The following is a 516,458-nucleotide window of genomic DNA, read 5'->3' as shown; positions in this document are numbered from 1 at the left end:
AACATCTACATATCTTGCAGGTCTACATTGTAACAAAGAACGGAGACATTTTCTGTTGGGGAGGGAAGGGAGGTCGGGGGTGAGTGCCGAGATAAATATCGAATTACTTCGCCTTGATTTTATTTTCTAACGTCCTTCTTTTGATATATGAATATGGACTTTTGAGTTCGCAACGAATACCTAAATGCTGTGTGTCTGTGTGTGTGTGTGGGGGGGGGGAGTTTAATTGATATATTGTGGATGGTATACAATGTATTTAACAGCCGGATAAGTCGATAATTGTTGTCGTAGCTAAGGGTGGAGAATTGTTGTACTGTTGTGTTTTACTAGAAAATGAACTATGCTTACTGTAAACACAATCTCTCTCTCTCTATCTCTCTATCTATCTCTCTCTCTCTCTCTCTCTCGCCCCCCCCCCCCATCTCGCCCCCTCTCTCTCATACAAGCGATGTATTAATTTCGCGCTATGCGTGTTTTTGTTTCCCCACTCTCTTATCCCGGCTGTTTGTGAAACACGTCAGATGTCTTAAATCTTCTTCGGGAAAATTCGGTAGATCAGTGGATACATCTATATAATTTTAAACAAAAAACATTCTGTTTATGAAGTTCAATGCAGGAAACGGAGATCTTGGGGTCGAGAGAGAAAACAGTAAGCTAAGAGTACCAGAAGTATGCAGAGAGAATCAGCGAGAAAAATGTCTTACGAGAGAGGAGGGGAGGGGGAAGAGAGTGGGGGAGATGATGTTTAATGAGTGACAACAGTCAGAGAGAACAAGACAAAGGGCGAGAGTCAGGGAAAGGGGCAAAGAACGGGGGCTGGGGTTTAGAAAGAGACAGAGGGAGAAAGAGCTGGACACAAATTGTTTATGACCAACAACACGGAGGTGACAGAATATACCTATATAACGAGTCTAAAGAGGCAGAGAAAGAAAAAGTTATCAGAGGAAGAGAGAGAGAGAGAGAGAGAGAGAGAGAGAGATGGACAGACGGATATCGTGTCTCTTTCTCAGCTGCTCATACACACACACACAACACACAAATAGGATAGAGAAGGGATGCCTTTTTGCAAAATCTAATAGTCTAATTTGAAAAAAATACGGTGGTTGGGATAGACAGGAGTACAACACCACTGGAGAAATGCAGTGAAACCTTGAGAAAGAGATACAGCGTGTGTGTGTGTGTGTGTGTGTGTGTGTGTGTGTGTGTGTGTGTGTGTGTGTGTGTGTGTGTGTGTGTGTGTGTGTGTGTGTGTGTGTGTGTGTGTGTGTGTGTGTTTGAGAAAGAAACAGAGAGAGAGAATATAACAACTGAGGGATAGAGGCAGAAAGGGGGGGGGGTAGAGATAAGAGGAATGGTGGAGAGAGGGGGAGCGGGGAAGAGGGGGAGAGTGTGCGAAGAGGGGGAGAGAAGGGAGAAAGTAGGAGAAAGGAGGAGAGGGGGTGAGGGAGGGAGAAGGGAGAGAGAGGACGGGTAGAGAGCGAGAGGAAGGTGAGAGATGAGAGAGGGAAGGGCGTAGACGGGTAGAGAAGGAAAAGAGGGAGACCGTGGAGGGAGGGAAGAGAGGGAAAAGAGACGAGGGGAGAAAGGGAGAAAGAGAGAAAAGAGACAGGAAAATGTTGTTTCTGAAGATCAAAACGGTTGTTACTGAAGATTAGAAGACAATTTTCAGAAAACTGCATTTTAGGTCCATAATTCAAAAACGGCTTGCCGAGGTTAATGGCCTGGGATGGTGGGAGGTTAAACTTTGGGGAGAGGCATGAATTGTTTGTAAAAATATATTTTTTCCTGACAATTCTTCGTCTGTAGTGAGTGCTTCCAGCCTCTGTATGTTCCTGTGTGGGTGTGCGTGTGTGTAACACACACACACACACATTCTCTTTATTCAGTTTCTACTGAACTCCTAGACACTCTCTGCCTCCCTAAAAACTGCTACGTCTGCTGAAATTTTCTTTACTCCTTAGAACACTCAAATGCTTTTTTTCATCATTTTTATTTACTCTCAATCACTCATTTTACACTGAGATTCTGAACTACTCACTCTCCCATCCCTCTCTCTAACCCCTCTTTGTCGGCCCTCTCAGTGTGTGCGTGTGTCTGTCTTTCCTTCACTCCCTTTCCCTTGCACCTGATCTGGGGGGGGGGGTCATTTGTGGCTGAGTGTGGGGGGATATTTATGCTGAAGTCCCTAATGAGAGCTACAACGGGGCACAACTGAGTTAACATACACCGTAGATGCTGGTTTTAGAGCTTTCGTTATGTTTGTGGGCTAAATGTCCATTAATCTACAGATTCGAGAATAAAAGCGGCTCTGCTCTTGATATTTTTAAAATAAAGCAATCCACAAATAATCGCAGGGATTAATTAATTTTGGTCAGAAGACAGGGTAATGTAAAGATTCCAGGATCAGTGTTAACAGAAGGAAAACACTTGCTATTGAAAACAGGGTTTGGAAGCTCTGCTTAATAATGCAACCCTGAAACAGATGTGTGGGACTTCATCCCAGCACCCCCACCCCCACTAGTTTAAAAGGGAATATGTATTTCGAAGCAAAATTAATTGAGACTTATTTTATCTTGCCCCTGGCTAAAGAATTTTTCTGCATGCTAGATCCTGAGATTATATTTTGCACTTGCATCAATCTCTCTCTGTATAACCTCCTTCCCCCCCCCCCGCTTCTTGCTTCACTAAACCTCCTTTCTGTCCCATAAGCCCGCACCCTCTCACAGCTCTTCTCCTTCACTCTCCTCCTTTACATTTTCACACCTTCTGAGTCCTCTCCCTCAGCCCTCCCTTCCCTCTCCCCCCTTCCATCTCATTTTTTTATTCTTCCTCCTAACCATCACCCTTCTCTCCTATATTCCTCCACCCGTCCTCCTCTCTTTTCCCTTCCCAAATCCCTCCACCACCCCTGTTTCAAACCTTCAATACTTCTCCACCCTTCCCTCTCCCGTATCCTTTCACACTCATACCTCCACCCCTTCACTTCTTCCACCCTCATCCCTTTATCTTCCTCTCTAATATCTCTCCACCCCTTTCTTCTCTCATTATCTCATACCCCACCTCTTTTCCCTCCTTCTCACATATCCTTGTACCTCATCCCGGCTCCCCATATCCCTCCAGCCCTTCATCCTCCTTCCCCTCCCATAATCTCACTCCCCCTACCCTCCCTTATTTCTCCAGCCATTCCTACTCCCTACCCCTCCCTAAATCCTTCCATCCCACCAAATCCCTCCAACCCTTTGTCCTCCCCAAATCTCTCTGTCCTCCTTCCTCCTCCCTTCTTCCCTCCCATATCCCTTTATCCTCGTTTACCCTGCAAATATTCTACGTTCATCAATATCCCTTTTATCCCCCTTCTCTTCTCTCACACTCCCCTCTTGTTAACCTCCTCAAGCAATATTGCCCCTCACCCTTTACACTTTCCCGTATCCACCGCACCCTTTTCCCTCTGATTTCCTTCCTATATCCATCCTCCTCTCCTCAAATCCTTCCTTTCCTTCCTAAATCTTCCCTACCCTATATCCCATCTCCTCTTAGATAAACCTCTCTTTCAACCTCCCCTTCCTTTCTTTCCCTTTCCAACATCCCCGTCACCTTCCCTCCGCCATATTCCCCACTATTTTCCTGTATTTTTTCTCAACTCTTCCTCTCTCCCTCTCATATCCCTATCTCCTTCCTTTCTGCCCAGAACTGAATCTGAGAGGATGAGAGGTGACCTGATAGAGGTGTACAAGATGATGAGAGGCATTAATCGTGTGGATAGACAGAGGCTTTTCCCCAGGGCCAAAATGGCTAACACAAGAGGACAGAGGTTTAAGGTGCTGGGGAGTAGGTACAGAGGAGATGTCAGGGGCAAGTTTTTTTATGCAGAGAGTGGTGAGTGCGTGGAATGGGCTCCCAGCAACAGTGGTGGAGGCGGATACGATAGGGTCTTTTAAGAGGCTTTTAGATAGGTACATGGAGCTTAGTAAAATAGAGGGCTATAGGTAAGCCTAGTAATTTCCACTAGGGACATGTTCAGCACAACTTTGTGGACCGAATAGCCTGTATTGTGCTGTAGATTTTCTATGAGTAAGATAGACAACAAAACCGAGGCCTTAATCAAACCTGGGCCATTAGATGTATGACTGTCTGTGACTGTGTGTGATTATGTGAGGATGAGCGTGTCTGTATGTATCTGTTATCTTTATTGTTGTATGCAATTACATTTTTGTTTGTGTGTTTGTGTATTTATGTGTGTCCATGCATGTGTTTATGTCCATGTGTGCATGTCTTTGTGTGTGATTGTATACGTCCATGTTTGCGTATATCCATATCTGCATGTGTTTCGTGTGTCCGTGTGTGCGCGTGTATCTCTGTCTCTGCCTGTGTTTATGTGCGACCATGTGCCTGTGTTTATGCATGTGCGTGTGTGTTTATGTGCTTTGGGAGTGGTTACTCAGTGGCTTCCGCAGGTTTAACAGTAAGCTTAACAGTAGGGGTCTTAGATTATACGACTGACTGCATTTGATACTTTACAAAGATTCCCGGAAGGGGAAAAGAAGCCAGCTTCGTGTTAGCTCAGCCTTAAGTAATATGTATTAGAATTTTTCCACGATTTTCTTTCTTCCTTCCCACCCCGGTTAGTTCGCCGCCATGCCACACACACACACACAACCACACACAACTCGGGACCGAAGCGAGTTCCCTTCCCCCAGCGCCGCTGAACGAACGTATGTGTCTCTCACTCTCTCACCCACAAAATTCCGCACAATGTTTCTCTCTCTTGCCCCATTTGTTTCTCCCTCAACCAGTTCCCAGCAACACCCCCACCAATCCACCCCACAACACACCCATTCCTCTTTCTCTCACTGCCGCTGCCATTGGACGGAATGAAGTCAGCTGACTTCCCATTTCACTCCACGAATTGGAAAGAATGCTGGCCTTACAACAATCTAGTTATTAGATTCAAAAGTCTGGCGCAGTTATATATATAGATACATAGATAGATAGGTATTGATATATGCATATATAAAAAAGAAATTATATGCACTTATCCGGTGCTGATAGCTCACGGTGTGCAGGACAGGGGTGCCGCGTGTGATCATGAATTCTCTCTATCATAACCCCTCGCTAGCTTGTCACATCCCGGGCAGTCAAGACCTCTTACCCAACTCTTTCGACCCAGTTCGGCACTTCAGCGCCTACGGAGCCACGGTGTCTCAGAACAGGATCTACCCGAATCCCTACTACCCGCCGGCGCAGGAGAGCCCGTGGCCGAGCCGACCGTCTTTCGATTATACTTTGTATCAAGAGAAAGATCTCTCCCAGCCTTCCTCCTCGTCCTCCTCCTCCTCCGCTGCCGCTTCTGCTGCCGGTGCATGTAGGCAAATTTCGGAAAACTCCCGGGCAGACGGTCCCAAGCAATGCTTTCGGATTTACCCATGGATGCAACGAGTCAACTCACACAGCGGTGAGTGCGCACGTTGAGAACAGACCCTCTGGGTTAGAAAACAAACCATGACCAGAGCAAGTGTCCACGCGCACCCGTGCATGTATATTTTATAATGTGGATATGATGGTCTCCCACGTAGCAAACTTGCAAAGTGGACAGGAAGGGAATATCTTATGTGGAATGTAGACATTTTTTAGAGAGATGTATTCCCAGAGAGTATACGCAAGATATCTTTAATATCTACATCATAAATGCGCGAGAGAAAATATAAGGCATGTGGATAAATAGGCAGTTTAACCTAAGGTCTTTTATGGGAAAGATCTATATTGAGAGCCAGTAATACATAAGGTATGTTATGCCTCAAATAAAAGCAACAATATATGATAGAAAATATGTGCAATGAAGATTTTTAAAAATTACTCATTATTACAGTGAATGAGACATGGATATATACTGCAGTGTGTGTCAATATTACAGGATATTTTAATATTAATAATTTTAATATCCAAAATAGCAGGACACACACAAAATATTGGAGGAACTCAGCAGGTTCCCCAGCATATTGTGTATGTTATTCTGGATTTCCAGCACCATCAGATTATCTTGTGTTTATTATTTTAATATGTGCATTGTATGTAAGCACAAACATTAGAGTGAGAGCTTATTTAGTGCAGAAGTAATGATCCACACATAAACACAAGATACTTTAAAATGTTCATTATATGAAAGCATCAGAGAAAAGTTGTGTAATGCAGGCAAACATGTGTGAGCCATTGTAAGAGGAAATACACAATATATTTCTACAATCTCTGTTCTCACACTGAATTATGCAGATAAAATGTGATCAGATATTAGAATGGTACACAATTTATTTTAATATCCGTGTTATATGAAATCATAAATATGTGAGAGAAAATATAAGTGATGGAGATCACCAGAGTGGGCAGGTAAGTGCAATTCTATTAATATCTGCATTATGTGGGCTGTGAGCCAAATTTAGAAAGAATGAAGCAAAAGATGTTTAAAAATCTGCATTGAATAAAAGTATCAGTATGTGGAATGTGAGCCAAATTAGAGAAAAATACACAGGTAAACACAGGATATTTAAAAATCTATATTGTATGAAAACATATAACACCTGAAAGATGTGTAATACAGATCAAAATGGAAGCTTTCATTAGAGGGTATCTTACACCAGATAAACACAAGATATCCTCATAGACTACATGATTTCACTATATTTCATGGGGAAAATGTAAGTATATCTAGACACCAATGTCTTTGTGACCTCCTGAGATTGCATAGAGAGGCAGGAAAAGGAATATAGTAACACTAACATCTACATGCAAAATGCTCACATATTCTACACAGAGCAAACATACTGTATAATAAAAGATGTTTTAATGCCCACATTCTATATAGAGTGCAGATGTTACATTGGGGATGATATCAATCACAGAGCAACACTGATATGTATGTTCTTTGAAAAGAATTTATAATACCTTGTATGTGTAGATTTCTTAGAAATGTGCCTAGATATGAGAGAGATTGGGGTTTATATCGTATGAAGAAGAGTATTACATTTTAGGAAAGTGTGATTAGTAAATACAGTGTTATATCTACATTGTATGAGAAAGAGTTGCATATAAAATGTATGCAGATAATAGATATAAATATTAAAATGCACACACTGCAAGAAGCATGCATATAAAAAACGAGGTAGATTGACAGTGTAATATCTGCATTATATGAAGTTAAATGTTTTATATATGAAATATATAAATGTGTATATGAGAGAGGTATACGGATATGAGAGATATTGGGAGGGTTTATATTGTATGGAAAAGAGTAAATATGTGCATATGGGGAAAATACATATGGTTGCAGGGAAAAGTGTCTATATTGTATAAATGGGGTTATATGATATATATATAAAATGCCTATATATTTAATATATAGAGAGGTACTTTACTCCATTAGAAGCACGAATATCATATGTAGAATAAATACTCATATAAATTACAATTTATATTTACATTTTTGAAAATGTGTTAAATGTTATTTTCATAAGTAACTAGATATGAGAGAAATTAGTATTTATTTTCTATAAAGAGTAAATGTTACATTTAAGAAAATTGGGAGAATTATTGTTATATGGTAAAGGCTTAATTGTTTTACGTAGTACAGTATACATTGTATATAGACTTGCAGAGAGTGACACATAATTTAGTACATTTGTTATATTAAATAATACAAATGTTAAATATGGAAAAGAAAGTAAAGAGGAATTAATAAGTACATAAGGGAAAATTTTCGTAAATATTATAGAAAGTACAATTTTATACGTGAGATTGCCAAAAATAAGCAGGGATATGTCTTTATTACATTAAGAGTATTATACAGATAGGCACATGCAAGGATATTGTATAATGAATTTAAAACGGTCAGACAGAGAGAGGGCAGGTGTGTGAAAAATACGAACTCCTTGTAACGTGAGGGAAATGGGGGTAATCATATATTTGGAGAAAAGCTATAAGTTAAGGCGGGAGAGACAAATGCTCTGAATAGAGTGGAAAAGAAATATTAATTTGCGTGGCTATAGTGTTGGTGTCCAATTGAAAGATCAAAATGTCTTCAAAAGCAAGTAGAAGATTAACAAATATATCATAAGGTTTTTTATATATGTATAAGTATCTGCAAAGTTTCATACAAACACATACAATCACAGTAATAGGTTTAACAAAGTCCACTGACATTATATAATGCTTCTAACTTTAATTTACATATATCATCAAATGTCTGCACGGGTTAGTCTGTAATATCTGAAGGAAATTCTTCCTAACTTTTGTAGACCTAGGACGTAGGGAATTTCTTTTAAATTAAAAAAAAAGAAAAACTTAATTTAAAGAATGTAGCACTGGGTTTGGGTAGACAATGGGGTTAAAATGCAATCGAGCCATTACATTCAGGGACGAGATCAAAAGCATCACAGCACCTTCAGAATATTTTGGTCAATAAATTGAAACATAATTTTGGAAGGGGAAAGTGATGATTTATATAAAAAAAATTAACAGTTCTCGTTTTCTTTCCCCTTTCCTCCCTCTGTCACTTTAATCACCCCTCCTCCATTCCCCTCCCATCTGTGTTCTTCCTCCCCACTCAACCCAACTATCTCCCCTCCCAAATCACCTCTGCCCTTCTCCAAACATCTCTCCCTCTCCCAATCTTACCTATCCACAACCATCTCCCTTCTCCGTTAACCACCCCTCTTCTCAACCAACCCTTCTCCCCAATCATTAACCCGCAATAATCTCTCCGGCTCCCCAACTATCTATCCCTCAACCACCTCCCCAATCATTCCTCTCTTCCTCAACTACCTCCCTCCCAACCATCTGCCCCGCCACTCAATATCTCTCTCATCATCCCAATCGTTGCCCCCTCAATAATATCTCTCTCCCCAACCATCTACCCCTCAAATACCTCCCTTATCCTCTACCGTCACCCCGCCCTCAACCCTCTACCCAACCAACTACACCCTCTCTCAACCCTCTCCCTCATTTTCCAACCATTTTACCCTAAATCATCTGTCTGTTTCTCTACCCTCTCTCTCCCTTCTCCCCCTCCCCACCCCACCACGGGGGCCGGGGAGGAGGTGTGTGTGTGTGTGTGTGTGTGTGTGTGTGTGTGTGTGTGTGTGTGTGTGTGTGTGTGTGTGTGTGTGTGTGTGTGTGCGCGCGCGCTCTGTGCCTTGTGCAGGTGTGGGCTACGGCTCGGAGCGCAGGAGAGGCCGCCAGATTTACTCGCGGTACCAGACCCTGGAACTGGAGAAGGAATTCCACTTCAGCCGTTACCTGACGCGCCGCAGGCGGATCGAGATCGCCGGCGCCCTGTGCCTGACTGAACGACAGATTAAAATCTGGTTCCAGAACAGGCGTATGAAGTGGAAGAAGGGGGGCAACAGCGAGCGGCCGGCGGCGACCGCCGAAGCACAGGAGCCGGCAGAGGAGAATGACCAGGACAAGGAGAAGCGGCCCGCCGGGCAGGAGGCGACTGATCCAGCCGCCAAACCTGGCAATCTTTCCCAGTGAAACCCCCGCCCCCCGCAGCAGTTTGTGGTATCCCGATCACACACATTCGTAGTTAACCAGAACGTCGGTGGCGTGAGAGAGAGAGAGAGAGAGAGAGAGAACAAGAAAGAAAGAGAGAGGGGGGAGAGTGAGAAAAGAGAAAAGAAGAGAGAGTAGATGGGGGAAGGGCGGAGGGAGAGAGAGAAACTGAGGCCGAAAGGAGAGGGGGCGAATGGGTGGTGGGGAGAGAGAACGAGAGAGAAGGCAGGAGAGTGAGAAAAGAGAGGAAGAAAAAAGAGCGGGGGAAAGAGTAGGACAGCGGGGATAGGGAGAAAGCAAAAGAGCGAACAGGGAGATAGAGAGAATGGAGAGAGAGAGAAAGAAAGGAGAGAGATAAAATAGGAAGAGTGAGTGGAGTTGGAGAAAGAGATCGAGACAGAAAGAGGGATAGAAAGAGAGAGAGAAATGCGTGATTGGGCTTGTAAAAACGTGTTGTGCAAAGTCATAAAGAGAAAAATGAACCCCTGTGTAGTGACAGGGGTTCCATTCCCACTGCCTTTGTGTGTGTGGGGGGGGGAGGGGGGGAGGTTGGTGGCGTATTCGTGGGACCGTGGGGAGAATGTGATGGAATCGGTCCAAATGTGTGGTTGGTGATTGGCACGGACTTGATGGACCGAAGGGCCTGTTTCTGTACTCTCTCTCTCTCTGTCTCTTCTCTTTATCTCTTGCTCACTCTGTTTCCCCGTCCCCCCTCTCTCTGTCTGTCCCGTCTGTCTGTTTCTCTCTTTCTCATTCCCTCCCCACTCTCTCTCTATCTATCTATCTATCTATCTATCTATCTATCTATCTATCTATCTATCTATCTATCTATCTATCTATCTATCTGTCTATCTATCTATCTATCTATCTATCTACCTATCTATCTGTATCTCTCTTTGTCTCTTGCTCTTTCTCTCTGACTCCAGATTTTGGCAAAGAGGATTTAACGTTGTTGGAGGCTTTTTAAAAAATTAAATATCGGATGAAACAACATCTCGCTAAATTTAAAACAAAATCTCCAAGAAAGAGAAGAAAGAAAGAGAGAGAGAGAGGGAGAGGGAGAGGGAGAGGGGAGAGAGAAATAGAGTGGAGAGCGAGGGTAGAGAGAGAGAAAGAGAGAGGAGATGGAGAGAGAAAGGGGAGGCCAGTCCCCACCCACACACATGCACCCATCTCCTCTCCCTCGCTTAAAAGCACACTCATAAATTTACAAAACCCAGTCTACGCGAATAGATTAATATGTAATGCAAAACTCCTAGGGAACAAGTTACACGGCAAACGCCATACTTCAAGGTTGGACCGTTTCCATGCGCCGGTTTTGCCTCGAGTTTACAATTCCGAATCCATCCCACACGCCCCGACCACCACCACCAACACCCTCCCCAAAGTAAACCCACAACAACCCGAAAGAGGGAAAAAAAATAAAATCCTACTGCAAATCAAGAATTAGAAATAACCCAACCGCTCAATCTCTCTCATTGTCTTTGCGGTAAGGGAAGTGTGTGAATTTAAACGTATCACCACCCCCTTCCGCTCCGCACACACCACCACCACCAAACACATTTCCCCGCAAACAACTAAACGGAACTGATCCCACGTTGCAGAACGGCGCGAGTTCACGGTTTTAAAAAAAGGTAAAAATGCTAATCGTTACTCTCAACAAACCCGTGAACAGTGAATATAAGGCTATTTCGGAACGTGTGTGAGTGCGCGAGTATTTGCAAAAAGGAAACGGCATCTCCCGCATTGTTTATGATCCAGATAAATGTTAAAACCAGTCTACAGCAAAATAAAATAGTTAAGCTGTTATTCTAAAATAAACTGAACTAATTATTGTCCAACAAAAAATCACAATGTTTAGTGTCCTGTAAAAGATTTCTTGAGGGGGAGGTTAGATATATGTTCTGCTTTGTCTTAACCAGCACTTCACAGAATGACTAACGTTTGGATAATCAGGGCCGCAGCACGAAGGGACATAAGTACTTAATCCCAGCAAAGGTATCGCACGCAGATATGTAGACTTTGCAAACACGCTAACCAAATAGAAATGCGTTACAGATACAGTTTCTCAAACAGGAAAATGTGTACAGATACACGCACAGTGAAATGAAACAAATCTTAAACAGAGGCCTACACAGAAACACACACACACACACACACACACACACACACACACACACACACACACACACACACTCACACACACACACACACACACACACACACACACAAAGCGGTACAAACTCTCAGTGGAAATGTAAACAAATATATGTACAACACAAAGATACAAAGTCTCAAACAGAAATGTATACAGATACACACACAACACAGATAATAATTCTCAGAACAGAAATGAATAGGGATACACATTAAATACAATGAGTACAAATGCACACACACACACACAAAGATACAAATTCTCAAAGCAGAAAAAATATATATACACAACATGGAGGTATATATTCGGAAAACACAAACAAAAACATATATATATATTTCCAATACAAGAAAAGTTACACGGAACACAGAAGCCATGTTTTTGCGTGGCGTGTTGCCGTATAGACATGTGTACCAAAAAGATATGTATACTCAGCAACACCATCTCAAATAAGTACGCAAAGTCAGAAACGCACAGATGCTACGCAGCGAAGTAGCACATGTGTAACACATGCATAATGATACACAAATAGCAAAACGGTACAAGTTCTCAAAGCACAAATACAGGTATGTAGACTCGCAGACAAAGTACAGATTTACAAATGCACATATGTATATGCACCGATCTATCCATAAGGAAATACACACGGAGAAACGAGCGCTGGTAAACACAACGTGAGGGAAACAGGGACACAGAGCAACAATCACAGAAACACAGAGAGCCATCAAAAGCGGACGGATACAAGCACCGCATCTACAGCCTCAGAAACAGATACAGTACATTGGCTCCCCGATGCACATGCGATAAAGTTAAAAAGTAGTTTTGTTACTATTCTGTTTTGTCGAGGCGCTGTAAATCTCAAACAGCAATAAGTAGAAGTAAATGTGGCAGAATCTGCCTGGGATTTACAAGGCCGGTGACTGTCCTCGAGATTATGTGGCACAGAATGCTTCCGCTTCCACTCGAGGCAAGATGTTCTTTTTTAATAAACGTTGAAATATTTCTTGAGGTGTGTCATTGGGTTAATCCTGCCTTTATCAGTATTTATAATACGGAGAGAGAGAGGAGAGAGAGAGAGAGAGAGAGAGAGAGAGAGAGAGAGAGAGAGAGAGAGAGAGAGAGGAGAGAGGAGAGAGAGAGAGGAGAGAGAGAGAGAGAGAGAGAGAGAGAGAGAGAGAGAGAGAGAGAGGGAGAGAGACGCTGAAACTTTATATTTGTGTGTGTTACAGAGAAAGAGATTTACAAGGATGTTGACGGAACTTGAGGGCCTGGGTGACAGGGAAAGGTTGAATAGGTTAGGACTTCATTCGGAGATTTGGAGGTGAATAAGGGAGATTTGATAGAGGTGTACAAATCATGAGGGTTATAGGGTAAACGCAAGCAGACTTTTTCCCCTCTGCGGTTGAGTGATACTAGAACTAGAGGTCCTGGGTTAAGGGTGAAAGGTGAAAAGTTTAAGGGAAATTTCTTCACTCGGATGGAACAAGCCGTCAGCGGAAGTGGTGGATGTGGGTTCGATTTCAACTTTTCAGAGCAATTTGTATAGATATATGGATGGGAGGGGTATGGAAGACTATGGTTCAGGTGCAGGTCGATAACACCAGGCAGAATAATAGTTCGGCGCGGACTAGGTGGGCTGAAGGGCCCGTTTCTGTGCTGTAGCACTCCATGACTCTAAATGTGTCATCGGCCCGAAACATCGACTGTTTATTCCTCTCCATAGATGCTGCCATAGTTCCTACAGCATTTTGTGTGTGTGTTGCATTCCAGCATCTGCAGAATCTCTTGCTTCTATATGTGTGTGTGTGTGTGTGTGTGTGCGTGTGTGTGTGTGTGTGTGTGTGTGTGTGTGTGTGTGTGTGTGTGTGTGTGTGTATGAAAAAGGAAATGTATCTATATCTGTATTTGGCTGTGTGCATTTGTGTTTGTGTGTTTGAGAGGGTGGGGAAGACGGAGATCATGTGTTGTATTAAGTGCGGGGAAGTGGGGGAAGAATGAGTAAGAAAGAAAGAGAGAGACGTGTAAAGAGAGAGAAAGGGGCGAGATAGAAACAGATATAGATATACCTGATATGCAAAGCATGAAGGAGAAACTTTATAGGAAGTTTGCAGGAAGTTCTATTCACTGACAGGTTAAAGAAATTTTACTGGGGTGTGAGGGGAAGAGTGAGTGAGAGAGAAAGGGAATGTGTGTGTGTGTGTGTGTGTGTGTGTGTGTGTGTGTGTGTGTGTGTGTGTGTGTGTGTGTGTGTGTGTGTGTGTGTGTGTGTGTGTGTGGTGCGTGCGTGTGTGTGTGTGTGTGTGAGAGAGAGAGAGAGAGAGAGAGAGAGAGAACACCGGGCGTCTGTATGCATGCATGCGCGAAAGAGAGAAACTGTCTATATCGCACTGCTTGCTTGTTTGTGTGTGAGAGTGTGTGTTTTTGAGGGGGGGAGAGGAAACAGATCGTGTGTGAATTTCTATAGCAGTATTATGTTCGTGGGGAGAGAGAGAGTAGAGAGATGAAGTGTACATTTTTCTAGCAAGGTAATAAGTGCGTGAGATTTTGTGTCAACATCTATATCTGTGTGTGTGTGTGTGTGAGAGAGAGAGAGAGAGAGAGATAGAGAGAGAGAGACGACGGAAATAATATGTGAATTCCTATATCAGAATTATGTGCGTGGAGAGAGAGAGAGAGAGAGAGAGAGAGAGAGAGAGAGAGAGAGAGAGAGAGAGAGAGAGGAGAGAGAGAGAGAGAGAGAGAGAGAGAGAGAGAGAGAAATTTCTCTAGTACGGTATTGCGTGCGTGAGAGTTTGTGTCAACATCTATATTTGAGTGTGTGTGCATTTGTGTGGGTGAGTGAGAGAGAGGGAAAGAGAGAGACACGACGGAGATAATATGTGAATTCCTATATCAGAATTACATGCGTGGAGAGAGAGAGAGAAAGAAGAGAGATGAAGTGTAAATTTCTCTAGCACGGTATTGCGTGCGTGAGAGTTTGTGTCAACATCTATATTTGTGTGTGCGCGCATTTGTGTGGGTGAGTGTGCATTGAATGATAGAGGGAACAAGACAGAAAGATGTGACAGAAAGATGCTTTTATCTGTGTTTGTGTGTGAGAGAAAGAAATAGAGGAAGGGGAGAGGGGGAAGAGAATGAGAGGGGGAGAGGGGGAAAGAGTGAAGGGGAGAGAGATTGAGAGAGAGAGTGAGAGTGAGAGAGAGAGTGAGAGAGTGTGTGTGTGTGTGTGAGAGAGAGAGAGAGAGAGAGAGAGAGAGGGGGAGGTCGCCGCTCTCTCCCTGTCCAACACCAGATGTCGCTACAAGTCCACCTCTGCAAGTTCAATAAAGTCGCTGTGTGGCCCAGTGACAGCGGCGCGGGCAGATCAATGATGCTGCAGGAGTGATTCTCCCTCGGTCTCATAAACTCCCTGTCCGGGGTAGGGGAATGGCAGAGGAGGGGTGAGACAGAGTGTGAGGCTGAATGGAGAGGGAAATAAAGAGAAGGGGACAGAAAGAGAAATTGGAACGAAAAGGAGATAGAGTAGGTGGATAGAGGAAGTTGGGGGGAGACAGAGAACTTGAAAGGAAGAGACAGATAGGAAAAGAGTTGTAGAGGAGAGTGGGAGGGAAGTGAGAGGGGCAGAAGAGGTGAGAGGAAGAATGGGGGATAAAGTGGAAGAAGATGAGAGAAAATGGGAGGAAAAGAGGAAGAGGAATGTACTGTACAAACACACACATGCACACTTTATAAGACATGCAAAATATCAAGTATTTCCTAAACTGTACAGCCCAAAAACATTCGACAGGGCTACTGTACCCTTTCCTCTGTTCATACACTTTACACTTTCTTTACCCTCCTTTCTCACTCCCCTCGCCCTCACACTGTCTCATCATGTCTCCCACCTGGGAGATGTATCAGCTGTAACTTATCCCTCAGTGAGTCTAAGTCCTGGTTCTGGACTTCCCTTCCTAAAAGCGCTGTGGGAACATCTTCCAATCCTCTCACAGACAGTGGCAGCTCTGACAGCTGGCCCCACCCCAGTACTGGGGTGTGTGGGGTCAATAAACATCAGTCACACCTGAACCCAAAGAGTGAATTGGAGTATCCCAGCACTGAAACCCGTGAACCCTGTATGATGTTGGGGTTGTTGAGACTGGAATTAAGATTCATATTCCTGACCTGTAGACGGTGGAGAGGTAATGTGGTGGATGTGGAGTGTATGGACTAACTCCATCTGGGCAGGTGGGGAGTGTTCCATCACACTCCTGACCTGTAGACGGTGGAGAGGTAATGTGGTGGATGTGGAGTACATGGACTAACTCCACTCGGGCTAGTGGGGAGTGTTCCATCACACTCCTGACCTGTAGACGGTGGAGAGGTAATGTGGTGGATGTGGAGTACATGGATTAACTCCACCCGGGCAAGTGGGGAGTGTCCCATCACAATCCTGACCTGTTGAACGGTGGAGAGGTAATGTGGTGGATGTGGAGTACATGGACTAACTCCACTCGGGCTAGTGGGGAGTGTTCCATCACACTCCTGACCTGTTGACAGTGGAGAGTTAATGTGGTGGATGTAGAGTGCATGGGCCAACTCCACCCCGGCAAGTGGGGAGTCTAGATGGTGGAGGGACCTTGATGTTGTTCAGTCGATTGGTTGTTATTATTAGTTTTCTAGTTGTTTAATATGATTTGTATATGGAATTTTATATAAAATAATAATAATTATTATTATTAGTTTAGTTGACAGCAAGTTGATTGGCATGGACATAGAGCTGAAGGGTTTGTTTCCACGTTCAGCTCTGTGACGTTATTGTGGATGGGTATGTGATTGTGTGTGGAGACTTATGTACTTTGCCAATAAACCCAATTCCGTAACATTATCCCCAGTACCTTGTAATTTAGCTTGACACATTAATTTTCATTCCCACTTCTCTCCTCATGTACCACCAAGATCAAGGGCATTTTCTATCCCACTGTTATCAGACTACTAATGATGAATGTTGACTTCTTGAGGCAGTGCCTCCTGTAGATACTACTGATGGTGGGGAGGGATGTATCACTGATGTATTGTGCCGAACCCATTATTCTGTGCAGCTTTTTATTGCTTGATATGGCAACTACTCTGCCCGAGACTGCCAGGAACTGCAGAGAGTTGTGCACACATCTCAGCCTCTTCTCCATGAACTGGGTCTACGTTTCTCACTATCTCAGTAAGGCAGCCTGCATAATCAAAGACCCCACCCACACTAGACATTCTCTCTTCTCTACCCCCTCCCATTGGGCAGAAGACACAAAATCCTGAAAGCACACACTACCAGACTCTATCCTACTGTTATAAGATTATTAAATGGTCCCCCAGTATGATAAGATGGACTCTTGACCTCACAATCTACTTCATTTTGGCCCTTTCTCCTTATTGGCCACCTGCACTGCACTTTCTCTGTAACTGTAGCATTTCATTCTGCTTTGTTTTTCCCAATTACTAAATTGATGCACTGATGTGATGAACTGATATGAATGGATGACATGCAAAACAACATTTTTCACTGTCCCTCAGTACACATGACAATAATCAAACAATTTGGGAGACACAAAAGAGACAGCAGATTCTAAAAATCTGCAGCAACACACATGAAATACTGGAGGAAGTCAGTATCTGTGACAGTCAATGCTTTGGGCTGAGACACATCATCAGGACTGGAAAGGAGTATAAAAGGAGTGGAACAAGTTCAATGTTCATAGTTCAAAGTAAATTTATTATCAAAGAATGTGTATACTACCATATACTACCTTGAGATTCATTTTCTGGTAGGTATGTACAGGAAAATGAAGAAATACAATAGAGTTTATGGAAAACTACACATAAACCAAGACTTACAGCAACCAATGTGCAAAAGGAGCCAAACTGTACAATGAAAATAAAAATACAAGAACATGAGTTGCATAAATACATAAATACCAGCATGTATTACAGTGTAAACAGCTTTATTAAGAGTGTTTTTAAGTGTTTACAGTGCAGTAGTGACTAAGGTAATAGAGGGGAGTGGAGAGGGGACAAAATAGATTGGCGATGACCAGTTTAACTACTTGGGGGAAAGGTATTTTTAAGATGGCATGAAGTTTTTGTTTTAAAAGCCCTATACCACTTTCCAGAAGGGTGCTTTAGGAAAATGAAGTTTGTCGGGTGGGTAGTATCTGCAATGACCTTTTTCCTGCCCACGTCTTTGTCCTGGACACATACAAGTCCTGCAGTGAGGGTAGACAGCAGCCCATGACCTTTTCTGCTGGACTGACAGTCCGCTGTAGTGTTTGCAGGTTGTGAGGGGATGCTGCATCAAACCAGACAGTAATGGCTCATGTGAGGATGCTCTCTATGATGACGGTGTAGAATTGCACCAGGATGTTCTGGGAAGATGGAATTTTACCAACTGTACAAGGTACATCTTCTGCCAAGCCTTTTTGTTAATGAAGGAGATACAGTTCTCCCACATGAGGTCCTGTGGAATAATGATTCCCAGCAACCTGAATGTTGAAACAGTGTGAACTATAGAGTTGTCGATGATGATTGGGTGGAGACTCATCCATTCCTTGCAGATTCATGTACCTGTTAAACACCTCTATCATTTTTGCCTCCCCTACCACCACTGGCAGCATATGCCGGGCACCCACCACTCGCTGTGTAAAAATCTTGCCCTGCATATCTCCTTTGAACTTACTCCCTCTCACCTAAAGTGAATTTTGCCCTCTGGCATTAGACAGTTCAACTCTGGAGAAAAAAGATACCAGCTGTTTATTTTATCTATACCTCTTATAAGCCTCTCAGGTCTCCCCCAGCCTCTGCCACTCCAGACGAAACAACCCAAGTTTGTCCAAACGCTCCTTGTAGCTCATGCCCTCTAATCCAGGCAGCATTTTGGTGAACCTCTTCTGCACCCTCTCCAAAGCCCCCACACCCTTCCTGTAATGGGTCGACTAGAAATGAATGTAATACTCCAGTTAGGGCTTAACCAGAGTTCTATAAAACTTCCTGACTCTTGAACTCTGTGCCTCAACTAATAAAGGCAAGCATGCTGTACACCTACTTTTACCAAACTGATTAACCTGTGCAACCACTTTCAAGGAGCTGTGGACTTGAACCCCAAGAACCCTCTGTTTATCTGTGACCCTTAACACTGCATTAACTGTAAAGATAACTCTGCAAATCTAGAGTAACACACACAAAATGCTGGAGTAACTCAGCAAGTCAGGCAGCATCTATGGAGTGGAATAAACAGTCAAAGTTTCAAGCTGAGATCCTTCATCAGAAATTTGTGGTGCCCACGCATTTCAATTCCACTCCCTATTCCCACTGACATATCAGTTCATGGCCTCCTCTACCGCCACAATGAGGCCTCTCTCAGGTTGGAGGAGCAACACCTTATATTCCATCTGGCTAGCCTCCAACCTGATGGATTGAACATTGATTTCTCTATCTTACGGTAATTTCTCCCCTCTCCCACGCTCTTTATCCATTGTCCATTGTGGCTCCTCTCTTACCCCTACTCTTCTCCTCAACTGCCCATCACCTCCCTCTGGTGCCCCTTTTCCTTCCCTTTCTCCCATGGTCCTCTGTCCTCTCCAATCAGATTTCTCCTTCTTCACCCCTCTACCTCTTTCACCTATCACCTCCCAGATTCTCACCCCATCCTCTCCTCATCACATCACCTGTCAGCTTGTACTTCCCCTTTTTATTCTGGTTTCTTCCCCCTTCCTTTCCAGTCCTGATGAAGAGTCTCAGCCCAACACGTCCACTGTTTATTCCTCTCCATAGATGCTGCCTGACCTGCCAAGTTCCTCCAGCATTTTGTGTGTGTTGCCATTAACAGTGTCTTGTCCCTTTACATTTGTGCAACACTTCACACTTGCCCAGATTGAACTCAATCTTGTCATTTCTCAGCCTAGATCTGCAACTGGTCAATATCCAGCTGCATCCTTTGGCAGTCTTTTACAACATCACCAATTCAATATGATTTATGATGGCCTCAACTCCTCCTTTGCTTCACTTCCCCACAGCCCTCAGTCTCTTGTCCTTCCCTGTATTTATGTACCTGCACCTTTAATACATCCAATGATCCATCCCCTACCACCCTTGAGAATTTCAGAGATTCCCTTTCCTCGGAAAGAAGAGGTCCCTAAAACCTCAGTGTTAACTGAAACTGTCCCCAAACTTGTAACTTCATGTGCCCTCACTCAAGCCCCTCCAACTGGTGGAAACATCTCCACATCTCTCCTCTCACCTCTCCTGAAGATTATAAAAAGGCATTCCTACTCTCCTAAACTCCACAAAATACAGACCCAAACCATCCAACCTCTCCTGATGGGACAAGCTGGCCATCCCAGGTATGATCCCATTGAATCTCCCGTGGACTGCCTCCAACACTTCTAAATCCCTTTTATTTGGGTATATTTAAAGCAGAGGTTGATGGTTCTTGATTAGTAAGAGCATCAAAGGCTACGGGGAGAAGGCAAGAGAATGGTGCTCAGTGGGATAATAAATCAGCCATGATGGAAGAGTGAAGCAGACTCGATGGACCAAATGGCCTAATTCTGCTCTTCTGTCATATGGTCTTAATTTAGATTCAGGGATCAGAAAGGTGTGCAGTATTCCAGGAGTGACTTCACTGACCCTCTGTACAACTGGAACACAGCCTCTCCCTTCTCAAACTCCACCCCTTCGGAATAAGGACTGACATGTTATTTGCCTCCTAACTCCTATCATATCTGCCTGCTGGCTTCTTGTGACCCATGCACAAGACTGTCTCAATCCCTTCGCTCACATTCAGTAAAGGCAATATGTTTACAGCGATTGTTGGATAGAGGAGCAGTGTGTTTGGAGAAGGGCTTTAGGCCAAAGGGTATTCACAACATTGCTAAGAACAGAGAGCTAAGGGAGATTTACTAGGATGCACCTGGATGAGAAAGCATGTCTTATGAGGATAAATTGAGCAAGCTAGGGCTTTCTCTTGGAGCTAAAGAGGATAAGAGGCAATTCAGTAGATTATGAGAGGCATGGACAGAGTGGACAGCCAGCACCTTTTTTTTCCAGGGTGGCAATAGCTAATACCAGAAGTCATCCTTTTAAGGTGAATGGAGGAAAGGTTAGGGAAGATGTCACGGGCAGGTTTTTTACACAGAGAGTGGTGAGAGATTGAAACATGCTGCCAGGGGTGGTGGTGAAATTAAAATCGTTTTAATTTCATCTCCCCACCACAACGCCGCGCACCCCCACCCCCTGGCTCATTCCTGACAGGACAGGATTTTCTTTAATTTTTGACACAGAGAGAGAGAGCGAGAGAGAAGCGGACAAGAGAGAGAGATGCAGAGAAATGCAGAAAGAGGGAATGATGGAGAGAAACATCATACATCATGGATGCAGGCCCTTCAGCCCAACTGCTCCATGCTAGCCAAAACCCCCATTCAAACCATTTCCTCATACCTGTGTTTGGCCCATATCCCTTTAAATTTTTTCTCTGGGTGAAAAAGTGGCCGCTCGGGTTCCTAGTATAGGTGTCTCCCCTTTCACCTTAAAACCATGCTATCTTGCTCTTGATTCCACAACCTTTGGGAAAAAGTCTGTGGGCACATTCACCCTATCTGTTGCCCTTGTGATACCTGAGGGACATCTAAGAGACTCTTAGATAGGCACATGGATGTAAGTAAAATGGTGGGCTATGGGCCGTGTAGGAAGGAAGGGTCAGATTGATGGTGGAGTAGGTTTATATAGATCAGCACAACACTGTGGGCCAAAGGGCCCCTACTGTGCTGTACCATTCTATAGTTCATGTTCTATTAGATTGTAAGCTGAGAGGGTATATTCTACAAAAATTTCCAGACTTAAAAGGAACTCCCCAGTCAGCAGCCCAAGAGAAGCCAGATCAGGTGGTGATTCCAATAAAAGCACTGAGAGCTTGAGGATCCGGGGTCAACTTCAAAGCCTGTCTGGAGAGGACAGCTGACTTTTATAGGGGAAACTGATATATAGTTATTGCCCTACTTGTAACCTGTCAGTGAATAGAACTCCTCTATAACTTCCTATAAAGCTTCTTTCTTTATTTGCTCTTCTTCATTGCTTCCTCTATCCAGATCTCTCTTTCATTTTGTCTCTGGTTTTAAATTAATCCCCTTTTACTCTACTGTCACTTCATGCCTGTGTTTCTGTGTCACTCTCAGTCTTGTATTCTGTTAGCTCTCTTCCACCTTCTGTGTGTGTGCATTAAAGAGAGAGAGTTTTTGAGTATGTCACTGAGAGAGTGCAACAGATATTTTGTATGTGAATGTGTGTGAGAGTGATACACAGGGCGTTTTCATGTGTGTCAGAGAGTATCAGGTACACACAGTGTGTGTGTGCGTGAAATGTCAGACACGTTGTGTTTCTGGGTGTCTCAAACAGCATCAGACACATTGCGTTTTCGTGTGTGGGTGTGTCAAGGTGTTTCTGTGCGAGAGAATGTTTCCGATTCACCATTGAATGTGTGTTTCTGGCAGTGGCAGTGTGTGTGTGTGTGTGTGTGTGTGTGTGTGTGTGTGTGTGTGTGTGTGTGTGTGTGTGTGTGTGTGTGTGTGTGTGTGTGTGTGTGTGTGTGTGTTCATCTCCCCCCTAAATCTACCTGTCCTACTCTTTCTCTACGCCTCACCCACCCACCCCTCCCTCTCTATCCCTTTACCACATATCTCTCAGGAAAATATAGCTGTGTAGTCGGATTTTTATTTTACCGACATCCTGCCCGCTCGAGCCTGGAATCATAGCCGGCGACAGACAAACAGACACACACACACACACACACACACACACACACACACACACACACACACACACACACACACACACACACACACACACACACACACACACACACACACACACACACACACACACACTTCACAGCGACCCAACTCCACGCACAGACAAGTTTAAGCCGATACTCAACTTCTGTCGTCAGTCGCGCCAGGGAGTGAGAAGTGTCGACCTGTCAGCTGAGCGGCGCCCAGCGCAGTCCCGGGACAGGGATCCCCACCTCTTCCGCTGCTCCACATACCAAGACCCGACCTTCCTCTACGGCGCAACTTCACTTCAAACAAAAGCCCATCAAATACGCCAAACAAATAAATATACACCCCGCCACCCAGGATCCTCAACTCAATTCAAAACGCTGGGATTTATTTGCGGGAAAAGATCTGAACCGGGTCTCCCCATTGGCTGAGTTCCGAGGCACGTGGGGGGTGGTGGTAATCCTAGTGGGGCATAAAGGCAAATTTCCTGGGGTCGCTGGACGACGGATGCGCAACTCCCCTGGGAGATTTGGAGAGAGAGGACTCGCGGGAACAGGCCGCTCAGCCCTCAAGTCAGCGTCAGACAAAAATGAACTGCCACCCAAGAGTGGTAATGCAACACATCGCATCAATTCTCGTATTTTTCACTTCCAATACGGGGGAGGAGGGGTGCGTGCAGTATAGGAAGAGTGTGGTGGCTTTGGAGAGGGTGCAGAAGAGGGTCCTTATAAGCAAAGAGCTACAAGGAGAGGTTGGACAAACCTGGGTTGTTTTCTCTGGAGCAGCAGAGAGTGAGGGGAGGTTTATGGGGTTATGAGAGCTGATAGAGTAGACAGCTGGTAGACTCCCCCAGGGTGGAAGTGTCTAATACCAGTGAATATACTTTAAAGGTAAAGGGGATTAGGCCAAAGGAGCTCTGCATGGCGTTTTTATTTACATGCAAGTGGTGGGTGCCAGGAATGTACTACCGGGGTGGTGGAGGCGTTTAAGAGGCTCTTGGATAGGGACATGGATGTACAGGGAATGGAGGCTTATAAACTCTGTGTTCAGGCAGAAGTGTTTTGTTTAATTAGGCGTCGTTAGCATTCAGTTCAGCATGATATTGTGGACCAATTCCTGCGCTGTTCCCATCAACTTCCCCCAGATTCCACAAACTTGAGGGTGGGAGTGCGGGCAAGTCAGATATTTGGGACGAGGGAGGAAACCAGAGTACCCACGACCACGGGGAGAACGTGCAAACTCTACACACACACAGAAACACATACACTCTGATAGTACCAGAGGTGGAGTTCGAGCCTGGGTCTCGCGTTGGAAAGCAGCGGTCTATCTGCTTAGCCAATGGGCCAACTAAGGGTTTGGAAAATGCCACTTAATCACCTCAACACCACCCGGGACGAGGCAGCCCACTTGATCAGCACCACTCGCCACTTCTGCCTTAAACACCCCACCCTCCACCACCGGCAGTGCAGTGTGCACCGTCTGCAAAACCCACTGCGGTCACTCGCTCAGGCTACTCCGACAGTCCCTCCATTAGAACTGGGAAGCTCCCTCACTCAACCACACAACAGCGGGCCAAGGTTTGTATACGTAGGACCCATGGTTGCTGGGATATTCCCTCCTCTTTCCTCACTGCCCTTTCAACAGTGCAGCGCTCCCTCCCTCATTGTTCCCTCCTCCTCATCCTCCCTCCTTAATGTCCCTCCCATTTTACTCCCTTCCCATGGGGATCCTTCCACAGCGCCCCTTCCTCCTCACCACCATTCCCTCGGCACTCCCCCCCCCCCCACTCGACGCCCCTCCCTCACTGCTTCTCCCAATGCATTCCCTCCTCACCACCCCTCCATGCGCAAACCATTCCCCGGTGCGTTGGACCCTCCTGCTCTGCTATGTCCTTAGGGATGTGTGTGTGTGGGGGGGGGGAGTTGATGTCTGCTGTTGAGGACGCTGATTTCCAGACGGCCTCGGCTGACGAACAGGTGCACGTCCTCTTTAATTAAATTCAGAGGAAACGGACGTTAATCCGACAGCAGAACCCCTCCCACTCCACCACCCCGGAGGCACTGACACACCGAGGGCGTGTTCCCACCTGCGATGAGCGAATGGCCTGTGGGCAGAGAGAGTGACACATGAGCCACCCACCCCCAAGGAAACAATGCAGGCGGGATTTGGGAATCTGGATAGTCTCCAAGAGCTCGCTTCCCCTTGAAGCTGCAACTCGCGCATTGATCTGAGTATGGAATGACAGAGGAATATGGAGGGGAGTTGGGCATTCGGCCCCTCCATTCTGCTTTACCACTCAATCCATCGTGGCTGATCCCTGCTGGCATCTACTCTGGGAAGTCCTATAGAACAGAGGGAGCTCGGGGTACAGGTACACAGGGAGACCGGTAAATGATGGGAGTGTTGTAGAACAGAGGGACCTTGGGTACAGTTACTCAGTTTTCTGAAAGTGGGATTGTAGGTAGACAGGTTGGTGATCAATGTGTTTGACACACTAGGCTTCATCAGTCAAGGCACCCAGTATGAGAATTCGGAGGTTATGTTGTAGTTGTATATGAAGTTGGTGAGGGCATCTTTAAAATAACACAAATAAATTGCTGAAGGAAATCAGTTCAGACAGCATTTATGGAGGGCAATAAACATTCGATGTTTTGGACCAAGACCCTTCATCGGGATTCCCTCCATATGTCTACACTAATCCTATTTGCCCGTATTTGGGCAAACTGGATTAAGATAGACATCTGTGGAGGATGGTATGGGCAAGATGGGCTGAAGGTCATGTGCCTGTAATGTAAGATTCCATTGTGCACTACACATGGATGACACTGGAAAAGCCTGGATTTAGTATACATCCCCAAGAGGTAGTGCTTCAAGAAGGTGGCATCTATCCATCACCAATCGAGACGTGCCTTCTTTTTAATACTAACATCAGGGAGCAGGTAAAGGAACTATAAGACCCACACTCAAATCTTCAGGAACAGTTTATTCCCCTCTGCCATCAGATTCATGAACAGTACCTGAACACTAACTCCATCACTATTCCTTTTTCTTGTAGTATTTATCTTTTGTAATTTCTAGTAAACTTATGTCTTTACACTGTACTGCTGCCTCAAAACAAAAAAAAAATCACGTAATTTATGTTAATGATAATAAACCTGATTCTGAACCTTTCCTATCAATATACCTTTCCAAATGTCTTGAGCATTGCAATTGTAACCCCCTCTACCACCCCCTCTGGCAGTTTGATCCACACCCACCACACTCTGTGTGAAGACATTGCCCCTCGGTTTCTCTTTAAGTCTCTCCTCTCTCACCTTAAACCTGTGTCTTCTGGTTTTAGAATCCCTTAACCTGGAGAAGAGACTATGACCATACACCTTCTCTATACTCCTCATGGTTTTATAAACCTCTGTCAGGTTGACCCCTTAGACTCCTTCAATCCAGGGATAACAATGCCAGCTTGTCCAGTCTCACCTTAAAAATGAAGCACTCCATCCCAGGCAATATTCTGGTGAGTCGCCTCTGCACCCTCAGAATCAGATCTATTATCACTGACATATGTTGTGAAACTTGTTGTTTTGTGGCAGCAGTACAGTGAAGTACATAAATATTACTGTAAGTTACAATAATTGAATAATAGTGCAAAAGAGAAATAGCGAGATATTTTTAATGGGTTCATGGACCATTCAGAAATCTGATGATGGAGGGCAGAAGCTGTTTCTGAATCATTGAGTGTGGGTCTTCAGGCTCCTGTACCTCCTCCCTGATGGTAGTAACAAGAAGAGGATATGTCCTGGATGGCGAGGGTCCCCTCTTCAAGATGTCCTCAGTTTGTGCCTGTGATGGACCTGGCTGAGTCTACAACCCTCTGCTGCCTTTTGCAATCCTGTGCATTGGAGCCTCCATACCAGACGGTCATGCAACCAGTCAGAAAGCTCGTCAGAAATCTATAGAAATTTTCAAGAGTCATTGTTGAAATACTAAATCTACTCAAACTGATGTGCCTTCTTCATGATTACATCGAATTGTTAAGCCCAGGATAGATTGTCTGATGAGATGTTGATACCCAGGAAAAATGGAAAAAAGGCACCAGAAGGTGGCAACTATTTATGTGTATCTCCCAAGGGAATATTCAAATACATATTTTTTTTTTAAACTTCTGCAACTGAAATCCACAACCACAGACCCTCTCCAGTGCAAGTACATTCCTCTGTAGGTATTTGACCTGTCCAGATGCTCCAGAGATGAGTGTAGAGCCAGGGAGATGGCATCTGCCATAGGCCTCTTTCAATGGTAGGTGAATCACAGTGGGTTGAAGTTGCCTAGGAGGGTGGAGTTAATATGAGCCATGACCAGCCTCTTGAAGTGCTTCATAATGGTGGATGTAAGACCCCCTGGGCAGTAATTGTTAAGGCACCTTACCTTATTTTTCTTAGGTACTGGGATTATAGTGGTCTTCACTTCAAAACCCCCACATCCTGCCTGTAATGTGGAAGCCAGAGGCGCACCCAAACAGGTGAACAAGTCTCTGAGTCTGTCATTTTAATTTTCAGCTGTGAAACTGGTCAATAATTCGGTTATTTATTTATTAGTAAAACTAGTCAGTAAAAATGATAAAACTACCGGATTGTTATAGACAAAGCTAGATCAGTCTGACAAGTGCAGAAAAGATTTATAAGACTCAAAGGACTGAGCTGTAGAGAGAGATTGTGCGGACTAGTTTATTACTTGGAGTGTAGAAGACTTAGTGGTGACCTTATAGTGGTGTATAAAATAATGAAGGGCATAGATAGTGTGAATGCACACAGTCTATTTCCCCTAGGATTAGGGAATCAAGAACTAGGGGGCATAGGCTTAAGGTGAGAAGAGAAAGATTTAATAGAACTTGAGGGTTCAACTTTTTCACCTAGACAGTGCTCAGTATATGGAATGAACTGCCAGAGGAAAGTGTAAGACTGTAAAATATAGGAGCAGAAGTAAGCCATTTGGCCCATTGATCCACCACCATTCTATCATAGTTGAGTTATTATCCTTCTCAACCCCATTCTCTTGCCTTCTCCTCATAACTTATCAACCTCCACTTCATATATACCCAGTGATCTGTTCTCCACAGTCATCTGTGGCAATGAATTCCACAGATTCACCATGGATAGGAAAGGTTTAGGGGGATATGGGTCAAATGAAAATAAATAGGATTAGCCTTATCAACCAATCTGCACAACCCTAATCACTACAGTATTGCAACTCTGACTATTTTGATCACTTTGCACTGAAATGGACTTATTTTTGTGTTCCAATTGTGTTCTTTCTTGTTAAAAATGTATTTAATTTGTGTTTCTCTTGTGAGTGTATAATTTATGCCACATCTCAGTTGCTCTATGCCTGTGATGCTGCTGCAAGTAAGTTTGTCATGTCACCTGTGCATACATGTACTTGTTCTCTAATCCAGACAGCATCCTGATAAATATACTTTGCATCCTTTCTAAATCTTCCTCATCCTTTCTATGATGAGGCAATCAGAACTGAACACAATATTCCAATTTTATAAACTTCTGAGGTCACCTTTCATTCTCCTATGTTCCAAAGAATAAAGACCTGGCATGGCCATCCTCTCCCTGTAACTCAGACCCTTTAGTCCAGGTAGCATCCTCATAATTCTCTTACTCCATCCTCTCCAGCTTGACAATGTCTTTCCTATAAAAGGGTGACCAAAATGGTACACACGACTCCAAGAACATCTTCACCAATGATTCATATAACTGTAATAAGTACAGTATATTGCAGATGACACAAAGGTTGAGGTATTGTGGATAGTGTACAAGGTTGTTGTTAGTTACAATAGGACATTGACAGGAAGCAGAGCTGGGCTAAGAAGTGGCAGATGCAGTTTAATTCAGAAAAGTGTGAATTAATATACTTTGCAAGGTCAAACTTGAAGGCAGAGTACAGGGTTAATGGCAGGATTCTTAGCAGTGTGGAGGAACAGAGGGATCTTGAGGTCCATGTCCATTGATCCCTCAAAGTTGTCACGTAAGTTGATAGGGTGATTAAGAAGATGTATTGTGTGTTGGTCTTCATTAGTCAAAGGATTGATTTCAAGACCCTTGAGGTGATGTTGCAGCTCTATAAAACTCTGGTTACACCACACTTGGAATATTGTGTTCAGTTCTGGTCTCTTCATTATAGGAAGAATGTTGAAGCTTTGGAGAGGCTGCAGAGATTTACCAAGATGCTGCCTGGATTAGAGAGCATGTCCTATGAGGAAAAGTTGAGTAAGCTAAGGCTTTTCTCCTTGGAATGAAGGAGGTTCAAGGGAGACTTGATAGAGGTATATAAGATGATAAGAGGCACAGATAGAGTGGACAGCCAGAGTCTTTCTCCCAGAGCAAAAATTGCTGATACGAATGGGGTATAATTTTAAAGTAATTGGAAGGAAGTATAAGGGGGTATCGAGGTAAGTTATTTGCACATAGAGTGATGGGTGCATGGAATGCTCTACCAGGATTAGTGGTAGAGGCAGATACATTTAGGACATTTAAGAAACTCTTAAATGGGCATATGGATGATAGAAAAATGGAGGGCTATGTGGAAGGAAAGGGTTAGACTTCTTTCTGCAAATGACATTTTTTCTGACTATAACTGCAGGAATTATACATTAATCTCTATAATTACAGAGAATCACATCTGTGTGAAGTTGAAGGAGCTTGTTGGTGTATATAACTTTATTACAACATTTGTTATCATCATGCTGTGAAATATCTGTACATAAAAACCGTGTCACAGGTAGTATTAGAGATTGATAGATGCATTTGCAATTACAAGCACAGGGTCAGTGTTAAAATGCGTTAAGTCTGTCACTGTGTTGCAGGGACACTGTGTGATATTTGGATGTGTTGTAACAATATATCACTGAATTAAAATGAGAACAATATTGTAATGAGTTATATCTGGACATAAATACAGGGGCATGAGACAATTTTGGACAGGATTGCAATGTGTTACTCTGATATCGCTGTTGGAACATGACAGAGTATTTATCCACGATTATTAGGCTGCTGCAGGTTAGCATTCAATTTGTTAGGTCTGACTGGGATTTCAAGAATAGTTGCCGTGATATATTATCAGGGCAGGAGCATTCGGGGATGATACCCAGAACCTCAGGTCCACGGAATGCCTGTGGATCAGAGGTTCCCAAGAGAGAAGACTGAGGGCTGAGTCTCTTCGGGTTGAGTTGGAGCGCATCACTGAAGCGTGTCCTCTGGTCCCGTGATGAAACTCTGAATGGAACGTCTGTTCTGGGATCCCGGCGAAACTGACGGACCATGGACCGGGGAGGGGGCAGTTGTTGATTTGGGAGAGGGCAAGTATCTCGATTTACCTACCCACTAAAGCCAATGTTGGCGGGGTCTGCGAAGTGCTGTGAGACACGAGCTGCGGGCAGTCCAGATTTGGGAGGTGTACCAGAGGGCAGGGATGACTGCTGTCCCGTAAATCACCGCGTTTTTCAAATGGATTCGATGTATGCGTCTTTCCGAAAGCTACGTGTGTAAGTTTCTCCATTTGTCTGTATATGGATTTATCTGTAAGGTGTGTCTTTGTGTATTTGGGGTGTATTTAACTGTTAGAAAAACTATTAAAATGTATTATTTCTACCACTAAAACCTTTTTTTTCCATTAAAACCTGTAAGCAGTTTTCTATAAGGGCTGTTCTTTCGTAACCAGTTTTGAGCCCGTCCCAAAGCCTGTCTGAGGGCGGATAACATCAGGCAGATCCTTTCATCAACTTTAAAGTCGAAACGGCTTCTGCTGAACAAACCACCTGGTTCGTTCGGGGGTATTACACCGGAGATGGGACATTTGGTAATGAGAACGCGCCATTGTTAAAGGGATTTTATTTTGCTTGTTACAGTCGAGTTGTTTTCGAGGGCCGGTTGTTTCCTGTTTGGTATTGCGGGGAGTTATAAAAGATTAAAGAGGTGAGCCCTTTGTAAATGAGGGAGCAGAGGAACTTTCTCAAGGTCGTAAATTTAAACAACTTTTGGAGGTCAGTACTGACGGCAGCCTCGGCTATAAACAGTGGGGAGATGTCAGGTGGGTGGGGAGAGCCGAGAGGGCACTGAGAACAGGTCAGGGCAGACGAGGGATGGGGGGAATAAGAAAGGTGGAGAGGAAATGGAAGAGACTAAAACAGCGAGAGGGAGAGAAAGAGAGAGGGGTGTACAACTGAGGGAGAACAGAGGTACAGAAAGATGAAGAAAGCGAGAAGGTGGTAGAGGGAGACGCAGTTAGAGGGGCAGAGAGAAACAGACAGTTAAAAGGATGAATTGGTAAATAGGTTTATTATTGTAACATGGACAGAGGCACAGTGAAAAACTGGTCTTGCATATTAGGCACACAGATCAATTCGTTCAACAATACATGAGGTGCTACAATAACAATAAATAATTTTTATTGCGAATAAAATTTATTTTGGATTTAAATAAATGTAATTTAACACTGTCTATAAACATAAGAACGAAGAGGCATTATAGGCTTTGTTCTTGTAAATATTTAATTTGAATAAAGTTTATTTTAGATATATAAAAAAGAACACCAGAGGGACAGATCCTTCTGCCCACAGTGTTATACTGGACTGATGAAACTAATAATCAAATACCTAACTAAACTAATCATTTCAGCCTACAGTATCCATCCATTCCCCGCACATGTGCCTGTCTAAGAGCCTCTTAAACATCCCTTTTGTATCTGTCTCCACCACCATCCCTGGCAACACATTCCAGGCACCCACCACTCTGTAAATTTAAATAAAACTTGCCCCGCACAACTGAATTTACCCCCTCTGACCTTAAATACATACCCTCTTGTATTAGACATTTCAACCCTGGGGAAAAGATACCAGCCGTCTACTCTATATATGCCTCTCATCATCTTATAAGATGATCTATCAGATCTCACCTCAACCTCCACAACTCAGAAGAAAATAGACCAAGTTTGTCCAACCTCTCCTTATTGCATAAGGCAGAATAAAGTGTTACAGTTACAGAGAAAGTGCGGGCAGATAATAAGGTGCAAGATCATAATGAGCAGGTAGATTGTGAGCTCAAAAGTCCATCTTATACTAAGGATCCATTCAAGAGTCTGATAACAGTGGGAGAGAATCTGTCCTTGAGCCTGGTGATACATGTTTTCAAGCTTTTGTGTCTTCTGCCTGATGGGAGAGGGAGAGGAGAGAATGTCCATGGAAGGGAGGTTGGTTTCTGAGATGTGCTGAACTGTATCCACAATTCTCTGCAGTTTCTTGCAGTCATGGGCAGAGCAGTTGACGTAGCAAGCCATGATGTATCTGGACAGGATGCTTTCTGTACTGAATCTGTAAAAAATTGGTAATAATCAATGGGGTCATGCCAAATTTCTTTTGCTTGAGGAAGTTGAGACATTGGTGAGGTTTCTTAGCCATGACATCAATGTGGTTGGACCAGGACAAGTTGGACTAGGTGATGTTCACCCCTAAGAACTTGAAACTCTCAACCCTCTCAAACTCAATATTGTTGTTGTAAATAGGAGCATATGCACTACTTGTCTGTCTGAGCTCAATGACCAGCTCTTTCGTTTTATTGACATTAAGGGAACGATTGTTGTCATAACACCATGTCACTAAGCTATCGACTTCCTGTACTCCGACTCATCAATATTGGAGATTTGCTTTTGTTGTTTTGGTGCTATTGTTCTGCTGAACATTGTGGGCACGCTACGGTGGAGCTGGAATGTGAGGTGACACTTTAGGTTGTATTGGTTGTTAACACAAATCACACATTCCGCTGTATGTTTTGATAAAGATGTGATAAATAAATGAATCTGAATCCAAGATATGGTGCACTACATTGGTGTTAGAGCAAAATCTAGTCACGCAGTCATGAGTATACAGGGTGTAGAGGAGGGGGCTGAAGATTTTGCTGCCTCTCCTTACTGATTGAGGGCTGTTCCTCAGGAAGTCAAGGATCTGGACGTTGAGCCTCAGGTCTTAGAAATGAGTTTACTTGGAATTATCATATTGAAGATGGGGCTGTAGTTAATAATTAATAAGCCTCAAGAAGGTGGCATCCATCTCTAAGTACCCTCACCATCCAGGACATGCCCTCTTCATGTTATTAACATCACGGAGGAGGTACAGGAGCCTGATGACCCACACTCAATACTTCAGGAACATATTCTTCCCCTCTGCCATCAGATCTCTGAATGATCCTGCTTTCGCACTATTTATTTATATTTTTTAACTTGTAGAAATTCTTTATGAACTGTACTGCTGCTGCAAGATGACAAATTTCATGACATTTGTCAGTGATAATAAACCGGATTCTGATTCTATCTAAAGTAGATGTCTTTACTGTCAAGATTCTCCAGAGAGGGTTTGATACTGTGTGTGTGTGGGGGGGGGGGCGGGAAAAGAGAGAGGGGGGCAGTGGGAAGGAGGGAACATCGGGGGAGACGGGGAGAGAGAATGCAAGAGGAAAAGAGAAAGGGGCAGGCAGACACATATAGGGAAGACACGACAGAGCACAGAACATGGAAGCACAGAGAGCAAAGAGAATATAAACAGGGATGGAGGCAGAGTGTGAGACAGAGAGAGGGAGAATGAAACAGAGCTAGGAAGAAATGTCAGAGCAGCCTTGATAAATCAGGTGCCTGAGGCTTGCAATTCAAGCCCAGATGTGTCGTCATTCCTGTGGTATCTGGTCCAAATCTCAAATCCAATATTGAATTTGTCATGGTTTGCCTTTTCTTATTTGTTGGAGAGGAACTGGCTCCCAGAGAGCACTTCTCCCATCCTACCCCCAACTAAGTCAGATGAGGGGTTGTTTGAAGTGAAGATATTTCTCTGTATAGGAGGATCCAAACAAACCCAGGACTCAGAGGGATATGGAAAACTGCAGGGAATTGGGACCAGCTGGACGGATACCCTGGTCAGCATGGACTTATTCAACCAAAGGGCCGGTACCTGTGTTGTATCACTCTGTGGCTCTAAGAACATATGGCCAAAGTTGTGAGCTTCACCACCAAACATCCACCCAATCACCTACAGTGGTACAGTGGGTAGAGTGCCTGCCTCACAGCCCCAAAAACCTGGGATCGGTCCTGATTGGTGCTGTGTGTGTGGAGTTTGCATGTTCTCCTTGTGACACCGGCTGCTTTGGTTTCCTCCCACCTCCCAACATTGTACAGGGCCGTTATCCTTGGTTATTATGAATTGCCTAAGAGTCGGGTGATGTAGAATCCTCGGAGTGGAGTGTTAACGGGCAAATGAGGGAGAATGGGTGGCAGGGACTGGGATAGTTGTAACAGATGGCAGAGACTTGCTGGGCCAAATAGTCTCCCTTTCTGTGAGAAATATTAAATAGAAATGTACCCACCAGCCTGTTTATCCTCTAAACTCACTAACTGGTGAACTGGTTTATTATTGTTACATCTACGATAACATTGTTAATAATATTGTTTCTCTACGAGGTACAGTGAAAAATTTGTCTTACACACTGTTCATACAGATCAGATCATCACACAGTGTATTGAGGTAGAACAAGGTAAAACAATAACAGAATGCAGAATAAAGTGTCACAGTTACAGAGAGAGTGAAGTACAGGCTGAAAGTAAGGTGCGAGGGCCATAACGAGGTAGCTTGTGAGATCAACAGTCTCATTACATCATACTAAGGGACCATTCAATGGTCTGATCACAGTGGGGTAGAATCTGTCCTTGAGCCCGGTGGAGTGTGCTTTCAGGCTTTTGTGTCTTCTGCCCGATGGGAGAGGGTGAGGGGAAGAGAGAACGTCTGGGGTGGGTGGTGGCTTTGATGATGTTGTCTGTTTTACTAAGGCAGTGAGAAGTGTAGACAGAGTCCATGGAGGGGAGGCTGGTTTTCATGATGTGCTGAGCTGTGCCCACAACTCTCAGCCGTTTCTTGTGGTCACAGGCAGAGCAGTTGCCGTACTAACCAACTGTGTATCCAGCCAGAATGGTTTCTATGGTGCACCAGTAAAAATTGGTGAGGGTCAAAGGGGACGTACAGAATTTCTTTAGCCTCCTGATAAAGTAGAGGCATTGGTCAGCTTTCTTGGCTGTGAATTCAATGTGGTTGGACCAGGACAGGCTTTTGGAGATAGAAACACAGAAAAACCTACAGCACAATACAGGCCCTTCGGCCCATAAAGTTGTGCCAAACATGTCCCTACCTTAGAAATTAATAGGCTTACCCATAGCCCTCTATTTTTCTAAGCTCCATGTACCTATCCAAAAGTCTCTTAAAAGACCCTATCGTATCCGCCTCCACCACCGTCACCGACAGCCCATTCCACACACTCACCACTCTCTGAGTAAAAAACTTACCCCTGACATCTCCTCTGTACCTACTCCCCAGCACCTTAAACCTCTGTCCTCTTGTGGCAACCATTTCAGCCCTGGGGAAAAGCCTCTGACTATCCACACGATCAATGCCTCTCATCATCTTATAGACCTCTATCAGGTCACCTCTCATCCTCCGTCGCTCCAAGGAGAAAAGGCCAGGTTCACTCAACCTATTCTCATAAGGCATGCTCCCCGATCCAGGCAACATCCTTGTAAATCTCCTCTGCACCCTTTCTATGGCTTCCACATCCTTCCTGTAGTGAGGCAACCAGAACTGAGCCCAGTACTTCAAGTGGGGTCTGACCAGGGTCCTAATATAGCAGCAACATTACCACTTGGCTCCTAAACTCAATCCCATGACTGAAGGCCAATACACCGTACGCCTTCTTAACCACAGAGTCAACCTGTGCAGCTGCTTTGAGTGTCCTATGGACTTGGACCCCAAGATCCCTCTGATCCTCCACTCTGCCAAGAGTCTTACCATTAATACTATATTCTGCCATCATATTTGACCTACCATATTTGACTACACTTTTGCGAGGTGGTTAAACTCCATCTGCTACTTCTCAGCCCAGTTTTGCATCCTATCAATGTCCCGTTGTAACCTTTGACAGCCCTCCACTCTATCCACAACACACCCAACCTTTGTGTAATTAGCACACTTGCTAACCCATTTCTCCACTTACTCATCCAGGTCATTTATAAAAATCATGAAGAGTAAGGGTCTCAGAACAGATCCCTGAGGCACTCCACTGGTGACCAACCTCCATGCAGAATATGACCCTTCTACAACCACTCTTTGCCTTCTGTGGGCAAGCCAGTTCTGGATCCACAAAGCAATGTCCCCTTGGATCCCATGCCTCCTCATTTCTCAATAAGCCTTGCATGGGGTACCTTATCAAATACACTACATCTACTGCTCTTCCTTCATCAATGTGTTTAGTCACATCCTCAGAAAATTCAATCAGGCTCGTAAGGCAGGATCTGCCCTTGACAAAGCCATGCTGACTATTCCTAATCATATTATGCCTCTCCAAATGTTCATAAATCCTGCCTCTCAGGATCTTCTCCATCAGCTTACCAACGACTGAAGTAAAACTCACTGGTCTATAACTTCCTGGACTATCTCCACTCCTTTTCTTGAATAAAGGAATAACATCCACAACCCTCCAATCCTCCAGAACCTCTCCTGTCCCCATTGATGATGCAAAGATCATCGCCAGAGGCTCAGCAATCTCCTCCCCCACCTCCCACAGTAGCCTGGGGTACATCTCGTCTGGTCCCGGCAACTTATCCAACTTGATGCTTTCCAAAAGCTCCAGCACATCCTCTTTCTTAATATCTACATGCTCAAGCTTTTCAGTCTGCTGCAAGTCATCACTACAATCACTAAGATCCTTTTCGATAGTGAATACTGAAGTAAAGTATTCATTAAGTACCTCTGCTATTTCCTCTGGTTCCATACACACTTTCCCACTGTTTCACTTGATGGGTCCTATTCTTTCACGTCTTATCCTCTTGCTCTTCACATACTTGTAGAATGCCTTGGGATTTTCCTTAATCCTGCTCATCAAGGTCTTCTCATGGCCCCTTCTGGCTCTCCTAATTTCCTTCTTAAGCTCCTTCCTAGATGTTCACACCTATAGGAACTTGAAGCTATCAACCTCAACACTGTTGGTGTAGACAGGAGCATGTACACAATTCCCCTTCCTGAAGTCAACAGCCAGCTCTTTTGTTTTGTTGATGTTGAGGACAAGGTTGTTGTCATGACACCATGTCACTAAGCTCTTAGTCCCCTTCCTGTAATTTGAATCATCGTTATTTAAGATACATTGTGAATTTGCAATTACCACCCTGCACACCTATCCCCACATCACATCCTTACCAATACAACTGCACATCCACCACCCTATTCCCATATCCACCCAGCCATCCAAGAATCCACCTGCACACCCACCAATTCTACCTCTTCCATTTCTCCCCTTTCTCTCTATCTTACTCCCATACTCTCTCTTCCTGTCCTCTCTTTCTATCTCACTCTTTCTCTCTTTCACTCTCTCTCCATCTCTCTCTCTGTCTTACTCCCCTTCTTTCTCTCTTTGCCTTCCACACTCTTCCACTTTCTTTCACATTCTCTCTTTCTTTGTCCCCTTTCCCTCCCTCTCTCCACTGCCAACACTGTGACTGGTTATCGAGTTGGAGTGGGTGATTGCAGAGAGGAGGCCAACTTCAATATGTTCTTGTCACCAATAACTCCTTAACAAAGGCTCTCAGTGTGAAGCTCTGCGCACTATCTCACTAATATTGAAATGGATTCCCATGTGTGTGTGGAGGGGTGGGCAGGGGAGAGGGAAGAGGAGAAATAAAGGGGAAAAGGGAGTGTGGAAGGGAGAGGGAGTTGGGGAAGGGAGCAGAGAAAGGGAGGAAGAGAGTAGAAGTAAGACGGGAGAGCACAACCCTAATCACTACCTCAGTTTAGCAACACTGTAACCACTTTGCAGTACAATGGACTTTGTTTTTGTTCTGATTGTGTTCTTGTAAAAAATTGTTTATAATTTATATTTACTTTGTTTTTCTTGTGAACGTTGTGTCTTGGGTGTTTTATGCCTGTGATGCTGCTGCAAGTTTTTCATTGCACCTGTGCACACATGGACGTGTATGTGACAATGACTTTGACATCCCTATCCACAAACCTGTCCAACTGTCTCTTAAACTTGTGACAAAGGACATCTGTAGATGTTGGGCCGGCAAGCACTGTGGACAAGGATCAGTAATATTCACTAATATTCCCACCTCTACCACTTCCTCTCCCAGCTTGTTCCACACACTCACCACCTCCTGTGTGAAGAAGTTGCCCCTTCAGTTCCTTTTAAATCTTTCCCCCCTCTCCTTAAACTTGTGCCCTCTAATTTTTGCTTCCTTTTCTCTAGGGATAGATAGAGAGAGAGAGAGAGAGCGACAACAATAGAGAAAGAAGCTGAGGAGGGAGACCAACATAGATAGATGGAGATGGATAAATAGATAGAGAGGCAAACAGATAGAAAAAGAATAATTTAGCCATGGTGTACGTACTTTTATGCATATATGTGCAACTGTGTATATGGGCATACCCACTTGTGCTTATGTAGAGCTATATGTGTGTCAGTGTTCATTTACCATACAGTATATGTGCATGTGTGTGTTTGTGTGCAACTGCGTTCCTCAGTACCCTGAACAGTGCTATGCTGTCATCTTATGAGCCTGTGGTGTGTTTCAGTCAGGTTAGGGTTCAGAGATCAGGCTAGAGTCTAGGTTTCTGCTCTGCACTTGAAGGCCAGCAGCATGGACTTGTGACAAAGGACATCTGTAGATGTTGGGCCAGCAAAGCACTGTGGACAAGGATCAGAAAGGACGAGGGCTGATGGGCCCCCGGGTCAGCAGGTCCCAGGATTGGATGTCCATATGGACAGAGCCACAAGGATTAATGACTTCCTAGATATGCAAGTGAGCAGGTCCTAAGTTCAAGGACTGGAGTTCAGGGTCCCATCATTGGCTAGTCCTGGAGTCGATACTGAAGATCGAAGCCTGAAGCTCAATCTGAACTCCAGAAGTGGAAGCCCGATGGCCAAAGCCCTGGGACAAGGAGTCTGAGATTCCTCTGTGGAAGTCTGAGTCCACGTCACTGAGACTGTCCTGAGGTTGGAGAACTATGTGTGTCAGGTAGGTGGGAGAGAGAAAAGAGGCTTGTTTTACTGCTATTTAGTTGCTCGTTGTGTTCTGTGTTGTTCTGCTGAGCATTGTGGGTATGCTATGTTGGCGCTGGAATGTGTGGTGACACTTGCGGGCTGCCCCCAGCACACCCCAGGGGTTGTTTAACATAAACAATGCACCTCACTGTGTGTTTCGATGTACCAGTGATTAAATAAAATTAATCTGAATCTGAATTGTGCAAAAGAATATTAGTGAGGTGGTGTTCATAGGTTCATGGACTGTTCAGAAATCTGATGGCAGAGTGCAAGAATTTGTTCCTAAATCATTGAGTATGGGTTTTCAGGCTCCATTACCTCCTCCCCAAAGGTAGTAATGAGAAGAAATCATGTCCTGGATGTCGAGGGTCCTCAATGATGAATGCTGCCTTCTTGAGGACTCTTGAAGATGTCCTCTGTGATGGGAACGGTTGTGGCCCTGATGGAGCTGGTGGAGTCTAGACCCTCTTGCAATCCTGTGCATTAGAGCCTTCACACCTGTCAGTGATGCAATTAGTCAGAATGGTCTCTACTGTGCATCTGTAGAAATTTGCTAGAATCTTTGGTGACGTACCAAATCTCCTCAAGCTCCTCATGAAGTAGAGCTGCTGGCATATCTTCTTCATGACTGCATCAATGTGTTGGGCCCAGGATAGATCTTCCAAGATGTTAACATCCAGGAACTTGAAGCTGCTCACCTTTTCCACCGCCGACGCCTCAGGTCATTGTATCATTGTACATATGTATTTGTAGCTGTATGTGCACTTACGTGTATGTGAGAGAGCGAGAGAGTGAAGAGAGGGACAGAGGATAGAGATAGCGAGTTCCAACATAGAATCTAAATCAGCTTTTTATATCACCAGCTTGTATTGTGAAATTTGTTAACTCCGCAGCAGTGGTACAATGCAATACATGATAATATAGAGAGAAAAAAATAGATAAGTAAATGAATTTCGTATATTAAATAGTAAGATTAAAAATAGTGCAAAACAGAAATAATAAAAGTGAGGTAGGGTTCATAGGTTCAATGTCCAATCAGGAATCAGATGGCAGAGGGGAAGAAGCTGTTCATGAATCACTGAGTGTGTGCCTTCAGGCATCTGTATCCTTCCTGATGGTAACAATGAGAAGAGGGCATGCCCTGGGTGATGGGGGTCTTTAATAATGGACATCGCCTTTCTGAGGCACCGCTCCCTGAAGATGTCCTGGGTACTGCTGAAGATGGAGCTGACTAACTTGACTACTTTCTGCAGCTTCTTTCAGTCCTGTGCAGTAGGCCCACCCCTAAAACCAGACAGTGACACAGTCTATCAGAATGCTCTCCGTTTTCAAGTATTTTAGGTGACAAACCTTCAAACTCCTAATGAAATATAGTCACTGTCTGTCTGTCTTATGACTACATCGATATGTTGGGACCAGATTAGATCCTCAGATCTTGACACCCAGGAATTTGAAACTGCTCACTCTCTCCACTTCTGATCCCTCGATGAGGATTGGTATGTGTTCCATCATCTTACTGTTCCTGAAGTCCACAATCAGCTCTTCCATCTTACTGACATTGAGAGACAGGTTGTTACTGCGGCACCACTCCACTAGTTGGCATATCTCACTCCTGTACGCCCTCTCATCTCCATTTGCGATTCTACCAACAATAATCGTATCATCAGCAAATTTATAGATGGTATCTGAGCTATGCCTAGCCACACAGTCATGGGTATAGAGAGAGTAGAGCAGTGGGCTAAGTACACACCCGAGGTGTGCCAGTGTTGATCATCAGCAAGGAGGATATGTTATCACCAATCCACATGGATTGTGGTCTTCCGGTTAGGAAGTCGAGGATCTAATTGCAGAGGGAGGTACAGAGGCCCAGGTTCTGTAGCTTATCAATCAGGACTGTGGGAATGATGGTGTTAAACGCTGAACTAGTCAATGATCAGCATCCTGACATAGGTATTGTATTGTCCAGGTGACCTAGGGCCGTGTGAAGAGCCATTGACATAGGACTGTATTCCACAGCATCAGGCCCTTCAGGCGACAATGTTGGTGCTGGCCATGATGCCAAATTAAACAGATAGATTGAGGCTGTCTGTGTGTGATTATGTGAGTGTGTGAAAAAGTGAGATATACAATAAACACACACACACACACACACGCCTGTTTGTGTGTGAGTGTGGGCGTGACTGTATCTGTGTATTGATGCAGAGAAGGAGTAAAACAGAAAGACAGAGAAAGGAATTTTTTGCAGAGACAGAGGAGAAAAGAAGAGGAAGGGCAGAGAGGGGTGTAAATTAGCTAACTTTTAAATAACAGGCTGCAAGTTTTAAAAACATGCCAGTTGCAGGATTTACAAGTCCGCTCTCGCTAGTCGATGAGGGAGCCACCGTTATACTCATCATTAATTTTTATCACAAGGGTCCAAAGGCGCAGAGCTCCAATTTTGTGTTTGTATATGTGCGTGAGAGAGAGACTGGCATCTCATGGGGGTATGAGTGTATGTAATTATACCTACTCTTCATGGATGAATCTCAGTGTTGTATACTGCATACATACTTTGATAATAAATGTATTTTAAATGAAAATGCTAAACGTTAAATGTTAGATTGAAGTGTTAGGATTTAATGAGCAATTAGTACATTCCATCTCTCCCTCTCTCTCTGTACATCTCTCTGTCTCTTCATCTGTTTGTGTCTGTCTATCTGTCCCTCTGTCTGTCTCTTTCTTTGTGTGTGTTTTTCAGTCTCTCTCCCTCCAACTCTCTCTTTATTTATGTGTGCATCTGTGTGTGTGTGTCTGTCTGTCTGTCTGTCTTTCTCTATATCTCTCCACCTCTCTGTTTGTGTGGACTCTTGACCTTGGAATCTAAACTGCTTATGATCTAGCTACCTTATTGTCCGCCTACACTGTACTTTCTCTGTGACTGTGACACTTTATTCTGCATTCTTTTATTGTTTTACCTTGTTCAACCTCAATGTACTGTGTAATGATCTGATCTGTGTGAACAGTGTGTAAGGCAAACTTCTCACTATACATGTGTCAATAATAAACCAACACCGATACCATTTGCCTGACATTTTAGAGCAACTATATCAGCAGTCCCCCAGTCACCTTGAGGCTGGACTCTGGACAGACACCAGATCATCTAGTTGGATTCCTGAAGGGCAGGTCCTTTTATCAGTCGTACTGGAATTCTTTGAAGATATAATGAGCACGGTGGATAGAGGATAGAGGATAAGGATGTATGGAGTTACAGATACTGTGCTAGCATGGATGGAGGATTGGTTAACCAACAGAAGGCAGAGAGTTGGGATTTCTGTGTGTTTCTCTGGTTGGCAATCAGCGATGAGCGGAGCGCCACAGTGATCGGTGCTGGACCTGCAGCTGTTCACAATACACATTAATGCCTTGGAAGATAGGACCAAATGTAGTGTATCTAAGTTTGCTGATGACACTACCAGCTCGCTATTATTTCAGCTCGGGGAGTCGGAGTTCAGAGTTCAATCCCGATATCATCTGTAAGCAGTTTGTATTTCCTCCCCGTGAACGCATGGGTTTCCTCCAGGTACTCTGGTTTATCCCACAGTTCAAAGACATACCTATCAGTAGGTTAATTGGACATTGTCAATTGTCCCGTGATTAGGCTAGGATTGCTGGCGGCGCAGCTCGAAGGGCTGGAAGGGCCTATTCCGCGCTGTATGTCCATAAATAAATAAATGAAACTCCCCCACCCCCGTTTCTGCTATACAATACAAAATGTATTGGACTATATGGAGAGGGTTACTGTTTGCGGCTATCTCCGCTGACTCTGCTCTCCTGGACAATGGAGCTGGAGGAGAATCCACCATAGCCAGTATCTCAGCCAGCGCCGCCGCATCCCGTTCGCCCGAAATGGCATCTGAAGATCCAGTTCCAGAACGGAGGATGAAAACGGAGGAGATCATGGTTTCTCTGACGAGTGTACCCCACCCTCGACGCCCCCTGACCCCACTAAAAGGCAACGAGATTACTTCAGTTCTGTGATACATGGGACCCCTGCGTGACACGGGGAGACATTTCGGCCCAGGGCCCAGGGCTGCTGCCTCACTGACACTGCCAGTGTGAGGGATTAGGCGGCGCCTCGGGAAAATGCAGTCTCGGTTCCTGTTTGCACGCTTGTTTCACGTGGTCCACTTGACGCCCTTCCGGATTCACACCTGCCGCACTGACAGTTTTAGTGGTGACGAACATGCACAATCCCACGCACAAACTCACATTCACGTGTGCACACACACACACGTAAGCGTATATTTACCGCACACAGTTATTCACACACATACAGATTAACATACATACGCACACACGCGAAGCTGCACTCTCTCACTCGCTCTCACACACACATTCAGCCACATTTAAACCACATGAATCACTTCATATACAGATGCACACAAGCTCTGTTCCTATCCCCCCCGCCCCAACACACACGAGCACGCACGCACACACCAATACTTACACACCTCATATTCATGTATGTTTATGACACACAACAGATGCACATTAACTCAGGCGCCCGCCCGCGCGCTAGTACCAGGAGCGAAATCCTTTTTTAACGATGTCGAGTGATACCATACTTTTAAGAGGACTTTTTGTATATCTGGATTTCAAAAGTAGTGCGGTACTCGGCAGAGTATTAAATTACAGCACAGAGACATTTTTAATGTCACGATGACAAGTCCTTAACAGGAACTTGTCGACAATTTGTGTGAACCACCCGCCTAAATCTCACCGATGTGACTGTGAGTTAAAAGCGACCAATTTCTCCCTCATTAACACCTAATCCGCAAAAAAAAACTTAGTGTTTCTAACACCGCAACGCAGGAATACGTGTGTTGTTTAGCGATAGAACAGAATAAATTAAAATTATTTATTATTTATTTATTGTTCAATTATTTATCGTTTATTTATTGTACATTAACATCGATAAGTATCACGTCGGATATTTGATTTACTCAGGTAATGAATTAGTATAGTATATGATGCATTTTTCTATGTAATATTTACAGGTATCATAAATATTTTGTCCGCATTATTACAGATAGCCATATATAAAGTATTTATATCCTACATATTCAAAAAATGTACACGTATGACCTATAAATATATTTTCGATAAATATATTTATGTAACCATATCAATCTTTCAGATGTTATGAATAAATGTTGGTAATCGGCTATGGTTAAATGTTTCATATAGAATTATGATACCTATACCTTATGTAATTGTGTTTGTTAATAGAAACATTTATCTATATCCCATATAGCTATATTTAAATTCAAATATCGATCCATTTTACATATTTAAACAAATATTTAGTTGATGCATTTTTGAATATGCAAATCAATATATTTATCTGAATTCACTATGTAATTATTTATAAAATAAATGTGTTTAGCTATATTTATTATTCATCAATATGAATAGGGTTATGTATATTTCCAAAATGTTAATTTGTCAAACAAATATTCAAATGTATTTATTGATTTAAATGAAATATAAATTACAATTTCGTTAAGATACAGTTACATTACAAAATAAATATATACAAATGTTTACCCACTACATTTATCAGAACGTTTTTAAATGATATCACTTTCATATAAACGTATCTTACAAATATCTATCTACATATTAATTAAACACGCTCGTTCCTGTAAATGTGCTGTATAATTCAAAATCAGCTTTATTATCAATGACATACGATATGTCATGAAATCTGTTATTTTGTAGCAGCGGTACAACGCAAATACATAGAAATCACAAAATAAATAAATAAATAAATGAAAGATGAGTAGGTAGGTAGTGTTCATGGACCATTCAGAAATCTGATGGCGGAATGTTTTATTATATTCATTTTGTATCAGATCAATATAAATGTGGTGTGCATTTGTTAATAATTATGTTATCATAAATAGTTGGTTAAATATATTTATATCTGTCTATATTTGCACTAAACATGTTGCCATTAAAAATTATGTGACACATTTATCTGCATCGAATATACGTGTTTCTTTATACAGTGTTTAAACGTTCAATTTAAACTAAATTGCAAGCGACTTTTAAAGTGTTTTTGACGCGCGGCAGGGCTGTAAGAAAATCAGAGACTCCGATCTGTCCTGGGGTCGACTAAAGAAACAATTAACTTGTCAGTAACGGGCTGTAGGACAGCCGCGCGGAGACCGCTTGATTATTGAAATTCCTATCAACACAATCATACTTATATGTGTGTTCTGATAGACACCGCGCTATCAATCTCATTCGGCCGGCCTCTCGCTTCCAGAGGCAAGAGAAGCACTGCTAGCGAGCAAGATCCTTTGTTAGTTCGCAAATTAAAAAGATGCCTTGTTTTTTTAAAAAAATAAAACGTACCCATTTGTTCTTTGACTTGGTTATGCTGGCATATTTGCCTGCGCTCCATTGTGTTGTGCGGGGAGAGAAAGGTTAGCTCCCACACCGCAAAGCTGATGCGGGTGTATACTGCCGCTGTCGTTTTTGTTCAATCCCCTTATCTCGCATTCACGTGTATCCCCACCCCACGTAAAACTCTGCAGATCCTACTGCCTGTAAACGTTCTCCGATTTATTCTCCTCCATAGATGCTGCCTGGCCTGCTGAGTTCTTCCAGCAGTTTGTGTGTGTTACTCGGGACTCCGATTTAATTCGCCAGCTAACCCTTTAGCCCACCACCCACCCCGCCTCCAGTCTGACAGACCGCTAGCCAATACCCCTCCCCCTGACAGAACTAATTGCCCCGGACGGAATTTTTAAAATCATTATCCAGAACTTATTCTCTCTCTTTTCTAACAACCATTCCCCCCTCCCCCGCCTTCGTTGGCGCCTTCTCTCGCCCCGGGTGAGAAGACGGGACGGAGAATTGGTGAAGGTTGGTGATTTAAAAAAATATGTATTCTGGGAGAAATCTATTTCGATCCCAGCACGTACGTAAGCCTCGGGAAAGTGCATGTAAAAGTGACTAGTGTCGTGATGCCGACAGAGCGAGGGATGAAGGTACACAGCGCGCGAAAACACACACACTTGCACATACTGACACAAACACACGCAGCGTAGACACACATACTGAGACCCATATACAGGCACTCTCGCACACACGTTTAAGCAACCTCAGAAACATACTCTAACATACACATTTTTCTCTCACGCCTAAACACGCACATTCAGATGCTCACAATTATGCAGGCCACTCACTCGCTCATTCTCTCTCACACACTCACAAACATACACACTCTCTCAAACACTCTCTCTCTCTCTCTCTCTCTCTCTCTCTCTCTCTATATATATATATATATATATATATATATATATATATATATAAACACACGCGCTCACACATACACACACACAAAGCAAAATCAACTTAGAGCTGCTGAACAAAAGCGAGTCACAAAACTTAAGTGCCGAACATTATTCAAGATTCATTATGACTGGGAGCAGAGATGCGGCGTTCCCGGAAGCAACGTTCTCTGTATATACTGCGATGGTTTATTTTAGTCGCTCCAAAATTAGCCGTAGCAATTCCGATGACAAGTTGTTCTTGTCCCAGGGCAAACTAGCCAATGCTGTTAAAAATAAGAATGTTCAAGCTTTGGTGACCAGCGGCAGTGTTCCGGTCACGGACGTGTCATTTTGTAAATGAATGCGAATGCTTTCTTTTTAGTTTCACGGAGCTACAGAACAGTACAGCACTTTTACATGCCCACTCAACCAGTCCCAATTTCCTGCATTCGACCCATTTCCCCCTAAGCCCTTCCATCCGTGTTCCTCTCCAAGTGCTTCTTAAGTGATTCAATTGTACCTGCCGGAACCACTTCCCCGGCAGTTGGTTCCATATACGGACCACCCTCTGGGTGAAAAATTTGCCCCTCGGGTCCTTTTTAAGTCTCATCTTGGGTCCTATCTCGCCTTAAACCTTTGACCCCAAAGTTCTGAGGAAAACACTGTTACCATACACCTTGTCTAAGTCTCAGATAATTTTTACCATTTCTGTAAGGTTGCCCCTCATTCTCCTACGTTCCAAGGAATAAAGGCCTAGCCTAGCCAAGCTCTCCCTACAGCATGTAACATCCTTGTAAATCTTCTCTGCACTCTTTCAATTTAACTGTGTTGACTCCTAGTACTATAAGATGGTCTCTTGGCCTCACAATCTACCTTATTATTACCCTGCACCTTATTGTTTACCTACACTGTACTTTCTCAGTAACTGTAACACTTTATTCTGCATTAGACTGATGAAAGGTCTCAGCCTGAAACATCAACTGTTCATTTCCCTCCATAGATGCTGTCTGGCCTACTGATTGAGTTATAGAATCATGGAGCACTACAGTGCAGAAAATATAAAAGCAATCCTATATAACACAATATACAAGTAACTCCCCGGAGTGCAGAGTGGGTAGAATGGTGCCAGTGATATGTGGGCAATTTAACTACTTTTAACAATTTTAACTACTTGTTGTAGAGCTGCAGAGAGTTGTGGAATCTGCCCCGTACATTATGGGTACCCCATCCCTCCCCACCATGAGTAGTATCTACAGGAGGTGCTGCCTCAGGAAGGGAACGTCCATCATCAGAGATCCCCACCATCCGGGCCATCCCATCTTCTCACAGCTCCCATCGGGCAGGAGGTACAGAAGCCTGAAGTCCCACATCACCAGGTTCAGGAACAGCTACTTCCCTTCAAACATTCGGTTCCTGAACCAACCGGCACAACCCTGATCACCACATCAGTACAGCAACACCGTGACCACTTTGTCACCACAATATTTTTCTTTGCTAATTGTATCATTTCTTGTGAAACTCGTATAATGTATGTTTAATTTGCGTTTCAAAGTCAAAAAGTGGAATTTATTGCCATCTGCACATGTCCATTTGTGCACAGATGCCATGGGAAACTTACTTGCAGCAGTATCACACGTAAGCAACATTCACAAGATATTACAAGAAAGAACACAATAAAAAACAAAAGTCCATTTTAGTGCAAAGTGATCACTGTGTTCCTATATTGTAGTGATCGTGTGTGGGTTGGTTCAGGAACCGAATGCTTGAAGGGAAGTAGCGGTTCCTGATCCTGATGGTGTGGGACTGATCTTCCTGTCTGTAATTCACTTCTCTGTTACAACGAGCCCCAATGCAAACTTGAGGAATAACATCTCATGGAAATAAGTTCTTTGGCCCAACTCATCCATACCGACTAAGTTGCCTACGTGCCTGCATTTGGCCCATATCACTCTAAACTTTTCCTATCTGTGTATTTTGTTCAGGTATCTTCCAAATGTTTTAAATGTACCTGCCTCAACTATTTTCTCTGGTAGCTTGATCCATACACTCACAACCTTCTAAGTAAAAAAAGTTCCCCCTCAGGTCTTCATTAAATAATAAATATTCTCCCTCTTCTCCTTAAACTTACACCCCAAGATGCCTGTGCTGAACAGGATGCTAAATTAAATCAATCCCATCTGCATGCACATGGCCCATGTTCCGATATTCCCCGCAGATTCACATGTCTTTCTAACAGCACCTTAAATACTCATATCTCACTCGACCACCACCCCCAGGCAGCAACTTCCAGGCACCAACTACTCTCTGTAAAAACCTTACCCTGCACATCTCCCTTGAACCTTCCACCTCTCGTCTTAAACGCACCCTCCCTGATATTAGACATTTCAATCATAGAGAGAAAGATACCAGCTGTGTACTCTATCTATGCCTCTCAATCTTATAAATCTTTATCATGTCTCCCCTCAGCCTCCACCATTCCCAGAGAAAGCAAACCAAGTTTGTCCAGCCTCTCCTTGTACCTCATGCCTCTAATCCAGGCAGCATCCTGGTGAACCTCTTCTGTACTCTCTCCAAAGCCCCCACACCCTTCCTGTAATGGAGTGACCAGAAATGAGTGCAATACTCTAGATGTGGCCTGACCAGAGATTTATAAAGCTGCAACATAACTTTCCGTCTCTTGAACTCAATTCCTCAACTAATAAAGGAAAACATACCATATGCCTTCTGGACCACACAATCGACCCGTGCAGCCACTTTCAGGGAGCTGTGGACTTGGACTCTAAGATCATCGTTGTTGAGCGTCTTGACCCTTTACATTGTCCTGTCCTTTTACATTTGACCTCCCAAAGTGCACTTGCCCAGATTAAATTGCATATGCCATTTCTTCGGCCCTCTCTATACCTGATCTACATTCTGCTCTGTCCTCTACTAGTCCACAACTCCACTAACCCTTGTGTCCTCTGCAAACTTACTCTCAGCTACCATTGGGGAACAGGTACAGGAGCCTGAAGACCCACACACAGCGATTTAGGAACAGGTACCTCCTTTCCACTATCCTATTTCTGAACAGTTGATGAATCTATAAACACTACCTCACTATGTTGCTTTTGCACTCTCTATCTATCTGTCCATCTATTTATCCACTATCTATCTATCCTCACTCCATCCATTTATTTATATATGTATAATTTTATATGTGCTCAGAACCTCACAGAAACCAGCCTCCCCTCCATGGACCCTGTCTACACTTCTCACTGCCTCAGTGAAACAGCCAACATCATCACCCCGGACATTCTTTCTTCTCCCCTCTCCCATCGGACAAAAGATACAAAAGCCTGAAAGCACATTTCATCAGGCTCAGGGACAGCTTCTACACCACTGTTACGATAAATTAGACTCTTGACTTCACAATCGTTATGGTCTTGCATCTTATTGTCTGTCTGCTCTGCACTTTCTCTGTAACTGTGACAGTTTATTCTGCATTCTGTTATTGCTTTACCTTGTTCTACCTCAATGCACTGTGTAATGATCTGATCTGTATGAACAGTATGCAGATATACAGAATTCAGCTTTTCACTGTATCGGGATGAATGTAAAACGGTAAAACAATACTAATACCAATATATAAAAATCATATATAATTTAACTTATAATAATGTTAACGGCTTACACTGTACTGTTGCCCAAAACAACAAGTTTCACGATATATCTCAGTGATAATAAACCTGATTCTGATACTGATAAACCTGGTTCTGATTATCTCCTTCCACCGACACAGCGTGACCTGCTGAGTGACGCGCGCGCGCGCATGTGTGTGTGTGTGTGTGTGTGTGTGTGTGTGTGTGTGTGTGTGTGTGTGTGTGAGTGTGTGTGTGTGTGTGTGTTTGTCTCTGTGTGTGTGTGTGTGAGTGTGTGTGAGTGTGTGTGTGTGTGTGAGAGAGAGAGAGTATGTGTGTGAGTGTGTGTGTGAGTGTGTGTGTGTGTGAGTGTGTGTGTGTGTGTGTGTGTGTGTGTGTGTGTGTGTGTGTGTGTGTGTGTGTGTGTGTGACCTTTCTCAGACCCTTTCTTTTCGTCCTCCGGAGACAATCTGCTCCAGCCGCAGTTCTTGCGGGGAGGGGGAAAAACCACAAACTAAATTGGTATCACTGGCGATTATTGTCATTTTGGAGAGACCTCCCATTTAACATATTTATAATGTATAAGTGTATATTCTAACATACACGTAGGTATATTGATATATTTACCCGTCTCTGCGGGCTTTCGTTTTGTTTGCTGATTTTTGTTTCTATGTGCTGCTGGGTGCGGGAAAATGTCAAATGGGCCGAACGTTCCCCCATCACCCCTCCCCTTCGCATGGTTGGACTGCTCTTGTCTCGCCCTCCAGCCTCCCTCCATTCCCGGCCTGACTCGCGGCGGCTGCGGGTTCACGAAAAGGACACGTCCCCAGGCTCCCATTCAGTTTAATTTAATCTGGGCGATCTCAACCTTTGAACCCTTGACCTCCGACCCCAAACCAACATTTCACCCCTTCCACTCCCCTCACCTTCACCACCACCTCCAACCCTCAAGGGGCACCTCTGGGCTGCATTTTCTTGTCTGCGCTCTCACGGCTATTGTTACCGCACGGGTCCGCAGAGTTTAAGAGTGGCGCACCTCCGATACACCTCCCCCTCCTCTGTCAATGTGCCTCTCGCCGACTTGCGCCCCTCCCCAGGAAAATAAATCTTGGCCCGGGGTGAAGCAGCAGTTAATTCATCCTTCCAAGTTTGGGATCATTGTGTGTGTGTGTGTGTGTGTGTGTGTGTGTGTGTGTGTGTGTGTGTGTGTGTGTGTGTGTGTGTGTGTGTGTGTGTGTGTGTGTGTGTGTGTGTGTGTGTGTGTGAGTGTGTGTGTGTGTGTGTGAAGAGAAAGTGAGAGAGAGAGAAAGGGAGAGAGAGCTTGTGCTGTCGATATGTGTGTGTAAGAGCGGGGACCTTGTTCTGTGGTGTGTTTGAGAAAGAGATAGAGAAATAGAGATCTTGTCTATGTGTGTGAGAGAGGGGATCTTGTGCTGTCTGAGCGAAAGAGAGATCTTGTTTATGTGTGACAGAAGGAAAGAGAGAGAGGGAGGGAGGGAGCGAGAAAGACAGAGAGAGGGAGAGGGAGAGAGAAAGAGAGAGAGCGCGAAGCCCGGCCAGCGTGAATACCGCACAGAGTAAGTTACCGCAAATGAAAACCCAGCAGACCTGGCGCACGTCAGCAATAACATATCGACACCGCGGTTACATTGCAAAGTCAGCGAATGGTATCTACCATAAAAAATATAATTAAACTATTCGGAAAGTGGTGGCGTATGTTGCTTGGATCGGGGTTAAAGGTTTGAATTCTCTGCTTAGTGCCAACAGCTTTGTAAATATATTCATTTGTGTAGACGGATTTTTTAATTACTTAGAGGTGAGCGTTTGGTTTTGTGTGTGCGCTCGCACAGATATATTTTTCTAAACACAAATGGAAAATATAAGTAAAGGTATATAGATGTAGGGATATATAGTTGTAAAGATATGTAACTGCTCTTGCTTGTATCTTTCCGTAGAACGTGAGTGAATACAGTATATCTTTACAGTACATAGGTGTTAAGATGTATACAACTCATAGAATGCTGAAACGTGCTGTACGTCTAATGAATGTGTGAATATTTTCCTATATAGATATTCAAATATGTCCAACTAAACAATAGATACTAAAATATATGTTTTAATTCTATGTATCTAACGTGTGTGTCAACATTTTCCTATACTAGTGTTCAGATATATACAACCAAACAATAGATTACTCAAGTATATGTGGTTTTATTTCTATATATTCAACCCATAAATATTTTTCATAGTTCTTAATTTATACAACTCTAATTATAAAATATATGTATTTGTTTCTACATTTCTAAATTGTATGTGAATATTTTTTCCAACGAGTGTTTCATACAACTAAATACTTTAAAACTGTGTTGCTTATATGTATCTGTGAATGCATGTATATATCTATCTAAACGATATATTTTATATGTATATACAGTTTGTATATGTGTGTGTGTTTAGATGTGTAACTATCCAGTTGGTGTATATATTATAGTTAAACCATGCATAGTTTTAAAGATTATAAAGTAAATACACTTATAAAGATATGGTCTTACATCCATAAAGGTGCACCTGTATATAAGTTTAGATTTATGATTAAGACTCTAATGTGCATGTGTATATATATCTATAGGTGGGTATATATTTAGATGTTCATGTACAAAACAGAAGATATGTATTCCTGTGTGTATATATTTAAATGGTGTGCATGGTGTAAATAGATACTTAGATAAATGCATGTGGGTGTCATTGTTTGTAGAGATTTCTATGTATGATTTATGTTTAAGTATATGATCATATTGATACAGTTTATGTATTCTAGAGTGTGTGTAGGAATATACATCTATGTCTCTGTACAGTTTTATATATAAAACTATACAGATATTTTTGTCCCAGTGTGAGAGGCCATGTTCTCTTCTCAGTACTACATTCGAGAAGGAGGTACAGGAGCCTTAGATCCCACACCACCTAATTCAGGAACAGTTATTACTCTTTATCCAATAGCCTCCTGAACTGGCATGGATAACTTCACTCATCTCAACACTGAACTGATTCCATAATCTATAGACTCACTTTCAAAGACTTTACAAACTCATGTTCTCAATATTATTTATTCATTATTTATATTCTTTGCACAGTTTGTCTCCTTTTGCACCTCGGATGTTTGTCGGTCTTGGGGTGTAGTTTTTCACTGACTCTATTGCATTTCTTTCTTCTACTGTGAATGCCTGCAAGAAAATTAATCTCGAAGTAGTATATGGTGACATATATGTACTTTGATAACAAATTTAATTTGAACTTTGAATGTATCATTATGCACAAATTAACAGGTCAGTGCTAAATAAGTGAACTGATACTGGGACCTCTGTTTGTGATTAAACATCAATAATAATAATTAGATTAGCAAGTTTGGCTCAAGCAGTGAGTAAGACAGAAGAAACCTTTGGTAGGTGCTGATTGTACACCCGTCAGGGAGCAGGTTTCAAATGGCATATATTTTTGTGTATACTTTTCACATTTTGATCTGTTGCCCTGGAATTGGTTTATTATCGTCACAGTGAAAAGCTTGCACTCAATACTCTTCATGGAGATCAAATCATTGAGGTAGAACAAGGTAATTGGAATTGGTTTAATATTGTCACTTGTACTGAGATTAAGTGAAAAGCTTACCTTGTAAACCGTTCATACAGATCACATCATTACACAGTGTACAGGCTTCAATGAGATATTGGTATTAGTACTTGCATACCAAGATACGACGAAAAGGTGTCATCTTTCTCACACAGTATTCAGACTACCTTTTACATGAGGTCCCTCTATCCCTCCAAACTCCACATCATTCACAGTGTCTATCCTATCTTGTGCACAGATGTCCCTCTACCCCTCGATAACCCACATCATACACGATCTGTCTTATCTTGAACACCAATGTTCCTCCACCCCTCAACACTCCCCACCATTCACATTGTGTGTTCTACCCTTCACCTCAAGGTCCCTCTGCCGCTCCACAGCCGCACCATTCACTGTATCTCCTAACTTGTACAATGATGTCCCTCCAACCCTCGACAATCCCAACTGTTCACAATTTGAGTCCGACACTTCCACACAGACATTGCCAAAGTACAGAAAGGTGCGAATTCACGTCATAGACCGGGATCCCTCGGTCGTTCGGAATTCACCAACATTCACAGTGTATGCCTACCCTACCCTTCATCTCAATGTCCCTCTGCCCTTTGAAGCTCCGCACCATTCACAGTGTGTGTCCTATTTTATACACTGATGTCCCTCTGCCCCTCAACACTCCACACCATTCACAGTGTGTGTCCTATTTTATACACTGATGTCCCTCTGCCCCTCGACTCTCCACACCATTCACAGTGTGTGTCCTATTTTATACACTGATGTCCCTCTGCCCCTCGACACTCACCGCCATTCACAGTGTCTGTCCAATTTTATACACTGATGTCCCTCTGCCCCTCGACACACCACACCATTCACTGTCTGTGTACTATGTTGTACACCAATCTCCTTCTGCCCCTCCACACTCCACACCATTCACAGTGAGTCCTATTTTATACTCTGATGTCCCTCTGCCCCTCGACACTCAGCACCATTCACTGTCTGTGTCCTATCTTCTACACCAATGTCCCTCTGCCCCTCCACACTCACCACTATTCACATTGTGTGTCCTATCTGGTACAGTGACGTCCCACTGCACCTCGACACTCCACACCATTAACCGTGTGTGTCCTATTTTATACACTGATGCCCCTGTGCCCCTCGACACTCACCACCATTCACCGTGTGTCCTATTTTATACACTGATATCCCTCTGCCCCTCGACACTCCACACGATTCACCGTGTGTTATTTTTTACACTGATGTCCCTCTGCCCCTCGACACTCCACACCATTCACCGTGTGTCCTATTTTATACACTGATATCCCTCTGCCCCTCGACACTCCACACGATTCACCGTGAGTGTGTTATTTTTTACACTGATGTCCCTCTGCCCCTCGACACTATACACCATTCACTGTGTGTGTCCTATTTTATACACTGATGTACCTCTGCCCCTTGACACTCCACACGATTCACTGTCTGTGTCATATCTTGTACACCAATCTCCCACTGCCCCTCGACACTCCCCACCATTCACAGTGAGTCCTATTTTATACACTGATGTCCCACTGCCCCTCGACACTCACCACCATTCACAGTATGTGTCCTATCTTCTAAACCGATATCCCTCTACCCCTCGACACTCCCCACCATTCACTGACTATGTCCTATCTTCTACACCAATGTCCCTCTGCCCCTCCACACTCACCACTATTCACATTGTGTGTCCTATCTGGTACAGTGACGTCCCACTCCCCCTCGACACTCCACACCATTAACCGTGTGTCCTATTTTATACACTGATATCCCTCTGCCCCTCGACACTCCCCACCATTCACACTGCGTGTCCTATTGTATACACCGATATCCCTCTGCCCCTCGACACTCCCCACCATTTACAGTGAGTCCTATTTTATACTCTGATGTCCCTCTGCCCCTTGACACTCCACACCATTCACTGTGTGTGTCCTATTTTATACACTGATGTCCCTCTGCCCCTCGACACTCACCACCATTCACAGTGTCTGTCCAATTTTATACACTGATATCCCTCTGCCCCTCGACACTCACCACTATTCACAGTGTGTGTCCAATTTTATACACTGATGTCCCTCTGCCCCTCAACACTCACCACCATTCACCGTGTGTCCTAATTTATACACTGATATCCCTCTGCCCCTCGACATTTCACACGATTCGCCGTGAGTATGTTATTTTTTACACTGATGTCCCTCTGCCCCTCGACACTCCACACGATTCACCGTGAGTGTTTTATTTTTTACACTGATGTCCCTCTGCCCCGCGACACTCCAGTCCATTCACCGTCTGTGTCCTATTTTATACACTGATGTCCCTCTGCCCCTCGACACTCCCCACCATTCACAGTGTCTGTCCAATTTTATACACTGATGTCCCTCTGCCCCTCGACACACCACACCATTCACTGTCTGTGTACTATCTTGTACACCAATCTCCTTCTGCCCCTCGACACTCACCACCATTCACAGTGTCTGTCCAATTTTATGCACTGATGTCCCTCTCCCCGTCGACACTCACCACTACTCACAGTGTGTATCCTACTTTATACACCGATATCCCTCTGCCCCTCGACACTCACCACCATTCACAGTGTGTGTCCAATTTTATACACTGATGTCCCTCTGCCCCTCGACACTCCACACCATTCACAGTGAGTCCTATTTTATACACTGATGTCCCACTGCCCCTCGACACTCACCACCATTCTCAGTATGTGTCCTATCTTCTAAACCGATATCCCTCTACCCCTCGACACTCCCCACCATTCACTGACTATGTCCTATCTTCTACACCAATGTCCCTCTGCCCCTCCACACTCACCACCATTCACATTGTGTGTCCTATCTGGTACAGTGACGTCCCTCTGCCCCTCGACACTCCACACCATTAACCGTGTGTGTCCAATTTTAAACACTGATGTCCCTCTGCCCCTCAACACTCACCACCATTCACCGTGTGTCCTATTTTATACACTGATATCCCTCTGCCCCTCGACACTCCACACGATTCACCGTGAGTATGTTATTTTTTACACTGATGTCCCTCTGCCCCGCGACACTCCAAACCATTCACCATCTGTATCCTATTTTATACACTGATGTCCCTCTGCCCCTCGACACTCACCACCATTCACCGTGTGTGTCCTATTTTATACACTAATGTCCCTCTGCCCCTCTACACTCACCACCATTCACCGTGCGTGTCCTATTTTATACACTGATGTCCAACTGCCCCTCGACACTCCACACCATTCACTGTGTGTGTCCTACTATATACACCGATGTCCCTCTGCTCCTCGAGACTCACCAACATTCAATGTCTGTGTCCTATCTTGTACCCCATGTCCCTCTGCCCCTCGACACTCCACACCATTCACAGTGTGTGTCCTATTTTATCCACTGATCTCCTTCTTCCCCTCGACTCTCACCACCATTTACCGTGTGTGTCCTATTTTATACACTGATGTCCAACTGCCCCTCGACACTCCACAGCATTCACTGTGTGTGTCCTATTATATACACCGATGTCACTCTGCCCCTCGACACTCCACATCATTCACAGTGTGTGTCCTATCTTGTACACCAATGTCCCTCTGCCCCTTGACTCTCCACACCATTCACAGTGTGTGTCCTATTTTATAAACTGATGTCCCTCTGCCCCTCGACTCTACCCACCATTCACAGTGAGTGTCCTATTTTATACACTGATGTCCCTCTGCCCCGCGACACTCCAAACCATTCACCATCTGTGTCCTATTTTATACACTGATGTCCCTCTGCCCCTCGACACTCACCACCATTCACCGTGTGTGTCCTATTTTATACACTAATGTCCCTCTGCCCCTCGACACTCAATACCATTCACAGTGTCTGTCCAATTTTATACACTAATGTCCCTCTGCCCCTCGACACTCACCACCATTCACAGTGTCTGTCCAATTTTATACACTGATGTCCCTCTGCCCCTCGACACACCACACCATTCACTGTCTGTGTACTATCTTGTACACCAATCTCCTTCTGCCCTTCGACACTCACCACCATTCACAGTGTGTATCCTATTTTATACACCGATATCCCTCTGCCCCTCGACACTCACCACCATTCACAGTGTGTGTCCAATTTTATACACTGATGTCCCTCTGCCCCTCAACACTCACCACCATTCAACGTGTGTCCTATTTTATACACTGATATCCCTCTGCCCCTCGACACTCCACACGATTCACCGTGAGTGTGTTATTTTTTACACTGATGTCCCTCTGCCCCTCGACACTACACACCATTCACTGTGTGTGTCCTATTTTATACACTGATGTCCCTCTGCCCCTCGACACTCCCCACCATTCACTGTGTGTGTCCTATCTTCTACACTGATATCCCTCTGCCCCTCGACACCCCACACCATTCACCGTCTGTATCCTATTTTATACACTGATGTCCCTCTGCCCCTCCACATTCACCACCATTCACAGTGTGTGTCCTATTTTATACACTGATGTCCCTCTGCCCCTCGACACTCCCCACCATTCACTGTGTGTGTCCTATCTTCTACACCGATATCCCTCTGCCCCTCGACACCCCACACCATTCACCGTCTGTATCCTATTTTAGACACTGATGTCCCTCTGCCCCTCGACACTCCACACTATTCACCATGAGTGTGTTATTTTTTACACTGATGTCCCTCTGCCCCTCGACACTCACCACCATTCACAGTGAGTCCTATTTTATACACTGATGTCCCACTGCCCCTCGACACTCACCACCATTCACAGTATGTGACCTATCTTCTAAACCGATATCCCTCTACCCCTCGACACTCCCCACCATTCACTGACTATGTCCTATCTTCTACACCAATGTCCCTCTGCCCCTCAACACTCACCACCATTCACCGTGTGTCCTATTTAATACACTGATGTCCCTCTGCCCCTCGACACTCCACTCCACTCAGTGTGTGTACTATTTTATACACTAATGTCCCTCTGCCCCTCGACACTCACCACCATTCACCGTGTGTCCTATTTTATACACTGATATCCCTCTGCCCCTCGACACTCCACACGATTCACCGTGAGTGTCTTATTTTTTACACTGATGTCCCTCCGACCCTCGACACTCCCCACCATTCACTGTGTGTCCTATTTTATACACTGATGTCCCTCTGCCCCTTGACACTCACCACTATTCACAGTGTGTGTCCTATTTTATACACCAATATCCCTCTGCCCCTCGACACTCACCATCATTCACAGTGTGTGTCCTATTTTAAACACTGATGTCCCTCTGCCCCTCGACACTCACCACCATTCACTGTCTGTGTCCTATCTTCTACACCGATATCCCTCTGCCCCTCGACACTCCCCACCATTCACTGTCTGTGTCCTATCTTCTACACCAATGTCCCTCTGCCCCTCCACATTCACCACCATTCACAGTGTGTGTCCTATTTTATACACTGATGTCCCTCTGCCCCTCGACACTCACCGCCATTCACTGTGTGTGTCCTATTTTATACACTGATGTCCCTCTGCTACTCGACACTCCACAGCATTCACTGTGTGTGTCCTATTATATACACCGATGTCACTCTGCCCCTCGACACTCCACATCATTCACAGTGTGTGTCCTATCTTGTACACCAATGTCCCTCTGCCCCTTGACTCTCCACACCATTCACAGTGTGTGTCCTATTTTATAAACTGATGTCCCTCTGCCCCTCGACTCTACCCACCATTCACAGTGAGTGTCCTATTTTATACACTGATGTCCCTCTGCCCCGCGACACTCCAAACCATTCACCATCTGTGTCCTATTTTATACACTGATGTCCCTCTGCCCCTCGACACTCACCACCATTCACCGTGTGTGTCCTATTTTATACACTAATGTCCCTCTGCCCCTCGACACTCAATACCATTCACAGTGTCTGTCCAATTTTATACACTAATGTCCCTCTGCCCCTCGACACTCACCACCATTCACAGTGTCTGTCCAATTTTATACACTGATGTCCCTCTGCCCCTCGACACACCACACCATTCACTGTCTGTGTACTATCTTGTACACCAATCTCCTTCTGCCCTTCGACACTCACCACCATTCACAGTGTGTATCCTATTTTATACACCGATATCCCTCTGCCCCTCGACACTCACCACCATTCACAGTGTGTGTCCAATTTTATACACTGATGTCCCTCTGCCCCTCAACACTCACCACCATTCAACGTGTGTCCTATTTTATACACTGATATCCCTCTGCCCCTCGACACTCCACACGATTCACCGTGAGTGTGTTATTTTTTACACTGATGTCCCTCTGCCCCTCGACACTACACACCATTCACTGTGTGTGTCCTATTTTATACACTGATGTCCCTCTGCCCCTCGACACTCCCCACCATTCACTGTGTGTGTCCTATCTTCTACACTGATATCCCTCTGCCCCTCGACACCCCACACCATTCACCGTCTGTATCCTATTTTATACACTGATGTCCCTCTGCCCCTCCACATTCACCACCATTCACAGTGTGTGTCCTATTTTATACACTGATGTCCCTCTGCCCCTCGACACTCCCCACCATTCACTGTGTGTGTCCTATCTTCTACACCGATATCCCTCTGCCCCTCGACACCCCACACCATTCACCGTCTGTATCCTATTTTAGACACTGATGTCCCTCTGCCCCTCGACACTCCACACTATTCACCATGAGTGTGTTATTTTTTACACTGATGTCCCTCTGCCCCTCGACACTCACCACCATTCACAGTGAGTCCTATTTTATACACTGATGTCCCACTGCCCCTCGACACTCACCACCATTCACAGTATGTGACCTATCTTCTAAACCGATATCCCTCTACCCCTCGACACTCCCCACCATTCACTGACTATGTCCTATCTTCTACACCAATGTCCCTCTGCCCCTCAACACTCACCACCATTCACCGTGTGTCCTATTTAATACACTGATGTCCCTCTGCCCCTCGACACTCCACTCCACTCAGTGTGTGTACTATTTTATACACTAATGTCCCTCTGCCCCTCGACACTCACCACCATTCACCGTGTGTCCTATTTTATACACTGATATCCCTCTGCCCCTCGACACTCCACACGATTCACCGTGAGTGTCTTATTTTTTACACTGATGTCCCTCCGACCCTCGACACTCCCCACCATTCACTGTGTGTCCTATTTTATACACTGATGTCCCTCTGCCCCTTGACACTCACCACTATTCACAGTGTGTGTCCTATTTTATACACCAATATCCCTCTGCCCCTCGACACTCACCATCATTCACAGTGTGTGTCCTATTTTAAACACTGATGTCCCTCTGCCCCTCGACACTCACCACCATTCACTGTCTGTGTCCTATCTTCTACACCGATATCCCTCTGCCCCTCGACACTCCCCACCATTCACTGTCTGTGTCCTATCTTCTACACCAATGTCCCTCTGCCCCTCCACATTCACCACCATTCACAGTGTGTGTCCTATTTTATACACTGATGTCCCTCTGCCCCTCGACACTCCACACCATTCACAGTGTGTCCTGTTTTATACAATGATGTCCCTCTGCCCCTCGACACTCACCACCATTCACAGAGTCTGTCCAATTTTATACACTGATGTCCCTCTGCCCCTCGACACTCCACTCCACTCAGTGTGTGTACTATTTTATACACTAATGTCCCTCCGACCCTCGACACTCCCCACCATTCACTGTGTGTCCTATTTTATACACAGATGTCCCTCTGCCCCTCGACACTCACCACCATTCACCGTGTGTCCTATTTTATACACTGATATCCCTCTGCCCCTCGACACTCCACACGATTCACCGTGAGTGTCTTATTTTTTACACTGATGTCCCTCCGACCCTCGACACTCCCCACCATTCACTGTGTGTCCTATTTTATACACTGATGTCCCTCTGCCCCTTGACACTCACCACTATTCACAGTGTGTGTCCTATTTTATACACCAATATCCCTCTGCCCCTCGACACTCACCATCATTCACAGTGTGTGTCCTATTTTAAACACTGATGTCCCTCTGCCCCTCGACACTCACCACCATTCACTGTCTGTGTCCTATCTTCTACACCGATATCCCTCTGCCCCTCGACACTCCCCACCATTCACTGTCTGTGTCCTATCTTCTACACCAATGTCCCTCTGCCCCTCCACATTCACCACCATTCACAGTGTGTGTCCTATTTTATACACTGATGTCCCTCTGCCCCTCGACACTCCCCACCATTCACTGTGTGTCCTATTTTATACACAGATGTCCCTCTGCCCCTCGACACTCACCACCATTCACCGTGTGTCCTATTTTATACACTGATATCCCTCTGCCCCTCGACACTCACCACCATTCACAGTCTGTGTCCTATCTTCTACACCGATATCCCTCTGCCCCTCGACACTCCCCACCATTCACTGTCTGTGTCCTATCTTCTACACCAATGTCCCTCTGCCCCTCCACATTCACCACCATTCACAGTGTGTGTCCTATTTTATACACTGATGTCCCTCTGCCCCTCGACACTCCCCACCATTCACTGTGTGTCCTATTTTATACACAGATGTCCCTCTGCCCCTCGACACTCACCACCATTCACCGTGTGTCCTATTTTATACACTGATATCCCTCTGCCCCTCGACACTCCACACGATTCACCGTGAGTGTCTTATTTTTTACACTGATGTCCCTCCGACCCTCGACACTCCCCACCATTCACCGTCTGTATCCTATTTTAGACACTGATGTCCCTCTGCCCCTCGACACTCCACACTATTCACCATGAGTGTGTTATTTTTTACACTGATGTCCCTCTGCCCCTCGACACTCACCACCATTCACAGTGAGTCCTATTTTATACACTGATGTCCCACTGCCCCTCGACACTCACCACCATTCACAGTATGTGACCTATCTTCTAAACCGATATCCCTCTACCCCTCGACACTCCCCACCATTCACTGACTATGTCCTATCTTCTACACCAATGTCCCTCTGCCCCTCAACACTCACCACCATTCACCGTGTGTCCTATTTAATACACTGATGTCCCTCTGCCCCTCGACACTCCACTCCACTCAGTGTGTGTACTATTTTATACACTAATGTCCCTCCGACCCTCGACACTCCCCACCATTCACTGTGTGTCCTATTTTATACACAGATGTCCCTCTGCCCCTCGACACTCACCACCATTCACCGTGTGTCCTATTTTATACACTGATATCCCTCTGCCCCTCGACACTCCACACGATTCACCGTGAGTGTCTTATTTTTTACACTGATGTCCCTCCGACCCTCGACACTCCCCACCATTCACTGTGTGTCCTATTTTATACACTGATGTCCCTCTGCCCCTTGACACTCACCACTATTCACAGTGTGTGTCCTATTTTATACACCAATATCCCTCTGCCCCTCGACACTCACCATCATTCACAGTGTGTGTCCTATTTTAAACACTGATGTCCCTCTGCCCCTCGACACTCACCACCATTCACTGTCTGTGTCCTATCTTCTACACCGATATCCCTCTGCCCCTCGACACTCCCCACCATTCACTGTCTGTGTCCTATCTTCTACACCAATGTCCCTCTGCCCCTCCACATTCACCACCATTCACAGTGTGTGTCCTATTTTATACACTGATGTCCCTCTGCCCCTCGACACTCACCGCCATTCACTGTGTGTGTCCTATTTTATACACTGATGTCCCTCTGCTACTCGACACTCCACACCATTCACAGTGTGTCCTGTTTTATACAATGATGTCCCTCTGCCCCTCGACACTCACCACCATTCACAGAGTCTGTCCAATTTTATACACTGATGTCCCTCTGCCCCTCGACACTCCACTCCACTCAGTGTGTGTACTATTTTATACACTAATGTCCCTCCGACCCTCGACACTCCCCACCATTCACTGTGTGTCCTATTTTATACACAGATGTCCCTCTGCCCCTCGACACTCACCACCATTCACCGTGTGTCCTATTTTATACACTGATATCCCTCTGCCCCTCGACACTCCACACGATTCACCGTGAGTGTCTTATTTTTTACACTGATGTCCCTCCGACCCTCGACACTCCCCACCATTCACTGTGTGTCCTATTTTATACACTGATGTCCCTCTGCCCCTTGACACTCACCACTATTCACAGTGTGTGTCCTATTTTATACACCAATATCCCTCTGCCCCTCGACACTCACCATCATTCACAGTGTGTGTCCTATTTTAAACACTGATGTCCCTCTGCCCCTCGACACTCACCACCATTCACTGTCTGTGTCCTATCTTCTACACCGATATCCCTCTGCCCCTCGACACTCCCCACCATTCACTGTCTGTGTCCTATCTTCTACACCAATGTCCCTCTGCCCCTCCACATTCACCACCATTCACAGTGTGTGTCCTATTTTATACACTGATGTCCCTCTGCCCCTCGACACTCCCCACCATTCACTGTGTGTCCTATTTTATACACAGATGTCCCTCTGCCCCTCGACACTCACCACCATTCACCGTGTGTCCTATTTTATACACTGATATCCCTCTGCCCCTCGACACTCACCACCATTCACAGTCTGTGTCCTATCTTCTACACCGATATCCCTCTGCCCCTCGACACTCCCCACCATTCACTGTCTGTGTCCTATCTTCTACACCAATGTCCCTCTGCCCCTCCACATTCACCACCATTCACAGTGTGTGTCCTATTTTATACACTGATGTCCCTCTGCCCCTCGACACTCCCCACCATTCACTGTGTGTCCTATTTTATACACAGATGTCCCTCTGCCCCTCGACACTCACCACCATTCACCGTGTGTCCTATTTTATACACTGATATCCCTCTGCCCCTCGACACTCCACACGATTCACCGTGAGTGTCTTATTTTTTACACTGATGTCCCTCCGACCCTCGACACTCCCCACCATTCACTGTGTGTCCTATTTTATACACTGATGTCCCTCTGCCCCTTGACACTCACCACTATTCACAGTGTGTGTCCTATTTTATACACCAATATCCCTCTGCCCCTCGACACTCACCATCATTCACAGTGTGTGTCCTATTTTATACAATGATGTCCCTCTGCCCCTCGACACTCCACACGATTCACCATGAGTGTCCTATTTTAAACACTGATGTCCCTCTGCCCCTCGACACTCACCACCATTCACTGTCTGTGTCCTATCTTCTACACCGATATCCCTCTGCCCCTCGACACTCCCCACCATTCACTGTCTGTGTCCTATCTTCTACACCAATGTCCCTCTGCCCCTCCACATTCACCACCATTCACAGTGTGTGTCCTATTTTATACACTGATGTCCCTCTGCCCCTCGACACTCACCGCCATTCACTGTGTGTGTCCTATTTTATACACTGATGTCCCTCTGCTACTCGACACTCCCCACCATTCACTGTGTGTCCTATTTTATACACAGATGTCCCTCTGCCCCTCGACACTCACCACCATTCACCGTGTGTCCTATTTTATACACTGATATCCCTCTGCCCCTCGACACTCCACACGATTCACCGTGAGTGTCTTATTTTTTACACTGATGTCCCTCCGACCCTCGACACTCCCCACCATTCACTGTGTGTCCTATTTTATACACTGATGTCCCTCTGCCCCTTGACACTCACCACTATTCACAGTGTGTGTCCTATTTTATACACCAATATCCCTCTGCCCCTCGACACTCACCATCATTCACAGTGTGTGTCCTATTTTAAACACTGATGTCCCTCTGCCCCTCGACACTCACCACCATTCACTGTCTGTGTCCTATCTTCTACACCGATATCCCTCTGCCCCTCGACACTCCCCACCATTCACTGTCTGTGTCCTATCTTCTACACCAATGTCCCTCTGCCCCTCCACATTCACCACCATTCACAGTGTGTGTCCTATTTTATACACTGATGTCCCTCTGCCCCTCGACACTCACCGCCATTCACTGTGTGTGTCCTATTTTATACACTGATGTCCCTCTGCTACTCGACACTCCACACCATTCACAGTGTGTCCTGTTTTATACAATGATGTCCCTCTGCCCCTCGACACTCACCACCATTCACAGAGTCTGTCCAATTTTATACACTGATGTCCCTCTGCCCCTCAACACTCACCACCATTCACAGTGAGTCCTATTTTAGACCCTGATGTCGCTCTGCCCCTCGACACTCCTCACCATTCAATGTCTGTGTCCTATCTTCTACACCAATGTCCCTCTGCCCCTCCACACTCACCACCATTCACATTGTGTGTCCTATCATGTACAGTGACGTCCCTCTGCCCCTCAACACTCCACACCATTCACCGTCTGTGTCCTATTTTATACACTGATGTCCCTCTGCCCCTCGACACTCCACACCATTCACTGTCTGTGTCCTATTTTATACACTGATGTCCCTCTGCCCCTCAACACTCCACACCATTCACCGTCTGTGTCCTATTTTATACACTGATGTCCCTCTGCCCCTCGACACTCCACACCATTCACTGTGTGCAACAGTGTGTTTTCGCTGTGTAGTAATTGTTGGAGAGAGAGAGAGAGAGATAGGAATAGAATGGGAACCGTTACCCTGCGGGTTTTCCAACCTTCCTTTATGGTTTCGATCCGTCGGTGTCTCGTTGTCGTGGCCGTTCAACTGTGACCTTTCCTTTAGCTAAACCGTTCTTCCGTGATGAGCCCGCCACCCAGGCAAGGGACGACGCACAAGAGCCCTCACCGGCTTTCGCTATTAAACGCAGTCACAGGATCTCTAGCGTGTCTTCTGGTGCGTCTAAAGGGGTTGTTCCCCAGACCCCTCTATTATCCTTACTCAAGGTGTCTCAGATGTCAATCAGGTTGGGATGATGCAATCCCCCAACCAGACCACTCTGGTTGTCCCCTGAGGGCTTCAATGAATAGTACAGTACTCAATACACAATTCCGTCTCCAAGAGACAATGGCCGTTATCAGTGGTTCCGTTTCGCTGAGGCCAGGACACATTCCAAACCTTGTGTATTCTGGGTGTCTCTCTCTCATTTCCTGGGTCTCAGACCCGAAATAATAGCGATCTTGCGATTCTCAAAAAGGAGGGGCGACTTGGTACCCTTCAGCCCCTCAGAGTTGCTTCACCTTCGTAACACCCCCTTCCTTCTAGGATTTTTGCCACAGGTAAAAATTAATTAATACAGAGTCTTACAGGATTTCAGAATCTAACACAATACCAAAGAGGTTTTTTTTTACTACAGAGTAATACAGTTATACATTCAATTCAGCATCTAGATAAACAGTCAGCAATTACATTGTCACTTCCTTTAATATCTTAATATCTTGTAGCATCAGACTCCAATTTAACAACCACCTTTTTTTTTCTTTTCTTCAGCAAAACAAAACTAAAGAGTTGCCATCTTAGCTTACGTGTATATTACAAAAGTTCATGCAAATACTAATCTTTATTTTACTTTCAAACTTAACAGTCAATCTTCTATGGGGTTGTCTTTATTAGTTACATGCTTTGTCGAAATCCCTTAAAACCGGATCCTGTTATTTAAAGTGGCATCCCGTCAACCCTCGCCCCTTTTCCAGTTAACTCCCACGTGGTTAGCTTGCGCACCAGTGTGGAATAGTCTTTTGCATCCTCCTTTCGTAGGGGTTATTTTATCAACAATGTTTTCCAAACTTGGCCCATTTGCTGAATTTCCACACAATTCTTTATTTTTAAGCAAGTCGTTAGTTTTATCTTCAGGACCCTTCATTCTATTAGTTGTCAGTTTAATATCTGCAAGCAATCCCTCTTTGTCCAAACAACATTTCAAATTCTGCCTCTTCACAGCACACCCTTGAATAACAATAGCGCGTGGGGCACCTTTACATTCCAAATCAAACTGTAATTGATTCGCAGGCACCGTGTTAACAAGCCATTGTCCCTTCAGCCTGGTTACTACTTCTGACACCAATCCAGACTTTAAATTTTCTTCATTCAATTTAGGAACTACACTTTTCCCTTCTCCTTCAATAATAAGATTCACATCACCACCTTTTATCTCCTCACTAACTTTTAACACACCTTCGAACACAAACAACTGGGAAATTCTCACTTCCCACTAGTACCAAGGTTAACCCTTTCTTCACTGAACCAAGTCCATCTGACCCACAAGGACTGTATTCCTTTTTAACTGAATCAAATACCTCAGACTTTCCCTGAGTTTCATTACTAGGTTCAGTACCACGTGCATCCACATCTTGAACACACTCAAACGGGACATCTGCCTCTTCCAGGCTTTCAATACCCGTCCCCTTTTCAAATTCTAAGTTCCCCTGATCCTCCCAGTTACTCTCTGGGCAACTCCCTTCCGGAGTAAACTCAACCCTGCGGGCTGAAACAACCTCATCTGCCAACCCAGCAGACTTCTTCAAGGTAATGGCATCCTTTTCATCTAGGACTGCCCTCATTTCATTATCGGGAACACCTTTAGAATTTTCAACTGCTTCAAACAGTTCTGCCAAACCAGACAGATCATCCATGTCCAACCCTGGACCTTCTAACAGCCTTATCTGTTTCTCATTTTTACTCCGTGCCTCTATAAATTTCCTCCTGGCTAAGGGCAGGTCTACCTCCTCTCCTTTACTCTCTTTCACCTCCCTATTCTCCGTTTTACCTCCCTCTAACCCCTCTTGGTACAGGGTCGGTAAAAACGTCTCGGCCAAATCCACACTGGACTGATTTAAACTGGTCTCGTTCTCAGCTGCCTTTCTCGACATGCTGCGAGTGATCGCGCAAACGGGATAGATCTTGGACTCTGGGGCGGGTCCTCAACACTTACAGGCTGGCTCGTCAGCTCCATGGCCGACCAAACGTCACCACCAGCTAAATCGTTACCCAGAAGGACGTCTACATCAGTTCTCGGGAATTCTGATCGCACCCCTATTTCAACTGGTCCAGATACCAGCTCACAATTCATAATGATCCTGTGCAAGGGCACCACTTCTGTCCCTTTTCCTATGCCTCTCAAAGCCACCTCTCCAGTCTCAGGACCAAAATCCAGTACCGTACTGCGAATCAATGACAGCTCAGCTCCCGTGTCTCTCCAGATCCGCACTGGAACTGGTGTGTCTCCCTCTTTCACAGACACAGTTCCTTCTGAAATAAATTTCTCAGGCCCCTCTCGTATTCTGTCTACCTGGGGCTTTCTCGTCGATTTACTGATCAACACAATACACCCTGTAGGGACTGCTGCTTTCCCTTTTCCTGTCTCCTTCCTCGGAGCAAAGCACTTAGATGCAATATGACCCACCTTTCCACAATTAAAATAGGTCAAGCCAGGACCTCTCCTGCCGTATTGCCTTTCCTCCTCCTTATTTTTACCACTAGCTCCCGGCTGGATCTCTGCCTCAGCCGGCGGGCTTTCTCTACCGTTCCTACGGTCTTTCTGGTAACTCTTATTCGAGGAAAACTTTGTCTTGTGGGTTAGGGCATATTCATCTGCGAACCTAGCAAATTCGGATATGGACTTATTCGGCTTCTCGTTCAAATACATCCCGATATCATCCGAAACACAACCTTTAAATTCCTCAATCAGAATTAACTCCCTGAGACGCCGAAAATCTTCTTCCACCATTTCTGCTGCACACCAGCGATCCAAGAGCACACCCTTCTCATAGGCAAACTCTGCATATGTCTGATTCCACCCTTTCTTTAAATTTCTGAACTTTTGTCTATACGCCTCAGGTACCAATTCGTAGGTCTGAAGAATGGCCTTCTTTACTTTCTCATAATTCTCAGACTCCTCCTCCTCCATGGACAACGCCGCATATGCCCATTGTGCCTTCCCTTTTAACACACTTTGTAACAACGCCACCCACTGATCTTTGGGCCACTTCTGACTCACTGCCACCTTTTCAAAATGCAAGAAATAACTATCAACATCCGTCTCCTCGAACAGAGGTACTAACCTAAACTCCCTACTAACATTAAATCTCTCCTCTCGGTCTGGCCCTTGAGCTCTTCGCTCTTGCCTGAACTTCTCCATGTCCAAGTCATGTTGCCTCTGTTTCTCCTTCTCCCTTTGGTTCTCAGCTCTTTCCCTCTCCTTTTCAGCTCTTTCCTTCTCCTTTTCAGCTGCTTCCAGCTGTTTTAAATTAATTTCATGTTCCAACCTTAATTTTTCAAACTCTAACTGAGCCGTCCCACTAGCTGGTACCTTTTCAGGGATATTTTCCAATACCTCAGACAAAAACACATTCTTCACAATATAATACTGAGTTATGGCCCTCCGCACCTCCCACTTTTTCATTGACAACCTCACCTCTGCGAGATTTAGTCCTTTCGCAATATTTATCAAGTCCAAATTTGTGGCAGCCTCTAGCGCCTCCGGAGTCGGGTTTTTTATAAATTCGTCTACATCCATCTTTGCTGGTTTCCCGTCTGGTTACCTGCGCAACCAGATCCAAGTTTGGACTTAAAAGCCCGATTTACTGGCCCTCCACTTTGGTATCAAATCTCGAGACGAGGCCCCACGTTCTTACCAACCCCATAACTCGGTAACTTACCAGCAAAGACAGACACATCCGTTGAAGTCTGATGATACTACTTTTAACAGTATTTATTAGTAAAAATACACAAAAATAATATCAATGCAAATATACAGATAATATACGTCGTAAATACTAAATCTAAAAGTGCGGGTATAATAATAATCAATAAGAAACAAGCTCTATCGTTGTCTAGGGGATAATGAATTGTCCAATGGAAATGTACAGTTCACTGCAGTTCCACAAGCTGCCGTCTTTTGGTTGTCGCTGTGTTGCACTTTGTTGGAGAGAGAGAGAGAGAAATAGGAATAGAATGGGAACAGTTACCCTGCGGGTTTTCCAACCTTCCTTTATGGTTTCGATCCGTCGGTGTCTCGTTGTCGTGGCCGTTCAACTGTGACTTTTCCTTTAGCTAAACCGTTCTTCCGTGATGAGCCCGCCACCCAGGAAAGGGAGGACGCACAAGAGCCCCCACCGGCTTTCGCTATTAAACGCAGTCACAGGATCTCTAGCGTGTCTTCTGGTGCGTCTAAAGGGGTTGTTCCCCAGACCCCTCTTTTATCCGTGCTCACGGGGTCTCAGATGTCAATCAGGTTGGGATGATGCAATCCCTCAACCAGACCACTCTGGTTGTCCCCTGAGGGTTTTCAATGAATAGTACAGTACTCAATACACAATTCCTTCTCCAAGAGACAATGGCCATTATCAGTGGTTCCGTTCCGCTGAGGTCAGGACACATTACAAACCTTGTGTATTCTGGACGTCTCTCTCTCATTTCCTGGGTCTCAGACCCGAAATAATAGTGATCTTGCGATTCTCAAAAAGGAGGGGGGCGACTTGATACCATTCGGCCCCTCAGAGTTGCTTCACCTTCGTAACACTACTATTTGATACACTGATGTCCCTCTGTCCCTCGACACTCCACACCATTCACAGTGTGTGTCCTATTTTATACACTAATGTCCATCTGCCCCACGACACTCCACACCATTCAACGTCTGTGTCCTATTTTATACACTGATGTCCCTCTGCCCCTCGACTCTCCACACCATTCACCGTGTGTGTCCAATTTTATACACTGATATCCTTCTGCCCCTCGACACTCACCACCATTCACTGTGTGTCCTATTTTATACACTGATGTCCGCCTGCCCCTCGACTCTCCACACCATTCACAGTGTGTGTCCGATTTTATACACTGATGTCCCTCTGCCCCTCGACACTCCCCACCATTCACAGTGCGTGTCCTATTTTATACACTGATGTCCTTCTGCCCCTCGACACACCCCACACCATTCACTGTCTGTGTCCAATTTTATACACTGATGTCCCTCTGCCCCTCGACACTCACCACCATTCACTGTGTGTGTCCTATTTTATACACTGATGTCCGCCTGCCCCTCGACTCTCCACACCATTCACAGTGTGTGTCCGATTTTATACACTGATGTCCCTCTGCCCCTCGACACTCCCCACCATTCACAGTGCGTGTCCTATTTTATACACTGATGTCCCTCTGCTACTCGACACTCCACACCATTCACTGTCTGTGTCCTATTTTATACACTGATGTCCGCCTGCCCCTCGACTCTCCACACCATTCACAGTGTGTGTCCGATTTTATACACTGATATCCCTCTGCCCCTCGACACTCCACACCATTCACAGTGTGTGTCCTATTTTATACACTGATGTCCCTCTGCCCCTCGACACTCCCCACCATTCACAGTGCGTGTCCTATTTTATACACTGATGTCCCTCTGCCCCTCGACAATCCGCACCATTCACAGTGTGTGTCCTATCTTGTACACCAAAGTCCCTCTGCCCCTCGACACTCCGCACCATTCACAGTGTGTGTCCTATCTTGTACACCAAAGTCCCTCTGCCCCTCGACACTCCGCATCATTCACAGTGTGTGTCCTATCTTGTACACCAATGTCCCCCTGCCCCTCGACTCTCCACACCATTCACAGTGAGTGCCCTATTTTATACAATGATGTCCCTCTGCCCCTCGACACTCACCACCATTCACAGTGTCTGTCCAATTTTATACACTGATGTCCATCTGCCCCTCGACACTCCCGAACATTCACAGCGTGTGTCCTATTTAATACACCGATTTCCCTCTGTCCCTCCACACTCCACACCATTCACTCTGTGTGTCCCATTTTATACACCGATGTCCCTCTGCCACTCGACTCTCCACACCATTCACAGTGTGTGTCCTAATTTATACACAGATGTCCCTCTGCCCCTCTACACTCACCACCATTCACCGTGCGTGTCCTATTTTATACACTGATGTCCAACTGCCCCTCGACACTCCACACCATTCACTGTGTGTGTCCTATTATATACACCGATGTCCCTCTGCTCCTCGAGACTCACCAACATTCAATGTCTGTGTCCTATCTTGTACCCCATGTCCCTCTGCCCCTCGACACTCCACACCATTCACAGTGTGTGTCCTATTTTATCCACTGATCTCCTTCTTCCCCTCGACTCTCACCACCATTTACCGTGTGTGTCCTATTTTATACACTGATGTCCAACTGCCCCTCGACACTCCACAGCATTCACTGTGTGTGTCCTATTATATACACCGATGTCACTCTGCCCCTCGACACTCCACATCATTCACAGTGTGTGTCCTATCTTATAAACTGATGTCCCTCTGCCCCTCGACTCTACCCACCATTCACAGTGAGTGTCCTATTTTATACACTGATGTCCTTCTGCCCCTCGACACTCCACACCATTCACAGTGTGTGTCCTATTTTATACACTGATGTCCCTCTGTCCCTCGACAGTCCACACCATTCACCGTGTGTGTCCTATTTTATACACTGATGTCCCACTGTCCCTCGACACTCCACACCATTCACAGTGTCTGTCCTATTTTATACAACGATGTCCCACTGCCCCTCGACACTCCCGAACATTCACAGCGTGTGTCCTATTTAATACACCGATTTCCCTCTGTCCCTCCACACTCCACACCATTCACTCTGTGTGTCCCATTTTATACACCGATGTCCCTCTGCCACTCGACTCTCCACACCATTCACAGTGTGTGTCCTAATTTATACACAGATGTCCCTCTGCCCCTCTACACTCACCACCATTCACCGTGCGTGTCCTATTTTATACACTGATGTCCAACTGCCCCTCGACACTCCACACCATTCACTGTGTGTGTCCTATTATATACACCGATGTCCCTCTGCTCCTCGAGACTCACCAACATTCAATGTCTGTGTCCTATCTTGTACCCCATGTCCCTCTGCCCCTCGACACTCCACACCATTCACAGTGTGTGTCCTATTTTATCCACTGATCTCCTTCTTCCCCTCGACTCTCACCACCATTTACCGTGTGTGTCCTATTTTATACACTGATGTCCAACTGCCCCTCGACACTCCACACCATTCACTGTGTGTGTCCTATTATATACACCGATGTCACTCTGCCCCTCGACACTCCACATCATTCACAGTGTGTGTCCTATCTTGTACACCAATGTCCCTCTGCCCCTCGACTCTCCACACCATTCACAGTGTGTGTCCTATTTTATACACTGATGTCCTTCTGCCCCTCGACACTCCACACCATTCACAGTGTGTGTCCTATTTTATACACTGATGTCCCTCTGTCCCTCGACAGTCCACACCATTCACCGTGTGTGTCCTATTTTATACACTGATGTCCCACTGTCCCTCGACACTCCACACCATTCACAGTGTGTGTCCTATTTTATCCACTGATCTCTTTCTTCCCCTCAACTCTCACCACCATTTACCGTGTGTGTACTATTTTATACACTGATGTCCAACTGCCCCTCGACACTCCACACCATTCACAGTGTGTGTCCAATTTAATACACTGATGTCCCACTGTCCCTCGACACTCCACACCATTCACAGTGTGTGTCCTATTTTATACACTGATGTCCCTCTGTCCCTCGACACTCCACACCATTCACAGTGTGCGTCCTATTTTATACACTGATGTCCCTCGGTCCCTCCACACTCCACACCATTCACAGTGTGTCCTATTTTATACACTGATGTCCCTCTGCCCCTCGACACTCACCACCATTCACAGTGTCTGTCCAATTTTATACACTGATGTCCATCTGCCCCTCGACACTCCCGAACATTCACAGCGTGTGTCCTATTTTATACACCGATTTCCCTCTGTCCCTCCACACTCCACACCATTCACTCTGTGTGTCCTATTTTATACACCGATGTCCCTCTGCCACTCGACTTTCCACACCATTCACAGTGCGTGTCCTATTTTATACACTGATGTCCCTCTGCTACTCGACACTCCACACCATTCACAGTGTGTGTCCTATTTTATACACTGATGTCCCTCTGCCCCTCGACACTCCCCACCATTCACAGTGCGTGTCCTATTTTATACACTGATGTCCAACTGCCCCTCGACACTCCACACCATTCACTGTGTGTGTCCTATTATATACACCGATGTCCCTCTGCTCCTCGAGACTCACCAACATTCAATGTCTGTGTCCTATCTTGTACCCCATGTCCCTCTGCCCCTCGACACTCCACACCATTCACAGTGTGTGTCCTATTTTAACCACTGATCTCCTTCTTCCCCTCGACTCTCAACACCATTTACCGTGTATGTCCTATTTTATACACTGATGTCCAACTGCCCCTCGACATTCACCACCATTCACTGTGTGTCCTATTTTATACACTGATGTCCGCCTGCCCCTCGACTCTCCACACCATTCACAGTGCGTGTCCTATTTTATACACCGATGTCACTCTGCTACTCGACACTCCACACCATTCACAGTGTGTGTCCTAATTTATACACAGATGTCCCTCTGCCCCTCTACACTCACCACCATTCACCGTGCGTGTCCTATTTTATACACTGATGTCCAACTGCCCCTCGACACTCCACACCATTCACCGTGTGTGTCCTATTATATACACCGATGTCCCTCTGCTCCTCGAGACTCACCAACATTCAATGTCTGTGTCCTATCTTGTACCCCATGTCCCTCTGCCCCTCGACACTCCACACCATTCACAGTGTGTGTCCTATTTTATCCACTGATCTCCTTCTTCCCCTCGACTCTCACCACCATTTACCGTGTGTGTCCTATTTTATACACTGATGTCCAACTGCCCCTCGACACTCCACAGCATTCACTGTGTGTGTCCTATTATATACACCGATGTCACTCTGCCCCTCGACACTCCACATCATTCACAGTGTGTGTCCTATCTTATAAACTGATGTCCCTCTGCCCCTCGACTCTACCCACCATTCACAGTGAGTGTCCTATTTTATACACTGATGTCCTTCTGCCCCTCGACACTCCACACCATTCACAGTGTGTGTCCTATTTTATACACTGATGTCCCTCTGTCCCTCGACAGTCCACACCATTCACCGTGTGTGTCCTATTTTATACACTGATGTCCCACTGTCCCTCGACACTCCACACCATTCACAGTGTCTGTCCTATTTTATACAACGATGTCCCACTGCCCCTCGACACTCCCGAACATTCACAGCGTGTGTCCTATTTAATACACCGATTTCCCTCTGTCCCTCCACACTCCACACCATTCACTCTGTGTGTCCCATTTTATACACCGATGTCCCTCTGCCACTCGACTCTCCACACCATTCACAGTGTGTGTCCTAATTTATACACAGATGTCCCTCTGCCCCTCTACACTCACCACCATTCACCGTGCGTGTCCTATTTCATACACTGATGTCCAACTGCCCCTCGACACTCCACACCATTCACAGCGTGTGTCCTATTATATACACCGATGTCCCTCTGCTCCTCGAGACTCACCAACATTCAATGTCTGTGTCCTATCTTGTACCCCATGTCCCTCTGCCCCTCGACACTCCACACCATTCACAGTGTGTCTCCTATTTTATCCACTGATCTCCTTCTTCCCCTCGACTCTCACCACCATTTACCGTGTGTGTCCTATTTTATACAGTGATGTCCAACTGCCCCTCGACACTCCACACCATTCACTGTGTGTGTCCTATTATATACACCGATGTCACTCTGCCCCTCGACACTCCACATCATTCACAGTGTGTGTCCTATCTTGTACACCAATGTCCCTCTGCCCCTCGACACTCCACACCATTCACAGTGTGTGTCCTATTTTATACACTGATGTCCCTCTGCCCCTCGACACTCCCCACCATTCACAGTGCGTGTCCTATTTTATACACTGATGTCCCTCTGCCCCTCGACACTCCGCACCATTCACAGTGTGTGTCCTATCTTGTACACCAATGTCCCCCTGCCCCTCGACACTCCACACCATTCACAGTGTGTGTCCTATTTTATACACTGATGTCCCTCTGCCCCTCGACACTCCCCACCATTCACAGTGCGTGTCCTATTTTATACACTGATGTCCCTCTGCCCCTCGACACTCCGCACCATTCACAGTGTGTGTCCTATCTTGTACACCAATGTCCCCCTGCCCCTCGACACTCCACACCATTCACAGTGTGTGTCCTATTTTATACACTGATGTCCCTCTGCCCCTCGACACTCCCCACCATTCACAGTGCGTGTCCTATTTTATACACTGATGTCCCTCTGCCCCTCGACACTCCGCACCATTCACAGTGTGTGTCCTATCTTGTACACCAATGTCCCCCTGCCCCTCGACTCTCCACACCATTCACAGTGAGTGCCCTATTTTATACAATGATGTCCCTCTGCCCCTCGACACTCACCACCATTCACAGTGTCTGTCCAATTTTATACACTGATGTCCATCTGCCCCTCGACACTCCCGAACATTCACAGTGTGTGTCCTATTTAATACACCGATTTCCCTCTGTCCCTCCACACTCCACACCATTCACTCTGTGTGTCCCATTTTATACACCGATGTCCCTCTGCCACTCGACTCTCCACACCATTCACAGTGTGTGTCCTAATTTATACACAGATGTCCCTCTGCCCCTCTACACTCACCACCATTCACCGTGCGTGTCCTATTTTATACACTGATGTCCAACTGCCCCTCGACACTCCACACCATTCACTGTGTGTGTCCTATTATATACACCGATGTCCCTCTGCTCCTCGAGACTCACCAACATTCAATGTCTGTGTCCTATCTTGTACCCCATGTCCCTCTGCCCCTCGACACTCCACACCATTCACAGTGTGTGTCCTATTTTATCCACTGATCTCCTTCTTCCCCTCGACTCTCACCACCATTTACCGTGTGTGTCCTATTTTATACACTGATGTCCAACTGCCCCTCGACACTCCACACCATTCACTGTGTGTGTCCTATTATATACACCGATGTCACTCTGCCCCTCGACACTCCACATCATTCACAGTGTGTGTCCTATCTTGTACACCAATGTCCCTCTGCCCCTCGACTCTCCACACCATTCACAGTGTGTGTCCTATTTTATACACTGATGTCCTTCTGCCCCTCGACACTCCACACCATTCACAGTGTGTGTCCTATTTTATACACTGATGTCCCTCTGTCCCTCGACAGTCCACACCATTCACCGTGTGTGTCCTATTTTATACACTGATGTCCCACTGTCCCTCGACACTCCACACCATTCACAGTGTGTGTCCTATTTTATCCACTGATCTCTTTCTTCCCCTCAACTCTCACCACCATTTACCGTGTGTGTACTATTTTATACACTGATGTCCAACTGCCCCTCGACACTCCACACCATTCACAGTGTGTGTCCAATTTAATACACTGATGTCCCACTGTCCCTCGACACTCCACACCATTCACAGTGTGTGTCCTATTTTATACACTGATGTCCCTCTGTCCCTCGACACTCCACACCATTCACAGTGTGCGTCCTATTTTATACACTGATGTCCCTCGGTCCCTCCACACTCCACACCATTCACAGTGTGTCCTATTTTATACACTGATGTCCCTCTGCCCCTCGACACTCACCACCATTCACAGTGTCTGTCCAATTTTATACACTGATGTCCATCTGCCCCTCGACACTCCCGAACATTCACAGCGTGTGTCCTATTTTATACACCGATTTCCCTCTGTCCCTCCACACTCCACACCATTCACTCTGTGTGTCCTATTTTATACACCGATGTCCCTCTGCCACTCGACTTTCCACACCATTCACAGTGTGTGTCCTATTTTATACCCTGATGTCCATCTGTCCCTCTACACTCACCACCATTCACCGTGTGTGTCCTATTTTATACACTGATGTCCAACTGCCCCTCGACACTCCACACCATTCACTGTGTGTGTCCTATTATATACACCGATGTCCCTCTGCTCCTCGAGACTCACCAACATTCAATGTCTGTGTCCTATCTTGTACCCCATGTCCCTCTGCCCCTCGACACTCCACACCATTCACAGTGTGTGTCCTATTTTAACCACTGATCTCCTTCTTCCCCTCGACTCTCAACACCATTTACCGTGTATGTCCTATTTTATACACTGATGTCCAACTGCCCCTCGACATTCACCACCATTCACTGTGTGTCCTATTTTATACACTGATGTCCGCCTGCCCCTCGACTCTCCACACCATTCACAGTGCGTGTCCTATTTTATACACTGATGTCCCTCTGCTACTCGACACTCCACACCATTCACAGTGTGTGTCCTAATTTATACACAGATGTCCCTCTGCCCCTCTACACTCACCACCATTCACCGTGCGTGTCCTATTTTATACACTGATGTCCAACTGCCCCTCGACACTCCACACCATTCATTGTGTGTGTCCTATTATATACACCGATGTCCCTCTGCTCCTCGAGACTCACCAACATTCAATGTCTGTGTCCTATCTTGTACCCCATGTCCCTCTGCCCCTCGACACTCCACACCATTCACAGTGTGTGTCCTATTTTATCCACTGATCTCCTTCTTCCCCTCGACTCTCACCACCATTTACCGTGTGTGTCCTATTTTATACACTGATGTCCAACTGCCCCTCGACACTCCACAGCATTCACTGTGTGTGTCCTATTATATACACCGATGTCACTCTGCCCCTCGACACTCCACATCATTCACAGTGTGTGTCCTATCTTATAAACTGATGTCCCTCTGCCCCTCGACTCTACCCACCATTCACAGTGAGTGTCCTATTTTATACACTGATGTCCTTCTGCCCCTCGACACTCCACACCATTCACAGTGTGTGTCCTATTTTATACACTGATGTCCCTCTGTCCCTCGACAGTCCACACCATTCACCGTGTGTGTCCTATTTTATACACTGATGTCCCACTGTCCCTCGACACTCCACACCATTCACAGTGTCTGTCCTATTTTATACAACGATGTCCCACTGCCCCTCGACACTCCCGAACATTCACAGCGTGTGTCCTATTTAATACACCGATTTCCCTCTGTCCCTCCACACTCCACACCATTCACTCTGTGTGTCCCATTTTATACACCGATGTCCCTCTGCCACTCGACTCTCCACACCATTCACAGTGTGTGTCCTAATTTATACACAGATGTCCCTCTGCCCCTCTACACTCACCACCATTCACCGTGCGTGTCCTATTTCATACACTGATGTCCAACTGCCCCTCGACACTCCACACCATTCACAGTGTGTGTCCTATTATATACACCGATGTCCCTCTGCTCCTCGAGACTCACCAACATTCAATGTCTGTGTCCTATCTTGTACCCCATGTCCCTCTGCCCCTCGACACTCCACACCATTCACAGTGTGTCTCCTATTTTATCCACTGATCTCCTTCTTCCCCTCGACTCTCACCACCATTTACCGTGTGTGTCCTATTTTATACAGTGATGTCCAACTGCCCCTCGACACTCCACACCATTCACTGTGTGTGTCCTATTATATACACCGATGTCACTCTGCCCCTCGACACTCCACATCATTCACAGTGTGTGTCCTATCTTGTACACCAATGTCCCTCTGCCCCTCGACACTCCACACCATTCACAGTGTGTGTCCTATTTTATACACTGATGTCCCTCTGCCCCTCGACACTCCCCACCATTCACAGTGCGTGTCCTATTTTATACACTGATGTCCCTCTGCCCCTCGACACTCCGCACCATTCACAGTGTGTGTCCTATCTTGTACACCAATGTCCCCCTGCCCCTCGACACTCCACACCATTCACAGTGTGTGTCCTATTTTATACACTGATGTCCCTCTGCCCCTCGACACTCCCCACCATTCACAGTGCGTGTCCTATTTTATACACTGATGTCCCTCTGCCCCTCGACACTCCGCACCATTCACAGTGTGTGTCCTATCTTGTACACCAATGTCCCCCTGCCCCTCGACACTCCACACCATTCACAGTGTGTGTCCTATTTTATACACTGATGTCCCTCTGCCCCTCGACACTCCCCACCATTCACAGTGCGTGTCCTATTTTATACACTGATGTCCCTCTGCCCCTCGACACTCCGCACCATTCACAGTGTGTGTCCTATCTTGTACACCAATGTCCCCCTGCCCCTCGACTCTCCACACCATTCACAGTGAGTGCCCTATTTTATACAATGATGTCCCTCTGCCCCTCGACACTCACCACCATTCACAGTGTCTGTCCAATTTTATACACTGATGTCCATCTGCCCCTCGACACTCCCGAACATTCACAGCGTGTGTCCTATTTAATACACCGATTTCCCTCTGTCCCTCCACACTCCACACCATTCACTCTGTGTGTCCCATTTTATACACCGATGTCCCTCTGCCACTCGACTCTCCACACCATTCACAGTGTGTGTCCTAATTTATACACAGATGTCCCTCTGCCCCTCTACACTCACCACCATTCACCGTGCGTGTCCTATTTTATACACTGATGTCCAACTGCCCCTCGACACTCCACACCATTCACTGTGTGTGTCCTATTATATACACCGATGTCCCTCTGCTCCTCGAGACTCACCAACATTCAATGTCTGTGTCCTATCTTGTACCCCATGTCCCTCTGCCCCTCGACACTCCACACCATTCACAGTGTGTGTCCTATTTTATCCACTGATCTCCTTCTTCCCCTCGACTCTCACCACCATTTACCGTGTGTGTCCTATTTTATACACTGATGTCCAACTGCCCCTCGACACTCCACAGCATTCACTGTGTGTGTCCTATTATATACACCGATGTCACTCTGCCCCTCGACACTCCACATCATTCACCGTGTGTGTCCTATCTTATAAACTGATGTCCCTCTGCCCCTCGACTCTACCCACCATTCACAGTGAGTGTCCTATTTTATACACTGATGTCCTTCTGCCCCTCGACACTCCACACCATTCACAGTGTGTGTCCTATTTTATACACTGATGTCCCTCTGTCCCTCGACAGTCCACACCATTCACCGTGTGTGTCCTATTTTATACACTGATGTCCCACTGTCCCTCGACACTCCACACCATTCACAGTGTCTGTCCTATTTTATACAACGATGTCCCACTGCCCCTCGACACTCCCGAACATTCACAGCGTGTGTCCTATTTAATACACCGATTTCCCTCTGTCCCTCCACACTCCACACCATTCACTCTGTGTGTCCCATTTTATACACCGATGTCCCTCTGCCACTCGACTCTCCACACCATTCACAGTGTGTGTCCTAATTTATACACAGATGTCCCTCTGCCCCTCTACACTCACCACCATTCACCGTGCGTGTCCTATTTCATACACTGATGTCCAACTGCCCCTCGACACTCCACACCATTCACTGTGTGTGTCCTATTATATACACCGATGTCCCTCTGCTCCTCGAGACTCACCAACATTCAATGTCTGTGTCCTATCTTGTACCCCATGTCCCTCTGCCCCTCGACACTCCACACCATTCACAGTGTGTCTCCTATTTTATCCACTGATCTCCTTCTTCCCCTCGACTCTCACCACCATTTACCGTGTGTGTCCTATTTTATACAGTGATGTCCAACTGCCCCTCGACACTCCACACCATTCACTGTGTGTGTCCTATTATATACACCGATGTCACTCTGCCCCTCGACACTCCACATCATTCACAGTGTGTGTCCTATCTTGTACACCAATGTCCCTCTGCCCCTCGACACTCCACACCATTCACAGTGTGTGTCCTATTTTATACACTGATGTCCCTCTGCCCCTCGACACTCCCCACCATTCACAGTGCGTGTCCTATTTTATACACTGATGTCCCTCTGCCCCTCGACACTCCGCACCATTCACAGTGTGTGTCCTATCTTGTACACCAATGTCCCCCTGCCCCTCGACACTCCACACCATTCACAGTGTGTGTCCTATTTTATACACTGATGTCCCTCTGCCCCTCGACACTCCCCACCATTCACAGTGCGTGTCCTATTTTATACACTGATGTCCCTCTGCCCCTCGACACTCCGCACCATTCACAGTGTGTGTCCTATCTTGTACACCAATGTCCCCCTGCCCCTCGACACTCCACACCATTCACAGTGTGTGTCCTATTTTATACACTGATGTCCCTCTGCCCCTCGACACTCCCCACCATTCACAGTGCGTGTCCTATTTTATACACTGATGTCCCTCTGCCCCTCGACACTCCGCACCATTCACAGTGTGTGTCCTATCTTGTACACCAATGTCCCCCTGCCCCTCGACTCTCCACACCATTCACAGTGAGTGCCCTATTTTATACAATGATGTCCCTCTGCCCCTCGACACTCACCACCATTCACAGTGTCTGTCCAATTTTATACACTGATGTCCATCTGCCCCTCGACACTCCCGAACATTCACAGCGTGTGTCCTATTTAATACACCGATTTCCCTCTGTCCCTCCACACTCCACACCATTCACTCTGTGTGTCCCATTTTATACACCGATGTCCCTCTGCCACTCGACTCTCCACACCATTCACAGTGTGTGTCCTAATTTATACACAGATGTCCCTCTGCCCCTCTACACTCACCACCATTCACCGTGCGTGTCCTATTTTATACACTGATGTCCAACTGCCCCTCGACACTCCACACCATTCACTGTGTGTGTCCTATTATATACACCGATGTCCCTCTGCTCCTCGAGACTCACCAACATTCAATGTCTGTGTCCTATCTTGTACCCCATGTCCCTCTGCCCCTCGACACTCCACACCATTCACAGTGTGTGTCCTATTTTATCCACTGATCTCCTTCTTCCCCTCGACTCTCACCACCATTTACCGTGTGTGTCCTATTTTATACACTGATGTCCAACTGCCCCTCGACACTCCACAGCATTCACTGTGTGTGTCCTATTATATACACCGATGTCACTCTGCCCCTCGACACTCCACATCATTCACCGTGTGTGTCCTATCTTATAAACTGATGTCCCTCTGCCCCTCGACTCTACCCACCATTCACAGTGAGTGTCCTATTTTATACACTGATGTCCTTCTGCCCCTCGACACTCCACACCATTCACAGTGTGTGTCCTATTTTATACACTGATGTCCCTCTGTCCCTCGACAGTCCACACCATTCACCGTGTGTGTCCTATTTTATACACTGATGTCCCACTGTCCCTCGACACTCCACACCATTCACAGTGTCTGTCCTATTTTATACAACGATGTCCCACTGCCCCTCGACACTCCCGAACATTCACAGCGTGTGTCCTATTTAATACACCGATTTCCCTCTGTCCCTCCACACTCCACACCATTCACTCTGTGTGTCCCATTTTATACACCGATGTCCCTCTGCCACTCGACTCTCCACACCATTCACAGTGTGTGTCCTAATTTATACACAGATGTCCCTCTGCCCCTCTACACTCACCACCATTCACCGTGCGTGTCCTATTTTATACACTGATGTCCAACTGCCCCTCGACACTCCACACCATTCACTGTGTGTGTCCTATTATATACACCGATGTCCCTCTGCTCCTCGAGACTCACCAACATTCAATGTCTGTGTCCTATCTTGTACCCCATGTCCCTCTGCCCCTCGACACTCCACACCATTCACAGTGTGTGTCCTATTTTATCCACTGATCTCCTTCTTCCCCTCGACTCTCACCACCATTTACCGTGTGTGTCCTATTTTATACACTGATGTCCAACTGCCCCTCGACACTCCACACCATTCACTGTGTGTGTCCTATTATATACACCGATGTCACTCTGCCCCTCGACACTCCACATCATTCACAGTGTGTGTCCTATCTTGTACACCAATGTCCCTCTGCCCCTCGACTCTCCACACCATTCACAGTGTGTGTCCTATTTTATAAACTGATGTCCCTCTGCCCCTCGACTCTACCCACCATTCACAGTGTGTGTCCTATTTTATACACTGATGTCCTTCTGCCCCTCGACACTCCACACCATTCACAGTGTGTGTCCTATTTTATACACTGATGTCCCTCTGTCCCTCGACAGTCCACACCATTCACCGTGTGTGTCCTATTTTATACACTGATGTCCCACTGTCCCTCGACACTCCACACCATTCACAGTGTGTGTCCTATTTTATCCACTGATCTCTTTCTTCCCCTCAACTCTCACCACCATTTACCGTGTGTGTACTATTTTATACACTGATGTCCAACTGCCCCTCGACACTCCACACCATTCACAGTGTGTGTCCAATTTAATACACTGATGTCCCACTGTCCCTCGACACTCCACACCATTCACAGTGTGTGTCCTATTTTATACACTGTTGTCCCTCTGTCCCTCGACACTCCACGCCATTCACAGTGTGCGTCCTATTTTATACACTGATGTCCCTCGGTCCCTCCACACTCAACACCATTCACAGTGTGTCCTATTTTATACACTGATGTCCATCTGCCCCTCGACACTCCCGAACATTCACAGCGTGTGTCCTATTTTATACACCGATTTCCCTCTGTCCCTCCACACTCCACACCATTCACTCTGTGTGTCCTATTTTATACACCGATGTCCCTCTGCCACTCGACTTTCCACACCATTCACCGTGTGTGTCCTATTTTATACACTGATGTCCAACTGCCCCTCGACACTCCACACCATTCACTGTGTGTGTCCTATTATATACACCGATGTCCCTCTGCTCCTCGAGACTCACCAACATTCAATGTCTGTGTCCTATCTTGTACCCCATGTCCCTCTGCCCCTCGACACTCCACACCATTCACAGTGTGTGTCCTATTTTATCCACTGATCTCCTTCTTCCCCTCGACTCTCACCACCATTTACCGTGTATGTCCTATTTTATACACTGATGTCCAACTGCCCCTCGACACTCCACAGCATTCACTGTGTGTGTCCTATTATATACACCGATGTCCCTCTGCCCCTCAACACTCCACATCATTCACAGTGTGTGTCCTATCTTGTACACCAATGTCCCTCTGCCCCTCGACTCTCCACACCATTCACAGTGTGTGTCCTATTTTATACACTGATGTCCTTCTGCCCCTCGACACTCCACACCATTCACAGTGTGTGTCCTATTTTATACACTGATGTCCCTCTGCCCCTCGACACTCACCACCATTCACAGTGTCTGTCCAATTTTATACACTGATGTCCATCTGCCCCTTGACACTCCTGAACATTCACAGCGTGTGTCCTATTTAATACACCGATTTCCCTCTGTCCCTCCACACTCCACACCATTCACTCTGTGTGTCCTATTTTATACACCGATGTCCCTCTGCCACTCGACTCTCCACACCATTCACAGTGTGTGTCCTAATTTATACACAGATGTCCCTCTGCCCCTCGACACTCACCACCATTCACAGAGTGTGTCCTATTTTATACCCTGATGTCCATCTGTCCCTCTACACTCACCACCATTCACCGTGCGTGTCCTATTTTATGCACTGATGTCCAACTGCCCCTCGACACTCCACACCATTCACTGTGTGTGTCCTATTATATACACCGATGTCCCTCTGCTCCTCGAGACTCACCAACATTCAATGTCTGTGTCCTATCTTGTACCCCATGTCCCTCTGCCCCTCGACACTCCACACCATTCACAGTGTGTGTCCTATTTTATACCCTGATGTCCATCTGTCCCTATACACTCACCACCATTCACCGTGCGTGTCCTATTTTATACAGTGATGTCCAACTGCCCCTCGACACTCCACACCATCACTGTGTGTGTCCTATTTTATCCACTGATCTCCTTCTTCCCCTCGACTCTCACCACCATTTACCGTGTGTGTCCTATTTTATACACTGATGTCCAACTGCCCCTCGACACTCCACACCATTCACTGTGTGTGTCCTATTTTATACACTGATGTCCCTCTGCCCCTCGACACTCCCCACCATTCACAGTGTCTGTCCTATTTTATACAACGATGTCCCACTGCCCCTCGACACTCCCCACCATTCACTGTGTGTGTCCTATTATATACACCGATGCCCCTCTGCCCCTCGACACTCCACATCATTCAATGTCTCTGTCCTATCTTCTACCCCATGTACCTCTGCCCCTCGACACTCCACACCATCACTCTGTGTGTCATATTTTATACACTGATGTCCCTCTGCCCCTCGACAATCACCACCATTCACAGTGTCTGTCCAATTTTATACACTGATGTCCATCTGCCCCTCGACACTCCCGAACATTCACAGCGTGTGTCCTATTTAATACACCGATTTCCCTCTGTCCCTCCACACTCCACACCATTCACTCTGTGTGTCCTATTTTATACACCGATGTCCCTCTGACACTCGACTCACCACACCATTCACAGTGTGTGTCCTATTTTATACCTTGATGTTCCTCTGCCCCTCGACACTCACCACCATTCACAGTGTGTGTCCTATTTTGTACACTGATGTCCCTCTGCCCCTCAACTCTCACCACCATTCACTGTGTGTGTCCTATTATATACGCCGATGTCCCTCTGCCCCTCGACACTCCCCACCATTCAATGTCTGTGTCCTATCTTCTACCCCATGTCCCTCTGCCCCTCGACATTCCACGCCATACACTGTCTGTGTCCTATTTTATACACTGATGTCCCTCTGCCCCTCGACACCCCCCACCATTCACAGTGCGTGTCCTATTTTATACACTGATGTCCCTCTGCCCCTCGACAATCCGCACCATTCACAGTGTGTGTCCTATCTTGTACACCAAAGTCCCTCTGCCCCTCGACACTCCGCACCATTCACAGTGTGTGTCCTATCTTGTACACCAATGTCCCCCTGCCCCTCGACTCTCCACACCATTCACAGTGAGTGCCCTATTTTATACAATGATGTCCCTCTGCCCCTCGACACTCACCACCATTCACAGTGTCTGTCCACTTTTATACACTGATGTCCATCTGCCCCTCGACACTCCCGAACATTCACAGCGTGTGTCCTATTTAATACACCGATTTCCCTCTGTCCCTCCACACTCCACACCATTCACTCTGTGTGTCCCATTTTATACACCGATGTCCCTCTGCCACTCGACTCTCCACACCATTCACAGTGTGTGTCCTAATTTATACACAGATGTCCCTCTGCCCCTCTACACTCACCACCATTCACCGTGCGTGTCCTATTTTATACACTGATGTCCAACTGCCCCTCGACACTCCACACCATTCACTGTGTGTGTCCTATTATATACACCGATGTCCCTCTGCTCCTCGAGACTCACCAACATTCAATGTCTGTGTCCTATCTTGTACCCCATGTCCCTCTGCCCCTCGACACTCCACACCATTCACAGTGTGTGTCCTATTTTATCCACTGATCTCCTTCTTCCCCTCGACTCTCACCACCATTTACCGTGTGTGTCCTATTTTATACACTGATGTCCAACTGCCCCTCGACACTCCACAGCATTCACCGTGTGTGTCCTATTTTATACACTGATGTCCCACTGTCCCTCGACACTCCACACCATTCACAGTGTCTGTCCTATTTTATACAACGATGTCCCACTGCCCCTCGACACTCCCGAACATTCACAGCGTGTGTCCTATTTAATACACCGATTTCCCTCTGTCCCTCCACACTCCACACCATTCACTCTGTGTGTCCCATTTTATACACCGATGTCCCTCTGCCACTCGACTCTCCACACCATTCACAGTGTGTGTCCTAATTTATACACAGATGTCCCTCTGCCCCTCTACACTCACCACCATTCACCGTGCGTGTCCTATTTTATACACTGATGTCCAACTGCCCCTCGACACTCCACACCATTCACTGTGTGTGTCCTATTATATACACCGATGTCCCTCTGCTCCTCGAGACTCACCAACATTCAATGTCTGTGTCCTATCTTGTACCCCATGTCCCTCTGCCCCTCGACACTCCACACCATTCACAGTGTGTGTCCTATTTTATCCACTGATCTCCTTCTTCCCCTCGACTCTCACCACCATTTACCGTGTGTGTCCTATTTTATACACTGATGTCCAACTGCCCCTCGACACTCCACACCATTCACTGTGTGTGTCCTATTATATACACCGATGTCACTCTGCCCCTCGACACTCCACATCATTCACAGTGTGTGTCCTATCTTGTACACCAATGTCCCTCTGCCCCTCGACTCTCCACACCATTCACAGTGTGTGTCCTATTTTATACACTGATGTCCTTCTGCCCCTCGACACTCCACACCATTCACAGTGTGTGTCCTATTTTATACACTGATGTCCAACTGCCCCTCGACACTCCACACCATTCACAGTGTGTGTCCAATTTAATACACTGATGTCCCACTGTCCCTCGACACTCCACACCATTCACAGTGTGTGTCCTATTTTATACACTGATGTCCCTCTGTCCCTCGACACTCCACACCATTCACAGTGTGCGTCCTATTTTATACACTGATGTCCCTCGGTCCCTCCACACTCCACACCATTCACAGTGTGTCCTATTTTATACACTGATGTCCATCTGCCCCTCGACACTCCCGAACATTCACAGCGTGTGTCCTATTTTATACACCGATTTCCCTCTGTCCCTCCACACTCCACACCATTCACTCTGTGTGTCCTATTTTATACACCGATGTCCCTCTGCCACTCGACTTTCCACACCATTCACAGTGTGTGTCCTATTTTATACCCTGATGTCCATCTGTCCCTCTACACTCCACACCATTCACCGTGTGTGTCCTATTTTATACACTGATGTCCAACTGCCCCTCGACACTCCACACCATTCACTGTGTGTGTCCTATTATATACACCGATGTCCCTCTGCTCCTCGAGACTCACCAACATTCAATGTCTGTGTCCTATCTTGTACCCCATGTCCCTCTGCCCCTCGACACTCCACACCATTCACAGTGTGTGTCCTATTTTATCCACTGATCTCCTTCTTCCCCTCGACTCTCACCACCATTTACCGTGTGTGTCCTATTTTATACACTGATGTCCAACTGCCCCTCGACACTCCACAGCATTCACTGTGTGTGTCCTATTATATACACCGATGTCACTCTGCCCCTCGACACTCCACATCATTCACAGTGTGTGTCCTATCTTATAAACTGATGTCCCTCTGCCCCTCGACTCTACCCACCATTCACAGTGAGTGTCCTATTTTATACACTGATGTCCTTCTGCCCCTCGACACTCCACACCATTCACAGTGTGTGTCCTATTTTATACACTGATGTCCCTCTGCCCCTCGACACTCCACACCATTCACAGTGTGTGTCCTATTTTATACACTGATGTCCAACTGCCCCTCGACACTACACAGCATTCACTGTGTGTGTCCTATTATATACACCGATGTCCCTCTGCCCCTCGACACTCCACATCATTCACAGTGTGTCCTATCTTGTACACCAATGTCCCTCTGCCCCTCGACTCTCCACACCATTCACAGTGTGTGTCCTATTTTATACACTGATGTCCCTCTGCCCCTCGACACTCACCACCATTCACAGTGTCTGTCCAATTTTATACACTGATGTCCATCTGCCCCTTGACACTCCTGAACATTCACAGCGTGTGTCCTATTTAATACACCGATTTCCCTCTGTCCCTCCACACTCCACACCATTCACTCTGTGTGTCCTATTTTATACACCGATGTCCCTCTGCCACTCGACTCTCCACACCATTCACAGTGTGTGTCCTAATTTATACACAGATGTCCCTCTGCCCCTCGACACTCACCACCATTCACAGAGTGTGTCCTATTTTATACCCTGATGTCCATCTGTCCCTCTACACTCACCACCATTCACCGTGCGTGTCCTATTTTATACACTGATGTCCAACTGCCCCTCGACACTCCACACCATTCACTGTGTGTGTCCTATTATATACACCGATGTCACTCTGCTCCTCGAGACTCACCAACATTCAATGTCTGTGTCCTATCTTGTACCCCATGTCCCTCTGCCCCTCGACACTCCACACCATTCACAGTGTGTGTCCTATTTTATCCACTGATCTCCTTCTTCCCCTCGACTCTCACCACCATTTACCGTGTATGTCCTATTTTATACACTGATGTCCAACTGCCCCTCGACATTCACCACCATTCACTGTGTGTCCTATTTTATACACTGATGTCCGCCTGCCCCTCGACTCTCCACACCATTCACAGTGTGTGTCCGATTTTATACACTGATGTCCCTCTGCCCCTCGACACTCCCCACCATTCACAGTGCGTGTCCTATTTTATACACTGATGTCCTTCTGCCCCTCGACACACACCACCATTCACTGTCTGTGTCCTATTTTATACACTGATGTCCCTCTGCCCCTCGACACTCCCCACCATTCACAGTGCGTGTCCTATTTTATACACTGATGTCCCTCTGCTACTCGACACTCCACACCATTCACTGTCTGTGTCCTATTTTATACACTGATATCCCTCTGCCCCTCGACACTCCACACCATTCACAGTGTGTGTCCTATTTTATACACTGATGTCCCTCTGCCCCTCGACACTCCCCGCCATTCACAGTGCGTGTCCTATTTTATACACTGATGTCCCTCTGCCCCTCGACAATCCGCACCATTCACAGTGTGTGTCCTATCTTGTACACCAAAGTCCCTCTGCCCCTCGACACTCCGCACCATTCACAGTGTGTGTCCTATCTTGTACACCAATGTCCCCCTGCCCCTCGACTCTCCACACCATTCACAGTGAGTGTCCTATTATATACACCGATGTCACTCTGCCCCTCGACACTCCACAACATTCACTGTGTGTGTCCTATTATATACACCGATGTCACTCTGCCCCTCGACACTCCACATCATTCACAGTATGTGTCCTATCTTATAAACTGATGTCCCTCTGCCCCTCGACTCTACCCACCATTCACAGTGAGTGTCCTATTTTATACACTGATGTCCTTCTGCCCCTCGACACTCCACACCATTCACAGTGTGTGTCCTATTTTATACACTGATGTCCCTCTGTCCCTCGACAGTCCACACCATTCACCGTGTGTGTCCTATTTTATACACTGATGTCCCACTGTCCCTCGACACTCCACACCATTCACAGTGTCTGTCCTATTTTATACAACGATGTCCCACTGCCCCTCGACACTCCCGAACATTCACAGCGTGTGTCCTATTTAATACACCGATTTCCCTCTGTCCCTCCACACTCCACACCATTCACTCTGTGTGTCCCATTTTATACACCGATGTCCCTCTGCCACTCGACTCTCCACACCATTCACAGTGTGTGTCCTAATTTATACACAGATGTCCCTCTGCCCCTCTACACTCACCACCATTCACCGTGCGTGTCCTATTTTATACACTGATGTCCAACTGCCCCTCGACACTCCACACCATTCACTGTGTGTGTCCTATTATATACACCGATGTCCCTCTGCTCCTCGAGACTCACCAACATTCAATGTCTGTGTCCTATCTTGTACCCCATGTCCCTCTGCCCCTCGACACTCCACACCATTCACAGTGAGTGTCCTATTTTATCCACTGATCTCCTTCTTCCCCTCGACTCTCACCACCATTTACCGTGTGTGTCCTATTTTATACACTGATGTCCAACTGCCCCTCGACACTCCACACCATTCACTGTGTGTGTCCTATTATATACACCGATGTCACTCTGCCCCTCGACACTCCACATCATTCACAGTGTGTGTCCTATCTTGTACACCAATGTCCCTCTGCCCCTCGACACTCCACACCATTCACAGTGTGTGTCCTATTTTATACACTGATGTCCCTCTGCCCCTCGACACTCCCCACCATTCACAGTGCGTGTCCTATTTTATACACTGATGTCCCTCTGCCCCTCGACAATCCGCACCATTCACAGTGTGTGTCCTATCTTGTACACCAAAGTCCCTCTGCCCCTCGACACTCCGCACCATTCACAGTGTGTGTCCTATCTTGTACACCAATGTCCCCCTGCCCCTCGACTCTCCACACCATTCACAGTGAGTGCCCTATTTTATACAATGATGTCCCTCTGCCCCTCGACACTCACCACCATTCACAGTGTCTGTCCAATTTTATACACTGATGTCCATCTGCCCCTCGACACTCCCGAACATTCACAGCGTGTGTCCTATTTAATACACCGATTTCCCTCTGTCCCTCCACACTCCACACCATTCACTCTGTGTGTCCCATTTTATACACCGATGTCCCTCTGCCACTCGACTCTCCACACCATTCACAGTGTGTGTCCTAATTTATACACAGATGTCCCTCTGCCCCTCTACACTCCCCACCATTCACCGTGCGTGTCCTATTTTATACACTGATGTCCAACTGCCCCTCGACACTCCACACCATTCACTGTGTGTGTCCTATTATATACACCGATGTCCCTCTGCTCCTCGAGACTCACCAACATTCAATGTCTGTGTCCTATCTTGTACCCCATGTCCCTCTGCCCCTCGACACTCCACACCATTCACAGTGTGTGTCCTATTTTATCCACTGATCTCCTTCTTCCCCTCGACTCTCACCACCATTTACCGTGTGTGTCCTATTTTATACACTGATGTCCAACTGCCCCTCGACACTCCACAGCATTCACTGTGTGTGTCCTATTATATACACCGATGTCACTCTGCCCCTCGACACTCCACATCATTCACAGTGTGTGTCCTATCTTATAAACTGATGTCCCTCTGCCCCTCGACTCTCCCCACCATTCACAGTGAGTGTCCTATTTTATACACTGATGTCCTTCTGCCCCTCGACACTCCACACCATTCACAGTGTGTGTCCTATTTTATACACTGATGTCCCTCTGTCCCTCGACAGTCCACACCATTCACCGTGTGTGTCCTATTTTATACACTGATGTCCCACTGTCCCTCGACACTCCACACCATTCACAGTGTCTGTCCTATTTTATACAACGATGTCCCACTGCCCCTCGACACTCCCGAACATTCACAGCGTGTGTCCTATTTAATACACCGATTTCCCTCTGTCCCTCCACACTCCACACCATTCACTCTGTGTGTCCCATTTTATACACCGATGTCCCTCTGCCACTCGACTCTCCACACCATTCACAGTGTGTGTCCTAATTTATACACAGATGTCCCTCTGCCCCTCTACACTCACCACCATTCACCGTGCGTGTCCTATTTTATACACTGATGTCCAACTGCCCCTCGACACTCCACACCATTCACTGTGTGTGTCCTATTATATACACCGATGTCACTCTGCCCCTCGACACTCCACATCATTCACAGTGTGTGTCCTATCTTGTACACCAATGTCCCTCTGCCCCTCGACTCTCCACACCATTCACAGTGTGTGTCCTATTTTATAAACTGATGTCCCTCTGCCCCTCGACTCTACCCACCATTCACAGTGTGTGTCCTATTTTATACACTGATGTCCTTCTGCCCCTCGACACTCCACACCATTCACAGTGTGTGTCCTATTTTATACACTGATGTCCCTCTGTCCCTCGACAGTCCACACCATTCACCGTGTGTGTCCTATTTTATACACTGATGTCCCACTGTCCCTCGACACTCCACACCATTCACAGTGTGTGTCCTATTTTATCCACTGATCTCTTTCTTCCCCTCAACTCTCACCACCATTTACCGTGTGTGTACTATTTTATACACTGATGTCCAACTGCCCCTCGACACTCCACACCATTCACAGTGTGTGTCCAATTTAATACACTGATGTCCCACTGTCCCTCGACACTCCACACCATTCACAGTGTGTGTCCTATTATATACACCGATGTCCCTCTGCTCCTCGAGACTCACCAACATTCAATGTCTGTGTCCTATCTTGTACCCCATGTCCCTCTGCCCCTCGACACTCCACACCATTCACAGTGTGTGTCCTATTTTATACCCTGATGTCCATCTGTCCCTATACACTCACCACCATTCACCGTGCGTGTCCTATTTTATACAGTGATGTCCAACTGCCCCTCGACACTCCACACCATTCACTGTGTGTGTCCTATTTTATCCACTGATCTCCTTCTTCCCCTCGACTCTCACCACCATTTACCGTGTGTGTCCTATTTTATACACTGATGTCCAACTGCCCCTCGACACTCCACAGCATTCACTGTGTGTGTCCTATTATATACACCGATGTCCCTCTGCCCCTCGACATTCCACATCATTCACAGTGTGTGTCCTATCTTGTACACCAATGTCCCTCTGCCCCTCGACTCTCCACAACATTCACAGTGTGTGTCCTATTTTATAGACTGATGTCCCTCTGCCCCTCGACTCTACCCACCATTCACAGTGTGTGTCCTATTTTATACACTGATGTCCCTCTGTCCCTCGACAGTCCACACCATTCACCGTGTGTGTCCTATTTTATACACTGATGTCCCACTGTCCCTCGACACTCCACACCATTCACAGTGTCTCTCCTATTTTATACACTGATGTCCCACTGCCCCTCGACACTCCCCACCATTCACAGTGTGAGTCCTATTTTATACACTGATGTCCCTCTGCCCCTCAACACTCCCCACCATTCACAGTGTGAGTCCTATTTTATACACCAATGCCCCTCTGTCCCTCGACACTCCACACCATTCACAGTGTGTGTCCTATTTTATACACTGATGTCCCTCTGTCCCTCGACACTCCACACCATTCACAGTGTGCGTCCTATTTTATACACTGATGTCCCTCGGTCCCTCCACACTCCACACCATTCACAGTGTGTCCTATTTTATACACTGATGTCCATCTGCCCCTCGACACTCCCGAACATTCACAGCGTGTGTCCTATTTTATACACCGATTTCCCTCTGTCCCTCCACACTCCACACCATTCACTCTGTGTGTCCTATTTTATACCCTGATGTCCATCTGTCCCTCTACACTCACCACCATTCACCGTGTGTGTCCTATTTTATACACTGATGTCCAACTGCCCCTCGACACTCCACACCATTCACTGTGTGTGTCCTATTATATACACTGATGTCCGCCTGCCCCTCGACTCTCCACACCATTCACAGTGAGTGTCCTATTTTATACACTGATGTCCAACTGCCCCTCGACATTCACCACCATTCACTGTGTGTCCTATTTTATACACTGATGTCCGCCTGCCCCTCGACTCTCCACACCATTCACAGTGTGTGTCCGATTTTATACACTGATGTCCCTCTGCCCCTCGACACTCCCCACCATTCACAGTGCGTGTCCTATTTTATACACTGATGTCCCTCTGCCCCTCGACACTCCCCACCATTCACAGTGCGTGTCCTATTTTATACACTGATGTCCCTCTGCTACTCGACACTCCACACCATTCACTGTCTGTGTCCTATTTTATACACTGATATCCCTCTGCCCCTCGACACTCCCCACCATTCACAGTGCGTGTCCTATTTTATACACTGATGTCCCTCTGCTACTCGACACTCCACACCATTCACAGTGTGTGTCCTATTTTATACACTGATGTCCCTCTGCCCCTCGACACTCCCCACCATTCACAGTGCGTGTCCTATTTTATACACTGATGTCCCTCTGCCCCTCGACAATCCGCACCATTCACAGTGTGTGTCCTATCTTGTACACCAAAGTCCCTCTGCCCCTCGACACTCCGCACCATTCACAGTGTGTGTCCTATCTTGTACACCAATGTCCCTCTGCCCCTCGACTCTCCACACCATTCACAGTGAGTGCCCTATTTTATACAATGATGTCCCTCTGCCCCTCGACACTCACCACCATTCACAGTGTCTGTCCAATTTTATACACTGATGTCCATCTGCCCCTCGACACTCCCGAACATTCACTGTCTGTGTCCTATTTAATACACCGATTTCCCTCTGTCCCTCCACACTCCACACCATTCACTCTGTGTGTCCTATTTTATACACCTATGTCCCTCTGCCACTCGACTCTCCACACCATTCACAGTGTGTGTCCTAATTTATACACAGATGTCCCTCTGCCCCTCTACACTCACCACCATTCACCGTGCGTGTCCTATTTTATACACTGATGTCCAACTGCCCCTCGACACTCCACACCATTCACTGTGTGTGTCCTATTATATACACCGATGTCCCTCTGCTCCTCGAGACTCACCAACATTCAATGTCTGTGTCCTATCTTGTACCCCATGTCCCTCTGCCCCTCGACACTCCACACCATTCACAGTGTGTGTCCTATTTTATCCACTGATCTCCTTCTTCCCCTCGACTCTCACCACCATTTACCGTGTGTGTCCTATTTTATACACTGATGTCCAACTGCCCCTCGACACTCCACAGCATTCACTGTGTGTGTCCTATTATATACACCGATGTCACTCTGCCCCTCGACACTCCACATCATTCACAGTGTGTGTCCTATCTTATAAACTGATGTCCCTCTGCCCCTTGACTCTACCCACCATTCACAGTGAGTGTCCTATTTTACACACTGATGTCCTTCTGCCCCTCGACACTCCACACCATTCACAGTGTGTGTCCTATTTTATACACTGATGTCCCTCTGTCCCTCGACAGTCCACACCATTCACCGTGTGTGTCCTATTTTATACACTGATGTCCCACTGTCCCTCGACACTCCACACCATTCACAGTGTCTGTCCTATTTTATACAACGATGTCCCACTGCCCCTCGACACTCCCGAACATTCACAGCGTGTGTCCTATTTAATACACCGATTTCCCTCTGTCCCTCCACACTCCACACCATTCACTCTGTGTGTCCCATTTTATACACCGATGTCCCTCTGCCACTCGACTCTCCACACCATTCACAGTGTGTGTCCTAATTTATACACAGATGTCCCTCTGCCCCTCTACACTCACCACCATTCACCGTGCGTGTCCTATTTTATACACTGATGTCCAACTGCCCCTCGACACTCCACACCATTCACTGTGTGTGTCCTATTATATACACCGATGTCCCTCTGCTCCTCGAGACTCACCAACATTCAATGTCTGTGTCCTATCTTGTACCCCATGTCCCTCTGCCCCTCGACACTCCACACCATTCACAGTGTGTCTCCTATTTTATCCACTGATCTCCTTCTTCCCCTCGACTCTCACCACCATTTACCGTGTGTGTCCTATTTTATACACTGATGTCCAACTGCCCCTCGACACTCCACACCATTCACTGTGTGTGTCCTATTATATACACCGATGTCACTCTGCCCCTCGACACTCCACATCATTCACAGTGTGTGTCCTATCTTGTACACCAATGTCCCTCTGCCCCTCGACTCTCCACACCATTCACAGTGTGTGTCCTATTTTATAAACTGATGTCCCTCTGCCCCTCGACTCTACCCACCATTCACAGTGTGTGTCCTATTTTATACACTGATGTCCTTCTGCCCCTCGACACTCCACACCATTCACAGTGTGTGTCCTATTTTATACACTGATGTCCCTCTGTCCCTCGACAGTCCACACCATTCACCGTGTGTGTCCTATTTTATACACTGATGTCCCACTGTCCCTCGACACTCCACACCATTCACAGTGTGTGTCCTATTTTATCCACTGATCTCTTTCTTCCCCTCAACTCTCACCACCATTTACCGTGTGTGTGCTATTTTATACACTGATGTCCAACTGCCCCTCGACACTCCACACCATTCACAGTGTGTGTCCAATTTAATACACTGATGTCCCACTGTCCCTCGACACTCCACACCATTCACAGTGTGTGTCCTATTTTATACACTGATGTCCCTCTGTCCCTCGACACTCCACACCATTCACAGTGTGCGTCCTATTTTATACACTGATGTCCCTCGGTCCCTCCACACTCCACACCATTCACAGTGTGTCCTATTTTATACACTGATGTCCATCTGCCCCTCGACACTCCCGAACATTCACAGCGTGTGTCCTATTTTATACACTGATGTCCCTCTGTCCCTCCACACTCCACACCATTCACAGTGTGTGTCCTATTTTATACCCTGATGTCCATCTGTCCCTCTACACTCACCACCATTCACAGTGTGTGTCCTATTTTATACACTGATGTCCAACTGCCCCTCGACACTCCACACCATTCACTGTGTGTGTCCTATTATATACACCGATGTCCCTCTGCCCCTCGACACTCCACATCATTCACAGTGTGTGTCCTATCTTGTACACCAATGTCCCTCTGCCCCTCGACTCTCCACACCATTCACAGTGTGTATCCTATTTTATATACTGATGTCCCTCTGCCCCTCGACTCAACCCACCATTCACAGTGTGTGTCCTATTTTATACACTGATGTCCTTCTGCCCCTCGACACTCCACACCATTCACAGTGTGTGTCCTATTTTATACACTGATGTCCCTCTGCCCCTCGACACTCACCACCATTCACAGTGTCTGTCCAATTTTATACACTGATGTCCATCTGCCCCTTGACACTCCTGAACATTCACAGCGTGTGTCCTATTTAATACACCGATTTCCCTCTGTCCCTCCACACTCCACACCATTCACTCTGTGTGTCCTATTTTATACACCGATGTCCCTCTGCCACTCGACTCTCCACACCATTCACAGTGTGTGTCCTAATTTATACACAGATGTCCCTCTGCCCCTCGACACTCACCACCATTCACAGAGTGTGTCCTATTTTATACCCTGATGTCCATCTGTCCCTCTACACTCACCACCATTCACCGTGCGTGTCCTATTTTATACACTGATGTCCAACTGCCCCTCGACACTCCACACCATTCACAGTGTGTGTCCTATTTTATACCCTGATGTCCATCTGTCCCTATACACTCACCACCATTCACCGTGCGTGTCCTATTTTATACAGTGATGTCCAACTGCCCCTCGACACTCCACACCATTCACTGTGTGTGTCCTATTTTATCCACTGATCTCCTTCTTCCCCTCGACTCTCACCACCATTTACCGTGTGTGTCCTATTTTATACACTGATGTCCAACTGCCCCTCGACACTCCACAGCATTCACTGTGTGTGTCCTATTTTATACACTGATGTCCCTCTGCCCCTCGACACTCCCCACCATTCACAGTGTCTGTCCTATTTTATACAACGATGTCCCACTGCCCCTCGACACTCCCCACCATTCACTGTGTGTGTCCTATTATATACACCGATGCCCCTCTGCCCCTCGACACTCCACATCATTCAATGTCTCTGTCCTATCTTCTACCCCATGTACCTCTGCCCCTCGACACTCCACACCATCACTCTGAGTGTCATATTTTATACACTTATGTCCCTCTGCCCCTCGACAATCACCACCATTCACAGTGTCTGTCCAATTTTATACACTGATGTCCATCTGCCCCTCGACACTCCCGAACATTCACAGCGTGTGTCCTATTTAATACACCGATTTCCCTCTGTCCCTCCACACTCCACACCATTCACTCTGTGTGTCCTATTTTATACACCGATGTCCCTCTGACACTCGACTCACCACACCATTCACAGTGTGTGTCCTATTTTATACCTTGATGTTCCTCTGCCCCTCGACACTCACCACCATTCACAGTGTGTGTCCTATTTTGTACACTGATGTCCCTCTGCCCCTCAACTCTCACCACCATTCACTGTGTGTGTCCTATTATATACGCCGATGTCCCTCTGCCCCTCGACACTCCCCACCATTCCATGTCTGTGTCCTATCTTCTACCCCATGTCCCTCTGCCCCTCGACATTCCACGCCATACACTGTCTGTGTCCTATTTTATACACTGATGTCCCTCTGCCCCTCGACACTCCACACCATTCACAGTGTGTATCCTATCTTGTACACGGATGTCCTCCTGCCCCTCAACACTCACCACCATTGTCCGTGTGTGTCCTATTTTATACACAGATGTCCCTCCGCCCCTCGACACTCCGTACCACTCACAGTGTGTGTCCTATCTTGTACACCAATGTCCCTCTGCACCGCGACACTCCACACCATTCACTGTGTGTGTCCTATTATATACACCGATGTCCCTCTGCCCCTCGACTCTCCACACCATTCACAGTGTGTGTCCTATTTTAAAAACTGATGTCCCTCTGCCCCTCGACAGTCCACACCATTCACAGTGTGTGTCCTAATTTATACACAGATGTCCCTCTGCCCCTCGACACTCACCACCATTCACAGAGTGTGTCCTATTTTATACCCTGATGTCCATCTGTCCCTCTACACTCACCACCATTCACCGTGCGTGTCCTATTTTATACACTGATGTCCAACTGCCCCTCGACACTCCACACCATTCACAGTGTGTGTCCTATTTTATACCCTGATGTCCATCTGTCCCTATACACTCACCACCATTCACCGTGCGTGTCCTATTTTATACAGTGATGTCCAACTGCCCCTCGACACTCCACACCATTCACTGTGTGTGTCCTATTTTATCCACTGATCTCCTTCTTCCCCTCGACTCTCACCACCATTTACCGTGTGTGTCCTATTTTATACACTGATGTCCAACTGCCCCTCGACACTCCACAGCATTCACTGTGTGTGTCCTATTTTATACACTGATGTCCCTCTGCCCCTCGACACTCCCCACCATTCACAGTGTCTGTCCTATTTTATACAACGATGTCCCACTGCCCCTCGACACTCCCCACCATTCACTGTGTGTGTCCTATTATATACACCGATGCCCCTCTGCCCCTCGACACTCCACATCATTCAATGTCTCTGTCCTATCTTCTACCCCATGTACCTCTGCCCCTCGACACTCCACACCATCACTCTGAGTGTCATATTTTATACACTTATGTCCCTCTGCCCCTCGACAATCACCACCATTCACAGTGTCTGTCCAATTTTATACACTGATGTCCATCTGCCCCTCGACACTCCCGAACATTCACAGCGTGTGTCCTATTTAATACACCGATTTCCCTCTGTCCCTCCACACTCCACACCATTCACTCTGTGTGTCCTATTTTATACACCGATGTCCCTCTGACACTCGACTCACCACACCATTCACAGTGTGTGTCCTATTTTATACCTTGATGTTCCTCTGCCCCTCGACACTCACCACCATTCACAGTGTGTGTCCTATTTTGTACACTGATGTCCCTCTGCCCCTCAACTCTCACCACCATTCACTGTGTGTGTCCTATTATATACGCCGATGTCCCTCTGCCCCTCGACACTCCCCACCATTCCATGTCTGTGTCCTATCTTCTACCCCATGTCCCTCTGCCCCTCGACATTCCACGCCATACACTGTCTGTGTCCTATTTTATACACTGATGTCCCTCTGCCCCTCGACACTCCACACCATTCACAGTGTGTATCCTATCTTGTACACGGATGTCCTCCTGCCCCTCAACACTCACCACCATTGTCCGTGTGTGTCCTATTTTATACACAGATGTCCCTCCGCCCCTCGACACTCCGTACCACTCACAGTGTGTGTCCTATCTTGTACACCAATGTCCCTCTGCACCGCGACACTCCACACCATTCACTGTGTGTGTCCTATTATATACACCGATGTCCCTCTGCCCCTCGACTCTCCACACCATTCACAGTGTGTGTCCTATTTTAAAAACTGATGTCCCTCTGCCCCTCGACAGTCCACACCATTCACAGTGTGTGTCCTAATTTATACACAGATGTCCCTCTGCCCCTCGACACTCACCACCATTCACAGAGTGTGTCCTATTTTATACCCTGATGTCCATCTGTCCCTCTACACTCACCACCATTCACCGTGCGTGTCCTATTTTATACACTGATGTCCAACTGCCCCTCGACACTCCACACCATTCACAGTGTGTGTCCTATTTTATACCCTGATGTCCATCTGTCCCTATACACTCACCACCATTCACCGTGCGTGTCCTATTTTATACAGTGATGTCCAACTGCCCCTCGACACTCCACACCATTCACTGTGTGTGTCCTATTTTATCCACTGATCTCCTTCTTCCCCTCGACTCTCACCACCATTTACCGTGTGTGTCCTATTTTATACACTGATGTCCAACTGCCCCTCGACACTCCACAGCATTCACTGTGTGTGTCCTATTTTATACACTGATGTCCCTCTGCCCCTCGACACTCCCCACCATTCACAGTGTCTGTCCTATTTTATACAACGATGTCCCACTGCCCCTCGACACTCCCCACCATTCACTGTGTGTGTCCTATTATATACACCGATGCCCCTCTGCCCCTCGACACTCCACATCATTCAATGTCTCTGTCCTATCTTCTACCCCATGTACCTCTGCCCCTCGACACTCCACACCATCACTCTGAGTGTCATATTTTATACACTTATGTCCCTCTGCCCCTCGACAATCACCACCATTCACAGTGTCTGTCCAATTTTATACACTGATGTCCATCTGCCCCTCGACACTCCCGAACATTCACAGCGTGTGTCCTATTTAATACACCGATTTCCCTCTGTCCCTCCACACTCCACACCATTCACTCTGTGTGTCCTATTTTATACACCGATGTCCCTCTGACACTCGACTCACCACACCATTCACAGTGTGTGTCCTATTTTATACCTTGATGTTCCTCTGCCCCTCGACACTCACCACCATTCACAGTGTGTGTCCTATTTTGTACACTGATGTCCCTCTGCCCCTCAACTCTCACCACCATTCACTGTGTGTGTCCTATTATATACGCCGATGTCCCTCTGCCCCTCGACACTCCCCACCATTCCATGTCTGTGTCCTATCTTCTACCCCATGTCCCTCTGCCCCTCGACATTCCACGCCATACACTGTCTGTGTCCTATTTTATACACTGATGTCCCTCTGCCCCTCGACACTCCACACCATTCACAGTGTGTATCCTATCTTGTACACGGATGTCCTCCTGCCCCTCAACACTCACCACCATTGTCCGTGTGTGTCCTATTTTATACACAGATGTCCCTCCGCCCCTCGACACTCCGTACCACTCACAGTGTGTGTCCTATCTTGTACACCAATGTCCCTCTGCACCGCGACACTCCACACCATTCACTGTGTGTGTCCTATTATATACACCGATGTCCCTCTGCCCCTCGACTCTCCACACCATTCACAGTGTGTGTCCTATTTTAAAAACTGATGTCCCTCTGCCCCTCGACAGTCCACACCATTCACAGTGTGTGTCCTAATTTATACACAGATGTCCCTCTGCCCCTCGACACTCACCACCATTCACAGAGTGTGTCCTATTTTATACCCTGATGTCCATCTGTCCCTCTACACTCACCACCATTCACCGTGCGTGTCCTATTTTATACACTGATGTCCAACTGCCCCTCGACACTCCACACCATTCACAGTGTGTGTCCTATTTTATACCCTGATGTCCATCTGTCCCTATACACTCACCACCATTCACCGTGCGTGTCCTATTTTATACAGTGATGTCCAACTGCCCCTCGACACTCCACACCATTCACTGTGTGTGTCCTATTTTATCCACTGATCTCCTTCTTCCCCTCGACTCTCACCACCATTTACCGTGTGTGTCCTATTTTATACACTGATGTCCAACTGCCCCTTGACACTCCACAGCATTCACTGTGTGTGTCCTATTTTATACACTGATGTCCCTCTGCCCCTCGACACTCCCCACCATTCACAGTGTCTGTCCTATTTTATACAACGATGTCCCACTGCCCCTCGACACTCCCCACCATTCACAGTGTCTGTCCTATTTTATACAACGATGTCCCTCTGCCCCTCGACACTCCCCACCATTCACAGTGTCTGTCCTATTTTATACAACGATGTCCCACTGCCCCTCGACACTCAACACCATTCACAGTGTGTGTGCTATTTTATCCACTGATCTCCTTCTTCCCCTCGACTCTCACCACCATTCACAGTGTGTGTCCTATTTTATACACTGATGTCCAACTGCCCCTCGACACTACACACCATTCACTGTGTGTGTCCTATTATATACACCGATGTCCCTCTGCTCCTCGAGACTCACCAACATTCAATGTCTGTGTCCTATCTTGTACCCCATGTCCCTCTGCCCCTCGACACTCCACACCATTCACAGTGTGTGTCCTATTTTATCCACTGATCTCCTTCTTCCCCTCAACTCTCTCCACCATTTACCGTGTGTGTCCTATTTTATACACTGATGTCCAACTGCCCCTCGACACTCCACACCATTCACAGTGTGTGTCCTATTTTATACACTGATGTCCCACTGTCCCTCGACACTCCACACCATTCACAGTGTGTGTCCTATTTTATACACTGATGTCCCTCTGTCCCTCGACACTCCACACCATTCACAGTGTGTGTCCTATTTTATACCCTGATGTCCATCTGTCCCTCTACACTCACCACCATTCACAGTGTGTGTCCTATTTTATACACTGATGTCCAACTGCCCCTCGACACTACACACCATTCACTGTGTGTGTCCTATTATATACACTGATGTCCCTCTGCTCCTCGAGACTCACCAACATTCAATGTCTGTGTCCTATTTTATACAACGATGTCCCACTGCCCCTCGACACTCCCCACCATTCACAGTGTGAGTCCTATTTTCTACACTGATGTCCCTCTGCCCCTCAACACTCACCACCATTCACTGTGTGTGTCCTATTATATACACCGAGGTCCCTCTGCCCCTCGACACTCAACATCATTCAATGACTCTGTCCTATCTTCTCCCCCATGTCCCTCTGCCCCTCGACACTCCCCACCATTCACAGTGTGAGTCCTATTTTCTACACTGATGTCCCTCTGCCCCTCAACACTCACCACCATTCACTGTGTGTGTCCTATTATATACACTGATGTCCAACTGCCCCTCGACACTACACACCATTCACTGTGTGTGTCCTATTATATACACTGATGTCCCTCTGCTCCTCGAGACTCACCAACATTCAATGTCTGTGTCCTATTTTATACAACGATGTCCCACTGCCCCTCGACACTCCCCACCATTCACAGTGTGAGTCCTATTTTCTACACTGATGTCCCTCTGCCCCTCAACACTCACCACCATTCACTGTGTGTGTCCTATTATATACACCGAGGTCCCTCTGCCCCTCGACACTCAACATCATTCAATGACTCTGTCCTATCTTCTCCCCCATGTACCTCTGCCCCTCGACACTCCACACCATTCACTCTGTGTGTCCTATTTTATACACTGAGGTCCCTCTGCCCCTTGACTCTCACCACCATTCACAGCGTGTCCTATTTTAAATACTGATGTCCATCTGTCCCCCGACACTCCCGAACATTCACAGCGTGTGTCCTATTTTATACACCGATTTCCCTCTGTCCCTCCACACTCCACACCATTCACTCTGTGTGTCCTATTTTATACACCGATGTCCCTCTTCCACTCGACTCTCCACACCATTCACAGTGTGTGTCCTATTTTATACACAGATGTCCCTCTGCCCCTCGACACTCCACACCATTCACTGTGTGTGTCCTATTTTATACCCTGATGTCCATCTGTCCCTCTACACTCACCACCATTCACTGTGTGTGTCCTATTTTATACACTGATGTCCAACTGCCCCTCGACACTCCACACCATTCACAGTGTGTGTCCTATTTTATCCACTGATCTCCTTCTTCCCCTCGACTCTCACCACCATTTACCGTGTGTGTCCTATTTTATACACTGATGTCCCTCTGCCCCTCGACACTCCACATCATTCACAGTGTGTGTCCTATTTTATACACCGATGTCCCTCTGTCCCTCGACACTCCACACCATTCACAGTGTGTGTCCTATTTTATACACTGATGTCCCTCTGTCCCTCGACACTCCACACCATTCACAGTGTGTGTCCTATTTTATACAACGATGTCCCTCTGCCCCTCGACTCTCCACACCATTCACAGTGTCTGTCCTATTTTATATACTGATGTCCCTCTGCCCCTCGACTCTACCCACCATTCACAGTGTGTGTCCTATTTTATACACTGATGTCCTTCTGCCCCTCGACACTCCACACCATTCACAGTGTGTGTCCTATTTTATACACTGATGTCCCTCTGTCCCTCGACACTCCACACCATTCACAGTGTGTGTCCTATTTTATACAACGATGTCCCTCTGCCACTCGACTCTCCACACCATTCACCTTGTGTGTCCTATTATATACACCGATGTCCCTCTGCCACTCGACTCTCCACACCATTCACAGTGTGTGTCCTATTTTATACACTGATGTCCCACTGTCCCTCGACACTCCACACCATTCACAGTGTGTGTCCTATTTTATACAACGATGTCCCACTGCCCCTCGACACTCCCCACCATTCACAGTGTGAGTCCTATTTTATACACTGATGTCCCTCTGCCCCTCAACACTCACCACCATTCACTGTGTGTGTCCTATTATATACACCGAGGTCCCTCTGCCCCTCGACACTCAACATCATTCAATGACTCTGTCCTATCTTCTACCCCATGTACCTCTGCCCCTCGACACTCCACACCATTCACTCTGTGTGTCCTATTTTATACACTGATGTCCCTCTGCCCCTTGACACTCACCACCATTCACAGCGTGTACTATTTTAAATACTGATGTCCATCTGTCCCCCGACACTCCCGAACATTCACAGCGTGTGTCCTATTTTATACACCGATTTCCCTCTGTCCCTCCACACTCCACACCATTCACTCTGTGTGTCCTATTTTATACACCGATGTCCCTCTTCCACTCGACTCTCCACACCATTCACAGTGTGTGTCCTATTTTATACACAGATGTCCCCCTGCCCCTCGACACTCACCACCATTCAGAGTGTGTGTCCTATTTTATACACTGATGTCCAACTGCCCCTCGACACTCCACACCATTCACAGTGTGTGTCCTATTTTATCCACTGATCTCCTTCTTCCCCTCGACTCTCACCACCATTTACCGTGTGTGTCCTATTTTATACACTGATGTCCATCTGCCCCTCGACACTCAACACCATTCACAGTGTGTGTCCTTTTTTATACACTGATGTCCCTCTGTCCCTCGACACTCCACACCATTCACAGTGTGTCCTATTTTATACAGTGATGTCCTTCTGCCCCTCGACACTCCACACCATTCACAGTGTGTGTCCTATTTTATACACTGATGTCCATCTGCCCCTCGACACTCAACACCATTCACAGTGTGTGTCCTTTTTTATACACTGATGTCCCTCTGTCCCTCGACACTCCACACCATTCACAGTGTGTGTCCTATTTTATACAACGATGTCCCTCTGCCACTCGACTCTCCACACCATTCACCTTGTGTGTCCTATTTTATACACCGATGTCCCTCTGCCACTCGACTCTCCACACCATTCACAGTGTGTGTCCTATTTTATACACAGATGTCCCTCTGCCCCTCGACACTCACCACCATTCACAGTGTGTGTCCTATTTTATACCCTGATGTCCATCTGTCCCTCTACGCTCACCACCATTCACCGTGTGTGTCCTATTTTATACACTGATGTCCCTCTGCCCCTCGAGACTCACCAACATTCAATGTCTGTGTCCTATCTTGTACCCCATGTCCCTCTGCCCCTCGACACTCCACACCATTCACAATGTGTGTCCTATTTTATCCACTGATCTCCTTCTTCCCCTCCACTCTCACCACCATTTACCGTGTGTGTCCTATTTTATACACTGATGTCCAACTGCCCCTCAACACTCCACACCATTCAGTGTGTGTGTCCTATTATATACACCGATGTCCCTCTGCCCCTCGACACTCCACACCATTCACTGTGAAGGTCCCATTTTATACACTGATCTCCCTCTGCCCCTCGACACTTCGCACCACTCACAGTGTGTGTCCTATTTTGTACACCAAGGTCCCTCTGCCCCTCGACTCTCCACACCATTCACAGTTTGTCCTATTTTATATACTGATGTCCCTCTGCCCCTCGACACTCCACATCATTCACAGTGTGTGTCTTATCTTTCACACCAAGGTCCCTCTGCCCCTCGAATTCCGCACCATTCAATGTGTCTGTCCTCTTTTATACACTGATCTCCCTCTGCCCCTCGACACTCCGCACCACTCACAGTGTGTGTCCTATCTTGTACACCAATGTCCCTCTGCCCCTCGACTCACCACACCATTCACAGTGTGTGTCCTATTTTATACCTTGATTTTTCTCTGCCCCTCGACACCCACCACCATTCACAGTGTGTGTCCTGTTTTGTACACTGATGTCCCTCTGCCCCTCGACACTCCACACCATTCACTGTGAAGGTCCCATTTTATACACTGATCTCCCTCTGCCCCTCGACACTTCGCACCACTCACAGTGTGTGTCCTATTTTGTACACCAAGGTCCCTCTGCCCCTCGACTCTCCACACCATTCACAGTTTGTCCTATTTTATATACTGATGTCCCTCTGCCCCTCGACACTCACCACCATTCACAGTGTGTGTCCTATTTTGTACACTGATGTCCCTCTGCCCCTCAACACTCACCACCATTCACTGTGTGTGTCCTATTATATACACCCATGTCCCTCTGCCCCTCGACACTCCCCACCATTCAATGTCTGTGTCCTATCTACTACCCCATGTCCCTCTGCCCCTCGACATTCCACGCCATACACTGTCTGTGTCCTATTTTATACACTGATGTCCCTCTGCCACTCGACACTCCACACCATTCACAGTGTGTATCCTATCTTGTACACGGATGTCCTCCTGCCCCTCAACACTCACCACCATTGACCGTGTGTGTCCTATTTTATACACAGATGTCCCTCCGCCCCTCGACACTCCGTACCACTCACAGTGTGTGTCCTATCTTGTACACCAATGTCCCTCTGCACCGCGACTCTCCACACCATTCACAGTGTGTGTCCTATTTTATACACAGATGTCCCTCTGCCCCTCAACATTCCACACCATTCACTGTGTGTGTCCTATTATATACGCCGATGTCCCTCTGCCCCTCGACTCTCACCAACATTTACCATGTTTGTCCTACTTTATACACCGATGTCCCTCTGCCCCTCGACACTCCTCACCATTCACTGTGTCTGTCCTATTTTATACAATGATCTCCCTCTGCCCCTCGACACTCTGCACCACTCACAGTGTGTCTCCTATCTTGTACACCAATGTCCCTCTGCCCCTCGACTCTCCACACCATTCACAGTGTGTGTCCTATTTTATATACTGATGTCCCTCTGCCCCTCGACACTCCACATCATTCACAGTGTGTGTCCTATCTTTCACACCATTGTCCCTCTGCCCCTCGAAATCCGCACCATTCACTGTGTCTGTCCTCTTTTATACACTGATCTCCCTCTGCCCCTCGACACTCCGCACAACTCACAGTGTGTGTCCTATCTTCTACACCAATGTCCCTCTGCCCCTCGACTCTCCACACCATTCACAGTGTGTGTCATATTTTATAAACTGATGTCCCTCTACCCCTCGACACTCCACACCATTCACAGTGTGTGTCCTATTTTATACACAGATGTCCCTCTGCCCCTCAACACTCACCACCATTCACTGTGTTTGTCCTATTTTATACACCAATGTCCCTCTGCCCCTCGACACTCCTCACCATTCACTGTGTGTGTCCTATTTTATACACTGATGTCCTCCTGCCCCTCGACACTCACCACCATTGACTGTGTGTGTCCTATTTTATACACTGATGTCCAACTGCCCCTCAATACACCACACCATTCACCGTGTGTGTCCTATTTTATACACTGATGTACCTCTGCCCCTCGACACTCACCAACATTCAATGTCTGTGTCCTATCTTGTACCCCATGTCCCTCTGCCCCTCGACCCTCCAAACCATTCACAGTGTGTCCTATTTTATGCACTGATCTCCTTCCCCTAGACTCTCACCACCATTTACCGTGTGTGTCCTATTTTATACACCGATGTCCCTCTGCCCCTCGACAATCCACACCATTCACTGTGTTTGTCCTATTTTATACACTGATGTCCCTCTGCCCCACGACACTCGAGACCACTCACAGTGTGTGTCCTATTTTATACACTGATGTCCCTCTGCCGCTCGACACTCACCACCATTTACAGTGTGTGTCCTATTATATACACCGATGTCCCTCTACCCCTCGACACTCCACACCATTCACAGTGTATGTCCTATTTTATACCGTGATGTCCCTTTGTCACTCGACACTCCACACCATTCACAGTGTGTATCGATTTTATACACTGATGTCCCTCTGCCCCTCCACACGAACCACCATTCACTGTGTGTGTCCTATTTTATACACTGATGTCCCTCTGCCCCTCGACACTCCACACCATTCACAGTGTGTTTCCTATTTTATACACTGATCTCCTCCTGCCCTCGACACTCACCACCATTGACAGTGTGTGTCCTGTTTTATACACTGATATCCCTCTGCCCCTCGACTCTCACCAACATTTACCATGTTTGTCCTATTTTATACACCGATGTCCTCTCTGCCCCTCTCCACTCCTCACCCTTCACTGTGTCTGTCCTATTTTATACGATGATCTCCCTCTGCCCCTCGACACTCTGCACCACTCACAGTGTGTCTCCTATCTTTCACACCATTGTCCCTCTGCCCCTCGACATCCGCACCATTCACTGTGTCTGTTCTCTTTTCTACACTGATCTCCCTCTGCCCCTCGACTCTCCACACCATTCACACTGTGTGTCCTAACTTGTACACTGATGTACTCCTGCCCCTCGACACTCAACACCAAATATTTTATACACTGATGTCCAACTGCACCTCGACACTCACCACCATTCACTGTCTCTGTCCTATTTTATACACCGATCTCCCTCTGCCCCTCGACACTCTGCAACTCTCACAGTGTGTGTCCTAATTTATACACAGATGTCCCTCTGCCCCTCGACACTCACCACCATTCACCGTGCCTGTCCTATTTTATACACTGATGTCCAACTGCCCCTCGACACTCCACACCATTCACAGTGTGAGTCCTATTATATACACCGATGTCCCTCTGCTCCTCGACACTCACCAACATTCAATGGCTGTGTCCTATCTTGTACCCCATGTCCCTCTGCCCCTCGACACTCCACACCATTGACCGTGTGTGTCCTGTTTTATACACTGATATCCCTCTGCCCCTCGACTCTCACCAACATTTACCATGTTTGTCCTATTTTATACACCGATGTCCCTCTGCCCCTCGACACTCCTCACCATTCACTGTCTGTCCTATTTTATACAATGATCTCCCTCTGCCCCTCGACACTCTGCACCACTCACAGTGTGTCTCCTATCTTGTACACCAATGTCCCTCTGCCCCTCGACTCTCCACACTATTCACAGTGTGTGTCCTATCTTTCACACCATTGTCCCTCTGCCCCTCGACATCCGCACCATTCACTGTGTCTGTTCTCTTTTATACACTGATCTCCCTCTGCCCCTCGACACTCCGCACCACTCAAAGAGTGTGTCCTATCTTGTACACCAATGTCCCTCTGCCCCTCGACTCTCCACACCATTCACAGTGTGTGTCCTAACTTGTACACTGATGTCCTCCTGCCCCTCGACACTCACCACCAAATATTTTATACACTGATGTCCAACTGCCCCTCGACACTCCACACCATTCACTGTGTGTGTCCTATTATATACACTGATCTCCCTCTGCCCCTCGACACTCCGCACCACTCACAGTATGTGTCCTAATTTATACACAGATGTCCCTCTGCCCCTCGACACTCACCACCATTCACAGTGTGTGTCCTATTTTATACCCTGATGTCCATCTGTCCCTCTACACTCACCACCATTCACCGTGCGTGTCCTATTTTATACACTGATGTCCAACTGCCCCTCGACACTCCACACCATTCACAGTGTGTGTCCTATTATATACACCGATGTCCCTCAGCTCCTCGAGACTCACCAACATTCAATGTCTGTGTCCTATCTTGTACCCCATGTCCCTCTGCCCCTCGACACTCCACACCATTCACAGTGTGTGTCCTATTTTATACCCTGATGTCCATCTGTCCCTATACACTCACCACCATTCACCGTGCGTGTACTATTTTATACAGTGATGTCCAACTGCCCCTCGACACTTCACACCATTCACTGTGTGTGTCCTATTTTATACACTGATGTCCCTCTGCCCCTCGACACTCCACACCATTCACTCTGTCTGTCCTATTTTATACACTGATCTCCCTCTGCCCCTCGACTCTCCCCACCATTCACAGTGCGTGTCCTATTTTATACACTGATGTCCCTCTGCCCCTCGACACTCCACACCATTCACTCTGTCTGTCCTATTTTATACACTGATCTCCCTCTGCCCCTCGACTCTCCCCACCATTCACAGTGCGTGTCCTATTTTATACACTGATGTCCCTCTGCCCCTCGACACTCCACACCATTCACAGTGTGTGTCCTATTTTATACAACGATGTCCCACTGCCCCTCGACACTCCCCACCATTCACAGTGTGAGTCCTATTTTATACACTGATGTCCCTCTGCCCCTCAACACTCACCACCATTCACTGTGTGTGTCCTATTATATACACCGAGGTCCCTCTGCCCCTCGACACTCAACATCATTCAATGACTCTGTCCTATCTTCTACCCCATGTACCTCTGCCCCTCGACACTCCACACCATTCACTCTGTGTGTCCTATTTTATACACTGATGTCCCTCTGCCCCTCGACACTCACCACCATTCACAGCGTGTCCTATTTTAAATACTGATGTCCATCTGTCCCTCGACACTCCCGAACATTCACAGCGTGTGTCCTATTTTATACACCGATTTCCCTCTGTCCCTCCACACTCCACACCATTCACTCTGTGTGTCCTATTTTATACACCGATGTCCCTCTTCCACTCGACTCTCCACACCATTCACAGTGTGTGTCCTATTTTATACACAGATGTCCCTCTGCCCCTCGACACTCACCACCATTCACAGTGTGTGTCCTATTTTATACCCTGATGTCCAACTGCCCCTCGACACTCCACACCATTCACATTGTGTGTCCTATTTTATCCACTGATCTCCTTCTTCCCCTCGACTCTCACCACCATTTACCGTGTGTGTCCTATTTTATACACTGATGTCCCTCTGCCCCTCGACACTCACCACCATTCACAGTGTCTGTCCAATTTTATACACTGATCTCCCTCTGCCCCTCGACACTCAACACCATTCACAGTGTGTGTCCTATCTTTCACACCATTGTCCCTCTGCCCCTCGACACTCCCCACCATTCACTGTGTGTGTCCTATTTTATACACCGATGTCCCTCTGCCCCTCGACACTCCTCACCATTCACTGTGTCTGTCCTATTTTATACAATGATCTCCCTCTGCCCCTCGACACTCTGCACCACTCACAGTGTGTCTCCTATCTTGTACACCAATGTCCCTCTGCCCCTCGACTCTCCACACCATTCACAGTGCGTGTCCTATTTTATATACTGATGTCCCTCTGCCCCTCGACACTCCCCACCATTCACAGTGTGTGTCCTATCTTTCACACCATTGTCCCTCTGCCCCTCGACATCCGCACCATTCACTGTGTCTGTTCTCTTTTATACACTGATCTCCCTCTGCCCCTCGACACTCACCACCATTCACTGTGTCTGTTCTCTTTTATACACTGATCTCCCTCTGCCCCTCGACACTCCGCACCACTCAGAGTGTGTCCTATCTTGTACACCAATGTCCCTCTGCCCCTCGACTCTCCACACCATTCACAGTGTGTGTCCTAACTTGTACACTGATGTACTCCTGCCCCTCGACACTCACCACCAAATATTTTATACACTGATGTCCAACTGCACCTCGACACTCCACACCATTCACTGTGTGTGTCCTATTATATACACCGATGTCACTCTGCCCCTCGACACTCCACACCATTCACTGTCTCTGTCCTATTTTATACACTGATCTCCCTCTGCCCCTCGACACTCTGCAACTCTCACAGTGTGTGTCCTAATTTATACACAGATGTCCCTCTGCCCCTCGACACTCACCACCATTCACAGTGTGTGTCCTATTTTATACCCTGATTTCCATCTGTCCCTCTACACTCACCACCATTCACAGTGTGTGTCCTATTTTATACACTGATGTCCAACTGCCCCTCTACACTCCACACCATTCACAGTGTGTGTCCTATTATATACACCGATGTCCCTCTGCTCCTCGACACTCACCAACATTCAATGTCTGTGTCCTATCTTGTACCCCATGTCCCTCTGCCCCTCGACACTCCGTACCACTCACAGTGTGTGTCCTATCTTGTACACCAATGTCCCTCTGCACCGCGACTCTCCACACCATTCACATTGTGTGTCCTATTTTATACACAGATGTCCCTCTGCCCCTCAACACTCCACACCATTCACTGTGTGTGTCCTATTTTATACACTGATATCCCTCTGCCCCTCGACTCTCACCAACATTTACCATGTTTGTCCTACTTTATACACAAATGTCCCTCTGCCCCTCGACACTCCTCACCATTCACTGTGTCTGTCCTATTTTATACAATGATCTCCCTCTGCCCCTCGACACTCTGCACCACTCACAGTGTGTCTCCTATCTTGTACACCAATGTCCCTCTGCCCCTCGACTCTCCACACCATTCACAGTGTGTGTCCTATTTTATATACTGATGTTCCTCTGCCCCTCTACACTCCACACCATTCACAGTGTGTGTCCTATTTTGTACACCAATGTCCCTCTGCCCCTCAACACTCACCACCATTCACTGTGTGTCCTATTATATACGCCGATGTCCCTCTGCCCCTCGACACTCCCCACCATTCAATGTCTGTGTCCTATCTTCTACCCCATGTCCCTCTGCCCCTCGACATTCCACGCCATACACTGTCTGTGTCCTATTTTATACACTGATGTCCCTCTGCCCCTCGACACTCCACACCATTCACAGTGTGTATCCTATCTTGTACACGGATGTCCTCCTGCCCCTCAACACTCACCACCATTGTCCGTGTGTGTCCTATTTTATACACAGATGTCCCTCCGCCCCTCGACACTCCGTACCACTCACAGTGTGTGTCCTATCTTGTACACCAATGTCCCTCTGCACCGCAACTCTCCACACCATTCACAGTGTGTGTCCTATTTTATACACAGATGTCCCTCTGCCCCTCAACACTCCACACCATTCACTGTATGTGTCCTATTTTATACACCGATGTCCCTCTGCCCCTCGACTCTCACCAACATTTACCATGTTTGTCCTACTTTATACAGCGATGTCCCTCTGCCCCTCGACACTCCTCACCATTCACTGTGTCTGTCCTATTTTATACAATGATCTCCCTCTGCCCCTCGACACTCTGCACCACTCACAGTGTGTCTCCTATCTTGTACACCAATGTCCCTCTGCCGCTCGACTCTCCACACCATTCACAGTGTGTGTCCTATTTTATAAACTGATGTCCCTCTGCCCCTCGACACTCCACATCATTCACAGTGTGTGTCCTATCTTTCACGCCATTGTCCCTCTGCCTCTCGAAATCTGCACCATTCACTGTGTCTGTCCTCTTTTATACACTGATCTCCCTCTGCCCCTCGACACTCCGCACCACTCACAGTGTGTGTCCTATCTTGTACACCAATGTCCCTCTGCCCCTCGACTCTCCACACCATTCACAGTGTGTGTCCTATTTTATAAACTGATGTCCCTCTGCCCCTCGACACTCACCACCATTCACAGTGTCTGTCCAATTTTATACACTGATGTCCCTCTGCCCCTCGACACTCAACACCATTCACAGTGTGTGTCCTATTTTATACACCGATGTCCCTCTGCCCCTCGACACTCCTCACCATTCACTGTGTCTGTCCTATTTTATACAATGATCTCCCTCTGCCCCTCGACACTCTGCACCACTCACAGTGTGTCTCCTATCTTGTACACCAATGTCCCTCTGCCCCTCGACTCTCCACACCATTCACAGTGCGTGTCCTATTTTATATACTGATGTCCCTCTGCCCCTCGACACTCCACATCATTCACAGTGTGTGTCCTATCTTTCACACCATTGTCCCTCTGCCTCTCGAAATCCGCACCATTCACTGTGTCTGTCCTCTTTTATACACTGATCTCCCTCTGCCCCTCGACACTCCGCACCACTCACAGTGTGTGTCCTATCTTGTACACCAATGTCCCTCTGCGCCTCAACTCTCCACACCATTCACAGTGTGTGTCCTATTTTATAAACTGATGTCCCTCTACCCCTCGACACTCCACACCATTCACAGTGTGTGTCCTATTTTGTACACCAATGTCCCTCTGCCCCTCGACTCTCCACACCATTCACAGTTTGTCCTATTTTATATACTGATGTCCCTCTGCCCCTCGACACTCCACATCATTTACAGTGTGTGTCTTATCTTTCACACCAAGGTCCCTCTGCCCCTCGAATTCCGCACCATTCAATGTGTCTGTCCTCTTTTATACACTGATCTCCCTCTGCCCCCGACACTCCGCACCACTCACAGTGTTTGTCCTATCTTGTACACCAATGTCCCTCTGCCCCTCGACTCACCACACCATTCACAGTGTGTGTCCTATTTTATACCTTGATGTTCCTCTGCCCCTCGACACTCACCACCATTCACAGTGTGTGTCCTATTTTGTACACTGATGTCCCTCTGCCCCTCGACACTCACCACCATTCACAGTGTGTGTCCTATTTTGTACACTGATGTCCCTCTGCCCCTCGACACTCCCCACCATTCAATGTCTGTGTCCTATTTTATACACTGATATCCCTCTGCCCCTCGACTCTCACCAACATTTACCATGTTTGTCCTACTTTATACAGCGATGTCCCTCTGCCCCTCGACACTCCTCACCATTCACTGTGTCTGTCCTATTTTATACAATGATCTCCCTCTGCCCCTCGACACTCTGCACCACTCACAGTGTGTGTCCTATTTTGTACACCAATGTCCCTCTACCCCGCGACTCTCCACACCATTCACAGTTTGTCCTATTTTATATACTGATCTCCCTCTGCCCCTCGACACTCCACATCATTCACAGTGTGTGTCTTATCTTTCACACCAAGGTCCCTCTGCACCTCGAATTCCGCACCATTCAATGTGTCTGTCCTCTTTTATACACTGATCTCCCTCTGCCCCTCGACACTCCGCACCACTCACAGTGTGTGTCCTATTTTATACCTTGATGTTCCTCTGCCCCTCGACACTCACCACCATTCACAGTGTGTGTCCTATTTTGTACACTGATGTCCCTCTGCCCCTCAACACTCACCACCATTCACTGTGTGTGTCCTATTATATACGCCGATGTCCCTCTGCCCCTCGACACTCCCCACCATTCAATGTCTGTGTCCTATCTTCTACCCCATGTCCTTCTGCCCCTCGACATTCCACGCCATACACTGTCTGTGTCCTATTTTATACACTGATGTCCCTCTGCCCCTCGACACTCCACACCATTCACAGTGTTTGTCCTATCTTGTACACCAATGTCCCTCTGCCCCTCGACTCACCACACCATTCACAGTGTGTGTCCTATTTTATACCTTGATGTTCCTCTGCCCCTCGACACTCACAACCATTCACAGTGTGTGTCCTATTTTATATACTGATGTCCCTCTGCCCCTCGACACTCCACATCATTCACAGTGTGTGTCCTATCTTTCACACCATTATCCCTCTGCCCCTCGAAATCCGCACCATTCACTGTGTCTGTCCTCTTTTATACACTGATCTCCCTCTGCCCCTCGACACTCCGCACCACTCACAGTGTGTGTCCTATCTTGTACACCAATGTCCCTCTGCCCCTCGACTCTCCACACCATTCACAGTGTGTGTCCTATTTTATAAACTGATGTCCCTCTACCCCTCGACACTCCACACCATTCACAGTGTGTGTCCTATTTTGTACACCAATGTCCCTCTGCCCCTCGACTCTCCACACCATTCACAGTTTGTCCTATTTTATATACTGATGTCCCTCTGCCCCTCGACACTCCACATCATTCACAGTGTGTGTCTTATCTTTCACACCAAGGTCCCTCTGCCCCTCGAATTCCGCACCATTCAATGTGTCTGTCCTCTTTTATACACTGATCTCCCTCTGCCCCTCGACACTCCGCACCACTCACAGTGTTTGTCCTATCTTGTACACCAATGTCCCTCTGCCCCTCGACTCACCACACCATTCACAGTGTGTGTCCTATTTTATACCTTGATGTTCCTCTGCCCCTCGACACTCACCACCATTCACAGTGTGTGTCCTATTTTGTACACTGATGTCCCTCTGCCCCTCAACACTCACCACCATTCACTGTGTGTGTCCTATTATATACGCCGATGTCCCTCTGCCCCTCGACACTCCCCACCATTCAATGTCTGTGTCCTATCTTCTACCCCATGTCCCTCTGCCCCTCGACATTCCACGCCATACACTGTCTGTGTCCTATTTTATACACTGATGTCCCTCTGCCCCTCGACACTCCACACCATTCACAGTGTGTATCCTATCTTGTACACGGATGTCCTCCTGCCCCTCAACACTCACCACCATTGACCGTGTGTGTCCTATTTTATACACAGATGTCCCTCCGCCCCTCGACACTCCGTATCACTCACAGTGTGTGTCCTATCTTGTACACCAATGTCCCTCTGCACCGCGACTCTCCACACCATTCACAGTGTGTGTCCTATTTTATACACAGATGTCCCTCTGCCCCTCAACACTCCACACCATTCACTGTGTGTGTCCTATTTTATACACTGATATCCCTCTGCCCCTCGACTCTCACCAACATTTACCATGTTTGTCCTACTTTATACAGCGATGTCCCTCTGCCCCTCGACACTCCTCACCATTCACTGTGTCTGTCCTATTTTATACAATGATCTCCCTCTGCCCCTCGACACTCTGCACCACTCACAGTGTGTCTCCTATCTTGTACACCAATGTCCCTCTGCCCCTCGACTCTCCACACCATTCACAGTGTGTGTCCTATTTTATAAACTGATGTCCCTCTACCCCTCGACACTCCACACCATTCACAGTGTGTGTCCTATTTTGTACACCAATGTCCCTCTGCCCTTCGACTCTCCACACCATTCACAGTTTGTCCTATTTTATATACTGATGTCCCTCTGCCCCTCGACACTCCACATCATTCACAGTGTGTGTCTTATCTTTCACACCAAGGTCCCTCTGCCCCTCGAATTCCGCACCATTCAATGTGTCTGTCCTCTTTTATACACTGATCTCCCTCTGCCCCTCGACACTCCGCACCACTCACAGTGTTTGTCCTATCTTGTACACCAATGTCCCTCTGCCCCTCGACTCACCACACCATTCACAGTGTGTGTCCTATTTTATACCTTGATGTTCCTCTGCCCCTCGACACTCACCACTATTCACAGTGTGTGTCCTATTTTGTACACTGATGTCCCTCTGCCCCTCAACACTCACCACCATTCACTGTGTGTGTCCTATTATATACGCCGATGTCCCTCTGCCCCTCGACACTCCCCACCATTCAATGTCTGTGTCCTATCTTCTACCCCATGTCCCTCTGCCCCTCGACATTCCACGCCATACACTGTCTGTGTCCTATTTTATACACTGATGTCCCTCTGCCCCTCGACACTCCACACCATTCACAGTGTTTGTCCTATCTTGTACACCAATGTCCCTCTGCCCCTCGACTCACCACACCATTCACAGTGTGTGTCCTATTTTATACCTTGATGTTCCTCTGCCCCTCGACACTCACCACCATTCACAGTGTGTGTCCTATTTTATATACTGATGTCCCTCTGCCCCTCGACACTCCACATCATTCACAGTGTGTGTCCTATCTTTCACACCATTGTCCCTCTGCCCCTCGAAATCCGCACCATTCACTGTGTCTGTCCTCTTTTATACACTGATCTCCCTCTGCCCCTCGACACTCCGCACCACTCACAGTGTGTGTCCTATCTTGTACACCAATGTCCCTCTGCCCCTCGACTCTCCACACCATTCACAGTGTGTGTCCTATTTTATACACAGATGTCCCTCTGCCCCTCAACACTCCACACCATTCACTGTGTGTGTCCTATTTTATACACTGATATCCCTCTGCCCCTCGACTCTCACCAACATTTACCATGTTTGTCCTACTTTATACACAAATGTCCCTCTGCCCCTCGACACTCCTCACCATTCACTGTGTCTGTCCTATTTTATACAATGATCTCCCTCTGCCCCTCGACACTCTGCACCACTCACAGTGTGTCTCCTATCTTGTACACCAATGTCCCTCTGCCCCTCGACTCTCCACACCATTCACAGTGTGTGTCCTATTTTATATACTGATGTTCCTCTGCCCCTCGACACTCCACACCATTCACAGTGTGTGTCCTATTTTGTACACCAATGTCCCTCTGCCCCTCGACTCTCCACACCATTCACAGTTTGTCCTATTTTATATACTGATGTCCCTCTGCCCCTCGACACTCCACATCATTCACAGTGTGTGTCTTATCTTTCACACCAAGGTCCCTCTGCCCCTCGAATTCCGCACCATTCAATGTGTCTGTCCTCTTTTATACACTGATCTCCCTCTGCCCCTCGACACTCCGCACCACTCACAGTGTTTGTCCTATCTTGTACACCAATGTCCCTCTGCCCCTCGACTCACCACACCATTCACAGTGTGTGTCCTATTTTGTACACTGATGTCCCTCTGCCCCTCAACACTCACCACCATTCACTGTGTGTGTCCTATTATATACGCCGATGTCCCTCTGCCCCTCGACACTCCCCACCATTCAATGTCTGTGTCCTATCTTCTACCCCATGTCCCTCTGCCCCTCGACATTCCACGCCATACACTGTCTGTGTCCTATTTTATACACTGATGTCCCTCTGCCCCTCGACACTCCACACCATTCACAGTGTTTATCCTATCTTGTACACCAATGTCCCTCTGCCCCTCGACTCACCACACCATTCACAGTGTGTGTCCTATTTTATACCTTGATGTTCCTCTGCCCCTCGACACTCACCACCATTCACAGTGTGTGTCCTATTTTATACACTGATGTCCCTCTGCCCCTCGACACTCCACATCATTCACATTGTGTGTCCTATCTTTCACGCCATTGTCCCTCTGCCCCTCGAAATCCGCACCATTCACTGTGTCTGTCCTCTTTTATACACTGATCTCCCTCTGCCCCTCGACACTCCGCACCACTCACAGTGTGTGTCCTATCTTGTACACCAATCTCCCTCTGCCCCTCGACTCTCCACACCATTCACAGTGTGTGTCCTATTTTATAAACTGATGTCCCTCTGCCCCTCGACTCTCCACACCATTCACAGTGCGTGTCCTATTTTATATACTGATGTCCCTCTACCCCTCGACACTCCACACCATTCACAGTGTGTGTCCTATTTTGTACACCAATGTCCCTCTGCCCCTCGACTCTCCACACCATTCACAGTTTGTCCTATTTTATATACTGATGTCCCTCTGCCCCTCGACACTCCACATCATTCACAGTGTGTGTCTTATCTTTCACACCAAGGTCCCTCTGCCCCTCGAATTCCGCACCATTCAATGTGTCTGTCCTCTTTTATACACTGATCTCCCTCTGCCCCTCGACACTCCGCACCACTCACAGTGTTTGTCCTATCTTGTACACCAATGTCCCTCTGCCCCTCGACTCACCACACCATTCACAGTGTGTGTCCTATTTTATACCTTGATGTTCCTAAGCCCCTCGACACTCACCACCATTCACAGTGTGTGTCCTATTTTGTACACTGATGTCCCTCTGCCCCTCAACACTCCCCACCATTCAATGTCTGTGTCCTATCTTCTACCCCATGTCCCTCTGCCCCTCGACTCTCCACACCATTCACAGTGTGTGTCCTATTTTATAAACTGATGTCCCTCTACCCCTCGACACTCCACACCATTCACAGTGTGTGTCCTATTTTGTACACCAATGTCCCTCTGCCCCTCGACACTCCACAACATTCACAGTGTGTGTCTTATCTTTCACACCAAGGTCCCTCTGCCCCTCGAATTCCGCACCATTCAATGTGTCTGTCCTCTTTTATACACTGATCTCCCTCTGCCCCTCGACACTCCGCACCACTCACAGTGTGTGTCCTATTTTATACCTTGATGTTCCTCTGCCCCTCGACACTCACCACCATTCAACGTGTGTGTCCTATTTTGTACACTGATGTCCCTCTGCCCCTCGACACTCACCACCATTCACTGTGTGTGTCCTATTATATACGCCGATGTCCCTCTGCTACTCGACACTCCACACCATTCACAGTGTGTCCTGTTTTATACACTGATGTCCCTCTGCCCCTCGACACTCACCACCATTCACTGTGTGTGTCCTATTATATACGCCGATGTCCCTCTGCCCCTCGACACTCCACATCATTCAATGTCTGTGTCCTATCTTCTACCCCATGTCCTTCTGCCCCTCAACATTCCACGCCATACACAGTGTTTGTCCTATCTTGTACACCAATGTCCCTCTGCCCCTCGACTCACCACACCATTCACAGTTTGTCCTATTTTATATACTGATGTCCCTCTGCCCCTCGACACTCCACATCATTCACAGTGTGTGTCCTATCTTTCACACCATTGTCCCTCTGCCCCTCGAAATCCGCACCATTCACTGTGTCTGTCCTCTTTTATACACTGATCTCCCTCTGCCCCTCGACACTCCACACCACTCACAGTGTTTGTCCTATCTTGTACACCAATGTCCCTCTGCCCCTCGACTCATCACACCATTCACAGTGTGTGTCCTATTTTATACCTTGATGTTCCTCTGCCCCTCGACACTCACCACCATTCACAGTGTGTGTCCTATTTTGTACACTGATGTCCCTCTGCCCCTCAACACTCACCACCATTCACTGTGTGTGTCCTATTATATACGCCGATGTCCCTCTGCCCCTCGACACTCCCCACCATTCAATGTCTGTGTCCTATCCTCTACCCCATGTCTCTCTGCCCCTTGACATTCCACGCCATTCACAGTGTGTATCCTATCTTGTACACGGATGTCCTCCTGCCCCTCAACACTCACCACCATTGACCGTGTGTGTCCTATTTTATACACAGATGTCCCTCCGCCCCTCGACACTCCGTACCACTCACAGTGTGTGTCCTATCTTGTACACCAATGTCCCTCTGCACCGCGACTCTCCACACCATTCACAGTGTGTGTCCTATTTTATACACAGATGTCCCTCTGCCCCTCAACACTCCACACCATTCACTGTGTGTGTCCTATTTTATACATTGATATCCCTCTGCCCCTCGACTCTCACCAACATTTACCATGTTTGTCCTACTTTATACAGCGATGTCCCTCTGCCCCTCGACACTCCTCACCATTCACTGTGTCTGTCCTATTTTATACAATGATCTCCCTCTGCCCCTCGACACTCTGCACCACTCACAGTGTGTCTCCTATCTTGTACACCAATGTCCCTCTGCCCCTCGACTCTCCACACCATTCACAGTGTGTGTCCTATTTTATAAACTGATGTCCCTCTACCCCTCGACACTCACCACCATTCACAGTGTGTGTCCTATTTTGTACACTGATGTCCCTCTGCCCCTCAACACTCACCACCATTCACTGTGTGTGTCCTATTATATACGCCGATGTCCCTCTGCCCCTCGACACTCCCCACCATTCAATGTCTGTGTCCTATCTTCTACCCCATGTCCCTCTGCCCCTCCTCATTCCACGCCATACACTGTCTGTGTCCTATTTTATACACTGATGTCCCTCTGCCCCTCGACACTCCACACCATTCACAGTGTGTATCCTATCTTGTACACGGATGTCCTCCTGCCCCTCAACACTCACCACCATTGACCGTGTGTGTCCTATTTTATACACAGATGTCCCTCCGCCCCTCGACACTCCGTACCACTCACAGTGTGTGTCCTATCTTGTACACCAATGTCCCTCTGCACCGCGACTCTCCACACCATTCACAGTGTGTGTCCTATTTTATACACAGATGTCCCTCTGCCCCTCAACACTCCACACCATTCACTGTGTGTGTCCTATTTTATACACTGATATCCCTCTGCCCCTCGACTCTCACCAACATTTACCATGTTTGTCCTACTTTATACAGCGATGTCCCTCTGCCCCTCGACACTCCTCACCATTCACTGTGTCTGTCCTATTTTATACAATGATCTCCCTCTGCCCCTCGACACTCTGCACCACTCACAGTGTGTCTCCTATCTTGTACACCAATGTCCCTCTGCCCCTCGACTCTCCACACCATTCACAGTGTGTGTCCTATTTTATAAACTGATGTCCCTCTACCCCTCGACACTCCACACCATTCACAGTGTGTGTCCTATTTTGTACACTGATGTCCCTCTGCCCCTCAACACTCACCAGCATTCACTGTGTGTGTCCTATTATATACGCCGATGTCCCTCTGCCCCTCGACACTCCCCACCATTCAATGTCTGTGTCCTATCTTCTACCCCATGTCCCTCTGCCCCTCCTCATTCCACGCCATACACTGTCTGTGTCCTATTTTATACACTGATGTCCCTCTGCCCCTCGACACTCCACACCATTCACAGTGTGTATCCTATCTTGTACACGGATGTCCTCCTGCCCCTCAACACTCACCACCATTGACCGTGTGTGTCCTATTTTATACACAGATGTCCCTCCGCCCCTCGACACTCCGTACCACTCACAGTGTGTGTCCTATCTTGTACACCAATGTCCCTCTGCACCGCGACTCTCCACACCATTCACAGTGTGTGTCCTATTTTATACACAGATGTCCCTCTGCCCCTCGACTCTCACCAACATTTACCATGTTTGTCCTACTTTATACAGCGATGTCCCTCTGCCCCTCGACTCTCACCAACATTTACCATGTTTGTCCTACTTTATACAGCGATGTCCCTCTGCCCCTCGACACTCCTCACCATTCACTGTGTCTGTCCTATTTTATACAATGATCTCCCTCTGCCCCTCGACACTCTGCACCACTCACAGTGTGTCTCCTATCTTGTACACCAATGTCCCTCTGCCCCTCGACTCTCCACACCATTCACAGTGTGTGTCCTATTTTATAAACTGATGTCCCTCTACCCCTCGACACTCCACACCATTCACAGTGTGTGTCCTATTTTGTACACCAATGTCCCTCTGCCCTTCGACTCTCCACACCATTCACAGTTTGTCCTATTTTATACACTGATGTCCCTCTGCCCCTCGACACTCCACATCATTCACAGTGTGTGTCTTATCTTTCACACCAAGGTCCTTCTGCCCCTCGAATTCCGCACCATTCAATGTGTCTGTCCTCTTTTATACACTGATCTCCCTCTGCCCCTCGACACTCCGCACCACTCACAGTGTTTGTCCTATCTTGTACACCAATGTCCCTCTGCCCCTCGACTCACCACACCATTCACAGTGTGTGTCCTATTTTATACCTTGATGTTCCTCTGCCCCTCGACACTCACCACCATTCACAGTGTGTGTCCTATTTTGTACACTGATGTCCCTCTGCCCCTCAACACTCACCACCATTCACTGTGTGTGTCCTATTATATACGCCGATGTCCCTCTGCCCCTCGACACTCCCCACCATTCAATGTCTGTGTCCTATCTTCTACCCCATGTCCCTCTGCCCCTCGACATTCCACGCCATACACTGTCTGTGTCCTATTTTATACACTGATGTCCCTCTGCCCCTCGACACTCCACACCATTCACAGTGTTTGTCCTATCTTGTACACCAATGTCCCTCTGCCCCTCGACTCACCACACCATTCACAGTGTGTGTCCTATTTTATACCTTGATGTTCCTCTGCCCCTCGACACTCACCACCATTCACAGTGTGTGTCCTATTTTATATACTGATGTCCCTCTGCCCCTCGACACTCCACATCATTCACAGTGTGTGTCCTATCTTTCACACCATTGTCCCTCTGCCCCTCGAAATCCGCACCATTCACTGTGTCTGTCCTCTTTTATACACTGATCTCCCTCTGCCCCTCGACACTCCGCACCACTCACAGTGTGTGTCCTATCTTGTACACCAATCTCCCTCTGCCCCTCGACTCTCCACACCATTCACAGTGTGTGTCCTATTTTATAAACTGATGTCCCTCTGCCCCTCGACTCTCCACACCATTCACAGTGCGTGTCCTATTTTATATACTGATGTCCCTCTACCCCTCGACACTCCACACCATTCACAGTGTGTGTCCTATTTTGTACACCAATGTCCCTCTGCCCCTCGACTCTCCACACCATTCACAGTTTGTCCTATTTTATATACTGATGTCCCTCTGCCCCTCGACACTCCACATCATTCACAGTGTGTGTCTTATCTTTCACACCAAGGTCCCTCTGCCCCTCGAATTCCGCACCATTCAATGTGTCTGTCCTCTTTTATACACTGATCTCCCTCTGCCCCTCGACACTCCGCACCACTCACAGTGTTTGTCCTATCTTGTACACCAATGTCCCTCTGCCCCTCGACTCACCACACCATTCACAGTGTGTGTCCTATTTTATACCTTGATGTTCCTAAGCCCCTCGACACTCACCACCATTCACAGTGTGTGTCCTATTTTGTACACTGATGTCCCTCTGCCCCTCAACACTCCCCACCATTCAATGTCTGTGTCCTATCTTCTACCCCATGTCCCTCTGCCCCTCGACTCTCCACACCATTCACAGTGTGTGTCCTATTTTATAAACTGATGTCCCTCTACCCCTCGACACTCCACACCATTCACAGTGTGTGTCCTATTTTGTACACCAATGTCCCTCTGCCCCTCGACACTCCACAACATTCACAGTGTGTGTCTTATCTTTCACACCAAGGTCCCTCTGCCCCTCGAATTCCGCACCATTCAATGTGTCTGTCCTCTTTTATACACTGATCTCCCTCTGCCCCTCGACACTCCGCACCACTCACAGTGTGTGTCCTATTTTATACCTTGATGTTCCTCTGCCCCTCGACACTCACCACCATTCAACGTGTGTGTCCTATTTTGTACACTGATGTCCCTCTGCCCCTCGACACTCACCACCATTCACTGTGTGTGTCCTATTATATACGCCGATGTCCCTCTGCTACTCGACACTCCACACCATTCACAGTGTGTCCTGTTTTATACACTGATGTCCCTCTGCCCCTCGACACTCACCACCATTCACTGTGTGTGTCCTATTATATACGCCGATGTCCCTCTGCCCCTCGACACTCCACATCATTCAATGTCTGTGTCCTATCTTCTACCCCATGTCCTTCTGCCCCTCAACATTCCACGCCATACACAGTGTTTGTCCTATCTTGTACACCAATGTCCCTCTGCCCCTCGACTCACCACACCATTCACAGTGTGTGTCCTATTTTATACACTGATGTCCCTCTGCCCCTCGACACTCCACACCATTCACAGTGTTTGTCCTATCTTGTACACCAATGTCCCTCTGCCCCTCGATTCACCACACCATTCACAGTGTGTGTCCTATTTTATACCTTGATGTTCCTCTGCCCCTCGACACTCACCACCATTCACAGTGTGTGTCCTATTTTATATACTGATGTCCCTCTGCCCCTCGACACTCCACATCATTCACAGTGTGTGTCCTATCTTTCACACCATTGTCCCTCTGCCCCTCGAAATCCGCACCATTCACTGTGTGTGTCCTATTTTATAAACTGATGTCCCTCTACCCCTCGACACTCCACACCATTCACAGTGTGTGTCCTATTTTGTACACCAATGTCCCTCTGCCCCTCGACTCTCCACACCATTCACAGTTTGTCCTATTTTATATACTGATGTCCCTCTGCCCCTCGACACTCCACATCATTCACAGTGTGTGTCCTATCTTTCACACCATTGTCCCTCTGCCCCTCGAAATCCGCACCATTCACTGTGTCTGTCCTCTTTTATACACTGATCTCCCTCTGCCCCTCGACACTCCACACCACTCACAGTGTTTGTCCTATCTTGTACACCAATGTCCCTCTGCCCCTCGACTCATCACACCATTCACAGTGTGTGTCCTATTTTATACCTTGATGTTCCTCTGCCCCTCGACACTCACCACCATTCACAGTGTGTGTCCTATTTTGTACACTGATGTCCCTCTGCCCCTCAACACTCACCACCATTCACTGTGTGTGTCCTATTATATACGCCGATGTCCCTCTGCCCCTCGACACTCCCCACCATTCAATGTCTGTGTCCTATCCTCTACCCCATGTCTCTCTGCCCCTTGACATTCCACGCCATTCACAGTGTGTATCCTATCTTGTACACGGATGTCCTCCTGCCCCTCAACACTCACCACCATTGACCGTGTGTGTCCTATTTTATACACAGATGTCCCTCCGCCCCTCGACACTCCGTACCACTCACAGTGTGTGTCCTATCTTGTACACCAATGTCCCTCTGCACCGCGACTCTCCACACCATTCACAGTGTGTGTCCTATTTTATACACAGATGTCCCTCTGCCCCTCAACACTCCACACCATTCACTGTGTGTGTCCTATTTTATACACTGATATCCCTCTGCCCCTCGACTCTCACCAACATTTACCATGTTTGTCCTACTTTATACAGCGATGTCCCTCTGCCCCTCGACACTCCTCACCATTCACTGTGTCTGTCCTATTTTATACAATGATCTCCCTCTGCCCCTCGACACTCTGCACCACTCACAGTGTGTCTCCTATCTTGTACACCAATGTCCCTCTGCCCCTCGACTCTCCACACCATTCACAGTGTGTGTCCTATTTTATAAACTGATGTCCCTCTACCCCTCGACACTCACCACCATTCACAGTGTGTGTCCTATTTTGTACACTGATGTCCCTCTGCCCCTCAACACTCACCACCATTCACTGTGTGTGTCCTATTATATACGCCGATGTCCCTCTGCCCCTCGACACTCCCCACCATTCAATGTCTGTGTCCTATCTTCTACCCCATGTCCCTCTGCCCCTCCTCATTCCACGCCATACACTGTCTGTGTCCTATTTTATACACTGATGTCCCTCTGCCCCTCGACACTCCACACCATTCACAGTGTGTATCCTATCTTGTACACGGATGTCCTCCTGCCCCTCAACACTCACCACCATTGACCGTGTGTGTCCTATTTTATACACAGATGTCCCTCCGCCCCTCGACACTCCGTACCACTCACAGTGTGTGTCCTATCTTGTACACCAATGTCCCTCTGCACCGCGACTCTCCACACCATTCACAGTGTGTGTCCTATTTTATACACAGATGTCCCTCTGCCCCTCAACACTCCACACCATTCACTGTGTGTGTCCTATTTTATACACTGATATCCCTCTGCCCCTCGACTCTCACCAACATTTACCATGTTTGTCCTACTTTATACAGCGATGTCCCTCTGCCCCTCGACACTCCTCACCATTCACTGTGTCTGTCCTATTTTATACAATGATCTCCCTCTGCCCCTCGACACTCTGCACCACTCACAGTGTGTCTCCTATCTTGTACACCAATGTCCCTCTGCCCCTCGACTCTCCACACCATTCACAGTGTGTGTCCTATTTTATAAACTGATGTCCCTCTACCCCTCGACACTCCACACCATTCACAGTGTGTGTCCTATTTTGTACACTGATGTCCCTCTGCCCCTCAACACTCACCAGCATTCACTGTGTGTGTCCTATTATATACGCCGATGTCCCTCTGCCCCTCGACACTCCCCACCATTCAATGTCTGTGTCCTATCTTCTACCCCATGTCCCTCTGCCCCTCCTCATTCCACGCCATACACTGTCTGTGTCCTATTTTATACACTGATGTCCCTCTGCCCCTCGACACTCCACACCATTCACAGTGTGTATCCTATCTTGTACACGGATGTCCTCCTGCCCCTCAACACTCACCACCATTGACCGTGTGTGTCCTATTTTATACACAGATGTCCCGCCGCCCCTCGACACTCCGTACCACTCACAGTGTGTGTCCTATCTTGTACACCAATGTCCCTCTGCACCGCGACTCTCCACACCATTCACAGTGTGTGTCCTATTTTATACACAGATGTCCCTCTGCCCCTCGACTCTCACCAACATTTACCATGTTTGTCCTACTTTATACAGCGATGTCCCTCTGCCCCTCGACTCTCACCAACATTTACCATGTTTGTCCTACTTTATACAGCGATGTCCCTCTGCCCCTCGACACTCCTCACCATTCACTGTGTCTGTCCTATTTTATACAATGATCTCCCTCTGCCCCTCGACACTCTGCACCACTCACAGTGTGTCTCCTATCTTGTACACCAATGTCCCTCTGCCCCTCGACTCTCCACACCATTCACAGTGTGTGTCCTATTTTATAAACTGATGTCCCTCTACCCCTCGACACTCCACACCATTCACAGTGTGTGTCCTATTTTGTACACCAATGTCCCTCTGCCCTTCGACTCTCCACACCATTCACAGTTTGTCCTATTTTATACACTGATGTCCCTCTGCCCCTCGACACTCCACATCATTCACAGTGTGTGTCTTATCTTTCACACCAAGGTCCCTCTGCCCCTCGAATTCCGCACCATTCAATGTGTCTGTCCTCTTTTATACACTGATCTCCCTCTGCCCCTCGACACTCCGCACCACTCACAGTGTTTGTCCTATCTTGTACACCAATGTCCCTCTGCCCCTCGACTCACCACACCATTCACAGTGTGTGTCCTATTTTATACCTTGATGTTCCTCTGCCCCTCGACACTCACCACCATTCACAGTGTGTGTCCTATTTTGTACACTGATGTCCCTCTGCCCCTCAACACTCACCACCATTCACTGTGTGTGTCCTATTATATACGCCGATGTCCCTCTGCCCCTCGACACTCCCCACCATTCAATGTCTGTGTCCTATCTTCTACCCCATGTCCCTCTGCCCCTCGACATTCCACGCCATACACTGTCTGTGTCCTATTTTATACACTGATGTCCCTCTGCCCCTCGACACTCCACACCATTCACAGTGTTTGTCCTATCTTGTACACCAATGTCCCTCTGCCCCTCGACTCACCACACCATTCACAGTGTGTGTCCTATTTTATACCTTGATGTTCCTCTGCCCCTCGACACTCACCACCATTCACAGTGTGTGTCCTATTTTATATACTGATGTCCCTCTGCCCCTCGACACTCCACATCATTCACAGTGTGTGTCCTATCTTTCACACCATTGTCCCTCTGCCCCTCGAAATCCGCACCATTCACTGTGTCTGTCCTCTTTTATACACTGATCTCCCTCTGCCCCTCGACACTCCGCACCACTCACAGTGTGTGTCCTATCTTGTACACCAATGTCCCTCTGCCCCTCGACTCTCCACACCATTCACAGTGTGTGTCCTATTTTATACACAGATGTCCCTCTGCCCCTCAACACTCCACACCATTCACTGTGTGTGTCCTATTTTATACACTGATATCCCTCTGCCCCTCGACTCTCACCAACATTTACCATGTTTGTCCTACTTTATACACAAATGTCCCTCTGCCCCTCGACACTCCTCACCATTCACTGTGTCTGTCCTATTTTATACAATGATCTCCCTCTGCCCCTCGACACTCTGCACCACTCACAGTGTGTCTCCTCTCTTGTACACCAATGTCCCTCTGCCCCTCGACTCTCCACACCATTCACAGTGTGTGTCCTATTTTATATACTGATGTCCCTCTACCCCTCGACACTCCACACCATTCACAGTGTGTGTCCTATTTTGTACACCAATGTCCCTCTGCCCCTCGACTCTCCACACCATTCACAGTTTGTCCTATTTTATATACTGATGTCCCTCTGCCCCTCGACACTCCACATCATTCACAGTGTGTGTCTTATCTTTCACACCAAGGTCCCTCTGCCCCTCGAATTCCGCACCATTCAATGTGTCTGTCCTCTTTTATACACTGATCTCCCTCTGCCCCTCGACACTCAGCACCACTCACAGTGTTTGTCCTATCTTGTACACCAATGTCCCTCTGCCCCTCGACTCACCACACCATTCACAGTGTGTGTCCTATTTTGTACACTGATGTCCCTCTGCCCCTCAACACTCACCACCATTCACTGTGTGTGTCCTATTATATACGCCGATGTCCCTCTACCCCTCGACACTCCCCACCATTCAATGTCTGTGTCCTATCTTCTACCCCATGTCCCTCTGCCCCTCGACATTCCACGCCATACACTGTCTGTGTCCTATTTTATACACTGATGTCCCTCTGCCCCTCGACACTCCACACCATTCACAGTGTTTATCCTATCTTGTACACCAATGTCCCTCTGCCCCTCGACTCACCACACCATTCACAGTGTGTGTCCTATTTTATACCTTGATGTTCCTCTGCCCCTCGACACTCACCACCATTCACAGTGTGTGTCCTATTTTATACACTGATGTCCCTCTGCCCCTCGACACTCCACATCATTCACATTGTGTGTCCTATCTTTCACGCCATTGTCCCTCTGCCCCTCGAAATCCGCACCATTCACTGTGTCTGTCCTCTTTTATACACTGATCTCCCTCTGCCCCTCGACACTCCGCACCACTCACAGTGTGTGTCCTATCTTGTACACCAATCTCCCTCTGCCCCTCGACTCTCCACACCATTCACAGTGTGTGTCCTATTTTATAAACTGATGTCCCTCTGCCCCTCGACTCTCCACACCATTCACAGTGCGTGTCCTATTTTATATACTGATGTCCCTCTACCCCTCGACACTCCACACCATTCACAGTGTGTGTCCTATTTTGTACACCAATGTCCCTCTGCCCCTCGACTCTCCACACCATTCACAGTTTGTCCTATTTTATATACTGATGTCCCTCTGCCCCTCGACACTCCACATCATTCACAGTGTGTGTCTTATCTTTCACACCAAGGTCCCTCTGCCCCTCGAATTCCGCACCATTCAATGTGTCTGTCCTCTTTTATACACTGATCTCCCTCTGCCCCTCGACACTCCGCACCACTCACAGTGTTTGTCCTATCTTGTACACCAATGTCCCTCTGCCCCTCGACTCACCACACCATTCACAGTGTGTGTCCTATTTTATACCTTGATGTTCCTAAGCCCCTCGACACTCACCACCATTCACAGTGTGTGTCCTATTTTGTACACTGATGTCCCTCTGCCCCTCAACACTCCCCACCATTCAATGTCTGTGTCCTATCTTCTACCCCATGTCCCTCTGCCCCTCGACTCTCCACACCATTCACAGTGTGTGTCCTATTTTATAAACTGATGTCCCTCTACCCCTCGACACTCCACACCATTCACAGTGTGTGTCCTATTTTGTACACCAATGTCCCTCTGCCCCTCGACACTCCACAACATTCACAGTGTGTGTCTTATCTTTCACACCAAGGTCCCTCTGCCCCTCGAATTCCGCACCATTCAATGTGTCTGTCCTCTTTTATACACTGATCTCCCTCTGCCCCTCGACACTCCGCACCACTCACAGTGTTTGTCCAATGAAAACCTTGATGTTCCTCTGCCCCTCGACACTCACCACCATTCAACGTGTGTGTCCTATTTTGTACACTGATGTCCCTCTGCCCCTCGACACTCACCACCATTCACTGTGTGTGTCCTATTATATACGCCGATGTCCCTCTGCTACTCGACACTCCACACCATTCACAGTGTGTCCTGTTTTATACACTGATGTCCCTCTGCCCCTCGACACTCACCACCATTCACTGTGTGTGTCCTATTATATACGCCGATGTCCCTCTGCCCCTCGACACTCCACATCATTCAATGTCTGTGTCCTATCTTCTACCCCATGTCCTTCTGCCCCTCAACATTCCACGCCATACACAGTGTTTGTCCTATCTTGTACACCAATGTCCCTCTGCCCCTCGACTCACCACACCATTCACAGTGTGTGTCCTATTTTATACACTGATGTCCCTCTGCCCCTCGACACTCCACACCATTCACAGTGTTTGTCCTATCTTGTACACCAATGTCCCTCTGCCCCTCGACTCACCACACCATTCACAGTGTGTGTCCTATTTTATACCTTGATGTTCCTCTGCCCCTCGACACTCACCACCATTCACAGTGTGTGTCCTATTTTATATACTGATGTCCCTCTGCCCCTCGACACTCCACATCATTCACAGTGTGTGTCCTATCTTTCACACCATTGTCCCTCTGCCCCTCGAAATCCGCACCATTCACTGTGTCTGTCCTCTTTTATACACTGATCTCCCTCTGCCCCTCGACACTCCACACCACTCACAGTGTGTGTCCTATCTTGTACACCAATGTCCCTCTGCCCCTCGACTCTCCACACCATTCACAGTGTTTGTCCTATCTTGTACACCAATGTCCCTCTGCCCCTCGACTCTCCACACCATTCACTGTGTGTGTCCTATTTTATAAACTGATGTCCCTCTACCCCTCGACACTCCACACCATTCACAGTGTGTGTCCTATTTTGTACACCAATGTCCCTCTGCCCCTCGACTCTCCACACCATTCACAGTTTGTCCTATTTTATATACTGATGTCCCTCTGCCCCTCGACACTCCACATCATTCACAGTGTGTGTCTTATCTTTCACACCAAGGTCCCTCTGCCCCTCGAATTCCGCACCATTCAATGTGTCTGTCCTCTTTTATACACTGATCTCCCTCTGCCCCTCGACACTCCACACCACTCACAGTGTTTGTCCTATCTTGTACACCAATGTCCCTCTGCCCCTCGACTCATCACACCATTCACAGTGTGTGTCCTATTTTATACCTTGATGTTCCTCTGCCCCTCGACACTCACCACCATTCACAGTGTGTGTCCTATTTTGTACACTGATGTCCCTCTGCCCCTCAACACTCACCACCATTCACTGTGTGTGTCCTATTATATACGCCGATGTCCCTCTACCCCTCGACACTCCCCACCATTCAATGTCTGTGTCCTATCCTCTACCCCATGTCTCTCTGCCCCTTGACATTCCACGCCATTCACAGTGTGTATCCTATCTTGTACACGGATGTCCTCCTGCCCCTCAACACTCACCACCATTGACCGTGTGTGTCCTATTTTATACACAGATGTCCCTCCGCCCCTCGACACTCCGTACCACTCACAGTGTGTGTCCTATCTTGTACACCAATGTCCCTCTGCACCGCGACTCTCCACACCATTCACAGTGTGTGTCCTATTTTATACACAGATGTCCCTCTGCCCCTCGACTCTCACCAACATTTACCATGTTTGTCCTACTTTATACAGCGATGTCCCTCTGCCCCTCGACACTCCTCACCATTCACTGTGTCTGTCCTATTTTATACAATGATCTCCCTCTGCCCCTCGACACTCTGCACCACTCACAGTGTGTCTCCTATCTTGTACACCAATGTCCCTCTGCCCCTCGACTCTCCACACCATTCACAGTGTGTGTCCTATTTTATAAACTGATGTCCCTCTACCCCTCGACACTCACCACCATTCACAGTGTGTGTCCTATTTTGTACACTGATGTCCCTCTGCCCCTCAACACTCACCACCATTCACTGTGTGTGTCCTATTATATACGCCGATGTCCCTCTGCCCCTCGACACTCCCCACCATTCAATGTCTGTGTCCTATCTTCTACCCCATGTCCCTCTGCCCCTCCTCATTCCACGCCATACACTGTCTGTGTCCTATTTTATACACTGATGTCCCTCTGCCCCTCGACACTCCACACCATTCACAGTGTGTATCCTATCTTGTACACGGATGTCCTCCTGCCCCTCAACACTCACCACCATTGACCGTGTGTGTCCTATTTTATACACAGATGTCCCTCCGCCCCTCGACACTCCGTACCACTCACAGTGTGTGTCCTATCTTGTACACCAATGTCCCTCTGCACCGCGACTCTCCACACCATTCACAGTGTGTGTCCTATTTTATACACAGATGTCCCTCTGCCCCTCAACACTCCACACCATTCACTGTGTGTGTCCTATTTTATACACTGATATCCCTCTGCCCCTCGACTCTCACCAACATTTACCATGTTTGTCCTACTTTATACAGCGATGTCCCTCTGCCCCTCGACACTCCTCACCATTCACTGTGTCTGTCCTATTTTATACAATGATCTCCCTCTGCCCCTCGACACTCTGCACCACTCACAGTGTGTCTCCTATCTTGTACACCAATGTCCCTCTGCCCCCCGACTCTCCACACCATTCACAGTGTGTGTCCTATTTTGTACACCAATGTCCCTCTGCCCCTCGACTCTCCACACCATTCACAGTTTGTCCTATTTTATATACTGATGTCCCTCTGCCCCTCGACACTCCACATCATTCACAGTGTGTGTCTTATCTTTCACACCAAGGTCCCTCTGCCCCTCGAATTCCGCACCATTCAATGTGTCTGTCCTCTTTTATACACTGATCTCCCTCTGCCCCTCGACACTCCACACCACTCACAGTGTTTGTCCTATCTTGTACACCAATGTCCCTCTGCCCCTCGACTCACCACACCATTCACAGTGTGTGTCCTATTTTATACCTTGATGTTCCTCTTCCCCTCGACACTCACCACCATTCACAGTGTGTGTCCTATTTTGTACACTGATGTCCCTCTGCCCCTCAACACTCACCACCATTCACTGTGTGTGTCCTATTATATACGCCGATGTCCCTCTGCCCCTCGACACTCCCCACCATTCAATGTCTGTGTCCTATCTTCTACCCCATGTCCCTCTGCCCCTCGACATTCCACGCCATACACTGTCTGTGTCCTATTTTATACACTGATGTCCCTCTGCCCCTCGACACTCCACACCATTCACAGTGTTTGTCCTATCTTGTACACCAATGTCCCTCTGCCCCTCGACTCACCACACCATTGACCGTGTGTGTCCTATTTTATACCTTGATGTTCCTCTGCCCCTCGACACTCACCACCATTCACAGTGTGTGTCCTATTTTATATACTGATGTCCCTCTGCCCCTCGACACTCCACATCATTCACAGTGTGTGTCCTATCTTTCACACCATTGTCCCTCTGCCTCTCGAAATCCGCACCATTCACTGTGTCTGTCCTCTTTTATACACTGATCTCCCTCTGCCCCTCGACACTCCGCACCACTCACAGTGTGTGTCCTATCTTGTACACCAATGTCCCTCTGCCCCTCGACTCTCCACACCATTCACAGTGTGTGTCCTATTTTATAAACTGATGTCCCTCTACCCCTCGACACTCCACACCATTCACAGTGTGTGTCCTATTTTGTACACCAATGTCCCTCTGCCCCTCGACTCTCCACACCATTCACAGTTTGTCCTATTTTATATACCGATGTCCCTCTGCCCCTCGACACTCCACATCATTCACAGTGTGTGTCTTATCTTTCACACCAAGGTCCCTCTGCCCCTCGAATTCCGCACCATTCAATGTGTCTGTCCTCTTTTATACACTGATCTCCCTCTGCCCCTCGACACTCCACACCACTCACAGTGTTTGTCCTATCTTGTACACCAATGTCCCTCTGCCCCTCGACTCTCCACACCATTCACAGTGTGTGTCCTATTTTATAAACTGATGTCCCTCTACCCCTCGACACTCACCACCATTCACAGTGTGTGTCCTATTTTGTACACTGATGTTCCTCTGCCCCTCAACACTCCACACCATTCACCGTGTGTGTCCTATTTTATACACTGTTGTCCCTCTGCTACTCGACACTTCACACCATTCACAGTGTGTGTCCTATTATATACGCCGATGTCCCTCTGCCCCTCGACACTCCCCACCATTCAATGTCTGTGTCCTATCCTCTACCCCATGTCCCTCTGCCCCTCGACATTCCACGCCATTCACAGTGTGTATCCTATCTTGTACACGGATGTCCTCCTGCCCCTCAACACTCACCACCATTGACCGTGTGTGTCCTATTTTATACAATGATCTCCCTCTGCCCCTCGACACTCTGCACCACTCACAGTGTGTCTCCTATCTTGTACACCAATGTCCCTCTGCCCCCCGACTCTCCACACCATTCACAGTGTGTGTCCTATTTTGTACACCAATGTCCCTCTGCCCCTCGACTCTCCACACCATTCACAGTTTGTCCTATTTTATATACTGATGTCCCTCTGCCCCTCGACACTCCACATCATTCACAGTGTGTGTCTTATCTTTCACACCAAGGTCCCTCTGCCCCTCGAATTCCGCACCATTCAATGTGTCTGTCCTCTTTTATACACTGATCTCCCTCTGCCCCTCGACACTCCACACCACTCACAGTGTTTGTCCTATCTTGTACACCAATGTCCCTCTGCCCCTCGACTCACCACACCATTCACAGTGTGTGTCCTATTTTATACCTTGATGTTCCTCTTCCCCTCGACACTCACCACCATTCACAGTGTGTGTCCTATTTTGTACACTGATGTCCCTCTGCCCCTCAACACTCACCACCATTCACTGTGTGTGTCCTATTATATACGCCGATGTCCCTCTGCCCCTCGACACTCCCCACCATTCAATGTCTGTGTCCTATCTTCTACCCCATGTCCCTCTGCCCCTCGACATTCCACGCCATACACTGTCTGTGTCCTATTTTATACACTGATGTCCCTCTGCCCCTCGACACTCCACACCATTCACAGTGTTTGTCCTATCTTGTACACCAATGTCCCTCTGCCCCTCGACTCACCACACCATTGACCGTGTGTGTCCTATTTTATACCTTGATGTTCCTCTGCCCCTCGACACTCACCACCATTCACAGTGTGTGTCCTATTTTATATACTGATGTCCCTCTGCCCCTCGACACTCCACATCATTCACAGTGTGTGTCCTATCTTTCACACCATTGTCCCTCTGCCTCTCGAAATCCGCACCATTCACTGTGTCTGTCCTCTTTTATACACTGATCTCCCTCTGCCCCTCGACACTCCGCACCACTCACAGTGTGTGTCCTATCTTGTACACCAATGTCCCTCTGCCCCTCGACTCTCCACACCATTCACAGTGTGTGTCCTATTTTATAAACTGATGTCCCTCTACCCCTCGACACTCCACACCATTCACAGTGTGTGTCCTATTTTGTACACCAATGTCCCTCTGCCCCTCGACTCTCCACACCATTCACAGTTTGTCCTATTTTATATACCGATGTCCCTCTGCCCCTCGACACTCCACATCATTCACAGTGTGTGTCTTATCTTTCACACCAAGGTCCCTCTGCCCCTCGAATTCCGCACCATTCAATGTGTCTGTCCTCTTTTATACACTGATCTCCCTCTGCCCCTCGACACTCCACACCACTCACAGTGTTTGTCCTATCTTGTACACCAATGTCCCTCTGCCCCTCGACTCTCCACACCATTCACAGTGTGTGTCCTATTTTATAAACTGATGTCCCTCTACCCCTCGACACTCACCACCATTCACAGTGTGTGTCCTATTTTGTACACTGATGTTCCTCTGCCCCTCAACACTCCACACCATTCACCGTGTGTGTCCTATTTTATACACTGTTGTCCCTCTGCTACTCGACACTTCACACCATTCACAGTGTGTGTCCTATTATATACGCCGATGTCCCTCTGCCCCTCGACACTCCCCACCATTCAATGTCTGTGTCCTATCCTCTACCCCATGTCCCTCTGCCCCTCGACATTCCACGCCATTCACAGTGTGTATCCTATCTTGTACACGGATGTCCTCCTGCCCCTCAACACTCACCACCATTGACCGTGTGTGTCCTATTTTATACACAGATGTCCCTCCGCCCCTCGACACTCCGTACCACTCACAGTGTGTGTCCTATCTTGTACACCAATGTCCCTCTGCACCGCGACTCTCCACACCATTCACAGTGTGTGTCCTATTTTATACACAGATGTCCCTCTGCCCCTCAACACTCCACACCATTCACTGTGTGTGTCCTATTTTATACACTGATATCCCTCTGCCCCTCGACTCTCACCAACATTTACCATGTTTGTCCTACTTTATACAGCGATGTCCCTCTGCCCCTCGACACTCCTCACCTTTCACTGTGTCTGTCCTATTTTATACAATGATCTCCCTCTGCCCCTCGACACTCTGCAACACTCACAGTGTGTCTCCTATCTTGTACACCAATGTCCCTCTGCCCCTCGACTCTCCACACCATTCACAGTGTGTGTCCTATTTTATAAACTGATGTCCCTCTACCCCTCGACACTCCACACCATTCACAGTGTGTGTCCTATTTTATAAACTGATGTCCCTCTACCCCTCGACACTCACCACCATTCACAGTGTGTGTCCTATTTTATACACTGATACCCCTCTGCCCCTCGACTCTCACCAACATTTACCATGTTTGTCCTACTTTATACAGCGATGTCCCTCTGCCCCTCGACACTCCTCACCATTCACTGTGTCTGTCCTATTTTATACAATGATCTCCCTCTGCCCCTCGACACTCTGCACCACTCACAGTGTGTCTCCTATCTTGTACACCAATGTCCCTCTGCCCCTCGACTCTCCACACCATTCACAGTGTGTGTCCTATTTTATATACTGATGTCCCTCTGCCCCTCGACACTCCACACCATTCACAGTTTGTCCTATTTTATATACTGATGTCCCTCTGCCCCTCGACACTCCACATCATTCACAGTGTGTGTCTTATCTTTCACACCAAGGTCCCTCTGCCCCTCGAATTCCGCACCATTCAATGTCTCTGTCCTCTTTTATACACTGATCTCCCTCTGCCCCTCGACACTCCGCACCACTCACAGTGTTTGTCCTATCTTGTACACCAATGTCCCTCTGCCCCTCGACTCACCACACCATTCACAGTGTGTGTCCTATTTTATACCTTGATGTTCCTAAGCCCCTCGACACTCACCACCATTCACAGTGTGTGTCCTATTTTGTACACTGATGTCCCTCTGCCCCTCAACACTCACCACCATTCACTGTGTGTGTCCTATTATATACGCCGATGTCCCTCTGCCCCTCGACACTCCCCACCATTCAATGTCTGTGTCCTATCTTCTACCCCATGTCCCTCTGCCCCTCGACATTCCACGCCATACACTGTCTGTGTCCTATTTTATACACTGATGTCCCTCTGCCCCTCGACACTCCACACCATTCACAGTGTTTGTCCTATCTTGTACACCAATGTCCCTCTGCCCCTCGACTCACCACACCATTCACAGTGTGTGTCCTATTTTATACCTTGATGTTCCTCTGCCCCTCGACACTCACCACCATTCACAGTGTGTGTCCTATTTTATATACTGATGTCCCTCTGCCCCTCGACACTCCGCATCATTCACAGTGTGTGTCTTATCTTTCACACCAAGGTCCCTCTGCCCCTCGAATTCCGCACCATTCAATGTGTCTGTCCTCTTTTATACACTGATCTCCCTCTGCCCCTCGACACTCCGCACCACTCACAGTGTTTGTCCTATCTTGTACACCAATGTCCCTCTGCCCCTCGACTCTCCACACCATTCACAGTTTGTCCTATTTTATATACTGATGTCCCTCTGCCCCTCGACACTCCACATCATTCACAGTGTGTGTCTTATCTTTCACACCAAGGTCCCTCTGCCCCTCGAATTCCGCACCATTCAATGTGTCTGTCCTATTTTATACACTGATGTCCCTCTGCCCCTCGACACTCCACACCATTCACAGTTTGTATCCTATCTTGTACACGGATGTCCTCCTACCCCTCAACACTCACCACCATTGACCGTGTGTGTCCTATTTTATACACAGATGTCCCTCCGCCCCTCGACACTCCGTACCACTCACAGTGTGTGTCCTATCTTGTACACCAATGTCCCTCTGCACCGCGACTCTCCACACCATTCACAGTGTGTGTCCTATTTTATACACAGATGTCCCTCTGCCCCTCAAAACTCCACACCATTCACTGTGTGTGTCCTATTTTAAACACTGATATCCCTCTGCCCCTCGACTCTCACCAACATTTACCATGTTTGTCCTACTTTATACAGCGATGTCCCTATGCCCCTCGACACTCCTCACCATTCACTGTGTCTGTCCTATTTTATACAATGATCTCCCTCTGCCCCTCGACACTCTGCACCACTCACAGTGTGTCTCCTATCTTGTACACCAATGTCCCTCTGCCCCTCGACTCTCCACACCATTCACAGTGTGTGTCCTATTTTATAAACTGATGTCCCTCTGCCCCTCGACACTCACCACCATTCACAGTGTCTGTCCAATTTTATACACTGATGTCCCTCTGCCCCTCGACACTCAACACCATTCACAGTGTGTGTCCTATTTTATACACCGATGTCCCTCTGCCCCTCGACACTCCTCACCATTCACTGTGTCTGTCCTATTTTATACAATGATCTCCCTCTGCCCCTCGACACTCTGCACCACTCACAGTGTGTCTCCTATTTTGTACACCAATGTCCCTCTGCCCCTCGACTCTCCACACCATTCACAGTGCGTGTCCTATTTTATATACTGATGTCCCTCTGCCCCTCGACACTCCACATCATTCACAGTGTGTGTCCTATCTTTCACACCATTGTCCCTCTGCCTCTCGAAATCCGCACCATTCACTGTGTCTGTCCTCTTTTATACACTGATCTCCCTCTGCCCCTCGACACTCCGCACCACTCACAGTGTGTGTCCTATCTTGTACACCAATGTCCCTCTGCGCCTCAACTCTCCGCACCAATCACAGTGTTTGTCCTATTTTATAAACTGATGTCCCTCTACCCCTCGACACTCCACACCATTCACAGTGTGTGTCCTATTTTGTACACCAATGTCCCTCTGCCCCTCGACTCTCCACACCATTCACAGTTTGTCCTATTTTATATACTGATGTCCCTCTGCCCCTCGACACTCCACATCATTTACAGTGTGTGTCTTATCTTTCACACCAAGGTCCCTCTGCCCCTCGAATTCCGCACCATTCAATGTGTCTGTCCTCTTTTATACACTGATCTCCCTCTGCCCCTCGACACTCCGCACCACTCACAGTGTTTGTCCTATCTTGTACACCAATGTCCCTCTGCCCCTCGACTCACCACACCATTCACAGTGTGTGTCCTATTTTATACCTTGATGTTCCTCTGCCCCTCGACACTCACCACCATTCACAGTGTGTGTCCTATTTTGTACACTGATGTCCCTCTGCCCCTCGACACTCACCACCATTCACAGTGTGTGTCCTATTTTGTACACTGATGTCCCTCTGCCCCTCGACACTCCCCACCATTCAATGTCTGTGTCCTATTTTATACACTGATATCCCTCTGCCCCTCGACTCTCACCAACATTTACCATGTTTGTCCTACTTTATACAGCGATGTCCCTCTGCCCCTCGACACTCCTCACCATTCACTGTGTCTGTCCTATTTTATACAATGATCTCCCTCTGCCCCTCGACACTCTGCACCATTCAATGTGTCTGTCCTCTTTTATACACTGATCTCCCTCTGCCCCTCGACACTCCGCACCACTCACAGTGTGTGTCCTATTTTGTACACCAATGTCCCTCTACCCCGCGACTCTCCACACCATTCACAGTTTGTCCTATTTTATATACTGATCTCCCTCTGCCCCTCGACACTCCACATCATTCACAGTGTGTGTCTTATCTTTCACACCAAGGTCCCTCTGCACCTCGAATTCCGCACCATTCAATGTGTCTGTCCTCTTTTATACACTGATCTCCCTCTGCCCCTCGACACTCCGCACCACTCACAGTGTGTGTCCTATTTTATACCTTGATGTTCCTCTGCCCCTCGACACTCACCACCATTCACAGTGTGTGTCCTATTTTGTACACTGATGTCCCTCTGCCCCTCAACACTCACCACCATTCACTGTGTGTGTCCTATTATATACGCCGATGTCCCTCTGCCCCTCGACACTCCCCACCATTCAATGTCTGTGTCCTATCTTCTACCCCATGTCCTTCTGCCCCTCGACATTCCACGCCATACACTGTCTGTGTCCTATTTTATACACTGATGTCCCTCTGCCCCTCGACACTCCACACCATTCACAGTGTTTGTCCTATCTTGTACACCAATGTCCCTCTGCCCCTCGACTCACCACACCATTCACAGTGTGTGTCCTATTTTATACCTTGATGTTCCTCTGCCCCTCGACACTCACCACCATTCACAGTGTGTGTCCTATTTTATATACTGATGTCCCTCTGCCCCTCGACACTCCACATCATTCACAGTGTGTGTCCTATCTTTCACACTATTATCCCTCTGCCCCTCGAAATCCGCACCATTCACTGTGTCTGTCCTCTTTTATACACTGATCTCCCTCTGCCCCTCGACACTCCGCACCACTCACAGTGTGTGTCCTATCTTGTACACCAATGTCCCTCTGCCCCTCGACTCTCCACACCATTCACAGTGTGTGTCCTATTTTATAAACTGATGTCCCTCTACCCCTCGACACTCCACACCATTCACAGTGTGTGTCCTATTTTGTACACCAATGTCCCTCTGCCCCTCGACTCTCCACACCATTCACAGTTTGTCCTATTTTATATACTGATGTCCCTCTGCCCCTCGACACTCCACATCATTCACAGTGTGTGTCTTATCTTTCACACCAAGGTCCCTCTGCCCCTCGAATTCCGCACCATTCAATGTGTCTGTCCTCTTTTATACACTGATCTCCCTCTGCCCCTCGACACTCCGCACCACTCACAGTGTTTGTCCTATCTTGTACACCAATGTCCCTCTGCCCCTCGACTCACCACACCATTCACAGTGTGTGTCCTATTTTATACCTTGATGTTCCTCTGCCCCTCGACACTCACCACCATTCACAGTGTGTGTCCTATTTTGTACACTGATGTCCCTCTGCCCCTCAACACTCACCACCATTCACTGTGTGTGTCCTATTATATACGCCGATGTCCCTCTGCCCCTCGACACTCCCCACCATTCAATGTCTGTGTCCTATCTTCTACCCCATGTCCCTCTGCCCCTCGACATTCCACGCCATACACTGTCTGTGTCCTATTTTATACACTGATGTCCCTCTGCCCCTCGACACTCCACACCATTCACAGTGTGTATCCTATCTTGTACACGGATGTCCTCCTGCCCCTCAACACTCACCACCATTGACCGTGTGTGTCCTATTTTATACACAGATGTCCCTCCGCCCCTCGACACTCCGTACCACTCACAGTGTGTGTCCTATCTTGTACACCAATGTCCCTCTGCACCGCGACTCTCCACACCATTCACAGTGTGTGTCCTATTTTATACACAGATGTCCCTCTGCCCCTCAACACTCCACACCATTCACTGTGTGTGTCCTATTTTATACACTGATATCCCTCTGCCCCTCGACTCTCACCAACATTTACCATGTTTGTCCTACTTTATACAGCGATGTCCCTCTGCCCCTCGACACTCCTCACCATTCACTGTGTCTGTCCTATTTTATACAATGATCTCCCTCTGCCCCTCGACACTCTGCACCACTCACAGTGTGTCTCCTATCTTGTACACCAATGTCCCTCTGCCCCTCGACTCTCCACACCATTCACAGTGTGTGTCCTATTTTATAAACTGATGTCCCTCTACCCCTCGACACTCCACACCATTCACAGTGTGTGTCCTATTTTGTACACCAATGTCCCTCTGCCCCTCGACTCTCCACACCATTCACAGTTTGTCCTATTTTATATACTGATGTCCCTCTGCCCCTCGACACTCCACATCATTCACAGTGTGTGTCTTATCTTTCACACCAAGGTCCCTCTGCCCCTCGAATTCCGCACCATTCAATGTGTCTGTCCTCTTTTATACACTGATCTCCCTCTGCCCCTCGACACTCCGCACCACTCACAGTGTTTGTCCTATCTTGTACACCAATGTCCCTCTGCCCCTCGACTCACCACACCATTCACAGTGTGTGTCCTATTTTATACCTTGATGTTCCTCTGCCCCTCGACACTCACCACCATTCACAGTGTGTGTCCTATTTTGTACACTGATGTCCCTCTGCCCCTCAACACTCACCACCATTCACTGTGTGTGTCCTATTATATACGCCGATGTCCCTCTGCCCCTCGACACTCCCCACCATTCAATGTCTGTGTCCTATCTTCTACCCCATGTCCCTCTGCCCCTCGACATTCCACGCCATACACTGTCTGTGTCCTATTTTATACACTGATGTCCCTCTGCCCCTCGACACTCCACACCATTCACAGTGTTTGTCCTATCTTGTACACCAATGTCCCTCTGCCCCTCGACTCACCACACCATTCACAGTGTGTGTCCTATTTTATACCTTGATGTTCCTCTGCCCCTCGACACTCACCACCATTCACAGTGTGTGTCCTATTTTATATACTGATGTCCCTCTGCCCCTCGACACTCCACATCATTCACAGTGTGTGTCCTATCTTTCACACCATTGTCCCTCTGCCCCTCGAAATCCGCACCATTCACTGTGTCTGTCCTCTTTTATACACTGATCTCCCCCTGCCCCTCGACACTCCGCACCACTCACAGTGTGTGTCCTATCTTGTACACCAATGTCCCTCTGCCCCTCGACTCTCCACACCATTCACAGTGTGTGTCCTATTTTATACACAGATGTCCCTCTGCCCCTCAACACTCCACACCATTCACTGTGTGTGTCCTATTTTATACACTGATATCCCTCTGCCCCTCGACTCTCACCAACATTTACCATGTTTGTCCTACTTTATACACAAATGTCCCTCTGCCCCTCGACACTCCTCACCATTCACTGTGTCTGTCCTATTTTATACAATGATCTCCCTCTGCCCCTCGACACTCTGCACCACTCACAGTGTGTCTCCTATCTTGTACACCAATGTCCCTCTGCCCCTCGACTCTCCACACCATTCACAGTGTGTGTCCTATTTTATACACTGATGTCCCTCTACCCCTCGACACTCCACACCATTCACAGTGTGTGTCCTATTTTGTACACCAATGTCCCTCTGCCCCTCGACTCTCCACACCATTCACAGTGCGTGTCCTATTTTATATACTGATGTCCCTCTGCCCCTCGACACTCCACATCATTCACAGTGTGTGTCCTATCTTTCACACCATTGTCCCTCTGCCTCTCGAAATCCGCACCATTCACTGTGTCTGTCCTCTTTTATACACTGATCTCCCTCTGCCCCTCGACACTCCGCACCACTCACAGTGTGTGTCCTATCTTGTACACCAATGTCCCTCTGCGCCTCAACTCTCCACACCATTCACAGTGTGTGTCCTATTTTATAAACTGATGTCCCTCTACCCCTCGACACTCCGCACCACTCACAGTGTTTGTCCTATCTTGTACACCAATGTCCCTCTGCCCCTCGACTCACCACACCATTCACAGTGTGTGTCCTATTTTATACCTTGATGTTCCTCTGCCCCTCGACACTCACCACCATTCACAGTGTGTGTCCTATTTTGTACACTGATGTCCCTCTGCCCCTCGACACTCACCACCATTCACAGTGTGTGTCCTATTTTGTACACTGATGTCCCTCTGCCCCTCGACACTCCCCACCATTCAATGTCTGTGTCCTATTTTATACACTGATATCCCTCTGCCCCTCGACTCTCACCAACATTTACCATGTTTGTCCTACTTTATACAGCGATGTCCCTCTGCCCCTCGACACTCCTCACCATTCACTGTGTCTGTCCTATTTTATACAATGATCTCCCTCTGCCCCTCGACACTCTGCACCACTCACAGTGTGTGTCCTATTTTGTACACCAATGTCCCTCTACCCCGCGACTCTCCACACCATTCACAGTTTGTCCTATTTTATATACTGATCTCCCTCTGCCCCTCGACACTCCACATCATTCACAGTGTGTGTCTTATCTTTCACACCAAGGTCCCTCTGCACCTCGAATTCCGCACCATTCAATGTGTCTGTCCTCTTTTATACACTGATCTCCCTCTGCCCCTCGACACTCCGCACCACTCACAGTGTGTGTCCTATTTTATACCTTGATGTTCCTCTGCCCCTCGACACTCACCACCATTCACAGTGTGTGTCCTATTTTGTACACTGATGTCCCTCTGCCCCTCAACACTCACCACCATTCACTGTGTGTGTCCTATTATATACGCCGATGTCCCTCTGCCCCTCGACACTCCCCACCATTCAATGTCTGTGTCCTATCTTCTACCCCATGTCCTTCTGCCCCTCGACATTCCACGCCATACACTGTCTGTGTCCTATTTTATACACTGATGTCCCTCTGCCCCTCGACACTCCACACCATTCACAGTGTTTGTCCTATCTTGTACACCAATGTCCCTCTGCCCCTCGACTCACCACACCATTCACAGTGTGTGTCCTATTTTATACCTTGATGTTCCTCTGCCCCTCGACACTCACCACCATTCACAGTGTGTGTCCTATTTTATATACTGATGTCCCTCTGCCCCTCGACACTCCACATCATTCACAGTGTGTGTCCTATCTTTCACACCATTATCCCTCTGCCCCTCGAAATCCGCACCATTCACTGTGTCTGTCCTCTTTTATACACTGATCTCCCTCTGCCCCTCGACACTCCGCACCACTCACAGTGTGTGTCCTATCTTGTACACCAATGTCCCTCTGCCCCTCGACTCTCCACACCATTCACAGTGTGTGTCCTATTTTATAAACTGATGTCCCTCTACCCCTCGACACTCCACACCATTCACAGTGTGTGTCCTATTTTGTACACCAATGTCCCTCTGCCCCTCGACTCTCCACACCATTCACAGTTTGTCCTATTTTATATACTGATGTCCCTCTGCCCCTCGACACTCCACATCATTCACAGTGTGTGTCTTATCTTTCACACCAAGGTCCCTCTGCCCCTCGAATTCCGCACCATTCAATGTGTCTGTCCTCTTTTATACACTGATCTCCCTCTGCCCCTCGACACTCCGCACCACTCACAGTGTTTGTCCTATCTTGTACACCAATGTCCCTCTGCCCCTCGACTCACCACACCATTCACAGTGTGTGTCCTATTTTATACCTTGATGTTCCTCTGCCCCTCGACACTCACCACCATTCACAGTGTGTGTCCTATTTTATACACTGATGTCCCTCTGCCCCTCAACACTCCACACCATTCACTGTGTGTGTCCTATTTTGTACACTGATGTCCCTCTGCCCCTCAACACTCACCACCATTCACTGTGTGTGTCCTATTATATACGCCGATGTCCCTCTGCCCCTCGACACTCCCCACCATTCAATGTCTGTGTCCTATCTTCTACCCCATGTCCCTCTGCCCCTCGACATTCCACGCCATACACTGTCTGTGTCCAATTTTATACACTGATGTCCCTCTGCCCCTCGACACTCCACACCATTCACAGTGTGTATCCTATCTTGTACACGGATGTCCTCCTGCCCCTCAACACTCACCACCATTGACCGTGTGTGTCCTATTTTATACACAGATGTCCCTCCGCCCCTCGACACTCCGTACCACTCACAGTGTGTGTCCTATCTTGTACACCAATGTCCCTCTGCACCGCGACTCTCCACACCATTCACAGTGTGTGTCCTATTTTATACACAGATGTCCCTCTGCCCCTCAACACTCCACACCATTCACTGTGTGTGTCCTATTTTATACACTGATATCCCTCTGCCCCTCGACTCTCACCAACATTTACCATGTTTGTCCTACTTTATACAGCGATGTCCCTCTGCCCCTCGACACTCCTCACCATTCACTGTGTCTGTCCTATTTTATACAATGATCTCCCTCTGCCCCTCGACACTCTGCACCACTCACAGTGTGTCTCCTATCTTGTACACCAATGTCCCTCTGCCCCTCGACTCTCCACACCATTCACACTGTGTGTCCTATTTTATAAACTGATGTCCCTCTACCCCTCGACACTCCACACCATTCACAGTGTGTGTCCTATTTTGTACACCAATGTCCCTCTGCCCCTCGACTCTCCACACCATTCACAGTTTGTCCTATTTTATATACTGATGTCCCTCTGCCCCTCGACACTCCACATCATTCACAGTGTGTGTCTTATCTTTCACACCAAGGTCCCTCTGCCCCTCGAATTCCGCACCATTCAATGTGTCTGTCCTCTTTTATACACTGATCTCCCTCTGCCCCTCGACACTCCGCACCACTCACAGTGTTTGTCCTATCTTGTACACCAATGTCCCTCTGCCCCTCGACTCACCACACCATTCACAGTGTGTGTCCTATTTTATACCTTGATGTTCCTCTGCCCCTCGACACTCACCACCATTCACAGTGTGTGTCCTATTTTGTACACTGATGTCCCTCTGCCCCTCAACACTCACCACCATTCACTGTGTGTGTCCTATTATATACGCCGATGTCCCTCTGCCCCTCGACACTCCCCACCATTCAATGTCTGTGTCCTATCTTCTACCCCATGTCCCTCTGCCCCTCGACATTCCACGCCATACACTGTCTGTGTCCTATTTTATACACTGATGTCCCTCTGCCCCTCGACACTCCAAACCATTCACAGTGTTTGTCCTATCTTGTACACCAATGTCCCTCTGCCCCTCGACTCACCACACCATTCACAGTGTGTGTCCTATTTTATACCTTGATGTTCCTCTGCCCCTCGACACTCACCACCATTCACAGTGTGTGTCCTATTTTATATACTGATGTCCCTCTGCCCCTCGACACTCCACATCATTCACAGTGTGTGTCCTATCTTTCACACCATTGTCCCTCTGCCCCTCGAAATCCGCACCATTCACTGTGTCTGTCCTCTTTTATACACTGATCTCCCTCTGCCCCTCGACACTCCGCACCACTCACAGTGTGTGTCCTATCTTGTACACCAATGTCCCTCTGCCCCTCGACTCTCCACACCATTCACAGTGTGTGTCCTATTTTATACACAGATGTCCCTCTGCCCCTCAACACTCCACACCATTCACTGTGTGTGTCCTATTTTATACACTGATATCCCTCTGCCCCTCGACTCTCACCAACATTTACCATGTTTGTCCTACTTTATACACAAATGTCCCTCTGCCCCTCGACACTCCTCACCATTCACTGTGTCTGTCCTATTTTATACAATGATCTCCCTCTGCCCCTCGACACTCTGCACCACTCACAGTGTGTCTCCTATCTTGTACACCAATGTCCCTCTGCCCCTCGACTCTCCACACCATTCACAGTGTGTGTCCTATTTTATATACTGATGTCCCTCTACCCCTCGACACTCCACACCATTCACAGTGTGTGTCCTATTTTGTACACCAATGTCCCTCTGCCCCTCGACTCTCCACACCATTCACAGTTTGTCCTATTTTATATACTGATGTCCCTCTGCCCCTCGACACTCCACATCATTCACAGTGTGTGTCTTATCTTTCACACCAAGGTCCCTCTGCCCCTCGAATTCCGCACCATTCAATGTGTCTGTCCTCTTTTATACACTGATCTCCCTCTGCCCCTCGACACTCCGCACCACTCACAGTGTTTGTCCTATCTTGTACACCAATGTCCCTCTGCCCCTCGACTCACCACACCATTCACAGTGTGTGTCCTATTTTGTACACTGATGTCCCTCTGCCCCTCAACACTCACCACCATTCACTGTGTGTGTCCTATTATATACGCCGATGTCCCTCTGCCCCTCGACACTCCCCACCATTCAATGTCTGTGTCCTATCTTCTACCCCATGTCCCTCTGCCCCTCGACATTCCACGCCATACACTGTCTGTGTCCTATTTTATACACTGATGTCCCTCTGCCCCTCGACACTCCACACCATTCACAGTGTTTATCCTATCTTGTACACCAATGTCCCTCTGCCCCTCGACTCACCACACCATTCACAGTGTGTGTCCTATTTTATACCTTGATGTTCCTCTGCCCCTCGACACTCCACATCATTCACATTGTGTGTCCTATCTTTCACGCCATTGTCCCTCTGCCCCTCGAAATCCGCACCATTCACTGTGTCTGTCCTCTTTTATACACTGATCTCCCTCTGCCCCTCGACACTCCGCACCACTCACAGTGTGTGTCCTATCTTGTACACCAATCTCCCTCTGCCCCTCGACTCTCCACACCATTCACAGTGTGTGTCCTATTTTATAAACTGATGTCCCTCTGCCCCTCGACTCTCCACACCATTCACAGTGCGTGTCCTATTTTATATACTGATGTCCCTCTACCCCTCGACACTCCACACCATTCACAGTGTGTGTCCTATTTTGTACACCAATGTCCCTCTGCCCCTCGACTCTCCACACCATTCACAGTTTGTCCTATTTTATATACTGATGTCCCTCTGCCCCTCGACACTCCACATCATTCACAGTGTGTGTCTTATCTTTCACACCAAGGTCCCTCTGCCCCTCGAATTCCGCACCATTCAATGTGTCTGTCCTCTTTTATACACTGATCTCCCTCTGCCCCTCGACACTCCGCACCACTCACAGTGTTTGTCCTATCTTGTACACCAATGTCCCTCTGCCCCTCGACTCACCACACCATTCACAGTGTGTGTCCTATTTTATACCTTGATGTTCCTAAGCCCCTCGACACTCACCACCATTCACAGTGTGTGTCCTATTTTGTACACTGATGTCCCTCTGCCCCTCAACACTCCCCACCATTCAATGTCTGTGTCCTATCTTCTACCCCATGTCCCTCTGCCCCTCGACTCTCCACACCATTCACAGTGTGTGTCCTATTTTATAAACTGATGTCCCTCTACCCCTCGACACTCCACACCATTCACAGTGTGTGTCCTATTTTGTACACCAATGTCCCTCTTCCCCTCGACACTCCACAACATTCACAGTGTGTGTCTTATCTTTCACATCAAGGTCCCTCTGCCCCTCGAATTCCGCACCATTCAATGTGTCTGTCCTCTTTTATACACTGATCTCCCTCTGCCCCTCGACACTCCGCACCACTCACAGTGTGTGTCCTATTTTATACCTTGATGTTCCTCTGCCCCTCGACACTCACCACCATTCAACGTGTGTGTCCTATTTTGTACACCAATGTCCCTCTGCCCCTCGACTCTCCACACCATTCACAGTTTGTCCTATTTTATATACTGATGTCCCTCTGCCCCTCGACACTCCACATCATTCACAGTGTGTGTCTTATCTTTCACACCAAGGTCCCTCTGCCCCTCGAATTCCGCACCATTCAATGTGTCTGTCCTCTTTTATACACTGATCTCCCTCTGCCCCTCGACACTCCGCACCACTCACAGTGTTTGTCCTATCTTGTACACCAATGTCCCTCTGCCCCTCGACTCACCACACCATTCACAGTTTGTCCTATTTTATACCTTGATGTTCCTCTGCCCCTCGACACTCACCACCATTCACAGTGTGTGTCCTATTTTGTACACTGATGTCCCTCTGCCCCTCGACACTCCACATCATTCACAGTGTGTGTCTTATCTTTCACACCAAGGTCCCTCTGCCCCTCGAATTCCGCACCATTCAATGTGTCTGTCCTCTTTTATACACTGATCTCCCTCTGCCCCTCGACACTCCGCACCACTCACAGTGTTTGTCCTATCTTGTACACCAATGTCCCTCTGCCCCTCGACTCACCACACCATTCACAGTGTGTGTCCTATTTTATACCTTGATGTTCCTCTGCCCCTCGACACTCACCACCATTCACAGTGTGTGTCCTATTTTATACACTGATGTCCCTCTGCCCCTCAACACTCCACACCATTCACTGTGTGTGTCCTATTTTGTACACTGATGTCCCTCTGCCCCTCAACACTCACCACCATTCACTGTGTGTGTCCTATTATATACGCCGATGTCCCTCTGCCCCTCGACACTCCCCACCATTCAATGTCTGTGTCCTATCTTCTACCCCATGTCCCTCTGCCCCTCGACATTCCACGCCATACACTGTCTGTGTCCTATTTTATACACTGATGTCCCTCTGCCCCTCGACACTCCACACCATTCACAGTGTGTATCCTATCTTGTACACGGATGTCCTCCTGCCCCTCAACACTCACCACCATTGACCGTGTGTGTCCTATTTTATACACAGATGTCCCTCCGCCCCTCGACACTCCGTACCACTCACAGTGTGTGTCCTATCTTGTACACCAATGTCCCTCTGCACCGCGACTCTCCACACCATTCACAGTGTGTGTCCTATTTTATACACAGATGTCCCTCTGCCCCTCAACACTCCACACCATTCACTGTGTGTGTCCTATTTTATACACTGATATCCCTCTGCCCCTCGACTCTCACCAACATTTACCATGTTTGTCCTACTTTATACACAAATGTCCCTCTGCCCCTCGACACTCCTCACCATTCACTGTGTCTGTCCTATTTTATACAATGATCTCCCTCTGCCCCTCGACACTCTGCACCACTCACAGTGTGTCTCCTATCTTGTACACCAATGTCCCTCTGCCCCTCGACTCTCCACACCATTCACAGTGTGTGTCCTATTTTATAAACTGATGTCCCTCTACCCCTCGACACTCCACACCATTCACAGTGTGTGTCCTATTTTGTACACCAATGTCCCTCTGCCCCTCGACTCTCCACACCATTCACAGTTTGTCCTATTTTATATACTGATGTCCCTCTGCCCCTCGACACTCCACATCATTCACAGTGTGTGTCTTATCTTTCACACCAAGGTCCCTCTGCCCCTCGAATTCCGCACCATTCAATGTGTCTGTCCTCTTTTATACACTGATCTCCCTCTGCCCCTCGACACTCCGCACCACTCACAGTGTTTGTCCTATCTTGTACACCAATGTCCCTCTGCCCCTCGACTCACCACACCATTCACAGTGTGTGTCCCATTTTATACCTTGATGTTCCTCTGCCCCTCGACACTCACCACCATTCACAGTGTGTGTCCTATTTTGTACACTGATGTCCCTCTGCCCCTCAACACTCACCACCATTCACTGTGTGTGTCCTATTATATACGCCGATGTCCCTCTGCCCCTCGACACTCCCCACCATTCAATGTCTGTGTCCTATCTTCTACCCCATGTCCCTCTGCCCCTCGACATTCCACGCCATACACTGTCTGTGTCCTATTTTATACACTGATGTCCCTCTGCCCCTCGACACTCCACACCATTCACAGTGTTTGTCCTATCTTGTACACCAATGTCCCTCTGCCCCTCGACTCACCACACCATTCACAGTGTGTGTCCTATTTTATACCTTGATGTTCCTCTGCCCCTCGACACTCACCACCATTCACAGTGTGTGTCCTATTTTATATACTGATGTCCCTCTGCCCCTCGACACTCCACATCATTCACAGTGTGTGTCCTATCTTTCACACCATTGTCCCTCTGCCCCTCGAAATCCGCACCATTCACTGTGTCTGTCCTCTTTTATACACTGATCTCCCTCTGCCCCTCGACACTCCGCACCACTCACAGTGTGTGTCCTATCTTGTACACCAATGTCCCTCTGCCCCTCGACTCTCCACGCCATTCACAGTGTGTGTCCTATTTTATACACAGATGTCCCTCTGCCCCTCAACACTCCACACCATTCACTGTGTGTGTCCTATTTTATACACTGATATCCCTCTGCCCCTCGACTCTCACCAACATTTACCATGTTTGTCCTACTTTATACACAAATGTCCCTCTGCCCCTCGACACTCCTCACCATTCACTGTGTCTGTCCTATTTTATACAATGATCTCCCTCTGCCCCTCGACACTCTGCACCACTCACAGTGTGTCTCCTATCTTGTACACCAATGTCCCTCTGCCCCTCGACTCTCCACACCATTCACAGTGTGTGTCCTATTTTATATACTGATGTCCCTCTACCCCTCGACACTCCACACCATTCACAGTGTGTGTCCTATTTTGTACACCAATGTCCCTCTGCCCCTCGACTCTCCACACCATTCACAGTTTGTCCTATTTTATATACTGATGTCCCTCTGCCCCTCGACACTCCACATCATTCACAGTGTGTGTCTTATCTTTCACACCAAGGTCCCTCTGCCCCTCGAATTCCGCACCATTCAATGTGTCTGTCCTCTTTTATACACTGATCTCCCTCTGCCCCTCGACACTCCGCACCACTCACAGTGTTTGTCCTATCTTGTACACCAATGTCCCTCTGCCCCTCGACTCACCACACCATTCACAGTGTGTGTCCTATTTTGTACACTGATGTCCCTCTGCCCCTCAACACTCACCACCATTCACTGTGTGTGTCCTATTATATACGCCGATGTCCCTCTGCCCCTCGACACTCCCCACCATTCAATGTCTGTGTCCTATCTTCTACCCCATGTCCCTCTGCCCCTCGACATTCCACGCCATACACTGTCTGTGTCCTATTTTATACACTGATGTCCCTCTGCCCCTCGACACTCCACACCATTCACAGTGTTTATCCTATCTTGTACACCAATGTCCCTCTGCCCCTCGACTCACCACACCATTCACAGTGTGTGTCCTATTTTATACCTTGATGTTCCTCTGCCCCTCGACACTCACCACCATTCACAGTGTGTGTCCTATTTTATACACTGATGTCCCTCTGCCCCTCGACACTCCACATCATTCACATTGTGTGTCCTATCTTTCACGCCATTGTCCCTCTGCCCCTCGAAATCCGCACCATTCACTGTGTCTGTCCTCTTTTATACACTGATCTCCCTCTGCCCCTCGACACTCCGCACCACTCACAGTGTGTGTCCTATCTTGTACACCAATCTCCCTCTGCCCCTCGACTCTCCACACCATTCACAGTGTGTGTCCTATTTTATAAACTGATGTCCCTCTGCCCCTCGACTCTCCACACCATTCACAGTGCGTGTCCTATTTTATATACTGATGTCCCTCTACCCCTCGACACTCCACACCATTCACAGTGTGTGTCCTATTTTGTACACCAATGTCCCTCTGCCCCTCGACTCTCCACACCATTCACAGTTTGTCCTATTTTATATACTGATGTCCCTCTGCCCCTCGACACTCCACATCATTCACAGTGTGTGTCTTATCTTTCACACCAAGGTCCCTCTCCCCCTCGAATTCCGCACCATTCAATGTGTCTGTCCTCTTTTATACACTGATCTCCCTCTGCCCCTCGACACTCCGCACCACTCACAGTGTTTGTCCTATCTTGTACACCAATGTCCCTCTGCCCCTCGACTCACCACACCATTCACAGTGTGTGTCCTATTTTATACCTTGATGTTCCTAAGCCCCTCGACACTCACCACCATTCACAGTGTGTGTCCTATTTTGTACACTGATGTCCCTCTGCCCCTCAACACTCCCCACCATTCAATGTCTGTGTCCTATCTTCTACCCCATGTCCCTCTGCCCCTCGACTCTCCACACCATTCACAGTGTGTGTCCTATTTTATACCTTGATGTTCCTCTGCCCCTCGACACTCACCACCATTCAACGTGTGTGTCCTATTTTGTACACTGATGTCCCTCTGCCCCTCGACACTCACCACCATTCACTGTGTGTGTCCTATTATATACGCCGATGTCCCTCTGCTACTCGACACTCCACACCATTCACAGTGTGTCCTGTTTTATACACTGATGTCCCTCTGCCCCTCGACACTCACCACCATTCACTGTGTGTGTCCTATTATATACGCCGATGTCCCTCTGCCCCTCGACACTCCACATCATTCAATGTCTGTGTCCTATCTTCTACCCCATGTCCTTCTGCCCCTCAACATTCCACGCCATACACAGTGTTTGTCCTATCTTGTACACCAATGTCCCTCTGCCCCTCGACTCACCACACCATTCACAGTGTGTGTCCTATTTTATACACTGATGTCCCTCTGCCCCTCGACACTCCACACCATTCACAGTGTTTCTCCTACCTTGTACACCAATGTCCCTCTGCCCCTCGACTCACCACACCATTCACAGTGTGTGTCCTATTTTATACCTTGATGTTCCTCTGCCCCTCGACACTCACCACCATTCACAGTGTGTGTCCTATTTTATATACTGATGTCCCTCTGCCCCTCGACACTCCACATCATTCACAGTGTGTGTCCTATCTTTCACACCATTGTCCCTCTGCCCCTCGAAATCCGCACCATTCACTGTGTCTGTCCTCTTTTATACACTGATCTCCCTCTGCCCCTCGACACTCCGCACCACTCACAGTGTGTGTCCTATCTTGTACACCAATGTCCCTCTGCCCCTCGACTCTCCACACCATTCACTGTGTGTGTCCTATTTTATAAACTGATGTCCCTCTACCCCTCGACACTCCACACCATTCACAGTGTGTGTCCTATTTTGTACACCAATGTCCCTCTGCCCCTCGACTCTCCACACCATTCACAGTTTGTCCTATTTTATATACTGATGTCCCTCTGCCCCTCGACACTCCACATCATTCACAGTGTGTGTCTTATCTTTCACACCAAGGTCCCTCTGCCCCTCGAATTCCGCACCATTCAATGTGTCTGTCCTCTTTTATACACTGATCTCCCTCTGCCCCTCGACACTCCACACCACTCACAGTGTTTGTCCTATCTTGTACACCAATGTCCCTCTGCCCCTCGACTCATCACACCATTCACAGTGTGTGTCCTATTTTATACCTTGATGTTCCTCTGCCCCTCGACACTCACCACCATTCACAGTGTGTGTCCTATTTTGTACACTGATGTCCCTCTGCCCCTCAACACTCACCACCATTCACTGTGTGTGTCCTATTATATACGCCGATGTCCCTCTGCCCCTCGACACTCCCCACCATTCAATGTCTGTGTCCTATCCTCTACCCCATGTCTCTCAGCCCCTTGACATTCCACGCCATTCACAGTGTGTATCCTATCTTGTACACGGATGTCCTCCTGCCCCTCAACACTCACCACCATTGACCGTGTGTGTCCTATTTTATACACAGATGTCCCTCCGCCCCTCGACACTCCGTACCACTCACAGTGTGTGTCCTATCTTCTACACCAATGTCCCTCTGCACCGCGACTCTCCACACCATTCACAGTGTGTGTCCTATTTTATACACAGATGTCCCTCTGCCCCTCAACACTCCACACCATTCACTGTGTGTGTCCTATTTTATACATTGATATCCCTCTGCCCCTCGACTCTCACCAACATTTACCATGTTTGTCCTACTTTATACAGCGATGTCCCTCTGCCCCTCGACACTCCTCACCATTCACTGTGTCTGTCCTATTTTATACAATGATCTCCCTCTGCCCCTCGACACTCTGCACCACTCACAGTGTGTCTCCTATCTTGTACACCAATGTCCCTCTGCCCCTCGACTCTCCACACCATTCACAGTGTGTGTCCTATTTTATAAACTGATGTCCCTCTACCCCTCGACACTCACCACCATTCACTGTGTGTGTCCTATTATATACGCCGATGTCCCTCTGCCCCTCGACACTCCCCACCATTCAATGTCTGTGTCCTATCTTCTACCCCATGTCCCTCTGCCCCTCGACATTCCACGCCATACACTGTCTGTGTCCTATTTTATACACTGATGTCCCTCTGCCCCTCGACACTCCACACCATTCACAGTGTGTATCCTATCTTGTACACGGATGTCCTCCTGCCCCTCAACACTCACCACCATTGACCGTGTGTGTCCTATTTTATACACAGATGTCCCTCCGCCCCTCGACACTCCGTACCACTCACAGTGTGTGTCCTATCTTGTACACCAATGTCCCTCTGCACCGCGACTCTCCACACCATTCACAGTGTGTGTCCTATTTTATACACAGATGTCCCTCTGCCCCTCAACACTCCACACCATTCACTGTGTGTGTCCTATTTTATACACTGATATCCCTCTGCCCCTCGACTCTCACCAACATTTACCATGTTTGTCCTACTTTATACAGCGATGTCCCTCTGCCCCTCGACACTCCTCACCATTCACTGTGTCTGTCCTATTTTATACAATGATCTCCCTCTGCCCCTCGACACTCTGCACCACTCACAGTGTGCCTCCTATCTTGTACACCAATGTCCCTCTGCCCCTCGACTCTCCACACCATTCACAGTGTGTGTCCTATTTTGTACACCAATGTCCCTCTGCCCCTCGACTCTCCACACCATTCACAGTTTGTCCTATTTTATATACTGATGTCCCTCTGCCCCTCGACACTCCACATCATTCACAGTGTGTGTCTTATCTTTCACACCAAGGTCCCTCTGCCCCTCGAATTCCGCACCATTCAATGTGTCTGTCCTCTTTTATACACTGATCTCCCTCTGCCCCTCGACACTCCGCACCACTCACAGTGTTTGTCCTATCTTGTACACCAATGTCCCTCTGCCCCTCGACTCACCACACCATTCACAGTGTGTGTCCTATTTTATACCTTGATGTTCCTCTTCCCCTCGACACTCACCACCATTCACAGTGTGTGTCCTATTTTGTACACTGATGTCCCTCTGCCCCTCAACACTCACCACCATTCACTGTGTGTGTCCTATTATATACGCCGATGTCCCTCTGCCCCTCGACACTCCCCACCATTCAATGTCTGTGTCCTATCTTCTACCCCATGTCCCTCTGCCCCTCGACATTCCACGCCATACACTGTCTGTGTCCTATTTTATACACTGATGTCCCTCTGCCCCTCGACACTCCACACCATTCACAGTGTTTGTCCTATCTTGTACACCAATGTCCCTCTGCCCCTCGACTCACCACACCATTGACCGTGTGTGTCCTATTTTATACCTTGATGTTCCTCTGCCCCTCGACACTCACCACCATTCACAGTGTGTGTCCTATTTTATATACTGATGTCCCTCTGCCCCTCGACACTCCACATCATTCACAGTGTGTGTCCTATCTTTCACACCATTGTCCCTCTGCCCCTCGAAATCCGCACCATTCACTGTGTCTGTCCTCTTTTATACACTGATCTCCCTCTGCCCCTCGACACTCCGCACCACTCACAGTGTGTGTCCTATCTTGTACACCAATGTCCCTCTGCCCCTCGACTCTCCACACCATTCACAGTGTGTGTCCTATTTTATAAACTGATGTCCCTCTACCCCTCGACACTCCACACCATTCACAGTGTGTGTCCTATTTTGTACACCAATGTCCCTCTGCCCCTCGACTCTCCACACCATTCACAGTTTGTCCTATTTTATATACTGATGTCCCTCTGCCCCTCGACACTCCACATCATTCACAGTGTGTGTCTTATCTTTCACACCAAGGTCCCTCTGCCCCTCGAATTCCGCACCATTCAATGTGTCTGTCCTCTTTTATACACTGATCTCCCTCTGCCCCTCGACACTCCGCACCACTCACAGTGTTTGTCCTATCTTGTACACCAATGTCCCTCTGCCCCTCGACTCACCACACCATTCACAGTGTGTGTCCTATTTTATACCTTGATGTTCCTCTGCCCCTCGACACTCACCACCATTCACAGTGTGTGTGTTATTTTGTACACTGATGTCCCTCTGCCCCTCAACACTCACCACCATTCACTGTGTGTGTCCTATTATATACGCCGATGTCCCTCTGCCCCTCGACACTCCCCACCATTCAATGTCTGTGTCCTATCCTCTACCCCATGTCTCTCTGCCCCTTGACATTCCACGCCATTCACAGTGTGTATCCTATCTTGTACACGGATGTCCTCCTGCCCCTCAACACTCACCACCATTGACCGTGTGTGTCCTATTTTATACACAGATGTCCCTCCGCCCCTCGACACTCCGTACCACTCACAGTGTGTGTCCTATCTTGTACACCAATGTCCCTCTGCACCGCGACTCTCCACACCATTCACAGTGTGTGTCCTATTTTATACACAGATGTCCCTCTGCCCCTCAACACTCCACACCATTCACTGTGTGTGTCCTATTTTATACATTGATATCCCTCTGCCCCTCGACTCTCACCAACATTTACCATGTTTGTCCTACTTTATACAGCGATGTCCCTCTGCCCCTCGACACTCCTCACCATTCACTGTGTCTGTCCTATTTTATACAATGATCTCCCTCTGCCCCTCGACACTCTGCACCACTCACAGTGTGTCTCCTATCTTGTACACCAATGTCCCTCTGCCCCTCGACTCTCCACACCATTCACAGTGTGTGTCCTATTTTATAAACTGATGTCCCTCTACCCCTCGACACTCACCACCATTCACAGTGTGTGTCCTATTTTGTACACTGATGTCCCTCTGCCCCTCAACACTCACCACCATTCACTGTGTGTGTCCTATTATATACGCCGATGTCCCTCTGCCCCTCGACACTCCCCACCATTCAATGTCTGTGTCCTATCTTCTACCCCATGTCCCTCTGCCCCTCGACATTCCACGCCATACACTGTCTGTGTCCTATTTTATACACTGATGTCCCTCTGCCCCTCGACACTCCACACCATTCACAGTGTGTATCCTATCTTGTACACCGATGTCCTCCTGCCCCTCAACACTCACCACCATTGACCGTGTGTGTCCTATTTTATACACAGATGTCCCTCCGCCCCTCGACACTCCGTACCACTCACAGTGTGTGTCCTATCTTGTACACCAATGTCCCTCTGCACCGCGACTCTCCACACCATTCACAGTGTGTGTCCTATTTTATACACAGATGTCCCTCTGCCCCTCAACACTCCACACCATTCACTGTGTGTGTCCTATTTTATACACTGATATCCCTCTGCCCCTCGACTCTCACCAACATTTACCATGTTTGTCCTACTTTATACAGCGATGTCCCTCTGCCCCTCGACACTCCTCACCATTCACTGTGTCTGTCCTATTTTATACAATGATCTCCCTCTGCCCCTCGACACTCTGCACCACTCACAGTGTGTCTCCTATCTTGTACACCAATGTCCCTCTGCCCCTCGACTCTCCACACCATTCACAGTGTGTGTCCTATTTTATAAACTGATGTCCCTCTACCCCTCGACACTCCACATCATTCACAGTGTGTGTCTTATCTTTCACACCAAGGTCCCTCTGCCCCTCGAATTCCGCACCATTCAATGTGTCTGTCCTCTTTTATACACTGATCTCCCTCTGCCCCTCGACACTCCGCACCACTCACAGTGTTTGTCCTATCTTGTACACCAATGTCCCTCTGCCCCTCGACTCACCACACCATTCACAGTGTGTGTCCTATTTTATACCTTGATGTTCCTCTTCCCCTCGACACTCACCACCATTCACAGTGTGTGTCCTATTTTGTACACTGATGTCCCTCTGCCCCTCAACACTCACCACCATTCACTGTGTGTGTCCTATTATATACGCCGATGTCCCTCTGCCCCTCGACACTCCCCACCATTCAATGTCTGTGTCCTATCTTCTACCCCATGTCCCTCTGCCCCTCGACATTCCACGCCATACACTGTCTGTGTCCTATTTTATACACTGATGTCCCTCTGCCCCTCGACACTCCACACCATTCACAGTGTTTGTCCTATCTTGTACACCAATGTCCCTCTGCCCCTCGACTCACCACACCATTGACCGTGTGTGTCCTATTTTATACCTTGATGTTCCTCTGCCCCTCGACACTCACCACCATTCACAGTGTGTGTCCTATTTTATATACTGATGTCCCTCTGCCCCTCGACACTCCACATCATTCACAGTGTGTGTCCTATCTTTCACACCATTGTCCCTCTGCCTCTCGAAATCCGCACCATTCACTGTGTCTGTCCTCTTTTATACACTGATCTCCCTCTGCCCCTCGACACTCCGCACCACTCACAGTGTGTGTCCTATCTTGTACACCAATGTCCCTCTGCCCCTCGACTCTCCACACCATTCACAGTGTGTGTCCTATTTTATAAACTGATGTCCCTCTACCCCTCGACACTCCACACCATTCACAGTGTGTGTCCTATTTTGTACACCAATGTCCCTCTGCCCCTCGACTCTCCACACCATTCACAGTTTGTCCTATTTTATATACTGATGTCCCTCTGCCCCTCGACACTCCACATCATTCACAGTGTGTGTCTTATCTTTCACACCAAGGTCCCTCTGCCCCTCGAATTCCGCACCATTCAATGTGTCTGTCCTCTTTTATACACTGATCTCCCTCTGCCCCTCGACACTCCACACCACTCACAGTGTTTGTCCTATCTTGTACACCAATGTCCCTCTGCCCCTCGACTCACCACACCATTCACAGTGTGTCCTATTTTATACCTTGATGTTCTTCTGCCCCTCGACACTCACCACCATTCACAGTGTGTGTCCTATTTTGTACACTGATGTCCCTCTGCCCCTCAACACTCCACACCATTCACCGTGTGTGTCCTATTTTATACACTGTTGTCCCTCTGCTACTCGACACTTCACACCATTCACAGTGTGTGTCCTATTATATACGCCGATGTCCCTCTGCCCCTCGACACTCCCCACCATTCAATGTCTGTGTCCTATCCTCTACCCCATGTCCCTCTGCCCCTCGACATTCCACGCCATTCACAGTGTGTATCCTATCTTGTACACGGATGTCCTCCTGCCCCTCAACACTCACCACCATTGACCGTGTGTGTCCTATTTTATACACAGATGTCCCTCCGCCCCTCGACACTCCGTACCACTCACAGTTTGTGTCCTATCTTGTACACCAATGTCCCTCTGCACCGCGACTCTCCACACCATTCACAGTGTGTGTCCTATTTTATACACAGATGTCCCTCTGCCCCTCAACACTCCACACCATTCACTGTGTGTGTCCTATTTTATACACTGATATCCCTCTGCCCCTCGACTCTCACCAACATTTACCATGTTTGTCCTACTTTATACAGCGATGTCCCTCTGCCCCTCGACACTCCTCACCATTCACTGTGTCTGTCCTATTTTATACAATGATCTCCCTCTGCCCCTCGACACTCTGCACCACTCACAGTGTGTCTCCTATCTTGTACACCAATGTCCCTCTGCCCCTCGACTCTCCACACCATTCACAGTGTGTGTCCTATTTTATAAACTGATGTCCCTCTACCCCTCGACACTCACCACCATTCACCGTGTATGTCCCATTTTATACACCGATGTCCATCTGCCCCTCAACACTCCACACCATTCACAGTGTGTGTCCTATTTTATACACCGATGTCCATCTGCCCCTCAAAACTCCGCAACATTCACTGTTTGTCTCCTATTTTTTACACCGAAGTCCATCTACCCCTCGACACTCCACACCATTCACTGTGTGTGTCCTGTCTTGTACACCGATGTCCCTGTGTCACTCAACACTCCACACCATTCACAGTGTGTGTAGATTTTATACACTGATGTTACGCTGCCCCTCGACACTCCACACCATTCACAGTGTTTGTCCTATTTTATACACTGATGTCCGTCTGCCCCTTGACAGTCAACACCATTCACCGTGTATCCTATTTTATACACTGATGTCCCTCTGCCCCTCGACACTCCACATCATTCAATGTGTGTGTCCTATCTTGTACACCAATGTCCCTCTGCCCCTCGACACTCCACACCATTCACCGTGTGTGTCCTATTTTATACACTGATCTCCTTCTTCCCCTCGACTCTCACCACCATTCAACATGTGTGTCCTATTTTATACACCGATGTCCCTCTGCCCCTCGACACTCACCAGCATTCACTGTCTGTGTCCTATTTTATACACTGATGTCCATCTGCCCCTCGACACTCCACACCATTCAGTGTGTGTGTCATATCTTGTACACCAATGTCCCTCTGCCCCTCGACACTCCACACCATTCACTCTCTGTGTCCTATTTTATACACTGATGTACATCTGCCCCTCGACACTTACCACCACTACCTGTCTGTGTCCTATTTTATACACCGATGTCCATCTGCCCCTCGACACTCCGCACCATTCAATGTGAGTGCACTATTTTATACACTGATGTCCCTCTGCCCCTCGACACTCACCACCATTCACCGTGTGTGTCCCATTTTATACACCGATGTCCCTCTGCCCCTCGACACTCCACACCATTCACAGTGTGTGTCCTATTTTATGCACCGATGTCCCTCTGCCCCTCGACACTCACCACCATTCACCGTGTGTGTCCCATTTTATACACCGATGTCCCTGTGTCACTCAACACTCCACACCATTCACAGTGCGTGTCGATTTTATACACTGATGTTCCTCTGCCCCTCAACACTCCACACCATTCACTGTGTATCCTATTTTATACACTGATGTCCCTCTGCCCCTCGACACTCCACACCATTCAATGTGTGTGTCCTATCTTGTACACCAATGACCCTCTGCCCCTCGACACTCACCAGCATTCACTGTCTGTGTCCTATTTTATACACTGATGTCCCTTGGTCCCTCCACACTCCACACCACTCACTGTGTGTGTCCTATTTTATATACCGATGTCCATCTGCCCCTCGACACTCACCGCCATTCAGTGTATCCTATTTTATACACTGATGTCACTCTGCCCCTCGACACTCCACACAATGCAATGTGTGTGTCCTATCTTGTACACCAATGTCCCTCTGCCCCTCGACACTCCACACCATTCACCGTGTGTGTCCTATTTTATACACCGATGTCACTCTGCCCCTCGACACTCACCAGCATTCACTGTCTGTGCCCTATTTTATACACTGATGTCCCTCGGTCCCTACATACTCCACACAACTGACTGTGTGTGTCCTATTTTATACACCGATGTCCATCTGCCCCTCGACACTCCACACCATTCAGTGTGTGTGTCATGTCTTGTACACCAATGTCCCTCTGCCCCTCGACACTCCACACCATTCACTCTCTGTGTCCTATTTTATACACTGATGTCCATCTGCCCCTCGACACTTACCACCACTACCTGTCTGTGTCCTATATTATACACCGATGTCCATCTGCCCCTCGACACTCCGCACCATTCAACGTGAGTGCACTATTTTATACACTGATGTCCCTCTGCCCCTCGACACTCACCACCATTCACAGTGTGTGTCCTATTTTATACACTGATGTCCATCTGCCCCTCGACACTCACCACCATTCAGTGTGTCCTATTTTATACACTGATGTCCCTCTGCCCCTCGAGACTCCACACCATTCACAGTGTGTGTCCTATTTTATACACCGATGTCCCTCTGCCCCTCGAAACTCCGCAACATTCACTGTGTGTCTCCTATCTTGTACACCGATGTCCCTGTGTCACTCGACACTCCACACCATTCACCGTGTATCCTATTTTATACACTGATGTCCCTCTGCCCCTCGACACTCCACACCATTCACCGTGTGTGTCCTATTTTATACACTGATGTCCCTCGGTCCCTCCAGACTCACCAGCATTCACTGTCTGTGTCCTATTTTATACACTGATGTCCCTCGGTCCCTACATACTCCACACCACACACTGTGTGTGTCCTATTTTATACACCGATGTCCATCTGCCCCTCGACACTCCACACCATTCACTGTGTGTGTCCTATTTTATACACTGATGTCCTTCTTCCCCTCGACACTCACAACCATTTACCGTCCGTGTCCTATTTTATACACTGATGTCCATCTGCCCCTCGACACTCACCACCATTCACAGCCTGTGTCCTATTTTATACACTGATGTCCATCTGCCCCTCGACACTTACCACCACTACCTGTCTGTCCTATTTTATACACTGATGTCCCTCTGTCTCTCGACACTCCACACCATTCACTGTGTGTGTCCTATTTTATGCACCGATGTCCATCTACCCCTCGACACTCCACACCATTCACTGTGTGTGTCCTATCTTGTACACCAATGTCCCTCTGCCCCTCGACACTCCACACCATTCACTGTGTGTGTCCTATCTTGTACACCGATGTCCCTGTGTCACTCAACCCTCCACACCATTCACAGTGTGTTTCCTATTTTATACACCGATGTCCCTCTGCTCCTCGAAACTCCGCAACATTCACTGTGTGTCTCCTATCTTGTACACCGATGTCCCTGTGTCACTCGACACTCCACACCATTCACAGTGTGTGTCGTATTTTATACACTAATGTCCCTCTGCCCCTCGACACTCCACACCATTCACTGTGTGTGTCCTATTTTATACACTGATGTCCCTCTCACCCTCGACACTCCACACCATTCACCGTGTGTGTCCTATTTTATACACCGATGTCCCTCTGCCCCTCGACACTCCACACCATTCAGTGTGTGTGTCATATTTTGTACACCAATGTCCCTCTGCCCCTCGACACTCCCCAACATTCACTGTGTGTGTCCTATCTTGTACACCAATGTCCCTCTGCCCCACGACACTCCACACCATTCACCGTGTGTGTCCTATTTTATACACTGATGTCCCTCTGCCCCTCGACACTCCACACCATTCACTGTGTGTGTCCTATTTTATACACCGATGTCCCTCTGCTACTCGACACTTCACACCATTCACAGTGTGTGTCCTATTATATACACCGATGTCCCTCTGCCGCTCGACACTCCCCACCATCCAATGTCTGTGTCCTATCTTCTACCCCATGTCCCTCTGCCCCTCGACACTCCACACCATACACTGTCTGTGTCCTATTATATACACCGATGTCCCTCTGCCACTCGACACTCCCCACCATCCAATGTCTGTGTCCTATCTTCTACCCCATGTCCCTCTGCCCCTCGACACTCCACACCATACACTGTCTGTGTCCTATTATATACACCGATGTCCCTCTGCCCCTCGACACTCCACACCATTCACCGTGTGTGTCCTATTTTATACACTGATGTCCCTCTGCCCCTCGACACTCCACACCATTCACTGTGTGTGTCCTATCTTATACACCGATGTCCCTCTGCCCCTCGACACTCCACACCATTCACCGTGTGTGTCCTATTTTATACACCGATGTCCCTCTGCTCCTCAAAACTCCGCAACATTCACTGTGTGACTCCTATCTTGTACACCGATGTCCCTGTGTCACTCGACACTCCACACCATTCACAGTGTGTGTCGTATTTTATACACTAATGTCCCTCTGCCCCTCGACACTCCACACCATTCACTGTGTGTGTCCTATTTTATACACTGATGTCCCTCTCACCCTCGACACTCCACACCATTCACCGTGTGTGTCCTATTTTATACACCGATGTCCCTCTGCCCCTCGACACTCCACACCATTCAGTGTGTGTGTCATATTTTGTACACCAATGTCCCTCTGCCCCTCGACACTCCCCACCATTCACTGTGTGTGTCCTATCTTGTACACCAATGTCCCTCTGCCCCTCGACACTCCACACCATTCACCGTGTGTGTCCTATTTTATACACTGATGTCCCTCTGCCCCTCGACACTCCACACCATTCACTGTGTGTGTCCTATTTTATACACCGATGTCCCTCTGCCCCTCGACACTCCACACCATTCACCGTGTGTGTCCTATTTTATACACTGTTGTCCCTCTGCTACTCGACACTTCACACCATTCACAGTGTGTGTCCTATTATATACACCGATGTCCCTCTGCCGCTCGACACTCCCCATCATCCAATGTCTGTGTCCTATCTTCTACCCCATGTCCCTCTGCCCCTCGACACTCCACACCATACACTGTCTGTGTCCTATTATATACACCGATGTCCCTCTGCCGCTCGACACTCCCCAACATCCAATGTCTGTGTCCTATCTTCTACCCCATGTCCCTCTGCCCCTCGACACTCCACACCATACACGGTCTGTGTCCTATTTTATGCACTGATGTCCTTCTTCCCATCGACACTCACCACCATTCACAGCGTGTGTCCTATTTAATACACTAATGTCCCTTTGCCCCTCGACGCTCACCACCATTCACTGTCTGTGTCCTATTTTATACACTGATGTCCATCTGCCCCTCGACACTCACCACCATTCACAGCGTGTGTCCTATTTAATACACTAATGTCCCTCTGCCCCTCGACGCTCACCACCATTCACTGTCTGTGTCCTATTTTATACACCGATGTCCATCTGCCCCTCGAAACTCCGCACCATTCAATGTGAGTGCACTATTTTATACACTGAAGTCCCTCTGCCCCTCGACACTCACCACCATTCACAGTGTGTGTCCTATTTTATACACTGATGTCCATCTGCCCCACGACACTCACCACCATTCACCGTGTGTGTCCCATTTTATACACCGATGTCCCTCTGCCCCTCGACACTCCACACCATTCACAGTGTGTGTCCTATTTTATACACTGATCTCCTTCTTCCCCTCGACTCTCACCACCATTCAGTGTGTCCTATTTTATACACTGATGTCCCTCGGTCCCTCCACACTCCACACCACTCACTGTGTGTGTCCTATTTAATACACCAATGTCCCTCTGCCCCTCGACACTCCACACCATTCACCGTGTGTGTCCTATTTTATACACTGATGTCCCTCTTCCCCTCAACACTCCACACCATACACGGTCTGTGTCCTATTTTATGCACTGATGTCCTTCTTCCCCTCAACACTCACCACCATTTACCGTGCGTGTCCTATTTTATACACTGATGTCCATCTGCCCCTCGACACTCACCACCATTCAACGTGTGTGTCCTATTTTATACACTGATGTCCATCTGCCCCTCGACACTCACCACCATTCACAGCGTGTGTCCTATTTAATACACTAATGTCCCTCTGCCCCTCGACACTCACCACCATTCACTGTCTGTGTCCTATTTTATACACTGATGTCCATCTGCCCCTCGACACTTACCACCACTACCTGTCTGTGTCCTATTTTATACACCGATGTCCATCTGCCCCTCGACACTCCGCACCATTCACAGTGTGTGTCCTATTTTATACACTGAAGTCCCTCTGCCCCTCGACACTCACCACCATTCACAGTGTGTGTCCTATTTTATACACTGATGTCCATCTGCCCCTCGACACTCACCACCATTCACCGTGTATGTCCCATTTTATACACCGATGTCCCTCTGCCCCTCGACACTCCACACCATTCACAGTGTGTGTCCTATTTTATACACCGATGTCCCTCTGCCCCTCGAAACTCCGCAACATTCACTGTTTGTCTCCTATTTTATACACCGATGTCCATCTACCCCTCGACACTCCACACTATTCACTGTGTGTGTCCTATCTTGTACACCAATGTCCCTCTGCCCCTCGACACTCCACACCATTCACTGTGTGTGTCCTATCTTGTACACCGATGTCCCTGTGTCACTCGACACTCCACACCATTCACAGTGTGTGTCGATTTTATACACTGATGTTCCTCTGCCGCTCGACACTCCACACCATACACTGTGTCCTATTTTATACACTTATGTCCCTCTGCCCCTTGACACTCCACACCATTCACTGTGTATCCTATTTTATACACTGATGTCCCTCTGCCCCTCGACACTCCACACCATTCAATGTGTGTGTCCTATCTTGTACACCAATGACCCTCTGCCCCTCGACACTCCACACCATTCACCGTGTGTGTCCTATTTTATACACTGATGTCCCTCGGTCCCTCCACACTCCACACCATTCACAGTGTTTTTCCTATTTTATACACTGATGTCCCTCAGCCCCTCGACACTCACCAGCATTCACTGTCTGTGTCCTATTTTATACACTGATGTCCCTCGGTCCCTCCACACTCCACACCATTCACTGTGTGTGTCCTATTTTATACACTGATGTCCCTCTGCCCCTCAACACTCCACACCATTCACTGTGTGTGTCCTATTTTATACACCGATGTCCCTCTGCCCCTCGACACTCCACACCATTCACCGTGTGTGTCCTATTTTATACACTGTTGTCCCTCTGCTACTCGACACTTCACACCATTCACAGTGTGTGTCCTATTATATACACCGATGTCCCTCTGCCGCTCGACACTCCCCACCATTCAATGTCTGTGTCCTATCTTCTAACCCATGTCCCTCTGCCCCTTGACACTCCACACCATATACTGTCTGTGTCCTATTTTATACACTGATGTCGCTCTGCCCCTCAACACTCCACACCATACACGGTCTGTGTCCTATTTTATACACTGATGTCCCTCGGTCCCTCCACACTCCACACCATTCACTGTGTGTGTCCTATTTTATACACTGATGTCCTTCTTCCCCTCGACACTCACCACCATTTACCGTGTGTGTCCTATTTTATACACTGATGTCCATCTGTCCCTCTACACTCACCACCATTCACTGTGTGTGTCCTATTTTATCCACTGATCTCCTTCTTCCCCTCGACACTCACCACCATTTACCGTGTGTGTCCTATTTTATACACTGATGTCCATCTGCCCCTCGACACTCACCACCATTCACAGCCTGTGTCCTATTTAATACACTGATGTCCATCTGCCCCTCGACACTTACCACCTCTACCTGTCTGTGTCCTATTATATACACCGATGTCCCTCTGCCCCTCGACACTCCACACCATTCACTGTGTGTGTCCTATCTTGTACACCGATGTCCCTGTGTCACTCGACACTTCACACCATTCACAGTGTGTGTCGATTTTATACACTGATGTTCCTCTGCCCCTCGACACTCCACACCATTCACAGTGTTTGTCCTATTTTATACACTGATGTCCCTCTGCCACTTGACACTCCACACCATTCACTGTGTATCCTATTTTATACACTGATGTCCCTCTGCCCCTCGACACTCCACACCATTCAATGTGTGTGTCCTATCTTGTACACCAATGACCCTCTGCCCCTCGACACTCCACACCATTCACCGTGTGTGTCCTATTTTATACACTGATGTCCCTCGGTCCCTCCACACTCCACACCATTCACAGTGTTTTTCCTATTTTATACACTGATGTCCCTCTGCCCCTCGACACTCACCAGCATTCACTGTCTGTGTCCTATTTTATACACTGATGTCCCTCGGTCCCTCCACACTCCACACCACTCGCTGTGTGGCCTATTTTATACACTGATGTCCATCTGCCCCTCGACACTCACCACCATTCAGTGTGTCCTATTTTATACACTGATGTCCCTCTGCCCCTCAACACTCCACACCATTCACTGTGTGTGGCCTATTTTATACACCGATGTCCCTCTGCCCCTCGAAACTCCGCAACATTCACTGTTTGTCTCCTATTTTATACACCGATGTCCATCTACCCCTCGACACTCCACACCATTCACTGTGTGTGTCCTATCTTGTACACCAATGTCCCTCTGCCCCTCGACACTGCACACCATTCACTGTGTGTGTCCTATCTTGTACACCGATGTCCCTGTGTCACTCGACACTCCACACCATTCACAGTGTGTGTCGATTTTATACACTGATGTTCCTCTGCCCCTCGACACTCCACACCATACACTGTGTCCTATTTTATACACTGATGTCCCTCTGCCCCTTGACACTCCACACCATTCACTGTGTATCCTATTTTATACACTGATGTCCCTCTGCCCCTCGACACTCCACACCATTCAATGTGTGTGTCCTATCTTGTACACCAATGACCCTCTGCCCCTCGACACTCCACACCATTCACCGTGTGTGTCCTATTTTATACACTGATGTCCCTCGGTCCCTCCACACTCCACACCATTCACAGTGTTTTTCCTATTTTATACACTGATGTCCCTCAGCCCCTCGACACTCACCAGCATTCACTGTCTGTGTCCTATTTTATACACTGATGTCCCTCGGTCCCTCCACACTCCACACCATTCACTGTGTGTGTCCTATTTTATACACTGATGTCCCTCTGCCCCTCAACACTCCACACCATTCACTGTGTGTGTCCTATTTTATACACCGATGTCCCTCTGCCCCTCGACACTCCACACCATTCACCGTGTGTGTCCTATTTTATACACTGTTGTCCCTCTGCTACTCGACACTTCACACCATTCACAGTGTGTGTCCTATTATATACACCGATGTCCCTCTGCCGCTCGACACTCCCCACCATTCAATGTCTGTGTCCTATCTTCTAACCCATGTCCCTCTGCCCCTTGACACTCCACACCATATACTGTCTGTGTCCTATTTTATACACTGATGTCGCTCTGCCCCTCAACACTCCACACCATACACGGTCTGTGTCCTATTTTATACACTGATGTCCCTCGGTCCCTCCACACTCCACACCATTCACTGTGTGTGTCCTATTTTATACACTGATGTCCTTCTTCCCCTTGACACTCACCACCATTTACCGTGTGTGTCCTATTTTATACACTGATGTCCATCTGTCCCTCTACACTCACCACCATTCACTGTGTGTGTCCTATTTTATCCACTGATCTCCTTCTTCCCCTCGACACTCACCACCATTTACCGTGTGTGTCCTATTTTATACACTGATGTCCATCTGCCCCTCGACACTCACCACCATTCACAGCCTGTGTCCTATTTAATACACTGATGTCCATCTGCCCCTCGACACTTACCACCTCTACCTGTCTGTGTCCTATTATATACACCGATGTCCCTCTGCCCCTCGACACTCCACACCATTCACTGTGTGTGTCCTATCTTGTACACCGATGTCCCTGTGTCACTCGACACTTCACACCATTCACAGTGTGTGTCGATTTTATACACTGATGTTCCTCTGCCCCTCGACACTCCACACCATTCACAGTGTTTGTCCTATTTTATACACTGATGTCCCTCTGCCACTTGACACTCCACACCATTCACTGTGTATCCTATTTTATACACTGATGTCCCTCTGCCCCTCGACACTCCACACCATTCAATGTGTGTGTCCTATCTTGTACACCAATGACCCTCTGCCCCTCGACACTCCACACCATTCACCGTGTGTGTCCTATTTTATACACTGATGTCCCTCGGTCCCTCCACACTCCACACCATTCACAGTGTTTTTCCTATTTTATACACTGATGTCCCTCTGCCCCTCGACACTCACCAGCATTCACTGTCTGTGTCCTATTTTATACACTGATGTCCCTCGGTCCCTCCACACTCCACACCACTCGCTGTGTGGCCTATTTTATACACTGATGTCCATCTGCCCCTCGACACTCACCACCATTCAGTGTGTCCTATTTTATACACTGATGTCCCTCTGCCCCTCAACACTCCACACCATTCACTGTGTGTGGCCTATTTTATACACCGATGTCCCTCTGCCCCTCGAAACTCCGCAACATTCACTGTTTGTCTCCTATTTTATACACCGATGTCCATCTACCCCTCGACACTCCACACCATTCACTGTGTGTGTCCTATCTTGTACACCAATGTCCCTCTGCCCCTCGACACTCCACACCATTCACTGTGTGTGTCCTATCTTGTACACCGATGTCCCTGTGTCACTCGACACTCCACACCATTCACAGTGTGTGTCGATTTTATACACTGATGTTCCTCTGCCCCTCGACACTCCACACCATACACTGTGTCCTATTTTATACACTGATGTCCCTCTGCCCCTTGACACTCCACACCATTCACTGTGTATCCTATTTTATACACTGATGTCCCTCTGCCCCTCGACACTCCACACCATTCAATGTGTGTGTCCTATCTTGTACACCAATGACCCTCTGCCCCTCGACACTCCACACCATTCACCGTGTGTGTCCTATTTTATACACTGATGTCCCTCGGTCCCTCCACACTCCACACCATTCACAGTGTTTTTCCTATTTTATACACTGATGTCCCTCTGCCCCTCGACACTCACCAGCATTCACTGTCTGTGTCCTATTTTATACACTGATGTCCCTCGGTCCCTCCACACTCCACACCACTCGCTGTGTGTGTCCTATTTTATATACCGATGTCCATCTGCCCCTCGACACTCACCACCATTCAGTGTGTCCTATTTTATACACTGATGTCCCTCTGCCCCTCAACACACCACACCATTCACTGTGTGTGTCCTATTTTATACACCGATGTCCCTCTGCCCCTCGACACTCCACACCATTCACCGTGTGTGTCCTATTTTATACACTGTTGTCCCTCTGCTACTCGACACTTCACACCATTCACAGTGTGTGTCCTATTATATACACCGATGTCCCTCTGCCGCTCGACACTCCCCACCTTTCAATGTCTGTGTCCTATCTTCTACCCCATGTCCCTCTGCCCCTCGACACTCCACACCATACACTGTCTGTGTCCTATTTTATACACTGATGTCCCTCTTCCCCTCAACACTCCACACCATTCACTGTGTGTGTCCTATTTTATACACTGATGTCCCTCGGTCCCTCCACACTCCACACCATTCACTGTGTGTGTCCTATTTTATACACTGATGTCCCTCTGCCCCTCAACACTCCACACCATTCACTGTGTGTGTCCTATTTTATACACCGATGTCCCTCTGCCCCTCGACACTCCACACCATTCACCGTGTGTGTCCTATTTTATACACTGTTGTCCCTCTGCTACTCGACACTTCACACCATTCAATGTCTGTGTCCTATCTTCTACCCCATGTCCCTCTGCCCCTTGACACTCCACACCATATACTGTCTGTGTCCTACTTTATACACTGATGTCCCTCTGCCCCTCAACACTCCACACCATTCACAGTGTGTGTCCTATTTTATACACCGATGTCCCTCTGCCCCTCGAAACTCCGCAACATTCACTGTTTGTCTCCTATTTTATACACCGATGTCCATCTACCCCTCGACACTCCACACCATTCACTGTGTGTGTCCTATCTTGTACACCAATGTCCCTCTGCCCCTCGACACTCCACACCATTCACTGTGTGTGTCCTATCTTGTACACCGATGTACCTGTGTCACTCGACACTCCACACCATTCACAGTGTGTGTCGATTTTATACACTGATGTCCCTCTGCCCCTCGACACTCCACACCATTCAATGTGTGTGTCCTATCTTGTACACCAATGACCCTCTGCCCCTCGACACTCCACACCATTCACCGTGTGTGTCCTATTTTATACACTGATGTCCCTCGGTCCCTCCACACTCCACACCATTCACAGTGTTTTTCCTATTTTATACACTGATGTCCCTCTGCCCCTCGACACTCACCAGCATTCACTGTCTGTGTCCTATTTTATACACTGATGTCCCTCGGTCCCTCCACACTCCACACCACTCACTGTGTGTGTCCTATTTTATATACCGATGTCCATCTGCCCCTCGACACTCACCACCATTCAGTGTGTCCTATTTTATACACTGATGTCCCTCTGCCCCTCAACACACCACACCATTCACTGTGTGTGTCCTATTTTATACACCGATGTCCCTCTGCCCCTCGACACTCCACACCATTCACCGTGTGTGTCCTATTTTATACACTGTTGTCCCTCTGCTACTCGACACTTCACACCATTCACAGTGTGTGTCCTATTATATACACCGATGTCCCTCTGCCGCTCGACACTCCCCACCATTCAATGTCTGTGTCCTATCTTCTACCCCATGTCCCTCTGCCCCTCGACACTCCACACCATACACTGTCTGTGTCCTATTTTATACACTGATGTCCCTCTTCCCCTCAACACTCCACACCATTCACTGTGTGTGTCCTATTTTATACACTGATGTCCCTCGGTCCCTCCACACTCCACACCATTCACTGTGTGTGTCCTATTTTATACACTGATGTCCCTCTGCCCCTCAACACTCCACACCATTCACTGTGTGTGTCCTATTTTATACACCGATGTCCCTCTGCCCCTCGACACTCCACACCATTCACCGTGTGTGTCCTATTTTATACACTGTTGTCCCTCTGCTACTCGACACTTCACACCATTCACAGTGTGTGTCCTATTATATACACCGATGTCCCTCTGCCGCTCGACACTCCCCACCATTCAATGTCTGTGTCCTATCTTCTACCCCATGTCCCTCTGCCCCTTGACACTCCACACCATATACTGTCTGTGTCCTACTTTATACACTGATGTCCCTCTGCCCCTCAACACTCCACACCATTCACAGTGTGTGTCCTATTTTATACACCGATGTCCCTCTGCCCCTCGAAACTCCGCAACATTCACTGTTTGTCTCCTATTTTATACACCGATGTCCCTCTGCCCCTTGACACTCCACACCATTCACTGTGTATCCTATTTTATACACTGATGTCCCTCTGCCCCTCGACACTCCACACCATTCAATGTGTGTGTCCTATCTTGTACACCAATGACCCTCTGCCCCTCGACACTCCACACCATTCACCGTGTGTGTCCTATTTTATACACTGATGTCCCTCGGTCCCTCCACACTCCACACCATTCACAGTGTTTTTCCTATTTTATACACTGATGTCCCTCTGCCCCTCGACACTCACCAGCATTCACTGTCTGTGTCCTATTTTATACACTGATGTCCCTCGGTCCCTCCACACTCCACACCACTCGCTGTGTGTGTCCAATTTTATATACCGATGTCCATCTGCCCCTCGACACTCACCACCATTCAGTGTGTCCTATTTTATACACTGATGTCCCTCTGCCCCTCAACACACCACACCATTCACTGTGTGTGTCCTATTTTATACACCGATGTCCCTCTGCCCCTCGACACTCCACACCATTCACCGTGTGTGTCCTATTTTATACACTGTTGTCCCTCTGCTACTCGACACTTCACACCATTCACAGTGTGTGTCCTATTATATACACCGATGTCCCTCTGCCGCTCGACACTCCCCACCATTCAATGTCTGTGTCCTATCTTCTACCCCATGTCCCTCTGCCCCTCGACACTCCACACCATACACTGTCTGTGTCCTATTTTATACACTGATGTCCCTCTTCCCCTCAACACTCCACACCATTCACTGTGTGTGTCCTATTTTATACACTGATGTCCCTCGGTCCCTCCACACTCCACACCATTCACAGTGTTTTTCCTATTTTATACACTGATGTCCCTCTGCCCCTCGACACTCACCAGCATTCACTGTCTGTGTCCTATTTTATACACTGATGTCCCTCGGTCCCTCGACACTCCACACCATTCACAGTGTGTGTCCTATTTTATACACCGATGTCCCTCTGCCCCTCGACACTCCACACCATTCACAGTGTGTGTCCTATTTTATACACCGATGTCCCTCTGCCCCTCGAAACTCCGCAACATTCACTGTTTGTCTCCTATTTTATACACCGATGTCCATCTACCCCTCGATACTCCACACCATTCACTGTGTGTGTCCTATCTTGTACACCAATGTCCCTCTGCCCCTCGACACTCCACACCATTCACTGTGTGTGTCCTATCTTGTACACCGATGTCCCTGTGTCACTCGACACTCCACACCATTCACAGTGTGTGTCGATTTTATACACTGATGTTCCTCTGCCCCTCAACACTCCACACCATACACTGTGTCCTATTTTATACACTTATGTCCCTCTGCCCCTTGACACTCCACACCATTCACTGTGTATCCTATTTTATACACTGATGTCCCTCTGCCCCTCGACACTCCACACCATTCAATGTGTGTGTCCTATCTTGTACACCAATGACCCTCTGCCCCTCGACACTCCACACCATTCACCGTGTGTGTCCTATTTTATACACTGATGTCCCTCGGTCCCTCCACACTCCACACCATTCACAGTGTTTTTCCTATTTTATACACTGATGTCCCTCAGCCCCTCGACACTCACCAGCATTCACTGTCTGTGTCCTATTTTATACACTGATGTCCCTCGGTCCCTCCACACTCCACACCATTCACTGTGTGTGTCCTATTTTATACACTGATGTCCCTCTGCCCCTCAAAACTCCACACCATTCACTGTGTGTGTCCTATTTTATACACCGATGTCCCTCTGCCCCTCGACACGCCACACCATTCACCGTGTGTGTCCTATTTTATACACTGTTGTCCCTTTGCTACTCGACACTTCACACCATTCACAGTGTGTGTCCTATTATATACACCGATGTCCCTCTGCCGCTCGACACTCCCCACCATTCAATGTCTGTGTCCTATCTTCTAACCCATGTCCCTCTGCCCCTTGACACTCCACACCATTTACTGTCTGTGTCCTATTTTATACACTGATGTCCCTCTGCCCCTCAACACTCCACACCATACACGGTCTGTGTCCTATTTTATACACTGATGTCCCTCGGTCCCTCCACACTCCACACCATTCACTGTGTGTGTCCTATTTTATACACTGATGTCCTTCTTCCCCTCGACACTCACCACCATTTACCGTGTGTGTCCTATTTTATACACTGATGTCCATCTGCCCCTCGACACTCACCACCATTCACAGCCTGTGTCCTATTTAATACACTGATGTCCATCTGCCCCTCGACACTTACCACCTCTACCTGTCTGTGTCCTATTTTATACACTGATGTCCCTCTGTCTCTCGACACTCCACACCATTCACAGTGTGTGTCCTATTTTATACACCGATGTCCATCTACCCCTCGACACTCCACACCATTCACTGTGTGTGTCCTATCTTGTACACCAATGTCCCTCTGCCCCTCGACACTCCACACCATTCACTGTGTGTGTCCTATCTTGTACACCGATGTCCCTGTGTCACTTGACACTCCACACCATTCACAGTGTGTGTCGATTTTATACACTGATGTTCCTCTGCCCCTCGACACTCCACACCATTCACCGTGTGTGTCCTATTTTATACACTGATGTCCCTCTGCCCCTCGACACTCCACACCATTCAATGTGTGTGTCCTATCTTGTACACCAATGACCCTCTGCCCCTCGACACTCCACACCATTCACCGTGTGTGTCCTATTTTATACACTGATGTCCCTCGGTCCCTCCACACTCCACACCATTCACAGTGTTTTTCCTATTTTATACACTGATGTCCCTCTGCCCCTCGACACTCACCAGCATTCACTGTCGGTGTCCTATTTTATACACTGATGTCCCTCTGCCCCTCAACACTCCACACCATTCACTGTGTGTGTCCTATTTTATACACCTATGTCCCTCTGCCCCTCGAAACTCCGCAACATTCACTGTTTGTCTCCTATTTTATACACCGATGTCCATCTACCCCTCGACACTCCACACCATTCACTGTGTGTGTCCTATCTTGTACACCAATGTCCCTCTGCCCCTCGACACTCCACACCATTCACTGTGTGTGTCCTATCTTGTACACCGATGTCCCTGTGTCACTCGACACTCCACACCATTCACAGTGTGTGTCGATTTTATACACTGATGTTCCTCTGCCCCTCGACACTCCACACCATACACTGTGTCCTATTTTATACACTGATGTCCCTCTGCCCCTTGACACTCCACACCATTCACTGTGTATCCTATTTTATACACTGATGTCCCTCTGCCCCTCGACACTCCACACCATTCAATGTGTGTGTCCTATCTTGTACACCAATGACCCTCTGCCCCTCGACACTCCACACCATTCACCGTGTGTGTCCTATTTTATACACTGATGTCCCTCTGCCCCTCGACACTCCACACCATTCAATGTGTGTCCTATCTTGTACACCAATGACCCTCTGCCCCTCGACACTCCACACCATTCACCGTGTGTGTCCTATTTTATACACTGTTGTCCCTCTGCTACTCGACACTTCACACCATTCACAGTGTGTGTCCTATTATATACACCGATGTCCCTCTGCCGCTCGACACTCCCCACCATTCAATGTCTGTGTCCTATCTTCTACCCCATGTCCCTCTGCCCCTTGACACTCCACACCATATACTGTCTGTGTCCTACTTTATACACTGATGTCCCTCTGCCCCTCAACACTCCACACCATTCACAGTGTGTGTCCTATTTTATACACCGATGTCCCTCTGCCCCTCGAAACTCCGCAACATTCACTGTTTGTCTCCTATTTTATACACCGATGTCCATCTACCCCTCGACACTCCACACCATTCACTGTGTTTGTCCTATCTTGTACACCAATGTCCCTCTGCCCCTCGACACTCCACACCATTCACTGTGTGTGTCCTATCTTGTACACCGATGTCCCTGTGTCACTCGACACTCCACACCATTCACAGTGTGTGTCGATTTTATACACTGATGTCCCTCTGCCCCTCGACACTCCACACCATTCAATGTGTGTGTCCTATCTTGTACACCAATGACCCTCTGCCCCTCGACACTCCACACCATTCACCGTGTGTGTCCTATTTTATACACTGATGTCCCTCGGTCCCTCCACACTCCACACCATTCACAGTGTTTTTCCTATTTTATACACTGATGTCCCTCTGCCCCTCGACACTCACCAGCATTCACTGTCTGTGTCCTATTTTATACACTGATGTCCCTCGGTCCCTCGACACTCCACACCATTCACAGTGTGTGTCCTATTTTATACACCGATGTCCCTCTGCCCCTCGACACTCCACACCATTCACAGTGTGTGTCCTATTTTATACACCGATGTCCCTCTGCCCCTCGAATCTCCGCAACATTCACTGTTTGTCTCCTATTTTATACACCGATGTCCATCTACCCCTCGATACTCCACACCATTCACTGTGTGTGTCCTATCTTGTACACCAATGTCCCTCTGCCCCTCGACACTCCACACCATTCACTGTGTGTGTCCTATCTTGTACACCGATGTCCCTGTGTCACTCGACACTCCACACCATTCACAGTGTGTGTCGATTTTATACACTGATGTTCCTCTGCCCCTCGACACTCCACACCATACACTGTGTCCTATTTTATACACTTATGTCCCTCTGCCCCTTGACACTCCACACCATTCACTGTGTATCCTATTTTATACACTGATGTCCCTCTGCCCCTCGACACTCCACACCATTCAATGTGTGTGTCCTATCTTGTACACCAATGACCCTCTGCCCCTCGACACTCCACACCATTCACCGTGTGTGTCCTATTTTATACACTGATGTCCCTCGGTCCCTCCACACTCCACACCATTCACAGTGTTTTTCCTATTTTATACACTGATGTCCCTCAGCCCCTCGACACTCACCAGCATTCACTGTCTGTGTCCTATTTTATACACTGATGTCCCTCGGTCCCTCCACACTCCACACCATTCACTGTGTGTGTCCTATTTTATACACTGATGTCCCTCTGCCCCTCAACACTCCACACCATTCACTGTGTGTGTCCTACTTTATACACCGATGTCCCTCTGCCCCTCGACACTCCACACCATTCACCGTGTGTGTCCTATTTTATACACTGTTGTCCCTCTGCTACTCGACACTTCACACCATTCACAGTGTGTGTCCTATTATATACACCGATGTCCCTCTGCCGCTCGACACTCCCCACCATTCAATGTCTGTGTCCTATCTTCTAACCCATGTCCCTCTGCCCCTTGACACTCCACACCATTTACTGTCTGTGTCCTATTTTATACACTGATGTCCCTCTGCCCCTCAACACTCCACACCATACACGGTCTGTGTCCTATTTTATACACTGATGTCCCTCGGTCCCTCCACACTCCACACCATTCACTGTGTGTGTCCTATTTTATACACTGATGTCCTTCTTCCCCTCGACACTCACCACCATTTACCGTGTGTGTCCTATTTTATACACTGATGTCCATCTGTCCCTCTACACTCACCACCATTCACTGTGTGTGTCCTATTTTATCCACTGATCTCCTTCTTCCCCTCGACACTCACCACCATTTACCGTGTGTGTCCTATTTTATACACTGATGTCCATCTGCCCCTCGACACTCACCACCATTCACAGCCTGTGTCCTATTTAATACACTGATGTCCATCTGCCCCTCGACACTTACCACCTCTACCTGTCTGTGTCCTATTTTATACACTGAAGTCCCTCTGTCTCTCGACACTCCACACCATTCACAGTGTGTATCCTATTTTATACACCGATGTCCATCTACCCCTCGACACTCCACACCATTCACTGTGTGTGTCCTATCTTGTACACCAATGTCCCTGTGTCACTCGACACTCCACACCATTCACAGTGTGTGTCGATTTTATACACTGATGTTCCTCTGCCCCTCGACACTCCACACCATTCACAGTGTTTGTCCTATTTTATACACTGATGTCCCTCTGCCACTTGACACTCCACACCATTCACTGTGTATCCTATTTTATACACTGATGTCCCTCTGCCCCTCGACACTCCACACCATTCAATGTGTGTGTCCTATCTTGTACACCAATGACCCTCTGCCCCTCGACACTCCACACCATTCACCGTGTGTGTCCTATTTTATACACTGATGTCCCTCGGTCCCTCCACACTCCACACCATTCACAGTGTTTTTCCTATTTTATACACTGATGTCCCTCTGCCCCTCGACACTCACCAGCATTCACTGTCTGTGTCCTATTTTATACACTGATGTCCCTCGGTCCCTCCACACTCCACACCACTCGCTGTGTGGCCTATTTTATACACTGATGTCCATCTGCCCCTCGACACTCACCACCATTCAGTGTGTCCTATTTTATACACTGATGTCCCTCTGCCCCTCAACACTCCACACCATTCACTGTGTGTGTCCTATTTTATACACCAATGTCCCTCTGCCCCTCGAAACTCCGCAACATTCACTGTTTGTCTCCTATTTTATACACCGATGTCCATCTACCCCTCGACACTCCACACCATTCACTGTGTGTGTCCTATCTTGTACACCAATGTCCCTCTGCCCCTCGACACTCCACACCATTCACTGTGTGTGTCCTATCTTGTACACCGATGTCCCTGTGTCACTCGACACTCCACACCATTCACAGTGTGTGTCGATTTTATACACTGATGTTCCTCTGCCCCTCGACACTCCACACCATACACTGTGTCCTATTTTATACACTGATGTCCCTCTGCCCCTTGACACTCCACACCATTCACTGTGTATCCTATTTTATACACTGATGTCCCTCTGCCCCTCGACACTCCACACCATTCAATGTGTGTGTCCTATCTTGTACACCAATGACCCTCTGCCCCTCGACACTCCACACCATTCACCGTGTGTGTCCTATTTTATACACTGATGTCCCTCGGTCCCTCCACACTCCACACCATTCACAGTGTTTTTCCTATTTTATACACTGATGTCCCTCTGCCCCTCGACACTCACCAGCATTCACTGTCTGTGTCCTATTTTATACACTGATGTCCCTCGGTCCCTCCACACTCCACACCACTCGCTGTGTGTGTCCTATTTTATATACCGATGTCCATCTGCCCCTCGACACTCACCACCATTCAGTGTGTCCTATTTTATACACTGATGTCACTCTGCCCCTCCACACTCCACACCATTCACTGTGTGTGTCCTATTTTATACACTGATGTCCCTCTGCCCCTCAACACACCACACCATTCACTGTGTGTCTCCTATTTTATACACCGATGTCCCTCTGCCCCTCGACACTCCACACCATTCACCGTGTGTGTCCTATTTTATACACTGTTGTCCCTCTGCTACTCGACACTTCACACCATTCACAGTGTGTGTCCTATTATATACACCGATGTCCCTCTGCCGCTCGACACTCCCCACCATTCAATGTCTGTGTCCTATCTTCTACCCCATGTCCCTCTGCCCCTCGACACTCCACACCATACACTGTCTGTGTCCTATTTTATACACTGATGTCCCTCTTCCCCTCAACACTCCACACCATTCACTGTGTGTGTCCTATTTTATACACTGATGTCCCTCGGTCCCTCCACACTCCACACCATTCACTGTGTGTGTCCTATTTTATACACTGATGTCCCTCTGCCCCTCAACACTCCACACCATTCACTGTGTGTGTCCTATTTTATACACCGATGTCCCTCTGCCCCTCGACACTCCACACCATTCACCGTGTGTGTCCTATTTTATACACTGTTGTCCCTCTGCTACTCGACACTTCACACCATTCACAGTGTGTGTCCTATTATATACACCCATGTCCCTCTGCCCCTTGACACTCCACACCATATACTGTCTGTGTCCTACTTTATACACTGATGTCCCTCTGCCCCTCAACACTCCACACCATTCACAGTGTGTGTCCTATTTTATACACCGATGTCCCTCTGCCCCTCGAAACTCCGCAACATTCACTGTTTGTCTCCTATTTTATACACCGATGTCCATCTACCCCTCGACACTCCACACCATTCACTGTGTGTGTCCTATCTTGTACACCAATGTCCCTCTGCCCCTCGACACTCCACACCATTCACTGTGTGTGTCCTATCTTGTACACCGATGTCCCTGTGTCACTCGACACTCCACACCATTCACAGTGTGTGTCGATTTTATACACTGATGTCCCTCTGCCCCTCGACACTCCACACCATTCAATGTGTGTGTCCTATCTTGTACACCAATGACCCTCTGCCCCTCGACACTCCACACCATTCACCGTGTGTGTCCTATTTTATACACTGATGTCCCTCGGTCCCTCCACACTCCACACCATTCACAGTGTTTTTCCTATTTTATACACTGATGTCCCTCTGCCCCTCGACACTCACCAGCATTCACTGTCTGTGTCCTATTTTATACACTGATGTCCCTCGGTCCCTCCACACTCCACACCACTCGCTGTGTGGCCTATTTTATACACTGATGTCCATCTGCCCCTCGACACTCACCACCATTCAGTGTGTCCTATTTTATACACTGATGTCCCTCTGCCCCTCAACACTCCACACCATTCACTGTGTGTGTCCTATTTTATACACCGATGTCCCTCTGCCCCTCGAAACTCCGCAACATTCATTGTTTGTCTCCTATTTTAAACACCGATGTCCATCTACCCCTCGACACTCCACACCATTCACTGTGTGTGTCCTATCTTGTACACCAATGTCCCTCTGCCCCTCGACACTCCACACCATTCACTGTGTGTGTCGTATCTTGTACACCGATGTCCCTGTGTCACTCGACACTCCACACCATTCACAGTGTGTGTCGATTTTATACACTGATGTTCCTCTGCCCCTCGACACTCCACACCATACACTGTGTCCTATTTTATACACTGATGTCCCTCTGCCCCTTGACACTCCACACCATTCACTGTGTATCCTATTTTATACACTGATGTCCCTCTGCCCCTCAACACTCCACACCATTCACTGTGTGTGTCCTATTTTATACACCGATGTCCCTCTGCCCCTCGACACTCCACACCATTCACCGTGTGTGTCCTATTTTATACACTGTTGTCCCTCTGCTACTCGACACTTCACACCATTCACAGTGTGTGTCCTATTATATACACCGATGTCCCTCTGCCGCTCGACACTCCCCACCATTCAATGTCTGTGTCCTATCTTCTAACCCATGTCCCTCTGCCCCTTGACACTCCACACCATTTACTGTCTGTGTCCTATTTTATACACTGATGTCCCTCTGCCCCTCAACACTCCACACCATACACGGTCTGTGTCCTATTTTATACACTGATGTCCCTCGGTCCCTCCACACTCCACACCATTCACTGTGTGTGTCCTATTTTATACACTGATGTCCTTCTTCCCCTCGACACTCACCACCATTTACCGTGTGTGTCCTATTTTATACACTGATGTCCATCTGTCCCTCTACACTCACCACCATTCACTGTGTGTGTCCTATTTTATCCACTGATCTCCTTCTTCCCCTCGACACTCACCACCATTTACCGTGTGTGTCCTATTTTATACACTGATGTCCATCTGCCCCTCGACACTCACCACCATTCACAGCCTGTGTCCTATTTAATACACTGATGTCCATCTGCCCCTCGACACTTACCACCTCTACCTGTCTGTGTCCTATTTTATACACTGATGTCCCTCTGTCTCTCGACACTCCACACCATTCACAGTGTGTGTCCTATTTTATACACCAATGTCCCTCTGCCCCTCGACACTCCACACCATTCACTGTGTGTGTCCTATCTTGTACACCAATGTCCCTCTGCCCCTCGACACTCCACACCATTCACTGTGTGTGTCCTATCTTGTACACCGATGTCCCTGTGTCACTTGACACTCCACACCATTCACAGTGTGTGTCGATTTTATACACTGATGTTCCTCTGCCCCTCGACACTCCACACCATTCACAGTGTTTGTCCTATTTTATACACTGATGTCCCTCTGCCCCTCGACACTCCACACCATTCACAGTGTTTGTCCTATTTTATACACTGATGTCCCTCTGCCACTTGACACTCCACACCATTCACTGTGTATCCTATTTTATACACTGATGTCCCTCTGCCCCTCGACACTCCACACCATTCAATGTGTGTGTCCTATCTTGTACACCAATGACCCTCTGCCCCTCGACACTCCACACCATTCACCGTGTGTGTCCTATTTTATACACTGATGTCCCTCGGTCCCTCCACACTCCACACCATTCACAGTGTTTTTCCTATTTTATACACTGATGTCCCTCTGCCCCTCGACACTCACCAGCATTCACTGTCTGTGTCCTATTTTATACACTGATGTCCCTCGGTCCCTCCACACTCCACACCACTCGCTGTGTGGCCTATTTTATACACTGATGTCCATCTGCCCCTCGACACTCACCACCATTCAGTGTGTCCTATTTTATACACTGATGTCCCTCTGCCCCTCAACACTCCACACCATTCACTGTGTGTGTCCTATTTTATACACCAATGTCCCTCTGCCCCTCGAAACTCCGCAACATTCACTGTTTGTCTCCTATTTTATACACCGATGTCCATCTACCCCTCGACACTCCACACCATTCACTGTGTGTGTCCTATCTTGTACACCAATGTCCCTCTGCCCCTCGACACTCCACACCATTCACTGTGTGTGTCCTATCTTGTACACCGATGTCCCTGTGTCACTCGACACTCCACACCATTCACAGTGTGTGTCGATTTTATACACTGATGTTCCTCTGCCCCTCGACACTCCACACCATACACTGTGTCCTATTTTATACACTGATGTCCCTCTGCCCCTTGACACTCCACACCATTCACTGTGTATCCTATTTTATACACTGATGTCCCTCTGCCCCTCGACACTCCACACCATTCACCGTGTGTGTCCTATTTTATACACTGTTGTCCCTCTGCTACTCGACACTTCACACCATTCACAGTGTGTGTCCTATTATATACACCGATGTCCCTCTGCCGCTCGACACTCCCCACCATTCAATGTCTGTGTCCTATCTTCTACCCCATGTCCCTCTGCCCCTCGACACTCCACACCATACACTGTCTGTGTCCTATTTTATACACTGATGTCCCTCTTCCCCTCAACACTCCACACCATTCACTGTGTGTGTCCTATTTTATACACTGATGTCCCTCGGTCCCTCCACACTCCACACCATTCACTGTGTGTGTCCTATTTTATACACTGATGTCCCTCTGCCCCTCAACACTCCACACCATTCACTGTGTGTGTCCTATTTTATACACCGATGTCCCTCTGCCCCTCGACACTCCACACCATTCACCGTGTGTGTCCTATTTTATACACTGTTGTCCCTCTGCTACTCGACACTTCACACCATTCACAGTGTGTGTCCTATTATATACACCGATGTCCCTCTGCCGCTCGACACTCCCCACCATTCAATGTCTGTGTCCTATCTTCTACCCCATGTCCCTCTGCCCCTTGACACTCCACACCATATACTGTCTGTGTCCTACTTTATACACTGATGTCCCTCTGCCCCTCAACACTCCACACCATTCACAGTGTGTGTCCTATTTTATACACCGATGTCCCTCTGCCCCTCGAAACTCCGCAACATTCACTGTTTGTCTCCTATTTTATACACCGATGTCCATCTACCCCTCGACACTCCACACCATTCACTGTGTGTGTCCTATCTTGTACACCAATGTCCCTCTGCCCCTCGACACTCCACACCATTCACTGTGTGTGTCCTATCTTGTACACCGATGTCCCTGTGTCACTCGACACTCCACACCATTCACAGTGTGTGTCGATTTTATACACTGATGTCCCTCTGCCCCTCGACACTCCACACCATTCAATGTGTGTGTCCTATCTTGTACACCAATGACCCTCTGCCCCTCGAAACTCCGCAATATTCACTGTTTGTCTCCTATTTTATACACCGATGTCCATCTACCCCTCGACACTCCACACCATTCACTGTGTGTGTCCTATCTTGTACACCAATGTCCCTCTGCCCCTCGACACTCCACACCATTCACTGTGTGTGTCCTATTTTATACACTGATGTCCCTCTGCCCCTTGACACTCCACACCATTCACTGTGTATCCTATTTTATACACCGATGTCCCTCTGCCCCTCAACACTCCACACCATTCACTGTGTGTGTCCTATTTTATACACTGTTGTCCCTCTGCCCCTCGACACTCCACACCATTCACCGTGTGTGTCCTATTTTATACACTGTTGTCCCTCTGCTACTCGACACTTCACACCATTCACAGTGTGTGTCCTATTATATACACCGATGTCCCTCTGCCGCTCGACACTCCCCACCATTCAATGTCTGTGTCCTATCTTCTAACCCATGTCCCTCTGCCCCTTGACACTCCACACCATTTACTGTCTGTGTCCTATTTTATACACTGATGTCCCTCTGCCCCTCAACACTCCACACCATACACGGTCTGTGTCCTATTTTATACACTGATGTCCCTCGGTCCCTCCACACTCCACACCATTCACTGTGTGTGTCCTATTTTATACACTGATGTCCATCTGTCCCTCTACACTCACCACCATTCACTGTGTGTGTCCTATTTTATCCACTGATCTCCTTCTTCCCCTCGACACTCACCACCATTTACCGTGTGTGTCCTATTTTATACACTGATGTCCATCTGCCCCTCGACACTCACCACCATTCACAGCCTGTGTCCTCTTTAATACACTGATGTCCATCTGCCCCTCGACACTTACCACCTCTACCTGTCTGTGTCCTATTTTATACACTGATGTCCCTCTGTCTCTCGACACTCCACACCATTCACAGTGTGTGTCCTATTTTATACACCGATGTCCATCTACCCCTCGACACTCCACACCATTCACTGTGTGTGTCCTATCTTGTACACCAATGTCCCTCTGCCCCTCGACACTCCACACCATTCACTGTGTGTGTCCTATCTTGTACACCGATGTCCCTGTGTCACTTGACACTCCACACCATTCACAGTGTGTGTCGATTTTATACACTGATGTTCCTCTGCCCCTCGACACTCCACACCATTCACAGTGTTTGTCCTATTTTATACACTGATGTCCCTCTGCCCCTCGACACTCCACACCATTCACAGTGTTTGTCCTATTTTATACACTGATGTCCCTCTGCCACTTGACACTCCACACCATTCACTGTGTATCCTATTTTATACACTGATGTCCCTCTGCCCCTCGACACTCCACACCATTCAATGTGTGTGTCCTATCTTGTACACCAATGACCCTCTGCCCCTCGACACTCCACACCATTCACCGTGTGTGTCCTATTTTATACACTGATGTCCCTCGGTCCCTCCACACTCCACACCATTCACAGTGTTTTTCCTATTTTATACACTGATGTCCCTCTGCCCCTCGACACTCACCAGCATTCACTGTCTGTGTCCTATTTTATACACTGATGTCCCTCGGTCCCTCCACACTCCACACCACTCGCTGTGTGGCCTATTTTATACACTGATGTCCATCTGCCCCTCGACACTCACCACCATTCAGTGTGTCCTATTTTATACACTGATGTCCCTCTGCCCCTCAACACTCCACACCATTCACTGTGTGTGTCCTATTTTATACACCAATGTCCCTCTGCCCCTCGAAACTCCGCAACATTCACTGTTTGTCTCCTATTTTATACACCGATGTCCATCTACCCCTCGACACTCCACACCATTCACTGTGTGTGTCCTATCTTGTACACCAATGTCCCTCTGCCCCTCGACACTCCACACCATTCACTGTGTGTGTCCTATCTTGTACACCGATGTCCCTGTGTCACTCGACACTCCACACCATTCACAGTGTGTGTCGATTTTATACACTGATGTTCCTCTGCCCCTCGACACTCCACACCATACACTGTGTCCTATTTTATACACTGATGTCCCTCTGCCCCTTGACACTCCACACCATTCACTGTGTATCCTATTTTATACACTGATGTCCCTCTGCCCCTCGACACTCCACACCATTCAATGTGTGTGTCCTATCTTGTACACCAATGACCCTCTGCCCCTCGACACTCCACACCATTCACCGTGTGTGTCCTATTTTATACACTGATGTCCCTCGGTCCCTCCACACTCCACACCATTCACAGTGTTTTTCCTATTTTATACACTGATGTCCCTCTGCCCCTCGACACTCACCAGCATTCACTGTCTGTGTCCTATTTTATACACTGATGTCCCTCGGTCCCTCCACACTCCACACCACTCGCTGTGTGTGTCCTATTTTATATACCGATGTCCATCTGCCCCTCGACACTCACCACCATTCAGTGTGTCCTATTTTATACACTGATGTCCCTCTGCCCCTCAACACACCACACCATTCACTGTGTGTGTCCTATTTTATACACCGATGTCCCTCTGCCCCTCGACACTCCACACCATTCACCGTGTGTGTCCTATTTTATACACTGTTGTCCCTCTGCTACTCGACACTTCACACCATTCACAGTGTGTGTCCTATTATATACACCGATGTCCCTCTGCCGCTCGACACTCCCCACCATTCAATGTCTGTGTCCTATCTTCTACCCCATGTCCCTCTGCCCCTCGACACTCCACACCATACACTGTCTGTGTCCTATTTTATACACTGATGTCCCTCTTCCCCTCAACACTCCACACCATTCACTGTGTGTGTCCTATTTTATACACTGATGTCCCTCGGTCCCTCCACACTCCACACCATTCACTGTGTGTGTCCTATTTTATACACTGATGTCCCTCTGCCCCTCAACACTCCACACCATTCACTGTGTGTGTCCTATTTTATACACCGATGTCCCTCTGCCCCTCGACACTCCACACCATTCACCGTGTGTGTCCTATTTTATACACTGTTGTCCCTCTGCTACTCGACACTTCACACCATTCACAGTGTGTGTCCTATTATATACACCGATGTCCCTCTGCCGCTCGACACTCCCCACCATTCAATGTCTGTGTCCTATCTTCTACCCCATGTCCCTCTGCCCCTTGACACTCCACACCATATACTGTCTGTGTCCTACTTTATACACTGATGTCCCTCTGCCCCTCAACACTCCACACCATTCACAGTGTGTGTCCTATTTTATACACCGATGTCCCTCTGCCCCTCGAAACTCCGCAACATTCACTGTTTGTCTCCTATTTTATACACCGATGTCCATCTACCCCTCGACACTCCACACCATTCACTGTGTGTGTCCTATCTTGTACACCAATGTCCCTCTGCCCCTCGACACTCCACACCATTCACTGTGTGTGTCCTATCTTGTACACCGATGTCCCTGTGTCACTCGACACTCCACACCATTCACAGTGTGTGTCGATTTTATACACTGATGTCCCTCTGCCCCTCGACACTCCACACCATTCAATGTGTGTGTCCTATCTTGTACACCAATGACCCTCTGCCCCTCGACACTCCACACCATTCACCGTGTGTGTCCTATTTTATACACTGATGTCCCTCGGTCCCTCCACACTCCACACCATTCACAGTGTTTTTCCTATTTTATACACTGATGTCCCTCTGCCCCTCGACACTCACCAGCATTCACTGTCTGTGTCCTATTTTATACACTGATGTCCCTCGGTCCCTGCACACTCCACACCATTCACTGTGTGTGTCCTATTTTATACACTGATGTCCCTCTGCCCCTCGACACTCCACACCATTCACAGTGTGTGTCCTATTTTATACACCGATGTCCCTCTGCCCCTCGAAACTCCGCAATATTCACTGTTTGTCTCCTATTTTATACAGCGATGTCCATCTACCCCTCGACACTCCACACCATTCACTGTGTGTGTCCTATCTTGTACACCAATGTCCCTCTGCCCCTCGACACTCCACACCATTCACTGTGTGTGTCCTATTTTATACACTGATGTCCCTCTGCCCCTTGACACTCCACACCATTCACTGTGTATCCTATTTTATACACCGATGTCCCTCTGCCCCTCGACACTCCACACCATTCACCGTGTGTGTCCTATTTTATACACTGATGTCCCTCGGTCCCTCCACACTCCACACCATTCACAGTGTTTTTCCTATTTTATACACTGATGTCCCTCTGCCCCTCGACACTCACCAGCATTCACTGTCTGTGTCCTATTTTATACACTGATGTCCCTCGGTCCCTCCACACTCCACACCACTCGCTGTGTGTGTCCTATTTTATATACCGATGTCCATCTGCCCCTCGACACTCACCACCATTCAGTGTGTCCTATTTTATACACTGATGTCCCTCTGCCCCTCAACACACCACACCATTCACTGTGTGTGTCCTATTTTATACACCGATGTCCCTCTGCCCCTCGACACTCCACACCATTCACCGTGTGTGTCCTATTTTATACACTGTTGTCCCTCTGCTACTCGACACTTCACACCATTCACAGTGTGTGTCCTATTATATACACCGATGTCCCTCTGCCGCTCGACACTCCCCACCATTCAATGTCTGTGTCCTATCTTCTACCCCATGTCCCTCTGCCCCTCGACACTCCACACCATACACTGTCTGTGTCCTATTTTATACACTGATGTCCCTCTTCCCCTCAACACTCCACACCATTCACTGTGTGTGTCCTATTTTATACACTGATGTCCCTCGGTCCCTCCACACTCCACACCATTCACTGTGTGTGTCCTATTTTATACACTGATGTCCCTCTGCCCCTCAACACTCCACACCATTCACTGTGTGTGTCCTATTTTATACACCGATGTCCCTCTGCCCCTCGACACTCCACACCATTCACCGTGTGTGTCCTATTTTATACACTGTTGTCCCTCTGCTACTCGACACTTCACACCATTCACAGTGTGTGTCCTATTATATACACCGATGTCCCTCTGCCGCTCGACACTCCCCACCATTCAATGTCTGTGTCCTATCTTCTACCCCATGTCCCCATGTCCCTCTGCCCCTTGACACTCCACACCATATACTGTCTGTGTCCTACTTTATACACTGATGTCCCTCTGCCCCTCAACACTCCACACCATTCACAGTGTGTGTCCTATTTTATACACCGATGTCCCTCTGCCCCTCGAAACTCCGCAACATTCACTGTTTGTCTCCTATTTTATACACCGATGTCCATCTACCCCTCGACACTCCACACCATTCACTGTGTGTGTCCTATCTTGTACACCAATGTCCCTCTGCCCCTCGACACTCCACACCATTCACTGTGTGTGTCCTATCTTGTACACCAATGTCCCTCTGCCCCTCGACACTCCACACCATTCAATGTGTGTGTCCTATCTTGTACACCAATGACCCTCTGCCCCTCGACACTCCACACCATTCACCGTGTGTGTCCTATTTTATACACTGATGTCCCTCGGTCCCTCCACACTCCACACCATTCACAGTGTTTTTCCTATTTTATACACTGATGTCCCTCTGCCCCTCGACACTCACCAGCATTCACTGTCTGTGTCCTATTTTATACACTGATGTCCCTCGGTCCCTCCACACTCCACACCATTCACTGTGTGTGTCCTATTTTATACACTGATGTCCCTCTGCCCCTCGACACTCCACACCATTCACAGTGTGTGTCCTATTTTATACACCGATGTCCCTCTGCCCCTCGAAACTCCGCAATATTCACTGTTTGTCTCCTATTTTATACACCGATGTCCATCTACCCCTCGACACTCCACACCATTCACTGTGTGTGTCCTATCTTGTACACCAATGTCCCTCTGCCCCTCGACACTCCACACCATTCACTGTGTGTGTCCTATTTTATACACTGATGTCCCTCTGCCCCTTGACACTCCACACCATTCACTGTGTATCCTATTTTATACACCGATGTCCCTCTGCCCCTCGACACTCCACACCATTCAATGTGTGTGTCCTATCTTGTACACCAATGACCCTCTGCCCCTCGACACTCCACACCATTCACCGTGTGTGTCCTATTTTATACACTGTTGTCCCTCTGCTACTCGACACTTCACACCATTCACAGTGTGTGTCCTATTATATACACCGATGTCCCTCTGCCGCTCGACACTCCCCACCATTCAATGTCTGTGTCCTATCTTCTACCCCATGTCCCTCTGCCCCTTGACACTCCACACCATATACTGTCTGTGTCCTATTTTATACACTGATGTCCATCTGCCCCTCGACACTCACCACCATTCACAGCGTGTGTCCTATTTAATACACTAATGTCCCTCTGCCCCTCAACACTCACCACCATTCACTGTCTGTGTCCTATTTTATACACTGATGTCCATCTGCCCCTCGACACTTACCACCACTACCTGTCTGTGTCCTATTTTATACACCGATGTCCATCTGCCCCTCGACACTCCGCACCATTCACAGTGTGTGTCCTATTTTATACACTGATGTCCATCTGCCCCTCGACACTCACCACCATTCACCGTGTATGTCCCATTTTATACACCGATGTCCCTCTGCCCCTCAACACTCCACACCATTCACAGTGTGTGTCCTATTTTATACACCGATGTCCCTCTGCCCCTCGAAACTCCGCAACATTCACTGTTTGTCTCCTATTTTATACACCGATGTCCATCTACCCCTCGACACTCCACACCATTCACTGTGTGTGTCCTATCTTGTACACCAATGTCCCTCTGCCCCTCGACACTCCACACCATTCACTGTGTGTGTCCTATCTTGTACACCGATGTCCCTGTGTCACTCGACACTCCACACCATTCACAGTGTGTGTCGATTTTATACACTGATGTTCCTCTGCCCCTCGACACTCCACACCATACACTGTGTCCTATTTTATACACTTATGTCCCTCTGCCCCTTGACACTCCACACCATTCACTGTGTATCCTATTTTATACACTGATGTCCCTCTGCCCCTCGACACTCCACACCATTCAATGTGTGTGTCCTATCTTGTACACCAATGACCCTCTGCCCCTCGACACTCCACACCATTCACCGTGTGTGTCCTATTTTATACACTGATGTCCCTCGGTCCCTCCACACTCCACACCATTCACAGTGTTTTTCCTATTTTATACACTGATGTCCCTCTGCCCCTCGACACTCACCAGCATTCACTGTCTGTGTCCTATTTTATACACTGATGTCCCTCGGTCCCTCCACACTCCACACCATTCACTGTGTGTGTCCTATTTTATACACTGATGTCCCTCTGCCCCTCAACACTCCACACCATTCACTGTGTGTGTCCTATTTTATACACCGATGTCCCTCTGCCCCTCGACACTCCACACCATTCACCGTGTGTGTCCTATTTTATACACTGTTGTCCCTCTGCTACTCGACACTTCACACCATTCACAGTGTGTGTCCTATTATATACACCGATGTCCCTCTGCCGCTCGACACTCCCCACCATTCAATGTCTGTGTCCTATCTTCTACCCCATGTCCCTCTGCCCCTTGACACTCCACACCATACACTGTCTGTGTCCTATTTTATACACCGATGTCCCTCTGCCCCTCAACACTCCACACCATTCACTGTGTGTCCTGTTTTATACACTGATGTCCTTCTTCCCCTCGACACTCACCACCATTTACCGTGTGTGTCCTATTTTATACACTGATGTCCATCTGCCCCTCGACACTCACCACCATTCAGTGTGTCCTATTTTATACACTGATGTCCCTCTGCCCCTCAACACACCACACCATTCACTGTGTGTGTCCTATTTTATACACCGATGTCCCTCTGCCCCTCGACACTCCACACCATTCACCGTGTGTGTCCTATTTTATACACTGTTGTCCCTCTGCTACTCGACACTCCACACCATTCACCCTGTGTGTCCTATTTTATACACTGTTGTCCCTCTGCTACTCGACACTTCACACCATTCACAGTGTGTGTCCTATTATATACACCGATGTCCCTCTGCCGCTCGACACTCCCCACCATTCAATGTCTGTGTCCTATCTTCTAACCCATGTCCCTCTGCCCCTTGACACTCCACACCATTTACTGTCTGTGTCCTATTTTATACACTGATGTCCCTCTGCCCCTCAACACTCCACACCATACACGGTCTGTGTCCTATTTTATACACTGATGTCCCTCGGTCCCTCCACACTCCACACCATTCACTGTGTGTGTCCTATTTTATACACTGATGTCCTTCTTCCCCTCGACACTCACCACCATTTACCGTGTGTGTCCTATTTTATACACTGATGTCCATCTGCCCCTCGACACTCACCACCATTCACAGCCTGTGTCCTATTTAATACACTGATGTCCATCTGCCCCTCGACACTTACCACCTCTACCTGTCTGTGTCCTATTTTATACACTGATGTCCCTCTGTCTCTCGACACTCCACACCATTCACAGTGTGTGTCCTATTTTATACACCGATGTCCATCTACCCCTCGACACTCCACACCATTCACTGTGTGTGTCCTATCTTGTACACCAATGTCCCTCTGCCCCTCGACACTCCACACCATTCACTGTGTGTGTCCTATCTTGTACACCGATGTCCCTGTGTCACTTGACACTCCACACCATTCACAGTGTGTGTCGATTTTATACACTGATGTTCCTCTGCCCCTCGACACTCCACACCATTCACAGTGTTTGTCCTATTTTATACACTGATGTCCCTCTGCCACTTGACACTCCACACCATTCAATGTGTGTGTCCTATCTTGTACACCAATGACCCTCTGCCCCTCGACACTCCACACCATTCACCGTGTGTGTCCTATTTTATACACTGATGTCCCTCTGCCCCTCGACACTCCACACCATTCAATGTGTGTGTCCTATCTTGTACACCAATGACCCTCTGCCCCTCGACACTCCACACCATTCACCGTGTGTGTCCTATTTTATACACTGATGTCCCTCGGTCCCTCCACACTCCACACCATTCACAGTGTTTTTCCTATTTTATACACTGATGTCCCTCTGCCCCTCGACACTCACCAGCATTCACTGTCGGTGTCCTATTTTATACACTGATGTCCCTCGGTCCCTCCACACTCCACACCACTCGCTGTGTGGCCTATTTTATACACTGATGTCCATCTGCCCCTCGACACTCACCACCATTCAGTGTGTCCTATTTTATACACTGATGTCCCTCTGCCCCTCAACACTCCACACCATTCACTGTGTGTGTCCTATTTTATACACCAATGTCCCTCTGCCCCTCGAAACTCCGCAACATTCACTGTTTGTCTCCTATTTTATACACCGATGTCCATCTACCCCTCGACACTCCACACCATTCACTGTGTGTGTCCTATCTTGTACACCAATGTCCCTCTGCCCCTCGACACTCCACACCATTCACTGTGTGTGTCCTATCTTGTACACCGATGTCCCTGTGTCACTCGACACTCCACACCATTCACAGTGTGTGTCGATTTTATACACTGATGTTCCTCTGCCCCTCGACACTCCACACCATACACTGTGTCCTATTTTATACACTGATGTCCCTCTGCCCCTTGACACTCCACACCATTCACTGTGTATCCTATTTTATACACTGATGTCCCTCTGCCCCTCGACACTCCACACCATTCAATGTGTGTGTCCTATCTTGTACACCAATGACCCTCTGCCCCTCGACACTCCACACCATTCACCGTGTGTGTCCTATTTTATACACTGTTGTCCCTCTGCTACTCGACACTTCACACCATTCACAGTGTGTGTCCTATTATATACACCGATGTCCCTCTGCCGCTCGACACTCCCCACCATTCAATGTCTGTGTCCTATCTTCTACCCCATGTCCCTCTGCCCCTTGACACTCCACACCATATACTGTCTGTGTCCTACTTTATACACTGATGTCCCTCTGCCCCTCAACACTCCACACCATTCACAGTGTGTGTCCTATTTTATACACCGATGTCCCTCTGCCCCTCGAAACTCCGCAACATTCACTGTTTGTCTCCTATTTTATACACCGATGTCCATCTACCCCTCGACACTCCACACCATTCACTGTGTGTGTCCTATCTTGTACACCAATGTCCCTCTGCCCCTCGACACTCCACACCATTCACTGTGTGTGTCCTATCTTGTACACCGATGTCCCTGTGTCACTCGACACTCCACACCATTCACAGTGTGTGTCGATTTTATACACTGATGTCCCTCTGCCCCTCGACACTCCACACCATTCAATGTGTGTGTCCTATCTTGTACACCAATGACCCTCTGCCCCTCGACACTCCACACCATTCACCGTGTGTGTCCTATTTTATACACTGATGTCCCTCGGTCCCTCCACACTCCACACCATTCACAGTGTTTTTCCTATTTTATACACTGATGTCCCTCTGCCCCTCGACACTCACCAGCATTCACTGTCTGTGTCCTATTTTATACACTGATGTCCCTCGGTCCCTCGACACTCCACACCATTCACAGTGTGTGTCCTATTTTATACACCGATGTCCCTCTGCCCCTCGACACTCCACACCATTCACAGTGTGTGTCCTATTTTATACACCGATGTCCCTCTGCCCCTCGAATCTCCGCAACATTCACTGTTTGTCTCCTATTTTATACACCGATGTCCATCTACCCCTCGATACTCCACACCATTCACTGTGTGTGTCCTATCTTGTACACCAATGTCCCTCTGCCCCTCGACACTCCACACCATTCACTGTGTGTGTCCTATCTTGTACACCGATGTCCCTGTGTCACTCGACACTCCACACCATTCACAGTGTGTGTCGATTTTATACACTGATGTTCCTCTGCCCCTCGACACTCCACACCATACACTGTGTCCTATTTTATACACTTATGTCCCTCTGCCCCTTGACACTCCACACCATTCACTGTGTATCCTATTTTATACACTGATGTCCCTCTGCCCCTCGACACTCCACACCATTCAATGTGTGTGTCCTATCTTGTACACCAATGACCCTCTGCCCCTCGACACTCCACACCATTCACCGTGTGTGTCCTATTTTATACACTGATGTCCCTCGGTCCCTCCACACTCCACACCATTCACAGTGTTTTTCCTATTTTATACACTGATGTCCCTCAGCCCCTCGACACTCACCAGCATTCACTGTCTGTGTCCTATTTTATACACTGATGTCCCTCGGTCCCTCCACACTCCACACCATTCACTGTGTGTGTCCTATTTTATACACTGATGTCCCTCTGCCCCTCAACACTCCACACCATTCACTGTGTGTGTCCTATTTTATACACCGATGTCCCTCTGCCCCTCGACACTCCACACCATTCACCGTGTGTGTCCTATTTTATACACTGTTGTCCCTCTGCTACTCGACACTTCACACCATTCACAGTGTGTGTCCTATTATATACACCGATGTCCCTCTGCCGCTCGACACTCCCCACCATTCAATGTCTGTGTCCTATCTTCTAACCCATGTCCTTCTTCCCCTCGACACTCACCACCATTTACCGTGTGTGTCCTATTTTATACACTGATGTCCATCTGTCCCTCTACACTCACCACCATTCACTGTGTGTGTCCTATTTTATCCACTGATCTCCTTCTTCCCCTCGACACTTACCACCTCTACCTGTCTGTGTCCTATTTTATACACTGAAGTCCCTCTGTCTCTCGACACTCCACACCATTCACAGTGTGTGTCCTATTTTATACACCGATGTCCATCTACCCCTCGACACTCCACACCATTCACTGTGTGTGTCCTATCTTGTACACCAATGTCCCTCTGCCCCTCGACTCTCCACACCATTCACAGTGTGTGTCCTATCTTGTACACCAATGTCCCTGTGTCACTTGACACTCCACACCATTCACAGTGTGTGTCGATTTTATACACTGATGTTCCTCTGCCCCTCGACACTCCACACCATTCACAGTGTTTGTCCTATTTTATACACTGATGTCCCTCTGCCACTTGACACTCCACACCATTCACTGTGTATCCTATTTTATACACTGATGTCCCTCTGCCCCTCGACACTCCACACCATTCAATGTGTGTGTCCTATCTTGTACACCAATGACCCTCTGCCCCTCGACACTCCACACCATTCACCGTGTGTGTCCTATTTTATACACTGATGTCCCTCGGTCCCTCCACACTCCACACCATTCACAGTGTTTTTCCTATTTTATACACTGATGTCCCTCTGCCCCTCGACACTCACCAGCATTCACTGTCTGTGTCCTATTTTATACACTGATGTCCCTCGGTCCCTCCACACTCCACACCACTCGCTGTGTGGCCTATTTTATACACTGATGTCCATCTGCCCCTCGACACTCACCACCATTCAGTGTGTCCTATTTTATACACTGATGTCCCTCTGCCCCTCAACACTCCACACCATTCACTGTGTGTGTCCTATTTTATACACCAATGTCCCTCTGCCCCTCGAAACTCCGCAACATTCACTGTTTGTCTCCTATTTTATACACCGATGTCCATCTACCCCTCGACACTCCACACCATTCACTGTGTGTGTCCTATCTTGTACACCAATGTCCCTCTGCCCCTCGACACTCCACACCATTCACTGTGTGTGTCCTATCTTGTACACCGATGTCCCTGTGTCACTCGACACTCCACACCATTCACAGTGTGTGTCGATTTTATACACTGATGTTCCTCTGCCCCTCGACACTCCACACCATACACTGTGTCCTATTTTATACACTGATGTCCCTCTGCCCCTTGACACTCCACACCATTCACTGTGTATCCTATTTTATACACTGATGTCCCTCTGCCCCTCGACACTCCACACCATTCAATGTGTGTGTCCTATCTTGTACACCAATGACCCTCTGCCCCTCGACACTCCACACCATTCACCGTGTGTTTCCTATTTTATACACTGATGTCCCTCGGTCCCTCCACACTCCACACCATTCACAGTGTTTTTCCTATTTTATACACTGATGTCCCTCTGCCCCTCGACACTCACCAGCATTCACTGTCTGTGTCCTATTTTATACACTGATGTCCCTCGGTCCCTCCACACTCCACACCACTCGCTGTGTGTGTCCTATTTTATATACCGATGTCCATCTGCCCCTCGACACTCACCACCATTCAGTGTGTCCTATTTTATACACTGATGTCCCTCTGCCCCTCAACACACCACACCATTCACTGTGTGTCTCCTATTTTATACACCGATGTCCCTCTGCCCCTCGACACTCCACACCATTCACCGTGTGTGTCCTATTTTATACACTGTTGTCCCTCTGCTACTCGACACTTCACACCATTCACAGTGTGTGTCCTATTATATACACCGATGTCCCTCTGCCGCTCGACACTCCCCACCATTCAATGTCTGTGTCCTATCTTCTACCCCATGTCCCTCTGCCCCTCGACACTCCACACCATACACTGTCTGTGTCCTATTTTATACACTGATGTCCCTCTTCCCCTCAACACTCCACACCATTCACTGTGTGTGTCCTATTTTATACACTGATGTCCCTCGGTCCCTCCACACTCCACACCATTCACTGTGTGTGTCCTATTTTATACACTGATGTCCCTCTGCCCCTCAACACTCCACACCATTCACTGTGTGTGTCCTATTTTATACACCGATGTCCCTCTGCCCCTCGACACTCCACACCATTCACCGTGTGTGTCCTATTTTATACACTGTTGTCCCTCTGCTACTCGACACTTCACACCATTCACAGTGTGTGTCCTATTATATACACCCATGTCCCTCTGCCCCTTGACACTCCACACCATATACTGTCTGTGTCCTACTTTATACACTGATGTCCCTCTGCCCCTCAACACTCCACACCATTCACAGTGTGTGTCCTATTTTATACACCGATGTCCCTTTGCCCCTCGAAACTCCGCAACATTCACTGTTTGTCTCCTATTTTATACACCGATGTCCATCTACCCCTCGACACTCCACACCATTCACTGTGTGTGTCCTATCTTGTACACCAATGTCCCTCTGCCCCTCGACACTCCACACCATTCACTGTGTGTGTCCTATCTTGTACACCGATGTCCCTGTGTCACTCGACACTCCACACCATTCACAGTGTGTGTCGATTTTATACACTGATGTCCCTCTGCCCCTCGACACTCCACACCATTCAATGTGTGTGTCCTATCTTGTACACCAATGACCCTCTGCCCCTCGACACTCCACACCATTCACCGTGTGTGTCCTATTTTATACACTGATGTCCCTCGGTCCCTCCACACTCCACACCATTCACAGTGTTTTTCCTATTTTATACACTGATGTCCCTCTGCCCCTCGACACTCACCAGCATTCACTGTCTGTGTCCTATTTTATACACTGATGTCCCTCGGTCCCTCCACACTCCACACCACTCGCTGTGTGGCCTATTTTATACACTGATGTCCATCTGCCCCTCGACACTCACCACCATTCAGTGTGTCCTATTTTATACACTGATGTCCCTCTGCCCCTCAACACTCCACACCATTCACTGTGTGTGTCCTATTTTATACACCGATGTCCCTCTGCCCCTCGAAACTCCGCAACATTCATTGTTTGTCTCCTATTTTAAACACCGATGTCCATCTACCCCTCGACACTCCACACCATTCACTGTGTGTGTCCTATCTTGTACACCAATGTCCCTCTGCCCCTCGACACTCCACACCATTCACTGTCTGTGTCGTATCTTGTACACCGATGTCCCTGTGTCACTCGACACTCCACACCATTCACAGTGTGTGTCGATTTTATACACTGATGTTCCTCTGCCCCTCGACACTCCACACCATACACTGTGTCCTATTTTATACACTGATGTCCCTCTGCCCCTTGACACTCCACACCATTCACTGTGTATCCTATTTTATACACTGATGTCCCTCTGCCCCTCAACACTCCACACCATTCACTGTGTGTGTCCTATTTTATACACCGATGTCCCTCTGCCCCTCGACACTCCACACCATTCACCGTGTGTGTCCTATTTTATACACTGTTGTCCCTCTGCTACTCGACACTTCACACCATTCACAGTGTGTGTCCTATTATATACACCGATGTCCCTCTGCCGCTCGACACTCCCCACCATTCAATGTCTGTGTCCTATCTTCTAACCCATGTCCCTCTGCCCCTTGACACTCCACACCATTTACTGTCTGTGTCCTATTTTATACACTGATGTCCCTCTGCCCCTCAACACTCCACACCATACACGGTCTGTGTCCTATTTTATACACTGATGTCCCTCGGTCCCTCCACACTCCACACCATTCACTGTGTGTGTCCTATTTTATACACTGATGTCCTTCTTCCCCTCGACACTCACCACCATTTACCGTGTGTGTCCTATTTTATACACTGATGTCCATCTGTCCCTCTACACTCACCACCATTCACTGTGTGTGTCCTATTTTATCCACTGATCTCCTTCTTCCCCTCGACACTCACCACCATTTACCGTGTGTGTCCTATTTTATACACTGATGTCCATCTGCCCCTCGACACTCACCACCATTCACAGCCTGTGTCCTATTTAATACACTGATGTCCATCTGCCCCTCGACACTTACCACCTCTACCTGTCTGTGTCCTATTTTATACACTGATGTCCCTCTGTCTCTCGACACTCCACACCATTCACAGTGTGTGTCCTATCTTGTACACCAATGTCCCTCTGCCCCTCGACACTCCACACCATTCACTGTGTGTGTCCTATCTTGTACACCGATGTCCCTGTGTCACTTGACACTCCACACCATTCACAGTGTTTGTCCTATTTTATACACTGATGTCCCTCTGCCCCTCGACACTCCACACCATTCACAGTGTTTGTCCTATTTTATACACTGATGTCCCTCTGCCACTTGACACTCCACACCATTCACTGTGTATCCTATTTTATACACTGATGTCCCTCTGCCCCTCGACACTCCACACCATTCAATGTGTGTGTCCTATCTTGTACACCAATGACCCTCTGCCCCTCGACACTCCACACCATTCACCGTGTGTGTCCTATTTTATACACTGATGTCCCTCTTCCCCTCAACACTCCACACCATTCACTGTGTGTGTCCTATTTTATACACTGATGTCCCTCGGTCCCTCCACACTCCACACCATTCACTGTGTGTGTCCTATTTTATACACTGATGTCCCTCTGCCCCTCAACACTCCACACCATTCACTGTGTGTGTCCTATTTTATACACCGATGTCCCTCTGCCCCTCGACACTCCACACCATTCACCGTGTGTGTCCTATTTTATACACTGTTGTCCCTCTGCTACTCGACACTTCACACCATTCACAGTGTGTGTCCTATTATATACACCGATGTCCCTCTGCCGCTCGACACTCCCCACCATTCAATGTCTGTGTCCTATCTTCTACCCCATGTCCCTCTGCCCCTTGACACTCCACACCATATACTGTCTGTGTCCTACTTTATACACTGATGTCCCTCTGCCCCTCAACACTCCACACCATTCACAGTGTGTGTCCTATTTTATACACCGATGTCCCTCTGCCCCTCGAAACTCCGCAACATTCACTGTTTGTCTCCTATTTTATACACCGATGTCCATCTACCCCTCGACACTCCACACCATTCACTGTGTGTGTCCTATCTTGTACACCAATGTCCCTCTGCCCCTCGACACTCCACACCATTCACTGTGTGTGTCCTATCTTGTACACCGATGTCCCTGTGTCACTCGACACTCCACACCATTCACAGTGTGTGTCGATTTTATACACTGATGTCCCTCTGCCCCTCGACACTCCACACCATTCAATGTGTGTGTCCTATCTTGTACACCAATGACCCTCTGCCCCTCGACACTCCACACCATTCACCGTGTGTGTCCTATTTTATACACTGATGTCCCTCGGTCCCTCCACACTCCACACCATTCACAGTGTTTTTCCTATTTTATACACTGATGTCCCTCTGCCCCTCGACACTCACCAGCATTCACTGTCTGTGTCCTATTTTATACACTGATGTCCCTCGGTCCCTCCACACTCCACACCATTCACTGTGTGTGTCCTATTTTATACACTGATGTCCCTCTGCCCCTCGACACTCCACACCATTCACAGTGTGTGTCCTATTTTATACACCGATGTCCCTCTGCCCCTCGAAACTCCGCAATATTCACTGTTTGTCTCCTATTTTATACACCGATGTCCATCTACCCCTCGACACTCCACACCATTCACTGTGTGTGTCCTATCTTGTACACCAATGTCCCTCTGCCCCTCGACACTCCACACCATTCACTGTGTGTGTCCTATTTTATACACTGATGTCCCTCTGCCCCTTGACACTCCACACCATTCACTGTGTATCCTATTTTATACACCGATGTCCCTCTGCCCCTCAACACTCCACACCATTCACTGTGTGTGTCCTATTTTATACACCGATGTCCCTCTGCCCCTCGACACTCCACACCATTCACCGTGTGTGTCCTATTTTATACACTGTTGTCCCTCTGCTACTCGACACTTCACACCATTCACAGTGTGTGTCCTATTATATACACCGATGTCCCTCTGCCGCTCGACACTCCCCACCATTCAATGTCTGTGTCCTATCTTCTAACCCATGTCCCTCTGCCCCTTGACACTCCACACCATTTACTGTCTGTGTCCTATTTTATACACTGATGTCCCTCTGCCCCTCAACACTCCACACCATACACGGTCTGTGTCCTATTTTATACACTGATGTCCCTCGGTCCCTCCACACTCCACACCATTCACTGTGTGTGTCCTATTTTATACACTGATGTCCTTCTTCCCCTCGACACTCACCACCATTTACCGTGTGTGTCCTATTTTATACACTGATGTCCATCTGTCCCTCTACACTCACCACCATTCACTGTGTGTGTCCTATTTTATCCACTGATCTCCTTCTTCCCCTCGACACTCACCACCATTTACCGTGTGTGTCCTATTTTATACACTGATGTCCATCTGCCCCTCGACACTCACCACCATTCACAGCCTGTGTCCTATTTAATACACTGATGTCCATCTGCCCCTCGACACTTACCACCTCTACCTGTCTGTGTCCTATTTTATACACTGATGTCCCTCTGTCTCTCGACACTCCACACCATTCACTGTGTGTGTCCTATTATATACACCGATGTCCATCTACCCCTCGACACTCCACACCATTCACTGTGTGTGTCCTATCTTGTACACCAATGTCCCTCTGCCCCTCGACACTCCACACCATTCACTGTGTGTGTCCTATCTTGTACACCGATGTCCCTGTGTCACTTGACACTCCACACCATTCACAGTGTGTGTCGATTTTATACACTGATGTTCCTCTGCCCCTCGACACTCCACACCATTCACAGTGTTTGTCCTATTTTATACACTGATGTCCCTCTGCCCCTCGACACTCCACACCATTCACAGTGTTTGTCCTATTTTATACACTGATGTCCCTCTGCCACTTGACACTCCACACCATTCACTGTGTATCCTATTTTATACACTGATGTCCCTCTGCCCCTCGACACTCCACACCATTCAATGTGTGTGTCCTATCTTGTACACCAATGACCCTCTGCCCCTCGACACTCCACACCATTCACCGTGTGTGTCCTATTTTATACACTGATGTCCCTCGGTCCCTCCACACTCCACACCATTCACAGTGTTTTTCCTATTTTATACACTGATGTCCCTCTGCCCCTCGACACTCACCAGCATTCACTGTCTGTGTCCTATTTTATACACTGATGTCCCTCGGTCCCTCCACACTCCACACCACTCGCTGTGTGGCCTATTTTCTACACTGATGTCCATCTGCCCCTCGACACTCACCACCATTCAGTGTGTCCTATTTTATACACTGATGTCCCTCTGCCCCTCAACACTCCACACCATTCACTGTGTGTGTCCTATTTTATACACCAATGTCCCTCTGCCCCTCGAAACTCCGCAACATTCACTGTTTGTCTCCTATTTTATACACCGATGTCCATCTACCCCTCGACACTCCACACCATTCACTGTGTGTGTCCTATCTTGTACACCAATGTCCCTCTGCCCCTCGACACTCCACACCATTCACTGTGTGTGTCCTATCTTGTACACCGATGTCCCTGTGTCACTCGACACTCCACACCATTCACAGTGTGTGTCGATTTTATACACTGATGTTCCTCTGCCCCTCGACACTCCACACCATACACTGTGTCCTATTTTATACACTGATGTCCCTCTGCCCCTCGACACTCCACACCATTCACCGTGTGTGTCCTATTTTATACACTGTTGTCCCTCTGCTACTCGACACTTCACACCATTCACAGTGTGTGTCCTATTATATACACCGATGTCCCTCTGCCGCTCGACACTCCCCACCATTCAATGTCTGTGTCCTATCTTCTAACCCATGTCCCTCTGCCCCTTGACACTCCACACCATTTACTGTCTGTGTCCTATTTTATACACTGATGTCCCTCTGCCCCTCAACACTCCACACCATACACGGTCTGTGTCCTATTTTATACACTGATGTCCCTCGGTCCCTCCACACTCCACACCATTCACTGTGTGTGTCCTATTTTATACACTGATGTCCTTCTTCCCCTCGACACTCACCACCATTTACCGTGTGTGTCCTATTTTATACACTGATGTCCATCTGCCCCTCGACACTCACCACCATTCACAGCCTGTGTCCTATTTAATACACTGATGTCCATCTGCCCCTCGACACTTACCACCTCTACCTGTCTGTGTCCTATTTTATACACTGATGTCCCTCTGTCTCTCGACACTCCACACCATTCACTGTGTGTGTCCTATTTTATACACCGATGTCCATCTACCCCTCGACACTCCACACCATTCACTGTGTGTGTCCTATCTTGTACACCAATGTCCCTCTGCCCCTCGACACTCCACACCATTCACTGTGTGTGTCCTATCTTGTACACCGATGTCCCTGTGTCACTTGACACTCCACACCATTCACAGTGTGTGTCGATTTTATACACTGATGTTCCTCTGCCCCTCGACACTCCACACCATTCACAGTGTTTGTCCTATTTTATACACTGATGTCCCTCTGCCACTTGACACTCCACACCATTCACTGTGTATCCTATTTTATACACTGATGTCCCTCTGCCCCTCGACACTCCACACCATTCAATGTGTGTGTCCTATCTTGTACACCAATGACCCTCTGCCCCTCGACACTCCACACCATTCACCGTGTGTGTCCTATTTTATACACTGATGTCCCTCGGTCCCTCCACACTCCACACCATTCACAGTGTTTTTCCTATTTTATACACTGATGTCCCTCTGCCCCTCGACACTCACCAGCATTCACTGTCTGTGTCCTATTTTATACACTGATGTCCCTCGGTCCCTCCACACTCCACACCACTCGCTGTGTGGCCTATTTTCTACACTGATGTCCATCTGCCCCTCGACACTCACCACCATTCAGTGTGTCCTATTTTATACACTGATGTCCCTCTGCCCCTCAACACTCCACACCATTCACTGTGTGTGTCCTATTTTATACACCAATGTCCCTCTGCCCCTCGAAACTCCGCAACATTCACTGTTTGTCTCCTATTTTATACACCGATGTCCATCTACCCCTCGACACTCCACACCATTCACTGTGTGTGTCCTATCTTGTACACCAATGTCCCTCTGCCCCTCGACACTCCACACCATTCACTGTGTGTGTCCTATCTTGTACACCGATGTCCCTGTGTCACTCGACACTCCACACCATTCACAGTGTGTGTCGATTTTATACACTGATGTTCCTCTGCCCCTCGACACTCCACACCATACACTGTGTCCTATTTTATACACTGATGTCCCTCTGCCCCTTGACACTCCACACCATTCACTGTGTATCCTATTTTATACACTGATGTCCCTCTGCCCCTCGACACTCCACACCATTCAATGTGTGTGTCCTATCTTGTACACCAATGACCCTCTGCCCCTCGACACTCCACACCATTCACCGTGTGTGTCCTATTTTATACACTGATGTCCCTCTGCCCCTTGACACTCCACACCATTCACTGTGTATCCTATTTTATACACTGATGTCCCTCTGCCCCTCGACACTCCACACCATTCAATGTGTGTGTCCTATCTTGTACACCAATGACCCTCTGCCCCTCGACACTCCACACCATTCACCGTGTGTGTCCTATTTTATACACTGATGTCCCTCGGTCCCTCCACACTCCACACCATTCACAGTGTTTTTCCTATTTTATACACTGATGTGCCTCTGCCCCTCGACACTCACCAGCATTCACTGTCTGTGTCCTATTTTATACACTGATGTCCCTCGGTCCCTCCACACTCCACACCACTCGCTGTGTGTGTCCTATTTTATATACCGATGTCCATCTGCCCCTCGACACTCACCACCATTCAGTGTGTCCTATTTTATACACTGATGTCCCTCTGCCCCTCAACACTCCACACCATTCACTGTGTGTGTCCTATTTTATACACCGATGTCCCTCTGCCCCTCGACACTCCACACCATTCACCGTGTGTGTCCTATTTTATACACTGTTGTCCCTCTGCTACTCGACACTTCACACCATTCACAGTGTCTGTCCTATTATATACACCGATGTCCCTCTGCCGCTCGACACTCCCCACCATTCAATGTCTGTGTCCTATCTTCTACCCCATGTCCCTCTGCCCCTCGACACTCCACACCATACACTGTCTGTGTCCTATTTTATACACTGATGTCCCTCTTCCCCTCAACACTCCACACCATTCACTGTGTGTGTCCTATTTTATACACTGATGTCCCTCGGTCCCTCCACACTCCACACCATTCACTGTGTGTGTCCTATTTTATACACTGATGTCCCTCTGCCCCTCAACACTCCACACCATTCACTGTGTGTGTCCTATTTTATACACCGATGTCCCTCTGCCCCTCGACACTCCACACCATTCACCGTGTGTGTCCTATTTTATACACTGTTGTCCCTCTGCTACTCGACACTTCACACCATTCACAGTGTGTGTCCTATTATATACACCGATGTCCCTCTGCCGCTCGACACTCCCCACCATTCAATGTCTGTGTCCTATCTTCTACCCCATGTCCCTCTGCCCCTTGACACTCCACACCATATACTGTCTGTGTCCTACTTTATACACTGATGTCCCTCTGCCCCTCAACACTCCACACCATTCACAGTGTGTGTCCTATTTTATACACCGATGTCCTTCTGCCCCTCGAAACTCCGCAACATTCACTGTTTGTCTCCTATTTTATACACCGATGTCCATCTACCCCTCGACACTCCACACCAATCACTGTGTGTGTACTATCTTGTACACCAATGTCCCTCTGCCCCTCGACACTCCACACCATTCACCGTGTGTGTCCTATTTTATACACTGATGTCCCTCGGTCCCTCCACACTCCACACCATTCACAGTGTTTTTCCTATTTTATACACTGATGTCCCTCTGCCCCTCGACACTCACCAGCATTCACTGTCTGTGTCCTATTTTATACACTGATGTCCCTCGGTCCCTCCACACTCCACACCATTCACTGTGTGTGTCCTATTTTATACACTGATGTCCCTCTGCCCCTCGACACTCCACACCATTCACAGTGTGTGTCCTATTTTATACACCGATGTCCCTCTGCCCCTCGAAACTCCGCAATATTCACTGTTTGTCTCCTATTTTATACACCGATGTCCATCTACCCCTCGACACTCCACACCATTCACTGTGTGTGTCCTATCTTGTACACCAATGTCCCTCTGCCCCTCGACACTCCACACCATTCACTGTGTGTGTCCTATTTTATACACTGATGTCCCTCTGCCCCTTGACACTCCACACCATTCACTGTGTATCCTATTTTATACACCGATGTCCCTCTGCCCCTCGACACTCCACACCATTCAATGTGTGTGTCCTATCTTGTACACCAATGACCCTCTGCCCCTCGACACTCCACACCATTCACCGTGTGTGTCCTATTTTATACACTGTTGTCCCTCTGCTACTCGACACTTCACACCATTCACAGTGTGTGTCCTATTATATACACCGATGTCCCTCTGCCGCTCGACACTCCCCACCATTCAATGTCTGTGTCCTATCTTCTACCCCATGTCCCTCTGCCCCTTGACACTCCACACCATATACTGTCTGTGTCCTATTTTATACACTGATGTCCATCTGCCCCTCGACACTCACCACCATTCACAGCGTGTGTCCTATTTAATACACTAATGTCCCTCTGCCCCTCAACACTCACCACCATTCACTGTCTGTGTCCTATTTTATACACTGATGTCCATCTGCCCCTCGACACTTACCACCACTACCTGTCTGTGTCCTATTTTATACACCGATGTCCATCTGCCCCTCGACACTCCGCACCATTCACAGTGTGTGTCCTATTTTATACACTGATGTCCATCTGCCCCTCGACACTCACCACCATTCACCGTGTATGTCCCATTTTATACACCGATGTCCCTCTGCCCCTCAACACTCCACACCATTCACAGTGTGTGTCCTATTTTATACACCGATGTCCCTCTGCCCCTCGAAACTCCGCAACATTCACTGTTTGTCTCCTATTTTATACACCGATGTCCATCTACCCCTCGACACTCCACACCATTCACTGTGTGTGTCCTATCTTGTACACCAATGTCCCTCTGCCCCTCGACACTCCACACCATTCACTGTGTGTGTCCTATCTTGTACACCGATGTCCCTGTGTCACTCGACACTCCACACCATTCACAGTGTGTGTCGATTTTATACACTGATGTTCCTCTGCCCCTCGACACTCCACACCATACACTGTGTCCTATTTTATACACTTATGTCCCTCTGCCCCTTGACACTCCACACCATTCACTGTGTATCCTATTTTATACACTGATGTCCCTCTGCCCCTCGACACTCCACACCATTCAATGTGTGTGTCCTATCTTGTACACCAATGACCCTCTGCCCCTCGACACTCCACACCATTCACCGTGTGTGTCCTATTTTATACACTGATGTCCCTCGGTCCCTCCACACTCCACACCATTCACAGTGTTTTTCCTATTTTATACACTGATGTCCCTCTGCCCCTCGACACTCACCAGCATTCACTGTCTGTGTCCTATTTTATACACTGATGTCCCTCGGTCCCTCCACACTCCACACCATTCACTGTGTGTGTCCTATTTTATACACTGATGTCCCTCTGCCCCTCAACACTCCACACCATTCACTGTGTGTGTCCTATTTTATACACCGATGTCCCTCTGCCCCTCGACACTCCACACCATTCACCGTGTGTGTCCTATTTTATACACTGTTGTCCCTCTGCTACTCGACACTTCACACCATTCACAGTGTGTGTCCTATTATATACACCGATGTCCCTCTGCCGCTCGACACTCCCCACCATTCAATGTCTGTGTCCTATCTTCTACCCCATGTCCCTCTGCCCCTTGACACTCCACACCATATACTGTCTGTGTCCTATTTTATACACCGATGTCCCTCTGCCCCTCAACACTCCACACCATTCACTGTGTGTCCTGTTTTATACACTGATGTCCTTCTTCCCCTCGACACTCACCACCATTTACCGTGTGTGTCCTATTTTATACACTGATGTCCATCTGCCCCTCGACACTCACCACCATTCAGTGTGTCCTATTTTATACACTGATGTCCCTCTGCCCCTCAGCACACCACACCATTCACTGTGTGTGTCCTATTTTATACACCGATGTCCCTCTGCCCCTCGACACTCCACACCATTCACCGTGTGTGTCCTATTTTATACACTGTTGTCCCTCTGCTACTCGACACTTCACACCATTCACAGTGTGTGTCCTATTATATACACCGATGTCCCTCTGCCGCTCGACACTCCCCACCATTCAATGTCTGTGTCCTATCTTCTACCCCATGTCCCTCTGCCCCTCGACACTCCACACCATACACTGTCTGTGTCCTATTTTATACACTGATGTCCCTCTGCCCCTCAACACTCCACACCATTCACAGTGTGTGTCCTATTTTATACACCGATGTCCCTCTGCCCCTCGAAACTCCGCAACATTCACTGTTTGTCTCCTATTTTATACACCGATGTCCATCTACCCCTCGACACTCCACACCATTCACTGTGTGTGTCCTATTTTATACACTGATGTCCCTCTGCCCCTTGACACTCCACACCATTCACTGTGTATCCTATTTTATACACTGATGTCCCTCTGCCCCTCGACACTCCACACCATTCAATGTGTGTGTCCTATCTTGTACACCAATGACCCTCTGCCCCTCGACACTCCACACCATTCACCGTGTGTGTCCTATTTTATACACTGATGTCCCTCGGTCCCTCCACACTCCACACCATTCACAGTGTTTTTCCTATTTTATACACTGATGTCCCTCTGCCCCTCGACACTCACCAGCATTCACTGTCTGTGTCCTATTTTATACACTGATGTCCCTCGGTCCCTCCACACTCCACACCACTCGCTGTGTGTGTCCTATTTTATATACCGATGTCCATCTGCCCCTCGACACTCACCACCATTCAGTGTGTCCTATTTTATACACTGATGTCCCTCTGCCCCTCAACACACCACACCATTCACTGTGTGTGTCCTATTTTATACACCGATGTCCCTCTGCCCCTCGAAACTCCGCAACATTCACTGTTTGTCTCCTATTTTATACACCGATGTCCATCTACCCCTCGACACTCCACACCATTCACTGTGTGTGTCCTATCTTGTACACCAATGTCCCTCTGCCCCTCGACACTCCACACCATTCACTGTGTGTGTCCTATCTTGTACACCGATGTCCCTGTGTCACTCGACACTCCACACCATTCACAGTGTGTGTCGATTTTGTACACTTATGTTCCTCTGCCCCTCGACACTCCACACCATACACTGTGTCCTATTTTATACACTTATGTCCCTCTGCCCCTTGACGCTCCACACCATTCACTGTGTATCCTATTTTATACACTGATGTCCCTCTGCCCCTCGACACTCCACACCATTCAATGTGTGTGTCCTATCTTGTACACCAATGACCCTCTGCCCCTCGACACTCCACACCATTCACCGTGTGTGTCCTATTTTATACACTGATGTCCCTCGGTCCCTCCACACTCCACACCATTCACAGTGTTTTTCCTATTTTATACACTGATGTCCCTCTGCCCCTCGACACTCACCAGCATTCACTGTCTGTGTCCTATTTTATACACTGATGTCCCTCGGTCCCTCCACACTCCACACCATTCACTGTGTGTGTCCTATTTTATACACTGATGTCCCTCTGCCCCTCAACACTCCACACCATTCACTGTGTGTGTCCTATTTTATACACCGATGTCCCTCTGCCCCTAGACACTCCACACCATTCACCGTGTGTGTCCTATTTTATACACTGTTGTCCCTCTGCTACTCGACACTTCACACCATTCACAGTGTGTGTCCTATTATATACACCGATGTCCCTCTGCCGCTCGACACTCCCCACCATTCAATGTCTGTGTCCTATCTTCTACCCCATGTCCCTCCGCCCCTTGACACTCCACACCATATACTGTCTGTGTCCTATTTTATACACTGATGTCCCTCTGCCCCTCAACACTCCACACCATACACGGTCTGTGTCCTATTTTATGCACTGATGTCCTTCTTCCCCTCGACACTCACCACCATTTACCGTGTGTGTCCTATTTTATACACTGATGTCCCTCTGCCCCTTGACACTCCACACCATTCACTGTGTATCCTATTTTATACACCGATGTCCCTCTGCCCCTCGACACTCCACACCATTCAATGTGTGTGTCCTATCTTGTACACCAATGACCCTCTGCCCCTCGACACTCCACACCATTCACCGTGTGTGTCCTATTTTATACACTGTTGTCCCTCTGCTACTCGACACTTCACACCATTCACAGTGTGTGTCCTATTATATACACCGATGTCCCTCTGCCGCTCGACACTCCCCACCATTCAATGTCTGTGTCCTATCTTCTACCCCATGTCCCACTGCCCCTTGACACTCCACACCATATACTGTCTGTGTCCTATTTTATACACTGATGTCCATCTGCCCCTCGACACTCACCACCATTCACAGCGTGTGTCCTATTTAATACACTAATGTCCCTCTGCCCCTCAACACTCACCACCATTCACTGTCTGTGTCCTATTTTATACACTGATGTCCATCTGCCCCTCGACACTTACCACCACTACCTGTCTGTGTCCTATTTTATACACCGATGTCCATCTGCCCCTCGACACTCCGCACCATTCACAGTGTGTGTCCTATTTTATACACTGATGTCCATCTGCCCCTCGACACTCACCACCATTCACCGTGTATGTCCCATTTTATACACCGATGTCCCTCTGCCCCTCAACACTCCACACCATTCACAGTGTGTGTCCTATTTTATACACCGATGTCCCTCTGCCCCTCGAAACTCCGCAACATGCACTGTTTGTCTCCTATTTTATACACCGATGTCCATCTACCCCTCGACACTCCACACCATTCACTGTGTGTGTCCTATCTTGTACACCGATGTCCCTGTGTCACTCGACACTCCACACCATTCACAGTGTGTGTCGATTTTATACACTGATGTTCCTCTGCCCCTCGACACTCCACACCATACACTGTGTCCTATTTTATACACTTATGTCCCTCTGCCCCTTGACACTCCACACCATTCACTGTGTATCCTATTTTATACACTGATGTCCCTCTGCCCCTCGACACTCCACACCATTCAATGTGTGTGTCCTATCTTGTACACCAATGTCCCTCTGCCCCTCGACACTCCACACCATTCACTGTGTGTGTCCTATCTTGTACACCGATGTCCCTGTGTCACTCGACACTCCACACCATTCACAGTGTGTGTCGATTTTATACACTGATGTTCCTCTGCCCCTCGACACTCCACACCATACACTGTGTCCTATTTTATACACTTATGTCCCTCTGCCCCTTGACACTCCACACCATTCACTGTGTATCCTATTTTATACACTGATGTCCCTCTGCCCCTCGACACTCCACACCATTCAATGTGTGTGTCCTATCTTGTACACCAATGACCCTCTGCCCCTCGACACTCCACACCATTCACCGTGTGTGTCCTATTTTATACACTGATGTCCCTCGGTCCCTCCACACTCCACACCATTCACAGTGTTTTTCCTATTTTATACACTGATGTCCCTCTGCCCCTCGACACTCACCAGCATTCACTGTCTGTGTCCTATTTTATACACTGATGTCCCTCTGCCCCTTGACACTCCACACCATATACTGTCTGTGTCCTATTTTATACACTGATGTCCCTCTGCCCCTCAACACTCCACACCATACACGGTCTGTGTCCTATTTTATGCACTGATGTCCTTCTTCCCCTCGACACTCACCACCATTTACCGTGTGTGTCCTATTTTATACACTGATGTCCCTCTGCCCCTTGACACTCCACACCATTCACTGTGTATCCTATTTTATACACCGATGTCCCTCTGCCCCTCGACACTCCACACCATTCAATGTGTGTGTCCTATCTTGTACACCAATGACCCTCTGCCCCTCGACACTCCACACCATTCACCGTGTGTGTCCTATTTTATACACTGTTGTCCCTCTGCTACTCGACACTTCACACCATTCACAGTGTGTGTCCTATTATATACACCGATGTCCCTCTGCCGCTCGACACTCCCCACCATTCAATGTCTGTGTCCTATCTTCTACCCCATGTCCCTCTGCCCCTTGACACTCCACACCATATACTGTCTGTGTCCTATTTTATACACTGATGTCCATCTGCCCCTCGACACTCACCACCATTCACAGCGTGTGTCCTATTTAATACACTAATGTCCCTCTGCCCCTCAACACTCACCACCATTCACTGTCTGTGTCCTATTTTATACACTGATGTCCATCTGCCCCTCGACACTTACCACCACTACCTGTCTGTGTCCTATTTTATACACCGATGTCCATCTGCCCCTCGACACTCCGCACCATTCACAGTGTGTGTCCTATTTTATACACTGATGTCCATCTGCCCCTCGACACTCACCACCATTCACCGTGTATGTCCCATTTTATACACCGATGTCCCTCTGCCCCTCAACACTCCACACCATTCACAGTGTGTGTCCTATTTTATACACCGATGTCCCTCTGCCCCTCGAAACTCCGCAACATTCACTGTTTGTCTCCTATTTTATACACCGATGTCCATCTACCCCTCGACACTCCACACCATTCACTGTGTGTGTCCTATCTTGTACACCAATGTCCCTCTGCCCCTCGACACTCCACACCATTCACTGTGTGTGTCCTATCTTGTACACCGATGTCCCTGTGTCACTCGACACTCCACACCATTCACAGTGTGTGTCGATTTTATACACTGATGTTCCTCTGCCCCTCGACACTCCACACCATACACTGTGTCCTATTTTATACACTTATGTCCCTCTGCCCCTTGACACTCCACACCATTCACTGTGTATCCTATTTTATACACTGATGTCCCTCTGCCCCTCGACACTCCACACCATTCAATGTGTGTGTCCTATCTTGTACACCAATGACCCTCTGCCCCTCGACACTCCACACCATTCACCGTGTGTGTCCTATTTTATACACTGATGTCCCTCGGTCCCTCCACACTCCACACCATTCACAGTGTTTTTCCTATTTTATACACTGATGTCCCTCTGCCCCTCGACACTCACCAGCATTCACTGTCTGTGTCCTATTTTATACACTGATGTCCCTCGGTCCCTCCACACTCCACACCATTCACTGTGTGTGTCCTATTTTATACACTGATGTCCCTCTGCCCCTCAACACTCCACACCATTCACTGTGTGTGTCCTATTTTATACACCGATGTCCCTCTGCCCCTCGACACTCCACACCATTCACCGTGTGTGTCCTATTTTATACACTGTTGTCCCTCTGCTACTCGACACTTCACACCATTCACAGTGTGTGTCCTATTATATACACCGATGTCCCTCTGCCGCTCGACACTCCCCACCATTCAATGTCTGTGTCCTATCTTCTACCCCATGTCCCTCTGCCCCTTGACACTCCACACCATATACTGTCTGTGTCCTATTTTATACACCGATGTCCCTCTGCCCCTCAACACTCCACACCATTCACTGTGTGTCCTGTTTTATACACTGATGTCCTTCTTCCCCTCGACACTCACCACCATTTACCGTGTGTGTCCTATTTTATACACTGATGTCCATCTGCCCCTCGACACTCACCACCATTCAGTGTGTCCTATTTTATACACTGATGTCCCTCTGCCCCTCAACACACCACACCATTCACTGTGTGTGTCCTATTTTATACACTGTTGTCCCTCTGCTACTCGACACTTCACACCATTCACAGTGTGTGTCCTATTATATACACCGATGTCCCTCTGCCGCTCGACACTCCCCACCATTCAATGTCTGTGTCCTATCTTCTACCCCATGTCCCTCTGCCCCTCGACACTCCACACCATTCACCGTGTGTGTCCTATTTTATACACTGTTGTCCCTCTGCTACTCGACACTTCACACCATTCACAGTGTGTGTCCTATTATATACACCGATGTCCCTCTGCCGCTCGACACTCCCCACCATTCAATGTCTGTGTCCTATCTTCTACCCCATGTCCCTCTGCCCCTCGACACTCCACACCATACACTGTCTGTGTCCTATTTTATACACTGATGTCCCTCTGCCCCTCAACACTCCACACCATTCACAGTGTGTGTCCTATTTTATACACCGATGTCCCTCTGCCCCTCGAAACTCCGCAACATTCACTGTTTGTCTCCTATTTTATACACCGATGTCCATCTACCCCTCGACACTCCACACCATTCACTGTGTGTGTCCTATTTTATACACTGATGTCCCTCTGCCCCTTGACACTCCACACCATTCACTGTGTATCCTATTTTATACACTGATGTCCCTCTGCCCCTCGACACTCCACACCATTCACCGTGTGTGTCCTATTTTATACACTGATGTCCCTCGGTCCCTCCACACTCCACACCATTCACAGTGTTTTTCCTATTTTATACACTGATGTCCCTCTGCCCCTCGACACTCACCAGCATTCACTGTCTGTGTCCTATTTTATACACTGATGTCCCTCGGTCCCTCCACACTCCACACCACTCGCTGTGTGTGTCCTATTTTATATACCGATGTCCATCTGCCCCTCGACACTCACCACCATTCAGTGTGTCCTATTTTATACACTGATGTCCCTCTGCCCCTCAACACACCACACCATTCACTGTGTGTGTCCTATTTTATACACCGATGTCCCTCTGCCCCTCGAAACTCCGCAACATTCACTGTTTGTCTCCTATTTTATACACCGATGTCCATCTACCCCTCGACACTCCACACCATTCACTGTGTGTGTCCTATCTTGTACACCAATGTCCCTCTGCCCCTCGACACTCCACACCATTCACTGTGTGTGTCCTATCTTGTACACCGATGTCCCTGTGTCACTCGACACTCCACACCATTCACAGTGTGTGTCGATTTTGTACACTGATGTTCCTCTGCCCCTCGACACTCCACACCATACACTGTGTCCTATTTTATACACTTATGTCCCTCTGCCCCTTGACACTCCACACCATTCACTGTGTATCCTATTTTATACACTGATGTCCCTCTGCCCCTCGACACTCCACACCATTCAATGTGTGTGTCCTATCTTGTACACCAATGACCCTCTGCCCCTCGACACTCCACACCATTCACCGTGTGTGTCCTATTTTATACACTGATGTCCCTCGGTCCCTCCACACTCCACACCATTCACAGTGTTTTTCCTATTTTATACACTGATGTCCCTCTGCCCCTCGACACTCACCAGCATTCACTGTCTGTGTCCTATTTTATACACTGATGTCCCTCGGTCCCTCCACACTCCACACCATTCACTGTGTGTGTCCTATTTTATACACTGATGTCCCTCTGCCCCTCAACACTCCACACCATTCACTGTGTGTGTCCTATTTTATACACCGATGTCCCTCTGCCCCTAGACACTCCACACCATTCACCGTGTGTGTCCTATTTTATACACTGTTGTCCCTCTGCTACTCGACACTTCACACCATTCACAGTGTGTGTCCTATTATATACACCGATGTCCCTCTGCCGCTCGACACTCCCCACCATTCAATGTCTGTGTCCTATCTTCTACCCCATGTCCCTCCGCCCCTTGACACTCCACACCATATACTGTCTGTGTCCTATTTTATACACTGATGTCCCTCTGCCCCTCAACACTCCACACCATACACGGTCTGTGTCCTATTTTATGCACTGATGTCCTTCTTCCCCTCGACACTCACCACCATTTACCGTGTGTGTCCTATTTTATACACTGATGTCCATCTGCCCCTCGACACTCACCACCTCTACCTGTCTGTGTCCTATTTTATACACTGATGTCCCTCTGTCTCTCGACACTCCACACCATTCACTGTGTGTGTCCTATTTTATACACCAATGTCCATCTACCCCTCGACACTCCACACCATTCACTGTGTGTGTCCTATCTTGTACACCAATGTCCCTCTGCCCCTCGACACTCCACACCATTCACTGTGTGTGTCCTATCTTGTACACCGATGTCCCTGTGTCACTTGACACTCCACACCATTCACAGTGTGTGTCGATTTTATACACTGATGTTCCTCTGCCCCTCCACACTCCACACCATTCACAGTGTTTTTCCTATTTTATACACTGATGTCCCTCTGCCCCTCGACACTCCACACCATTCACTGTGTATCCTATTTTATACACTGATGTCCCTCTGCCCCTCGACACTCCACACCATTCACTGTGTATCCTATTTTATACACTGATGTCCCTCTGCCTCTCGACACTCCACACCATTCAATGTGTGTGTCCTATCTTGTACACCAATGACCCTCTGCCCCTCGACACTCCACACCATTCACCGTGTGTGTCCTATTTTATACACTGATGTCCCTCGGTCCCTCCACACTCCACACCATTCACAGTGTTTTTCCTATTTTATACACTGATGTCCCTCTGCCCCTCGACACTCACCAGCATTCACTGTCTGTGTCCTATTTTATACACTGATGTCCCTCGGTCCCTCCACACTCCACACCACTCGCTGTGTGTCCTATTTTATACACTGATGTCCATCTGCCCCTCGACACTCACCACCATTCAGTGTGTCCTATTTTATACACTGATGTCCCTCTGCCCCTCAACACTCCACACCATTCACTGTGCGTGTCCTATTTTATACACCGATGTCCCTCTGCCCCTCGAAACTCCGCAACATTCACTGTTTGTCTCCTATTTTATACACCGATGTCCATCTACCCCTCGACACTCCACACCATTCACTGTGTGTGTCCTATCTTGTACACCAATGTCCCTCTGCCCCTCGACACTCCACACCATTCACTGTGTGTGTCCTATCTTGTACACCGATGTCCCTGTGTCACTCGACACTCCACACCATTCACAGTGTGTCGATTTTATACACTGATGTTCCTCTGCCCCTCGACACTCCACACCATACACTGTGTCCTATTTTATACACTGATGTCCCTCTGCCCCTTGACACTCCACACCATTCACTGTGTATCCTATTTTATACACCGATGTCCCTCTGCCCCTCGACACTCCACACCATTCAATGTGTGTGTCCTATCTTGTACACCGATGTCCCTCTGCCCCTCGACACTCCACACCATTCACCGTGTGTGTCCTATTTTATACACTGATGTCCCTCGGTCCCTCCACACTCACCAGCATTCACTGTCTGTGTCCTATTTTATACACTGATGTCCCTCGGTCCCTCCACACTCCACACCACTCGCTGTGTGTGTCCTATTTTATATACCGATGTCCATCTGCCCCTCGACACTCACCACCATTCAGTGTGTCCTATTTTATACACTGATGTCCCTCTGCCCCTCAACACACCACACCATTCACTGTGTGTGTCCTATTTTATACACCGATGTCCCTCTGCCCCTCGACACTCCACACCATTCACCGTGTGTGTCCTATTTTTTACACTGTTGTCCCTCTGCTACTCGACACTTCACACCATTCACAGTGTGTGTCCTATTATATACACCGATGTCCCTCTGCCGCTCGACACTCCCCACCATTCAATGTCTGTGTCCTATCTTCTACCCCATGTCCCTCTGCCCCTCGACATTCCACGCCATACACGGTCTGTGTCCTATTTTATGCACTGATGTCCATCTGCCCCTCGACACTCACCACCATTCACAGCGTGTGTCCTATTTAATACACTAATGTCCCTCTGCCCCTCAACACTCACCACCATTCACTGTCTGTGTCCTATTTTATACACTGATGTCCATCTGCCCCTCGACACTTACCACCACTACCTGTCTGTGTCCTATTTTATACACCGATGTCCATCTGCCCCTCGACACTCCGCACCATTCAATGTGAGTGCACTATTTTATACACTGATGTCCCTCTGCCCCTCGACACTCACCACCATTCACAGTGTGTGTCCTATTTTATACACTGATGTCCATCTGCCCCTCGACACTCAGCACCATTCACCGTGTATGTCCCATTTTATACACCGATGTCCCTCTGCCCCTCGACACTCCACACCATTCACAGTGTGTGTCCTATTATATACACCGATGTCCCTCTGCCCCTCGAAACTCCGCAACATTCACTGTTTGTCTCCTATTTTATACACCGATGTCCATCTACCCCTCGACACTCCACACCATTCACTGTGTGTGTCCTATCTTGTACACCAATGTCCCTCTGCCCCTCGACACTCCACACCATTCACTGTGTGTGTCCTATCTTGTACACCGATGTCCCTGTGTCACTCGACACTCCACACCATTCACAGTGTGTGTCGATTTTATACACTGATGTTCCTCTGCCCCTTGACACTCCACACCATACACTGTGTCCTATTTTATACACTTATGTCCCTCTGCCCCTTGACACTCCACACCATTCACTGTGTATCCTATTTTATACACTGATGTCCCTCTGCCCCTCGACACTCCACACCATTCAATGTGTGTGTCCTATCTTGTACACCAATGACCCTCTGCCCCTCGACACTCCACACCATTCACCATGTGTGTCCTATTTTATACACTGATGTCCCTCGGTCCCTCCACACTCCACACCATTCACAGTGTTTTTCCTATTTTATACACTGATGTCCCTCTGCCCCTCGACACTCACCAGCATTCACTGTCTGTGTCCTATTTTATACACTGATGTCCCTCGGTCCCTCCACACTCCACACCATTCACTGTGTGTGTCCTATTTTATACACTGATGTCCCTCTGCCCCTCAACACTCCACACCATTCACTGTGTGTGTCCTATTTTATACACCGATGTCCCTCTGCCCCTCGACACTCCACACCATTCACCGTGTGTGTCCTATTTTATACACTGTTGTCCCTCTGCTACTCGACACTTCACACCATTCACAGTGTCTGTCCTATTATATACACCGATGTCCCTCTGCCGCTCGACACTCCCCACCATTCAATGTCTGTGTCCTATCTTCTACCCCATGTCCCTCTGCCCCTTGACACTCCACACCATATACTGTCTGTGTCCTATTTTATACACCGATGTCCCTCTGCCCCTCAACACTCCACACCATTCACTGTGTGTGTCCTGTTTTATACACCGATGTCCCTCTGCCCCTCGACACTCCCCACCATTCAATGTCTGTGTCCTATTTTATACACTGATGTCCATCTGCCCCTCGACACTCACCACCATTCACAGTGTGTGTCCTATTTTATACACCGATGTCCCTCTGCCCCTCGACACTCACCACCATTCAATGTCTGTGTCCTATTTTATACACTGATGTCCATCTGCCCCTCGACACTCACCACCATTCACAGCCTGTGTCCTATTTAATACACTAATGTCCCTCTGCCCCTCGACACTCACCACCATTCACTGTCTGTGTCCTATTTTATACACTGATGTCCATCTGCCCCGCGACACTTACCACCTCTACCTGTCTGTGTCCTATTTTATACACTGATGTCCCTCTGTCTCTCGACACTCCACACCATTCACTGTGTGTGTCCTATTTTATACACTGATGTCCATCTCCCCCTCGACTCTCACCACCATTCACTGTGTGTGTCCTATTTTATACACCGATGTCCATCTACCCCTCGACACTCCACACCATTCACTGTGTGTGTCCTATTTTATACACCGATGTCCCTCTGCCCCTCGACACTCACCACCATTCAATGTCTGTGTCCTATTTTATACACTGATGTCCATCTGCCCCTCGACACTCCACACCATTCACAGTGTGTGTCAATTTTATACACTGATGTTTCTCTGCCCCTCGACACTCCACACCATTCACAGTGTTTGTCCTATTTTATACACTGATGTCCCTCTGCCCCTTGACACTCCACACCATTCACTGTGTATCCTATTTTATACACTGATGTCCCTCTGCCCCTCAACACTCCACACCATTCACAGTGTGTGTCCTATTTTATACACTGATGTCCCTCTGCCCCTCGACACTCCACACCATTCAATGTGTGTGTCCTATCTTGTACACCAATGACCCTCTGCCCCTCGACACTCCACACCATTCACCGTGTGTGTCCTATTTTATACACTGATGTCCCTCGGTCCCTCCACACTCCACACCATTCACAGTGTTTTTCCTATTTTATACACTGATGTCCCTCTGCCCCTCGACACTCACCAGCATTCACTGTCTGTGTCCTATTTTATACACTGATGTCCCTCGGTCCCTCCACACTCCACACCACTCGCTGTGTGTCCTATTTTATACACTGATGTCCATCTGCCCCTCGACACTCACCACCATTCAGTGTGTCCTATTTTATACACTGATGTCCCTCTGCCCCTCAACACTCCACACCATTCACTGTGTGTGTCCTATTTTATACACCGATGTCCCTCTGCCGCTCGACACTCCCCACCATTCAATGTCTGTGTCCTATCTTCTACCCCATGTCCCTCTGCCCCTCGACACTCCACACCATACACTGTCTGTGTCCTATTTTATACACTGATGTCCCTCTGCCCCTCAACACTCCACACCATACACTGTCTGTGTCCTATTTTCTGCACTGATGTCCTTCTTCCCCTCGACACTCACCACCATTTACCGTGCGTGTCCTATTTTATACACTGATGTCCATCTGCCCCTCGACACTCACCACCATTCACAGCGTGTGTCCTATTTAATACACTAATGTCCCTCTGCCCCTCGACACTCACCACCATTCACTGTCTGTGTCCTATTTTATACACTGATGTCCATCTGCCCCTCGACACTTACCACCACTACCTGTCTGTGTCCTATTTTATACACCGATGTCCATCTGCCCCTCGACACTCCGCACCATTCAATGTGAGTGCACTATTTTATACACTGAAGTCCCTCTGCCGCTCGACACTCCCCACCATTCAATGTCTGTGTCCTATCTTCTACCCCATGTCCCTCTGCCCCTCGACACTCCACACCATACACTGTCTGTGTCCTATTTTATACACTGATGTCCCTCTGCCCCTCAACACTCCACACCATACACTGTCTGTGTCCTATTTTCTGCACTGATGTCCTTCTTCCCCTCGACACTCACCACCATTTACCGTGCGTGTCCTATTTTATACACTGATGTCCATCTGCCCCTCGACACTCACCACCATTCACAGCGTGTGTCCTATTTAATACACTAATGTCCCTCTGCCCCTCGACACTCACCACCATTCACTGTCTGTGTCCTATTTTATACACTGATGTCCATCTGCCCCTCGACACTTACCACCACTACCTGTCTGTGTCCTATTTTATACACCGATGTCCATCTGCCCCTCGACACTCCGCACCATTCAATGTGAGTGCACTATTTTATACACCGATGTCCCTCTGCCCCTCGACACTCACCACCATTCACTGTGTGTGTCCTAATTTATATACTGATGTCCCTCTGCCCCTCGCCATACGTCATAATTCATGGTGCGTGTCCTACCCTTGTACTTCAAGATCCCTCTGTCCCTTGATATATCCCACCATTCTCTGTGTGTGTCCCCCCCTTGTACACTGAGATTTTGTTGTCTCTCGACACTCCCCAACATTCACAGTGTGTTTCCTACCCTAATACACTTAGTGGCCTCTGTCCCTCGATATACCCCACCATTCACTGTGTGTACCCTAACCTTGTACACCAACATTCCTCTGTCCCTTGATATACCCCACCATTCACACCATTCTCTGTAAACTTTTGTGTCTGAAGATTCCTGGACATTAGTATTTCTGAGATACTCAAACCACCCTGTCTGGCACCAACAATCATTCCACGGTCATAGTCACTTAGAGCACATTTCTTCCCCATTCTGGTGCTTGGTCTGAACAACAATTGAACCTCTTGACCATGTCTGCATGCTTTTATGCATTGAGTTGCTGCCACATGATTGGCTGATTAACAAGTAGGTCTACCATAAACACTGCCTGGGCAGGGTGAAAAGCATTATCGAGGATGCATCTCACCCTAACCATGGACTTCTTGCTCTCCTCCCATCTGGTAGGCGCTACAGGAGCCTCCACTCCCGCACCAGCAGGCTCAGGAAGAGCTTCTTCCCTGAGGCTGTGACCCTGCTGAACCTCACATCACAGCGCTAAGCAGTATCGCACCCATTTTGTACCGTCTCAGTACTTTTATATTTGTGTGCTGTAGCACTTACTTTTTATTCACAGTTATTTTGTAAATAACACTATTCTTTGCATTTCTGGTTCGATGCTAACTGCATTTCATTGTCTTTGTATCTGTACTCAGCACAACGACAATAAAGTTGAATCTAATCTAATCTAATCTACAGGGATACCTAATAAAGTGCCCAGTTAGTGCATGTTCTAAATATTATGTTGATAATTTCAATCACCACTACTCTTTAACTGATCCTACAAACCACAGACCCACTTTCATGTTCTCATTATTGTTATTATTTTACTTATCTTCTTTTGCACATCTGTCAGTCTTTGCCTGTGTATAGTTTTTCATTAAAATTGTATTGTGTTTCTTTATTTCATTGTAAATGCCTGCAAGGAAATGAATCTTAAGGTTGTATCTGGTAACATATACGCACTTGGATAATAAATTTACCTTGAACCATGGTGTTCTAAATGTTCTTCTAAATAATAACGAATTATTATTAATTATCTTAAGCAATGAAAAGATTGCAGAAGAGATTAACAAGGATGTTCCCAGGACATGAGGGATTGAGTTGAGCAAGAAGTTGGACAGTCTTGGACCTTATTGTTCAGAGTGTAGGAGACTAAGGGGTGAATAAAGTCTAACACTGACTATTAATAACCACGCCTTGTGCTCGCATCCATGTACTTTGGACTAGTTACACCCCATTTATGTATTCAGATGGCTACATTTGTCAGAGTCTCAAACAGTTCAAACAGTTGTTTCATACTTTCTCCATTTTTTGAGTTAGATGGATATCTCAAGTTCTAAAGTTAGGGAATGTTATTTGCATACAAAACATCGAGTGGCCGTCAGCAATGGATTCAACACTTCTCCCTTTCTTCCAACTGTAATAGATAGCTTCTTCGGGTTAAGGTTTTCCCCAAGGGAAATAGTTTAGTGACTCTGTAATGTGCAGCTGTGGGAGAATTTCTTTTTAAATGCTACTTTGGAACATTTCACATCTTGTGAGGGAGAGAGAGAGATACGATAAGACCACAAGACATAGGAGCAGAATTAGGCCACTCGGCCCATTGAGTCTGCTCTGCCATTCCATCATGGCTGATTTATTGTCCCCCTCAACCCCTTTCTCCTGCTTTCATCCTGTAACCTTTGACACCCTTATTAATCAAGAACCTGTCAACCTCTGTTTTAAATATACACAATGACTTGGCCTCCGCAATCATCTGTGGCAATGAATTCCACAGGTTCTCCACCCTCTGACTAAAGAAAATCCTCTTCACCTCTGATCTTAAAGGACACCCTTCTCTTTTGAGGCTGTGCTGTCTGCTCCAAGACTCTCTTTGTTGTTAATGTTGCAGCTCTATAAAAGTCAGGTTAGACCTCACCTAGAGCATTCTGTTCAGTCCTGGTCCCTCACTATCGGAAGGATATGGAACATTTAGTGAGGGGGCAGAGGAGATTTAGAAGGATGCTGCCTGGATTATAGACCATGTCTTATGAGGATAGGTTGAGTGAGCCAGGGCTTTTCTCTTTGGAATTAAGGACGATGAAAGGAAATTATAGACCAGTGAGTCTTACTTCAGTGGTTGGTAAGTTGATGGAGAAGACCCTGAGAGGCAGGATTTATGAACATTTGGAGAGGCAGAATACGATGAGGAATAGTCAGCATGGCTTTGTCAAGGGCAGGCTGCGACTAAAAACATTGATGAAGGTAGAGCAGTAGATGTAGTGTATATAGATTTCAGCAAGGCATTTGGTAAGGTACCCCATGCAAGGCTTATTGAGAAAGTAAGGAGGCATGGGATCCAAGGGGACATTGCTTTGTGGATCCAGAACTGGCTTGCCCACAGAAGGCAAAGAGTGGTTGTAGATGGGTCAAATTCTGCATGAGGTTGGTCACCAGTGGAGTGCCTCAGGGATCTGTTCTGGGACCCTTAGTCTTCATGATTTTTATACAAGACCTGAATGTGGAAGTGGAGGGATGGGTTAGTAAGTTTGTTGATGACACAAAGGTTGGAGGTGTTGTGGATAGTGTGGAGGGCTGTCAAAGGTTACAACGGGACATTGATAGGATGCAAAACTGGGCTGAGAAGTAGCAGATGGAGTTCAACCACCTCACAAAAGTGTGGTCAAATATGGTAGGTCAAATATGATGGCAGAATATAGTATTAATGGTAAGACTCTTGGCAGAGTGGAGGATCAGAGGGATCTTGGGGTCTGAATCCATAGGACACTCAAAGCAGCTGCACAGGTTGACTCTGTGGTTAAGAAGGCGCATGTGTATTGGCCTTCATCAATCGTGGGATTAAGTTTAAGAGCTGAGAAGTAATGCTGCAGCTATATAGGACCCTGGACAGACCCCACTTGGAGTACTGTGCTCAGTTCTGGTCGCCTCACTACAGGAAGGATGTGGAAACTATAGAAAGGGTGCAGAGGAGATTTACAAGGATGTTGCCTGGATGGGGAGCATGCCTTGTGAGAATAGGTTGAGTGAACTCGGCCTTTTCTCTTTGGAGTGATAGAGTTGACCTGATAGAGGTGCACAAGATGATGAGAGGCATTGATCGTGTGGATAGTCAGAGGCTTTTTCCCAGGGCTGAAATGGTTGCCACAAGAGGACAGAGGTTTAAGGTGCTGGGGAGTAGGTACAGAGGAGATGTCAGGGGTAAGTTTGTTATTACACAGAGAGTGGTGAGTGCGTGGAATGGGCTGCCGGTGACGGTGGTGGAGGCGGATGCGACAGGGTCTTTTAAGAGACTCCTGGATGGATACATGGAGCTTAGAAAAATAGAGGGCTATGGGTAACCCTAGGTAATTTCTAAGGTAAGGACATGTTCGACACAGCTTTGTGGGCCGAAGGGCCTGTATTATGCTGTAGGTTTTCTATGTTTCTATCAAGGTGACTTGATAGAGTGGATAGCCAGAGACTTTTTCCCAGGGTTGAAATGGCTAAGGCATAATTTTAAGGTGATTGGAGGAAAGAATATGGGGGAATATCAGAGTTTAGTTCTTTACACAGAGAATGCTGGGTGCATGGAATGCCCTGTGTCCTACCCTGGTAGTGATAGAGGCAGATACATCAGGGACATATAAGAGACTCTTAGATAGGCGCATGGGTGAAAGGTAAATGGAGGGCATTATAGGAGAGAAGGGTTAGATTGATCTTGGAGTAGGTTAAAAAGACAAGACAATATTGTGGGCTGTAGTGTTCTATGTTCTATTGAAATATCTTCTCTATCTCCACTCTATCAACATCTTTCAATATTCAAAAAGTTTCAATAAGATCCCCCTCATTCTCTAAGCTCTAGCGGGCACAGGTCCAGAGACATCAAACACTCCTCATTCATTGCACTCCTCAAGTGCTCCTCATATGAGAGGGACAAAGAGGGAGAGATGGATGGAGAGAGGGAAGGAAATAGAGGGGCAGAGAGAGAGAGATAGGGAATGAGGGAATGGAGGGGTTAGGGGCAAAATGGAGGGAGAAGGAGAAGAATGAGGAGAGTGCAGCAAGCTGGGGAGAGAGAGGAAGAGAAGGGAAGGAAGAAGATAGGGACAGGGTGAGGAGAGGGAGGAAGATGAGGAGGGTAGATGGGGAGAGTGGGAGAAATGGAGGTGGGGTGGAAGGGGAGAGAAGGGGAGGTGAGGAGAGAGGGAGCAAGGAGAGGAGAGTGGGAGAGGGCAAAACAGGGTGGGAAAAGTGGGGGAGGGGCAGAGTGCAGACAGAGAGGAGGGAGAAAGAAAAAGGGGGAGGGGAAGAGCAGGAGGAAGGAAATGGGAGAGGAAGGAGAGAGGGAGTGGTGGTGAAAAGACAGATAGAGAGAGGGAGAAGTCAAGGGAGAAGGAGAAACTGAGTGAAGGAATGTGAGTGGGTGGTGCAGAGTTGTAAGAGAAGATTCCTTCAACAACTGCTACATTAATTTGGAGCATTAATGAAATTAAGTGCCTCGTTACTGCAAATGAATGCCTTTTAAATCAGAAGACCTTCCCTCGAGGTTGTTTTTCCAATCACTGGAGTATTGGGGGGGGGGGAGTGGATTTGCCTTTCTTTAGTTTCATTTTGCACACTCGGTATCCTCAGAGGTCCCACCGAATGTGATCTGCCCAAAAAATCATTTTAATTTCATCTCCCCACCACAACGCCGTGCACCCCCACCCCCTGGCTCATTCCTGACAGGACAGGATTTTCTTTAATTTTTGACACAGAGAGAGAGAGCGAGAGAGAAGCAGACAAGAGAGAGAGATGCAGAGAAATGCAGAAAGAGGGAATGATGGAGAGAAACATCATACATCATGGATGCAGGCCCTTCAGCCCAACTGCTCCATGCTAGCCAAAACCCCCATTCAAACCATTTCCTCATACCTGTGTTTGGCCCATATCCCTTTAAATTTTTTCTCTGGGTGAAAAAGTGGCCGCTCGGGTTCCTAGTATAGGTGTCTCCCCTTTCACCTTAAAACCATGCTATCTTGCTCTTGATTCCACAACCTTTGGGAAAAAGTCTGTGGGCACATTCACCCTATCTGTTGCCCTTGTGATACCTGAGGGACATCTAAGAGACTCTTAGATAGGCACATGGATGTAAGTAAAATGGTGGGCTATGGGCCGTGTAGGAAGGAAGGGTCAGATTGATGGTGGAGTAGGTTTATATAGATCAGCACAACATTGTGGGCCAAAGGGCCCCTACTGTGCTGTACCGTTCTATGGTTTCTCTCTGCAATCCACTAATCCCACTACAACCACCCCACTCCTGAGTAAGACAAAGGAGATGGTGATGGACAGAATGCCTCTTCCCAAATCAGAGACTAAGCCAACTTTCCCTCTCTAAAGTCTGTGCAGCTTCAGAGCTGTGTGTCAGACATGGCTATTAGCAGCACTGGGGCTCCACAGGGGACTGTATTGCCTCCCTTCCTGTTTACCCTGTATACCTCGGACTTTAGATACAACACTGAGTCGTGTCACCTGCAGAAATTCTCTGATGACTCAGCAATAGTTGGGTGTCTAAAGGGAGCACAGGAGGATGAATACAGGGCCCTGGTGGAGGACTTTGTCAAATGGTGCAAGCTGAATCATCTGCAGCTCAACATCAGTAAGACAAAGGAGATGGTGATGGACTTTAGGAAGACTAAGCCTGAACTGCTCCCTGTTGCTATTGATGGTGAGGACGTGGATGTGGTGAGGACCTACAAGTATCTGGGGTTGCACCTGGATGACAGACTTGAGTGGAACACCAACACAGAGGCTGTGTACAAGAAGGGCCAGAGTCACCTCTGCTTCCTGAGGAGACTGAGGTCCTTTGGACTGTGCAGGCCTCTCCTTCACATGTTCTACCAGTCTGTTCTATGGGGTGGAGTGCTGGGGAAATGGCATCAAACATGGGTGATGCCAACAGGCTCAATAAACTGATTAGAAAGACATAGGAGTCAAACTGGACACACTGGAGGCTGTGGTGGAATAAAGGACCCCAAGGAAAATCCTGGCAATTCCAGACAATGTTTCTCACTGTTTGCATCCCATTTTAGCTGAACAGAGGAGCACTTTTCGTAAGAGACTAAGACAACTGCGCTGCTCCAAAGAGCGCTGTATGAGGTAATTCTTACCCTCGGCCATTAGGCTCTATAATGAGTCAAACTATAGCCAGGGAAGTAATTACACTCTTCCCTCCTGTTAGACTGTTATTAACCTGTGTTTAAGCTCTGTTTGGTTCAGTTTACCACACCCTGCTATCACGGACACCCTGTGCAATACTACCATCACTTCTTATCAGGACGGTGTGAATGTGCACCCATTACTGTAATTCTTGCACTACCATTTTATCAGTGTGAACTTATGAATTTTGTCATCTTTGACTTGTAAATCTTTTACATCTTATTTTTAAGCTAACTTATTTTTTATTCTTTCTTGCTTCTCTTCCAATATTTGTATATCTGTGCACTTGTAATGCTGCTGTGATGCTGTAATTTCCTTTGGGATCCATAGAGTATCTGTCTATCAGTCTAAATAGGAGGCAAGTGGATCACATTGAGATGTGCCCAAAGTTATTGTTTTGGAAACACAGAGAAACGGAAAGTGTTTCCGTGGGTGGAAGGAGTCAGGCTGAACAAAAAGTTCAGGTGAATCGACAGGAGGACACATCAGAGGGATGGATGGGTGACACGTGGGAGAAGGGCAAACAGGTAGAAGGAGAGAGAGACCAGAACAGACAGATGAGCAGTGCACGATGGCACACAACACTGTCCATACTGGCTGGAGATGGATGAATAAAGTTAGAGAGAGAGACACACACACACACCAGGCAAAAACAAGCCCAGCCTGTCCAGTACTAAAATAGCTAAAGGCTCCCAATTCAGGCACCATCCTTCTGACTCTCCTCCTCTCCTCAGCACAACCACATCTTTCCTGTAAAGTGGAATGCTGATATGTACACAGTACTCCAAGTGTAGCCCAACCAGTAATTTTTATATTCTATTATTCTACTCCCTTACCCATACTCTCTTGCTACACCCCATCTTTCCCACTCTCTCTCCTCTCTGTCTCATACGCTCTCTCCTTCCCACTCACTTGTTTTTGCATTCTCTCTCTCTCCTTGTTCTAACTTCTCAAGCCTTGATGGGCCGATTCTGTCATTTTCACATCTGCTCTGCTGAGATAAATTGTTCTTTAAGCAATTTACTGTTAACAGAACTGTCAGCTCTACAATTTTCTCTCCCTTCCTCCCCACCACACTTGTTCGTCACCCCACCTCCCAACACATCACACATCAACCTTCTCTCAATCCACACACCCCTCTTCTGATCAAGCACAGAGGATACAACAGTGACAGCAAAATCCTTCCCCGGAAATGATAACTACACCTCACTTAATCATCCTTGTAAACAAAAAATAATTCTTGATGTGTCTCGACCCAGTCATAGTGATCAGAGGGTGTGTGTGTGTGTGTGTGTTTATGAAAAAGGAGAGAGATGGAAGAAGAAGTAGAGATAGGGTGAGATTGATAGATGGATAGATAAATATGTCTATATAGACAGAAATAAATAACCACAGCAAGATGGATGAATAGAAGGAACAAGAGCGTGGGGGGGGGGGAAGACTGAGTGGAAACAGATAAATCAAAAGAAACCACAGAACTGGATTGATAGAAAGTGAAGGGAAAATGAGATGGTAAAGAGAGAGGCTGTGAGTAGAGAGAGGGGTTGTAAAAGGGGGGTAGAGAGGCAGAGAGAGTAAAGAGGGGATGGTAGAGAAAGAGTGGTACAGAGAGAAGACAGGGAGAAAGAGAGGCAGGACAGAGAGTGGGGTTGTAGAGGAGGGGGTAAAGGTGTAGAGAGAGAAGTAGAGCAAGATGGTGAGAGGGAGAGTAGTAGAGGGAGTGATAGAGAGAAAGACAAAAAGGGAGATGGAGCTAAATATGAATGAATTAGAGAGTGCAACAGAAACAGAGATGGAGTGAGAGGGCCAGTGATAAAGTGAATGGATTTAGTATAATGCAAGAGGCTTCGTTCAAAATGCACATTGACAAGATTTACCTGCAATGGATCAGTTTTACACAGTAATGTGTGTGTGTGTGTGGAACGAGCTGCCAGAGGAAGTGGTTGAGGCAAGTACATTAACAACATTTGAAAGACACTTGGACAGATACATGGATAGAAAAGGTTTTGAGGTATATGGGTTTCCAACTTTTTAAAGCCATAGACCCCTACTATAGACCCCTCCGTGGGCTCCATTTTGCGAAACCCTGGTTTAGAGGGATATGCGCCGAACGCTGGGACTTGCTTAGATGGGTATGTTGGTCGGTATGGACCAGCTGGGCCGAACGGCCTGTTTCCGTGTTGTATAACCCCTGTGAGGATGCGCGCCATGGGTCTGACTCCAATCTCATAGTTGCAACGGCCTCATTTGGACGCTCCCTTTCCCTCTCTCCCTTGTTGTAACGAGACTTTGGAGCTTGCGGCCACATTTCCTGGGGAAATGAGTGTGTGTGTGTGTGTGACCTTTCTCAGACCCTTTCTTTTCACCCTCCGGAGACAATCTGCCTCAGCCGCAGTTCTTGCGGGGAGGGGGAAAAACTACAAACTGAATTGGTATCACTGGCGATTATTGTCATTTTAGAGAGAAAAAAAAGGCAGAGGAGTCTCACGCAGTTTAATTACCCAGGGAGATTTACGACACTGCCAAAGCTGTGAATTGACGAGGAAGAAGGGAGGGCGGGTGTGGGGGTTACCTCCAGGGCGAGGGACCAACACAGAAGCCTTTCAAAGCCCTCCGGCGCATTTCAGCAACAATGGACCGGGAATTGGGGCGACATAAAGTAGTCCCCTCCCATCCAAAATCTTCTTCCAACCCCACCTCCCCCCCACCCCTTAAACCACGAACTACCCCTACCCCGGATCTCCTGAAATTAGGTAGTCTTGCAGAGAGATATTCTCAGGATTTCTCGCCGTTGAGAGGTATCTCTGTTACGGTCGTAAGGTGTGTGTGTGTGTGTGTGTGTGTGTGTGTGTGTGTGTGTGTGTGTGTGTGTGTGTGTGTGTGTGTGTGTGTGTGTGTGTGTGTGTGTGTGTGTGTGTGTGTGTGTGTGTGTGTAGATTGCATCATAAGGACTTTCGGTCACCCACATAAAATCAGGGGTATCAGCAATGCATATCTTGAACTTAATGAAGAGTGAACGGTTCACTTGTGTTTCCCCCTGAGTTATATTTTCTTTCGTCGTCGACAAGGATCCTCAAACTGCGTGGGCTAATCCATTGGTCATAATCTTATTTTACACTTTGAAAGCGGAGTGGGAGGTCCTGGTTAACTGGGATTTTAAAAAAAATTCTAGGGGAGAATTTAATTGATTATAAAATAAAGGATCAAACTAAAAGGCTCTAGACATGTTGTTTTGTTGTTTTGTGGCAGCCGTACAGTGCAAGACGTAAAAATTTGCAGAAATAAATAGTGCAAAGGAAAAATGCAACAGTTCATGAGTTCATGACTGTTCGGAAATCTGATGGAGGAGAAAAATATTGAAGGCATGTTAAGTTTGTCAGGATGAAACTATTGGGAGGGCTGGTTTAAAGAGCGGTGATATAAATACATAATGTTCACTGCGTCTTCGAGCCTATTTTTTAACTTGCTCTTCGCTTGACTGAGATATTCATCTAATGTCAAAGATTCGAGCTGGTAAAATTTACAACAATAGGTGCAAATAAAATAGGTACCATGCAGTAATAAATAATTTATGAATTGGCCAACAGGCGACGAGTTCGTTATGGGAGCGAGTTGAGAGCGGCAACCAAGGGCCCAAACCTGCGCTTCCCTTCAACTGGCCCTCCCTCTCCCGACTCTGGGATTAAGGAATCCCTTGAAATAAGTCCCATCTGTGCTGCTGAGTTTTAGAAAATATAATCTGTAAAAAGCATTTAATTTAGCTGGATCGGAGGGACGATTTCTGTCAAAGGCCGTAACCTCAAAACAAACCCCCTACCGCCCTAATGCGCGAATAGCACACCCATTTTGCAGATTTTTAAAATATACATATACTGTATGTATGTATGTGTATGTATATATATGTGTGTGTATGTATAATATATATATGTGTATATATGTGTGTGTATAATATATATATGTATATGTGTGTGTGAGAGAGAGAGAGAAATTCTGTCGTCTATACATGTTATGAATTGACTACGATGTATATTTATCATATACTGTATATTAATATGTCATTGCCGTGCAGTGTATTTGATTTTAATACAATGTAATAAATATAACATTAATAAATATATCATACACCATATATAGCATGTGATATGGTGTTAAATATTGTAACTTACATATAAATTACAAAAGTTAATTATATATTATATTAAAAATGCAATATATAATTTACACATACACACATATATATATAATATACTGTATGTAGCTTCTAATTATATATAAATCTAACTTGATTCGTAATTCTTGCCCAACTTTGTACGTGGCATTTAAATCACTAAGTGTCGGTGAATTTTGCGGTCATGACGGCGTGTGTTGAACGTCTCCTTTTCTATAAAACACATGTGTTTATTTATTTATAACCCTATATTTATCTATATTGCTCTTCCTTTTTCCGCGTGTGCAATTAGGTGACTGATTGTGATCATTTGTATAAGCATTGCTAGTATTTATTAACTTCTTTTCGTTATGTAACTATTAAGAAGGTGTACAGGTACTTGTGTACGTCGGATTATTAGTGTGTGTGTGTGTGTGTGTGTGTGTGTGTGTGTGTGTGTGTGTGTGTGTGTGTGTGTGTGTGTGTGTGTGTGTGTGTGTGTGTGTGTGTGTGTGTGTGTGTGTGTGTGTGTGTGAGTGTGTGTGTGTGTGTGTGTGTGAGAGAGAAAAGAGCGTGAAGTGCAGAATCAAATATTATTATATATATTTTACATTTATAACTTGCTCGCAATACTTGATAAATGCATTTTTGATTGTGTGCGCCTACCTGAAACTGTTATGGATGTGCATGCCAATTGCGTATGTGTTTGTGTGTGTGTGTGTGTCCACGCGCGTGTGTCTGCCTGTCTGTCACTGAGTGTATGATATATTTTACACCACTGCATCATATGAGCGTGTTTATATAATGCACAATCATAATTGCGAATGTGCCTGTCTGTTGTTATTTAATATATTATCAGATTACTGCTAAGCTCTACGTCTGCCGTTTAATGTGGGGTTTATTACTGGAGCAAGGGGTGTCCAGCGGGTCCTGTCACCCTTCCTGTCCGTGCCAAGCGATTTCCGCGGTGTCCGAACATAATTTAACACAAACTACTCGTGGCGGGTTTTGAATCTGTCGGGGCGTCGGCAAGCCGGTCGAAGACGGCCCGGTTACAAAACGGCTCGGCTGCGAAGCCTTGCCGGTTCTTAATTTTTACTCCCTTCGCCTAAGAATTGAGTTTGTTAAAAAAAAAGCTACGATTTCACAAATTTGTATTTATACGGTGTTAGCACACAAAAACACACACACTGCACTATTTGACATCCCAAATAAAATATCATATTGCACGATTGTATCTTTAAATCTACGACAGGGAAGTATAAAATCTTACTTTAATACAAAATACTATATTGTACACGTCCTTAATATTTAACTATTTATTTACTAATATTAAAAATAGCAATTAGCCATAACGTTAAATATATTTAAAATACACATGCATGTGTCACATGTGAATATGAACGTGAAATGCGATTTTTATTTTATATTACACATGCATGTATCGCAATCTTTTATGTATAACGTAATACTTTACATATCATAGACACCCCGTGTAACGTAATCTTTAAATGTGTTGTAGATTATATCAATAATGCCTTCACTTAATATACACATATATAAATTGTTATACAAGTGTGACATACGTAATGTGTAATATAACATAAACTTGCAATGCAATTTTTGTAATGTTACATTTTATATTTAAACATGTTAACATTACGTAAGACACATGATAGCACAATGTAGGCATCGTTATGTGTATATTATATGAGAGCATTGTACGTATGCATACAGTAATGTATAGTGTATATATATAGTATATATAGATTGCATTTATATGTATGTGTTTATACCAATAATGGTAGCATTTTATATATAGATTGTGTTATACACGTGTATGGTATGTTAAGGACATTATAGTACACGTTAAAAACTATAACGGTATATGTAAAATAAGTAATACGAGTGTCTATTCCGTGTAACATTTTTATATAAACGTCACTAATTACACAATACATAGGTTACATATTGTTACTGTATATAAATACGTTACACATTACATGTTATTACATATGCATGTGCAGTATATATCTTAAATACAAATTCTCCCCACGTGCCATTATTCAGCCGATATAATATAAATAGCTGTCCTTAGTTAAAAGTAAAATGTAACATAGGAATGTTTAAATTTTGACTTCTAATTTATTATAATTATTTCAGTAAGCCGCATAATTTCCAGCCCTTGACATACATTTTTCAGAGGACAAACAAGCGGGCGGTTGGATATGGCACGAGAAATGAGTCAAAGAAGGGTTACTCTCACGAATTGAGAAATCGTGAGCTGGGCGCATTTTAAAATGTTTTTGCTGTAAAATAATCTGTATTTATCTGTGAATTAAATTGCTGTAGCCAACCCAAATTCTAAAACACCACTTCAGGAGGCGACTGGATTTTTTAGAGCTAGAATATATCTTAACTGATTGTGATCTTTTTTATTAAATTCTTAAAATACTGAACAATTTAAAAACCACAATTGTTATTATGAAATCATATTTCAGGTAAAAAGAAAGATTTTTGTTTGCCGCTGTACATAGCTGGCGACATTTTTAAAAACAGCTTGTAAATTTTGTAATTCCTTGACAGGAAAAGATTCTGAGAGGACTGTCTTTCATCGCCTCTGGCTTAACGCTGACTCCACATTAGGTTACTGATTCGCACAAGAAAAAGCTGTCTATTTTCTCCTTATCTTTCTCTCTCTCTCTCTCTCGCTCTCTCGGGAGAAATTGTCTGAGAAAGTCAGGAAGGGGGACATTAATGTGCGCAAGAGAGAACGCGAGGAAGGGCGATATTATGGAGTGTGTGTGTGTGTGTGAGAGAGAGAGAGAGAGAGAGAGAGAGAGAGAGAGAGAGAGATTAGGGAGGAAGAGCAAATGTGTGGTGAGGGCTTGAGAGAGTGTCTATGCGGAAGACGGTACACGAGAGGATGCGAGAGAGGGCGGGATGGGAGGGAAAGTGTTATGTACCCGTGTGAGAGAGGGACGGAGAATGTGTGACAGAGAGTGTGTGAGGGAAGGTGTCTGTGTGGACGATCGATTGTGTGTGCGTCCCTCTGTGCCTTATATAAAAAAGTGAGTCTCCCCTTACAATTTTATGTGGTTCTATATGATTCACACCCGACACAGGATGTGAGTTCAGGTGATCTATAATGGTCTTCACTGCGGTTCATCAAGAGGTCAAACATCTTGGAATTTTCTCTTAAGGACTAGGATTGTGTGTGTGTGTGTGTGTGTGTGTGTGTCCCTGCGTCGGTGTGTATGTGTCTATGCGCCTTCTCACAGCGCTGTCTGAGGGAGTGGATGCGGTTGAGAGTCGATTTTTTAGAAATATCTTCGCAGCTGACAATAATAATTTTATCGCCTAATTTCTGCGTAAAACAAGGGCCTCCGCACTGCCCCACCGCGCTTCTCACAGCCGTGTTTGAGAGTCGAAATCTTAATAAATGCCTTCATAGCTGCCAAGAGTAATTTTATCGCCTAATTTCTGCGTTAAACAAGGGCCCACGCCCGCACGGCCCCCGTACTAATCTTGATTAATTTCCGTGAGAGGGCCTCACTCAGAAGAATTACAATTACAATATATATTCAAACAAAAAAAATCTACGTTAATGCTTGTATGTGCGCGCGCTCCACGTCCGAGGGATGATGTGTTAAGCTTTTACAACAACCTCTATTCTAAAAAATATAAAATATAAACATATATTTTTCTGGTGAGTCGCCTAAGGACTCCTCAATTGAACCCGATTTCTAATCGCCCTTGCAGTTTTTTACAAAGATCTAAACTTGTCGATTTTGGAACAAAATAAAAATAAATTATCAGAATTTTTACTGAACCTTCAGAGGACATGATTAACTTGGAGGCCACGCTGACACTCGATAAAACTTCGCTACATGCGCCCGGGGAGCGGTAAAACTGGGTAAATTAAATTGGAACAACACACACAAAATGGTGGAGGAACTCAGCAGGTAAGGCAGCATCTATGGAAATGAATAAACAGTCGATTTTCAAGCCGAGACCCTTTAACAGGACCGAAACGTCGACTATTTATTCATTTCCATGGATGCTGCCTAACCATTTTGTCTGTTGCTCTTGATTTCCGACATCTATAGAATCTCTTGTGTTAAAATTAAAAAAATAAATAGGTAAATTCGGGTATCATTGTGACATGTACAGTGAGAAACTTTGTTCTGCTTGCCATCCGCACAGATCAGATCATTACACAGCGTATTGAGGTAGAACAAGGTAAAACAATAACAGAATGCAGAATAAAGTGTCACAGTCACAGGCGGACAATAACGAGGTAGATGGTGAGGTCAAGAGTCCATCTTACCGTACTAGGGGACCGTTCTCGTATGTTAACGGTAGGACAGAAGCTGTCCTCGAGCCTGGCGGTACGTGCTTTCAGACTCTTGTATCTTCTGTTAACAGGATTGAATGTAACAGAATTGCAAAGTCCCTTCTTTTGTATTTTTATTATGAAGAAAGACTTTTTTGAACATAGATTTTTTTACAGAGAGATGTCAGAGGAGGTGGCATTGGATTTAATTGAGTGTTTAAACACGTTTAAACGGCAAGGCGAGAGTGATACGTGGGAGGAAAGTTTTTTTTTGGTGTGTATGTCGGTCGGCAAAAAGGGTCAGGCGTGGAGGTGACAGACCGAAGGGTCGGCTTCTGTGCGGTCTTGCCCTGTGGTTCTAATGGTTGTAAGATAATCTTGATACGTGGGAGCGATGGGCTTTCTAAAGGGCTTAACACGAGAACTGCTCGCGAGAAATAATCTCGCCGTCGCCAAATCCTCGGTGACCGGGTCGTGCTTGTCCGTCTGTCTGTCGAACGGGAAGAAGCGAGCGAGGGAGGGAGAGATGTGGATAACGCGTCTGCCCACAAGATTAAAGGAGAGGAACAGAGAGAGAGGGATGTCAATGGGAATATTCTGTCCCGGTCCCAGGAGTTTGTGGATAGCATGATCCCACTGTTAAACGGCGTTTCGTTCTTTTAAGGAACGCTTGTAATCTATTTATTAAGAAGGAGGCATTCAATTATAGATTGCCGATAAGTTTCAGAGACCAAACGGGCATTTTTCTCATCTGGCGATACGGAGCTTGAGGTTTTTTTTATTGTTGCTGTCACACGTTCAGGCTGCCGAGCTTCGGCCCCGGACAGGGAGCGAGCGAGACAGAACGGACAGGCAGTGAAATGGTATGGCTTGCTGCCTGTTCCCTGTTATATTTGATCGGGGGTTGATAGGGGAAATGATGCTTCTATCGAGTAATTCTTTCGACGTGATTTCACTAGCATCCCTGACGTCGAATTAATGTCAAACGTGCCTGGAGGGGAGATTTGATTTAGGGGAGAAAATGGTGAATTGTCCTCTATGTAATCTTGGGGGGGGAGGGGGGAAGAGGGAGAGAGAGAGACAGAGAGAGTAGAGAGAGAGAGGGAGAGGGAGGGAGGGAGAGAGAGAGAGTGTATAAAGTCTTTTGTTCCTGTGTAAATGTGGAAATATTATAGAAATGAATGCATATAAAATATAAAATTTATGGTTGTCAGTAAAGCATATGCGTTTTGAAATTGGTTTTATATACAGTATAGATGTATAATTTGTTGGAGTGTATGTGTACAAACGTGAACAGATTTGTACATAAAATGTGATGTAACGTATGCTTAAAATGTGGTTTTATATATGTGGTTTGAAAAGTAGAAGCCCTTTAGTAATATGTATGTATGTATTTGTATTAAAATGTTCTATAAATGGAAGTATGCCTGAAGGTGATAATAAATCTAATCCCGATATATAATACAGTAGATATTATAATTACTATATATATAATTAGTGAAGGACACACAAATGTATAAACGCTTATGTATACAGCTTTATACGCTAATATACATATATAGTGCCCTTGAGTTATTATGTACCCGAGTTCATAAAAATGGGTATATATGCATTTGTAAAATATCTTTTACAAACAAATGTACGTACGATCTACAAAATATAAGAGTCTGCCAGTTAAATGAACGTCAAAGAAAATTAAAATTTTTGGGCGATATGGATTTTTTTAATTGTCTGTGTAATTAGTGAGAAAAGAGAATGAGACTCAGAATCTCGTCTCGCAGGCCCCGATATTTCGGAAACTTGTCGAACAGACCAAAAGAAGCAGGTTTTCCCCATTACTACTGGATATAAAAACCCTAGTATTTTCTTTTCCGTTTCGCGCACGGATTGTACATGCCGACGAGTGGTAACTGAATGCCGGCTCATTAAAGATGCTCAATAAAATTTCACTGAACGAAGAACATTTTATTCTCTCTCTCTCATATTAGTAAACCTCGCTTCGAGAGGGGAATCGCGGGAGTCTCTCCCACTGAATCCGAACTAAAAGAAAAATACGAGGATACGGAGGTCTGACGTGTTACCGTTTCCTGGCGAATCTTTAAGTCTCCAATTTGCGTGTGTGTGTGTGTGTGTGTGTGTGTGTGTGTGTGTGTGTGTGTGTGTGTGTGTGTGTGTGTGTGTGTGTGTGTGTGTGTGTGTGTGTGTGTGTGTGTGTGTGTGTGTGTGTGTGTGTGTGTGTGTGAGAGAGAGAGAGAGAGAGAGAGAGAGAGAGAGAATGAAATCCTCCTTAAATTCCACACGGAGAGACGCGGCCACGGACACACGGGTAAGTAAATAATAATAATGATAAATTCCAGTCAACCAAATTAAACTGACAGAAAGCGAATTTATTTTAATCTGACAGGCTCGGGTCTCATTTTTTTTTACACACACACACATTCCAAATGTATTTCGCGGATTTCTTTGCATTTGTTTCCTTCGCCCTGACTCTCTGCCCAGCCTCCCCCACCCCACACACACACACACACTCCGACTTCCTCTCTACACAAAAATACAACTGCAGATGCTGTGGATCAAAGAATACAGTTGTTGATGTCTTATATATATATATATATATATATATATATATATATATATATATATAAAAAATATTTTTAAAATCGGAACAAATCTTTTCCAGGAGGTGGGGCGCGCACACATACATACGCGTGCAGAACAGGCATGCACGCACACGCCCCTAAGATATTCGCAAACCGCCCTTCCACCACCAATTACGCATTTCTCTCACACACACATTTCAATATCATCCGCACTCTCAGTTACACGCTCACACCTTTTATTGCTTATCACGCACGCGTTTACTCTTCCTCACTGCCACACACACGTCTCTCTCACACACAGAGAGCCTCTCACTCCCTCCTCTCTCACACGCACACATGCTCTCTCCCAAAGAGTTTCTCTCTTCTCTCTCTCTCTCTCTCTCTCTCTCTCTCTCTCTCTCTCTCTCTCTCTCTCTCTCTCTCTTTGTTAGGAGTGGTCTTTCCTCCTCTCCTTCCCTATCTCTTCTTCACTCTTTCCCGCTTTCTTATTCCTCCTTCACCCGACACCACGTAATTTATTCTCCCATCCAGCTCAATCTATTCCTGTCTATTTCCTTCTCTTCCCATCTATCAATCCATCTCTCCTTCACTCTCTCTGCTCCATCCTGTTCTGCATCTGTCAATTTCTATCTGTCCTCCTCTCACTCTAGTTATCCATTTCTCCGCTCTCTATCCCTTTCTTCCATTCTCTTTCATTGTCTGTCTATCTATCCACTTTGGTTTCTCCTCTTCTACCTATCCCCTGTTGACTATGTGTCCAATTTTGCTCCCTTTACCCATCTGTTTCTCTGTCATCTCTCCATTCCGCTGTATTTCTATTTATCCAAATCTCTGTTTCTCTTCTCCCTATGCATTTCTCTATCTATCCATCTCTCTTCACCTTCTCTTCGTCCATCTCAGACCTCTCCATGCTTCCCTCTCTGTCCATCTATTTATCTATCAGTCCACCTCTAACATCTCAGTCCCTCTCTCACACACCCAAGGGACACCGCTCACAGGTAGCTAACACATGGGCAGGGAAGAGTGGTAGAGCAACGAAACCCAGACCACTCCCAGTCGAGTTAACCTTCTATTTTCTTCTCCTCCCCACGTTTCCACCCCTCCATTCCCCGCCCCCATCCCACCCCACCCCAATTTCTGTCGAATCTCTAGTTCCAGGTATCACCTGCAGCCTAGCGAAGGACATCGAGCGAGAGGGCGACTCCGAATGACCTCCGCCTCTAATCTCTCACCTAGCCACAGGAAGACCCCACCCACTCCTACCCGCACTCGCACCAACGAATACGGCACAGGAAGATCCCACCGCCAGGCTGGTGGGCTCGGGAAGGTGGTGAAAGGGGACGGTGGCGCTGGGAAGAGGGCGGAGGACGGGGACGGGGACATAATGCAGGAGACGCTGCCCTATGGGAAGCTGACCTCGCACGGCGGATTGCCCGTCCCGTCTCCGCTTCGGCCGCCCAAGCCTCTCGTCGCCTCCCCGACCGCCGTCCGCGGCTCATCGGCTCCCCTTCCCGCACGGGACTGTCGCGCCAGCTGGTCCGGAGCCACGGCCGGAGCAGAGCGAGTGTTCCCGTGGATGAAGGAAAGCCGCGGGGTCTCTCCGCACAGCTCGCTGCACCCAGGTACGGTTCTCGCCCGCCTTCTGTCTCTCCGGCTTCGCCCCCTCCCCAACCACCCACCACTCGCACACCCGACCACAAATTTTTCTAATGAGATTCGCATTCCTATCTTCCAGACAACCCCCGTCAGCGTGTGTGTGTGTGAGCTAACAAGCGCGTCCTATTGTCTGGGCGTGCCGCCGTCGCCCCTGCTTGTCCGTCTCATCGTCTCCGATGCCCCAGACTGGAAGCGGGCAAGGGGAGGAGGCGGTAGTGGTGGGGGTGGGGAGGAGAGGTGAAGTGTCGCCATGAGTTTATGCATCTCGCCTCGCTGTGCGTTTGTGATGGGTGTTACTGTGTGTCTAAATGTGGGTGTTGCGGGCAAACTTTCCAAACTTTCTCCCATCAACACCCCACCTCAAAAAATAAAAACACCAGCCTAAAGGGGAAGGGAGAGGAGAGGAGGGGAGTGGGGGTAGCGTTGGTTGACATTAATTCCGGTTTTTAACAGCTCTCTCTCTGTCCTTTCCACCCTTCTTCATTCTTCCCCTTTCTCTCCTTAATTCCCCTCATCCCATCTTACCCTCTTCGTCCCCTCCCTCCTTCCTCGCCCACAGGAAGGGCCGAGGATCCGGGCCGGCGAGCCCGTACAGCCTACAGCAGCGCGCAACTTTTAGAGTTGGAGAAAGAGTTTCACCTGAGCCGCTACGTGCGAGGCCCGCGGCGCCGGGAGATGGCCTGTTTTCTCCGCCTCTCTGAGCGCCAGGTCAAGGTCTGGTTCCAGAATCGCCGCATGAAACACAAGCGGGAAGCGCGGTGGAGGCACGGAGCCAGTGGAACAGCGCCTGGGCCCCCCGGAGACCCCGTCCCTGTCGACTCCTGTCCGCCTTCCACCTTCAGCGGACTGGCACGCTCGCCCTCGCCTTTCTCCAGCGCCCCGTCTTCCCCCGGCGACATACCGGTCAACTACGCTGGCTGCCCTGTTCAGCTAAGCCTCGGGCCGCAGGATGGTCCCTGCGGCGTTTGGGCGCGGCACGGCCCCCGGCTCACCCACCTCTGAGGACGGGGTCGTCGCGAGCAGCCTGCGCCCTTTTGCACTGTATATATCACGGATATTTTATACGATTTGCTCAGATTCTAATATATATTAATTCTATAAAGACTGTACGGCTCACTGGCTTGGTGTATGAGTGTGAGCTTTTGTCCATGTGGCAAGGCGCGTTTGGCTTATGAATTGTATCTGTGTTAATATACACATATATATTACACCAGGTGTACATACATATATTAATACATACTGTACACAGACACACACACTGATGCATACAGACATAAACAGAGACTCATACACAAATGCGCGTGTACGCGCACGCACGCACAAACCGTGACAGGCAAGTACACACAAACACGTACAGATATGCATGGATAGCCAAACAACCTCAGAGAGAGACAGGCACGCATAACCTCACAGACAGACAGATACACACATAGACAAACACATACAGCCACACGCACATATACATGCATAGACGTGCAGGCGCACACACAAGCGCAATCACATCTACAGCCACACAACCTTGGACTCACAAACACACTGACGCACACACATACATGCATGCACAGACACATACAAAAACACTCACGTACGCATACACATGTTATATACACACATATGCACAGAGACACACACGGCCTATCGTTTAGACCACTACACAGACACAACCGCTGATAACTCGCGCCAGAGCCAAATCTGACCTTATACTATCTTCCTCTCCACTTCCGCCTCACTCTCTGGGGTATTGCATTCAGTTCAGCGGAGGTAGGAGAGATGCCACCAGTACCAGCCTTAGGATGAAGTGGTGGGAGGTGCAGGAGAACTGCATCAGACAAGGGGGAAGTTTGCAGCGAGCGAGATTATATGATGGGGTGTTGCTCTCGGCACAGACCACCGTCTGTTCGCCGGTCAAGACGAGGATTCTTTGATTTCACTGGGTTTGTGTGGCAAGGCTGTGTGAGAGGGAGGGGGGGGAGAAAGAGAGAGAGAGAGAAAACAAACACAAGAGCCAGAATCTCCCTCGCACCGAACGCCCAGCGTAAAGGAGAGGACACGGTGCACTGGGATCAGATGGAACAGGAATACAGATGCGCGAACGCACAGAGTTATACATACACGTGCACCGACACACACAGAGGCACATAGAGACCAAAATATGTACACATAGTCACGCACGTACGGATGCACACAGAGACACACCTGCATAGACACATGCACACGAGGTACGTACACAGACTCCTACACACACAGATGAGCATGCACTGACATGCAGAGATTTATCAGGATGTGGCCTGGATTAGAGAACATGGTTTATGAGAATGGGGTGAGCGTAGAAAAGCAAAATATTCACCATCCGGGGCCCCGGCCTTCCTGATCATGCTCTCGTTTCGTTGACGCCATCAGGAAGGAGGTACAGGAGCCTCAGGACCCACACCACCAGGTTCAGGAATAGTTATTACCCCTCAACCATCAGGCTCTTGAATCAACTTCACTTTCCCCATCATTGAAATGTTCCCACAGCCTATCGACTTACTTTCAAGGACTCTTCATCTCATGTTCTCGATATTTATTGTTCATTTATTTTTTTTGTTTTGTATTTTCACAGTTTGTTGTCTTTTGCACAATGGTTGAACACCAAGGCATGGGATCCAGGGAAGTTTGGCCAGGTGGATTCAGAATTGGCTTGTCTGCAGAAGGCAGATGGTTGTGTTGGAGGGAGTACATTCAGATTGGAGGGTTGTGACTAGTGGTGTCCCACAAGGATCGGTTCTGGGACCTCTACATTTCGTGATTTTTATTAACGACCTGGATGTGGGGGTAGAAGGGTAAGTTGGCAAGTTTGCAGACGACACAAAGGTTGGTGGTGTTGTAGATAGTGTAGAGGATTGTCGAAGATTGCAGAGAGACATTGATAGGATGCAGAAGTGGGCTGAGAAGTGGCAGATGGAGTACAACCCAGAGAAGTGTGAGGTGGTACACCTTGGAAGGACAAACTCCAAGGCAAAGTACAAAGTAAATGGCAGGATACTTGGTAGTGTGGAGGAGCAGAGGGATCTGGGGGTGCATGTCCTCAGATCCCTGAAAGTTGCCTCACAGGTAGACAGGGTAGTTAAAAAATCTTATTGGAGTGTTAGCTTTCATAAGTTGAGGGATAGAGTTTAAGAGTCACGGGGTAATGATGCAGCTCTATAAAACTCTGGTTAAGCCACACTTGGAGTACTGTGTCCAGTTCTGGTTGCCTCACTATAGAAAGGATGTGGAAGCATTGGAAAGGGTACAGAGAAGATTTACCAGGATGCTGCCTAGTTTAGAGAGTATACATTATGATCAGAGATTAAGGGAGCTAGGGCTTTACTCTCTGGAGAAGAGGAGGATGAGAGGAGACATGATAGAGGTGTACAAGATATTAAGAGGAATAGCTAGAGTGGATAGTCAGCGCCTCTTCCCCAGGGCACCACTGCTCAATACAGAGGACATGGCTTTAAGGTAAGGGGAGGGAAGTTCAAGGGGGATATTAGAGGAAGGTTTTTTACTCAGAGAGTGGTTGGTGCGTGGAATGCACTGCCTGAGTCAGTGCTGGAAACAGATACACTGGTGAAGTTTAAGAGACTATTGGACAGGTATATGGAGGAATTTAAGGTGGGAGGTTATATGGGAGGCAGGGTTTAAGGGTCGGCACAACATTGTGGGCCAAAGGGCCTGTACTGTGCTGTATTGTTCTATGTGGACACAGATAAACTCACACACTCGAACATGTATGCACTTCCACTTATACACATTCTTTCAAACACACACTCATACATACACTCTGACAGAAACAAATGTACTTGCATACACATTTCCACACACATCCTCCCACTCAGAATCTCTCTCTTGCTCAGACACTCTCTCACACTCACATACTCTCTCATGCACACACAAAATCTGACATACACAGAAGTCTCCTTCAATGTGGGGTAAACACGAGGAAATCTGCAGATGCTGGAAATTCAAACAACAACACACACAAAATGCTGGTAGAACACAGCAGGCCAGGCAGCATCTATAGGGAGAAGCGCTGTCAACTTTTCGGGCCGAGACCCTTCGTCAGGACTAACCGAAAGGAAAGATAGTAAGAGATTTGAAAGTAGTGGGGGGAGAGGGAAATGCAAAATGATAGGAGAAGACCGGAGGGGGTGGGGTGAAACTAAGAGCTGGAAAGTTGATTGGCGAAAGTGATACGGAGCTGGAGAAGGGAAAGGATCATGGGATGGGAGGCCTCAGGAGAAAGAAAGGGGGAGGGGGGAAGCACCAGAGGGAGATGGAGAACAGGCAAACAACTAAATATGTGAGGGATAGTGTAAGAAGGGGAGGAGGGGCATTAACAGAAGTTAGAGAAGTCAATGTTCATGCCATCAGGTTGGAGGCCATTCCCAGCCGGTATATAAGGTGTTGTTCCTCCAACCTGAGTTTGGATTCAATGTGGGGTTAAACATTTCTTTAATCACTTTGCACTGTCACCAGATATGTTTGGCCTTGCCTCATCCTGCTCCATAATATTGCTAAATCAAGGTTTAGTTCCAAGGAACTATTCACGCTCAAACCTGTTGGAAACTCTTTTTCCATCCAAACCTTTTCCAAAATGTCCTTCAACCAAAACCACATCAATGAAGTACAGAACAATTTCACAGACTTGAAGAGAAAAGAAATTCAACATTACTTGATGTGTACAATAAAATCTGTAGAAACCATCTTATTAATAAATTCTCAATTTTATTTGCGCTTTTGGTCTGGGAAATTACAGTTTCTTGCAAATCCTCAGGATATTAGGGTACTTAATCTTGGATATTATATTGTTTTTAATTAAAATAGTTTTGACAGCTGGGTAGTCTTAAACACTCTTCATCTCATGATGGTGATTCACATCCTCTGTTCTCAGTACGCCCACGGTGAACCTTCATCTATCTCAAGTGACAGGAGCATTTTTGTTAAACCTGTCATTTCAAGACCAGACAATAGCACAGGGGGTTGCAGATGGGACAGGACAAACACTACCAGTGAAGTCCCGTTGCTGTGACTTACACACAGAAAAGCAGATAAAACTGCCAGTACATGAGATAACAGAAGCAGGAGCCTCAAAACAGTGGTATAATGTCAAAGTTGAGTTCATTGTCAAATGTACAAGTCCATATGTGCCCAGATGCAACAAAAAACTTACTTGCAGCAGCATCAAAGGCACACTGCATTAGATATACAAAGTTCACAAGAAAAACATAAATGCGACTTGTACAACAAATGTTGTACAAGTTATAAACAATTGCAAGTTATACAATTATGACATAAATGTAATTAAATGCAAATTATACATTTTTTACAACAAAGAACACAATTAGAACCAAAAAAATTGCTAAGTGGTCATAGTGTTGCTCTACAAAGGTAGTGATTAAGATAACTGAATGTTTGAAGGGAAGTAGCTGTTCCTGAACCTGGTGGTGTGGGACTTCAGGCCTCTGTACCTCCTGCCCGATGGGAGCTGTGAGAAGACGGGATGGCCTGGATGGTGGGGATCTCTGATGATGGACGTTGCCTTTTTGAGGTATTGCCTCCTGGAGATACTAATGATGGTGGGGAGTGATGTGACGCAGAGTCCACTACTCTCTGCAGATTCTTGCGTTCCTGCCCAGCCCCTAATGCAACCAACATCTGTGGAAGTTAGCTAGCATGTTTGATGACAAGCTATACCTCCTAAGAAAATACAGATACTGGTACACATCAATACATCGAGATAGTGCAAAGGAACAGCAATAACAGAATGGAGAATAAAGCATCACAGTTACAGAAAAGGTGCAGTGCGGGCAGACAATAAGGTGCAAGGATCACAACGAGGTAAATTGTAAGGTCAAGTGTCTATTTTATCATACTAATAACAGATTAATCGCCTTGGAACAGCAGAATAGAAACTGTCCTTGAGCTTGGTGATACACGTTTTCAGACTTTTGTATCTTCTGCCTAATGGGAGAGAGAAGATAGAATATCTGGAGTGGGTAAGTCTTTGATTATTCTGTCTGCTTCACTGAGACAGTGAGAAGTTTAGACAGAGTCCATGGAGGGGAGGCTGGTTCCTGTGATGTGCTGAGTTGTGTCCACAACTCTCCCCAGTTTCTTGTGGTCACAGGCAGAGCAGTTGCTATACTAAACTCTGATGATATCACACATTCGACAATCTAGCCTCCATCCCCTCTGGGGCAAAGAATTCCAGAGAATACCCTCCCTAGGAGAGAAGTCCATTGACTAGTGGTCAACCAAAGGAGTTGGTGTAGGGACAGCTATTTTTCACATAATATGTGAATGCTCTGGATGATGGAATTGATGGCTTTGTGGGCTTGTTTGCAGATGATATAAAGACAGGTGGAGTCAGGTAGTCTTGAGGAAACAGGGAGCCTGCAGAAGGACTTCGACAAAAAAGAATGGGCAAAGAAGTGGCAGATGGAATACAGTATAGGGAAGTGTATGATCATGCACTTTGGTACAAGGAATAATGGCACAGACTATTTTCTAAACGGAGCAAATTCTGAAATCAGAGGCACAGAGGGAGTTGGAAGTCCTCATGCAGGAGTCCCAGGTTAACTTGAGGTTGAGTCAGTAGTGAGGAAGGCATATGCAATACTAGCATTCATTTCAAAAGAGCTAGAATATAAGAGCAAGTATGTAATGCTGAGGCTTTATAAGGCATTGGTGAAACCACATTTAGAGTATAGTCAGCAGCTTTTGGCCCCCATATTTAAAAAAGGATGTGCTGGCACTGGAGAGGATCCAGAGGAGCTTCACAAGAATGATCCAGGGAATGAAAAGGTTAACATATGTGGAGTGTTTGTTGGCTCTGGGCCTGTACTCACTGGAGTTTAGGAAAATGGTGGGGGGGGGGGGGTTCATTGAAATCTACTGAATATTAAAAGGCCTAAATAGAATGTATGTGGAGTGAATGTTTCCTATAGTGAAGAGTCTAGGACTAGAGGGCACAGCCTCAGATTAGAGGGAAGCCCCTTTATAACAAAGGAATTTCTTCAGCCAGAAGGTAGTAAATCTGTGGAATTCGTTGCCACAAACAGCTGTGGAGGCCAAGTCATCTGATATGTTTAAAGTGGAGGTTGATGGGTTCTTGGTTAGTAAGGGTGTCAAAAATTACGTGGAGAAGGCAGGAGAATGAGGTTGAGGGAGAACAAAAATCAGCCATGATTGAATGGCAGAGTAGACTCGGTGGGGCAAAAGGCCTAATTCTGTTATGTTTTATGGTAAAGATTCTAACCATCCACCCTTAACTGACTGCACCTGTAACCATGTCACCTCATTCAAGATTTTCCCAGTGATGGAAACATTTCCACATTGTGAAGTGATTCACTTTGGAAGGTTGAATTTGAAGGCAGAGTACAGGACTATTCATTGTGTTCTCATTGTAGGAAGGATGTGGAAGCTTTAGAGACAGTGCAGAGGACATTTACCAGGACTGCCTGGACTAGAGAGCATGTCTTATGAGGATAGGTTGAGTGAGCTAGTGTTTTCCTCTTTGGAATGAAGCACGATGAGAGGTGCTTTGATAGAGGAGTACAAGGTGATAAGAGTCATAGATGGAGTGGAAGGCCAGAGACTTTTCCCCTGGGCAGGAATACAAGGGACATCGTTTTAAAGTGATTGGAGCAAAGTATAGGGCAGGATGTCAGAGGCAGGTTTTTTTTCCAAACAGAGTGTGGTAGTTGAATGGAACGCTTATATAGGCACATGGATAATAGAAAAATGGAGGGATTTATCATAGAATAGGTTAAAATGTCAACACAACATTGTGAGCTACAAGGCCTGTACTGTGCTGTAATGTTCTATGATCCATCTCTCCTGCCATGCCCCCCAGGGGCTGAGATGCTTGAATAAGGTCACCCCTCATTCTCTTAAACTCCACAAGATACAGACCTAAACTGTTCAGTCCCTACTGATGGGACAACCCTCTGATCTCAGAGATTATCCTGGTGAATCTCCTGCAGACTGCCTATAAGGCTACTAGATTCTTTTTTAGTTTAGGGGATTAGAAGTATGCATGTTTCACACAAGGTCTCACCAACACCCTGAACCACAGAAGCACAGAAACAGGTCCTTCCACCCAATTGATGCATGCTGGCTAACATGCCCCCATCCAAGCTGGTCCTGTTTTTGAGCATTTGGCCCATTTCCCTCTAAACTTCTCCTGTCCATGTACCTGTCCAAGTGCTTTTTAAACATTAGGGTACATTTGCAGATGATGCCGCAGTAGTGGTATCATTTATGTTCTGTGTTCTATGATTTATGCCCTTTGTTCTGTGTTGCTTTATGTTCTGTGTTCAATGTTTTGTGTTCTATGTTTTACATTCGATGCTGTTATTCTACCTGATGCTGGGGAATAATATCTGAAACAAAAAAAAACAGAAAATGCCTGAAGATCTCAGCATGTAGAATTATCAAAGTGAATGGCCTCATTAGCAACACAGCCTGATCCAGTTTACATAGCAGGTGAAATTACTCAGCCTCTGATTTAAAAGCAATTTGTTCCCCCTCGTTTATGTCGACTGTATCTGGCATGCGGTTTGCAATGGGTTTTAATTTCCCAAAATGTACTGACGCCAGCTGCTTAATGGCTGGTACGTACATGGAAGGGGTTAATACAGTGCTTAAAAACTGCATTTTATTCTCCCTCGTTGCCTCAAGCGGTTTTCAGATACAGCCCAATGAAATGATGAGGCCTTTATTGCATTTTAAGTGTGAGAGAAATTACTCTTTGGGGTGCATTGGAAATCCATACGAATTAGACATGACATTAGAACAACATGTGTGTTAACTTTCTGTTCAGTGGAGGGAGCTTCACTGTGTCTGACCCTGGGAGTGTGTGATGGGACAGTGTGGAGGGAGATTCACGCAAAGTCTGACCCTGGGAGTGTGTGATGGGACAGTGTGGAGGGAGCTTCACTCTGTGTCTGACCCTGGGAGTGTGTGATGGGACAGTGTGGAGGGAGATTCACTCTGTGTCTGACCCTGGGAGTGTGTGATGGGACAGTGTGGAGGGAGCTTCACTGTGTCTGACCCTGGGAGTGTGTGATGGGACGGTGTGGAGGGAAATTGTGACATATGATCTTAAAGATAAATTATCATTGAATATACATGGGAAAACATTTGGGCTCTTCCTCCTAACTGCCCTCCCAAAATCTGTGTGTAGGGTCAGTGGGTTAATTGGCCTCCAAGCGTGTGGGTGAGAGGAGTTCAGTCATTAAATCAAGTTCTACTCTTCATAACCTCATGGACTCCTGCACACCAAGCCTTGTTGGAAACTTACTCTCTGAGATCCCCCATGGTCATACACATTGCCTGAGTACTATTACCTATCCCTTGTAGCCTCTGTCGCCCTCTCCTTCTTTTACCTTCTGTTTTACCTAATATGAGAGTCTTCTTCAAGGAATCCCGTCTTCTCATGATGTGGCCAAAATATCTGGCTGTATTTCTTCAAGTTTTGACTTGTTGGATCTTCTTGCTGTCCAACGAACAGGGTGAGAGGTAGGATCTGGCAATGGTCTATGGGAACATGGGATGGATGGCATGGGATTGGTGCAGATGGCCAACATGGACCTGGTGAGCCAAACAGTTTCCATGCTGTATCTCTCTATTGCAGTGAAATCAGACCCTCCCCTAATCAACAGAGCTACAGTCTGTTTCACCAATCTGGACACAATGCTAACAGTTTTGAAATACCTTCATAGATGGCAGAACCACATAGACACCACTGCTAAGGAAGCTCACCAGTATCTCTGCTTACTTAGGGGACTAAAGAAATTCAACATGTCCCTGTTGACCCCCTGTTGATGCACCACAGAAAGCATCCTATCTGGATGTCTCATGGCTTGATACGACAACTGCTCTGCCTGTGACCGGCAGAAACTGCGGAGAGTTGTGGACACAGAAACCAGCCTCCCCTCCATGGACTCTGCCTATATTTCTCACTGCCTCAGTAAAGCAGCCTGTGTAATTAAAGACCCCACCCACCCCAGACATTCTCTCTCTCCCCCCTCCCATCGGGCAGAAGATACAAAAGCCTGAAAGCACGTTCCACCAAGCTGAAGAACTGCTTCAATCCCACTGTTATAACACTATTAAATGACAAGATAGACTCCTGACCTCTCAATCTACCTCGTTGTGGTCTCACACCTTATTGTCTACCTGCACTACTTTCTCTGTAACTGTTTCACTTTATTCTGCATTCTGTTATTGTTTTACCTTGTTCTACCTCAATGCACTGTGTAATGATCTGATCTGTGTGAACAGCTTGCTGTACGACAAGCTTTTCAAGTCAAGTCTATTGTCACTTAACTGTATACATGTACGATGCTAATTGAGACAATTCTCTGGACCAGGGTGTAAAACACAGGAGTACACATTAACACACAATAACTTAGGTAAGAAAGAATTAAATCTACATGTGAATTACACAGTAGATAAACGAAGTAAAGTGCATAAATTAAATATTGTACGGTACAGAACAAAGTATCCGGTGACACTACGAATGTGATGCAGCGCGGAGTTCAGAAGCCTAATGGCCTGAGGGAAGAAACTGCTCTTGGTTTTATGCCTCAAACCTCCTGCCTGATGGTAGAAAGTCAAAGAGGATGCTGGATGGATGGGTGGGATCCTTGATAATACCAAGGGCCCTGCATACCCAGTGCTCCTGATAAATGTCCCTGATGCATGGTAGGGAGACCCCTATGATCCTCTCAGCTGTTCTCACAGACCTTTGTGGTGACATTTGGTCTGATGTTCGACTGCTCCCAGATCAGATGGAGATGCAACTTGTCAGGACGCTCTCAATGGTCCTGCAAAACTCAGTGAAGATGGTGGGGTGGGGGGGCAGGGGAGAAATGCCTGCCTCGCTTGCCTCAATTTACTCAGGAAGTGAAAGTGCTGCTATGCCTTCTTGTTCATGGAAGTGATATTAAGGGACCAGGTGAGGTAATCTGTGATGTGAACTCCCAGGAACTTAGTGCACTTAACTCTCTACGGAGGAGCCATGTATGCTCAGAGGGGGATGGTTCGTCTGCACCTTCCTAAAGTCAACAATCATTTCCTTGGTCTTCCCCACGTTCAACTTTAGGTTGTTCTTCTCACACCAGCTGCTCCACTTCTTCTCTGTACTCCGACTCATTATTGTTGACGAGGCCAACCACTTTTGCATCATCTACCAACCTGATGACACGGTTTGAGCTGAATCCTGCGACAGTCATGTGTCAGCAGTGAGAACAGCAGCAGGCCGTGCACACAGCCCTGGTGAGTGCCAGTCTTCAGCATAATGGGACTAGAAGCATTGCTGCCCACAGACTGACTGTGGCCTTACTGCTAAGAAGTCCAAGATCCAGTTACAGAGGGAGGTGCTGAGGCCCAGTAAGGTCAGTTTCCCCACCAATTTCTGGGGTGTGATGGTGTTAAATGCCAAATTAAAGTCTATAAACAGCAACATGGCATATGAAATGCCATTTTCCAGGTGGGACAGGACAGAGTAGAGGGTAGAGAATACAGCATCGACAATGCATCTCAGTACATGTGACAATAAGGAGGCGGAGAATGATGGTGCTAAATTGTGACTCCTTTGTGCTCATCTGTGAAAACATTAATTTCTTTCTTTGATGTCTCTCCTTTTCCCTTTCAGGGTAGATGAGGTCTGTTGAAGACCGTGACTTGGATTTACACTCAAGACTTCGGTTCTTTGCGATGGTGGGACCCTCTCCTGACCGGCCGCTTTTAGATATCCCAAGGACATGGCCTAGCAGACAAGCACGCCTTTGGGGCCCTGTGGACAGGCAGATCCTAAGCCAATGCCGCCAACTGAAGCATCATGGGAGAGAACAGAACAGCAGATCAGCTGCAGCGATTGTGCTCTCTCTCGTTGGTGGGTTAGAGATTGTTGCAGATTCTCCGGGCAGAGCACTCAGGAAAAAAAAGCGGCACGACAGACTTAACACTATAAATCAGTGAGTCGTTTTGTTATGTTGCCCCTCTCGCTGTGAAAGGGGACAACTGTTTTTCCCTTTATTAGGGAGAGAGAGAGAGAACCTGTGGCATGTCGAATTGTCAGGTAAAAGATGAGTTTTTGTTGTACTGCAGATCATGCACTTTATTGAGGGTTGGCTTGGGTGAAGGGTGCTGATGCTTTTTTGCGGAAATGGGTGGAGGTGGGGGAGGATCGTTGCTTTGGCTGCTGCTTGTGTGTGGAAGGGGGGAGTAGGGTGCTTTGGGGTTCTCCCGTTTTAACTGTCATTCATTCTTCAGGGCACTCTTCTGTTTTTGTGAATGTCTGTGGAGAACAAGAACTTCAGGATGTATATTGTATACATTTCTCTGATATTAAATGGAACTACAGGCAGTCCCCAGGTTATGTACAAGTTCCGTTCCTGAATCCATCTTTGTCGGATTTGTACATTAAGTCGGAACAAGTACATCCGGTATTATTTAGCGTTAGTTAGTCAAACGTTTGTCTTAGTATATAGTATATATTTTACCTTTCTATGTATATAAAACACTTAAGAAACATATGTATTCTAATAATTACACCGCTGCGTCGCTTAGTAATAATTGTAGCTTTCATCGGGGCAGGGCCTTTCACATGCTCCATTATTCTCACTTTATCCGTTATCCTTTAAAATTGTTCCGATCATTGACCGACTGTAGCCTAACGCTTTTCCAATGACCAATGACGTTTCACCTCTTTCCAAACGCTTTATTATTTCCACTTTATTTTCAATCGCGATCGCTTCCCATCAATGGAACAGAAACACTGCGGCGGGTCCTGACCTGTGCCAGCTCCCGAGGTCCACTGGGTCCTAAGAACCACAGCACTGAATTCCCCGGTTCCTAAACTCCACTGCACTGAGACAGGCCAAATGGGACAAGTGGGGGCTGTGCTGGGTTTGGGTATTTGATCCTCCACAATATTCTGCGTTGGAATTTAAACTGGAGGTGGCAGTGGTTTTTTTTTTACAAGGTCGAGGTTGAGTTGCGAGCTCGACATCAACCCGGTACGGGAGTCACTGGACAACATCAACCTGGCACGGGAGCGGTCTGTCACTAAATCAAACTCAGAAACTTCCATTCTCTAGCCCGGTGCTGATCTGACTGCACCACCAGCTGACCGGAACCGGGTGGGGGGGGGGGGGGGCGGGGGGGGTGGCGGTCAGGGTGAATCTTACTAAGAAAAATTTAAGCCAAATACAAAGTGTCAACGCAGTGACAACACAGTGTCAATGGCAACAACTAAAAATGGCGGACGGCATCGCGATCCAACTTAAAATGGCGGACGGCGTTCTCCTTCCTTGGTTCGTAAGTACGAGTTGTCCGTAAGTCGGACATTCGTAACCCGGGGACTACCTGTATTGAACTATAGTCAGTCAATTCCAGAACCAAAATTTTGAAAGCACACAGCACCAGACTCAAGGACAGCATTTACCCTGATGTTATAAAGCTATTGAACAGATGTATGATAAAATGGACAATTGACTTCACAATCTACCTTGTCATGCCTGTTTACCTTATTGTCTGTCTGCACTTCCTCTGTAACTGTAACACTTTATTCTGTATTCTATTATTGCTTACCTGGTAATACCTGATGTAGTGCAGTAATGAATTGATCTCTATGGATGGCATGCAAAACCACATTTTTCTCTGTACGTGCGACAGCAATAAACAAAATTGCCTTTGTAATCAGCCTGATCCAAAACATCCTTCTGGTTAATTAAATTAAATTGCTCAGAATTACTGAGACATTTGCCTCATTATATCAGCATGGTAGGGTATTAGAAGCTCACCAAGGCATCTCCATATACCACTCCCATTTCTCCGCATATTCACTGTTTGATGGCCCACTGCTTTCAAGGAACAGGAACTCTAAACATCAATGCAGACTGAGTGTCAACTGCTGGATGCTTTATGACAGAGTCACAGAACAGGGAAACACTCTTCAGCCCAACTGTTCCATGCTGACCAGAATACCCAACTAAGCCAGACCCATTTGCCCTCATTTGGACAATCAGGGGTTCCCAGCCTTTTTTAATGCCATGGACCAACAGCATTAAGGTTAGGAAACCCCTGCTCTAAACCTTTCCTTTCCATGTACCTGTTAAATGTTGTTAATGTACCTGTCTCAATCACTTCCTCTGGCAGCTCATTTCGTATGCATTTTTAAAATTTTATATTTGATTTTATTATAAGATAAAAACAAAACAATTTTTAAAAACAAATTTTTAAAAAATGTATATGAAATGAGGTGCCAGAGGAAGTGGTTGAGGCAGGTACATTGTTATTGTCACGTGTGTGACAAAATGGTTGTTGGGATGCGTCTAGTGTGCCAGTATACTGGGTCGTGATTGTCACTCTCACTTTCAACTTCCACCATATACTGGCTAGCAGTCTCACGAAAAGGAGAGCTGAATTTGTGAGTCTCTCCCTACCAAGTACATGGCTTCTCCAAGAGCAAGCCTCATGTTGTGCCTCCTCGCTGGCGACACACAGAAACTGTCTGACTCAGGCTGAGGAGTCCAGAGGACATTGAGGAGGTTTGACCCCTGCACATGTAGCACACAAACACACCCTGGTGCTCATGAACCAGATCTCCAGCTCTGGGTAAATAGCCCCACTCCCTTGTTGGCAGCCTCAAGAGTAAAGCCAGACGGCAAATGCGGAGTGAAGCCCCTAAGGGGGTTGGACCTCATTGAACAATCTTCTAGCAGCTCCTGCAGCCAAGATGGTGCCAAACGTAAAACTTCATAAGCTTTCCTTTGGACTAGACTGGGGAGACAGAGAGGTGGATCTTGATGACTGGGCATCTCAGGATCTCCATTCCTTCCACCCAGGCTTGTGCCCTGCAGAAATGACTCCAGTGCCACTTCCATTGTCCTTTGAGACAGACAGATGCCATAATCAATCATCATATTGTCTTGCATACTGTACCTCCTGCCTGTTAGTAATAGTGAGAAGAAAGCATGGCCTGGATAGTGGTGGTCTTTGATAAACCTGATTCTATTTCCTCCAAAGTTTTGCACGGTCTTGGTTGGAGCAGCTGCCACATCCTGGGAAGGCATGGTTACACGAAATCAGCCCAATAATGACTGCACACAAGATCTAGTAGTTTGGATGACCATAACTTGTCCTGTGAGGGAGAAACATGCTTGGCAACCCCCCCCCCCCCCAACCCCTATTATCTTTCCCCTCTGATCTCCTGCCTTTCAGGCTTGTAATACTTATAAGTGAGGTCACCAAGGTTCAGCTCCTTTCCATCTGCTGTCACTGCTCAGCCTCAAAGACAACCCTTGTCAATCAGAGGCTGGTGTGACTGATTCCCCTCCCCCTCACACACAGCGACTGTAAAAACAAGAACCTTGAGCACCAGATGTGATGGAGGAAGAGCTTGTTTTGTTGCTCATAGCAGACTGTGTGAGGAATAAACATCTCTCCCCTCACTTATTTATCTCCCTATTTTTCTCTCTCCCTTTCTTCCATCCACTACTGCTTTTTCCCTCTGTCTTCCACTACTCCAGAATTACAAGACTGTTCCCATGAATTGAGAGTCTCAATAATAGACTAGGTTAAGGGTGTTCAGCTTGTTACCATAAACTCGGAACTTCTGCAGATGTACTGTTGGAAGTGCCCTAACTGATCACTTTCTAGCCCGTAATGTAGGAACATAAGATGCAGCGAGTCATGGACTCTGCCCAGTACATCACGGACACATCCCTCCCCGCCATGGGTAGTGTCTACAGGAGGTGCTGCCTCAGGAAGGCAGCATCCATCATCAGAGATCCCCACCATCCGGGCCATCTTCTCACAGCTCCCATCAGGCAGAAGTCCCACACCACCAGGTTCAGGAACAGCTACTTCCCTTTAACCATTTTGTATCTGTTAAATTTCAGTTTTTCTTGTGAACATTGCTATCTTTGTGGGATCTTTGATTATGCTGACTATTTTACTGAGGCAGGAAGAAGCATAGATAAAGTTGGGGGGTGGAGAAAGAGGCTGGTTTCTGTGATGTGCTGAGCTGTGTTCTCAGCTCTGCTGTTTCCTGCGGTCCCAGGCAAAGCAGTTGGCGTACCAAGTCATGGAACTATCCAGTATCCAGACAGAATGCTTTCTGTAGTGCATCTATACAAGACCCTGAGGGTCAAAGGGATCATGCTAAATATCAGGAAGGCAACATCCATTACCAAAGATCTCCCCTATCAGGTTCTTGAACCAACCGGCTCAAGCTACATGTTCCTGTGTAGCTGCTACAAGCAAGTTAGTCATTCTACCTATACCTCACTGTACATGTGAGCATTACATTAAACTTGACTTGTTTGGGCAGAGTCGGAGAGGGATGTAGGGGCCAGCGAGGGTCAGAGATAGAGAGGGGTATAGGTGAGGGAGGAGTCACAGGGACGGGGGAGAGAGGAGGAGGTCATTGAGATAGAAAGGTGTAGGAGGCCTGAGGTTAGAGAGACGGTGGGGGGGGGTTGTAGCAGAGACAGGGGTGGCAAGGGTCACAGTGACAGGAGGGGCGTCAAGATGGGAGAGGGTCACAGAGATACTTTTCTCCCCAGGGTTGAGGAATTGAAAACTAGAAATCATAATTTTTAGTTTAGTACTTGAGAATGTTGCGTCTCCATAACTGCTCCGTGCTACACCACTCCCCATCTCTGTAAACCTTGGCTCCTCCCCATCTTTGTGATTCCCTCCAGCCGCGACATCCTTCCCCCTCCTCTCCAACCTTCAAGTTCCAGATACCTTCCCTGAACTCCCCCCCCCCCCCCCCACTCACTTTCACACCTCTGGCAGCAAGTGATCTATCACCCCCTGTCACTCCATCCCGCCTAGTGTCTCTCTGTTGCCTGATAGGACTGGGAATCAGCCTGTCTCTTTTCAGACATGATGTCTTGTCTGTCACCGATCCCGACAACATTCAGCTAGCGTGGGAAACGGAGGGCAGCTGATGGAACAAGAGATTGTCATCTCCAGACAACCCGGGAGTATGTACAAGGCCGGTCTTTCTCTATGTCACAAAATGCTGGACCTTCCAACTGCCCACTGGGGTAAGGGAGATCTATCACGGCACATTCCTGGTACAGTCAGGGACTGTCATTCGTGTACTTTGCATCTTTGTGCACCGACTGTGCTTTGTGTCTGTCTGTGTGCGTGCATTTTGTGTTCATGTGTGGTTTTTGCATGTTGTGTGTGAACGTGGTTGTGCGTGCATGTGCAGGCATGCTGTATGTGCATACATTTTGCACACGTGCGTGTTTCTTGTGTGCGTGCACGTTTTGTGTGAATACATCTGCATGTGCCTGTGTGCGTGAAGTCTACAGCACTGCCTCATACCCATGTGTACACATCTACAGGGCAGGAGTGTGATGGGACAGTCCCCACTTGCCTGGGCGTGTGCAGTTCTACCAACTCTTGAGAAGCTCAACAAAGCATGGGACAAAGCAGCCCGCTTGACTGGCACCCCTTTCAACTTCCAGTCCCGCCACCTTTGACACACTGACTGAAATGTGCACCCTTTACAAATCCCACTCAGGCAGGTGAGGAGGAGCGGGAAGGATCGGGGATGGGATGGGACCTGGGCTGAGAGAATTCACTCAGATTAATGTGTCTGCATGCCTCAGCCTGCTCAACATCTGCGCTGCTGGTTCTGATTACTTTACCAGATGGACAGGGGTCCGAGGGTTTTAGAGCAGGAAGGCGCCGAAGAGAATAAACTGCTCCATCCTCACTTCTCAGCCCCTCATGGCACTCCCGGCTGGGGGGGTGGGGGAGGAATCTGGGTGTGTCTGAAAGAAAGGCAGAGTTCTGGTGGATGGGATCAGCAAATGTCTTCAACACAGATCTGGTGAGCCAAAGGGCCTGTTCCAGTGTTGTACAAAGCACAAATACTGATTTCAGATTCAAATCGAGAGTCCTTTATTGGCACTGTGCAAAGTTTTTGGAGATTACAGAATGACAGTGCTCCCAGGCAAACATCTGGTGAGCCTTTGATTCCAAGATACAACTGCAATAACGCAACACAGGAAAATAACTGACTCAGCAATAGTCTGCAGGGAACAGGGAGTGGAGGAGAAGCAATAACCAGTCATACAACCCTGTTAAACAGAGCTTCTATGGAAATAGGCAGTACATTCTCATAACTCCAAGGTCACACAAAAGGATTTGGGGAGAGTGAATCTCCCTCCACACCGTCCCATCACAGACTCATGGGTTGGATACAGGTTGAAATCTCCCTCTGTACCTATCTCTGAAACATTCCTCGGGGTGGGACAGTATGATATCATAGCTTATAAAGAAGATAAAACATGTGGGTAAATCAATAAGTGTTTCACATTGCTATAGCTTATCAAGACAGAATTAAATCGCGAAAGACTTAGAAGCTTATCATAGAATCAGCCTGGTGTGGCTACAATCAGAGGGGCATTAATGACTCCCAGTCAGAACTGGACGTATTTCTTATAAAATGATCCACTGTTAAAAATCGGCGAGTCTGGACACCAGACACTGATCAGCAGCACCGCAGGAGGTCTTCAGGTCTTGTAGTGGGAGGTGGGGGAAAGGGAGGGGAGGGAGGTAAGAGAGGAGCGGGGGGAGAGAGAGAGAGGGGGGGGAGAGAGGGGGGGAGGGGAGGAGGGAGAGAGAGAGAGGGGGGAGAGAGGGGGGAGGGGAGGAGGGAGAGAGGGGGAGGGGGAGGGAGAGAGGGGGAGGGGGGAGGGAGAGAGGGGGGAGGGGGGAGGGAGAGAGGGGGAGGGGGAGGGAGAGAGGGAGGGGGAGAGAGAGGAGGAGAGAGAGGGGGAGAGAGAGGGGGAGAGAGAGGGGGAGAGAGAGGGGGAGAGAGAGGGGGAGAGAGAGGGGGAGAGAGAGGGGGAGAGAGAGGGGGAGAGAGAGGGGGAGAGAGAGGGGGAGAGAGGGGGGAGAGAGGAGGGGGAGAGAGAGAGAGGGGGGGAGGGAACACCCCTCACCCATCCATCGTGAGTGTGACCACTCCCAGCTCCCGCAGCAGCTCAGTTGCCTCCTTCCCCCAGCCCCGGTTGGCATTGGGGTTGCGTGGTGAGGGATGGGGGATGCCCAGCACCTTCACTCCGTCACCCAGCGCCCGGCGGGCCCGGCCCTCAGCCACTTTACCCACCCCAACCACTGTGGCCACTCCCAATGCCGCCACCCACCCCGCCTCAGCGAGGCCTCGCAGATGACCAACAGCTGCTCCCGAACCTCGCGGGGCAGATCAGCCGGCGTCAGGTTGCGGCCTGCCCCGTCCAGAAAGGCTAGCGGGCATAGGTTGTGGACAAAGCAGCGGGCAAAGAAGGTCGGGGCACCGGCCAAGCCGCACAGCGAGCGGAGCAAGCCCCAAAAGCGGGCGCCGCTTACTTCAGAGCGCCCGCAGGCCCAGCCCAGAACTGGACGTCGCGGGTGCTCTCGCTCCGGGCGGCCGACCGCCCCGCTCACTCCCAGCCAGTCCCGCACAGCTGACACCTCCCCGAATGGCACCTGGGGATTCCCATTCAATCGTCATCCAGATAAGTCCACCAAAATCATGGTTATTCAATGGGGCATGGTTAGGATGGCAGGAAAGGTTATGGAGAGAGGGAGGGGTACAGAGAGAGTTGTGGATTCAGTAATTATCCATATACATCAGAATCAGGATTATTAAATAGGGAGTGGGGGGATTAGAGTAGTGGCAGGAACAAGGGGAGGAGGGGATTGAGTCATGAGAGAGAAAGGGTGCAAGGGGTTACATGGAGGAGGTGATAAATGGAAGGGACAGGAAAGGTAGGGGGGAAGAAGAGAGACAGGGGATCAAGATTATTACATGTCTGCAAACACTACCTCTGTGACACCAACAAAATCAACATTGTTTATAATCACTGACATCTGTCGTGAAATTTGTTGTATGTGGCAGTACAATGCAATGGATAAAATTCCAGTAAATTACAAATTAAATAGTTTAAAAAGGAATAGCAAGGTAATGTTCAAAAAACCAGTCAGCAATCTGATGGTGGAGAGGAAGAAGCTGTCCCTGAATCATTGAGGGCTGGTCTTCAGGCTCCTTCATCTTCTCCCTAAAGTTGGTAAAACAAAGACGGCATGCCCTTGGTGGTGAGGGTCTTTGCCATTACTTAAATTACTTGTAATTGGTTTATTATGGTCACACACACAGGGCCTCCTAGAACACAAGCGGTCTGACAGGTAAGGCAGATGAACCCAGAGCTGAGAGAGATACAGTGGCATGCAAATTTTGGGCACCCCTGGTCAAAGTTTCAGTTACTGTGAATAGCTAAGTAAAAGATGACCTGATTTCCAAAAGGCATAAAGCTAAAGATGGCACATTTCTTTAATATCTTAAGCAAGATTACTTTTACAGTTCTATCTTTTACAGCTTCAAATTAACAAGAAAGGAAAAGGACCCGAAGCAAAAGTTTTGGCACCCTGCATGGTCAGTACTTAGTAACACCCCTCTTTGGCAAGTACAGGCAGTCCCTGGGTTACATACGAGTTCCGTTCCTGAGTCCATCTTTAAGTCGGATTTGTACGTAAGTCGGAACAAGTACATCCGGTATTATTTAGCGTCAGTTAGTCAAATGTTTTTCTTAGTATATAGTACATATTTTACCTTTCTGTGCATATTAAACACTTAAGAAACGTATGTATTCCAATAATTAAACCACTGCGTTGCTTAGTAATAATTGTAGCTTTCATCGGGGCAGGGCCTATCACATGCTCCATTATTCTCACTTTATCCGTTATCCTTTAAAATTGTTCCGATCGTTGACTGACTGTAGCCTAATGCTTTTCCAATGACCGATGGCGTTTCACCTCTTTCCAAACGCTTTATTATTTCCACTTTATTTTCAATCGTGATCGCTTCCCGTTAACGGAACAGAAGTACTGCGGGCGGCGGGTCTCGAGGTCCGCCTGCTCCTAAGGTTCGCTGGGTCCTAAAGCCTGAGACAGGTTAAATAGGACAAGTGGGAGCTGTGCTGGGTTTGGGTATTTGATCCTCCACAATGTTCCACGTGGGAATTTAAACTGGAGGTGGCAGTGTTTTTTTTTCACAAGGTCAAGTTGCAAACTCGACATCAACCCGGCACAGAGTGGTCTGTCACTAATTCAAACTCAGGAACCTCCGTTCTCCAGCCCGGCACTGATCTCACTGCGCCACCAGCTGATCGGAACAGGAGGGACGGGGTCAGGGTAAATCTTACTTAGAAAAAGCAAAATACAAAGTTAAACAACACAGAGTCAACGGCAACGACTTAAAATGGCAGACGGCGTTCTCCTTCCTTGGTTTGTAAGTACGAGTTGTCTGTAAGTCGGACGTTTGTAACTCGGGGACTAACTGTATCACAGCTTGTAAACACTTACTGTAGCCAGCTAAGAGTCTTTCAATTCTTGTTTGGGGGATTTTCGCCCATTCTTCCTTGCAAAAGGCTTCTAGTTCTGTGAGATTCTTGGGCTGTCTTGCATGCACTGCTCTTCTGAGGTCTATCCACAGATTTTCGATGATGTTTAGGTCGGGGGACTGTGAGGGTCATGGCAAAATCTTCAGCTTGCGCCTCTTGAGGTAGTCCATTGTGGGTTTTGAGGTGTGTTTAGGATCATTATCCTGTTGTAGAAGCCATCCTCTTTTCATCTTCAGCTTTTTTACAGATGGTGTGATGTTTGCTTCCAGAATTTGCTGATAATTAATTGAATTCATTCTTCCCTATACCAGTGAAATGTTCCCCGTGCCACTGGCTGCAACACAAGCCCAAAGCATGATCGATCCACCCCCGTGCTTAACAGTTGGAGAGGTGTTCTTTTCATGCAATTCTGCACCCTTTTTTCTCAAAACATACCTTTGTTCATTGCAGCCAAAAAGTTCTATTTTAACTTCATCAGTCCACAGGACTTGATTCCAAAATGCATCAGGCTTGTTTAGATGTTCCTTTGCAAACTTCTGATGCTGAATTTTGTGGTGAGGATGCAGGAAAGATTTTCTTCTGATGAGTCTTCCATGAAGGTCATACTTGTGCAGGTGTCGCTGCACAGTAGAACAGTGTACCACCACTCCAGAGTCTGCTAAATCTTCCTGAAGGTCTTTTGCAGTCAAACAGGGGTTTTGATTTACCTTTCTAGCAATCCTACGAGCAGTTCTCTTGGTCTTCCAGACCTCCACCGTTCCTGTCAACTGCCATTTCTTAATTACATTACAAACTGAGGAAACGGCTACCTGAAAATGCTTTGTTATCTTCTTATAGCCCTCTTCTGCTTTTCGGGCATCATTTATTTTAATTTTCAGAGTGCTAGGCAGCTGCTTAGAGGAGCCCATGGCTGCTGATTGTTGGGACAAGGTTTGAGGAGTCAGGGTATTTATAAAGCTTTGAAACTTGCATCACCTGGCCTTTCCTAATGACAATTGTGAACAAGCCACAGCCCTAACAAGCTACCGGTAATTAAGGTCTGAGACCTTGGTAAAAGTTATCTGAGAGCTCAAATCTCTTGAGGTGCCCAAACTTTGCATGGTGCTCCTTTCCTTTTTTCCCCCCACTCTAAAATTGTACAAAACAAAAATAATACATTAATCTTGCTTAAAATGTTGAAAAGAATGTTTCATCTTTAACTTTATGACTTTTGGAGATCAGTTCATCTTCTACTCACTTAACTATTCACAGTAACAGAAATTTTGACCAGGGGTGCCCAAATTTTTGCATGCCACTGTACACGGGAGTGGGGGTGGTACACCCACACATAAACACGGCTAAAGAGAGGGACAGGACTGTTAACTGAGTGCTCTGGGGTGCTGGTGCTTTAAGCAGGATAGAGGCGGGGGAAAGAGGCAGGGAGCTGTGTTTTTGATTAAGGGGAATATCACAGCAGTTGTCAAACTAAATGGCTTGGTTCTGTCTGAATGATGATACGTACCGAGGCACAGTGAAAAACTTGTCTTGCACTGTCCATACAGATCAGATCATTACACAGTGTATTGAGGTAGAACAAGCTACAATAACAGAATGTAGAATAAAGCATAACAGTTACACAGAAAGTGCAGCTTACTTGCACCTGTGCATACATGGACTTGTGCACAAAATAAACTTCACTCAAGATTCATCACATCAGTACATCGAGGGAAAAGAGGTGGAGCTGAGAAATAAGGTGGCGATGGTCACTTTGTTGCGGTTGTACTATAAGCCCCCTAACAGTCAACAGGAGTTAGAGGAACAAATATGCAGGAGATAGTGGGGCCCTGTAACAAATAATAGGGTTGTCATTGTAGGGGCTTTTAACTTTCCTAACATGGACTGAGATGGGGATGGATTTTATTAAATGCATTCAGGAAATTTTCCTTAGACAACGTACAGACAGCCCTACTATGATTCACAGAGCAACAAGCCTTTTAGCTCAACTAGTCCATGCCGACCACAGTGCCCACCCAGCTAGTCCCCAATTTCCTGTGATCAGCCAATATCCCTCCAAACCCCTCTACTCCGTGTATCTGTCCAAGCACTTCTCAGATGATACTATTGTATCTGTCTCAACCATTTCTTCTGACAATTCATTCCAAGACTCAGCACCCAGTGTAAAAAAAATGCCTTTTAAAATCTTTCCCTTCTCACCTTAAACCTATGCTCTCTAGTTTTGGAATCCTCTACCCTGGGAAGAGACTGTTCGTATTTATGTCAACTGCTCTGCCCGTGACTGGTAGAAACCGCAGAGAGTTGAGGACACAACTCAGTACATCAGAGAAACCAGCCTCCCCTCCATGGACTCTGTCTACACTTCTCACTGTCTCAGTGAAACAGACAAAGTCCACCCCCCCCCCCCCCCCCACTCAGGACATTCTCTTGTTCCCTCCTCCCACTGGGCAGAAGATACAAAAACCTGAAAGCACAATCCACTAGGCTCAAGGACAGCTTCAACCCCACTGTTATCAGACTATTGAATGGTCCTCTAGTACAATAAGATGGACTCTTGACCTCACAATCTACCTCATCATGGCCCTCGCACCTTATTGTCTGCCTACATTGCACTTTCTCTGTAACTGTGACACTTTATTCTGCATTCTGTTATTGTTTTACCTTGTTCTACCTCAATGCACTGTGTGATGATCTGATCTGAATGGAAGACAAGATTTTCACTGTATCTTGGTACGTGACAATAATAAACCATTTCTAATCTTATCTGTTGCTCTCATTATTGTAATCACTCCTATTCTCCTACATTCCAGAGAATAAAGACCTAGCCTGGCCAACCCCTCTGTATAACTCAGGCTCTCTGGCGTTAGTCAGAGATGGACTTACTGAAGTGAGATGTCCCCTTTCCAGTTAGGCTTCATGGGTAAGCTGAAAATTAAGAAGTGTATAATCACATTGTTGGCATCGTACTGCAGGCCTCCTCAGTTTTATTTCATCCATATGCCTATCTTAGAGTCACTTGAATGCCCTGAATGTATCAGTCTCAATTACCACACCTGGCAGAACATTCCACACATCCACCACTCTGTGTAAAGATCCTACTACTGACATCCCCCTGTACTTTCCTCCACTTACCTTAAATGGAGGTCCTCTAGCACTGGCCATTGCTGCCCTGGCTGTTAACTCTATCTATGCCTTTCATAATCTTTCCTCTCTAATTCAGGCAGCATCATGGTAATCTCCTCTGCACTGTCTCTAAAGTTTCCACATCCTTCCTTTAATGAGGTGACCAGAGCTAATACTCCAGGTGTGGTCTAACCAGTTTTATAGAGCTGTGATATTACCTCGCGACTCTTGAACTCAATCTCTCAACTAATACGCCACATGCCTTAACAACTCTATCAACTTGCGCTGCATATTTAAAGGACGTAGACCCCAAGATTCCTCTGTTCTTCTGCATTGCTAAGAATCCTGCCATTAACCCTGTATTCTGCCTTTAAGCTCAGTATTCTTAAGTGAATCACTTCATACTTTTCCAGGTTGAACTCCATCTGCCACTTCTCAGCCCAGCTCTGCATCCTGTCAATGCCCCGGTGTAACCTAAGATAGATAGATAGATAGATACTTTATTCATCCCCATGGGGAAATTCAACATTTTACACTTTACAACTTTACAACATTTTACAACCTTCTACACTATCCACAACTCCACCAACCTACATGTCATCTGCAAACTTACTAACCCACACTTCTACTTCCTTATTCAAGTCATTTATGAAGAGCAGAGGTTCCAAAACAGATCCCTGCACAACACTACTTGGTCATCAATCTCCAAGCAGAATGCACTCCATCTACAACCACCTTCTGCCTTCTGTGGACAAGCCAATTCTGAATCTACACAGCAAGGTCTCCTTGGATCCCATGACTTATGTCTTTCTGAATGAACATGGGGAACCTTATCAAACACCTTACTAAAATCCATATCCACTGCTTTTCATCAATTTGTTTTGTCACTTCCTTGAAAAACTTGACCAGGCTTATGAGACATGACCTTTCCCTCATGCAGTCTATCACTAATCAAACTATGCTTCTCCAAATGTTCGTAAATCCTATCTCTGAGAATCCTCTCCATTAGTTTTTCCATCACTAACGTAAGACTAATTGGTTTATAATTCCCAGGGTTATCCCTATTACCTTTTTTTTTGAACAATGGAACAACATTTACCATCCTCCAAAGTACTCCTGTGACAAAGATCATCATCAATGACCCAGCAATCTCTGCTCTCACTTCCCATTGTAGCCCAAGGTATATCTCATCTGGCCCTGGGGACTTAACTATCTTCCATGTTTTGCGAAAGTTCCAATCCTGCTCCTTTCTTAACCTCAACAAGTTCCAGCATATTAGCCAGTTCTATGTTGATCTCACATTTGTCAAGGTCCATCTCACTGGTGAAACCTGAAGCAAAGTATACATGAAGGACCTTCCCTAACACCTCCAGGCACGTTTCCTCTTCTATCCCTGATCTGTTCTTCCCTCACTCTGGCCATCCTCCTGTTCTTCATACATGTAGAACGCCTTGGTGTTTTCCTGAATCCTACTCACCAAGGCCTCCTCATGCTCCCTTCGAGCTCTCAAGTTCATTCTTCAGCTTCTTCCTGGCTACCTTGTTATTCTCTAGAGCCCTCTCTGATCTTTGCTTCCTAAACCTTAAGTAAGCTTCTTTCTTCCTCTTGACTAGATGTTCCATGTCACTTTTCAACCATGGTTCCTTCACCTTACCATCCTCTCCCTGCCTCAATGAGACAAACCCATCCAGAACCATGTGCAACTACTCCCTAAACAACCTCCACATTTCCTTGTGCATTTCATTGAGAACATCTGTTCCCAGTTTACACTCCCACATTCCTGACTTACACCATTGTAAATGACCCTCCCCCAATTAAATATGTTCTCATACCAAATGCTCCTATCCCTGCCCAAGGCTGTGGTAAAGTTCAGGGAGTTGTGTCACTGTCTCTGAAATTATTACCCACTGAGAGATCTGACACCTGACCAGACACCAGATCCAGAATGGCCTCTCCTATAATCACCTGTCCATATATTGCGTCAGGAATGGAGCAAATTCTGCCCCATCTGAACCTTTTGCACTAAGGATGTGCCAATCAATATTAGGGAGGTTGAAGTCCCCCATGACAACAACCCTGTACTTTTGCACGTCAAAATCTGCCTCCCTATCTGCTCCTCAGTATCTCTGTTGCTATTGGGATGTCTATGGAATACTCCCAACAGAGTGATTGTTCCTTCCTGTTCCTGCCCACACTGACTTTATTCCCCTCATCCCTGCTCTCCCTCCCACCCTCACCTCTCTCTTACCCTGTCTCTACCCTCCTCTTTCCCCCTCACCTTCCCCAGCCTCCCTCCCATACTCACCTCTTTCACTCTCCTCTCCCTCAATTTTCCCACCCCACCATTTCCCCTCTCCCTTTTCCCCCACTCTCTTTCCCTCCTTCATTCCCCCCCCCCCAACTTTCTCCTCTCCCTGCTCTTTCTCCCTTCTCCCTCTCTCAGTGTTGTCCATTCTCGCAGGAAAACCAGAAGCCCATGAGCTAAACACGAGATACTGCAGAGACAACAGAGGGATAAGACCATAACATACAGGTCATTTGGCCCATTGAATCTGCTCCACAATTCCATTATAACTTTTGATGTCTTTACTAATCGAGAATCAACCTCGTCTTTAAATATAACCAATGACTTGGCCTCCGCAGCTGTCTTTGGCAAGAACTAGAGGGCGTAAGTTTACAGACTGGGGAAAGATTTAATAGGGCTCTGAGGGGCAATATTTTTGTACACAAAGGGCGGTCAGTATATGTTACAAGCTGCCAGAGGAAGTGGTTGAGGCAGGTACATTAACAACATTTAAAAGGCATGTGGACAGGTACATGGATAGGGAAGGTTTAGAGGAATATGGGACAAACACAGACAAATGGGACTGGCTTGGATGGCAACCTTGAGTGGCATGGACCAAATCATTTCACACCAGTGCATTGGATAGTACAAGTCAAAACAACAGAATGAAGAATGAAATGTTAGAATTACAGAGAAAGTGCAGTCCACGTAGACAGTAAGGTGCAAGGGCCACAGCAAGTAGATTCTGAGATCAAGAGTCGTAGAAACTCTTGCAGTTATACAGGACCCTGGTCAGACCCCACTTGGAGTACTGTACTCAATTCTGGTAGTCTCACTACAGGAAGGATGTGGAAACCATAGAAAGAGTGCAGAGGAGATTTACAAGGATGTTGCCTGGATTGGGGAGCATGCCTTATGAAAATAGGTTGAGTGAACTCGGCCTTTTCTCCTTGGAGCGACGGGGGATGAGAGGTGACCTGATAGAGGTGTATAAGGTGATGAGAAGCATTAACCATGTGGATAGTCAGAGGCTTTTTCCCAGGGCTGAAATGGCTAGCACGAGAGGACACAGTTTTAAGGTGCTGGGGAGTAGGTACAGAGGAGATGTCAGGGGTAAGTTTTTTTACTCAGAGAGTGGTGAGTGCGTGGAATGGGCTGCCGGCAACAGTGGTGGAGGCAGATACGATAGGGTCTTTTAAGAGACTTTTGGATAGGTACATGGAGCTTAGAAAAATAGAGGGTTATAGGTAAGCCTAGTAATTTCTAAGGTAGGGACATGTTCGGCACAACTTTGTGGGCCGAAGGACCTGTATTGTAAACTTACAGCACAATACAGGCCCTTCGGCCCACAAAGCTGTGCCAAACATGTCATTCTCATCGTACTAGCAGACCATTTAATAGTTTTTTTAAACAACTGGGTAGAAACTGTCCTTGAGCCGGGTGGCACGTACTTTCAGGCTTTTGTATCTTCTGCCCAAGGGAAGCGATAAGAGAGAATGTCTGAGGTGGGTGGGATCTTTGATTATGGTGGCTGTTTTAGTGAGGTGGTGGGAAATATAGAGAGTCCATGGAAGGGAGGCTGGTTTCTATGATGTGCTGAGCTGTGTCCACAATTCTGTACTTCTGCCTGAATATGACACTTTATTTTACAATTTGTTATTGTTTTCCCTTTGTACCAGGGCAGACTTTGGGCCCCCTATCTAAGGAGGGCTGTGCTGTCCCTGGAGATGGCCCTGAGTAGGTTCACCAGAATGATCCTGGGAATGGAAAGCTTAATGTATGAGGAGTGTTTGATGTCTCTGGGCCTGTACTCACTGGAGTTCAGAAGGATCGGGGAGAGGGGGAATCCAATTGAAACTTCCCGGATATTGAAAGGCATAGACAAAATGGATGTGGGAGGATGCCTCCATCAGTAGGAGAGCCCAAGATCTGAGAGTAGCCAAGGAAGAATTTTGCAGAGACCAGAGGGTGATGAATCTGAGATTCATTGACATGGAGGGCAGTGGAATCCAAGTGACTGGGTGTGCTTAAGGCAGAGATGTATGGGTTCTTGATTGGTGAAGGGGTTAAGGTTATGGGAAGAATGGGTTGAGAGAGAGAAAAAAAAGATCAGCCATGATTGGATAGGGACCAGGCTTGATGGGACAAATGGCCTGATTCAGCTCCTGTACCTTGTGGATACATTCAGAGCATCACAGCACAGTAGGCCCTTCAGCCCATCTAGGTCATACTGGCCCTAGACATGGTTTTCTGCCATCTGGACCATATCCCTCCTATTCATGTACCTATGCAATCTTTCCTTAAATATTGCTTCCACTTTAGCTGGCAGCTTGTTCCACTCTCACACCACCCTCTGAGTGAAGAATTTCCCTCTCAGATTTCCCTTATATATTTTACCTTTCACCCTAAACCTATGACCTCTACTTCAAATTTCAAAGTAAATTTTATTATCAAAGTACATATAGGTCCCATATACAAATCCTGAGATCTGTTTTCTTGTGGACATACTCAATGAATCTATAGAATATCTATAGTAGAATCAATGAAAGACCACCCTACTAAGGCATTCAACCAGTGTGCAAAAGACAACAAACTGTGCAAATACAAAAAGAAACAATAATCAGCAATACAAAAATAAGCAATAAATATCGAGAACACGAGATGAAGAGTCCTTGAAAGTGAGTCCATAGGTTGTGAGAACATTTCAATGACGGGACAAGTGTAGCTATCCCCTTTTGTTCAAGAGCCTGATGGTTGAGTGGTAATAACTGTTCCTGAAACTAGTGGCGTGATCCCTGCTTTCCTACGACAGCATTTCATGTAGATGTGCTCAGCGGTGGGGAGGGCTTTACCCGTGACAGACTGGGCCATATTTACTATTTTTTGTAGGATTTTTCATTCAAGGGCATTGGTGCTTCCATACCAGGCTGTGATGCAGCCAGTCAATGTACTCTCCACCGCACACCTATAGAAGTTCGTCAAAATTTTAGATTTTATGCCAAATCTCTGCAAACGCCTAAAGAATTAGAGGTACTGCTACACTTTCTTCATTATTGCATCATTTCATGCCGTACCCAGGAAAGGTCCTCCAAAATAATAATAACACCTGGGAATTTAAAGTTGCTGACCCTCTACTCTGATCCTCCGATGAGGAGTGGCTCATGGACCTCTGGTTTCCTCCTCCTGAAGTCAATAGTCAGCTCTTTGGTCTTACTGACATTGAGCAAGAGGTTGCTGTTATGACACAACTCAGCCAGATTTTCAATCTCTCTTTCCTATACGCTGATTTGTCACCACCTCTGATTCGGCCAACAATGATGTGGTCAACAAAATTAAATATGGCATTGGAGGGTTAGAGCGGGGGTGAAGCACACAGAATGCGGTGCAATTGTGCTGATGGTGATGTTGCCAGTCCAAACTGACTGGGGTCTGCAAGTGAAGAAATCCAGGATCCAATTGCACAACATGGTATTGAGGCCAAGATCTTGAAGCTTACTGATTAGTTTTGAGGGGATGATGGTGTTGAATGCTGAGCTGTAGTCAATAAAGAACATCTGCTGTGTGCACCTTTGGGTTGAGAACTCCAGTCTCACCCAGCCTGAGGGGAAAAAAACCTGCATACGTTCACCCTATTCACCTTAATTTTGTACATCTCTTATCAAATCTCCCCTCATTCTCCTACGCTCCAGGGAATAAAGTCCTAATCTATTCAACCTTTCCTAATAACTCAGGTCCTCAAGTCCCGGCAACATCCTTGTAAATCTTCTCTGCACTCTTTCAAGCTTACTCAGATCTTTCTTATAGGTAAGTGACCAGAACTACACACAATACTCCAAATTTGACCTCACTGAAATATTATACAACTTCAACATAAAATTCCAATTCCTGTACTCAGTACTTTGATTTATGAAGTGTGCCAAAAGCTCTCTTTACAACCCTATCTACTTTTGACACCACTTTCAAAGAATTACAGATCTATATTCACAGATCCCCCGTTCTACCACACTTCTCAGTGCCCTACCATTCACTGTGTAAATTCTACGCTGGTTTGCCCTGCCGCAGTCTAACACCTCACAATTGTCTGCATTAAATTCCATCTGCCATTTTCCAGCCTGGTCCAGTTCCCTCTGCAAGCCATGATAGCCCTCCTCGCCATCCACCACACCCTGAGTCTTGGCGTCATCCACAAAATCTGCTGATCCAGTTAACCACTTTATCATCCAGATCATTGACATAGATGTCCAACAACGGACCCAGCACTGATCCCCGCAGCACACAACCAGTCACAGGCCTCCAGTCAGAGAGACAACCATCTACTACCACTCTCTGGCTTCTCCCACAAAGTCAATGTTGAATCCTAATTACTGATTCACCTTGAATGCTGAGCAACTGAATCTTCCTGATCAGCCTCCCATGTGGGAATTTGTTAAGGCCTTGCTAAACTCCCTGTAGACAACATCCACTGCCTTTCCTGGCAACCTGCTCGAAAAACACTACAAAATTGGTTAGAAATGGCCTACCACACACAAAACCATTTTGTCTATCCCTAATCAAACTGTCTATCCAAATACTTTATATGCAGAACAAAGAGCACTACAGCACAGCACAGGCCCTTCAGCCCACAATGCTGTGGTGACCTTTTAACCTACTCCAAGATCAATCTAGCCCTTCCTTCCCACAAAACCCTCCATTTTTCTTTCATCCATGTGCCTAAGAGTCTCTTAAATGTTCCTAATGTATCTGCCTCCACCACCACCCTTGACAGGACGTTCCACCCACTCACCGCTCTGGAAAGAAAAACAACTAACTCTGGCATCTTTCTCTATACTTTCCCTCATCACCTTAAAAGTATGTCCTCTCATATTAGCCAATGCTGCTATGGGAAAAAGGCACTGGCTGTTCATTCGATCTATGCCTCTTGTCATGTTATATACCTTTATCAAGTCCTCCTTGGTTCCATGGAGAAAACCCCAAGCTCACTCAAATTTTCCTCACAAGTTATGCTCTCCAATCCAGGCAGCAAATCTCCTCTGCACCCTCTATAAAGCTTCCACATCCTTTCTATAATGAAGAGTCCAGAACTGAACATGATACTCCAAGTATAAGGAATATCGTGTACATCAGAATACCTTCCAGTAAATCTGGTGTCAGGATCGCCAGCCTATAATTTACCGGCTTCTTCAGAGAGCCTTTCTTAAACAACTAAACAACATTAGACATGCTACCTTGCAATTAATTTTCTTGCAGACATTTACAGGAAAATAAAGAAATACAGTAGAATTTATGAAAAACTATTCACAAAGACTGACAAACAACCAAACTACAAAAAACAAACTGTGCAAATAAAAAAAATCCAATATTAAGAACGAGTTGTAAAGAATCTTTAAAAATGAGTCTGAAGGTTGTGGGATCAGTTCAGTGTTGAGGTGATGAAGATGTCCGTGCCGGTTCAGGAGTTTGATGGGTGAACGGTAATAACTGTTCCTGAACCTGGTGGTGTGGGACCTCCTTCCTGATGGCAGCAGCAAGAAGATGGCCTGAATGGTGGGGATCCTTGATGAACAGCATGCAAGCAAGTTTTTCTTTGTACTTCGGTACATGTGAAAATATATATTATTTTTTATGATTTTATATTTAAATATTTTATACATTATGTTTTAAACTGGGGGCGTCATATATTTTACATAATCAGATGGCGATGAGAAGGCAAACAGGATTGAGATAGGTCAGCTGATGGTGTGGAGTCACAACAACCTTGCTCTCTATATCAGGAACTGATTGTGGACTTCAGAAAGGGGAAGTCAGGAGAACACAGACCCGTTCCCATTGAGGGATCAGCAGTGGAAAGGGCAAGCAGTTTCAAATTCCTGAGCATCAAAATTGCAGAGGATCTATCCTGGGCCCAACAGATTGGTAAAAATCACAAAGAAGGCACACCAATAGCTTTACTTCATTAGAAGATTGGGTATCTATTTCTACAGATGTATGATGACTGGTTGCATCACCGTCTGGTGTGGAGTCTCCAGTGCAGAGGATCACAAGAGGCTGCAGAGGGTTGTAGACCCAGTCAGCTCCATCACAGGCACAACCCTCCCCAACATCGAGGACATCCTCAAGAGACGGTGGCTTAAGGCAGCATCATCACTGAGGACCCTCACCACCCAGGATATGCCCTCTTTTCACGACTACCATCAGGGAGGAGGAACAGGAGCCTGAAGACACACACAATCAATGATTTAGGAACAGCTTTTTCCCTCCGCCATCAGATTTATGAACGGTTCATGAACACTACCTCACTATTCCTCTTTTGCACTTTTTGTTGATTGTGATGTATGACTTGCACTGTACTGCTGTCACAAAACAAATTTCATAACACATCAGTGATAATAAACCTGATTCTGATATATTATGCAATTACATATGACATTAATAAAGCAATCGAAGTTCAATCCCTTCGCTGTCTGCAAGGAATTTGTAATGTTCTCCCCGTTACCACATGGATTTCCTCCCACATTTCAAAGACATGCAGTGGGCATGCTACGTTGGTACCAGAAACACAGTGACACTTGTGGGATCTAACCCCAGCACATCCTGTGACTGTTGGTCATTGACATAGTGGCACGTTTCACTGGTTGTTTCAATGTACATGTGACAATCTATCAAATTAAGTGGTGTCAAAACAACATCTATTTTAAACTTTGTAAGTGCACACAGGATGACGGCAACAATCCGGTACTCACCCCTGTCTGAGCCATGCCGAAAGGTCCAGGGTTCATCCCCAGGAAGAGGATCTCCTTGGGCGAGCTGCAGTACTTTTGCACATAGCACCGATGAGGCTCCCAGGCATACTCGAGAGGGTTGTACACATAGGACACTGGCGGAGGGAACTTCACCTCCTTTAGCTGGGCACACAGCTCGAGCTCCAGGCTTAGAAACTCAGCTGCCAGTCCCTCCCCCTCCATCCCCTACGCCCTGGAGGGAGGAGGAGATGACAGCAAGGTGAGGTGGTCACAGCACCCAAGGCCTTCCCTCATCCCAGAGTCACTCACTACAGAAACAGATCCTTCAGCCCAATTGCTCCATGCCAACATAGATCCCCATCTGAGCTGATCTCATTTTCAGTGCTTGGCCTGTTATATAAAAATGAATTTCCTATTCATGTACCTGTTAAATGTTATTAATGTCCCTGTCTCAACCACTTCCTCTAGCAGCTTGTTCCATACATAGACCAGCTTCTAGGTGAAAAAAGATGTCCCTAAGGTTCCTATTAAATCTCTCCCCTTAAACCTGTGCTCTCTAGTTCTGGATTTCCCAACCTGGGGGTAAGACTATGTGCATTCACCCTAACCATGTCCCTCATGGGTTTATACACTTCTGTAAGGTCACCCCTCAGCCTCCGACACTCCAAAGAATGAAGTCCCAACCTCTCTCCATAACTTAACACCTCATCTTTTTAAATCTCCTCTACACTCTTTCCAGCTTAAAGGCATTTTTCCTATTGCAGGATTTCAAAATAAATGTACACAGTCCTCCAGTGCGGCCTAGCAAATGTCTTGTGCAGATGTAACATGTCCGTCCGCCCATGACTCCAAATTGAGGGTTCCAATTGTATCACTTTAGTTAGACTGCCCTTCGCTCACCATACCCCCCCCCCCAGCTCTGCAGAACAGGGACCACCCTGCCTGTTGATGCCCTAACCAAGGTAGCTTCCCCCTCACTGTCTCCAGTTAAGTGTCTGCACCTCAAGATCTTGTCCATCACCCCTTATCCTCTTTCCAAATTCCCCACTCAAATCCTCCCCGCCTTGTCCCCTCTCGCCCTCTTCCCTTCCCCCCCCCCTTTACCACGCCACTCCCCAGCCACCCCAACTCCCTCTACCCCTCTTTCCCACTCTCCCGCCCGCCTCCTCCGTCCGTCCATCCAGAAGCAACAGACCCACCGGAAGCACACATACACAACCCTCCCGGTGCATACAGAACGCAGACTCACCTCGGAGCGAACCAGATTCGGCGGCGTCAGCTGAAGGAAGTGGGGGGGAGGTTGGAAGCTGGGCAAATTCGCGCAAGCGCAATGGACCAGCGGCCGCCTGCTAGAGCGCCACCAGCGGCTGGAAGGGGCAGCAGCATATTGATTGAGCAATAGGTGATCCAGCGTTAAGATGGTGGGCCAGAAAGTGCTGTTTCCATGGCGTGTGACCTTACCGAGCAATTGAGTCAAAGAGTTGTGCAGCACGGATAGATGCCCTTCTGGTCTATGCTGACTAAGATGCCCATCCAATTTAGTCTTATTAGTTCACAAACATGAGAGAATTTGCAGATGCTGGAAATCCAAGCAACACACACAAAATGCTGGAGGAACTCAGCAGGCCAGGCAGCAAAATGGATCGATCCCTCTACCTTTCCTATCATGCACCTGTCCAAGTGTCGTTAATGTACCTGCCTCAGCCACTCCCTCTGGCAGCTCATTCCATCCATGATTCTTAAAGAAAGAGGACATTTGGGATGTCCTGGAACGGAAAGCCTCGTCCTTGGAGCAGATGCAGTGGAGACGGAGGAACTGGGAATAGGGAATAGAATCTTTGCATTTGGCAGAGTGGGAAGAGGTATAATCAAGGTAGTTATGAGAGTCAGTGGGTTTATAGAAGATGTCAGTGGACAATCTATCTCCAGAGCTGGAGACCGAGAGATCGAGAAAGGGGAGAGAAGTGTCCGAGATGGACCAAGTGAATTTGAGGGCTGGGTGAAAGTTAGAGGCAAAGTCGATGAAATTGACGAGCTCAGCATGGGTGCAGGAATCAGCACCAATGTAGTCATCAATGTATCGAAGGAAAAGTTGGGGAGCAGTACCAGTATAGATTTGGAGCATAGACTGTTCCACATAACCCATGAAGAGTAGCTACACCCTTGGTCTGAAGAAAGTGGGAAGAGCCGAAAGAGAAGTTATTAAGTGTGAGTACGAGTTCCGCCAACCGGAGGAGTGTGATGGTGGTGGTGGGGAACTGGTGAGGTCTATTGTCCAGAAAGTAGCGGAGAGCTTTGAGGCCTTATTGATGGGGAATTGAAGTGTATAAGGATTGGACACCCATGGTGAAAATGAAGCGGTCGGGACCGGGGAACTGGAAGTTATTGAAGAGGTGGAGGGCATGGGATGTATCCCAGATGTAGGTGGGGAGGGACTGAACTATGGGTGACAAAATGGAGTCCAGATAGGCAGACACAAGTTCGGTGGGGCAGGAGCAGGCCGAATCTATGGGTTTACCGGGACAGTCAGGCTTGTGGATCTTGGGGAGGAGGTAAAACCGAGCAGTGCGGAGTGTGTGAATTATGAGTTTTTTGGCTGAGGATGGAAGGTCTCCGGAGTTGATAAGGGCGGTGATGGTACGGGAGACAGTGGATTGATGTTTTTTGGTGGGGTCCTGTTCCAGGGGTAAGTAAGAGGAGGTGTCAGAGAGCTGCCGTTTGGCCTCAGAGAGGTAGAGGTCCGTCTGCCAGACTACTACGGCACCACGTGTTGCTTTGACCCCAGCATCTGCGGAGTATTTTGTGGTTACTCTGTGTGAAAAGGTTGCCTCATAAGTTCCTATTCAGCCTCTCTCCTCTCGCCTTAAAACTGCGGCCTCTGGAGAAGATCTGTGTGCATTCACCCCATCCACATCCCTCATGAGAGGACATATTCATCTCCTCAACCATGACGACACTCTCAGCACAGGACATAGAACAGTATAGCATAGGAACTGGACGTTTGCTGAATTAAATAATTCCCTCTCTTCACAATGTTCTTTGCTCATTCACTCGTCTAAACATCCTCTATTGTATCTGGGCAGCACATTCCATGCGTGCACCCACCACTCTCTGTGTAACTAAAACCTTGCCCCGCACATCTCCTTTGAACTTTCTCCCTCTTGCCTTAAATGCACGCCCTCTGGCGTTAGACATTTCCACCCTGGGAAAAAAGATATGGGCGATCTACTTTGTCTATGCCTCTCACAGTCTTATAAACGTCTATCAGATCTCCCCTCAGCCTCTGCTGCTCCAGAGAAAACAACCCAAGTTTGTCCAGCCTCTCCTTATAGCTCGTGCTCTCCAATCCAGGCAGCATCCTGGTGAATCTCCTCTGCTCCCTCTCCAAAGCCTCCACACCCTTCCTGTAATGGGGTGACCAGAAATGTACTCAAGGTTTATACAGTTGCAACACAGGTGTCACAAGGCAGAATGTGCGAACAGTGCACACACACACACTCACAGACACACACACACTCACACACACAGACACACACACTCACACACTCACAGACAGACACACACACACACTCACACACTCACAGACACACAGAGTTAAGGTGCCTAAGACTTTTGCACACAGCACTGTATTTGTCAGCAGAGAGCGAGTTTGTAAATCTGGCGGGGGCAAAGGATATTGGGAATGGCGAGGGTGGAGCGCCGTGGGAGGGGGTGTGGGGCAGGTGGCAGAGAAGGAGTGCCAGGAGTCTGATGAGATTTCCTCTCATTCTCCCAAACCCCAGAGAAGACAGGACCTCGTCCAGTCGATCTCTCCCCACAAGATACTACCTCCGTCCTAGGAACGGGTCTGGTGGGACTCCTCTGTGCCAGGTCCATCCTTGCTCAGGGAGGGAGAGCGGTTCCCAAACACAGTACTCTGGGTGCCAAAGGCTCTGGACATCACTTGTACAAAAGTCCAAGTGGTCAAGTCACACACACACACACACACACACACACACACACACACTCTCTCTCACACACACACATACAAAAACAGACACACACTTATACATATACACACACAAACAGACACATACACACACTCAGAGACACAGACACACTCACACAAGAACACATACACACACATAGACACATACAGAAACGCACACACATGTGCACACACACAGACATACACACACTCACTCACATACACACACACATATAAACACACACATAAACACACATCACACGTATACATACACAAACACAGAAACACATGCCCACGCACACAAGCCCACATACGGATGAACACACTCACTCATATGCACACATACACACACACAAATGCACGCACATGCACATACATACTCACACACACACACACACTCGTACACATACACACATAGTTGCACACATACAGACACACACAGGCATGCTCATATGCACACACACATATACATGTACACACACACAGTCGCACACTTACACACTCAGATACATGCACACATATACAGGCACACACTGATGCACATATACACACACATACATACACACACAAACTCACACACACAGAGACACACACATGCACACATACAAAAGTGTACACACAGACATACACACACCACACAGAAACACACTTATATATCACATATATACAAACCCCATTTCCAGAAAAGTTGGGATATTTTCCAAAATGCAATAAAAACAAAAATCTGTGATATGTTAATTCACGTGAACCTTTATTTAACTGACAAAAGTACAAAGAAAAGATTTTCAATAGTTTTACTGACCAACTTAATTGTATTTTGTAAATATACACACATTTAGAATTTGATGGCTGCAACACACTCAACAAAAGTTGGGACAGAGGCATGTTTACCATTGTGTTACATCACCTTTCCTTTTAATAACACTTTTTAATTGTTTTGGAACTGAGGATACTAATTGTAGTAGATTTGCAATTGGAAATGTTGTCCATTCTTGTTTGATATAAGACTTCAGCTGCTCAACAGTCCGTGGTCTCTGTTGTCTGATTCTCCTCTTCATGATGCGTCATACATTTTCAACAGGAGATAGATCTGGACTGGCAGCAGGCCAGTCAAGCACACGCACTCTGTGTCGACAAAGCCACACTGTTGTAGCCCGTGCAGAATGTGGTCTGGCATTGTCCTGCTGAAATAAGCATGGACGTCCTGGGAAGAGACGTCACCTTGATGGCAACATATGTCTCTCTAAAATCCTAATATACGCCTTAGAGTCAATGGTACCTTCACATTCATGCAACTCACCCATGCCGTGGGCACTGATGCACCCCCATACCATCACAGATGCTGGCTTTTGCACCTTTCGCTGATAACAATCAGGATGGTCGTTTTTATCTTTGGCACGGAGAACTCGACGCCCGTTTTTTCCAAAAACTAGCTGAAATGTGGACTCATCGACCACAGCACACGGCTCCACAGTCTTTCGGACCATCTGAGATGAGCTCGGGCCCAGAGAACTCGCCGGCGTTTCTGCATAGAGTTGATGTATGGCTTCCTCCTTGCGTAATACAGTTTCAAGTTGCATTTCAGGATGCAGCGACAGACTGAGATGTCTCTGAATTCTCTGAATCTTTTCACAATATTATGTACTGTAGATGTTGAAAGATCTAAATTCTCTCCAATCTTGCATTGGGAAATGTTCCTTTTGAACTGACTAACAATTCTCTCACGAATTTTGGCACAAAGGGGTGAGCCACGACCCATCCTTGCTTGCAAAGACTGAGCCTTTGATGGACGCTACTTTTATACCCAGTCATGATACCTCACCTGCTACCAATTAGCCTGCTTAATGTGGAGTCTTCCAAACCGGTGTAACTTGAATATTCTGTACACTTTTCAAACTTATTTTAACTCTGTCCCAACTTTTGTTGAGTGTGTTGCAGCCATCAAATTCTAAATTTGTGTATATTTACAAGATACAATTAAGTTGGTCAGTAAAACTATTGAAACTTTGTACTTTTGTCATTTAAATAAAGGTTCACGTGAATTAACACATCACAGATTTTTGTTTTTATTGCATTTTGGAAAATATCCCAACTTTTCTGGAAATGGGGTTTGTACATTCACACCATCTCTCTCACGCACAGGTCATACATTTTCTCACACACGCCCATGTTTACATGCACACACAGACACATGTAATCTCACAAACGGACACACACACTCACACACAGAAGCAAACACACATACAGATACACACAAACATACCCCTACACAGTCACACACACACATACAGACAGAGAGAGGGGGAGGGGGTAGATAGAGGGTGAGGGGAGGGGGGAGTAGAGAGAGGGAGAGTTTGGACAGAGAGGAGGGAGCAAGAGAGGGTGGAGAGACAAATGGGAGTAGAGAGTGAGGGAAGGGAGAGAGGGTGGAGTGTGAGGGGGTAAGAGCGAGGAGGGAGAGAGTGTGTGGAGAGAGAGTGGGAGAGAGACGAGGGAGAGAGAATGGATGGAGAGAGTAAGGGTGGAGAGAGGTGGGGGAGACGGAGGGGGAGAGAGGGGAAAGAGTTGGGAGAGATGGAGTGGAGAGAGTGCAAGGGCTGGAGGGAGAGAGGGAGGAGAGAAAGAGGTCACACAGGAGATGGAAAGAATGAGGAGGGAAAGCAATGGTGGAGAGAGTGAGGGTGGAAGGGGAGAGGGAGAGAGAGGGGAGGAAGGGAGGAGAGAGGGGGAGAGAGAAGGAAGATGGGTGGAGAGAGAGAAGCCAGATAGAGAGGGGGAGAGAAGGGGGCAAGAGAGGGGACTGAGAGGGGGTAGTGAGTGGGGAGAGAGGGAGAGAGAGAAATAGAAGAGAGGGGTGAGGCAAAGAGGGGAGATAGAGAGGGGGATAGACAAGGGCGTGAGACAAGGTGGAGACAGGAGGGGTAGACAGAGGGGGTGGGAGAGAGGGAGGTGAGAGCAAGGGGGAAAGGGGGTACAGAGAGGATGTGAGAGAGAGAGAAAGGGGGAGAGAGGAGAGAAACATGGGGTGAGAGGTGGGAGAAAGGGGGGACAGAGGGAAAGGGTAGTGAGAGTGGCAGAGGGTGAGAGAGTGGGTAGAAGGGCGGAGAGAGGGGTAGAGTGGCGAATAGAGAGAGAGTGTGGTTATGGTCAGGGGTAGTGAGAGGGGGAGGGGGTTGAAAGAGCACGTAGGGGAGAGAGGGGAGAGAGAGGGGGTTTGGAGTGAGAGAATGAGAGAGATGGTAGAGGGATGGGTGGGGGGAGAGGGGTGGAGGGAGAGAGAGGGGGTTGGACAGAGAGGGTGGAGCATGAGGTGTAGAGAAAGAGAGTTGGAGAGAGGGAAGAGAGAGTGGGAGAGGGTGAGAGAGTGAGGGATAGGTGGAGAAAGAAAGAGGGGTGGAGAGAGTGGAGATTGAGAGGGGAGAGTGTTGGGAAAGGGAGGGGGAGAAAAAGAGGGGCATAGAGACTGGGTAGAGAGAGGGGGGAGACAAAGGGGGTGTGAGAGGGGAGAGAGAAGAGAGGGAGAAGGGAGAAAAAGAGGAGGAGAGTGAGAGGGGAAGAGAAGGGGATCAAGAGAGAGAGTAGAGAGATAGGGGCAGGATAGGGGGGAGAGAGGGAGGGGAGAGAGGGTGTCGAGAGAGAGGATGAGGGAAAGAGGGAGTGTGGGAAAGAGAGGGGTTACAAAGAAGAGAGTCGGGGCAAGAGAGAGATCGGAGCAAGGTAGGAAGGGGAAACGGATGGGGTAGAATGACAGGGGGAAAGGAAATTGAGAGAGGGGAGGGGGAAGAGGATGTAAAGGGGGGTAGAGAACAGGGATTGGAGAACAGAGTGGGGAGGGGAGAGAGAAGGGGAGTTGGGGAGAGAGGCAGGGGTAGAGGTAGGGGAAAGAGGGTGCAGAAAGAGGGCAGTGAGGGTGGTAGAGTGTGGGGGAGAGGGGTATAGTGGAAAAGAGTGGTGGACAGAAAGGGAGAGGAGTGAGGAGAGAGAAGGGGAGAAAGTGAGGGGGGAGAGATGGGGGAGATATTAGGGGAGAGAGTGAGAAATAGAGTGAAAGAGAGGGAGAGAGATTGAGAGAGGAGGGAGAGTGAGGGGAGAGAAAGAGGAGGGAGAGTGAGGGAGAGAAAGAGGGAGAGGGGGTAGAGAGGGGCAAGAGAGGGGAGTGGGATAGAGAGAGGTAAAGGGAGGGGTGGGAAAGTGGGCAAGGAAGACAGAGAGAGGAAGGGAGATAGAGGGGAAGGGAGAGAGAGAGGAGATGAGAGAGTGGGGAGAGAGAAGGGGGAGTGGGGGACAGTGCAGTGAAAGAGAGAGGGGGAGTTATGGGGCAGAGAAGAAGAGAGAGGAGGAGAGAGAGATGGCAGAGACAAAGAGTGGGACAGAGAGAGGATCAGAGAGAAAAGGAGTGAGATGGGGGGAGAGAATGGAGTGAGAGCAGAAGAGAGAGGGATGGAGACAAAAGAGGGAGGAGTGATGGGGAGAGAGGGGAAGAGAAAAGGGACAAGTGAGGGAGAGAGAGAGGTTGGAGAGAGGGCAGAGTGGGGAAAGAGAGGGAAGGAGAGTGTGAGGGGGAGAGGATGAGAGGCAGAGAGAGGTGACAGAGAGAGAAGGAGGATGGAGAGAGAGGAGGGAGAGAGGTCGGATGAGTGGGAAGAAAGGGAGGGTAGAGAAAGAGGGGAGAGATAGAGGGGTGGCAGGAAGAGAGGGAGAGAGAGGTGGGAGCTGAGCAGGGTGGCAGAGAGAGGGGGAGGGAGAATGGAGAGAGGGGGTGCTGAGCGGGAGAGATGAGTGGGTGAGAGAGGGGTTGGGGATAGAGAGAGGTGGGGAGAGGGATGAAAGAGTGAGACCGGGGTAGAGAAGGGGGAGAGAGTGAGAGAGAATTAGACAGAGAGACAGACAGAATAATTGAAAGAGACAGAGAAAGAGAGAGAGAGACTGAGAGACGGGGAGAGGTGTGGAGAGAGAGGGGGGAAAGAGGGGATGAGAGAGGGATGGAGGGGGTTGAGAGAGAGAGGAAGGGAGGGGTGGGAGAGAGTGGGTGGGGAAAAAAAGATGGGACATACTGAGTATGATAGAGAGATGTTGTTGCCAGTCCAGACTGACAAGTGAGGAAATTGAGAATCCAATTGCACAAGTAGGTATTGAGGCCCAGGTCTTGAAGCTTACTGATCAGATCTGAGGGGATGATGGTACTGAAAGTTGAGCTGTAGTCGATAAAGAGCATCCTGATGTATGCATCTTTTCTGTCCAGATGTTCCAGGGTTGAGTGAAGAGCCAATGAGATGGCATCTGTTGTGGACCTATTGCCCTGGTAGGCAAATTGGAGCAGATCCAAGTTGCTTCTCTGGCAGGAGTTGATATGTTTCATCACCAACCTCTGAAAACACTTCATCACTGTGGATGACTGGATGATAGTTATTGAGGCAGCTCACCAGGTTCCTCTTGGGCACCGGTGTAATTGAAGCCTGCTTGAAGCAGGTGGGTACCACAGTCTGCAGAAGCGAGAGGTTAAAGATCTCAGTGAACACTCTAGGCAGGTGATCAGAACAGGTCTTTAGTTCTTGGCCAGGTACCCCGACGGGCTGGATGCTTTCGGTGGGTCACCCTCCTGAAGGCTGCCTACACATTGGCTTCAGATACTGAGATCAAAGGATCATTGGGAGATTGAGGGTTCATGACGGTTCCTCCATGTTCTGACAGTCAAAGTGAGTGTAGAAGACTCATCTGGAAGTGAAGCCCTGCTGTCACTTGATCTAACTTTGGAATTTAGGGTATTGAAGGGCGACCTGACGGAGGTATGTAGACCATGAGGGACATAGACAGTGCAGTGACAATAGACAGTAGGTGCAGGAGTAGGCCATTTGGCCCTTCTAGCCAGCACCGCCATTCACTGTGATCATGGCTGATCATACACAATCAGTACCCCGTTCCTGCCCTTTCCCCATATCCCTTGACCCCGCTATCTATAAGAGCTCTATCTAACTCTCTCTTGAATGCATCCAGAGACTTGGCCTCCACTGCCTTCTGGGGCAGAGCATTCCACATATCCACCACTCTCTGGGTGAAAAAGTTTTTCCGCATCTCTGTTCTAAATGGCCTACCCCTTATTCTTAAACTGTGGCTTCTAGTTCTGGACTCACCCATCAGCGGGAACATGCTTCCTGCTTCCAGTGTGTCCAATCCCTTAATAATCTTATATGTTTCAATCGGATCCCCTCTCATCCTTCTAAATTCCAGTGTATACAAGCCCAGTCGCTCCAATCTTTCAACATATGACAGTCCCGCCATTCCGGGAATTAACCTTGTGAACCTACGCAACACTCCCTCAATAGCAAGAATGTCCTTCCTCAAATTTGGAGATCAGTGGCACACAGTCTTTCCCCAAGGAGAGAATGTTAAATACAGGGACGTGCAAATTTAAGATCAGAAGCAAGAGACTTAAAAGGGACATCGGGGACAGATTTTTCACACAGAGGGTGGTGCGTATTTGGAATGATCTTACCAGAAATAGTGGTTGAGGTGGGCACATTGGCAACATTTAAAAGCCATCTAGATAACTACACGAATAGGAGGTCTATGGAACAAGCTCGCTGGACAACATGGGAAAGTATGAACCTTGGGCCATTGGGTCTGATTCTGTGCTGTATAATTAATTCCAGGACCTCTTGATTATTAACCTCCCTGAATGTACCATGCTGTAAGTGATGATCTGCTGCCATCTAGTGGCTTCATTCTGCAATTACAGGCAGAATCTCGTTTTCTCTCGTTTTTCTTTCTTTTCCCCTCTCTCTCTCCCTCTCTCTCACCCTCACTCTCTCCCTCCCTCCCTCTATTCCTCCCTCTCATTCTCCCTCTGTCTCTGTCTCTCACTGTCATCCTCAGTTTCTCCTTTCTTTTACTCTCTCTCACCCTCACGCTCTTTTTCTCACTCTCCCTCACTGTCCCCAACCCACTCCCTCACACTCCTTCTCCCTCGTTTACTGACACACTCCCTCTCACACACACATGCACTCCCTTTCCCTCTTTCTCTCTCATACACATACTCACGAACATTGTCATACTTCCTCTCTCTCTCTCTCTCTCACACACACACACACACTCACTCTGTACTGGTCTCTCTCACACATTCTGAGTGTCTTCTGGCCTGTTTTGCCTCTATTCTCTCTTCCTCTTTCAGTTCCCTTTCTTCGTACACACCCACGTGTGCATTATTTACACACTTTCTCACACACTCTTCCTCTCGCACACTTTCTGTTCCTGCGTTTCTCTTCTGTCTCTTTCTCTATCTACATGTCTATTTCTATCCCTCTCTTCCTCTCCCCATCCTCTCTCTCTATTTCTCACACACACACACTCAGTCACCCTGGGCTGATAATGGGAAATCTGGGACAATCGCAGTAAACCCGCGTCACCCATGTGGGAATCCTGCATCATACTCGAGGAGTTACAGAGCACAGAAATAGGCCTTTTAGTCGGTTGAGTCCTTGCAGACCTTCAGCATCAAAATCCTATCTCCCAGCACTCATTTCAAACCCTGCCAAGTGTCTCTGACCCCCCCCCCCACCTCAGATCCTTCTGAACCTCCCACCTCTCATCCCTCTTGTCTTACACACCAATTATGGGGGGCTCCATGAAGACTGGAAAATTGCAAATGTCATTCCACTCTTTAAGAAGGGAGGGAGGAAAAAAAAGGAAATTACTACATTGTATGCCTGACCTCAGTAGTTGGGAAGATGTTGCGGTTGATTTAAGGATGAGGTTTCGAGGTTCTTGGAGGCACACGATAAAATAGGCCGTAGTCAGCGTGGTTTCCTCAAGGGAAAATCTTGCCGGACAAATCTGTTGGAATTCTTTGAGGAAATGCCAGACAGGATAGACAAAGGAGAGCCAGTGGATGTTGTATATTTGGACTTTCAGAAGGCCTTTGACAAGGTGCCACACATGAGGCTGCATAACAAGGTAAGAGCCCATGGTATTACAGGAAAGATACACACATTGATAGAGCATTGGCTGACTGGCTGGAGGCAAAGAGTGGGAATAAAGGGAGCCTTTTCTAGTTGGCTGCCGGTAACTAGTGGTGTTCCACAGGGATCTGTGTTGGGACCGATTCTTTTTACATTATATGTTAGTGATTTGGATGATGGAATTGATGGCCTTGTGGCCAAGTTTGTGGACAATTCGAAGAGAGGTGGAGGGGCAGGTAGTGCTCAGGAAACAGGGAGGCTACAGAAGGGCTTGGACAGATTAGGAGAATGGGCAAAGAAGTGGCAGATGGAATACAGTGTCGGGAGGTTATCTGTCATGCACTTTGGTAGGAGAAATAAAGCCATAAACTATCTTGTAAAGTGGGAGCAAATTCAGAGGCGCAAAGGGACTTGGGAGTCCCTGTGCCGGATTCCCTAAAGGTTAACTTACAGGTTGAGTCTGTGGTGAGGAAAGCAAATGTGATGTTAGCATTCATTTCGTGAGGACTAGAATATAAAAGCAAGGATGTAATGCTGAGACTTTATAAGGCACTGGTCAGACCACACTTGGAACAGTATTATGCCCCATATGTAAGAAAGGATATGCTGGCATTGGAGAGGGTCCAGAGGAGAGTCTGGGAATGAAAGGGTTAATGTGTGAGGAGCATTTGATGATTCTGGGCCTGTCTCGCTTTGTCTCTATCCATCCCCCTCCCCTCGTCCTCTCTCCACCATCCCCAATTCTCCTTCCCCTTTCTTAGATCCCAATCTCTCTTCTCTTCTGCTCCCACTCTTTCACCCTTCCTCACTCATCCCTTACTCCTCATGCCCTCTTTCCCTCCCTCCCTCCTTTCACTTCTTCTGCCTCCCCTCCCCATGAAGCTGTGCAGATTGTGTAATCGGTCAAAAACGATTACTGTTCCTGTTTCAACAGCCATGTTAATAGTCGTTTGTTCAAAATGCAACAATTTCGAAATTGACATCCTCTGTGATGTGACAACACAAACATTAAAGAAACAGCAGCGGAATCTGTTCAGGTAAGTCGAGTTAACCAGTGTTGGACAGTGGGGTATTAAAGTTTGCGGGGAGTAAGGGGGAGGGAATTAGACTGTGGGTCATTAAACTGTGCGGTGGTGGAGTAAACAGAGTGAGAACTGGACCAAGTAGATGTTGCATTGGGGTAGCTGTGAGTTACTGGGAACATCGGCTCAACCAGGAAGGAGACTCGGGAGAGGTTCACTAGGATGCAGCCTGCATTAACTATAAGGGGAGGTGGGACAAACTGGGGTTGTTGTCTCTGGAGTGACAGAGGCTCAGAGGGGTCCTGAGAGAGGTTTATAAGATTGAGAGGCATAAATAGAGTAGACAGTCAGTATCAGGGTTTAATACTAGAGCACATGCATTTAAGGTGAGAGAGGTAGGCTTAAAGGAGATGTGGGGCAAGTTTTATTTTACACAGAGACTGTGCAGCCAGAGGTGGTGGTGGAGGCAGATATGATCAAGTTGTTTAAGAGGCTCTTACACAGACACATGAAGGGATATGGACAGTGTTGAGGCAGAGGGGATTAGTTTAATCTGGCATTATTTTCACCTTAGGCATAATGGGACAAAGAGCCTGTTCCTGTTCAACATTGTATGTTCTGAGAATGTTAGCTTGGCAGGAAAGATGAGGAAATGCTTCCATCAGTGGGTGGGTCTCGAAGGAGGGGACATGGTTACCAGGTTGGGGAGGGAAGGGGTTGGTGCAGTTAATACCGAGCTCTGAGGGGAGGAGTAGAATGTACGGAATTCTCTGCTCATCCCATCACCCCCCCCCCCCCCCCACCCCACCCCCAGCCCACTTGGATGATGGAGGCAGATTGTTGAGGGGACTTAAAAAGGAGAAACAAACATCACAACATTGAGGACTCAGGGAACTGGACACAAGGAGGGGATATGATGGTGCCAGAGAGACTATAGAGTCATAGAGAAGTACAGCACAGAAACAGGCTCTTCAGCCCATCTAGTCCACGCCAAAACCATTTGAACTGCCTACTCCCATCGACCTGCACCGGGACCATAGCCTTCCATACCCCTACCATCCACGTACTCATCCAGACATCTCTTAAACGTTGAAATCAATCTCACATGGAGCATTTGTGCTGGCTGTTCAGTCCACACCTTCACAACCCTCTGAGTGAAGAAGTTCCCCTCATATTCCCCTTACCTCACCTTTCAGCCTTAACCCATGACCTCTGGTCGTAGTCCCACCCAACCTCAGTGGAAAAAGCCTGCTTGCATTTACCCCATTTATACCCCTCATCATTCTGTATACCTCTTTCAAATCTCCTCTCTAAAGAGTAAAGTCCTAACCTAATCATTCCTTATAACTCGGCTCTGCCAGACCTGGCAACATCCTTGTAGATTTTTATTGTACTCTTTCAACCTTGTTTACGTCTTTCCTGTACGTAGGTGACCAAAACTGCACACAATACTCCGAATTAGGCCTCACCAATGTCATGCAATTTCACCATTACATCCCAACTTGAACATAACATTCCATCTCCTGTACTCAGTAGTTTGATTTATGAAGGCCAATGTGCCTGCCATAAGATTTCTTTATGCCCTTATCAAACTGTGATGCCACTTTCAATGAATTATGGATCTGTATATCCAGATCTCTTTGTTCTACCATACTCCTCAGAGCCCTACCATTCACTGTGTAAAACCTACCCTGGTTGGTCCCACTGAAGTGCAAAACATCACACTTGTCTGCACTAAATTCCATCTGCCATTTTTCCAGCTGGTCCAGATTCCGCTGCAAGCTTTGTTAGTCTTCCTCCCTGTCTACTACGTGCCCAGTCTTAGTATCATCTGCAAATTTGCTGATTATCATTATCATCCAGATTGTTGATATAGACGACAAACAACAACAGACCCAGCACTGATCCCTGTGGCACTCCACTAGTCACAGGCCTCCAGTCAGAGAGGCAACCATCTACTACCACTCTCTGGCTTCTCCCACAGAGCCAATGTCCAATCCAAGTTACTACCTCACCTTGCATGCTGTGCAACTGAACATTCCTGACCAACCTCCCATTCGGGACCTTGTCAAATACCTAATAAAGTCCATGCAGGCAACATTTCATCCACTTTCCTGGTAACTTCCTTGAAAAACAATGAGATTGGTTAGACATGACCTGCCACACACAAAGCCATGCTGACTATCCGAAATCAGTCCATTTCCATCCAAATACTTGTATATTCAGTCCCTTAGAAAACCTTCCAATAACTTTCCCACAACTGATGTCAGACTCATCGGCCTTTGATTTCCTGATTTCTGTTTAGAGCCCTTTTTTTAAACAGTGGAACAACATCGGCTGTCCTTCAATACTCAGATATCTTTCCTGTCATTAAGGTTGTTTTAAATATCTCTGCTAGGGGCCCAGCAATTTACTCACTTGCTTCCTGTGGGCTCCAAGGGAACACATTATCAGGCCCTGGGGATTTACCGCCATCATTTGCCTCAGGACAGCAAACACCTCCTCCTCTGTAATCTGTACGAGGTCCATGAAGTCTATGTTGTTTTGTCTCACCTCTATAGACTCTGAATCTGGCTCTTGAGTAAATATGGATACTAAGAGTTAATTTACGATCTCCCCCGTCCATTTTTGCTCCACACTTGGATTACCATTCTGATTTTCCAGAGGACCAATTTTGTCCCTTGCAGTCCTTTTGCTCTTAACATATCTGTAGAATCCCTCAGGATTCTCCTTCACCTTGTCTGCTAGAGTAACCTCATGCCTTCTTACAGCCTTCCTGATTTCTTTCTGCAGTGTTCTCTTGCATTTCTTTACTCCATTACCACCTCATTTGTTCCTACCTGCTATGTACCTCATTTTTTTTTCTCTTAACCAGGGCCTCAATAACTCTTGAAAACCAAGGTTCCCTACACTTGTTAGCTTTACTTGATTTTCCCCAGGTCCTCCGGTTTCCTCCCACAGTCCACAGATGTACTGGATGGGTTAATTTTTCTTTGTAGATTGTCCTGTGATCAGGTTGGGGTTAATCAGGTGTGTTGGGTGTTGCTGGAGCAGCACAGCTCAAAGGGCCAGAAGGGCCTACTCTGGGCTGTATCACTAAATACATTTCTTATCCCTCTGAACCCCATTCTCCTGCCTTCTCCCTGTAACACATTAGTCTCGACTTTAAATATACCCAATGACTTGGCCTCCGCAGTCGTCTGTGACAATGAATTTGGCAGATTCACCACCCTCTGGCTAAAAAAATTCCTCCTCATTTCTGTTCTAAATGGGCGTCCCCACTGAGTCTGTGCCCTCTGGTCCTAGCCTCCCCCACTACAGGAAACATCCTCTCCATGTCCACTCTATCTTGGTCTTTCAATATTCAATAGGTTTCAAACTATCAAGAGATTCCCACCCACCCCCACCAACGCCATTCTTCTAAACACCAGCGAGTACAGTCCCAGGAGTCATCAAGTGTTCCTCATACATTAACCCGTTCATTTCCTGCAATCATTCTCATGAACCTCCTCCAGCACATCCCTTCTTAAATATGGACCCCAAAGCTACTAAATTGGTCTGACCAATGCTTTATAAAGCATTACCTTCAGAGAGGGGGCAGGACAGATTCACCCAGATGGAGCAGTTTGGGGAGTTGGTAAATCAGTTTATTATTGTCACACATACAGTGAAAAACTTTTATTTGAATGCCATCTAGAGAGATCAGTCTCTATAACAGTACATGAAGGTAGTGGAAAGGAAAGCAAAATGCAGAATAAAGCGTTAGCACAGAGCCGGCAGACAATAACCAGAGAGATTGTGAGATCAAGAGCCCATCATGTTCAAGAGTTTGATACTACCGATGTAGAATCTGTCCCTGACCCTAGTGGAATGTGCTTTCAGGCTTTTGTATCTTCTGCCCGATGGGAGAGGAGAGAGAATGTCCGGGTGGGAGGGGTCTTTGATGATTCTGGCTGCTTTGCCGAGACAGTGAGAAGTGTGGACAGAGTCCATGGAGGGGAGGCTGGTTTCTCTGATGTGCTGAGCTGTGTCCACAACTCTCCGCAGTTTCTTGTGGTCACGGGCAGAGCAGATGTCATACCAAACTGTGACCTCTCCAGACAGGTTGCTTTTCTATGGTGCATCAATAAAGATTGGTCATGAAGAGACACTGGGTCTGGTCACCTTGAAATGGAGGAAGTTCAGAGGGAACACATGATAAAAATGGACACTTGACCTCACAATCCACCTTGCAGTCCCCCTTGCACCGTACTGTCCGCCTACACTGCACCTTCCCTGTAACTGTGACACTTCATTCTGCATTCTGTTATTGTTTTACCTTGTTCTACCTCAACACACTGTGTAATGGTCTGATCTGAATGGACAGTGTGCAAGACAAAGTGACAATAACAAATAAGTTTACCAGAGACGTGGATCAAAAGTGGACCGACGAAGAGCAAATGAAGTTTAATTTCAATAACTGCGAAATGTTCAATTTTCAGAAAACAAATGTCATTCACAGTGAAGAGCACAGCCCTGCGGAGAGTTGTAGAACAGAGAGAGCTCAGGGGTACAGGTACACAGAGAGTCCGGTGAATGAGAGGGGAGTGTTGTAGAACAGAGGGAGCTCGGGGTACAGGTACACAGAGAGTCCGGTGAATGAGAGGGGAGTGTTGTAGAACAGAGGGGGCCTGGGGTACAGGAACACACAAGACACTGGGAAATGACAGGGCACTGTTGTAGATCAGAGGGAGCTTGGAGTATATGTACACAGAGAGACTAGTAAATGACAGGGGGATGTTGTAGAACAGAGGGAGCTCGGGGTAAATGTACACAGAGAGACTGGTAAATGAGAGGGGGATGTTGTAGAACAGAGGGAGCTCGGGGTAAATGTACACAGAGAGACTGGTAAATGAGAGGGGGATGTTGTAATACAGAGGGAGCTCGGGTTACCGATACACAGAGAAACCGGTAAATCACAGGGTAGTGTTGTAGAAAAGGAGGAAGTCATGGAGGGATTATCTACAGCATCATTGTGAGTAAAAATCTGAATTTTTTTCTGGAGGGAGAAATAACTCTACTGGGCGTTTTTTATAGACCTTCCAAAAGTAACAGGGACATCGAGGAGCAGGTAGGGAGACAGATTCTGGAAAGGTGTAATAATAAGAGTTGTCGTGATGGGAGTTTTTAATTTCTCAAATGTCAATTTGCAACTCCCTAGAGCGAGCAGTTTAGATGGGGTGGAGTTTGTTAGGTGTGTTCAGGAAGGTTTCTTGACACAATATGTAGATAAGTCTACAAGAGGAGAGGCTGGTATTGGGAAATGAACCTGGTCAGGTGTCAGATCTCTCAGTGAAAGAGAATTTTGGAGACTGTGATCACAATTCTATCTCCTTTACCATAGCATTGGACAGCGATAGGAACAGACAAGTTAGGAAAGCCTTTTATTGGAGCAAGGGGAAGTATGAGGCTATCAGGCAGGAACTTGGAAACATAAATTGGGAACAGATGTTCTCAGGGAAATGTACAGATGAAATGTGGCAAATGTTCAGGGGATATTTGTGTTGTGTTCTGCATAGGTACGTTCTAATGAGACAGGGAAAGGCTGGTAGGGTACAGGAACCATGGTGTACAAAGGGTGTTGAAAATCTAGTCAAGAAGAAAAGAAAAGTTTACGAAAGGTTCAAAAAAACTAGGTAATGATAGAGATCTAGTAGATTATAAGGCTTGCAGGAAGGAGTTTTAGAATGGAATTAGGAGAGCCAGAAGGGGCCATGAGAAGGCCTTGGCAAGCAGAATTAAGGAAAACCCCAAGGCATTCTACAAGTATGTGAAGAGCAAGAGGATGAGCTGTGTGAGAATAGGACCAGTCAGCAGTGAGAGTGGAAATGTACATGGAGTCGGAGGTACTTAATGAACACTTTGCTTCAGTGTTCACTAGTGAAAAGGACTTTGGCAATTGTAGGGATGATTTACAGTTGACTGAAATGCTTGAGAAATTAAGAAATTTAGATATTAAGAAAGAGGATGTGGTGGAGCTTTTGGAAATCATCAAGTTGGATAAGTCACCGGGACCGGATGAGATGTACCCCAGGCTACTGTGGGAAGCGAGGGAGGAGATTGCTGAGGCTCTGGCAATGATCTTTGCATCATCAATGGGGACAGGAGAAAAACTAAAGGATTGAAAGGTTGCAAATGTTCCCTTGTTCAAGAGCGGGAGAAGAGATAGCCCAGGAAATTATAGACCCTTGAGTCTTACTTCAGTGGTGGGCAAGTTGTTAGAGACGATCCTGAGAGGCAGGATTTATGAGCATTTGGAGAAACGTATCTGATTAGGGTTAGTCAGCATGGCTTTGTCAAGGGCAGGTTGTGCCTTATGAACCTGATTGAATTCTTTGAGGATGTAACAAAACACATTGATGAAAGTAGAGCAGTGGATGTAGTGTATATGGATTTCAGTAAGGCATTTGATAAGGTTCCCCATGCAAAGCTCATTCCGAAAGTAAGGAAATGTGGGATCCAAGGAGCCCTTGCTTTGTGGAAGAAGGCAGAGTGGTTGTAGTTGGATCGTATTCGGCATGGAGGACAGTGACCAGTGGTGTTCCACAGGGATCTGTTCTGGGAGCCCTCCTCTTTATGATTTTTATAAATGACCTGGATGAGGAAGTGAAGGGATGGGTTAGTAAGTTTGTTGATGACACAAAGGTTGGAGGTGTTGTGGATAGTGTGGAGGGCTGTCAAAGGTTACAACGGGACATTGATAGGATGCAAAACTGGGCTGAGAAGTAGCAGATGGAATTCAACCTAGGTAAGTGTGAATTGGTTGATTTTGGTAGGTCAAATATGATGGCAGAATATTGTATTAATGGTAAGTATTAATGGCAGTGTGGAGGATCAGAGGGATCTTGGGGTCCATGTCCATAGGACACTCAAAGCTGCTGCGCAGGTTGACTGTTGTTAAGACGGCGTACGGTGTATTGGCCTTTATCAATCATGAAGGACCCTGGTCAGACCCCACTTGGAGTATTATACTCAGTTCTGGTCGCCTCACTACAGGAAGGATGTGGAAACCATAGAAAGGGTGCAGAGGAGATTTACAAGGATGTTGCCTGGATTGGAGAGCGTGCCCCATGAGAATAGGTTGAGTGAACTGGGCCTTTTCTCCTTGGAGTGACGGAGGATGAGAGGTGACCTGACAGAGGTGTATAAGATGATGAGAAGCATTGATCATGTGGATAGTCAGAGGCTTTTTCCCAGGGCTGAAATGGCTAACACAAGGGGGCATAGTTTTAAGGTGCTTGGAAATAGATACAGAGGGGATGTCAGGGGTAAGTTTTTCCACACAGAGAGTGGTGGGTGCATGGAATGCACTGCCAGCGGTGGAGGTGGTTAAAAGAGTCTCTTTTAAGAATGTCTTAGAGGACGTGGAGCTTAGAAAAATCTAGGGCTATGCGCAAGGGAAATTCTAGGCCGTTTCTAGAGTAGAACATGGTCGTCACAACATTGTAGGCCAAAGGGCCTGTAACGTGCTGTAGATTTCTAAGAATTTAAAAGTAGACCATATAGCTTCAGAATAAAAGGTTGAAAATGAGGTTCAGAATCAGCCATGATTGTGAACGGTAGAATGTCAGTGACACTTGTGAGCTGACCCCAGCACATCCTCACTGAGAAAATAGGAGAATGGGCTGAGAAGTCTTTTTTTTTATATATGCAAATGGCTACAGGTCCATTTGTTAAAAGGAGTGAACCAAATGACTGTTGACTGTCACTGAAACAAAATGGTATTGAGTGCTGGATTCAAACTAAATGGGTTGATCAGCATCAATGGAGGAAAATGGGCAGGAGAGGATTGAATGGGAATCTGAGTCTGCATGAACTGATTGGGCCTACGGGCCTGTTTCCATGCAGTGCTGTTCTCTGTTCCATGTAGAATTACAGCATTGGGGCCAGATATGTGGATAGGAAAGGTTTAGAGGGATATGGGCCAAATGGCCTACTTCCTTCTGCTGTACACCACCCTCACCTGACTCTGTCTTTCTTTTCCTCCTCCACTTCTCTTCCCTCCTTCCACACTCCCTTCTGCTTCCCTTTCTCCCTTACCATCCTCCTATCTCTCCTTTCCCTCATTCACCCCACCCTTCCCTCTTTTACCCTACCCCTCTCTCCCCCACCTACCACCCCCTCCACTCCCTTGCTGTCCATCCTCATCCCTCCTTCCCCAATCTCCCTTCCAACCCCGCTCCCCTACTGTCTCCTTCCCCCCCTTGCCATTCCCCTCTCCCCCATACCTTCCTCCTACTGATTCCACCTCCCCTGTCCCTTCTCCCCAACTACCTATCAACTTCTCCACCTCCTTCCCCTAACTCTTTCCTCTGTCCCCCACCCTCTTCACCCTCACTCCCTATTTCCTCACTCTACTGACCCCTCTCTCTCACCCCCTCTCCTTCCTCCCTTTCCCCCTCCATCACATGCCCCCTTCTCCTAGTTCCCTCTTCTCCTTCCCCTCCTTCACTCTTCTCCTTCCCCTCCCTCCCCTACCCCTCCACTCCCCCTTCTCCCCTTCTATCTCCCTCCTCCCCTTTCCCTCCTCTCCTTCCACCATTCTCCCTCCCCCCTCCTTCAGGCCACTGCCCAAAGGACTCCAACAAGAGCATGTCCATCACCTGCAACAACTCCACAACTTCCTACCGCCTCTTTGGGGCAGTGCTGGGCAGCGGGGTGACAGCACTTGGGGTGGCAGGCAACGGGTTGACCCTGCTGGCCTTTGCCGCCGACCGCCGGCTCCGTACCCCCTTCAACCTGCTCATCCTCAACATGACACTGGCTGACCTAGCCTACTGCGGCCTGCTCCAGCCACTGGCCGTCTACACCTACTTGCAGGGCGCCTGGGACTGGGGTGTAGCTTCCTGCCAGGCTCTCGGCCTGCTTATCTTCAGTCTCAACCTGGTCTCCATCCTCAGCCTGGCCCTAGTGGCTGGCAGCCGCTACGCCCTCGTGGCTAAGCCCGAAGCCTTCCGCCGGGCCAGCAGGGGGTTGAGCTGGGCCCTGGTCCTGTTTATGCCCTGGCTCCTCTCGGCCTCCTGTCTGGCCCCCTTCTGGCATGTCTTCACCTTCCTGTCGGATGTCTGCAGCTGCACCTTCCACCGGACCAAAGGCAGGCCTTACACCACGATCCTGCACTTCCTCACCTTCGGCCTAGGCCTGGGAGCCATTGCTGTCTGCTACTTCCTTCTGCACCTCCGCCTGCGCCAGACCACCCGCGCCCTCAGCCGCTATGGGAAGACTCAGCCGAGTGCACAGGCTGAAAAGCCACAGGCAGAGGAGAACACAACGGAAGAGATGTCTACAGGCTTGGAGGAGAGTTCGAGGGGCAGGCTTGAGGCCCCCAGCTCAGGAAAGGAGACTGCTGACACCTCAGGGAGAAGGCACAAGTACAAGTCAAGGTTGAGGAGGGTCAGGATGGGGAGGGATTGGGAGTTCCGGCGGGTGACAGCCATGTGTTTCGCCATGTTCCTGGTGTACCTGGGCTGCTACCTGCCTTTCTGCGCCCTGCACCTGCTGGATGGGTTGTATGCCGCCCCAGCTGTGGCCCAGATGGCAGTTGGCAACCTGACCTGGCTCAACAGCTGCCTGAACCCACTGCTCTATGCTGCCATGAACCGCCAGTTCCGCCAGGGCTACATGGCTGCCTTCCGTCTGCTGTTCCGCTGCAGCTTTGGCTCGGAGGCCGGGGAGAGGTCACTGAGAGAGGGGGAGAATGAACTGAGACTGGACGCAGTCTCATGGACAACAGGGGGAGGAGAGAGAGGGGAGCTGGTGGGAGAGAGGGAAGAGGGAGGGAGAATAGGGGGAGTGAGGGTGTGGGAGTAGAGAGGGTGGGGTTGTTAGACTGAGAGCAGAGGGAGTGGGGTTTGAATTGGGAGGGGGACAGAGGGGCTCTGGAATCATAGAAACATAGAAAATAGGTGCAGGAGTAGGCCATTCGGCCCTTCAAGCCTGCACCACCATTCAGTATGATCATGGCTGATCATCCAACTCAGAACCCTGTACCTGCTTTCTCTCCTTACCCCCTGATCCCTTTAGCCACAAGGGCCATATCTAACTTCCTCTTAAATATAGCCAATGAACCAGCCTCAACTGTTTCCTGTGGCAGAGAATTCCACAGATTCACTACTCTCTGAGTGAAGAAGTTTTTCCTCATCTCAGTCCTAAAAGGCTTCCCCTTTATCCTTAAACTGTGACCCCCTCGTTCTGGACTTCCCCAACATCGGAAACAATCTTCCTGCATCTAGCCTGTCCAATCCCTTTAAAATTTTATACGTTTCAATAAGATCCCCCCTCAATCTTCTAAATTCCAGTGAGTATAAGCCTAGTCGATCCAGTCTTTCTTCATATGAAAGTCCTGCCATCCCAGGAATATATCTGGTGAACCTTCTCTGTACTCCCTCTATGGCAAGAATGTCTTTCCTCAGATTAGGGGACCAAAACTGCACACAATATTCTAGGTGCAGTCTCACCAAGGCCTTGAACAACTGCAGTAGAACCTCCCTGCTCCTGTACTCAAATCCTTTTGCTATGAATGCCAACATACCATTTGCCTTTTTCACCGCCTGCTGTACCTGCATGCCCACCTTCAATGACTGGTGTACAATGACACCCAGGTCTCGTTGCACCTCCCCTTTTCCTAATTGGCCACCATTCAGATAATAATCTGTTTTCCTGTTCTTGCAACCAAAGTGGATAACCTCACATTTATCCACATTAAATTGCATCTGCCATGAATTTGCCCACTCACCTAACCTGTCCAAGTCACCCTGCATCCTCTTAGTATCCTCCTCACAGCTAACACCGCCGCCCAGCTTCGTGTCATCCGCAAACTTGGAGATGCTGCATTTAATTCCCTCGTCTAAATCATTAATATATATTGTAAACAACTGGGGTCCCAGCACTGAGCCTTGTGGTACCCCACTAGTCACTGCCTGCCATTCTGAAAAGGTCCCGTTTACTCCCACTCTTTGCTTCCTGTCTGCCAACCAATTCTCTATCCACATCAATACCATACCCCTAATACTGTGTGCTTTAAGTTTGCACACTAATCTCCTGTGTGGGACCTTGTCAAAAGCCTTTTGAAAATCTAAATATACCACATCCACTGGCTCTCCCCTATCCACTCTACTAGTTACATCTTCAAAAAATTCTATAAGATTCGTCAGACGTGATTTCCCTTTCACAAATCCATGCTGGCTTTGTCCGATGATTTCACCTCTTTCCAAATGTGCTGTTATCACATCTTTGATAACCGACTCTAGCATTTTCCCCACCACCGATGTCAGACTAACCAGTCTATAATTCCCCGGTTTTTCTATCCCTGTTTTTTTAAAAAGTGGGATTACATTAGCCACCCTCCAATCCTCAGGAACTAATCCAGAATCTAAGGAGTTTTGAAAAATTATCACTAATGCATCCACTATTTCTTGGGCTACTTCCTTAAGCACTCTGGGATGCAGACCATCTGGCCCTGGGGATTTATCTGCCTTTAATCTCTTCAATTTACCTAACACCACTTCCCTACTAACATGTATTTCCCTCAGTTCCTCCATCTCACTAGACCCTCGGTCCCTTACTATTTCCAGAAGATTATTTATGTCCTCCTTAGCGAAGACAGAACCAAAGTAGTTATTCAATTGGTCTGCCATGTCTTTGTTCCCTATGATCAATTCACCTGTTTCTGACTGTAAAGGACCTACATTTGTCTTGACCAATCTTTTTCTTTTCACATATCTATAAAAGCTTTTACAGTCAGTTTTTATGTTCCCTGCCAGCTTTCTCTCATAATCTTTTTTTCCTTTCCTAATTAAGCCCTTTATCCTCCTCTGCTGGTCTCTGAATTTCTCCCAGTCCTCAGGTGTGCCGCTTTTTTTTGCTAATTTATATGTTTCTTCTTTGGACTTGATACTATCCCTAATTTCCCTTGTCAGCCATGGGTGCACTACCTTCCCTGGTTTATTCTTTTGCCAAACTGGGATGAACAATTGTAGTTTCTCCATGCGATCTTTAAATGCTTGCCATTGCATATCCATTGCATATCAGAGAGTGTGGGGGCTTAAAAGGAGGTGGACCAAGGGAGCTGAGAGGTGGTAGGGTGTGGCTAGAGTGGGGGAGGGAGCAGAGAGTGGATGGGGGTGTTAGAGGGAAGGTTTGATTGGGAGGGGGAAGCAAGGGTAAGGAATTAGAGGGACAGGGAGTGGGGTTGGAGAGGGTGAAGGGGTTACAGGGAGAGGGATTAGATTGGGAGGGAATGTTAAATGTTGAGGAGAGTGGAGGGCAGAGAGGATGGGTGTTTGAGGAGTGAGTAGGGACTGGGGGTGGAGGAGGTTAGGAGGAGGGGTTATTTGAACTGGGGCAGGAGTGTGATATCCTCCTTCCCCCAAACAGAGTGTGACTGGGAGGGCTGCTGAGTTGAGAATTCAATGACAAACATACATATTTGATGAATAGTCTAAAATGAATAAAAAAGAATTCTCTCTCTTAAGGATGGGTGTGTGAATTACTTCCTCTCTTCTACTTCTCTTTTGCTTTCTGAGAAGTTTTGCAAGATTTGTTTTTGTTTTGCGCATGGGGGTGGGATTAAGGTTTTTTTAAATTCCATGTCCATGGGGAGACGAATCTCAGGATTGTATACTGCATATATACTTCGATAATAAATGTACTTTGAACTTTACTAGAGCCGTAGGGGAAGGTTTAAACTGGTTTGGTAGGTGGATGGGAACCAGAGTGATAAGTCAGTGGTTGGGGCAGTTGGTCTATAGGCAGATGCAGCCTGTAGAGAGACTGTGAGGAAGGATAGAAAGTTAGCAGGGCAAAACCGTAGTCAATTGGGATGGTTTGAAGTGTGTCTATTTTAATGCAAGAATTATCAGGGACAAGGGTGATGGGCTTAGAGCACGGGTCAGTACATGGAACTACAACATCGTGACCACGACAGAAACTTGTCTGTGCAAGGGCAGGAAAAGCTGCTAGATCTTCTGGGGTTTAGATGTTTCCAAAGGGACAGGGAAGGAGGTGAAAGAGATGGGGGAGTGCCGTTGCTAATCTATAATACTATGTATTCCAATATCACAGATGCAGAAAGGGAAGACATCCTGGAGGAATTGTCTACTGTACTAGGTCAGTGTGGGTGGAAGTCAGGAACAGGAAGGAACAATCACTCTGTTGGGAGTATTCCATAGACATCCCAATAGCAACAGAGATACTGAGGAGCAGATAGGGAGGCAGATTTTGGAAATATGCAAAAGTAACAGGGTTGTTGTCATGGGGGACTTCAACCTCCCTAATATTGATTGGCACATCCTTAGTGCAAAAGGTTCAGATGGGGCAGAATTAGTTAGGTGTGTCCGGAAAGGATTCCTCACTCAATACGTAGACAGGCCAACTAGCAAGAGACCATTCTGGATCTGGTGCTAGGCAATGAACCAGGTCAGGTGTCAGATCCGTCCATATAAGAACATTTCAGAGATAGTGGCCATAGTCCTCAAGAAGGATTTCAGCCCGAAACGTGGACTAACCATGAATTTCCATGGATGTTCCAGCATTTTTTGTGTGTTGCTTTAGATTTCCAACATCTTCAGTTTTTCTCATGTTTACGTTTGCCAAACCCTGGACAGGGATAGAAGCAGATGGTATGGGAATGTTATTTAATTGGAGGAGATGCTATCAGACAGGAACTTGGGAGTGTAAATTGGAAACAGATGTACTCAGAAAAATGTACACTAGAAATGTAGAAGTTCTTTAGGGAGCACATACATGGGTCTGGCCCATCAAGGCAGAGAAGAGATGATAGGGTGAAGGAACATGGTTGACTAGAGATGTGTGTAACCAGGATTAACCATCAACAATAATGATCATTGACTCATAGAGAGGATCCATATTTACTGACAAGTACCTTTATTGGCTAGGCTAACAAACACACAAATTTATACATCCACTAGGTTTCCCTGACCCTTCATGAACAGGCAAAGAAGAGAAAAGGTAACACCCAGGAAAAGGATTCTACACTGGCTAGGCATTCTTCTTGATCCCAATGTAATCTCCATGTTTCCAATGTGGGGTCATCCACTTCTGCTATTGTTGGTCTCCACAGAGTTGTCACTGCCTGAGCTCCCAAATTCCTCCATTCTTATTCTTTTCCTTATCAGGTCAATCTATGATGTTTTAATTTTCATTGGCTCAAGGTCATCTGACTGACCTGTGTCAGTTCTTGTGGGATGTAGCCCAGGGATACAAGCAGTATTGCTTTATCATTCTCTCTTCAGCCTTGTGCCTCAGGTAATTCCTTTTATTTCTAACTCAGACTGGTTCAACTTGGTCAGCCAAACACTGGGCCCAAATGACCAGATAACAGACTGTTCCTTTTGCAAGCCTGCATTTTGCATAATGAAGAGCTTCTTATCTGAACATGGTCTCAGATTTAACAGATCAACAGAAATTCATTGTGTCCACGTCATTTCCCTGAACCAGTTCACCAAACAGTTCACAAAATAGCAATTGCAAGGGCAGTCTCACAAAATGGCCACCTCCATCCCAGCAACCACATAACAAGAACAATGACTTTAGCATTGTCTTTTTCTCATTCCTGTTCACTAATTTGTATATTTTAGCTCTTTCTGACCAACATGTGTAACATCCAGTCAAAAGGAAGAAAGAAGCTTGCGTAAGTTTTCGGAAGTAAGGGTCAGGGAGGGCTCCAGAGAGTGACAAGGCAGCCAGGAAAGAGCTGAAGAATGGAATTAGAAGAGCTATAACAGGGTGTGAGAAGGCCTTGGTGAGTAGGATGCAGAGCTGGGCTAAGAAATGGCAGATGAAGTTCAATCTGGAAAAAACTGTGAAGTGATTCACTTTGGAAGTTTGAACTTGAAGGCAGAATACAGGGTTAATGGCAGGATTCTTAAGAGTGTGAAGGAACAGAGGGATCCTTGGGGTTCATGTCCATAGATCCTTCATTGTTGCCCCGTAGATTGATAGAGTTGCTAAGAAGGCATAGGGTGTGCTAGGCTTCTTCAGTTGGGAGATTGAGTTCAAGAACCATGATGTAATGTTGCAGCTCTATAAATCCCTGGCTGTGTTCCTACTGTGTTCAGTCTTGCTCAACTCATTGTACAGTAGGAAGGATATGGAAGCTGTACAGAGGGTGCAGAGGAGGTTTATCAGGATTTTGCCTGGACTAGAGAGCATGTCTTATGAGGCTAGATTGAGAAAGCTAAAGCTTTTCACTTTGGAGGAAAGGAGGATGAGAGATCCATTGATAGATGTGCACAAGATGATAAGTGGCATAGATTGAGTCGATAGCAGACTTTTTCTCCAGGGTGGAATTGACTAATATGAGGGGGTATAATTTTAAGGTAATTGGAGGAAAGTATAGAGGAATGACAGAAATAAATAACATGAGGAGGCTAATGCACAGGCACCACACAGTCCTTGACAGCTCAGGGTTGGGTCCAGTGGCATGGAATCCAAGATGCTGGGGACCCTTCACTGCTGCAGCCTTCCCTCCACCTTCAACATCTCCCACCAGCTCCATTGTTGAGGTTTTGGTTGGATCACTCTTTATCTGGAACTTCCCCCTTGATCTCAATGCCACAGCTGACTCTACCAGGAAGAACTAAGTTCAAGACTGCATCACTCCTGTGATCTCAGAAACTCACAAACCTCTTCACGACAAGGTAATAACCCATAGAGACCTTCCAGCACAGGACTTGTTCGATGAACGGTGGGACCCTCGGGAGTGTGATGGGACCCTCAGGAGGGGTACAAGTGCTGTCACAGGTAGAGAGGGGGGTGAGGGTGTCTGGCACGCTGGCCTTCATCAGTCAGGACACTGAGTACAGGGGTTGGCACATCATGTTGCAGTTGTACAAGTCGATGGTGGGACCGCACTGGGAGCACTGTGTACAGTTCCGGTCACCCTGTTGTAGGAAAGACGTGGTTAAACTGGAAAGGGTGAGAAGAGAGGCACCCTAGAGGGTCTGAGTTATAGGGAGAGGTTGATCAAGCTGGTAATATAGTCTCCTTGGAACGTAGGAGAATGAGGAGGCAGCATTGGAGAAGTGTTTAAAATTATGAAAAATTATAGATGTGGAGGACATTAAGTCTTTTCCTCAGAGTAGGGGGCTCAAACTAGAGGACAGAGGTTTAGGGTGAGAGGGAAAAAGATTTAAAACAGACCTGAGGAGCAACTATTTTACACAGAAAGTGGTGAGGCTATGGAACGAGCAGCCAGAGGAAGTGGTTGAGGGAGGTACAACAGTATCATTTAAGAAACACTTAGAGGGATAGGCAAAACACAGAAAATTGGGACTAGCTGAGTGGGCTCCATGGTCAGGAGGGCCTGCAATGCTCTGTGACTGTAAGAGTAATCCTACATCTCATACACTCCTCAAGGGATTTACTTCATTCCAGCCATTTATTCATCTCCATAGATGCTTCCTGATCTGAATTTTGTGTGCGCTGCTCTGGATTTGCAACAACTGCAGAACGTCTTGTGTTTAAAATTAGCCTTAACCCAGTTTTGAAGCGTGGGCCAGTGCTATCCCTTTCCATAAATATTTTAGAATCCTAGTCACTGTTTCCAAAGTACTCCACAATGACAATTAGACCACTCGCCCTGCCTCAGTTCCTAACAAGAGTTCCAATGTAACGGAGCTACAGTTAAGAGCCATCTCCATATTGCTTAAAGAAAACTTCCTTTGTCACACTGAATAAATTCTGCCCCGCCAAAATCCCTTCGCAGGTTGTGGCAAAGTTAAAGTTGAATTTATTGCCATGTGCACAGATGCAATGAGAAACTCACAGGCAAACGGCACAATATTCACAAGAAAAACATGAAATACAGAATCAGAACAAAGAATTCCATTTCAATGCAAAGCGGCCACAGTGGATTGTGCTGGTTGGTTCAGGAACCGAATGGTTGAAGGGAAGTAGCTGTTCCTGAACCTGGTGATGTGGGACTTCAGGCTTCTGTACCTCCTGCCCGATGGGAGCTGTGAGAAGATGGGATGGCCCGGATGGTGGGGATCTCTGATGATGGACGATGCCTTCTTGAGGCAGCACCTCCTGTAGACACTACCCACGGTGGGGAGGATTCAAACCATAATATATTTGGCTGAGTCAAGTACACTGCCTGTTCAAATTGCTGAACCGACCGGGAAAGCAACGACTCAGGACACACAACAGAACATCTCAAGTCTATTAGTGTTCAGAGTCAAGACAAACGTCCAGTGAGAGTGGCATGTGGTATATCACTATTAGAATCAGGAGAGTGGTATCACAGCAGTAAACCAGGAGTAACGTGTACAGTTTGCATCTTCCTATCCCTGGGTCAGACCCACACCGGGATCACTGTGCACAGTTCCCATCTCCCTATCCCTGGGTAAGACCTACACCAGAAGCACCGTGCACAGTTCCGATCTCCCTATCCCTGGGTCAGACCCACACTGGGAGCACCATGCACAGTTCACATCTCCCTATACCTGGGTCAGACCCACACCAGGATCACAGTGCACAGTTCCCGTCTCCCTATGCCTGGTACCGTCTGACAAAGGGAACACCGTACACAGTTCCCATCTCCCTATCCCTGGGTCAGACCCACACCGGGTGCACCGTGCAGAGTTCCGGTCTCCCTATCCCAGGGTCAGACCCACAACAGGAGCACTGTTCACAGTTCCCGTCTCTCTATCCCTGGGTCAGACCCACACCGGGAGCACCATGCAGAGTTCCCATCTCCCTATCCCTGGGTCAGACGCACACCGGGAGCACCGTACACAGTTCCTATCTCCCTATCCCTGAGGCAGACCCACACAAGGAGCACTGTGCACAGTTCCCATCTCCCAATCCCTTAGTTAGACCCACACCGGGAGCACCGTGCACAGTTCCCGTCTCCCTATCCCTGGGTCAGACCCACACCGGGAGCACTGTTCACATTTCCCGTATCCCTATCCCTGGGTCAGACCCACACCGGGAGCACTGTTCACAGTTCCCGTCTCCCTATCCCTGGGTCAGACCCACACCAGGAGCACAATGCACAGTTCCCATCTCCGTATCCCTGGGTCAGACCCACACCGGCAGCACCGTGCACAGTTCCCATCTCCCTGACCCTGGGTCAGACCCACACCGGGAGCACTGTGCACAGTTCCCATCTCCCTATCCCTGGGTCAGACCTACACCGGGAGCACCGTACACAGTTCCCGTCTCCCTATCCCTGGGTCATACCCACACCGGGAGCACCTTACACAGTTCCCGTCTCCCTATCCCTGGGTAAGACCCACACCGGGAGCACTGTGCACAGTTCCTATCTCCCTACCCCTGAGTCAGACCCACACCGGGAGCACTGTGCACAGTTCACATCTCCCTATCCCTGGGTCAGACCCACACCAGAAGCACCGTTCACAGTACCCATCACAGTACCAATATGGGACATTGGAAAAAAAGTTGAATTTCCCCATGGGGATGAATAAAGTATCTATCTATCTATCTATCTCTGTATTTCTTGGTCAGACGCACAGAGGGAGCACCGTGCACAGTTCCCATCACCGTATCGCCGGGTCAGACCCACACCGGGAGCACCGTGCACAGTTCCCATCTCCCCATCTCTGGGTCAGACCCACACCAGGAGCACTGTTCACATTTCCCGTCTCCCTATCCCTGGGTCAGACCCACACCGGGAGCACCATGCACAGTTCCCATCTCCCTATCCCTGGGTCAGACCCACACCGGGAGCACCGTGCACAGTTCTCATCTCCCTATCCCTGGGTCAGAACCACAACAGGGAGCACCGTGCACAGTTCCCATCTCCCTATCCCTGGGTCAGACCCACACCGGGAGGACCGTGCACAGTTCCCATCTCCGTATCCCTGGGTGAGACCCAATCCGGGAGCACCGTGCACAGTTCCCATCTCCCTAGCCCTGGGTCAGACCCACAACAGGAGCACTGTTCACAGTTCCCATCTCCCTATCCCTGGGTCAGACCCACACCGGGAGCACCATGCACAGTTCACATCTCCCTATCCCTGGGTCAGACCCACACCGGGATCACCGTGCACAGTTCCCATCTCCCTATCCCATGGTTAGTCCCACACCGGGAGCACCGGGCACAGTTCCCATCTCCATATCCCTGGGTCAGACCCAATCCGGGAGCACCGTGCATAGTTCCCATCTCCCTAGCCCTGGGTCAGACCCACAACAGGAGCACTGTTCACAGTTCCCGTCTCCCTATCCCTGGGTCAGACCCACACCGGGAGCACCATGCACAGTTCCCATCTCCCTATCCCTGGGTCAGACCCACACCGGGATCACCGTGCACAGTTCCCATCTCCCTATCCCTTGGTTAGTCCAACACCAGGAGCACCGTGCGCAGTTCCCATCTCCCCATCCCTGGGTCAGACCCACAGCAGGAGCACCGTACACAGTTCCCATCTCCCTTTCCCTGGGTCAGACCCACACCGGGAGCACTGTGCACAATTCCCATCTCCCTATCCCTGGGTCAGACCCACACCAGAAGCACCGTTCACAGTACCCATCTCTGTATTTCTTGGTCTGACCCACACAGGAAGCACTGTGCACAGTGCCCATCTCCCTATCCCTGGGTCAGGTCCAATCCGGGAGCACCATGCACAGTTCCCATCTCCCTATCCCTGAATCGCACCCACGGCGGAACACTGTGTACAGTTCCCGTCTCCCTATCCCTGGGTCAGACGCACACCGGGAGCACTGTGCACAGTTACTGTCACCCTATCCCTGGGTCAGACCCACACCGGGAGCACCGTGCACAGTTCCGGTCTCCCTATCCCTGGGTCAGACCCACAACAGGAGCACTGTGCACAGTTACTGGCTCCCTATCCCTGAGTCAGACGCACACCGGGAGCACTGTGCACAGTTCTCATCTCCCTATCCCTCAGTCAGACGCACAGCGGGAGCACAGTTCACAGTTCCTATTTCCCTACCCCTGGGTCAGACCCACACCAGGAGCACTGTGCACAGTTCCCATCTCCCTATCCCTGGGTCAGACCCACACCAGAAGCACCGTTCACAGTACCCATCTCTGTATTTCTTGGTCAGACCCACAGAGGGAGCACTGTGCACAGTTCCCATCTCCCTATCCCTGAATCGCACCCACGGCGGAACACTGTGCATAGTTCCCATCTCCCTATCCCTGGGTCAGACCCAATCCGGGAGCACCGTGCACAGTTCCCGTCTCCCTATCCCTGAGACGCACCCACAGCGGAACACTGCGCATAGATCCCGTCTCCCTGTCCCTGGGTCAGACCCATACCTGGAGCACTGTGCACAGTTACTGTCTCACTATTCCAGGGTCAGACCCAGAACAGGAGCACCGTTCACAGTACCCATCTCTGTATTTCTTGGTCAGACGCACAGAGGGAGCACCGTGCACAGTTCCCATCTCCCTATCCCTTGGTTAGACCCACACCGGGAGCAACGTACACAGTTCCCGTCTCCCTATCCCTGGGTCAGACCCACAACAGGAGCACAGTTCACAGTTCTCATCTCCCTATCCCTGAGTCAGACCCACACAGGGAGCACCGTACACAGTTCCCATCTCCCTATGCCTGGGACCGTCTGACAACGGGAGCACCGTGCACAGTTCCCGTCTCCGTATCCCTGGGACAGACCCACACCAGGAGCACAATGCACAGTTCCCATCTCCCTATCCCTGGGTCAGACCCACACCGGGATCACCGTGCACAGTTCCCATCTCCCTTTCCCTGGGTCAGACCCACACCGGGAGCACCGTGCACAATTACCCTCTCCCTATCCTTGGGTCAGACCCACAGAGGAAGCACCGTGCACAGTTCCCATCTCCCTATCCCTGGGTAAGTCCCACACCGGGAGCACCGTTCACAGTTCCCATCTCTGTATTTCTTGGTCTGACCCACACAGGAAGCACCGTGCACAGTTCCCATCTCCCTATCCCTGGGTCAGACCAAATCCGGGAGCACCGTGCACAGTTCCCGTCTCCCTATCCCTGACTCGCACCAACAGCGGGACACTGTGCATAGATCCCATCTCCCTGACCCTGGGTCACACACCGGGATCACCATGCACAGTTCCCATCTCCCTATCCCTGGGTCAGACCCACACCGGGATCACCGTGCACAGTTCCCGTCTCCCTATCCCTGGGTCAGACCCACACAGGGAGCACCGTACACAGTTCCCATCTCCCTATCCCTGGGTCAGACCCACACCGGGAGCACAGTGCACAGTTCCCATCTCCCTATCCCTGGGTCAGACCCACACCAGGAGCACCGTACCCAGTTCCCGTCTCCCTATCCCTGGGTCAGACCCACACCGGGAGCACCGTACACAGTTCCCATCTCCCTATCCCTGGGTCACACACCGGGAGCAACGTGCACAATTACCCTCTCCCTATCCCTGGGTCAGACGCACACAGGGAGCACCGTACACAGTTCCCGTCTCCCTATCCCTGGGTCATACCCACACCGGGAGCACCTTACACAGTTCCCGTCTCCCTATCCCTGGGTAAGACCCACACCGGGAGCACTGTGCACAGTTCACATCTCCCTATCCCTGGGTCAGACCCACACCAGAAGCACCGTTCACAGTACCCATCACAGTACCAATATGGGACATTGGAAAAAAAGTTGAATTTCCCCATGGGGATGAATAAAGTATCTATCTATCTATCTATCTCTGTATTTCTTGGTCAGACGCACAGAGGGAGCACCATGCACAGTTCCCATCTCCCTATCCCTGGGTCAGACCCACACCAGAAGCACCGTTCACAGTACCCATCTCTGTATTTCTTGGTCAGACGCACAGAGGGAGCACCGTGCACAGTTCCCATCTCCCTATCCCTGGGTCAGACCCACACCGGGAGCACCATGCACAGTTCCCATCTCCCTATCTCTGGGTCAGACCCACACTGGGAGCACCATGCACAGTTCACATCTCCCTATCCCTGGGTCAGACCCACAACAGGAGCACAGTTCACAGTTCTCATCTCCCTATCCCTGAGTCAGACCCACACAGGGAGCACCATGCACAGTTCCCATCTCCCTATACCTGGGTCAGACCCACACCAGGATCACAGTGCACAGTTCCCGTCTCCCTATGCCTGGTACCGTCTGACAAAGGGAACACCGTACACAGTTCCCATCTCCCAATCCCTTAGTTAGACCCACACCGGGAGCACCGTGCACAGTTCCCGTCTCCCTATCCCTGGGTCTGACCCACACCGGGAGCACCGTTCACAGTTCCCATCTCCCTATCCCTGGGTCAGAACCACAACAGGAGCACAGCTCACAGTTCTCATCTCCCTATCCCTGAGTCAGACGCACACAGGGAGCACCGTGCACAGTTCCCATCTCCCTATCCCTGGGTCAGACCCACACCGGGAGGACCGTGCACAGTTCCCATCTCCGTATCCCTGGGTGAGACCCAATCCGTGAGCACCGTGCACAGTTCCCATCTCCCTAGCCCTGGGTCAGACCCACAACAGGAGCACTGTTCACAGTTCCCATCTCCCTATCCCTGGGTCAGACCCACACCGGGAGCACCATGCACAGTTCACATCTCCCTATCCCTGGGTCAGACCCACACCGGGATCACCGTGCACAGTTCCCATCTCCCTATCCCATGGTTAGTCCCACACCGGGAGCACCGGGCACAGTTCCCATCTCCGTATCCCTGGGTCAGACCCAATCCGGGAGCACCGTGCATAGTTCCCATCTCCCTAGCCCTGGGTCAGACCCACAACAGGAGCACTGTTCACAGTTCCCGTCTCCCTATCCCTGGGTCAGACCCACACCGGGAGCACCATGCACAGTTCCCATCTCCCTATCCCTGGGTCAGACCCACACCGGGATCACCGTGCACAGTTCCCATCTCCCTATCCCTTGGTTAGTCCAACACCAGGAGCACCGTGCGCAGTTCCCATCTCCCCATCCCTGGGTCAGACCCACAGCAGGAGCACCGTACACAGTTCCCATCTCCCTTTCCCTGGGTCAGACCCACACCGGGAGCACTGTGCACAGTTACTGTCACCCTATCCCTGGGTCAGACCCACACCGGGAGCACCGTGCACAGTTCCGGTCTCCCTATCCCTGGGTCAGACCCACAACAGGAGCACTGTGCACAGTTACTGGCTCCCTATCCCTGAGTCAGACGCACACCGGGAGCACTGTGCACAGTTCTCATCTCCCTATCCCTCAGTCAGACGCACAGCGGGAGCACAGTTCACAGTTCCTATTTCCCTACCCCTGGGTCAGACCCACACCAGGAGCACTGTGCACAGTTCCCATCTCCCTATCCCTGGGTCAGACCCACACCAGAAGCACCGTTCACAGTACCCATCTCTGTATTTCTTGGTCAGACCCACAGAGGGAGCACTGTGCACAGTTCCCATCTCCCTATCCCTGAATCGCACCCACGGCGGAACACTGTGCACAGTTCCCATCTCCCTATCCCTGGGTCAGACCCAATCCGGGAGCACCGTGCACAGTTCCCGTCTCCCTATCCCTGAGACGCACCCACAGCGGAACACTGCGCATAGATCCCGTCTCCCTGTCCCTGGGTCAGACCCACACCTGGAGCACTGTGCACAGTTACTGTCTCACTATTCCAGGGTCAGACCCAGAACAGGAGCACCGTTCACAGTACCCATCTCTGTATTTCTTGGTCAGACGCACAGAGGGAGCACCGTGCACAGTTCCCATCTCCCTATCCCTTGGTTAGACCCACACCGGGAGCAACGTACACAGTTCCCGTCTCCCTATCCCTGGGTCAGACCCACAACAGGAGCACAGTTCACATCTCCCTATCCCTGAGTCAGACCCACACAGGGAGCACCGTACACAGTTCCCATCTCCCTATGCCTGGGACCGTCTGACAACGGGAGCACCGTGCACAGTTCCCGTCTCCGTATCCCTGGGACAGACCCACACCAGGAGCACAATGCACAGTTCCCATCTCCCTATCCCTGGGTCAGACCCACACCGGGATCACCGTGCACAGTTCCCATCTCCCTTTCCCTGGGTCAGACCCACACCGGGAGCACCGTGCACAATTACCCTCTCCCTATCCTTGGGTCAGACCCACAGAGGAAGCACCGTGCACAGTTCCCATCTCCCTATCCCTGGGTAAGTCCCACACCGGGAGCACCGTTCACAGTTCCCATCTCTGTATTTCTTGGTCTGACCCACACAGGAAGCACCGTGCACAGTTCCCATCTCCCTATCCCTGGGTCAGACCAAATCCGGGAGCACCGTGCACAGTTCCCGTCTCCCTATCCCTGACTCGCACCAACAGCGGAACACTGTGCATAGATCCCATCTCCCTGACCCTGGGTCACACACCGGGATCACCATGCACAGTTCCCATCTCCCTATCCCTGGGTCAGACCCACACCGGGATCACCGTGCACAGTTCCCGTCTCCCTATCCCTGGGTCAGACCCACACAGGGAGCACCGTACACAGTTCCCATCTCCCTATCCCTGGGTCAGACCCACACCGGGAGCACCGTGCACAGTTCCCATCTCCCTATCCCTGGGTCAGACCCACACCGGGATCACCGTGCACAGTTCCCGTCTCCCTATCCCTGGGTCAGACCCACACCAGGAGCACCGTACCCAGTTCCCGTCTCCCTATCCCTGGGTCAGACCCACACCGGGAGCACCGTACACAGTTCCCATCTCCCTATCCCTGGGTCACACACCGGGAGCAACGTGCACAATTACCCTCTCCCTATCCCTGGGTCAGACGCACACAGGGAGCACCGTACACAGTTCCCGTCTCCCTATCCCTGGGTCATTCCCACACCGGGAGCACCTTACACAGTTCCCGTCTCCCTATCCCTGGGTAAGACCCACACCGGGAGCACTGTGCACAGTTCACATCTCCCTATCCCTGGGTCAGACCCACACCAGAAGCACCGTTCACAGTACCCATCACAGTACCAATATGGGACATTGGAAAAAAAGTTGAATTTCCCCATGGGGATGAATAAAGTATCTATCTATCTATCTATCTCTGTATTTCTTGGTCAGACGCACAGAGGGAGCACAGTGCACAGTTCCCATCTCCCTATCCCTGGGTCAGACCCACACCAGAAGCACCGTTCACAGTACCCATCTCTGTATTTCTTGGTCAGACGCACAGAGGGAGCACCGTGCACAGTTCCCATCTCCCTATCCCTGGGTCAGACCCACACCGGGAGCACCATGCACAGTTCCCATCTCCCTATCTCTGGGTCAGACCCACACTGGGAGCACCATGCACAGTTCACATCTCCCTATCCCTGGGTCAGACCCACAACAGGAGCACAGTTCACAGTTCTCATCTCCCTATCCCTGAGTCAGACCCACACAGGGAGCACCATGCACAGTTCCCATCTCCCTATACCTGGGTCAGACCCACACCAGGATCACAGTGCACAGTTCCCGTCTCCCTATGCCTGGTACCGTCTGACAAAGGGAACACCGTACACAGTTCCCATCTCCCTATCCCTGGGTCAGACCCACACCGGGTGCACCGTGCAGAGTTCCGGTCTCCCTATCCCAGGGTCAGACACACAACAGGAGCACTGTTCACAGTTCCCGTCTCTCTATCCCTGGGTCAGACCCACACCGGGAGCACCATGCAGAGTTCCCATCTCCCTATCCCTGGGTCAGACCCACACCGGGATCACCGTGCACAGTTCCCGTCTCCCTATCCCTGGGTCAGACCCACACAGGGAGCACCGTACACAGTTCCCATCTCCCTATCCCTGGGTCAGACCCACACCGGGAGCACCGTGCACAGTTCCCATCTCCCTATCCCTGGGTCAGACCCACACCAGGAGCACCGTACCCAGTTCCCGTCTCCCTATCCCTGGGTCAGACCCACACCGGGAGCACCGTACACAGTTCCCATCTCCCTATCCCTGGGTCACACACCGGGAGCAACGTGCACAATTACCCTCTCCCTATCCCTGGGTCAGACGCACACAGGGAGCACCGTACACAGTTCCCGTCTCCCTATCCCTGGGTCATACCCACACCGGGAGCACCTTACACACTTCCCGTCTCCCTATCCCTGGGTAAGACCCACACCGGGAGCACTGTGCACAGTTCACATCTCCCTATCCCTGGGTCAGACCCACACCAGAAGCACCGTTCACAGTACCCATCACAGTACCAATATGGGACATTGGAAAAAAAGTTGAATTTCCCCATGGGGATGAATAAAGTATCTATCTATCTATCTATCTCTGTATTTCTTGGTCAGACGCACAGAGGGAGCACCGTGCACAGTTCCCATCTCCCTATCCCTGGGTCAGACCCACACCAGAAGCACCGTTCACAGTACCCATCTCTGTATTTCTTGGTCAGACGCACAGAGGGAGCACCGTGCACAGTTCCCATCTCCCTATCCCTGGGTCAGACCCACACCGGGAGCACCATGCACAGTTCCCATCTCCCTATCTCTGGGTCAGACCCACACTGGGAGCACCATGCACAGTTCACATCTCCCTATCCCTGGGTCAGACCCACAACAGGAGCACAGTTCACAGTTCCCATCTCCCTATACCTGGGTCAGACCCACACCAGGATCACAGTGCACAGTTCCCGTCTCCCTATGCCTGGTACCGTCTGACAAAGGGAACACCGTACACAGTTCCCATCTCCCTATCCCTGGGTCAGACCCACACCGGGTGCACCGTGCAGAGTTCCGGTCTCCCTATCCCAGGGTCAGACACACAACAGGAGCACTGTTCACAGTTCCCGTCTCTCTATCCCTGGGTCAGACCCACACCGGGAGCACCATGCAGAGTTCCCATCTCCCTATCCCTGGGTCAGACGCACACCGGGAGCACCGTACACAGTTCCTATCTCCCTATCCCTGAGGCAGACCCACACAAGGAGCACTGTGCACAGTTCCCATCTCCCAATCCCTTAGTTAGACCCACACCGGGAGCACCGTGCACAGTTCCCGTCTCCCTATCCCTGGGTCTGACCCACACCGGGAGCACCGTGCACAGTTCCCATCTCCCTATCCCTGGGTCAGACCCACACCGGGAGCACTGTTCACATTTCCCGTATCCCTATCCCTGGGTCAGACCCACAACACGAGCACTGTTCACAGTTCCCGTCTCCCTATCCCTGGGTCAGACCCACACCAGGAGCACAATGCACAGTTCCCATCTCCGTATCCCTGGGTCAGACCCACACCGGCAGCACCGTGCACAGTTCCCATCTCCCTGACCCTGGGTCAGACCCACACCGGGAGCACTGTGCACAGTTCCCATCTCCCTATCCCTGGGTCAGACCTACACCGGGATCACCGTGCACAGTTCCCGTATCCCTATCCCTGGGTCAGACCCACACAGGGAGCACCATACACAGTTCCCATCTCCCTATCCCTGGGTCAGACCCACACCGGGAGCACCGTGCACAGTTCCCATCTCCCTATCCCTGGGTCATACCCACACCGGGAGCACCCTACACAGTTCCCGTCTCCATATCCCTGGGTAAGACCCACACCGGGAGCACTGTGCACAGATCCTATCTCCCTACTCCTGAGTCAGACCCACACCGGGAGCACTGTGCACAGTTCACATCTCCCTATCCCTGGGTCAGACCCACACCAGAAGCACCGTTCACAGTACCCATCACAGTACCAATATGGGACATTGGAAAAAAAGTTGAATTTCCCCATGGGGATGAATAAAGTATCTATCTATCTATCTATCTCTGTATTTCTTGGTCAGACGCACAGAGGGAGCACCGTGCACAGTTCCCATCTCCCTATCCCTTGGATAGTCCCACACTAGGAGCACCGTGCACAGTTCCCATCTCCCTGTCCCTGGGTAAGTCCCACACCGGGAGCACCGTTCACAGTTCCCATCTCTGTGTTTCTTGGTCTGACCCACACAGGAAGCACCGTGCACAGTTCCCATCTCCCTATCCCTGGGTCAGACCAAATCCGGGAGCACCGTGCACAGTTCCCGTCTCCCTATCCCTGACTCGCACCAACAGCGGGACACTGTGCATAGATCCCATCTCCCTGACCCTGGGTCACACACCGGGAGCACCATGCACAGTTCCCATCTCCCTATCCCTGGGTCAGACCCACACCGGGATCACCGTGCACAGTTCCCGTCTCCCTATCCCTGGGTCAGACCCACACAGGGAGCACCGTACACAGTTCCCATCTCCCTATCCCTGGGTCAGACCCACACCGGGAGCACCGTGCACAGTTCCCATCTCCCTATCCCTGGGTCAGACCCACACCAGGAGCACCGTACCCAGTTCCGTCTCCCTATCCCTGGGTCAGACCCACACCGGGAGCACCGTACACAGTTCCCGTCTCCCTATCCCTGGGTCACACACCGGGAGCAACGTGCACAATTACCCTCTCCCTATCCCTGGGTCAGACGCACACAGGGAGCACCGTAGACAGTTCCCGTCTCCCTATCCCTGGGTCATACCCACACCGGGAGCACCTTACACAGTTCCCGTCTCCCTATCCCTGGGTAAGACCCACACCGGGAGCACTGTGCACAGTTCACATCTCCCTATCCCTGGGTCAGACCCACACCAGTAGCACCGTTCACAGTACCCATCACAGTACCAATATGGGACATTGGAAAAAAAGTTGAATTTCCCCATGGGGATGAATAAAGTATCTATCTATCTATCTCTGTATTTCTTGGTCAGACGCACAGAGGGAGCACCGTGCACAGTTCCCATCTCCCTATCCCTGGGTCAGACCCACACCAGAAGCACCGTTCACAGTACCCATCTCTGTATTTCTTGGTCAGACGCACAGAGGGAGCACCGTGCACAGTTCCCATCTCCCTATCCCTGGGTCAGACCCACAACAGGAGCACTGTTCACAGTTCCCATCTCCCTATCCCTGGGTCAGACCCACACCGGGAGCACCATGCACAGTTCACATCTCCCTATCCCTGGGTCAGACCCACACCGGGATCACCGTGCACAGTTCCCATCTCCCTATCCCATGGTTAGTCCCACACCGGGAGCACCGGGCACAGTTCCCATCTCCGTATCCCTGGGTCAGACCCAATCCGGGAGCACCGTGCATAGTTCCCATCTCCCTAGCCCTGGGTCAGACCCACAACAGGAGCACTGTTCACAGTTCCCGTCTCCCTATCCCTGGGTCAGACCCACACCGGGAGCACCATGCACAGTTCCCATCTCCCTATCCCTGGGTCAGACCCACACCGGGATCACCGTGCACAGTTCCCATCTCCCTATCCCTTGGTTAGTCCAACACCAGGAGCACCGTGCGCAGTTCCCATCTCCCCATCCCTGGGTCAGACCCACAGCAGGAGCACCGTACACAGTTCCCATCTCCCTTTCCCTGGGTCAGACCCACACCGGGAGCACTGTGCACAATTCCCATCTCCCTATCCCTGGGTCAGACCCACACCAGAAGCACCGTTCACAGTACCCATCTCTGTATTTCTTGGTCTGACCCACACAGGAAGCACTGTGCACAGTGCCCATCTCCCTATCCCTGGGTCAGGTCCAATCCGTGAGCACCATGCACAGTTCCCATCTCCCTATCCCTGAATCGCACCCACGGCGGAACACTGTGTACAGTTCCCGTCTCCCTATCCCTGGGTCAGACGCACACCGGGAGCACTGTGCACAGTTACTGTCACCCTATCCCTGGGTCAGACCCACACCGGGAGCACCGTGCACAGTTCCGGTCTCCCTATCCCTGGGTCAGACCCACAACAGGAGCACTGTGCACAGTTACTGGCTCCCTATCCCTGAGTCAGACGCACACCGGGAGCACTGTGCACAGTTCTCATCTCCCTATCCCTCAGTCAGACGCACAGCGGGAGCACAGTTCACAGTTCCTATTTCCCTACCCCTGGGTCAGACCCACACCAGGAGCACTGTGCACAGTTCCCATCTCCCTATCCCTGGGTCAGACCCACACCAGAAGCACCGTTCACAGTACCCATCTCTGTATTTCTTGGTCAGACCCACAGAGGGAGCACTGTGCACAGTTCCCATCTCCCTATCCCTGAATCGCACCCACGGCGGAACACTGTGCACAGTTCCCATCTCCCTATCCCTGGGTCAGACCCAATCCGGGAGCACCGTGCACAGTTCCCGTCTCCCTATCCCTGAGACGCACCCACAGCGGAACACTGCGCATAGATCCCGTCTCCCTGTCCCTGGGTCAGACCCACACCTGGAGCACTGTGCACAGTTACTGTCTCACTATTCCAGGGTCAGACCCAGAACAGGAGCACCGTTCACAGTACCCATCTCTGTATTTCTTGGTCAGACGCACAGAGGGAGCACCGTGCACAGTTCCCATCTCCCTATCCCTTGGTTAGACCCACACCGGGAGCAACGTACACAGTTCCCGTCTCCCTATCCCTGGGTCAGACCCACAACAGGAGCACAGTTCACAGTTCTCATCTCCCTATCCCTGAGTCAGACCCACACAGGGAGCACCGTACACAGTTCCCATCTCCCTATGCCTGGGACCGTCTGACAACGGGAGCACCGTGCACAGTTCCCGTCTCCGTATCCCTGGGACAGACCCACACCAGGAGCACAATGCACAGTTCCCATCTCCCTATCCCTGGGTCAGACCCACACCGGGATCACCGTGCACAGTTCCCATCTCCCTTTCCCTGGGTCAGACCCACACCGGGAGCACCGTGCACAATTACCCTCTCCCTATCCTTGGGTCAGACCCACAGAGGAAGCACCGTGCACAGTTCCCATCTCCCTATCCCTGGGTAAGTCCCACACCGGGAGCACCGTTCACAGTTCCCATCTCTGTATTTCTTGGTCTGACCCACACAGGAAGCACCGTGCACAGTTCCCATCTCCCTATCCCTGGGTCAGACCAAATCCGGGAGCACCGTGCACAGTTCCCGTCTCCCTATCCCTGACTCGCACCAACAGCGGAACACTGTGCATAGATCCCATCTCCCTGACCCTGGGTCACACACCGGGAGCACTGTGCACAGATCCTATCTCCCTACTCCTGAGTCAGACCCACACCGGGAGCACTGTGCACAGTTCACATCTCCCTATCCCTGGGTCAGACCCACACCAGAAGCACCGTTCACAGTACCCATCACAGTACCAATATGGGACATTGGAAAAAAAGTTGAATTTCCCCATGGGGATGAATAAAGTATCTATCTATCTATCTATCTCTGTATTTCTTGGTCAGACGCACAGAGGGAGCACCGTGCACAGTTCCCATCTCCCTATCCCTTGGATAGTCCCACACTAGGAGCACCGTGCACAGTTCCCATCTCCCTGTCCCTGGGTAAGTCCCACACCGGGAGCACCGTTCACAGTTCCCATCTCTGTGTTTCTTGGTCTGACCCACACAGGAAGCACCGTGCACAGTTCCCATCTCCCTATCCCTGGGTCAGACCAAATCCGGGAGCACCGTGCACAGTTCCCGTCTCCCTATCCCTGACTCGCACCAACAGCGGGACACTGTGCATAGATCCCATCTCCCTGACCCTGGGTCACACACCGGGAGCACCATGCACAGTTCCCATCTCCCTATCCCTGGGTCAGACCCACACCGGGATCACCGTGCACAGTTCCCGTCTCCCTATCCCTGGGTCAGACCCACACAGGGAGCACCGTACACAGTTCCCATCTCCCTATCCCTGGGTCAGACCCACACCGGGAGCACCGTGCACAGTTCCCATCTCCCTATCCCTGGGTCAGACCCACACCAGGAGCACCGTACCCAGTTCCGTCTCCCTATCCCTGGGTCAGACCCACACCGGGAGCACCGTACACAGTTCCCGTCTCCCTATCCCTGGGTCACACACCGGGAGCAACGTGCACAATTACCCTCTCCCTATCCCTGGGTCAGACGCACACAGGGAGCACCGTAGACAGTTCCCGTCTCCCTATCCCTGGGTCATACCCACACCGGGAGCACCTTACACAGTTCCCGTCTCCCTATCCCTGGGTAAGACCCACACCGGGAGCACTGTGCACAGTTCACATCTCCCTATCCCTGGGTCAGACCCACACCAGTAGCACCGTTCACAGTACCCATCACAGTACCAATATGGGACATTGGAAAAAAAGTTGAATTTCCCCATGGGGATGAATAAAGTATCTATCTATCTATCTCTGTATTTCTTGGTCAGACGCACAGAGGGAGCACCGTGCACAGTTCCCATCTCCCTATCCCTGGGTCAGACCCACACCAGAAGCACCGTTCACAGTACCCATCTCTGTATTTCTTGGTCAGACGCACAGAGGGAGCACCGTGCACAGTTCCCATCTCCCTATCCCTGGGTCAGACCCACAACAGGAGCACTGTTCACAGTTCCCATCTCCCTATCCCTGGGTCAGACCCACACCGGGAGCACCATGCACAGTTCACATCTCCCTATCCCTGGGTCAGACCCACACCGGGATCACCGTGCACAGTTCCCATCTCCCTATCCCATGGTTAGTCCCACACCGGGAGCACCGGGCACAGTTCCCATCTCCGTATCCCTGGGTCAGACCCAATCCGGGAGCACCGTGCATAGTTCCCATCTCCCTAGCCCTGGGTCAGACCCACAACAGGAGCACTGTTCACAGTTCCCGTCTCCCTATCCCTGGGTCAGACCCACACCGGGAGCACCATGCACAGTTCCCATCTCCCTATCCCTGGGTCAGACCCACACCGGGATCACCGTGCACAGTTCCCATCTCCCTATCCCTTGGTTAGTCCAACACCAGGAGCACCGTGCGCAGTTCCCATCTCCCCATCCCTGGGTCAGACCCACAGCAGGAGCACCGTACACAGTTCCCATCTCCCTTTCCCTGGGTCAGACCCACACCGGGAGCACTGTGCACAATTCCCATCTCCCTATCCCTGGGTCAGACCCACACCAGAAGCACCGTTCACAGTACCCATCTCTGTATTTCTTGGTCTGACCCACACAGGAAGCACTGTGCACAGTGCCCATCTCCCTATCCCTGGGTCAGGTCCAATCCGTGAGCACCATGCACAGTTCCCATCTCCCTATCCCTGAATCGCACCCACGGCGGAACACTGTGTACAGTTCCCGTCTCCCTATCCCTGGGTCAGACGCACACCGGGAGCACTGTGCACAGTTACTGTCACCCTATCCCTGGGTCAGACCCACACCGGGAGCACCGTGCACAGTTCCGGTCTCCCTATCCCTGGGTCAGACCCACAACAGGAGCACTGTGCACAGTTACTGGCTCCCTATCCCTGAGTCAGACGCACACCGGGAGCACTGTGCACAGTTCTCATCTCCCTATCCCTCAGTCAGACGCACAGCGGGAGCACAGTTCACAGTTCCTATTTCCCTACCCCTGGGTCAGACCCACACCAGGAGCACTGTGCACAGTTCCCATCTCCCTATCCCTGGGTCAGACCCACACCAGAAGCACCGTTCACAGTACCCATCTCTGTATTTCTTGGTCAGACCCACAGAGGGAGCACTGTGCACAGTTCCCATCTCCCTATCCCTGAATCGCACCCACGGCGGAACACTGTGCACAGTTCCCATCTCCCTATCCCTGGGTCAGACCCAATCCGGGAGCACCGTGCACAGTTCCCGTCTCCCTATCCCTGAGACGCACCCACAGCGGAACACTGCGCATAGATCCCGTCTCCCTGTCCCTGGGTCAGACCCACACCTGGAGCACTGTGCACAGTTACTGTCTCACTATTCCAGGGTCAGACCCAGAACAGGAGCACCGTTCACAGTACCCATCTCTGTATTTCTTGGTCAGACGCACAGAGGGAGCACCGTGCACAGTTCCCATCTCCCTATCCCTTGGTTAGACCCACACCGGGAGCAACGTACACAGTTCCCGTCTCCCTATCCCTGGGTCAGACCCACAACAGGAGCACAGTTCACAGTTCTCATCTCCCTATCCCTGAGTCAGACCCACACAGGGAGCACCGTACACAGTTCCCATCTCCCTATGCCTGGGACCGTCTGACAACGGGAGCACCGTGCACAGTTCCCGTCTCCGTATCCCTGGGACAGACCCACACCAGGAGCACAATGCACAGTTCCCATCTCCCTATCCCTGGGTCAGACCCACACCGGGATCACCGTGCACAGTTCCCATCTCCCTTTCCCTGGGTCAGACCCACACCGGGAGCACCGTGCACAATTACCCTCTCCCTATCCTTGGGTCAGACCCACAGAGGAAGCACCGTGCACAGTTCCCATCTCCCTATCCCTGGGTAAGTCCCACACCGGGAGCACCGTTCACAGTTCCCATCTCTGTATTTCTTGGTCTGACCCACACAGGAAGCACCGTGCACAGTTCCCATCTCCCTATCCCTGGGTCAGACCAAATCCGGGAGCACCGTGCACAGTTCCCGTCTCCCTATCCCTGACTCGCACCAACAGCGGAACACTGTGCATAGATCCCATCTCCCTGACCCTGGGTCACACACCGGGATCACCATGCACAGTTCCCATCTCCCTATCCCTGGGTCAGACCCACACCGGGATCACCGTGCACAGTTCCCGTCTCCCTATCCCTGGGTCAGACCCACACAGGGAGCACCATACACAGTTCCCATCTCCCTATCCCTGGGTCAGACCCACACCGGGAGCACCGTGCACAGTTCCCATCTCCCTATCCCTGGGTCAGACCCACACCGGGATCACCGTGCACAGTTCCCGTCTCCCTATCCCTGGGTCAGACCCACACCAGGAGCACCGTACCCAGTTCCCGTCTCCCTATCCCTGGGTCAGACCCACACCGGGAGCACCGTACACAGTTCCCATCTCCCTATCCCTGGGTCACACACCGGGAGCAACGTGCACAATTACCCTCTCCCTATCCCTGGGTCAGACGCACACAGGGAGCACCGTACACAGTTCCCGTCTCCCTATCCCTGGGTCATTCCCACACCGGGAGCACCTTACACAGTTCCCGTCTCCCTATCCCTGGGTAAGACCCACACCGGGAGCACTGTGCACAGTTCACATCTCCCTATCCCTGGGTCAGACCCACACCAGAAGCACCGTTCACAGTACCCATCACAGTACCAATATGGGACATTGGAAAAAAAGTTGAATTTCCCCATGGGGATGAATAAAGTATCTATCTATCTATCTATCTCTGTATTTCTTGGTCAGACGCACAGAGGGAGCACAGTGCACAGTTCCCATCTCCCTATCCCTGGGTCAGACCCACACCAGAAGCACCGTTCACAGTACCCATCTCTGTATTTCTTGGTCAGACGCACAGAGGGAGCACCGTGCACAGTTCCCATCTCCCTATCCCTGGGTCAGACCCACACCGGGAGCACCATGCACAGTTCCCATCTCCCTATCTCTGGGTCAGACCCACATTGGGAGCACCATGCACAGTTCACATCTCCCTATCCCTGGGTCAGACCCACAACAGGAGCACAGTTCACAGTTCTCATCTCCCTATCCCTGAGTCAGACCCACACAGGGAGCACCATGCACAGTTCCCATCTCCCTATACCTGGGTCAGACCCACACCAGGATCACAGTGCACAGTTCCCGTCTCCCTATGCCTGGTACCGTCTGACAAAGGGAACACCGTACACAGTTCCCATCTCCCTATCCCTGGGTCAGACCCACACCGGGTGCACCGTGCAGAGTTCCGGTCTCCCTATCCCAGGGTCAGACACACAACAGGAGCACTGTTCACAGTTCCCGTCTCTCTATCCCTGGGTCAGACCCACACCGGGAGCACCATGCAGAGTTCCCATCTCCCTATCCCTGGGTCAGACCCACACCGGGATCACCGTGCACAGTTCCCGTCTCCCTATCCCTGGGTCAGACCCACACAGGGAGCACCGTACACAGTTCCCATCTCCCTATCCCTGGGTCAGACCCACACCGGGAGCACCGTGCACAGTTCCCATCTCCCTATCCCTGAGTCAGACCCACACCAGGAGCACCGTACCCAGTTCCCGTCTCCCTATCCCTGGGTCAGACCCACACCGGGAGCACCGTACACAGTTCCCATCTCCCTATCCCTGGGTCACACACCGGGAGCAACGTGCACAATTACCCTCTCCCTATCCCTGGGTCAGACGCACACAGGGAGCACCGTACACAGTTCCCGTCTCCCTATCCCTGGGTCATACCCACACCGGGAGCACCTTACACAGTTCCCGTCTCCCTATCCCTGGGTAAGACCCACACCGGGAGCACTGTGCACAGTTCACATCTCCCTATCCCTGGGTCAGACCCACACCAGAAGCACCGTTCACAGTACCCATCACAGTACCAATATGGGACATTGGAAAAAAAGTTGAATTTCCCCATGGGGATGAATAAAGTATCTATCTATCTATCTATCTCTGTATTTCTTGGTCAGACGCACAGAGGGAGCACCGTGCACAGATCCCATCTCCCTATCCCTGGGTCAGACCCACACCAGAAGCACCGTTCACAGTACCCATCTCTGTATTTCTTGGTCAGACGCACAGAGGGAGCACCGTGCACAGTTCCCATCTCCCTATCCCTGGGTCAGACCCACACCGGGAGCACCATGCACAGTTCCCATCTCCCTATCTCTGGGTCAGACCCACACTGGGAGCACCATGCACAGTTCACATCTCCCTATCCCTGGGTCAGACCCACAACAGGAGCACAGTTCACAGTTCTCATCTCCCTATCCCTGAGTCAGACCCACACAGGGAGCACCATGCACAGTTCCCATCTCCCTATACCTGGGTCAGACCCACACCAGGATCACAGTGCACAGTTCCCGTCTCCCTATGCCTGGTACCGTCTGACAAAGGGAACACCGTACACAGTTCCCATCTCCCTATCACTGGGTCAGACCCACACCGGGTGCACCGTGCAGAGTTCCGGTCTCCCTATCCCAGGGTCAGAAACACAACAGGAGCACTGTTCACAGTTCCCGTCTCTCTATCCCTGGGTCAGATCCACACCGGGAGCACCATGCAGAGTTCCCATCTCCCTATCCCTGGGTCAGACGCACACCGGGAGCACCGTACACAGTTCCTATCTCCCTATCCCTGAGGCAGACCCACACAAGGAGCACTGTGCACAGTTCCCATCTCCCAATCCCTTAGTTAGACCCACACCGGGAGCACCGTGCACAGTTCCCGTCTCCCTATCCCTGGGTCTGACCCACACCGGGAGCACCGTGCACAGTTCCCATCTCCCTATCCCTGGGTCAGACCCACACCGGGAGCACTGTTCACATTTCCCGTATCCCTATCCCTGGGTCAGACCCACAACACGAGCACTGTTCACAGTTCCCGTCTCCCTATCCCTGGGTCAGACCCACACCAGGAGCACAATGCACAGTTCCCATCTCCGTATCCCTGGGTCAGACCCACACCGGCAGCACCGTGCACAGTTCCCATCTCCCTGACCCTGGGTCAGACCCACACCGGGAGCACTGTGCACAGTTCCCATCTCCCTATACCTGGGTCAGACCTACACCGGGATCACCGTGCACAGTTCCCGTATCCCTATCCCTGGGTCAGACCCACACAGGGAGCACCATACACAGTTCCCATCTCCCTATCCCTGGGTCAGACCCACACCGGGAGCACCGTGCACAGTTCCCATCTCCCTATCCCTGGGTCATACCCACACCGGGAGCACCCTACACAGTTCCCGTCTCCATATCCCTGGGTAAGACCCACACCGGGAGCACTGTGCACAGTTCCTATCTCCCTACTCCTGAGTCAGACCCACACCGGGAGCACTGTGCACAGTTCACATCTCCCTATCCCTGGGTCAGACCCACACCAGAAGCACCGTTCACAGTACCCATCACAGTACCAATATGGGACATTGGAAAAAAAGTTGAATTTCCCCATGGGGATGAATAAAGTATCTATCTATCTATCTATCTCTGTATTTCTTGGTCAGACGCACAGAGGGAGCACCGTGCACAGTTCCCATCTCCCTATCCCTTGGATAGTCCCACACTAGGAGCACCGTGCACAGTTCCCATCTCCCTGTCCCTGGGTAAGTCCCACACCGGGAGCACCGTTCACAGTTCCCATCTCTGTGTTTCTTGGTCTGACCCACACAGGAAGCACCGTGCACAGTTCCCATCTCCCTATCCCTGGGTCAGACCAAATCCGGGAGCACCGTGCACAGTTCCCGTCTCCCTATCCCTGACTCGCACCAACAGCGGGACACTGTGCATAGATCCCATCTCCCTGACCCTGGGTCACACACCGGGAGCACAATGCACAGTTCCCATCTCCCTATCCCTGGGTCAGACCCACACCGGGAGCACAATGCACAGTTCCCGTCTCCCTATCCCTGGGTCAGACCCACACAGGGAGCACCGTACACAGTTCCCATCTCCCTATCCCTGGGTCAGACCCACACCGGGAGCACCGTGCACAGTTCCCATCTCCCTATCCCTGGGTCAGACCCACACCAGGAGCACCGTACCCAGTTCCGTCTCCCTATCCCTGGGTCAGACCCACACCGGGAGCACCGTACACAGTTCCCGTCTCCCTATCCCTGGGTCACACACCGGGAGCAACGTGCACAATTACCCTCTCCCTATCCCTGGGTCAGACGCACACAGGGAGCACCGTAGATAGTTCCCGTCTCCCTATCCCTGGGTCATACCCACACCGGGAGCACCTTACACAGTTCCCGTCTCCCTATCCCTGGGTAAGACCCACACCGGGAGCACTGTGCACAGTTCACATCTCCCTATCCCTGGGTCAGACCCACACCAGAAGCACCGTTCACAGTACCCATCACAGTACCAATATGGGACATTGGAAAAAAAGTTGAATTTCCCCATGGGGATGAATAAAGTATCTATCTATCTATCTCTGTATTTCTTGGTCAGACGCACAGAGGGAGCACCGTGCACAGTTCCCATCTCCCTATCCCTGGGTCAGACCCACACCAGAAGCACCGTTCACAGTACCCATCTCTGTATTTCTTGGTCAGACGCACAGAGGGAGCACCGTGCACAGTTCCCATCTCCCTATCCCTGGGTCAGACCCACACCGGGAGCACCATGCACAGTTCCCATCTCCCTATCCCTGGGTCAGACCCACACTGGAAGCACCATGCACAGTTCACATCTCCCTATCCCTGGGTCAGACCCACACAGGGAGCACCATGCACAGTTCCCATCTCCCTATACCTGGGTCAGACCCACACCAGGATCACAGTGCACAGTTCCCGTCTCCCTATGCCTGGTACCGTCTGACAAAGGGAACACCGTACACAGTTCCCATCTCCCTATCCCTGGGTCAGACCCACACCGGGTGCACCGTGCAGAGTTCCGGTCTCCCTATCCCAGGGTCAGACACACAACAGGAGCACTGTTCACAGTTCCCGTCTCTCTATCCCTGGGTCAGACCCACACCGGGAGCACCATGCAGAGTTCCCATCTCCCTATCCCTGGGTCAGACGCACACCGGGAGCACCGTACACAGTTCCTATCTCCCTATCCCTGAGGCAGACCCACACAAGGAGCACTGTGCACAGTTCCCATCTCCCAATCCCTTAGTTAGACCCACACCGGGAGCACCGTGCACAGTTCCCGTCTCCCTATCCCTGGGTCTGACCCACACCGGGAGCACCGTGCACAGTTCCCATCTCCCTATCCCTGGGTCAGACCCACACCGGGAGCACTGTTCACATTTCCCGTATCCCTATCCCTGGGTCAGACCCACAACACGAGCACTGTTCACAGTTCCCGTCTCCCTATCCCTGGGTCAGACCCACACCAGGAGCACAATGCACAGTTCCCATCTCCGTATCCCTGGGTCAGACCCACACCGGCAGCACCGTGCACAGTTCCCATCTCCCTGACCCTGGGTCAGACCTACACCGGGATCACCGTGCACAATTCCCGTATCCCTATCCCTGGGTCAGACCCACACAGGGAGCACCGTACACAGTTCCCATCTCCCTATCCCTGGGTCAGACCCACACCGGGAGCACCGTGCACAGTTCCCATCTCCCTATCCCTGGGTCAGACCCACACCGGGAGCACCGTACACAGTTCCCATCTCCCTATCCCTGGGTCACACACCGGGAGCAACGTGCACAATTACCCTCTCCCTATCCCTGGGTCAGACGCACACAGGGAGCACCGTACACAGTTCCCGTCTCCCTATCCCTGGGTCATACCCACACCGGGAGCACCTTACACAGTTCCCGTCTCCCTATCCCTGGGTAAGACCCACACCGGGAGCACTGTGCACAGTTCCTATCTCCCTACCCCTGAGTCAGACCCACACCGGGAGCACTGTGCACAGTTCACATCTGCCTATCCCTGGGTCAGACCCACACCAGAAGCACCGTTCACAGTACCCATCACAGTACCAATATGGGACATTGGAAAAAAAGTTGAATTTCCCCATGGGGATGAATAAAGTATCTATCTATCTATCTATCTCTGTATTTCTTGGTCAGACGCACAGAGGGAGCACCGTGCACAGTTCCCATCTCCCTATCCCTTGGATAGTCCCACACTAGGAGCACCGTGCACAGTTCCCATCTCCCTGTCCCTGGGTCAGACCCACATTAGGAGCACCGTGCACAGTTCCCATCACCGTATCGCCGGGTCAGACCCACACCGGGAGCACCGTGCACAGTTCCCATCTCCCCATCTCTGGGTCAGACCCACACCAGGAGCACTGTTCACAGTTCCCGTCTCCCTAACCCTGGGTCAGACCCACACCGGGAGCACCATGCACAGTTCCCATCTCCCTATCCCTGGGTCAGACCCACACAGGGAGCACCGTGCACTGTTCTCATCTCCCTATCCCTGGGTCAGACCCACAACAGGAGCACAGCTCACAGTTCTCATCTCCCTATCCCTGAGTCAGACCCACACAGGGAGCACCGTGCACAGTTCCCATCTCCCTATCCCTGGGTCAGACCCACACCGGGAGGACCGTGCACAGTTCCCATCTCCGTATCCCTGGGTGAGACCCAATCCGGGAGCACCGTGCACAGTTCCCATCTCCCTAGCCCTGGGTCAGACCCACAACAGGAGCACTGTTCACAGTTCCCATCTCCCTATCCCTGGGTCAGACCCACACCGGGAGCACCATGCACAGTTCCCATCTCCCTATCCCTGGATCAGACCCACACCGGGATCACCGTGCACAGTTCCCATCTCCCTATCCCATGGTTAGTCCCACACCGGGAGCACCGTGCACAGTTCCCATCTCCCTATCCCTGGGTCAGACCCAGACCGGGAGGACCGGGCACAGTTCCCATCTCCGTATCCCTGGGTCAGACCCAATCCGGGAGCACCGTGCATAGTTCCCATCTCCCTAGCCCTGGGTCAGACCCACAACAGGAGCACTGTTCACAGTTCCCGTCTCCCTATCCCTGGGTCAGACCCACACCGGGAGCACCATGCACAGTTCCCATCTCCCTATCCCTGGGTCAGACCCACACCGGGATCACCGTGCACAGTTCCCATCTCCCTCTCCCTTGGTTAGTCCAACACCAGGAGCACCGTGCGCAGTTCCCATCTCCCCATCCCTGAGTCAGACCCACAGCAGGAGCACCGTACACAGTTCCCATCTCCCTTTCCCTGGGTCAGACCCACACCGGGAGCACTGTGCACAATTCCCATCTCCCTATCCCTGGGTCAGACCCACACCAGAAGCACCGTTCACAGTACCCATCTCTGTATTTCTTGGTCAGACGCACAGAGGGAGAACCGTGCACAGTTCCCATCTCCCTATCCCTGGGTCAGACCCACACCGGGAGCACCATGCACAGTTCCCATCTCCCTATCCCTGGGTCAGACCCACACTGGGAGCACCATGCACAGTTCACATCTCCCTATCCCTGGGTCAGACCCACAACAGGAGCACAGTTCACAGTTCTCATCTCCCTATCCCTGAGTCAGACCCACACAGGGAGCACCATGCACAGTTCCCATCTCCCTATACCTGGGTCAGACCCACACCAGGATCACAGTGCACAGTTCCCGTCTCCCTATACCTGGTACCGTCTGACAAAGGGAACACCGTACACAGTTCCCATCTCCCTATCCCTGGGTCAGACCCACACCGGGTGCACCGTGCAGAGTTCCGGTCTCCCTATCCCAGGGTCAGACACACAACAGGAGCACTGTTCACAGTTCCCGTCTCTCTATCCCTGGGTCAGACCCACACCGGTAGCACCATGCAGAGTTCCCATCTCCCTATCCCTGGGTCAGACGCACACCGGGAGCACCGTACACAGTTCCTATCTCCCTATCCCTGAGGCAGACCCACACAAGGAGCACTGTGCACAGTTCACATCTCCCAATCCCTTAGTTAGACCCACACCGGGAGCACCGTGCACAGTTCCGGTCTCCCTATCCCTGGGTCTGACCCACACCGGGAGCACCGTGCACAGTTCCCATCTCCCTATCCCTGGGTCAGACCCACACCGGGAGCACTGTTCACATTTCCCGTATCCCTATCCCTGGGTCAGACCCACAACACGAGCACTGTTCACAGTTCCCGTCTCCCTATCCCTGGGTCAGACCCACACCAGGAGCACAATGCACAGTTCCCATCTCCGTATCCCTGGGTCAGACCCACACCGGCAGCACCGTGCACAGTTCCCATCTCCCTGACCCTGGGTCAGACCTACACCGGGATCACCGTGCACAGTTCCGGTCTCCCTATCCCAGGGTCAGAAACACAACAGGAGCACTGTTCACAGTTCCCGTCTCTCTATCCCTGGGTCAGATCCACACCGGGAGCACCATGCAGAGTTCCCATCTCCCTATCCCTGGGTCAGACGCACACCGGGAGCACCGTACACAGTTCCTATCTCCCTATCCCTGAGGCAGACCCACACAAGGAGCACTGTGCACAGTTCCCATCTCCCAATCCCTTAGTTAGACCCACACCGGGAGCACCGTGCACAGTTCCCGTCTCCCTATCCCTGGGTCTGACCCACACCGGGAGCACCGTGCACAGTTCCCATCTCCCTATCCCTGGGTCAGACCCACACCGGGAGCACTGTTCACATTTCCCGTATCCCTATCCCTGGGTCAGACCCACAACACGAGCACTGTTCACAGTTCCCGTCTCCCTATCCCTGGGTCAGACCCACACCAGGAGCACAATGCACAGTTCCCATCTCCGTATCCCTGGGTCAGACCCACACCGGCAGCACCGTGCACAGTTCCCATCTCCCTGACCCTGGGTCAGACCCACACCGGGAGCACTGTGCACAGTTCCCATCTCCCTATCCCTGGGTCAGACCTACACCGGGATCACCGTGCACAGTTCCCGTATCCCTATCCCTGGGTCAGACCCACACAGGGAGCACCATACACAGTTCCCATCTCCCTATCCCTGGGTCAGACCCACACCGGGAGCACCGTGCACAGTTCCCATCTCCCTATCCCTGGGTCATACCCACACCGGGAGCACCCTACACAGTTCCCGTCTCCATATCCCTGGGTAAGACCCACACCGGGAGCACTGTGCACAGTTCCTATCTCCCTACTCCTGAGTCAGACCCACACCGGGAGCACTGTGCACAGTTCACATCTCCCTATCCCTGGGTCAGACCCACACCAGAAGCACCGTTCACAGTACCCATCACAGTACCAATATGGGACATTGGAAAAAAAGTTGAATTTCCCCATGGGGATGAATAAAGTATCTATCTATCTATCTATCTCTGTATTTCTTGGTCAGACGCACAGAGGGAGCACCGTGCACAGTTCCCATCTCCCTATCCCTTGGATAGTCCCACACTAGGAGCACCGTGCACAGTTCCCATCTCCCTGTCCCTGGGTAAGTCCCACACCGGGAGCACCGTTCACAGTTCCCATCTCTGTGTTTCTTGGTCTGACCCACACAGGAAGCACCGTGCACAGTTCCCATCTCCCTATCCCTGGGTCAGACCAAATCCGGGAGCACCGTGCACAGTTCCCGTCTCCCTATCCCTGACTCGCACCAACAGCGGGACACTGTGCATAGATCCCATCTCCCTGACCCTGGGTCACACACCGGGAGCACAATGCACAGTTCCCATCTCCCTATCCCTGGGTCAGACCCACACCGGGAGCACAATGCACAGTTCCCGTCTCCCTATCCCTGGGTCAGACCCACACAGGGAGCACCGTACACAGTTCCCATCTCCCTATCCCTGGGTCAGACCCACACCGGGAGCACCGTGCACAGTTCCCATCTCCCTATCCCTGGGTCAGACCCACACCAGGAGCACCGTACCCAGTTCCGTCTCCCTATCCCTGGGTCAGACCCACACCGGGAGCACCGTACACAGTTCCCGTCTCCCTATCCCTGGGTCACACACCGGGAGCAACGTGCACAATTACCCTCTCCCTATCCCTGGGTCAGACGCACACAGGGAGCACCGTAGATAGTTCCCGTCTCCCTATCCCTGGGTCATACCCACACCGGGAGCACCTTACACAGTTCCCGTCTCCCTATCCCTGGGTAAGACCCACACCGGGAGCACTGTGCACAGTTCACATCTCCCTATCCCTGGGTCAGACCCACACCAGAAGCACCGTTCACAGTACCCATCACAGTACCAATATGGGACATTGGAAAAAAAGTTGAATTTCCCCATGGGGATGAATAAAGTATCTATCTATCTATCTCTGTATTTCTTGGTCAGACGCACAGAGGGAGCACCGTGCACAGTTCCCATCTCCCTATCCCTGGGTCAGACCCACACCAGAAGCACCGTTCACAGTACCCATCTCTGTATTTCTTGGTCAGACGCACAGAGGGAGCACCGTGCACAGTTCCCATCTCCCTATCCCTGGGTCAGACCCACACCGGGAGCACCATGCACAGTTCCCATCTCCCTATCCCTGGGTCAGACCCACACTGGAAGCACCATGCACAGTTCACATCTCCCTATCCCTGGGTCAGACCCACAACAGGAGCACAGTTCACAGTTCTCATCTCCCTATCCCTGAGTCAGACCCACACAGGGAGCACCATGCACAGTTCCCATCTCCCTATACCTGGGTCAGACCCACACCAGGATCACAGTGCACAGTTCCCGTCTCCCTATGCCTGGTACCGTCTGACAAAGGGAACACCGTACACAGTTCCCATCTCCCTATCCCTGGGTCAGACCCACACAGGGAGCACCATGCACAGTTCCCATCTCCCAATCCCTTAGTTAGACCCACACCGGGAGCACCGTGCACAGTTCCCGTCTCCCTATCCCTGGGTCTGACCCACACCGGGAGCACCGTGCACAGTTCCCATCTCCCTATCCCTGGGTCAGACCCACACCGGGAGCACTGTTCACATTTCCCGTATCCCTATCCCTGGGTCAGACCCACAACACGAGCACTGTTCACAGTTCCCGTCTCCCTATCCCTGGGTCAGACCCACACCAGGAGCACAATGCACAGTTCCCATCTCCGTATCCCTGGGTCAGACCCACACCGGCAGCACCGTGCACAGTTCCCATCTCCCTGACCCTGGGTCAGACCTACACCGGGATCACCGTGCACAATTCCCGTATCCCTATCCCTGGGTCAGACCCACACAGGGAGCACCGTACACAGTTCCCATCTCCCTATCCCTGGGTCAGACCCACACCGGGAGCACCGTGCACAGTTCCCATCTCCCTATCCCTGGGTCAGACCCACACCGGGAGCACCGTACACAGTTCCCATCTCCCTATCCCTGGGTCACACACCGGGAGCAACGTGCACAATTACCCTCTCCCTATCCCTGGGTCAGACGCACACAGGGAGCACCGTACACAGTTCCCGTCTCCCTATCCCTGGGTCATACCCACACCGGGAGCACCTTACACAGTTCCCGTCTCCCTATCCCTGGGTAAGACCCACACCGGGAGCACTGTGCACAGTTCCTATCTCCCTACCCCTGAGTCAGACCCACACCGGGAGCACTGTGCACAGTTCACATCTGCCTATCCCTGGGTCAGACCCACACCAGAAGCACCGTTCACAGTACCCATCACAGTACCAATATGGGACATTGGAAAAAAAGTTGAATTTCCCCATGGGGATGAATAAAGTATCTATCTATCTATCTATCTCTGTATTTCTTGGTCAGACGCACAGAGGGAGCACCGTGCACAGTTCCCATCTCCCTATCCCTTGGATAGTCCCACACTAGGAGCACCGTGCACAGTTCCCATCTCCCTGTCCCTGGGTCAGACCCACATTAGGAGCACCGTGCACAGTTCCCATCACCGTATCGCCGGGTCAGACCCACACCGGGAGCACCGTGCACAGTTCCCATCTCCCCATCTCTGGGTCAGACCCACACCAGGAGCACTGTTCACAGTTCCCGTCTCCCTAACCCTGGGTCAGACCCACACCGGGAGCACCATGCACAGTTCCCATCTCCCTATCCCTGGGTCAGACCCACACAGGGAGCACCGTGCACTGTTCTCATCTCCCTATCCCTGGGTCAGACCCACAACAGGAGCACAGCTCACAGTTCTCATCTCCCTATCCCTGAGTCAGACCCACACAGGGAGCACCGTGCACAGTTCCCATCTCCCTATCCCTGGGTCAGACCCACACCGGGAGGACCGTGCACAGTTCCCATCTCCGTATCCCTGGGTGAGACCCAATCCGGGAGCACCGTGCACAGTTCCCATCTCCCTAGCCCTGGGTCAGACCCACAACAGGAGCACTGTTCACAGTTCCCATCTCCCTATCCCTGGGTCAGACCCACACCGGGAGCACCATGCACAGTTCCCATCTCCCTATCCCTGGATCAGACCCACACCGGGATCACCGTGCACAGTTCCCATCTCCCTATCCCATGGTTAGTCCCACACCGGGAGCACCGTGCACAGTTCCCATCTCCCTATCCCTGGGTCAGACCCAGACCGGGAGGACCGGGCACAGTTCCCATCTCCGTATCCCTGGGTCAGACCCAATCCGGGAGCACCGTGCATAGTTCCCATCTCCCTAGCCCTGGGTCAGACCCACAACAGGAGCACTGTTCACAGTTCCCGTCTCCCTATCCCTGGGTCAGACCCACACCGGGAGCACCATGCACAGTTCCCATCTCCCTATCCCTGGGTCAGACCCACACCGGGATCACCGTGCACAGTTCCCATCTCCCTCTCCCTTGGTTAGTCCAACACCAGGAGCACCGTGCGCAGTTCCCATCTCCCCATCCCTGAGTCAGACCCACAGCAGGAGCACCGTACACAGTTCCCATCTCCCTTTCCCTGGGTCAGACCCACACCGGGAGCACTGTGCACAATTCCCATCTCCCTATCCCTGGGTCAGACCCACACCAGAAGCACCGTTCACAGTACCCATCTCTGTATTTCTTGGTCAGACGCACAGAGGGAGAACCGTGCACAGTTCCCATCTCCCTATCCCTGGGTCAGACCCACACCGGGAGCACCATGCACAGTTCCCATCTCCCTATCCCTGGGTCAGACCCACACTGGGAGCACCATGCACAGTTCACATCTCCCTATCCCTGGGTCAGACCCACAACAGGAGCACAGTTCACAGTTCTCATCTCCCTATCCCTGAGTCAGACCCACACAGGGAGCACCATGCACAGTTCCCATCTCCCTATACCTGGGTCAGACCCACACCAGGATCACAGTGCACAGTTCCCGTCTCCCTATACCTGGTACCGTCTGACAAAGGGAACACCGTACACAGTTCCCATCTCCCTATCCCTGGGTCAGACCCACACCGGGTGCACCGTGCAGAGTTCCGGTCTCCCTATCCCAGGGTCAGACACACAACAGGAGCACTGTTCACAGTTCCCGTCTCTCTATCCCTGGGTCAGACCCACACCGGTAGCACCATGCAGAGTTCCCATCTCCCTATCCCTGGGTCAGACGCACACCGGGAGCACCGTACACAGTTCCTATCTCCCTATCCCTGAGGCAGACCCACACAAGGAGCACTGTGCACAGTTCACATCTCCCAATCCCTTAGTTAGACCCACACCGGGAGCACCGTGCACAGTTCCGGTCTCCCTATCCCTGGGTCTGACCCACACCGGGAGCACCGTGCACAGTTCCCATCTCCCTATCCCTGGGTCAGACCCACACCGGGAGCACTGTTCACATTTCCCGTATCCCTATCCCTGGGTCAGACCCACAACACGAGCACTGTTCACAGTTCCCGTCTCCCTATCCCTGGGTCAGACCCACACCAGGAGCACAATGCACAGTTCCCATCTCCGTATCCCTGGGTCAGACCCACACCGGCAGCACCGTGCACAGTTCCCATCTCCCTGACCCTGGGTCAGACCTACACCGGGATCACCGTGCACAGTTCCCGTATCCCTATCCCTGGGTCAGACCCACACAGGGAGCACCGTACACAGTTCCCATCTCCCTATCCCTGGGTCAGACCCACACCGGGAGCACCGTGCACAGTTCCCATCTCCCTATCCCTGGGTCAGACCCACACCGGGAGCACCGTACACAGTTCCCATCTCCCTATCCCTGGGTCACACACCGGGAGCAACGTGCACAATTACCCTCTCCCTATCCCTGGGTCAGACGCACACAGGGAGCACCGTACACAGTTCCCGTCTCCCTATCCCTGGGTCATACCCACACCGGGAGCACCTTACACAGTTCCCGTCTCCCTATCCCTGGGTAAGACCCACACCGGGAGCACTGTGCACAGTTCCTATCTCCCTACCCCTGAGTCAGACCCACACCGGGAGCACTGTGCACAGTTCACATCTCCCTATCCCTGGGTCAGACCCACACCAGAAGCACCGTTCACAGTACCCATCACAGTACCAATATGGGACATTGGAAAAAAAGTTGAATTTCCCCATGGGGATGAATAAAGTATCTATCTATCTATCTATCTCTGTATTTCTTGGTCAGACGCACAGAGGGAGCACCATGCACAGTTCCCATCTCCCTATCCCTTGGATAGTCCCACACTAGGAGCACCGTGCACAGTTCCCATCTCCCTGTCCCTGGGTCAGACCCACATTAGGAGCACCGTGCACAGTTCCCATCACCGTATCGCCGGGTCAGACCCACACCGGGAGCACCGTGCACAGTTCCCATCTCCCCATCTCTGGGTCAGACCCACACCAGGAGCACTGTTCACAGTTCCCGTCTCCCTATCCCTGGGTCAGACCCACACAGGGAGCACCGTGCACAGTTCCCATCTCCCTATCCCTGGGTCAGACCCACACAGGGAGCACTGTTCACATTTCCCGTATCCCTATCCCTGGGTCAGACCCACAACACGAGCACTGTTCACAGTTCCCGTCTCCCTATCCCTGGGTCAGACCCACACCAGGAGCACAATGCACAGTTCCCATCTCCGTATCCCTGGGTCAGACCCACACCGGCAGCACCGTGCACAGTTCCCATCTCCCTGACCCTGGGTCAGACCTACACCGGGATCACCGTGCACAGTTCTCGTATCCCTATCCCTGGGTCAGACCCACACAGGGAGCACCGTACACAGTTCCCATCTCCCTATCCCTGGGTCAGACCCACACCGGGAGCACCGTGCACAGTTCCCATCTCCCTATCCCTGGGTCAGACCCACACCGGGAGCACCGTACACAGTTCCCATCTCCCTATCCCTGGGTCACACACCGGGAGCAACGTGCACAATTACCCTCTCCCTATCCCTGGGTCAGACGCACACAGGGAGCACCGTACACAGTTCCCGTCTCCCTATCCCTGGGTCATACCCACACCGGGAGCACCTTACACAGTTCCCGTCTCCCTATCCCTGGGTAAGACCCACACCGGGAGCACTGTGCACAGTTCCTATCTCCCTACCCCTGAGTCAGACCCACACCGGGAGCACTGTGCACAGTTCACATCTCCCTATCCCTGGGTCAGACCCACACCAGAAGCACCGTTCACAGTACCCATCACAGTACCAATATGGGACATTGGGAAAAAAGTTGAATTTCCCCATGGGGATGAATAAAGTATCTATCTATCTATCTATCTCTGTATTTCTTGGTCAGACGCACAGAGGGAGCACCGTGCACAGTTCCCATCTCCCTATCCCTGGGTCAGACCCACACCGGGAGGACCGTGCACAGTTCCCATCTCCCTATCCCTGGGTCAGACCCACACCGGGAGGACCGTGCACAGTTCCCATCTCCGTATCCCTGGGTGAGACCCAATCCGGGAGCACCGTGCACAGTTCCCATCTCCCTATCCCTGGGTCAGACCCAGACCGGGAGGACCGGGCACAGTTCCCATCTCCGTATCCCTGGGTCAGACCCACACCGGGAGCACCGTGCATAGTTCCCATCTCCCTAGCCCTGGGTCAGACCCACAACAGGAGCACTGTTCACAGTTCCCGTCTCCCTATCCCTGGGTCAGACCCACACCAGAAGCACCGTTCACAGTACCCATCACAGTACCAATATGGGACATTGGAAAAAAAGTTGAATTTCCCCATGGGGATGAATAAAGTATCTATCTATCTATCTATCTCTGTATTTCTTGGTCAGACGCACAGAGGGAGCACCGTGCACAGTTCCCATCTCCCTATCCCTTGGATAGTCCCACACTAGGAGCACCGTGCACAGTTCCCATCTCCCTGTCCCTGGGTCAGACCCACATTAGGAGCACCGTGCACAGTTCCCATCACCGTATCGCCGGGTCAGACCCACACCGGGAGCACCGTGCACAGTTCCCATCTCCCCATCTCTGGGTCAGACCCACACCAGGAGCACTGTTCACAGTTCCCGTCTCCCTATCCCTGGGTCAGACCCACACCGGGAGCACCATGCACAGTTCCCATCTCCCTATCCCTGGGTCAGACCCACACAGGGAGCACCGTGCACTGTTCTCATCTCCCTATCCCTGGGTCAGACCCACAACAGGAGCACAGCTCACAGTTCTCATCTCCCTATCCCTGAGTCAGACCCACACAGGGAGCACCGTGCACAGTTCCCATCTCCCTATCCCTGGGTCAGACCCACACCGGGAGGACCGTGCACAGTTCCCATCTCCGTATCCCTGGGTGAGACCCAATCCGGGAGCACCGTGCACAGTTCCCATCTCCCTAGCCCTGGGTCAGACCCACAACAGGAGCACTGTTCACAGTTCCCATCTCCCTATCCCTGAGGCAGACCCACACAAGGAGCACTGTGCACAGTTCCCATCTCCCAATCCCTTAGTTAGACCCACACCGGGAGCACCGTGCACAGTTCCCGTCTCCCTATCCCTGGGTCTGACCCACACCGGGAGCACCGTGCACAGTTCCCATCTCCCTATCCCTGGGTCAGACCCACACCGGGAGCACTGTTCACATTTCCCGTATCCCTATCCCTGGGTCAGACCCACAACACGAGCACTGTTCACAGTTCACGTCTCCCTATCCCTGGGTCAGACCCACACCAGGAGCACAATGCACAGTTCCCATCTCCGTATCCCTGGGTCAGACCCACACCGGCAGCACCGTGCACAGTTCCCATCTCCCTGACCCTGGGTCAGACCTACACCGGGATCACCGTGCACAGTTCCCGTATCCCTATCCCTGGGTCAGACCCACACAGGGAGCACCGTACACAGTTCCCATCTCCCTATCCCTGGGTCAGACCCACACCGGGAGCACCGTGCACAGTTCCCATCTCCCTATCCCTGGGTCAGACCCACACCGGGAGCACCGTGCACAGTTCCCATCTCCCTATCCCTGGGTCAGACCAAATCCGGGAGCACCGTGCACAGTTCCCGTCTCCCTATCCCTGACTCGCACCAACAGCGGGACACTGTGCATAGATCCCATCTCCCTGACCCTGGGTCACACACCGGGAGCACCGTGCACAGTTCCCATCTCCCTATCCCTGGGTCAGACCCACACCAGAAGCACCGTTCACAGTACCCATCTCTGTATTTCTTGGTCAGACGCACAGAGGGAGCACCGTGCACAGTTCCCATCTCCCTATCCCTGGGTCAGACCCACACCGGGAGCACCATGCACAGTTCCCATCTCCCTATCCCTGGGTCAGACCCACACTGGGAGCACCATGCACAGTTCACATCTCCCTATCCCTGGGTCAGACCCACAACAGGAGCACAGTTCACAGTTCTCATCTCCCTATCCCTGAGTCAGACCCACACAGGGAGCACCATGCACAGTTCCCATCTCCCTATACCTGGGTCAGACCCACACCAGGATCACAGTGCACAGTTCCCGTCTCCCTATGCCTGGTACCGTCTGACAAAGGGAACACTGTACACAGTTCCCATCTCCCTATCCCTGGGTCAGACCCACACCGGGAGCACCATGCACAGTTCCCATCTCCCTATCCCTGGGTCAGACCCACACCGGGTGCACCGTGCAGAGTTCCGGTCTCCCTATCCCAGGGTCAGACACACAACAGGAGCACTGTTCACAGTTCCCGTCTCCCTATCCCTGAGTCAGGCCCACACCGGGATCACCGTGCACAGTTCCTGTCTCCCTATCCCTGAGTCAGGCCCACACCGGGAGCACTGTGCACAGTTCCTGGTCTCCCTATCCCTGGGTCAGACCCACACCGGGAAGACCGTGCACAGTTCCCGTCTCCCTATCCCTGGGTCAGACCCACACCGGGAGCACTGTGCGCAGTTCCCATCTCCCTATCCCTGGGTCAGACCCACACCGGGAGCACCGTGCACAGTTCCTATCTCCCTATCCCTGGGTCAGACCGACAACAGGAGCACCGTGCACAGTTCCCATCTCCCTATCCCTGAGTCAGACCCTCAACGGGAGAACCGTGCACAGTTCCCGTCTCCCTATCCCTGGGTCAGACCCAATCCGGGAGCACCGTGCACAGTTCCCATCTCCGTATCCCTGGGTCAGACCCAATCCGGGAGCACCGTGCACAGTTCCCATCTCCCTATTCCTGGGTCAGATCCACACCGGGAGAACCGTGCTCAGTTCCCATCTCCCTATTCCTGGGTCAAACCCACACCGGGAGGACCATGCACAGTTCCCATCTCCCTATCCCTGAATCAGACCCACACCGGGAGAACCGTGCACAGTTCCCGTCTCCCTATCCCTGGTTAAGTCCCACACCGGGAGCACTGTGCGCAATTCCCATCTCCCTATCCCTGGGTCAGACCCACAACAGGAGCACTGTGCACAGTTCCCATCTCCCTATTCCTGGGTCAGACCCACACCGGGAGAACCGTGCTCAGTTCCCATCTCCGTATCCCTGGGTCAAACCCACACCGGGAGCACCGTGCACAGTTCCCATTTCCCTGTCCTGGGTCAGACCCATACCTGGAGCACTGGGCACAGTTCCCAGCTCCCTATCCCTTGGTTAGTCCCACACCTGGAGCAACGTACACAGTTCCCGTCACTCTATCCCTGTGTCAGACCCACACCAGGATCACCGTGCTCCGTTCCCATCTCCCTACCCTGGGTCAGACGCACAACAGGAGCACTGTGCACAGTTCCCATCTCCCTATTCCTGGGTCAGACCCACACCGGGAGAACAGTGCACAGTTCACATCTCCCTATCCCTGGGTCAGACCCAATCTGGGAGCACCATGCACAGTTCCCATCTCCCTATCCCTTGGATAGTCCCACACAAGGAGCACCGTGCACAGTTCCCATCTCCCTGTCCCTGGGTCAGACCCACATTAGGAGCACCGTGCACAGTTCCCATCACCGTATCGCCGGGTCAGACCCACACCGGGAGCACCGTGCACAGTTCCCATCACCCCATCTCTGGGACAGACCCACACCAGGAGCACTGTTCACAGTTCCCGTCTCCCTATCCCTGGGTCAGACCCACACCGGGAGCACCATGCACAGTTCCCATCTCCCTATCCCTGGGTCAGACCCACACCGGGAGCACCGTGCACAGTTCTCATCTCCCTATCCCTGGGTCAGACCCACAACAGGAGCACAGCTCACAGTTCTCATCTCCCTATCCCTGAGTCAGACCCACACAGGGAGCACCGTGCACAGTTCCCATCTCCCTATCCCTGGGTCAGACCCACACCGGGAGGACCGTGCACAGTTCCCATCTCCGTATCCCTGGGTGAGACCCAATCCGGGAGCACCGTGCACAGTTCCCATCTCCCTATCCCTGGGTCAGACCCACACCGGGAGCACCATGCACAGTTCCTATCTCCCTACCCCTGAGTCAGACCCACACCGGGAGCACTGTGCACAGTTCACATCTCCCTATCCCTGGGTCAGACCCACACCAGAAGCACCGTTCACAGTACCCATCACAGTACCAATATGGGACATTGGAAAAAAAGTTGAATTTCCCCATGGGGATGAATAAAGTATCTATCTATCTATCTATCTCTGTATTTCTTGGTCAGACGCACAGAGGGAGCACCATGCACAGTTCCCATCTCCCTATCCCTTGGATAGTCCCACACTAGGAGCACCGTGCACAGTTCCCATCTCCCTGTCCCTGGGTCAGACCCACATTAGGAGCACCGTGCACAGTTCCCATCACCGTATCGCCGGGTCAGACCCACACCGGGAGCACCGTGCACAGTTCCCATCTCCCCATCTCTGGGTCAGACCCACACCAGGAGCACTGTTCACAGTTCCCGTCTCCCTATCCCTGGGTCAGACCCACACAGGGAGCACCGTGCACAGTTCCCATCTCCCTATCCCTGGGTCAGACCCACACAGGGAGCACTGTTCACATTTCCCGTATCCCTATCCCTGGGTCAGACCCACAACACGAGCACTGTTCACAGTTCCCGTCTCCCTATCCCTGGGTCAGACCCACACCAGGAGCACAATGCACAGTTCCCATCTCCGTATTCCTGGGTCAGACCCACACCGGCAGCACCGTGCACAGTTCTCGTATCCCTATCCCTGGGTCAGACCCACACAGGGAGCACCGTACACAGTTCCCATCTCCCTATCCCTGGGTCAGACCCACACCGGGAGCACCGTGCACAGTTCCCATCTCCCTATCCCTGGGTCAGACCCACACCGGGAGCACCGTACACAGTTCCCATCTCCCTATCCCTGGGTCACACACCGGGAGCAACGTGCACAATTACCCTCTCCCTATCCCTGGGTCAGACGCACACAGGGAGCACCGTACACAGTTCCCGTCTCCCTATCCCTGGGTCATACCCACACCGGGAGCACCTTACACAGTTCCCGTCTCCCTATCCCTGGGTAAGACCCACACCGGGAGCACTGTGCACAGTTCCTATCTCCCTACCCCTGAGTCAGACCCACACCGGGAGCACTGTGCACAGTTCACATCTCCCTATCCCTGGGTCAGACCCACACCAGAAGCACCGTTCACAGTACCCATCACAGTACCAATATGGGACATTGGAAAAAAAGTTGAATTTCCCCATGGGGATGAATAAAGTATCTATCTATCTATCTATCTCTGTATTTCTTGGTCAGACGCACAGAGGGAGCACCGTGCACAGTTCCCATCTCCCTATCCCTGGGTCAGACCCACACCGGGAGGACAGTGCACAGTTCCCATCTCCCTATCCCTGGGTCAGACCCACACCGGGAGGACCGTGCACAGTTCCCATCTCCGTATCCCTGGGTGAGACCCAATCCGGGAGCACCGTGCACAGTTCCCATCTCCCTAGCCCTGGGTCAGACCCACAACAGGAGCACTGTTCACAGTTCCCATCTCCCTATCCCTGGGTCAGACCCACACCGGGAGCACCATGCACAGTTCCCATCTCCCTATCCCTGGGTCAGACCCACAACGGGATCACCGTGCACAGTTCCCATCTCCCTATCCCATGGTTAGTCCCACACCGGGAGCACCGTGCACAGTTCCCATCTCCCTATCCCTGGGTCAGACCCAGACCGGGAGGACCGGGCACAGTTCTCATCTCCCTATCCCTGAGTCAGACCCACACAGGGAGCACCGTGCACAGTTCCCATCTCCCTATCCCTGGGTCAGACCCACACCGGGAGGACCGTGCACAGTTCCCATCTCCGTATCCCTGGGTGAGACCCAATCCGGGAGCACCGTGCACAGTTCCCATCTCCCTAGCCCTGGGTCAGACCCACAACAGGAGCACTGTTCACAGTTCCCATCTCCCTATCCCTGAGGCAGACCCACACAAGGAGCACTGTGCACAGTTCCCATCTCCCAATCCCTTAGTTAGACCCACACCGGGAGCACCGTGCACAGTTCCCGTCTCCCTATCCCTGGGTCTGACCCACACCGGGAGCACCGTGCACAGTTCCCATCTCCCTATCCCTGGGTCAGACCCACACCGGGAGCACTGTTCACATTTCCCGTATCCCTATCCCTGGGTCAGACCCACAACACGAGCACTGTTCACAGTTCCCGTCTCCCTATCCCTGGGTCAGACCCACACCAGGAGCACAATGCACAGTTCCCATCTCCGTATCCCTGGGTCAGACCCACACCGGCAGCACCGTGCACAGTTCCCATCTCCCTGACCCTGGGTCAGACCTACACCGGGATCACCGTGCACAGTTCCCGTATCCCTATCCCTGGGTCAGACCCACACAGGGAGCACCGTACACAGTTCCCATCTCCCTATCCCTGGGTCAGACCCACACCGGGAGCACCGTGCACAGTTCCCATCTCCCTATCCCTGGGTCAGACCCACACCGGGAGCACCGTGCACAGTTCCCATCTCCCTATCCCTGGGTCAGACCAAATCCGGGAGCACCGTGCACAGTTCCCGTCTCCCTATCCCTGACTCGCACCAACAGCGGGACACTGTGCATAGATCCCATCTCCCTGACCCTGGGTCACACACCGGGAGCACCGTGCACAGTTCCCATCTCCCTATCCCTGGGTCAGACCCACACCAGAAGCACCGTTCACAGTACCCATCTCTGTATTTCTTGGTCAGACGCACAGAGGGAGCACCGTGCACAGTTCCCATCTCCCTATCCCTGGGTCAGACCCACACCGGGAGCACCATGCACAGTTCCCATCTCCCTATCCCTGGGTCAGACCCACACTGGGAGCACCATGCACAGTTCACATCTCCCTATCCCTGGGTCAGACCCACAACAGGAGCACAGTTCACAGTTCTCATCTCCCTATCCCTGAGTCAGACCCACACAGGGAGCACCATGCACAGTTCCCATCTCCCTATACCTGGGTCAGACCCACACCAGGATCACAGTGCACAGTTCCCGTCTCCCTATGCCTGGTACCGTCTGACAAAGGGAACACTGTACACAGTTCCCATCTCCCTATCCCTGGGTCAGACCCACACCGGGAGCACCATGCACAGTTCCCATCTCCCTATCCCTGGGTCAGACCCACACCGGGTGCACCGTGCAGAGTTCCGGTCTCCCTATCCCAGGGTCAGACACACAACAGGAGCACTGTTCACAGTTCCCGTCTCCCTATCCCTGAGTCAGGCCCACACCGGGATCACCGTGCACAGTTCCTGTCTCCCTATCCCTGAGTCAGGCCCACACCGGGAGCACTGTGCACAGTTCCTGGTCTCCCTATCCCTGGGTCAGACCCACACCGGGAAGACCGTGCACAGTTCCCGTCTCCCTATCCCTGGGTCAGACCCACACCGGGAGCACTGTGCGCAGTTCCCATCTCCCTATCCCTGGGTCAGACCCACACCGGGAGCACCGTGCACAGTTCCTATCTCCCTATCCCTGGGTCAGACCGACAACAGGAGCACCGTGCACAGTTCCCATCTCCCTATCCCTGAGTCAGACCCTCAACGGGAGAACCGTGCACAGTTCCCGTCTCCCTATCCCTGGGTCAGACCCAATCCGGGAGCACCGTGCACAGTTCCCATCTCCGTATCCCTGGGTCAGACCCAATCCGGGAGCACCGTGCACAGTTCCCATCTCCCTATTCCTGGGTCAGATCCACACCGGGAGAACCGTGCTCAGTTCCCATCTCCCTATTCCTGGGTCAAACCCACACCGGGAGGACCATGCACAGTTCCCATCTCCCTATCCCTGAATCAGACCCACACCGGGAGAACCGTGCACAGTTCCCGTCTCCCTATCCCTGGTTAAGTCCCACACCGGGAGCACTGTGCGCAATTCCCATCTCCCTATCCCTGGGTCAGACCCACAACAGGAGCACTGTGCACAGTTCCCATCTCCCTATTCCTGGGTCAGACCCACACCGGGAGAACCGTGCTCAGTTCCCATCTCCGTATCCCTGGGTCAAACCCACACCGGGAGCACCGTGCACAGTTCCCATTTCCCTGTCCTGGGTCAGACCCATACCTGGAGCACTGGGCACAGTTCCCAGCTCCCTATCCCTTGGTTAGTCCCACACCTGGAGCAACGTACACAGTTCCCGTCACTCTATCCCTGTGTCAGACCCACACCAGGATCACCGTGCTCCGTTCCCATCTCCCTACCCTGGGTCAGACGCACAACAGGAGCACTGTGCACAGTTCCCATCTCCCTATTCCTGGGTCAGACCCACACCGGGAGAACAGTGCACAGTTCACATCTCCCTATCCCTGGGTCAGACCCAATCTGGGAGCACCATGCACAGTTCCCATCTCCCTATCCCTTGGATAGTCCCACACAAGGAGCACCGTGCACAGTTCCCATCTCCCTGTCCCTGGGTCAGACCCACATTAGGAGCACCGTGCACAGTTCCCATCACCGTATCGCCGGGTCAGACCCACACCGGGAGCACCGTGCACAGTTCCCATCACCCCATCTCTGGGACAGACCCACACCAGGAGCACTGTTCACAGTTCCCGTCTCCCTATCCCTGGGTCAGACCCACACCGGGAGCACCATGCACAGTTCCCATCTCCCTATCCCTGGGTCAGACCCACACCGGGAGCACCGTGCACAGTTCTCATCTCCCTATCCCTGGGTCAGACCCACAACAGGAGCACAGCTCACAGTTCTCATCTCCCTATCCCTGAGTCAGACCCACACAGGGAGCACCGTGCACAGTTCCCATCTCCCTATCCCTGGGTCAGACCCACACCGGGAGGACCGTGCACAGTTCCCATCTCCGTATCCCTGGGTGAGACCCAATCCGGGAGCACCGTGCACAGTTCCCATCTCCCTATCCCTGGGTCAGACCCACACCGGGAGCACCATGCACAGTTCCTATCTCCCTACCCCTGAGTCAGACCCACACCGGGAGCACTGTGCACAGTTCACATCTCCCTATCCCTGGGTCAGACCCACACCAGAAGCACCGTTCACAGTACCCATCACAGTACCAATATGGGACATTGGAAAAAAAGTTGAATTTCCCCATGGGGATGAATAAAGTATCTATCTATCTATCTATCTCTGTATTTCTTGGTCAGACGCACAGAGGGAGCACCATGCACAGTTCCCATCTCCCTATCCCTTGGATAGTCCCACACTAGGAGCACCGTGCACAGTTCCCATCTCCCTGTCCCTGGGTCAGACCCACATTAGGAGCACCGTGCACAGTTCCCATCACCGTATCGCCGGGTCAGACCCACACCGGGAGCACCGTGCACAGTTCCCATCTCCCCATCTCTGGGTCAGACCCACACCAGGAGCACTGTTCACAGTTCCCGTCTCCCTATCCCTGGGTCAGACCCACACAGGGAGCACCGTGCACAGTTCCCATCTCCCTATCCCTGGGTCAGACCCACACAGGGAGCACTGTTCACATTTCCCGTATCCCTATCCCTGGGTCAGACCCACAACACGAGCACTGTTCACAGTTCCCGTCTCCCTATCCCTGGGTCAGACCCACACCAGGAGCACCATGCACAGTTCCCATCTCCGTATCCCTGGGTCAGACCCACACCGGCAGCACCGTGCACAGTTCCCATCTCCCTGACCCTGGGTCAGACCTACACCGGGATCACCGTGCACAGTTCTCGTATCCCTATCCCTGGGTCAGACCCACACAGGGAGCACCGTACACAGTTCCCATCTCCCTATCCCTGGGTCAGACCCACACCGGGAGCACCGTGCACAGTTCCCATCTCCCTATCCCTGGGTCAGACCCACACCGGGAGCACCGTACACAGTTCCCATCTCCCTATCCCTGGGTCACACACCGGGAGCAACGTGCACAATTACCCTCTCCCTATCCCTGGGTCAGACGCACACAGGGAGCACCGTACACAGTTCCCGTCTCCCTATCCCTGGGTCATACCCACACCGGGAGCACCTTACACAGTTCCTATCTCCCTACCCCTGAGTCAGACCCACACCGGGAGCACTGTGCACAGTTCACATCTCCCTATCCCTGGGTCAGACCCACACCAGAAGCACCGTTCACAGTACCCATCACAGTACCAATATGGGACATTGGAAAAAAAGTTGAATTTCCCCATGGGGATGAATAAAGTATCTATCTATCTATCTATCTCTGTATTTCTTGGTCAGACGCACAGAGGGAGCACCGTGCACAGTTCCCATCTCCCTATCCCTGGGTCAGACCCACACCAGGAGGACCGTGCACAGTTCCCATCTCCCTATCCCTGGGTCAGACCCACACCGGGAGGACCGTGCACAGTTCCCATCTCCGTATCCCTGGGTGAGACCCAATCCGGGAGCACCGTGCACAGTTCCCATCTCCCTAGCCCTGGGTCAGACCCACAACAGGAGCACTGTTCACAGTTCCCATCTCCCTATCCCTGGGTCAGACCCACACCGGGAGCACCATGCACAGTTCCCATCTCCCTATCCCTGGGTCAGACCCACAACGGGATCACCGTGCACAGTTCCCATCTCCCTATCCCATGGTTAGTCCCACACCGGGAGCACCGTGCACAGTTCCCATCTCCCTATCCCTGGGTCAGACCCAGACCGGGAGGACCGGGCACAGTTCCCATCTCCGTATCCCTGGGTCAGACCCAATCCGGGAGCACCGTGCATAGTTCCCATCTCCCTAGCCCTGGGTCAGACCCACAACAGGAGCACTGTTCACAGTTCCCGTCTCCCTATCCCTGGGTCAGACCCACACCAGAAGCACCGTTCACAGTACCCATCACAGTACCAATATGGGACATTGGAAAAAAAGTTGAATTTCCCCATGGGGATGAATAAAGTATCTATCTATCTATCTCTGTATTTCTTGGTCAGACGCACAGAGGGAGCACCGTGCACAGTTCCCATCTCCCTATCCCTTGGATAGTCCCACACTAGGAGCACCGTGCACAGTTCCCATCTCCCTGTCCCTGGGTCAGACCCACATTAGGAGCACCGTGCACAGTTCCCATCACCGTATCGCCGGGTCAGACCCACACCGGGAGCACCGTGCACAGTTCCCATCTCCCCATCTCTGGGTCAGACCCACACCAGGAGCACTGTTCACAGTTCCCGTCTCCCTATCCCTGGGTCAGACCCACACCGGGAGCACCATGCACAGTTCCCATCTCCCTATCCCTGGGTCAGACCCACACAGGGAGCACCGTGCACTGTTCTCATCTCCCTATCCCTGGGTCAGACCCACAACAGGAGCACAGCTCACAGTTCTCATCTCCCTATCCCTGAGTCAGACCCACACAGGGAGCACCGTGCACAGTTCCCATCTCCCTATCCCTGGGTCAGACCCACACCGGGAGGACCGTGCACAGTTCCCATCTCCGTATCCCTGGGTGAGACCCAATCCGGGAGCACCGTGCACAGTTCCCATCTCCCTAGCCCTGGGTCAGACCCACAACAGGAGCACTGTTCACAGTTCCCATCTCCCTATCCCTGAGGCAGACCCACACAAGGAGCACTGTGCACAGTTCCCATCTCCCAATCCCTTAGTTAGACCCACACCGGGAGCACCGTGCACAGTTCCCGTCTCCCTATCCCTGGGTCTGACCCACACCGGGAGCACCGTGCACAGTTCCCATCTCCCTATCCCTGGGTCAGACCCACACCGGGAGCACTGTTCACATTTCCCGTATCCCTATCCCTGGGTCAGACCCACAACACGAGCACTGTTCACAGTTCCCGTCTCCCTATCCCTGGGTCAGACCCACACCAGGAGCACAATGCACAGTTCCCATCTCCGTATCCCTGGGTCAGACCCACACCGGCAGCACCGTGCACAGTTCCCATCTCCCTGACCCTGGGTCAGACCTACACCGGGATCACCGTGCACAGTTCCCGTATCCCTATCCCTGGGTCAGACCCACACAGGGAGCACCGTACACAGTTCCCATCTCCCTATCCCTGGGTCAGACCCACACCGGGAGCACCGTGCACAGTTCCCATCTCCCTATCCCTGGGTCAGACCCACACCGGGAGCACCGTGCACAGTTCCCATCTCCCTATCCCTGGGTCAGACCAAATCCGGGAGCACCGTGCACAGTTCCCGTCTCCCTATCCCTGACTCGCACCAACAGCGGGACACTGTGCATAGATCCCATCTCCCTGACCCTGGGTCACACACCGGGAGCACCGTGCACTGTTCCCATCTCCCTATCCCTGGGTCAGACCCACACCAGAAGCACCGTTCACAGTACCCATCTCTGTATTTCTTGGTCAGACGCACAGAGGGAGCACCGTGCACAGTTCCCATCTCCCTATCCCTGGGTCAGACCCACACCGGGAGCACCATGCACAGTTCCCATCTCCCTATCCCTGGGTCAGACCCACACTGGGAGCACCATGCACAGTTCACATCTCCCTATCCCTGGGTCAGACCCACAACAGGAGCACAGTTCACAGTTCTCATCTCCCTATCCCTGAGTCAGACCCACACAGGGAGCACCATGCACAGTTCCCATCTCCCTATACCTGGGTCAGACCCACACCAGGATCACAGTGCACAGTTCCCGTCTCCCTATGCCTGGTACCGTCTGACAAAGGGAACACTGTACACAGTTCCCATCTCCCTATCCCTGGGTCAGACCCACACCGGGAGCACCATGCACAGTTCCCATCTCCCTATCCCTGGGTCAGACCCACACCGGGTGCACCGTGCAGAGTTCCGGTCTCCCTATCCCAGGGTCAGACACACAACAGGAGCACTGTTCACAGTTCCCGTCTCCCTATCCCTGAGTCAGGCCCACACCGGGATCACCGTGCACAGTTCCTGTCTCCCTATCCCTGAGTCAGGCCCACACCGGGAGCACTGTGCACAGTTCCTGGTCTCCCTATCCCTGGGTCAGACCCACACCGGGAAGACCGTGCACAGTTCCCGTCTCCCTATCCCTGGGTCAGACCCACACCGGGAGCACTGTGCGCAGTTCCCATCTCCCTATCCCTGGGTCAGACCCACACCGGGAGCACCGTGCACAGTTCCTATCTCCCTATCCCTGGGTCAGACCGACAACAGGAGCACCGTGCACAGTTCCCATCTCCCTATCCCTGAGTCAGACCCTCAACGGGAGAACCGTGCACAGTTCCCGTCTCCCTATCCCTGGGTCAGACCCAATCCGGGAGCACCGTGCACAGTTCCCATCTCCGTATCCCTGGGTCAGACCCAATCCGGGAGCACCGTGCACAGTTCCCATCTCCCTATTCCTGGGTCAGATCCACACCGGGAGAACCGTGCTCAGTTCCCATCTCCCTATTCCTGGGTCAAACCCACACCGGGAGGACCATGCACAGTTCCCATCTCCCTATCCCTGAATCAGACCCACACCGGGAGAACCGTGCACAGTTCCCGTCTCCCTATCCCTGGTTAAGTCCCACACCGGGAGCACTGTGCGCAATTCCCATCTCCCTATCCCTGGGTCAGACCCACAACAGGAGCACTGTGCACAGTTCCCATCTCCCTATTCCTGGGTCAGACCCACACCGGGAGAACCGTGCTCAGTTCCCATCTCCGTATCCCTGGGTCAAACCCACACCGGGAGCACCGTGCACAGTTCCCATTTCCCTGTCCTGGGTCAGACCCATACCTGGAGCACTGGGCACAGTTCCCAGCTCCCTATCCCTTGGTTAGTCCCACACCTGGAGCAACGTACACAGTTCCCGTCACTCTATCCCTGTGTCAGACCCACACCAGGATCACCGTGCTCCGTTCCCATCTCCCTACCCTGGGTCAGACGCACAACAGGAGCACTGTGCACAGTTCCCATCTCCCTATTCCTGGGTCAGACCCACACCGGGAGAACAGTGCACAGTTCACATCTCCCTATCCCTGGGTCAGACCCAATCCGGGAGCACCATGCACAGTTCCCATCTCCCTATCCCTTGGATAGTCCCACACAAGGAGCACCGTGCACAGTTCCCATCTCCCTGTCCCTGGGTCAGACCCACATTAGGAGCACCGTGCACAGTTCCCATCACCGTATCGCCGGTTCAGACCCACACCGGGAGCACCGTGCACAGTTCCCATCACCCCATCTCTGGGACAGACCCACACCAGGAGCACTGTTCACAGTTCCCGTCTCCCTATCCCTGGGTCAGACCCACACCGGGAGCACCATGCACAGTTCCCATCTCCCTATCCCTGGGTCAGACCCACACCGGGAGCACCGTGCACAGTTCTCATCTCCCTATCCCTGGGTCAGACCCACAACAGGAGCACAGCTCACAGTTCTCATCTCCCTATCCCTGAGTCAGACCCACACAGGGAGCACCGTGCACAGTTCCCATCTCCCTATCCCTGGGTCAGACCCACACCGGGAGGACCGTGCACAGTTCCCATCTCCGTATCCCTGGGTGAGACCCAATCCGGGAGCACCGTGCACAGTTCCCATCTCCCTATCCCTGGGTCAGACCCACACCGGGAGCACCATGCACAGTTCCCATCTCCCTATCCCTGGGTCAGACCCACACCGGGATCACCGTGCACAGTTCCCATCTCCCTATCCCATGGTTAGTCCCACACCGGGAGCAACGTGCACAGTTCCCATCTCCCTATCCCTGGGTCAGACCCAGACCGGGAGGACCGGGCACAGTTCCCATCTCCGTATCCCTGGGTCAGACCCAATCCGGGAGCACCGTGCATAGTTCCCATCTCCCTAGCCCTGGGTCAGACCCACAACAGGAGCACTGTTCACAGTTCCCGTCTCCCTATCCCTGGGTCAGACCCACACCGGGAGCACCATGCACAGTTCCCATCTCCCTATCCCTGGGTCAGACCCACACCGGGATCACCGTGCACAGTTCCCATCTCCCTATCCCTTGGATAGTCCAACACCAGGAGCACCGTGCGCAGTTCCCATCTCCCCATCCCTGGGTCAGACCCACAGCAGGAGCACCGTACACAGTTCCCATCTCCCTTTCCCTGGGTCAGACCCACACCAGAAGCACCGTTCACAGTACCCATCTCTGTATTTCTTGGTCTGACCCACAGAGGGAGCACCGTGCACAGTTCCCATCTCCCTATCCCTGGGTCAGACCCACACCGGGAGCACCATGCACAGTTCCCATCTCCCTATCCCTGGGTCAGACCCAGACCGGGATGACCGGGCACAGTTCCCATCTCCGTATCCCTGGGTCAGACCCAATCCGGGAGCACCGTGCATAGTTCCCATCTCCCTAGCCCTGGGTCAGACCCACAACAGGAGCACTGTTCACAGTTCCCGTCTCCCTATCCCTGGGTCAGACCCACACCGGGAGCACCATGCACAGTTCCCATCTCCCTATCCCTGGGTCAGACCCACACCGGGATCACCGTGCACAGTTCCCATCTCCCTATCCCTTGGTTAGTCCAACACCAGGAGCACCGTGCGCAGTTCCCATCTCCCCATCCCTGGGTCAGACCCACAGCAGGAGCACCGTACACAGTTCCCATCTCCCTTTCCCTGGGTCAGACCCACACCGGGAGCACTGTGCACAATTCCCATCTCCCTATCCCTGGGTCAGACCCACACCAGAAGCACCGTTCACAGTACCCATCTCTGTATTTCTTGGTCTGACCCACAGAGGGAGCACCGTGCACAGTTCCCATCTCCCTATCCCTGGGTCAGACCCACACCGGGAGCACCATGCACAGTTCCCATCTCCCTATCCCTGGGTCAGACCCACACTGGGAGCACCATGCACAGTTCACATCTCCCTATCCCTGGGTCAGACCCACAACAGGAGCACAGTTCACAGTTCTCATCTCCCTATCCCTGAGTCAGACCCACACAGGGAGCACCATGCACAGTTCCCATCTCCGTATCCCTGGGTGAGACCCAATCCGGGAGCACCGTGCACAGTTCCCATCTCCCTATCCCTGGGTCAGACCCACACCAGAAGCACCGTTCACAGTACCCATCTCTGTATTTCTTGGTCTGACCCACACAGGAAGCACTGTGCATAGTGCCCATCTCCCTATCCCTGGGTCAGGTCCAATCCGGGAGCACCATGCACAGTTCCCATCTCCCTATCCCTGAATCGCACCCACGGCGGAACACTGTGTACAGTTCCCGTCTCCCTATCCCTGGGTCAGACGCACACCGGGAGCACTGTGCACAGTTACTGTCACCCTATCCCTGGGTCAGACCCACACCGGGAGCACCGTGCACAGTTCCGGTCTCCCTATCCCTGGGTCAGACCCACAACAGGAGCACTGTGCACAGTTACTGGCTCCCTATCCCTGAGTCAGACGCACACCGGGAGCACTGTGCACAGTTCTCATCTCCCTATCCCTCAGTCAGACGCACAGCGGGAGCACAGTTCACAGTTCCTATTTCCCTACCCCTGGGTCAGACCCACACCAGGAGCACTGTGCACAGTTCCCATCTCCCTATCCCTGGGTCAGACCCACACCAGAAGCACCGTTCACAGTACCCATCTCTGTATTTCTTGGTCAGACCCACAGAGGGAGCACTGTGCACAGTTCCCATCTCCCTATCCCTGAATCGCACCCACGGCGGAACACTGTGCACAGTTCCCATCGCCCTATCCCTGGGTCAGACCCAATCCGGGAGCACCGTGCACAGTTCCCGTCTCCCTATCCCTGAGACGCACCCACAGCGGAACACTGCGCATAGATCCCGTCTCCCTGTCCCTGGGTCAGACCCACACCTGGAGCACTGTGCACAGTTACTGTCTCACTATTCCAGGGTCAGACCCAGAACAGGAGCACCGTTCACAGTACCCATCTCTGTATTTCTTGGTCAGACGCACAGAGGGAGCACCGTGCACAGTTCCCATCTCCCTATCCCTTGGTTAGACCCACACCGGGAGCAACGTACACAGTTCCCGTCTCCCTATCCCTGGGTCAGACCCACAACAGGAGCACAGTTCACAGTTCTCATCTCCCTATCCCTGAGTCAGACCCACACTGGGAGCACCGTACACAGTTCCCATCTCCCTATGCCTGGGACCGTCTGACAACGGGAGCACCGTGCACAGTTCCCGTCTCCGTATCCCTGGGACAGACCCACACCAGGAGCACAATGCACAGTTCCCATCTCCCTTTCCCTGAGTCAGACCCACACCGGGAGCACCGTGCACAATTACCCTCTCCCTATCCTTGGGTCAGACCCACAGAGGAAGCACCGTGCACAGTTCCCATCTCCCTATCCCTGGGTAAGTCCCACACCGGGAGCACCGTTCACAGTTCCCATCTCTGTATTTCTTGGTCTGACCCACACAGGAAGCACTGTGCACAGTTCCCATCTCCCTATCCCTGGGTCAGACCAAATCCGGGAGCACCGTGCACAGTTCCCGTCTCCCTATCCCTGACTCGCACCAACAGCGGGACACTGTGCATAGATCCCATCTCCCTGACCCTGGGTCACACACCGGGAGCACCGTGCACAGTTCCCATCTCCCTATCCCTGGGTCAGACCCACACCAGAAGCACCGTTCACAGTACCCATCTCTGTATTTCTTGGTCAGACGCACAGAGGGAGCACCGTGCACAGTTCCCATCTCCCTATCCCTGGGTCAGACCCACACCGGGAGCACCATGCACAGTTCCCATCTCCCTATCCCTGGGTCAGACCCACACTGGGAGCACCATGCACAGTTCACATCTCCCTATCCCTGGGTCAGACCCACAACAGGAGCACAGTTCACAGTTCTCATCTCCCTATCCCTGAGTCAGACCCACACAGGGAGCACCATGCACAGTTCCCATCTCCCTATACCTGGGTCAGACCCACACCAGGATCACAGTGCACAGTTCCCGTCTCCCTATGCCTGGTACCGTCTGACAAAGGGAACACTGTACACAGTTCCCATCTCCCTATCCCTGGGTCAGACCCACACCGGGTGCACCGTGCAGAGTTCCGGTCTCCCTATCCCAGGGTCAGACACACAACAGGAGCACTGTTCACAGTTCCCGTCTCTCTATCCCTGGGTCAGACCCACACCGGGAGCACCATGCAGAGTTCCCATCTCCCTATCCCTGGGTCAGACGCACACCAGGATCACCGTGCACAGTTCCCGTCTCCCTATCCCTGGATCAGACCCACACAGGGGGCACCGTGCACAGTTCCTGGTCTCCCTATTCCTGGGTCAGACCCACACCGGGAGCACCGTGCACAGTTCCCGTCTCCCTATCCCTGAGTCAGGCCCACACCGGGATCACCGTGCACAGTTCCTGTCTCCCTATCCCTGAGTCAGGCCCACACCGGGAGCACTGTGCACAGTTCCTGGTCTCCCTATCCCTGGGTCAGACCAACACCGGGAAGACCGTGCACAGTTCCCGTCTCCCTATCCCTGGGTCAGACCCACACCGGGAGCACTGTGCGCAGTTCCCATCTCCCTATCCCTGGGTCAGACCCACACCGGGAGCACCGTGCACAGTTCCTATCTCCCTATCCCTGGGTCAGACCGACAACAGGAGCACCGTGCACAGTTCCCATCTCCCTATCCCTGAGTCAGACCCTCAACGGGAGAACCGTGCACAGTTCCCGTCTCCCTATCCCTGGGTCAGACCCAATCCGGGAGCACCGTGCACAGTTCCCATCTCCGTATCCCTGGGTCAGACCCAATCCGGGAGCACCGTGCACAGTTCCCATCTCCCTATTCCTGGGTCAGATCCACACCGGGAGAACCGTGCTCAGTTCCCATCTCCCTATTCCTGGGTCAAACCCACACCGGGAGGACCGTACACAGTTCCCATCTCCCTATCCCTGAATCAGACCCACACCAGGAGAACCGTGCACAGTTCCCGTCTCCCTATCCCTGGTTAAGTCCCACACCGGGAGCACTGTGCGCAATTCCCATCTCCCTATCCCTGGGTCAGACCGACAACAGGAGCACCGTGCACAGTTCCCATCTCCCTATCCCTGAGTCAGACCCTCAACGGGAGAACCGTGCACAGTTCCCGTCTCCCTATCCCTGGGTCAGACCCAATCCGGGAGCACCGTGCACAGTTCCCATCTCCGTATCCCTGGGTCAGACCCAATCCGGGAGCACCGTGCACAGTTCCCATCTCCCTATTCCTGGGTCAGATCCACACCGGGAGAACCGTGCTCAGTTCCCATCTCCCTATTCCTGGGTCAAACCCACACCGGGAGGACCATGCACAGTTCCCATCTCCCTATCCCTGAATCAGACCCACACCGGGAGAACCGTGCACAGTTCCCGTCTCCCTATCCCTGGTTAAGTCCCACACCGGGAGCACTGTGCGCAATTCCCATCTCCCTATCCCTGGGTCAGACCCACAACAGGAGCACTGTGCACAGTTCCCATCTCCCTATTCCTGGGTCAGACCCACACCGGGAGAACCGTGCTCAGTTCCCATCTCCGTATCCCTGGGTCAAACCCACACCGGGAGCACCGTGCACAGTTCCCATTTCCCTGTCCTGGGTCAGACCCATACCTGGAGCACTGGGCACAGTTCCCAGCTCCCTATCCCTTGGTTAGTCCCACACCTGGAGCAACGTACACAGTTCCCGTCACTCTATCCCTGTGTCAGACCCACACCAGGATCACCGTGCTCCGTTCCCATCTCCCTACCCTGGGTCAGACGCACAACAGGAGCACTGTGCACAGTTCCCATCTCCCTATTCCTGGGTCAGACCCACACCGGGAGAACAGTGCACAGTTCACATCTCCCTATCCCTGGGTCAGACCCAATCCGGGAGCACCATGCACAGTTCCCATCTCCCTATCCCTTGGATAGTCCCACACAAGGAGCACCGTGCACAGTTCCCATCTCCCTGTCCCTGGGTCAGACCCACATTAGGAGCACCGTGCACAGTTCCCATCACCGTATCGCCGGGTCAGACCCACACCGGGAGCACCGTGCACAGTTCCCATCACCCCATCTCTGGGACAGACCCACACCAGGAGCACTGTTCACAGTTCCCGTCTCCCTATCCCTGGGTCAGACCCACACCGGGAGCACCATGCACAGTTCCTATCTCCCTATCCCTGGGTCAGACCCACACCGGGAGCACCGTGCACAGTTCTCATCTCCCTATCCCTGGGTCAGACCCACAACAGGAGCACAGCTCACAGTTCTCATCTCCCTATCCCTGAGTCAGACCCACACAGGGAGCACCGTGCACAGTTCCCATCTCCCTATCCCTGGGTCAGACCCACACCGGGAGGACCGTGCACAGTTCCCATCTCCGTATCCCTGGGTGAGACCCAATCCGGGAGCACCGTGCACAGTTCCCATCTCCCTATCCCTGGGTCAGACCCACACCGGGAGCACCATGCACAGTTCCCATCTCCCTATCCCTGGGTCAGACCCACACCGGGATCACCGTGCACAGTTCCCATCTCCCTATCCCATGGTTAGTCCCACACCGGGAGCAACGTGCACAGTTCCCATCTCCCTATCCCTGGGTCAGACCCAGACCGGGAGGACCGGGCACAGTTCCCATCTCCGTATCCCTGGGTCAGACCCAATCCGGGAGCACCGTGCATAGTTCCCATCTCCCTAGCCCTGGGTCAGACCCACAACAGGAGCACTGTTCACAGTTCCCGTCTCCCTATCCCTGGGTCAGACCCACACCGGGAGCACCATGCACAGTTCCCATCTCCCTATCCCTGGGTCAGACCCACACCGGGATCACCGTGCACAGTTCCCATCTCCCTATCCCTTGGTTAGTCCAACACCAGGAGCACCGTGCGCAGTTCCCATCTCCCCATCCCTGGGTCAGACCCACAGCAGGAGCACCGTACACAGTTCCCATCTCCCTTTCCCTGGGTCAGACCCACACCAGAAGCACCGTTCACAGTACCCATCTCTGTATTTCTTGGTCTGACCCACAGAGGGAGCACCGTGCACAGTTCCCATCTCCCTATCCCTGGGTCAGACCCACACCGGGAGCACCATGCACAGTTCCCATCTCCCTATCCCTGGGTCAGACCCAGACCGGGATGACCGGGCACAGTTCCCATCTCCGTATCCCTGGGTCAGACCCAATCCGGGAGCACCGTGCATAGTTCCCATCTCCCTAGCCCTGGGTCAGACCCACAACAGGAGCACTGTTCACAGTTCCCGTCTCCCTATCCCTGGGTCAGACCCACACCGGGAGCACCATGCACAGTTCCCATCTCCCTATCCCTGGGTCAGACCCACACCGGGATCACCGTGCACAGTTCCCATCTCCCTATCCCTTGGTTAGTCCAACACCAGGAGCACCGTGCGCAGTTCCCATCTCCCCATCCCTGGGTCAGACCCACAGCAGGAGCACCGTACACAGTTCCCATCTCCCTTTCCCTGGGTCAGACCCACACCGGGAGCACTGTGCACAATTCCCATCTCCCTATCCCTGGGTCAGACCCACACCAGAAGCACCGTTCACAGTACCCATCTCTGTATTTCTTGGTCTGACCCACAGAGGGAGCACCGTGCACAGTTCCCATCTCCCTATCCCTGGGTCAGACCCACACCGGGAGCACCATGCACAGTTCCCATCTCCCTATCCCTGGGTCAGACCCACACTGGGAGCACCATGCACAGTTCACATCTCCCTATCCCTGGGTCAGACCCACAACAGGAGCACAGTTCACAGTTCTCATCTCCCTATCCCTGAGTCAGACCCACACAGGGAGCACCATGCACAGTTCCCATCTCCGTATCCCTGGGTGAGACCCAATCCGGGAGCACCGTGCACAGTTCCCATCTCCCTATCCCTGGGTCAGACCCACACCAGAAGCACCGTTCACAGTACCCATCTCTGTATTTCTTGGTCTGACCCACACAGGAAGCACTGTGCATAGTGCCCATCTCCCTATCCCTGGGTCAGGTCCAATCCGGGAGCACCATGCACAGTTCCCATCTCCCTATCCCTGAATCGCACCCACGGCGGAACACTGTGTACAGTTCCCGTCTCCCTATCCCTGGGTCAGACGCACACCGGGAGCACTGTGCACAGTTACTGTCACCCTATCCCTGGGTCAGACCCACACCGGGAGCACCGTGCACAGTTCCGGTCTCCCTATCCCTGGGTCAGACCCACAACAGGAGCACTGTGCACAGTTACTGGCTCCCTATCCCTGAGTCAGACGCACACCGGGAGCACTGTGCACAGTTCTCATCTCCCTATCCCTCAGTCAGACGCACAGCGGGAGCACAGTTCACAGTTCCTATTTCCCTACCCCTGGGTCAGACCCACACCAGGAGCACTGTGCACAGTTCCCATCTCCCTATCCCTGGGTCAGACCCACACCAGAAGCACCGTTCACAGTACCCATCTCTGTATTTCTTGGTCAGACCCACAGAGGGAGCACTGTGCACAGTTCCCATCTCCCTATCCCTGAATCGCACCCACGGCGGAACACTGTGCACAGTTCCCATCGCCCTATCCCTGGGTCAGACCCAATCCGGGAGCACCGTGCACAGTTCCCGTCTCCCTATCCCTGAGACGCACCCACAGCGGAACACTGCGCATAGATCCCGTCTCCCTGTCCCTGGGTCAGACCCACACCTGGAGCACTGTGCACAGTTACTGTCTCACTATTCCAGGGTCAGACCCAGAACAGGAGCACCGTTCACAGTACCCATCTCTGTATTTCTTGGTCAGACGCACAGAGGGAGCACCGTGCACAGTTCCCATCTCCCTATCCCTTGGTTAGACCCACACCGGGAGCAACGTACACAGTTCCCGTCTCCCTATCCCTGGGTCAGACCCACAACAGGAGCACAGTTCACAGTTCTCATCTCCCTATCCCTGAGTCAGACCCACACTGGGAGCACCGTACACAGTTCCCATCTCCCTATGCCTGGGACCGTCTGACAACGGGAGCACCGTGCACAGTTCCCGTCTCCGTATCCCTGGGACAGACCCACACCAGGAGCACAATGCACAGTTCCCATCTCCCTATCCCTGTTCAGACCCACACCGGGATCACCGTGCACAGTTCCCATCTCCCTTTCCCTGAGTCAGACCCACACCGGGAGCACCGTGCACAATTACCCTCTCCCTATCCTTGGGTCAGACCCACAGAGGAAGCACCGTGCACAGTTCCCATCTCCCTATCCCTGGGTAAGTCCCACACCGGGAGCACCGTTCACAGTTCCCATCTCTGTATTTCTTGGTCTGACCCACACAGGAAGCACTGTGCACAGTTCCCATCTCCCTATCCCTGGGTCAGACCAAATCCGGGAGCACCGTGCACAGTTCCCGTCTCCCTATCCCTGACTCGCACCAACAGCGGGACACTGTGCATAGATCCCATCTCCCTGACCCTGGGTCACACACCGGGAGCACCGTGCACAGTTCCCATCTCCCTATCCCTGGGCCAGACCCACACCAGAAGCACCGTTCACAGTACCCATCTCTGTATTTCTTGGTCAGACGCACAGAGGGAGCACCGTGCACAGTTCCCATCTCCCTATCCCTGGGTCAGACCCACACCGGGAGCACCATGCACAGTTCCCATCTCCCTATCCCTGGGTCAGACCCACACTGGGAGCACCATGCACAGTTCACATCTCCCTATCCCTGGGTCAGACCCACAACAGGAGCACAGTTCACAGTTCTCATCTCCCTATCCCTGAGTCAGACCCACACAGGGAGCACCATGCACAGTTCCCATCTCCCTATACCTGGGTCAGACCCACACCAGGATCACAGTGCACAGTTCCCGTCTCCCTATGCCTGGTACCGTCTGACAAAGGGAACACTGTACACAGTTCCCATCTCCCTATCCCTGGGTCAGACCCACACCGGGTGCACCGTGCAGAGTTCCGGTCTCCCTATCCCAGGGTCAGACACACAACAGGAGCACTGTTCACAGTTCCCGTCTCTCTATCCCTGGGTCAGACCCACACCGGGAGCACCATGCAGAGTTCCCATCTCCCTATCCCTGGGTCAGACGCACACCAGGATCACCGTGCACAGTTCCCGTCTCCCTATCCCTGGATCAGACCCACACAGGGGGCACCGTGCACAGTTCCTGGTCTCCCTATTCCTGGGTCAGACCCACACCGGGAGCACCGTGCACAGTTCCCGTCTCCCTATCCCTGAGTCAGGCCCACACCGGGATCACCGTGCACAGTTCCTGTCTCCCTATCCCTGAGTCAGGCCCACACCGGGAGCACTGTGCACAGTTCCTGGTCTCCCTATCCCTGGGTCAGACCAACACCGGGAAGACCGTGCACAGTTCCCGTCTCCCTATCCCTGGGTCAGACCCACACCGGGAGCACTGTGCGCAGTTCCCATCTCCCTATCCCTGGGTCAGACCCACACCGGGAGCACCGTGCACAGTTCCTATCTCCCTATCCCTGGGTCAGACCGACAACAGGAGCACCGTGCACAGTTCCCATCTCCCTATCCCTGAGTCAGACCCTCAACGGGAGAACCGTGCACAGTTCCCGTCTCCCTATCCCTGGGTCAGACCCAATCCGGGAGCACCGTGCACAGTTCCCATCTCCGTATCCCTGGGTCAGACCCAATCCGGGAGCACCGTGCACAGTTCCCATCTCCCTATTCCTGGGTCAGATCCACACCGGGAGAACCGTGCTCAGTTCCCATCTCCCGATTCCTGGGTCAAACCCACACCGGGAGGACCGTACACAGTTCCCATCTCCCTATCCCTGAATCAGACCCACACCAGGAGAACCGTGCACAGTTCCCGTCTCCCTATCCCTGGTTAAGTCCCACACCGGGAGCACTGTGCGCAATTCCCATCTCCCTATCCCTGGGTCAGACCCACAACAGGAGCACTGTGCACAGTTCCCATCTCCCTATTCCTGGGTCAGACCCACACCGGGAGCACTGTGCGCAGTTCCCATCTCCCTATCCCAGGGTCAGACCCACACCGGGAGCACTGTGCGCAGTTCCCATCTCCCTATCCCTGGGTCAGACCCACACCGGGAGCACCATGCACAGTTCCCATCTCCCTATCCCTGGGTCAGACCCACACCGGGAGCACCGTGCACAGTTCTCATCTCCCTATCCCTGGGTCAGACCCACAACAGGAGCACAGCTCACAGTTCTCATCTCCCTATCCCTGAGTCAGACCCACACAGGGAGCACCGTGCACAGTTCCCATCTCCCTATCCCTGGGTCAGACCCACAGCGGGAGGACCGTGCACAGTTCCCATCTCCGTATCCCTGGGTGAGACCCAATCCGGGAGCACCGTGCACAGTTCCCATCTCCCTATCCCTGGGTCAGACCCACACCGGGAGCACCATGCACAGTTCCCATCTCCCTATCCCTGGGTCAGACCCACACCGGGATCACCGTGCACAGTTCCCATCTCCCTATCCCATGGTTAGTCCCACACCGGGAGCAACGTGCACAGTTCCCATCTCCCTATCCCTGGGTCAGACCCAGACCGGGAGGACCGGGCACAGTTCCCATCTCCGTATCCCTGGGTCAGACCCAATCCGGGAGCACCGTGCATAGTTCCCATCTCCCTAGCCCTGGGTCAGACCCACAACAGGAGCACTGTTCACAGTTCCCGTCTCCCTATCCCTGGGTCAGACCCACACCGGGAGCACCATGCACAGTTCCCATCTCCCTATCCCTGGGTCAGACCCACACCGGGATCACCGTGCACAGTTCCCATCTCCCTATCCCTTGGTTAGTCCAACACCAGGAGCACCGTGCGCAGTTCCCATCTCCCCATCCCTGGGTCAGACCCACAGCAGGAGCACCGTACACAGTTCCCATCTCCCTTTCCCTGGGTCAGACCCACACCAGAAGCACCGTTCACAGTACCCATCTCTGTATTTCTTGGTCTGACCCACAGAGGGAGCACCGTGCACAGTTCCCATCTCCCTATCCCTGGGTCAGACCCACACCGGGAGCACCATGCACAGTTCCCATCTCCCTATCCCTGGGTCAGACCCAGACCGGGATGACCGGGCACAGTTCCCATCTCCGTATCCCTGGGTCAGACCCAATCCGGGAGCACCGTGCATAGTTCCCATCTCCCTAGCCCTGGGTCAGACCCACAACAGGAGCACTGTTCACAGTTCCCGTCTCCCTATCCCTGGGTCAGACCCACACCGGGAGCACCATGCACAGTTCCCATCTCCCTATCCCTGGGTCAGACCCACACCGGGATCACCATGCACAGTTCCCATCTCCCTATCCCTTGGTTAGTCCAACACCAGGAGCACCGTGCGCAGTTCCCATCTCCCCATCCCTGGGTCAGACCCACAGCAGGAGCACCGTACACAGTTCCCATCTCCCTTTCCCTGGGTCAGACCCACACCGGGAGCACTGTGCACAATTCCCATCTCCCTATCCCTGGGTCAGACCCACACCAGAAGCACCGTTCACAGTACCCATCTCTGTATTTCTTGGTCTGACCCACAGAGGGAGCACCGTGCACAGTTCCCATCTCCCTATCCCTGGGTCAGACCCACACAGGGAGCACCATGCACAGTTCCCATCTCCCTATCCCTGGGTCAGACCCACACTGGGAGCACCATGCACAGTTCACATCTCCCTATCCCTGGGTCAGACCCACAACAGGAGCACAGTTCACAGTTCTCATCTCCCTATCCCTGAGTCAGACCCACACAGGGAGCACCATGCACAGTTCCCATCTCCGTATCCCTGGGTGAGACCTAATCCGGGAGCACCGTGCACAGTTCCCATCTCCCTATCCCTGGGTCAGACCCACACCAGAAGCACCGTTCACAGTACCCATCTCTGTATTTCTTGGTCTGACCCACACAGGAAGCACTGTGCATAGTGCCCATCTCCCTATCCCTGGGTCAGGTCCAATCCGGGAGCACCATGCACAGTTCCCATCTCCCTATCCCTGAATCGCACCCACGGCGGAACACTGTGTACAGTTCCCGTCTCCCTATCCCTGGGTCAGACGCACACCGGGAGCACTGTGCACAGTTACTGTCACCCTATCCCTGGGTCAGACCCACACCGGGAGCACAGTGCACAGTTCCGGTCTCCCTATCCCTGGGTCAGACCCACAACAGGAGCACTGTGCACAGTTACTGGCTCCCTATCCCTGAGTCAGACGCACACCGGGAGCACTGTGCACAGTTCTCATCTCCCTATCCCTCAGTCAGACGCACAGCGGGAGCACAGTTCACAGTTCCTATTTCCCTACCCCTGGGTCAGACCCACACCAGGAGCACTGTGCACAGTTCCCATCTCCCTATCCCTGGGTCAGACCCACACCAGAAGCACCGTTCACAGTACCCATCTCTGTATTTCTTGGTCAGACCCACAGAGGGAGCACTGTGCACAGTTCCCATCTCCCTATCCCTGAATCGCACCCACGGCGGAACACTGTGCACAGTTCCCATCGCCCTATCCCTGGGTCAGACCCAATCCGGGAGCACCGTGCACAGTTCCCGTCTCCCTATCCCTGAGACGCACCCACAGCGGAACACTGCGCATAGATCCCGTCTCCCTGTCCCTGGGTCAGACCCACACCTGGAGCACTGTGCACAGTTACTGTCTCACTATTCCAGGGTCAGACCCAGAACAGGAGCACCGTTCACAGTACCCATCTCTGTATTTCTTGGTCAGACGCACAGAGGGAGCACCGTGCACAGTTCCCATCTCCCTATCCCTTGGTTGGACCCACACCGGGAGCAACGTACACAGTTCCCGTCTCCCTATCCCTGGGTCAGACCCACAACAGGAGCACAGTTCACAGTTCTCATCTCCCTATCCCTGAGTCAGACCCACACTGGGAGCACCGTACACAGTTCCCATCTCCCTATGCCTGGGACCGTCTGACAACGGGAGCACCGTGCACAGTTCCCGTCTCCGTATCCCTGGGACAGACCCACACCAGGAGCACAATGCACAGTTCCCATCTCCCTATCCCTGGGTCAGACCCACACCGGGATCACCGTGCACAGTTCCCATCTCACTTTCCCTGAGTCAGACCCACACCGGGAGCACCGTGCACAATTACCCTCTCCCTATCCTTGGGTCAGACCCACAGAGGAAGCACCGTGCACAGTTCCCATCTCCCTATCCCTGGGTAAGTGCCACACCGGGAGCACCGTTCACAGTTCCCATCTCTGTATTTCTTGGTCTGACCCACACAGGAAGCACTGTGCACAGTTCCCATCTCCCTATCCCTGGGTCAGACCAAATCCGGGAGCACCGTGCACAGTTCCCGTCTCCCTATCCCTGACTCGCACCAACAGCGGGACACTGTGCATAGATCCCATCTCCCTGACCCTGGGTCACACACCGGGAGCACCGTGCACAGTTCCCATCTCCCTATCCCTGGGTCAGACCCACACCAGAAGCACCGTTCACAGTACCCATCTCTGTATTTCTTGGTCAGACGCACAGAGGGAGCACCGTGCACAGTTCCCATCTCCCTATCCCTGGGTCAGACCCACACCGGGAGCACCATGCACAGTTCCCATCTCCCTATCCCTGGGTCAGACCCACACTGGGAGCACCATGCACAGTTCACATCTCCCTATCCCTGGGTCAGACCCACAACAGGAGCACAGTTCACAGTTCTCATCTCCCTATCCCTGAGTCAGACCCACACAGGGAGCACCATGCACAGTTCCCATCTCCCTATACCTGGGTCAGACCCACACCAGGATCACAGTGCACAGTTCCCGTCTCCCTATGCCTGGTACCGTCTGACAAAGGGAACACTGTACACAGTTCCCATCTCCCTATCCCTGGGTCAGACCCACACCGGGTGCACCGTGCAGAGTTCCGGTCTCCCTATCCCAGGGTCAGACACACAACAGGAGCACTGTTCACAGTTCCCGTCTCTCTATCCCTGGGTCAGACCCACACCGGGAGCACCATGCAGAGTTCCCATCTCCCTATCCCTGGGTCAGACGCACACCAGGATCACCGTGCACAGTTCCCGTCTCCCTATCCCTGGATCAGACCCACACAGGGGGCACCGTGCACAGTTCCTGGTCTCCCTATTCCTGGGTCAGACCCACACCGGGAGCACCGTGCACAGTTCCCGTCTCCCTATCCCTGAGTCAGGCCCACACCGGGATCACCGTGCACAGTTCCTGTCTCCCTATCCCTGAGTCAGGCCCACACCGGGAGCACTGTGCACAGTTCCTGGTCTCCCTATCCCTGGGTCAGACCAACACCGGGAAGACCGTGCACAGTTCCCGTCTCCCTATCCCTGGGTCAGACCCACACCGGGAGCACTGTGCGCAGTTCCCATCTCACTATCCCTGGGTCAGACCCACACCGGGAGCACCGTGCACAGTTCCTATCTCCCTATCCCTGGGTCAGACCGACAACAGGAGCACCGTGCACAGTTCCCATCTCCCTATCCCTGAGTCAGACCCTCAACGGGAGAACCGTGCACAGTTCCCGTCTCCCTATCCCTGGGTCAGACCCAATCCGGGAGCACCGTGCACAGTTCCCATCTCCGTATCCCTGGGTCAGACCCAATCCGGGAGCACCGTGCACAGTTCCCATCTCCCTATTCCTGGGTCAGATCCACACCGGGAGAACCGTGCTCAGTTCCCATCTCCCTATTCCTGGGTCAAACCCACACCGGGAGGACCGTACACAGTTCCCATCTCCCTATCCCTGAATCAGACCCACACCAGGAGAACCGTGCACAGTTCCCGTCTCCCTATCCCTGGTTAAGTCCCACACCGGGAGCACTGTGCGCAATTCCCATCTCCCTATCCCTGGGTCAGACCCACAACAGGAGCACTGTGCACAGTTCCCATCTCCCTATTCCTGGGTCAGACCCACACCGGGAGCACTGTGCGCAGTTCCCATCTCCCTATCCCGGGGTCAGACCCACACCGGGAGCACTGTGCGCAGTTCCCATCTCCCTATCCCTGGGTCAGACCCAATCCAGGAGCACCGTGCACAGTTCCTGTCTCCCTATCCCTGGGTCAGACCCAATCCGGGAGCACCGTGCACAATTCCTGCCTCCCTACCCCTGGGTCAGACCCACACCAGAAGCACCAAGCACAGATCCCGTCTCCCTATCCCTGGGTCAGACCCACAACAGGAGCACTGTGCACAGTTCCCATCTCCCTATTCCTGGGTCAGACCCACACAGGGAGCACAATGCACAGTTCCCATCTCCCTATTCCTGGGTCAGACCCACACCGGGAGAACCGTGCACAGTTCCCATCTCCCTATCCCTGGGTCAGACCCAATCCGGGAGCACCATGCACAGTTCCCGTCTCCCTATCCCTGAGTCGCAGCCACAGCAGAACACTGTGCATAGTTCCCGTCTCCCTGTCCCTGGATCAGACCCACACCGGGAGCACTGTGCACAGTTACTGTCTCCCTATCCCTGGGTCAGACCCAATCCAGGAGCACCGTGCACAGTTCCCATCTCCCTATCCCTGGGTCAGACCCACACCGGGAGGACCGTGCACAGTTCCCATCTCCGTATCCCTGGGTCAGACCCAATCCGGGAGCACCGTGCACAGTTCCCATCTCCCTATCCCTGGGTCAGACCCACACCGGGAGGACCGTGCACAGTTCCCATCTCCGTATCCCTGGGTCAGACCCAATCCGGGAGCACTGTGCACAGTTCCCAACTCCCTATCCCTTGGTTAGTCCCACACCTGGAGCACTGTGCACTGTTCCCGTCACTCTATCCCTGGGTCAGACCCACACCGGGAGCACCGTGCACAGTTCCCGTCTCCCTATCCCTGGGTCAGACCCACACCGGGAGGACCGTGCACAGTTCCCATCTCCCTATCGCTGGGTCAGACCCAATCCGGGAGCACCGTGCACAGTTCCTATCTCCCTATCCCTGGGTCAGACCCACAACAGGAGCACCGTGCACAGTTCCCGTCTCCCTATCCCTGGGTCAGACCCACACCAGGACCATGCACAGTTCCCATCTCCCTATCCCTGAGTCAGACCCTCACCGGGAGCACCGTGCACAGTTCCTGGTCTCCCTATCCCTGGGTCAGACCCACACCGGGAGGACCATGCACAGTTCCCATCTCCCTATCCCTGGGTCAGACCCACACCTGAAGCACCGTGCACAGTTCCCATCTCCATTTCTCTGTGTCAAACCCACACCAGGAGCACTGTGCACAGTTCCCATCTCCCTATTCCTGGGTCAGACCCACACCGGGAGAACCGTGCTCAGTTCCCATCTCCCTATTCCTGGGTCAGACCCACACCGGGAGGACCATGCACAGTTCCCATCTCCCTATCCCTGAGTCAGACCCACACCGGGAGAACCGTGCGCAGTTCCCGTCTCCCTATCCCTGGTTAAGTCCCATACCGGGAGCACTGTGCGCAATTCCCATCTCCCTATCCCTGGGTCAGACCCACAACAGGAGCACTGTGCACAGTTCCCATCTCCCTATTCCTGGGTCAGACCCACACCGGGAGAACCGTGCTCAGTTCCCATCTCCGTATCCCTGGGTCAGACCCAATCCGGGAGCAGCATGCACAGTTCCCGTCTCTCTAACCCTGAGTCGCACCCAGAGCGGAACACTATGCATAGTTCCCGTCTCCCCGTCCCTGGGTCAGACCCACACAGGGAGCACCGTGCACAGATCCCGTCTCCCTATCCCTGGGTCAGATCCACACCGGGAGGACCGTGCACAGTTCCTCTCTCCCTATCCCTGGGTCAGACCCACACCGGGAGCACCATGCACAGTTCCTGTCTCCCTAAGCCAGGGTCAGACCCACACCGGGAGCACTGTGCACAGTTCCCGTCTCCCTGTCCCTTGGTTCGTCCCACACCGGGAGCACCGTGCACAGTTCTCATCTCCTTTTCCCTGGGTCAGACCCACACAGGGAGCACCGTGCACAGTTCCTGTCTCCCTATCCCTGAGTCAGGCCCACATCGGGAGCACTGTGCACAGTTCCTGGTCTCCCTATTCCTGGGTCAGACCCACACCGGGTTCACCGTGCACAGTTCCCATCTCCCTATTCCTGGGTCAGACCCACACCGGGAGCACCGTGCACAGTTCCTATCTCCCTATCCCTGGGTCAGACCCACAACTGGAGCACCGTGCACAGTTCCCGTCTCCCTATCCCTGGGTCAGACCCACACCGGGAGGACCGTGCACAGTTCCCATCTCCGTATCCCTGGGTCAGACCCAATCCGGGAGCACCGTGCACAGTTCCCGTCTCTCTATTCCTGAGTTGCACCCACACCCAGAGCACGGTGCACAGTTCCTATCTCCCTATCCCTGGGTCAGACCCACAACAGGAGCACCGTGCACAGTTCCCATCTCCCTATCCCTGAGTCAGACCCTCAACGGGAGCACCGTGCACAGTTCCTGGTCTCCCTATTCCTGGGTCAGACCCACACCGGGAGAACCGTGCACAGTTCCCGTCTCCCTATCCCTGGGTCAGACCCACACCGGGAGCACAATGCACAGTTCCCATCTCCATTTCTCTGTGTCAAACCCACACCGGGAGCTCTGTGCACAGTTCCCGTCTCCGTATCCCTGGGTCAGACCCACACCGGGAGCACCATGCACATTTCCCGTCTCTCTATCCCTGGGTCAGACCCACACCGGGAGCACTGTGCGCAGTTCCCATCTCCCTATCCCTGGGTCAGACCCACACCGGGAGCACCGTGCACAGTTCCTATCTCCCTATCCCTGGGTCAGACCGACAACAGGAGCACCGTGCACAGTTCCCATCTCCCTATCCCTGAGTCAGACCCTCAACGGGAGAACCGTGCACAGTTCCCGTCTCCCTATCCCTGGGTCAGACCCAATCCGGGAGCACCGTGCACAGTTCCCATCTCCGTATCCCTGGGTCAGACCCAATCCGGGAGCACCGTGCACAGTTCCCATCTCCCTATTCCTGGGTCAGATCCACACCGAGAGAACCGTGCTCAGTTCCCATCTCCCTATTCCTGGGTCAAACCCACACCGGGAGGACCGTACACAGTTCCCATCTCCCTATCCCTGAATCAGACCCACACCAGGAGAACCGTGCGCAGTTCCCGTCTCCCTATCCCTGGTTAAGTCCCACACCGGGAGCACTGTGCGCAATTCCCATCTCCCTATCCCTGGGTCAGACCCACAACAGGAGCACTGTGCACAGTTCCCATCTCCCTATTCCTGGGTCAGACCCACACCGGGAGCACTGTGCGCAGTTCCCATCTCCCTATCCCGGGGTCAGACCCACACCGGGAGCACTGTGCGCAGTTCCCATCTCCCTATCCCTGGGTCAGACCCAATCCAGGAGCACCGTGCACAGTTCCTGTCCCCCTATCCCTGGGTCAGACCCAATCCGGGAGCACCGTGCACAATTCCTGCCTCCCTACCCCTGGGTCAGACCCACACCAGAAGCACCAAGCACAGATCCCGTCTCCCTATCCCTGGGTCAGACCCACAACAGGAGCACTGTGCACAGTTCCCATCTCCCTATTCCTGGGTCAGACCCACACAGGGAGCACAATGCACAGTTCCCATCTCCCTATTCCTGGGTCAGACCCACACCGGGAGAACCGTGCACAGTTCCCATCTCCCTATCCCTGGGTCAGACCCAATCCGGGAGCACCATGCACAGTTCCCGTCTCCCTATCCCTGAGTCGCAGCCACAGCAGAACACTGTGCATAGTTCCCGTCTCCCTGTCCCTGGATCAGACCCACACCGGGAGCACTGTGCACAGTTACTGTCTCCCTATCCCTGGGTCAGACCCAATCCAGGAGCACCGTGCACAGTTCCCATCTCCCTATCCCTGGGTCAGACCCACACCGGGAGGACCGTGCACAGTTCCCATCTCCGTATCCCTGGGTCAGACCCAATCCGGGAGCACCGTGCACAGTTCCCATCTCCCTATCCCTGGGTCAGACCCACACCGGGAGGACCGTGCACAGTTCCCATCTCCGTATCCCTGGGTCAGACCCAATCCGGGAGCACTGTGCACAGTTCCCAACTCCCTATCCCTTGGTTAGTCCCACACCTGGAGCACTGTGCACTGTTCCCGTCACTCTATCCCTGGGTCAGACCCACACCGGGAGCACCGTGCACAGTTCCCGTCTCCCTATCCCTGGGTCAGACCCACACCGGGAGGACCGTGCAGAGTTCCCATCTCCCTATCCCTGGGTCAGACCCAATCCGGGAGCACCGTGCACAGTTCCTATCTCCCTATCCCTGGGTCAGACCCACAACAGGAGCACTGTGCACAGTTCCCATCTCCCTATTCCTGAGTCAGACCCACACCGGGAGAACCGTGCTCAGTTCCCATCTCCGTATCCCTGGGTCAGACCCAATCCGGGAGCAGCATGCACAGTTCCCGTCTCTCTAACCCTGAGTCGCACCCAGAGCGGAACACTATGCATAGTTCCCGTCTCCCCGTCCCTGGGTCAGACCCACACAGGGAGCACCGTGCACAGATCCCGTCTCCCTATCCCTGGGTCAGATCCACACCGGGAGGACCGTGCTCAGTTCCCATCTCCGTATCCCTGGGTCAGACCCAATCCGGGAGCAGCATGCACAGTTCCCGTCTCTCTAACCCTGAGTCGCACCCAGAGCGGAACACTATGCATAGTTCCCGTCTCCCCGTCCCTGGGTCAGACCCACACAGGGAGCACCGTGCACAGATCCCGTCTCCCTATCCCTGGGTCAGATCCACACCGGGAGGACCGTGCACAGTTCCTCTCTCCCTATCCCTGGGTCAGACCCACACCGGGAGCACCATGCACAGTTCCTGTCTCCCTAAGCCTGGGTCAGACCCACACCGGGAGCACAGTGCACAGTTCCCATCTCCCTATTCCTGGGTCAGACCCACACCGGGAGCACCGTGCACAGTTCCTATCTCCCTATCCCTGGGTCAGACCCACAACTGGAGCACCGTGCACAGTTCCCGTCTCCCTATCCCTGGGTCAGACCCACACCGGGAGGACCGTGCACAGTTCCCATCTCCGTATCCCTGGGTCAGACCCAATCCGGGAGCACCGTGCACAGTTCCCGTCTCTCTATTCCTGAGTTGCACCCACACCCAGAGCACGGTGCACAGTTCCTATCTCCCTATCCCTGGGTCAGACCCACAACAGGAGCACCGTGCACAGTTCCCATCTCCCTATCCCTGAGTCAGACCCTCAACGGGAGCACCGTGCACAGTTCCTGGTCTCCCTATTCCTGGGTCAGACCCACACCGGGAGAACCGTGCACAGTTCCCGTCTCCCTATCCCTGGGTCAGACCCACACCGGGAGCACAATGCACAGTTCCCATCTCCATTTCTCTGTGTCAAACCCACACCGGGAGCTCTGTGCACAGTTCCCGTCTCCGTATCCCTGGGTCAGACCCACACCGGGAGCACCATGCACATTTCCCGTCTCTCTATCCCTGAGTCGCACCCACACCGGGAGCACCATGCACAGTTCCTATCTCCCTATCCCTGGGTCAGACCCACACCGGGAGGACCATGCACAGTTCCCATCTCCCTATCCCTGAGTCAGACCCTCACCGGGAGCACCGTGCACAGTTCCTGGTCTCCCTATCCCTGGGTCAGACCCACACCGGGAGGACCATGCACAGTTCCCATCTCCCTATCCCTGAGTCAGACCCACACCGGGAGAAACGTGCACAGTTCCCGTATCCCTATCCCTGGGTCAGACCCACACCTGAAGCACCATGCACAGTTCCCATCTCCGTATCCCTGGGTCAGACCCAATCCGGGAGCACCGTGCACAGTTCCCATCTCCCTATTCCTGGGTCAGATCCACACCGGGAGAACCGTGCTCAGTTCCCATCTCCCTATTCCTGGGTCAAACCCACACCGGGAGGACCGTACACAGTTCCCATCTCCCTATCCCTGAATCAGACCCACACCAGGAGAACCGTGCACAGTTCCCGTCTCCCTATCCCTGGTTAAGTCCCACACCGGGAGCACTGTGCGCAATTCCCATCTCCCTATCCCTGGGTCAGACCCACAACAGGAGCACTGTGCACAGTTCCCATCTCCCTATTCCTGGGTCAGACCCACACCGGGAGCACTGTGCGCAGTTCCCATCTCCCTATCCCGGGGTCAGACCCACACCGGGAGCACTGTGCGCAGTTCCCATCTCCCTATCCCTGGGTCAGACCCAATCCAGGAGCACCGTGCACAGTTCCTGTCTCCCTATCCCTGGGTCAGACCCAATCCGGGAGCACCGTGCACAATTCCTGCCTCCCTACCCCTGGGTCAGACCCACACCAGAAGCACCAAGCACAGATCCCGTCTCCCTATCCCTGGGTCAGACCCACAACAGGAGCACTGTGCACAGTTCCCATCTCCCTATTCCTGGGTCAGACCCACACAGGGAGCACAATGCACAGTTCCCATCTCCCTATTCCTGGGTCAGACCCACACCGGGAGAACCGTGCACAGTTCCCATCTCCCTATCCCTGGGTCAGACCCAATCCGGGAGCACCATGCACAGTTCCCGTCTCCCTATCCCTGAGTCGCAGCCACAGCAGAACACTGTGCATAGTTCCCGTCTCCCTGTCCCTGGATCAGACCCACACCGGGAGCACTGTGCACAGTTACTGTCTCCCTATCCCTGGGTCAGACCCAATCCAGGAGCACCGTGCACAGTTCCCATCTCCCTATCCCTGGGTCAGACCCACACCGGGAGGACCGTGCACAGTTCCCATCTCCGTATCCCTGGGTCAGACCCAATCCGGGAGCACCGTGCACAGTTCCCATCTCCCTATCCCTGGGTCAGACCCACACCGGGAGGACCGTGCACAGTTCCCATCTCCGTATCCCTGGGTCAGACCCAATCCGGGAGCACTGTGCACAGTTCCCAACTCCCTATCCCTTGGTTAGTCCCACACCTGGAGCACTGTGCACTGTTCCCGTCACTCTATCCCTGGGTCAGACCCACACCGGGAGCACCGTGCACAGTTCCCGTCTCCCTATCCCTGGGTCAGACCCACACCGGGAGGACCGTGCACAGTTCCCATCTCCCTATCGCTGGGTCAGACCCAATCCGGGAGCACCGTGCACAGTTCCTATCTCCCTATCCCTGGGTCAGACCCACAACAGGAGCACCGTGCACAGTTCCCGTCTCCCTATCCCTGGGTCAGACCCACACCAGGACCATGCACAGTTCCCATCTCCCTATCCCTGAGTCAGACCCTCACCGGGAGCACCGTGCACAGTTCCTGGTCTCCCTATCCCTGGGTCAGACCCACACCGGGAGGACCATGCACAGTTCCCATCTCCCTATCCCTGGGTCAGACCCACACCTGAAGCACCGTGCACAGTTCCCATCTCCATTTCTCTGTGTCAAACCCACACCAGGAGCACTGTGCACAGTTCCCATCTCCCTATTCCTGGGTCAGACCCACACCGGGAGAACCGTGCTCAGTTCCCATCTCCCTATTCCTGGGTCAGACCCACACCGGGAGGACCATGCACAGTTCCCATCTCCCTATCCCTGAGTCAGACCCACACCGGGAGAACCGTGCGCAGTTCCCGTCTCCCTATCCCTGGTTAAGTCCCATACCGGGAGCACTGTGCGCAATTCCCATCTCCCTATCCCTGGGTCAGACCCACAACAGGAGCACTGTGCACAGTTCCCATCTCCCTATTCCTGGGTCAGACCCACACCGGGAGAACCGTGCTCAGTTCCCATCTCCGTATCCCTGGGTCAGACCCAATCCGGGAGCAGCATGCACAGTTCCCGTCTCTCTAACCCTGAGTCGCACCCAGAGCGGAACACTATGCATAGTTCCCGTCTCCCCGTCCCTGGGTCAGACCCACACAGGGAGCACCGTGCACAGATCCCGTCTCCCTATCCCTGGGTCAGATCCACACCGGGAGGACCGTGCACAGTTCCTCTCTCCCTATCCCTGGGTCAGACCCACACCGGGAGCACCATGCACAGTTCCTGTCTCCCTAAGCCAGGGTCAGACCCACACCGGGAGCACTGTGCACAGTTCCCGTCTCCCTGTCCCTTGGTTCGTCCCACACCGGGAGCACCGTGCACAGTTCTCATCTCCTTTTCCCTGGGTCAGACCCACACAGGGAGCACCGTGCACAGTTCCTGTCTCCCTATCCCTGAGTCAGGCCCACATCGGGAGCACTGTGCACAGTTCCTGGTCTCCCTATTCCTGGGTCAGACCCACACCGGGTTCACCGTGCACAGTTCCCATCTCCCTATTCCTGGGTCAGACCCACACCGGGAGCACCGTGCACAGTTCCTATCTCCCTATCCCTGGGTCAGACCCACAACTGGAGCACCGTGCACAGTTCCCGTCTCCCTATCCCTGGGTCAGACCCACACCGGGAGGACCGTGCACAGTTCCCATCTCCGTATCCCTGGGTCAGACCCAATCCGGGAGCACCGTGCACAGTTCCCGTCTCTCTATTCCTGAGTTGCACCCACACCCAGAGCACGGTGCACAGTTCCTATCTCCCTATCCCTGGGTCAGACCCACAACAGGAGCACCGTGCACAGTTCCCATCTCCCTATCCCTGAGTCAGACCCTCAACGGGAGCACCGTGCACAGTTCCTGGTCTCCCTATTCCTGGGTCAGACCCACACCGGGAGAACCGTGCACAGTTCCCGTCTCCCTATCCCTGGGTCAGACCCACACCGGGAGCACAATGCACAGTTCCCATCTCCATTTCTCTGTGTCAAACCCACACCGGGAGCTCTGTGCACAGTTCCCGTCTCCGTATCCCTGGGTCAGACCCACACCGGGAGCACCATGCACATTTCCCGTCTCTCTATCCCTGGGTCAGACCCACACCGGGAGCACTGTGCGCAGTTCCCATCTCCCTATCCCTGGGTCAGACCCACACCGGGAGCACCGTGCACAGTTCCTATCTCCCTATCCCTGGGTCAGACCGACAACAGGAGCACCGTGCACAGTTCCCATCTCCCTATCCCTGAGTCAGACCCTCAACGGGAGAACCGTGCACAGTTCCCGTCTCCCTATCCCTGGGTCAGACCCAATCCGGGAGCACCGTGCACAGTTCCCATCTCCGTATCCCTGGGTCAGACCCAATCCGGGAGCACCGTGCACAGTTCCCATCTCCCTATTCCTGGGTCAGATCCACACCGAGAGAACCGTGCTCAGTTCCCATCTCCCTATTCCTGGGTCAAACCCACACCGGGAGGACCGTACACAGTTCCCATCTCCCTATCCCTGAATCAGACCCACACCAGGAGAACCGTGCGCAGTTCCCGTCTCCCTATCCCTGGTTAAGTCCCACACCGGGAGCACTGTGCGCAATTCCCATCTCCCTATCCCTGGGTCAGACCCACAACAGGAGCACTGTGCACAGTTCCCATCTCCCTATTCCTGGGTCAGACCCACACCGGGAGCACTGTGCGCAGTTCCCATCTCCCTATCCCGGGGTCAGACCCACACCGGGAGCACTGTGCGCAGTTCCCATCTCCCTATCCCTGGGTCAGACCCAATCCAGGAGCACCGTGCACAGTTCCTGTCCCCCTATCCCTGGGTCAGACCCAATCCGGGAGCACCGTGCACAATTCCTGCCTCCCTACCCCTGGGTCAGACCCACACCAGAAGCACCAAGCACAGATCCCGTCTCCCTATCCCTGGGTCAGACCCACAACAGGAGCACTGTGCACAGTTCCCATCTCCCTATTCCTGGGTCAGACCCACACAGGGAGCACAATGCACAGTTCCCATCTCCCTATTCCTGGGTCAGACCCACACCGGGAGAACCGTGCACAGTTCCCATCTCCCTATCCCTGGGTCAGACCCAATCCGGGAGCACCATGCACAGTTCCCGTCTCCCTATCCCTGAGTCGCAGCCACAGCAGAACACTGTGCATAGTTCCCGTCTCCCTGTCCCTGGATCAGACCCACACCGGGAGCACTGTGCACAGTTACTGTCTCCCTATCCCTGGGTCAGACCCAATCCAGGAGCACCGTGCACAGTTCCCATCTCCCTATCCCTGGGTCAGACCCACACCGGGAGGACCGTGCACAGTTCCCATCTCCGTATCCCTGGGTCAGACCCAATCCGGGAGCACCGTGCACAGTTCCCATCTCCCTATCCCTGGGTCAGACCCACACCGGGAGGACCGTGCACAGTTCCCATCTCCGTATCCCTGGGTCAGACCCAATCCGGGAGCACTGTGCACAGTTCCCAACTCCCTATCCCTTGGTTAGTCCCACACCTGGAGCACTGTGCACTGTTCCCGTCACTCTATCCCTGGGTCAGACCCACACCGGGAGCACCGTGCACAGTTCCCGTCTCCCTATCCCTGGGTCAGACCCACACCGGGAGGACCGTGCAGAGTTCCCATCTCCCTATCCCTGGGTCAGACCCAATCCGGGAGCACCGTGCACAGTTCCTATCTCCCTATCCCTGGGTCAGACCCACAACAGGAGCACTGTGCACAGTTCCCATCTCCCTATTCCTGAGTCAGACCCACACCGGGAGAACCGTGCTCAGTTCCCATCTCCGTATCCCTGGGTCAGACCCAATCCGGGAGCAGCATGCACAGTTCCCGTCTCTCTAACCCTGAGTCGCACCCAGAGCGGAACACTATGCATAGTTCCCGTCTCCCCGTCCCTGGGTCAGACCCACACAGGGAGCACCGTGCACAGATCCCGTCTCCCTATCCCTGGGTCAGATCCACACCGGGAGGACCGTGCTCAGTTCCCATCTCCGTATCCCTGGGTCAGACCCAATCCGGGAGCAGCATGCACAGTTCCCGTCTCTCTAACCCTGAGTCGCACCCAGAGCGGAACACTATGCATAGTTCCCGTCTCCCCGTCCCTGGGTCAGACCCACACAGGGAGCACCGTGCACAGATCCCGTCTCCCTATCCCTGGGTCAGATCCACACCGGGAGGACCGTGCACAGTTCCTCTCTCCCTATCCCTGGGTCAGACCCACACCGGGAGCACCATGCACAGTTCCTGTCTCCCTAAGCCTGGGTCAGACCCACACCGGGAGCACAGTGCACAGTTCCCATCTCCCTATTCCTGGGTCAGACCCACACCGGGAGCACCGTGCACAGTTCCTATCTCCCTATCCCTGGGTCAGACCCACAACTGGAGCACCGTGCACAGTTCCCGTCTCCCTATCCCTGGGTCAGACCCACACCGGGAGGACCGTGCACAGTTCCCATCTCCGTATCCCTGGGTCAGACCCAATCCGGGAGCACCGTGCACAGTTCCCGTCTCTCTATTCCTGAGTTGCACCCACACCCAGAGCACGGTGCACAGTTCCTATCTCCCTATCCCTGGGTCAGACCCACAACAGGAGCACCGTGCACAGTTCCCATCTCCCTATCCCTGAGTCAGACCCTCAACGGGAGCACCGTGCACAGTTCCTGGTCTCCCTATTCCTGGGTCAGACCCACACCGGGAGAACCGTGCACAGTTCCCGTCTCCCTATCCCTGGGTCAGACCCACACCGGGAGCACAATGCACAGTTCCCATCTCCATTTCTCTGTGTCAAACCCACACCGGGAGCTCTGTGCACAGTTCCCGTCTCCGTATCCCTGGGTCAGACCCACACCGGGAGCACCATGCACATTTCCCGTCTCTCTATCCCTGAGTCGCACCCACACCGGGAGCACCATGCACAGTTCCTATCTCCCTATCCCTGGGTCAGACCCACACCGGGAGGACCATGCACAGTTCCCATCTCCCTATCCCTGAGTCAGACCCTCACCGGGAGCACCGTGCACAGTTCCTGGTCTCCCTATCCCTGGGTCAGACCCACACCGGGAGGACCATGCACAGTTCCCATCTCCCTATCCCTGAGTCAGACCCACACCGGGAGAAACGTGCACAGTTCCCGTATCCCTATCCCTGGGTCAGACCCACACCTGAAGCACCATGCACAGTTCCCATCTCCATTTCTCTGTGTCAAACCCACACCAGGAGCACTGTGCGCAGTTCCCGTCTCCCTATCCCTGGTTAAGTCCCACACCAGGAGCACTGTGCACAGTTCCCATCTCCCTATCCCTGATTCGCACCCACGGCGGAACACTGTGTACAGTTCCCGTCTCCCTATCCCTGGGTCAGACGCACACCGGGAGCACTGTGCACAGTTACTGTCACCCTATCCCTGGGTCAGACCCACACCGGGAGCACCGTGCACAGTTCCGGTCTCCCTATCCCTGGGTCAGACCCACAACAGGAGCACTGTGCACAGTTACTGGCTCCCTATCCCTGAGTCAGACGCACACCGGGAGCACTGTGCACAGTTCTCATCTCCCTATCCCTCAGTCAGACGCACAGCGGGAGCACAGTTCACAGTTCCTATTTCCCTACCCCTGGGTCAGACCCACACCAGGAGCACTGTGCACAGTTCCCATCTCCCTATCCCTGGGTCAGACCCACACCAGAAGCACCGTTCACAGTACCCATCTCTGTATTTCTTGGTCAGACCCACAGAGGGAGCACTGTGCACAGTTCCCATCTCCCTATCCCTGAATCGCACCCACGGCGGAACACTGTGCACAGTTCCCATCGCCCTATCCCTGGGTCAGACCCAATCCGGGAGCACCGTGCACAGTTCCCGTCTCCCTATCCCTGAGACGCACCCACAGCGGAACACTGCGCATAGATCCCGTCTCCCTGTCCCTGGGTCAGACCCACACCTGGAGCACTGTGCACAGTTACTGTCTCACTATTCCAGGGTCAGACCCAGAACAGGAGCACCGTTCACAGTACCCATCTCTGTATTTCTTGGTCAGACGCACAGAGGGAGCACCGTGCACAGTTCCCATCTCCCTATCCCTTGGTTAGACCCACACCGGGAGCAACGTACACAGTTCCCGTCTCCCTATCCCTGGGTCAGACCCACAACAGGAGCACAGTTCACAGTTCTCATCTCCCTATCCCTGAGTCAGACCCACACTGGGAGCACCGTACACAGTTCCCATCTCCCTATGCCTGGGACCGTCTGACAACGGGAGCACCGTGCACAGTTCCCGTCTCCGTATCCCTGGGACAGACCCACACCAGGAGCACAATGCACAGTTCCCATCTCCCTATCCCTGGGTCAGACCCACAGAGGAAGCACCGTGCACAGTTCCCATCTCCCTATCCCTGGGTAAGTCCCACACCGGGAGCACCGTTCACAGTTCCCATCTCTGTATTTCTTGGTCTGACCCACACAGGAAGCACTGTGCACAGTTCCCATCTCCCTATCCCTGGGTCAGACCAAATCCGGGAGCACCGTGCACAGTTCCCGTCTCCCTATCCCTGACTCGCACCAACAGCGGGACACTGTGCATAGATCCCATCTCCCTGACCCTGGGTCACACACCGGGAGCACCGTGCACAGTTCCCATCTCCCTATCCCTGGGTCAGACCCACACCAGAAGCACCGTTCACAGTACCCATCTCTGTATTTCTTGGTCAGACGCACAGAGGGAGCACCGTGCACAGTTCCCATCTCCCTATCCCTGGGTCAGACCCACACCGGGAGCACCATGCACAGTTCCCATCTCCCTATCCCTGGGTCAGACCCACACTGGGAGCACCATGCACAGTTCACATCTCCCTATCCCTGGGTCAGACCCACAACAGGAGCACAGTTCACAGTTCTCATCTCCCTATCCCTGAGTCAGACCCACACAGGGAGCACCATGCACAGTTCCCATCTCCCTATACCTGGGTCAGACCCACACCAGGATCACAGTGCACAGTTCCCGTCTCCCTATGCCTGGTACCGTCTGACAAAGGGAACACTGTACACAGTTCCCATCTCCCTATCCCTGGGTCAGACCCACACCGGGTGCACCGTGCAGAGTTCCGGTCTCCCTATCCCTGGGTCAGACACACAACAGGAGCACTGTTCACAGTTCCCGTCTCTCTATCCCTGGGTCAGACCCACACCGGGAGCACCATGCAGAGTTCCCATCTCCCTATCCCTGGGTCAGACGCACACCAGGATCACCGTGCACAGTTCCCGTCTCCCTATCCCTGGATCAGACCCACACAGGGGGCACCGTGCACAGTTCCTGGTCTCCCTATTCCTGGGTCAGACCCACACCGGGAGCACCGTGCACAGTTCCCGTCTCCCTATCCCTGAGTCAGGCCCACACCGGGATCACCGTGCACAGTTCCTGTCTCCCTATCCCTGAGTCAGGCCCACACCGGGAGCACTGTGCACAGTTCCTGGTCTCCCTATCCCTGGGTCAGACCAACACCGGGAAGACCGTGCACAGTTCCCGTCTCCCTATCCCTGGGTCAGACCCACACCGGGAGCACTGTGCGCAGTTCCCATCTCCCTATCCCTGGGTCAGACCCACACCGGGAGCACCGTGCACAGTTCCTATCTCCCTATCCCTGGGTCAGACCGACAACAGGAGCACCGTGCACAGTTCCCATCTCCCTATCCCTGAGTCAGACCCTCAACGGGAGAACCGTGCACAGTTCCCGTCTCCCTATCCCTGGGTCAGACCCAATCCGGGAGCACCGTGCACAGTTCCCATCTCCGTATCCCTGGGTCAGACCCAATCCGGGAGCACCGTGCACAGTTCCCATCTCCCTATTCCTGGGTCAGATCCACACCGGGAGAACCGTGCTCAGTTCCCGTCTCCCTATCCCTGGTTAAGTCCCACACCGGGAGCACTGTGCGCAATTCCCATCTCCCTATCCCTGGGTCAGACCCACAACAGGAGCACTGTGCACAGTTCCCATCTCCCTATTCCTGGGTCAGACCCACACCGGGAGCACTGTGCGCAGTTCCCATCTCCCTATCCCGGGGTCAGACCCACACCGGGAGCACTGTGCGCAGTTCCCATCTCCCTATCCCTGGGTCAGACCCAATCCAGGAGCACCGTGCACAGTTCCTGTCTCCCTATCCCTGAGTCAGACCCAATCCGGGAGCACCGTGCACAATTCCTGCCTCCCTACCCCTGGGTCAGACCCACACCAGAAGCACCAAGCACAGATCCCGTCTCCCTATCCCTGGGTCAGACCCACAACAGGAGCACTGTGCACAGTTCCCATCTCCCTATTCCTGGGTCAGACCCACACAGGGAGCACAATGCACAGTTCCCATCTCCCTATTCCTGGGTCAGACCCACACCGGGAGAACCGTGCACAGTTCCCATCTCCCTATCCCTGGGTCAGACCCAATCCGGGAGCACCATGCACAGTTCCCGTCTCCCTATCCCTGAGTCGCAGCCACAGCAGAACACTGTGCATAGTTCCCGTCTCCCTGTCCCTGGATCAGACCCACACCGGGAGCACTGTGCACAGTTACTGTCTCCCTATCCCTGGGTCAGACCCAATCCAGGAGCACCGTGCACAGTTCCCATCTCCCTATCCCTGGGTCAGACCCACACCGGGAGGACCGTGCACAGTTCCCATCTCCGTATCCCTGGGTCAGACCCAATCCGGGAGCACCGTGCACAGTTCCCATCTCCCTATCCCTGGGTCAGACCCACACCGGGAGGACCGTGCACAGTTCCCATCTCCGTATCCCTGGGTCAGACCCAATCCGGGAGCACTGTGCACAGTTCCCAACTCCCTATCCCTTGGTTAGTCCCACACCTGGAGCACTGTGCACTGTTCCCGTCACTCTATCCCTGGGTCAGACCCACACCGGGAGCACCGTGCACAGTTCCCGTCTCCCTATCCCTGGGTCAGACCCACACCGGGAGGACCATGCACAGTTCCCATCTCCCTATCCCTGGGTCAGACCCAATCCGGGAGCACCGTGCACAGTTCCTATCTCCCTATCCCTGGGTCAGACCCACAACAGGAGCACCGTGCACAGTTCCCGTCTCCCTATCCCTGGGTCAGACCCACACCAGGACCATGCACAGTTCCCATCTCCCTATCCCTGAGTCAGACCCTCACCGGGAGCACCGTGCACAGTTCCTGGTCTCCCTATCCCTGGGTCAGACCCACACCGGGAGGACCATGCACAGTTCCCATCTCCCTATCCCTGGGTCAGACCCACACCTGAAGCACCGTGCACAGTTCCCATCTCCATTTCTCTGTGTCAAACCCACACCAGGAGCACTGTGCACAGTTCCCATCTCCCTATTCCTGGGTCAGACCCACACCGGGAGAACCGTGCTCAGTTCCCATCTCCCTATTCCTGGGTCAGACCCACACCGGGAGGACCATGCACAGTTCCCATCTCCCTATCCCTGAGTCAGACCCACACCGGGAGAACCGTGCGCAGTTCCCGTCTCCCTATCCCTGGTTAAGTCCCACACCGGGAGCACTGTGCGCAATTCCCATCTCCCTATCCCTGGGTCAGACCCACAACAGGAGCACTGTGCACAGTTCCCATCTCCCTATTCCTGGGTCAGACCCACACCGGGAGAACCGTGCTCAGTTCCCATCTCCGTATCCCTGGGTCAGACCCAATCCGGGAGCAGCATGCACAGTTCCCGTCTCTCTAACCCTGAGTCGCACCCAGAGCGGAACACTATGCATAGTTCCCGTCTCCCCGTCCCTGGGTCAGACCCACACAGGGAGCACCGTGCACAGATCCCGTCTCCCTATCCCTGGGTCAGATCCACACCGGGAGGACCGTGCACAGTTCCTCTCTCCCTATCCCTGGGTCAGACCCACACCGGGAGCACCATGCACAGTTCCTGTCTCCCTAAGCGTGGGTCAGACCCAAACCGGGAGCACTGTGCACAGTTCCCGTCTCCCTGTCCCTTGGTTCGTCCCACACCGGGAGCACCGTGCACAGTTCTCATCTCCTTTTCCCTGGGTCAGACCCACACAGGGAGCACCGTGCACAGTTCCTGGTCTCCCTATCCCTGGGTCAGACCCACAACTGGAGCACCGTGCACAGTTCCCGTCTCCCTATCCCTGGGTCAGACCCACACCGGGAGGACCGTGCACAGTTCCCATCTCCGTATCCCTGGGTCAGACCCAATCCGGGAGCACCGTGCACAGTTCCCGTCTCTCTATTCCTGAGTTGCACCCACACCCAGAGCACGGTGCACAGTTCATATCTCCCTATCCCTGGGTCAGACCCACAACAGGAGCACCGTGCACAGTTCCCATCTCCCTATCCCTGAGTCAGACCCTCAACGGGAGCACCGTGCACAGTTCCTGGTCTCCCTATTCCTGGGTCAGACCCACACCGGGAGAACCGTGCACAGTTCCCGTCTCCCTATCCCTGGGTCAGACCCACACCGGGAGCACAATGCACAGTTCCCATCTCCATTTCTCTGTGTCAAACCCACACCGGGAGCTCTGTGCACAGTTCCCGTCTCCGTATCCCTGGGTCAGACCCACACCGGGTGCACCATGCACATTTCCCGTCTCTCTATCCCTGGGTCAGACCCACACCGGGAGCACTGTGCGCAGTTCCCATCTCCCTATCCCTGGGTCAGACCCACACCGGGAGCACCGTGCACAGTTCCTATCTCCCTATCCCTGGGTCAGACCGACAACAGGAGCACCGTGCACAGTTCCCATCTCCCTATCCCTGAGTCAGACCCTCAACGGGAGAACCGTGCACAGTTCCCGTCTCCCTATCCCTGGGTCAGACCCAATCCGGGAGCACCGTGCACAGTTCCCATCTCCGTATCCCTGGGTCAGACCCAATCCGGGAGCACCGTGCACAGTTCCCATCTCCCTATTCCTGGGTCAGACCCACACCTGAAGCACCATGCACAGTTCCCATCTCCATTTCTCTGTGTCAAACCCACACCAGGAGCACTGTGCGCAGTTCCCGTCTCCCTATCCCTGGTTAAGTCCCACACCGGGAGCACTGTGCGCAGTTCCCATCTCCCTATCCCTGGGTCAGACCCACACCGGGAGCACCGTGCACAGTTCCTATCTCCCTATCCCTGGGTCAGACCGACAACAGGAGCACCGTGCACAGTTCCCATCTCCCTATCCCTGAGTCAGACCCTCAACGGGAGAACCGTGCACAGTTCCCGTCTCCCTATCCCTGGGTCAGACCCAATCCGGGAGCACCGTGCACAGTTCCCATCTCCGTATCCCTGGGTCAGACCCAATCCGGGAGCACCGTGCACAGTTCCCATCTCCCTATTCCTGGGTCAGATCCACACCGGGAGAACCGTGCTCAGTTCCCATCTCCCTATTCCTGGGTCAAACCCACACCGGGAGGACCGTACACAGTTCCCATCTCGCTATCCCTGAATCAGACCCACACCAGGAGAACCGTGCGCAGTTCCCGTCTCCCTATCCCTGGTTAAGTCCCACACCGGGAGCACTGTGCGCAATTCCCATCTCCCTATCCCTGGGTCAGACCCACAACAGGAGCACTGTGCACAGTTCCCATCTCCCTATTCCTGGGTCAGACCCACACCGGGATCACCGTGCACAGTTCCCATCTCCCTTTCCCTGAGTCAGACCCACACCGGGAGCACCGTGCACAATTACCCTCTCCCTATCCTTGGGTCAGACCCACAGAGGAAGCACCGTGCACAGTTCCCATCTCCCTATCCCTGGGTAAGTCCCACACCGGGAGCACCGTTCACAGTTCCCATCTCTGTATTTCTTGGTCTGACCCACACAGGAAGCACTGTGCACAGTTCCCATCTCCCTATCCCTGGGTCAGACCAAATCCGGGAGCACCGTGCACAGTTCCCGTCTCCCTATCCCTGACTCGCACCAACAGCGGGACACTGTGCATTGATCCCATCTCCCTGACCCTGGGTCACACACCGGGAGCACCGTGCACAGTTCCCATCTCCCTATCCCTGGGTCAGACCCACACCAGAAGCACCGTTCACAGTACCCATCTCTGTATTTCTTGGTCAGACGCACAGAGGGAGCACCGTGCACAGTTCCCATCTCCCTATCCCTGGGTCAGACCCACACCGGGAGCACCATGCACAGTTCCCATCTCCCTATCCCTGGGTCAGACCCACACTGGGAGCACCATGCACAGTTCACATCTCCCTATCCCTGGGTCAGACCCACAACAGGAGCACAGTTCACAGTTCTCATCTCCCTATCCCTGAGTCAGACCCACACAGGGAGCACCATGCACAGTTCCCATCTCCCTATACCTGGGTCAGACCCACACCAGGATCACAGTGCACAGTTCCCGTCTCCCTATGCCTGGTACCGTCTGACAAAGGGAACACTGTACACAGTTCCCATCTCCCTATCCCTGGGTCAGACCCACACCGGGTGCACCGTGCAGAGTTCCGGTCTCCCTATCCCAGGGTCAGACACACAACAGGAGCACTGTTCACAGTTCCCGTCTCTCTATCCCTGGGTCAGACCCACACCGGGAGCACCATGCAGAGTTCCCATCTCCCTATCCCTGGGTCAGACGCACACCAGGATCACCGTGCACAGTTCCCGTCTCCCTATCCCTGGATCAGACCCACACAGGGGGCACCGTGCACAGTTCCTGGTCTCCCTATTCCTGGGTCAGACCCACACCGGGAGCACCGTGCACAGTTCCCGTCTCCCTATCCCTGAGTCAGGCCCACACCGGGATCACCGTGCACAGTTCCTGTCTCCCTATCCCTGAGTCAGGCCCACACCGGGAGCACTGTGCACAGTTCCTGGTCTCCCTATCCCTGGGTCAGACCAACACCGGGAAGACCGTGCACAGTTCCCGTCTCCCTATCCCTGGGTCAGACCCACACCGGGAGCACTGTGCGCAGTTCCCATCTCCCTATCCCTGGGTCAGACCCACACCGGGAGCACCGTGCACAGTTCCTATCTCCCTATCCCTGGGTCAGACCGACAACAGGAGCACCGTGCACAGTTCCCATCTCCCTATCCCTGAGTCAGACCCTCAACGGGAGAACCGTGCACAGTTCCCGTCTCCCTATCCCTGGGTCAGACCCAATCCGGGAGCACCGTGCACAGTTCCCATCTCCGTATCCCTGGGTCAGACCCAATCCGGGAGCACCGTGCACAGTTCCCATCTCCCTATTCCTGGGTCAGATCCACACCGGGAGAACCGTGCTCAGTTCCCGTCTCCCTATCGCTGGTTAAGTCCCACACCGGGAGCACTGTGCGCAATTCCCATCTCCCTATCCCTGGGTCAGACCCACAACAGGAGCACTGTGCACAGTTCCCATCTCCCTATTCCTGGGTCAGACCCACACCGGGAGCACTGTGCGCAGTTCCCATCTCCCTATCCCTGGGTCAGACCCAATCCAGGAGCACCGTGCACAGTTCCTGTCTCCCTATCCCTGAGTCAGACCCAATCCGGGAGCACCGTGCACAATTCCTGCCTCCCTACCCCTGGGTCAGACCCACACCAGAAGCACCAAGCACAGATCCCGTCTCCCTATCCCTGGGTCAGACCCACAACAGGAGCACTGTGCACAGTTCCCATCTCCCTATTCCTGGGTCAGACCCACACAGGGAGCACAATGCACAGTTCCCATCTCCCTATTCCTGGGTCAGACCCACACCGGGAGAACCGTGCACAGTTCCCATCTCCCTATCCCTGGGTCAGACCCAATCCGGGAGCACCATGCACAGTTCCCGTCTCCCTATCCCTGAGTCGCAGCCACAGCAGAACACTGTGCATAGTTCCCGTCTCCCTGTCCCTGGATCAGACCCACACCGGGAGCACTGTGCACAGTTACTGTCTCCCTATCCCTGGGTCAGACCCAATCCAGGAGCACCGTGCACAGTTCCCATCTCCCTATCCCTGGGTCAGACCCACACCGGGAGGACCGTGCACAGTTCCCATCTCCGTATCCCTGGGTCAGACCCAATCCGGGAGCACCGTGCACAGTTCCCATCTCCCTATCCCTGGGTCAGACCCACACCGGGAGGACCGTGCACAGTTCCCATCTCCGTATCCCTGGGTCAGACCCAATCCGGGAGCACTGTGCACAGTTCCCAACTCCCTATCCCTTGGTTAGTCCCACACCTGGAGCACTGTGCACTGTTCCCGTCACTCTATCCCTGGGTCAGACCCACACCGGGAGCACCGTGCACAGTTCCCGTCTCCCTATCCCTGGGTCAGACCCACACCGGGAGGACCGTGCACAGTTCCCATCTCCCTATCCCTGGGTCAGACCCAATCCGGGAGCACCGTGCACAGTTCCTATCTCCCTATCCCTGGGTCAGACCCACAACAGGAGCACCGTGCACAGTTCCCGTCTCCCTATCCCTGGGTCAGACCCACACCAGGAACATGCACAGTTCCCATCTCCCTATCCCTGAGTCAGACCCTCACCGGGAGCACCGTGCACAGTTCCTGGTCTCCCTATCCCTGGGTCAGACCCACACCGGGAGGACCATGCACAGTTCCCATCTCCCTATCCCTGGGTCAGACCCACACCTGAAGCACCGTGCACAGTTCCCATCTCCATTTCTCTGTGTCAAACCCACACCAGGAGCACTGTGCACAGTTCCCATCTCCCTATTCCTGGGTCAGACCCACACCGGGAGAACCGTGCTCAGTTCCCATCTCCCTATTCCTGGGTCAGACCCACACCGGGAGGACCATGCACAGTTCCCATCTCCCTATCCCTGAGTCAGACCCACACCGGGAGAACCGTGCGCAGTTCCCGTCTCCCTATCCCTGGTTAAGTCCCACACCGGGAGCACTGTGCGCAATTCCCATCTCCCTATCCCTGGGTCAGACCCACAACAGGAGCACTGTGCACAGTTCCCATCTCCCTATTCCTGGGTCAGACCCACACCGGGAGAACCGTGCTCAGTTCCCATCTCCGTATCCCTGGGTCAGACCCAATCCGGGAGCAGCATGCACAGTTCCCGTCTCTCTAACCCTGAGTCGCACCCAGAGCGGAACACTATGCATAGTTCCCGTCTCCCCGTCCCTGGGTCAGACCCACACAGGGAGCACCGTGCACAGATCCCGTCTCCCTATCCCTGGGTCAGATCCACACCGGGAGGACCGTGCACAGTTCCTCTCTCCCTATCCCTGGGTCAGACCCACACCGGGAGCACCATGCACAGTTCCTGTCTCCCTAAGCGTGGGTCAGACCCAAACCGGGAGCACTGTGCACAGTTCCCGTCTCCCTGTCCCTTGGTTCGTCCCACACCGGGAGCACCGTGCACAGTTCTCATCTCCTTTTCCCTGGGTCAGACCCACACAGGGAGCACCGTGCACAGTTCCTGGTCTCCCTATTCCTGGGTCAGACCCACACCGGGTTCACCGTGCACAGTTCCCATCTCCCTATTCCTGGGTCAGACCCACACCGGGAGCACCGTGCACAGTTCCTATCTCCCTATCCCTGGGTCAGACCCACAACTGGAGCACCGTGCACAGTTCCCGTCTCCCTATCCCTGGGTCAGACCCACACCGGGAGGACCGTGCACAGTTCCCATCTCCGTATCCCTGGGTCAGACCCAATCCGGGAGCACCGTGCACAGTTCCCGTCTCTCTATTCCTGAGTTGCACCCACACCCAGAGCACGGTGCACAGTTCCTATCTCCCTATCCCTGGGTCAGACCCACAACAGGAGCACCGTGCACAGTTCCCATCTCCCTATCCCTGAGTCAGACCCTCAACGGGAGCACCGTGCACAGTTCCTGGTCTCCCTATTCCTGGGTCAGACCCACACCGGGAGAACCGTGCACAGTTCCCGTCTCCCTATCCCTGGGTCAGACCCACACCGGGAGCACAATGCACAGTTCCCATCTCCATTTCTCTGTGTCAAACCCACACCGGGAGCTCTGTGCACAGTTCCCGTCTCCGTATCCCTGGGTCAGACCCACACCGGGAGCACCATGCACATTTCCCGTCTCTCTATCCCTGGGTCAGACCCACACCGGGAGCACTGTGCGCAGTTCCCATCTCCCTATCCCTGGGTCAGACCCACACCGGGAGCACCGTGCACAGTTCCTATCTCCCTATCCCTGGGTCAGACCGACAACAGGAGCACCGTGCACAGTTCCCATCTCCCTATCCCTGAGTCAGACCCTCAACGGGAGAACCGTGCACAGTTCCCGTCTCCCTATCCCTGGGTCAGACCCAATCCGGGAGCACCGTGCACAGTTCCCATCTCCGTATCCCTGGGTCAGACCCAATCCGGGAGCACCGTGCACAGTTCCCATCTCCCTATTCCTGGGTCAGACCCACACCTGAAGCACCATGCACAGTTCCCATCTCCATTTCTCTGTGTCAAACCCACACCAGGAGCACTGTGCGCAGTTCCCGTCACCCTATCCCTGGTTAAGTCCCACACCGGGAGCACTGTGCGCAGTTCCCATCTCCCTATCCCTGGGTCAGATCCACACCGGGAGAACCGTGCTCAGTTCCCATCTCCCTATTCCTGGGTCAAACCCACACCGGGAGGACCGTACACAGTTCCCATCTCGCTATCCCTGAATCAGACCCACACCAGGAGAACCGTGCGCAGTTCCCGTCTCCCTATCCCTGGTTAAGTCCCACACCGGGAGCACTGTGCGCAATTCCCATCTCCCTATCCCTGGGTCAGACCCACAACAGGAGCACTGTGCACAGTTCCCATCTCCCTATTCCTGGGTCAGACCCACACCGGGAGCACTGTGCGCAGTTCCCATCTCCCTATCCCGGGGTCAGACCCACACCGGGAGCACTGTGCGCAGTTCCCATCTCCCTATCCCTGGGTCAGACCCAATCCAGGAGCACCGTGCACAGTTCCTGTCTCCCTATCCCTGGGTCAGACCCAATCCGGGAGCACCGTGCACAATTCCTGCCTCCCTACCCCTGGGTCAGACCCACACCAGAAGCACCAAGCACAGATCCCGTCTCCCTATCCCTGGGTCAGACCCACAACAGGAGCACTGTGCACAGTTCCCATCTCCCTATTCCTGGGTCAGACCCACACAGGGAGCACAATGCACAGTTCCCATCTCCCTATTCCTGGGTCAGACCCACACCGGGAGAACCGTGCACAGTTCCCATCTCCCTATCCCTGGGTCAGACCCAATCCGGGAGCACCATGCACAGTTCCCGTCTCCCTATCCCTGAGTCGCAGCCACAGCAGAACACTGTGCATAGTTCCCGTCTCCCTGTCCCTGGATCAGACCCACACCGGGAGCACTCTGCACAGTTACTGTCTCCCTATCCCTGGGTCAGACCCAATCCAGGAGCACCGTGCACAGTTCCCATCTCCCTATCCCTGGGTCAGACCCACACCGGGAGGACCGTGCACAGTTCCCATCTCCGTATCCCTGGGTCAGACCCAATCCGGGAGCACCGTGCACAGTTCCCATCTCCCTATCCCTGGGTCAGACCCACACCGGGAGGACCGTGCACAGTTCCCATCTCCGTATCCCTGGGTCAGACCCAATCCGGGAGCACTGTGCACAGTTCCCAACTCCCTATCCCTTGGTTAGTCCCACACCTGGAGCACTGTGCACTGTTCCCGTCACTCTATCCCTGGGTCAGACCCACACCGGGAGCACCGTGCACAGTTCCCGTCTCCCTATCCCTGGGTCAGACCCACACCGGGAGGACCGTGCAGAGTTCCCATCTCCCTATCCCTGGGTCAGACCCAATCCGGGAGCACCGTGCACAGTTCCTATCTCCCTATCCCTGGGTCAGACCCACACCGGGAGGACCATGCACAGTTCCCATCTCCCTATCCCTGAGTCAGACCCACACCGGGAGAACCGTGCGCAGTTCCCGTCTCCCTATCCCTGGTTAAGTCCCACACCGGGAGCACTGTGCGCAATTCCCATCTCCCTATCCCTGGGTCAGACCCACAACAGGAGCACTGTGCACAGTTCCCATCTCCCTATTCCTGGGTCAGACCCACACCGGGAGAACCGTGCTCAGTTCCCATCTCCGTATCCCTGGGTCAGACCCAATCCGGGAGCAGCATGCACAGTTCCCGTCTCTCTAACCCTGAGTCGCACCCAGAGCGGAACACTATGCATAGTTCCCGTCTCCCCGTCCCTGGGTCAGACCCACACAGGGAGCACCGTGCACAGATCCCGTCTCCCTATCCCTGGGTCAGATCCACACCGGGAGGACCGTGCACAGTTCCTCTCTCCCTATCCCTGGGTCAGACCCACACCGGGAGCACCATGCACAGTTCCTGTCTCCCTAAGCCTGGGTCAGACCCACACCGGGAGCACTGTGCACAGTTCCCGTCTCCCTGTCCCTTGGTTCGTCCCACACCGGGAGCACCGTGCACAGTTCTCATCTCCTTTTCCCTGGGTCAGACCCACACAGGGAGCACCGTGCACAGTTCCTGTCTCCCTATCCCTCAGTCAGGCCCACATCGGGAGCACTGTGCACAGTTCCTGGTCTCCCTATTCCTGGGTCAGACCCACACCGGGTTCACCGTGCACAGTTCCCATCTCCCTATTCCTGGGTCAGACCCACACCGGGAGCACCGTGCACAGTTCCTATCTCCCTATCCCTGGGTCAGACCCACAACTGGAGCACCGTGCACAGTTCCCGTCTCCCTATCCCTGGGTCAGACCCACACCGGGAGGACCGTGCACAGTTCCCATCTCCGTATCCCTGGGTCAGACCCAATCCGGGAGCACCGTGCACAGTTCCCGTCTCTCTATTCCTGAGTTGCACCCACACCCAGAGCACGGTGCACAGTTCCTATCTCCCTATCCCTGGGTCAGACCCACAACAGGAGCACCGTGCACAGTTCCCATCTCCCTATCCCTGAGTCAGACCCTCAACGGGAGCACCGTGCACAGTTCCTGGTCTCCCTATTCCTGGGTCAGACCCACACCGGGAGAACCGTGCACAGTTCCCGTCTCCCTATCCCTGGGTCAGACCCACACCGGGAGCACAATGCACAGTTCCCATCTCCATTTCTCTGTGTCAAACCCACACCGGGAGCTCTGTGCACAGTTCCCGTCTCCGTATCCATGGGTCAGACCCACACCGGGAGCACCATGCACATTTCCCGTCTCTCTATCCCTGAGTCGCACCCACACCGGGAGCACCATGCACAGTTCCTATCTCCCTATCCCTGGGTCAGACCCACACCGGGAGGACCATGCACAGTTCCCATCTCCCTATCCCTGAGTCAGACCCTCACCGGGAGCACAGTGCACAGTTCCTGGTCTCCCTATCCCTGGGTCAGACCCACACCGGGAGGACCATGCACAGTTCCCATCTCCCTATCCCTGAGTCAGACCCACACCGGGAGAAACGTGCACAGTTCCCGTATCCCTATCCCTGGGTCAGACCCACACCTGAAGCACCATGCACAGTTCCCATCTCCATTTCTCTGTGTCAAACCCACACCAGGAGCACTGTGCGCAGTTCCCGTCTCCCTATCCCTGGTTAAGTCCCACACCGGGAGCACTGTGCGCAATTCCCATCTCCCTATCCCTGGGTCAGACCCACAACAGGAGCACTGTGCACAGTTCCCATCTCCCTATTCCTGGGTCAGACCCACACCGGGAGAACCGTGCTCAGTTCCCATCTCCGTATCCCTGGGTCAGACCCAATCCGGGAGCAGCATGCACAGTTCCCGTCTCTCTATCCCTGAGTCGCACCCAGAGCGGAACACTATGCATAGTTCCCGTCTCCCCGTCCCTGGGTCAGACCCACACCGGGAGCACCGTGCACAGATCCCGTCTCCCTATCCCTGGGTCAGACCCACACCGGGAGGACCGTGCACAGTTCCTCTCTCCCTATCCCTGGGTCAGACCCACACCGGGAGCACCATACACAGTTCCTGTCTCCCTAAGCCTGGGTCAGACCCACACCGGGAGCACTGTGCACAGTTCCCGTCTCCCTGTCCCTTGGTTCGTCCCACACCGGGAGCATCGTGCACAGTTCCCATCTACTTTTCCCTGGGTCAGACCCACACAGGGAACACCGTGCACAGTTCCTGTCTCCCTATCCCTGAGTCAGGCCCACATCGCGAGCACTGTGCACAGTTCCTGGTCTCCCTATTCCTGGGTCAGACCCACACCGGGATCACCGTGCACAGTCCCCATCTCCCTATTCCTGGGTCAGACCCACACCCCGAGCACTGTGCACAGTTCCCATCTCCCTATCCCTTGGTTAGTCCCACACCTGAAGCACTGTGCACAGTTCCCATCTCCGTATCCCTGGGTCAGACCCACAACAGGAGCACCGTGCACAGTTCCCATCTCCCTATCCCTGAGTCAGACCCTCAACAGGAGCACCGTGCACAGTTCCTGGTCTCCCTATTCCTGGGTCAGACCCACACCGGGAGAACCGTGCACAGTTCCCGTCTCCCTATCCCTGGGTCAGACCCACACCGGGAGCACAATGCACAGTTCCCATCTCCATTTCTCTGTGTCAAACCCACACCGGGAGCACTGTGCACAGTTCCCGTCTCCGTATCCCTGGGTCAGACCCACACCGGGAGCACTGTGCACAGTTACAGTCTCCCTATCCCTGGGTCAGACCCAATCCGGGAGCACCGTGCACAATTCCTGCCTCCCTACCCCTGGGTCAGACCCACACCAGAAGCACCGAGCACAGATCCCGTCTCCCTATCCCTGGGTCAGACCCACAACAGGAGCACTGTGCACAGTTCCCATCTCCGTATTCCTGGGTCAGACCCACACCGGGAGAACCGTGCACAGTTCCCATCTCCCTATCCCTGGGTCAGACCCAATCCGGGAGCACCATGCACAGTTCCCGTCTCCCTATCCCTGAGTCGCAGCCACAGCAGAACACTGTGCATAGTTCCCGTCTCCCTGTCCCTGGATCAGACCCACACCGGGAGCACTGTGCACAGTTACTGTCTCCCTATCCCTGGGTCAGACCCAATCCTGGAGCACCGTGCACAGTTCCCATCTCCGTATCCCTGGGTCAGACCCAATCCGGGAGCACCGTGCACAGTTCCCGTCTCTCTATCCCTGAGTCGCACCCACACCCCGAGCACTGTGCACAGTTCCCATCTCCCTATCCCTTGGTTAGTCCCACACCTGGAGCACTGTGCACAGTTCCCGTCTCCCAATCCCTGGGTCAGACCCACACCGGGAGGACCATGCACAGTTCCTATCTCCGTATCCCTGGGTCAGACCCACACCGGGAGGACCGTGCACAGTTCCAATCTCCCTATCCCTGGGTCAGACCCAATCCGGGAGCACCGTGCACAGTTCCTATCTCCCTATCCCTGGGTCAGACCCACAACAGGAGCACCGTGCACAGTTCCCGTCTCCCTATCCCTGGGTCAGACCCACACCGGGAGGACCATGCACAGTTCCCATCTCCCTATCCCTGAGTCAGACCCTCACCGGGAGCACCGTGCACAGTTCCTGGTCTCCCTATCTCTGGGTCAGACCCACACCGGGAGAAACGTGCACAGTTCCCGTCTCCCTATCCCTGGGTCAGACCCACACCTGGAGCACCATGCACAGTTCCCATCTCCATTTCTCTGTGTCAAACCCACACCAGGAGCACTGTGCGCAGTTCCCGTCTCCCTATCCCTGGTTAAGTCCCACACCGGGAGCACTGTGCGCAGTTCCCATCTCCCTATCCCTGGGTCAGACCCACAACAGGAGCACTGTGCACAGTTCCCATCTCCCTATTCCTGGGTCAGACCCACACCGGGAGAACCGTGCTCAGTTCCCATCTCCGTATCCCTGGGTCAGACCCAATCCGGGAGCACCATGCACAGTTCCCGTCTCTCTATCCCTGAGTCGCACCCACAGCGGAACACTATGCATAGTTCCCGTCTCCCCGTCCCTGGGTCAGACCCACACCGGGAGCACCGTGCACAGTTCCCATCTCCCTATCCCTGGGTCAGACCCACACCGGGAGGACCATGCACAGTTCCCATCTCCGTATCCCTGGGTCAGACCCACACCGGGAGCACCGTGCACAGTTCCTGTCTCCCTAAGCCGGGGTCAGACCCACACCAGGAGCACTGTGCACAGTTCCCGTCACCCTATCCCTGAGTCAGGCCCACACCGGGATCACCGTGCACAGTTCCTGTCTCCCTATCCCTGAGTCCGGCCCACACCGGGAGCACTGTGCACAGTTCCTGGTCTCCCTATCCCTGGGTCAGACCCACACCAGGAAGACCGTGCACAGTTCCCGTCTCCCTATCCCTGGGTCAGACCCACACCGGGAGCACTGTGCGCAGTTCCCATCTCCCTATCCCTGGGTCAGACCCACACCGGGAGCACCGTGCACAGTTCCTATCTCCCTATCCCTGGGTCAGACCGACAACAGGAGCACCGTGCACAGTTCCCATCTCCCTATCCCTGAGTCAGACCCTCAACGGGAGAACCGTGCACAGTTCCCGTCTCCCTATCCCTGGGTCAGACCCAATCCGGGAGCACCGTGCACAGTTCCCATCTCCGTATCCCTGGGTCAGACCCAATCCGGGAGAACCGTGCTCAGTTCCCATCTCCCTATTCCTGGGTCAAACCCACACCGGGAGGACCATGCACAGTTCCCATCTCCCTATCCCTGAATCAGACCCACACCGGGAGAACCGTGCGCAGTTCCCGTCTCCCTATCCCTGGTTAAGTCCCACACCGGGAGTACTGTGCGCAATTCCCATCTCCCTATCCCTGAGTCGCACCCACACCCCGAGCACTGTGCACAGTTCCCATCTCCCTATCCCTTGGCTAGTCCCACACCTGGATCACTGTGCACAGTTCCCGTCACTCTATTGCCGGGTCAGACCCACACCGGGATCACCGTGCACAGTTCCTATCTCCGTATCCCTGGGTCAGACCCACACCGGGATCACCGTGCACAGTTCCCGTCTCCCTATCCCTGGATCAGACCCACACAGGGGGCACCGTGCACAGTTCCTGGTCTCCCTATTCCTGGGTCAGACCCACACCGGGATCACCGTGCACAGTTCCCGTCTCCCTATCCCTGGATCAGACCCACACAGGGGGCACCGTGCACAGTTCCTGGTCTCCCTATTCCTGGGTCAGACCCACACCGGGATCACCGTGCACAGTTCCTGTCTCCCTATCCCTAAGTCAGGCCCACACCGGGATCACCGTGCACAGTTCCCGTCTCCCTATCCCGGGGTCAGACCCACACCGGGAGCACCGTGCACAGTTCCCGTCTCCCTATCCCTGGGTCAGACCCACAACAGGAGCACTGTGCATAGTTCCCATCTCCCTATTCCTGGGTCAGACCCACACCGGGAGAACCGTGCACAGTTCCCATCTCCCTATCCCTGGGTCAGACCCAATCCGGGAGCACCATGCACAGTTCCCGTCTCCCTATCCCTGAGTCGCAGCCACAGCAGAACACTGTGCATAGTTCCCGTCTCCCTGTCCCTGGATCAGACCCACACCGGGAGCACTGTGCACAGTGACTGTCTCCCTATCCCTGGGTCAGACCCAATCCAAGAGCACCGTGCACAGTTCCCATCTCCCTATCCCTGGGTCAGACCCACACCGGGAGGACCGTGCACAGTTCCCATCTCCGTATCCCTGGGTCAGACCCAATCCGGGAGCACCGTGCACAGTTCCCGTCTCTCTATCCCTGAGTCGCACCCAGAGCGGAACACTATGCATAGTTCCCGTCTCCCCGTCCCTGGGTCAGACCCACACCGGGAGCACCGTGCACAGATCCCGTCTCCCTATCCCTGGGTCAGACCCACACCGGGAGGACCGTGCACAGTTCCTCTCTCCCTATCCCTGGGTCAGACCCACACCGGGAGCACCATACACAGTTCCTGTCTCCCTAAGCCTGGGTCAGACCCACACCGGGAGCACTGTGCACAGTTCCCGTCTCCCTGTCCCTTGGTTCGTCCCACACCGGGAGCATCGTGCACAGTTCCCATCTCCTTTTCCCTGGGTCAGACCCACACAGGGAGCACCGTGCACAGTTCCTGTCTCCCTATCCCTGAGTCAGGCCCACATCGCGAGCACTGTGCACAGTTCCTGGTCTCCCTATTCCTGGGTCAGACCCACACCGGGATCACCGTGCACAGTTCCCATCTCCCTATTCCTGGGTCAGACCCACAACAGGAGCACCGTGCACAGTTCCTGTCTCCCTATCCCTGGGTCAGACCCACAACAGGAGCACCGTGCACAGTTCCCGTCTCCCTATCCCTTGGTTAGTCCCACACCTGGAGCACTGTGCACAGTTCCCGTCTCCCTATCCCTGGGTCAGACCCACACCGGGAGGACCGTGCACTGTTCCCATCTCCCTATCCCTGGGTCAGACCCAATCCGGGAGCACCGTGCACAGTTCCTATCTCCCTATCCCTGGGTCAGACCCACACCGGGAGGACCGTGCACAGTTCCAATCTCCCTATCCCTGGGTCAGACCCAATCCGGGAGCACCGTGCACAGTTCCTATCTTCCTATCCCTGGGTCAGACCCACAACAGGAGCACCGTGCACAGTTCCCGTCTCCCTATCCCTGGGTCAGACCCACACCAGTAGGACCATGCACAGTTCCCATCTCCCTATCCCTGAGTCAGACCCTCACCGGGAGCACCGTGCACAGTTCCTGGTCTCCCTATCCCTGGGTCAGACCCACACCGGGAGGACCATGCACAGTTCCCATCTCCCTATCCCTGAGTCAGACCCACACCGGGAGAACCGTGCACAGTTCCCGTCTCCCTATCCCTGGGTCAGACCCACACCTGAAGCACCATGCACAGTTCCCATCTCCATTTCTCTGTGTCAAACCCACACCAGGAGCACTGTGCACAGTTCCCATCTCCCTATTCCTGGGTCAGACCCACACCGGGAGAACCGTGCTCAGTTCCCATCTCCCTATTCCTGGGTCAGACCCACACCGGGAGGACCATGCACAGTTCCCATCTCCCTATCCCTGAGTCAGACCCACACCGGGAGAACCGTGCGCAGTTCCCGTCTCCCTATCCCTGGTTAAGTCCCACACCGGGAGCACTGTGCGCAATTCCCATCTCCCTATCCCTGGGTCAGACCCACAGCAGGAGCACTGTGCACAGTTCCCATCTCCCTATTCCTGGGTCAGACCCACACCGGGAGAACCGTGCTCAGTTCCCATCTCCGTATCCCTGGGTCAGACCCAATCCGGGAGCAGCATGCACAGTTCCCGTCTCTCTATCCCTGAGTCGCACCCAGAGCGGAACACTATGCATAGTTCCCGTCTCCCCGTCCCTGGGTCAGACCCACACCGGGAGCACCGTGCACAGATCCCGTCTCCCTATCCCTGGGTCAGACCCACACAGGGAGCACCGTGCACAGTTCCTGTCTCCCTATCCCTGAGTCAGGCCCACATCGGGAGCACTGTGCACAGTTCCTGGTCTCCCTATTCCTGGGTCAGACCCACACCGTGTTCACCGTGCACAGTTCCCATCTCCCTATTCCTGGGTCAGACCCACACCGGGAGCACCGTGCACAGTTCCTATCTCCCTATCCCTGGGTCAGACCCACAACAGGAGCACCGTGCACAGTTCCTGTCTCCCTATCCCTGGGTCAGACCCACACCGGGAGGACCGTGCACAGTTCCCATCTCCGTATCCCTGGGTCAGACCCAATCCGGGAGCACCGTGCACAGTTCCCGTCTCTCTATTCCTGAGTTGCACCCACACCCCGAGCACTGTGCACAGTTCCTATCTCCCTATCCCTGGGTCAGACCCACAACAGGAGCACCGTGCACAGTTCCCATCTCCCTATCCCTGAGTCAGACCCTCAACGGGAGCACCGTGCACAGTTCCTGGTCTCCCTATTCCTGGGTCAGACCCACACCGGGAGAACCGTGCACAGTTCCCGTCTCCGTATCCCTGGGTCAGACCCACACCGGGAGCACCATGCACAGTTCCCGTCTCTCTATCCCTGAGTCGCACCCACACCGGGAGCACCATGCACAGTTCCTATCTCCCTATCCCTGGGTCAGACCCACAACAGGAGCACCGTGCACAGTTCCCGTCTCCCTATCCCTGGGTCAGACCCACACCGGAAGGACCATGCACAGTTCCCATCTCCCTATCCCTGAGTCAGACCCTCACCGGGAGCACCGTGCACAGTTCCTGGTCTCCCTATCCCTGGGTCAGACCCACACCGGGAGGACCATGCACAGTTCCCATCTCCCTATCCCTGAGTCAGACCCACACCGGGAGAAACGTGCACAGTTCCCGTATCCCTATCCCTGGGTCAGACCCACACCTGAAGCACCATGCACAGTTCCCATCTACATTTCTCTGTGTCAAACCCACACCAGGAGCACTGTGCGCAGTTCCCGTCTCCCTATCCCTGGTTAAGTCCCACACCGGGAGCACTGTGCGCAATTCCCATCTCCCTATCCCTGGGTCAGACCCACAACAGGAGCACTGTGCACAGTTCCCATCTCCCTATTCCTGGGTCAGACCCACACCGGGAGAACCGTGCTCAGTTCCCATCTCCGTATCCCTGGGTCAGACCCAATCCGGGAGCAGCATGCACAGTTCCCGTCTCTCTATCCCTGAGTCGCACCCAGAGCGGAACACTATGCATAGTTCCCGTCTCCCCGTCCCTGGGTCAGACCTGTCCCTTGGTTCGTCCCACACCGGGAGCATCGTGCACAGTTCCCATCTCCTTTTCCCTGGGTCAGACCCACACAGGGAGCACCGTGCACAGTTCCTGTCTCCCTATCCCTGAGTCAGGCCCACATCGCGAGCACTGTGCACAGTTCCTGGTCTCCCTATTCCTGGGTCAGACCCACACCGGGATCACCGTGCACAGTTCCCATCTCCCTATTCCTGGGTCAGACCCACAACAGGAGCACCGTGCACAGTTCCCGTCTCCCTATCCCTGGGTCAGACCCACAACAGGAGCACCGTGCACAGTTCCCGTCTCCCTATCCCTTGGTTAGTCCCACACCTGGAGCACTGTGCACAGTTCCCGTCTCCCTATCCCTGGGTCAGACCCACACCGGGAGGACCGTGCACTGTTCCCATCTCCCTATCCCTGGGTCAGACCCAATCCGGGAGCACCGTGCACAGTTCCTATCTCCCTATCCCTGGGTCAGACCCACACCGGGAGGACCGTGCACAGTTCCAATCTCCCTATCCCTGGGTCAGACCCAATCCGGGAGCACCGTGCACAGTTCCTATCTCCCTATCCCTGGGTCAGACCCACAACAGGAGCACCGTGCACAGTTCCCGTCTCCCTATCCCTGGGTCAGACCCACACCAGGAGGACCATGCACAGTTCCCATCTCCCTATCCCTGAGTCAGACCCTCACCGGGAGCACCGTGCACAGTTCCTGGTCTCCCTATCCCTGGGTCAGACCCACACCGGGAGGACCATGCACAGTTCCCATCTCCCTATCCCTGAGTCAGACCCACACCGGGAGAACCGTGCACAGTTCCCGTCTCCCTATCCCTGGGTCAGACCCACACCTGAAGCACCATGCACAGTTCCCATCTCCATTTCTCTGTGTCAAACCCACACCAGGAGCACTGTGCACAGTTCCCATCTCCCTATTCCTGGGTCAGACCCACACCGGGAGAACCGTGCTCAGTTCCCATCTCCCTATTCCTGGGTCAGACCCACACCGGGAGGACCATGCACAGTTCCCATCTCCCTATCCCTGAGTCAGACCCACACCGGGAGAACCGTGCGCAGTTCCCGTCTCCCTATCCCTGGTTAAGTCCCACACCGGGAGCACTGTGCGCAATTCCCATCTCCCTATCCCTGGGTCAGACCCACAACAGGAGCACTGTGCACAGTTCCCATCTCCCTATTCCTGGGTCAGACCCACACCGGGAGAACCGTGCTCAGTTCCCATCTCCGTATCCCTGGGTCAGACCCAATCCGGGAGCAGCATGCACAGTTCCCGTCTCTCTATCCCTGAGTCGCACCCAGAGCGGAACACTATGCATAGTTCCCGTCTCCCCGTCCCTGGGTCAGACCCACACCGGGAGCACCGTGCACAGATCCCGTCTCCCTATCCCTGGGTCAGATCCACACCGGGAGGACCGTGCACAGTTCCTCTCTCCCTATCCCTGGGTCAGACCCACACCGGGAGCACCATGCACAGTTCCTGTCTCCCTAAGCCTGGGTCAGACCCACACCGGGAGCACTGTGCACAGTTCCCGTCTCCCTGTCCCTTGGTTCGTCCCACACCGGGAGCACCGTGCACAGTTCTCATCTCCTTTTCCCTGGGTCAGACCCACACAGGGAGCACCGTGCACAGTTCCTGTCTCCCTATCCCTGAGTCAGGCCCACATCGGGAGCACTGTGCACAGTTCCTGGTCTCCCTATTCCTGGGTCAGACCCACACCGGGTTCACCGTGCACAGTTCCCATCTCCCTATTCCTGGGTCAGACCCACACCGGGAGCACCGTGCACAGTTCCTATCTCCCTATCCCTGGGTCAGACCCACAACAGGAGCACCGTGCACAGTTCCCGTCTCCCTATCCCTGGGTCAGACCCACACCGGGAGGACCATGCACAGTTCCCATCTCCGTATCCCTGGGTCAGACCCAATCCGGGAGAACCGTGCACAGTTCCCGTCTCTCTATTCCTGAGTTGCACCCACACCCCGAGCACTGTGCACAGTTCCTATCTCCCTATCCCTGGGTCAGACCCACAACAGGAGCACCGTGCACAGTTCCCATCTCCCTATCCCTGAGTCAGACCCTCAACGGGAGCACCGTGCACAGTTCCTGGTCTCCCTATTCCTGGGTCAGACCCACACCGGGAGAACCGTGCACAGTTCCCGTCTCCGTATCCCTGGGTCAGACCCACACCGGGAGCACCATGCACAGTTCCCGTCTCTCTATCCCTGAGTCGCACCCACACCGGGAGCACCATGCACAGTTCCTATCTCCCTATCCCTGGGTCAGACCCACAACAGGAGCACCGTGCACAGTTCCCGTCTCCCTATCCCTGGGTCAGACCCACACCGGGAGGACCATGCACAGTTCCCATCTCCCTATCCCTGAGTCAGACCCTCACCGGGAGCACCGTGCACAGTTCCTGGTCTCCCTATCCCTGGGTCAGACCCACACCGGGAGGACCATGCACAGTTCCCATCTCCCTATCCCTGAGTCAGACCCACACCGGGAGAAACGTGCACAGTTCCCGTATCCCTATCCCTGGGTCAGACCCACACCTGAAGCACCATGCACAGTTCCCATCTACATTTCTCTGTGTCAAACCCACACCAGGAGCACTGTGCGCAGTTCCCGTCTCCCTATCCCTGGTTAAGTCCCACACCGGGAGCACTGTGCGCAATTCCCATCTCCGTATCCCTGGGTCAGACCCACACCGGGAGCACTGTGCACAGTTCCCATCTCCCTATTCCTGGGTCAGACCCACACCGGGAGGACCGTGCACAGTTCCTCTCTCCCTATCCCTGGGTCAGACCCACACCGGGAGCACCATACACAGTTCCTGTCTCCCTAAGCCTGGGTCAGACCCACACCGGGAGCACTGTGCACAGTTCCCGTCTCCCTGTCCCTTGGTTCGTCCCACACCGGGAGCATCGTGCACAGTTCCCATCTCCTTTTCCCTGGGTCAGACCCACACAGGGAGCACCGTGCACAGTTCCTGTCTCCCTATCCCTGAGTCAGGCCCACATCGCGAGCACTGTGCACAGTTCCTGGTCTCCCTATTCCTGGGTCAGACCCACACCGGGATCACCGTGTACAGTTCCCATCTCCCTATTCCTGGGTCAGACCCACAACAGGAGCACCGTGCACAGTTCCCGTCTCCCTATCCCTGGGTCAGACCCACAACAGGAGCACCGTGCACAGTTCCCGTCTCCCTATCCCTGGGTCAGACCCACACCGGGATCACCGTGCACAGTTCCTATCTCCCTATCCCTGGGTCAGACCCACAACAGGAGCACCGTGCACAGTTCCCGTCTCCGTATCCCTGGGTCAGACCCAATCCGGGAGCACAGTGCACAGTTCCCGTCTCTCTATTCCTGAGTTGCACCCACACCCCGAGCACTGTGCCCAGTTCCCATCTCCCTATCCCTTGGTTAGTCCCACACCTGGATCACTGTGCACAGTTCCCGTCTCTCTATCCCTGGTTAAGTCCCACACCGAGAGCACTGTGCGCAGTTACCATCTCCCTATCCCTGGGTCAGACCCACACCGGGAGCACTGTGCGCAGTTCCCATCTCCCTATCCCTGGGTCAGACCCACACCGGGAGCACCGTGCACAGTTCCTATCTCCCTATCCCTGGGTCAGACCCACAACAGGAGCACCGTGCACAGTTCCCATCTCCCTATCCCTGAGTCAGACCCTCAACGGGAGCACCGTGCACAGTTCCTGGTCTCCCTATTCCTGGGTCAGACCCACACCGGGAGAACCGTGCACAGTTCCCGTCTCCCTATCCCTGGGTCAGACCCACACCGGGAGCACAATGCACAGTTCCCATCTCCATTTCTCTGTGTCAAACCCACACCGGGAGCACTGTGCACAGTTCCCTTCTCCGTATCCCTGGGTCAGACCCACACCGGGAGCACCATGCACAGTTCCCGTCTCTCTATCCCTGAGTCGCACCCACAGCGGAACACTATGCATAGTTCCCGTCTCCCTGTCCCTGGGTCAGACCCACACCGGGAGCACTGTGCACAGTTACAGTCTCCCTATCCCTGGGTCAGACCCAATACGGGAGCACCGTGCACAATTCCCGTCTCCCTATCCCTGGGTCAGTCCCAATCCGGGAGCACCATGCACAGTTCCCGTCTCCCTATCCCTGAGTCGCACCCACAGCAGAACACTGTGCATAGTTCCCGTCTCCCTGTCCCTGGGTCAGACCCACACCAGGAGCACTGTGCACAGTTACAGTCTCCCTATCCCTGGGTCAGACCCAATCCGGGAGCACCGTGCACAATTCCTGCCTCCCTACCCCTGGGTCAGACCCACACCAGAAGCACCGAGCACAGATCCCGTCTCCCTATCCCTGGGTCAGACCCACAACAGGAGCACTGTGCACAGTTCCCATCTCCGTATTCCTGGGTCAGACCCACACCGGGAGAACCGTGCACAGTTCCCATCTCCCTATCCCTGGGTCAGACCCAATCCGGGAGCACCATGCACAGTTCCCGTCTCCCTATCCCTGAGTCGCAGCCACAGCAGACCACTGTGCATAGTTCCCGTCTCCCTGTCCCTGGATCAGACCCACACCGGGAGCACTGTGCACAGTTACTGTCTCCCTATCCCTGGGTCAGACCCAATCCTGGAGCACCGTGCACAGTTCCCATCTCCGTATCCCTGGGTCAGACCCACACCGGGAGCACCGTGCACAGTTCCCATCTCCGTATCCCTGGGTCAGACCCAATCCGGGAGCACCGTGCACAGTTCCCGTCTCTCTATCCCTGAGTCGCACCCACACCCCGAGCACTGTGCACAGTTCCCGTCTCCCAATCCCTGGGTCAGACCCACACCGGGAGGACCGTGCACAGTTCCTATCTCCGTATCCCTGGGTCAGACCCACACCGGGAGGACCGTGCACAGTTCCAATCTCCCTATCCCTGGGTCAGACCCAATCCGGGAGCACCGTGCACAGTTCCTATCTCCCTATCCCTGGGTCAGACCCACAACAGGACAACCGTGCACAGTTCCCGTCTCCCTATCCCTGGGTCAGACCCACACCGGGAGGACCATGCACAGTTCCCATCTCCCTATCCCTGAGTCAGACCCTCACCGGGAGCACCGTGCACAGTTCCTGGTCTCCCTATCTCTGGGTCAGACCCACACCGGGAGAACCGTGCACAGTTCCCGTCTCCCTATCCCTGGGTCAGACCCACACCTGGAGCACCATGCACAGTTCCCATCTCCATTTCTCTGTGTCAAACCCACACCAGGAGCACTGTGCGCAGTTCCCGTCTCCCTATCCCTGGTTAAGTCCCACACCGGTAGCACTGTGCGCAGTTCCCATCTCCCTATCCCTGGGTCAGACCCACAACAGGAGCACTGTGCACAGTTCCCATCTCCCTATTCCTGGGTCAGACCCACACCGGGAGAACCGTGCACAGTTCCCATCTCCGTATCCCTGGGTCAGACCCAATCCGGGAGCACCATGCACAGTTCCCGTCTCTCTATCCCTGAGTCGCACCCACAGCGGAACACTATGCATAGTTCCCGTCTCCCCGTCCCTGGGTCAGACCCACACCGGGAGCACCGTGCACAGTTCCCATCTCCCTATCCCTGGGTCAGACCCACACCGGAAGGACCGTGCACAGTTCCCATCTCCGTATCCCTGGGTCAGACCCACACCGGGAGCACCGTGCACAGTTCCTGTCTCCCTAAGCCGGGGTCAGACCCACACCAGGAGCACTGTGCACAGTTCCCGTCTCCCTGTCCCTTGGTTCGTCCCACACCGGGAGCACCGTGCACAGTTCCCATCTCCTTTTCCCTGGGTCAGACCCACACAGGGAGCACCGTGCACAGTTCCTGTCTCCCTATCCCTGAGTCAGGCCCACACCGGGAGCACCGTGCACAGTTCCTATCTCCCTATCCCTGGGTCAGACCCACAACAGGAGCACCGTGCACAGTTCCCGTCTCCCTATCCCTGGGTCAGACCCACACCGGGAGGACCGTGCACAGTTCCCATCTCCGTATCCCTGGGTCAGACCCAATCCGGGAGCACCGTGCACAGTTCCCGTCTCTCTATTCCTGAGTTGCACCCACACCCCGAGCACTGTGCACAGTTCCCATCTCCCTATCCCTTGGCTAGTCCCACACCTGGAGCACTGTGCACAGTTCCCGTCTCCCTATCCCTGGGTCAGACCCACACCGGGAGCACTGTTCACAGTTCCCGTCTCCCTATCCCTGGGTCAGACCCACACCGGGAGCACCATGCACAGTTCCTATCTCCCTATCCCTGGGTCAGACCCACACCGGGAGCACCGTGCACAGTTCCTATCTCCCTATCCCTGGGTCAGACCCACAACAGGAGCACCGTGCACAGTTCCCGTCTCCCTATCCCTGGGTCAGACCCACACCAGAAGCACCGAGCACAGATCCCGTCTCCCTATCCCTGGGTCAGACCCACACCGGGAGCACCGTGCACAGTTCCTGTCTCCCTAAGCCGGGGTCAGACCCACACCAGGAGCACTGTGCACAGTTCCCGTCTCCCTGTCCCTTGGTTCGTCCCACACCGGGAGGACCGTGCACAGTTCCCATCTCCTTTTCCCTGGGTCAGACCCACACAGGGAGCACCGTGCACAGTTCCTGTCTCCCTATCCCTGAGTCAGGCCCACACCGGGAGCACCGTGCACAGTTCCTATCTCCCTATCCCTGGGTCAGACCCACAACAGGAGCACCGTGCACAGTTCCCGTCTCCCTATCCCTGGGTCAGACCCACACCGGGAGGACCGTGCACAGTTCCCATCTCCGTATCCCTGGGTCAGACCCAATCCGGGAGCACCGTGCACAGTTCCCGTCTCTCTATTCCTGAGTTGCACCCACACCCCGAGCACTGTGCACAGTTCCCATCTCCCTATCCCTTGGCTAGTCCCACACCTGGAGCACTGTGCACAGTTCCCGTCTCCCTATCCCTGGGTCAGACCCACACCAGGAGCACTGTTCACAGTTCCCGTCTCCCTATCCCTGGGTCAGACCCACACCGGGAGCACCATGCACAGTTCCTATCTCCCTATCCCTGGGTCAGACCCACACCGGGAGCACCGTGCACAGTTCCTATCTCCCTATCCCTGGGTCAGACCCACAACAGGAGCACCGTGCACAGTTCCCGTCTCCCTATCCCTGGGTCAGACCCACACCAGAAGCACCGAGCACAGATCCCGTCTCCCTATCCCTGGGTCAGACCCACACCGGGAGCACCGTGCACAGTTCCCATCTCCTTTTCCCTGGGTCAGACCCACACCAGAAGAACCGTGCACAGTTCCCATCTCCCCATCTCTGGGTCAGACCCACACCAGGAGCACCGTACACAGTTCCCATCTCCTTTTCCCTGGGTCAGACCCACACAGGGAGCACCGTGCACAGTTCCTGTCTCCCTATCCCTGAGTCAGACCCACACCGGGAGCACTGTGCACAGTTCCTGGTCTCCCTATTCCTGGGTCAGACCCACACCGGGATCACCGTGCACAGTTCCCATCTCCGTATCGCCGGGTCAGTCCCACACCGGGAGCACCGTGCACAGTTCCCGTCACCCTATCCCTGTGTCAAACCCACACCGGGAGCACCGTGCACAGTTTCCATTTCCCTGTCCTGGGTCAGACCCATACCCGGAGCACTAGGCACAGTTCCCAGCTCCCTATCCCTTGGTTAGTCCCACACCTGGAGCACTGTGCACTGTTCCCGTCACTCTATTGCCGGGTCAGATCCACACCGGGATCACCGTGCACAGTTCCCATCTCCGTATCGCCGGGTCAGACCCACACCAGGAGCACCATGCTCTGTTCCCATCTCCCTACCCTGTGTCAGACCCACAACAGGAGCTCTGTACACAGTTCCTATCTCCCTATCCCTGAGTTAGTCCCACACCGGGAGCTCCATGTACAGTTCCCATCTTCATTTCCCTGTGTCAAACCCACACCGGGAGCACTGTGCACAGTTCCCGTCTCCCTGTCCCTGGGTCAGACCCACACCGGGAGCACTGTGCACAGTTACTGTCTCCGTATCCCTGGGTCAGACCCACACCGGGAGGACCGTGCACAGTTCCCATCTCCGTATCCCTGGGTCAGACCCAATCCGGGAGCACCGTGCACAGTTCCCGTCTCTCTATCCCTGAGTCGCACCCACACCCCGAGCACTGTGCACAGTTCCCATCTCCCTATCCCTTGGCTAGTCCCACACCTGGATCACTGTGCACAGATCCCGTCACTCTATTGCCGGGTCAGACCCACACCGGGATCACCGTGCACAGTTCCTATCTCCCTATCCCTGGGTCAGACCCACACCGGGATCACCGTGCACAGTTCCTATCTCCCTATCCCTGGGTCAGACCCACACCGGGAGCACCGTGCACAGTTCCTATCTCCCTATCCCTGGGTCAGACCCACAACAGGAGCACCGTGCACAGTTCCCGTCTCCCTATCCCTGGGTCAGACCCACACCGGGAGAACCGTGCACAGTTCCCATCTCCATATCCCTGGGTCAGACCCACAACAGGAGCTCTGTACACAGTTCCTATCTCCCTATCCCTGAGTTAGTCCCACACCGGGAGCTCCATGCACAGTTCCCATCTTCATTTCCCTGTGTCAAACCCACACCGGGAGCACTGTGCATAGTTCCCGTCTCCCTATCCCTGGGTCAGAACCACACCGGGAGCACTGTGCACAGTTACTGTCTCCCTATCCCTGGGTCAGACCCAATCCAGGAGCACTGTGCACAGTTCCCATCTCCGTATCCCTGGGTTAGACCCAATCCGGGAGCACTGTGCACAGTTCCCGTCTCCCTATTGCTGGGTCAGACCCACACCGGGAGCACCGTGCACAGTTCCTATCTCCCTATCCCTGGGTCAGACCCACACCAGGAGCACCGTGCACAGTTCCTATCTCCCTATCCCTGGGTCAGACCCACACCAGGAGCACTGTGCACAGTTCCCATCTCCCTATCCCTTGGCTAGTCCCACACCTGGAGCACTGTGCACAGTTCCCGTCTCCCTATCCCTGGGTCAGACCCACACCGGGAGCACCGTGCACAGTTCCTATCTCCCTATCCCTGGGTCAGACCCACACCAGGAGCACCGTGCACAGTTCCTGGTCTCCCTATCTCTGGGTCAGACCCACACCGGGAGAACCGTGCACAGTTCCCGTCTCCCTATCCCTGGGTCAGACCCACACCTGGAGCACCATGCACAGTTCCCATCTCCATTTCTCTGTGTCAAACCCACACCAGGAGCACCGTGCACAGTTCCTATCTCCCTATCCCTGGGTCAGACCCACACCAGGAGCACTGTGCACAGTTCCCATCTCCCTATCCCTTGGCTAGTCCCACACCTGGAGCACTGTGCACAGTTCCCGTCTCCCTATCCCTGGGTCAGACCCACACCGGGAGCACCGTGCACAGTTCCTATCTCCCTATCCCTGGGTCAGACCCACACCAGGAGCACCGTGCACAGTTCCTGGTCTCCCTATCTCTGGGTCAGACCCACACCGGGAGAACCGTGCACAGTTCCCGTCTCCCTATCCCTGGGTCAGACCCACACCTGGAGCACCATGCACAGTTCCCATCTCCATTTCTCTGTGTCAAACCCACACCAGGAGCACTGTGCGCAGTTCCCGTCTCCCTATCCCTGGTTAAGTCCCACACCGGGAGCACTGTGCGCAGTTCCCATCTCCCTATCCCTGGGTCAGACCCACAACAGGAGCACTGTGCACAGTTCCCATCTCCCTATTCCTGGGTCAGACCCACACCGGGAGAACCGTGCACAGTTCCCATCTCCGTATCCCTGGGTCAGACCCAATCCGGGAGCACCATGCACAGTTCCCGTCTCTCTATCCCTGAGTCGCACCCACAGCGGAACACTATGCATAGTTCCCGTCTCCCCGTCCCTGGGTCAGACCCACACCGGGAGCACCGTGCACAGTTCCCATCTCCCTATCCCTGGGTCAGACCCACACCGGAAGGACCGTGCACAGTTCCCATCTCCGTATCCCTGGGTCAGACCCACACCGGGAGCACTGTGCACAGTTCCTGTCTCCCTAAGCCGGGGTCAGACCCACACCAGGAGCACTGTGCACAGTTCCCGTCTCCCTGTCCCTTGGTTCGTCCCACACCGGGAGCACCGTGCACAGTTCCCATCTCCTTTTCCCTGGGTCAGACCCACACAGGGAGCACCGTGCACAGTTCCTGTCTCCCTATCCCTGAGTCAGGCCCACACCGGGAGCACTGTGCACAGTTCCTATCTCCCTATCCCTGGGTCAGACCCACAACAGGAGCATCGTGCACAGTTCCCGTCTCCCTATCCCTGGGTCAGACCCACACCGGGAGGACCGTGCACAGTTCCCATCTCCGTATCCCTGGGTCAGACCCAATCCGGGAGCACCGTGCACAGTTCCCGTCTCTCTATTCCTGAGTTGCACCCACACCCCGAGCACTGTGCACAGTTCCCATCTCCCTATCCCTTGGCTAGTCCCACACCTGGAGCACTGTGCACAGTTCCCGTCTCCCTATCCCTGGGTCAGACCCACACCGGGAGCACTGTTCACAGTTCCCGTCTCCCTATCCCTGGGTCAGACCCACACCGGGAGCACCATGCACAGTTCCTATCTCCCTATCCCTGGGTCAGACCCACAACAGGAGCACCGTGCACAGTTCCCGTCTCCCTATCCCTGGGTCAGACCCACACCAGAAGCACCGAGCACAGATCCCGTCTCCCTATCCCTGGGTCAGACCCACACCTGGAGCACCATGCACAGTTCCCATCTCCATTTCTCTGTGTCAAACCCACACCAGGAGCACTGTGCGCAGTTCCCGTCTCCCTATCCCTGGTTAAGTCCCACACCGGGAGCACTGTGCGCAGTTCCCATCTCCCTATCCCTGGGTCAGACCCACAACAGGAGCACTGTGCACAGTTCCCATCTCCCCGTCCCTGGGTCAGACCCACACCGGGAGCACCGTGCACAGTTCCCATCTCCCTATCCCTGGGTCAGACCCACACCGGAAGGACCGTGCACAGTTCCCATCTCCGTATCCCTGGGTCAGACCCACACCGGGAGCACCGTGCACAGTTCCTGTCTCCCTAAGCCGGGGTCAGACCCACACCAGGAGCACTGTGCACAGTTCCCGTCTCCCTGTCCCTTGGTTCGTCCCACACCGGGAGCACCGTGCACAGTTCCCATCTCCTTTTCCCTGGGTCAGACCCACACAGGGAGCACCGTGCACAGTTCCTGTCTCCCTATCCCTGAGTCAGGCCCACACCGGGAGCACCGTGCACAGTTCCTATCTCCCTATCCCTGGGTCAGACCCACAACAGGAGCATCGTGCACAGTTCCCGTCTCCCTATCCCTGGGTCAGACCCACACCGGGAGGACCGTGCACAGTTCCCATCTCCTTTTCCCTGGGTCAGACCCACACAGGGAGCACCGTGCACAGTTCCTGTCTCCCTATCCCTGAGTCAGGCCCACACCGGGAGCACCGTGCACAGTTCCTATCTCCCTATCCCTGGGTCAGACCCACAACAGGAGCATCGTGCACAGTTCCCGTCTCCCTATCCCTGGGTCAGACCCAATCCGGGAGCACCGTGCACAGTTCCCGTCTCTCTATTCCTGAGTTGCACCCACACCCCGAGCACTGTGCACAGTTCCCATCTCCCTATCCCTTGGCTAGTCCCACACCTGGAGCACTGTGCACAGTTCCCGTCTCCCTATCCCTGGGTCAGACCCACACCGGGAGCACTGTTCACAGTTCCCGTCTCCCTATCCCTGGGTCAGACCCACACCGGGAGCACCATGCACAGTTCCTATCTCCCTATCCCTGGGTCAGACCCACACCGGGAGCACCGTGCACAGTTCCTATCTCCCTATCCCTGGGTCAGACCCACAACAGGAGCACCGTGCACAGTTCCCGTCTCCCTATCCCTGGGTCAGACCCACACCAGAAGCACCGAGCACAGATCCCGTCTCCCTATCCCTGGGTCAGACCCACACCGGGAGCACCGTGCACAGTTCCCATCTCCTTTTCCCTGGGTCAGACCCACACCAGAAGAACCGTGCACAGTTCCCATCTCCCCATCTCTGGGTCAGACCCACACCAGGAGCACCGTACACAGTTCCCATCTCCTTTTCCCTGGGTCAGACCCACACAGGGAGCACCGTGCACAGTTCCTGTCTTCCTATCCCTGAGTCAGACCCACACCGGGAGCACTGTGCACAGTTCCTGGTCTCCCTATTCCTGGGTCAGACCCACACCGGGATCACCGTGCACAGTTCCCATCTCCGTATCGCCGGGTCAGTCCCACACCGGGAGCACCGTGCACAGTTCCCGTCACCCTATCCCTGTGTCAAACCCACACCGGGAGCACCGTGCACAGTTTCCATTTCCCTGTCCTGGGTCAGACCCATACCCGGAGCACTGGGCACAGTTCCCAGCTCCCTATCCCTTGGTTAGTCCCACACCTGGAGCACTGTGCACAGTTCCCGTCACTCTATTGCCGGGTCAGATCCACACCGGGATCACCGTGCACAGTTCCCATCTCCGTATCGCCGGGTCAGACCCACACCAGGAGCACCATGCTCTGTTCCCATCTTCCTACCCTGTGTCAGACCCACAACAGGAGCTCTGTACACAGTTCCTATCTCCCTATCCCTGAGTTAGTCCCACACCGGGAGCTCCATGTACAGTTCCCATCTTCATTTCCCTGTGTCAAACCCACACCGGGAGCACTGTGCACAGTTCCCGTCTCCCTGTCCCTGGGTCAGACCCACACCGGGAGCACTGTGCACAGTTACTGTCTCCGTATCCCTGGGTCAGACCCACACCGGGAGGACCGTGCACAGTTCCCATCTCCGTATCCCTGGGTCAGACCCAATCCGGGAGCACCGTGCACAGTTCCCGTCTCTCTATCCCTGAGTCGCACCCACACCCCGAGCACTGTGCACAGTTCCCATCTCCCTATCCCTTGGCTAGTCCCACACCTGGATCACTGTGCACAGATCCCGTCACTCTATTGCCGGGTCAGACCCACACCGGGATCACCGTGCACAGTTCCTATCTCCCTATCCCTGGGTCAGACCCACACCGGGAGCACCGTGCACAGTTCCTATCTCCCTATCCCTGGGTCAGACCCACAACAGGAGCACCGTGCACAGTTCCCGTCTCCCTATCCCTGGGTCAGACCCACACCGGGAGAACCGTGCACAGTTCCCATCTCCATATCCCTGGGTCAGACCCACAACAGGAGCTCTGTACACAGTTCCTATCTCCCTATCCCTGAGTTAGTCCCACACCGGGAGCTCCATGCACAGTTCCCATCTTCATTTCCCTGTGTCAAACCCACACCGGGAGCACTGTGCATAGTTCCCGTCTCCCTATCCCTGGGTCAGAACCACACCGGGAGCACTGTGCACAGTTACTGTCTCCCTATCCCTGGGTCAGACCCAATCCAGGAGCACTGTGCACAGTTCCCGTCTCCCTATTGCTGGGTCAGACCCACACCGGGAGCACCGTGCACAGTTCCTATCTCCCTATCCCTGGGTCAGACCCACACCGGGAGCACCGTGCACAGTTCCTATCTCCCTATCCCTGGGTCAGACCCACAACAGGAGCACCGTGCACAGTTCCCGTCTCCCTATCCCTGGGTCAGACCCACATCGGGAGGACCGTGCACAGTTCCCATCTCCGTATCCCTGGGTCAGACCCAATCCGGGAGCACCGTGCACAGTTCCCGTCTCTCTATCCCTGAATCGCACCCACACCCCGAGCACTGTGCACAGTTCCCATCTCCCTATCCCTGGGTTATTCCCACACCGGGAGCACCGTGCACAGTTCCCGTCTCTCTATCCCTGGGTCAGACCCACACCGGGAGCACCGTGCACAGTTCCCATCTCCCCATCCCTGGGTCAGACCCACACCGGGAGCACTGTGCACAGTTCCCGTCTCCCTATCCCTGGGTCAGACCCACACCGGGAGCACCGTGCACAGTTCCTATCTCCAAATCCCTAGGTCAGACCCACACCGGGAACAGACAGCAGTATCTGTGAGGTTGAAACTTGATTCCGAATCTTGAATCAGCCGTGCAGACAAGAGACCAGTTTAACAGGAGTTTATTGAAGACCACAGTTAAGTGGGGATCCACTGGAGAGAGCACTGATTAGGCATCAGGGGTCGGTGCAAGAAATGGGGTGGATTCAGATAGAGGGGTATGAAGGGGTTTGAGAGAGTAACAGGCTCAGTGTAGGTTCTTCAGGACTAACTGAAGAGGAGACAGTTTGAATGGAGGGTGAGAGTGGGTTCACTCCTCCTCTTTTCCTCCTGAACTCTGTCACTGTCACCTTATGTCCCATCCTTGCTCTGCAACCCACAATTCAGTGCACTTGTGAATGAAAGTACGTTCCTGGGGAATGGGGGGGCCGACACCTCCTCTATGTGGAGATTCTGTGGCGGGGGGAATAGATTTACAGTCCAGTATCAGTGCTGGGACCCCGGGAATGTCAGCAGAGAGAAGGAATGTGTCCGGTATTGTGTCTATCGCAGTAAAGACCACTTGATCTGCTCCTTGGCCGACTGAAGGACCTGTGGTGGGGGGGAAAGAGGGGGAGAGATTAGTGCTGGGGAGTGGCAGGAGGGTAGAGGGCAAGGGAATATCAGGCAGGCGTCTGGGTTACAGGAGTGGTGGCTCGGTGGGTTGATGGTCGGGGGATGAAGTGCAGGGGCTCAAGTAGGCTCAGGAGAGTCAATGGGGTCAAGGTGGGGTCTGGCAGGTTAGGGGAGGAGTCTTTAGAGGGCTGAAGCGGGGGGGGGGGGGACAGTGCATGGAATCGAGGGGCACGTGTGGGATTGTTGCGAGGAGCTTATTATCCCTACCACCACCCCATCAGCAAACGTCCCACCCCAACAACCCTGGGGAGAAGTGGGACACAGTGGTCAGTGAGGCTTACCTGTGCAACAGTCTGTTCTGTCAAGGGTACATCATCAGCCTGTGAAGAGAGAGAGAGAGAGAGTGTGTGAGAGAGACAGAATCCTATTCTGGGGACTTAACAGCAAGAGTCACAGCGTAAAAACAGGCCCTTTGGTCCACTGGTCTATACCAACCCAAATTCACATCTCAGCCAGTCCCATTTGCTCACATCCCTCTAAACCAAGGGTTCCCGATCTTTTTTATACCATGGACCCCTACTATTAAACAAGGGGTCTATGAATTTCAGGTTTGGAAATCCCTGCTCTAAAAATTCCCCATCCATGTACCTGAGCAAATAACTATTATATGATAATGTACCTGTCGCAACAAATCTTCTGGCAGCTGGCCCTCTGGGTGAAGTTGTTGCCCCTCAGGTTTCTACTAAATCTCTTCCCCTCTCACCTTAAGCTTGTGCCCTCTTGTTCCTGAATCTCCAACCCTGGGGAAAATGAATATGCCTCTCATGATTTTATATACTTTCATAAGGTCACACTCCAAGGAATAAAGAACTGGCCAACCTCTCTCTGTAACTCAGTTGCTTGAGTTCCAGCAACATCCTCGTATATCTCCTCTGCACTCTTTCCAGCTTAATACATATTTTCTACAATAGGGTGAGCAAAACTGTAGACAGTATACTAAGTATAACCAACATCTTGTTCAACTGTAGCATGACATCATCTCAACTCTTGTACAGAGTGCACTGACTGATGAAGGCCACGTGCCAAACACCTTCTTCACCACCCTGTCTACTTTCAGGGAAACATGCATCTGTACTCCATGGTCCTGTGTTGTCTACAGTAGACAGAGTATTACCCTGACACTGAGACATGCACAGCAAGAGGTCAAAAAGCCAAAATAAGTCTACTTTTGCAAAACACTATTCCCTCCTCACTAACCCTCCCACACAATTCCTTCCTCGCCATCCCTCATTTTTTTTTTCTGCATGCCTTCCAGTCTGATTGTATCTTTCCAATAGCAGGACCTAAAACGTACAGAGTACTCCAAGTGCAGCCTCACAAATGTCTTGTACAACCTTTGATCCTCATCAATTTTTATCAGTGTACTGCAGAAACTATCCTATTTGAATGCATCGTGGCATCTGCTCTGCCCGTGACTGGTAGAAACCGGGGAGAGTTGTGGACACAGCTCAGCACATTAGGAAACCAGCCTCCCCTCCATGGACTCTGTCTACACTTCTCACTGTCTCAGTGAAACAGACAACAGGATCAAAGACCCCTCCCACCCCGGACATTCTCTCTTCTCCCTCTCCCATCAGGCAGAAGATACAAAAGCCTAAAAGCATGTACCACCAGGCTCAGGGACAGCTCCTATCCCGCTGGTATCAGACTATTGGATGGTCCCTAGTATGATGAGGTGGACTCTTGACCTCACAGTCTATCCTGTCATTACCTTTGCACCCCATTGTTTACCTGCACTCTCTCTGTAACTGTGACAGTTTATTCTGCATTCTGTTATTGCTTTACCTTGTTCTACCTCAATGCACTGTGTGATGATCTGAATGAACAGAATGTAAGACAAGCTTTCTTTCTATCTCAGTACAAGTGACAATAATAAACCAATTCCAATTTGCTCTACGGCGCTCCCTCCTTGCCACCCCTCCCCACACTGCACTGTCCTGTTTGTCTCTACCACATTGCTCCCTCCTCACTGCCCCTCCCACATCAAGTCATCAATGTAAGTAAAACTGAAGACCTGTTCATTGACTTCAGAAAGGGGAAGGAGGGCAAACAAGTGCCAGTGTCCTTTAGGGGATCTGCAGTGGAGAAAGTGAGCAACTTTAAATTCCTGGGTGTTAACATTTCAGATAACCCCTCCCAGGCCAAGCACACAGACACAGTCACAGTGTCTTTACTTTCATAGGAGATTAAGGAGTTTCAGCTTGTCACCAGACAGCCTAACAAACTTCTACAGATGTACTGTTGAAGGTATCCTGAATGGCTGCGTCACGGGCTAATAAGACAATTCAAATGCTTCAGAAGCTGCAGAGAGTTGTGGAATCTGCCCCGTACATTATGGGTACCCCATCCCTCCCCACCATGGGTAGTATCTACAGGAGGTGCTGCCTCAAGAAGGCAACGTCCATCATCAGAGATCCCCACCATCCGGGCCATCCCATCTTCCACAGCTCCCATCGGGCAGGAGGTACAGAAGCTACACCAAGTTCAGGAACAGCTACCATTCGGTTCTTGAGCCAACTGGTGCAATGCTAATCACCACCTCTTGGCACTAAAGTGAATTTTGTTTTTGTTCCAAACATGTTCTTTCTTGTAAAAATTGTGTGTGTTTTTACTGTGAATGCTGTCTCTGATGTTCTGTGCCTGTGATGCTGTTGCAAGCAAGGTTTTCATTGATGGAGACGAATAAACAGTTGACTCTTCAGGCCACGACCCTTCATCACAACCCGAAATATCAACTGTTCATTTATCTCCACTAATGCTACCTGACCTGCTGAGTTCCTCCAGCTTTTTGTGTGTTTCCTCAAGATTTAATAAAATAACATCAAATTTCTAGCACCTGCAGTCTCTTGTGACTTTTCAGATTCGCTGAAATTGGCAGTGCTGCCCAGCAGATGGAGCCAATGAGCTGGGCTAAGGAGTCAGGGAAAGCCTGGCAAGGGCTGAGTGCAGAAAGGGGCAGTTGGGGGACAGGAAAGGAAAGTAGTCTTACCCTTAGTGCCACTCTCTGCACCACCTGGCTGGAGGAGTGTGGGGGAGGGAAGGAATCACAGGAACAGGGAGAGATGTAGGGGAGAGAGGGGGACTCATGGGTGGAGAGGGAGAGCAAGAGCGGGGGAGCAAATGGAACAGAGAGGGTATGGGGGCAAGTGAGGGGAGAGGTGGGGCAGAGATGGGGTGGGGGAGGGAGGAGGGGGGGGAGAGAGTCTTTGGACTGTGGGAGGAAACCCGCGTGATCACGGGGAGAACGTACAAATTCCTGACAGGCAGCAGCTGTAATCTCCTGTACTGTAAACCTCTACGCTACCATGACGCCCCATGGCCAGCATGGCTTTGCGTGGGGAAAATTGTATCTTACCAACTTGACTGAGTTTTTTGACGAGGTGACAAGAGAGATTGATGAGGGTAGGGCACTGGATCCCCTGCAGGGATCTGTACTGGGACTCTGCTATTTGTGACCTGGATGAAAATGTGGATGGGTTGGTTAGTAAGTTTGCAGATGATACCAAGATTGGTGGAGTTGTGGACAGTGTAGAAGGCTGGCAAAGAATACAATGGGATATAGATCAGTAGCAGACATCGGTGAGAAATGGCAGATGGAGTTTAACCCATATGAGGGTGAGGTGTTGCACCTTGGTAGGGCAAACGGAAGGAGACAGTACACCGTTAAGGGCAAAATCCTTAACAGTGTTAGTGAGCAGAGGGATCTTAGGGTCCAAGTTCATAGTTCCTTGAAAGTGGCTACATAGGTCGTAGGGTGGTTAAAAAGGCTTATGGAATGCCTGCTTTTATTGGTCAAAGCATGGAGTTCAAAAGTTAAGAGGTTATGTTCCAACATCATAGAACTTTGGTTAGGCCACATCTGGAGCACTGCATTCAGTGCTGGTCGTCCCATTACAGGAAGGGTGTGGGGGCTTTGGAGAGGGAGCAGAGGAGATTCACCAGGATGTTGCCTGGATTAGAGAGCGTGAGCTGTAAGGAAAGGCTGGACAAACTTGAGCTGTTTTCTCTGGAGCAGTGGAGACTGAGGTTTATTAGATTACAAAAGGAACAGATGGAGTAGATAGACAGTATCTTTCTCCCCAGGATATTGAAGTACTGAATACTTTTTTCCACAAAGAGCGTCGTGGGTGCCTGGAATGTGCTGCCCGAGGGAGGGGAGAGGGGGTGTGAGGAGTTGGGAGAGAACTGTTCCTTCCAATGAGGAAAGAGTCTGTAGGGATATGAACAGCGCTTCCCCTGGTGAATGGGCTGAGGGGGAATATCTTGGGGCATACCCTCCATCCACAATCTCATCGATGGCCAGGAATACACCGTCCATGTTGTCCAAGAGAGCCCGCTTCTCCACGTTCTTCCTGAAGAACGAACAAAAAACAGAAAGGTTGGAAGGGGTTAAGGGTGTGTCTCTACCTTCTCCCTACCATGCATCGGAATGGAGCCATGACATCCCCCTCCCGTCTCACCCTTACCATTTGCTCTCCTAACCTCCCACCTGCCCCAGACCCCACCTCCTCTTCCTCTCCATTTTCCCCAGAGCCCTCTATGACTCAATACTCATCAACCCTCCTCTTTTGGACAGTGACCTCCCCCTCACTTCTTCAGGAATTTCACAAGTTCCCACACATCTCAGTTTTAAATGACCCATGCCTCCTCTCTAGCCTTATCAATGCACCACAGAAAACATCCTATCCAGATGCAAACTGCTGTGCCCGTGACCGCAGAAAACTGCACAGTTCAGAACGTCACAGAAACCAGCCTCCCCTCCATGGACTCTGTCTACACTTCTCACTGTCTCAGTGAAGCAGCCAGAATAATCAAAGACCCCTCCCACCCCAGACATTCTCTCTTCTCCTCCCTCCCATCAGGCAAAAGCCTGAAGTACGTAGAACTTGGCTCAAGAATAGCTTCTACGCTGCAGTTATAAGACAATTAATCCCCCTAGTACAATAAGATGGACTCTTGGCCTCACAATCTACCTCGTTGTGGCCCTCGCACCTTATTGTCTGCCTGCTCTGTACTTTCTCTGTAACTGTGACACTTTGTTCTGCATTCTGTTATTGTTTTACCTTGTTCTACCTCAATGCACTGTGTAATGAAATGATCTGTATAGATGGCATGGAGTACAAAGGCTTTCCCTGTACTCAGTAAAAGAAAGGCTTTAAAAATAAGCAGGGGAAATTATAGACCGGTGAGCGTAACATCAATACTGGGGTAAACTATAAGAAGGCACTCTAAGAGACAGGTATTTAAGTATTTGGATAGACAGGACCTTATTAGGGAAATTAAACATAGCTTTGTATGTAGTATGTCACGGGCTAACCAATTTTAGAGATTTTCAAAGTTACTGGGGAAATTGATGTAGGAAAGGCAGTGGACTTTAGCAATGCTTTGACGAACTCCAGCACGGGAGACTTGTCCAGAAGGTTCAGTTGTTTGGCATTCAGGATACTGGCTTAGTGAGTGTAATCAGAGAGTGGTAGTAGATGGTTGCCTCGCTGACTGGAGATCTGTGTCTAGTGATGTGCTGCAGGGATCAGTGCTGGGTCCGTTATTTGTCATCTCTATCATCGATCTGGATGATAATGTGGTTAACGGGATCAGCAAATTTGTGGATGACACCAAGATTGGGGGGAGTAGTGGACAGCGAGGAAGGCTATCAAAGCTTGCAGCGGGATCTGGACCAGATGGAAAAATAGGGTGAAAAATGGCAGATTTAATGCAGAAGTGTGAGGTGTTGCATTTTAGGAGGACAAACCAGGGTAGGTCTTATACGGTGAGAAGTAAGGCACTGAGGAGTGCAGTAGACCAGAGGGATCTGGGAATACAGATCTATAATTCCTTGAAAATGGTGTCACAGGTGGATAGGGTCATAAAGAGCTTTTGGCACATTGGCCTTCATACATCAAAGTATTGAGTACAGGAGTTGTGATGTTATGTTGGAGCTGTAAAAGACATTGGTGAGGCTGTTTCAATTATTGTGTGCAGTTTCTGGTAATCTACCTATAGGAAAGATATCAATAACATTGAAAGAGTGCAGAGAAAATTATACAAGATGTTGCCAGGACTTGAGGACCTGAGTCATCAAGAAAGGTTGAATAGGTTGGGACTTTATTCCCTAGAGCTCTTGAGAATGAGGGGATAGATGTACACAAAATTATGAGATATCGTTTGCTTGTTATGTGCAAGTCGTACAATCTAAGCGACCATGGTATTTCCAGGACCATGATTGTTCTCGGCAAATTTTTCTACAGAAGTAGTTTGCCATTGCCTTCTTCTGGGCAGTGTCTTTACAAGATGGGTGACCCCAGCCATTATCAGTACTCTGCCTGTTGTCAGTGGTCGCATAACCAGGACTTGCTATATGCACCAGCTGTTCATATGACCATCCACCACCTTTCCATAGCTTCACGTGACCCTGATCATGGGGCTAAGCAGGTGCTACACCTTGGAACGGGTGACCTACAGAACAGCAGACAGAAGGAATGCCTTACACCTCCTTTGATGGAGATGGATCTCCACCCCACCATCCTCATGAGAGGTATAGATAGGGTAAGTGCAGGGCAGGCTTTTTACACTGAAGTTAAGTGAGATTAGAACTAGAGGTCATAGTTTGATGACGAAAGGTGAAATATTTGAGGGGAACCTGGGTGGGAACTTGTGGTTGCGAGTGTGGAACGAGCTATCAGAGGAAGTGGTTGATGCAGGTTCATTGCAACACTTAGGAGAAGTTTGTGTAACTCCATGGATGGAAGGACTTTTAGCCCAGGTGCTGATCAATGAGGCTAGGCAGAATAACAGTTTAGATGGACTAGATTGGTTGAAGGTCCTTTTTTTTATGCTGTAGTGCTCTATGACTCTGACGATGTAACAATAATATTACGGGGCAGTGTCAGAGGGAAGAGTAAGGTTGATCTTAGAGTAAGTTAAGAGGTTAGCACAACAACATGGGCTGAAGGGTCTGAACCCTTCCTACGGCTGAAAGCATATCTCCCATCCAGTCCCCTGTGGGGCTGACATGTTTCGATATATTCATTTCTTCCAAATTCCACACTTCTAAAGTTTCTTCTAACTTCCACAAGATGAAGAATCAAATGGTTTTCCCTCTCCTCATCGGATGGGGAGAGCATAGGAGAGGGAGGGGTCACAGAGACTGGAAGGTGTAGGGGAGGGGTGTAGGGGAGGAAGGGGGCCACAGAGATGGGGAGGGGTGTAGGGGAGGGAGGGGGGTCACAGAGATGGGGAGGGGTGTAGGGGAGGGAGGGGGGTCACAGAGATGGGGAGGGGTGTAGGGGAGGGAGGGGGTCACAGAGATGGGGAGGGGTGTAGGGGAGGGAGGGGGTCACAGAGATGGGGAGGGGTGTAGGGGAGAGGAGGAGGGGGTCACAGACATGGGGGAGTGGTGTAGCGGAGGAAAGGGGTGTCAGAGATTGGGAGGAAGGAGGTCACAGAGATGGGGAGGGAGGGGGTCACAGAGATAGGGAGGGGTGTAGGGGAGGAAGGAGGACACAGAGATGGGGAGGAAGGGGGTCACAGAGATGGGGAGGGGTGTAGGGGAGGGAGGGGTCACAAAGATGGGGAAGGGTGTAGGGGAGAGAGGGGGTCACAGAGATGGGGAGGGGTGTAGGGAGTGAGGGGGTCACAGAGATGGGAAAGGGTGTAGGGGAGGGAGGGGGTCACAGAGATGGGGAGGGGTCTAGGGGAGGGAGGGGGTCACAGAGATGGGGGGTGTAGGGGAGGGAGGGGGTCAGAGACAGAGAGGGATGTAGGAGAGAGTGGAGGTCACAGAGATAGTGAGAGGTGTCACAAAGATAGGGAGGGATCTAGGGACCAGAGAAGGGGTCACAGTGCTGGGGACAGGTATAGGGAAAGAATGGGCATCACAAAGACAGGAAGGGTGGGAGAGCACAGAGATGGGGGAGGGGTGTAGGGGAGGGAGGGGGGTCACAGAGATGGGGAGGGGTGTAGGGGAGGGGAGGGTCTCACAGAGATGGGGAGGGGTGTAGGGGGAGGAAGGGGACACAGAGATGGGGAAGGGTGTAGGGGAGGGAGGGGGTCACAGAGATGGGGAGGGGTGTAGGGGGAGGGGGTCACAGAGATGGGGAGGGGTGTAGGGGAGGGAGGGGGGGTCACAGAGATGGGGGAGGGGTGTAGGGGAGGAAGGGGGTCACAAAGATGGGGAGGGTGTGTAGGGGAGGAAGGGGGTCACAGAGATGGGGAGGGGTGTAGGGGAGGGGAGGGGGTCACAGAGATGGGGAGGGGTGTAGGGGAGGGAGGGGGGTCACAGAGATGGGGAGGGGTGTAGGGGAGGGAGGGCCTCACAGAGATGGGGAGGGGTGTAGGGGAGGGAGGGCCTCAGAGATGGGGAGGGGTGTAGGGGAGGAAGGGGGTCACAGAGATGGGGAGGGGTGTAGGGGAGGGAAGGGGGTCACAGAGATGGGGAGTGGTGTAGCGGAGGAAAGGGGTGTCAGAGATGGGGAGGAAGGAGGTCACAGAGATGGGGAGGGGAGGGGGTCACAGAGATAGGGAGGGGTGTAGGGGAGGAAGGAGGACACAGAGATGGGGAGGAAGGGGGTCACAGAGATGGGGAGGGGTGTAGGGGAGGGAGGGGTCACAGAGATGGGGAAGGGTGTAGGGGAGAGAGGGGGTCACAGAGATGGGAGGGGTGTAGGGGAGTGAGGGGGTCACAGAGATGGGAAAGGGTGTAGGGGATAGTGAGGGGGTCACAGAGATGGGGAGGGGTCTAGGGGAGGGAGGGGGTCACAGAGATAGGGAGGGGGTGTAGGGGAGGAAGGAGGACACAGAGATGGGGAGGAAGGGGGGTCACAGAGATGGGGAGGGGTGTAGGGGAGGAGGGGGTCACAGAGATGGGGAAGGGTGTAGGGGAGAGAGGGGGTCACAGAGATGGAGAGGGGTGTAGGGTGAGGGAGGGGGGTCACAGAGATGGGGGGTGTAGGGGAGGGAGGGTGTCACAGAGATGGGGAGGAAGAGGGTCACAGAGATGGGGAGGAAGAGGGTCACAGAGATGGGGAGGGGTGTAGGGGAGGAAGAGGGTCACAGAGATGGGGAGGAAGAGGGTCACAGAGATGGGGAGGAAGAGGGTCACAGAGATGGGGAGGAAGAGGGTCACAGAGATGGGGAGGGGTGTAGGGGAGGAAGAGAGTCACAGAGATGGGGAGGGGGGTGTAGGAGAGGGAAAGGATCACAGAGATGGGGAGGGGTGTAGGGGAGGGAGGGGGTCACAGAGATGGGGGAGGGGTATAGGGAAGGAAGGGGGTCACAGAGATGGGGAGGGTGTAGGGGAGGGAGGGGGTCACAGAGATGGGGAGGGGTGTAGGGGAGGAAGGAGGTCCACAGAGATGGGGAGGGGTGTAGGGGAGGGAGGGGATCAGAGACAGAGAGGGATGTAGGAGAGAGTGGAGGTCACAGAGATAGTGAGAGGTGTCACAAAGATAGGGAGGGGATCTAGGGACCAGAGAAGGGGTCACAGTGCTGGGGACAGGTATAGGGAAAGAATGGGCATCACAAAGACAGGAAGGGTGGGAGAGCACAGAGATGGGGAGGGGTGTAGGGGAGGGAGGGGGTCACAGAGATGGGGAGGGGGTGTAGGGGAGGGAGGGGGTCACAGAGATGGGGAGGGGTGTAGGGGAGGGAGGGGGTCACAGAGATGGGGAGGGGTGTAGGAGAGGGAAAGGATCACAGAGATGGGGAGGGGTGTAGGGGAGGGAGGGGGGTCACAGAGATGGGGAGGGGTGTAGGGGAGGGAGGGGTCACAGAGATGGGGAGGGGTGTAGGGGAGGGAGGGGGGTCACAGAGATGGGGGAGGGGTGTAGGGGAGGGAGGGGGGTCACAGAGATGGGGAGGGGTGTAGGGGAGGGAGGGGTCACAGAGATGGGGAGGGGTGTAGGGGGAGGGAGGGGTCACAGAGATGGGGAGGGGTGTAGGGGAGGGAGGGGGGTCACAGAGATGGGGAGGGGTGTAGGGGAGGGAGGGTGTCACAGAGATGGGGAGGGGTGTAGGGGAGGGGAGGGGGTCACAGAGATGGGGAGGGGTGTAGGGGAGGGAGGGGGGTCACAGAGATGGGGAGGGGTGTAGGAGAGGGAAAGGATCACAGAGATGGGGAGGGGTGTAGGGGAGGGAGGGGTCACAGAGATGGGGGAGGGGTGTAGGGGAGGGAGGGGGGTCACAGCGATGGGGGAGGGGTGTAGGGGGAGGGAGGAGGTCACAGAGATGGGGAGGGGTCTAGGGGAGGAAGGGGGTCACAGAGATGGGGAGGGGTGTAGGGGAGGGAGGGCCTCACAGAGATGGGGAGGGGTGTAGGGGAGGAAGGGTGTCACAGAGATGGGGAGGGGTGTAGGGGAGGAAGGGGGTCACAGAGATGGGGAGGGGTGTAGGGGAGGGAGGGCCTCACAGAGATGGGGAGGGGTGTAGGGGAGGGAGGGTGTCACAGAGATGGGGAGGGGTGTAGGGGAGGAAGGGGTCACAGAGATGGGGAGGGGGTGTAGGGGAGGGAGGGCCTCACAGAGATGGGGAGGGGTGTAGGGGAGGGAAAGGATCACAGAGATGGGGAGGGGGTGTAGGGGAGGGAGGGCCTCACAGAGATGGGGAGGGGTGTAGGGGAGGGAGGGGGTCACAGAGATGGGGAGGAAGAGGGTCACAGATGGGGAGGAAGAGGGTCACAGAGATGGGGAGGAAGAGGGTCACAGAGATGGGGAGAGGTGTAGGGGAGGAAGGGGGGTCACAGAGATGGGGAGGAAGAGGGTCACAGATGGGGAGGAAGAGGGTCACAGAGATGGGGAGGAAGAGGGTCACAGAGATGCGGGAGGAAGAGGGTCACAGAGATGGGGAGAGGTGTAGGGGAGGAAGGGGGTCACAGAGATGGGGAGGGGTGTAGGGGAGGGGAGGTTGTCACAGAGACGGGGAGGGGTGTAGGGGAGGGGAGGGGGTCACAGAGATGGGGAGGGGTGTAGGGGAGGGAGGGGGGTCACAGAGATGGGGAGGGGTGTAGTGGAGGGAGGGTGTTACAGAGACGGGGAGGGGTGTAGGGGAGGGAGGGGGTCACAGAGATGGGAGGGGGTGTAGGGGAGAGAGGGGGTCACAGAGATGGGGAGGGGTGTAGGGGAGGGAGGGGGTCACAGAGATGGGGAGGGGTGTGTAGGGAGGGAGGGGGTCACAGAGATGGGGAGGGGTTTTAGGGGAGGGAGGGGGTCACAGAGATGGGGAGGGGTGTAGGGGAGGAAGGTCACAGAGATGGGGAGGGGTGTAGGGGAGGGAGGGGGTCACAGAGATGGGAGGGGTGTAGGGGAGGAGGGGGTCACAGAGATGGGGAGGGGTGTAGGGGAGGGAGGGGTCACAGAGATGGGGAGGGGGTGTAGGGGGAGGGAGGGGGGTCACAGAGATGGGGAGGGGTGTAGGGGAGGGAGGGGTCACAGAGATGGGGAGGGGTGTAGGGGAGGGAGGGGGTCACAGAGATGGGGAGGGGTGTAGGGGAGGGAGGGGGTTCACAGAGATGGGGAGGGGTGTAGGGGAGGAAGGAGGTCACAGAGATGGGGAGGGGTGTAGGGGAGGGAGGGTGTCACAGAGATGGGGGGTGTAGGGGAGGGAGGGGATCAGAGACAGAGAGGGATGTAGGAGAGAGTGGAGGGTCACAGAGATAGTGAGAGGTGTCACAGTGCTGGGGACAGGTATAGGGAAAGAATGGGGCATCACGAAGACAGGAAGGGTGGGAGAGCACAGAGACGGGGGAGGGGTGTTAGGGGAGGGAGGGGGTCACAGAGATGGGGAGGGGTGTAGGGGAGGGAGGGGGTCACAGAGATGGGGAGGGGTGTAGGGGAGGAAGGGGGTCACAGAGATGGAGAGGGGTGTAGGGGAGGAAGGAGGTCACAGAGACGGGGAGGGGTGTAGGGGAGGGAGGGTGTCACAGAGATGGGGAGGAAGAGGGTCACAGAGATGGGGAGGAAGAGGGTCACAGAGATGGGGAGGGGTGTAGGAGAGGGAAAGGATCACAGAGATGGGGAGGGGTGTAGGGGAGGGAGGGGGTCACAGAGATGGGGAGGGGTATAGGGAAGGAAGGGGGTCACAGAGATGGGGAGGGGTGTAGGGGGAGGAAGGAGGTCACAGAGATGGGGAGGGGTGTAGGGGAGGGAAGGAGGTCACAGAGATGGGGAGGGGTGTAGGGGAGGGAGGGTGTCACAGAGATGGGGGGTGTAGGGGAGGGAGGGGATCAGAGACAGAGAGGGATGTAGGAGAGAGTGGAGGTCACAGAGATAGTGAGAGGTGTCACAAAGATAGGGAGGGATCTAGGGACCAGAGAAGGGGTCACAGTGCTGGGGACAGGTATAGGGAAAGAATGGGCATCACAAAGACAGGAAGGGTGGGAGAGCACAGAGATGGGGAGGGGTGTAGGGGAGGGAGGGGGCACAGAGATGGGGAGGGGTGTAGGGGAGGGAGGGGGTCACAGAGATGGGGAGGGGTGTAGGGGAGGGAGGGGGGTCACAGAGATGGGGAGGGGTGTAGGGGAGGGAGGGGGTCACAGAGATGGGGAGGGGTGTAGGGGAGGGAGGGGGGGTCACAGAGATGGGGAGGGGTGTAGGGGAGGGAGGGGGGGTCACAGAGATGGGGAGGGGTGTAGGGGAGGGAGGGGGTCACAGAGATGGGGAGGGGTGTAGGGGAGGAAGGGGGTCACAGAGATGGGGAGGGGTCTAGGGAAGGAAGGGGGGTCACAGAGATGGGGAGGGGTGTAGGGGAGGGAGGGGGTCACAGAGATGGGGAGGGGTGTAGGGGAGGGAGGGGGTCACAGAGACGGGGAGGGGTGTAGGGGAGGGAGGGGGGTCACAGAGACGGGAGTGTGTAGGGGAGGGAGGGGGGTCACAGAGATGGGGAGGGGTGTAGGGGGAGGGAGGGCCTCACAGAGACGGGGAGGGGTGTAGGGGAGGGAGGGGGGTCACAGAGACGGGGAGGGGTGTAGGGGAGGGAGGGTGTCACAGAGACGGGAGGGTGTAGGGGAGGGAGGGGGTCACAGAGATGGGGAGGGGTTGTAGGGGAGGGAGGGGGTCACAGAGATGGGGAGGGGTGTAGGGGAGGGAGGGGGGTCACAGAGATGGGGAGGGGTGTAGGGGAGGGAGGGTGTTACAGAGACGGGGAGGGGTGTAGGGGAGGGAGGGGGTCACAGAGATGGGGAGGGGTGTAGGGGAGGGGGAGGGGGTCACAGAGATGGGGAGGGGTGTAGGGGAGGGAGGGGGGTCACAGAGATGGGGAGGGGTGTAGGGGAGGAAGGGGTCAGAGATGGGGAGGGGTGTAGGGGAGGGGAGGGGTCACAGAGATGGGGAGGGGTTTAGGGGAGGGAGGGGTCACAGAAATGGGGAGGGGTGTAGGGGAGGGAGGGGGGGTCACAGAGATGGGGAGGGGGTGTAGGGGAGGGAGGGGGTCACAGATGGGGAGGGGTCTAGGGGAGGGAGGGGGGTCACAGAGATGGGGAGGGGTGTAGGGGAGGGAGGGGGTCACAGATGGGGAGGGGTGTAGGGGAGGAGGAGGGTGTGTCACAGAGATGGGGATGGGTGTAGGGGAGGGAGGGGGTCACAGAGATGGGGATGGGTGTAGGGGAGGGAGGGGGTCACAGAGATGGGGAGGGGTGTAGGGGAGGGAGGGGGTCACAGAGATGGGGATGGCTGTAGGGGAGGGAAGGGGTCACAGAGATGGGGAGGGGTGTAGGGGAGGGAGGGGGTCACAGAGATGGGGAGGGGTGTAGGGGAGGAAGGGGGGTCACAGAGATGGGGAGGGGTGTAGGGGTGGAATGGGGTCACAGAGATGGGGAGGGGTGTAGGGGAGGAAGGGGGTCACAGAGATGGGGTGGTGTGTAGGGGAGGAAAGGGGTCACAGATGGGGAGGGGTCTAGGGGGAGGGAGGGGGGTCACAGAGATGGGGAGGGGTGTAGGGGAGGAAGGGGTTCAGACAGGGAAAGGGTGTAGGGGCAGGAGGGGGTCACAGACGGGGAGGGATGTAGGGAGGAAAGAGTTCACAGAGATGAGGTGGAGAGTAGGGGAGGTAGGCGACACAGAGATAGGAAGGGGATCACATCAGGAGAGGTGTAGGGGAATGCGGGGATCAGAGAGAAGGGAAGGGGTTTAAGGGGGATCACAGAGACAGGGAGGGGGTGTAGGGCAGGGATGGGGCATCACAAAGACGGGGGAGGGCGGTGGTCACAGAGATGGGGAGGGGTGTAATGGAAGGACAAGGTCACATTGAAGGGCAGGGAGCGGTTCTCAGAGACGGGATGACCCTCCAAAGAGCTTTCTGGAGGACAGTAGTCTGGTTTGTGGTCTTTTGGCGGGAGCTGTGTGAGCGGGGCACAATGGAAGATGCCGTTTAAAGGATAGTCCCTGTTGCAAGATGTGCAGATGAATGGCTCCAAGGAACAAGGGCCAATACTCCCGAGAGAGAGCCAGTTTGATCGAAATTGTCTTCGAGGGATGCTCAGAATGGGTCCAGTCCAGCGAGTAAAGAGATACTCTGGTATGAGCTCCAATGGGTATGTGCACCCCCCCTTCTCGTATACAAACTTGGCCCATTAGCTAACTCTGCTAACAGCCAGTTGACTCAGTGTGAGAAGGCCACCTTTCATAAACAACATGTCTCGGGTCAGTATGATTTGGGGCTCAGCCAAACAGGAAAGTTGGGATGTTCTGATTAAAGGAACCTCAGTTTGAGCAAATATTGTGCAAATACAGCCCATACACAGTTATCACTAGTCCAGAAATGACAGATCATATGCAGCATAAAATCATAAAGAAAGTATATTTACCACATTTTCAACTTTAACAAACAACCCCAGAAAAAGAAAAGAGAAAAAAATGGCCCATTGCAGTTAAAGACAGGGAATGGCATAGGGGTAAGGTTTTACTGAAAACAGGGAGAAGTCAGAAAGATGGGAGTATGTGTTGAGGAGGAAGTGGGTTAGAGAAACAGGGAGGGATGGGGGTTGGTTCATGGAGATGGGGAGGGGGTGAAGCAGTGCAGGGGTCACAGAGTTGGGGAGGGATTAAGGGGAGGCCACAGGTAACAGAGACAGGGAGTGATGTAGCAGATAGAGGGAGAGGGTCACAGAGACAGGAACGAGTGTAGTGGACGAAGGTCGTCACAGAGACAGCAAGGAGTGTTGGGGTCTGATGGGGTCAAGGAGACAGGGAGGGGTGCAGGGGTAAGAGTGGTCACAGAACGGTGAGAGGTGCAGAAGAGGGAGAGAGTCACAGAGACAGGGGAGGGATATAGCGGAGGGAGACTGTACCCTTACCGGAACATCTGACTCAGAGAGTCAAACAAACAGTGGAGCACGGCCACCAGCATCAGCTGTGGGAAAACAGGAGAGATTGAGAAGATGATCACAACACTACAGTCCTATTCCAGTGGAGCAGCACTCCCTGCTCACCGCTCAAGATGCAGCAACAAACTCCCTTCCTGCCATTCCTCCCATGGTGCTACACAGCCTCCCACAGCGGGGCGCTCCCTCCTCACCGACCCTCCCACAGCGCGGCGCTCCCTCCTCACCGACCCTCCCACAGCGCGGCGCTCCCTCCTCACCTCCCCTCCCACAGCGCGGCGCTCCCTCCTCTCCGACCCTCCCACAGCACGGCGCCCCTCCTCACCGCCCCTCCCACAGCACGGCGCTCCCTCCTCACCGCCCCTCCCACAGCACGGCGCTCCCCTCCTCACCGTCCCTCCCACAGCGGGGCGCTCCCTCCTCACCGCCCCTCCCACAGCACGGCGCCCCTCCTCACCCCGACCCTCCCACAGCACGGCGCCCCTCCTCAACCGCCCCCTCCCACAGCACGGCGCTCCTCCTCACCCTCCCTCCCACAGCACGGCGCTCCCTCCTCACCTCCCCTCCCCCTCAGCGCGGGCGCTCCCTCACCGGCCCTCCCACAGCACGGTGCTCCCTCCTCACCGCCCCTCCCACAGCACGGCGCTCCCTCCTCACCCGCCCCTCCCACAGCACGGCACTCCGTCCTCACCTCATTCTCATGCGAGCTGCCGATCACGTAGAAATACAAATCGATGTTACTCTTGTAGACAACTGTCAGTCCCTCCAACAGCGCTATCTCACCTGCGGATACAAATATCGTCGAGCTCAGGGACAATGAAGCGGGGAACAAGCGACAACAACAAAGCACAGAGTTGGAGTGAGACAGGTTGGCTGGTTGAATGGCTTTCCCTGGAGTGAAGGAGGCTGAAGGGTGACATGATGGAGGTTTATAAATCCATGAGCAGCACAGATAAGGTGGTCATCACAGTCTTTTTCCCCAGGGTAGGGGGGAGTCTGACGCTAAAAGACACATGTTTAAGGGAGAGAGGGAAAATTATCTAGAGGGGAACCAATTGGCAAGCTTTTCACACCCACAGGAAGGAGCTGTCAGAGGAGTGTAGCGAAGAGACAGATTGGCTGGTTTAGTTCAAAGTACATTTATTATCAAAGTATGTATGCTATCTACAACCTTGAGATTCGTCTCTTTACAGGCAGACACAAAACAAAGAAACCCAATAGAACCCATTAAAAAAAGACTGTGAAACACCCAGTGTGTAGAAAAAAATACAAATTGTACAAACAATAAAAGTGAGCAACTAACATTGAGAACTGAAATTAACAAAATAGAGTTTACAACCACAAAGCCGGTCATCACTGCAGTTGATCCAGGAACCCATTAGTTGCAGGTCACGGCCTCAGTTCAGTGTAGAGGTGAGTAAACCTTACCAAGCAGCCAGCTGAACATTGGTCTTTGGCCCTGACACCCTGACCTTTTCAATCTGGCCCAGCACTTAAATCGGCCAAACCTTGGGTCGTTCCTTGCTCTCAGACCCACGCTGCCTTGACTCTGCCTCCAAGACTATTCCAGCAACCAAACATTGGCTCATTTCCCGCTCTTGGGCCCAGACTGCACCACCTCAACTTGGCCCGTACATGCCACACCACAACCGACCTGCACCTTCGAAACTTTAATTCCCACCATAAAAATGCTGGATCGCACAGGCGGTTCAAAAGCTCAGCTCCAAAAAGCAAGTTACAGGCTTTTGATGGCAGCAATTATTTTCGAGAAAAGTGTGATTAACAAAGTAATTAATAGTCGTTTTTGCTGTCAGCAAGTCGTAACTGTGCTTCACTACCACCATCTTAAACTGGAGTGGTGCCACAACCACAACCTTGTACACAATGTCAGCAAGACCAAGGAATTGATTTTAGACTCCAGGAAGGGAAAGTCAGCAGAGCACAGACCAGTTCTCATTGAGAGGTCAGCAGTGGAAAGGGTGAGTAGCTTCAATTTCCTGGTGTCAACTTCTCTGAGGATTTCTCCTGGGCCCAACACGCTGATGCAATCACAAAGAAGGCACACCAGTGGCTCTACTTCGTTAGGAGTTTGAGGAGATTTGGTATGTCACCAAAATTTCTACAGATGTACAGTGGAGAGTACTTAGACAGGTTACATCAAGTCTGGTGTCACTGCTCCAATGCACAGGATTGAAAGAAGTTGCAGAGGATTGTAAACTCATCCAGCTCCATCACACGTACAACCCTCCCCACCACCAAGGACATCTTCAAGAGGCAGTGCCTCAAGAACCAGGCAACCATCATTAAAAACCCTCATCATCCGGAACACACCCTCTTCTCATTACTACCTTCAGAGAGGAAGTACAAAAGGCTGAAGACTTGCACTCAACGATTCAGGAACAGCTTCTTCCCCTCTGCCATCAAATTTCTGTACAGTCCATGCACCCATAAACAGTACCTCTTTATATCTATTTATATGCACTATTTATTTATTTTGTGTGTGTACTGCATTGTACTGTTGCCTCTTCAAATCATCAAGTCTTCAAGCCAGCAATAATTAACCCGATTCTGATTCCCTTCACTTGGACACTTACTATCGGTTCTGTGTGTCTTGTTGAAGATGTTTTTCTCAAAGGCTTTCTGTTCTTTCACCGTTGGGTACGTATTATCATAGTACTGCAGGGGTAAGAGAAAAATGTTGTGTCACTATGAAGGCAATCCAGAGGAAGTTGGGAGAGAGGGAGGGAGAAAGAGAGGGAGCAAGAGACACCCACACACACATATGGGGAAGAGAGGTCGCCATTGACAAAGGAATCAGAGATGAAGGAGGAGGACAGGGGGAGGGAATGATGGAAGGGAGAGGATGGTGTGAATGGGGAGATGGTGGAGTGGGGTAAAGGAGGCAGTGGGGTGGAGCAAGAGGGGGTGGGAAGGAGAGAAAGGGGAGAACAGTGACAAAGCTAAGGAAAGTGTGGCACAAGAGATGTGGCGTCAAGTGCAATGCCAAGGGAATGGGAAGAGTGGCTGATGAGGTGCCAAGGTTGGCAGTAGACAGAACATATTCACACTGTACCTTGGCGAGGATGCGTTCACCGTCATTGTCCAAGATAAGAACTGCCTTCACGGTGTAGAGGGTGGGCTCCTGAAAGCACACATTGCACAGTAACTGAAGATCATGTTACAGTAGTGTAATAGCAAACAGTAAATACAATTCTCCATGCACAGCCCCACAGTCCTTGTAAGTCCCCACACTGATCCCGCTGCCAACTCAGTCCCCAGACCGACCCCACGGTCTTGCGTCAGTCCCCAGACCGACCCCACGGTCTTGTCAGTCCCCAGACTGAACCCATGGCCCTGTGTCAGTCCCCACAGTAATCCCATTGCCCTGCTCTCTCCCCACAGCCCCGTGTCAGTCCCCAAACTAATCCCAATGTCCCGCTCTCTCCCCACAGTCCCATCTCAGTCCCCAAACTAATCCCACTGCCCCACTCTCCCCACAGACCCACATCAGATCCCAAACAAATCTTTCCCTGCTCTTTCCCCACAGCCCCATGACAATCCCCACATTAATCCCACTGTCACTCTCTCTCTCCACAGCCCCACATTTCCCACACTAATCCCACTGCCCCAATCTTCCCACAGCCACATCAATCCCCAAACCAATCACACAATTTCTCTCTTTTCACAGCCGTGTCAGATCCCAAAAAAATCCCACTGCCCCCCAACCATGTATCCCTCCCAGTCTTGTAGGAGGGGCTTTCACCACTTTGTTGCCCTTGCCCAGGGTCCCTCGCCGTCTGCTTGAAGCCAGTGCCTGGGGCCAGCGAGACAAAGTTCTGTGATGCACTGACTCTCACTAGATCGCAGCCTGAGTGTAGGACAGAACTTCGGCTCGAGGGCGTGCATCTCTGGTGATGTTCCGGGAATGGGGGTTTGGGGTGGTGAGCCGGATCCATAACTCCAGCCTCGCCAATCCCAACAACCACCACCCTTGTCTTCCAAGGTTACGGTCCATCCGCCAAGCACATAGGGGGGCAATGTGGTGTGGCAGGCTGTACCGCTATCTGCAGGCTCCAGGGATCCCGGGTCAGTCCATGAGTCAGATGTCTCTCCCTCCCGCTGTTTCACACTCTCTCTATTTGACTCTCTGCAAACACCAGTTCTCTATAAGTACATTAAAATAAAAATATATTTCTTGCAAGCAATGGGGCTCTTTCTTGATTAGAGACTACTTCTGTTTATGTTATATATCAATCATTAGGAATATGGAATTGATGGCTTTGTGGCCAAATTTGTTGACAATATGAAGACAGTTGGAAGAGCAGGTAGTGTTGAGGGGGCAGGGAAGTTATAGGAATTTTTGATTTTAGGATTTGGGACAACAAGGGACTTGTGAGTCCTTGTGCAGGATTCCCTAAAGGTTAACTTGCAGGTTGAGTCGGTGGTGAGGAAGGCAAATGCAATGTTAGCATTCATTTCAAGAGGACTAGAATATAAAAGCAAGGATGTAATGTTGAGACTTTATAAAGCACTGGTGAGGCCTCACTTGGAGTATTGTGGGCAGTTTTGGGCCCCTTACCTAAGAAAGGATGTGCTGAAACTGGAGAGGGTTCAAAGGACATTCACGAAAATGATTACGAGATTGAAAGGCTTGAAGAGGGAGAGAGTGGGGGAGAAGGGAGGAGAGAGGGGGAGAGATAGAGAGGTGGGGGAAGAGAAAGGCAGAGCAGGAGAGGGGAGTGAGAAAACACAATAAATGACAGGGGAGTGTTGTAGAACAGAGTGAGGTCGGGGTACAGGTACACAGAGAGACCGGGAAATGACAGGAGATTGTTGCAGATCAGAGGAAGGATGGTGTACAGGTACACAGAGAGACCGGTAAATGACAGGGAAGTGTTGTAGATCAGAGTGAGCTCAGGGTACAGGTACACAGAGAGACCGGTAAATGATAGGGAAGTGTTGTAGATCAGAGTGAGCTCAGGGTACAGGTACACAGATAGACCGGTAACTGACAGGGGGTATTGTAGAACAGAGAGAGCTGATGAAATAGTATCTTGGCACTCAGGGTACTGAGTTCAGGAGTTGGGGTAAAATGCAAGAAATCTTAAAATGCCAGAAATCCAAGCAGCACATACAAAATGCTGGAGGAGCTCAGCAGGCCAGACAGCATTGATGGAAAAGAGTGAACAGTTAACGATTTGGGCAGAGACCCTTCATCAGGAGTTGGGGTGTCATGCTACAGCTATACAAGACGTTATTGAAACTGCACCCAGAGTACTGTGTACAGTTCTGGTTGCCCAGCGACAGGAGGGATGGGATGAGATGAAGAGGGTACAGAAAAAATTCACTGGTGATTACAGGACTGGAGAGCTTGAGCTACAGTGGTGCTAGAAAGTTTGTGAACCCTGTAGAATTTTCTCTATTTCTGCATAAATATGACCTAAAATGTGATCAGATATTCACGCATGTCCTGAAACTAGATAAAGAGAACCCAATTAAATAAATAATACAAAAATACATTATACTTCTTCACTTATTAAGAAAAATGATCCAATATTACATATTTTTCAACAACTATATATGTGAAATCTTTGCTTTCAGTAACTGGTGTGACCCCCCCCCCCCCACATACATTTTCCAACAGGTATAATTTTTATCTTGTTATTTATTTAATTGGGTTCTCTATCTTGTTTTAGGACTTATGTGAAGATCTCATCACATTTTAGGTCATACTTATGCAGAAATAGAAAACATTTTACAGGGTTCACAAACTTCCTACCACTGTAGAAGGAGTGATTGGATAGACTGGGATGGTTTTCCCTGGAGCAAAGGAGGCTGAGAGGTGACCAGAGGTGTGTAGATAGGTTAAAGTAGTCTAAAACTTGTGAACGTGGTTTAAAGGTGAGAGGGCCATGATTAAATGCGATATGTTCACCCACCAAGAGTGATGGGTGTGTGGAACAAGCTGATAGAGGTGGGTACAATTACAACTTCTTAAGAAACCAAGCCAGGTACATAGATAGGAACGGTTAGATATGGGCCAAATGGGACTGGCTCACTAGGATACCATTATTGTCAAGTCCGTAGAGTCCAACAGCACAGAATATCGGCCCACGACATTCATGCTGACCTTAATGGATAAATCGACGCATTTCCTATTTACCAGCACTGAGATTACACTAAAATAACTCATGCCGTTTGTCGAGAGTCGGAAATTTTGAACTTTTCTGGAACAGAGGGAGAGAGAGAACCCCAATGGATTTAACATAAGCGGGAAACATTCCAGTTTTCACCACTTTCCTACAAACTCACCCGAGATTCTACTCTTCATGCACACCCTGAGGGTCCACATATTGTGGTGAGGTGGCAGAGAACTGGAGGATTCGGGGGAAACGAACAGAATAACAGGGAGAATGTATAAACTACACATGCATACACACACGGAAGGGGATCGAACCCAGGTGTCTGGAGCGAGAAGTCAGGGGTTCTACCCATTGTGCCATCCTGCCACACTAATTCTCTGGAACCGAAGAGATTCAGTCGGTTCCTACACGTTTACACACCCAGCGACAGAGTGGTTTTTGATTAAGATTTTCAAAGGGCCCTGTTACACCTGGGGTGCTTCTAGTGTTAACTGTGCTGAAGGCAAAATTTCTCTTTGCTGTCTGTCAATTGAATGTTCACCATATCACTCATTCACCAGTCAGCCTGTGTGGGGCAAAAACGAGGAGGAATGACAGGAAGAAAGGGGGAGGGAGATAAGGAAATTCGGAATACCAGGGGGTATGAAGGTAGACTTGCACACCCTCCCCTCCCCTCCTCTCCTCTCCTCTCCTCTCCTCCCCCTCCCTCTCCGCCCACTATCAAACCCCATGCTCCGGCCCGACCATAGAACCTACCCCCGCCCACTCCAGGACCCATGCCGCCACCCCCACAAGGGACCTCCGCTTTCCTCCGTCCCGCCCGCTCCCCGCTCACCAGAGCCAGCGCCTCCATCTTGATATTCCCTGTCGACGTGGAGTCGCCGTGCCCATCAATCATCCGTGCTCCCGCCTTCTCTAGCCTACACGCTCCGCCAATCGCCCGAGCCGCTCCTTCCGTCGTGCTTATCAAACCGCAATCGTGCCCAATCAGAGACCTGAACCATCCATCCATGTGAGAAGGCCCGCCCCAGCAAGGATGCTCACTCTCTCGCCAGCTGACCAATCGACATCTCCGCCCTCGTACGTCCATCATTGAAGCTGCCGCCCCTTCGTCGGAACACACTGCCGTCAGTGCTGCCTATCAGAACGGGGAAACGGCCTGTGTCTCGCAGAGCATGGGAACCTCCCACGTCTCCAAAGCGTCAGCCATTCAGCAAGGGGGAAGCCACCGTCAATTACACCTCCTATTACGTCGTCATAGCTTGTGCATCGTATCGTCACGAACTTCCTGCAAATCTTCAACCACATCCTCACCGTCAATCATGCAGGAACCCGCCCACTCTCCGCAACTTCACCATCCAACGTCAGTCACCTACCGCCCCCTTCTATGCAGATGAGCTCCGAGCGAGCGTTCCCAGCTTGTGTCCATCAAGGGTTCTGCCCTTGGCTGACATGTGGGTAGCGCAATAGTTCACCCGCCCTGTCCTCCGAACGACAGCAGTTAATCAATTCGCAGGTCTCAGAAGGGTGTCAGCCCGAAACGTCGACTGTTTACTCTTTTTCATAGATGCTGCCTGGCCTGCCGAGTTCCTGTGTATTGCGCAGGTTTTCAATGATTGTTTGTAACTAGCTGAGGAACCAGGAGAGTTGTAATTGATGCAATTAATGTAGGGAAATGTAAAGTCTAAACAGAAATCGAGTTTATTGGCACCTGCATAAGTACATAGAGTCATAGAGAACTACAGTACAGAAATAGGCCCTTCAGCCCTTTTGGTCTATGCCAAACCATTAGTCCCGTCGATCTACACCTGGACCATAGACCTCCCGTCCACGTACCTGTCCAAACTGCTCTTCAATATTGAAATCGAAGTCGCACGCACCATTTGTGCTGGCAGCTCATTCCACACTCTCACCACCCTCTGAGTGAAGACGTTGCTTCTCCTGTTCCACTTAAACAGTTTACCTTTCACTTTTAACCCATGATCTCCAGTTGTAGTCTCACACAACCTCAGTGGGAAAAGTCCTCTTGCATTTACCCTATCTATACCCTTCACAATCTTGTATACCTCTATCAAAACTCCCTTTATTCTCCTGCGCTCCAGGGAATAAAGTCTGAACCTATTCAACATTTCCCAACAACTCAAGTCCTCAAAGCCCGGCAACATCCTTGTAAATTTTCTCTGCACGCCTTCAATCTTATTGATAATTTTTGTGCAGCTAGGTGACCACAACTGCGCACAATAGTCCAAATTAGGCCTAACCAACACGTTATGTAACTTCAACTTCTGTACTCAATACTTTGAAGGCCAATGAAAAACTTACTTGCAACAGCATCACAGACACAGAGCATCAAAGACACAACATTCACAAGGAGACATAAATTAACCACAAATTATACACAATTGTTACAAGAAAGAACACAAATAGGACACAAAAAGTCTGTTTCAATGCAATGTTATCATAACTGGTCACAGTGTTGTTGTACTGAGGTGGTGATCAGGGTTGTGCCAGTTGGTTCAGGAACCGAATGTTTGAAGGGAAGTAGCTGTTCCTGAACCTGGTGATGTGGGACTTCAGGCTTCTGTACCTCCTGCCCGATGGGAGCTGTGAGAAGATGGGATGGCCCGGATGGTGGGGATCTCTGATGATGGACGTTGCCTTCTTGAGGCAGCACCTCCTGTAGACACTACCCATGGTGGGGAGGGATGTGTCCGTGATGTATTGGGCAGAGTCCACGACTCTCTACAGCTTCTTACATTCCTGGGCTTTTGAATTGCAGTAATAAATCATCCTCCATTCCCTACACAATCATATGTCTATCCAACAGCCTCTTAAACCCCTCCACCACCACCACTGGCAACTCATTCCAGGCACCCACCTGCTCTCCATGTAAATAAAAACTTCTCCTGCACATCTCCTTTGAACTTACTCCCTCTCACCTTAAATGCATTTCCTCTGGTTTTAGACATTTCGACCCTGTCCACTCTATCTATGCCTCTCATCATCTCATAAACCTCTCAACTAACCAGAGTTTTATAAAGCAACATGAATTCTGAGTCTTACAAATAACTCTGCCAGCCCCTCCCATCTCCCTTGACCTGCTCCCTATATAAGATGGTGTAACTGTCTACCCATTACACCTCTCATAATCTTATGAAGCTCTCTCAGGTCTCCCCTCAGTCACTGCCACTCCAGGGAAGACAACACAAGTTTGTCCAGCCTCTCCTTGTAGCTCATGCCCTCTAATCCAGGCAGCATCCTGGTGAACTTCCTCTGCTCCCTCTCCAAAGCCCCCACACCCTTACAGTAATGGGGTGACCAGAACTGTACTCAGTACTCCAGATTTGGCCTGACCAGTGATTTATAAAGCTGCAATATAACTCTTGAACTCAATAATAAACCAACTTAACTATCTAAAAATGGCATAATCAATTTCGGCATCCTGAAAGCCTGAGAGATTGTGCAAGGAAGATGTTGTCAAGGTATCTGTGGGAGGTTTCCATGTGGAGTTTGTACATTACCCCCATGAGTTCGCTCTGGTTCTCTCCCACGCCCCAATGACATGCAAGCTGGGTGTGTTAATTGGCCATGGGTGAATCAGAAACAGGTTTATTATTACTGATGTATGACATGAAATTTATTGTTTTGGGAGAGCAGTACAGTGCAAAACATGAAATTACTATGAATGACAATAAATGAATAGTGTAAAAGAGGAATGGTGAGGTAGTGTTCGTGGATTCATGGACCATTCAGAGATCAGATGGAAGAGGGGAAGAAGCTGTTCCTGAATTGTTGAGTGTGGGTCTTCAAGCTCCTGTACTTCCCCTCTGATGGTAATAATGAGAAGAGGGTGTGTCTCACATGGTGAGGGTTCTTAATAATGGATGGTACTTCTTGAAGATGTCCTTGATGGTGAGGGCAGTTGTGCCCATGACAGAGCTGGCTGTCTACAACCCTCTACAGCCTTGTGTGATCCTGTGCATTGGCGCCTCCACACCAGACAGTGATGCACCCAGTCAAATGCTCACCACCGTACATCTGCAGAAATTTGCTAGAGACTTTGGTGTCATACCAATTCTGCTCAAATAGAGCTGCTGGTGTAACTTCTTTGTAATTGCATCAGTATGTTGGGCCCAGGATAGATCCTCTGAGACATTGATGGCCAGGAACGTGAAGCTGCTCACCCCCATATGGCGAGTGATCTGTTATCTCCCAAAAACTGGGTGCTAAATCTATGTGATCCGTTGCCATGGAGGACAGTGGAGGCTAGGTCACCAGTTGTGTTTAACGGGAGAGATCGGTTTTTAATTAGTGATGGGTTGAGGGTTACGGGGAGAAAGGGGTTGAGAGAATAAAGATCAGCTATAATTGGAACTGGTAGCAGTTAGGATGTCCTGACCGGCCTGTCCTCGATCCAAGATATTTATGCACCTCAGGAAGGGTTGCAAGAGTCTTTAGTTAAGAGAGAGAGGTCAGGGAGCAATAGCAAAGTGACCATCAGTGGTATCTGAGCTTCCTCTGTTGACTATAATTGTGTAATAGTTTGTAGAGAGACTGTTTAACACAGCACCAGTTATGAAATAAATATTCGGTGCCGGAAACCACATTTTATCTTGATAACAGCATTTCAGCATTTAGAGAAACAACATCTCAGTATTCAGGGTCATGTTACATGTGAGACAGAGAGAGAGAACAAAATAGAACATTCAGTCTACAGCTCTCCCCCTGAGAGAGAGGGACTGAGAGACACCAGTCAGTGTACAAATCTCCCCCTGAGAGAGAGGGACTGAGAGACACCAGTCAGTGTACAGATCTACCCCTGAGAGAGAGGGACTGAGAGATTATGGTCAGTGTACAAATCTCCCCCTCAGAGTGAGGGACTGAGAGATTATGGTCAGAGTACAGATCTCCCTCTGAGAGAGAGGGACTGAGAGATTATGGTCAGTGTACAGATCTCCCCCTGAGAGAGAGGGACTGACAGACACCGGTCAGAGTACAGATCTCCCCCTGAGAGAGAGGGACTGAGAGAGACCGGTCAGTGTACAGATCTCCCCCTGAGAGATGGACTGAGAGACACCGGTCAATATACAGATCTTTCCCTGAGAGAGAGCGTCTGAGAGACACCGGTAAGTGTACTGATCTCCCCCTGAAAGAGAGGGACTAGGAGACACCAGGCAGTGTACAGATCTCCCCCTGAGAGAGAGGGATTAAGAGATGATGGTCAGTGTACAGATCTCCCCCTGAGAGAGAGGGACTAAGAGGCACCGGTCAGAGTACAGATCTCCCCCTGAGAGAGAGGGACTGAGAGACAGCGGTCAGTGTACAGATCTCCCCCTGAGAGAGAGGGACTGAGAGACAGCGGTCAGTGTACAGATCTCCCCCTGAGAGAGAGGGACTGAGAGACACCGGTCAGAGTACAGATCTCCCCCTGAGAGAGAGGGACTAAGAGGCACCGGTCAGTGTACAGATCTCCCCCTGAGAGAGAGGGACTGAGAGACACCGGTCAGTATACAGATCTTTCCCTGAGAGAGAGCGACTGAGAGACACCGGTAAGTGTACTGATCTCCCCCTGAAAGAGAGGTACTAGGAGACACCAGGCAGTGTACTGATCTCCCCCTGAGAGAGAAGGACTGAGAGACACCGGTCAGTGTACAGATCTCCCCATGAAAGAGAGGGACTGAGAGACACCGGTCAGAGTACAGATCTCCCTCTGAGAGAGAGGGACTGAGAGACACCGGTCAGTGTACAGATCTCCTCCTGAGAGAGAGGGATTGAGAGATTATGGTCAGTGTACAGATCTCCCCCTGAGTGAGAGGGTTTGAGAGACACTGGTCAGTGCATAGATCTCCCCCTGAGAGAGAGGGATTGAGAGACACCAGTCAGTGTACAGATCTCCCCCTGAGAGAGTGGGACTGAGAGACACCGGTTAGTGTACAGATCCCCCCCTGAGAGAGAGGGATTAAGAGATGATGGTCAGTGTACAGATCTCCCCCTGAGAGAGAGGGACTAAGAGGCACAGGTCAGAGTACAGATCTCCCACTGAGAGAGAGGGACTGAGAGACACCGGTAAGTGTACTGATCTCCCCCTGAAAGAGAGGGACTAGGAGACACCAGGCAGTGTACTGATCTCCCCCTGAGAGAGAGGGACTGACAGACACCGGTCAGTGTACAGATCTCCCCATGAAAGAGAGGGACTGAGAGACACCGGTCAGTGTGCAGATCTCCCCCTGAGAGAGAGGGACTGGGAGACACCGATCAGTGTACAGATCTCCCCCTGCGAGAGAGGGACTGAGAGATTATGGTCAGTGCACAGATCTCCCCCTGAGAGAGAGGGTATGAGAGACACCGGTCAGAGTACGGTTCTCCCCCTGAGAGAGAGGGACTGAGAGACACTGGTCCATGTATAGATCTCCCACTGAGAGAGAGGGACTCAGAGATTATGGTCAGTGTACAGGTCTCCCCCTGAGAGAGAGGGTCTGAGAGACACCGGTCAGAGTACAGATCTCCCCCTGAGAGAGATGGACTGAGAGATTATGGTCAGTGTACAGATATCCCCCTGAGATAGAGGGACTGAGAGACACCGAACAGTGTACAGATCTCCCCCTGCGAGAGAGGGACTGAGAGATTATGGTCAGTGTACAGATCTCCCCCTGAGAGAGTGGGACTGAGAGACATCAGTGAATATACAGATATCTCCTGAGAGAGACTGAGAGGCATCGGTCAGGATACAGATTCCAATCTGAAACAGAGGACCCTAGAGGCAAAGGTCAGTGTACGCATCTCCCTCTGAGAGAGAGGGACTGAGAGACACCGGTCAGAGTACAGATCTCCCCCTGAGAGAGAAGGACTGAGATACACCGGTCAGAGTACAGATCTCCCCCTGAGAGAGAGGGTTGGAGAGACACAGGTCAGTGTACAGATCTCCGCTGAGAGAGAGGGAGTGAGAGGCACCGGTCAGTGTACAGATCTCCCCCTGAGAGAGAGGGACTGAGAGACACCGGTCAGTGTACAGATCTCCCCCTGAGTGAGAGGGACTAAGAGACACCGGTCATTGTACAGATCTCCCACTGAGAGAGAGGGACTGAGAGACACCGGTCAGTGTACAGATCTCCCCCTGCGAGAGAGGGACTGAGAGACACCAGTCAGTGTACAGATCTCCCCCTGTGAGAGAGGGACTGAGAGACACTGGACAGTGTACAGATCTCCCCCTGAGAGAGAGATACTGAGAGATTATGGTCAGTGTACAGATCTCCCCCTGAGATAGAGGGACTGAGAGACACCGAACAGTGTACAGATCTCCCCCTGCGAGAGAGGGACTGAGAGATTATGGTCAGTGTACAGATCTCCCCCTGAGAGAGAGGGACTGAGAGGCACCGGTCAGTGTACAGATCTCCCCCTGAGAGAGTGGGACTGAGACATCAGTGAATGTACAGATATCTCCTGAGAGAGACTGAGAGGCATCGGTCAGGATACAGATTCCAATCTGAAACAGAGGACCCTAGAGACAAAGGTCAGTGTACGGATCTCCCTCTGAGAGAGAGGGACTGAGAGACACCGGTCAGAGTACAGATCTCCCTCTGAGAGAGAAGGACTGAGATACACCGGTCAGAGTACAGATCTCCCCCTGAGAGAGAGGGTTGGAGAGACACAGGTCAGTGTACAGATCTCCGCTGAGAGAGAGGGAGTGAGAGGCACCGGTCAGTGTACAGATCTCCCCCTGAGAGAGAGGGACTGAGAGACACGGGTCAGTGTTTCGATCTCCCCCCGAGAGAGAGGGACTGAGAGACACCGGTCAGTGTACAGATCTCCCTCTGAGAGAGCGGGACTGGGAGATTATGGCCAGTGTACAGACCTCCCCCTGAGAGAGAGGGACTGATGCATGTACAGATCTGAGTTTGAGGGAGAGAGGGACTGAGAGAGACTGGTTAGTGTAGTATTTTCCCCATGAGCGAGAGAGACATTGAGAGACTCTGGTCAGTGTACAGATCTCCCCCTGAGAGAGAGAGACTGAGAGGCATTGTTCAGGGTACAGATTCCAATCTGAAACAGAGGACCCTAGAGACAAAGGTCAGTGTACGGATCTCCCTCTGAGAGAGAGGGACTGAGAGATTATCATCAGTGTACAGATCTCCCCCTGAGAGAGAGGGACTGAGAGGCACTGGTCAGTGTACAGATCTCACCCTGAGAGAGAGGGACTGACAGACACCGGTCAGAGTACAGATCTCCCCCTGAGAGAGAGGGACTGAGAGAGACCGGTCAGTGTACAGATCTCCCCCTGAGAGATGGACTGAGAGACACCGGTCAATATACAGATCTTTCCCTGAGAGAGAGCGTCTGAGAGACACCGGTAAGTGTACTGATCTCCCCCTGAAAGAGAGGGACTAGGAGACACCAGGCAGTGTACAGATCTCCCCCTGAGAGAGAGGGATTAAGAGATGATGGTCAGTGTACAGATCTCCCCCTGAGAGAGAGGGACTAAGAGGCACCGGTCAGAGTACAGATCTCCCCCTGAGAGAGAGGGACTGAGAGACAGCGGTCAGTGTACAGATCTCCCCCTGAGAGAGAGGGACTGAGAGACAGCGGTCAGTGTACAGATCTCCCCCTGAGAGAGAGGGACTGAGAGACACCGGTCAGAGTACAGATCTCCCCCTGAGAGAGAGGGACTAAGAGGCACCGGTCAGTGTACAGATCTCCCCCTGAGAGAGAGGGACTGAGAGACACCGGTCAGTATACAGATCTTTCCCTGAGAGAGAGCGACTGAGAGACACCGGTAAGTGTACTGATCTCCCCCTGAAAGAGAGGTACTAGGAGACACCAGGCAGTGTACTGATCTCCCCCTGAGAGAGAAGGACTGAGAGACACCGGTCAGTGTACAGATCTCCCCATGAAAGAGAGGGACTGAGAGACACCGGTCAGAGTACAGATCTCCCTCTGAGAGAGAGGGACTGAGAGACACCGGTCAGTGTACAGATCTCCTCCTGAGAGAGAGGGATTGAGAGATTATGGTCAGTGTACAGATCTCCCCCTGAGTGAGAGGGTTTGAGAGACACTGGTCAGTGCATAGATCTCCCCCTGAGAGAGAAGGATTGAGAGACACCAGTCAGTGTACAGATCTCCCCCTGAGAGAGTGGGACTGAGAGACACCGGTTAGTGTACAGATCCCCCCCTGAGAGAGAGGGATTAAGAGATGATGGTCAGTGTACAGATCTCCCCCTGAGAGAGAGGGACTAAGAGGCACAGGTCAGAGTACAGATCTCCCACTGAGAGAGAGGGACTGAGAGACACCGGTAAGTGTACTGATCTCCCCCTGAAAGAGAGGGACTAGGAGACACCAGGCACTGTACTGATCTCCCCCTGAGAGAGAGGGACTGACAGACACCGGTCAGTGTACAGATCTCCCCATGAAAGAGAGGGACTGAGAGACACCGGTCAGTGTGCAGATCTCCCCCTGAGAGAGAGGGACTGGGAGACACCGATCAGTGTACAGATCTCCCCCTGCGAGAGAGGGACTGAGAGATTATGGTCAGTGCACAGATCTCCCCCTGAGAGAGAGGGTATGAGAGACACCGGTCAGAGTACGGTTCTCCCCCTGAGAGAGAGGGACTGAGAGACACTGGTCCATGTATAGATCTCCCACTGAGAGAGAGGGACTCAGAGATTATGGTCAGTGTACAGGTCTCCCCCTGAGAGAGAGGGTCTGAGAGACACCAGTCAGAGTACAGATCTCCCCCTGAGAGAGATGGACTGAGAGATTATGGTCAGTGTACAGATATCCCCCTGAGAGAGTGGGACTGAGAGACATCAGTGAATATACAGATATCTCCTGAGAGAGACTGAGAGGCATCGGTCAGGATACAGATTCCAATCTGAAACAGAGGACCCTAGAGGCAAAGGTCAGTGTACGCATCTCCCTCTGAGAGAGAGGGACTGAGAGACACCGGTCAGAGTACAGATCTCCCCCTGAGAGAGAAGGACTGAGATACACCGGTCAGAGTACAGATCTCCCCCTGAGAGAGAGGGTTGGAGAGACACAGGTCAGTGTACAGATCTCCGCTGAGAGAGAGGGAGTGAGAGGCACCGGTCAGTGTACAGATCTCCCCCTGAGAGAGAGGGACTGAGAGACACCGGTCAGTGTACAGATCTCCCCCTGAGTGAGAGGGACTAAGAGACACCGGTCATTGTACAGATCTCCCACTGAGAGAGAGGGACTGAGAGATGATGGTCAGAGTACAGATCTCCCCCTGAGATAGAGGGACTGAGAGACACCGGTCAGAGTACAGATCTCCCCCTGCGAGAGAGGGACTGAGAGATTATGGTCAGTGTACAGATCTCCCCCTGAGAGAGAGGGACTGAGAGGCACCGGTCAGTGTACAGATCTCCCCCTGAGAGAGTGGGACTGAGACATCAGTGAATGTACAGATATCTCCTGAGAGAGACTGAGAGGCATCGGTCAGGATACAGATTCCAATCTGAAACAGAGGACCCTAGAGACAAAGGTCAGTGTACGGATCTCCCTCTGAGAGAGAGGGACTGAGAGACACCGGTCAGAGTACAGATCTCCCTCTGAGAGAGAAGGACTGAGATACACCGGTCAGAGTACAGATCTCCCCCTGAGAGAGAGGGTTGGAGAGACACAGGTCAGTGTACAGATCTCCGCTGAGAGAGAGGGAGTGAGAGGCACCGGTCAGTGTACAGATCTCCCCCTGAGAGAGAGGGACTGAGAGACACGGGTCAGTGTTTCGATCTCCCCCCGAGAGAGAGGGACTGAGAGACACCGGTCAGTGTACAGATCTCCCTCTGAGAGAGCGGGACTGGGAGATTATGGCCAGTGTACAGACCTCCCCCTGAGAGAGAGGGACTGATGCATGTACAGATCTGAGTTTGAGGGAGAGAGGGACTGAGAGAGACTGGTTAGTGTAGTATTTTCCCCATGAGCGAGAGAGACATTGAGAGACTCTGGTCAGTGTACAGATCTCCCCCTGAGAGAGAGAGACTGAGAGGCATTGTTCAGGGTACAGATTCCAATCTGAAACAGAGGACCCTAGAGACAAAGGTCAGTGTACGGATCTCCCTCTGAGAGAGAGGGACTGAGAGATTATCATCAGTGTACAGATCTCCCCCTGAGAGAGAGGGACTGAGAGGCACTGGTCAGTGTACAGATCTCACCCTGAGAGAGAGGGACTGAGAGACACCGGTCAGAGTACAGTTCTCCCCCTGAGAGAGAGGTTCTGAGAGACACTGGTCTGTGTACAGATCTCCCCTGAGAGAGAGGGACTGAGAGACACCGGTCAGAGTACAGATCTCCCCCTGAGAGAGACGGATTGACAGATGACGATCAGTGTACAGATATCCCCCTCAGAGATAGGGACTGAGAGACACCGGTCAGAGTACAGATCTGCCCCTGAGAGAGAGGGACTGAGAGATTATGGTCAGAGTACAGATCTCCCCCTGAGAGAGAGGGACTGAGAGACACCGGTCAGTGTACAGATCTCCCCCTGAGGGAGAGAGACGAAAAGTCACCGGTCAGTGTACAGATCTCCCCCTGCGAGAGAGGGACTGAGAGATTATGGTCAGTGTACAGATCTCCCCCTGAGAGAGTGGGACTGAGAGACATCAGTGAATGTACAGATATCTCCTGAGAGAGACTGAGAGGCATCGGTCAGGATACAGATTCCAATCTGAAACAGAGGACCCTAGAGACAAAGGTCAGTGTACGGATCTCCCTCTGAGAGAGAGGGACTGAGAGACACCGGTCAGTGTACAGATCTCCCCCTGAGAGAGAGGGATTGAGAGACACCGGTCAGAGTACAGATCTCCCCCTGAGAGAGAAGGACTGAGATACACCGGTCAGAGTTCAGATCTCCCCCTGAGAGAGAGGGTTGGAGAGACACATGTCAGTGTACAGATCTCCGCTGAGAGAGAGGGAGTGAGAGGCACCGGTCAGTGTACAGATCTCCCCCTGAGAGAGAGGGACTGAGAGACACGGGTCAGTGTTTCGATCTCCCCCTGAGAGAGAGGGACTGAGAGATTGTGGTCAGTGTACAGATCTCCCCCTGAGAGAGAGGGACTGAGAGACACCGGTCAGAGTACAGATCTCCCCCTGAGAGAGAGGGACTGACAGATGATGGTCAGTGTACAGATCTCCCCCTGAGAGAGAGGGATGGACAGATGACAATCAGTGTACAGATATCCCCCTCAGAGATAGGGACTGAGAGACACCGGTCAGAGTACAGATCTGCCCCTGAGAGAGAGGGACTGACAGATGACGATCAGTGTACAGATATTCCCCTGAGAGATTGGGACTGAGAGATTATGGTCAGTGTACAGACCTCCCCCTGAGAGAGAGGGACTGAGAGACATCAGTGAATGCACAGATATCTCCTGAGAGAGACTGAGAGGCATCGGTCAGGATACAGATTCCAATCTGAAACAGAGGACCCTAGAGACAAAGATCAGTGTACGGATCTCCCTCTGAGAGAGAGGGGCTGAGAGATGATCGTCAGTGTACAGATATCCCCTAAGAGAGAGGGACTGAGAGACACCTGTCAGTGTAATGATCTCCCCCTAAGAGAGAGGGACTGAGAGACACCTGTCAGAGTACAGATCTGCCCCTGAGAGAGAGGGACTGACAGATGACGATCAGTGTACAGATATTCCCCTGAGAGATTGGGACTGAGAGATTATGGTCAGTGTACAGACCTCCCCCTCAGAGAGAGGGACTGAGAGACACCGGTCAGAGTACAGATCTGCCCCTGAGAGAGAGGGACTGAGAGATTATGGTCAGAGTACAGATCTCCCCCTGAGAGAGAGGGACTGAGAGACATCAGTGAATGCACAGATATCTCCTGAGAGAGACTGAGAGGCATCGGTCAGGATACAGATTCCAATCTGAAACAGAGGACCCTAGAGACAAAGATCAGTGTACGGATCTCCCTCTGAGAGAGAGGGGCTGAGAGATGATCGTCAGTGTACAGATATGCCCTAAGAGAGAGGGACTGAGAGACACCTGTCAGTGTAATGATCTCCCCCTAAGAGAGAGGGTCTCAGAGATTATGGTCAGTGTACAGATCTCCCCCTAAGAGAGAGGGACTGAGAGACACCGGTCAGTGTGCAGATCTCCCCCTGAGAGAGACGGACTGAGAGATTATGGTCAGTGTACTGATCTCCCCCTGAGAGAGAGGGACTGAGAGATTATGGTCAGTGTACTGATCTCCCCCTGTGAGAGAGGGACTGAGAGACACAGGTCAGTGTACAGATCTCCCCCTGAGAGAGAAGGACTGAGAGTCACCGGTCAAAGTACAGATCTCCCCCTGAGAGAGAAGGACTGAGAGACACCGGTCAGTGTACAGATCTCACCGTGAGAGAGAGGGACTGATGCATGTACAGATCTGAGTTTGAGGGAGAGAGGGACTGAGAGAGACTGGTTAGTGTAGTATTTTCCCCATGAGCGAGAGAGACATTGAGAGACTCTGGTCAGTGTACAGATCTCCCCCTGTGAGAGAGGGACTGAGAGATTATGGTCAGTGTACAGATCTCCCCCTGAGAGAGAGAGATTGAGAGATTATGGTCAGTGTACAGATTTCCCCCTGAGTGAGAGGGTTGGAGAGACACCGGTCAGTGTACAGATCTCCCCCTGAGAGAGTGGGACTGAGAGACACCGGTTAGTGTACAGATCCCCCCCTGAGAGAGAGGGATTAAGAGATGATGGTCAGTGTACAGATCTCCCCCTGAGAGAGAGGGACTGAGAGACACCGGTCAGTGTACAGATCTCCCCCTGAGAGAGAGGGACTAAGAGGCACCGGTCAGTGTACAGATATCCCCCTCAGAGATAGGGACTGAGAGACACCGGTCAGAGTACAGATCTGCCCCTGAGAGATTGGGACTGAGAGATTATGGTCAGTGTACAGACCTCCCCCTCAGAAGAGGGACTGAGAGACACCGGTCAGAGTACAGATCTGCCCCTGAGAGAGAGGGACTGAGAGATGATGGTCAGAGTACAGATCTCCCCCTGAGAGAGAGGGACTGAGAGACACCGGTCAGTATACAGATCTCCCCCTGAGAGAGAGAGACGAAAAGTCACCGGTCAGTGTACAGATCTCCCCCTGAGAGAGAGGGACTGAGAGATTATGGTCAGTGTACAGATCTCCCCCTGAGATAGAGGGACTGAGAGACACCGAACAGTGTACAGATCTCCCCCTGAGAGAGAGAGATTGAGAGATTATGGTCAGTGTACAGATTTCCCCCTGAGTGAGAGGGTTGGAGAGACACCGGTCAGTGTACAGATCTCCCCCTGAGAGAGTGGGACTGAGAGACACCGGTTAGTGTACAGATCCCCCCCTGAGAGAGAGGGATTAAGAGATGATGGTCAGTGTACAGATCTCCCCCTGAGAGAGAGGGACTGAGAGACACCGGTCAGTGTACAGATCTCCCCCTGAGAGAGAGGGACTAAGAGGCACCGGTCAGTGTACAGATATCCCCCTCAGAGATAGGGACTGAGAGACACCGGTCAGAGTACAGATCTGCCCCTGAGAGATTGGGACTGAGAGATTATGGTCAGTGTACAGACCTCCCCCTCAGAAGAGGGACTGAGAGACACCGGTCAGAGTACAGATCTGCCCCTGAGAGAGAGGGACTGAGAGATGATGGTCAGAGTACAGATCTCCCCCTGAGAGAGAGGGACTGAGAGACACCGGTCAGTATACAGATCTCCCCCTGAGAGAGAGAGACGAAAAGTCACCGGTCAGTGTACAGATCTCCCCCTGAGAGAGAGGGACTGAGAGATTATGGTCAGTGTACAGATCTCCCCCTGAGATAGAGGGACTGAGAGACACCGAACAGTGTACAGATCTCCCCCTGAGAGAGAGAGATTGAGAGATTATGGTCAGTGTACAGATTTCCCCCTGAGTGAGAGGGTTGGAGAGACACCGGTCAGTGTACAGATCTCCCCCTGAGAGAGTGGGACTGAGAGACACCGGTTAGTGTACAGATCCCCCCCTGAGAGAGAGGGATTAAGAGATGATGGTCAGTGTACAGATCTCCCCCTGAGAGAGAGGGACTGAGAGACACCGGTCAGTGTACAGATCTCCCCCTGAGAGAGAGGGACTAAGAGGCACCGGTCAGTGTACAGATATCCCCCTCAGAGATAGGGACTGAGAGACACCGGTCAGAGTACAGATCTGCCCCTGAGAGATTGGGACTGAGAGATTATGGTCAGTGTACAGACCTCCCCCTCAGAAGAGGGACTGAGAGACACCGGTCAGAGTACAGATCTGCCCCTGAGAGAGAGGGACTGAGAGATGATGGTCAGAGTACAGATCTCCCCCTGAGAGAGAGGGACTGAGAGACACCGGTCAGTATACAGATCTCCCCCTGAGAGAGAGAGACGAAAAGTCACCGGTCAGTGTACAGATCTCCCCCTGAGAGAGAGGGACTGAGAGATTATGGTCAGTGTACAGATCTCCCCCTGAGATAGAGGGACTGAGAGACACCGTTCCGTGTATAGATCTCCCCCCGAGAGAGAGGGACTGAGAGATACAGGTCAGTGTACAGATCTCCCCCTGAGAGAGTGGGACTAAGAGACACCAGTCAGTGTACAGATCTCCCCCTGAGAGAGTGGGACTGAGAGTTTATAGTCAGTGTACAAATCTCCCCCTGAGAGTGTGGGACTGAGAGACATCAGTGAATGTACAGATATCTCCTGAGAGACTGAGAGGCATCGGTCAGGATACAGATTCCAATCTGAAACAGAGGACCCTAGAGACAAAGGTCAATGTACAGATCTCCCCCTGAGAGAGAGGGATTGAGAGACACCGGTCAGAGTACAGATCTCCCCCTGAGAGAGAGGGTTGGAGAGACACAGGTCAGTGTACAGATCTCCGCTGAGAGAGAGGGAGAGAGAGGCACCGGTCAGTGTACAGATCTCCCCCTGAGAGAGAGGGACTGAGAGACACTGGTCATTGTACAGATCTCTTGCTGAGAGAGAGGGACTGAGAGACACCGGTCAGTGTACAGATCTCCCCCTGAGAGAGAGGGACTGAGAGACACCGGTCAGTGTACAGATCTCCCCCTGAGACAGAGGGACTGAGAGACACTGGTCAGAGTACAGATCTCCCCCTGAGAGAGAGGGACTGAGAGACACCGGTCAGTGTACAGATCTCCCACTCAGAGAGAGGGACTGAGAGACACCCGGCCGTGTACAGATCTCCGCCTGAGAGAGTGGGACTGAGAGATGATGGTCAGTGTACAGATCTCCCCCTGAGAGAGAGGGACTAAGAGACACCAGTCAGTGTACAGATCTCCCCCTGAGAGAGAGGGACTGAGAAACACCGGTCAGACTACAGTTCTCCCCCTGAGACAAAGGGACTGACAGACACCGGTCAGAGTACAGATCTCCCCCTGAGAGAGAGGGACTAAGAGACACCGGTCAGTGTACAGATCTCCCCCTGAGAGAGAGGGACTAAGACACACCGGTCAGTGTACAGATCTCCCCCTGAGAGAGAGGGACTAAAAGACACCGGTCAGTGTACAGATCTCCCCCTGAGAGAGAGGGACTGAGAGACACCAGTCAGTGTACAGATCTCCCCCTGAGAGAGAGGGACTGAGAGACACCGGTCAGAGTACAGATCTCCCCCTGAGAGAGAGGGATTGACAGATGATGGTCAGTGTACAGACCTCCCCCTCAGAAGAGGGACTGAGAGACACCGGTCAGAGTACAGATCTGCCCCTGAGAGAGAGGGACTGAGAGATGATTGTCAGATTACAGATCTCCCCCTGAGAGAGAGGGACTGAGAGACATCAGTGAATGTACAGGTATCTCCTGAGAGAGACTGAGAGGCATCGGTCAGAGTACAGATCTCCCCCCGAGTGAGAGGCTTTGAGAGGCACCGGTCAGTGTACAGATCTCCCCCTCAGAGAGAGGGACTGTGAGACACGGGTCAGTGTTTCGATCTCCCCCTGAGAGAGAGGGACTGAGAGATTATGGTCAGTGTACAGATCTGCCACTGAGGAAGAGGGACTGAGAGACACCGGTCCGTGTATAGATCTCCCCCCGAGAGAGAGGGACTGAGAGATACAGGTCAGTGTACAGATCTCCCCCTGAGAGAGTGGGACTAAGAGACACCAGTCAGTGTTCAGATCTCCCCCTGAGAGAGTGGGACTGAGAGACATCAGTGAATGTACAGATATCTCCTGAGAGACTGAAAGGCATCGGTCAGGATACAGATTCCAATCTGAAACAGAGGACCCTAGAGACAAAGGTCAGTGTACAGATCTCCCCCTGAGAGAGAGGGATTGAGAGACACCGGTCAGAGTACAGATCTCCCCCTGAGAGAGAGGGTTGGAGAGACACAGGTCAGTGTACAGATCTCTGCTGAGAGAGAGGGAGAGAGAGGCACCGGTCAGTGTACAGATCTCCCCCTGAGAGAGAGGGACTGAGAGACACCGGTCAGTATACAGATCTTTCCCTGAGAGAGAGCGTCTGAGAGACACCGGTAAGTCTACTGATCTCCCACTGAAAGAGAGGGACTAGGAGACACCAGGCAGTGTACTGATCTCACCCTGAGAGAGAGGGACTGAGAGACACCGGTCAGTGTACAGATCTCCCCCTGAAAGAGAGGGACTAAGAGACACCGGTCAGAGTACAGATCTCCCTCTGAGAGAGAGGGACTGAGAGACACCGGTCAGTGTACAGATCTCCCCCTCAGAGAGAGGGACTCAGAGACACCCGTCCGTGTACAGATCTCCGCCTGAGAGAGTGGGACTGAGAGATGATGGTCAGTGTACAGATCGTCCCCTGAGAGAGAGGGACTAAGAGACACCAGTCAGTGTACAGATCTCCCCCTGAGAGAGAGGGACTGAGAAACACCGGTCAGAGTACAGTTCTCCCCCTGAGACAGAGGGACTGAGAGACACCGGTCAGAGTACAGATCTCCCCCTGAGTGAGAGGGACTAAGACACACCGGTCATTGTACAGATCTCTTGCTGAGAGAGAGGGACTGAGAGACACCAGTCAGTGTACAGATCTCCCCCTGAGAGAGAGGGACTGAGAGACACCGGTCAGTGTACAGATCTCCCCCTGAGACAGAGGGACTGAGAGACACTGGTCAGAGTACAGATCTCCCCCTGAGAGAGAGGGACTGAGAGACACCGGTCAGTGTACAGATCTCCCCCTGAGAGAGAGGGACTGAGAGACACCGGTCAGAGTACAGATCTCCCCCTGAGAGAGAGGGACTGAGAAACACCGGTCAGAGTACAGTTCTCCCACTGAGAGAGAGGGACTAAGACACACCGGTCAGTGTATAGATCTCCCCCTGAGAGAGAGGGACTAAGAGACACCGGTCAGTGTACAGATCTCCCCCTGAGAGAGAGGGACTGAGAGACACCAGTCAGTGTACAGATCTCCCCCTGTGAGAGAGGGACTGAGAGACACCGGTCAGTGTACAGATATCCTCCTGAGAGAGAGAGACGAAAAGTCACCGGTCAGTGTACAGATCTCCCCCTGAGAGAGAGGGACTGAGAGATTATGGTCAGTGTACAGATCTCCCCCTGAGATAGAGGGACTGAGAGACACCGAACAGTGTACAGATCTCCCCCTGCGAGAGAGGGACTGAGAGATTATGGTCAGTGTACAGATCTCCCCCTGAGAGAGAGGGATTGAGAGATTATGGTCAGTGTACAGATCTCCCCCTGAGTGAGAGGGATTGAGAGACACCGGTCAGTGTACAGATCTCCCCCTGAGAGAGTGGGACTGAGAGACACCGGTTAGTGTACAGATCCCCCCCTGAGAGAGAGGGATTAAGAGATGATGGTCAGTGTACAGATCTCCCCCTGAGAGAGAGGGACTGAGAAATTATGGTCAGTGAACTGACCTCCCCCTGAGAGAGAGGGACTGGGAGATTATGGTCAGTCAACAGATCTCTCGCTGAGGGAGAGGGACTGAGAGGCATCGGTCAGGGTACAGATCTCCCCCTGAGAGAGAGGGACTGAGAGACATCAGTGAATGTACAGATATCTCCTGAGAGAGACTGAGAGGCATCGGTCAGAGTACAGATCTCCCCCCGAGTGAGAGGGTTTGAGAGGCACCGGTCAGTGTACAGATCTCCCCCTGAGAGAGAGGGACTGTGAGACACGGGTCAGTGTTTCGATCTCCCCCTGAGAGAGAGGGACTGAGAGATTATGCTCAGTGTACAGATCTCCCCCTGAGAAAGTGGGACTAAGAGACACCAGTCAGTGTACAGATCTCCCCCTGAGAGAGAGAGACGAAAAGTCACCGGTCAGTGTACAGATCTCCCCCTGAGAGAGAGGGACTGAGAGATTATGGTCAGTGTACAGATCTCCCCCTGATATAGAGGGACTGAGAGACACCGAACAGTGTACAGATCTCCCCCTGCGAGAGAGGGACTGAGAGATTATGGTCAGTGTACAGATCTCCCCCTGAGAGACATCAGTGAATGTACAGATATCTACTGAGAGAGACTGAGAGGCACCGGTCAGGATACAGATTCCAATCTGAAACAGAGGACCCTAGAGACAAAGGTCAGTGTACGGATCTCCCTCTGAGAGAGAGGGACTGAGAGACACCGGTCAGTGTACAGACCTCCCCCTGAGAGAGAGGGATTGAGAGACACCGGTCAGAGTACAGATCTCCCCCTGAGAGAGAAGGACTGAGATACACCGGTCAGAGTACAGATCTCCCCCTGAGAGAGAGGGTTGGAGAGACACAGGTCAGTGTACAGATCTCCGCTGAGAGAGAGGGAGTGAGAGGCACCGGTCAGTGTACAGATCTCCCCCTGAGAGAGAGGGACTGAGAGACACGGGTCAGAGTACTGATCTCCCCCTGAGAGAGAGGGACTGAGAGATGATGGTCAGTGTACAGATTTCCCCTGAAAGAGAGGGACTGAGAGACACCGGTCCGTGTACAGATCTCCCCCTGAGAGAGAGGGACTGAGAGATTATGGTCAGTGTACTGACCTCCCCCTGAGAGAGAGGGACTGAGAGACACTGGTCAGTGTACAGATCTCCCCCTAAGAGAGAGGGACTGAGAGACACCGGTCAGTGTACAGATCTCCCCCTAAGAGAGAGGGACTGAGAGACACCGGTCAGAGTACAGATCTCCCCCTGAGTGAGAGGGACTGAGAGACACCGGTCAGAGTACAGATCCCCCCATGAGAGAGAGGGACTGAGAGATTATGGTCAGTGTACAGATCTCCCCCTGAGAGAGAGGGACTGGGAGATTATGGTCAGTCTACAGATCTCCCCCTGAGAGAGAGGGACTGAGAGGCATCGGTCAGGGTACAGATCTCCCCCTGAGAGAGAGGGACTGAGAGACATCAGTGAATGTACAGATATCTCCTGAGAGAGACTGAGAGGAATCGGTCAGGGTACAGATTCCAGTCTGAAACAGAGGACCCTAAAGACAAAGGTCAGTGTACGGATCTCCCTCTGAGAGAGAGGGACTGAGAGACACCGGTCAGTGTACAGATCTGCCCCTGAGAGAGAGGGTTGGAGAGACACAGGTCAGTGTACAGATCTCCGCTGAGAGAGAGGGAGTGAGAGGCACCGGTCAGTGTACAGATCTCCCCCTGAGAGAGAGGGACTGAGAGACACGGGTCAGTGTTTCGATCTCCCCCTGAGAGAGAGGGACTGAGAGATTGTGGTCAGTGTACAGATCTCCCCCTGAGAGAGAGGGACTGAGAGACACCGGTCAGAGTACAGATCTCCCCCTGAGAGAGAGGGACTGACAGATGATGGTCAGTGTACAGATCTCCCCCTGAGAGAGACGGATTGACAGATGACAATCAGTGTACAGATATCCCCCTCAGATATAGGGACTGAGAGACACCGGTCAGAGTACAGATCTGCCCCTGAGAGAGAGGGACTGACAGATGACGATCAGTGTACAGATATTCCCCTGAGAGATTGGGACTGAGAGATTATGGTCAGTGTACAGACCTCCCCCTGAGAGAGAGGGACTGAGAGACATCAGTGAATGCACAGATATCTCCTGAGAGAGACTGAGAGGCATCGGTCAGGATACAGATTCCAATCTGAAACAGAGGACCCTAGAGACAAAGATCAGTGTACGGATCTCCCTCTGAGAGAGAGGGGCTGAGAGATGATCGTCAGTGTACAGATATCCCCTAAGAGAGAGGGACTGAGAGACACCTGTCAGTGTAATGATCTCCCCCTAAGAGAGAGGGACTGAGAGACACCTGTCAGAGTACAGATCTGCCCCTGAGAGAGAGGGACTGACAGATGACGATCAGTGTACAGATATTCCCCTGAGAGATTGGGACTGAGAGATTATGGTCAGTGTACAGACCTCCCCCTCAGAGAGAGGGACTGAGAGACACCGGTCAGAGTACAGATCTGCCCCTGAGAGAGAGGGACTGAGAGATTATGGTCAGAGTACAGATCTCCCCCTGAGAGAGAGGGACTGAGAGACATCAGTGAATGCACAGATATCTCCTGAGAGAGACTGAGAGGCATCGGTCAGGATACAGATTCCAATCTGAAACAGAGGACCCTAGAGACAAAGATCAGTGTACGGATCTCCCTCTGAGAGAGAGGGGCTGAGAGATGATCGTCAGTGTACAGATATGCCCTAAGAGAGAGGGACTGAGAGACACCTGTCAGTGTAATGATCTCCCCCTAAGAGAGAGGGTCTCAGAGATTATGGTCAGTGTACAGATCTCCCCCTAAGAGAGAGGGACTGAGAGACACCGGTCAGTGTGCAGATCTCCCCCTGAGAGAGACGGACTGAGAGATTATGGTCAGTGTACTGATCTCCCCCTGAGAGAGAGGGACTGAGAGATTATGGTCAGTGTACTGATCTCCCCCTGTGAGAGAGGGACTGAGAGACACAGGTCAGTGTACAGATCTCCCCCTGAGAGAGAAGGACTGAGAGTCACCGGTCAAAGTACAGATCTCCCCCTGAGAGAGAAGGACTGAGAGACACCGGTCAGTGTACAGATCTCACCGTGAGAGAGAGGGACTGATGCATGTACAGATCTGAGTTTGAGGGAGAGAGGGACTGAGAGAGACTGGTTAGTGTAGTATTTTCCCCATGAGCGAGAGAGACATTGAGAGACTCTGGTCAGTGTACAGATCTCCCCCTGTGAGAGAGGGACTGAGAGATTATGGTCAGTGTACAGATCTCCCCCTGAGAGAGAGAGATTGAGAGATTATGGTCAGTGTACAGATTTCCCCCTGAGTGAGAGGGTTGGAGAGACACCGGTCAGTGTACAGATCTCCCCCTGAGAGAGTGGGACTGAGAGACACCGGTTAGTGTACAGATCCCCCCCTGAGAGAGAGGGATTAAGAGATGATGGTCAGTGTACAGATCTCCCCCTGAGAGAGAGGGACTGAGAGACACCGGTCAGTGTACAGATCTCCCCCTGAGAGAGAGGGACTAAGAGGCACCGGTCAGTGTACAGATATCCCCCTCAGAGATAGGGACTGAGAGACACCGGTCAGAGTACAGATCTGCCCCTGAGAGATTGGGACTGAGAGATTATGGTCAGTGTACAGACCTCCCCCTCAGAAGAGGGACTGAGAGACACCGGTCAGAGTACAGATCTGCCCCTGAGAGAGAGGGACTGAGAGATGATGGTCAGAGTACAGATCTCCCCCTGAGAGAGAGGGACTGAGAGACACCGGTCAGTATACAGATCTCCCCCTGAGAGAGAGAGACGAAAAGTCACCGGTCAGTGTACAGATCTCCCCCTGAGAGAGAGGGACTGAGAGATTATGGTCAGTGTACAGATCTCCCCCTGAGATAGAGGGACTGAGAGACACCGAACAGTGTACAGATCTCCCCCTGAGAGAGAGAGATTGAGAGATTATGGTCAGTGTACAGATTTCCCCCTGAGTGAGAGGGTTGGAGAGACACCGGTCAGTGTACAGATCTCCCCCTGAGAGAGTGGGACTGAGAGACACCGGTTAGTGTACAGATCCCCCCCTGAGAGAGAGGGATTAAGAGATGATGGTCAGTGTACAGATCTCCCCCTGAGAGAGAGGGACTGAGAGACACCGGTCAGTGTACAGATCTCCCCCTGAGAGAGAGGGACTAAGAGGCACCGGTCAGTGTACAGATATCCCCCTCAGAGATAGGGACTGAGAGACACCGGTCAGAGTACAGATCTGCCCCTGAGAGATTGGGACTGAGAGATTATGGTCAGTGTACAGACCTCCCCCTCAGAAGAGGGACTGAGAGACACCGGTCAGAGTACAGATCTGCCCCTGAGAGAGAGGGACTGAGAGATGATGGTCAGAGTACAGATCTCCCCCTGAGAGAGAGGGACTGAGAGACACCGGTCAGTATACAGATCTCCCCCTGAGAGAGAGAGACGAAAAGTCACCGGTCAGTGTACAGATCTCCCCCTGAGAGAGAGGGACTGAGAGATTATGGTCAGTGTACAGATCTCCCCCTGAGATAGAGGGACTGAGAGACACCGAACAGTGTACAGATCTCCCCCTGAGAGAGAGAGATTGAGAGATTATGGTCAGTGTACAGATTTCCCCCTGAGTGAGAGGGTTGGAGAGACACCGGTCAGTGTACAGATCTCCCCCTGAGAGAGTGGGACTGAGAGACACCGGTTAGTGTACAGATCCCCCCCTGAGAGAGAGGGATTAAGAGATGATGGTCAGTGTACAGATCTCCCCCTGAGAGAGAGGGACTGAGAGACACCGGTCAGTGTACAGATCTCCCCCTGAGAGAGAGGGACTAAGAGGCACCGGTCAGTGTACAGATATCCCCCTCAGAGATAGGGACTGAGAGACACCGGTCAGAGTACAGATCTGCCCCTGAGAGATTGGGACTGAGAGATTATGGTCAGTGTACAGACCTCCCCCTCAGAAGAGGGACTGAGAGACACCGGTCAGAGTACAGATCTGCCCCTGAGAGAGAGGGACTGAGAGATGATGGTCAGAGTACAGATCTCCCCCTGAGAGAGAGGGACTGAGAGACACCGGTCAGTATACAGATCTCCCCCTGAGAGAGAGAGACGAAAAGTCACCGGTCAGTGTACAGATCTCCCCCTGAGAGAGAGGGACTGAGAGATTATGGTCAGTGTACAGATCTCCCCCTGAGATAGAGGGACTGAGAGACACCGTTCCGTGTATAGATCTCCCCCCGAGAGAGAGGGACTGAGAGATACAGGTCAGTGTACAGATCTCCCCCTGAGAGAGTGGGACTAAGAGACACCAGTCAGTGTACAGATCTCCCCCTGAGAGAGTGGGACTGAGAGTTTATAGTCAGTGTACAAATCTCCCCCTGAGAGTGTGGGACTGAGAGACATCAGTGAATGTACAGATATCTCCTGAGAGACTGAGAGGCATCGGTCAGGATACAGATTCCAATCTGAAACAGAGGACCCTAGAGACAAAGGTCAATGTACAGATCTCCCCCTGAGAGAGAGGGATTGAGAGACACCGGTCAGAGTACAGATCTCCCCCTGAGAGAGAGGGTTGGAGAGACACAGGTCAGTGTACAGATCTCCGCTGAGAGAGAGGGAGAGAGAGGCACCGGTCAGTGTACAGATCTCCCCCTGAGAGAGAGGGACTGAGAGACACTGGTCATTGTACAGATCTCTTGCTGAGAGAGAGGGACTGAGAGACACCGGTCAGTGTACAGATCTCCCCCTGAGAGAGAGGGACTGAGAGACACCGGTCAGTGTACAGATCTCCCCCTGAGACAGAGGGACTGAGAGACACTGGTCAGAGTACAGATCTCCCCCTGAGAGAGAGGGACTGAGAGACACCGGTCAGTGTACAGATCTCCCACTCAGAGAGAGGGACTGAGAGACACCCGGCCGTGTACAGATCTCCGCCTGAGAGAGTGGGACTGAGAGATGATGGTCAGTGTACAGATCTCCCCCTGAGAGAGAGGGACTAAGAGACACCAGTCAGTGTACAGATCTCCCCCTGAGAGAGAGGGACTGAGAAACACCGGTCAGACTACAGTTCTCCCCCTGAGACAAAGGGACTGACAGACACCGGTCAGAGTACAGATCTCCCCCTGAGAGAGAGGGACTAAGAGACACCGGTCAGTGTACAGATCTCCCCCTGAGAGAGAGGGACTAAGACACACCGGTCAGTGTACAGATCTCCCCCTGAGAGAGAGGGACTAAAAGACACCGGTCAGTGTACAGATCTCCCCCTGAGAGAGAGGGACTGAGAGACACCAGTCAGTGTACAGATCTCCCCCTGAGAGAGAGGGACTGAGAGACACCGGTCAGAGTACAGATCTCCCCCTGAGAGAGAGGGATTGACAGATGATGGTCAGTGTACAGACCTCCCCCTCAGAAGAGGGACTGAGAGACACCGGTCAGAGTACAGATCTGCCCCTGAGAGAGAGGGACTGAGAGATGATTGTCAGATTACAGATCTCCCCCTGAGAGAGAGGGACTGAGAGACATCAGTGAATGTACAGGTATCTCCTGAGAGAGACTGAGAGGCATCGGTCAGAGTACAGATCTCCCCCCGAGTGAGAGGCTTTGAGAGGCACCGGTCAGTGTACAGATCTCCCCCTCAGAGAGAGGGACTGTGAGACACGGGTCAGTGTTTCGATCTCCCCCTGAGAGAGAGGGACTGAGAGATTATGGTCAGTGTACAGATCTGCCACTGAGGAAGAGGGACTGAGAGACACCGGTCCGTGTATAGATCTCCCCCCGAGAGAGAGGGACTGAGAGATACAGGTCAGTGTACAGATCTCCCCCTGAGAGAGTGGGACTAAGAGACACCAGTCAGTGTTCAGATCTCCCCCTGAGAGAGTGGGACTGAGAGACATCAGTGAATGTACAGATATCTCCTGAGAGACTGAAAGGCATCGGTCAGGATACAGATTCCAATCTGAAACAGAGGACCCTAGAGACAAAGGTCAGTGTACAGATCTCCCCCTGAGAGAGAGGGATTGAGAGACACCGGTCAGAGTACAGATCTCCCCCTGAGAGAGAGGGTTGGAGAGACACAGGTCAGTGTACAGATCTCTGCTGAGAGAGAGGGAGAGAGAGGCACCGGTCAGTGTACAGATCTCCCCCTGAGAGAGAGGGACTGAGAGACACCGGTCAGTATACAGATCTTTCCCTGAGAGAGAGCGTCTGAGAGACACCGGTAAGTCTACTGATCTCCCACTGAAAGAGAGGGACTAGGAGACACCAGGCAGTGTACTGATCTCACCCTGAGAGAGAGGGACTGAGAGACACCGGTCAGTGTACAGATCTCCCCCTGAAAGAGAGGGACTAAGAGACACCGGTCAGAGTACAGATCTCCCTCTGAGAGAGAGGGACTGAGAGACACCGGTCAGTGTACAGATCTCCCCCTCAGAGAGAGGGACTCAGAGACACCCGTCCGTGTACAGATCTCCGCCTGAGAGAGTGGGACTGAGAGATGATGGTCAGTGTACAGATCGTCCCCTGAGAGAGAGGGACTAAGAGACACCAGTCAGTGTACAGATCTCCCCCTGAGAGAGAGGGACTGAGAAACACCGGTCAGAGTACAGTTCTCCCCCTGAGACAGAGGGACTGAGAGACACCGGTCAGAGTACAGATCTCCCCCTGAGTGAGAGGGACTAAGACACACCGGTCATTGTACAGATCTCTTGCTGAGAGAGAGGGACTGAGAGACACCAGTCAGTGTACAGATCTCCCCCTGAGAGAGAGGGACTGAGAGACACCGGTCAGTGTACAGATCTCCCCCTGAGACAGAGGGACTGAGAGACACTGGTCAGAGTACAGATCTCCCCCTGAGAGAGAGGGACTGAGAGACACCGGTCAGTGTACAGATCTCCCCCTGAGAGAGAGGGACTGAGAGACACCGGTCAGAGTACAGATCTCCCCCTGAGAGAGAGGGACTGAGAAACACCGGTCAGAGTACAGTTCTCCCACTGAGAGAGAGGGACTAAGACACACCGGTCAGTGTATAGATCTCCCCCTGAGAGAGAGGGACTAAGAGACACCGGTCAGTGTACAGATCTCCCCCTGAGAGAGAGGGACTGAGAGACACCAGTCAGTGTACAGATCTCCCCCTGTGAGAGAGGGACTGAGAGACACCGGTCAGTGTACAGATATCCTCCTGAGAGAGAGAGACGAAAAGTCACCGGTCAGTGTACAGATCTCCCCCTGAGAGAGAGGGACTGAGAGATTATGGTCAGTGTACAGATCTCCCCCTGAGATAGAGGGACTGAGAGACACCGAACAGTGTACAGATCTCCCCCTGCGAGAGAGGGACTGAGAGATTATGGTCAGTGTACAGATCTCCCCCTGAGAGAGAGGGATTGAGAGATTATGGTCAGTGTACAGATCTCCCCCTGAGTGAGAGGGATTGAGAGACACCGGTCAGTGTACAGATCTCCCCCTGAGAGAGTGGGACTGAGAGACACCGGTTAGTGTACAGATCCCCCCCTGAGAGAGAGGGATTAAGAGATGATGGTCAGTGTACAGATCTCCCCCTGAGAGAGAGGGACTGAGAAATTATGGTCAGTGAACTGACCTCCCCCTGAGAGAGAGGGACTGGGAGATTATGGTCAGTCAACAGATCTCTCGCTGAGGGAGAGGGACTGAGAGGCATCGGTCAGGGTACAGATCTCCCCCTGAGAGAGAGGGACTGAGAGACATCAGTGAATGTACAGATATCTCCTGAGAGAGACTGAGAGGCATCGGTCAGAGTACAGATCTCCCCCCGAGTGAGAGGGTTTGAGAGGCACCGGTCAGTGTACAGATCTCCCCCTGAGAGAGAGGGACTGTGAGACACGGGTCAGTGTTTCGATCTCCCCCTGAGAGAGAGGGACTGAGAGATTATGCTCAGTGTACAGATCTCCCCCTGAGAAAGTGGGACTAAGAGACACCAGTCAGTGTACAGATCTCCCCCTGAGAGAGAGAGACGAAAAGTCACCGGTCAGTGTACAGATCTCCCCCTGAGAGAGAGGGACTGAGAGATTATGGTCAGTGTACAGATCTCCCCCTGATATAGAGGGACTGAGAGACACCGAACAGTGTACAGATCTCCCCCTGCGAGAGAGGGACTGAGAGATTATGGTCAGTGTACAGATCTCCCCCTGAGAGACATCAGTGAATGTACAGATATCTACTGAGAGAGACTGAGAGGCACCGGTCAGGATACAGATTCCAATCTGAAACAGAGGACCCTAGAGACAAAGGTCAGTGTACGGATCTCCCTCTGAGAGAGAGGGACTGAGAGACACCGGTCAGTGTACAGACCTCCCCCTGAGAGAGAGGGATTGAGAGACACCGGTCAGAGTACAGATCTCCCCCTGAGAGAGAAGGACTGAGATACACCGGTCAGAGTACAGATCTCCCCCTGAGAGAGAGGGTTGGAGAGACACAGGTCAGTGTACAGATCTCCGCTGAGAGAGAGGGAGTGAGAGGCACCGGTCAGTGTACAGATCTCCCCCTGAGAGAGAGGGACTGAGAGACACGGGTCAGAGTACTGATCTCCCCCTGAGAGAGAGGGACTGAGAGATGATGGTCAGTGTACAGATTTCCCCTGAAAGAGAGGGACTGAGAGACACCGGTCCGTGTACAGATCTCCCCCTGAGAGAGAGGGACTGAGAGATTATGGTCAGTGTACTGACCTCCCCCTGAGAGAGAGGGACTGAGAGACACTGGTCAGTGTACAGATCTCCCCCTAAGAGAGAGGGACTGAGAGACACCGGTCAGTGTACAGATCTCCCCCTAAGAGAGAGGGACTGAGAGACACCGGTCAGAGTACAGATCTCCCCCTGAGTGAGAGGGACTGAGAGACACCGGTCAGAGTACAGATCCCCCCATGAGAGAGAGGGACTGAGAGATTATGGTCAGTGTACAGATCTCCCCCTGAGAGAGAGGGACTGGGAGATTATGGTCAGTCTACAGATCTCCCCCTGAGAGAGAGGGACTGAGAGGCATCGGTCAGGGTACAGATCTCCCCCTGAGAGAGAGGGACTGAGAGACATCAGTGAATGTACAGATATCTCCTGAGAGAGACTGAGAGGAATCGGTCAGGGTACAGATTCCAGTCTGAAACAGAGGACCCTAAAGACAAAGGTCAGTGTACGGATCTCCCTCTGAGAGAGAGGGACTGAGAGACACCGGTCAGTGTACAGATCTGCCCCTGAGAGAGAGGGTTGGAGAGACACAGGTCAGTGTACAGATCTCCGCTGAGAGAGAGGGAGTGAGAGGCACCGGTCAGTGTACAGATCTCCCCCTGAGAGAGAGGGACTGAGAGACACGGGTCAGTGTTTCGATCTCCCCCTGAGAGAGAGGGACTGAGAGATTGTGGTCAGTGTACAGATCTCCCCCTGAGAGAGAGGGACTGAGAGACACCGGTCAGAGTACAGATCTCCCCCTGAGAGAGAGGGACTGACAGATGATGGTCAGTGTACAGATCTCCCCCTGAGAGAGACGGATTGACAGATGACAATCAGTGTACAGATATCCCCCTCAGATATAGGGACTGAGAGACACCGGTCAGAGTACAGATCTGCCCCTGAGAGAGAGGGACTGACAGATGACGATCAGTGTACAGATATTCCCCTGAGAGATTGGGACTGAGAGATTATGGTCAGTGTACAGACCTCCCCCTCAGAGAGAGGGACTGAGAGACACCGGTCAGAGTACAGATCTGCCCCTGAGAGAGAGGGACTGAGAGATTATGGTCAGAGTACAGATCTCCCCCTGAGAGAGAGGGACTGAGAGACATCAGTGAATGCACAGATATCTCCTGAGAGAGACTGAGAGGCATCGGTCAGGATACAGATTCCAATCTGAAACAGAGGACCCTAGAGACAAAGATCAGTGTACGGATCTCCCTCTGAGAGAGAGGGGCTGAGAGATGATCGTCAGTGTACAGATATCCCCTAAGAGAGAGGGACAGAGAGACACCTGTCAGTGTAATGATCTCCCCCTAAGAGAGAGGGTCTCAGAGATTATGGTCAGTGTACAGATCTCCCCCTAAGAGAGAGGGACTGAGAGACACCGGTCAGTGTGCAGATCTCCCCCTGAGAGAGACGGACTGAGAGACACCGGTCAGTGTGCAGATCTCCCCCTGAGAGAGACGGACTGAGAAATTATGGTCAGTGTACTGATCTCCCCCTGAGAGAGAGGGACTGAGAGATTATGGTCAGTGTACTGATCTCCCCCTGTGAGAGAGGGACTGAGAGTCACCGGTCAAAGTACAGATCTCCCCCTGAGAGAGAAGGACTGAGAGACACCGGTCAGTATACAGATCTCACCGTGAGAGAGAGGGACTGATGCATGTACAGATCTGAGTTTGAGGGAGAGAGGGACTGAGAGAGACTGGTTAGTGTAGTATTTTCTCCATGAGCGAGAGAGACATTGAGAGACTCTGGTCAGTGTACAGATCTCCCCCTGTGAGAGAGGGACTGAGAGATTATGGTCAGTGTACAGATCTCCCCCTGAGAGAGAGAGATTGAGAGATTATGGTCAGTGTACAGATTTCCCCCTGAGTGAGAGGGTTGGAGAGACACCGGTCAGTGTACAGATCTCCCTCTGAGAGAGAGGGACTAAGAGGCACCGGTCAGGGTACAGATCTCCCCCTGAGAGAGAGGGACTGAGAGACATCAGTGAATATACAGGTATCTCCTGAGAGAGACTGAGAGGCATCGGTCAGAGTACAGATCTCCCCCCGAGTGAGAGGGTTTGAGAGGCACCGGTCAGTGTACAGATCTCCCCCTGAGAGAGAGGGACTGTGAGACACGGGTCAGTGTTTCGATCTCCCCCTGAGAGAGAGGGACTGAGAGATTATGGTCAGTGTACAGATCTGCCACTGAGAAAGAGGGACTGAGAGACACCGGTCCGTGTATAGATCTCCCCCCGAGAGAGAGGGACTGAGAGATACAGGTCAGTGTACAGATCTCCCCCTGAGAGAGTGGGACTAAGAGACACCAGTCAGTGTACAGATCTCCCCCTGAGAGAGTGGGACTGAGAGTTTATGGTCAGTGTACAAATCTCCCCCTGAGAGTGTGGGACTGAGAGACATCAGTGAATGTACAGATATCTCCTGAGAGACTGAGAGGCATCGGTCAGGATACAGATTCCAATCTGAAACAGAGGACCCTAGAGACAAAGGTCAATGTACAGATCTCCCCCTGAGAGAGAGGGATTGAGAGACACCGGTCAGAGTACAGATCTCCCACTGAGAGAGAGGGTTGGAGAGACACAGGTCAGTGTACAGATCTCCGCTGAGTGAGAGGGAGTGAGAGGCACCGGTCAGTGTACAGATCTCCCCCTGAGAGAGAGAGACTGAGAGACACCGGTCAGTGTACAGATCTCCCACTGAGAGAGAGGGACTGAGAGACACCGGTCAGTATACAGATCTTTCCCTGAGAGAGAGCGTCTGAGAGACACCGGTAAGTCTACTGATCTCCCACTGAAAGAGAGGGACTAGGAGACACCAGGCAGTGTACTGATCTCACCCTGAGAGAGAGGGACTGAGAGACACCGGTCAGTGTACAGATCTCCCCCTGAAAGAGAGGGACTGAGAGACACCGGTCAGAGTACAGATCTCCCTCTGAGAGAGAGGGACTGAGAGACACCGGTCAGTGTACAGATCTCCCCCTCAGAGAGAGGGAGTCAGAGACACCCGTCCGTGTACAGATCTCTGCCTGAGAGAGTGGGACTGAGAGATGATGGTCAGTGTACAGATCTCCCACTGAGAGAGAGGGACTAAGAGACACCAGTCAGTGTACAGATCTCCCCCTGAGAGAGAGGGACTGAGAAACACCGGTCAGAGTACAGTTCTCCCCCTGAGACAGAGGGACTGAGAGACACCGGTCAGAGTACATATCTCCCCCTGAGAGAGAGGGACTAAGAGACACCGGTCAGTGTACAGGTCTCCCCCTGAGTGAGAGGGACTAAGACCCACCGGTCATTGTACAGATCTCTTGCTGAGAGAGAGGGACTGAGAGACACCGGTCAGTGTACAGATCTCCCCCTGAGAGAGAGGGACTGAGAGACACCGGTCAGTGTACAGATCTCCCCCTGAGACAGAGGGACTGAGAGACACTGGTCAGAGTACAGATCTCCCCCTGAGAGAGAGGGACTGAGAGACACCGGTCAGTGTACAGATCTCCCACTCAGAGAGAGGGACTGAGAGACACCCGTCCGTGTACAGATCTCCGCCTGAGAGAGTGGGACTGAGAGATGATGGTCAGTGTACAGATCTCCCCCTGAGAGAGAGGGACTAAGAGACACCAGTCAGTGTACAGATCTCCCCCTGAGAGAGAGGGACTGAGAAACACCGGTCAGAGTACAGTTCTCCCCCTGAGACAAAGGGACTGAGAGACACCGGTCAGAGTACATATCTCCCCCTGAGAGAGAGGGACTAAGAGACACCGGTCAGTGTACAGATCTCCCCCTGAGAGAGAGGGACTAAGACACACCGGTCAGTGTACAGATCTCCCCCTGAGAGAGAGGGACTAAGAGACACCGGTCAGTGTACAGATCTCCCCCTGAGAGAGAGGGACTGAGAGACACCAGTCAGTGTACAGATCTCCCCCTGTGAGAGAGGGACTGAGAGACACCGGTCAGTATGCAGATCTTTCCCTGAGAGAGAGCGTCTGACAGACACCGGTAAGTGTACTGATCTCCCCCTGTGAGAGAAGGACTGAGAGACATCAGTGAATGTACAGATATCTCCTGAGAGAGACTGAGAGGCATCGGTCAGGATACAGATTCCAATCTGAAACAGAGGACCCTAGAGACAAAGGTCAGTGTACAGATCTCCCTCTTAGAGAGAGGGACTGAGAGACACCTGTCAGTTTACAGATCTCCCCCTGAGAGAGAGGGACTGAGAGATGATGGTCAGAGTACAGATCTCCCCCTGAGAGAGAGGGACTGAGAGACACCGGTCAGAGTACAGATCCCCCCATGAGAGAGAGGGACTGAGAGATTATGGTCAGTGTACAGATCTCCCCCTGAGAGAGAGGGACTGGGAGATTATGGTCAGTCTACAGATCTCCCCCTGAGAGAGAGGGACTGAGAGGCATCGGTCAGGGTACAGATCTCCCCCTGAGAGAGTGGGACTGAGAGACACCGGTTAGTGTACAGATCCCCCCCTGAGAGAGAGGGATTAAGAGATGATGGTCAGTGTACAGATCTCCCCCTGAGAGAGAGGGACTGAGAAATTATGGTCAGTGAACTGACCTCCCCCTGAGAGAGAGGGACTGGGAGATTATGGTCAGTCAACAGATCTCTCGCTGAGGGAGAGGGACTGAGAGGCATCGGTCAGGGTACAGATCTCCCCCTGAGAGAGAGGGACTGAGAGACATCAGTGAATGTACAGATATCTCCTGAGAGAGACTGAGAGGCATCGGTCAGAGTACAGATCTCCCCCCGAGTGAGAGGGTTTGAGAGGCACCGGTCAGTGTACAGATCTCCCCCTGAGAGAGAGGGACTGTGAGACACGGGTCAGTGTTTCGATCTCCCCCTGAGAGAGAGGGACTGAGAGATTATGCTCAGTGTACAGATCTCCCCCTGAGAAAGTGGGACTAAGAGACACCAGTCAGTGTACAGATCTCCCCCTGAGAGAGAGAGACGAAAAGTCACCGGTCAGTGTACAGATCTCCCCCTGAGAGAGAGGGACTGAGAGATTATGGTCAGTGTACAGATCTCCCCCTGATATAGAGGGACTGAGAGACACCGAACAGTGTACAGATCTCCCCCTGCGAGAGAGGGACTGAGAGATTATGGTCAGTGTACAGATCTCCCCCTGAGAGACATCAGTGAATGTACAGATATCTACTGAGAGAGACTGAGAGGCACCGGTCAGGATACAGATTCCAATCTGAAACAGAGGACCCTAGAGACAAAGGTCAGTGTACGGATCTCCCTCTGAGAGAGAGGGACTGAGAGACACCGGTCAGTGTACAGACCTCCCCCTGAGAGAGAGGGATTGAGAGACACCGGTCAGAGTACAGATCTCCCCCTGAGAGAGAAGGACTGAGATACACCGGTCAGAGTACAGATCTCCCCCTGAGAGAGAGGGTTGGAGAGACACAGGTCAGTGTACAGATCTCCGCTGAGAGAGAGGGAGTGAGAGGCACCGGTCAGTGTACAGATCTCCCCCTGAGAGAGAGGGACTGAGAGACACGGGTCAGAGTACTGATCTCCCCCTGAGAGAGAGGGACTGAGAGATGATGGTCAGTGTACAGATTTCCCCTGAAAGAGAGGGACTGAGAGACACCGGTCCGTGTACAGATCTCCCCCTGAGAGAGAGGGACTGAGAGATTATGGTCAGTGTACTGACCTCCCCCTGAGAGAGAGGGACTGAGAGACACTGGTCAGTGTACAGATCTCCCCCTAAGAGAGAGGGACTGAGAGACACCGGTCAGTGTACAGATCTCCCCCTAAGAGAGAGGGACTGAGAGACACCGGTCAGAGTACAGATCTCCCCCTGAGTGAGAGGGACTGAGAGACACCGGTCAGAGTACAGATCCCCCCATGAGAGAGAGGGACTGAGAGATTATGGTCAGTGTACAGATCTCCCCCTGAGAGAGAGGGACTGGGAGATTATGGTCAGTCTACAGATCTCCCCCTGAGAGAGAGGGACTGAGAGGCATCGGTCAGGGTACAGATCTCCCCCTGAGAGAGAGGGACTGAGAGACATCAGTGAATGTACAGATATCTCCTGAGAGAGACTGAGAGGAATCGGTCAGGGTACAGATTCCAGTCTGAAACAGAGGACCCTAAAGACAAAGGTCAGTGTACGGATCTCCCTCTGAGAGAGAGGGACTGAGAGACACCGGTCAGTGTACAGATCTGCCCCTGAGAGAGAGGGTTGGAGAGACACAGGTCAGTGTACAGATCTCCGCTGAGAGAGAGGGAGTGAGAGGCACCGGTCAGTGTACAGATCTCCCCCTGAGAGAGAGGGACTGAGAGACACGGGTCAGTGTTTCGATCTCCCCCTGAGAGAGAGGGACTGAGAGATTGTGGTCAGTGTACAGATCTCCCCCTGAGAGAGAGGGACTGAGAGACACCGGTCAGAGTACAGATCTCCCCCTGAGAGAGAGGTACTGACAGATGATGGTCAGTGTACAGATCTCCCCCTGAGAGAGAGGGACGGAGAGATTATGGTCAGTGTACAGATCTCCCCCTGAGAGAGAGGGACTGACAGATGATGGTCAGAGTACAGATCTCCCCCTGAGAGAGAGGGACTGAGAGACACCGGTCAGTGTACAGATCTCCCCCTGAGAGAGACGGATTGACAGATGACAATCAGTGTACAGATATCCCCCTCAGATATAGGGACTGAGAGACACCGGTCAGAGTACAGATCTGCCCCTGAGAGAGAGGGACTGACAGATGACGATCAGTGTACAGATATTCCCCTGAGAGATTGGGACTGAGAGATTATGGTCAGTGTACAGACCTCCCCCTCAGAGAGAGGGACTGAGAGACACCGGTCAGAGTACAGATCTGCCCCTGAGAGAGAGGGACTGAGAGATTATGGTCAGAGTACAGATCTCCCCCTGAGAGAGAGGGACTGAGAGACATCAGTGAATGCACAGATATCTCCTGAGAGAGACTGAGAGGCATCGGTCAGGATACAGATTCCAATCTGAAACAGAGGACCCTAGAGACAAAGATCAGTGTACGGATCTCCCTCTGAGAGAGAGGGGCTGAGAGATGATCGTCAGTGTACAGATATCCCCTAAGAGAGAGGGTCTCAGAGATTATGGTCAGTGTACAGATCTCCACCTAAGAGAGAGGGACTGAGAGACACCGGTCAGTGTGCAGATCTCCCCCTGAGAGAGACGGACTGAGAGATTATGGTCAGTGTACTGATCTCCCCCTGAGAGAGAGGGACTGAGAGATTATGGTCAGTGTACTGATCTCCCCCTGTGAGAGAGGGACTGAGAGTCACCGGTCAAAGTACAGATCTCCCCCTGAGAGAGAAGGACTGAGAGACACCGGTCAGTGTACAGATCTCACCGTGAGAGAGAGGGACTGATGCATGTACAGATCTGAGTTTGAGGGAGAGAGGGACTGAGAGAGACTGGTTAGTGTAGTATTTTCCCCATGAGCGAGAGAGACATTGAGAGACTCTGGTCAGTGTACAGATCTCCCCCTGTGAGAGAGGGACTGAGAGATTATGGTCAGTGTACAGATCTCCCCCTGAGAGAGAGAGATTGAGAGATTATGGTCAGTGTACAGATTTCCCCCTGAGTGAGAGGGTTGGAGAGACACCGGTCAGTGTACAGATCTCCCTCTGAGAGAGAGGGACTAAGAGGCACCGGTCAGGGTACAGATCTCCCCCTGAGAGAGAGGGACTGAGAGACATCAGTGAATATACAGGTATCTCCTGAGAGAGACTGAGAGGCATCGGTCAGAGTACAGATCTCCCCCCGAGTGAGAGGGTTTGAGAGGCACCGGTCAGTGTACAGATCTCCCCCTGAGAGAGAGGGACTGTGAGACACGGGTCAGTGTTTCGATCTCCCCCTGAGAGAGAGGGACTGAGAGATTATGGTCAGTGTACAGATCTGCCACTGAGAAAGAGGGACTGAGAGACACCGGTCCGTGTATAGATCTCCCCCCGAGAGAGAGGGACTGAGAGATACAGGTCAGTGTACAGATCTCCCCCTGAGAGAGTGGGACTAAGAGACACCAGTCAGTGTACAGATCTCCCCCTGAGAGAGTGGGACTGAGAGTTTATGGTCAGTGTACAAATCTCCCCCTGAGAGTGTGGGACTGAGAGACATCAGTGAATGTACAGATATCTCCTGAGAGACTGAGAGGCATCGGTCAGGATACAGATTCCAATCTGAAACAGAGGACCCTAGAGACAAAGGTCAATGTACAGATCTCCCCCTGAGAGAGAGGGATTGAGAGACACCGGTCAGAGTACAGATCTCCCACTGAGAGAGAGGGTTGGAGAGACACAGGTCAGTGTACAGATCTCCGCTGAGTGAGAGGGAGTGAGAGGCACCGGTCAGTGTACAGATCTCCCCCTGAGAGAGAGGGACTGAGAGACACCGGTCAGTGTACAGATCTCCCACTGAGAGAGAGGGACTGAGAGACACCGGTCAGTATACAGATCTTTCCCTGAGAGAGAGCGTCTGAGAGACACCGGTAAGTCTACTGATCTCCCACTGAAAGAGAGGGACTAGGAGACACCAGGCAGTGTACTGATCTCACCCTGAGAGAGAGGGACTGAGAGACACCGGTCAGTGTACAGATCTCCCCCTGAAAGAGAGGGACTGAGAGACACCGGTCAGAGTACAGATCTCCCTCTGAGAGAGAGGGACTGAGAGACACCGGTCAGTGTACAGATCTCCCCCTCAGAGAGAGGGACTCAGAGACACCCGTCCGTGTACAGATCTCTGCCTGAGAGAGTGGGACTGAGAGATGATGGTCAGTGTACAGATCTCCCACTGAGAGAGAGGGACTAAGAGACACCAGTCAGTGTACAGATCTCCCCCTGAGAGAGAGGGACTGAGAAACACCGGTCAGAGTACAGTTCTCCCCCTGAGACAGAGGGACTGAGAGACACCGGTCAGAGTACATATCTCCCCCTGAGAGAGAGGGACTAAGAGACACCGGTCAGTGTACAGGTCTCCCCCTGAGTGAGAGGGACTAAGACCCACCGGTCATTGTACAGATCTCTTGCTGAGAGAGAGGGACTGAGAGACACCGGTCAGTGTACAGATCTCCCCCTGAGAGAGAGGGACTGAGAGACACCGGTCAGTGTACAGATCTCCCCCTGAGACAGAGGGACTGAGAGACACTGGTCAGAGTACAGATCTCCCCCTGAGAGAGAGGGACTGAGAGACACCGGTCAGTGTACAGATCTCCCACTCAGAGAGAGGGACTGAGAGACACCCGTCCGTGTACAGATCTCCGCCTGAGAGAGTGGGACTGAGAGATGATGGTCAGTGTACAGATCTCCCCCTGAGAGAGAGGGACTAAGAGACACCAGTCAGTGTACAGATCTCCCCCTGAGAGAGAGGGACTAAGAAACACCGGTCAGAGTACAGTTCTCCCCCTGAGACAAAGGGACTGAGAGACACCGGACAGAGTACAGATCTCCCCCTGAGAGAGAGGGACTAAGAGACACCGGTCAGAGTACAGATCTCCCCCTGAGAGAGAGGGACTGACAGATGATGGTCAGTGTACAGATCTCCCCCTGAGAGAGACGGATTGACAGATGACAATCAGTGTACAGATATCCCCCTCAGATATAGGGACTGAGAGACACCGGTCAGAGTACAGATCTGCCCCTGAGAGAGAGGGACTGACAGATGACGATCAGTGTACAGATATTCCCCTGAGAGATTGGGACTGAGAGATTATGGTCAGTGTACAGACCTCCCCCTCAGAGAGAGGGACTGAGAGACACCGGTCAGAGTACAGATCTGCCCCTGAGAGAGAGGGACTGAGAGATTATGGTCAGAGTACAGATCTCCCCCTGAGAGAGAGGGACTGAGAGACATCAGTGAATGCACAGATATCTCCTGAGAGAGACTGAGAGGCATCGGTCAGGATACAGATTCCAATCTGAAACAGAGGACCCTAGAGACAAAGATCAGTGTACGGATCTCCCTCTGAGAGAGAGGGGCTGAGAGATGATCGTCAGTGTACAGATATCCCCTAAGAGAGAGGGACAGAGAGACACCTGTCAGTGTAATGATCTCCCCCTAAGAGAGAGGGTCTCAGAGATTATGGTCAGTGTACAGATCTCCCCCTAAGAGAGAGGGACTGAGAGACACCGGTCAGTGTGCAGATCTCCCCCTGAGAGAGACGGACTGAGAGACACCGGTCAGTGTGCAGATCTCCCCCTGAGAGAGACGGACTGAGAAATTATGGTCAGTGTACTGATCTCCCCCTGAGAGAGAGGGACTGAGAGATTATGGTCAGTGTACTGATCTCCCCCTGTGAGAGAGGGACTGAGAGTCACCGGTCAAAGTACAGATCTCCCCCTGAGAGAGAAGGACTGAGAGACACCGGTCAGTATACAGATCTCACCGTGAGAGAGAGGGACTGATGCATGTACAGATCTGAGTTTGAGGGAGAGAGGGACTGAGAGAGACTGGTTAGTGTAGTATTTTCTCCATGAGCGAGAGAGACATTGAGAGACTCTGGTCAGTGTACAGATCTCCCCCTGTGAGAGAGGGACTGAGAGATTATGGTCAGTGTACAGATCTCCCCCTGAGAGAGAGAGATTGAGAGATTATGGTCAGTGTACAGATTTCCCCCTGAGTGAGAGGGTTGGAGAGACACCGGTCAGTGTACAGATCTCCCTCTGAGAGAGAGGGACTAAGAGGCACCGGTCAGGGTACAGATCTCCCCCTGAGAGAGAGGGACTGAGAGACATCAGTGAATATACAGGTATCTCCTGAGAGAGACTGAGAGGCATCGGTCAGAGTACAGATCTCCCCCCGAGTGAGAGGGTTTGAGAGGCACCGGTCAGTGTACAGATCTCCCCCTGAGAGAGAGGGACTGTGAGACACGGGTCAGTGTTTCGATCTCCCCCTGAGAGAGAGGGACTGAGAGATTATGGTCAGTGTACAGATCTGCCACTGAGAAAGAGGGACTGAGAGACACCGGTCCGTGTATAGATCTCCCCCCGAGAGAGAGGGACTGAGAGATACAGGTCAGTGTACAGATCTCCCCCTGAGAGAGTGGGACTAAGAGACACCAGTCAGTGTACAGATCTCCCCCTGAGAGAGTGGGACTGAGAGTTTATGGTCAGTGTACAAATCTCCCCCTGAGAGTGTGGGACTGAGAGACATCAGTGAATGTACAGATATCTCCTGAGAGACTGAGAGGCATCGGTCAGGATACAGATTCCAATCTGAAACAGAGGACCCTAGAGACAAAGGTCAATGTACAGATCTCCCCCTGAGAGAGAGGGATTGAGAGACACCGGTCAGAGTACAGATCTCCCACTGAGAGAGAGGGTTGGAGAGACACAGGTCAGTGTACAGATCTCCGCTGAGTGAGAGGGAGTGAGAGGCACCGGTCAGTGTACAGATCTCCCCCTGAGAGAGAGAGACTGAGAGACACCGGTCAGTGTACAGATCTCCCACTGAGAGAGAGGGACTGAGAGACACCGGTCAGTATACAGATCTTTCCCTGAGAGAGAGCGTCTGAGAGACACCGGTAAGTCTACTGATCTCCCACTGAAAGAGAGGGACTAGGAGACACCAGGCAGTGTACTGATCTCACCCTGAGAGAGAGGGACTGAGAGACACCGGTCAGTGTACAGATCTCCCCCTGAAAGAGAGGGACTGAGAGACACCGGTCAGAGTACAGATCTCCCTCTGAGAGAGAGGGACTGAGAGACACCGGTCAGTGTACAGATCTCCCCCTCAGAGAGAGGGACTCAGAGACACCCGTCCGTGTACAGATCTCTGCCTGAGAGAGTGGGACTGAGAGATGATGGTCAGTGTACAGATCTCCCACTGAGAGAGAGGGACTAAGAGACACCAGTCAGTGTACAGATCTCCCCCTGAGAGAGAGGGACTGAGAAACACCGGTCAGAGTACAGTTCTCCCCCTGAGACAGAGGGACTGAGAGACACCGGTCAGAGTACATATCTCCCCCTGAGAGAGAGGGACTAAGAGACACCGGTCAGTGTACAGGTCTCCCCCTGAGTGAGAGGGACTAAGACCCACCGGTCATTGTACAGATCTCTTGCTGAGAGAGAGGGACTGAGAGACACCGGTCAGTGTACAGATCTCCCCCTGAGAGAGAGGGACTGAGAGACACCGGTCAGTGTACAGATCTCCCCCTGAGACAGAGGGACTGAGAGACACTGGTCAGAGTACAGATCTCCCCCTGAGAGAGAGGGACTGAGAGACACCGGTCAGTGTACAGATCTCCCACTCAGAGAGAGGGACTGAGAGACACCCGTCCGTGTACAGATCTCCGCCTGAGAGAGTGGGACTGAGAGATGATGGTCAGTGTACAGATCTCCCCCTGAGAGAGAGGGACTAAGAGACACCAGTCAGTGTACAGATCTCCCCCTGAGAGAGAGGGACTGAGAAACACCGGTCAGAGTACAGTTCTCCCCCTGAGACAAAGGGACTGAGAGACACCGGACAGAGTACAGATCTCCCCCTGAGAGAGAGGGACTAAGAGACACCGGTCAGTGTACAGATCTCCCCCTGAGAGAGAGGGACTAAGACACACCGGTCAGTGTACAGATCTCCCCCTGAGAGAGAGGGACTAAGAGACACCGGTCAGTGTACAGATCTCCCCCTGAGAGAGAGGGACTGAGAGACACCAGTCAGTGTACAGATCTCCCCCTGTGAGAGAGGGACTGAGAGACACCGGTCAGTATGCAGATCTTTCCCTGAGAGAGAGCGTCTGACAGACACCGGTAAGTGTACTGATCTCCCCCTGTGAGAGAAGGACTGAGAGACATCAGTGAATGTACAGATATCTCCTGAGAGAGACTGAGAGGCATCGGTCAGGATACAGATTCCAATCTGAAACAGAGGACCCTAGAGACAAAGGTCAGTGTACAGATCTCCCTCTTAGAGAGAGGGACTGAGAGACACCTGTCAGTTTACAGATCTCCCCCTGAGAGAGAGGGACTGAGAGATGATGGTCAGAGTACAGATCTCCCCCTGAGAGAGAGGGACTGAGAGACACCGGTCAGAGTACAGATCCCCCCATGAGAGAGAGGGACTGAGAGATTATGGTCAGTGTACAGATCTCCCCCTGAGAGAGAGGGACTGGGAGATTATGGTCAGTCTACAGATCTCCCCCTGAGAGAGAGGGACTGAGAGGCATCGGTCAGGGTACAGATCTCCCCCTGAGAGAGTGGGACTGAGAGACACCGGTTAGTGTACAGATCCCCCCCTGAGAGAGAGGGATTAAGAGATGATGGTCAGTGTACAGATCTCCCCCTGAGAGAGAGGGACTGAGAAATTATGGTCAGTGAACTGACCTCCCCCTGAGAGAGAGGGACTGGGAGATTATGGTCAGTCAACAGATCTCTCGCTGAGGGAGAGGGACTGAGAGGCATCGGTCAGGGTACAGATCTCCCCCTGAGAGAGAGGGACTGAGAGACATCAGTGAATGTACAGATATCTCCTGAGAGAGACTGAGAGGCATCGGTCAGAGTACAGATCTCCCCCCGAGTGAGAGGGTTTGAGAGGCACCGGTCAGTGTACAGATCTCCCCCTGAGAGAGAGGGACTGTGAGACACGGGTCAGTGTTTCGATCTCCCCCTGAGAGAGAGGGACTGAGAGATTATGCTCAGTGTACAGATCTCCCCCTGAGAAAGTGGGACTAAGAGACACCAGTCAGTGTACAGATCTCCCCCTGAGAGAGAGAGACGAAAAGTCACCGGTCAGTGTACAGATCTCCCCCTGAGAGAGAGGGACTGAGAGATTATGGTCAGTGTACAGATCTCCCCCTGATATAGAGGGACTGAGAGACACCGAACAGTGTACAGATCTCCCCCTGCGAGAGAGGGACTGAGAGATTATGGTCAGTGTACAGATCTCCCCCTGAGAGACATCAGTGAATGTACAGATATCTACTGAGAGAGACTGAGAGGCACCGGTCAGGATACAGATTCCAATCTGAAACAGAGGACCGTAGAGACAAAGGTCAGTGTACGGATCTCCCTCTGAGAGAGAGGGACTGAGAGACACCGGTCAGTGTACAGACCTCCCCCTGAGAGAGAGGGATTGAGAGACACCGGTCAGAGTACAGATCTCCCCCTGAGAGAGAAGGACTGAGATACACCGGTCAGAGTACAGATCTCCCCCTGAGAGAGAGGGTTGGAGAGACACAGGTCAGTGTACAGATCTCCGCTGAGAGAGAGGGAGTGAGAGGCACCGGTCAGTGTACAGATCTCCCCCTGAGAGAGAGGGACTGAGAGACACGGGTCAGAGTACTGATCTCCCCCTGAGAGAGAGGGACTGAGAGATGATGGTCAGTGTACAGATTTCCCCTGAAAGAGAGGGACTGAGAGACACCGGTCCGTGTACAGATCTCCCCCTGAGAGAGAGGGACTGAGAGATTATGGTCAGTGTACTGACCTCCCCCTGAGAGAGAGGGACTGAGAGACACTGGTCAGTGTACAGATCTCCCCCTAAGAGAGAGGGACTGAGAGACACCGGTCAGTGTACAGATCTCCCCCTAAGAGAGAGGGACTGAGAGACACCGGTCAGAGTACAGATCTCCCCCTGAGTGAGAGGGACTGAGAGACACCGGTCAGAGTACAGATCCCCCCATGAGAGAGAGGGACTGAGAGATTATGGTCAGTGTACAGATCTCCCCCTGAGAGAGAGGGACTGGGAGATTATGGTCAGTCTACAGATCTCCCCCTGAGAGAGAGGGACTGAGAGGCATCGGTCAGGGTACAGATCTCCCCCTGAGAGAGAGGGACTGAGAGACATCAGTGAATGTACAGATATCTCCTGAGAGAGACTGAGAGGAATCGGTCAGGGTACAGATTCCAGTCTGAAACAGAGGACCCTAAAGACAAAGGTCAGTGTACGGATCTCCCTCTGAGAGAGAGGGACTGAGAGACACCGGTCAGTGTACAGATCTGCCCCTGAGAGAGAGGGTTGGAGAGACACAGGTCAGTGTACAGATCTCCGCTGAGAGAGAGGGAGTGAGAGGCACCGGTCAGTGTACAGATCTCCCCCTGAGAGAGAGGGACTGAGAGACACGGGTCAGTGTTTCGATCTCCCCCTGAGAGAGAGGGACTGAGAGATTGTGGTCAGTGTACAGATCTCCCCCTGAGAGAGAGGGACTGAGAGACACCGGTCAGAGTACAGATCTCCCCCTGAGAGAGAGGTACTGACAGATGATGGTCAGTGTACAGATCTCCCCCTGAGAGAGAGGGACGGAGAGATTATGGTCAGTGTACAGATCTCCCCCTGAGAGAGAGGGACTGACAGATGATGGTCAGAGTACAGATCTCCCCCTGAGAGAGAGGGACTGAGAGACACCGGTCAGTGTACAGATCTCCCCCTGAGAGAGACGGATTGACAGATGACAATCAGTGTACAGATATCCCCCTCAGATATAGGGACTGAGAGACACCGGTCAGAGTACAGATCTGCCCCTGAGAGAGAGGGACTGACAGATGACGATCAGTGTACAGATATTCCCCTGAGAGATTGGGACTGAGAGATTATGGTCAGTGTACAGACCTCCCCCTCAGAGAGAGGGACTGAGAGACACCGGTCAGAGTACAGATCTGCCCCTGAGAGAGAGGGACTGAGAGATTATGGTCAGAGTACAGATCTCCCCCTGAGAGAGAGGGACTGAGAGACATCAGTGAATGCACAGATATCTCCTGAGAGAGACTGAGAGGCATCGGTCAGGATACAGATTCCAATCTGAAACAGAGGACCCTAGAGACAAAGATCAGTGTACGGATCTCCCTCTGAGAGAGAGGGGCTGAGAGATGATCGTCAGTGTACAGATATCCCCTAAGAGAGAGGGTCTCAGAGATTATGGTCAGTGTACAGATCTCCACCTAAGAGAGAGGGACTGAGAGACACCGGTCAGTGTGCAGATCTCCCCCTGAGAGAGACGGACTGAGAGATTATGGTCAGTGTACGGATCTCCCCCTGAGAGAGAGGGACTGAGAGATTATGGTCAGTGTACTGATCTCCCCCTGTGAGAGAGGGACTGAGAGTCACCGGTCAAAGTACAGATCTCCCCCTGAGAGAGAAGGACTGAGAGACACCGGTCAGTGTACAGATCTCACCGTGAGAGAGAGGGACTGATGCATGTACAGATCTGAGTTTGAGGGAGAGAGGGACTGAGAGAGACTGGTTAGTGTAGTATTTTCCCCATGAGCGAGAGAGACATTGAGAGACTCTGGTCAGTGTACAGATCTCCCCCTGTGAGAGAGGGACTGAGAGATTATGGTCAGTGTACAGATCTCCCCCTGAGAGAGAGAGATTGAGAGATTATGGTCAGTGTACAGATTTCCCCCTGAGTGAGAGGGTTGGAGAGACACCGGTCAGTGTACAGATCTCCCTCTGAGAGAGAGGGACTAAGAGGCACCGGTCAGGGTACAGATCTCCCCCTGAGAGAGAGGGACTGAGAGACATCAGTGAATATACAGGTATCTCCTGAGAGAGACTGAGAGGCATCGGTCAGAGTACAGATCTCCCCCCGAGTGAGAGGGTTTGAGAGGCACCGGTCAGTGTACAGATCTCCCCCTGAGAGAGAGGGACTGTGAGACACGGGTCAGTGTTTCGATCTCCCCCTGAGAGAGAGGGACTGAGAGATTATGGTCAGTGTACAGATCTGCCACTGAGAAAGAGGGACTGAGAGACACCGGTCCGTGTATAGATCTCCCCCCGAGAGAGAGGGACTGAGAGATACAGGTCAGTGTACAGATCTCCCCCTGAGAGAGTGGGACTAAGAGACACCAGTCAGTGTACAGATCTCCCCCTGAGAGAGTGGGACTGAGAGTTTATGGTCAGTGTACAAATCTCCCCCTGAGAGTGTGGGACTGAGAGACATCAGTGAATGTACAGATATCTCCTGAGAGACTGAGAGGCATCGGTCAGGATACAGATTCCAATCTGAAACAGAGGACCCTAGAGACAAAGGTCAATGTACAGATCTCCCCCTGAGAGAGAGGGATTGAGAGACACCGGTCAGAGTACAGATCTCCCACTGAGAGAGAGGGTTGGAGAGACACAGGTCAGTGTACAGATCTCCGCTGAGTGAGAGGGAGTGAGAGGCACCGGTCAGTGTACAGATCTCCCCCTGAGAGAGAGGGACTGAGAGACACCGGTCAGTGTACAGATCTCCCACTGAGAGAGAGGGACTGAGAGACACCGGTCAGTATACAGATCTTTCCCTGAGAGAGAGCGTCTGAGAGACACCGGTAAGTCTACTGATCTCCCACTGAAAGAGAGGGACTAGGAGACACCAGGCAGTGTACTGATCTCACCCTGAGAGAGAGGGACTGAGAGACACCGGTCAGTGTACAGATCTCCCCCTGAAAGAGAGGGACTGAGAGACACCGGTCAGAGTACAGATCTCCCTCTGAGAGAGAGGGACTGAGAGACACCGGTCAGTGTACAGATCTCCCCCTCAGAGAGAGGGACTCAGAGACACCCGTCCGTGTACAGATCTCTGCCTGAGAGAGTGGGACTGAGAGATGATGGTCAGTGTACAGATCTCCCACTGAGAGAGAGGGACTAAGAGACACCAGTCAGTGTACAGATCTCCCCCTGAGAGAGAGGGACTGAGAAACACCGGTCAGAGTACAGTTCTCCCCCTGAGACAGAGGGACTGAGAGACACCGGTCAGAGTACATATCTCCCCCTGAGAGAGAGGGACTAAGAGACACCGGTCAGTGTACAGGTCTCCCCCTGAGTGAGAGGGACTAAGACCCACCGGTCATTGTACAGATCTCTTGCTGAGAGAGAGGGACTGAGAGACACCGGTCAGTGTACAGATCTCCCCCTGAGAGAGAGGGACTGAGAGACACCGGTCAGTGTACAGATCTCCCCCTGAGACAGAGGGACTGAGAGACACTGGTCAGAGTACAGATCTCCCCCTGAGAGAGAGGGACTGAGAGACACCGGTCAGTGTACAGATCTCCCACTCAGAGAGAGGGACTGAGAGACACCCGTCCGTGTACAGATCTCCGCCTGAGAGAGTGGGACTGAGAGATGATGGTCAGTGTACAGATCTCCCCCTGAGAGAGAGGGACTAAGAGACACCAGTCAGTGTACAGATCTCCCCCTGAGAGAGAGGGACTGAGAAACACCGGTCAGAGTACAGTTCTCCCCCTGAGACAAAGGGACTGAGAGACACCGGACAGAGTACAGATCTCCCCCTGAGAGAGAGGGACTAAGAGACACCGGTCAGTGTACAGATCTCCCCCTGAGAGAGAGGGACTAAGACACACCGGTCAGTGTACAGATCTCCCCCTGAGAGAGAGGGACTAAGAGACACCGGTCAGTGTACAGATCTCCCCCTGAGAGAGAGGGACTGAGAGACACCAGTCAGTGTACAGATCTCCCCCTGTGAGAGAGGGACTGAGAGACACCGGTCAGTATGCAGATCTTTCCCTGAGAGAGAGCGTCTGACAGACACCGGTAAGTGTACTGATCTCCCCCTGTGAGAGAAGGACTGAGAGACATCAGTGAATGTACAGATATCTCCTGAGAGAGACTGAGAGGCATCGGTCAGGATACAGATTCCAATCTGAAACAGAGGACCCTAGAGACAAAGGTCAGTGTACAGATCTCCCTCTTAGAGAGAGGGACTGAGAGACACCTGTCAGTTTACAGATCTCCCCCTGAGAGAGAGGGACTGAGAGATGATGGTCAGAGTACAGATCTCCCCCTGAGAGAGAGGGACTGAGAGACACCGGTCAGAGTACAGATCTCCCCCTGAGAGAGAGGGACTGAGAGACACCGGTCAGAGTACAGATCTCCCCCTGAGAGAGAGGGACTGAGAGATTATGGTCAGTGTACAGATCTCCCCCTGAGAGAGAGGGACTGAGAGATTATGGTCAGTGTACAGATCTCCCCCTGAGAGAGAGGGACTGGGAGATTATGGTCAGTCTACAGATCTCCCCCTGAGAGAGAGGGACTGAGAGGCATCGGTCAGGGTACAGATCTCCCCCTGAGAGAGAGGGACTGAGAGACATCAGTGAATGTACAGATATCTCCTGAGAGAGACTGAGAGGAATCGGTAAGGGTACAGATTCCAGTCTGAAACAGAGGACCATAAAGACAAAGGTCAGTGTACGGATCTCCCTCTGAGAGAGAGGGACTGAGAGACTCCGGTCAGTGTACAGATCTACCCCTGAGAGAGAGGGTTGGAGAGACACAGGTCAGTGTACAGATCTCCGCTGAGAGAGAGGGAGTGAGAGGCACCGGTCAGTGTACAGATCTCCCCCTGAGAGAGAGGGACTGAGAGACACCGGTCAGAGTACAGATCTCCCCCTGAGAGAGAGGGACTGACAGATGATGGTCAGTGTACAGATCTCCCCCTGAGAGAGACGGATGGACAGATGACAATCAGTGTACAGATATCCCCCTCAGAGATAGGGACTGAGAGACACCGGTCAGAGTACAGATCTGTCCCTGAGAGAGAGGGACTGACAGATGACGATCAGTGTACAGATATTCCCCTGAGAGATTGGGACTGAGAGATTATGGTCAGTGTACAGACCTCCCCCTCAGAGAGAGGGACTGAGAGACACCGGTCAGAGTACAGATCTGCCCCTGAGAGAGAGGGACTGAGAGATTATGGTCAGAGTACAGATCTCCCCCTGAGAGAGAGGGACTGAGAGACATCAGTGAATGCACAGATATCTCCTGAGAGAGACTGAGAGGCATCGGTCAGGATACAGATTCCAATCTGAAACAGAGGACCCTAGAGACAAAGATCAGTGTACGGATCTCCCTCTGAGAGAGAGGGGCTGAGAGATGATCGTCAGTGTACAGATATCCCCTAAGAGAGAGGGACTGAGAGACACCTGTCAGTGTAATGATCTCCCCCTAAGAGAGAGGGTCTCAGAGATTATGGTCAGTGTACAGATCTCCCCCTGAGAGAGAGGGACTGAGAGATTATGGTCAGTGTACTGATCTCCCCCTGAGAGAGAAGGACTGAGAGACACCGGTCAGTGTACAGATCTCACCGTGAGAGAGAGGGACTGATGCATGTACAGATCTGAGTTTGAGGGAGAGAGGGACTGAGAGAGACTGGTTAGTGTAGTATTTTCCCCATGAGCGAGAGAGACATTGAGAGACTCTGGTCAGTGTACAGATCTCCCCCTGTGAGAGAGGGACTGAGAGATTATGGTCAGTGTACAGATCTCCCCCTGAGAGAGAGAGATTGAGAGATTATGGTCAGTGTACAGATTTCCCCCTGAGTGAGAGGGTTGGAGAGACACCGGTCAGTGTACAGATCTCCCTCTGAGAGAGAGGGACTAAGAGGCACCGGTCAGGGTACAGATCTCCCCCTGAGAGAGAGGGACTGAGAGACATCAGTGAATATACAGGTATCTCCTGAGAGAGACTGAGAGGCATCGGTCAGAGTACAGATCTCCCCCCGAGTGAGAGGGTTTGAGAGGCACCGGTCAGTGTACAGATCTCCCCCTGAGAGAGAGGGACTGTGAGACACGGGTCAGTGTTTCGATCTCCCCCTGAGAGAGAGGGACTGAGAGATTATGGTCAGTGTACAGATCTGCCACTGAGAAAGAGGGACTGAGAGACACCGGTCCGTGTATAGATCTCCCCCCGAGAGAGAGGGACTGAGAGATACAGGTCAGTGTACAGATCTCCCCCTGAGAGAGTGGGACTAAGAGACACCAGTCAGTGTACAGATCTCCCCCTGAGAGAGTGGGACTGAGAGTTTATGGTCAGTGTACAAATCTCCCCCTGAGAGTGTGGGACTGAGAGACATCAGTGAATGTACAGATATCTCCTGAGAGACTGAGAGGCATCGGTCAGGATACAGATTCCAATCTGAAACAGAGGACCCTAGAGACAAAGGTCAATGTACAGATCTCCCCCTGAGAGAGAGGGATTGAGAGACACCGGTCAGAGTACAGATCTCCCACTGAGAGAGAGGGTTGGAGAGACACAGGTCAGTGTACAGATCTCCGCTGAGTGAGAGGGAGTGAGAGGCACCGGTCAGTGTACAGATCTCCCCCTGAGAGAGAGAGACTGAGAGACACCGGTCAGTGTACAGATCTCCCACTGAGAGAGAGGGACTGAGAGACACCGGTCAGTATACAGATCTTTCCCTGAGAGAGAGCGTCTGAGAGACACCGGTAAGTCTACTGATCTCCCACTGAAAGAGAGGGACTAGGAGACACCAGGCAGTGTACTGATCTCACCCTGAGAGAGAGGGACTGAGAGACACCGGTCAGTGTACAGATCTCCCCCTGAAAGAGAGGGACTGAGAGACACCGGTCAGAGTACAGATCTCCCTCTGAGAGAGAGGGACTGAGAGACACCGGTCAGTGTACAGATCTCCCCCTCAGAGAGAGGGACTCAGAGACACCCGTCCGTGTACAGATCTCTGCCTGAGAGAGTGGGACTGAGAGATGATGGTCAGTGTACAGATCTCCCACTGAGAGAGAGGGACTAAGAGACACCAGTCAGTGTACAGATCTCCCCCTGAGAGAGAGGGACTGAGAAACACCGGTCAGAGTACAGTTCTCCCCCTGAGACAGAGGGACTGAGAGACACCGGTCAGAGTACATATCTCCCCCTGAGAGAGAGGGACTAAGAGACACCGGTCAGTGTACAGGTCTCCCCCTGAGTGAGAGGGACTAAGACCCACCGGTCATTGTACAGATCTCTTGCTGAGAGAGAGGGACTGAGAGACACCGGTCAGTGTACAGATCTCCCCCTGAGAGAGAGGGACTGAGAGACACCGGTCAGTGTACAGATCTCCCCCTGAGACAGAGGGACTGAGAGACACTGGTCAGAGTACAGATCTCCCCCTGAGAGAGAGGGACTGAGAGACACCGGTCAGTGTACAGATCTCCCACTCAGAGAGAGGGACTGAGAGACACCCGTCCGTGTACAGATCTCCGCCTGAGAGAGTGGGACTGAGAGATGATGGTCAGTGTACAGATCTCCCCCTGAGAGAGAGGGACTAAGAGACACCAGTCAGTGTACAGATCTCCCCCTGAGAGAGAGGGACTGAGAAACACCGGTCAGAGTACAGTTCTCCCCCTGAGACAAAGGGACTGAGAGACACCGGACAGAGTACAGATCTCCCCCTGAGAGAGAGGGACTAAGAGACACCGGTCAGTGTACAGATCTCCCCCTGAGAGAGAGGGACTAAGACACACCGGTCAGTGTACAGATCTCCCCCTGAGAGAGAGGGACTAAGAGACACCGGTCAGTGTACAGATCTCCCCCTGAGAGAGAGGGACTGAGAGACACCAGTCAGTGTACAGATCTCCCCCTGTGAGAGAGGGACTGAGAGACACCGGTCAGTATGCAGATCTTTCCCTGAGAGAGAGCGTCTGACAGACACCGGTAAGTGTACTGATCTCCCCCTGTGAGAGAAGGACTGAGAGACATCAGTGAATGTACAGATATCTCCTGAGAGAGACTGAGAGGCATCGGTCAGGATACAGATTCCAATCTGAAACAGAGGACCCTAGAGACAAAGGTCAGTGTACAGATCTCCCTCTTAGAGAGAGGGACTGAGAGACACCTGTCAGTTTACAGATCTCCCCCTGAGAGAGAGGGACTGAGAGATGATGGTCAGAGTACAGATCTCCCCCTGAGAGAGAGGGACTGAGAGACACCGGTCAGAGTACAGATCCCCCCATGAGAGAGAAGGACTGAGAGATTATGGTCAGTGTACAGATCTCCCCCTGAGAGAGAGGGACTGGGAGATTATGGTCAGTCTACAGATCTCCCCCTGAGAGAGAGGGACTGAGAGGCATCGGTCAGGGTACAGATCTCCCCCTGAGAGAGTGGGACTGAGAGACACCGGTTAGTGTACAGATCCCCCCCTGAGAGAGAGGGATTAAGAGATGATGGTCAGTGTACAGATCTCCCCCTGTGAGAGAAGGACTGAGAAATTATGGTCAGTGAACTGACCTCCCCCTGAGAGAGAGGGACTGGGAGATTATGGTCAGTCAACAGATCTCTCGCTGAGGGAGAGGGACTGAGAGGCATCGGTCAGGGTACAGATCTCCCCCTGAGAGAGAGGGACTGAGAGACATCAGTGAATGTACAGATATCTCCTGAGAGAGACTGAGAGGCATCGGTCAGAGTACAGATCTCCCCCCGAGTGAGAGGGTTTGAGAGGCACCGGTCAGTGTACAGATCTCCCCCTGAGAGAGAGGGACTGTGAGACACGGGTCAGTGTTTCGATCTCCCCCTGAGAGAGAGGGACTGAGAGATTATGCTCAGTGTACAGATCTCCCCCTGAGAAAGTGGGACTAAGAGACACCAGTCAGTGTACAGATCTCCCCCTGAGAGAGAGAGACGAAAAGTCACCGGTCAGTGTACAGATCTCCCCCTGAGAGAGAGGGACTGAGAGATTATGGTCAGTGTACAGATCTCCCCCTGATATAGAGGGACTGAGAGACACCGAACAGTGTACAGATCTCCCCCTGCGAGAGAGGGACTGAGAGATTATGGTCAGTGTACAGATCTCCCCCTGAGAGACATCAGTGAATGTACAGATATCTACTGAGAGAGACTGAGAGGCACCGGTCAGGATACAGATTCCAATCTGAAACAGAGGACCGTAGAGACAAAGGTCAGTGTACGGATCTCCCTCTGAGAGAGAGGGACTGAGAGACACCGGTCAGTGTACAGACCTCCCCCTGAGAGAGAGGGATTGAGAGACACCGGTCAGAGTACAGATCTCCCCCTGAGAGAGAAGGACTGAGATACACCGGTCAGAGTACAGATCTCCCCCTGAGAGAGAGGGTTGGAGAGACACAGGTCAGTGTACAGATCTCCGCTGAGAGAGAGGGAGTGAGAGGCACCGGTCAGTGTACAGATCTCCCCCTGAGAGAGAGGGACTGAGAGACACGGGTCAGAGTACTGATCTCCCCCTGAGAGAGAGGGACTGAGAGATGATGGTCAGTGTACAGATTTCCCCTGAAAGAGAGGGACTGAGAGACACCGGTCCGTGTACAGATCTCCCCCTGAGAGAGAGGGACTGAGAGATTATGGTCAGTGTACTGACCTCCCCCTGAGAGAGAGGGACTGAGAGACACTGGTCAGTGTACAGATCTCCCCCTAAGAGAGAGGGACTGAGAGACACCGGTCAGTGTACAGATCTCCCCCTAAGAGAGAGGGACTGAGAGACACCGGTCAGAGTACAGATCTCCCCCTGAGTGAGAGGGACTGAGAGACACCGGTCAGAGTACAGATCCCCCCATGAGAGAGAGGGACTGAGAGATTATGGTCAGTGTACAGATCTCCCCCTGAGAGAGAGGGACTGGGAGATTATGGTCAGTCTACAGATCTCCCCCTGAGAGAGAGGGACTGAGAGGCATCGGTCAGGGTACAGATCTCCCCCTGAGAGAGAGGGACTGAGAGACATCAGTGAATGTACAGATATCTCCTGAGAGAGACTGAGAGGAATCGGTCAGGGTACAGATTCCAGTCTGAAACAGAGGACCCTAAAGACAAAGGTCAGTGTACGGATCTCCCTCTGAGAGAGAGGGACTGAGAGACACCGGTCAGTGTACAGATCTGCCCCTGAGAGAGAGGGTTGGAGAGACACAGGTCAGTGTACAGATCTCCGCTGAGAGAGAGGGAGTGAGAGGCACCGGTCAGTGTACAGATCTCCCCCTGAGAGAGAGGGACTGAGAGACACGGGTCAGTGTTTCGATCTCCCCCTGAGAGAGAGGGACTGAGAGATTGTGGTCAGTGTACAGATCTCCCCCTGAGAGAGAGGGACTGAGAGACACCGGTCAGAGTACAGATCTCCCCCTGAGAGAGAGGTACTGACAGATGATGGTCAGTGTACAGATCTCCCCCTGAGAGAGAGGGACGGAGAGATTATGGTCAGTGTACAGATCTCCCCCTGAGAGAGAGGGACTGACAGATGATGGTCAGAGTACAGATCTCCCCCTGAGAGAGAGGGACTGAGAGACACCGGTCAGTGTACAGATCTCCCCCTGAGAGAGACGGATTGACAGATGACAATCAGTGTACAGATATCCCCCTCAGATATAGGGACTGAGAGACACCGGTCAGAGTACAGATCTGCCCCTGAGAGAGAGGGACTGACAGATGACGATCAGTGTACAGATATTCCCCTGAGAGATTGGGACTGAGAGATTATGGTCAGTGTACAGACCTCCCCCTCAGAGAGAGGGACTGAGAGACACCGGTCAGAGTACAGATCTGCCCCTGAGAGAGAGGGACTGAGAGATTATGGTCAGAGTACAGATCTCCCCCTGAGAGAGAGGGACTGAGAGACATCAGTGAATGCACAGATATCTCCTGAGAGAGACTGAGAGGCATCGGTCAGGATACAGATTCCAATCTGAAACAGAGGACCCTAGAGACAAAGATCAGTGTACGGATCTCCCTCTGAGAGAGAGGGGCTGAGAGATGATCGTCAGTGTACAGATATCCCCTAAGAGAGAGGGTCTCAGAGATTATGGTCAGTGTACAGATCTCCACCTAAGAGAGAGGGACTGAGAGACACCGGTCAGTGTGCAGATCTCCCCCTGAGAGAGACGGACTGAGAGATTATGGTCAGTGTACGGATCTCCCCCTGAGAGAGAGGGACTGAGAGATTATGGTCAGTGTACTGATCTCCCCCTGTGAGAGAGGGACTGAGAGTCACCGGTCAAAGTACAGATCTCCCCCTGAGAGAGAAGGACTGAGAGACACCGGTCAGTGTACAGATCTCACCGTGAGAGAGAGGGACTGATGCATGTACAGATCTGAGTTTGAGGGAGAGAGGGACTGAGAGAGACTGGTTAGTGTAGTATTTTCCCCATGAGCGAGAGAGACATTGAGAGACTCTGGTCAGTGTACAGATCTCCCCCTGTGAGAGAGGGACTGAGAGATTATGGTCAGTGTACAGATCTCCCCCTGAGAGAGAGAGATTGAGAGATTATGGTCAGTGTACAGATTTCCCCCTGAGTGAGAGGGTTGGAGAGACACCGGTCAGTGTACAGATCTCCCTCTGAGAGAGAGGGACTAAGAGGCACCGGTCAGGGTACAGATCTCCCCCTGAGAGAGAGGGACTGAGAGACATCAGTGAATATACAGGTATCTCCTGAGAGAGACTGAGAGGCATCGGTCAGAGTACAGATCTCCCCCCGAGTGAGAGGGTTTGAGAGGCACCGGTCAGTGTACAGATCTCCCCCTGAGAGAGAGGGACTGTGAGACACGGGTCAGTGTTTCGATCTCCCCCTGAGAGAGAGGGACTGAGAGATTATGGTCAGTGTACAGATCTGCCACTGAGAAAGAGGGACTGAGAGACACCGGTCCGTGTATAGATCTCCCCCCGAGAGAGAGGGACTGAGAGATACAGGTCAGTGTACAGATCTCCCCCTGAGAGAGTGGGACTAAGAGACACCAGTCAGTGTACAGATCTCCCCCTGAGAGAGTGGGACTGAGAGTTTATGGTCAGTGTACAAATCTCCCCCTGAGAGTGTGGGACTGAGAGACATCAGTGAATGTACAGATATCTCCTGAGAGACTGAGAGGCATCGGTCAGGATACAGATTCCAATCTGAAACAGAGGACCCTAGAGACAAAGGTCAATGTACAGATCTCCCCCTGAGAGAGAGGGATTGAGAGACACCGGTCAGAGTACAGATCTCCCACTGAGAGAGAGGGTTGGAGAGACACAGGTCAGTGTACAGATCTCCGCTGAGTGAGAGGGAGTGAGAGGCACCGGTCAGTGTACAGATCTCCCCCTGAGAGAGAGGGACTGAGAGACACCGGTCAGTGTACAGATCTCCCACTGAGAGAGAGGGACTGAGAGACACCGGTCAGTATACAGATCTTTCCCTGAGAGAGAGCGTCTGAGAGACACCGGTAAGTCTACTGATCTCCCACTGAAAGAGAGGGACTAGGAGACACCAGGCAGTGTACTGATCTCACCCTGAGAGAGAGGGACTGAGAGACACCGGTCAGTGTACAGATCTCCCCCTGAAAGAGAGGGACTGAGAGACACCGGTCAGAGTACAGATCTCCCTCTGAGAGAGAGGGACTGAGAGACACCGGTCAGTGTACAGATCTCCCCCTCAGAGAGAGGGACTCAGAGACACCCGTCCGTGTACAGATCTCTGCCTGAGAGAGTGGGACTGAGAGATGATGGTCAGTGTACAGATCTCCCACTGAGAGAGAGGGACTAAGAGACACCAGTCAGTGTACAGATCTCCCCCTGAGAGAGAGGGACTGAGAAACACCGGTCAGAGTACAGTTCTCCCCCTGAGACAGAGGGACTGAGAGACACCGGTCAGAGTACATATCTCCCCCTGAGAGAGAGGGACTAAGAGACACCGGTCAGTGTACAGGTCTCCCCCTGAGTGAGAGGGACTAAGACCCACCGGTCATTGTACAGATCTCTTGCTGAGAGAGAGGGACTGAGAGACACCGGTCAGTGTACAGATCTCCCCCTGAGAGAGAGGGACTGAGAGACACCGGTCAGTGTACAGATCTCCCCCTGAGACAGAGGGACTGAGAGACACTGGTCAGAGTACAGATCTCCCCCTGAGAGAGAGGGACTGAGAGACACCGGTCAGTGTACAGATCTCCCACTCAGAGAGAGGGACTGAGAGACACCCGTCCGTGTACAGATCTCCGCCTGAGAGAGTGGGACTGAGAGATGATGGTCAGTGTACAGATCTCCCCCTGAGAGAGAGGGACTAAGAGACACCAGTCAGTGTACAGATCTCCCCCTGAGAGAGAGGGACTGAGAAACACCGGTCAGAGTACAGTTCTCCCCCTGAGACAAAGGGACTGAGAGACACCGGACAGAGTACAGATCTCCCCCTGAGAGAGAGGGACTAAGAGACACCGGTCAGTGTACAGATCTCCCCCTGAGAGAGAGGGACTAAGACACACCGGTCAGTGTACAGATCTCCCCCTGAGAGAGAGGGACTAAGAGACACCGGTCAGTGTACAGATCTCCCCCTGAGAGAGAGGGACTGAGAGACACCAGTCAGTGTACAGATCTCCCCCTGTGAGAGAGGGACTGAGAGACACCGGTCAGTATGCAGATCTTTCCCTGAGAGAGAGCGTCTGACAGACACTGGTAAGTGTACTGATCTCCCCCTGTGAGAGAAGGACTGAGAGACATCAGTGAATGTACAGATATCTCCTGAGAGAGACTGAGAGGCATCGGTCAGGATACAGATTCCAATCTGAAACAGAGGACCCTAGAGACAAAGGTCAGTGTACAGATCTCCCTCTTAGAGAGAGGGACTGAGAGACACCTGTCAGTTTACAGATCTCCCCCTGAGAGAGAGGGACTGAGAGATGATGGTCAGAGTACAGATCTCCCCCTGAGAGAGAGGGACTGAGAGACACCGGTCAGAGTACAGATCTCCCCCTGAGAGAGAGGGACTGAGAGACACCGGTCAGAGTACAGATCTCCCCCTGAGAGAGAGGGACTGAGAGATTATGGTCAGTGTACAGATCTCCCCCTGAGAGAGAGGGACTGAGAGATTATGGTCAGTGTACAGATCTCCCCCTGAGAGAGAGGGACTGGGAGATTATGGTCAGTCTACAGATCTCCCCCTGAGAGAGAGGGACTGAGAGGCATCGGTCAGGGTACAGATCTCCCCCTGAGAGAGAGGGACTGAGAGACATCAGTGAATGTACAGATATCTCCTGAGAGAGACTGAGAGGAATCGGTAAGGGTACAGATTCCAGTCTGAAACAGAGGACCATAAAGACAAAGGTCAGTGTACGGATCTCCCTCTGAGAGAGAGGGACTGAGAGACACCGGTCAGTGTACAGATCTACCCCTGAGAGAGAGGGTTGGAGAGACACAGGTCAGTGTACAGATCTCCGCTGAGAGAGAGGGAGTGAGAGGCACCGGTCAGTGTACAGATCTCCCCCTGAGAGAGAGGGACTGAGAGACACGGGTCAGTGTTTCGATCTCCCCCTGAGAGAGAGGGACTGAGAGATTGTGGTCAGTGTACAGATCTCCCCCTGAGAGAGAGGGACTGAGAGACACCGGTCAGAGTACAGATCTCCCCCTGAGAGAGAGGGACTGACAGATGATGGTCAGTGTACAGATCTCCCCCTGAGAGAGACGGATGGACAGATGACAATCAGTGTACAGATATCCCCCTCAGAGATAGGGACTGAGAGACACCGGTCAGAGTACAGATCTGTCCCTGAGAGAGAGGGACTGACAGATGACGATCAGTGTACAGATATTCCCCTGAGAGATTGGGACTGAGAGATTATGGTCAGTGTACAGACCTCCCCCTCAGAGAGAGGGACTGAGAGACACCGGTCAGAGTACAGATCTGCCCCTGAGAGAGAGGGACTGAGAGATTATGGTCAGAGTACAGATCTCCCCCTGAGAGAGAGGGACTGAGAGACATCAGTGAATGCACAGATATCTCCTGAGAGAGACTGAGAGGCATCGGTCAGGATACAGATTCCAATCTGAAACAGAGGACCCTAGAGACAAAGATCAGTGTACGGATCTCCCTCTGAGAGAGAGGGGCTGAGAGATGATCGTCAGTGTACAGATATCCCCTAAGAGAGAGGGACTGAGAGACACCTGTCAGTGTAATGATCTCCCCCTAAGAGAGAGGGTCTCAGAGATTATGGTCAGTGTACAGATCTCCCCCTAAGAGAGAGGGACTGAGAGACACCGGTCAGTGTGCAGATCTCCCCCTGAGAGAGACGGACTGAGAGATTATGGTCAGTGTACTGATCTCCCCCTGAGAGAGAGGGACTGAGAGATTATGGTCAGTGTACTGATCTCCCCCTGTGAGAGAGGGACTGAGAGACACAGGTCAGTGTACAGATCTCCCCCTGAGAGAGAAGGACTGAGAGTCACCCCTCAAAGTACAGATCTCCCCCTGAGAGAGGGACTGAGAGACACCTGTCAGTGTACAGATCTCACCGTGAGAGAGAGGGACTGATGCATGTACAGATCTGAGTTTGAGGGAGAGAGGGACTGAGAGAGACTGGTTAGTGTAGTATTTTCCCCATGAGCCAGAGAGACATTGAGAGACTCTGGTCAGTGTACAGATCTCCCCCTGAGAGAGAGAGATTGAGAGATTATGGTCAGTGTACAGATTTCCCCCTGAGTGAGAGGGTTGGAGAGACACCGGTCAGTGTACAGATCTCCCTCTGAGAGAGTGGGACTGAGAGACACCGGTTAGTGTACAGATCCCCCCCTGAGAGAGAGGGATTAAGAGATGATGGTCAATGTACAGATCTCCCCCTGAGAGAGAGGGACTGAGAGACACCGGTCAGTGTACAGATCTCCCCCTGAGAGAGAGGGACTAAGAGGCACCGGTCAGTGTACAGATCTCCCCCTGAGAGAGAGGGACTGAGAGACACCGGTCAGAGTACAGATCTCCCCCTGAGAGAGAGGGATTGACAGATGATGGTCAGTGTACAGATCTCCCCCTGAGAGAGAGGGACTGAGAGACACCGGTCAGTGTACAGATCTCCCCCTGAGAGAGAGGGACTGAGAGACACCGGTCAGTGTACAGATCTCCCCCTGAGAGAGAGGGATTGACAGATGACGGTCAGTGTACAGATCTCCCCCTGAGAGAGAGGGACTGAGAGACACCGGTCAGAGTACAGATCTGCCCCTGAGAGATTGGGACTGAGAGATTATGGTCAGTGTACAGACCTCCCCCTCAGAAGAGGGACTGAGAGACACCGGTCAGAGTACAGATCTGCCCCTGAGAGAGAGGGACTGAGAGATGATGGTCAGAGTACAGATCTCCCCCTGAGAGAGAGGGACTGAGAGACACCGGTCAGTGTACAGATCTCCCCCTGAGAGAGAGAGACGAAAAGTCACCGGTCAGTGTACAGATCTTCCCCTGAGAGAGAGGGACTGAGAGATTATGGTCAGTGTACAGATCTCCCCCTGAGATAGAGGGACTGAGAGACACCGAACAGTGTACAGATCTCCCCCTGCGAGAGAGGGTCTGAGAGATTATGGTCAGTGTACAGATCTCCCCCTGAGAGAGAGGGATTGAGAGATTATGGTCAGTGTACAGATCTCCCCCTGAGTGAGAGGGATTGAGAGACACCGGTCAGTGTACAGATCTCCCCCTGAGAGAGCGGGACTGAGAGACACCAGTCAGTGTACAGATCCCCCCCTGAGAGAGAGGGATTAAGAGATGATGGTCAGTGTACAGATCTCCCCCTGAGAGAGAGGTACTGAGAGATTATGGTCAGTGAACTGACCTCCCACTGAGAGAGAGGGACTGGGAGATTATGGTCAGTCTACAGATCTCCCGCTGAGAGAGAGGGACTGAGAGGCATCGGTCAGGGTACAGATCTCCCCCTGAGAGAGAGGGACTGAGAGACATCAGTGAATGTACAGGTATCTCCTGAGAGAGACTGAGAGGCATCGGTCAGAGTACAGATCTCCCCCCGAGTGAGAGGGTTTGAGAGGCACCGGTCAGTGTACAGATCTCCCCCTGAGAGAGAGGGACTGTGAGACACGGGTCAGTGTTTCGATCTCCCCCTGAGAGAGAGGGACTGAGAGATTATGGTCAGTGTACAGATCTGCCACTGAGAAAGAGGGACTGAGAGACACCGGTCCGTGTATAGATCTCCCCCCGAGAGAGAGGGACTGAGAGATACAGGTCAGTGTACAGATCTCCCCCTGAGAGAGTGGGACTAAGAGACACCAGTCAGTGTACAGATCTCCCCCTGAGAGAGTGGGACTGAGAGTTTATGGTCAGTGTACAAATCTCCCCCTGAGAGTGTGGGACTGAGAGACATCAGTGAATGTACAGATATCTCCTGAGAGACTGAGAGGCATCGGTCAGGATACAGATTCCAATCTGAAACAGAGGACGCTAGAGACAAAGGTCAGTGTGCAGATCTCCCCCTGAGAGAGAGGGACTAAGAGGCACCGGTCAGAGTACAGATCTCCCTCTGAGAGAGAGGGACTGAGAGACACCGGTCAGAGTACAGATCTCCCCCTGAGAGAGAGGGTCTAAGAGTCACCAGTCAGTGTACAGATCTCCCCCTGAGAGAGAGGGACTGAGAGACACCGGTCAGTGTACAGATCTCCCCCTGAGGGAGAGGGACTGAGAGACACCGGTCAGTGTACAGATCTCCCCCTGAGAGAGAGGGACTGAGAGACACCGGTCAGTATGCAGATCTTTCCCTGAGAGAGAGCGTCTGAGAGACACCGGTAAGTGTACTGATCTCCCCCTGTGAGAGAAGGACTGAGAGACATCAGTGAATGTACAGATATCTCCTGAGAGAGACTGAGAGGCATCGGTCAGGATACAGATTCCAATCTGAAACAAAGGACCCTAGAGACAAAGGTCAGTGTACAGATCTCCCTCTGAGAGAGAGGGACTGAGAGACACCTGTCAGTTTACAGATCTCCCCCTGAGAGAGAGGGACTGATGCATGTACAGATCTGAGTTTGAGGGATAGAGGGACTGAGAGAGACTGGTTAGTGTAGTATTTTCCCCATGAGCGAGAGAGACATTGAGAGACTCTGGTCAGTGTACAGGTCTCCCCCTGCGAGAGAGGGACTGAGAGATTATGGTCAGTGTACAGATCTCTCCCTGAGAGAGAGGGATTGAGAGATTATGGTCAGTGTACAAATTTCCCCCGAGTGAGAGGGTTTGAGAGACACTGGACAGTACATAGATCTCCCCCTGAGAGAGAGGGACTGAGACACACCGGTCAGGGTACAGATCTGCCCCTGAGAGAGTGGGACTGAGAGACACCGGTTAGTGTACAGATCCCCCCCTGAGAGAGAGGTATTAAGAGATGATGGTCAGTGTACAGATCTCCCCCTGAGAGAGAGGGACTAAGAGGCACCGGTCAGAGTACAGATCTCCCCCTGAGAGAGAGGGACTGAGAGACACCGGTCAGTGTACAGATATCCCACTGAGAGATTGGGACTGAGAGATTATGGTCGGTGTACAGACCTCCCCCTCAGAGAGAGGGACTGAGAGACACCGGTCAGAGTACAAATCTGCCCCTGAGAGAGAGGGACTGAGAGATTATGGTCAGAGTACAGATATCCCCTAAGAGAGAGGGACTGAGAGACACCTGTCAGTGTAATGATCTCCCCCTAAGAGAGAGCGTCTCAGAGATTATGGTCAGTGTACAGATCTCCCCCTAAGAGAGAGGGACTGAGTGACACTGGTCAGTGTGCAGATCTCCCCCTGAGAGAGAGGGTTTGAGAGACACCGGTCAGTGTACAGATCTCCCCCCGAGTGAGAGGGTTTGTGAGGCACCGGTCAGTGTACAGATCTCCCCCTGAGAGAGAGGGTCTGAGAGACACGGGTTAGTGTTTCGATCTCCCACTGAGAGAGAGGGACTGAGAGATTATGGTCAGTGTACAGATCTGCCCCTGAGAGAGAGGGACTGAGAGTCACCGGTCTGTGTATAGATCTCCCCCCGAGAGAGAGGGAATGAGAGACACCGGTCAGTGTACAGATCTCCCCCTGAGAGAGAGGGACTAAGAGGCACTGATCAGTGTACAGATCTCCCCCTGAGAGAGAGGGACTGAGAGGCACCGGTCAGAGTACAGATCTCCCTCTGAGAGAGAGGGACTGAGAGACACCAGGCCGTGTACTGATCTCCCCCTGAGAGAGTGGGACTGAGAGATTATGGTCAGTGTACAGATCTCCCCCTGAGAGAGAGGGACTGAGAGATTATGGTCAGTGTACAGACCTCCCCCTGAGAGAGTGGGACTGAGAGATTATGGTCAGTGTACAGATCTCCCCCTGAGAGAGAGGGACTGAGAGATTATGGTCAGTGTACAGATCTCCCCCTGAGAGAGTGGGACTGAGAGATTATGGTCAGTGTACAGATCTCCCCCTGAGAGAGAGGGACTGAGAGATTATGGTCAGTGTACAGATCTCCCCCTGAGAGAGTGGGACTGAGAGATTATGGTCAGTGTACAGATCTCCTCCTGAGAGAGTGGGACTGAGAGATTATGGTCAGTGTACAGATCTCCCCCTGAGAGAGAGGGACTGAGAGATTATGGTCAGTGTACAGATCTCCCCCTGAGAGAGTGGGACTGAGAGATTATGGTCAGTGTACAGATCTCCCCCTGGGAGAGAGGGACTGAGAGACATCAGTGAATGTACAGATATCTCCTGAGAGAGACTTAGAGGCATTGTTCAGGGTACAGATTCCAATCTGAAACAGAGGACCCTAGAGACAAAGGTCAGTGTACAGATCTCCCTCTGAAAGAGAGGGACTGGGAGATTATGGTCAGTGTACAGATCTCCCCCTGAAAGAGAGGGACTAAGAGACACCAGGCAGTGTACAGATCTCCCCCTGAGAGAGAGGGACTGATGCATGTACAGATCTGAGTTTGAGGGAGAGAGGGACTGAGAGAGAATGGTTAGTGTATTATTTTCCCCATGAGCGAGAGAGACATTGAGAGACTCTGGTCAGTGTACAGATCTCCCCCTGCGAGACAGGGACTGAGAGATTATGGTCAGTGTACAGATCTCCCTCTGAGAGAGAGAGACTGAGAGGCATTGTTCAGGGTACAGATTCCAATCTGAAACAGAGGACCCTAGAGACAAAGGTCAGTGTACAGATCTCCCTCTGAGAGAGAGGGACTGAGAGACACCGGTCAGAGTACAGATCTCCCCCTGAGAGAGAAGGACTGATATACACCGGTCAGAGTACAGATCTCCCCCCGAGTGAGAGGGTTTGAGAGGCACCGGTCAGTGTACAGATCTCCCCCTGAGAGAGAGGGACTGTGAGACACGGGTCAGTGTTTCGATCTCCCCCTGAGAGAGAGGGACTGAGAGATTATGGTCAGTGTACAGATCTGCCCCTGAGAGAGAGGGACTGAGAGACACCGGTCCGTGTATAGATCTCCCCCCGAGAGAGAGCGGGACTGAGAGTTTATGGTCAGTGTTCCAATCTCCCCCTGAGAGAGTCGGACTGAGAGACATCAGTGAATGTACAGATATCTCCTGATAGACTGAGAGGCATCGGTCAGGATACAGATTCCAATCTGAAACAGAGGACCCTAGAGACAAAGGTCAGTGTACAGATCTCCCCCTGAGAGAGAGGGATTGAGAGACACCGGTCAGAGTACAGATCTCCCCCTGAGAGAGAAGGACTGAGATACACCGGTCAGAGTACAGATCTCCCCCTGAGAGAGAGGGTTGGAGAGACACAGGTCAGTGTACAGATCTCCGCTGAGAGAGAGGGAGTGAGAGGCACCGGTCAGCGTACAGATCTCCCCATGAGAGAGAGGGACTGAGAGACACGGGTCAGTGTTTCGATCTCCCCCTGAGAGAGAGGGACTGAGAGATTATGGTCAGTGTACAGATCTGCCCCTGAGAGAGAGGGACTGAGAGACACCGGTCTGTGTATAGATCTCCCCCCGAGAGAGAGGGACTGAGAGACGCCGGTCAGTGTACAGATCTACCCCTGAGAGAGAGGGACTGAGAGATTATCATCAGTGTACAGATCTCCCCCTGAGAGAGAGGGACTGAGAGGCACCGGTCAGTGTACAGATCTCCCCCTGAGAGAGAGGGACTGAGAGACACCGGTCTGTGTACAGATCTCCCCCTGAGAGAGAGGGACTGAGAGACAGCGGTCAGAGTACCGATCTCCCCCAGAGAGAGAGGGATTGGCAGATGACGGTCAGTGTACAGATCTCCCCCTGAGAGAGAGGGACTGAGAGACAACAGTGAATGTACAGATATCTCCTGAGAGAGACTGAGAGGCATCGGTCAGGATACAGATTCCTATCTGAAACAGAGGACCCTAGAGACAAAGATCAGTGTACGGATCTCCCTCTGAGAGAGAGGGACTGAGAGATTATCGTCAGTGTACAGATATCCCCTAAGAGAGAGGGACTGAGAGACACCTGTCAGTGTAATGATCTCCCCCTAAGAGAGAGGGTCTCAGAGATTATGGTCAGTGTACAGATCTCCCCCTAAGAGACAGGGACTGAGAGACACCGGTCAGTGTGCTGATCTCGCCCTGAGAGAGACGGACTGAGAGACACCGGTCAGTGTACAGATCTCCCCCTGAGAGAGAGGGACTGAGAGACACCGGTCAGTGTACAGATCTCCCCCTGAGAGAGAGGCACTGAGAGACACCGGTCAGTGTACAGATCTCCCCCTGAGAGAGAGGGATTGAGAGACACCGATCAGTGTACAGATCTCCCCATGAGAGGGGGGGACTGAGAGATTATGGTCTGTGTACAGTTCTCCCCCTGAGAGCGAGGGACTGAGAGACACCGGTCAAAGTACAGATCTCCTCCTGAGAGAGAAGGACTGAGAGACACCGGTCAAAGTACAGATCTCCCCCTGAGAGAGAGGGACTGATGCATGTACAGATCTGAGTTTGAGGGATAGAGGGACTGAGAGAGACTGGTTAGTGTAGTATTTTCCCCATGAGCGAGAGAGACATTGAGAGACTCTGGTCAGTGTACAGGTCTCCCCCTGCGAGAGAGGGACTGAGAGATTATGGTCAGTGTACAGATCTCCCCCTGAGAGAGAGGGATTGAGAGATTATGGTCAGTGTACAAATTTCCCCCTGAGTGAGAGGGTTTGAGAGACACTGGACAGTACATAGATCTCCCCCTGAGAGAGAGGGATTGAGACACACCGGTCAGTGTACAGATCTCCCCCTGAGAGAGTGGGACTGAGAGACACCGGTTAGTGTACAGATCCCCCCCTGAGAGAGAGGGATTAAGAGATGATGGTCAGTGTACAGATCTCCCCCTGAGAGAGAGGGACTGAGAGACACCGGTCAGTGTGCAGATCTCCCCCTGAGAGAGAGGGACTGAGAGATTATGGTCAGTGTACAGATCTCCCCCTGAGAGAGAGGGACTGAGAGACACCGGTCCGTGTATAGATCTCCCCCCGAGAGAGAGCGGGACTGAGAGTTTATGGTCAGTGTTCCAATCTCCCCCTGAGAGAGTCGGACTGAGAGACATCAGTGAATGTACAGATATCTCCTGATAGACTGAGAGGCATCGGTCAGGATACAGATTCCAATCTGAAACAGAGGACCCTAGAGACAAAGGTCAGTGTACAGATCTCCCCCTGAGAGAGAGGGATTGAGAGACACCGGTCAGAGTACAGATCTCCCCCTGAGAGAGAAGGACTGAGATACACCGGTCAGAGTACAGATCTCCCCCTGAGAGAGAGGGTTGGAGAGACACAGGTCAGTGTACAGATCTCCGCTGAGAGAGAGGGAGTGAGAGGCACCGGTCAGCGTACAGATCTCCCCATGAGAGAGAGGGACTGAGAGACACGGGTCAGTGTTTCGATCTCCCCCTGAGAGAGAGGGACTGAGAGATTATGGTCAGTGTACAGATCTGCCCCTGAGAGAGAGGGACTGAGAGACACCGGTCTGTGTATAGATCTCCCCCCGAGAGAGAGGGACTGAGAGACGCCGGTCAGTGTACAGATCTACCCCTGAGAGAGAGGGACTGAGAGATTATCATCAGTGTACAGATCTCCCCCTGAAAGAGAGGGACTGAGAGGCACCGGTCAGTGTACAGATCTCCCCCTGAGAGAGAGGGACTGAGAGACACCGGTCTGTGTACAGATCTCCCCCTGAGAGAGAGGGACTGAGAGACAGCGGTCAGAGTACCGATCTCCCCCAGAGAGAGAGGGATTGGCAGATGACGGTCAGTGTACAGATCTCCCCCTGAGAGAGAGGGACTGAGAGACAACAGTGAATGTACAGATATCTCCTGAGAGAGACTGAGAGGCATCGGTCAGGATACAGATTCCTATCTGAAACAGAGGACCCTAGAGACAAAGATCAGTGTACGGATCTCCCTCTGAGAGAGAGGGACTGAGAGATTATCGTCAGTGTACAGATATCCCCTAAGAGAGAGGGACTGAGAGACACCTGTCAGTGTAATGATCTCCCCCTAAGAGAGAGGGTCTCAGAGATTATGGTCAGTGTACAGATCTCCCCCTAAGAGACAGGGACTGAGAGACACCGGTCAGAGTGCTGATCTCGCCCTGAGAGAGACGGACTGAGAGACACCGGTCAGTGTACAGATCTCCCCCTGAGAGAGAGGGACTGAGAGACACCGGTCAGTGTACAGATCTCCCCCTGAGAGAGAGGCACTGAGAGACACCGGTCAGTGTACAGATCTCCCCCTGAGAGAGAGGGATTGAGAGACACCGATCAGTGTACAGATCTCCCCATGAGAGGGGGGGACTGAGAGATTATGGTCTGTGTACAGTTCTCCCCCTGAGAGAGAGGGACTGAGAGACACCGGTCAAAGTACAGATCTCCTCCTGAGAGAGAAGGACTGAGAGACACCGGTCAAAGTACAGATCTCCCCCTGAGAGAGAGGGACTGATGCATGTACAGATCTGAGTTTGAGGGATAGAGGGACTGAGAGAGACTGGTTAGTGTAGTATTTTCCCCATGAGCGAGAGAGACATTGAGAGACTCTGGTCAGTGTACAGGTCTCCCCCTGCGAGAGAGGGACTGAGAGATTATGGTCAGTGTACAGATCTCCCCCTGAGAGAGAGGGATTGATAGATTATGGTCAGTGTACAAATTTCCCCCTGAGTGAGAGGGTTTGAGAGACACTGGACAGTACATAGATCTCCCCCTGAGAGAGAGGGATTGAGACACACCGGTCAGTGTACAGATCTCCCCCTGAGAGAGTGGGACTGAGAGACACCGGTTAGTGTACAGATCCCCCCCTGAGAGAGAGGGATTAAGAGATGATGGTCAGTGTACAGATCTCCCCCTGAGAGAGAGGGACTGAGAGACACCGGTCAGTGTGCAGATCTCCCCCTGAGAGAGAGGGACTGAGAGATTATGGTCAGTGTACTGATCTCCCCCTGTGAGAGAAGGACTGAGAGACACTGGTCAGTGTACTGATCTCCCCCTCTGACAGAAGGACTGAGAGTCACTGGTCAGTGTACAGATCTCCCCCTAAGAGAGAGGGACTGAGAGACACCGGTCAGAGTACAGATCTCCCCATGAGAGAGAGGGACTGAGAGATTATGGTCAGTGTACAGATCTCCCCCTGAGAGAGAGGGACTGGGAGATTATGGTCAGTCTACAGATCTCCCCCTGAGAGAGTGGGACTGAGAGGCATCGGTCAGGGTACAGATCTCCCCCTGAGAGAGAGGGACTGAGAGACATCAGTGAATGTACAGATATCTCCTGAGAGAGACTGAGAGGAATCGGTCAGGGTACAGATTCCAATCTGAAACAGAGGACCCTAGAGACAAAGGTCAGTGTACGGATCTCCCCCTGAGAGAGAGGGATTGAGAGACACCGGTCAGAGTACAGATCTCCCCCTGAGAGAGAAGGACTGATATACACCGGTCAGAGTACAGATCTCCCCCTGAGAGAGAGGGATTGAGAGACACCGGTCAGTGTACAGATCTCCCCCCGAGTGAGAGGGTTTGTGAGGCACCGGTCAGTGTACAGATCTCCCCCTGAGAGAGAGGGTCTGAGAGACACGGGTTAGTGTTTCGATCTCCCACTGAGAGAGAGGGACTGAGAGATTATGGTCAGTGTACAGATCTGCCCCTGAGAGAGAGGGACTGAGAGTCACCGGTCTGTGTATAGATCTCCCCCCGAGAGAGAGGGAATGAGAGACACCGGTCAGTGTACAGATCTCCCCCTGAGAGAGTGGGACTAAGAGACACCAGTCAGTGTACAGATCTCCCCCTGAGAGAGAGGGACTAAGAGGCACTGATAAGTGTACAGATCTCCCCCTGAGAGAGAGGGACTGAGAGGCACCGGTCAGTGTACAGATCTCCCTCTGAGAGAGAGGGACTGAGAGACACCAGGCCGTGTACTGATCTCCCCCTGAGAGAGTGGGACTGAGAGATTATGGTCAGTGTACAGATCTCCCCCTGAGAGAGAGGGACTGAGAGATTATGGTCAGTGTACAGATCTCCCCCTGAGAGAGAGGGATTGATAGATTATGGTCAGTGTACAAATTTCCCCCTGAGTGAGAGGGTTTGAGAGACACTGGACAGTACATAGATCTCCCCCTGAGAGAGAGGGATTGAGAGACACCGGTCAGAGTACAGATCTCCCCCTGAGAGAGAAGGACTGATATACACCGGTCAGAGTACAGATCTCCCCCTGAGAGAGAGGGATTGAGAGACACCGGTCAGTGTACAGATCTCCCCCCGAGTGAGAGGGTTTGTGAGGCACCGGTCAGTGTACAGATCTCCCCCTGAGAGAGAGGGTCTGAGAGACACGGGTTAGTGTTTCGATCTCCCACTGAGAGAGAGGGACTGAGAGATTATGGTCAGTGTACAGATCTGCCCCTGAGAGAGAGGGACTGAGAGTCACCGGTCTGTGTATAGATCTCCCCCCGAGAGAGAGGGAATGAGAGACACCGGTCAGTGTACAGATCTCCCCCTGAGAGAGTGGGACTAAGAGACACCAGTCAGTGTACAGATCTCCCCCTGAGAGAGAGGGACTAAGAGGCACTGATAAGTGTACAGATCTCCCCCTGAGAGAGAGGGACTGAGAGGCACCGGTCAGTGTACAGATCTCCCTCTGAGAGAGAGGGACTGAGAGACACCAGGCCGTGTACTGATCTCCCCCTGAGAGAGTGGGACTGAGAGATTATGGTCAGTGTACAGATCTCCCCCTGAGAGAGAGGGACTGAGAGATTATGGTCAGTGTACAGACCTCCCCCTGAGAGAGTGGGACTGAGAGATTATGGTCAGTGTACAGATCTCCCCCTGAGAGAGAGGGACTGAGAGATTATGGTCAGTGTACAGATCTCCCCCTGAGAGAGTGGGACTGAGAGATTATGGTCAGTGTACAGATCTCCCCCTGAGAGAGAGGGACTGAGAGATTATGGTCAGTGTACAGATCTCCCCCTGAGAGAGTGGGACTGAGAGATTATGGTCAGTGTACAGATCTCCCCCTGAGAGAGTGGGACTGAGATATTATGGTCAGTGTACAGATCTCCCCCTGAGAGAGAGGGACTGAGAGATTATGGTCAGTGTACAGATCTCCCCCTGAGAGAGTGGGACTGAGAGATTATGGTCAGTGTACAGATCTCCCCCTGGGAGAGAGGGACTGAGAGACATCAGTGAATGTACAGATATCTCCTGAGAGAGACTTAGAGGCATTGTTCAGGGTACAGATTCCAATCTGAAACAGAGGACCCTAGAGACAAAGGTCAGTGTACAGATCTCCCTCTGAAAGAGAGGGACTGGGAGATTATGGTCAGTGTACAGATCTCCCCCTGAAAGAGAGGGACTAAGAGACACCAGGCAGTGTACAGATCTCCCCCTGAGAGAGAGGGACTGATGCATGTACAGATCTGAGTTTGAGGGTGAGAGGGACTGAGAGAGAATGGTTAGTGTATTATTTTCCCCATGAGCGAGAGAGACATTGAGAGACTCTGGTCAGTGTACAGATCTCCCCCTGCGAGAGAGGGACTGAGAGATTATGGTCAGTGTACAGATCTCCCTCTGAGAGAGAGAGACTGAGAGGCATTGTTCAGGGTACAGATTCCAATCTGAAACAGAGGACCCTAGAGACAAAGGTCAGTGTACGGATCTCCCCCTGAGAGAGAGGGATTGACAGATGACGATCAGTGTACAGATCTCCCACTGAGAGATTGGGACTGAGAGATTATGGTCGGTGTACAGACCTCCCCCTCAGAGAGAGGGACTGAGAGACACCGGTCAGAGTACAAATCTGCCCCTGAGAGAGAGGGACTGAGAGATTATGGTCAGAGTACAGATATCCCCTAAGAGAGAGGGACTGAGAGACACCTGTCAGTGTAATGATCTCCCCCTAAGAGAGAGCGTCTCAGAGATTATGGTCAGTGTACAGATCTCCCCCTAACAGAGAGGGACTGAGAGACACTGGTCAGTGTGCAGATCTCCCCCTGAGAGAGAGGGTTTGAGAGACACCGGTCAGTGTACAGATCTCCCCCCGAGTGAGAGGGTTTGTGAGGCACCGGTCAGTGTACAGATCTCCCCCTGAGAGAGAGGGTCTGAGAGACACGGGTTAGTGTTTCGATCTCCCACTGAGAGAGAGGGACTGAGAGATTATGGTCAGTGTACAGATCTGCCCCTGAGAGAGAGGGACTGAGAGTCACCGGTCTGTGTATAGATCTCCCCCCGAGAGAGAGGGAATGAGAGACACCGGTCAGTGTACAGATCTCCCCCTGAGAGAGTGGGACTAAGAGACACCAGTCAGTGTACAGATCTCCCCCTGAGAGAGAGGGACTAAGAGGCACTGATCAGTGTACAGATCTCCCCCTGAGAGAGAGGGACTGAGAGGCACCGGTCAGAGTACAGATCTCCCTCTGAGAGAGAGGGACTGAGAGACACCAGGCCGTGTACTGATCTCCCCCTGAGAGAGTGGGACTGAGAGATTATGGTCAGTGTACAGATCTCCCCCTGAGAGAGAGGGACTGAGAGATTATGGTCAGTGTACAGACCTCCCCCTGAGAGAGTGGGACTGAGAGATTATGGTCAGTGTACAGATCTCCCCCTGAGAGAGAGGGACTGAGAGATTATGGTCAGTGTACAGATCTCCCCCTGAGAGAGTGGGACTGAGAGATTATGGTCAGTGTACAGATCTCCCCCTGAGAGAGAGGGACTGAGAGATTATGGTCAGTGTACAGATCTCCCCCTGAGAGAGTGGGACTGAGAGATTATGGTCGGTGTACAGACCTCCCCCTCAGAGAGAGGGACTGAGAGACACCGGTCAGAGTACAAATCTGCCCCTGAGAGAGAGGGACTGAGAGATTATGTTCAGAGTACAGATATCCCCTAAGAGAGAGGGACTGAGAGACACCTGTCAGTGTAATGATCTCCCCCTAAGAGAGAGCGTCTCAGAAATTATGGTCAGTGTACAGATCTCCCCCTAAGAGAGAGGGACTGAGAGACACTGGTCAGTGTGCAGATCTCCCCCTGAGAGAGACGGACTGAGAGACACCGGTCAGTGTACAGATCTCCCCCTGAGAGAGAGGGACTGAGAGACACCGGTCAGTGTACAGATCTCCCCCTGAGAGAGTGGGACTGAGAGACACCGGTTAGTTTACAGATCCCCCCCTGAGAGAGAGGGATTAAGAGATGATGGTCAGTGTACAGATCTCCCCCTGAGAGAGAGGGACTGAGAGGCACCGGTCAGTGTACAGATCTCCCCCTGAGAGAGAGGGACTGAGAGACACCGGTCTGTGTACAGATCTCCCCCTGAGAGAGAGGGACTGAGAGACAGCGGTCAGAGTACCGATCTCCCCCAGAGAGAGAGGGATTGGCAGATGACGGTCAGTGTACAGATCTCCCCCTGAGAGAGAGGGACTGAGAGACAACAGTGAATGTACAGATATCTCCTGAGAGAGACTGAGAGGCATCGGTCAGGATACAGATTCCTATCTGAAACAGAGGACCCTAGAGACAAAGATCAGTGTACGGATCTCCCTCTGAGAGAGAGGGACTGAGAGACACCTGTCAGTTTACAGATCTCCCCCTGAGAGAGAGGGACTGATGCATGTACAGATCTGAGTTTGAGGGATAGAGGGACTGAGAGAGACTGGTTAGTGTAGTATTTTCCCCATGAGCGAGAGAAACATTGAGAGACTCTGGTCAGTGTACAGGTCTCCCCCTGCGAGAGAGGGACTGAGAGATTATGGTCAGTGTGCAGATTTCTCCCTGAGAGAGAGGGATTGAGAGATTATGGTCAGTGTACAAATTTCCCCCGAGTGAGAGGGTTTGAGAGACACTGGACAGTACATAGATCTCCCCCTGAGAGAGAGGGATTGAGAGACACCGGTCAGAGTACAGATCTCCCCCTGAGAGAGAAGGACTGATATACACCAGTCAGAGTACAGATCTCCCCCTGAGAGAGAGGGACTGAGAGACACCGGTCAGTGTACAGATCTCCCCCTGAGAGAGAGGGATTGAGAGACACCGGTCAGAGTACAGATCTCCCCCTGAGAGAGAAGGACTGATATACACCGGTCAGAGTACAGATCTCCCCCTGAGAGAGAGGGTTTGAGAGACACCGGTCAGTGTACAGATCTCCCCCCGAGTGAGAGGGTTTGTG

General features: G+C 50.9%; 5 protein-coding genes across 12 annotated transcripts; 3 read left to right on the top strand and 2 right to left on the bottom strand.

Moving 5' to 3' along the window:
- The first annotated feature begins 3,398 nt into the window (after positions 1-3,398).
- LOC140741249 (homeobox protein Hox-C6-like) lies at positions 3,399-12,701 on the top strand. Its single transcript, XM_073071233.1, has 2 exons — positions 3,399-5,452; positions 9,191-12,701. Exons 1-2 carry the CDS (start codon positions 5,086-5,088, stop codon positions 9,520-9,522), a joined length of 699 nt encoding a protein of 232 aa, XP_072927334.1. The 5' UTR covers positions 3,399-5,085; the 3' UTR covers positions 9,523-12,701.
- Positions 12,702-29,971: 17,270 nt separating this feature from the next.
- Positions 29,972-248,978, top strand: LOC140741246 (uncharacterized). Of its 7 annotated transcripts, none has more exons than XM_073071226.1 (4): positions 29,972-30,037; positions 245,594-245,931; positions 247,358-247,827; positions 248,421-248,978. In XM_073071226.1, exons 3-4 carry the CDS (start codon positions 247,413-247,415, stop codon positions 248,861-248,863), a joined length of 858 nt encoding a protein of 285 aa, XP_072927327.1. In that variant the 5' UTR covers positions 29,972-30,037; positions 245,594-245,931; positions 247,358-247,412; the 3' UTR covers positions 248,864-248,978. The 7 variants fall into 7 exon arrangements, with proteins under 7 accessions (XP_072927327.1, XP_072927325.1, XP_072927328.1 ...); XM_073071224.1 differs by lacking the exon at positions 29,972-30,037 and adding an exon at positions 50,783-51,128; XM_073071227.1 differs by lacking the exon at positions 29,972-30,037 and adding an exon at positions 237,872-237,920.
- A 17,823-nt stretch (positions 248,979-266,801) lies between these two features.
- Positions 266,802-282,692, bottom strand: smug1 (single-strand-selective monofunctional uracil-DNA glycosylase 1). Its single transcript, XM_073071232.1, is given in 4 exon segments — positions 266,802-267,071; positions 267,074-267,394; positions 281,449-281,680; positions 282,648-282,692. Coding segments are annotated over 3 exon segments (750 nt in total). The 5' UTR covers positions 281,671-281,680; positions 282,648-282,692; the 3' UTR covers positions 266,802-266,864.
- Positions 282,693-294,195: 11,503 nt separating this feature from the next.
- On the top strand, positions 294,196-304,241 carry LOC140741641 (G-protein coupled receptor 84-like). Its single transcript, XM_073071925.1, has 2 exons — positions 294,196-294,407; positions 302,995-304,241. Exon 2 carries the CDS (start codon positions 303,024-303,026, stop codon positions 304,239-304,241), a length of 1,218 nt encoding a protein of 405 aa, XP_072928026.1. The 5' UTR covers positions 294,196-294,407; positions 302,995-303,023.
- Positions 304,242-421,813: 117,572 nt separating this feature from the next.
- Positions 421,814-444,861, bottom strand: copz1 (COPI coat complex subunit zeta 1). 2 transcript variants are annotated; one of them, XM_073071223.1, is made up of 10 exons: positions 444,672-444,828; positions 440,767-440,835; positions 440,288-440,369; positions 438,385-438,476; positions 437,667-437,722; positions 426,654-426,735; positions 425,793-425,812; positions 425,373-425,400; positions 422,665-422,703; positions 421,814-422,299 (listed from the first exon to the last, which is right to left on the bottom strand). In XM_073071223.1, the coding sequence occupies exons 1-10, from the start codon at positions 444,732-444,734 to the stop codon at positions 422,252-422,254; spliced, it is 579 nt and encodes a 192-aa protein (XP_072927324.1). In that variant the 5' UTR covers positions 444,735-444,828; the 3' UTR covers positions 421,814-422,251. The 2 variants fall into 2 exon arrangements, with proteins under 2 accessions (XP_072927324.1, XP_072927323.1); XM_073071222.1 differs by lacking the exons at positions 421,814-422,299; positions 422,665-422,703; positions 425,373-425,400; positions 425,793-425,812 and having other exon boundaries at positions 426,405-426,735; positions 444,672-444,861.
- Between the last annotated feature and the right edge of the window lie 71,597 nt (positions 444,862-516,458).

Source organism: Hemitrygon akajei, chromosome 18 (assembly GCF_048418815.1).
Source record: "Hemitrygon akajei chromosome 18, sHemAka1.3, whole genome shotgun sequence".
Lineage (NCBI taxonomy): Eukaryota > Metazoa > Chordata > Chondrichthyes > Myliobatiformes > Dasyatidae > Hemitrygon > Hemitrygon akajei.
Note: the sequence above shows the minus strand (reverse complement) of the source record. Positions and strands in the feature narration are given on the sequence as shown.

Bases quoted from the DNA above. Each gene is read 5' to 3' on its own strand.
- LOC140741641 (XM_073071925.1), top strand. From the start codon at position 303,024: ATGTCCATCACCTGCAACAACTCCACAACTTCCTACCGCCTCTTTGGG.
- LOC140741246 (XM_073071226.1), top strand. From the start codon at position 247,413: ATGACCTCCGCCTCTAATCTCTCACCTAGCCACAGGAAGACCCCACCC. The intron at 247,828-248,420 runs GTACGGTTCTCG...CCTCGCCCACAG, and splicing joins GCACAGCTCGCTGCACCCAG to GAAGGGCCGAGGATCCGGGC.
- copz1 (XM_073071222.1), bottom strand. From the start codon at position 444,848: ATGGATGGATGGTTCAGGTCTCTGATTGGGCACGATTGCGGTTTGATA. The intron at 440,370-440,766 runs GTACAGTGTGAA...TTACCCCTGCAG, and splicing joins GTGAACGCATCCTCGCCAAG to TACTATGATAATACGTACCC. The intron at 426,736-437,666 runs GTAAGGGTACAG...TTCGTTCTTCAG, and splicing joins TCTCTGAGTCAGATGTTCCG to GAAGAACGTGGAGAAGCGGG.
- LOC140741249 (XM_073071233.1), top strand. From the start codon at position 5,086: ATGAATTCTCTCTATCATAACCCCTCGCTAGCTTGTCACATCCCGGGC. The intron at 5,453-9,190 runs GTGAGTGCGCAC...TGCCTTGTGCAG, and splicing joins ACGAGTCAACTCACACAGCG to GTGTGGGCTACGGCTCGGAG.